We start from the raw sequence: 576716 nt of genomic DNA, 5'->3' as shown, positions 1-576716 counted from the left end.
GAGTAAAAAATTTGCGAATTCGCCGGAATATTGATGAGACCGGATAAGAAAAACCACAGCAGACAATTTTGCTCTCATAAATCTTGGATTATGACGTATCTAAAGTCATTTCTACTGTTCCGGATGTATCTGCGACCTGCATAGAAAGTGCATTGCGAATGCGCATTACCAATGCGGTATTTATGCGGATTAGCGACCAATGCGGTCGTACGCGCATTTAATGCACATATAATGCGCTTGGGCGCTGCTTGGGCTCCAGCTTATAGTCATTGAAAGTTGTGACCTTTCCTCTACTTTCTTGTCTTCCAGTCGCTTTAGATTCCATCTCTGCTCTCCTTTCATCCTTGTCACCTTTTTGTATCTTGCCGAACTTCATCAACCTTTTAACCTTTCTCCTCTCTCATTGCATTTCCCCAGCCTGAACTCTCTCGCTGTGCCCCATCTTTACCATCTCCAACCACTGCATCCCAAATCACAATCTCCCATTACACTCAGATTTTCTTCCTTTTGACTTCTTCCAGTTGCTTCCAGCACATTTCCTTAATTTATTCTTCAGAATGGCTAGACATTGGCATGAACACCTGCACTATCACAGCATCTGTTGGCTCCCCTTTTATCTTGATGAGCATTATCCTTTCATTGTACTGCCAATTTTACCTTCACTCTTCCTCGCCATTCCATCTTTAGGGTTATTCACACTCCTGCAATCCTCTAGTCATGACCTGAGTGCATAGCTCTGCACCCATTCTGTCACTCCAGAAGTCTTATGCTTCTGTCCATGTGATCTTGCTCGCTCTCATAATGTCCAGATCTAGCTGGTTATCCATTATACATCCTGCTATCCATGCTAGATATGTATCCATTTTCAAGTTCTTCAGTTTCTAATACACCAGTGAAACACTTTCGGATACAGCCTAGGCTTGTAACTTTAAGAAATATGTAAATATAATCCTATTTCATTCTTTTATTCTAATTGTCTCTGCAAGTATATAAAAAATGTGGTATTTCACCTTGACAATGGCATAATTTATGGAAACCTAGACTTGTTAATTAATATTTGTGGTCCGCACAAACTTATGTCTATTATTATGAACCAGGAGCTATTTAGCCAGTTCGATCTCTTTTTGCACCTTTAGATATTCACAGCAATACCATATGTCTGGCCATAATTGAGTAGGGCATTTTTCCCTAGAAATTGAGTTATGAGTGTAGTGGAAGGAGATATGGAGGACCTGACCCAGTGCAAAACCTGAGAAAACTTTACTACAATTGTTTGCTGGGAAAAAACCAAATACATATATTATATAACTCAACTCAACAAGGAGGAGGCTCATTGTAGCATCCAGATACTTTAGGAGCTGCGTAAGGAAAAGGCTAGGCTCTTGTCTTACCTTGCATTTCTTCTAAGATGCCAGGATACCGATACCATTCCTACCTTTGCCAAGATAATACCCTGAGGCTTGGAGGAAATGGCATTGGATTCCGGGATCCCTGATGACGATGGGCGAGTTGTTCATCAAAACGGTGGAAGGAGAGATGTGGAGGATGGAGGACCTGACCCAGTGCAAAACCCAAGAAAGCAACTGCATAAAATTGGATTGATTATTGTGAAATAAAACTATTCAGCCATATTTTAAGTTACCATTTAATATTCATATAAAATTGTTGCCTTTAATTTTTCAGTCTTTGCATATTCTGCATGAGGTGAGTTCTGATGACAAAGGAGAGAAAATTGAAGGATTACGTTAGGTGGCAAATTCATCAAATTCACACAATGATTTTAGCAACTTGATGAATTGAAGTTCTTACTTAGGCATTAAAGATGGTCTTGGAGTGAGTGAATACTACTAGTGAATATTACTGAGGCACAGAGCCACACCTCCAGTTTTATCATAGCCAATGGGAAAGTCATGACCCCTCCCTCAGCTCGTTCCCATTTGTTTTAGCTCTCCCCTTTTTGCCTCCAAAGACGTTTCAAAATCCTACACTTGGTCATTGTGTTGACTCCATGCGGTATACTACCATGCATTTCACACATGAGCTGAAGGAAGCACACCCTTAAGGATGATAAACACGAAAGTGTGCCATTATTGACCATAGTAATAAATTTACTCTTAATTTACTTTAAAGACTAAGTTACCATACTCTGCATACACCCAGAAACGAGAAGACAGGGATCTTTCAGGGTTTCCGTGAGGCTGACAATGAGTCCCAAACTTCTCCACCCCGCACCTCAGGAGGGGAAGGAAATGAGAGGGTAAAAAAGGAAAGAGGCTGCAATTGAGAGCCAGACGTCACCCCTTATTAACCCCTTCCTGACAGCGCCTATGAGAGGCAAGAGTTTTCTGTGCACGAGTAGCATAAGAATATTTAAACCTCTCTGTACGGAGCTCTTTTTTGGGGAGGGGTTGCCGGGGTATTCTTGTGGTGCGGCATAGTATTTGTAGGAGGCGACCAACAGCTGAGGTCATTTGCACCATGAGGGAAGGCAGTGGCGTAGCCAGGGGTGGGTCTGGGGGGTCCGGACCTCCCCGAAATATAAAAATACAATCATTTTCCTTAATAAAAGAAAACAAAATATTGAAAAATCATGAATTTCAAAAATATTTCTTTAACAATTGAAATTTTTTCGATTATGAAAAGAGTTAAAATTAGTTTAAAACCCATTACTTAGTATCCTGTTTTTCAAAAATTTCCTACCCTGGTTTTGCCCCCCCCCCCGAACAAAATTCCTAGCTACGCCACTGAGGGAAGGGTAAGGAAGGAGGGCTAAAGAGATATCCGGTATCAGTATTAGCCTGCTATTGATGAAAGACGCCCAGGGGACCACGGCTTAACGTCCCATCCAACGGACAGAGTGTTGCACTTGAAATGTCCTCCACACTACATTCAAGCAGGGCTCCGGCAGTGCCTGAAAATTCTTTGCTACCACCGGGATTTGAGCCCTTGCCAACAACACTCTAGCCACCACACCGACCCGATCCCACATTGGTATTCTCGTCCCTCTGATTTGGGACCCAAGGCAACAGGGCGCCCAGCCATTCGACTACACCCTCTAACCCTATCTTAGCATTAGTCCATGATCAACTGATTGCACTACCAGTGTTTTTTTAAACCAAAAATTGCTGTTGAGAATTAAAAATTTACTGTTCTATAAAATTAAATAAATTTTTAAAAATATTGTGGAATTTTAAATGAATTTCTGGTATTGATAATAAAAAAGTTGGTGAATATGAGATACTAAGACTCTAAATCAAGAAGTCTGCTATAATTGTGCTAAAATTTCGTTTCAAAATTACGTACAGAACTAATGGAAGATTTCATTTCAAAGCATTTAAAATTGGTGTATGCAACAAAATGTTTGAATGGGAGGCTCGGGCTTAATTACAGAGGAGTGGCCCTAAGGGAGGGGGGTAGGGTAAGGTAGGTAAGGGGATAGGCTAAGAAGAGAGGTGTCTTTAGAAATGGAGAGGAGTAAGTAGCGACGCAGGAAAAGAGGCGGGGGTGAGGAGTCCGTTTAGGTTAGCTGAGAAGGAGTAAAAATTAGTCGGGGTGGGGGGAGGGAATTCCCAGCAAAAGAAAATGGTTAACACAATCCGGAGAGAGGGTGGGCGGATGGGGATGTTGGGGTCGGTTAAGGCGTGGGTGAAGAAAGGATTTGACCATTTGTTTTTTATCCTACCCCCCTACCTTTTTCACTCTTCTCAACCCCCTCCTGTTTTTCTGTGGTTCTTCCCAAGTGTTGTTATTTTACAGTTATGACTAGAGTCCTCCTTCCAACATTGGTTCCCCACATCCCGTAGTTGTATCTTTTCCCTCTGTCTCTACGCTGTATGCCTGTTCCCACCCCCTTCCTCAAAGATGTCAAATCCTCCCCAAACCCCATTCTCAAGGGTATATAGGTGATTTTCAATTGTTTTGCATTATCTTGTACCAGATGATGGCTCAGTGAGCCGAAACGAGTTGTACGCAGTGAAGCATTTTGTGGAGAAGGGCTACGATCTTATGTTTATTTAAATATGTCTAACTTCCACCAATTGAAGCCTGAATCTGTTGAACTTATTAAAAACAGAGTTAGAGATGTTCAAGAAACTGTGATATTGAAACTTTTACTCTTCCCCAACTGGGTAGTGAAAATATATTACGAAAAGTTCCCCAGTGAAGCCTTTGGATACCCTGAGACAAAAATCCATGAATTTCGAGGGAGTCCAGGGAAGGGGTCTCACCCCCTTACCCTGAATGTGTGAAATTCACATGCCTGTGGCCTAGTCCATGGTGAGCTCTAGCCTCACTTACCCAAACCAATCTTTGAATCACCGAGTGAGTGACCTATTAAAGTTCAACACACTTTTCTAGAAAACTGGTCGCATGTAATTACAATCTTTGAAATTTTACAAAGCTTTAGGTTCATTGGTTGGAAAATATGTGAAGATTGGTTGGAAGAATATACTGATGACAAAGCACTTAGCATGGACATCAACAGGATTGTAAGATTGGAATCCTGAAGGAGGAAAAGGAAAACAGGACACATAGTGCAGGTCCGGACAGAAATAAGCTTACCTATATATTGCGACGTCTCGGGCAGGGGATGGTCGTGTAGTGGTTGTGCCTGCATGAGGTTATCTTATGTTGAGTGTACGTGAGGTGATCTTATCATGTGTATGGCATCACGATGTAAGACGGCATGTGCAACATCTCTGGGGCCAAAAAGGGACCCACTCTTCCCCGTAGCTGAAGCATGTAGCCCCCCCCTCTCACCAGGAAACCCAACATCCCTCTCGAGTGAATACCCCTCCTGCGGGATATAAAAACGCAGTGCTTGCACATCTCAGGAGGAAGAAGACATTGGGGAATTTCACGTTGAGGAAGAAGGCATTAGGGAATAATGCAGTGAGCGAATGAAAGGAGGAAGTGTACCTGAACGATAACCAGATTCTCCCGGGTTAGGCAGTCATGCCGAAGGAGGAGGACAACGATTGGACATCACTGCGGAGCAGGGAGAGAAACTAACTCTAGATGGCGTGATAGTTCGCCACCAGGGATAGCAGTACACCCTGGTGCTGCGATTGTGAGGGATCCATGATTGTGATGTGTGGATGGCTTAATTTCTTGATAAAAGAGGAAATAATTCCCCTAGGGACCCAAGAATAGTTTGTAATATGTAGCGTGGATTTCGTATCATCTGAACTCATGACATGCAGGGAAATTAACATTGGAAACAATGGGAAAGTTAACCGGACTGGGAACTCACCTCATTATTGGTGGGATTTTGTTACATGAATGATCTTTAATTGTGAGTTTTACTGTCCTATTGAATCATCAAGTACTAAAATATATTAACGAATAAAATTTTATGCTAACTTTTATAAAAATTAACATTAAGTAAATCAAATAGTTACCTAATTACATTTTTAATGACTAATTTTAATCATTAATTTTTTTTGTTATTCCCAACATTGCATTCTTGAGCCTACTATGGAAAAATATATTTTACTCCAAGAGAGCAGAGAAACACAGTTCTTACACTGATTAGGTCGTAAGCAACTTGAGACTCCAAGGCTGCACGATAGGCTTGAGAAATTAAGATAATATGTTTATCTTTCACTGCGACACAGAGAATGTCATCCTAGAGTTGCACTATTTTTTCAGGTCTGATAGACAAAGCAATGACAGAGATTTTTGCTGAAAATATAGGCAAAGGAATTCGTTTTTTCTCTGAATAATAAAGGACTTTTAAAAAATACTACGCAGCAGTCAAATCAACAAAAGTTCTTGAAACTTAATTTTTTTAGTACTCAAACAGGTAAACAACTCATGTCCTTACACCTTCCATCAAATATCAATGGAAGTGAGTTGCACAGTAATTTTTTAATTAAAGATGAATAATTCAACTACCTATCCTACTTGGACAATTTCATAATAGTTAAGAGCTATATTTGAAATGCTGCTTCTTGCATGCAATATAATACATTTTTCGAGATGGGTTCAGGTTACTCATGTTGGTCCAAGAAACTTTGATGACCACACTCAATGTTCTTTCTGAAATTTTGAACAACCCTATGAAAAGTGTTGTCCTTTGACTGTTCTTTCCGAAAGATGAAAATATGCAAGGTGTATGGCATAACTGGTAAATATATGAGATATTGTTCTCACAGGGCTAACGCTGATATACCCAAAATAGATCGGCATGTCTCATAGTCATTTTTCAGCCACTATAGCCGTCAACATAGAAATTTAAGGACTACAGTGTATAGCCACAGTGATTACTTTACAGAGTCACCCACAATGCAAAGATTGTACAAAATTTGCATCTATGTAGTGTAAATTAGATACCCAAGGGGGGGGGCTTGAATACGAAAACAAATAGCCCCTTAGAACCTCCATAGATCCACCACTGGCAGTTGAAGTGTTCCCCAGGAGAGGAGGTCCGAATTAACAACCACGTAGTCCATTTAGATACACGCTTTATTGCTCTCATATCGTACGTAACACTCACAACCAACACAGTACTGTTACAAGCCCACTCCCTCACGCTAGAGAAGTTACATAATATCTCAAATACTCTCGACCAGTGGTGATACCTACAAAACAATAGACTCACACACACATTTAAATACACTTCAGCAGTGTGCATGACTTGGACTGCTAGTCACACTACATGCTCCGCAGTCCAGACTATCTTTTAGATGATCTCTCCATTTTTTGGGTTCTCGCCGCATTGTTGGTCATAAAGTGGCAACAGTTTCACCTGGATTCCACTAGGTGTCTCACTAGGCATCTTCAGGTCACTTTGAATGGAATCCATAGCAGGTGAAAGTGTTGCCACCCTATGACCAACAACGCGGTGAGAACCCAAAAGATGAAGAGATCATCTAAGCCAGAAGGCCACGGAAGACAATGAGACAGCATCATTCAGACTACCTTGTCCGGTATAGTCCACATATTTCCTCAGAGGGAAAAGATGCCTCGGTAGCTTAACAGGCTAAAGCACTGGACCAGAAATCAAGGGATCCAGATTTGAATCCCTGTCAAGGTGAATGAATTTTTCTCTCTGGGATTTTTGCTCAACATAGAAGCCTTGGCTTTGACATAAAGATTCAATCGTTGCCTAACTTTCTGGAGCAATACATTTGAAGGTAGGCTTCTGAAAGTTGCTTTAGCGCATGACAAATTGCATAACATTCAGGCTATGGCTCAGATATCCCTAGGTCAATGATCGCAGAACCCAATCTTAATGTTTCTGCACTTACCTTTCATAAGATTTCCTTTTTTCCCTACCCTGTTTTTTCAATAAAAACATGTAAATTCAAAGAAAAAAACAGTGACACAGGTCTTCATTGCCTGATACATACACTCCAATAGTGTGAATATATATTTTCTTGAATTACTTACTGGCCACATATATTTCTTATTGAAGGAAGAGAAAGGTACATCTTAATAAATATTTTATTACTTTTGGTGGACTTTATAAGCACAGTATTTTCACCATACACAATGGTTATTTTATATACTTGAGAACTTGTAAATCTCAGAACATGTGAAATCTTATAACAATACCAGATTCCTAGATAGCTTCTTTAATAGAAAATACAAGTTTTTTAACCTTTTCCCTGCGCAGGGCGTGATTTCACGGCCTGAATTTTCCGATGCTAAAGGATGAAGGCCGGGTTTTCACCGCTTGAATTTTTCGAAGCAAAAGGCCAAAGGCCGTGTTTTCACGGTTTCGCAGTCAAGCATGCCAAGTGGGTCCCAACCGCCATCAGGGTCCCTCAGCACGAGAGGTCCGACCCTTTCCTATTGTCCACGTGGGGATTATCTCGGCCCATTCCGGCACTTAGTGACCCACTCAAGGAAGGTGCTCATGGTCACTTATTTGTTTATAAGGTGGAATAACAAAAAACGTAAATGTTGCATTTTTTGAAAATCAATGCCAAGAATTACATTCTGGATGTTTTGCTGATCGGTTCCAAATTTTAAACGGAACTCTAGTTAATATGAACATATTAACGGAGTTAATCATCACCTAGAACAAATTTTGGAGATGCTAAGGTTAGATGTTTAGTTGTTATTTTTAAAACTTACTAGCAAATTTATAGGAGAGATATTGTAATAATTTACATCTAAAGATATACGTTACTCTGTTTGCCACATTTTAAGTGTACATTTGCAGTGAAATACGATAAAATATCCGATTTAACTACTATGTAAAAAAGCCCTCGTAATGTAATAAAATATGATTCTCTCAGTTCTTTGTCGTGAGCCGAAATTACAGTGACTATTTTTAATAACCTTTCATCAACCTTTGAATACAAACGTATTATAAATTAATTTCGCTATAAATACTAATTAATGCATATCCTAAAAATTCTTAAATTTAATGTGCAATTAAGGAATGTTTTACGTAGACACATGTTGTGAGAAGCATTCCATACCATTGCAGGAAAGAGCACTGTTCTACCCAGGTAATTACTCTCATACCTTGGTTCTCTGGTCAGGTTACATTTAGGTGGTCTGCCCTGTACACCTCACAGGCTTACTTCGGGACACATTAGCGCATTAATGTTTTCTCGGAAAAACTTATTACCCTCCAACTGGCACATCTATGAGTAGATTGGTGCAAGTAGTCTCCTTCTTAAATTTGTGGAAGAAAATAACCTCACTCTTCTCGGAATAACTCATTTTCTTTTCAAAAATTTCTTGACGTGTATTCCAATATAGCCGTTAACTCTCTGTTCGCATTCCGCTACCTATACAAGGGATGGTTTCTGTAGAACCCTGCTGTGCGATGCAGCCCATACCATGAATGGAAAGAGACTGCTCTACCCAGGTAATTACTTTCATATCTTGGTTCTCTGGTCAGGATCCATGAAGGTGGTCTGCCCTGTGCACCTCACGGGCTTACTTCGGGACACATTAGCGCATTAATGTTTTCTTGGAAAAACTTATTACCCTCCAACTGGCACACCCAAGAGTATATTGGTGCAAGTATCCTCCTACTGAAATATGTATGTGGAAGATGATAACCTCACTCTTCTCGGAATAGCTCATTTTCTTTTCAAAATTTTTTTGGCGTGTATTCAAATTTAACCGTAAATGTTCTGTACGCATTCCCTTTCCTACTCCTGCAAGGATTGTCTTTCAAATGATGTTTCGGTGGAATTACATTTTTTCTTGGAGTTGTACAGCCAGGATTTTTTTCTTGAAGTGCCTTTCGATGGTTCCTTAGAGCTTTCGTTAGTTTTGCATACGTTCTCGACGTGTTCAGAATTACTTGGACGAGTGGAGCACTAGGAAAATTTGCTGGACAGGACTTTCCTTGTAATTGGAAAATGTCCAGGCTAATTACGGATCAATCGATCCTGGAAATACTCACCAGAAGTGTTTTGTATTTTTTTTTATTTCGTCCGTAATATGAATTTATATTTATCTAACAAAGTGAAATTGCTTTATAAATGTAATTTTGCAATTTCAAACAGCAAATTTGTTTGATTCAAGTAGTTTTATGAGAATTTTTCAGGAAAATATTCTTCTACAAAAATTCGAAATGTTTCATTCCCATGTTTTCAGAGAACTCGTGGAGAGCAGACGCGAATGATGAGTGTGGATTTGGGCATCATGGATATAAAATTTGTAAATATCATAAATCGTAAATACCTAGAAGTATGCTAGGAACATTGAAAGATTTCATTCCCTTTAAAGTATTTTTTGGTCTATGATCTAATGCCCTTTTGCTGAAAACCCTAAAAATAACCGTAGAACTTCGTTTGAAAGTTCTATAGGCATTGCAAAATGAAAGGTATACATTGATGAACTGACATTTTATGCAATAGTAACAATTAAAAAAAATTAAAATCGAACTTGTAACAATTATAAACTGACCGCAAAAGTACGCCGTGATGGGCTGCCTTCGGGAAAAGGGTCGACGATTATATTTGCCCAGTTGCCGAGGAAAGGGTCCGGCACCCCGCTAGAAAAGGCCATTAAGTGGAGGGAGCGACTACCTGGATGATTCCTTGCCGAGAAACAACTCCGTACAGGGCGAAAAAGAAATGCTCAAAGCCTTCGTATACTTCGCCAAAAGCAACTTCCCGTGAAGGAGCCCGGCACGAAAGGGTTAAGTGAAAGAAATGCAACAAGCAAAGTACTCTGGGTACATAGAACTGAATCTGAGAGACCTGGAAAAGTAAAAGGGAAAAATAATTTTTAGAAATGATTGGGTAATATTGTAGTGAGAAATATTTGGCTCTTTCCTGTCAATGAAAATCAACGGTTTATAATGATATTTCAAAGGAATATATCATTTATTTTCAACTTTTATTTACTACATTACATGATAACCATGTAATATTGAATCTTTTCGATTCTTTTACAACAATGTCATACAATATTCATAATTTTATATAGTTATATTCATTTATCTTTTACAGAATAACATAACAAATTCCTACATCATTAATGTTACAAAACATATGAGTTTGTCTCCTAGTTTTGTCTGCAATACAAACAACACGTTTTTTTTGTAATGCCATATCACTATTAACAAAATATCAAAGACGTGGAAGAAAAAATTCAACATAATTGAATGCAGATTCAATATTATATTCTTAAAAATTGTGATGCCTTATTAGCATTGTAATCATTTCATTTTACCCTCATAATGTTTAAATTTTAAATTTTTAACATGTATCGTAAGTTTTAATTTTAATCATTATTATCTAATAAACTTTTTGAGGCATTCAAAAATTTAATCACATTCATTTTACTGACAAAAAGATGGATTTAAGTTTTTTCACGATAGAATTAGATTAAGAATAATGTGTTTTACAATCTTGATAAAAAGGGATCTTGTGATAGAATGCAAATCCCCCAATTAATCAAAAGTATCATTTATATTAGCTGCGTTTATGAATACCACTGCAAGAATCACTTTGTACCTTTTTGTTTCAAATCGCTTATAAGAACTTGTGAATGAGGCTTCTTGAGGTTTCATGCATAATAGGTAGGTACATGGTATGTAAAACATGAAGTACAATATAGGGACCTATAAAAACTAAAGACTAGAAGTGTTTGATCTGTTGCTGCTGTCAAATCAAGTAGGTAAATAATCCTTTGAACAGCTCTAAACTGAGATTACAATGATGATATAGGGTCTTAGCCAGATATTGGGAATGTTTCTTCACTCATAATTATTCATGGTATCATGTAAATTGATAACTCATGATAAAATATTTCCACCAAATTTGGAAATTAAAATAAATAACACACACTTGCATGTGCAAGAAGCACAAAGGTACAGAGACATTTTCAACTATTATTTGCAAAGGAAGACATATTTTTACAGGCTTATTCATTGGACAGTAGCCTGTTTGGGCACTGAAATTAAGTCTCCAAGCTTAAATATACAAACCCATGAAAATACCAATGACCTATAGAGAAACTGAAACCTTATGAAACATAAAAAACTTTCTTATTATAATTAAAGCATAAAAAAGAATTAACATACCTCTTTTACTATAAAATATATTTTTAAGCATCAATATTTGCTCAAACAACTAAAACAAAATAATGTGTAATGAAACAGCATTTGGCTTTTTTGTTTACCCTGTTTATCATTTCAGGCCTCCAAAAAGGAGGAAACTGTCGTTAACTATTCATTGGTTTAGTTTTGCTTTAAATCAGTACATTATATCAATGGAGTTTGCTTCAACCATATACATATATCGTTCCGTTTTTTTGAAAATAATTCATCTTAAAAGAATAGGAGGGTTAATTTGTTTCGTGTTGAGATGTGTATTTGGTGATAGAGTTTTTTTTTGGGTTTGTGTGTGTTTGCATAGCGACAATGTGAGGCAAGATCCCTATAATAATTTGCATCTGATTTAACATTTACACATCACAAATACCAAGCCTCACATTACATTCTTATCTAAAAAACTTGGATGTGAGAGGGCAGGGACATACTACTTTTCAGAAAGATTTCTCTCCTTGAACAACTGCCTTGCCAAATACCTAAACACCAGAATTCTTGTAACATTGAAGCATTTCAACCAATGTGCTTATGATTTGAGAAGTTTATTATATAATCATGGATTTTATCAATTTAATTACTAAGTGCTTTGGATGGCACCATCTTTTTTTTAGAAAAGCATGCAAATAACTTTGCAGCAGTAGAAACGCATTATACAAAGTGAAAGGATGACTTTTAAATCTCTCAGAAAACTATTTTAGATATCACATTACAAGTTTTTCATTTGAAAAGAGAGTAAAAAATCTTAAGTGTTACAAAAAATACTTGGTGGTAATAAGTTAGACTGTAATGCAAAAACTAATCAACTAATTAAGATCACACTATTCAGATCAGTAACTTTGCTCATAAGATAAAAGTAGGTAGTAAAATAGATTTAAGTGCCAAAAATAGTATGAATAACTTTAAATTTAATTAATTGGTGATGGTGCTTTGTAACTGCAATGATGAAAAATTCAAACATAACAAGAGGATTTCAAAAATAGTGAATCGAGGCATAGGAAAATTATTTGCTCAGTTTGTCCACGAATATTTGCAAAATATTGGAAAGAGGTCAAAATTAAGAGCAAATTCCTAACACGTTGAAGAATATATTCAGCACAGATAGTTCTAAACTAATGTCCACCTCTGAACATGCTCAAAAACATTTTCTACATGAGGGTACCGAGCACTTTTAAGTCACTTGAGTCAAACATTGGTGAGTTGGGCCACAGCAACATGTTTATCAATGACAGATGCAACAGATAGATTATTTCAAGTGTTTTTCACTTGTATCTTTTGAACTTCTAACAAACAGATTCTTGCGTAAGCTGTTGTATCATTATGTACACACACACATTAACGTATTCATCTACTACATCGTATAGTATATTTTGGAGGTATAACATCTTTCATGCATTCAGTGAACTACTCATCACTTAAAAATGCATATTGCTTGCACTGAAAGACCAACGGAACAACAATGATTCTTTCAGCCAAATTTAAAGGCAGTAAACAAAACAGTTAGTTGCTGTGAGGGCATCATTTGACTCAGCCCATTACATACCTCTCATGCAACATTTTTCTAGGAAGTGGCATTCAAAGAACGACACAAAATCAAAAAATTGATGAAGCCAGATTATTTGGTTATTGTCTAAGAACATAAGTACATCGTAATGGCCGTGTTCACTTTTGGCCTTAAAACTTTAGCCATTTTATCTGCGTGAACTGTCAACAGATTTCTTTATTGATTTCATTTTGTCACCCACCCAGCTAGCAGAAGTGATAACATATATGTAGAATGTACTTTGATTCTATGTATACGCTCTCTCTTGAGGGACATGATATCAAGTACATATACGCTAATGCAAAATCCCATTTTGATTCAGATATCATACCTTTAAGAGGGATCGTATCCATGGAAACAAAGTATATTCAACATACTCATGCAAGCCGGGCATTTATTTTGCTATAGAAAACAGTCTTCCTTTTTTTTATTACTTCAAATCTGATCATGAGTCTTTTTCTAGATGCATCTAATTTTGTGATTGCAGCACAAAATAGGACCTCCCCGAGCAAACTTAAAGGAGGTTTATTGGAGTCTGTTCGCAATTATATTAGTGTTATCACTCCAGTTTCTCCCACAAACAAGGGAGAATGATCGAAACAATATGACTTGAAGTGATGATTCTCAGTTTCCCACTTGCCACCTGCAAATCTGTTACTCAAAAGATTCCATCATTATACATATTTACTCCCAAACTGTTGACTTCCCAGGATCTCCTGTCTTTGTGTGTGCTTTACTGCCCAGATTGTCTTCTAACACAACGATGACTTTCTCTCTCTCCGCTGCATAGTGGGTGCTTCAGGCTATAATGGCTTGCAACTGGCCGTGTTTTGTTTTCCTGAAGACTTTTCCCACGAGGATAACTAATTCTTTGATGTTAGAATCATCACAAACTCTGAAAATAAAAGAAAACCACACAATTCAACCTTGACTTCCAACCAAGGTCGATAAGATTGGATCATGGTGAGACCAACAAGTACAGATCCTAAGTTCAATTTTCTGATCAAGAAAAAGAACCACAGATGGTTTCTAAGGAAAACAAAATCAGCAACACTAAATTCAGCAACTTGAAATTGGCTGAATGGATACCAATATACATAGTTGAACACAAAAGATCAGTCAAAAAATCATATGCCTGACAGTGTACTAAGTTACTAGTTACATGCAGTTTTTTGGAAAACCTCCATAACTGACAAGCAGCTGAGTAGGATTTTTTCTCCAACAGTATGTGCCTCCATCTCCTGCCCCACAAAGTAGATTAGTAATTGTGAGTTATCCTTCACCCATTCAGTGTACCGTCAGGATCGATTATCCAGAGGTGGTGGTGTGCTCCGTGGCATCAATTCACAGTTCCCCTCGAAACACCGCAGGGATCTCGAGACTTGAGTGCAAAATTGTGTGCTGTGAAGTACTAGCAAACGCGCAAAATTAAAGAAAGTATTTGTTGGCTGTTTTTATAGTCCCCCACAAGTGATACCGTATAAGCGCGTGTGAGAGGCACAGAAGCGTTTTTTCCCAGAAATTGCAGCCGAAAATGGGGGTGCGCCTCTTACACAAACTTTTACTCTTCCCCTCCTCCCTTTCCCCAGTCGCTAGACCAAGAGGAACTGAGTGGCCTTGGTTTTCTGCGTGAGTTAGTCATCTATAAACCAAGGTCAAAAACAAGTAGGAGGCAGGGGAGTTTCTCCTTTGGTAACGTATTTTAAAATGCTCCTGTTTGCGTTTCTTACTCTTAAGCATCGCGCCGTCAAGTCGGTAGGTACATCAGTAGTGAACATGGAAAAGATCGTGCGGGGTGTTTCGCTCTGGAGGGTGCGCTAAATTTACTGCTATGAGTGGGCATACTGCGGCATTTATACTGCATATAGTACTCGCTTATCAAACGTAGAGAAATGCGGAGTTTTGAAGGACAATACCTGGTGAATAGTCAACATCTGTCTTGCCGAGTAATTTCCATTACACTATGGGCCTGCTTTTTCAAAAATCATCTTCAGACGCTATTATAAGGGTTATTGCGATTGAAAATTATTTTGGTGTTAAAAATGCTGTTAAAAAAATTCAAATGAGTGCGTACATTGTTTGAATAAATGGCGGATAGAAGAAATTGGAAATGCTTATAAGTGAAGAGTGCTGAAGGAGAGGTAGAGGGGAAGCAGCTCGCTCCCTGTCTATCCTCCGCAACGAGGCTGAGGGCAAAGGAGAAAGGGAAGAACACGTCCGATCTTGCATGTGACGTCGTTGCCTTTAAAGCGAAAGGGCGAAGGCGCAGCAATGTGATATATATTCAGTTTGAGTTGCCTGAAGTTTGCACTCCATCTTGCCTTGTTTGAATGTGCTCATGCTAGCTTGTTTCTTCCGAAATTGTGCTGTTTGGACTATTTTGAATATTAGTGGCCTTGTTGTAACTATAAATCATTGTGTCAATCAATTAGAGCTTAAAAAAGTTAACTTCTCTCAGATATGCATTGCGTTAGATCTCTTTCTTTTTCTGAACCTCGTGCGTCTCATACAATTATTGAAAACTGTCGAGATATCTTCGGGCTCAGTAGGTGACTCACCTAGCATTTGGCCTCCAGAAACTGGGAGATCGATCAAGGTCAGTTGGTGAGAGGGGGTAGGGATGAAACAAGTTTCGATTGTTCCCGCGTAACTTGATATTTTCCTTTGAGGCAAGTGATTTACGGTCCATGGGGTCTCAGAAAGGAAATAAAACGTCATGGGCATGGGCTGATGGCGGGCCGGGGTATTTCGTGAAATCTACGCCGTGGTTATTTTGTAACAGCGCTAAGATTTCCCCGATTGTTGTCCTATCTCTTGCGAAGATTCACGCTATGTGCCTGTCGTGTTTTGCTTTAAAATTTTCCACAGCTGAAATTCTATTGCGATTCTCCGAGCTTTTAAAAAAATTGCACATGACTAGGACAAGCATCGTAGTGCAACGGCCTATGCGAAGAGAGGATCAGAAATCTTTCTACTCACTCTTATTGCATTCACGAAAGCAATGATTGAAAATTTCGGATTGAGATTCAATTCTTCGACGACTTTGGATCCGAAGTACAATAAGGAGAAGGGCATTATTTGTGGATATTTGGATCTGAGGTATCCGATCCTACCGTCCCTAGTAAGTAACATAAAGTTAAGGCTACAAGTGATTACCTACTAATCTCCAAGCGCCATACATATCATGTAAATTTAGCTGAAAAACGCAGCGTGAATTATAAGTATTGAAAGTGGAAAATTTGATAACTGTCGAAAGTCCAGGCTTAAGTCTGCAACGCCGCGCGATAGGATATAGATTGCCGAAAAGTTTTTTTTTCTTTGGCTCCGATACAAAAAATAGGGGTGCGCCTCTTACACACGCTTATACGGTACTAATGTGCTTGAAAGCTGTCTTGACTCTGTATTAAGGGCTATTGATCTCCGCCCAATAATCTTGGTGGGTGATTTTAATTAGTCTTTGATTTTAATTTGGGAGTCTTCAATGTCCAGCCATTCTCTCAACTCAGGTGATAACTTCCTCTTAAAAACATTTCAACCATGCTCTTTGCCTACCACAACATAACCTCCACAACATTCGTGACTAGGCAGTGTTGGACCTACTCCTTTCTACCATTACCCCCGAGGCTATCACCTCTGGACAAAGTATTTTTTACTCGGGCCATGAGTCCCTGGATGCGACTTTCCTTTTCAAATGTTCTTGGAGGCTCCGTAGAGTTCAACCCACAATCCCCGTCCCCCACCCTGTCCGGGCAAAGGCTTGCTGGGAGGACATTAACCACTGTCTCAAGTTAATACCCTGAGGTGTAGTTTCATCTTTGTCCCTTGAAAAAGCAGTGGATTTCCTCAGCGCTGCCCTTGAGAGCACCACTAAAGACTTTGTTGCCATGGCGACCTTGCATGGGTCGTCGATTGCACTAAAAACTATTTTGAATAAGTAAAGTGGGCATTTAGCAAAAATACTTTGAGTTTCTCCATTCAACATCAAAAGAAATAAAAAATTTCATTTAAAATCGAGAAAAATTTCTCTGAGCCGACCACTGCGCGAAGACACCCGAGCATTGCCGAGGCCAGGCGTGACGTCTTAGGTGCCTAAACAACCGTAGGGAGTAGGGAATTACGCTGAGCGCATGGTGTAAAATTTGTTTTGAGGGAGTATTTAGCCGCTCATCGTCGCTTTATTTTGTTCTGTTATTCTTGGGCAAGTTTTCCTACTGCTATTGTGCCGCGATTATTACTTGGGATATTAATAATGCGACATCGGGATGATGAAGTACAAGCGTTTCACTTCGTATGTTTTAGTTATCAGAAAAATGGATGATAACGTTGCCGCTCGTTCGAATAGTACACCTGAAATTCATCTACATCTACATAGTATCCCGCAAGCCGCCTAAATGGCGTGTGGCAGGGGGTGTTAGTACACCAGCCTTTTTTTTAGGACACCAAAAATTGATGCCACGATCCTCATGGAATTTGTTAAGACAAATTATTGCTATACGTCAGCGGCAAATCGAGGTGTAAAAGAAACTTGTAATACTGGAGGATAACGATCGTAAGCTGTGCTGTTGAATTTGGCATCGCCATATTAGCGGAGAAGGTTGTCCTATTCGTCCTACGTTACGAATTCACAGCAAAACAGTCTGTACACAATCCACATGTGAGATCGCGAATCGGTTCCGCTGCCAACGCACACACAAGCTAGAACCTATTTCAATAATATAGGTAAATCCATAAACAATATATGTACTTGCATATACCATAAAAATATAGTGGGAAATAGGCAAATACTCCTATCAAAAACAGGAAGTCACTGTCACATTCTTATATTCATCACGTACAACTTTCAATAACAGAGCCCGTTATGATGAAAACAACTATTTATTCACTGATTTAAAGCCTTAAATTAGCCGACACAGGTGACTTTTCTCACTACTATTCGTTGAAATAATGGAATAACAAACTTCACACACAGTTTTTAATTCAATAGCTTGATCGTGAAATGTCATATCTACGGTGAACAACGGAGGTTAACACGCCACTGACAATTTTTACATTTCTGTTAGACATTTATCGATAGCGTAATAGCACTTTTTACAATTCAATCACGCTGGAACACTGATAACTCTTGGCCGATATTTTTCAACCTTGTCAAACTTTGTGCATTACAACCACTGGCACTATGATTATTAGCAGTAGCTTAACGGAAGATGTTACGTTGAAAATAACACTATTTTGGCACAAAAATCTTCCTAGATGTCTCCAATCAGCGAGCAAAAGGTGCATTGACTCGAATTCACCTCATAATACAAGCACAGGCAGTCCTAAACGACGATTTCTCCAATACCTACGAATAAACGGATGAAGTTATTGCATATAAAAGCTAAGCAGACATTATTAAACATCAAAATCGTTCTAATTACTACATACTTAAATGAATGATATGCCGTCGATAACATCAACTTACAATTAATGTATCCCCTTCCCACGGCCGTGGCTCAGACTCCTACTACGATTTTATCTAGGTATCTATTATAAAATTTTTGGTGTAACTGCTCCAATGCACTTACTCAGATATTAATATTATAAATAATACAAAATATGAGGGGTTCCGAGCCTCTATCGTTGGATATTTATCTTTAAATAGAAAATAATCAACAAGTCTATCAAACGAAGCTCTCACAACTGCAGGCAACTATTAAACATAATCACAACAATAGCTTCGTGTGATGTTTAGGCACCTTTGACGTCATCGAGGCTTCGTCGGCAGTGGCTTGGGGGGTGAGGGAGTTTTTTCCGCGCTTTAAAATTCGTTATATATATCATTGAATATCTCGCGAAGGAAAACTCAGATATACATGCGGTTTTCTTTGTTGAATTCAGAAAATAATTTTCTGTCCGCCAGTGAAATAAAAAAAATTCATGCAAGTTCCTCATTGCCAACCCCAAGATGAAAAAATTCCCATTCTCATTTAAAACTGAAACAATCCACATTTTAAACAACAAGAACTGTGCCTGGAATCTTTTTAAGTCCTTTCCCAATGCCCGTACTCGCCGTTCCTTTTCTGACCAACCCTAAACCTTTTCTTCTAAAACCCTGACCCGTCGAGATAATGAAGAATATGCCCAAACCCACTACTCATCCGTTACATCCAATGCAAAGAAATTCTGGTCCTTTGTCATTCGTCGTCGTAACCGGCCTTGCATTCTAGATACCATTTCATGCAATAAACTCAGCGCAGCAGATTCAGATAGGCCTTATCTATTTCTTAGATTCTTTTCTGAATGCCATAAACTGCCATCTGGTTACCCTCTAACCCATGATCATGCACTTATTCCAAACACCAATCACTGCTTATCTCAAATTCAACCAACCCTCAGGAAGTCTACTCATATCTTTGCAAGATTTCCCCCCATCAATCTCCTAGTCCCGATAGTCTCATTGTCAGCCCTATTCTCATACGAAACTGTGCTTCCTCCCTCGCACTACCCTTATACTAACTACTATAATATTTAACTACTGTTTTTCTCTCAGTGTTTTTCCACCACATTTTAATTTGCTAATGTCAATCCAATTCACTAATCAGGGTCAAAGAGAAATGTCTCCAATTACATTCCCATCTCTTTACTTCCAATTCTCTCATCAGTTTGGGAGAGAATTATTCTAAATAGACTTTTTTATTATACGTCCCCTTTTCTATCCACCTGCCAACACGGCTTTCTCCAAAGGCAATCATACTTCACTAATTTGTCAGTTTTCCAATACCATGCTGATGCCTCAATAACTAGGAAAGCCCAACTTGATGCAATATTTCTTGACTTCTCAAAGGCCTTTGATTCCCTCAACAGTCAGCGTATACCAGGAACCTTTCCAGATATTTTCTCATCACTTGATGGAGCTTCGAAACCACGCATTTCAGTCCACTAGAGTCATTCATGCTGTGTGGTGTTTTTTCAGGCAGTGTGTTGAAATTCTCATCGGGTGTACTTCCTGTGTGTGGTATTTTTATTTATAATTGGGGATCCTATGAAATGGGAATAGTATTGAAAGGCAAAAAGGGACTCGGAAGTCTGTTTGTGTGTTAGGTTATAATAAATTCATTGGTGGGGTGAATTTCAGGGACCTGTTATTGCATTCGTACCTAATGGAAAGAAAACGCCATAACAAGTGGCGTATGAAGTTATATATGAGACTATTGGATGCTGCAGTCCTAAATTCATGTTGTTAACAGGAGGAACATGTATAAAAAATTGACTTATCATTTTGCGTGTAATTGGTAGAGGTAACATTTTTGAAATATCCTTTCAGACTGTTTGGACATGGCCGTCACTCCTTACACAATTTAGAACCAAGACTCACAGAAATACATTTCCTAAGGACAATTCCTACAGCTGGGAAGAAATCAAAGTCTCAAAGGTGGTGTGCAGTTTGCGCCTAATATGGGAAATGAAGAGACTGCGTGTACTGGTGTGAAAAATGTGTGATTATGTTTGGGTTGCTTCAAATCATGTCACACAAAGCAGATTAGCTTGGGTAAAATCATTTAAATATGTATTCACATATTGACATTTGAAACATTAGTACGTGATTACCTGTATGAAATGATACGGTAATAATAGAACAAAGTCAGAGAAATGGGCGAAGTGATAAATTTTCAAGTAGGCGAAACGGGTAATCCTATCGAAAGTATCTAATCTGTTATGAAAATGTCAACCCCAAATAACTAAAATACATCATCTAATTGTATTTAAAAATGCATGGAATGTTAGAGATCTCGCAGCTTATTCGAAACCAAATTAAATCTTTCAAAACTGAAAATTTATTCATTAGTTCATAGAAGGAGATACATAAAACAATAAATAGTCATTCAAATGACTCAAAAAATTATTGAATAGTAGCGCATTATATTATGCAAGTTTACAAAAGTTTTCAACGATACTGATCACATATTATGAAAGATATAAATTACTGAATGATAGTATGTCAAAAAGGCGAAGTCATTTAAATCTCATCCGGCCGCTGGGGTGGGATTTCATTAAATGCAACACAAACCATCCCATGGGTCGCAACTGAAAGATGACAACTAATTTTGATATTATTTTCTTTTGCTTTGTCTATACAGTTCACAACTTTTCTGCGCTATTACAATGTCAAAATTTATAAAAATGAGTTTTTCCAGCCCACCCAAATATGCAACCAGCGTGCCACCCAAAATGTCTGCCTGGTGTGGTGCGCTCTTGGTGTGATATCCCAGGAACCAAAGGGCAGAAATGAAAGATATTTGAGGAGCTATGCTACAAATGCCTAACGAGTCATCGTAAAAAAAAGCAAAGAAGTGATAGAATAATCCGAGAGTGACATCAACTTCAGTTACGTCCAAAAAACACCCAAAAATACCAACATTTCAAAACTTCAAGTGCAATGCGGCACGTTTCCCCAGCATCCATTTGCAAAAATAATTTACAAGATTTATTTTCTCACCAAATGGAACAAAACTGGGTGTCATCCCAAAAGAAATTCGAAAACTTTAAAAATAAGGACCACCCTAATGTACAAAGCAGAGTCATCTCACTTGCAGTAGTCTAGTTTTACCTTCGTAATTAACCATGCCATCTCCATCCAGGTCTGCCTCCTTAATCATGTCATCCACCTCTTCCTCAGAAAGTTTTTCTCCTAAATTGGTCATGACATGGCGGAGTTCTGTTGATGAGATGAGTCCATCATTGTTCTTGTCAAATACCCTGAAAAGAGAAAGAACTAGCGTCACACACAGTGAAAGATATGCTTTATCAAGAGCCATAAATGGTGGGCTTGCGATTTTTAAGAGGATTGCTGACAAATCATCTTCTCAGCACACTGTTTTACACCCCTCTCTTCTTTTCCCTTCCATGTAAATAAAATAAACAGCTGCATAGTAATAATTATTCAAAATTCTAGTCTCCAATTGCTACGTAGTAACATTTAAAAATAGTAATTTATCTTGTAGGCTCTGTCTCAGACAGACATATGAGAGGAATTCCCTCTGAAAATTTTCTCATTTAGGAACAATTTTGTATTCAGTTTGACATAGATGGAGAGATTCCAAATGAAATTTTTGTTAAATTTGATGTAAATCCTAGAAATTAGTCAATAATCCTCTGGTATTTTTCGTGCTTACCCAAGCTACGTAGGCTGGTTCTAAGTGGGCCAATAGAAATAACAAAATGAAGGGTATTTCCTGGTAATTTTGATGGTTTACGTCCAAGCGATACAGTTGAATGGCAAGAAGAGGGAGCGAGTTATCAATGGGAGATTACAAATGGCCAAGCTACAAATGCCAGGGTTCTCTCCCCTCTTTCTTCTGCAATGGGATGGCTTGGCTCTGAAAACAGAGGGTTTAGATTGGTGGAATACTTAGCGGGTAGGGGATGCTATAAAATGGGCTGGAGAGGAGAATGCTTGCTAGGCAAGGGAGGGGAAAGGAGAGAAGACGATTTACAGACGGAATGAAAGATGTTAGGCTACATTGTGCTATGAAGAGGCAAGTCCATGATGCGAGTGTGCACGGTGAGAGGGAATTGCTCCATGCTAACCTACCTTAACTAAAAGAATACTCCACATAAAATAAAATTGAGTACTTCTCACCTGAAGGCCTCCCTGAGTTCATCCTCGCTGTCTGCCCCTTTCATTTTCCTCGACATCATTTGTAGGAACTCGTTGAATTCAATGGTGCCATTACCATCCTGGTCCACTTCATTCACCATATCGCGGAGCTCTGTCTCTGAAAGTTTACAGCACAACATTAGCTAACTGTATGGAGTAATTTATCTCAAATATCTATCATGGCCAAACTAAAGTGAATACCTAGAAGTCACAAAATGAATATTAATTCTTTTATTTTATTGTAAATTTTTTTTCAAATTTAACAAATCAACAAATGTACTGCTGAAAAAATTTGATAAAAAAGATTTGAGGCATGAAAAAGATCACTCTAATATTTTATCCATAAAAACTCACAAAACCCAAATTGTCAGTGATTTTTATTTCAAGCATCTTTAGTGCACTTTGGCAAAAAGGTATTGAACTTTCATATCATATTTGAAAATATCAAGATGAGTCATAAATAATCTTATAATAATAATAATAATAGTAATAATAATATTTTTATTGGTTCCCAGAGACGTGTCTAAGCCACGTATGGAACAAGTCACAAGAATAGTACATACATGAGGTATTAAAAAATAATATTTAAGGCGAGAAGGATAGGTACAGACATAAATATAAAAGTAACATTTTCAAAAGACAGGTTATAAAGACATAAATTCATCCACTGAATAACAGGGATTGTCACATAAATACTGATAAAGTTGACCTTTGAATTTGGAGAATGAATCTAGCTGTTTAATCTTTAGAGGTAAACATTTGAAATATTTTGACCCAGCATATACATATGGGGTTTTTGCTGAACATGGTTGATTTATGTACAGTAACTCTTAAATCACTACAACCCCTTGTGTTATAGTTGTGGATATCAGCATTGGTTTTGAGACTGTAAAACTGCTTATTTTGTTGAACAAAGGTAATTGCAGAAAAAATGTATAGGCAAGGTAGCGTAAGAATCCTTAAGGATTTGAAATAGGGCTTGCAGCTGCTTCGCCTAAGAATGTTTTTTATTATTCTAATGGCCCATTTCTGGAGCCTAAAAAGACGAGTAGAATGGTGGGAATGGCCCCATACTGCAATCCCATACATCAATCGACTATGGATATATGCATAATAGACTGAGAGTGCAGTAGCAGTATCAACCAGAGGGACAATTCTTCTAAGTAGGTAACAGCCACTGGACACCTTTGTAGACAGTTTATCAACATGAAATTCCCAAGATAGTGACTCATGAATATATAAACCTAAAAATTTAGTCACAGAAGAGGAAATAAGGGAGGATCCATTTAACCTTAGGAGAGGAGAAGAAGTGATCTTTCTTTGATAGGTATGAAATTGAATGAAAGTTGATTTATCATTATTTATAAATACCCTATTATCATTGCACCAGTCAATCATAGAATTTATGTTTCTTTGGCAGGCTTGGCCAGGCCAATGTATATGAAAAAGAGCTTGTTAGTCCTCTCCTGGGGTAAAATACAAGATAAACTGAGGACAAAATAGGAGAAGTACACGCTCACTGCAAAATACAAAGAAGAAACGTATAAATGTATTTCATTTGATAATAATGAATTAGGGACTACTTTCCTATTGAAATAATGGAAAATAGATTTTTTAACTGTATAAAGGTATTTACTCAACATCCAAATAAATTTATGATAATATTTTACTAATTAATACAGAAGAGCCCAGAAACTGTTTACCACTATTAAAGAAATTAGAAATATAGGGTGTTTATAAATGAATACCAAGGTTTTAATGCTTTATAATATTTATTACTTTACACTTTAAGTTATAAATTATACATCAAATGAAAGAGCAACAGCGACTAGTGAACAGAAAGCATTTTATGTTTTACAGTTTGCAAAGACTGAATCTGTAATTACTGTGCAATGTGTGTTTCACAGTAACCCCAGATACACACATTATGAGTGTTTATATGTCCACTGAGGGGAAACGTCGACTCATCACTGAACACAACATGATCCAGAGAATCATCATCGCAATTAAACAACATTTCCATGGTGAAGTTGGCAGGTAATCTGTGGTCTTAAGGCTTTAGAGCCTGTAATAGCTTTTACCGGTAAGGACGTAGTTGTAAGCATTTCCTTAAAATTTTCCAAGCAGTCAACACAGGAATTTCTAATTCACGACTAGCCTTCCGGACTGATTTTTTGATTAGGCTACGAGTGAACATCTCTCTCACTCGCTCAACAGTCTCTTTGCTAACTCTTGGTCGTCCTGTGTTCTTCCCTTTAGAAAGGCAGCCTGTATCTTCAAACTGATGATACCATCTATAGATGTTATTGTCACTTGGAGGATCACAACCAAATTTAATGTAGAACACATGTTGCACAGATTCAGTCTTTGCAAACTGTAGAACACAAAACGCTTTCTGTTCACTCGCCACCTTTGCTACTACCGCTCTCTAGCAGATTGTGGCAGAAAAATTTCACGCACATGCGCATTTTTGCCGAAAAACAAAACTGTTTGAGTTGTTCTTTCATTTGACATATAATTTATAACTGTAAGCATTATGTAATGAATATTATAAAGCTTTAAAACCCCGATATTCATTTATAAACACCCTGTATAACAAATTTTTTAAACTGGGGTGCAATTTGAAAGGAAGTCAGAGAATTAAATATTTCGACTCCATGCACAAACATTACTTTCCAATAATGTACTAAAAAAAACATTTAATGGCACGTACAAAAGTTTCTAGCTAACTTCTCTAAAATCTCCGGTCTTACCTGTGGGTCTTTGTCCCAGTGATCGCATCACAACGCCCAGCTCTGCCATTGTAATGGTTCCATCCTCATCCTTGTCAAACAGCATGAAAGCTTCTTTAAATTCTATAATATAATGCAGATTTTCGTGCAAGCTCAAATAAAACTATTACAAAGCTATTTATTTCTAATAATACATAACTAAAGTCAAAATAGATCACAACAATTTTTATTTAACATTAATATCTAGGAAAATATTAGTTAACACTAATAGACTTTTTTCTCATTTTCCTTAATATACCATACATACAAAAATCTAAGACTATTTCTCCTTGATTCTCAAAAGGAAAGGTAAATTCAACTGTGCAACCATTAAGTAATGAATTTTAGTCAAACTTTTCCAGAGAAAGGAATTTTTGGTAAAATATTCTGAACAGAACTTAAATCTCGGTCCTACAACGTGAGATTTTTTAAAAGTGATTTCCATACTTGGTCAAATCTGACTACATAGGAAGAGCGATTTTTTTCTCCAAAAATCTTCATTGATGTTAAATAAATGAAAAGAAGAATTAGAGCATTTCTGCCACTAACGTTTATAGCAACAAATAATAAAAACTAGATTGCATTTCTGTTGACTCAATGACCTAAAACAGTAGGTACACTAATATCTCAGAAAATAACCGTCTTGGGTGAAATAGAAAATGAGTCATTTTCTGAAACCACAGCATAGATTTATCCTTTCCATTAGTGGAATACCCAAAAAGAAAAATTCTTGGAATTCCAACTGTGCAACACAAAACTCAAGAAATCATCACATGGGCTGTGCCCTACCCTGATGAGTTTCCCTACTTTTGAGGCATCGTTGAATTCTTGGAGGAAAAATGAAGTCATTAAGTATGTAGGGTTAAGCCAAACTAGAGCTTAGAAGGAGAGAGGCTCACGCATGCTCATGAGCGACACCCAGAGAGTAATCGTAGTCTGCATGATGACTAGGGGGGATCAGGTCGGCGAGATGGCCAGAGTTTTGGCCTTCCACCTGAGTTGCAGGCCTGGGTTCATGTACTGGCTAAGAGTTTTCATGGACGACCTGTTTCCTGCTTGAGTGCTTGTTGAGGAACTTCAACTTCATCACTCCATCTATTGGATGTGAAGTGAAGCCATGGTCCTGCCCAAGTAGCATGTGATATCTACTGCATATCCACATTTGGTTGAAAATACACCAAGACGGTAACATCAAACTTCTAACATTTTATAGATATAGTACGGATATTGCAATACATATGTATTGATATCCAAATTTGGATATTTTATGGATGTCCAAAAACGATTTATAAGGGACACACAGTAGTATGCTGTACATAAGTTACAATTAAGGGGCAATGATGGGGCATTAAGGCATGGATTTTTCAATGAAATTTATGGTTTTCCGAGGTGAGGGAAAAAATTGACAGTTTAGGCAACCCACACACCACCAAAGCCCTTCCAGAAGAAAATTTCAGGTTACATGCCTGTTCAAGCTATTAACTAGTGAGCTTTGTGGAGCTTTTAATACAAATACACCAAATTCATAATCCTTCAGTGCCAAATGCACTGCCACTCACTAACTCAGCGATTCAATCCAAAACGAAGGTTGGCTTTGTACCAGCAATTTTTACATATTTAGAATTTCACCAAAAGGAGAATATTTTGTTATCAATCGGTAAGTCTTAGATTTAAGTAAATTTGGTATACTGATTGGATATTGTGTTGAATACCACATAGAATATCTAAAGAAGAATCTAACATTACGTCTCGAATAAGTATGTCTAAATATATATTTCAAACACTCACTAAACACATTGGATATACATAGTAAACTAGATATACACCACAAAATAATTACATTTATTCATGCATTTACTCTTTAAATACATAATGGCTGTTAGTCACACCTAAATGTTTTAGTGTGAACCCTAGTTGACTTGGCTTTCAATAACTTTGAAAATAAATTTATACATAACTTCATTCATGTCTTTAAGTGGAGTTTATCCAATTTGAGCAATTGCTTTTCCATGTACACCTATCTAAATTCTTATTGTGCAATGTAACCATTTCCAAGTTTTATGAAGAGAGTGGAAAGATAGGATGTAAAAATTTAATATTGCACTGTAAAATACTACACAGCAAAATATCCTAAAGTTTTGAATGTGATGGCAACAGTAATATTGTGATTTATAATTATTACACTTGGAAATGTTAATAAAATAGATTTTACGTAGATGTAACCCAATGATTTCCTGGTCAATTTCACAGAAGTCAATAGAAAAACTTATGAGCATGGGTTAGGTATTAAGTATGGTAATGCTCAAATTAAAATTTTTATTAGGAAGAGGCTGGATGGATAAAAAAATATTTTAGCAGGTCATGAACTAAAAACTGTTGGTCAATCACGAGGCATTTAGTAAATTGAGGTAGATACTTAAAAAAATATTAGGAGAAGCAGAAAACTTTATGCATTTGTCACAAATGTCACATGTTGTGCTAGCAACAACTAAGTAGGGTAAATCTTCTAACACCAACACCGATATTCTCTTTGCATCTGATACTCATGTACCATGTACTATTGTTGACCCGTTAACAAAGAATTCTATTGCATTTATTCAGTGATTTCCACTTTTCATTAATAGTGATGAAAACAGTCTTTTCCCCAAATGATTTAAAGCATGTAGACTAAGTTTCCTTGTGACAAAATAAGATGTTATGGAATGTCAGTTTCTTTAGCTGGATGATTACAAATGTGCCAGAATGCAGGAAATATTATTTTGTGTAACTGTGCATCTGATATGAATAATATAATTTTGACCTCATCTTTCAGTAAAATGTTAGAGCCTTTCCAAACAAATAGAGCGGATGTACACTAATAATAATACTAAAATAGAAGAGAGGTAAAAAATTACCAATCTTATGCAAAATCACACTTAAGCTTTGCCAATTAATCATTTAGTTCATATTATATTAAGCCTACGAATTTACTAACACAATAAGCAGAGGGAATAAAATACTTTCAAGTTATAGATTATGACACTGCTTCATTATTTAAAAAACTATAGCTAGTGATCATACTATCACACATATTAACAATAATGACACAATACGATCACATTCATGTATGTATAAAGAAATGGCTGATTTGAAGGGCTAGGGTCAAAAGAAAGATTGAGAGACACAAAATATCAAGAATTATTCTCACCTGCAACTTGATCTTCAGTCAGCCCATACTCAGACTGAAAAGAAAGAGAAGAGAGAAATAAGAATATATCTCAATTTTTTAACTTCAAGGCAATTGTTATTTCATGTTTATGTGATACTCTGTATGAAAAATCTATCAGTTCAATTAAAAATTACAATTGAATTCAATAAAATTTTGTAATATTCAACTGCATTTCCCAAATTCAAGAGGGTCTCTAAATTTTTTCAGTTGAATCTCAAAATATTCAACTGAATTTCCAATTTTTCAACTGATTTTTTTTCAGCACTCTTCTGTAAAACTTTCCTCTACAGTTTAAAAACTTTTCAGTGAAACCATCGAACACCATAGAATATTGCTCAATAGTGTGTTCAAAGAATATATTCCTCCCTATTGCAAATGTGTTCATGTGCCTCAAATCACAATGCTAGCAAAGGCATCCTTTGGGAAAATTAACTATTCCTACAAGCATTTCAGACAGGTGATAGAGTTGTGGTTCACTCACATCTTATGCTAATGGGGACATTCACTCCAACACAAAATTACTATGTATTAATTTGAAGTATTCAGAAGGGAAAGATTACTTAACAGATGAATTATTACGAACAAAAAGTTTTCCCACTCAGCCAGTCTCTTGTTTTCCATAGGGAAATGCAAAAGTTGGCACTCACTTTTCACGAGTTGATGACCTCATTTGGGTTTTCTTTCATTTAGATACTTGTTCAGAGAGAACTTTTACCTATGGGAAGGAATAGCTTGCAATAGTGAACACAAAAACAAACAAAATGAGGCCCATATGCAAGTTTGAGGAGTATTAGTTACATAATGACCCACTCTACATCAGCTGGTGACATCAACTTATCTGCAAAATGTTTTAAGACCATCAATTTTTCATCACGAATATCTTGAGAAAAAGGTGATGGATCAAACAACAGAAAAAATACAGGTGTTTCTATCTTTCAAACACTATAAAAATAGGGTGGTTTCCTATTATTTTTTTATTGCCTAAATCGAAAGATTATTACTCCTGGATTATGCATTTCAAGCTTTTAGATTTTTAAATGATATCTATTTTCCGCGATTAAATGAAAAGTGTAAATTTTCAAGCGTGCGAAAATGCGACGGCTAAGTATGAATTCTGGGAAAAGCCCGTGTGACGTCATTCTGGTTCCCGCTGCCGCCGAGTGAGTTGACCTTGGAGCGAGGATATGTGCACCGCTGAGATGCAGGCTTAAAGCGCTTGGCTTAAATAAGGATTATTAATGCCTTATCAAACAAAGGAAACTTTCCGACCATAGGGAGTTTTAATAGGTGATTATTAAGAGATGTTTCCCTGAGCTCTGTGCCTCATTCATGCATTGGTAATCTCAGGCGATGTAAAAATCCTATCTACTCGTGTAGAAACTAGGTCCCTGTGACGTCACATGGAGTGGCATCGCATGGGCGCCAATCTGGCCTTTTTCAAATGCAGTTAAAATTGACCGTCGCCGTTCGTCTAAACCGGTATTTCTAAAATCAAATAATTATTATATAATGAATACACTAATGGTGGGTAACGAATCGCAATCAATGCCTTTTGTTTTCTTTGATGAAGGAAACTAACCTATTGACAGTAAAAAAAAACTGTGAACAGTCCTGTCCAGGTGAATTCTTCCAAAGGCAATGAATGTTAATTTTACTCTCATGGAGCAATATTGAAATGAGTCGTATTTATCGCTATATCCTGAATAGGCATGGGATTCAGCAATGGTTAGTGGCTTCTTTGAAGACCGTTCTTCCAAGCATGCCACCCCTGATAGGCTGCAACACTCAACACCTATGTGAATTACCATAGTGATAAGAGGTTCCTAGATACCGCTCTGGCATGTGCAGTGCCCCAAAAACCTTAAGGTGCTTGAATCGATTCCCTCTCTGGAGAATTTTTCTCCATTGCAATTACACTGAAATTTGTGCACTGAAGGTGTGCAGGAACTTTCTACAGCACTCGAGCCAGATAGCCATTAAAAACATGCAAACATCTCACATATAAATCCGTTGATGAACAGTTACCCACCACAGGGCTTGCATATCATGTACAGAAATAATGCAAGTCCTTTTTTTTCAGAGCAACTACAACAGCAGCTTGGCTTCAAGGCAGAGTCTATGGCTTGTCTTGCCCCTTTTCTCCAGTGGCTTCAGCTACACTGAACAGAGCAGTTCATGTTTGCTAATGTAAGTAAATAGAAAACACTATCTGTGAGGTTGTACGGTAATAGGATCTTAATATCCCCAGATAAACATGAGAGTTCATGAAAAGTTTCCAAAAAAACTTGATAAACATTTTGTGGGTAACCAACATACTCCAGGTATTTTTCAAACACTCAAAGTGTGTAGTAAATGGTCTCCAACAGCATGTCACTCACTTTGTAGTTCAACGCAAAGGTTGTTTATATGTTTATATATATATTATTGAAAATAAATGAATGACTAATAAAATTCAACCCGAAAAAAATAAATTCAGAAAAATGAATTGTGATTACCAAGCATATACAATGAAAGATGAATAGGAGTCAACACCAATTAAGAATACATGCATGCATAATCTCTGGATAACTTATTGTGGCCAGAACCATGCGTCTGTGGTATGAACGAAGAATACAGAAATAAGAAGATTACATAATAATACAAGGAAAACCAATCTTGTAGACGAACCAACAATATTCAAGGCACCTACCTAAAAGTATTTAAAATCGAGTTTAAAATTGTTGCCCTTATACATAGGCAACACTCCTGGCATGTCGATGAATTTGTCAGCTTGTTCAGTCATAATTGAGTAGTAGAAATCGATTTTCATTCTCTGGAGAAAGTGATACAGACAGACTCGTCGGGGTTTGGCCAGTGCATTACCCATAAATACTCTACACGCATTACCACGCATTACCCATGAATGTTACCATACTAAACAGGATCCACAAATGCACCTCCAATTGGTTGTAACCCACCGCGCATTTAAATATGCTTACAAATGTTGCCACTCGCGTCGCTGACGAACAAATTGATCCGAGTTTCACGGGAAATTAAGGTAAATTTAGGGGTGTAAACCAAAATTTATGCACATGATAATGGGTGCTTTCCATTCATGCGACTCACGCGTCGACTTGTGTCGACTCGCGGCATTTGTTTATAACTCTCCTATTCCTGTGCGTTACCGTTTGTTGACTTGTGTCACAACAGTCGGCGACACACATAGAATGGAACACGAAAACCGCGACGCAAGTCGACTTGTGTCGACGTGTGTCAATGAATGGAAAGCACCCAATGTGATCTATCAAATTCATAACATTCCAAAGCTATTACTTATAATAAAAAGCATAATAATGAAAATATTGAAAAAAAGCGGATCGCGTTGCACGTATCACCGAATCACGGACATTTTTGAAACCCGATTAAAATGTGACCTAGGTGGCAGCATTAATCAGCCAACAATGGGATGGCATTGTACTTCCTCTTTGCTGACTTCTTGGTATTAACAGTGGATAAACGAATAAAAGGGAAGAATGACGATCGGTAGTTCCAACTTAAACCGTCACTGCGCCTCGGCGTGGTGTTTGAATCTCACAAAGGGAGGCTACGAAAGTTGACTCGGCGATTTGAATGCCATACTTTCTGTTTGGTGTAGAAGGCAAACAGTTATATAGTAAATCCAATTCCACCTCTTTTTATTGAAATTATTCATTAAAAATATTAAAATTAGGTTAATCATTGTCTTTGCCCCTTTGGCATGAGTAAGTATGTAATTGACGATTTTAATTTTTCCTGGTGAATACTTCTGACGAATATTTCTCGGGTTTATATGCTTTATACAAGCCGACGTTTCGGGAGACAAGTCGTCTCCCGAAACGTCGGCTCGTATAAAAGCATTAACCTGGCTGCAAACCCGAGAAATATTCGTCAGAAGTGTGTAATAGGGAAATTGCATACTTTTTATAAACAGTATGCTGATATACTACAGTAAACACTTAGTACCGCAATATACTTTTTCCGCTTAAAATTCAGTTTATACACTAGAAAATGACTCCCAAAAGTCTCCCGAGTTTCGCGGGCTAAAAAATACCGCCCCCACTAATCTTTGGCCGTGACGTCATAGTTCAGTAGGAGTCCAAGATCCAAGCCCAGTAACTGCAGGTTTGGAAGAGCCACGTTGCGTTTAAAGGAGAACATGGGTGAAATAAGGAAAAATTGCAAGTGGTGCATTGTTCCTCTGTGCAATAACACCCCAGAAAACATTTTCGTCTGCATTCCCACGGAGGAAATTAGAAGAAAAGCCTCGATGCATGCCGTCCGTCGGGATGAGCGTTACGGGAAATTAAGAGTATAATAAACGAAATGATAAACCCGTGTGCTATGTGAGCGAAGATAACTTTAATATAAATAATTTTTCCATATTTCATTGACTGAATAACTTGAAACTGAGATTTTTCGATCATTCGGCCGTCGTAGAATAAAAACTCAACTTCACAACAAAAATCGAGATAGGTGTTTCTCGATGGTTACGATGGACTCAAATTATTTACGGCACTTGTTCAATTTCAGTCACGGAAGGACATAGAAAATTCCATGATGTTTAAAATCAAGGGAGGAAATATGAAAATATAGAGCAACGTTGCTCTATATTTTAATATTTTGTACGTACGTTGATCCTCATGCATTCGAGTGCCAGCCAAGAAGACAGCGTTTTCTTCTACTGTCGGCGTCAAAATGATGTGCCGCTGTACTTTGCAAATTTATATCCTGGCTTCACTGCATGCTATAATAATGAACTATACGTCATTTTAAAGGAAATTTTATCCTAAATTCTGCTTTATTTTATTACAAAAAAATTGAAAACTGTAGACACGGCCAGTGCAATAAATGACTCCGCGCACCGAAAAATTAGCCGTTTTGTCAACTTCATGAACTTTGCAACTCAACCTAAGGAAAACTACTACGTCTACAGCATTCATCTTCCACATTAATTTACACTCATCAGTGCGGATTAATAAAATGGCTTTTGGGTATTTTTAGAACTTATATTTTGTTATAAATTAATGATATTATTTAAACTCTTGTCCCATAGTTTACCCCGAAAGATAAAGGAAGTTGTAGATGGAAAAAGAATGGAATCCAGAGGTGGTCACAAAAAATAATTCGCAGCATTCTTTGATTTTATTTTACGCCGGCTTGCTTTTCAGAAAAAGTTGAGTCACAAGAGGAATGTTCCGCGGCCCTAGATTTGGAAACTGTGGAGATAGAGGAAGACGTGTGGATCAGCAATTTCCATTTAGTTGGTTGTCAGGATAAACCAAGGATCCATTTAAAGGTTGTCAGGCCATCGTAAAAAGATAGGACTGATGCACTACAGGGGAAATGGGGTGTTTGAGGGAAAGTCAAACCCAAAGTTGCCCAAAGAATGCGCAGTTCTATGTTGCTCTTTCCCCAGTTAAAACCAAATAAAAATTGGATTGGGATGATATTTTCACCACGGGTTCCAGTGATAGTGAGAGTGCAGGTGATCATGGTCATCGTCGAAGATCATCCCTCTAGGATTTCCGATTCGGAATTTTTAAGTGACAACCGATCGCAATGACGATAGAGTTTCAGATATATAGTGAGAAAATCTCCCAAAATGTATTAGACTCTGTTTGGAAAACATTCACATTTACATTTTACAAAAGTAACTTATTAACACCTAAAGACGTTGTGTTTATTATATTGATCGAAGAGCGATTGACCGATTCTTTCTGCAGAATAGGAAGTGGCTTCGGGGTTTTGAGTCACAAGATGGTAGATTGTGTTGGAAGTTCGTCTATATTATCGCTACTAAATTGAAACATTAATAGTCTGGCTTCTTCAGAGCGTCCTGTCGCCCTCCAGGCAAGGTATTTTTAAGTTGAAAGTATCATCGACAGCTTCGAGGTTGTTGCTCTTTCCCCAGTTAAAACCAAATAAAAATTGGATTGGGATGATATTTTCACCACGGGTTCCAGTGATAGTGAGAGTGCAGGTGATCATGGTCATCGTCGAAGATCATCCCTCTAGGATTTCCGATTCGGAATTTTTAAGTGACAACCGATCGCAATGACGATAGAGTTTCAGATATATAGTGAGAAAATCTCCCAAAATGTATTAGACTCTGTTTGGAAAACATTCACATTTACATTTTACAAAAGTAACTTATTAACACCTAAAGACGTTGTGTTTATTATATTGATCGAAGAGCGATTGACCGATTCTTTCTGCAGAATAGGAAGTGGCTTCGGGGTTTTGAGTCACAAGATGGTAGATTGTGTTGGAAGTTCGTCTATATTATCGCTACTAAATTGAAACATTAATAGTCTGGCTTCTTCAGAGCGTCCTGTCGCCCTCCAGGCAAGGTATTTTTAAGTTGAAAGTATCATCGACAGCTTCGAGGTGGAAATAAGTTCACCATAACACTACCGGACTGCCAAAAGAATACACATTTCACATGAGTATACGCTTTTGCCAATATTATACGCAAGTCTCACTTTGTTATGAACTATAAAACATTTCAGATGCACATCAGCTACCTTTCCATTTCTCGGAATCGACTTTCCGCGCCGACGAAGTCTACAGTTTCACTAAAATACCCTGTTATCATGATGGAATCAGTAACAAGAAGCTTGCTAGGATCAGCCTAAGAATAACCATATTCCTTCATCTTTACGCAATCTATCGCTTTCAATGAAGAAAAAATAGATGAAATAATATCCCTGAAGTCACAATGAACAACTGCGATACGTCTGCACTTCAATAAATGAATCATAACCACGCCGTCGCATGTATAAGTATGCAACCTCTACTATGACCGTGCCGCCGTCTCTCTTCGTACTGAACTATGACGTCACTTTTCTACCAGCCAATCATCGGGCGTTTTCGCTTCTCACTTGCATTTGAAAATTCTCGTGAACTTTGATGCATTAAATATCGTAAACCACGTCATAAAATAATAAAAAAACTTTCACCGAGGTATGCAATTTTTTATATAATTTAATATATTTTTATATAATTTTGGGGCTATTGATTATATCTGAAATATATGCAAGTTCCCTATTGGTTTCCTGAACCCCGAATTCAAATTTCGCTGGTTCGAAGCTCCATAAGAAAGTTTTTTCTCTTCTCTAACCATGAATATTTCAAAACATTTTTATCTGCAATGTTTTTCATCTATATTTGACTAATTTAAAGTATGTTTCTCCTACGTCTGACGTAGAAACCCTAAAAAACGCACTTCACTATATAATGAAGTCCTTTAAGGTCCAAAACTCTACAAGAATAGTAAGATATTATTGGCCATTCTAGGATTTCTCGGCAGTGAAGGTGATGAAAGGGATCAAAAATACTATTATATCCCTAAATTTAGCCTAACTATATTCCTTTGAGTTTTGTTTCATGATTTCAGCAAAATAGAAAACTAACGCAACTACAAAGGCTATGATCCATTAAATAATGTCCATTTAGTATTTTACCAGGTAAATACGTTATTCCGAATTTACAGTATAATTTATAGCAGAATATTTGCTTGAATAGTGCTATTTTAAACAATTTTTAAAGTTTATAGCCGTGATCGAAGTTAGTTATGAGAAATGCGAGTGCCATCGTCGCACCTGAAGTTGATATTTCGACGAACAAATAAATAGCAAGTGGAACATGTCCTCCAATAATCTGAGGGTTACCGATTGAAATTATTTTTGCTGTAATTATGTTACCTATGCAATTCGTATTAGAGCAAAAGAATTTGTTGAAATCTTCCAATTAACAGAAAAAAGAATGTTATTTATTCAATTTTCATATTTTCCGAGTTCTATTCATTCACGCACGAATCAAGAAGTTTTCTCGAGTCGTCCTCCGGATTAAAGCGTCCATTATGGTCGAGGCTTCGATCCTCGAATCGAGGATCACTATCGAGGCGAGATGAAAGTCAACCCTGGAATTCGTCCGCCTAATGTATGTTCCCTCGAGGATCAAGCGACTCATGATTGAAAATGATCTTTGAATCAATAATCGAAATGTCGCGAAACACAGATCTGGTTGACGACCCGAGAAAAAATTTTGAAGTAGATACACCGGGAAAGTACCAAATCCTATTTCACCTTTTGGTACTGCTTGAAAATTTGAAAGAGTTTAGATTTTACGAACCATCATTTACTTTGAAATTATGAAAAAAGATTTAGACCCCTGAAAGCTATTTAGCGTAGCAATAAGCTTGAAAAAATAAACTTTTATTTACTCTCAAGAAGTCACTCACAAGCGTCCGAAAACCAATGGTGGCGTATCTGCATTTCCAAAACCTAAAGTCACAATATTCACCCTTGAATCCCAAAACGTAAAGGCACGGATGTGGGCTTTTTTTTGCCATCAAATGAGTATTTTTCACTTTTCAAACCCAAAAAATGTGTTGAAATAAAATTCCAAGTCCAAAAGTAGTTTTGAATCTGTAAGATAGGGATCCTACGGCAAAATTCAACTCAGTTTAATTTCAAAGGATTAATCATTGTCAGCATCAGTGGAAAAAAACAGTGCATATATCCTATTTTTATGTGAGCCTCTTAGTGAAAGCTCTATTCTTCTTTGAAAAACAGATTAAAATAAGGTATTTAATTTTTTTATCATAATAAATATTTTTACAATGCGAAAATTCTATCGGGTGGCAACACGAGGTGGTTTTACCCGAGTTATATAGTGAAATTGTGATGGTAAAGCACATATATGTGGCCAAAAAAATAAACTTCACTCTAAAGTTAATAACAATAAAAGACCAATTCTCCTACATATAATTCAATCTTTTTTTAAATCTTTTTTTGAAGGCCTTTAGGTTACGCAGGAAGGGTTCAGAAACAACCTTTGCTGTAGCGTTCCTGTCCCTTATATGGTGATCCCAGGATGCACGAAAGAATATTTCGTGGTGTTTGACAGTTGTTTCGGAGAGTCTATTTTGTGGCAATGGTCCTTCTTTGACATATATTAACCTGTTGTACACACATCTCCCTCTTGTTTATCTTTTTGTAAATTTTACCGAAACAAAAAATACTCAAATAAGAGGAAATATCAGACTGGCACTCAAAAAAAACATTGAAACTCGAATTCAAAGCTGTGTTTAACCAATTTCAGAGAACTAATGCACATAAAGTTTCATCCATCATATTATTCCTAAGCAAATATTTAATTTCGTTGATTACTTCAGTAGACTAGTGGCCTCACCTCGTCCGTGAGGTTCTTGCAAGGTCAAACCACGGTGACAAGGTCAAGTTTTTTTCTGGGACAAGCTAAAATGGTTCATGATACCGCGAGGAAAAATTGTTTATCTTTGGATCATATTAAGGATTTTAGGTTCCTTATCATTTTTTATCCAGAAATTTTAATTTTGAACTGTTAAAAATTGCAGGCGTACAGCACAACATGTATGGAAGTCCCATGGAAAACTCGATATATTATTTATTCATGTGAAGTAAAATTTGGACTGAGAAACATGTCGAAGGATCAGAATTTCCCTTGTCTGAATTTCTCATATAGTTTTCTCGCTTACTTTTTGTATATAATATATATGCAGTAATTTTTATATACCATAATTATAACTTTCGTACTTTTGTGGACGCAATTCTTCGGTAGGAGAATTCATGAGAAAATGCAAATGTTATTCGTGTTATTAGAAGTGTTTTCGTCGACTGCCACCGAAAAGCTGGGTGCAATCCGTTTAAAGTACGAAAAAATGAGTTAGTTATGTCAAAAAGTTATCAAATTGTAAATGAACAAGGGCATGCGAGGATGTTGGTTTGCTTACGTTTATTCACGAGGTGGTTTGCGACATCCTTGAAGTTAGCAATAGCGAGCGGGTGAGGTGGTAAGGGTATGAGGGGGTAATTTTTCTCTCTTTGTTTTAATCATGAGCATTCATTCACGTTTGCTTCATTCCGAAAATGCACGACAGAGAGCATCGATTACTCACGGAATGCTGCCTAATTTCTTCACGTGAAGTTAATCTCCGGTAGCGATTGTACTCGGTACCGTAGATGTCGTCCATGTTGGCCTCCGATGCAGCCTCCGCCATCAATTTCGCACAGGAGAGGGGAGGTCAAGGTCAAAGAAAGGTCACGAGGTACTAAAATAACACTTTAGACTTATAAAATCGTCCCGGAAAGAGGAACTTCACAAATCACAAGGAAGTTTGGCACCCCAGGAAGCTCACGCGAGCGCAACAATGAAGTTTCTCCTGAGTTAGAAACACACGTGGTCAAACGCCACCATCTTGATCCGCTTCAGAAGACGGGAAATGAGATAAAATTTCGTCAGCTCCTTGGAAGAACACTGTTTCCGCGGGATAGAACGTCTTCTCCGTCCGATCTGAGGAGCGGTAAGCTATCCTCCTCGTCCTTAGGCACAGCGAGGCCTGGCACTACCGAAACACGCATGACGATTCCCGCTCAACAGCTCTACGCGACTTGATCGTCCTTTGTTTTCCAAGTTCTGGCTCTCTCTCTGGACCCCGTGCTTTTCTTTTTCTTTGTCGTCCTTCTTATCCAGCAAGCTCCACCTCGTTCAAGGAGCAGCTAAGAAGCCCGGGTGAGCTCAGTGGAATGGTTCCAGGAATATTTCGCGGGCTAAGGAGGGAGGAGATGATGGAGGGGCGGGAGGGTGAGATCTCCCCCTTCCACCCCCGATGCCTCATTACCCCTCGCCCTCACACATCTGTCCGGCCACCACATCTCTCACGACCGGAGACGAATTTTTCCAACTGTTCATTCAATCTCTCGAGACGGGGCATTGAATTCTGCGGCCTCGATATCGTTACAATGAAATAATATCGATACTTAATTCATGTGTGGGCATTTTTTCACGTCTTTTATATGTTGATTTGTATCTATGGAAGCGAAACTAATATACCATACCAAATTTTAATAATTTACCTCCGTATTTTCCAAGCTGTAATTTTTTAATACTTGAGGAACAAAAAAATGTTGAGAAATGCACCCTGGACATTTAAAGTTGATAACGTACGTTAAAAATGAGTAATGAGTCACAAAGAAAGACTAATTACGACCGCTTGGGAAGAGAGAATGCATTCGTACTCGTGCATTGGTGGACATCGAGTACGAACGCTTTGACACCAACGCCCTGAAATTCTTACCGATAAACCTAAATACCGATATCGATGATCTCGAATAGTGGCAGACATGTCCTACCGGAAATGTACACTCATTTAGATAACATAAAGAATGCAATAAAGATAAATTATTACACAGATTATTTGCCCATTAATAGTAGGATTATAGATTAAGTAAAGATTGAGTAAAAAATCTACTGATATCTTCCAGTTAGTTGAAGAAAGGGTGTGTATTCAATTTTCATATTGTATTATAAATTCAATTTTTATATTTTTATTCACAATGAACTATCAAATATGTATATTGAAAACATGAGACGAAAATATCTGAAGGGGAAGAATGCATTACCTCCTCTCAACTGGACGTAATTAGCCTTTCTTTGTGAATTATTAATAATTTAAAACTAACGCTATCAGCTTGAAATTTCCAGGGTACGTAATAATTTATCAACATTTCTCTGTACCTCACATAATTAGAGATATCGTTTGGGAGCGAAACAACTCCATAACATCAACAAGAAGTCTATAATTAGTCTTTACATTTGATTGGTCCATTGCTCCCTCCATCTGCATAGTGCATGCACGAAATATTTACGTACGAATCACTCTGAGGGTATGTGACCCTTATGTCAGTACAGAAATGGGGTTGCATACGCCGAAGGACAACACCGGCAAACACCGTCAACGCAAATGTGAATATTCTAGAATTTTGATTACAACTGCAACATACGTATTTTAAGGCAAAAAGAAGTTTTTGACGATTTCGAGGGATAAAAGTCAGGGAACGAACAAGTTCCTAGAATATTTAGTGACACAGTTAGTAGCCGTACTTAAGAATAGCACATTTTATAGCGAGTATTTTCAAAGTTACATGGAAAATTTTTAGGGGAAATTCTTTAATGAATTCTATTGGTAAAGCAGCATCATTTTTTGTCGTTATTCAAAAGGAATCACGGCAATTAGGATTTTCATTGCTAAAAATTTTATTTAAGGATATGATTGTACCTAAATTAATGAAATTAGTAACAGTATCAAAGGTCTCATATTATTCTTTCAATAAAAGCAAACTATGAATTAAAATATCCTTCGATAATTTCAAAGCCTTGCTATATGGCATGCGCATCAGAATATACATTAGCCAATATTAACGATGAGAAAAAGCATCTACGCATAAAGTAAGTATTGAAAAAATGTTGGGTCAAAGTCGCAAAAAGGATCTGAATTAATCTGCAGGAGAGATGGAAAAATAAGGTCTCTTTCTGACATAATTAATTGAAGATAATGTTTAATTTTAATGGTAAATTTATATTAAAAATTAATGGACAACCGCTGCAAATTTTATCGCCATCCATGCGATAGATTCAAGATTAATAAATTGATATTCCGCAGTTTTTCTCAGAATCAAGCAGAAAAAGATTGATTTTTATACTATTTTCACATAAGTTATTTGTAAAAATTTTGATTGCACCAAGAATTGTGTAATGTATTTGATTTTTAACCATAACTTTTGACACGATTTTTATTAGTAAAATGACTAATTTCGTAACTGAGGTTGTCCAAAAAAATTAATGGACAATCGCTTCACATTTTATCGCCATTCATATGATATATTTAAAATTAATAAACTGAATATTTATTTTTCAGTTTATTTTAAATACATAAGAGGCGGTTGATAAAAATATTTTGTCAATTATGGGATGCAAGAAGTAAGTTAGTCGCTACATTTTTCTTTTAAAATACATATCTCTCTGCTAATTATTCATTTGATGCAAATCAAACTCGAACATTTACCCTGGAAGGAAGAAAGATAAAAAAGGGATGAAAAATTTCTTTAATATTCATCTTGGATTTGTGATGGCTTTATGCGAGTTGTTGTCCGCTCAAAAATCGTGAATCATAGTTCCCGAGGCAGAAAGCGGCGGCGAAGGCAGACAAATATTTAGACGAGTGCTTGGCACAAACCTCCGATGCATTCATTGGCAGCGTTATTCGTCCCGAAGGATCTAGCTTGGTATCCAACCATAAACAAGGACACGCTTAGCAACCACTGCCAACGGACGCATAAATAAAATAATGAGACTATTCTCATCCGCTTTCCCTCTTGCCCTTCCCTTAAGCCGATATCACGAGATCATATTTACCGTCCTACTGAGCATTAGCTCCAGCGAAAGGTTTTCAGTGACTGAAAGAGTAATCGCTCGACCAAGAATTTTCTGATGATGCGGTCATTCCCACAGTCCCATTACCCATCGCTTATTCTACCAATTTCCGTATTTACAACTGTAATTCCATTCGAAGCCAAAAGTGGCGTTTCAATCGCTATTAGCAACCATGCGTTCTGATTGGCCGAAAGAAGGAACCAGCCACGGTTTCAGCGACGGGAAAGTAATGTCCTCGGAGATGAAGAAAGGGATGGCATTTTTCCATCCCTGGAGCCATCGCTGAAAATGATTGCGTACAACAATAATTTTTTCCGCCATCATTGAAAGGGTCGGAGGAGCTATCGGTCGGAAGGGACGGAAAGAATGATTATGTGATTCAGGATTTAGAGTAAGGGGGCGGGTGACGTCACTACTGTGGTCCCAACATACCTCGAGGATCTCTATAGTTACGTGGTATTGGGTCACGTGACTTTCCTGCAAATAGCTAAAGGAAAACTATTGCTGTGCGTTTGGGTACAAAGAATCATTCATGGGAAGCTTAAGTGATCTCTCATATGTAAGTAAAGATAAAAATATTTAAATGCGCACTGTATTTCATTTTGATGTAAGCCTAATTTTTCCTCCCAGGCTCATTGGTGCGTAAATTTCCCAAGTCACATGATGCACATGATGGGCATACGTGTTTACCGTAGAGTATGCAATCAACCCACCATCTACTATTCGTTTTTCTAAGGCTTTCACTAGCAAAAAATTATCTCGATATTTTTTTTCCACCAATGAACCAAGCTGTCAATCAGTAACTCATTGCTCTCTTCTTCACCGTTCACTTTCAACCATCTTAAGTACTGCCACTCTTTAGATTTTGGGGATTATAAAAGAAATTAAGGCCAGATTTAGTTAGTGTTGAACGAAACATGATACAGCCTTAACGTAAACTTAACGTAATGGTTCAAAGTCATATTTAAGAGAGTAGCTCATAGTGTTGGTCAAATTAGCGTTTTTGCCTTAAATGGAAGAATGGTCAAATTTATCGTTTTCGCACTAGAAAAATAATTAACTAAACATTAAAAATCGGCCCCTGAATAAATAATTTATGATTGATTTTTTGTTTTACTTATTGGCTTCATTGAGGCCGAATGCAAATCAAAACCTAAAAATAACTAATTCATCGCCAACCCGGACTGAAAATGATGATAAGGATTTTAAAACCACGGAAAGACTAAACATAAAAATCTCATGAATAAAAGGTTATCATCTCCCTTTCCCATTTTTGTTTCATAAAAGAGTTTCAAATCCATACGAGGTCTATACGTAAAAAGGACTATCGATGGATTCTTGAAAGAAAAAGTAGCTTTCCAAACAAAGGAATAGTAAAGATTTGGCGGCTGACAGCGGGCAAAGAATTTAACATATCTTGAGGCCACGGCGACTTTAATTTGTTTCCGTGTTTATCAAAATAGCAACGATTGTTTATTTTCCAAGTCGCTGTCCGAAGTATTGAGGTCAACAGTAAAGGGAAACATTAAGGCTGAGATTTAAATAACAATTGTAGCCGCAAGAGATAAAAATTTCGGTGAATTTTGTCGTGACGAAAACGTCAAAGGGAAGGTATTCACTCTTATAGGCGGTTGAATTCAAGAGGACGAACAAGATGAAAAAAATGATTTCAAAAACTTTTCCTAGCTAGGGAAAACAAGCATTAGAGAGCCAGCAAATAAACAAAACAAGAGCGGAAATGAAATTAGCACGACGGTAACCTAAACATGAAGTTATATAATGGGCAGAAACTCATGTTAACGGAATGGATGAAATATGGTTGTTAAAAAACGAAAATAAGAATGATGGTTATAACCGATAGAGGGAAGATGAGGAACAAAAGGGAAGCGAAAAAAGCGAAAGCGTGACGTCTCAAGAGACAAGGAAAAGCATTCTAGATGAAAAAAAAGACAAAAGAAGGGCGAAAGCGAGAAGGTGGCTCTGATGCGGGAGATAACTGAAACGGATTCACAACAATCGTGAGTGAGCGCGACGATAAAAATAAATGAAGGGAGTCGTGGCGAAGCTGACGCCTTGACAGGTGAGCCCTGTGACGTGACGCCTGGAGGCGAAGGGCAGTGGGATGAGGTGTAAAACGACGCAGCGAATACAAACGAGGAATGCTTGGGTTTAGTTTTGGCAGTATTTATAAATGAGATGAAATAAATACAGATTCTCAAAAGACTTATTTAGAAACATTCTTAAGCCTGTAACAATTTCTACGCTATTATTACTGGAAATGTTTATATAACTAGCAGTTTTAAATAGTTTCGGTCGCAGTATTTGGATAATTAACACAAAATTAATCCGCAGTTTTGCCTCTTGAATTCAGAATTCTTCTAGGGTATGACGGTACACAATTAAGTTTTAAAAATCGAAGTATAAAGCGTGTACGGTGTACTGCCATAGGTCCCAAGGGAGCATATTTTTTTTTATTCTCAAACCACCGGATACAGCTCGTATTGGCCATTTTATTCCAGGGTGTTCAACAAACGTAACAATTAAACGTACACAAACGACCATGCCCTGGATCGGGGAAACCTACCCAGGCGGGACTCGAACCCGCGACCTCTTGTTTGGCAGGCGAGAACGTTACCCCGCCACCACCGAGGCCGGCAAGAGAGTTCTTTAAGAGAGATTAAAAGATATTTAAGAGAGTTAAAGATTAAGTGTTAATTAATATGATAAGTATTATTTAAGAGTTATTGCGTTAATACTACAACAAAAAAGTGTCTCCATTAAAGCATTATAATTCAATTGAGAGAAAAAATGGGGAAAATATTATATTATTAGAAAATAGTTCGCAAATGAGAATCTAGGAAAAATTCATTTGTAAAAATTAAGCATAAAAATAACCTGACTAAAATAGCTAGATTTTCACTATAAAATGAATTTTGATCAAGTATTGGTACGTACATAAAAACGATATAATTCACGAATTTTTTACGTTGACTCCCCTAAAAGCCACATTGGTTTCCTTGGAAATAGAAGCATTGGACCTAAAAAGTTTCCTTATGGATAAGGCAAATTTGACAGTTTTATTTTTGTGTAAGGTCATTTTGAAGGAAGGATATGAGAAGGCAAAGAGTTGTCACAAAAGAACTTGATAAATAGGCTTCTTACTTAAAATGATAAGGAATTATTTACATAAGGTATATTTTAAGCATAAAAACTTAAAATGAGGTCATAGTTATCCGGACACCCTGCATTTTAAGGTTGGAATAAAAACGACTAAATAGAAATTAAAAATTCGATGTGGAACCCATAATTGTAGACACATTCTATCCCAATTATCAAGAAAAAGTTATTAAATACCGATTAAAATGTACTTATTAAATAAATAAATCAACTCATAACCCACGATAGCACCCAGGCCATCCTTGAATACACCATGGAGCGAGAGAATACTTCAAGCCAAATACGCGCTGGTCAGTTTGAAAGCCGCCAAAGTGTTTCTGGCAAATGTAATAGGGAAATATGAAGGCCACAGTCCAGCAATGCCATAACCTCTTCATTCCCGGGAAATATGTACATTTTTCTGGTTAATTATATGTTAACAAACAAAATTAATGATTTCTATGAATCATTTTCCATTCTGATGTTGTCATCTATTAATACGCACTGAACTGATTGCAATTACATTTCACTTAGCCAGGCGGTGAAAAAATTCAAACGTATATGTAAATACGTCAGGACCTAGGAGGATAAGGTTATAAAACTACGCCGGAACGAACGTTACGTTTATGCAGTAGTGTAGGCGGAGCGAAAAGAAGAAAAGGGTAAGGCGCAAGGAGCGATTTTGGAGGGGACAGAGAGAACGGGGGTTTGTAATTTAGGGTGGTGGAGTCTTTGTCGAGGGTGAAATATGAGCTGTAAGGGATTGATGTCTTTGTGTGTGTGTTTGTGTTGCCGCTGTGCGCACTTTGTTTCGCAGCGAGCCGTGAAGAGACGAAGGTTCGCTTCGGGGCCTTGACAGATGATAGCATCTCTCTTTTCATTCGTTCGACCATCCTTTCTCACGGCTTCGCTTTTGGTTCTGGGGCGTTCGGAGAAGGAAGGAGTTTCGGCAGGAGACGCGGCTTTTGTGGAAAAGAGTTTAGAATGAAGAAAGAAACAGCGTGCAGGGCGAAAAAAATGGTGAAAAAGAAGGAACAAGGCTAGCAAGGCGCGAACTGGTGATATGCGTACTTAAGTTGCATAATAACCTTCGAATGATATTAAAAATGACTGTAAAAGTTTTAACTTTTGGCCTCAACTTAGTGAAAATTCGTGATTTACATGAGAATTAAACTTTGTACCCGATTTTCGTTTGATTTTTCCTTCAAACCTGGACGTGATCCTACGACTTATGTTTAGTAAATTCGCAAAGGGCACCATTTTACAAATTTATCTTCCATCTATCAAAGATAAATGCCTGATTTTAATTATTTAAAGAGTGCAAAAATTCAAGTAGTGCACAACAGTTAGGATTAGACTCTCAATCTTGGTCGAGGACTCCATGCTACTCATGTGATGGTGCTGAAGAGATTGTGGTGTAGGAAGATACGCTGTTCGTGAGAAAAAAGATGAAAATAATAAACGATACGTGTCCGCGCTTTGGAGTGGCACTTCCATCTCTAAAATTATCAGGGTAAGTTGAGTTACTTCCGCTACGTTGAGTCAGAACTATTTCCTTTTTCAATTGTATTTATTTGGGAATTAAACTTGTCAGAAGATTTTCACTTAAAATTATCCTATAATATGCGACCGATTCCAACCAACAGCGGATATCATCAGGCATATGAGCCAGATCCTTTATTCCTTGCATACAGATGAAAATGTGTCAGCGAGTAAATACGGACATAATTAACGTCCATATCTCGTTATTATATGAATATTCAATTTAAAAAATAGGAAATAAACAAACTCCACACGTCTCGACGTCTATTCTTCAACACAGACCGCTATTAGCGATATGCCATACTACAGTAGGCTGCGACGACACTAATTCGCAGTTATCGTAAGGCAGCCTTGAGGATTAATTTAAAATTTCTCCACGCCTAAAATTTCACCACATAGCTCTCTGGATATCATTCTCAACATCACTTCCTTCGTTTTTACACTCGGCGGAGAAAAGTTGCGGAACGAAATTTTGAAATGAGGCCCTGGATTGGTGATGCCATCAATGAGAACCGAAGGGGGGTTCTTAGAAGGATAGCACACCAGAGCCAGGACTCAGTAATGCAACTGATACGTCCGTGCTACCGGGGAGGGGAGTGGAATGGGAAGGAAGAAAAGGATGGAGGCGCCGCCGCGATTAAGGAGCCCGTCGACGCCTCTGGGGTAGGGATAGGGATGGAAGGGGGGGTTAGGGAAAAACCCTCGCCGCTATAAAAGTGACCAGGATCCACTAATAGTGAAACCATAATTTATTGTGCCAACGATTTTGGAATATTTTACTGTAAATAAGTAAAATCCAAAGATCAAATCGTGATCGAAAGTTTGAAATGAGGCCCTGGATTGGAGATGCCTGTTGCAACCAAAATTACGAATGATATTTAGGTCTAAAAGAACCATTTTTAATCATAGGAACTTTTAGCCAAGCACTCGGATTGACCGCGAGTTTGCCCTGTTGCCGGATGGCTTGGTTACATCGCAATCTCCAGCGGCAAAGCATTCGAAATTATGATTTGTCCGGAGCATCTTTCGGGACACAATTTTTCTTCACCCTGCATAGCAATCCAGATGACTCTTGGACGACATGACGCGGCGTCTTGAGAAAATGGAAGTAATTGTTGGTGGGCCAACGCTGGTCGACAAATCAGAGAAGTCAGAGCCTTCCAGCACATGTCCCTCCCACTATTTTGGGTCAAAGACGAACCGATCTCCGTGTCTGAATACATGAGGTCCTTTGAAGCGGAGACTTGTTTCATTTCGTCTCCTCCCTCCCGGCATGCATATATAACTGGGTCGACTACAAAGGCTGACGTCATCCCCCTGCACGAGCAGCGACGAAAAGAAAATGGAAGACAGCTTTCTTCAGCCGGGCAGAAAAAGGCCTTGCAATGACCCTTTCTTATTTGAAGGAGAAAGCAATATACGAAAGCCAGGAGAAAAAGGAAAATAAAGGGTGAAGTCAATCTTGCTAAAAAAAAAGGGGGGGCGACATTCGGAAAAAAAACCCTCCAAAATGTCTGCAAAAAGTTCTCCCTTACGTTATTTATGTTACAAAAATTTAGCCTGTTCCGCATCAGTTCATGATGGAGTTAAATTCCATTAATTTATATCGATAGATTAGCAGGAATTCTATGCACAAAAAACGTCGTAAAAAATAGAACATTTCCATGAAAATTGGCATTACCCTTGATACATCTGGTGAAAACCTCTACGCATTTATACATAAGTGTTTCACCATGAAATACAATCTGAATAATGTTTTATAGAATCATGGTTTTAGTGTCTACAAATTCAATATAGGGTAATTTAAGCACCCCAAACAACTGGAAATGCCTTTTGGCAACACTATTCAAATTGAAGGGTAACTTTTTGTTTCTCATGCAAATTGTGTTCCCGGTCGGCGAAACCAAGTCGACTCGGAGAGTAATACAGTAATAAGGAGTTTTGGGTGTCATTTGTAGTCAATAACCAAGCAGTGGCGTAGCCAGGAGGGGGTCCGGACCCCCCCCCCCCCGAAATATAAAACACAGTCCTTCATTAATTAAAAAAAAAATTAGAAAAATCATGAATTAAATTTTTTTAACAAATCAAGTTTTTTCGATTATGAAAAGTGTTAAAATTAGTTTAAAACCCATTACTTAGCACCATGTTTAAAAAATTTCCCCCCTGATTTTGGACCCCCCCCCCCCGAACGAAATTCTGGCTACGCCACTGTAACCATAGATTAATAACAAATATAGACCATGAATTTAAAGGGCTCCAAGGTGTCTAATAATATGTATTAATGGCTATAAAAGACTAATTCTAAAATCATTTAGTTGTTGATCCTCCTCATGGTTGGTTGGCGACAACTCTCTGCCCCTCCGTATCTTCTACGATTCTCTTTATATCCGTAAACAATTCAAATCACTCATACTTCATTATTTGCTTCAAATATTCCATTACAGGCCTCTCCTCTATGCCTTATGCTTTCCACCATTTCTTCAAGAAATGTTCACCAATCTTTTACGGCTGCAGCATATTGTCAATAAATCCATTCCGTTTTCTTTTTAAATTTCTTTTCACAGGTTCAGCTCTTATTTCACTCTTCTCAAAATTTCATAAATTAGTCCCTCTATCAGTCCAACTTATTTCACACATCCTCATATTACACCACATCTCAAAAGCCCCCAGTCTTCCTCTCTCTGCTTGCCCGAAGTTCCATGTTTCACCTCCATGGAGAGTGAAGAATGTTTTTCTTTTACTGTCAAAATTTATCTTTTCTCTGCGATTCCTATTCCTTTTTCTTTTGTACTCTTTCCATCAGATGAAATTTTGCTACCCAAGGAATTAAATTCTATACTTTTTTGGTCTTTTTTAACCATCCGTCCATATAATTCTCACCTCCTTATCTCCGCCTCAGCTAGAAATAAGTACTCTCCGTTTAAAATATGTTACAAGATTTCAAGAGTATACGTCAGCTCAAAGATAAATCTCAATTATTTGCGTAAATAAGACGTATTTCCAAACCTTTTTACACGTTTTAGTCTCAAAAATACCTTTAATAAATAACTCATATCTGTTTTTTTAGCGATTAATTTAATGATGATTATACGCAATACTTGCATTTTGCAATAAAATGTCAGTTCAAGCCAACCGTGTTCAGAAGTTAACGCAGAATATATTTTTGAGTAAATATAATGCCAATTCGAGGGAAAATGGCTGCACATGCAAGCAATAGCACTATCACGCATTGGCGCATTTAATTAATTTTGATATCGTATATAAACTCAGGCATCTTGACAAAAACAGTCCTTCAAGCTTTTTTTTACAACCGGAATGCTTCCCGTTTGCCTATATAAAGGGTGTGTATTTTAAGAAATGAGAATAAATGCATTTAAAGAAATTCATCGGATATATCGCTGCAAAATTCTATAAGTTTTTAGAGTATTCTCCTTCAGTATCAACACACACTGCAGGTGATTTTTCCACGCTTCGTATGCTCCTTGGGAGTGAAAAACCGAAATATCCTTTAGAGAGCGTGTACAAGCCGCTTTGACAGCATACAGGGTCCTATATCGGCGGCATGTCAGGGTTAATTTCACTTAGGAGAAGAGAAATAAGCCTGCTAGGACAACGTCGGGGTCACAACGAGGCCGGTAATCTATACAATGCAATTTTTTCTTTGTTCTCGGTAATCACGATCTTTAAATGCTGTCAGAGCGGCTTGCACGCGTGTTCAGAATGCTACTTCGATTTTTCACTTCCAGGAAGAGTATCTAGCGTGGATGATTCGCCTGCAGAAGTGTGCTGATGCTGAAGGAGCTTAATTTGGATACTACTTAAGTTTTGTAGTGCCATTTCTGGTAAATTGCTCTAAATGAATTTATTCTCATAGCTTAGAATACACAGTCTTATATGAAATGAAAAAAATAATACGAAGAGAAAATAGCTACGCGCTAAAGATCGGTATAATTTACGACGATTATTCTTTACTTCTTCATACTGAGCAACGTTACGCAAGTCCTAAACGAGGAACATACTCGCCGTGATGACATTTCGATCATCAATCTTCTAATAAGAGTCTCCACGCGCCGTAACATTGTCCACACGATCCTTTCTCTTTTATGTCACTAAAAATATCTGATGCGTGTGCGATATTACCTTTGTGGAACATTCATTGCAGGGATATTCCGATTTCGTAATGGCATCCTTATTGTTGTAAAAGAAATACATAATTATATAATGAGCCAATGAACACAAAAGGCTACCATTTTAATTCTTAAAACGATAATAAATAATGCTGACAAATATGAGTAACTTGCTGTTTGAAGTGATTCGTTGACTTAGGTTGGCGAATGCGATTATTTGTATTTCATTATTTATTAATCTAAGTAGTGTGAAGCCTTTATAGGATGGTGTATAGAGTTTTACTAGTAAGCGAGAATCATAACAGATACATTCGGTACACTTTGACCTCTTTGAAGTTCTTGCGTAAGCTTTGAGGGGGGAATATACTCTCAGCCATGATGACACTCTGCTCCTCAATGTTCCCATAAGCGTCTCCACACGATTCATCTTCCCTCCTCCCCCTCAGCCTGTCACTCATCGTCGCGATGGCAACCTCAAATGGAGCACCCTTCCATTGAGGCAGAGCGCTGAGGCGGACAAGTAACCAGGGGCGGCCATTATTGGGGGCGTGACAACCGTGAGCATAGAAACACGCACGCACACATTCACTCATGCTCGGGGCACAGGTCCAGGGAGAGTATCATCTCCGTTTCTTCGTCATCTTCCCGTCACAGGGGGTAGATAAAGGGGCTGCTTTGAAACGGGCTCTAGAAGGAAATGGAAGTGGAGGCAACGTGTGATGTGTACAAGTGTTCAACGCACAGGTGTTCTAGATATCTCTCCTTCCTTAATACACCGCGGGGAAGTAAAAAAAAGAAGGCCTTAAAATGCATTTTGGTGCACACTAGGACGGATCGGAAAATCGATTTTTTTCAAATCCATTTGGCCCAATGAAGAAAAGTTATGGGACCGATCAAAAATAAGGCCTGAAAAATTTGAGGCCTCTACGTGAACCCCTGACCCTCGCTCAAATGCAATTTAGGGGGGGGGAGGGTCAATTTTCGAAAAATATAATATTTTATGGTCATTCCCTATAGATTTTGCCGAGATACCGCCCTCTAGACCAAGCATTTCGTGCATTTTGACGTATCTGCCACCGTTTAGCCACAAAATACCTAATTTGAGTCGGCGCCCGCGAAGAAAATATTTCAACGCCCACGCAGTGTCGCGGATACAAGAGCAGCAGGCCGATCCCGTCCCCTCCCCACTCGCTTCTCCACCTCCCACGCCTCGAATACAGCACAATTCATCCCGCGTGTGCTGCTAGGAGGGCGTTCATCTTTGATAATATAAATCGGAAGATGGTGGAAGGTAAAAAAGGATGCGTAGTGAGACGACTTGTCTCTTATCTGGTGCCTCGTCGGCGTTAAACAAATCGATGTTTCCAACTTTTAGGGAGGTGATGAAATATTTTTAGATCCGAGAACGCAGGAAAGGAATCTACGGTCTATGAAAAGGCCTCTCGAGTGGCTATAAAGGTGTGCGAACTATGGGGACGAGCTTCTCTTCCATTATGTGTGTGACTAAATAGATTTAGTGGTACCACAGGAAGTACTAACACTTACGGAAAATGAGAATAGGACTTGGATAGGAATGAGGACAAGACTTTTAAAGGAACATTTGAAATTATGCGATATTTTTGCGTGTAAGTGCAAGAAGGAGCATAAGTTTCCCCCTAATAAAGAAGTATTTTGAGATACAAGCTGACGAAACGAAAGATGATGGCTGATGTATTGAATCCTAGAGAAACTCGACAGCTGAGAAAAAAAGGGAATCGTCGGAAAGCGTTGAGTCAACATCGTCAATTCTTGTATGGGAAAATTATCATCAACATTTTTCTCCATCAATTCATCGGAAGAAAATTAAACTGGCGAGAAATTAGCCAATTTGTATCATTACTTTCCTCATGAAATAAACATTAAGGACTATAAAATCAAATTGGAACTTCTGCGGGAAAAATGCGTCACCCAAATGTGATAGAGTTATATGCAAGAACCAAGCATCAGTAATGATCGTCCCCGCAACTTTAACTGAGGCAAAAGCCATCACTGCGTAAGATAGATCCAAGGTAGTGCACCAGAATTACTTACGTAGACAGAAAAAGATGCTAATTGCTGTGAATACAAAAAAGAGGTTTCACAGGGTGTCGTCAAATTGCTCCATTTTAATGGTATGAAAGACTCTTGTACTCTTGTCTGATGAAAAAAGGCAAGAGGACTTATCAATCCAAGTTTAGAGGGGTATGTGTTATGTTAGTTGAAGAAACAGGGTCCCACTTTTGGAGGCTTGCCTCCCCCGTCGGAGGATTCGCAAAAGTTATACAATCTGCGATTATCGATTCCTTTCCGAGTGAAAACTAGATACACAAAATTAAAAAGGATTTGAATATGATGGTACCAAGTGAATACCGCCCAAAAAGGAGGCATCATCTCTCTGCCACAAGCATAATTCCAACATCCCTTGAAGTGTGAGTAAACTCTTCTCGGAATTGCCACCGGGTTAATTTTTCCACAATGGCCAAGGTTTCAAGCTCCGACTCAGGGCTCATAAACATTGGGATTTTCAACATAAACATTGGGAGGGCAATCTAGGGACCCAATTTGCGTCGTTGGAAGGATGCGTTTGGCGACCGATCTGAAATTTTTTTAATTGCTGGATTATAATATCGACATAAAGGACTACCCGCTGATGATATATTGGAGACAGACCACGGCACCTGTGGTTATAGCTGACCTTAGGGCTGTGGAAATTCAAAAAACTATTGATGAACGTTCAAATTTGAAGCTAAATTTTCCTTTTATTTTACATGTGGACGAGAGATTCGCGAAAGAATTTACCTAAACTGTGTTGACCGCAGCGAAAGACGAGGAATGACACTGACATAAGAAATACAGACTGTAAAGCAGATAATTGAGTAATTATTTCGTAATTGTTCCTCGCCGGACGATGCTGAAACATCAAATATTAGTTAGACTAACGAGGAAAGACGTACTTGGTGTGAATTTCGGTGCATCTGGGGCGTGGGAGAGGGGCGCGGGGAGGGGACAAGAGCGGCCTTCACCCAAAATCCATTTAATCACAGGTGTCGGACAATACCGAAATAGAAGCGCATATCCAAAGTTCGCACACCTTTTTAGCCACTCAAGAGGCTTCTTCATAGACCGTAGGCTCCTTTCCTGCGTTATCGGATCTAAAAATATTTCATGAGTAAACCACATGGGGGGAAATCAGTAGGTATAGACGTATCACGTGAGAAGAAAAAGTACATACATTATTGCTGAATTGGGTGAAGAAATAACATTTTTTATATCACCTGTAATGAGTGGGCTCTTTCACCAGTGTTCGTTAATTGCTGCTTGAGATAATTATTATAGTATTCTACCGATTAAGGTGGTTGATGCGTTTGGCTCTTCATAGACCGTAGGTTCTTTTCCTGCGTTCTCGGATCTAAAAATATTTCATCACTTCTCTAAAAGCTGATAACATCGATTTGTTTAACGCAGACGAGGCGCCAAATAAGGGATAAATCGTCTCACTACGCATCCTTTTTTACCTTCCACCATCTTCCGATTTATATCCGAGCCTACGGCTCTTGTATCCGCGACGCTGCGTGGGCGTTGGGATATTTTCTTCGCGGGTGCCGACTCAAATTAGGTATTTTGTGGCTAAACGGTGGCAGATACGTCAAAATGCACGAACTTTTTGTCCTAGAAGGACAGTAACTCGGCAAAATCTACAGGGAATGACCATAAAATATTATATTTTTCGAATTTCGACCTTCCCCCCTAAATTGCATTTGAGCGAGGGTCAGGGGTTCACGTAGAGGTCTCAAATTTTTCAGGCCTCATTTTTGATCGGTCCCACAACTTTTTTTCATTGGGCCAGATGGATTTGAATAAAAATCGATTTTTCGATCCGCCCAAGTGCGCACGTAATCTTAGACGGTCCTCTAAAGTTCTAGCATATTTATTGAGATTAAAAAATGCAGATAGATCCATTGTTCTTGGATATCCATCACGAATGCTGGCGTAGATAATTTTCCTCTGATTTGCACCGGGTTGTGCTTCACATGGGCTTAACTTGTAAAAGAGTAACTCACTAAAAGGAATGAAAACAACTCGGTATGAGTCGAATACTATTTTATGGCTCTGATCTAGATGTTAACAAAAAAAAAGTTGGTTTATTTTATAGTCATAAAGAATAAATATCCGGGTGTGAAAAAATAAGCCGATAGGAGAACTGAGTGGATAGCTGAGACAAATCAATACTTGAATTGATGAGCAGCGATGGATTTGGCGCCAGATTTACAGGTACACAAGCTAATTCGTTACTCTTAGAAACTGTCATCCACTATATCACAGAATTGGCAAGTGTATAACCTGGTGGAATTAATGTTCAAGTAATTATAGCCAATTACTACAATTTTAAATAAGTTCAAGTGTTACTTTTTTGCACTTCATCAATTTATAGTGATTCATAATTTCAATGATAATCTTTTCTCTTTTTTTGGAATCCATAATTTGAATCATTTCTTACGAGGAAAATAGCCACAAAACCGTTCTTGGCCAAAGTGCTGACGTCTTCATAAGTCCTGTCTTCGGAACGGAATGATACATAAAACCTGAGAACGACACGACACGATTTCCCACTTAAACAGACGGATGTTCCGCGAGAGAGCTAGGCATGAATGAAGGTGCGTATTTAGATTTGGCAAGGAGGTTTAGAAACTGCAGATGGCGCAATGATATGGCTTTGGCTCGCCCGTGGGATACTCGTGGGGCTCCTCAAGCAAACATGTCTGGATATTCCCTCAACGCTCTCAAAAACTCGTGTTAGTTGCCACTCGGGACAGACAGACGAGTCGTGTACCTGAAGAGGAGGCGCAGAAAACGGTTAAAGCACTCTAATATGAAACTCCCTGGCTGGAATTCAAGGCGGACGAGAGAGCGCTCTAAGCGACTCCGAACAGCCATGTTTCATCAGGAAAATATTTAATACAGTACCTTTGTGATTTAAAATAGAAGACTGTCAGGAGATGATTAAGAGAGTAGGCTTAATCAGGTGGGATTTAAAAATATTTTAAATGAAAACTTGCAAGCAGTTTTCCACAAATAAATAAGTGAAAAATTAATGGTAATGCTTGCTTATAAGTGGGAATTTTATGCGAAAAAGTTTTAATTAGCAGTAGTCAACAAAGGAAATGAATAATTCTATGCCAAATAAAGATAACTATATGACGTATGTAAGGTGATGGATAACATTTAGCGCTCCGGAATTTGAGAGGCAGAATGAGGAGAGAGGGCCATAATTAAACTATAAATAAATAAATAAAATAAACAAGAGGGCCTGAGAAGAATTTGATAAAATTGCCTGAACTTATAGGCATGCGGACTGCGGAAGCGGAGGAAACTGAAACAGGATTCATTGCACGTCCAGAATTCTACGAATAACTGAATATCTACTCACACACATAGTACAGCAATCCTAATATTGGTATTTTGCATCCCTCCACTTCTCCATACCTCTCCCATACCAGTTCCTTTACCTCCCTCTCTTCCCCGTATCCTTCTTAATCTGTCCTATTCGTACTTATCCCTTTTTTCTTCCTTTGGGGACTTCTCCATCAATTTATCCTTCCGTTATGTTTCTCCACGTAACTGCTTTGTCGCATTACATAGCCAATCCACCGTGTTCTTCTCTTGCGTACAGCGATCTATACGGTTCTTTCTTCTCTCATTATTCTATATGCATCCTCATTTTTTCCACATCCTTTTCACCCTATCCGTCCATTCCATCTTCATCTTCCTCCTCCTGGACGAATTCTCCAAGACCTCTATTCTTTTCTGTTCACCTTTTCCGATTTTCCAAGCTTCTGAATCATTCTGAAGCCACTGCCCACACGAATTTTTTCGGCACTGTTTCCAAGAAACTGAACATGAATACCATAATTATTGGAGTATAAGTCAATTTTTAAGTTTACAAAGAAGATCGAATTTGAGAATGTTTTCTGAGTGAACTAATGGTGAAATTAAAGTGTCGTTTTTCATATTTCACAAACACATATCTCTCGGATGCCAATTCAAATAATCAACGCGAAGAATGCTTAACTTTGCTACAAATTGCGTCAGATTTTGAAATTTTTAAAATTTCTTCCTGAAGCTTCGGAACATTAGCGTTCGTACGCGAAGCACGTTGCAATTGGAGCTAATCCTTTAACCACTCTCCCCCATCGAATTTTCGCGTCAACTGTCGAGTTTTCCCAAAAACCTTCGACTCCAATTCGACCAGTAACCAACCATGTATCAACAAACTTTCGATTCAAATATAATTTCAAAATAATTGCGTGGTTTTTGTTAAACAGAGATGGATTGAAACAATTCAAATAAAACTAAAGAGCTATTGATAACCATCTCCATCATAACCTCTGATTCCGTAGTGTAGAATCCAACAATTAACTTATTACTTCATCATGCGCACAGGTTTATTACACCAAGGATAAAATTTACCAGAAAAATATGAATTGCCCCAGCGGGAATTTGAATCCAAATCTCCCAATTGCCAATCACGTATACTGGCATGAAAATGTCCTCCCCGTAGATATTCTTGTTTTTAAATTTATGCAGCGATTAGATTCACCAGTGTAACAAATCAACAGTTACCTACTGCGTGGAATGACATTTTAATGTCAAACGTTATATTTCTCCACCAGGGAACATGTTTAGGAAACTGAATATTTTATTCGCATTAATTAATTAATTTAATGGATTTTACCCGTATAGGAATGAAATCTAAGAGTAGTCGGAGAGAAGAAAAGTCTTTAGTAAGCCTTGGGTGGAATACCGGACAATTTAATGAGACCCATCAGGAGAAACGATGGAATGATGAAAATAATCATAGCAGGACAGGTGAAAGGAAGGGAAGAACGGCAAGGGTAGGCCTCGGATGAAATACTTAGATCGGGTGAAGAAGAATGTAAAAACAGAAGAAATATGCCAGGGTTGAGTGAAATGAATTTCGAAGGCAGTAATATTTAAAAGGCAAGGAAAGGGAATGGTAATAAAGAAGTATTGGTTAAAATTAATTGTTTGAGGCGTAACTTGGTGAAAGCGATTCATAATTAAATTAAGAAAGAAGAACTTTGTACTTTCACATTAATATTTATTCACGACCATGGTTTCAACGTTAGACGTCATCCTCAGGTGAAAATAAAACTAAAGAGCTATTACTATTACTATTACTATTATCACTATAGAGCTACAGAACCTGAGGATGACGTCTAACGTTGAAACCATGGTCGTGAATAAATATTAATGTGAAAGTACAAAGTTCTTCTTTCTTAATTTAAGTATTGGTTAATAAAAAGGCAAAAAATCGATGAAATTCCAGCATTTAAAGTTTCGAAAAAGCGGTGCGGATGAAAAATAAAATTGACAAAAGAAGGCACAAAAGCGCACTCGCTCCCTCACCTTGCAGATTTTCTCCGGCGGAGAACAAATTTCCGCGGAAGCCTCAGGCACACACGCAATCAGGTTTTCCAAGATTTTTCTCACGCCAGTGACCACAATATAACACTAGAAATGAACCTAGAAAAATCACAAAAATGCTCAAACATACTCCTCGAGGATTTGATCCGTGGAAGAATTTCTGCGGAGGTCCGAGGACTCGATACTATCAGATTTTTGAAGATTTTCCTCACGCCAGTGACCATAATCGTACAATAAATATGATAAACAAAGATAGAAAATTCACACAAACGCTCAAAAATACGTATCGCGGATTTCCTCTGAATAAAAACTTCTGCGGAGGTCTCCAAATTTAACAATACCTACATTTTCGAAGGTTTTTTTTTTACGCCGTTGATTACGCATTCTTTGGTGAAATTGCTGTTTCAAATCGTACCATAAAATACAAGAAATGAAAGAAGAAATTATAAAATTGCATAAAATTTGGCGAAAATGAAATTTGGTGGAGAGATGCATTCAGCCAATCTTCGATTTGCTGCATCCTAATGGTATTTAGTGCTAAATCAGCGGGAAGGAAAGGAACGTAGTATCAATGTGCTCCACTAACAGAGACGCGTTTAATATTTTGGGATTCAGTCCGGGCTACCGCGAATTATCCTTGGCGAATAATGCGGACGGAATCTGCGGCTCCGAGACCGCCTCGGCAAAGGGGGTATTATAATTAGTAGCACCCCCTTCACCCCCTATCTCCCTTCCCCTTTCCCATAATACCATGGACCCTAACCCCTCTTCATCCGTGAAGCACTCCCTTAGTAATGACCGCAAAATAACTTCGCATAACCATTTATTATCTCCCCGAATATTTTAAGAGCCAACGGAAGTAAGCCCAAGAGAGAATTTGCCAACAACACAGCGCTAATGGAGTCAAATTCCTGCTTTGACCGTATATTCACAAAAAACGGGTTATTTTCTTAATTTAGATGCATTAGCTACGAACGTATAATGCCTAGAAACATAGATGTCATATACTTATTGGCATTCTTTGCTGAAATTGCTTAGTTTCAAATAAAAAACTGAATGAACTTCACATGCATAAATTTTCGTACGATCGGTTTCGTCGCGATGTGATATCATCTGGTATAGTTACAGGAAATACCAATTCATTAATACGCTAGAGTTAGTATTTTACAAATCTATAGCACATGGTGTCTCACCTTGGTGAAAGCGGTAATCCAAAATTATACATGAATTTGATTTTTAGGTAAAAAAATTATACCAACATTTACTTGAATCGAACTTTTCATCTCATGGAGAAATAAAAATCGAACTTCACGTTACAATATCTCAGTGGATTTGCAACTTTTAAGTCATTTATGCGTTTTCCCAACGTTATCGATGTCATTATTATACAGTGGTAGATTGTATTTCCAATATCATCTACTCAACATCCGTCAATTTTGCCCATTTTCCTATATCCGGTCATTTTTGGAGGACCTGTACGGGATTTAGCCTGGCCACAACCAAAGATTCTCCTAACAATACTCCGAAACCGTACTATGATAAGGCAAACTAGTGGATCCAGGCCTCAACTGTTTACGACCGCGTGTTTAGCGAACACAATTATCGATTTCATTGTTTTGAGTCGAATGAATAAAATTTGAACTGATTCATTCGCACAAAAATGATCGAACCAAGATCGACTACTTTCTCAAACGATTCGAACTCTCTTCCGCGTCACTGTCCTCACGTTCGAGTGTAGCGTAATACTTACTAGAAAAATGAACTGCTCTAGGAGTGAACTTCGACGTGCAAGATCCCACCATAATCGTAATTCCTCAACCGATATTCCCACTCAATGGATTCACGAAAATTCGTCGAGAAACCTTGATACAGCAGGTCCTCATAACACGGCCCACAGAGGGAGATCTGAAACGATGGCCTGAAGCCAAGTAAAGCGATGATTGTGCCAGGTAACCTCCTCCGCAATTTGGCACGATATCCGCCATGAAAATTCCTTCGACGCCGACCAACGGCCGTCACCAAACGCCTTCGTCCAATGCTTCCATGGCGACGTGCAAACAAGCGAAAGCCTCATGTAAACAAGCAGCCGACGCACACGAATGACGAAGGCGAAATGAATTGCCACCGTAGGTATTGAATTTGAAAGAATGTTGGCCACTTGCATACCCGCCGTGGATACAAGAATGCATTCCATCGTAGGTGCTTGGATAGAACAGTCTTTAAAAATACCTACAAGGGAATATTTTTCAACAAGTCCTGTCACGATAAAAAGTGCTGCGTTTTCAGGAAGTCAGGTGATATAGGATGGGAATCTGCACCGGAGCACAGAGAAAAAATGTAGGCTTAATTTAATTAGTAAATTGGAAAAGGCTTTTTTTCTCAGATGACGTGAAAAATACCCTTCGTTTACCGTCGTAAAATGGTAGACGGGATCACGAGAAGAAAATAAAGGATATAGACTGCAAAACAGAGAGATTTCAAAAGCTAATATTTCCTCGTACTAATAAATATAGCAACAAGCTCTTGATTAATTATATTATCATCGTCATTTGCAAGAGCGACTCATTGCATGTTTAACTTTTGCCATTACTGTAACCTTACATGGATTAACTATATAAATTACGAACCGCTGACAAGTTTTGCGTTTACATGAATGAGTGCGTTTTTTTACTTCTTACATGTTATAAATTATGACCGCGTGATGTGACAACACTGATGTGTGAGTCCTCTTGCATGCTACATACTGATGTTTGATCAAACGCCCGAGACAAGGCTCGCAGGGCACTATGTAGATGTAGATGAAAATGAAATATTTTCCGATTTCAGAGGTCCGACCATATCCCCAGAATTTTATTGAATATTCAAATGTAATCTTGTGTAACTATCTTGTTTCTAAAAAATTTTTCATTTTAGCTAAATTTATGTAAAACATTTAGGGATGGAGAGCGGAATAGTTCACTGATTTAGAGCATAATATTTCATCTCACCTTCGATTTTAATTTTTTTTTAATGCAGTAGAAATAAACACTTAATGTATTACAGCATCATAACTCCCTTGAAGAATTCACTGAAACTGATGAAGAATAGCACCCATTAAAAAAACAGGTATCAATTCTTAGTGCTTTGATGAAATCAATTAAAAAATAAAAAGCAATGAAGTACCTGCCTTTCACCGCTATTTTCCTCAACCCTTGTACTGATAAAGGGATAAAAAAGGAGGAGTCAGAAATAGTACTTATTACTGAAACAAAGAAAATTAATAAGGAAAGAAAATAAATGTATAGAAACATTTCAATTTTAAAAGCTAGTAATATACCCGAAAACACTTTTTACATATTTTCCCCGGCGAGCAAAAACTATGAAAAATGGGATTAAAAAAAACTTGATTTTTGAGTATTCCGATAAATATAATATATTCCGATATTTTATTCCGCCCTTCTTATTTCCTACCAGACTCCGGAATTTTAAAGTGCTAGATTGATAAAGCAATTAGTTATTGCAAACTCACTTACAAATGCATTTCAAAGATTTCTTTGGTAAAGGTGAGGACAGAGCTCACCTCACACTAAGCCACAACCATGCCAATATTCACACTCTCAGGATAAAAAGACAAGATCCTTTCTCAACGATTACTTCATTATGGTGTCCAAAATTCTCCGAGATTTGAACATCGGACTCTTTGATCCACCAAAACACTGGACTTCTACGCCCCCTGGCGAGGGCGACTGACTTAATAATTTTCTTTAATATTGATTATACATTTATACACCAATTTGTAACAATGGCATATTGTGTACTTTTTGATTTTTTATCGTTTTTTATTTTCAAATGAATATTACAAACAATTTATTGTGAAAACAATTTATTTTACTCGAATTTTTGGAGATTTCGCTATTTTTTCGGTGTTTTTACCCATCACTAGTGTAGACCAAAGGAGGCCGCTACGTTCAAGAATGAGGCAGGCATGAAGCGAGAGGTTTCCCTCAGCTCAAGGAAAAAAGAGACGTCGGAGAAGAATTCGTTCGGTCCATTGTGTTCGGAGAGCGAAAGACTTCTCCTTCGCCCTGGCAAGAGAAAAAATAAATAAGATTAAACTGACCCATGCAGACAAAAAAAAGTCCCTCCTTACTATATATATGTGACGGAAGGGACTAAAATCTCTCAGAAGTTTTTATTTTACGAGGGAAACTATTCCGAGGAGGGCTTTCTTGAATGAAAGAGGCCATGCAAACCTCGTGAAATTCCAAAATCAAACTCTCTTCTTAGTTTGCCCTCCTTTTATTTACAATGGGAAAAAATAACAATTCCTCCCCAAGACCGTGCAAATTTCAAAGCAACAAAAAAAGAAAAAGGAACGAACTTCCTTGAGGAAAAAGATTTCGTCTCGAAGAATCGAAGAAAAATCGAAGAAATCACTCAGGAGGAAAAGAAGGAGGGAAAATGGGTTGTGTTGGCTGGCATGGTGCCATCTATTCCTCCGCGGCGCCAAGTGACGGGAGATGTTTATCATAGCGGTGACGTCGAACGCCGAAGGCACCGAAGATCAAAACCATCTTCTCTCTTTGAAAATGCTTGGACCCAGAAACTGGGAATGACAAACAGAACGAAAACGACAACAGGAATGGCACATACTTGGCTTTCGTGCATTTATTATTAATATATTATTTTAGTACGCGTAATGATGTTTAATTCTATTCCATTATATTGTTCTAAATACATGATTAGAGATACGTGAAAATCGCACTTTAATTTTTATTTATCGCACTTTCAATAACAGTTTATCCCATTTTGTAGCGTCTATTTTCATAATGAGTTAGATGACAATAAAATGTAGTCAAACACAGTTATATGACAAAATACAGAATATTTTAAGTAATTATGTTGTAGAACAATAATAAATTAAGGAATAAGACATATAGTGGCGGAGGTGTAGCTTGCCCGCGCCCACTTGTAGTTCGCGGCCACGTAGAGTCCCAGCCAACTAGCAGCTGGCCAGTCGCTTACATGCTTTAAGCGGCGAGTGTCAGCTGAGCATTTAAACTGCGCTCGGCACAAAATGCAGGAAATTTTTCCATCGAAAAGGCAAATTTTCGTAAAAATATCATAGAAGTCCAGTCCTCGCATCTATTTCGCATTTATTTGCGCACATCGCATCTACATCGCATTTGCGATTTTCAAGCATCTCTATACATGATGTTTAATACGATCTACTCGACCACTTCCCTTTTCTTTGCTTAAAATTGACAGATTCCTGATTTATCATAAAGTTTCCCTCAATGTTGAATGTCGCGCGGATCTTATGGAATTCCAAAATCAAGCTCTTTACCAGTTCGTTCAATTACATTTTTTACAGAGGGAGAATCGAATGTAAATTTGAACGCTGCTACAATAACTGAACGTTGCAGTTTCTTTAGTCTACTCATTAAATTTGCAGAAAACAATCACGGGTTAGATGCTGTTACGTTATAAAAAAATAACTAAAATCAAGCATCGAAATTTCGCAAAAAACATGCAAAATATTGTTATGATCGTAAAAGAAATTCTCTAAACAAAATCAGTGTTTGTAGAATGAAAAAAATGACCGCATTCTAAATAAAAGATCTCCATGTAATTGCGAGGTTATGACGTCAGAATTTATATACGGCTGAAAACGGCTATGATTTCATGATTTCTGCGTCAGTACCAATTTGTGTTAATTTCGTGGGTTTGGCGGTGACACAATCATTCTCTCTTAAGTTCAACAAAGGTGACTAAGATGGTGATCGAACAAAAAGAAAATGAAGGATATGCATCGTGATAACGGAATTCAATAAGCAATAGGGTAGTTAACGATTCAACAGTAGTGCTAAATGCCGAAATTAAATACATAAAACTAGAAACTATGGCTGCTTTAATTAATTTTCCAATGAAAAGAATCTTTAAAAAAAGTATTGATGGGAAGACTCACAGAAATAACTCAAATTAAAAAAAATACGTAAAGTACAAATTGAAATATTTTATAAAGTTTAGTTCAATAGTTATAAAATAAAATTAAGCCTCATCAACTTTTCCGTTTAATTTTAATCCTTCATCAGAGCTTTAAATCGGTAAAAAAACAGTGATTTAAAACAACAGAGAGTTCACGCACGATTCTAACAATCAAGATAAAATATGTAAAAATTACCTATGTGAACTTTCGATTGCTCCTATTTACTCTTTTTAGAGCCATTTTGTAGCCATGATGAAGGTTTAAAAATAAACCGATTTCGAGGCAAGGCTTTATTTCATATTTGATTACTTCCCTAAATTTTATAAAATATTTTCATTTACAAATAATAGAAAAAATTAATTATTCTCAATTTTAAAGAAATATTTGGGACTTTCATTTCGACACGCTATTGCTCAGGAAAATCCAAATCGTAAAGGAAAATGTATCGAAAGCATTACTAAATTTATATAAACCCATTCGTTCAAAAGTTTATCGCCGTCTAATTTAATTGCAATCACTTTCTTGAAGGAAAAAAATTAATGAAACCGCTGCACTGAAACCTATGCGCTTTTTATGACCTACCACAACAGTGGCCCTCAACGGGCCCTGAGAGTCATTTAGAATAAATAAGATGACGCGACGATCTTCCCATTCCAGGAATAAATACATTTAATAACTAAAATGACGACCAAATGAATGGTATAGCAATGCATAGAAAGAATAGGTTTACGTAAGTTTAAATTTCCGTTTTCAACCATCGCAGTTCTTAGCCATATCGTCATTATTCCATCGATGGCATAAGCATCACAAATTACAGTAGTTTAAAAAAAATACAGCATTTTCGGCTTTCCGAAAATTCACGAAATCACTGCATTCTCGAAAAAATTAGCTTTTAATAAATTCTGGCGGGATGCCCAAATTAGCGCACAGTTTTCTTTATTCGTCCTTTTCTGCTTGTGGTCACCATGGCTCCCAGCGAGTCGATATCTGCGTTAAGGAAAACATAGTAAGTATGCCACCCGGAGAAGATAACGCCTATTGCACCCCATTTGGAAAATGTCCACAAGTTATCTCAACCGATCCTGAAAATGGGCTTTGTCGTTTATTTTTTTATAGCTTGCACTCTAATGTCCCGCCCATTCACAGCGAGTTTTATCGCCTTTTCACAACGGAGAGAATTCTATACCGAAAATGTCGCATTAAAACTGTGACCATTCGATACCTATCTTATTTTCTCATCTTTCCAAAAGTAACGCCTTTGAGCCATGCATTAAGCATCTAGATACTAGCATGCACTTCGAGAGGTCTATTCGCGCAAAGAATATGGTCAAAATTCTGAAAACATTCACTCTCTGCTTTAAAGGAAAGAAGTTGAGCATTGATATTCATTTAATATTCGATATTATTTTACTCAATCGAAAAGGAGAATCAATGTGTGCAGAAACGGTCATTTACAGAGAAATTGAAAAAGTTTAAACACCCGGCATAATCTATTTTGACATTAGCAACTCTTCGAATATTTATATTTTTAACCTAAGTATCATCATCAGGGTCAATTATAGTCCCCGAGAAGCTGTTATCACTCGAATCGTTTTGATATATTTGGAATTCCGCTTGAAAACGTCTCGTATTATTAACCAAGTCAAAATACGCTTTAAAATGACTGCATTGAATTCTGACAGAGATTTTAGGGCGAGAAAGCCTCAACTATTAATTTTATTTTTATTTAATTTATTGTTTATAAACTCCACTAAAATATTTCTCATCATTATTGAGTTTTCGCTAAATGCCGAGAAATTACCTTCATTTCTTCATTCACACTACCAGAATTATGAAGAGAAAATTTCCTTATTATTTCCAATCCATTTATCTGAAGAATGTTTTTCAAAGGTTTAACGCTGGATATTCCGAGTCCATTCCGAATTTTTGAATGGTTTGCAGAAGAGAGGAGAAGCACACTTGCAAATTCACTCAATCTGGAAAACAGCATTTTATCGAAGTAAGATAATAATAAATTATAAGAATTACAGGGATGCCGACTTATAAAAAAATATTGGGGGGCCCAAACCGGGGATCTTGCCCCGGGAAAATTTGTAAGTAGCGAGTTTTTAGTTTTTTTTTAAGCATTTAGAAGAGTCATATGATCAACATTTAAACCTTGATAACTCGAATCTCGATATCCGGACACTCCGGGGAAAATCGACAAGCCAGACATATTTTTTCCTCAAACCCATAACGAATTTTTGAGGGGGCTCGGGCCCCGTCAGGCTCCATGGAGTCGACGCCACTGACAAGAAATCAGTGCAGGCAGCACGCATATCATCCTCAGTGACTACTTCCCATGCGGACCACTTGATGGCGCCTTTGGAAACAAACTGAGAGGTCTGCACGTAGCGAGCTAGACAAATTTCGAGGTTCCATATCGAGGTGGGATGAATGGCAGGATATGAAAAAAAGGAATCCAGGAAAATTTTACAGCGGTCATAAATGAGCTTTCATTAGATACAAATTAAATGAAGGCATGAAATGAAAGATCATTTTATTTTTACAGAGTTGCACTCCCTATCATTATCTAAGAAATAAATAATGCACTTCTTGAGGGAACGCAATACCAGAGATTTAACAAAAGAGTTCCGCCTTCAGAAATTGGAATGGATAGTCTTAAATTTCGTTTAATTCTTCAACCAGGTTGATTTCAAACAGAATCAAATTCGAAAAAATGAATTAAAAATTATATCGCTGCCAAAAGTATAGTAAATATGGGAATTTTCAAAGGAATTTCCATTTGAAGAACATCAATGGAATACGAGGTCGAGTTCTTCATGAGTAAAAATGATGCTCATCAGTACTGCGATGGAGTCGCCAAAGCACTCATAATGAGAACGATGAAGAATATCAAGTCTACATCTACGTAATACCCTGCAAGCCGCCTAAAAGGCGTGCGGCAGGGGGTGTTAGGACACCAGCCGTTTATAGCTAAAAAAATGAAGTGCTCTAACGAGGTTGGGACGAGCGTTTATCAAAGTCCTTTATGATTCGGGGGAAAAACGAATCTATCGGAATATCTATCCGTTCGGCAAAACATCTCTCTCAATTTATCGCTTCTATCGGACCTGGAAATATAGTGCGGCTCTAATATTATGTTGCTCTTAAAGATATCCATTCTCAATTGTTGAAGCAATCTAAGCCTAGCGCGCAAATGTGTCGGAAAAACATCGAAGAAGAATAACTCAAGAAACATGGAAGTAAAAACGAAAAATTTTCTAAAACACCACGGAAATAAATCTTATCCCAGCGAAATAATATGAAAAGATTTAATGAGCATTGCATTCCCAGCAGAAATATCTAGAGTTTTAGCAAAACGTGTCTAGAAATAGATAAAATGAGATACGAGGGAGACGAATTCTTTCCTACTAGGAAAGCGAAGAGGTAATTCATGTAATGGTTTCATTCTCTCTCCCATTCATTACATTTCTGTGCATATCAATAGTTATTTATGATATTACTTGGGAACAATTTAGTGAAGAAAATATTGAAAAGACTGAAATAAGAAAAGAAATAAGAAAAATTTGAACTGCAACAATTTATTTTCACCTATAAACTGCAAGAGTCAAATCCACATTTCCCATTAAATGGAAGAGACGATAGCATTTTTATACCTTCGTGTACAGAAAATTAAAGGCAATAAAAAAACTATGAAACCGGGGCTGTGTTCTGCTAGTTACTTTATTAAGCAATATGAAAAGGTTTAAATACCTTGAGGACCTCCGTGTGACTGGTAGCTATTTTAGAAATAGGCGAAATTTTAAACCTAGTAAATCCGTTGACTATGATATCACAGCCCGATGAATTTTAAAAAGCATATTTAAAAAGCATCATTAAGATTTGTCTGACATTACTTGTTATGACCAGGAGGCTTCAATTCTTACATTATATCCTAAATAAAAAAATTGAAATGGCCTGCCATCAAAGCCAAATATTTAGCGCCACCGTTTGTACATGATAGTGATGAAAAAATGGGTGGCCATAGATTTGGAACTGCTATGTAGCCTGCTGCTAGTTGCCACTATGATTTTGTATAAAGTGGTTTAAGCTGATTGGAGTGCACCATAATGAACTACATTTGACATTCTAAAGTGTTAACTTATCACGTATCGTCGCATGCTATATCGCATTTTTGGCTATAGAAAGATTACGCGGCAAGTATACGGTGTCCTGCGCTGAAAGTTTTAATCCGTGAGTTAAATAAAACTCTGAGGACAGCGGCACGATTCGCAAAAGACTCTAAAGACAAACAGGTAGCGTTAGGCAGTTTTGAATTTAGTTTGGAGCCACATGAGACCCGAAGGATAGGCGCTAGGGAAATTCGCGCTCGGATTGGCTGAGCTATTAAGGGCCCATATTTTTCAGAATGACACGAAGAAAATTACCTAAGAACCCAAATACGTCTCCAGGCAAAACAGACAAAAGAAATTAAAATACATAATTTCTCGAACTGTTTGGTAAATCAATTCCCTTTTTCTCTCGATGAATGATGGACTTAAACAAACACTAGATCTACAGTAAACATTTACTATTAGATCTACAGGAAAATAATTTTATATTTAATAGATTCCAAGATATTACCCAGCAATTGGCGTGGTATCATACAGATATTTTGATAGTTATGCCGTACAAAGTTCTGGCATCCAAAGGAAAAACGAAAAAGGCAAATTGGCGACCCCGCCATTATGTATATCGTACCAAGTTTATGGGGTAGATGTTATGAATATGACGATGAAAAACATTTAAATACTGTGTAAAAAATCTGGTAACGTTTGCTATCAAAATATGAACTCAATATTTGTACGTTTCACAGGTGAACTTAATGGAAAACTGAGATATTTCCCCCACTATCCCTTTCATCGCGAGCAAAGAATTAACGAAGTATAAAAAAAGTCCAGTGCACAAGTACGCCGCAATGAAGGTAAGGCCTGAGGTCGACCCATCTCAAATCCTTTTCTCTCTCCATCTAAGAGCTCAAACATTTTATACCGAGAAAACACGAGTTTTGACGGCCTTCAAGGCACGACGAGATATTCAAACTCCAAGCTGAAAATTTTCGCCGACACGAAAGCCAAGATCGGAAAGGTTTCCGACCCGATAAACCTCCTCTCGGCGGATTTCGAGCGAAAAATCCGACTCCTTTTTTTTGTAAAGAAAGAAAGGAAAAAAACGTCTCTTGAGGTGCAGTGCTCCCTCTACCGAGGCTTAAATATGCGTGATCTCATTATGTGGGGGTAAACGCAAGTGCCATGAGCTCCAGGATGAGGGCAAATCCCTTCTTATCTTTCTCTCCATCCTCTGCCTTGGATAATTATTTTAATCGGCACTTTCGTCAGAAAAAAACACGACGCGCGTAGCTGTCAGCTGGGAATTTTCTCATGGAGTTATTCTCTTCGTGCACAGTAATCTTTTGTTACCCATATTACCAATTGGAGAATTCTCAGGCGCCAGGACTAGAAACATTCGTTATTCTTTTAAAGCTGTTCGTGGACGTAGATATACATGCTCTGCCATTTTCAACCTTTCTTTTCACTATTATTATTAGAGCCAAATTGACGTCTTGCTTTGTTTGAATAGCGCTCTGTAACTTACTTTTCACCCGTTAATAAATGCCAATTACCGAAGTGAAAAAAATCATTTCGAAAATTTATAACAAAATGAGGTTGTAAATACCCTCGGATTTGGGAATTATCCTCAAATATATCTACGGACGTTTATAATACCGAACTCAAACCACCTTTTACGATTAAGTCCACCAAAACATCTCGTTTTTTGAAACGCTGCAATCCATTCCGTTAAGATTTTTTTTCAAAATCACCACAAAAATCACAGGTTACTTCAATTTAAAATGTCGTAATTCTAATAATATATGTACATCTCACTGATGGGTAAAATGAACTATTATCCATGAATATGACACAAATCCTCTAAGAGTCAATTGGTCATACTTAGATAGTTTTAAAACTCAATAGAGCCAAAATATTTTCCTCCCCACATTATCACTTATGACTGACTGGCTAAACAATTCATTGGGACTGCCTGGATTTATGTAATGAGACATAAATTCGTTCATGATTATGAGCTATGTCGGTTGTTCTTTCCATTCTGTTTTCCTAAACATATAGAGGAAAACCCCTATTTTTTATGCTATCTCTATCCACCCCCATTGAATTCAAAATAAAACCCTCCCCTCCCCCACCCCCTCTTTCCACCCTCGCTTCCGGTGCGCTGTGCAAACGACTTCTCATTGAGGCCGCTGCTATCGCTGGCCTTAGCCCCGGACTTAATTGGACGCCTTTGCAAGGGAACCTGCTCTGAGCAAGCTAAGGAAAAGTGCCTTTTTGGCTGGGAGGCATTTTTTAATTGCGGGAAAATAGGGGGTGGATTTCTTTTCGTAATAGCCAGCGCAAAAAACAGGAAGTAAGAAAAAACGAGCTCTTAACTATTCCAACTCCTTTTTCTCAATTAGTAAAAAAATACTCCGTACATGCAGTCGGGGAAATTCGTGATATAAAAAATATATTTATTTATAATTTTATCGGAAAAACAAGAAGATACCAGAAAAACAAAGCTTAATCTTGCAACAAAAAGGTAAAAGATTTTAGTACTTCTCATAAATATTGAGCATTGATCTGCTTTGGCATCAAAAATAGCAAAAAAAAACATTAAGCAGTAAATAACCCTCTCTCGGCATGGATTACACAAACATCAGCGGGGACGGGACCGAACGTGGAGAAATTAAAAATTTCAATGTTAAAAAAGCGCTTTAAGATTTACTTACTGCGACCGATGCATCCAACGGTTAATGTGTTACAAATATAAATGATGGGAATCAATTGAGTGTGAAGTGATACCACTAACATACTATTTTACATCGATTCAATCAATAATGACAAGTTTTTCAAAAGAAGGCTTCCACGGTAATGGTTGGGCGTTTTGCGGAATTTCTCAGCGTTTTGTTGTTGTCTTAGGACGGTATCTACTGTAACAAAAATTTCATTATATTTAATCCTAGTGTTTTTTGGTTATTTTTTATGTTTTAGGCCTAAACAGATGTAAAAAACTTTACCAGAATATTCCTCTTGGTGTATAGGTAAGCCACGTTTTACCGGTATCATCCTCGTTTTCCGGTAAAATTATAAATAAATAAATTTTTATATTTCAAAATATTATGAAATTTTTAAGTTATGGAATATCTAACGATGCAGGAGTAAGATAAAAACTAAGTAACATAAATAGTTGGATATGAAAATGTGACTGTTCCATAACATTATAATAACGAACAAAATTGGTCGATGGTGAGGTAAGGCCCTTATGGGAAAAATAATAAAAACTAGAAAAGCACAATAAATATGAACAAGAGGAGTTACAAAGTGCCAATAACCAAAAGCCGAGGCCAATATATGAATACCGACATCCGTATTGCAACCCCGAACCCTGATTGGAAAGTCTGCATTTGAGTAGGGCCAAGGTCGTGGATCAGTATTCATTCAACCTTAAGCGCTAGCAGAAGTGCCAGCGAAACTATTTTTTAACTGCACAGCAAAGGATGCAGTAAAAGTAAAAAAGTCTAATTAAAAAAATGAAGAATTTGGAATCACTTTTCATCTCATCATTGCCATGGAAATCTTCGTTGCTACATTAAAGCTAGGATGTTTGGGATTTCGGAGCATCGCTATGTATCTAAGTATTCATACTACCCCGAAATCCACCTCAATAAGCGTGCGGTGGGGATGTTAGGACATCAGCTGCCCACAAAAAAAGAGAATGCTCTTACGCATTTCTGCCCAGCATTTATTAGAGAGAGAATGAGGGCTCGAGGGGAGCCCTTCGAGGATACAACACACCGGGGCCTGGAACCAAGACCGTGGCTTATACGCCCGATCACCCGGGGAGGAGAAGGACAGGAAGGAAAAAGGAAAGAGTCGCCGCCGCGATAGGAGCCCGTCGACGCATCTGGGTTAGGATAGGTTCGGAAGGGATGGGACGGGGAAAAACACCTTAACGCTAAAGAAGCGAAAAGGGCCCAACTGCACCGATAGGGGGATAAAAGAATTCCTTCACCTATACGTTCGGCAAAATATATCTCTTAGTTTATCATTTCTATCGAGCAAGGATATAGATATTGGGGTTATAACTTTTGTATGAAGATTTTCACAGCTTCTTTTATCAATGTTGGTGGTTGCTTTCGGGAAATGCTGCGTAGGTAACGTTTCCTCACTCGACGTTTCACTCCTCCTACTGGGAGCGTTTTCAAGAGAATGGGAGGGAAACCGTTCCTGGGATGGAGGGAAAAACATTCCAATGACCAACGGCATTCGCCTTCCGTGGGAAATTCAAAATCGGGTCAACAATGGGTTAACGAAACATGTCTCGAGACGAGAGCGGTTTCCCTCCCGTTCTTAGCCCGGTCAAAATAGACATTGCATGACCCTTGCATAAATTCCCAACAAGCTGAAAATTTACAGGAACGTTAGGAATAATACTCTTTCGGAATCCTGAAAAGTCCCCATCGATCCCGTGTGTGCAAAAAATTTTATTCAAGATCAAAGGTCACAAAAATTGATTTTTTGCATTTTATAGCCAAACGGTTAGTTTTATGATAAAATTTACCTAGACCAAAATTGTATATCAGGAAATTATCTACAAAATAGTTACTGTAATTTTTTTCTAAGATTTACCATTTCTTCCATTCGAACGTTAGCTGCAACTGTATTCTCCGTAGTGTGCAAGACCATATTGTTGCGCTCTCCAAGAATTATTGGACAATTCCAGCTAACTTTCAAATGACTTTTACTCAGAAATGGTAAATCTTAGAGAAAAAAGGCGATGACAGTTTGGTAGATAATTTTCTGATCTACAATTTTGGTCTGCTTAATTTTTATAATATAACTAACCGTTTAGCCAAAAAATGCAAAAAAATGCAAAAAACCCATTTTTGTGACCTTTGATCTTGAATAAAAAATTTTACACACACGGGATCGATGGGAACTTTTCAGGATTTCATTAGAGTGGTTCTCCTAGCGTTCCCGTAAATTTTCAGCTTCTTGGGAATCTATGCAAGGGTAACCCTATTTTTTGGGCTTATTTGACCGGGCTATCTCTTGATAACGCTCCCAGCAGGAGGAGTGAAACATCGAGTTAAAAAATTTAACCTACGCAGCAATTCACGAAAACAACCACCAACATTGGGCCTTTAATATTATGTTATCAGTGTCGCTTTGAATTATACCTATTCTAAATTCCTCAGGCCTATCGCGCAGACTCTTACTCTCCAGCGGCTCCCAGTCTAATGCGTTAAACGTCTTTGTAACGCTATCTGTACTCTTTTGGAAATGTTTTTACGATTCGCACATCTTTCCTTTGTATTTTATTAAGTTTAAATTTACGCCGGATCCCATATTATCGCAGCGTATTCAAGGTATGGCCGGACGAATGTGAAACAGCTTCTCTCTTTTAATTTTTCATCTTCACCTCCCAAAACACGGCGGACAAATCCTAGCTTACTCTGGGCTCTGCCACAAATATTTCATACATGTTCTCCACAGGAAAAATTCAGTCTTTCAAAAATGGGATCCTGGGGCCATTTTCCCATTCCCCAGGCAAAAATGGGATCACCAGGATCCCATTTTTGAAAGAGTGAATGAATTTAAATACCTTGGTGCCATAATCGGCTCAAACAATAGTGAATCATGTGAGATACAAAACAGAACGAATTCAGCCAAAAAGAAGTATGTATGCCCTGACAAAACTGCTATCATCAAAAGTGTTATCCATCAGAACTAAACTCAGAATTTATAAGACCATAACAAGACCTATCCTTCGTTATGGAACAGAATCATGGGTTATCGACAAAAGAACGGAAAAGAAGTTAATTGTCTTCGAAAATAAAATGTTGAGGAAAGTTTTTGGTCCAACGAGAGGGAACTGTACCTGTAGAATAAAACACAATAGGGAAATGAGGAACCTTTTCAACTCGCCAGACGTAGTAGCCAAAGCCAGGTGCCGCAGATTGCGATGGGCAAGGTACATAACACGAAGAGAGCAAGAGTCCCTAGTAAAACAAGTCAGGGTAGAAAACCCTGATGGAAGACGACCTGCAGTAAGACCGAGAAAAAGATGGAAGGATGAGGTGGTGATTTGAAAATGGGGAAAATGGGAGTCAACGAGGCGGATGCAGATGTTAGAAAGAGTTGGAGGCAGACAGTTGGCGAGGCTAAATATCATTTGGGGCATAAAAGGCCATGGGAGGGAGTGAGTGATCCCCAGGATTAGTCCGAATGTGAAGGATGATGCAAGATATTCCAGCTCTGTATCACGCGCCACTTTCATTAACTCGCGAGTATCCTTTTCTATTATACTCTCTCTATGTACTCTCTCATTTCTATTATACCAAATTCGCTTCAGCCCATCTCAAAAGCATTAGCATCTCGTGACCTCCCTATGGTGATTTCCGCATCGCCTAGGCATCGAGGGAACGCGGGCGCGCAGAGGCAGTCATATTTTTCTTTCTCTCCATTTTCTTTATCAATAATTTTTCCACGAAAAGTAACTTTTGGAAAAGTTTTCGTCGGTGGAAGAAGCGATAAGGGTGGAGGTAATTGGATTGGCGTTATATTTGAGAATCCCAGTTTCTTTTTTATTGCCCTTTCGTAGGAATTTACTGGCTCTGAGGAAATTCTATGCGGAAAACTGCGGAGTTACAAATGGCCAAAAATATTAAAAGCTCGAAGGGTCTTTGATAGCATTCATTATTTTGATAAAGAAGCTGAATGGATGCAGTAGACTGCATATTTCAAGGTACTATCGATTTTCTGAGGAAATGACTGGAGTCAATTCAATGGAATGATGATTTCCCTATCCCTGAGCGAAAATATGCAATTGCGCATCTGGCCATCTTGGGAAATATCTCAAGAAATACGCTCCATTTGAATGCATTAGCAATCATGAATGTTGGTGCATGGTTCAATGCGTCACCGGCGAATTGCAGAGATGAACTCTTATCGGGATATATACCGGTTGAATGAATTTAAAGCGTTCGATGTTTCGGCTAGCAGCTCATTACCTATCCTCAAAGCAAATGCAACGAATCTAGAATGCTACCTGGTTTCAAACATACGCTATTGGCCGAGCTTCAATGTTGACCTGGAAGACCGTTGATTGTTGAACTTATGCAGTTGACCGTTGGCTTCGCCATGTCCATCAGTGTTAACCATCGGATCAATTTGGACGATTCGAGCGTTCTCTGGCGCACAGGAAACATTTGCAATCGCTCAACGAAGGAAGTGATAGGAATAAGAATGGAGAGGAGGAGCTTGAACCGAGATTCAGACTATACCACCGGTGACTCTCAGAATAAATCCTGAAAAGAATACATTTGGATAGAGCGAAGCCAAAAATCAGTGGTTCTGTCTAAAATTGTCGTGACCGACGATCAACCAATCGCAGTTGACTCACTAAAGCCTGAATCACACGATCATTTTTTTTTGTCGCGAAAGTGACCACTATCGCGATCATTTTTCCCGTCGCGAAAAGCGATCGCTCTAGTGATCATTTTTCTGAATCGCACGGTCACTCCCGCCGTCGCCTTTCGCATCACTTTCGATATCACAGCTCGTTGTCATAGGACCCGCATCACGAAAATATATAGCGTGTTTGTTTGTCTATGTCGTTCCCACAATTGTCAAACGCTGCGCTGCAATCGCTCCATACGGGCATCCGCTCTGATTGGCTGATATGCGGTTTTAGTGACGGTTTTAGCTGGGGCGGACGGAAAAAGCGACCGGACGAGTGATGAAAAATAGCGATGGGAATCCTCATCGCGATCCCGAAAAACAATTGCCGGCGACGATCATTTTGCGAGTGATCGCTCGAGTGATCGCGATTATGATCACTTTCGCGACGAAAAAAAATTATCGTGTGATTCAGGCTTAGCGGTGACCGACATCACTGAAACCATCAACTTCACCCATCACTTCTTTAAACGCTCTTTATTGGGGACCTAATGTGTTTTGTACGACGTTTTCCCAATTGAAAATCCTCGAAGTTGAATGAATAGGAACTGCCAACGTAGGTTCAATCCTTCGGCGTTTGCGAGCGCTTTGTGGAAGGAGAAAGAATAGTGTAAACTTATACTCCAGTGAAACACATCAGGGAATAAAGAATCGAACTGTCTCATGGGGTAAATTTGTGAAATTTTTCCATGGAGGAAATGACGCTTGTAAAATTCATTTATATATTTTAATTATCATACGACCCGTGTTTCGACACTTTGCATCATATTCAGGTGATAAACCACGTTTTCACTCCAATACATATACTCAAAGGGTGTAGGCAAAGGAGTTGGAAGTGGAGAGAGTAGAAAAGGGGCATTTAATTGGTTTACTCGTGTCGAGAGGCGTGGTTCGATTAGTTAAATGGGAAATCCCGCCTCCGCCCAACATTGAACCAATCAAATGCCCCCGCCTCCACATCCACCGCCTTCATCTACACCCTTTGAATATTCATTAGATTATAATTATGCGATATCACCCAAAGATGGTACCAACAAGGGGAGTGTCTGAAAAACGGGTCTCAGAATTCAATCAAACTTTACAGTGTAATAGTCCGTCGGGAGCTGTCCACGAATCACTCACTCCCCACATGGGGTTATATGACCAATATTTTGAAAAAAAACGCAGTTAAACATTTACTAGTCAAGTGTATTCTCGCATAAAAACCATTTAACGATCAGTGAGATGTAGTCCAATGCCCTGCCGTTGCACCAGAATCGAATCTTGCTTGCGAATTTTTTTATAATGTCGACTGCCCTGCCGTTGCACCAGAATCGAATCTTGCTTGCGAATTTTTTTATATAATTTCTTTCAACTCTTTATTTTAGAAACCTGCTATTCATCGTAATATCCATGGTTTTTAACTGAAAAATTTATTTTTACGTGTCCCACCACGAAGCTTTCATTTTGTAGGCATTGAAATCCAATTTCATGAATTAAATAAAACCAGAAACCAAGTATTCGTAAATTAAAATTTCAATTTTTGCTTAATTTCTAATAAAAGGATTTTTCACTGATTTACTATATCCCTTAATTTCCTCGTAGTAAAGAACCAAGAAATTTCTTTCGTGATTCAAGGTAGTAACCACGGTGAAACTAAACACAGTAGTGTAAAGGTGCATACAATGTGCACAAAGAAAATGGCATAAAATATCCTGGAGAAGAGTACATGTCTGTTATAAACTCCGCAGCGGAGTAAATACCACGTAGGATAGACAAATGACTTTTCTCTTGTTGACCTATCGCTCATTTCTTCCTGAGTATTAAGAAATAAAAGGCAGCAAGACGCATAGCAACGGCTCTGTTTAACAAAATGGAGAATTTTAAAAGACTTATAAAATATTTAGGAGACACGTGTCCTTTTGGTATAATGAGAAACCTCGTGAGGACACAATTCCAAAGCGTCGCTCGGGTGGCTCACATAGAAATATGCCTCCACAATGACGACCGCGCAAATTAGGCATTCCAAACAGCTTGCTCCATTCTAAATGCAAAACTCTCTCTAAAAACGACAAACTTCCTGCGCTGAGCCTTATGGGTCTTATTAAAATTAACCTTTTGGAATGGATCCCTCTGTCTGCGGGGAAAGCAACTTCAAAGCGGAAGAGGGGCTTAAGGTAACGAACAGGCAGGCGCTACTTTTTCAGTCGACCACCAGAGGGCTCGTCGAGAGATTTTAGTGACAAGAAGTTTTAAACGCGGGGAGGCCATTTCATTAATGCGCATATTTATATTTTATAGACGTAGACGAATCCCGCGGAAGCCATGAATTAATGTGCTTCATAAATTTAAATTGCTCTGCGCATAACACTCGACGGCACGAGACTAAGCTCTTTAGCAACTGTCTCCACGGGCAAGGAAATAAATAAATAAAGAGCAAGAGATATTGTTTATATTTCAGCAAAACTCTGAAAAATTCTTTCTTTCCAACTGTTTCCTTCAAAAAAGGTACGACGTAATAATTACCGTACGAAAGCGGTTGGGAAGATAAAATTTAATCTCAGAGACCTACGGAATACTTAGACGAAATTATTTCAGCAGAGCATTTGTTTCCAGGAAATTGCTTTGATGCGCTTTGGAAGTCTTTGTATTTAATAACAATACCGTACGGTATTATGATATTTTTCGAAGTGACACCATATTTATAAGGATTTACCATTGTGTTACGTACCAGAATAAAACATTTTACCTCAGTTTCATCGTTCAACTCAGTTAAGAGAATTTTTAATTCTTTCTTCATCTTTTACTTTCACAATAAATAATTTATAAATGAATGAAAGAAAATTGCAAAAATTGCGATGGAACTAAGTAACTCAATTAAAAGAGCTATTCATCGGTATTTGAGAATAAAACGGGGTAAAGTTCGCAGGCAGCCATGTTGCTGGAATCCAAAAACTTTGGATTTAACTCTGATGGTGTTTGATACCATAGTCTGAGAGTATATTCAAAGAAAAAAGCTCAAGATGAGAGAGCAGGAATCAAACGCCGAAACCCACATTGAACACTAAACAACTAAAATATGGAATTAAAGTTTGGAAATTAACTGGCCATAAAAGTAAATGTATAGCTTTTAAAAGTTGAGGTAAATAATACATAAATTTGCTATATTGCGGTCCTGTAACTTCTTCGTCCTGATGAGAAATAAATAAAACGAAATCAAATTTACGGTCCAAGTAAACTGATAGTATAAAAAGCAACGCCATCAGCCAATCAGAACCATCCATGACTCAAGGAGGTACCTACCCTTGTATTATTTTTACATTTCAAACTTGGCCTTGTGAGCAGGATCCAAAGTTTTATATTTATATTCCAGTTTATTTTATAACTCATATGGAAAACATGTAAGCCTAAATATCGGTTTATCCGTCTATTTTTATTAACCTAACCATTTCATTTCCTCAGAAAATTAATGCGTGTGCGAATAAATGAATTTGAGCACCAAAATGCGAGTAATGACAGCACTAATGAAACAAAAAACTCGTCAATTAGGAGTGAGATTATTTCTGGAACTCCTGCTCATAATAGCTGTCACCTCGAGTAACTGCAATGCCTCATGAATGCATTAGCCATCGGCGTACCGCTCGCAATCAAAATTCAGCCGCCATTTTGATATGCTACGAGGGAGCGCGGTGGAACATGACCAACGTGGATTACCACGGCGACGACGCCTCACACGCATATATGCAAAGCAGATGGAAAACAAGTGACGCGAGCGATGCCTCCCATTCTGAATTGCAAAATGGAGCGGACCACGGAACCGCGGGTAAGGGCAAGAAATAGAGGAGGACAGAGTCCGCCTAGAACAAGCTTGACAATGTTGCCACTTATACCCAGTTTACATTACCCTCGTACCCACCACGATATCAACGAACGACGCGTTTACACATTACCGAGTTACCAACGTAACTCAGTGCTACCCTCAATGGAGAATATAGTTTGTGAACAAGTGAAGGAAGATTTTTAAGTAATAATATTATTAATGAATTTCAATTTATTTAATAAGTTTCCGTGACAATTGACAACGAATAAAAACGCTTAAGGATTTGATGCTTTTCCAGCTGCTGCCTTCTTCTCGCCTTTAAAAATTAACCTCGAGTGGAGTGTCAAAATGCCGGCCCAAACAAATTTATCTTCTCCTGTTAGATCTTTATTTATCATTGAGATTTTTGGTAGTACACTTAACGATCAAGAATAGCTTCGGAACGCATTGAACACATTAATAATCATAGGATTTATTGAAAGTCCATTTACTCCAACAGAAATATATGCACCAAATACTAAAAGGAAGACACCTGAGATTTGACTAATAGAACTGAATTGAGTCCAAATATGGTTTGCAATAAATTAATGAATTTACATGGCAATGACATGTCAAAAAGTCATTTTACGAAAATACTTCATTACCGTGAGAAAATTGCGATGAAGAGAAATAATGTCATATAATATTAATAAAAACTCGACTAATGGAGAATACTTATGTCCAAATTCAATTTAACGTCCATTTTATTGTATTAATATTCTAGTATAGTCTCTTGTAAGAGGGAAAGACTTATGTGTGTAGCAATTTCCTATTATCGCGAGTATATAAATGCCTTCTGCAATTAGTGGACATCAATGCTAACTAATACAAGATCATGGACTTAGAAGATAACCTCTCAACACAATATATTCCTAATACATTTTTGCAAGCTTATAAATCTCATTGAATCAAAGAAATCGTTAGAAAAACGATGGTTTTTATCATCCACGAAAAAATCGCAATGCATTTCACAACCACACGCAGCTTCGTAAATTAATCACATTTAATTCGACTCATGTATCCCGTATAACCTAAATAATATGGTCTTACGTGATTACATTAAAGGAAAAACTCCGCTTATTTACCCTTTCTTGTGAATTAAAGAAATTCAAGCATTGATTGGACTTCACTGATAGGCTTTGAATAAGTATGGGCGACCGTTCGTCACTTGGAGGCCTTCTTCTGTTTGTAGGTGCAGCAACGCCAACCACTGTGAGTTCGACATCGTCAGGAACTACGGGCACCATGGTTGGAATGCGCGTTTACACGTCACAATGGAACTACGTTGGTAACGACCAAGGTAACGACAGTCGTTGTGTAAAAGGGGTATTAGCATGTATTTTAGTAGGTTTTCAATAATGTCCTCAATGTGCGCCGTTGGGTGGAGAACGATCTATATATTCTCAAAACTTGCAACAGAGTATTTGCTTTCAAGAATTTGCTTTCTCAAAAATAGATTTGGAAAGTTGTAAATTTGATAAATATACAATCAGGAACACGAATTTTTTTTGACAACCGTAACTTTAGCTAATTTCCCCATGCAGTGGTGCAGCGAGGGGGGATTTTGGGTGATAACAGCCCCCCCCCCCAGAACTCACAGAAATTTTTATGTTAAATCTATTTTACCTAATTCTATAATACCTAGAATAGAGTAAGGATTAATAAAATATCCCTCAGAAGGCCGTAAAAATCACTATTGTGAACCATATATCTTAATTTTTTCCGGCGGAAGGCCTCCGGACCTCCCGCTAACCCTGGCGGGTATGCAATACCCTAAGCCCCCCAGTATTAGTTGCGCCTGAAACCCCCACTAGTCTTAATTCCTAGCTGCGCCCCTGTCCCCATGGAATTTAGATCGATTCAAAGATGGCTTATTTAAACACAGCTATACGCATGCTGGGTCATAATACATAAAATAGCCGATTGGAGAATTTTATATTTTGTTAAATTCCTGGTCGTGTATTGGGATGGGCGCTACTTGGTCATCTATCACTAACGTTAAACAATGGACTGCTGATACAACGCCTCCCAGAGAAGCCAAGAAATGGCACATCTGGCCATTTTGAGAAGGACCTTTAGAGTTACGCTCCACGCAGGGAAAAGCACGCAACTTTAATTTATGAAATTTTGTCTCAGCTGATACATAAATCAAATTTAGACGTTGAATATAAATTACTTAAATACCATAAAAAATGTTTCAACCTCAAATTTCCACATTATTTCAAGCAAACTACACAAATGTGCTCAATAAAGATACTACGAGGAGTGGAAATAACGGAAATATTAAAATTATGTGTGTTCGGAGAGTCTGATGGTGAAATTTGTTTTATTGGGTTAGGATACATGCCTCTGAAGTATGACAACAGTTTCATCAGTGTTTATTGTTTACTTTGTTTATGGTAGCCGCTGAAGTCGAACAAGGTTTTATGAGCTTTGTAATTTTCGTTCATTACAAGAAATGCATCAAAGAATGATTGCAAAGCAAAGAATGATGAGCAAAAAAGGGGCAAAAAAGGGTGTGAAATGTTAAAAAAAAGGCCTGTTGCGAGTCTTCTATGAATAAAAGAAGAATTTGCGATCGGTGCAAGCGTTTAAAAGATGTTTGTTAAGACGCTGAAGATGTCCCCAGCACATCAACAGACGATGAAAACGTGGGAAATGGTTATGAACATCTAATGAGTATTGATCATGAACATGTGACTGAATATACATTATATTTTTTCTTGTTATTGGGCCACTATAAATTGGCAATATTGCTGTATGCGGGCTTTTGAAATGAATTATAAATTAATCTTTGAAAAAGTAATCAGTTGGATTAAAATTATGATAACAATAATAGTTATAAATTTTTCTCCTGAAGTTTCAGTCGAAATTTTATGTAAACAGGAGTAATAACACGAAAACCAGCATTTTAATTAATATTTATTGCCATTGCTTAAAGTAAGAATTAAAATGTTTGATTTAGGCTCTTAAGGTATCAATAAAGATGTTCTACCACAGACTTACTCTTGATGATAAGGTTAATGTACCTCAAACTGCCTTTAGACCAGCGCATTACCCATGATAGAAGTTTCCTTAAATAAATTTCATCTCGGATAACCAGACCAGTTTTACAACCTGTATTGATAAAAGTACCATCAAATCCATTGGCAATTAGATTTTCAAGAGAAATACCATGAGATGCAATCATTTCCATCACCACTGTGTCGTCCATTGTTCCATCTAAATAGAAACCTGAATATGAACATGTAATGAGTATTCAATGGGCTATATTTTGATGGCGACAACATTTATGTAGCCGAATTAATGAATTATTTTTTCAAGAAATTAAAAGTCTAGTTATTTCTGTACAGCTTGCACATGGGATTCCATGTTTGGTAGGCCAAGACGGTTTTCAATTGCTCTCGTGCGCGTTGCATGGCGACCAGCATTCCATTGTTTTGAGTTCACGGCCTGCATATCTCCCGATTCCCATTCGACCAACGGAATCGATTCATCCATCGCCATTGTCGCGCCATCCGCTCATCTGCGACGGTGGCGCCGCGAGGAGATGCAAAACACTCGCGCGCTGCGCTCCACGAGGCATGGAAGGTAGGTCAGGCGGCCCTTTGTCGCGCACTCGAAGCGTCTAAAGCCGACGTGACATCGCTTCATCCGCTCTGTTTCAGAAATTCCGGGAACTATTCACGGAAACGCAGTATCATCCATCCATCCAGCCCCAAAAACTGCCAATTCCAAGTGAAGTATGCAGGTTTCTTAAAATAAATGCCAACCCGTTAGAACTATTTGACAAAATGGCAGAAAGAAGAAAAAGAAAATTTTAATGAAGAAAAGGAAAATTAGTGAAATTGCCAATGCAAAGAAAAGAAAATGAAGGGATATTAAAATATCGGTATTACACGATAAGAAAAGTAAAGGCTGGAGGAAAACTGCAAACAATGGATACCGATTTCTTCAGCAAGCGAATGACGAACCTTGATGATGCAACGTAAGTTCCCACGACAATGATCATTTATGCTCCGTACTTATTACTATCTTGTACAGACCGCTTTTGAAGTAATTTTAAGATATTATGGTTCTACTTTTGTCTCGATATGAGAGTATTTGTAGCGACAATTAAGGTACCGACACGACCTGGTGGACGACACCGATTGTTTATTTACCTTGAGCCGTTGCCCTAACAATTCTTTCTTTTCTTAGTTTCATAGTTAGTTCTCATTATGCCACCAGAGCGAAAAATTAGCGCTGCGCCATCATCTATGTCATTTCAGAGTACTTGACGACGAATTCACCCTCCACCACCTATTTAGAGTCGACTGAGAAACGCATGTAGGGGACAATTTTTTTTATGTAGGGACGGATATGTAGGGTCGACTATGAATACGGACCTAAGTGCCCTGGGAGCTGATCCCCCACCGTATAATCAATCAATCAAGCCCTTTTAGTACTCTGATCAGCGGATTTGATTCTGTAGGCGGTTGTTGAGCATTAAAGCAGTGGAGATATCGAAAAAATGGTGATCCATTTCTCTAAAAACGCACTGCTATAGAGTGAGGTTTGAAGAAGAGAAGGCGGGAGCAGGTGGGAGACAGGGGTGGGTTTGGAGGGGGGGAGTCGTCTAAATTGGGGAGGTGCGAATGTGTGACTCAACTCAGGAGTTGGCGCCCTCGAAGCTCCCCCATCTGGCCGCCATCCAAATCGGACGGGAACAAAAGACGACTGACTCCCTAGAACATTTTCTTCTTTCTCGGAAAAGTAACAATGCGGGTGGGTTCCTGAGCACTGAACACGGGGGAAGATGAAGAAAAGCTCGCATAGTTCTTTATTTCGCGTGGGATATGCCAACATAAATGTTGCTGCCATCACACAAAAAGAAGCCAAAGGCTGGTTTTAAAGAATAAAATAATCATAACCAGCAAAGGTTATATTTTTCGAAAATCCCAACAGTATTTTCAGTCATTTGAATTTGGTGACCTGAGTACATATTCAACAACAGCATAATGTTTCAATTCATGAAAGTTTATACTATTCATGAATATATATTCGTACTTTGCGATAAAATTTTAATTTCTTGTAAGACACTCTTCTCCGCTATACGGTACCAATAGGTAAAGTTTAGTTCGCTGCTCTCGTTTGTTTTATTGCATTATTGCATGAAAATAGTTCGGTATGATTGATTTAAATAAATAAAAGTGAAAATATATCCCTTAAAAATTCTACCAAAGACCTTTAAAATGGATAATTTAAACAGAATGGCATAAATAGGAATCAGCAAATCAATTACAAAATAATTTAAAAGTAATTAGAAAAGGACATGCTTGGGTGTGACGGAAAGTGTTACCTATAGAACGACTAGACATTTAATTTTGGTTTTATGCAGAACCTCAGAGAGAGAGAGGAGGGAAGATTGTTGGAATAGATATTCTGATTGTAGCTTGGTTAAAAGCTAACGACACTTATAATAAGCAAACGACACTTAATCCTATTGAAATTGTAGCCGTTAATTGTAATTGTGTTTCTGCTGATTTTTTCTCGTGTATTATGAGGGATTAGGTGTGAAAACGTGATTCCATTGGCGTCTATCGTAAGGAGCAGGCTAATGCCAGCACCAGGTTTCTCTCCACCTTCCCTTCCTGCTCTTCCCTTTGCCTGCTATTATCATATCTATATTATTTTCTCTAGGTCAAGAGATCCTTAATGCCTATGGTAGGTAGTCATAAAGTGAATTGGAAGCTACGGTTTTACGACAAAACCCAGAGAGCTGATGAGAGCGTTTTTAACATTATTTCACTACTTACGGCCGCTAAAGTATTCCTACTCGGGTAGAAGCAGGTGCATGGAATTCTCATTTTTCCGTCGTCGACTCTGAGACGAAGAGCGGTTTCTAAACGTGTTCTCGGATTTTACGGCAATTTTTTTTGTGGAAGAACACATATTTTTTCTTCAAGTCTATCGGATAAGCTTACATACAAGGGCATACATTTTGTTCGTTATTAAAAAAAAGAAGGTTCACATCCGCGGGATGTTTCTCTTAAAGTGAGCCCTGAGGACAAACTGCGATGGATGTTGCCTGAAAACTAAAGCCCTATCGTTCCTTGCGAGAGTCGTAAACCTTTTTCCTCCTCCGCACATAAAACATTTAGCTTTCTGCGACGAAATGAGCCACGTAGATAATAAATGATAAACGGGAGAAAAGATCTTTTCCCTGAATATATAAAATAATGTAACAGATGCTACCAGCACATTAAATACTAAACTCTGCATTCTTAACCGCATGTCTAGTTAAAGTGGGAAGATGGCGTAAAAAAATATTTCTCTTTAACTTCAGAGACTAGATAAACTGTTGACCATCTCGTTCAATCCTTATCATTCGTCAAAACTTTCACTACTCGCTTATTCTCTTATTCTTCCTTCCTTAAAGTCCAAATGCGTATTTTTCTACTGCTGCTACTACTAACAATAAGTTATTTCACTGCTCATTAGAGGAATATGCTTAAATGAAATTATTCAAATAATATGATATTTCTTTTGCTTACTAATTCAGACTTTCTTCGATATTTCATAGAATGCGAGGACTTGATGAACATCTGCAACGGGTTGACCAGCACGATTTTAACTCGTAAAGTCATCAACTTACTAGCGGAAATGTTAGGAAAGAATATTTTTGCCAGAAATAACTCGAGAAGAAGAAGAAGAAGACGTCGATTGATCTAAACACGAAAAAATGCGGGCCTCTTCATTTTTCATCATCCACCACAAGCGACATTAAATAAAATTTCGCGAGCGAATTGCAGTATTAGTTAATGAATGCTCATCACTAGACATTAACTATTGCACACGCAAGAACACCAATAAAATGGCAACTCTCTGATATTCATAGAGTGTCATAACTGTGTTCTATGCATATCTCATTCGCCATGGAAACAAAAAATGATGACCATGATGCTCACTGTGCGCAAATGTATTGTTCCTCAATTACTAGCAAGGTAAATAAACTTTAAAAATTTAAATTAAATTTAGGTAAATTTACTTGCGTAAATAAAAGTAAACTGAGAAATTAGACTACTGACGTCACGCCACTGATGGTCGCTTTCAGTTAAAAAACTCTTTCTTGACACCTGTAGTGGAAATGATAATGCTTTACTGTTTTTATGATCAATTAATATACTTATTTAAATTTTTAATAATTTAAAAAATATACATTTCTTCGCTAAAAAAATATGGCACAGTCCAAACTTTGTCTCCGTACTGACGTTCATAAAGTAGCAAAAAAGAGACAACTTAGATAACTTGCACTAAATCAATTTTCGTGTTAACTCGTAGTCTTTGATAGAGTATGACTCTAAGTGATTATGATTAATTACAAAGTTATTAGAACTTACATTTGGAGTATGCTTCTTTACGGAAGTGGGCATAAATGACTACAGCAGCGGAGTGATCAAGGGTGAAATCTTTCAAAATTTGGTGCCAAGAGGAATTATTAATATTAAAAGTCGTGTAAGTAATAAGATGGTCCTAGAGATGAGTACGAGATAGGAGAAGCCTCGTGAAGACCTTGGTAAGAAGACGAAACTACCCAATCGGAAATATCTTAAGAGATGTTTTCCTGATGAAGAAAAGCGTCAAGGGACAAGCAGACGGCGAGAATGGAAAAGTAAGACTGCAAATAAAAAATAAGGTGCAGATAAAGAAGGATGCGTTAGAGAAGAAATATGCATGTCTGAAAACAGTAGCTGACTGGAGCATTAAGTTGAGAAATGCGTCAAACATATCTTAGGATATTTTCGCCAGTGATAAGATGCCTAAGAATGTAAGGGATGTATTTGCTCAAAAGGACAATGATGGAGAGGGAAAAATGGAAACACTGGCAAATTTGTGTGCACCTTTCAACGCTTCCAAAACCGAAGGCCCAATTGTGTCCTATCATTCGTCGTCGCAACGATGACATAAACATACGAGGAGAAGCTATTTTCACAAATTTATCTCGTAGAGTTCCACTTTTTTACATTTACACACCAAATGAGCATTACAGTTTTCCAATTCTGATATCATATGCAGAGGAATGTTTTTCACGAATAATGAAAGAGAAGAGCTGCGTGAGTGTGAAAAGATTAGGTGATGGAGGAATAGATTGGAGAGCTGTATCAAACCAATCTTATAAGGATCTTTGACCAGTGTTAACAAAATTAACTTTATTTTGAACCAATTTCTAAGAAAATAAGTCACACTACTGACTGGTGGCATTAAGAGCTCACTTACTGCACAATTGGAAGCGACTGCAGTCTCGCTGCAAAAGTGCACTCAAAGTTAAGGCGTCATTTCGCTCCCGGAGTGAAAGTGAGTCACGGAAAGACTTTCACCTTCTCCACTTTTGCACTCTTGAGCCCACTCCTCTCTACTCCGTATCGCTCAAATTACCCTGCCACTTCCTTTGCATGGAGAGGGTGCTAATTACCCCTCTCATTGCTGTCGGCAGCGTTCGCGAGTCCAAATAATCGACCCCCACTTGCCCAAGAGAAAGAATTCGACAGTCACGCTCGTCGCCACCGACGCCTGTTGAGATAAATAAAAAAAATTGACTGTTATCGGCATATAAATATAGTTTACACACGCTGAAGTGGAGGCCGTGTTGAAGGGATGATATTTGAGGAGAAATAGTACGACGGCTAGGCGAAGAACACTTTGTAAGTGCCATTAACAGAATTCATAGTCAAGGTTTATCCCTGCTCGTTGGCGTAATTTAGTCACACAGGGTATCCATTGTAACAATTTAAGAAATCCGTGGGTTGTCCAAGTTTTTCCGGGGTTTCTCTCTGTTTTCCAGGGCTCTATTTATTCCACAAATATGCTCTTTTAGCTAAATATTGATCATTGGGTAGAAATAACTAACTTAGGAAAGGGCTGTGAAGCTATTATCGTACTGCTGCGCGTAACATTTCAAGATTATATTATCTATTCTAAACTTGCAAACTAATACAATTACTTAAAAGTTAATTAACACTTAGCATGTTATATAATACTTCAGCTTATGGGAAACATATAGGAATAAGCAGAACAGGCATTATCAGATTATCTTGATCACTGTGCCATGGCGGAAATTCTTTATCACCGCCTTCTCCAAAAGACCTCAAATGTTCTCAACGTGGTATTAAATTCCCCGGAGAGTATTCCTCTCGCACTGTCGTGGATTTGTTGAGCGGTCGAGGCATCGCATCTATACCCCATCCACTGCATACTCCAGATTTTGCTCCTTACGATTTATGACTGTTCCATGAACTCTGAAGTTTTTACGAAGAGGACTTTGCAAGGGGCTCGGGAATGATGGTCTGGCGCTCGTGTTTAAAAAGAGTCAGAAATTATGGCAAAAGGGAAATAGATCTAAAGGAGGGCAACTTCGAAAAAGAGCATACGAATTTGGAAGGTTGAATATGTATAATTCGGATCGTTTTTATTGTTACCTTTTAAGCAGTCTTTGTATTAAGTTTTCTTAGATCAATATTATTAATTGAGGAATCCAATGAAATACCACATAGTTATATATGAATAAGTGATTTTTTATCACTCGTATTACCTCGTGAGGAGAAAGCACCACAAGGCATTTTCCATTATCCTGACCTACAAAAATAACCATGGCGAAAACTCTTTACTGCAACCTCCTAAAGATGTCTAACAGCCTTAATTGTTCTCAATGTGAAAGTGAGTTTGACACCATGATAAAAACTGCAGTAACATAGATACGAATTCCAGTGCACAAACAGATCTGCTTACCAGTTTCCAAATGTGAGCCTTAACAATGTGTAAATATAAATAATAAAATGAGAGTGACTACTCTAACGGATTTTGATTACTAAAGGTAATGGACTAAAATATTATTTTATTAATTTTATAATTGATTTGGTTAGAATTATATCTGTCAGTAAGTTTCGAGAATTCAACGCCATTGTGTTCGCGGGGCACTCTTCGGATTATTAATTCCGGAACATTCGCCAAAATCCCAGAGTTTTCTCGGAGTATTTCCTGAAGACGAAAATTACCCAAGTAGATCAGTTTTCCCTGGTTTTCCATGCCAACAGACACCATGGTCACATTATAGACACATTGTCCTAATACATTCATATGGAATTGTCTGCAATATAACATTGTGGGGTCTAGAATTCATGGCTAACGGAATAAAGTGAATCTTAGTAAATTCCACATACCTTTTATTTTGTAAACTTGTGTACACTCAACTCACAGAATAAAAGGGCCTACCGGTGAATTGAAGAAGGAAGTCTTAATTTTCAGGGGAGTCAGGCCGTAGTAAACTGCAAAATGATCGACTTGAACCTAACTTACCCCTTAGAATATTTCATTATAGCTATAAATAGGGTCTCAACATCAAATTAACCTAGAGCAATCCCAGACAAAATGTCAGATTGAGGCTAGCAACATATACCTCTCATTCATAGACGAAATCGCAACCACACAAAAGAATCAGAGGTAGAATCTAGTAAACTGCATTTAAAGGCAATGCCATACATATTAAAATCCTGGAAAACGACACAGTTACAATTACACATTGAAGGAATGAGAATTGTAAAAATTATACAACTACTTCATGGAATGGAGCGATTCCAATTTCATTTAATAGGACTTTAACGACAAACACACCCATGCTTAATGATTACCTTTACCACAAAAAATAGTTTTCCACTTTGAATTCCGTTTAATGAGGGACAAAATTGACCCAGACGCTTGATTTCAGTCTGCTATTGCAACAAGCGCGCGCATAATTACGGCAATTATAAATCCAACCGCAGAGGGCTGCTTCATACAAATTCATTCCCACGATAATGGGTTTTTTGCCATTATGATTTACCGATGCAAGTAGAAATCATGGATGCGATAAAGTTGCGAATAAACAGTGAAGGTGGTGTTTTAAAATATTCATTGGATTAATGGCTGCACTCGATACACCTGTTTGATACACACGGGGTTCCACAGATAGCAGTTTTAAGCTCCAACGATCAACATAGACATATAAAATCACTCACTCAATCATTCCTCATGGAACAAAATCATGCCTCGAGTTGGTTAGGATAGGTGAGAGTAGAGCTCTGCTCAGACTAAGCCACAGCCTTGTGAATATCACACTTTCCACCGTTTCTCCCGACTTACTAATAACGATGTAAGGCATAACCCGCAGGATTGGAACCACATGCAATTTTGCGTTCTTAAAACTTCTTTTTAGAAATATTTTCATCACTTCTTTTCATTCATTCCTGCCTAATTTATAATTAGGTCACTTCATTTATCGCCGAATTTTAAAGCAAAATATTCTTAACTTTCATAATTACTTTCAAAATTCACGTAATATCGTCAGACAATCAACTTTTCCCATTCCAGCGGGTAAAGAATCAAAAACTTGAATGTGCATTTGCTCGAGACGGAGTCGACGTCGACTTGACGAAGGCGATATTATTCGTGGTCTTATTTGATAAACAAGACTACTTTGGACGACTATGAATACAGCCGTACTTGATCATTTGCTTGTTAAGGCGCGACTATGAAAGCGGACAAGCTCGCCTTATTACAAGACGAGCTTGATCAAGCTCGCCTCATTGAACAATGACTTGATACCGTCTTGTTTGGCGACTACGAAACTGAAATTACGAATAAGCTCATGATTGAGACCATCTTTGTCTAGGAAATGCTTAAGACGTGACAATGAATACGGCCCTTAGAGATTTAATCTCTAGAAATAGACTAATATACAGTCATCTTCACTAATTTCTCTCTATCGATAGAAAATCTCCGTAAAATTCTAAAAGCTGACGCTCATTGAAAAAAAACACTCATTTAGTTTTTCAAATGATAATTTAAATGATATGAGAACTTTCGAAGCCAGGATTCTCATTTAAAATTACATCGATATCACTTCTCACGGTAAAAATGTGTTTGTTGCGTAATAAAATCACTTGTTAAGAAATTAAAAAAAAGCTACAAGTTGTTCATTTGATACCTAATACAGCATTCATTCCACAACATCTCCTAGATGTATTAAATTCAGCTCTTTTGTACCTGAGTAGCTGTAAAAAAAACAAATTTCTTATGATTTCAATAAGTACGAACTTATTTCAAGGAAATTATATCAATCACTCAGTGATTCAGCCCTAACGTTAGTTTGGATCGGTGAGGGTTAGAGATCATCCCAAACTTAGTGACTGGCGTAAGAACAACAGAAATGCACGGTGGGTGGGCCACCTCTTTCCATTGCGCTCCTCATACTTTGAGGATTTATTTGTTGAGAGGGCGGTCGAAGGCTTCACCCTGGATTCGTGCCAATAATGTATACACTTAGTTAAGATGGGAAAGTTACACGATTAAAGAATACATGCTCACACTCTCTCTATTAGAGACTTACGGCCGGTTTGAGTTATATTTATAGCTATAAATTATCCTTACGAAACACTTAGCGTAAGATTACAGTTTTCGAAAAAAATTAGCGTGGAAAGTGGTGTAATAAGCGTTACAATTAGTTTGGATTTGGTCGATTTTGAGTTAATAGGAAAATTAGGGAGAAAATTTGGAACGCACAGTACGCCGTATTCATTGTTTTTTTGCGCTATGCGACCGTATTTTGTTAGTTCTAACAGTGAATCGCCGATGAAGACTGCTCGGAATGTAAAATAACGTTGGTACAACGTAGAATATCACCTTGAATATGCAGCGAGCGTATGAGATCTGGTGCAGAAAGACCTGATCCGTGAACTGAATAAAATACAAAGGAAGGCTGCGCCAGACAGACAGCGTTACCCAGATGTTAAGCGAATTAGGCTGGGAGCCGCTGGAGACTCGGAGGCTGCGCGCTTGGCTTAGATTGCTTGAACAGTTGGATATCTTTAAGAGCGACACGGAAAACATAATATTAGAGCCACACTATATTTCAAGGTCCGACAGAAGCGAAAGGTGAAGAGAGATGTTTTGCCGAAAGGAGAGACATGCGAATTCATTTTTCCCCCGAGCCATAAAGGACTTTAATATTTTATCGTAATTTCATTAGAGCAATTCCTTTTACGTGCAAATGGCTGGTGTCCTAAACTGCCCTACCTTTTAGGCGGCATGCGGGGTAGGTAGATGCAGATGTTGAGGTAGAATGGAGAAGTTACTCCCAGAAAATAGATTGATGCCGCTGAGAAATTCTCATCTCAATAGGTACCTAATAAATAGCAGTTAGCTCTTATAGTTCTACGTAAGAGCAATAGATGGCGTCCAGTTCACGCTATCTTTTGATCTACGAACTCCTCGAAAGTGCGAAGCTAATTTTTTCGTTAATCCTAAGTTATATTTATTGCTAACAGTTTCCATAAAGCGGCGATAAGAGCAAAACAAGGCTTGCTTGCGTGAAAGGGCTTCTTTTGATACTGACCCCAGTAACAGGAGGAGAAAGTTTTCGATCCCTGAGATTTTAGGGAGAGGGACGAAGGGAGGTTGCCCAGGGTTACGGTCGGCGGGCCGCAAATGCTGATTTAGTGGACGAGGCAGAACAGGAGCAGATTAAAGATACGCTCCCTTTCACCCAGATGCGATCTGGACCTTCCTCCGCGTAAAAGCTCTCTCGACCAATTAATAAAGCTCAAACGCCGAAAGGCCTGAGAAAGTCTTAATAATTCACGGCACCCTGATAAGCCACTATCGGCACAAGAGTGTCTAAAATGGGCTTCATGAGTGATCCAGAATGCTAAAACGTGCGGCACGGATACCTATTGAAACTTAACTAGTATTTATAGCTTTTTGAGAACGCTAATTACGAATTTGATTTCGAAAATCAAAAAAAATATATATAAACTTTTTCGAGAACTACAAATCTTAAATTTGCTCTAGTATTGTCGATATTTAGTCACCTGTAATATCTATTCAGGTCAGAAGATTAGTACAATAAGTTCTAATTGTGCCAAAAAATTAAGCTTGATGAATGTCAAGCATAAAATTAATGAATTTCTGAAATGGATATATAAACTATACACTACAAAACTCATTGTTAGTGTATGTTACTCGCACTGGCTATACGCAGTTTTTATAATTTAAGCAGGGATAGGGTTGGAGGTTGCCTTCATTTTTATAGCATAACTTTCGTATCGGCAAACACCTGTATTATATGATACATTTATTTTATAGTTTAATCTCTGGAAAATAGAATAAATTAAATTTTTTTCAAAGGAAAATGTAGGTCAAATTTTATGGTACCTTTTCCCCGCTGATTGAACATCACTGAGGGACCGGTCGATACAACTATAGTCATAGCAACTGGATGACTTAAACGCCGAAGTGTGTACGAAAACAAAACTTTTTTCCTTGCTATCAATAAGATCTTGAGGACTAAAAAACCGTTTTCTGAAAGTTACCGGATAATTATGACAAAAAATTTAGATTTTCTCCAATGAGGAATTTACTAATCATTTGGGACAAGTGGTCTAAGAGTACGGTAACTTCACCCAAATTCAACAAATTTTCACGAAAACTTCCTTAATTTTCTTTCTCTTATTATTAATAATAAGATAATTTTCAAACAACCTAACTTGTCGATCAGTAGTTAGACCGGAGCCGGAACTAGGAGTTTGTTCAGGGATCCGTTTGCCGCCCCCCTCTCCTCATCCCCCTAGTTCAACCTCCCGCATCAATAATATACATTATTTTCGTAAGCTATTTTTTTGATGCGGAGGTTGATGTTAGATACCGTATGTTTGGTTTTAAGAAGTTATATTAATACATTTTTTAATAATTTGACCGTAAAAAATTATTGTTAAACAATTAAATTGGAAATATTAAATAGCTTTTATTAATAAACTTTTCAAATTTTGCTGCCCCCTGAAATATTCCGCCCGGGGCACGCGCCCCCTCTCCCCCGCCCTAGTTCCGGGCCTGAGTTAGACCCAGTTTAGTTCCGGAACATGCCCAATGGGGGAGCTCGCTTCTCCGATAGCCTCCGAAACGATCCCATTGGGGAAGCCGACCCCAAAAATGACCGTCGCGCCTCGGTCAGAAATGCCCGCCGCCACACGAGATCAATTCCCTCAGACGCACACAAGCGATTCCGCATTCTTTTATGCTTTTCCCTTTCTCTGGCAAACCGCGGGACACGATCCCGCACAAAAGCATAAGCGATGTTCGCTGGGGTTTATCGTGGCAGTTCTGAGTTCCTGGAAACATTGACTTGCGCGTTGAAATTGCTGGGAACGGCTCTAAAACTGCTGCGGCGAGGACGAGGATGGCTCTGGCTGTTTCGCAGTGAGAGAGAAAGAGACTTCAGTAGGCTCTGATTGCCTTTCTACACATTCAATGGCCCATGCAAGCGCGAAGCACAGAGTATAAAGTCACGTTTTCACCACGTTTTTATTAAGTCATTTTCCTGTTTGTCTGTCCTTCCGGAAAAAAAAACTTTGAAAAAATCATTGCAAAAAACCATGGCAATGGTATAAAAATATACCGAAGCAAAGGCCAAAATTTTAGCATTTAATCGTTGAAGACCTCACTCCAAGGCACTCATCAGAGTCAAAAAGCGTCAAGAGAAAGCAAATAACTTCAATTTATGTAATAATCCTACTTAAATTTAACTCACTTTCTGATTAGATATCGATTTAAAATTTTCAGCATAACCCTAAATCAGAAGAAAATGCTTTTTAACGCTATTTATAGTTACTCAGGGGCAGTATTTGCCGCCATTTTGGACAGTTAACATTTGTATCAGTCTTTCAGCTGGTGCGTAAATTTTAACGATTTAATTCTTTGTAGCTGTAAACAGTTATGACATCTCAAATCAAATTCGATCCATGTAAATATTCGCTGAAATAAATCAACCAAAGTCTCATATTTTTCAAATGTAAAGCGAATGCGCACTACGAGTTTTGTTTTGAACACAGAATCTTTTATCTGTATTGTTAAACGCGAGATCTAAAAGAGGGTGGTGAGTTTTCTTCTTTTTAACCCCAATAAAACGTATAAAAATTTGAGATTAATAGTTTAATACATTGCAATTTATCTCACGGTACATTAAGGCCGTTTTAAAATGAAGAGATCAGCAATGAAGTGAACAGAAAATTACATTTCTTACAAATAACTGCCATTCCACAATAATTTTGTACGCTCTGTTAAAATGGCCTAAAATATTCAAAATTCTATTCTCCATAGCCAAGAGCGGTGACTTTGTAAATAAAGCTTAACCGACAGTGGTCTTTTTTTCCAATATTTTATACACTATCTATGCTTCTCTGTCCTTTAAAAATGAAAATTACTCAGATAATTTTCTCGGATTTAATATTATCAAATATATTTGGTCACTGTAATTGAGTTCTTTATAATCTGTTCCAGTTAGACTTTTCACGGTTATAATATTAGCAAATCACGGTTAATCCCTTTGCAGCACTTATTATAATGTCTCATCTAGCCCACTTACATTCAAAATGTCGTTCCATCACACCACCTTAATCACCAATTACTCGAATATAACGTTGGCAGCACTGTCTTTAAAAGTTTCTTTTTAATGCCATATCTAAGATTTCAATTAACAATTTTCGATTCTTTAAAGAAAAAGAGTTGAATCACATATATTAAATGTTGTAACTTCCATTAAATGGGATATAATTTGGATCAATTTTCATTTAAATTTTGTGAATATTCAAGAATAAAATGCTTAAAATGTCAAAACAACGAATAACGCAACGGTGCAATGCGATCACTATGGACTATACAGTATTAAACTAGAAGCATGAAAGAATTTCCTAATGGACAGAAAATCATTTGCTATTACCATAGAGCTATTACTCACATGCCTTTACTCACTGATTTCTTTGCTAAGTAAATTAAAAGTAAAATATCTGAGTTTCAATCATTGCCCGATCTCTATATTTCATCATGCTATCATTAACTTCGTTCAGCACTAGAGTTGTGATCGTCCTGTATTTTGAATTAACTCCACGGAGAGACGAGTGGCTTTGTTTGCGGGACTTGCCGCATTAAATGTCACTTCAACTGGTGGCGCCATGCCGCGCCGCCGTATTGATTTGGTGCCCAAGAAGCTCGCCAGAGGCGCCACTTCTCGGCATCACTTGGAGTTGGGAATTCATACATGAATGTTATTCCTTAGCTGCCCGCTGGCACACTCCGTCTCCAATCTTCACCTCATTCCCCTCCTTCCCTCTAATACCGATATGCAGATGAGGACAGCACCATAGTCATTTCGAATCAACCCAAGAACTTAAATACTCTGCCTGCCATCAGTCAACCCATCTACACACCCCGCATGCCGCCTCAGCAAGCGTATGGCAGAGGGTGTGAGGACACCTGCTGTTGTCAAAAAAGGAAATGTTCGCAGGAATATCACTTATTAAAGCCGTTTATCGCTTAAACGAATTCCCACACCTTTACGTTCAGCAAAATCTCTCTCTTAATTTATCGCTTCTGTCGGACCTGGAAATATATTAGGGTTCTAATATGATTTTATCCGTGTCGCTACAAAAAGGTGCCTATCATTGATTGCTCAAGCAGTCTAAGCCTAGCCTATGTTTTTATTGATGGTAAATATGAGATGATTGACAGTGAACATCAATCAACGTTGCAAAAATCCCTGGATGAGGTTTAAAATGTTGAAGTTTCATCGTTTAAACCGAAACTTCGCGACATTTCAGTTTGAACCGAACGGTTTCGGTACGTGTCGCCAAAAATTTCATTTCAATTTAAGAATTGCACTCCAATATTCAAATTAAATGTATAATAATAATTAATTATTGTTGCCATCAAGAAATCGCTTCTGATTGCTCATGAAGCGTTCCATAAGATTTTATAAAATATTTTAATCGCGTCGCTCAAAGGAAAATGTCTATCGGAATAATTTTCATTTAGCATTTGTCCATTTATTTTTCCCCGAAGATTTAATAATACATTAACGTTTTAAAAGAAAGGGTGAAAGAACTAGCGACCCATAAAATAAGACCCCTTGTCCATGTTACTCAAACTCTGCCATAAGAATACTGTAGGAAGTGTCGAATCTTTAAAAATTGTTTTGTGTTATTATTTGCCTAAAATTCCATGCTAAACACTACAAATTCTATCTCCAGAGAATATATATTTGAAATGCTTTTATTGGCTCATAAAATGAGACGTGCGACAGGAAGTACACTGTCTGCCATGGTAATATCATTGGAAGCACATTCCCCGTGGTTCACTCAGGAGGTATAAATAAGCGCTGGTGAGGTAACGTTCCTGCTTGTGTACATCGGAGGATGCGCCTTGCCTATTTAATACCGTGTAAGCAAAAGCCATTAGGATGTGGCTTGAGATACACGCAGTAGCAGGTTATATTGGAGCGAGTACAACGTATATCCTCATGTACTATGTTGCGGCTACTTGGTACAGCGCTTGATACGACGCGGAGACGTGATCCTTGAGGTAATAAAATCACTTGCAACGTGGAATTCGGGCAGACTACCTAACCGCGATCTAGGCCACGAGGGCCGTATCACTAACAAGCCATAAAGTGCGCCTATATGAGTCGACTTACTTGCGTGCAATAGCGAACGCTGGATTAATAGGTGATTGGCCAAAAGCTCTGTCGTCTGCCTTAATCCGATATCATAACGACCACCAGTGTTCGAGGGCTCATATCGCTTACGACTCAACGCTAGGGTAGCCACGTGTAGAACGACTAGAGTGTCTTCAGTCAAGCGCTGCATGTAGTCGAAGAAGGAACGATTTCAACGAAATTAAGAGCCGTGTCGCTTGTTTCCAACAGAATGTGAGATACCTCCTATAGGGTTAATTTGAAATTTTTCTTGGAATTTCAATGCTTTAAAGGCCAAAATGACGCATTTAGAGATTGAATGCTGTCATCTTTATGCGTCTCCATTGCTTCCAGATTTTCGTCATCTTTACTTGCCTCCCTTCTCCGTTTCTGTTAGCATCTACCAAATTAATAATATTAATTGGTAAGAATGCAAGGCTTTTCGGTTAAGAATAAGAATGTTCCTTTATTTGGGAAGCAAGGTAGCTAGTACTGGGAGAAGCAAGGAAGAAATTGTCAACAGAACGGGCCAGGCGAAGAGAGCATTCCGCAAAAAGAAAGATCTATTTACTGCGGAAAAGTTACACTATTTATTTGTAATGAAAACAATTATAGGAACTTACATTTGGGGTGTGCTTCTCTGCGGAAATGAGGCATGGGCCAATATCAACAGCGGATAAATAAAGGGGAGAGGCATTCGAAAGAAGGTGCTGCAGAAGAATGATAAAGATCAAATCCTTCGGCCGAGTAAGGATGTCCAAAGAGGAGTAGGGGAGAATATAAGTCTCGTATAAACCTTGACAAGAAGACGAAATAACCCAATTGGAAATATCTTGAGAGATGATGGCCTGATGAAGACAATTGTTAAGGGACAAGTGGATGGCAAGAATGAAAAAGAAGACCCCAATTGAAATAATCGGAGCGGGGAAAGAAGGATTTAAAAGAGAAGAAACACGTAGGTGTGAAAAGATTAGCTGATAGGAGAATTGATCGGAGAGGTGCATTAAAAAATTTAGAATTTTTTCGCCAGTGATGATGATGATGATGAAGAATAAGAGAGATGTTTGTGCCTAGGGGGTTAAAAAGGACGAAGACGGCAAAGGAAAAATGGAATACATGCACCTTTCAACGCTGCCAAAACCGAAGGACCGCCACGGCTGACATAAATAACAAGACGACGAAGAGAAGCTATTCTTCACGATCAGGGCCAGAATCATCTTTTTGTTGAAAGATTGATTATTATTGATTGATTATTGTTTTTTTAATATTTTAATGTTAACTGTGCGAGAGAAAAATTATATCAATAATATAACACCAGCACCCTATAGCGATGAAAAATTATTTTAGATATAAATTAGGCTTTTGCGAATTGCTTCCTGGCCCTGTTTTATTTTAATACGGAAGCGTTATCCGCTATTTTTATGCGGTGAAAGAACTGTTTGCAGAAATGCCCAGGAAACAGGACGGTGCTGAAAAATATAAAAAGCACTTGCTTTTAGGATATTCAGAAAATTCTCCCTTACAGCAGCAACCTATATATCTCCGTGGATTCACCGACATGCAGCACAAATGTATCTGAAAGACGTCATCGTTCACACCGATTCCCACCAGGCAAGGAAGACGAATGCTCGAGAAGAAAGAAAGAAAGAAACAAAGAAAGAAAGAAGTATGCGTATGTAAATATAAGTCAAATACACACACAGCAACAAAGATGTAGGAACACAAACACATAAAATGCCCGTGAGAAAGATACTAGAGGAAAGGGTGATAAAAGATATTCTGTATGTATTGCGCAACTCATATCACACGTTGAACAGCGAACGGCCTTTGTTCGAGCAAGGGGTTGGGAGTAAAAGTGGGTCGAATCTTTTCTCCGCGGCCGACTGAAAGAAAGTATATTTAAATACTACATCGCCAGTTGCATTTGGCACTTGATTTGTAGCGTCCCAAAGAAAGACTCGAAAGGATTGAGGGTTGCTTGGTAATAATTCCATAAAGTAAGCATGTTAAAAATAATAAAAATTGTTGATAGTACAGAGGAAAGAGCAGTGCAATCAGTGTACAATTTCTAAAAAGCAATAATTTAACTTGTGATGAAAGCAAAGTGAATTGCTTCCTTTGATAATTACTAATGGTAGGAAAATAAGTGAACTTTAATCTTGTTTTTCTATTGGATTTTTTAAATTTCTTTAAAAGAATCAATATAGCTTTATTTCCATCCCATCATGTTTTGAGATATGAAGTTGGCTTTATTTTTGCCCTCCGACCATTTTGCGCTCATTCTATTTCATGAAATTTTCTGTTCCCGATATTTTGGCCAATGAAAGCGCAGCATTAATTTTATTTATATAATAATTAGTTTAAACATACAAGCACCGTTAGGGATCTTTCCCTATGGTGTGATCTAATCGACAGGATATCAAAACTCTTCTCTATGAAATTTTGGCCTTTACTTTTTTGGGACGCTCTAGTGTTATAATAACAGCCGATCTCAAAAATGAAAAGAAATTGAAGTCACTAGCATTTTGACTACAGAGTCCAACCTAGCATTCATAAAAGCCCATGTTAAAAAAATATAACCTAAACTTATCCGTTTGGTAAAATATGTCTCTCATTTTATCGCTTTTGTCGGATCTAGAATCGTATGGAGAATGATCTAAGATGATTTTCTCGGTGCCACTGTGAAAGTTATCAATACTTAATTACTAAAGCAATCAAATCCTACCACGTAGCCTCCGAGTCCCAAGCGGATCCAAGCCTAATTCGCGTAAACCTTGATTGAGCTGGCTAATGTGTTTAACGCCTTTCTTTACTCCAATAATTATTATTGCTCCTACGCTAATGCTCTCTAGTTATCTGGTTGCTCTGTTACCATGAACCTGAGATCCATAGAAAGATGCTCTTATCAATTATACTTTCTCATTTAAATACGGTTTTAGTTTTTGCCAATGACTAATACAAAGGGATTATTTTCAGGATAGGAACTTTCTCTGAACAATGTACCAAATAGGCTCTACGTAACTGTAATCATAAGGTGATTGAAAACAGCATTGTAAATGTAGTACAAGTATGTCTACGTCTACGTGGTACTAGTCTGCAAGCCATCATGTGAATTTGACAAGTGGTAAACGACTCTTCCACACTCTTTTGTTTCCGAGAGTACGAAGAAAAAATACCGATTCTGGACGTGAGAGGAGAGGTAAAAAAGCGATACAAAAAACAGTTCGTTCCAACACTTCATCTCGTCGGCCGCCACGGATGTTGGATGCGACGCGTCATGGCGTCTTTGCGTGGCAGAGGAGGTGGGGTCATTTCTCTTTGTCACGGAAAATATATATAAAGGAAAAGCGAGAGCATTTCTCTTCGAGATGAATAATGACGGAAATAAGGCAGAAAACATCGTATACTTTTCAACGTTCCCAAATCCCGAAGGAACCTTTACGAGATCTGGTTTCACTCCGTTGCATATCGCAGCTTTCTCGGCCACTTTCGAACACAATATCTATCCACCAATGGGATGGCTCACCGATTTCACTGTGTCGAAAATCGTGATAGAATTTTATAAATAGTTTATTTCCGTTTTTCGATTCTTCGTGTTCTTCTCTAACTGTTCGCGGCGAAAAATTGAGGGCCCTTTCATATACAAGTGGATGAGGTCTCAAATTCACAAAGACTAACTAATCTCTTGCTTTGAGCTGGAGTCTTGCGAGATTTGGTGTTGTGTAGACTCTTAAGAACGATTCCTTCTTCGAATGAGCGGTTTTTTTTTGAACGGAAGAATAAATCGATACTCGATTGACGTCACTAACTAATGGAAAAATTGCGGAAACTTTAGAGTTTTCCTGTTTTGAACTTCAGCTTGTCTTTTATCTCGTAGCTTATCCTTCCCACTGTTTCACCGGTTTCCCCGAATGCTTTGCGATTTCGAATCTTAGTGAAAGACCTGACTTGACTCGACTTGTGGCACCAGCAATAAATGTAATGAAATGAAATAATTATTTGGGCTTTTCATTGAGAAAAGCATTTAAAATATTATTTCAATGAGTTACTGATTCATCATCATAAGGGACGATGGATGGGTGCGGGGCTTTCCGCTTCTACCTTTGCCGGAGAGTACTGGTAGCTAAAGCCTGAATCACACGATCATTTTATCCGTCATCACTATCGCGATCACTGGAGTGATCAATCGCAAATGATCGTCGCCGGCAATTGTTTCTCGCGATCGCGATGAGGAATCCCTACACTTTTTTTGTCACTTGTCCGGTCGCTTTTTCCGTCGCTAAACCGTCACTATAACCCCATATCAGCCAATCAGAACGCATGCCCGTATGGAGCGATTGCAGCGCAACGTTTGACAATCGTGGGGACGACATCTAGATAAACAAACACGCTACACATATTTTCGTGATGCGGGTCCTATGACAACGAGCTGTGATATCGAAAGTGATGCGAAAGGCGACGGCGGGAGAGAGCGTGTGATTCAGAAAAATGATCACTCGAGCGATCACTTTTCCGGTCTCGAAAAGCGATCGCTCTAGTGATCATTTTCGCGACGAAAGAAAATTATCGTGTGATTCAGGCTTAAGATGAGCTAAACGCACGTCCTTTTTGAAAATTTAGCTTGCTTCTTATCTCAGCGAATCTCTGAATAATTAGGTTTTAAAATATTTCACCTTGGCTAGGATTTTTGCATTCGTTACTTCAATATTGTCGCCCAACGTGACGCGACGGCTGTCTTGTGAAAAACGTAGGTCTTTTAAAACTTGACGCGAGGATTAACCCAATAAGAAGCATGGCTGGACACAAATTTTGAAATTCCTGCGATGACATTTTCCAGCAAGAGGGAAAACTAACTTGAAGTGTATTCCCTTCCAATTTCCCAATCAATCAATCTTTCCAGCCATCCTCTTTCAACTGGGAAAGACGTCAAATATCTCTTCTCTTCCACTCGTCGCCTTTACTCCTTGGGATACGAGACGCTCAAAATTTCCTTATGCTCGCATTCTATTCTCGCATTATTCTATTCTCTCTTTTTAAAGAAAAGGTATGGAGGGTTGAGAAAGGAGGAGTGTGTGATAAGAGTTTTGCTATGGCCCCATCGAGCGTGCACCGATTCCAAAAGGGACGGTGGACCGCCCGCCCGTCTCCATTGGTTACTCCTGGTTCGATCGTCCCTCGGAAACGGCAGTTATGCGCTCGCTAGAGATAACTATTGAATCCTGAGAACAAGATGGATCTCTTTAAGCACGAAACCCATTACGAACGGTCGGCAAGGGTCGGATCGGCACGACTCAGAACGGCAACGGAACGGCAGAAATTCGCGAAGATATATAAAGTGCCTCAGCTCCCGGTTTAACGAAGAAATGGAATTTTAATTTGGGAAGGGATTCATGTATCAGCCGCTGCATCTACTGAAAGGAGATAAAAAGTGTAGTATAGATAATCGGGGCAAAATGAAGTACTGAAATACCTCTCTCCAGATCTGCTCCAGGTCCAACTTCGATCAGAAATGTCATTGGGAGAGGATATTCTTTGATTGATCGGAGGAAGAGCTTCTCTTTAATATTTCCTTGTAATTTTCTCGTAAAAAGGGATATAAAAAGGGAGACGACAGATGAAACTTTATATTCGAGCATAATCTACCGAATAGCCTTTCAGCGTGAACAGATTTAATTTCCGAGCCGTACAGAGTAAAACCATTCCGTGCAAGACATTTGTAATGGGTGTTCTACTTTAGTCTGCAAGAAAGCGGTAGACTTCAACTGAGGAGAATGTAAAAAATTGGAAGACTTGATGTTCCGTCACAGACGGACTGATAATGTTTGTGGAAGGGAAGGCTTATTGTCACCTTAGTGCTAATGGTTCACGATGAGGAAGAAAATCCTTATTTCACACGCTAAACATCACTTTAGCTGATGAAAAATCGTCAAAAGTTCTAAACGAAACACAATACGAATGTGTAGTACTCTGGGTCAATAGTTATGAGATTTTTGGAAAATTAAAAAAATGACCGAGATCAAAATAGCAACATTAACTTCATTATACATATAAACTTTGTGTCTTCGTGAAAACATTCATTAAAGCCTACGGTAAATTTCCTTGCATTAGCTGCAATTTCAGGTAAAATGGTGGTAATCAATGAAAATAAATAGATATCATGCTATTATTGATAATCCGCATTTGGCTGGCGATACCGCCTAGTGGGAAAAATGGTCGCACTACTAATTATTATATTTTATACAAATTCGTGGACGAGTGCGAAGTCCAAATAAATTGCCTGAGATCCTTCAATGAAATGAAACAGAACATGGCTGAGTGTAAACCAAGACCAAGGCCAAATTTTACGAAGAGAATAATAAAATAGCGGAAGTCCCCCACGAAAACTCGAAATCGTGCAAAACGACGCAGTATTGTTGGAAAGGAAAACAAAATCCTCTGAAATCCACGCTTTTTCAACCGAAAAGTCCTCATATTTAAAGGAAAGTGAATTGACAACAATGCATAGGAGCAAAAAAAGGCAAAAGAGAAGAGAGAGAATTGGCAACAATGTACAGAAGAAGGGAAAGCAAAAAGGGGAAAGAACGTAGAGGACTAATGGCAAGGTCGATGTTTGGAGATGGGTCGTTGCCTGGCAACGAGGATAGATGTCTCTTTCGTTTGAATCCAATGACTATTTGCCTTCCCGCGTAAACCGAACCAGTTCTCCCCCCCCCCCACCAATCAGGGCTCTTTCTCGTCACCCCATCACCCTGCATCCTCCCCCTTTTGGCACTACCCCTTCTCCCATCGCATTCACGTTCAAACCCTTGTCCCTAGGGAACTCGCCGGGCGCATTGGCACGTTGGCCCAAATCTCTCTCCATGCCGATGGAACACAGTTTTTTTCCACACACTGCTTCCCACCCATCCCCCACCACTATCCCATTAGCTGGGTGTTATTTCAAAATGGAGGTCACCCACCGTGGGACGGGACGTTAAATATATAAATAATGGATGAGTAAACCGAACAGGACTCGCCTTCTGTTTGAAAACTCCCCCGAGAGTGACCCCCGGATCATTTGCAGAGCATCGAGAGTTGTAGGGATTAATCAAGCTAACAATTTTTGTTTCGAGTACACCGAACGAGAAAATATTTTGAGCCCAATGTACGAACTCATCATCAAAATTAATTTTCTCCACGGCGCCGAAGGTATAGCATTTGAATGAATAATTTGGGGGAATGATATTGAATTTTAAATATATTTCCACCAAATACCTTCGTGTTTAAGGCAATGAATGAATTATAATTATTTTATAGTCATTTTCACATTAATTGTACCTATTTTCTTTTTTTCTAAATCACTATTTTTGCAATATTTGCACATTTTGCATTTTCCTCCCAAAATTACGCGTCAAAGTTAAGATCTCGATCATAAAAAGTCCTGAATAAATGAATTCTCAATATCTGAAGGTAGATAATCTCTAGAAGGGAGATCTGCAAAAATATTTAAACAGCAAAATACAATTTTCTTGCCAATAATTGTATATTCCATGTGGTATTTGAATTATCACCTCTGCCAAAAAATATATATTTTCTAATGCATTTGAACTTACTACCTAACTTTTCGATGGCAATGTATTTTTGATAGTTATAACATTTTAAGTCCGTATCAGAGCTGCACTACTCACTGATGATCACCCACACGACACCTTGCCAAAAACTTTTCAAAATAGCGAAATAAAAGTAAAAATATCCATAAAAACTACTCAAATTGCCTTAGCTGCTAATCACAATCACTTCAAATGTCTAATTTAAAAAAAAATGAAAATCTGTTAGAGAGGGAAAGATAGAGAAATCTGAGGAAAATTACAGTTCAATGAAAATGTACCATTCGGGTGAATATTTCATCAATAAGCAATTGAGCTCAAAAATTTAATCCCAATAGTAATAAATAGCCTATAAAAGGTTTCCAGTAGATGGAGTACAGCCCATTACTCCAAGAACAAAGGTGAAAATGGAATATACTTCTTGAAATTGGCCGCCCGCCAAACATATGAAGCCGTGAAGTCACATAACGTTAAGGATAACAAATGTTTATTGGCTGACCCCGGAATTGAACTCTATTCTTCATATACGTATGCAAATAGATCTTTCATTACGCATACGTTTAATTTATTACAAAGATCATACATCAAATGAAATGCGATAAAATTTAATTGAAACCTTGAATTTACTATAACTTATCAGTCAAGCTCTGCCAGGTCGTAATTAGGTCCGTCAAAAAAATAATAAGACGTATTAAGTGTGCGAAAAATCTTAATGAAATGTTACGTATCTTTGTCTAAGATCAGGGTTGGTTAGGGCCTTGCTCAATAAGTACTAATACAGTAATTAGATAAACGTGTAGAACATCTGATGTATTCATCTCCATACATGTAAATAGACTTTTTATAATAAAGAGAAACGATAAAACCAAATTAATATGGCAAAATGATATTAGAATCTCTTCACGTGAATTATAGTTTTCATAAAATTAGGCGCCGTGAGTTGTGGACAAAGAGGCTTTATCGGAAAAAGGAAAGGCACGAAGAGCTCCCCCTAGCAGCTTTTCCGGGAAGCTGAGAAAATAAAGAGTGAGGGAGATAGCGAGACAAGGGTCCTCCGAATGATAGGAAAGGAGCATTGAGCGTAACTAATGGTTTCCTCCGGAACGTCGAGAGATTAATGAAGAGTGATTACGCGCAGCAGGAAATCGAAGGAAGGGAGAGACCGCACCGACATCCGAACAAACTCAAGATGTGTATTGCGAAATGATCCGATCAGTACAAAGGGAAGGAATTTAAGCTGAAATTGACGAAGCAAAGCAAAATGGGCATAACGAGGCAGGGCTTTCGCATCGCTTTAAAATGATCAATTATAAATTAGCATTATCTACACAGATCATGGATATGCGGATAAGACGTTATGAAAATAGACCATTATTATCATGTAGAGGGAATTTCGCCTGGCGGCCATGTTGAAAATAAGCCAAATGGGTGTCAAAATAGAAATCAATCAATACAATTGCCACGGAGCAAGTAAATTCACTGTGTGTCACTGCTTGTTATGGAACAAGATGGTTCTCAGAGGATACGCCGGGGTAATTTTTAACAGGCGACAGCTCAGCAACGAGTAAATGAAGATTATGTTCATTTTGACAAACATACTTAGCTATATTTGCCGATATAGATCACGATCAGTTAAGCATTACTCAAGTAAGCTAACGCCTTCAATTACCGGCAACGATTCCATTTACTTGTACGCATCTATGCTTTGTATGTGTACGGCAACGAATAACCCATAATTTGCAAATGAATAAGATGCACAAGTGAATAGTAACCCATCCATAATCTATAAATTGCTTTCACCATCAAAAACATACAACGAAGTACATAATATGAAATTTTCCGGCTAGCTTATCAAGTGCTAGATTAGTTTTACTAGTTGATTTATTTTTGAAAAGCTGAAAATAAAAGCAAATTTCTTTCAGCCCTGAGTTATTTTAACACTTAATAGCAGAGATTTTCACTTCTTTCCTATCACTTCTTTCCTCTCATCGTACTTTTACCCAGTGCATCACTGACTGTTAAAAATTCCTGCAATTCGACGCTAAACAACGCTAGCTCGAAAACCATTAAGCTTTTTAGAACATGCTTAGCTTAGCATAAGCTTATGGCTAGGTGGTAAACGAACATCAAGTAAATTTCAACGGCATACAAAACAAACTATGGCAAAGAAACAGAAATGTTATCATAGACTCAGATAGAAAAATTGCCAAGGAAATTCTGTGGCAAAACGCCAGTCACATATGAAGGAACTACTAGAAAAGTCTTTGCATCTATTTAAAAACCAAAATTACTTTGCACGTTTATTACAAACCAAAATTACTGACGATGTTTAGGTCGAAAACCCACCATTTTTGAACTGCAAATTTGAGCCAAGCGCTCCGATTGGCCACGAGTTTGCGCTATTGCCGGATGCTCTGGACAACTCATAACTGCGAATGCTTTTTCTCCTGGAGGTAGTGATGCATACAAGACATCCGGAAACAGGGCAAACTCGCGGCCAATCGAAGAGATTTTCTCAAAGTTTCTGTAGTTTGTAAAAAAGTGCGTTTCCGACCAAAAGATTATTAGTTTGGTTCCTACTGACAATAGCTAACCAGGATGAAAATTTCGAGGCTCAATTTTTCTCTACCCTGTATGAATCGGAGCGTGGTAGCGAATTGGGTGGAGAGGTTAGCTGCCGATCGAGGAGTCCTGGATGAAGCCTTTGAACACCTGCAGATAAAATCCTCGTAGTGCGATGTAGAATATCGGAGAAAAGAACTAACACCCCCTACCCTGAATGTGTGAAGTCACAGTCCAATGGCCTAGTCTGCGGTGAGCTCTACCCTTACAGTTACAGCGTACGCGTTGAACCACTGAGCGGGTGATTATATCTCAGTCGGGAAATAAAACGAATGCAATTTAAAGACGATCACGGAGGAATCTGGATGTAATAGTTCTATTCACCCCTGAAAAAGATTGAACTCGCTTTTCAGGCAGCACAACAACTACACGAAAAACTTATTACTGTCGAAAAAATACTTATTTTACTATTCTTCCTCTCCTCAGATAAATAAAAGGTACAATTGGCTCATAAGGTTTACGGTTCGAATAAACCCGAGAAAAAAAATGCACGAATATTACAGTAGAGAATCCTCAAGTTGGCCTCATAATGTGTTGTCCCCCTCCGCGCATTTGAATGGGTTTACAAAAGTCGCCACTCGCGTCGCTGACGGACAAATTGATCCGAGTTTCACGGGAAAATATGTTATAATTGTAGGGTGTCAACCAAAATTTACACTCATGATGATGTGATCCCTCAAACACATAACTTTTCATTGTTATTCCTCGCAATTACCAACTTTATAATGCACTCATCACCGCGCCGCGGACATTTTTGAAAGCCGATATAAATTTGGCTGCAGTGGTAACAGATATCAGCCTTCTATGGGAGGGAATTGAGCCTCCTCTATGCAATACCCTTGAAAAAATGTGAAAAAGCATTTGAGTAGAGGGAGAGGAGATGAAAAATCGTGTGTGGGAAGCGACGGACGAATGGGCGTCGAGGGAGCATGCAGGCATTTTTACGGCGAAGCATGAATAATTGATCACTGACACCGCATGGCGTCGCGGCGGAAGGCGTATGGCGGCCGTTGTTTGCGATTTACGCATCCATCATCGCATTGTCTCAACGCTAAAATCCTCCCTTCCTTTCCTTATTACCGTCATTACTAACTCCTACGGCGCTGTAAACTCAAGATGGTTTTTGGCCTCGCCACTGACCCACCTAAACTTATCTAGCTCCCGTCGCGTCGTTTCCATTTCTGCTACAAGTCTTTTCACATCATTCAGCACTTCTTCTCTCCAATGCGGTCTTGGTATCGGCTCCGCTATTGGATCTACCATTAACGTCCTCAGTTCCGGGACATACATATCTTCGTATTTCTTGTTTATGTCTATGATAAGCGTCAACACTCGCAATTTCTGTGAATCTGTGAATTTCAGGGTGGCGACCGCCAGCTGAGGTCATTTGCGCCAAGAGAGAAGGGTACGGAAGGAAGGGTGGAGAGAAACCCGGCGTTGGCATTATCCTGCTCTTAACGAAAGATGCCAAGGGGACCACGGCTTAACGTCCCATCCGACGGACGGAGTTTTGCGCTCGAAATGTCCTCCTCACAACATCCAAGCAGGGATCGGGCATTCTCTGAAAATTCTCTGCCATCTCCGGGATTTGAAGTTGAGCCCACTGATTGGGAAACCATTACTCTGGATACCACAACAACCCGATCCCCATCTGTGAACCACGCGTCAGTGTAATGCTATCATCTGTCAGGACGCACTAAACTGGTTGCAATAACGACATTTCACTCGTCCCAGCGGTGAAAAAATTCAAACGTCGAATGTATTGTATACGATACATCAGGACTGAGGAGGTTAAATACCTGTTTTATCATGCTGGTGTTGCCCCGTCTCCCAGCCATATTAAACGTTTCGTTTTTATTGCTGCAATTATAACTAGCTCACTTCTCTCTTCTTTCTCTATTTTTTTCCGAATCTCCAAACTCCTGACTCACAAATACGTTTAAATATTTTCCTCTCTACTTAATTTCCACGTTTATGATCTTCTTACTGAAGGCTTTGCTAGGGAACAAAATTTCCAGGCGTAGAGTTTATAGGTCGCATTATAGTCTAATTTTTCCTGATTTTAGTTTTCTTGTCACTTGATTTACTTCCCAGAAGTTTTTCAGGCCCCAGTAGCATCTATCCGCCGTTTTCATTCTATTTATAATTTTACTTTTTTTCTCTGTAACAATGCTTACCTCCTCTTTCCATCAAGTACCACTTATTTTTTTCTCAATATTGTTCCGCGTAAATGTTATTTATCTCATTAGTGTCTCCCATCTTATCCTTCGTTTATGGCAAATATTTCTGCATTTCGATCAGATTATCACGCTGAGCGGTAATCCTCTCTGAGAAATAAGAATATCTGTGATGAATTACGATACGGATAACAAAGTGTACATTTTACAGAATGCTGGTTTGGATAGGTCTATTAATGGTAGCGAATACGAAGTCACTGCTCGTTAATAAACACAACAGTATGAATGCTATTCTATGAAGGATATTGATAGTTTACACCTCCAAGGTAAGAAAGTAGAGCTCTAGCTACATAACGTAAGAGGCCCTTATTACTGGAAAGAAGGCGACTTTTGGGAAATGATTATCTAATAAACTGATAAAATGTTACTGGCACGATATCTTATTCAGAGGAGGCGGATAAGATCCGTCAATGCAGTGAAGTGATGATCAGCTATAGGACCTAAATGTATCGACCAAACGATTGCTCTTTTTCCGGAGATTATAGATTTTTACATATCATAATTTTACGTGTTCCCACTGAAATTCGGTGTTGACACTTGAGAATTATATCATCTCTTTATTTAAAACACTTAAACGAACGATATATTATCAGAAGTCATTAAATTCAATTCATCGAATTAATTTCAACAACAGCCCGTCACCTAGCGACGCCAACACACAGGCGCCGCTAAAATATTTTTCGAATGTGGAATATAAATGAAATTCAAATATGTAGCCAATGCTAGATGTTCAATACATGGAAAAGCGTGATTTCGTGATTAAGTCGCAAAAAAGTGCACATGATCGCTGCCAACTAAATTTCCGTTGAAGAATGAATGAAAAGATGCGCTACTGACATCTAGTGGCAAGTTTTCGACCCAAAGAGAGTTAGGGTTAGGAGAACGAGGGAAAAAAGACACACGTCCTAATTGGGCAATTTGAAACAAAGGCTCAACTGAACTCACTTAGAACTGTTCCGACCATTCCAATCAAAACAGAGGAAAGCCATGGTGACGTTCAAAGCAAGGATGGCAAGTGAAACGAAACGAAAATGTTTCGTTCCGACCCGAGGGAGGGACACGAAAATATTAGCTCTAGGTTTAGTTACGTTCCCGCACGAAATTAATATCACCAATGAGTTAAGTTTCGACTCAGGACGAGACGTCACTCCCGGGAACGAGACTAAATTAATCGCAACTCCGCTGCTCATAGTTTAATTTTCGATCCCAGAAGTTGAGTGGAGGGGGATGAGAGGGAATAGTTTCGAACAATTACGTTTGACATGCGTGTGGAGAGGTCAAAAAAATGAGCTTAAAAATCAAATGGCCGGGTTGCGTTCACCGCTCTCCTATTAGAGGTAAAAATACGAGTGTCCCATGCATCAAATGGGGGTAGGCAGAACCTCTACTTCATTCAACCACACTTCGTACTTGGTGTGTGGGTCGAAACTAAACTGTTTGAAGGTGAAGCACGTGGTCCCTCCGGTGAGAAACTGTATCTGCGTTTCATTTGGTCCCAGAGTTTTAGTTTAGTTCCGAACCGAAGTAGTTTTGACTCCGATTTCGTTTCGACCCTTGGTTTAGGTCCCCCGGTTTAATTCTTTTTCGTTTCGTTCCTACATTTCGCTCCCGGGAACGAAACTATCGACCTTTTTACTGGTTTTGACTTTCGTTTAGTATCTGTTGCAATCTCTGCTTCCAAGGTGAGACGGCAAATTAAGAAGAAGCATCATTCATTGAGTTTCGAGGAATTTCCTCTCGAATTTATTCACCTAAACCAGTGAAACTATAAATTAAATAGAAGAAGAAGGAATTAGTGGAATTTTGACAATATGAATATGTAAAATATACCTTTAATACTAATATTCCACTCAATTTCATGCGTTGGTCAAGACGGTATATAAAAACCCTCTTCCTAAAATCAGTTGAACAATGAATGAAGGACGGTTCTATAGAGAAAAAAGAAGCAACAAATTACCCGAGCGAAGCATGAAGTGTGAGATTCTAAGTACCCGTAAGTCAATGTTTCATTGAGAAATCAGCGCGGATATTTTATGGTAACTTTTTCGCAAATGTTTTAGCGAAGGGGCTTGGTCGATTTCGAATCAGCGGGAATTTTTACCTCAAACTTTGGTGTCGAATTAATTTTTTTCGTACGCTTTCCGAACGTGTTTTGTTCTAACCGTGATTTTGTCACGTCGGAATGAAAGATAACGTGGATATAGCGTGGAATTTATGTAAGACACGGTCTCAGGCGTTACTTTGTGGAATTGCTTCATTATAGAATAAAATAATATAACTTTGTTTTATTCCACACTTTAAAGTGTGGAATTTATATGCTACCTCGAGCAAACAATTTTATGCGGCTGAAAAACAGCTCAACCCGATTGCAATATCTTGTTTGTGGTCTTTTGGTGCTATAGTTCGGCTGAAACATTATAGATGGCGTCCATTTGGATCTAATTTTTTCTTTGCGTCCCAAAACTGGGTATCTAATTTTTCGTTAATCCTAACATATTTTTATTGCTATTTTTTCTTAAAGATACCGGCCGAAATACTAAAAAATATTCATAATGCCATATACAGTTCTGTAGCTTTATAATCCCTGAGAAAATAGCCTGAAGTTTCCACTGATCTTGACTATTACTCCTCAAAGAGTACACATATATGGATAGAAAACAGAGAATTACTAAGTGATTATAATTTGTCTTCCCGCTGACATGCCAACAGTAACCGTATTATATTCGGTTTATATAGGTCCAAAACTTGACAGAATAACAGGTGAATAATATTTTAGGACATTGAAGACCAGAACTTATTGCAGGGGCAGCATAATAATTGTTCTTGAACCGAAATTTTATTTGAAATATTTGAAAATATAGATTGAAAATATTTCACCAGACATAAGGAGACGTAATTGCACTTGGGATTCAAAAATCGATTTCGATTTTAATTTTGCCACATGGCTTTGCATAGTTCGATCTCACTTTATCTCGTCTTACCTTTCTTCGATAAGGAGTCGAAACAATTGAAAATATCTCAGGAATGAAATATGTATTTCGCTAAAATATCTTCTTGAACATCTTGGCAATACATGAAATATTACTGATATTTCGGGATCTTGGGTAAACTGTCTTCCCGGTGATGTATTGTTAGATGTGATGGAAATTACGAGCTGTGCACGCAAGTTATCTGGGTGGTTGAGATTGAGGGAAAATATACCTCAATGAGCAGAAGAATTTTTGGGGCTATCAAATAAAGTTGAGTGCAATCATTGAACCATAAAAATGTTCTTCATATTTAAAAAACAGGTAAGGGGGGTATGAATGTTTGATAATTTTTAGCAGGTGGAAGTAATTTTAAATATTTGCAACGAATCCTAAGATTTCGAAAACATTCACGAATGAAACGAGCCCAAGAAAAAAGTGACTTTTCCCGGTGAAGAATGTGTATATTTTCCATTTATTTCATATATATTTTGAGTACCAAGATGCTGGGACTCTAACAGTATTAGCGAAGTATCTACACTGAGAGATGCTGCTGAAATTCCGTGGTAGATGTAGATCCCGAGTTTACACGCCTAACAACCTTGGTACGGTATAATTAGAATAGCTTGATGCTGATCAGAGACATTATGCAATATGAAATTAGGTAATGCGTATGCTGAAAAATAAAATCTCATATTCTAGAATTGACAGGGCGCCTCCCTCTCTCTCGACCGCGCTTCTTTGCTGACGTATTATGCTCATTAAAACTCGTTATATCATCTAAGAATTGCCAGCGTTTATAGAATAGACCTTGATCAACACTTGTGAATCTCAAATTCGAAAACTTTGCTCAAATATTCATTTTTATAAGTTTTATGAGTTCTTCCTCGCCGGTGCACCAGATAATTGACTTCATTGGCATTGATGTTTTGCAAAACGGCTTGCTTCCCATTTTATACCTATGCGTCAAATTTCCCATTGAATTGGATTGGTCGTTGGTCGGACGGAAGAATATATATAAGGTATCATCTGATTGGTTGTTGTCATCAGTTTGCTTTTGAATTATTTTCTGTTTTTTTCCCCCCCTAGAGAGTTAACTGGAATTTACAAGGAGTTTCCAAGTATTGCTCATATGAAAGCCAATGTCACCAGCCAAGAAGGAATCCTAAATATGATTAACCGTAAAATTGTGTATTATTCTATGAAATGTTCCTTTTTTTGAGATTCAGACAAATGTAGACAAGGTTTGCACTTTATATGCCATGATAATTTCAAGACTTAGTTTTATACGTGTGCGTTGCCAAGAAGGACAGCAAAAGACGTGCGATCGAGAGGGAAGGAGGTTCGCCCCCTTTGTTCGTGTTTGTGTACTCACGAGGTCGATGGTGACGATGAGGTCGTGCTGCTGGTGTCTCTGTCCCTTCTTGTTCTTCTTGCCGGCGGGTCCCTTGGCCGCCGCGGCCGCTGCCGCCGCCTTGCTGGGCGCCGCCTTCACCTGCCCCTTCTGCGCGGTGGGTGGCTTCTGCCCCCCGGCCCCCGCCTTGGCGCCCCCTCCGCCCCCGACGCCCGCCGCCTTCGCCCCCGCCGCGCCGCCCTTGGCCCCCGCGCCCCCCGCCGCCGCAGCCTTCGCACCCGCCGCGCCCCCCTTTTGGTTCACGTGCCCACCCCCGTCAGCCGGCTTGTTGCGCGCCTGCAGTTGTTATTGGTCGATCGTTGACAGTTGATTGTTGTTGGTTGATTGTTGCCGATTGATTGATTGTGGCCAGTTGATTGTGGCCAGTTGATTGTTGCCAGGCGACAGTTGATTGTTGTTCCGTTCCACGGGGTTGTAGTGCGGATGGCAGACACAGGAACAATGGTCAGTGGTGTGAATGGAGGTCCACGGTGGCGGATCGGTGGACGGCGAGGAAGAGAGAAAGAGAGAAGAAAACACTGAGTTAGTAAGGATTTACGAATGATTTTCTTTTTACCTCGGGATCGTTCAAGTATTACTCAAAACGCTAAAAGTAGCATTTTTTACTACCTTTCCATTGTAAAGGCGAAATTTCACTCATCCCCCATTCTCCCAGTCATAAACCAGTTTAGCGCGGTAGCTAAGTCATCGCTGATTACACCGCTAAATCCGGCGCAAAAGTTTAACTCAATCTGAAGTAGCATGCTTTTACAATACGTTAATTCAAGCCAGCGTTATGAATTTTAGGGTCGCTTTCTTTGAATTTCGCACGGTGAGCACAATTCTCCAGACTTAGGAATAGTCAACGATATCCCTAACTATGAGGAATATTTGCAAGAAAATGAAACTCATCCTCGTATGATCAAGAAAAGGGAGGCAAGTAAAACTTGTACGTTTTCAAGTAACGAATGCTATACCTCAGATACTCAAACATGAAAATAAATATTTCAGGGAATATACTGGTCATTATTGACTGTAGGTAATTTGAGTGATCCTAGATATTGTCTGCTCTCGCGTCGATTGCCACACTTTTATATAATGGCTTGCTAGCGGTTAGGTTATTTATACAGTCGCGAAACGTACTAACGAAGGAGCCACAGGATAAAAGCACATACATCAAACACCGAAGTAAAGCTAGCACTAGCCAATGCAAGAAGATTCCAATTTCAGACTACGCCAATACGTAATACTTGAATGGTCCCTGTGTTCTGTTTTACACTGCGATTTAATCGCAAATTGCTAAGGGATGGTTCCAAGATTGCGTTTTGGCTAAATTATTTTCCCTTTAGGTGATTGGAGAAGGTGACTGACAAAGATATCATCACTTACAATCCAAAAATCAAAGAGACAATGTGAGGAGAAAGGTTAGACTGAAAACATTCTGCATACAAAAGGTTAGACTGAAAACATTCTGCATACAAGGTCAAGGAGTTGCGGGTTTCCATTCAAGAAGATGCATGCTGAGGAACGCATAAACGGGAATAAATAATTGTCAGTGCTAATGCAGTAACAAGGTTTGATAAATAGGACAGGATAAGATCAATAAACAGTAATCCACTCGTACTGGTTAAATTTTGCTATCGGTAACAACGGAATAAAATTATAAAATGTTTCTTTCGATTGTTTTTCATGCAAAATTTGTTCTAATTTACATGGGATTGAACTATTTATAGCTAGGTATTCCTTAATTATTCTTTCTTCTGCAGAATTGGAATACATACATGACAGCGGTAGGAAATAGTAATTTCAAATTTAAGTCATTCGTATCCATTATACAGGGTATAATAACTACGTATGACGTTACGTTATACAGCGTATACATACGTATTTCTTCTATAAGTAGTTGTATGAAACATTTCCTCGTTTATTGACATCAGCGGTGTTATTGGCACCTAGTCACGTTGATTCAATTATGTTATCGATAACAAAGGTTTCATAAACGCGGAATATTTCTTTTGGTTACTTTTCCAACTTCCTTACTTACCAACTTACTTACCAACGATATTTGCAGGTAAAATATGCATAATATTACCTACTTACACATTGCCTACTTTAGCTATTGAAGGAGTACCTACTGTTCTATTTGTAACACATCAACTCATTAGGTGTATGGGCAAATGAAATATTTTTTCGACCAAATAGCAAAGTACTGTATGAATTATTTCTTTTCTGGTCTTATTTCGTCAATACTACGCTTCCAATACGCTTACCTCAGAGTTTGTGTAGGAAAAAAATAATTCAACGTAATAATTTAGTAATAATTGTGATTTAATTCTATATATTATATTCATTTCATATCTTTTGAACTTTAGCTTCACGAGATATGTTAAAGAGAACACAAAGGAAACCAAAGAAATGGCCTACATATCTATTGTTCACCCTATTTTAGAATTTTCTACTTCAGTGTAGGATCGTAAAAAGAAAATAGACATTCCTAAGTTTGATAAAGTTCAAAGAAAAGCCACCAGGTACACTCTAGGGAGGTATTAAAGGGTGGACAGTATTAGATAGGGTGTTTGGGATCCTTTGAAATTGAGAAGAACCATAAATAGGTAATGTGGGGTCCACAAAGCGTTTACAAAAGAGCCAGCTTGGGAGGAAATAGGTCAAAAGTTGAACTCACCCTGCTACACGAGAAGGAACGATCACAAATTCAAAAGAGCATACATATTGAACGAATCCTTCATATATAACGGAGTGGAATATATTGTTTAGATCTTCCCGAAAATACTAAAATATTTAAGATTAGATATCATTGTGGTTCAGGAGGGAGCATTGGAAATTGGGTTAAAATTTCATTTGTCAATTCTTCGGTACTCGTATTAGTGTATGTTTTGAATTCTATAGGAGCAATTTCTCTTCCTTTACTTTGCTCTTTGGTGTTGCTTTTCATTAATTTATTTTGATTCCCCTGTTAACACCAGGCCCGAAAGTGTTCATAAGTCATAAATGCTAACGATAATTTTAAACAGGGTATACATTTGGAGAGTTAGGAATTTTTTTTATTAACACATGATAGAAAACAACAGTAAACGCTCTGCATTAAATCCAATGTTCATAATTGCCAATCAGTGAGCAACGATATGTACAATATCCTGGGTACCTTATATACTCTCTTGCCGAGGTTCTGCCGCCATCGCTTACATTTTCCCCGAGAAAAATAAAATGCATAGAAAAGGTAAAAATGCCGGATTGTAATACTGTTCATTTACACTAATTGTCTGTCAAAGTAAAATTCTCCGTGCATGTACGATAATTTAATTTATCCATCACATGAAAAGCACTAATTTCGTGCTGTTAATATCAGTTTTACTTCAATAGCCAATTGCAGGAGCAAAGTAGTGGTAAGGTAAAAGGATCAGCTCTGATCAGTAACTGACTGATATGTTCTAGTCATGAGAGCCCCATCGACCCGTGAAGCGTGACATGGCTGATTAAATGTAGCCGCTTTTAGACAACCGAGAAATAACTTAAAATTCAATTGGCTGAAGCGACCAACACGCTTGTCAATTAAATGATGACATTCATTTAAAACGATAAATGTCGCCGCACTACCAGTTGGAGAATTTAAACAGGGGGAAAAAATACCGATTATAGTGTAGCATGGTAAATAGGTCATCGTTCAGTTTCGTGTCTCAAAATTCAGGCCGCGGAATTCAAGTTACGATGCAAATTCTAGGAAAATGATCATAAAATGGTGTTTCCAATTTTTCGGCAAAATTTTCCTCTCCCAAAAAACCGTTCAAAAATTATATAAATTATATACTATATATTCAATTGAAAATGAGATGAGAGAAACGAAAAAGAGCGAAGGGCAGTATTCTAGAACCTTACTCAATAATGAGTCCTCAATATGCCTCTTATACTGCCTTTGCGTTTGAGTAACAGTATATATTTTAGAAACTAACTTCAACCCAACTAACTTGAGCTAGGATGACTGTGGTAAAATGAAAAAAATAATGCATGTATCCAAATTATTTTCGTTCATAGTCTTCTGCTCATCAAGAAGTAGCGTAAATACACTATCACACGTAGAAGTATTTTTACGAGAGTTTTTTTCAGTTTAAAAACGTGTGACGATGACGGCGGACATCTTGGAACATGGCGACCCAATTGTTACAGTTCGGACTTGAGTGAGATCTCGTAATGCCAACGTAGAAACCGCTTCCAAGTTTGAGCCAAGATGAAGACTTCAAGAGAACAAGAAGAGAAAGTCAAGAAGCAGCGTTTTGTAATACGGCCCTAAGAGCAACTTCACCTGAATTAATGCAGTATATAGGTACTTCACCTGAACCTTAGAGTGTGACTTTATTTTAAAATTTTTCGGATTCTAGTTTTGAACCTATGAAAATGCCAATGGGGAGTAGGTATGTAGGTAGTATACAGTATATCTATCATATCCTATATGAATGCGATGGTGGTTGGCGTAACATGGTGAAACTCCTTCATGATGCTATTTGCATATTTGATATGATAAATAAGTATGATGAAACAATCAGGTCGATTGTGTAACATTTAGTGGCATTTAAAGAGCACTGCGTGTAATAAGCATTCATTTTCTCGAGTAGAACGAGGGGCACACATGATTTTAAGCGTTCAACACGGCTTCGCGTTCTCGCCTCTACGCCGCGCCGGGTGCTTGCGAGCCGCACCCGTGGTCAGCATACGCTCCCCTGGTGGTCCTCCTGGCAACGGCCAAGCTAGCAATTTCTCAATGGCAACAGAATGGCAAAAATGAGAATTATTCGCAAAGTATTTGACACCCCAACTCCCCATTTATTTCTGCGGATATGCAAATAGTGAGCTTTTATAAATTTGGCATTACAACAAATGCCCAAAATTATGTACTTTTTCTTCCAAGCATGCGTTCGCCAAAACGAAGCGAATCTTGGCTCGAAATGGGCGTAACTTCTCATTGCAGATTTAGTTTTGATGCCACTGTTCCAATGTTCAAAGTCCTAAAACCCACGATAAAACTCTTTTCAACTAACAGAATCTAAACTTTGGAATTCCCTGCCGTTAAGATTCAAATCATCATAACCACTACCAATCTTTGAAGAAATATTGCATTCTGTAATATGAAGATCCGTATTTAAATTTATTGAACGTAATTTATTCCTGGTGTTGTCAAAACTTTCTATTCTCGTGTCACGAAGTGTTCGTTAAGATTTATTTAAACCGTCAAACTTATATTCTTTTTCTCTTTGAAATAGAATATTAAAAATAATACTTAATTACCCCTGAGGAGATTACCCAAGGGAATTCATAAAAATTCATCAATGCATTCATTCACCTGATGCCTATTTAAGAAAATTAATTGTAATCGAATTTAGTGCCTTTGGGCTATCTCTTTATCTTGAACAGTTGACCTGTTTTTTAGCATATCGATTCTAGTCCCTATAGCTCATTAAGGTCATTTAAGAGGTCGAAATCAAGAAGCCGAAAAAATGAAAATAGGCCACATCCTAATGTACAGATAGATTACCAAAAATTTATATCTTTGGATTAGATTAATGCATATGGATTGGCCTTGCGATCAGCGTGCGGGAAATTCAAACTTTGACATTTAATTACTAAAATGTGGCGATTTCTGGTTCCATTACTATTAAATTAAAAAAGATGCTAACGTTGATTGTAATGTGATTATTTTCACTTCGTTGATACAAATCTCCGGATTTGATAAACAGCATTAAAAGTTCATCGATTTAAGTATTCACGCTAGATGTCACTGAAGTTTGACAACCTTCCAGGAAACTTCATAAGAATGTAAATAAATTGCGTTAGTGGAGAAGTAAATACTCAGAAAACCAGATCAATTCTTAAATACAGCTCATTTAGAAAAGGTCTTAAAGTATTAAAATTTTTCTAATAATGATTAACGTTTAAACATTTAAACATTCAAATACGCACGGAAAAAATTACAAGTTTGCAACATATGATACCAATTTCCGCTGATAATCGTCGACAAGGAGTGAGAAAAAGAAAATAATGGATGCCGATGAAGATGGTCAACATTCAAAAAGGAATTTTTGGCATGGTGGCAACACGTCACCACAACAGAACGGTATACAAATTTGTGTCACTAACTAATTTCGGCTGTAGGTATGGCTTTATATGTGAAGTCGAGGATACCAAAATCCGCAATTTTAAATGACTTCTCTGTTTAATAGTGATGGGCAGAGTGGATCCTTTTAGTGATTCAATCATTTTGACTAGCGTCACATAAATGATTCAATCATTATGATTGAAAAGACTCAAATGAATCAAGATCGAAAAGACTCAAAGGAATCAAGATTGAAAGAATCAAAGAATGTAACTTAATGTAAGAATGTAACTGTGAACTTTGAGTAATCGAATAAATACTGCCGCATCTTCGAAGAGCGTTGGTAACGCTGATTGCTATCCATATTGTCATTTCATATACTATTTTGATTGTGAAATCCAAATAACAGATAGTCATATTCTGATATATATAATTTTACACCAAGGAAAATAATGCAGAGGTAAATTTATAAAGTATAGTCAGCGCATGCTGACGTTATTATCTCAGTCCTCAATGCTTCATTGCTTCTCCGGAGAAATTGTGGCAGAAAGTTTACGATGAATCACAGTTGATTTTTTGAGGATTTATTTGACAGGCATTTATTTATAGTAATCAAAAGAACCTAGGACATACTAGAGTGAAAATAAATTACCCTCCTGGAAACAAGAGTCATCTTAATATTTTCCTTTTACGTGTAGTGGTGTTATTAATACTAATAGCGGCTGGAAAACATATAGGCAAAAGATTACACAAGTATTCAGTTTTCATGTTCTCATACTATTTCTGCCCTGACGAAAAGGGATCAAGCATCGATCGCTCCAAATTTTGAAATAAAACGGAAACCGGGATGATTGATATGAAACCGGAAGTCGGAGTGATTGATGATTGATGATTTTTTTTCCATGCTTCTGTTGGTATGTATTAACCCTCTGGACTCTGTTTTAATGGTGTAAAATCATAGTTAAATGATTATCTTGGTATTCCCAAGAATCTTATCCTGGTAATTTCAATATTCATGTTTGCATGTAATTGTTTGTAAATTTTATATTTGACTTTAGCCTTGCAGATGTGCGTACTGCCAATGGTGAAATAAATTATTTCGACTTGTTTAACGAAATGAATCATGAGTCATTTGATTCATCTAGTGATTCAATCTATTTGATCGAATCGTTCACGATCGACCCATCACTATTGTTTAGTACAGAAGGCAATAATTATAGTAATGGTCATTCAATAATTATTCGGCTCAATTCGACCTACTTTTTTCGCAATTGATTACATAAAATCGTAAAATTAGCCCACCGAATATATATATAAAGCTCTCTAAGCAATCAGCCTATTGATTAGCCTACTAACTCCATATTCAAAAGTCCCTGGTTCGAGACCCAAAGGAGGTATTTTTTTTGTCTCCACTAGTCATGAATAATTCAGAACAGTGGCTTAACTAGGAATATGCTTTGGAGGAGGGATGAGAGAGCTTTGGGTGGAGATATATGGGGGCTTTGAATGGGGAGGGGGGAAGAGTGGGGTTAGTGGTGCTACCCCCCGCCACCCAGGAAAAGGGGAGTTGAGGAAAATTTTTGAAAAATAACATGCCTGAAAATGCATTTTACATCATTTTGGCATTTAAAATTTAACTTTAAGCAGAGACAGTTATTATACATCAAATCCAGACAAGATTTTAAAATAATTTTTTGATTTCCCTGAAACTTTGGAGTGGGAGATACATCCCCTCACCATCCCCTCACTTCCCATAGTTCCGCCACTGATTCAGAATATATTTGTTTTTTAATTTTGTTTATTTGACTCATTTAAAATATTTTCCAGGTATGGCTGATCAGAAACCCTTGCTCTCCATGTGCGGGCCTCATCACAGAGAACTTAATTTAAACTCGCTATGAGAAAAATATAAGTTCATAAAATAGTTTAATATAAGATAAGAGGCTGGTAGATTACTCTTCGGCATTACAGTTAGTGCTCTGATGACGTCACCGACTCATGAAAGGCGGGTGACAAATTTCTCGTTTTCCTATTCAAAACAGAGCGGAGTTTGGGAATTTGTAATCGTAACTTATCTGCCACTTCCATCGTCCAAATTATTACGAACGAGTTGCAATTCCAGGCCTTACTATGGAAGGTATTCAATTGTAAACACCAGATCGCGTCCATACTTTGCTTTGTGATGGGAAATGAAAGTTTAAGGAATAATATTTTTTGTTCAAGCCTCCAATGAGACTTCGTTTTGGAGATTTTATCGATGAAATTACGCAATTGTTAAACGCCTGTATCCATGCAACATGTGATCCAACAATGCCACAATTTATTAACAATAATAGCCTCTTAGCCCCCACTCGAGCTTAGCAACTGAGGAGAAACCATGGAGCTGCAATGGAATGGGATGAGAGAGTTCTTTGGTCACTCGACGTGTCGATAAGTCTTTTACCACTTTCCACGATTCCCGAGTGTGGCCAATTTAACCGTCCCATCTTCAAGCCATGGTTTTCAAAAGACTTCCCTCTTCTTCTACTGTAAAAAAACTTCCGCTTTACTCAAACGATCTAACTATTCATTATTTTTCCATAAAATTACATTTCGATAGCTTCAAACCTTGATAACATATCGAATACATAATAATATGTGCCTGAAATGCTTTTTGAAAGACAGATGTGCATCGCATAATGTGATTTGAATGTAAAAATAATAAAAGAAAGCCTTACGGAAGGAGAAAGTTAAATTGCAGTGCAGGCTCAGAATACTGAAGCTAAGGGAAACCTACATTACCCTCAAGGTTTCAGATTGGATCTACCCTGAATGCAATTCTATAATTGATCCACTAATTCAGATATCATTAACCATTAGTGCACATAGTACCCCGTAGAGAATTACAACCGGGGTGTATTACACCTCTTCATAAATTGGATAGGACGAATTATTCACTTAATTAGACCTATTGTGCTATAGAAGTCCTAAAGATTTAATATAAGTAGTGAAACTATTTCCCGAGAGTTCTTGCAGATTAAAAGAGATTATTAGTTATAAAATATATAGAAACTAGTCACAATTCCATGATAGTTTCCAATGCACAATATTTAAAATATTATTAATACCTTAAGGGTGATCTCCTGATTTTTTATCTTGCCATTCAAGTTTCAAAATATTTTACAAATAGCTGATCTGTCATCACGACATCTAGGGACTGAATATTACGAGTGGTTTCATTAAATTTTCACGGTCAAAATAAATTTTTATAGCTTCAGGCCTTATCCTAATTTATGGTTTGAATAATGATACTACAAGTATTTTTCTGCAGGACTTAGAGGAACAAAACTTGAATTTACCATAGGAAAGTAAATTTTTTTATGAGATACCTTAAAGGTATCTAAAAAGATGATAAATTATGAGAAAGTTCACGAAAAAATCTAACTTGTGGTAATCTAAACCATAAAATTTAATTGTGTACGCCGAAGTATATGCACACAGTAATAATTGATTACACCTCAATAAAAAAAGATTTTATATAATTATTAATATTATTTATTTTTAATTATTTGCTAACACGAGATTACCTGGAAAATATTTTGAATGAAATATTGAAAACAACGAGGTAATGGAAATACGTAAATAAGTATTTTGAATTCCCGGAATGGAATCGGATCGAAAAAATTATGATAATGGAAAACCTGCATTGAAATGGAAAAAGCAATTATAAGGGCAAACAGTTGAACTCGATGACAATGAAGCACGCCTGGTTAGAATTCAGCGCGGACGAGGCGCTTATCTTTATTAACGAATGGCTAGGAGAGGAAGTGGAGGGTGGAAGTGGAAGAAGGAAAATGGAATATCGGATGGCATTGTTGGGCGCAGCAGTGGAGAGGGCTTTCGTCGTCATGGGAACAATGCTTGTCACGCGCTCATTGCTTCCCGGCGCCATTTTGCAGTGGGAAGTGAAACACTCCATTGTTATGGGAGCTCAGCCATTGGCGGAGGAGGAAAACATTAATCCTAATAGGGTCTAAAGCGTCACGGGTGAATGGTGAGGAATTGAGGATAATGGCAGGACGCTAAATGACGAAAAATGAGCAAAATATCGGGAAGGTTTTGAAGGCCTCCCTCAGCTGAAATGCATTGTGGGACGAACACACATTAAGCCAAGCATAAAGAAATGCGACCATTTGCTAGCGATTGTAATACGAGATTGCTGGAAAAATAAAATCAAGGAGTAATTTGTGCCGGAAAATATTCCCCAAGCATGAAAGTATCTTAGTTGGCTCCAATTTATAACGCCCTGTAAGCTGATAACTGGTGCATGTGTGATTGTGACAAATATATTGTTTCAAAAATGTTTTTCTAATAATAATTAGCAGCATGACGCAGCAATTACGTGACAATGAGGTTCAGGCGTAGAAAAGAAAGTGATATAAATAGAACTTAAAAGGATACTGAAACAATCACGAGGAATATTGCTGTTACCATTAGCAACAAATCTACGGAGGGTGAGCTGGAAATGGTAAAAAAAATGGAGAACTCATCGGATCCCAATTATCGAATCCTGAGAAAAGAACGCAGGCATTGGTTTTCAATTCTGCATTCATTCCTTTTGCACACTCCACTCCACACCCTTGGGGATATCCGTGCTATACTGTGCGAGGGATTCTATTCATTTTCGAGATTTGAGCACAAATGCTCGTAAATTTCCGATGCCACATATATCTGATAACAAAAAATATCTAGGAGTTTTTTTATTCTATCAATTTGATATTCGTCGAAGTACGACAGTCATTTTTACCGATATACAGTCACTTGAGAATTTTTTTGGTTGAATTTAACGTACACATAAATATTCTCAAGGTAGGGTAGCCAGGTTAGGCAGCATGTTCCGGTTAACGCCGACCTGTAAGCTGGTAGCTCACGGACTTATTTCGGAGCCATTTTCAAATATAGGTCAAAGTGACGGCTAAATTTTCCTACCTGTATTTTCACATGGACTTCAGTGTCGTAATTTCACAGCATTTTTCCCGCCCATTGCGTAGATAATATGGTAGTATTGACGAGAGGGAGAGGGTGGTCAGTGCAGAATGGGCATCGGAGAGTATATGGGAGTGATTGTGGCGACTGGCTAGAAAAGTGGCTTAACGAGCAATGGATATTCAAATCTCTTCTGTCGGCACAATGGAGTGGATAGGTAGGTACTCTAAGAAGCCTACTTCACCTACGGCTAAAGTTTGCGTCACCGGAGGAATGACTTGTAAAGTGACTTGGGCAGTTGGGTACCACAACGGGTCAGGTACTGGGCAACTTAAAAATGTCTTCGTCACCATCGGACTTCAAATCAGGGTTCGTGAATTAGGAAGCCAACATCATGGCAACCGCCTGTATCCGATCCTTTCGAGAGGGATTTACAAACAGTTCAGCCTAGAATAAAAATGGATGAATATCATCACGTGAACAAAAACTGATATTGCACTTACAGAAGATAACACGATTGTCCACATTTGTCACCAGTAATTTAAAAATTGAAGAATTATTCATGGTAACTTCCGACAATGCTTAAATTGTATGGAGCATCTAATCACGTTACATCAAACCGTTAATCTGCCTACTACTCTATTGCTCTATTACTCCGTAATTGTTTCCAAATCATTATTCCGACAAGCCCCATATCACATATCTGGAGATATTTTTTTGACTCATAGTACTTATCTTGAGTGTTCATAGAAGGCTGCTTAAATCTGCGAAAAAGATTTTGGGCGTATGTTTCTAGAACGAGTTATCGTATTATCAGAGTCTATTTAGTCACGACATGCAGAAAATGGTTAGCAGCGCTCAAAGCGGCTAGCGAGTGTAACTACTCAAGTATGCTTTGATTTAATGAGGAGGAGGAACGACGAAGTGCTGGAAATGGTGGGTGTAACATAACATAAACAAGCCACCATATTGTTTTTATATAATTTAAAACTGACAATGGTAGTGAGGGATTGTTGTGAGGGAAAAGGGGAGTTGTGTATAGAGAGTTGAAGGAGGCAGACGTGTTTAAAGGAAGGATCGGGATAAGGACTAAGAAAGGTGGCGGTGTAGCAGAGAAAGGAAGAGAAAGCAGAGAAGGGGAGGCGCCTACGAGAGGAGAAGAGATCGGGAGGAGAGGACTATAGCGGAACTCAGGATCCACGCTGATGCAGTTCATGGCGGTGGTTCAAAAGAGTGGTGGTGGTAGATATAAATGGAATTGTGATATAATGGTGGCTTTTGATGCTGGTTTTATGCTCTAAGTTTGAAAATATAGAGTTTGTTTAGAATTGTATTGTAATTATTTGTTTATAAAGCATCGAAGATTTTTAAAAAGTTACATGGGTGAGGAGAGGCAGCTTCTAAATGAGATGCGGATGAGACCGATGGTATGGATGGAGTGAGTACTTAGTGGGGAGGGGATGTTGAAAACAGTGTTAGGGGGTAAAATGCTGGGTTAACGAGGTAGAGGAAGGAGAAGAACAGGGTGTCTTTTAGATATAATTGAAAGGGAGTCGGCCTTATTGTGAATTGATGGGGAAATTACATGAAAGAAGGAGAGGCTCACAGAATTTTTCTCAAGTACTCCGTACCTTAATCGGTTGAATACTTTAATAATAATAAAATGACCACTTGAGGCACTGTGATCGACGCACTTCGAGTCGGCGGATGGACATTTTATCTTTGAATGACGCGAATATACGCCGTGGAATTACGGAGCATGAGCTGTACCTGTCTCGATCTATAATGTCCCTCTCCGGAGACTCCTTCGCAGGAGTAGCTGGTCGCCTTGGAGCCGTGTCCCTCGATGTGCCCTGCGCTGCGGGACCTCGGCACGGACGATGACGGCGCGGACGCGACGGAATGGCTGCGGTCCCGCCGAGGGCGGCGGACCGCGAACGAAGCGGAATGCGTCTTCGCGGTATTGCGGTCGTCGCCTGGCGCCGCTCCCAAGAAGCGGACGAACCGGGCGACTCCGAAGACGCGGCGACGGCCGGAAGAAACCTCTTTAGGGCGAACGCTCGCGGGGAAGGAGTTCTTGCGGGCCCGCGCGCGGCCCGGGGCGTAATACGAAGAAAGGAGGAAGTACAGTTTGGAAATATTCCCTCCACAATAACATTATGTTATCTTCCTTTGAAAGGGACTGGAAAAAGTCCCCTTTTTTTAGTGAAGGATCACCTGCTAAGTGGTTGCCGCGCGTCAGGATACGAGACAAAGGGTATACCGACTGAAGTAAAGAAGAGAGAGATTCCTCAGTCGACGTGTGATAATGGTAGGGGGTGTTGGGGAAACCCCCCCCTCATTGTGCCTCCCCCTGTCCAACAGAACTAGGCCAATCCCACCCTACAATACCCCCCCGCTCCTAAGCAGGTTGTATAGCCTATATAAGGTCTGTATAAGAGGTGGAGATAACTGTGTCGATGGAAGCACTTTAATAGCGAGAAACAACAGAAGCCAGGACAAGAACATGTAAATGGGTGTATTATAGAGGGACTAAAAGGTCACAAATAACCAGAGTCCTCTAGATTGCCTGACAATAACTACAAAGTAGAGTCGTTGCCAACCACCGTTGTTTGGTACATCACTAATGGTGGACTCTGTTGAAGCATACACATCGAAATGTGTTGGACTAAGTCCCGCGTTCAAAAGAAGTGGGCCAATCCCACACTACACCCTTGCTTCGAAGCATACTCTTTTCCGCTCACCCGCTCCTTAGGAATAAAAAATATCAGTAAAAAACCGATTCATATTATTCACATGGATTATCAAAATATTTTTCGAGTACACGCTAAAATTCATATCTAGAATTTTTGCGTCGATATCTTATTATGAGATCGCCATCAGCACACATTTGCTGGTGTAATTGAAATCATCCAATCTTGGGCGATTGTTTTGGTAAAGCGTATATTATTGGTCACCTACTCTTTGGAAACATGTATAAATTTGGGATGTGGTGCATATTTTTCAGGGTCTGCACGATTCCTTCACGAGCCGTGAGGAGGGTACTTCAGGTGCAGTATTCCGTCCGTCGGAATTCCTTTCGTTAAGTGGAAGCGAATGGCGTCGCCGGGTTTCTCTCTCCTCCAGCACACTGTCCCTCCCTCGATGTGGAAATAACTTTGCCTCTCAGCTCTCTCCGCATAAATTCTAATTCCAATCTCCTCTTAACAAAATCCTCCGTTTCACTTCAGCGTTGAGTACTGATGATTAAAATATCAAAAAGGGCTAAAACATATGTAAAAAGCGATTTTTAATCGCTATATCGTGAGGATTACCAAATAAGGTTTTTTGAATCTAAAAATTAGTACATAGAATACGCTCGTCTGGGTTGAAATTTTGTGATGAGATATACAGCCAGCCAGTCTATGCTTTAAGAAACAAAATCATACGAAGGAGAACATCTTAACATCCCGCACAAAAAATATTGGTAGGATGGTAAGGGGCAAGAGTTCGCATAATGCAAGATTTCTTTTCCAAAATATTTCTATAAACATGGAATAGTGCCACTTGTAATCAATCACTTTCATTTACGTGACCAAATGTAAAAGAGGGGTGCTTTCTGTGAAAGACAACGAACAACATAACGAGAGTTTTTCCTAGTTTTCATTTTTACGCGACTTTTATCTAAATTGTAAGAACCGCGTCATTTTTATCTGTGCTTTAGGCGTTTATTTAACTACTATGTTTGTCTAGCGGTCCTTTATATGCCTTCTTTCCCTCGAAAATGTATGCAGTTATCAAGTTTACAGCTCACCATGTGGCTATATTATTGCGTATTAGATGTAGAAAGTGTCATTTGGGCAAGAGTCCTGGGGCAAGTGTCCGCGTGAGGAATCTTGCCCCACGGGCGCTGACTCCTGCCCCACTTTATGACATTGCCTTGTATATAGGCCTTGCCTCTAACATAATAGTTTCTGTAATAAATATCACATTTACTTTGTTGATAAATGTATTGAAAAAAATTGCGAAACTTTAGGAAAGAAACCGATCGGAAAGAATTTGGACAACAAATTTTGGAGATAGCTACACTGAGGAGGAACAATGGAGAATCCGTACTTTCTGTTGCAGGTGGTATAGAAATTGATGAACTGTATCTACGTAAATATTGCTTAATTTCACAATTTTAGCTCCGTTTCATTCATAGATATCAGGGGCGGATCCAGGATTTCTTTTTTGGGGGGGGGGGCACAAGCAAGGCCGTATCCAGGATTTTGTTCTGGTGCGGGGACAAGGATACCTCGGAATACAAAACGAACGCAATGATAATGGGACCGTATTAAAAATCTTGCATATTCTTATGGAACTGGGGGGGGGGGGGCACGTGCCCCCGTACCCCCCCCCCTTGATCCACCTATGATAGATATGCATAATACAGCCACATGTCTCTCCACAGAGCATTAGACCAAATCCAAATTCATTGCATGCGCATAAGTGGCGTATAAACTCAAAGCAATACTCTGGAATTCTTACGAGTTCCCCTACACTCAGAAACTATACATGAAGATATCTAAAAGTAAGGTCAAGGGTTGCGATGCTAAGATGGTGGACGGCAAACTGGATATTAACTTCATCGGAAAAACTGATTACCACTGTGGAGTTTGTGGAAAATTGTGCTCAGATCTTCCAATTGTTCATTGGATAGTGTGTAATATTATAAAAAATGGAGGAAAGAACCTTGCACCACATATTCTGGAAAGGGAAAGTGCACATAGGAAAACTGTGATTAGGACTCTTGCCCCACATGAGGGGCAAATTTCACATTTGCTTTTCTCTTACATTTTGATGAATAACGGCAGTTCCTTATTTTTTCTACAATAATGGAAGATAAGTATTGTAGTATATGTGACTACGAACAAATTGCGTTAGGATAAAAATTATTATTGGAACCTAAATGCATAATTTTTATAATTGTTTGTTAGATGCGTACTCTTGCCCCTCATTCCCCAATTACTTTTCAAGGAAGTTTAGTAAGGCTCAAAATAAAAACAAGGATATCTAAGTAAAAAGTAAGTAAGACCCGTAGCGCAGACGTGATTTCCACCATGTCAGATTCTGGCTTCCAAATTTAATTCAATTTTTACTTCGTAGGAAAATGATTAGTATTTAGTGTTGAGCGCCGTCAGAAGCGCCACGCTGCCGCGATAAGGAGCCCGCCGACGCCTCCTGGGTAAAGATAGGGATGGAATGAAAGGAACCGTTCAGAACGTAGGCTTCCACAAGCGAAACCATGATTTGATTTTCCTACAGAAATATATTAAGTATATTCTAAAATTAAAAAATATTTCACAGATTTTTCTGCGGTATTTTTTTTAAGCACAGAAGATTGGAGGCGTTTGAGATGTAGGTGTGGAGAAGAATGGAGAAGGCAAAGTGGACGGAGAGGAGGAGGAACGACGAAGTGCTGTACATGGTGGTTGCGGAGAGGCAGGTTCTACATGAGGTATGGAGGAGACAGAAGGTATGGATGGAGTTAGTATTTAGCGGCGAGGGGATGTTGAAAATGGTTAGAGGGTAGAATATAATCGAGGGAGAGGAAGGAAGAGAATAGGATTTTCAGATAGAATGAAAAGAAGTTGATCTTATACATCCATGAAAGAAGGGAAGAATACCTGAATACTTCGTATATACTACCACCTTAATCGTTTAAATACTATAATGATAATGATCTCCTCACGAACAGAAAGCGAGATGTTTTGGAGAAGGTAATGATGTTGGTGGTGGATAGCCCTTATATCTCTGAGGATTGCTTCAACTATCCAGGCTCTATGAAATCAGCTAAGCAGTTACGTGGAAAACGAATACTCACTTAGTGACAAATCAAAGGCTACGATTTGACGTAAGAGAAACGAGAAACACTCATTATACCAGTCCCCTAGTTAGCACGAAAAATATTTGAAAATGTAAAATTATTTTTTATAGCGGAAAAATGTAATGCATAGCTCACTTGATGAAGAAATTAGCACTTTATACTTGAAAATTGCGGTATAGGTAGAAAATGTCATTACGCGTCAGGACGCGTCGCGACGCTTGGATTGGATTGGTATTTGCAGTGCTCGTATTAGAGTAGTTCCTGCCTTCAACACTTTTTCTGTTATTGACAACTATTAAATTACATTTATTCAGTTATTTAAACCATTCAAAACTAATGCCACATTCTGAGCTACAATCATATAGCAGCCTCTTGTAATACGTTTCACAACTTAATGGTTTAAGGCTACGCCATGATAAAAATATGCGTCATGTTGTGTTAGAACAGCAGCCAAGAAAGTGAAACAAAGAGAGGAAAAAAACGATTTTCATTCGGAGAGTACTTTAAGCGAAGTAGAATATTTCATCATATGGCCGACTTTTCCTAGAATAAAGCATGCCCTCACATATTGTGCTTTCAAGTAAATATGTACCTCGGTTCACAATTAAAAGAGTTCAAATTCATACAATGGAATTCAATCAACCAAGTTCTCATTCATTAGGTATCAATTACAAACTTCCTCTGAACGCTGAATAATTATTAAAAATCCATACTTATAAGACTACTTCAAAGTTGACTAGAGTTTTCCATGAATTTTCTATCTTATATTTAGCACATATAAGACTTAATGGAATTTATACAAACTACCTACAATATACCTATCAATTAATGCGTTTAAATGTTTGTATTTTCATCCGGTATGACGCCTCTTTGAATCTCAGAAACATTAGTTGAAAGAGAATGTATTTGAAAGTGAGCACAATTGCCTCAAAAAGACTCAGGTAATACCCAAGAAACCTAAAAAAAAGCATACAAAAAATGGAAAAAGATATTGAATTGAGTCCCACAGGGAAAAATTGATAGCGAAAATGAATGAACCATGGGTAGCAGTTAATCAAGAGAAAAAAGCAAGATCATTCGAGGAAGATGAAAGGCAGGATACTTTCCTCCGCTATGATAAACGCGGGCCGTCACTGGAAACGCAGGAAGGGATAAAAAAATGAAACGCAGGGCGCGGCGTTGATTGATGCTCAATGCGGATGAATAAAAGAGATAAATGAATAAACAAGCCGAAGTATTCAGGAAACGTGAGTGATACTGGAGCATATACCCCGTCGCTTGCGAGGAGGACGTCATATTCAAATTCAGGGCTCGCTAAACAGCCCCACGCACGCAGACAGACAAAAGGCTTATTACCTTGGGTGCGAGTCAAAATCTCCACTTCTCCTACCTTCTTCTCATAGCACGTGCACACATATATTTTTCGCTCAATGCTGCTCAACTGTCCCGCTCATTTGTTTGCGACCATGCCGACGCTTTTGTTTGTTTGTTTGTTTACCCCCACGCAAGGAACCGACCCCCCCCCACCTACCTACAACTCTGGGCAACTAACGCAGTCCCACCCTAAACCTTTAGGCTTCCGTTGTAGTCACAGACTACTGCGGTGGAACGTGCATTCGTGTGGGTATCCCACCTGAGAAATCCTTTTATTCGCGCAGAGAACTCGCCAAAAAGGAAATAAAACAAAAAGAGGCGAACAACAAGAAGCATGACAAAGGAATACCTAGTAAGTCAGCTACGTAGGCAGGGATATACGCCTATGACGGAGAGGTTCCGTGACAGAAATCGCTGAGGGTTGCATATCCGCCAGGAGAGAACGAACGATAAAAAAAAGACGAAGAAGCTCTATATCAAAGTCGTCGAAAGGCGGGATAAAGCGTATGAAGATCTTTTTATGCAAGGAAACCCTAAAGGGAATCGCTGCACGGGTGTTTTTGCGCAGCATTCGAAATCCCAAACTCCCACGCACGCAACGGACATTAATAGTTCGTTTCCAGTGTATATCAAGTCTATGTGAACCAGGAATAGGGATTCCGGTTAGCTGCTGTAGCACATCACGTGTGCATCCTGTCTATGAAGGATTACCAGGAGCTCAGAAGGAATCTGATGGATAAAAATAAGGTCAGTGCAGCAACGCGAGGACCTGACTCTGGCTAAAATTAAACGACAATTAAGCGCAAAATAAAATCAGTTATCTGCTAGGTTATGTAAATATGTACTGAGGCTTTATAATATAAATAATTGGTCATGCAATAATAAAAATACGGTTTTGATATCGAATAAATAAGTTATTCATTTTATTATGGCGAGACAGTAGCAGTACAAAATTGACGACGTTTCAATGCAATCGTTATGCATACTTTATTGGCGCCACACATGTCGATAAATCTCATTATTTGCACAAGATTAAAAGTAGGGAGAAACTAAGACATGCTTGACTAATAGTTCAGCAAAAATCTCATAAGATTGAATAAACGGATATAGAAATGATAGGATTATACAAACAGTGGATAGATCAATAAAAAGCAGTTAGAATATCTAGGAAGAGAATTGCAGTTATTCTACGAAAAGGAAATGTATTTGGACCAAATTAATCTCGGTGTGTTGTTACTATTATACTTATGTTCAAACTTTCATCAAAAATGTAATTGCGTTGGATATAGGTTCCAGTAGAGAGGCAACTTCGTCCCCTAGTCGCGGAAATCTTATTTATTTATTGAGATGAAAGAAATTAAACGCTAGACTACCTCTCACTGAATACACTTTGAGGGTAAAAATCTGAAGGGAGAAGTAAAATAATGTAGGTGATAATGGAAGTAACTAGGGTATAATATATTTACGTGAAAAATGTAGTATATAATATATGGAGATCTAAGTGAGGAAGGTTCATTGTTTTACAATCTTAAAAAATATTATCTTTTCACGTAACAGTTCAGGACTTTGCTTTACAAACGAATGAATTTTGAATAAGAACCAAATGAAGTCGCTATGAGAGCGGTGCGCAAAGAAAAGTAAAAAAAGAATAATCTATGGAAGAGACCATTAAATGAGGAAAATATCGGAGATTTTTCACGGCTTTAACATTGCAAATGATTCCAATCTTGATATATTTTCAAGACCGAAAAATATACGGAGTAGGGATTTACAACAATGGTGAAATTTTTTCATAGAAAACTTCACCCTTGGTGCATACTTTGTGATTGTGAATCAAGTTAATTGTAAGAGAGGACAATGCTGTCCTAAATTCGCTTGAAAAATGAAGACGAAATTATAATTATTACACTTGCACATGTGCTACGCAAAAAGTCACTTTCAACATGCTCACGCCTTTAAAACGTTCCCGAACTTGATCAAATGCGAAAAAAAACAATTAGTTCACACTCTTAGCATTCCGAATAAATTCAACCGATTCAGTCGTGATGGATAGTGGATGCTGGACGTATTAAAGTAAAATATCATTCCACTTTTCCGCAATTAATTCCATGCATACGCAGCGCGTGTGGGGCAGTAAATCATAGTGTGTGCATGAGAACATCACATTCATACATTTCGAGAAAGAGGGGGGAGGATTTGATAGTTTTGAAGAAGGGGTGGGTAACAGTGGCACCATGTGGAGACGGTGAGAAAACGGAAAACTAAGGAGTTACATATAAGTAGATAATAATAAGGAGGAATATATTAACAGTTACTGTGCTGACCTCAGTACTGTAAATCTCTAACCCAGTGCTGGCCATTTTCAATACTTCAGCGTCATTTCTTAGCAACCCTACTTTTATTCGAGGAATATGCGTATGGAATCACTTTAAAGAATGAATTTTGCTTTTGTTTGTTTTATAGCATATTGTCACTTTGTTAAAAATGAAAAACTACGATTTTTCAAAAGACGGATGGCGCAATATTACGCCCGTTACAAAAATCGAAGGATTTCACGTAAATTTTTTCACCTAATAATTTCACCCCTATAGCACGAAAAGTGTTACACTGGAAATTAAGTAAATCCTACCCCTGGTGTTACTGTCTCTCTTTAGTTTCCCGTTTTCTCACATTCTCCCCACCATTACCACCCATCCTATTCGTCTCTCTTCCAATGGCCCTCCCTTTTCCCTGCTTTTTCCTCGTTCAATTCTTCCACAGCTATTACTAGATTTCTCCTCCTACTCCTAGTTGTTCCGAATGCGCTTCGTCTTCTCCCACTCCCCCCTAAATACTTCTGTTTTCCCACCCCTTCCTCAAAATTATCATATCCTCCACACCTCTTCCTCCGATTGTATAAATGTGATTGATGCTCTCACGTAAATACTATTATTATCTCTTTTGTACCAAATGCTGGTTATGTGAGCCGAAACACGTCGCACGAATTATAATAATCGAGAAAAAGTGTAATTCTATTTAAAAAATAACACTCTTAGCCAAGCCATTGGCGAGTAGACACCTGCTCTACTCCCCGTTTAAGATCGCTTAAGACAATCGAAAAGCCGGTCTCGAAAATATATCTCCCATCAAATGAAAACCGAAGATGCAAGGGTGATGGCGTGGAATTTTTCCATATGGTAATCATTACTTGCAATTTTCAACGATACTTCCAAGGTTTCAATGCAACTTCATCATCTTCAAGGTACTCATTGTGTTTAGCGCATTCAGTTTTTACAATTTTTCACTGGAGTGTGGGAAATAAGGGGAGCGAGGAGGGGGAAGAGATGGGAAAACGTGAAGAAGAAAGTGAACGGAATAGAATAGAGGAGAGTAAAAGCGGGCATGATGGTGCTTGGGAAAATCGGGGAAAGAGGTGGGGGTGGTTCAAGGGGTAAGGGAGGAAGCATGCCAAAAGCATGAGTTTTTTTGGGGTTAACAAAAATTTTCACAGAAATATTTAAACACACACGCGGTGGTCGTACTTTCATGCTGAATTGGGGCGTGTTGTTTCGGGAAGCAGTCTATGAATGGTGGTGGCGGTAGAATCACCTCCCTCTCCCTTCTTTTCCGTTCACTCTTTTCTTCAGGTTTTCCCATCTTCTCCTCCTCCCCTTACTTCCCCCCACTCCTGTCACGAATTGTATAAATTGCACTTACAAATTGTATCAATTCAATTCACTTTACACCATTTGCTCCTTGAAGATGATTTAATGAAACTTAATATGTAATAAAAAATAATAATCGTAAAAAAATTCAAGTATTTATTTCAGTATTTCCCATCGATTTTCATTGGCTTTCGAATATGCTGTCTTTAGGTTTATTCGCGAGAAGGTGGCGAAAAAAATACCGACCCTTAGAAGATACACACGCAGTGGGAACCCGCGATGATATTCCCTTGTGTTCCTTCCTCGTGCACGGAACGAAATGCTGGAATTGAAATTTGGGAAAATTAGGAACTCGGGAAGAGAACAATGGGACACATTAATGGAGATTTCACACGACCCGAGCGATGAATCGGACATTTGCGCACTCATCAAAGCTGTCGTAAAAACTCGTAAATTATGCCGTTTCGGCACTCGAACGACGAAAGAGTATGAAAAAAAGAGGCAAAAAGAACTTCACTCGAAATTTTTCTTTCAATGCCTTCGATCCATCGGATTGTTTTTTTTATGACGGAGTGTAGAGTTGAAATCAGTTCGGAAAAAAAACCCCAGTGAGCAGTGAGGGGTGATTATCTCGGGTATGAAAGCCGAAAATAATTGCCATTCCTGTTGCATCTTTTTTTTCATAAATGCATGACGCCGCGTCGAAGTATCAGAGAGATTTACGATGACGCTCAAAAAACAGGAAATTTTCCATCTCCCATTTGATTGGAGGTATGAACATGGACTCCTTTTTGCGGAGGAAAATGCCACGAAAAAAAAGGAAACTCCGGTGCGTCATTAAAAAGAGAGATGCATAAAAAAGCATTCCTGGATCCAAACGTAATGCGAGTTAAAAAAAAACTACGGCATAAAAGTCGTAACTTCCATAATATTTCTCCGAGATGATCGAAAATAGATATCACTGCCTGCTCCATAAAACTGCTTTTGTCGCATTACTAGATGAGCACCCATACTAACATCAGCATCTATAACTCTTGCATAGACATAATAAATAACTGAAAGTCCACGTATTGGACAACGTGACGGAGATTAACCCCTAGCACTGTAATGACGAGTCTAGCTCGTCATAAACTTTCGACGCCAAAGCGCTCAATGACGAGTGTACCTCGTCATCGGATTTTCATAAGTTTAGAACTATTTTAGGAACAATATAATAATTTTGAAAGCTTAACAATGTTAAAACATACATAGTATACATAAATTAATTCATATTTCATAAAACATGATGCCTTGAACATTCATTGAAAGTATTAAAATGATTTTATTCGAGTAGCGATAGCTGTGTTCTCCATTTTTAATAATCACATTTTATTTCACGGTTCTGCATTGATTAAAAATTACAAAATATGATTTCATTACCTATTATTTGAAAGAGAATGACAGAAAAAACAAATGGAGGATAGGAGAACGATATTCAGGAAAATAATCGAAGTGGAAGTGGTGGAAAGAACCTTGATTTGGAATTAGCTAACCCTCCGTAGCCGTAACTAAACATTTCTCTGCCAACCTTTGGTAAATTAGATATTTATCAAACCCGTCCTCCACTAAGAACTTTTAAGGGTAACCCAGACACGCCCTTTATATTATGGACCTTCACCAACAAAAGAAGGTGGCCTTCCGGAGCAAATCACAATGCCTTTTCTCTGCTGTCACGCTGAATTTCGGATCCAAAAGCATTTAGAGGCGGAGAGACCTTATCAACCTATGACGTCCTCAATGATGACGGAGTGCCCTCGAAGAAGAAATTGCGTTACCCCTGCGAAAGGGATCAGCCTAACCTTTTAAGAACGTCGCCTCGAAAGGAGAAAGCATTGAAAGATGGCGGCGAAAGGTTCCTCAAGTAGCGAAAGGCATCAAAACCAAATTTCATTTTTCCTCCGCCTCTCTCAACTGCGGAGACTTTTGAGGTGATGGGAGTGACCCAGCGATTCCTCAAAAGGCAGATAGGGCATTTGACTCCAGAGAGGAGGAAAAAAAAAGATTTGTTTCGAAGGGACAATACTGAGAGTCATTCTGAAAAGGTTTTTTCTTCGAAAAGGTTTCTCTAATGGGCTTAAATACAGAAGACATCCATTGCCCTCGCCGCAGCCCGGCCGGAAGAAATGTGGTGGAGATGGATGGCAAAGGAAAAGAGGCAAAGCCAAAAAGAAGCACGGCTATATGAGAAGAAATTTGGAGGTCTGAGAGAGAAATATACTTTTCTCATCTTCGACGAAATAATGACTGACTGAAATTAATAGCATAGACTTCCAATTCTAAAGCTTTCATCTCACTGATAGTTCACTCATTTTAACCTATTTATGCAAAATTATCCCAAAGCTATATATAATGTAAGACTTGATGAACATGTTTCAAAGAAAATGCCGTTTGTTCAAGTTTGGGTAGCAACACAACGCGTTCATAAAATCGTATTTGGCTTCATTTTGTGGAAGTTTGCTATATCCATGATAAAAACACAATTGTTAATTTCCACACTATTTAATTTAATGCTTAACGACCGACCATGGTTTCGACACTTTGCGTCATTTTCAGGGACTTTGGATTTTAAATTGATTAGTGTGGGAATTACCAATTGTGTTTTTATCATGCACAAGGCGTTTAGCTAAAAGAGTAATTATTCATTGGGAAATATTCAGTATTACCTTTCACGATGCTCCTTTATTTCCTTCGCAATACTTTTTTACATCCTTTGCATAGAACTAAATGACAATTGAAAATAATCGGGGTTATTCATTAAAAAAAAACGATTTTGAACATGCGATGTTCCTTGGACTGGCTGCGCCGTTTTTTCGCACATGGGAAATGCAAGAGGTCACGGAGGAAACCAGCGGAGAGTTGCCTGGGGGTGGGGTCAAAGTTCGAAATTCGCTGGGCATTTTCGCGTGACCGGTTTCGCGGGGCAGGTAATCCCCAAGGGTGCCGTCGTAAATCAAGGCAGGTTGGATTTTATTTGTTGATCCTGCCTCGAAATAAAGAAACCACAGGAAGTTAACCCTCTCCAAAGCCATATCCATCTAAATTACGGGTTTAAATTTAACCAAAGGTCTCAGGAAACTTTCGGGTTCGAAAATTCTTGGAAAGAAAATTACTCATAAGGTGCACAGGTTGGTTAACAAAGAAATACCAGGATTATTTCTCTGATAGGCTTCTTTAAAGTTCATTTCTTAGGTCAATGTGCTATTGAAAAAAGCTAATGGCTGCAAGGCTACACTATGCGCACAGTGCAATACACAGTCTTGGTGAAATGATAAAAATTTTGCACGAGTATTTTAAAAATTCTCTAATTTGTAATTTTAATTTATTAATTAATAATAAACAGCCAAAATACAAGTCGGTAGAGTCGCTAGGATGTTTCAGTTTTCTACGCTTATATAGCTGGTTAAAGTAAAAAGAAATAAGCAGAGTTTTTTTAAGCAGAAAAATATAAATTTCATCCCAATGTGGCGCAGGACCCTTTCAAGGCTAGTATCATTTTACCAGCCCCTTAATACGGAATATGGGCGTTTATAACATAAAAGTGTTTTAGGGAAAATACAGTAAGAATTATTTTTATTATAATTGCCAATTACTTTTCTCGTGTTGATTCATTAATTATATTTATAAAAGTCTAGTTTTTGTCAATTTATGGATTTATCAACACGACAAAAATGCTGAAAATTATAGTGTCTATGATTCTTATAGCATTTTTCCAGTTATTTGTCACAGAACACCGTGGAAGAAGATAATTAAATAATTCTTTTGCGTGACTGAAAACCTGCAGCCGATTTCAACGAAGAACATAGCTTCACACTTATGCATACTTATTTTAGGAAGTATTCAAGAGTCACGGAAAGATATTTTAGCCTTTTCACGTAAAATTTTTTTTTAAATTTCACATATATATACCTACTATACGAAATTATAAAGTTATTTTATATTTTAAATACTGCAATTCCAGCAAGTGACGCCTAAAAAAATATATTCTGTGGACGTCCGCTGTTCCAGTTGCTCTCGTATAAAAATGTAATAAATTACAAAATAACGCTCCTTAATATAAGGCACGGTCTCAGGCGTTACTTTGTGGAACTGCTTCATAATAGACTAAAATAAAATTACTTTGTTCTATTCCATACCTTATTTTAAATAGCACGATCCGGGTTTTAGCATCTAATGCTATCATCACCTGAATGAATGTACATGCTATCATCACTTGATGATATCATGATATGCAGTAACCCAGGTCGTGCTATTTAAAATAAAGTGTGGATTAGAACAAAGTAATTTTATTTTATTCTATGATCACACTTCTTTTTAAGTACATTAATATTTAAGAAAAAGACATTGATTAATTAAGCTTCCAAAAGAGCTGATCCTTAAGTGAATGCCGACCTGTGGTGGAGTTAGGATATTCGAATGTATCTCACAGTTGAGTATTGTTACCGCTGCATTAGAGGAACGAATATTTTCCATTTGAGTGTTAGAAGGAAATGGAGAGAGATTCAAGCGAATGAGTCATCAAGAGTGAGCGCCTGGCTCTTAAAGCCCCGAAGAGAACTCGCATCGTTTTTTGCTCCGTTCGAAGGCACGCCTGCTAATGTTCCCCTCCCCCTCTTACTACCATAACCTCGCTCCCTTCCCTCACCCAACCTCCCCCTGAGAAATGACCTTTCACGCAATGAGTGGATTAGGCACTGAGGACATGCACAGCGGTGGGGGCTGGAGGATTCCGTCACGTCTCGAATTTCATTTCAAATCGTGGCCACTGGCGCTGCCGATGCGATCCCCGCATGACATGGCCACTGACGTGATGGAACAGGGACATGAAGAAGGAGTGACATGCATGCCAAACGTCTTTCTTTGACGAAAACTAACGGAATATTCTCAAAGTTTTCACGGTATTCACACAGGGTCTTCAACCCCCGGTCCCCCGGCCGCATGCGGCCCGCCGGCTAATTTTTTGCGACCCCTAGAGACCAAAGAAAATATTGTATCGCGCCACACAATGTTAAATACATATCGAAAAAATCGTCAAAAATAAAAAAATGTCAAGAATCGCACTAATTGATTGCTTTTTAGCCAATATAGATTATTCCACTTTTAAATTATATTTTTTTATTTTATCGATGCGGTGGTAAAGTGACGTGGAACATTGTGGCCCTCCGGAGGATGTGAAATAGATTCTTAGCTCTTGCATTAAAAAGGTCGAAGAACCCTGGTCAACACAGTAGACATTATCGCATAAAAAGGTATTAAGCATCACACTAAGTTTTGAAGGGAGGCATTTTAAGCGGGAAAAAATAAATTTCACTCAATTGCGACTTACGACCCTTTCAGATCAGGTGTGACTTTACCAACACTTTCGTGCGAAAAATGTTATAAGTGTTGTTAATTCAAATATGTACCTTTAAATTTTTAATAGATAATGGTAAGTAAATAATGACATAGGTAAAAGGAAAGGACAATTTAGACTTTCATAATTAAAAAAGGTGTACGTAAAAAATGCTTCCAGTTACTTTATGCAATAAAAAATGCAAAATTTTAAAATTATTTTATGACAGACTGCGCAGCAATGAGAATGAGAAAGATGCCGAGACCTTCATGAGCCTACGAAGTAAATACTTCTCCACGTCTCTTCCGACATCTCCACGAATTACCATAGAAAATAAAATTTTACCATGCTTAGTATCTATGCTTTAGATGCAGGTGAAGCCATCGGACACCCCAAAAAAATACTGCTCCTAGTGCGTGGTGGACCAGGGAAAGGAAGTGACCACCCCCTACCATGACTGCGTGAAATTCACGCTCCTTCGGCTTAATTCGGGAAAAGCTCAGCCTTCTCTTATTAAACCCGTACCAAACATCGAGCTGAAACACCCAGTGAGTTAGTAGGCGTGAAAAGTTCGAAGAGAATCTTTCTGAAGGATATTAAAGACTCATTTGCTGTGTTATTGCTCACTTCATTAACCTATTTCCAAAAAAATAACATGTAAATCCGAAATACGCGTAACGTTATTCCACAGTGTGGCCATTTATTATCGAAACACAGTATTTTCAGCGGACGAAAACATTTAAAAAACGCCTCAGGCAACGCGAAATAGTTCCAACTCCGCCATGCAGATGGAGCGCTCGACTGGAGCCTGAATATGCAGCACGCCACCCTTTGCCTGGTGATCAAGTGAGGGGCTTCGCAAACGATGAGATGGAGGGAGAGAGCTGGCTGTTGAAAACAAGTTAAGATGGATGACCAAAACGCTCCCAAAGAAATTGCTTTGCTCCGAAAGGAGTTCCATCTCATGAGGTCGACGACCCAACATCATCGCATCGATCATTGCAGGAGAAAATGAAATAGCAAACCTCTCTCATACTTAACGGCATAGCATCAATCAATAGAACGAAAAAAAAACATTCGTGTGCTGTGTTACATGATAAGGTTCAGTGGAATGGACCTAAAAGAGGTGAAAAGGATAATGAAAGGGGCACTGGAAGCGATTGCTCGTGATCAAATGAGACGGATATAATGAGAAACGAAGAGAGAAAAGTAAGAAGAATGGAAGAGATAGAAAATTTGGAGTGCCACTAACTGCAAATAAATGAAAATTTGTATCCCATATGTTAGGCTACTCCTTTAGCATTCCGGATTTGCGGAAACATAACTTAAGGATAATGGCATGGTGTTATTCGGTTGCCATGGACAACTGAAGTCATATCGGGCAATAGTGTCAGGGTACCTTAATTTAGAAAAATTTGTCAATGGATTATTGGTTAACTTTCCATGAGACGAATTCACTTCCTGCACAATTAAAGAATTGGACCTCATATCGCTGGTGAGTATCGTAAATCTTAAACTGAATTGGAAAAATTGTAGACAGATGGAAGTACACATAGTCTAGCCATTGAAACTTTTCACCTTGGATTCTTTGAAACCAAATCAATTCACTTGAAATTTCGTTTCGTAATCGGAGAATATGTCCTAAAGAATGAGTGGCAAAGAGCCGATTGATGCTTACCCCAGGGGGTGGTTTCCACCCCTTCTCGAGGGTGGAAAGTTTAAATCTCAAAGTGACCCCGAAAGTCAATAAAAGTGCTCATTATTAAGTTCTTTTGAAGCACTACAACAAAAATTTTACACTGATCATTGCACTCGTAAATTTAATCCTTTTTTTTCATTATTTCACTTCAAATACAACGATTTGTGCATTCGCGCAAACAGAAGTTCCCTTCCTCCATTCACATCTCGCTTTTTATTTAACTTTGGTCGTTCCTAAAAAATAGTTCTTTTTGCTTTCGTCTAAGCTACATTTTTGTCATAACGCTTTTTGATAAGACCATAAGACTTATAGTCTTTGAGTTATTCGTGAAAAACTTTTTGAAAACCTGTTTTTTTTCATAAAAAGCCAAGTTTTCAATTTTGTGGAAAATGAAATTTTGTTAGGTGCCTCGGTAAAAAATAATAAAACCTTGTAGTATGTTCAAGTAGACAAGGCCAGGATTTCACAATATAGTTCATAATGCAATATATATTTTCAATTTTTAATATGTGAAAAGGCATTGATCCATTGAAAATTGTAAGGTAGATGCTCTGATTACTTTTTGGTCCTCTATCAATTCCTGGGAGTTATTTTGAAACTTTGCAGTGTATCAGAGAAAACCCATGGGTGGACGTGTTAGTCAAGTGTCAACAAAAATTTTAGAAATAACGTGTGATGCTATTCCAACTATGCGCAAAACTTCAAGTCAATTGATTTAGTTTTAAAAAATTCGGAGGGATAGAGCTGATTTCAAGCTACAACGAAAAGACTAATATTGATTTTCTGAAAGAAACAATAAATACCACAACAATAATACCTTTTGTATAAATTATCTATGAAGTCAATGATAAACAACTTCATGTCAGAAAAATCCTGATAAAAAGGGAAAGACTGCCCGATCCATGCATTGATGATCTTATTCGAACTGCTCAAGTTCAGCTCAACGTCCGCGAGATGGGACGTTTATCAAAATCCCTAATAGCCGAGAGCAGACTAATGCCGAATACCAAACTTTCCTCAATTCCTAATGGCATAAATGGCCTAATATATATCGATCCAAATACCCACATAGCCATAAAAAGAGCGACTTGGCTATTTTTTGAGCTTAAAAACATGTTGAAATAAATTCTTCCAATTTTTCACGATGATAAAATGTGTTATGACCTTGGTTTCAATGCTACTATATCATTATCACCTTGAAGATGATGTAGCAACATCGAAATCTAGGTCGTATTACATTTTATTATCGTGGAAAATTGCAAGTATTTTTTTTCAATGTAGAAAAATTCCACTTCATGACGCTTGAATTTGCAGATTTTATTAAAAGCATGTTTTTTCAGAGGAATGAAGGAGAGTTGAGAATAATACACCGATTCGATAACCAAGGTAGTCAGGAAAATACACAAAATATGTGTTTATCTACGGACGATGGATAAACGAATAGATTCGTCAGTAGGTAAGGGAGGAGTGGTAAACGGGTCTGCATTGCATCATGAGGACAGCAGCGGCGTTTCTACATTTCGCGACCGACTTTAAAAGAGGATTACGCAGCCAGATGTTACCCTTTCGCGGTTTATCTCCTTGGTGATAAAACCCTGGGACGACATTGATGAACGACGCAGAGATAAGAACGAAATATGACCAGAAGGATAAAAGACGAAACAAAATGTTTGAAGAGAAAAAATATATCGTTCTGGTTTCAAATGTCGCAGTTTCACAGCGTCAAACAGCCGACAAAATTCCTATGGATACGTTTATTCTCCTCAAATTTTTTCCACCTTGACCTTTGCCCTTTAATCTCTAGAAAATATATCAAATAATTTTTGGAGCTGAGGATACAGTTAACGGTTAACGGTGAATATTTGACATTTACACGAAACAAAAAATAATACGCCACACTCTCTTGCATATACTTTACCAAGTTTTAATTAGGACTACTGGGTCTCATATACTTACTTAGAACAAGGTTTGTTCGAATGTGATACAAAAAACAACAAACAGAGAGAATAGTGAAAACATTTATTCCTAGAACTTCAATGAAGTTTTATGCACCTTGTGTCACGGATGCCAATTTTGATATGATTCATATAAAATGATGTTTCCTGGAGTTTAGGTCAATAAATTAAAAGTTAGCAGCCAACGTTTCGTTTTATTTTAAAAACATCTTCAGGGCTATGTTAGAAAAAAAAATTATGAAACAATATAAAATGCAGAGAATTAGGCAATATACAATATATATACATAAAAAAGGAGCAATCGTGCCTTTTTTTATATAAACAATATAATTAATAGAAATATATATAAACATATATATATGAACAGAATGGATTATACAAAAAATTTTGACATACCTCTAAACTTTGAATACATTTATTGATATTTGGTTTCTACGGTATTGAAACAACCTAGGTTACCATTAATTTTGATGTATTTCAAATTTTTTCCACCTTGACCTTTGCCCTTTAATCTCTAGAAAATATATCAAATAATTTTTGGAGCTGAGGATACAGTTAACGGTTACATCAAAATTAATGGTAACCTAGGTTGTTTCAATACCGTAGAAACCAAATATCAATAAATGTATTCAAAGTTTAGAGGTATGTCAAAATTTTTTGTATAATCCATTCTGTTCATATATATATGTTTATATATATTTCTATTAATTATATTGTTTATATAAAAAAAGGCACGATTGCTCCTTTTTTATGTATATATATTGTATATTGCCTAATTCTCTGCATTTTATATTGTTTCATAATTTTTTTTTTCTAACATAGCCCTGAAGATGTTTTTAAAATAAAACGAAACGTTGGCTGCTAACTTTTAATTTATTGACCTAAACTCCAGGAAACATCATTTTATATATTAAAATAAGGTCAAGAAAAAGGAGAAAATATGATATGATTCATGGTATGATACGGACTGACTGATATCTGTCTCTTCGTAATTAAATACAGGTCGTTCACTCACTTATAATTATGATGAATAGCTTCAAAATTGACTTACCATAATAAATATATTTTAGTCGTTATTCTGCAAATCCTTGAAGAAAATTTAAAATTTTTGAGAAACTTACAGATGAAGATGAGGAAAAATAGACTTAAAACTGACGTTTTATTCAGGATTTACAAAGTGAATATTGCTAAAATTTCGACGAGAGAAATGAAGAAATCACGTATTAACAGAAAATATTGGCCCTTAATTGCGGTATGCAAAAATTATGCAATTGGTTCAGCATAAATTTGGAGGAAATTTTCAATCATGGTGTTTGGAGGACTCAAAAACTTTTGTAACATCGCACACTTCAATCAAACCTAGGCTGCAACGGATATGAGGCCTTGAGAATTAGGCTTATCCGTCGAAACCAAGGTGGATGTAAGTTTCATCAAAGTGTGGGAAGTTACAAAAGTTAATGTGTTCTTCTATCAGTGAGCGTTAATTCATTTGAAAGGGCCTGGAAAACGAACGGTAGGCATATAGGCAAGGGGAATGTTCGCGAGATTGTTCCGGATGTATGCATTGGGACTAAGAGGAGGAAATGGGAGGAAAACCGCGAGAAACATGGGGTCGTCAGCAAACGCAACTACAAGGCTTTAATCCTCCATCTGGAAATTCTAATGATACGGTAATTTCAATACATTCCATATTTCAACCCAAAGGGATTGGTTAGGATAGGTGAAGGTAAACCTCGCAGACACTATCGTCTATCCACATTTTCAGGGTAGGTGGGTCAGTCGCTCTTTATGTACCACCTCGGCTTCGGGGGGGGGGGGGTGTCCGTATACTTATTTCGGGATTTGAACCCGTGACCTCTCGATCAACAAACAATGGCTCTATCCACGAGACAAACGAGCACCCCACCTAAGTAAAAATCTTTTCAAGTCTGTAAAGAATTTCGTAGCGATATTTAGTGTATAAATTGAATTTTCTGAAATAAGAGCAGAAAATAGTAAGAGAATAAGTACGAATTTGAAAAATATCTTGAAAAAAAACATGAATTATTTTGCCTGCAGAACTTTGAGAACGGAACGGAATAAAAAAAAATCGAGTAGGTATCTCCTATTTAGCTGAATAACCGATCTGTAGGAAGAGATAGCGAATATAATGGAAACATTAATGAGATTATTTTGCAAAGGTTGTTTTGATAATAAAATAACCATGTTAAAATAGTTCTTGGAGTGTAAGTCAATTTAAACATTGACCTACACTCCAAGAACTATTTTAACATGAATTAAACGAGGTCAACATAAGGAAAAAAATAATAAAATAACCTTAAGAATAGCTGCATGATTATGTGGATAAAACATTAAAATATTAAATTGATAGAAATCTACCCGTCGTAGAGATCACGCTGTCCTGTGCGAGTTAAAAAAAGATGCGACGAGGCTAACAGTAAACAATTTCATAACTGAAAGTCATTTTTGGCACGGTAAAACGGAACTTAGATGAAACATAATGGCGATAGTAGTTTTATTTGCCTAACAGTTAAACTTACCAACATATCATAGAAATTTCACCACATCAAAGGAACACATCACCAAAAAGCTAATCGCTGTGGTTCCGCAAGGCCTTTGAGTCCACATCAAACATTTAACCGACGTGTTTATGCAGGGCACTGGGTTCTGTGCTGAAGATGCCATAATTTCAAGGTTCCACATTTTTTACCAAGTAAATATTTGTAGGCTGGGAGGATGGGCTGCCAAGCCGAACATTTTGGGATCACATTCACCACCCACTTCCGTTTACAAGATACACGCAAACGGACAAACACGCGGACACGGAAGGAGGGATTTCGGATGAATTCTTTGAGCTGAAAAAGATGGATACAGCAAAACGAAAAAAATATACCTCTTCATCCGGGTATTATGCTATGCACCCTGAAGGGACGCAGAGGGATTTTTCCAACAATCAATACTTTACTCCTTATGTAAATACTAAAATACAATTACTTCAGATGAACCGTGATGGCCACCGATTCAAATACGAGAACTATCAAACCAATGGGAGATTACGTTAAGTGCAAACTAAATTGATTCATTGACTATAAAATATTTTTCCAAGTAGATCTTCATGACGTTGCATGACTGTCTAGAATAGCGGCGCGCGCTTTTAAAAAGTAGACCGTACATTTTTGATTTAACAATGACTCAAAAAATGCGAGAAATCGATATTTTTTGTAAGTTTTTCATTTTTGAAAATCATCATAAACCACCCAAGCTATAATGGAGCATCGCGGAACCAGGATGAATGGAGTTGATAGATATGGCGAGGTGAGTTAAAAGAGAAGTTGGATGGTGTCCAGTCTATATATCAGCGAACGTGGCTTTTGAAACTATTGTTTTGAAATGTTTACTCTACCGCCTTCAGAAAACCGTTACACAATGCCAAAAAAAACATGATGAAAGCGTTTTCTATTTCGGATTCCACACAGAGAAGAGGGAGTGAATGATTTACGCGGAATCAAACGTATTGATGATCCATGTGCTGAGAGATTCATGGAAATGGACAGCAAAGATTATAGCAGTCTGTGTGGGAAGCAATGTATTCAAGGGAAAATATATAGGTGCAATTGAAAATTGCAAATTAAGGTTCATAAGTACTTCTCCAGTTATATAAACTACATTGGAATTTCGATTTCCGTTTACGAAGTAAGCATCTTATAGTTGGCTACTCACGGTTTATTGTCGGGAAAAAGGCATCATTCAAAGGAATAAAAGGAATTTCTAAAGTGTTTTTACAAAAGGCTAGTTAAGCATGGGTGTTTTGAGTCGCGTGCCCTTAAACCCCTATAAAAGGTTCTTATACTCAGGTTAACACTTCTTATCCAATTTATCCAATATTCAACAAATTAAAAAGAATTATTATGCTCTTCAACTTCACCATAAATGGTTTAATGAAATAGCCACGCCATTAATGGCGACTTATCACAGAATAACGGTTAATCCTTTGATAGAGTCTCAATAAGAAAATTGATTTTTGAATTGAACTTGCAGTTGTTCGATTAAAAGTAAACAATTTTGGGTATTGAATCCATAATGTCGACCTGAATGCCACTTGGAAAATGGAGATTATATCATGCAGGTGGTCAAAGAATAAAAGAAACAGAGCACTATTCAAATATAGAATAAGGTAGCAAGAGTTCAAATTTTCATTTACATTTTTCATAGAAGATAATATTTCCATGATAACCTAATGATAATCCCATCGATAGTATGACTCAACTTATCCAAGTAACCTATGTTTACGGGCATAAAAAATAGCAATGAATTGCTGACTTTTACTCGTAATTGAGATGCATTGTCACTAAAATCCAGTTCATTAAGTTTGAGGGACCGTAATTTTAGCAATTAGTATGATACGGTATTTGGAGACCGATAGCTGAGGTCATTTGCACCATGTAGGGAAAAGGTGGAAAAAACCAGGCGTCGGCATTGGCATGCTCTTTGACGAAAGGCGCCAAGGGACCTCGGCGTAACGTCCCATCCGACGGACGGAGTGTGTCCTCTGCATAATAACCGAGGCCGGGATCGGGCAGTCACTGACAATTCTCTGCCAACGCCGGGATTTGAACCGGAGCCCACATGGTGGGAAGCCAACACTCTAGCCACCATACCGACATAATCTCCTTTTTAGCAGTTCTTCCACGGGGGGACTAGCAATAAAAGTGCACCGAACAGGAAATGCTTGATGAACAATTATCTAACAAGATTTCATTTAAAATTTGGTGAAATTCTATGGCGACATACACGTGTCAAAGTGCTTCCGGTGTTTCCACTGGTTTAAATCAATGCATATCACCAGGCAGCATTATAATGGACCATTGTCTTTAGTATGAGTTTGAGTTTGTTTGGCGGAATGATTTTTTGAATGCTTTTTTTAACTATATAACATGTAACTATGTACCATGATGTAACTATAAACAGTCACAACAATCACGCTACTCCTGATCAGCCGGAAAGATCTAGGGAATTCTGATTAAAAGAGGAGTTCTATCATTATTTTCATGTTCTTTGAAATGGCATTGATAATTCTATAACCCGTGTCTCGATAGAAATTATTTTGAAAATTAAACCATTTTAGGTTAATTCCGTGTTAACTAGAAATAAGTATTTATTATCTTCATCACGCATAGAGTCCTCAGGGTGGACCCATGAACGATGACGTTTTCAATTACAATCGCATGTGGGTGGATAGGACTAGTAGAATGGTGAAAAATTCTTAAACATCGGAATTCTTTTATTAAGCTGGATCTCAATGGTTTCCTAGCTCGTTCCAGAAATTGTTGGAACGTTAGCTATATTTGCCCCTCTCCCATTTTATCTCGTAGTCCCTATTGATGCTATATTCAGTCACAACGGGTTTTTCGGGCTGTCCAAGACTAGAATGTCTCCGATGTTCCTATATCCTGGTGGCTATCATTTCACCGGTATCCCCCACTTAGATTTGGCCAATTGGCCGCAGTAAATCTGGTAGACACCAGGGGTCACTAGGCCTACGGGGTCTTTCACCTTTACTAGTCGGTCTCATAGTTTACTAATTTGTATATGGATCGTATCTTCGAAGTATCTCTAGCTAATATTTATGATCTTGTTGAGACTGTTAACAAATGCGGCAGAACGGTCATGGCTACAGGTTTCGACATTTAATTTTCTTCAGACAGACTAGCGTTGAAAGTTCTTTCCACGGCCGAAGATATTCCACTTACGATTATTACTTTCAGCAACACTCCAATATCTTTCCGGCCGATAGAGAGTAACATGATTGTTGCGACTATTTGTAATTACAACTCAATGTATTCACTCAAAGTTGTCCATTCACCCTGATGACGTCTGTAGAAGCGTTGGTAATATAAATCGATCTTAACCGTTGGAGATCCCGACAAGACTCCACGCAAAAGACTTTGTGTGTAAAAAATCGTGTTTCCCACCACGTAGTAATATCACTAGAAACGGACGTTTTCAACGAGATAAAAAATGAGGTTCTACTCGTCTACCAACTGTCATTATTTTGCGAGGGACACAATTTTATCCGCGAGGCAGTAGGAACTTGGGGTGCACTATAAATAATAAACACATTCAAAATGTGAACATAAAACTTACGAGAGTAAAAACGCACTTCGAAGTGATGCCTCTGCAGCTTGAAATACTATGTATCACTTTCGTGTACGACGATGGAATGCGAGAGATGAAAAAAAATGCATTGAAAAAAAAACGGCGAGGGAAAATACGTATAAGATAATATCAGATGGGAGTGGTAATATTAGCTGACCGCGGATAAAATGTTTTGGACTCGTTCCCAGGAGATAGGGAGTGGACGAGTAATGGCCTTAGCGCAGCGAGAGAAATTGCGAGGAGGACGAAGCAGCGGAGCGGAGCGGGAGGATTGAGAGCGTAAGAGGTTTATGTGCGCCGCGGCGGAGAATCATCCAGTCGAAAGATGGTGTCGTTAATATCGAGAGCAATAAAGTTAAATGGGGGCGAAAAAGAGGATTTGGAGAAGAAAAAGAAAGAAAGTCTCCCGTTATAGAGCCAAAATTAGCGAACTTTATGCTATACATGAAACGACATCAACAATGATAATAAGAGAGACAACATATGAGTGGGTTAGAAGACAAGTGATTTTTTTCTCAACAGAATTAGTTAAAGTTAATTGTTAGCAGAAATACACAAAAATTGGTTCCTAAGGGATACGAGTGAGTCTCAGTTCTGAGCTGACATCGAGTGAAAGACCAAATGCACTATATCAAATATATAATTCATCTCGTTTGTTTCCTATGCCTAATTTCTGTCCCGAACTGTGAATAGAAAGAAGAAATCACTTATACCCCTTTACTTCCAAACCACACATGTATATATTTTTCCACTACATGCAAATTGAAAATCTACCGATTTCGAACTGTCTCACATCATACTCAAGAGTAGTCTGATTCGATATGGGCAATTGCCAAATTAATAGGCAGTTCACGCGAGTTAATAAATTATAGTGGACTTTGCAAAGTTTCATTCTTCCCTTATAGTCATGAAGGAGTTCCATCAAGTAATGCCTCAAACCGTTGAATTGATTTTTCAAATTTTGAGAATGACGCACAAAAATTCTAAAACGGCAGAGTTGCAAAGACAATAGAGTGGAAAATTACTCCGTTGTCCCTCTCATTATTAAAGTTGAATTTACCTCAATTAAACTGGTCAACCTAAATCGACCTAAAATCTGCTGGAGCAATTTAAGATACGCAAAGGGGATTCGCAAGATTATTCTCAGGTGGTACTCCGGATCTCAAATCGTCACCTAACATACGCATCAGAACCACAGTGGAGGCACAGGCCGGACGAACTGCTGACAGCGTGCGACACCAGCGGCTTGGTGAGTGTGAGCCTGAACTAACGCTATAGTTTCGTAAGATAGTTTTGATTAATAAACGTTATTGCGTAAAAAATTATTTCACAACTTTTATAATGCCACTCAGTTGGTATCTTTAATAATAAATAGGAAATATGAAATATGTGTGCTTCCTCTCTCTCACCCATTGACCAATCATGGATCGGCCAATGAAATTTCGTCTTCTCATTTCGAAAGTTTTGATCGTTATGAAAACATCTTCTAACTGTGGACTGGTTGTGCCCTCGCGATGTACGTTTTTAGGCGTTGTTTGTATATAGTTGTTGATTCTATTTTAGTTAAATTCTCTCTACATCAAGTTTTTAAGCCTGCGTGTGGTGTGTGAAGTGGTTGACAACGTTATATTTTTGAAAAAGTGATCATCTAAAGTGGTCACGTAAGAGGAGCCCATTAACGCTTGTATGGTGATCTTGATTTTGCTTACGAATTTGTGTTTCAACAATCAATAATCTAATATTCAGTGCAGTGAAGTGGCCACTGGTAAAGGAATTTTCTTTGTGGTGTTCCTATCCCGTACTTTGTGATGACACTGAGGAATTATAGTTCGCTGTGTGTGTGGGTGCGAGGACTTAGCGTACACAAGTGAGTCATGGAGAGATGCTAGCCAGGCTTTCGCCATCCTGTGTTTAGTGTTTATTTATTTACTAATTCAAATCATTGTACTTGGCAGCTGAGTGACTTTTTTATGTTAACTTTTATAAAATACATTGGCATTTGCTTAGCACATTTGTGATTTTGTTTCAATGATATCCCTACAGCATGCAACACGCAAAGCAAGAATAAAAGTGGATTGGGGATATGGAAAAGTGGAATGGGTGCTAGTTTACGGCAAACTTCCGCCGACTGCGCTACAGTCGCCCCAGCCGCGTCGTCCACTACGATATCTACACTTTTTAACATTGAATGTCATATCTATGATCAGAACTGCCAACAGGTTTTTATCCTCAGCGCATGGCTGTAATTTCTCAATGACCTCCGCCCTGAGTCAGCATTGGAATGAAGTACCACAATGTCATGTCAGCGAGTATACAAACTGCATCGCGGGCATCACTTGAAAAATTCCTGATACATACCATAATATCATAATATTGGTTTGAAAAAGAAGAGAAGACGCGAGGACCAACGTGAAAGTAGGAAACTACAACGGAAGAAATGTTTTGCTACCAAGGCGACCTAAAGACCAGTGGTGAGCGAAGTAAGGGGGACATAGTCAGCAGAATAGCCCAAGTGATGAAGTCATTCTTCAGAAAGAGGAGTCTCTTAACATCTGGGTATACTAGCGTTGAAGTAAGGAAGAAATTGATTAGCAACTGCTTTTAAACATGCTTATTTATGATAGAGAGACATTGATTATGACAGAAGGGCAGAAATTACTGCTGAAAGACTGCGAAATATGGTCAGACGGACGAATGGTGAAGAAAAAAGAAATCTAACGAATAAGCAATGAGGAGTTAATTAGAAAAGTGGAGAACAGTCTTTTGAAAATCATGGGTTGAAGACGAGACAACTTAATCGACCGCATAATGATAGAATTAGAATATACATGTATAACCGCGATATAATTGGAAATTAGAAATGATATCATGCGGCATAGCTGGGCAAAGAAATTGAAAAATTCGGATAAATAATGGTTACAGAAATTTCAATTGAATTGTTTTTTGAAAAAAAACTTTTTATGCTTTTACATCCAGTGATGTGGTCACAAATAGCAGATTTTTATCAGTAGACAGAGGCTGCAAATATTCTTCACTGCTGCTCCGCAACCACAAACAAAAGATATAAAATACAGGGATAAAATATCACAAAACAAAGGGCTGGACATAAAAATAGAAATAACTACTAATTTACGACGGAATACCTTGCATGAATCAAGCTTTATTTTACGACATGTCAATTGTATTGATAATGGAAATAACGTTCACTGGAAAGAACGAGCTGGCCACCCTACCTCCATCCGCCATTACGCATGCTCCCAAAGAAATAGGGTCCGAGGGTTGTAGCAATCAATCTGTATTTTATCCGTACCCGTTCCCCAACGCTGAACCCCTCAGGGATGGAGCCATTTGATAACGAAACGCAACAGTGACCATGCGAAAAAAAATCATTTCTTTTCGATTTCTTTTGGAAATAAAGATGAATCGTTCTTGGTAGAAAGATATCTGGCTCACATTTCTTATTTCGCCATTTAAAATCAACGCTCACCATTCAACAAAATATAGAAATAACAAGACCAGTCAATTGTTTAGCATATTAGTCATCGTCTCTTACTGCTAAAACCTTAATGGTTAAAACCTTAGTTTCCGAGGGTTGGTAGATTAATTTTGAAATAGTTGCGTTTTTCAAAACATTTTATCTTTACTCTTATTTTTGCGGGACGAGAATATTTGAGATCGTTTAATAGGCACTTATTGAATTAATTGCATATAATACATAAGATTTTGCAATCAGAAAATGTTACAGTAAAATTATTGTCTCACAAGAATGAGAAGATGGTACTTCTTTAGAAGAATGAATACGTGAGAGGCAATTAATATAAAATCTTTGATAACATTTTTATTTATATGTGGAAACAGGTGAGGAATTTTTAAATAGTGTAATGAAGTATGTACTCCGATACTTAGTCAATGACTATCCTTCAGCTACAAAGAGAACCTATTCTCCACTAAGATGCAGTGAAAAAATCAACCTGAGATCTGAGACAATGGGGTGTTACCATTCAGAACTACAAAAGGAGAACTTCACCAATATAGAGATTTCCGCCTTCCTTTATATTGCCAATGATTCGATAATGGAAAACTTTCGAGGAAATATCATTACCTTCCTTGATATTGACCAAGAATACAGTGTAACATTTTATAATTAATAAACACTCACCAAGTTGATTTACAGCAATGTAAACAATTGTTAACTTTCTGACTTTCTGAAGTAAAATTCTGCTAACCGGGCATTACACGTTACGACTCACAGAGGGAAGGAGCGAAATAGGAATCATATTATTCGAGATTTTAGGAGAGAGAGCTAAATAGCTTATCTACTCACAGTTAAACGTTTATTTGGAGTCGCTGTAATCCCGTGCTAAAGTCCTCCAAAAAACAACTCAGAAACAGACAGAAGTAGACAATCTTTTATGGGAGATAATTTGGCTGTTTAAAACTACACAAAATATCTATAAACACAAACGGATTCGTATCATACTGATCCATTTTTTCTTCTTTGCGTGTGTTTACCGAATGTTTATTGCAAAGGTATCGAAATCGGCTGTGTTGGCAAAATAAGTTTTGCTTAAAATTACGAAGTGACGAATTCCGAATTTTGATCCAGGAAATGTCAGAAAGACAAAATAAGCCCTCCGATTCCTAAGACAAAACTGAAAAGAAATGGAAAATGATGACCTACTTTTAAAATAATGCTATTTTGAAATTTACAATTAAAATCCATAATGTTTTCTTTGAGTGTTTATCCTTAACGTGAGGTTATTATTCCTGAAGTGCTAAGACTATTGGTCACGGGAAGGAGCAGAGGATCCGCCAAGGATAGCACCAAAGAAAACAGCATGGGAGACACTTTCACTGTTGACGCAAGGCAAAAACTCAGGTTCGGCGTTACGTGACAAGAATCCCAAATGACTTTTTTCAGGCGTGCTCAACGGAGAGAGATGAAGGAGCTATAATTAGACGAACTGGGTCTTTCTCGCAAATAAAAGCATACAATAGAAACCTATAATAACCCAGTCCTGTAAGTGGGTTATTTTTAAGCATGTCAGTTACTGGCTATGTAAAAAATGGAGCATAAAAAACGCATTCCTTGGGGAAAGAGAAAATAATGGCATAAGAAAAAGTTTCGAGAGAAACGAGGAGAGACGCGTTAATAAATATTCCACTTATATAGAGATTCACACCAACGCATGCCGCATGGTACAATCTATGAAAATTATGCTGATCTGTCATATTATAAATATCAATTTACCGCATAGCTTTCTGGAGTGAATGTCTCATTCTGAATCCATTTCTAATGCCAATTTTTACCTGTTCCGTCTCAATATAAATTGTGGCTTTGTTATACACGCATTTTCAAAAAAATAACTCATATGAATAATTTTTGTTATCGAAGGTTGTAGCATAGGTTAAATACTGCGCTAACCGTTTTAATTGCACTGCCATGGAAGTCACATCCCTCAGAGTCGATAAGGACAGCTCATATTTATTTTCTATTCATTTGTGCATATCATTGTGCCGATAACAAAATACAGAATGACAGAGATTGGCTTGAAGCAACACTCTATCCAGGTGGCTACCTCGCTCCCCTCAATACTGGAAAGGCATAAAAAACTCCTTTCTGTACTCAAGACATATTCCTACAATCACAGCACAAACTAAGCAACAGTCATGAGGTAGATTTTAGAGGAATTTTGATTGTTCTTACGTCTCTCGATTAACAGAATATATTCCTTGCTTGCTTATTAAATTTTGAGTTTTTATCTCTCTTCTTCTACAAGTAATAGTTGAACTAAATCGCACACAGGCTCTGGAGCGAGGTCTTTCACTAAACTAGCGAGGGACGCCGTTTATCTGGATAAATCTCTGGCACATTCCTCTCTTCGGACACATGTACCCTTCAAAATTATACACCTCCCAGTTTCGCGACTTTGGCGCGAGGAAATACGAGACAGGGCCGATAAATGGAGTCTAACGACTAGAACGGGGGAAGATCGTTTCTCCCTCTCTCCGCCAGGTGGCATCATGGACGCGCGCAACGGCTATAACAGATGAATGACTGGAGTTTGGCATCGCCGCCGCTTTCCTAATGAGTTATGGAGTCGAAAGAAGATGCTTACGAAATGGAGGGATTTCCTCAATCACAGGGTTGTTGAAAAGGGCGCAAGAAAAGGTAATGGTCATAAGTAAAGCGATTGAAATATCAGTTGGTAACGTTTACGTTTTGGACAGCTTTGACTTTCAAAAAATTTTAAGTTGTCGTGCAGTTTTTTAATCAATGACTAATATCCACAACTGCTATGTAATATTATATACTTATATACTTGGACGCAAACAAGTTGTACGGAAAATTTTATCTGATAAATGTGCAAATCTGTAATGAAGCAGCTGGATTATAGAGAAGGTAATTGGAAAACTAAAATACTTATCGAAGTCTAGGAAATGTATGAACGGGAAACTTAAGGAGCATAAGACAACTTAGTTATTTGTTTGCTAATGACTGCTTCCATGGTATTTAAGCACTAATTATTGATTATTTCCCAATCTTTCGGGTGTCCACCGCTTACGCAATTCCCAAGAATATATTCACCGCGTAGGCGTTTTTATCTGATAACAGCTTCCCCTGTTGTCCTTCAGGCGTTTTATAGTTGGTGGTGCTGAGTTGCAATTTCCCTCGTCATCCATACAACCCATCTCTCTGGCACTTCCGCCATAAGTTAAGCTGATTGGTTACTTCTCCAAGAACCCTTCTCCATTATTATTTTTAAGGATAGCCAACCTCTTGCTTTGACTGATTTGTGAATGAAAAACTTTGCTGTTTCTACAATTTGGAACTTTATTTTCCTGACTAGTTTCGATGCACTGTATTATGTTCATAGGACTAGCAGTACAAGTAGCGTCGTTGTGGGTTATATACCAAAGAGGGGAAGAGTGGAAGGGGGGGGGGGGAGGGGAAAGGGGTGGAGTAGAGGAGATGTCTGTAGAGCGCTACATTGTTGCGCTTCGCGTAATATGGAAAGCCCTGGAAAGGGCTTGTAGCTAACTAATTGTAAGTGGTCCCGTCTCCTCCTTAAGGTGTTAGAAAGAATTCTCTTTTCTCCCACTCTTATTAGAACTTCCTCATTATGTACTCGGTCTATCCATTTTATCTTCATCATTCTTTAGTGGCACCACTTCTGGAATGCGTTCATTCTTCATTTATATCCTGCTGTCAAGAGAGGTTGATGCTCAAATTAGCGCAAGGAAAAAAGGTTAGAAAGATTTTCTATCTGTGGAACATGGAGTAAATAGCATCTCGACACTTTGCAGCTAGAAAAACCAGTGGGATACCTGGCGAAAACGCCTCAGTAAAAAACTCCTGTGCACTCTGAGTCTCTGAATGATAGAAAATATTCATTAATTACTCCGAGAAAAGAATAAAAAACCGCAGTTAACAAGCATACAAAGGAGAAGTTAATGTTCGCTATGAGGGAAAAATTCCCGTGAATAAGCTTCCTATACTACGATAGGCATTTCAATCTTCCAGTTAGTTACCTGTCCAATACTTACGTCATTTCAGATTCGATGCGACTTTCAAATTAGGTTTTCGTTGCAAGTTGTACGCGTCCGAATACATATATTGTCCATGAAGGCAAGACTGCTCGTTTTATGTTACAGCTGGAGCACGCTTTGTGGCTGTTGGCATTTTTGGCTCTGTTATAAATATGCCGACTAATTTTTCCATCTAATATTCGTAATCCCAGAAAGATTATATCATTTTTCGAATAGTATATACTTCATTTTACAGAATTCACTGTTTTAGTAACGTAGGTACAAATGTTTTGGTCTCAATTTAGTGCAATTTGTATCCATGGAAAATAGTGATGTTACTATTGTTGAGAACAAAACATGAACTGTAGGCAGGACCTCCTTACTTGCGGAACCCTCATTTGCAGCTTCTAATCTAATGTAGCCGTAATCATCCACTAATTTGCTACTAATATGGAAAGGTATTGATATTTTTATTCAACAGGTTCATTATACATTTCGTAAAATAGTTTGAAATGTTAAAATAATATTTATTTCTAAATAAGATAACATTTTCCCATAATTAAGTGCGTGAAATTAATAAATAAAAGACTATTTGGAAGAACAAACAGTAAATCCGACAAAAACGCAGGAGTATGAATTTCACACAAATGACACGTTTTATAATCTGCGAGAAGTGAATAAAATTACTAAAAATCGAATTCGAATCTTGTTCCCAGAATTTCTAGATAATTTTAATCCATTAACATTTTTCTCGAAGTGACAGTAGCTGATCACAATTACTTTCCTCCATTAATTTGGGCAATCAGGACTACGAGAGATACGACCAGAAAAGGATGAAGGTTGAGGAGCGAAGGGAAAGATAAGAAGGGAACTCGGAAAGATGCCGAGGAGTGATAGGGGAAAAATTGGTGTGCGCCTTCCTTGCGAAAAACAAACATGGAGATTCCTCCGCAATTGGAGGAGAAGGCTAAAAAATTCGGAAGATTGATGAACGGGCGAGCAAAAGAAAGGCTGTTCTGCACACACATAAAAGAAAGAAAGAAGATCAGGGAAAACGCATGACATAAAATTCAAGTCTGACAGATACAGGTGATCAACAGCGTTTGCATAAAGTGTTTGTGGAGCGGGACAACACATACATTACAAGAGATTTGAGAAAAAAAAGGAGCAAAGGAATGATAAATCTATTCGGTGAAAAAATTCGCGCGGTTAGCGGCATAGTACGAACCATAAGCATATATGTACCATTGTAGTCTAGTTATTTAAACTGAAAGTCAGTTAACCTGCTAACTACAAATTATTTGATAATATACAAATTGACTTGAAATTTTGTACTTAGAGAATATTTCTACAGAAATTATTGACACAAACATATTTCGATTTATATTCCACTCAGATAATAAAAAATGATTCCTCCTGTCGTTTTAAGACTTCATTTTTGTTAATTTAACGTTTTCGAAACGAGGCGTAGTTTTTGAGCTTTCCGTTTGAAAACGTGTTTTTCATATAACTCTAATGGTGTAAACCCAGATTTTGAAACCTTTAACATTATTTAAAAAAATGGGCAAAACATATTGTTTTCTTTGACATACTCATTGAATACGATTAAATTAATGATCAATATGAATTATTTAAGATAAAAAATGCATTGTTTGTGACAGAGTAAATGCTTTTATTTTTTAAAATCTTATTTTGGCTCAAGTTAACCTTAAAAATGGATTACTTGACCCCAGTATATAATTTCTATAGGAACTACCATTCGATGGCAGATTGTGTTCAAGTTGGGTGACGGTTATTAAAATAAATGATTTCAAATCATTACGTGACCTTAAAAACATAAATTTTAAAGAAAAACTATTATTGAAAACATAATTTTAATAATAGTAATGTTTAGAGCCCAGTATAAGAAAACAAGCTTGTTGTCAATGGTTATGTGTGTTTATATTTTTACTACCTTAACAACAACTTTGTTCGACCAGAAATTGTTGCTTTTAGGGCACCTCCAAGCTTGGATCGTGCGCTCCATGCAGTCGACTCTAACTCCTTCAGCTTCAACAGCAAAAATATTCTTTTGAACTATAAAAAATATCTTGTAAAAATTTAGAAAGACCCGGGCTGGAATTCAAATTGTACGGATCAACTTCTATGTAGCAGGTACGGATTCATGTCTTAATACATGGGGAGGATGTGCTTCCATCTGGTGTCAAAATCTATCCCCATCCTGGTGAGTAGCCTGCCAAGGGGCCTACTGTTAACCTACGACCCGTCATTCATTTGGTCACGCACTACGTATTCCTCCAGTTAGGGCATTTCCGGTTACGAATAGGGACTCGGAGCACTCTTCCAGAAGCAGAGGAGTCGGGGAATGGGAGAATTGCGAAAAAAATCAAGCCGCGAAAAAAACTTACGAACGATCCGCTCCCCGCCAACTTGCTTGCCGCAACCTTTTATTTAAGTTATTTCTGATATTTTCTCTTTTTTAAAAACTTCTCAGCACTTATCTTTCTAATAGCTCAGATCAATTTTAACACAATATGTGCATCACAATTGCACATGTGTTAAAATCATAAAAAGTGTCACATTGTTGAATGTGCATCACACATGCAACATTTAAGCATGAGTGATTAATAGTGGTGCTCCTTGTGGAATTTTTAGAAAGCTGTGGGTTTTTTGGTCAAGTTTAGTAATCTAATTCGCTTTTTTTTCACTGTACAGTAAATCACCCAATCGAAAGGCTTTGCGTGCCTAATTTTGGACATTATCATTATAAATTCTCTCGATAAATATGCTGCTATCTTTAAACCAGCAGTACTTCTGATACAGCCAGGTATAAAAAAGAGGGCTTTGTATTCACTATATGCTTGGTTATCTTGAAATATTTGGAATGATGTGAATTCTAAAGCAGAATTTCATTCATTCATCAAAGACTCCCTTCATAATGTTTTATCAATGTAAGCTGTCTCGTGCCTTGTTCGGACAAAAAATGCATGAACGTCCCTGTAAATGACGCCGATATTTGCATTACAATTGTATGAGGTTAACCTACATTGGTTCTTATTAAATACATTTACAATAGTGGTCCAATTACACTACCCTGTAGGACACAGGAAACAATAAATTCTTCTTGGCTCTTGGTAACGGATTTAATATACAAATTACTCTCGATATAATTATTATTTCACTTGATTATTCTTTATCTTACTAATATGCTTTGCCCGAGTATGCATGAATCATTTCACTCCTTGCGTTTATTTACACTAATGATTCCATTTTCTCTTTCAACCGCGCATACTCGTCCAGATCTCTTTTCCTCCACCCCCAAAAAATCATCCCCGAATAGGAATCTAGGGAATTCATCAAACTTGCTTGATTCCGAATCCACGCCGTCTCGTACCATTGTCTGTTTATTTATTTAATGAATAAAAATAAGAGTGGGTGCCTGAATGCCAGACGAAATGCATCTAATCTCGTACTTGAGGCCCTTTTCCAGAATTTAGCATATATTATGACATACATGATGGAGAAAAATTTTGTCACGATATTTTTAACCCTGGATAGCTGATGGTAGTAGGAACCAAAATTACGCATGATGTTTAGGTCGAAAACATACGATTTTTAAGTCAGAGAAACTTTGAGCCAAGCGCACCGATTGGCTACGAGATTGCTTTGTTGCCGGATGCTCCGGAGAGCTCATGCCGTTGAATTTTTTTTCCTGCAATTGCCTTTGCGTTTATCCAGATCATCTAGCAACAGGGAAATCTCTCGTCCAATAGCAGAGCTTGGCTGAAAGTTTCTGTTCAATTGTTCTGAAAGTTCAATAATGGTGCGTATTCGACCAAAATATAATTGTTCATTTTGGTTTCTACCGGCGTAAGCTGTAAGGGGTTAAAATTTGGTGACACAATTTTTTTCCACCATGCATGGGAGAAGACTGGAGGCATTTGAGATGTGGGTGTGAAGAAGAATGGAGGAGGTGAAGTGGACGGAGAGGAGGAGAAACGACGAAGTGCTGGATATGGTGGGTGAGTAGAGGCAGCTTTTAGGTGAGATACGGAGGAGGCAAAAGGTATGGATGGAGCGAATACTTATTAGGGTGGGGATGTTGAAAAGGGTGTTAGAGGGTAGAATGCTGGATAAACAAGGGAGAGGAAGGAAGAGAATAGGAGTTTTATAGATAGAATGCAAAAAGGGAGTTGACCTTATAGTGGATTGAAGAGGGAGGTGCTTGAAGGAAAGGGGGGTTCCCAGAATGCTTCGTAAGTAATCCATGGAAACCTACCTATAAATGGTAGAATAATTTAATATACTGAACTATTTCACCAATCTGTTGTGTGACCTTGTTGGGTAATGGGTATCATTTCATTCGTGATCTTTTCCACTTATGATTTCATTCCTTTTTCTCTCGTTCGCTCAGTGAGAGATCTCTTCCCCGCCCCCAACAACCACCCCCGCAATCCTGCATCCCCCGCCCTCCCCCTCCATACCTCCATGATGACACTTCCATCCTCCCCAAAATTGCCCTCACACCCTCCACCCCACCCCCTCCCACTTTTAGACGTGCAACTTGAAAAATCTCCTCCGGTGTCTAATATTAGCGGACACGGATTCCTCCACTCCGCCATACCTTCTTAACTGCTTCACGCGTTCCACCCTCTCCCCCTCCCTCCTCCCCCTCTCTCCTCCTCCGCCGCTCCGTGTGTGACACATAATTTACATCCATCCACGCCCTTCGACGGAAGAAAAAAAGTTTGTTTTTGGCTTTTTATAAATTTTTTTAAAAACCCCAAATTTCCGAATTTTTTTATCCCCTCTCTTCCCCAGCTCCCTTTCATCCTCTCGTTCGAGTCAACATTTAGGCAGGAGTCAACACTAGTTCCTGTGAGTGACCCATGACATTTTGGAAAATTAACTACGCTTTTTCCTCGTTTCGATTCCCAAATTAAGGCCGGTTCACGGACAAAATCAGCGATAAATAATATGAGTTCGAAGCAGCGTAGGATCCCAGAAACATCCGCATGTGTGTGGCAGCGTTCACATTGAACAAATTAGCGCGGATATTACCCGATGAAATTAGCGCCGAGTTTGATGGAGTTTGATATGACGGAGAAATTCCCGGGGGTGCAACAATGACGGCTGTACATGGTGCTGAGGGGGAGGCCCCTTCATTTTCCTTCTGCTCATTTCTGATCTTTTGCCTCTTCGGCCGCTTTTTAATTGCCTTTCAAAAATGTTCGCATCACTTTGATGAGGTTTGTGATCCAATTTTTTCCAATATTTTGCAGCTGTGATTGCAATAGGGTGGTTTCCTTCATCAAAGAAAACGAAAGGCATTGATTGCGATTCGTTACCCACCATTAGTGTATTCATAATATACAAATTATTTTGTTTTAGAAATACCGGGTTAGACGAATGGCAATGGTCCATTTTTATCCTCATTTGAAAAGGGCCAGATTGGCGCCCATGCGATGCCACTCCACGTGACGTCACAGGGACCTAGTTTCTATACGAGAAGATAGGAGTTATACGTCGTCTGAGGTTACCATTGCATGCATGAGGCGCAGAGCTCAGGGAAACATGTCTTAACAATCACTTATTAAAACTGGCTAAGGTCGGAAAGTTTTCCTCGTTTGATAAGTTATTAATAATCCTTATTTAAGCCAAGCGCTACCAGCCAGCAGGGTACTAGGCTAGCCGCTAGCAGCCTGCGTCGTATCAGAGCTAAGCCTCGCCTCAAGGTCACCTCGCAGGGCGGGAGGGGGAACCAGAAATACGTCACGCGGAGAGACTTCCCGACATTCATACTTAAGCGTCGCGTTTTCGCGCGCTTGAAAATTTTCACTTTTCATTTAATCGCGAAAAATAGATATCGTCATTTAAAAATCTAAAAGCGTGAAATACGTACTCCAGGAGTAATAATCTTTCGATTTAGGCAATAAAAAAATAATAGGAAACCACCCTATTGCAAGGGATAGAATTAAATACTAATGAATTTGATAGATCACGCATTTAAGAAAGTAAATTAACTATCACACTATGAAGGATTAAAATATAATAAATGACAAGAGACTCTTCATAGATATTACTAACGGAAAATACAGATAATCTGACCTCTTTCAATTCTCCCGCTTCGTGTTCCTTCGCGGACGACGAGGTCGAGTGACCTATTTCATAGTGTCACCCCCTACCCTTCTGTCTCTAAACGTTATTTTCTATTCAGACTACCTTCTTCTACTAACTCCTATTCAAAATGCGTTCCAATTTTTAATACTTTCTTTCATCCTATATCTCATGGGCGTACCCAGCGAGGGGCAGGGGGGGGGGGGGCAGCTGCCCACTTCTAGAATCAAAAATCGGAAAGTCTTTAAGCAAAATCAGAACTGAGTTGAAGCGAAAGCATTCAACAAATTTTCTTTAAACCCACGAAAAATGATATGTATTAGTGTAAGATGTGCAACTGAAGTAAAAATATTTTTTCAAGGAAATAATCTCATAAACTGTCACACCTTGGTTTTCCCCCACACCCTAGACCATGGCTTGCCCCCCCCCTTGGTTATGATCCTGGGTACGCCTTTGATCCATCTTGCACCATCTCCATCTTAATCTTCCCCCAACTGCTCGCACCACCCTGTGAATACTACTATTCTCTGTTCCTTATTTGATAATACTGTTGAATATAGTTATTGCTCATTGTTGTTTACCTCTTTCTCATTAATTGTGTATCGTTTTCTTTGTTATTATGATTCATTTGTGTCATTGGTTTTGCACTCTTTTTGGACCAAATTTGTTAAATAATTTATAAGCACCCATCATTATATCTTATTTCTCTGTGGAAATCGGATCACTTTGCCCGAGAGCGACGCAAGTGTTGACTTTTCAAAACCTACTCAAACTTACTGTGGTTGACAGCACATCTTGAGGCCAAGTTGTGGATATTTTTTTTGTAATATTAGTGCGAAAAAATTTGGAACACGCAGAGTCGCATTCATTTTTCTTCTTGCGCCCTGGAACCGTATTTTTTTTTTTTTTTTTTTAGCTCTAACAGCGAAGCGTGGAAGAAAATTCCTCATGTGAAACAAAGTGCATCTGAGAATATATGTAAGTACTCTGATTAAATATTCAAATTTGAGATTAAGACAAATCGCGCTAAAGCTGAGTATTTTGGATGTCCTAAAAATTTACAGATGACAGAGTAAATTTTAAAGGAGTCGCCCGTCACCGAAAAGAGTTACCTGCGTCGGGAAGTTTGCGTGCTCTTAACAGATTCATTTGAGGATATCGCTTAAATCCAATACTCCACTACAATCCAAATCTTGCTGGAGCAAGCGTAATCGTCAGGAAACTAGCTGCTTGAAGTTGTAATTAATGGAGTCTATTTGACGTCACTCATGACGTCCTGGAGCCGATATTAGCCGCCGAATGGCGCTCATTAACTCATCGCGTTATGTATACACGCTCCGTGTGCGTTTTTGAGAGTATTCCAAGTTTTCTTTTCATTACTCGATTCGTGAGTTCTCTTTTGAAAGTTGACTCCAAGCCAACGTGTTGAGGAGCCATCCACCCGAAGTGTCACCGTAGAATTCCGCTGAAACATAGACGTTTTTGCGGGAAGGCTTTGGTAATCATATATTTAAAGCACTAGGAACGTTCCTATTCCCTATGTTAGTACATTATACTTCCCATCTCAGTAACTTAAGGGCTCATTAAATAAGAGTTGGAATGTGATGGTGCTTTATCTTGGTAGAGTGACTTTAGTTTCTACATACTAACGACTCTCCACATAGAAAACAGATTATCGTATCATACTATTAGGTACCCTTGTAATCTTTCTACAGTTTCTTATCAACTCCTCAACAAGCTATTAAAGTCTAATTTGGAATATTAACATAAGTACGTAATATGAGCGGGAAAAGCAATATAACTATATAGAGAAATATTTCATACATGATGACTGCAATGTTCATATATGATATTCTTGACCCACTAATGTGTAAGTGATTCAGGGCTGGTTAGTTATTTCAGAGCCAGCTAGTCACACTTAAGTGTCCTGAATAAACCTACAGCAACGCCAACAAAACTGTCGCCAGGAATAAATATGAACCAACGTGGAGTAAAGCCCGGAAAGCAACATCTTCATTCCATTTAGGAACTTTTCCTTAACTTTTTCCCTCCATAATTCTTCCCTCGCAGAATAATTGAAACCATTGACCATTTCTCTGAACATAATATTGATCAACCAATTAAAAATAACAAGATGCGCTGAACAGCAGTCAATTGTTCTATGAGAGTGCATCACTACGTCTATTGTGCTCGTGGAGGAAATCTCACGTCACATATTCGCTCACGTTGATTGTGTCTCAGCCGAAAGGGAGAATGAGAACGGAGAAAATGATTGTCGAGGATGATTTAGAAAATTCCAATGAGAGAAGACGATGTCTGAAGATGGCATTTTTCCTCATGGAAGAATAAGTATGCCGTGTCTGGCTAATAGTGATTAAACCATTGCATAATCTATTGGTGCCAATTATTTTTCAAAATGCCAACGTCCCTATGCTGTGTTTTTTTTCCAAATTTCAATTTCATCAATTACCTTTTCTTTCACCCACTGGCTTGGCCTACTCAACTTGGCGTGACACTTTTTTCTTAATAGTGCTGCTCCTATCTCTGGGCACGCCAATACCATCTTCTAGAAAATGCCAACGCCCAGGAGCGGGAGAAAAAAGAAGTGGAAGAAGTGGTGGAACACGCAAAAGGCAGCGGACGTTAACGTGATGGCTTCCGTTTTCGTTCGACCCATACGCTCATTGAAAACGCGGGACATTAAGGGCCGAAGTGAACGGAAAACACGCCGGATGAAGTATGATTGAATCGGAGCGTTGTAGCAATTGGCAATAGCAACTTTGAATTCTCGCATTGATTAAATTGGTTTGACTCCTCGTGTAACTCATTTACTCGAGTACTTGTCTTTAAAAATTTCAAGGAACTAAATGTATTTTAGAAAAAGTGAACATACAACTTTAAAAATCCATTACCAATATGTAAGTTACTAGTCGACTCTTGGCTGCTAAGGAAATCATTATATCAATGTGCTTACATCAGATTTATTCCACAAATCATTGAGAATAATTCAGATGTGCACATTATGATGGGTTTAGGTAGATAAAAATAAATAATACAATAATTCTATTACGAATGATAGGTATGTACTACGACATTTACAAGGATAAAATTATATAATTCAATGAGTTTTGGAATACTTGCTGAGCTAGACCGAGACCTCACATTCTATTTCAAGCAATTCCATTGCCTTATTGATATTCGAAGGTTAAATTCCTATCTGAAGCATAAAACACTTAGTTATATCCAAGCCCTTGAGAGTAAGTGTGACATCGGGGCACATAGAGCAACGTAGCAATTTTGCGACACTCCTGAGGATGATTACCACTCCACCAGACTTCTGCAAAGAGTTGAACAGCTCACCAGGATCGCAAGGAATGAAATTAGGAGCCAGGGGGTCGACGCCAGGCGATTATCCCCGACGTCAGCGTTTTATTGAAGTCATAATGCAGCCAACCGTGACAACCACACGCGTATATACGGGGTGCTATGAGCATAAAGGCACTCAAAGGCGACGGAAGTGTCACCCCGGGGTTCAAGGGACACGGGGGGTAGGAAGGAAGACGCGAGGCGAGGAAATAACCGTTCCATGCGATGGTGAAGAGAAGGGGAGTCGAGGCATTTGCAGGGAAAGCAAAGATGCGGCACCGCATGGATGGGAGCGAGTGGTTTGCTGAAGGAGGAAAGGACACGGAACGGAGGGAGGTCGCTGGGACGATTCGGAGAGAGGGGAAAATGTCCCTTTGACGAATGTAAAATATTTGGAGCACTTCAAGCACTAACCTAGCATTGCATTCTCTCTGAGCAATTAATTGAGCCCATCAAAGGATCCCAGAGCAAGTGACGGTCCCTATTGTGAGGACAACCTTCGAATACCGGCGTGTGTATATGCGTGTGTGCTTCAGACACACGGAGAAATTTGTTCCCTGAAAAAAATCTACGAGATGCGGCAGTGACCCCAGGGGAAACTTGTTTATATTATTAAATCCTTCTTGTTTCTATTATTAAGTTTTTGTTTTAATTAATTGCGATTGCGATAGCTAATAGAAGACCCTGTTAGGAATAAATAAGAGTTCATCGCGTGAATGACGAGTTTGGATGCCGTTGACTGGTGCCTTAATAAGAGGACGGAGGTTAACGGTAGTTTGTGCCCTTAGAGAGATACCCAATTTCCCTGTTGGCGCCACAGTCTCCGTGCCAATTTTTTTATAATTTAAAAGTGTGAGCGGAGCGAATGAGTTGCTTTGCGGCGAATCGGTTGAAATGGCAGGAGAGAGGAGGCTCTTATTTTGACGGGGCGACAAAAAGAAAGTACGGCGTGGGAAAGAGATAAAACCCCACCACAACACAACACAAATGCTTTCAGGGGAACGAGCACCACGGGACTCCGTATTCATAGCATGAACACAAAGTTAGTGGTGCTCATCGGAAAATTGATGTCTGATGATATATGAAATGTGTATTTCCAACCCTTTAAAGTAAAACATTCCGACCCTCTCCAGTGTAAAACATCACATACAAATATGCCAAGAGACAAATATCCTAATTAATATTTTAGCAACTAAATGACAATCCAAAGTAGGTATTCAATGCTTGCTGCTGAACAGATTTAATGATGGCAAATATTTCCTTGTTTTTGGCATTTTGACACATCATTCAAATTGGTTTTGGTAAATTAAGACAAAATAGAATACTTACATCACTAGTATTTCACAAGCTACAGAAGAAAATCACCGTCTCTGACTAAGAGAAAAACTGAAAATATGTTTTCAATCTTTACCCTCTGGCATTCAAAACACGATCCGATGCGTTGAGAATCATATTTGAGCCTCAAAGTTTAGTGTATGCTACACCATAAGTTAAACAATTATATCGAATTGCCAAAGCCAAAAACTGCGAGACAAAAATGTAATGTCTCAACAAGTATGGAATCTAAATAACTACTTCAAATTGTGGTTTGTGTTCTGAAAACTTCTCTAGCCTCTTTTATTTCATTTTTAAAATGAAATTTTTAATGAATTTTTTATAGTCCTCAAAATCAGAAAAACTTATTATAATTCATAATATATATCTTGAAGATGCAAGTAATGACGTCATGGCAAAATTAGCAGTGCCAGAACGTACTTTCCCTATCTTTCTTTGGAAATGAAATATTCCTAAGTGAGTTTGTTTTTTACAAGCCATTAATTACATTTTCTTACTAAATTTTTTGTTTTGGTTTCGAATGCATATTTATTATAAATGTTTAGGAACCAAAATTGATAAAATTGTTATTTGACTATAATGTCTTTTGCTAACGGAACGGCACGGCGTCCCAGCGCGTTGCCGGCACAGTGACAACACTGTATGCTAGTCGTATCACACCAGAGGAGGCTTGGTAGATTAGCCGCCACATGTGTTTATAAGGAAGAGGGCTTGGGACTGATTATACTCTGGGTTTTAGACATATATGCATTTTTCTGATGATTCCTAATAGCAGGAGATTAGCGTAAGCCAAAGTATTTCATTTAGAAAAATTGGCTTTTTTTAAACGCCAGGATATCAACATTTTTTTCAGTATTATATCGCTACTGGCCACTACCACGAGACAATTTAATCTGCGTAGACACATTTTTAGGCAATCGAAAAATTTACAAAAATTTCCTTGAATCCCACCTTGGCCTCTTTCTGTGCCTCGAGATTAGCTAAGCATGCAAAAATTCTTATTTCGTGGTCGGAAATTAGAAAACGACTTCTGTTTAAAAAATATATTTTTATTCTTTATCACTTGGGAGACGAGTAAATATTAGGGCTTGAAAAACATATTTAACAGTAAATGCGAATGCCTGATAGAAAATATTGTAACCCATGATGTAGAGAATTAGAGAAATGTTGATTTTTAATTAATGGGTTTTTTGCCGATATTAAATCATGGCTGACTTAGGATCTCATTTGCACGAACGGCAACGGACTAGTCAATTTGATTCGGTTGCAAGTTTTCAGGGAAACCAGCTTTTGCAATATTGACATAAATACAGGCATAAAGAATAAAATATATATTCCCTCAAATCCAACTTCAGGCATAGAAACTTTTCGTAGCATGGGTCAACGAATCACATCTTTTGCTTTACAATATAAAAAGTACCTCTCCTTACATTATCGCCCCTCAGCTTTGCCTAATGATTACGGAATAACACCGCCAAACCGTTTCCAATAAAATGAACTATGAATAAATTTAGTGCAAAAGAAAATGGAGAATTCAAAAAGACCAAAATGACAAAAGATAAGCGTGGATTTTCTCGAAAATGCAATATAAATACATGTATTGCGAATAGAAAAATGGGAAAGAAAGGCTTCTAAAATGGCGTCGATCGATTCCGCAGGCAGCACTACGAAGCTTTATTTTTTCATCACAAAGTATCCAAGCTCGCTGCGAGGGGCTATCAAATGAAATTCGATGATGATGTGTTCGAAGACCTGATCGATCCTTAATACCCTAGTTTTTTTTTCTTTCCCGTTACAGCTTTGGAAGGAAGTTTCTGAAAACGCTCCGAGACGCGTTAACCACAAAGTAGGCAGGTAGGGAGGCGGTTTCGTGGGCCCAAGTTTCTCCCGCTATTGTGCGATGGCGCGCAGCGGCTCACGGAAAAAAGCAGAAAAAAATATATATGAAGCCGTCGTGGGATAATGCGTCCGATCCTCCATCATGCGAGCGAGCGTCGCTTGGAAAAGATCGCCGTGGGAACCGAGGCAGACTGTCCTCTATTGGCGGAGGATAAAGCGCCAACGGCCAATCCCCATTCATTCGCGTAGTTTCTACGTTACACCGAACGAGCTGAAGCGTTGAAAGACTTGTGGCAGGGGGTGTTGGCTTACGAAATAATCCTCATACCCAAACGCTAAAAGCTCAGCGTAATCGCTTCATATTGAAAATTTATCTTTAAACTAAGGTGATTACAAAATTTTCCCTGAAACATGCTACCACACTATGTATGCTCTCTCTGTTGAAGCACCATACAGCATGCATTAATATGAGAAATGCATGTCAATTTTTTATGGATTTTAAATGGCTCTTCTGATGTTAACGCAAGACAGACATGCTATGATAGACTTGAATAAAGCTAGGCAGAACTTTGGTGGAGCATATACGTTAACAGCTGGTGTGTATTGCATGAATGCATTGTATATTGTTTTTATCTGACAACGGCAATAATAGGATGTCAAAGAACCCCAAATTTCCTGAAATCGAGGATTCTCTAATGAAGTGAAACGCTTTGGGCATTTATAATCCAATACAAGTGTAGAAAAACAATCTTCATGTTAAATGATAAAATTAATATTTCACAATTATGGCTGGGGTGTATTGTTTAAGTTCCAATTAACGTAACTCTCCACAAATCAATTCAAGAGAATATGACAAGGGGCCTTAGTACACAAAAAAATAGATTAGACTTGATGTGTGAAATTAATAAAACAAATGATAGCTGTGCTATTCGAAAGAATGCTACGGGCGAAAATAAAGCGCTATACATGCATCAAATGTATTAGACTGGGAACCGCTGGAGGCAGCGCCCTTGGCTTCGATTACTAGAGCAATCGAGATTAGACATCTTTCAGAGAGACACGGAGAACATCATATTCAAACCCCACTATACACATTTCCCGGTCCTAAAGAAACGATCAATTAAGAGAGATATCTCTCCGAATGGATAGGTATGGCAATTCGCGTTTCCTCGAACAATAAAGGACTTGAATAAAGCTAGGCAGATCTTCGGTGGAGCATACCCATTAGCAGCTAGTGTGCTTGCATGATTACATTGTACATTGTATTTATATGACAACAGCAATAACAGGATGTCAAAGAGCTCCAAATTTCCTGAAACCGAAGATTCTCTAATGAAGTTAAACCCATAGTGCATTTATAAGCGAAACCGTGTAAAAAAAATAATTTTTAAAATATTCAAAAACATACACCTTAAATACTGGACTACAACAGCGGAAACTCGAAAAATTAAAATCTACGAACTCAAAAGCGATTTCATCATTTTCATTTTATAATATTTATTCATATTTACAATGCTGGTTTTAACTTAGTATTTGGTCATTAACTTATTTGATGTTTATTATTAAGCTAATATAGTATGGAGATAAAATAAAAATAAAGATTTATCGTTGGACTGAAGTAAAGAAGGAAATTGTATTGCAAACTTTAGGAGACGGTGAATAGACTTTGATAGCTGAGAATTGAGAAAAAGAAAGTGCAGAGGGATATCGACTGGATCCTTTTTGGCAGGGCAACCTCTCCGGAATGTCTAACTCCTGCCTCAAAGGTGGAGGAGTTTTTTTTGGATTAATCACCAGACATCGCATTTCTTCCGTCGAGTGCGTCTGATCTTATACCGCAGGCATTTGTCAACTCAAATTTCATCTTCTCGCGCGCTTCCCCGGCTCCTCTCTACCTGTTTCCCAACATTCAATGCGATTATTTCCGCAAGGCGACGAGGAGGGTGTTTAATGGAAGTTGTTGTCAGGGATGAAACGAAGATGCAGAGGGCGTTGACAGAAACCCTCCCTCGCTCCTCCTGGTCTTTTGCAACCCCAACACTCACTGCTCAAAGCTGAACTCCGTTATGTCGCACCACTGCAATCCCACATTAAGGCACCAACAACACAACAACTAAACTCGGAAGAAAACACACATAGACTTCTATGAGTTAAAATTTCCGCCAATCATAGCTCTGACTTTACCATAACCACTAAATCGATTAAAGAAAACTCTCGATTTTTCAATAATCGTAGATAGTCATTGGAATATTCATTACTATTGGCTTCTTGTGATTGAAATTTGCTTTTTTAGTTATCTTATAACTATTTCAAGTCGAGTTTCGCAGGTTTAAGTCGTTTTGAACCAGTTGATGCTTTTCTCCAATTTTCAACTCCACACGATAACTCAAGACATTTTTGTAAACGAGGGCCAACACTTAATCGTCAAGTCATATAATTCGCACAGATTATCTCCTAAAGCATGTTTTCAAGCCGCTATAGTGATAATTTGAAGGCACTTAATTTATTTCGTGTGCCTTTTATGGGTCCAAACATCTGATTACATGTGACTCATTTTTACATATTGTTACCCTGAATTGGGCCTATTCATAGGATTAATGCCATGTTGATCAACATACTTCCATTAAAATAAATGATAAATGTATTAGTGCTTGCATGGAAGAATACATAATATTCATTTTACTTATCATCACCCCCGCCTTGAAATGCCTGCAGATATTCAGGAAGAAAAAAGTATTCAAATTTTATGATTATCTAAGTAAAATTTCAGCTAGAGTAATGGATAATCGAATGATTCATGACGCAATGAAATTATGTAGTAATATTTTTCATGGTGATAAATTGTAAAAATTGATATAAATAATTAATATACTTTTAATACTGCACAAATCATATCCGTTAGTGCAAACCTTTTTCAGGGGCCAAAAACTGTCATTTCAGTCGTATTTTCTTCAATGGAGTATCTAAAGACTTCTAGTACATATGAGTGTGAAAATTTTCACATTCATGGCTTTTTGTTAAAGTCTGACACAATTACTGCAAAATATAAGTGGCGAAAAATTGGAGGAAAGCTTTATTTATTTCTTAAGATTGACGTGCAACGGAAAGGAGCTAAGGTGTAACACAATTCCGCTGCCACTGTTAAAACAGAAGTCATAAAACGAAAATTGCCCAGTATAAATAATGTCAATATGGTAAGAATTTAAATGTTGCATGATTTTTAAAACTTTATGGCATGCTCTATGCTTGACATACATTCAGAAAACGCAAAAGTAAACAAAAAAATATGAAAAGATACCTTAGGGTAGTGAGGGCAAGGCTCTTTTCCCGAAATATTTCTCTTAATTCTGGGATGATGCCTTTTGTAGTAAATCAGTTTCAATTAGGTGACCTAATGTACCAGAGGAGTGCTTTCAGTGGAAGACAAGGAACGACAGAACATGAGTTTTTCTTTTTCTTCATTTTTACGCGACTTTTATCTAAATTGTAGGACCGCATAATTCTGATCTGTGCTTTGGGTGTTTCTTTATCTACTATTTTTGTTTAGTGATCCTTTGAATGCATTCTTTTCCTCGAAAATTCATACAGTTATCTGGCTTGCAAATCACCATCTAGTTGTGTTTTGGCTTACTTATTAGGTGTAGCAAGTGCCGTTGGGGTAAGAGTCGTGGGGCAAGAGTCCGCATGAGGACTACTGCTCCACTGCTTTCTCCTGCCCCACTTAATACCATTGCTTCATATATAACCTGATAATTTCTGTTATGAATATCACATGTAATTTGTTGATAATTGTATTGAAAGAAAATTCGGAACTGTTGGAGAAAAACCGATCGGAAATAATTTGGACAAAAGTTTGGAGGTAGCTACATTGAGGAGGAACAATGGAGAATGTTCTATAGCAGCTGGTGTAGATATTACTGAATTATTCCGCGTAATTATAGCTTGATTCCAGAATTTTAGGTTCGTTGTTTCATTCATGGACATGCATAATACAGTCACATGTCTCTTCTGAGAGCATTAGACCACATCCAAAAGCATTGCATGCGCATAAGCGGCGTATAAATTCAAAGCGTAATTAATAATTTATGATTTCTCCCTGCACCCAGAAACTATCCCATCAGAAACCCATGAAGATATCTAAAAGTAAGGTTAAGGGTTGTATTGCTAAGCAGCGGTTAGTGCCCCTCATGTGGGGCAAGTTCCTATTTGTTTTTCTCTAACATTTTGATGAATTAATGGCAGCTCTTTATTTTTTCTGCAGTAATGGGAGATAAATATTGTAGTGCATGTAACTGCAAACAAATTGTGTAAAAATAAAAATAAATTTGAACCCGAATGCATAATTTTAATAATCGCTTGTTAGATGCGTCCTCTTGCCCCTCATTCCCCTATTATTTTTTGTCGTTTATAATATTGCCATGTGATGAACAGCCAATAATAATTAATGTTATTCAACCTCAGTTTGTATGGCCAAAAGTTTGGAAAATTTGAAGCAAAAATATGCTATGGTCGAATGTCCAGCCTCCTGAAGTTATATTAATTTCTAGCGACGCATAAATATATTTAAAAAACAAGGGCTAAACAAATTTACCCAACAGAGCATTAATGAAAATGCCTACTACTCACGTAGGAATTGATTTCAATGCGGATGTGTCAGAGCCATAGTACTGCGAACCCCTTATTTCGGAGAAGGGATGTTCTGAACTGAGGGAAATGGAGTTTTGATGGCGGTAAGACGGAGAATTAGAAGGTGCCATTTAGGTGGAGAGACAGGGACTTAGCTCGAATGACTTGGGTGCGACAGGGTGGAATTAGATGAAGGGTTGCGGGGAGTCAGCAAGGGGTGGGTGGGGACATCATCGGATTTCGGGATTTTACTGACGCCCTACATTTATCGATCGACCGAAACTCAAGGGCGATATTACTCTCTTTCGACCTTCGAGGGCTTCTACTGATCACATGGTACGCGTCGTCATGCGATATTAATTTTTTTTTATTTTGGTGCATGCGGTATTATCTACACACTGTAGTAAATGGAGTTATTATTTGCCTTGAAATATTTTTTAATTCATCTACTGCATTTTGCGATGCTTATGCCTCGATAGAAAATCCGCGATTATCGAACGAGTTCGTATTGTACAATAATGAGGCGTTTTATTATCTTAATGTGAAAACAAGTGCCAATGAACTTTCAGAAATTATTTTTTCTTCACTATACATGCACAACCTTAGTTGGAAAAGATTACCGCATCAATCATTTACGGAGATGAGATCCTCTCCGTATATGTTTCATGCCTTTCAAATGTTGATTTCAATAACGCTCTGATGAGTCATTGATGAAAGACCCATCGACTTTCCCACGAGGATGAAGTTCATGTGTAGAAATATGCCCCAAGACAGGAAATCTCAAGAGTAAAATGTCCTTGAAAGCATTTATTTCTCTCAAAATGTTTTTACATTTGATATGACAAACAGATAAGGAGAGGATGTCTTCTTCATCTGGTTCTGTAGTTTCTGAGTGGTAATTTTTTTGTTTTTGAGTGAAATGCGTCCAACAGTTTAGTGCGCAGCACATTGCAAGATACAAACAATTTTTTGACACGATAAATGTGTACCTAAAAATGCTAAATACGACCGGTAGATTGTATGTGACGAGTTATCTTTAAATACATTGCTCGTCGAAAACATTTTAAATGCTGAGTACAGTCCTATCATAACTTGGTAGTCCGTGAATACGCAGAACTCCAGCTATTGGAGGGGGAAGTGGGCGAGGGGGGGGGACCTTTGGAGGGGAGGCGAAGCACTTCGGACTAAGCCATAGAGGGAAGACCTTTATTGGAGGCAATACACGCATGGAAAATGGCGAATTGAACCTACACCACCGTGAGATGGTACTTCTCCATAATACAATCACCTATGCCCAAAACCGACGTCAGCGCAGAGGCCACCAAGTTATAAACGAGCTGTAATAACGTTTTTCTTACATCCAGCCATTCTTTTTGGGGCATCATACATTGCATTTTTTCTTGAAAGAAAAAAAATGAAATTATTTTTGTTCAAGGAATTCAAGATGAATTCCTCCAACAATGAATAGATGATTTCAAATGAATGAGGATTATCCAAGACTTTTGAGCTATAATCACCACGAGGGTAGAATATAATTTCTATCTTGCAAATGCATGAATGCCTCAAGGGTACTATATGCAAATATACAGAAAGAAGGGGATCATCGACCTACGTCAGCTATAGTATACGAGCGATTGATTTTAGAACTGTATCTACACGCTTAATTGACCTTTTAAATGCACTATCCCAGCTTTATATACGATAAAATACCGTAGAATATACAAAAGTATGATAAATCTATATTTAAAGCAAAAAAAATGAAATTATTTTTGTTCAAGGGATTCAAGATGAATACCTTCAACGATGAACAGATGTTTTCGACTCCCCGCTGAATTTTTATGGGTACCTTTCGAACTCAACACCACCTGAGTAGGAGTTTAAATCTCAGGTTGAACCGACGCGTTGCAAACTTCAAAGAGGCAAAAACTGTATTGAGCAAGGAACGATTGAAAACTTCGTAAGGGAGAGCAGGAGGAAGAGAGCAGTATCGGTTGGAAAGAGACGCGAGTATACATCAACCTCCCACCACTCCGCGAGAAAGACCCGCCCCTTTTGGTGGAAAGCGTGAAAGGGTGGATAAGGGAGGTGGGGGTGAGTGGGGGGATGGGGCGCTCTCTATCAACCCCCGGCCCTCTCACGGACAACAATGGCAACCCCTTTGCGTGATGAAGGGTCGGTTGAGGAGGAAGGAAGGGCGCGAGAACTCTTCCACCCCGTTGAAGTCAACAGCGCAAACCTTACGCGCGCTTCTCGCAGCGTGCACTTTCCTCAGAAAGATAAACATCTTGTGCTTGCAGAGTGGTAAGAAAGAGAAATAAATATATAATGACACGGGAAAATGATTTTGCAAAGCAATAAAGCTCCAGCTAGACACGAGGAGCAAACGTCGAGAATAAGAAACCCTCGCAAGTGGAAGAAAAGGTTTAGAAATCATATCATTCCAGCTGGGTCGGTCTTTTTCTCAGATATATCTTACAATTTACAACATCTCCTAAAACATTTCAGGATATATTGAGTGAGCTGTTGTACTGCGGAATTTCTGTAATACTTCCTTGTAAAAATAAGTAATACGATACGTCTAGTACTACAGCGCCCAGAGCAGACGACCTCCCGTTACCTTAAATAATTTCCCCGCCTTGACAGAAAAATATTTTCAATACTTTGTGTAAATGACTGCCTTAACTCGGTTTGTAGGATTGCGCCTGATGAATTCTTATTTAATCTGTATGAGGTTTCGGTTAAATGGCCTAATATATCAGGAAAAGAAAACGATGTAATGAAAAACATAGATCGGATATAACTCATACCCAAGGCAAGAGAGAGTGGGCACAACAGCATTTGAGTACTAACTTGAAAAGTATTTTAGGAATATGTATTAGGGCTGCACAAAATGTAATGATAATGGGAAAGTGAGGAAAACTATTTTTAGAAGGTTGGCAGCACTGAATAGCATCGTGTATCCTTTTCGCTTAGCCAATATTACCGTTATTTTCAATTTGAGACAGGTGAAATGAGTAAACATGCGTGGCGCTTCTTGGGGCTCGTGTTAAACATTCCACTACCATTCGCATAACCCGAGGCCACACGTCGCTCGCAGTGGATTTCTTGAGCGCCCGAGGCATCGCAACCGTATCCCATCCACCGTATACTCCAGGTTTGGCTCCTTACGACTTCTGCCTCTTCCCTGAACTCTGAAGTTTCCGCTCATATCAGGCGACGAAAATTCAAGAACAATCGCGAGGTAATCGAGGTCGTGGAGGTGCGCGGTATGGAGTTCGTTTTCAAAAAAACTCATGAACGACTGAAAAAGTATTTTAAACTGAGGGAGGTTACTTTGAAATAGAACATTCAATTTTTGGAAGACTAAACAAATACTATTTACTGTTCAACGTTTTCATCATTATTTTCTGAACAGCCAATGTATTTCTTTCCCTTATTCCCATTTCCTGTAATCCGGCGTTTTCGGCAATCCAGCCATGTCACGATTGTATTTCACGACCAGGTATTTATTCTCTTTCGCATCCGTCTTTACCTACTCCATGTGTTTTATTCGAAGTATTCCATTTTCGTTCTTGCTATCTACTTTTCCCTCGACTGTATTGTCTTCATCTTTGATTCCAATTCTCATTTTTTGCATTTCCAGATTCAGGTTATGTTGCCTACCGCAAAGTACGAAGTGATCTAACGGTGCATATCCCTATCCTTAACACTATCTTATTTGTCCTCTCGAGTAGTCCTAAGCCGGAGATCAGTTTGGAGTCTAGCATCGGAATATTTTACTTTAGAGACTTTCATCACATAATGATATGAATATGAGCGGAGTGATTGGTTGGATTAGTAGAGAAAAATAACTTTATATTGAAAACTTGTTAATTCCACTCAACTTTTTTCTGTAAAGCCTCGACCCGAATCAACTCTCCCGTGTTATTTCCAATAGGATATATCAGGAGGTGTTTCCTCTTGATAATGACACAAGAGCGTTGAAATCGATCTTATTTGTACCAAAATAGGCTTTTTTTCTTGATGCTCATGACAAAAAAATTTTGTCTTGTTTATTGTTCTTGGGACTTATCCATTTAGAGCATGTTGGGGTTATACCATACAATAGAGCTCACAATACACCTATTAAATAAGAGGTGAATATAAAAAAACAACTGTAGAACAAAATCAATCACATATACATATAATCAATACAGTGATAAAATATTTTGTGGAAAGATTTTTTTTGTAACGAAGTGCCTGTTATTGATGATATGGAGCCCATCCACCACGTACATGCTTCAAGTTTCCATTTAATTGTATTTCACGATACATAGCAACTGTGTTAGGGATGTAGACACATATTTTTAAGTCTTTTTTAATATATGCGAGAAAACTTAAATGAAAAGAACGTGGAATTCGATCAAGTGCATTTCAAAATAGAGATTTGCTAGCATAAGTTTGTCCGTACGATCAGAAGTATCATAACGAAAATAATGAAGCCAAACTAATCCTCTTTATGCAAATTTTCGCGTGGATTATGGTGACTTACATGGATTCGACGAATTGCCATAATTTAATGAAGTTAAATAGAGACAACGAAAACGGTTGAGACCGTGCAAAAGATTAGATTTTAACCTTTGGTGTTAAATAATATTAATATTTCATCACTCACTTGCGAGCAACAATCTCAACAGTGAGTCGCTACATTTCTGAGATATGGGTATGACAATATTTTTTCGCGTGAAAAGTTCAACCGTGTGGCCTTTTGTGCTTAACTCTTGACGCTGCGATACACTCCGAAGAAAGGCCTCAAATGATAAAGACAGAAATAATTCAAAAGGTCAAAAAATGAACGTGAAATGTTCACTTTTGACACGGATAGTGTTGACGGTGCTAGGAAAAGGTCAGGGGTGCTCGAACGAAAACCTTGACGTGATAATCATTCGTCGAGAGCCGAAGACGAGTATAAAATGAATGAATGAAATGAAAATGCAGTTAGAAATGATGCAGAAATGATGCAGTTCACGCCCTCACGAAACTAATGAGCTCAGCTCAGTATAATACGAATGGAGGACGCGATCTCATGGTGAAATGGTCCTCCTAACATTTGACCGCGAGTCACCATAATTGTTGCAAATGCATGAATTTCATGCTTAGAGTTTTGTGGAGAGAGCACTATATATGCCTCCCTTACGTTGGTAGGTGTAGCTGATGCCCGCCATGTTGTTATACCTTGGGTGAAGCTGATATACCACGCTTTGCATGCTAAATATGGCCACAATGAACTCAACATTTTCGCAAATGGCTGTAATCCATTCTCATCACTAAGGTAAAGGAAGTTAGGGGCGCGAGCCAAATATAATATCATCTAAAGTCGTCAATAATTATTATATTGTAAAACCCTTGAGTATTAATTAAGTAAAAAGAATTTATTTCATGGAATCATAAGTATGACAACAGTATTCAACTTTGAACTAGAAACATGCTGGCATTATCTCTTATTGAGCAGGAATTTTCTTCAACCTCTGTGAGTTATATCTAAATTCATTGAATATGTTCTCATACTCAGTGAAATAACAATGCTCACGCACTTCTTTGGAAAATTTTTATTTCTCAAAATCGTCTTGACCAACTCTATGCCTATTAGAAGTTCAATCAACAAATCGTTTTTTCTAATTTAAACATGTTTGAAATTTAATCACATCAAGGATTTCAGAACCTTTGATCACTTGTAGGTATCCGCTCTTTTAAGTCATTGAGACTGACTGTCAAAGATTAATGGGCAACCCTATCTGAAAATGTCGTATTAAAGTCGAAATCACACAAAGTTTGCGTTACACAGCAATAGAGTGCAGGATATTAAGAAATAAATCACCGAAAAAAAAGCATATTTTATTCATGCGATACACTCCGGAGAAGGTTTTCACCGCAGTACAAAATCATCAGGTTCGATATTTGGGCGAAGCGACGAGCCGAACATTTAAATGTATTTAATGTGAAATTGAATTGATTTAATTTCCGTATTCAGATTGCATGACCTCCATTAAATAACCCGGGAAAACTTTCAAATTCTCTATGACGAATAGGAAAATTGTTTTTGTATTTCAATGCAATGCGATTAAAAAAATAAGACTTAAAGATATAAACTGCTACATTTAGCTGAAAAACCTCAACCTACAGAAAACCTAACTTGAAAACCTTGGAAAACGAAATAGGGCAAAACGAAAGACTTGCAGTAGAACAGAATACGGAAAGAGTCGAACTCAAAATAAAACCCACAGGAACTTGGCTGATAAGCGGATCAGAAAGTAATCGGATAAGGAGGATAAACATTGAGAAATAGCTGATTGAGCGTCGTCTGATTTATTCAGTGAACTAAACAAGATTGCAAGAACTAATAATAGATTGAAAGCATGAGACAGAGGATTGAAAGATACATTCAAGCGCTGGATGCTTTTAGGAAGGAATAAAATTAATTAAGCACTTTTAAAGGAAGCTGTACAGAATTTCAGAAGAGCAACTGGAAAGTAGATTTAAATCAGCGAAAATTTGAGTCGTGCAATCAAAATAACAAACACAATATGGGAATAGATTCGTAGCTCATTGAAATTCGGAATACCAAGAGTGTGACGTGAAAGGAATTCGATACGCTTGATTCAAAAATCTTATTTCACTCGGCATAATGCGGAATGGGGGCTGAAATGAAACCGGATTATATTTTATTTGATAGTGAAACACCGAAAACCAAACTCCGAACTACAAATGCAAATTAAAAATGTTTTAACTGGGTAGCACAGGCAGAAAAAAATTTAAACTGAAGAAAATTCAATCTTAAATATAATATTTACCAAAACCTTAAGAATGTATCTTATTATACGTTATTTACAAAGATATATCTTTTTTGGCTCTAATTACAATTCCATCGCCAATACTTGTTCGTAATGAGCTCTCGGCTGCTCTATCTGTCTTTTGCCTAGAAAGTTTCCTTCCAAAATATTTTTGTGAAGTTATCTGTCTAAGTATATGCAGGGTGAGTTATCATTTCTTCTTATTTTGCTGGTTTACACTGGTTCTCTTGCTGCTTATACTTTAAAATATATAAGTATATGTAACATTTATTCATTAGTTTTCTTTTTCTGGCCGGTCCATGTAGTTCTCATAACCCTGCTCCAAAACCACATTTCTGCAGATTCAAGTTTGGCTATTTCAATATATCCTACCGTACATTCCGTGCATAATGAAATAAAATTCTTCCTATATGTAAGTCTTAACAAAAACAGAATTACGAAGAAGTTTTGGATATTTTTGTTTGTCCCGTGAGGCTTTTGACTGTTGGAGGAATGACCTTCAGAAAATAATCGAAATAATACCGCATAAGTTATTAAATTCCAAAATGTCCTCTCGATAAAATCTTGTTACATCAGCAATAAACAGAAATGTAAAGTTAAAAAGATAAAATAATAGAATTAAAATTTACAACATTAAAAAAGGAATATAGCTTTCAGAAAACTTCTACGAATTATCCGCCATAATATTTCGTTGGTAAAATGGTCAGTGAGGTTTTCTCTAGAATATTCTATTCTATTGGATTTTTTTGCAAACAGTTGTAAAAGCTTTACCAAAAATAAAGTATATTAACAAAAAAATCATTTGGTTTGGGCAATGTACTATATGGCGTGTTTGAGAATACATTGCATGAATGAGGTTTATCCAAGACTTTTGAGCTATAATCACAACGAAGGTAGAATATAATTACCATCTTGCAGATGCATCAATGCCCCAATGGTACTATATGCATATATAGAGAAATAAGAGGAGCATCGAACTACTCTAGCTATAGAATATGAGCGATTGCTTTCATAACTGTATTTACACGAATAATTGACCTTTTAAATGCACTATTCCAGCTTTATATACGATAAAATATCGTAGAATATACAACATTTACAATTAGATAAATCTATCTTGTACATAAAACTTAAGGAAAGCCTAATTCGAATTGAATTAGTTTCTAAAATTTTCAAACTATTTTTCAAACATTTTTAACATCCACACATTAGAACATTCCTTACGAAGATTTTCAGTAAATCCTTCCCAGTCCCAATTTTGCTATATACTCGGAGAGGTTTTTGTACGTGGAAGTGGTATTAAAAATGCTCGGATATCTCATTCTCAGAATGTAAAAATAATATCTGGGGCTTAGCAAGCATGGGATAAGGAGCCACTGCAGGTTTTAATTAAAATGTAAGGAGCTGAAAAAATAAACTTTAGAATTCCTTGTAAATTTAATACTCCACGACCTAGTTTTCGATGTGTCACGACTTCATTCGGTACATTTGCATCGAATACACAAATTAAAAAATTGAATAGAATTTTTACAGAATAAATAATGGATTTTTTAAATTCTGTGCCTTCAATGCAAAAGTACCAGGTCATTACGTGTCATGTCGAAATGCAGATCGCACAGTAGTGTTAAATTTATGTGGAATTATAAAGTTTTTTACTTGTCACTAAGTTAATTGGATTCCATGAAGTCACGCCCAAGACAAAGAGTTTTAATTCAACCTTCAAATACACCTAATAAATAGTGACGAGACTAGCAAAACATAATTGGAATGGAATGCATCTTAAGAAGTGAAAAATATCACCGAAGATGGGCAATTATAGCCCGCCCGTTGCATTTCATAGAGGTCTCTCCCGCTGGAACAGATGCACATCGCCCAGTCATACCATCTCCATAAATCCAACCTCGGCCAATATTTCCCCATCCCGTTGGATTATGGGAAAAGATGAAATCGGCTCTCATCCCCGTTCCTTGAATCGCCCATTTTCGCGTCGACCTAATGGATATGCCTCCAAAAAAATGTAAAAAGAAATCAAAATCGTTAACGTTTCTTAGCACGGCTGTGGAAAAAAAAAGACTGTAACGGCCGGCGCTGCTGGTGGCAAATGGTTTGGGAAACTATTGACGAGATAGGGAGGGAAGAAGGGGGTAGGTTTTTCAGCGGCGAATGGCTCCCATGGTGATGAGGAGGGGGGGTAGAGAGAGAGAGAGAGAGAGGGATATAGAAGGGCGTGGCCGATTTGAAAAAAAAACTCGACCGAAAATGGGGAAGAGATTGGAAGAGGCACTTATATTTTTTTATTTAGCAGAGAAAGGATTTTGAAAGTGACGAAGGTGATTGGAAATGTGAATTGCAGACGAAAATTGAAGATGGGTATATGTCACTTGGATTTTTAGGGAATACCAGATTAGAAATTATGGATTGGCATATTAACTTAACGTGATCGTCAAGTGAATTTTCGAAGCATTACCTCATTATTTTATGTCGATCAATGCCTCGGAGAGATCTAAAAATAATTTGACATAGTTTCGATAGATTTTGTATGTCTTCTTCAGGGACGTAAGGGATAAGTGAACATGATGATATTAAATTGATAAATAAAGGCATGAAATATTATTACAATGTTATTTTTTTACGATAGTAAACTAAAAACAGATGGACTTCAATTGTACATAAATTAAAAAGAAGAGAAAAGAATTTTGACGTAAGTACCTTTTTTTGAAAGATTTGTTTACTAATTGTAGCTAAGCAAGTATAATATCTTACTTACCATCAACTTGGATTTATTAATTAAAAATGAATTTTACTAATACTGTCAATTTATGATCTTTTATTGCAGTGGTTTTTGTTTTTGAGATACGTTAGAGTTACCTTTCATTAATTTTCTTATATCACTTTCACAATCTAAAATTTCAGTATTATTGAACGCTTTTGTGTGCTAAATGCTATTGTTTACAATATGGTTTGCAAGGGAACAGTGTAATTCTATTGTTTATGAATGAATTGTATTGGGATTTGGTTATTATTTTTGCTTCACGAAAGGCTTAAAAATAACAGTGCCAATGGTTTTGGTTGTTTTACCTTTTGCTATGCATGGTGACGAAGTTTGTTATCATGTGTGTGTCTCTTCGTTGCCCGCCACGCTATTGAAGGAATTTAAAGTTATCTAGATTTTTGTTTATATTATCAAATTTTAGATTTATCACAGTTCGCAATGCAAGCAGAGGGTCGCAAGCCCATCCACTCCTCAAATGTGGAGGTCGGCCTAAAGTGTGATAGTCTGTCTCGAGTCTATGGAAGCCGAGGTTTAGAAAATCTCTTTTTCCCAAGGCGAGAGTGCGGGCGAAAGAAAATTTCCTCTATCATTCTCAAACAGACGCGACAGGAAATGCGTAATAAACGTTTATTTATGATGCTAGCAGCTGAGAGCCTCTCCGACTCCCTACCACTCGATGCGGAAGGGGAAAAGGCGAGATTTAAAGAAATGGCGCTTTCAAGAAATTACGGATAATTTTTGAGGGGTACTCCGTGTTACTGCCATTAAAAGACATCCACCCTGATGCTCTCAGATTTCTCGAGCGGAATTATGCCGCATTAAAAATGGAGAGACTCGGATCGAAATGTAGATATAGCACTGCCAAAAACAGCGTTCTTTATTTCGAAGAATTGATATGATAATCACAAATTTAAGTAAATATAATAACTATATCTATACGTAAAAAAAATAAAAATAAGGTTGTGCCTTCATTTATCAATTTAATGCCACCATAGGAAATTAGCCTATGGTGGCATTAAATTGATAAATGAAGGCATGAAATATTATTACAATATTTTTTTACGATAATGAAATAAAAATTAGACTTCATTTGCCCATTAATTCAAAAGAAGAAAAAAAAAGAATTTTGACTTACCTTCATAAGTAAGTAAGGTACGATAAATTTCGAGGACCGAGGTCGTAAGTAATCCAGGAAGAAATTATGACTAAAGAAATATAATCCATATTTCATCAAATAGGAGTAAACCAGACCTACAATTTTATTTATAAGTGTATGACCTCCGAAGTCTAGGAGAGAGGAAAATCAAATGGAAAATTTTCGTATGCCTACCAGGGAAAATAATGTTTCCTCTCTGGTGTTTTCAGCTTGCGGGTGCCTTCAACAACTTAAACACATTATTTCCATTCAGGCTAAATACAGTCATAGCTAGGAAACATATGATATTTTAGTCCACTCACAAAGGGGAGCCGAAAATTGTGCAAACTGCTGGATTTTAAATGTCAATATTAACAGCCGATTTATTTGGTTTAAGATACACCCGAAAGAAAAATAATTCAAGGCTACGATAATTGACAAATTTCGAGGACCTATGTCGTTCGTAATGCAGGATGAACAAGAAAGAAATGTCACTGAAGTAATATCCACCATATTTCATAAAATAGGGGTAAAACTGACCAAAAAGTTTATTTATAAGTGTATGACCTCCGAAGTCTACACATTTTTGTATTTTTAAATAATGAATGGTTTGAATAATGGCATATTTCCTGCTTTTTGCTCGGCTTGGCTTATTTGTAATATTTAGCTAAGGGGTAAAGGGATAATTAAATGCTTATGAAAACTAGCACCAAAGCGATTGAAAAAGAGGAATTATTTTTTAGAAATAAAAACATGGCTAGCTACACCACCTAATAGCTAGCTACACAGCTAGCAAATGTTGGTCTACTATAAATATTTTAATTAAACTAAGTATCATAAAAAATTACAACACGGCAGACTGAAATGAAGAATTTGTTGGCTTCAATGGCTAATAAAAAAATCTGAGCATCTAGCTGCGAAGAGTGCGATGATCACGTGACAGCGGAAAATGTCAAGTGCTGTGCGAGTTTGTCGCGAGGGTCTTCGGCGAGAGCAGCGCCGAGTGTCTCGAGCGGCGAAGAGGGGAACTTCACCTCGGGAAGGAGTGCATTCAGCCGAAAGCGTTAAAGAAACGGGCACGTGTCTACGACGAACTTTTTCTGTCGTCGATGACCTTCCGGCGCTGCGAGAAAGATGGGAAAATACGTCTTGAGAGGGCAGATAGCCAAGTGGGAGAGGAGAAAAGAGCGAACAACCATTGTGACACGGCTTTCCACTCCCATCGACATTTTCTGGCTAAAGTTTAAAGTTTACAAATATAATCCTTTTTTTGAGGACATAAAACGTAATTAATAGTGGAGACGAGCTGTTATGACGCCTGCGACGTATGTCACACATGCATGTTTCTCCTGAAAATTGAACGTCACGCACTGAGAGAAAAAAGTGCAAAAATGACGTTCCTTTACTTCAGTATTACAATGAAAATTATACTCATGAGAAAATTGAGACAAGTAAAGTCTGCAAAGACAGATATTTATTTTCTCCGACAATTAAAACAAAAAAAAATTTTTTCGAAAATGGTAAAACTTGAAATTGAAAATGGAGGAAATTGCGCTGCGCAAGGAAATTAGAAAAAAAATTACTCCAGTTTTCATCGTACATTAAATGCAATAGCTTTACAAATCTTCCAAATAAATTTAAATTTGAGGCTTATTTATTTTAATGTGAAATAATTTCTGTCAAAATTTATTCGAACAAGTCTCATTAGAGGTGAATCATGATGCTTAAAAAATAACACTTTCGATAAATTCAATGTCAAATTCTGCCATTGCAATTGCTTTTCCAGAAAAAATCTGATCCACGCGACACCGTTAGTCGCTTAAGCAAAGTAAACAATTTGACACGCGATTCCGTCAGGATATGTGATATAAAGAATATGCTCGTCACACGTCAGAAAAACATTCAGAATGAATAACCGCTAAAAATTAGGTTATCGTGCATGTATACCACAAGTAATCACAGACTAAAGATTAAAAAAGAGGCAGAAAAAGTTCAATCCTTTGAAAAATAATGTTTGCTTTGAAAATTGGCTTCGTTCACAAAAATGGTGGTAGAAAATAAAAACTAGAACTACACAACCTACGGCTTTTTAAAATGAAATATCGTATGAAACTTAATTTTATGTCCAAATTTTCTTTAGGACCAACTGTTATCCTCACAAAAAATATGCTGCAGTAAATTTCCGTTAACATATATTTTGAAGAGTCAATTCAACATATTGTATGTGAAGTGTTAAGAAAGAATTTATACTAGAAAATGCGAACGGGCATTACACTACGCGAGGGCAAACACAAGAGATTCAAAGAGGAAACTTCAATCTCTTGAAAAAAGAAAATCGATACGTTTTCTTTGAAACCCAGGTTCATTAGCATTAACGGAAGTAGAGAAACCACAGAGACTGGAGAAAGGGTCGAGCAAAGCCACCGGGGGCCTTTGATTGTGGATCCCAAAGCGAAAATGCCACGCCAGAGAGAGAGAGAGAGTGAGTCAAAGATAAGCAGAGGGTGTGCTAGCAAACAGTCGGAGAGTCGATGGCTGGCAAATAAGGACGACCGAGCATTAACATTCCCCTGGAGGGCGGCGGCACGCATCACAAAAGTCCTCTCGCTCGCTCCATCTGTTTAGCCTGTTCGTACATAGAGAAGGTCAAACCTTTTTAAAACCTTCACGACGTGCCTCGCCAGCAATTAGGGGGCAAGCCGGCAGAAAAGGGGACCCGTTGAAGAACCCTGGCGAACGCCGCTCTTTCAAAAGGGTATGGCGGTTTGGGAAGGTAGTGGAATCCCCTTTCAGACGAGAGAAAGCATGCGCGCGAACCAATCTGGGGTGACCCTCTGAACGTTAAAAGCGAGCTTCGTCCAATACTGGACGCTGATGAGGATCATCCTACGTAGCTAAATGTTCATGCCTCATTATTGCACGTGAGGAAGGATGAAAGGTGGAGTAAAAATAGTTGGATTTTGATTAAGCGTGCAATTTTTACAGTCCTCATCGATAATGTATACAAATATAAGTTCTACCTTTTTTCCTGGGTAATCACGAGTTAATCCACCACAATGATCATAAAATCATCCAACCCTTTACAAGCATTGTTTTATAGCCAAGCGTGTTCACAATGGTAGGAAGAGAATAAGATACAAGAATGATCTCTGCATTTCTTCAGGGTTTTCTCCCGCGTCAGCTTGTTTGTAGACAATAGTTTTGCTGGCTATCCTGCCAGGTATCTTCAGGCCGTCCTTTGACCTGAAGACGCTGGCAGGATAGCCGGCGAAACTGTTGTCTACAAACAAGCTGACGCGGGAGAAAACCCTGAAGAAATGCAAAGAGCAAACCATCGCCGCGGAAACCTACGTTCTAACGAGATTCAAGAATGCATGTAAATCTGAGGAAGAGCGCCCCTAGTATCAAGTATGATTGCCGCTTCCAAGATGAACAAGTTACAGTATGGAAGCGAGGATAGGACAGCTGCAGAGAAGTCAAGAGTGGAAGCATTGGAAATGTGCTGCTAAGATGGAGTTAAGTAAGATGGAGTTAAAATATGAGGAAAACATTGAAACTGATTAAGTGATCAGAAAAGGCTACGAAATGTGAGAGAAAAAATAAGTCTTTTAAAAACACCATGGAGAAGGCAGGACAACTGGAGTGACCACTTAATGAAGCATGATGACCTGATATGAACAATCGTAGAAGGACAGGTGAAATGCAATAAGGGCAAAGGACAGCCTCGAATGAGCTTTATAGGACATGTTATGAAGGATCTAATTGAGAAGAAATATGTCGCCATAAATAGCTTATAGGAGAGCGAGAATGGAGAGCTGCGTCAAACAAATCCTAGGATTTTAAACTCATGGTGATGATGAGGCATACTTTCACAATTAAGGCTCTTAGTGGCATTTGAAAACCAGGAATTTAAATTTCTCAAATCCAATAACTTACTAATACTCGATGTAAATGGCTAGAGTATTATGCGGTATTTATCAGAAGTCCGTATTTCTTGTATTTCAAGAGTATTCCTTTTGAGACTCAAGAATACTTCCCAGCCGAATTCCTTCCGTATTCCATTGACTACATTTATCAGCATTTCTAAATTATTCGTTGCCATTCTACCCACAGTATTTATCGGTACTTCCACTGCAATACTGCATTAATTCAGCATTTATTGTGCAAAGAAAAAATATTATCTAGAGCCTAAATCCCAGGTGAGCCGCTCGAAAGTCGACAACCTTTTCAACTAGACTACTGCTGTTCCCAAAACATAAGCGTTCTTAACAGAATTGATTTTATCCTATCTTCTATCTATCTATCCTACTTCTAACCTGTATTTTAGTAATAGATAATTATTTTTCCAATAAATATAAAACACTGAAAGACAATTTTCATAAAATGGAAAAGAGGAATCTATACCAATATAAAATCCCCAAATCCTTCAATCAATACGGTGAAAAAAAATGGTGGTTACCGTTCCTAAATTGTTTAACAAATTACCTAAAGAAATGCATGGTTTAACCACATATTCGGAGGTCAAAAGTAAACTTTTAAATTATCTACTTGAGGACTTTAATTTTTAATTGAAGGCAATATAAGTTTTTTTATCGTTTCTTTTATTGTTTTTAGATGTTTTTAACTTCTTGCAAATGAATTATGGAGAACCTGCTGATGAGCCTGTTTTGGCTCAGAAGGTCTCCTAATTGTAAAAATATTTTTTATTCTAAAATATTGTAATATCAGGGTTTTTCTCTTTTATCTTTTCTTGCCCAATAAGTCAAAATATGTGTTGGTTATATAGTGAAAAGCGTGTAAAGAATTTGTAAAGGGAATGTTTTTAATGTATTATATGTATTTTAATATTTGAGATATGTATTTTTAATGTATTGTAATGTGTTTATAAACAATAATAATAAATTATTAATATCCGCCAAAAAAACCGTGTTAAAGAGAATTTACTCAGGTTAACGTGTACTAAAAATGCAACAATGATAGAAATATTCTTTTTTTTTACTGAGGCATTAACCAGAAATTTTCTCCGATACCAAGAATAGATTTTTAATTCCATTGCAAATCCGATTGACTGCTATGAATGAACTGAAAGAATTTTATTAGGGCAGAAACCAATGTATATTCATAGATGAACCTTTGTTTGAACAAGAAGGGTAAATATTTTATGTAAATACTTTATTTCATTGCTCATTGAAACCTCAAGACTTCGACAGCGTCGATCTTGAACGAAGTGGAAGAGCGAAAAACAATGGAATATTCCACAGATATGGTTACTATGATTCTATTTCCATGAAATATTGCTTGGCAGTGTTGTTTTTATTCCTTGTATTCCGTAAAAATATGGTAGGAATGCCAATAAATTTAAGCTAGGCTGAAGACTGAATCCGTAAACTTAATAGAATACTAAAGAAAGCTGCGCAATTCGTCAAAACGGGCATACTGAGAGAGTTACACAGATATTGAACGAATTTGAGGCGCTGGAGACTCGGAGGATGTCTTGGAGAATGCGCAAGTAATCTCGCTCTAAGCTGAGATCTCACTCTAATCTGAGATTACTTGCGCTATTAAGAATAGTCATATTTCATACCGGAACGGATAACATCATTTAGAACTCTTTGCTATTCCCAGGTCTGACAGAAACGATAAATTAAGGGAGATATTCCACCGGATAGGGAAGTTTTTCCCCCGATCAGTAGAAGACTGTATTAGAAGATAAGTAGATAGGTGGAACTTCTTCCGAACAATTCCTTTTTGTTTGTTAAGTGCTGGTGGTCTGACATCCCCTGCCTCACGCCTACTAAGGCGACTAGCGGGTTAGTGCCTGGATGTAGATTACTATTGCTATCGTTTTTACTCATATTTGTAGTCTACTTTGGAATGAAACGTAGTTCGACTCACGCTTCAGCCATTTTTTTATGCACACGTGTACCTATTTGCGCATGGATCGGGGGTTGATTTTCTCAGGAATCAGAAAAGAAGAGGGGGATGGCAAAAAAACAATACTTTGAGCGGGAGGGATGCTTTCGGAGGGTTGGAAATGCGGCGAATAAAAAAGTAAATCTGAAAATCTAAACTGTGGCGGATTTTTTTTGGGCATCTACAGGTTTAGAGCGGTAGGACTGCGCTCTGGTAAACGAGATATGGAAGGGTTGGTTGCTTCTGCGCCTGCGTAGGACACGGTTCAAAAAGGAAGAGCCCCCCTCCCCCTCCTTATCCCTCGACCTATTTTCCCCATGCGCACTCGTGACCTCTTTTCGTTTATTTTTTTTCCTTTCCTCCCCAAAAATCGCCCCAAATATGTTTCCATCCGAGCGGGTCTCGAAAACAGCCTTCCGCTTCTTCCAATAGCCTAGCCGAGAATCACACGTAATGCAAAATGACCGAAAGATTATTAACAAGTGAATTGTTCGGCGGATGGGGCCGCAGTTTCAGACTAGCAGTCACCCCGAAGAAATCTCCATTTCTATATTTGTAAAATTGTAGGTGCAGGGAATGGGGGATGACGGTACATTCTATCTCTCCCAAAAATGCCAATATGATGGCGTAAGGTTTTGTAACCTCTTGATAATGACCTGAGAAGGTCGAAACCGATTGTTTATTTTTAATAAATACTGTGTGGGATATACCAAATTTTAATATAACTTATCACTAATTAGCGAAGTTAACTCGCAAACCATTGAATAGGCCTCAATAAAATATGTACTCATTACAATGACAGAATAGTGAACGAAAAAAGTACACGGCAGTTGAAGTGATCCGTTCAACGAATGGGAAATGAAAAACTCCCGAAGCAAATGTTGCAGTGGATCCCAGAGGGAAAGCGATGTAGAGTCAGTTTGAGGAAAAATGGATACATGGGATGCTGAAATAAATGACCGAGAGAAAAAAAAACTGTGGAACAATCAGAAGGCATGAAGATTGAGGATCCGTGCCCGAAAAGGCTCTAGTCATTTGAATTTTAGTTCTATCTTCGTGAGTAAAAATATGTTTATACTCGTCTGAAGTGTAAATGACACTTGATTGTACGATTTTACATCATTAGTTACTAGTTACGGTGTTACTCATGTCTAAAATGCTAGAAAAAAATTAATTTCGTTGTATAGATCGCAGTTCCGTTTAGTTTAGAGAAAAAAATATATTTGTACGGTTCGATAACATTGATTTTTTTTGCCTTCTTTACCAAAATATTCCTTTTATATCAATAATGGTAACACTTGTCTCCAACTCATAGTTTTATAAAAGTAAAGTAAACTGATAAAAAAATAACAAAGAGACTTAATAAGACTACCATTTATCTCATTTTCATGTGCAAAATTTTGTGTGCGCTATTGTATTTCCCGAGCGTATCACGACGTATCCTAATAGAGAATATTGAACAATTATTACTTTTATCAAAGCTTTACGTAGAGGAATTTTGCTTGATTGCTTATAGTAATTTCAGTACTTCAGTATTAATCCTTATATATCCTTATCAATCTCACTCCGTCACACATATTTCCGTTTATTTGTCATAATTTTTTGTATCTTTTGGTGCATTATTTACATGCATTGCCATTTTCCTGTTATTTTTTGTTTTAATGAAATTCTATATCTATCAAAGGATTTTGCAGTTTTTTTCACACTCCCTTTCATGCGTGAGCGTTTTCCTGCAGTGGGTTTTTTCGCAAAGGGTATCACTACCTCGAGGCGTATTAATTTCCTATCGTTTTCCCCACACTTGTATTATATGAGTATCTGGTACTGGACTTAAAATTGAGGAAGAGATTGGTGAAATGCTGGTGAAAAATGTGTGGAGTGTGTTTATGTATGGATCTCAGACTTGGACGATGGGGAAGAGATTGGGGCGTTTGAGATGTGGGTTTGGAGGAAGATAGAGGGAATACGGTGGACGGATGGATTATGGAATGAGCAATTGTTGAACAGGGTGGATGAGGAAATAGCAATGATGGCTAATATTAATGAAAGGAGGAGTAACTGGCTGGGACATGCGATGAGAGGCAATGGAGTTTTGAAAGTAGCTTTGGAGGGAACGGTGGAAGGGATCAGAGGAAGGAGAAGGCTGAAGTTTATTGAAAACTTAAAAATAGGAAAATATAGAGACTTCAAAGAAATGGCCAGAGACAGGAAAGCATGGAGACAGCATTGGCACGGGGGACCTGCCGACGGGCAGAACACCAGATGATAGTGTATACATTTTTATTTACACTTAATTTATGCATTTTTCAGACGACGGGTTAGCTGGAAGTAATGACTTCCCCAATTTCAATCTCGCCCTAATAAAGACGAGTTATTATTATTAACCTATAAAATTTACCATTTGTTTAAATCAGCAACCCGTTAATTTTTATCTAAATTATTTCCAAAACATTCATATATAGGTACCTTAAATTTCCAGTGAACTACTCCCCTTTTTTATGCTTGAGAAAATGCAGAATCACAACAGCAACAACTTCCACTCATACGTGGGACATGGGTTCATGATCACAATTTTATTATGGAAAGTAACAAGGAATGATGAAATTGATTTAAAAGCATGTGAGAAAATTGAGCTCTCTCAAGATTTTTGACACATAACCTGAGATACCTTTTCATCATAGATACCCTATAATGTCGGTTATAAAAATTTGAAGTTATTACGAACATTGCTCGTAAAAGTGATTGCAATACCATTACATTCATCACCAACCACATGAAAGAGCAATCAAAAACAGCCAACTGAAGCCGCGATTGATGATCATCAATCGCGACATCTTCAAAAGATGATCTCGATTGAACTCTGTTTGAGAACAGTGGCGAATCCAGGTTAGAGACAAGGGGTATATCCTCCCAGCAGAAGTGGGGGTCAGATCAAAATTACCATTCTATCTAGTGTAAATTGGATACCAAAGAACCTATGGCCACTCTAAAGTCTGGAAATGACCCTCGCGGTAAACGAAACAACCACGAACGACCGACCATCGCGATTGATGGAGAACGGCCACGGTCATGAACGACCTGCGTCTGCAAATGACCCTTTCGGTCATCTGAATGAGCCCGTTCACCGATCAATCTCTGAGATGACCCGGGTCACATGATTCGATCGTTCATGACCGACCAATCACTACTTGAAGCCTTCGAGACCTGGTTCTGGAAGCAGGTGCAGAAGATCAAATGGACGGATAGGGTGAGAGAAGGGAGTGCAGAACTACCGAAGAATAGGAAAAGAACGAGAATTGAGGAACAGAGGACGCCAGAGAGGGGCTCATAGGTGGAATAATCCACAAAGCAATTACATGAGGAATATAATGACGTGAAAAATTGAAGGAAAAGTGACCCGAGGAAGGGTAAGAGGGCAACACTAGGGCCGGGGCAGATATAGAAGCGCACAAACAATAAGCAAGCATAATAATAAACAGAGATACGAAGGATATAGTAGTTACGGAAAGCGAGAAACCGAGGGTTGCTGCTGTAGCTTTACCAATAGTAAATGTTTAGCATTTCAATCGAACGGCTGTATTAATCCCATTATATTCACCTTTCAGTTTGGGTTCCAAAAATAGTTCCGAGACCGAGTAACTAAGGTTTATTAAATTGTGCAGTCACCTCACAATTGAAAGTGCATGTTTAAAAATATAGGTTTCTCAGAATGATTAAAATACCTCAGGTTAGACCATCACTCTGAAAGAAGACGATACCTACTGAATGACTAGACTGAGAGAGAGGATAGAGAGTTAGGATAAGTTGAAGAAGACGCACATCACGAGGGTGAGGGAATACACTGCGATAGAGACGAATGTAGGGCTGCAGTTTAACTACCTCTGGGGAGTACAAACATGGTAATCTCCATGGGAGAGGGTAAGTATTTATTGCGAGGAAGCGAGGGGGATGGGGATGATACGAGAACGCACGCAGGCTAGGAATGTTGGCGGTGGAGTGCTCTGAAGATACGAGATTTCCGGGGTCGTCGCTGGGTGGCGCGGGAGCATAGATTAGGACGAGGTCAGGGGGTGGTGGAGGGAGGTCATTGCCCTGCCTCATTGAGGAGAATATCATCCTCAACGTGATACTCACGGTAACCAAGAGAAATTCTTGACAATATATCCGAAGCACTACCTACTCGTAACTTGTGACTCCGTACGCAGTCACGCGCACGGGTGCCAAGTTATCAGCAGTCATTTTGAAATTTGCCATGAAATAACGATTTGGCTTTGAATCGGCGAAGACACAACGATTTAATTCATGGCGAAATTCAACCTAAGAGTAAGTGAAAGAGCATAATTGTTTAGGGGGGCAAGTTATGAAATGCATGGGCTGATTTAAACGTCATTTACGCCCAATTTCTTAGATAAAGAATGATTGGCTCACATACGAACTGCTTTTTTCCCGCATAATAAAATTAGGAATTTTCTCTTGCTCTTACCCAGCTTATTACCTCTATTTCCGCTGACGTTTCGGGAAACGGTTTGTCTCCCATTATTGCTAAGTTGGAGGCCAATCCAAAAACATTTGATACTGGCTTTCATATAACTAGTGCTTGGAAACCAATAGTAAATTGCATGAAACACATTGGGAAAAAAGGGAGAGGTCTCTGAAAGGAAAAGCATTAATATCAGCCAATCAGATGATACCTAAAATTAATTGTCGAGTCAGACTAACGTTCTATTCAGAGCATTGTGAAATCTGACATAGTGAGATAAACACTCCTTGAAAATGGGAAGCAATTCCGCTGACGTTTCCCGAAACGTCAGCGGGAATGAGGCCGATAACTTAGTACAGATACCACGAGGAACTCCAATATGACTCAATCGACTCACCATGATTGGCTTGACGTACATGTAAAATCCATTATCTTAATCGTAACAACCTTGCATGCCACCTCTTTGCACATGAGGAAGCAAACCATTAGTGAATGCAGGCATTGAGAAATTCCTCCTCAGTAAAAAACGTTAATCATGATAGAACCCATGGGTCTGAAATGAAAATAGTCCATTTGGGTGTACTCTTACACCACGGGGAGAGGAGATCACTAATCTCAAAAAAATGAAGACCTAATAAATGAGGAACAACGGAATCCATCCGAAAAACCGGGTCTAACAGCCACATTAGTTGTTCACGGCTGGGGATTGTCAGCATGACACAAAATGCTGTCCGTTTGTCAAGCGAGCGAAAGTGTGGACTGGGAAATGGATATTCGACGGAGAAGGAATGGGAAAATAACACAGACGGCCGTCTTAATATACTATTATATTTTTTCTCTGGTTCCTTCCATTGGATGAGAGCCAGAGGGGCAGAATAATGTCTCAATGAAATAGAGATGACGCGTGGTCTCTCTGAGGAAAATAAAATAGAAAAATAAATGATAAAATGAAAGGAGAGGAGAAGGAACCGCAAGAGGACGATCAAGCCGAGGCAAGCATATCTCTCTCCACCAACAAACCGGCTGAATAATCCTAAACATTTAGGATTACCTAACCTAAATACATCAATTTCCACTTGCTTTTGTCCGTGCTATACACCCTTTCATCTCGCTGCGAGGAAAAATTGTTTAACTTGTGAATATTGCTGTTCTCGTATTGGGTTAGATGGAGTGGTTACTATAAGTTTTTTTTGTAATCTTATTGCATCAAAATTTTATTTAATATTACTTTAAGTGGGGTTACTTAGTGTTACAATACCTATATTTAAAAAAAAACTGGAGTTAATTAAAGCTCCTCACTAACATACGAAATCTTTGAAATTATACTATAACACAACTTTGTTAAAACCTGGATCAGGACGAAATTATATATGAACTTGGATCAAGTGATTTCAATTTTGCTTGTGATTAACTTCTATATGGTTGAAAATACCAAGTTAACATAAACTCTATTCCTATTTTTCGTCTACTAGGAGGATGTATTAGTCGAAAGTAATGAATGGATTGTTACCGAATCGCGTGAACACGAAAGAAGTCAAAGGCCCGGATACGCCACTGAGCTCGAGCGAAAGAGAGCAAACAGAAGCGTCAACTGGCTTCAATGGAGGGTTGACAGCTACAAGCTTGGAAAGTCTCACTTTCGCCAGTTTACGATCGGATGGGGAGTTGGAGATAGGGAGAGGGTCGTATTGCCCAGGGACAACCCCAAAGACATCGGGGGGTCAACCATCGAGCACGCAGCATTTTCAGCGTGGGAACTCGTCCTAGCTCGAATATGATTGCTTAAATATTGATGATTAATAAATGATTGAGCCCTCTTGATATGATTAGTTGAAGCGTGGTTAACATCAATACAAGGCCAAGATCATTTGATGAATTTTCACTTCACACATGCTCGTTGAGTACCTGCCGAGTCTTAAGGACTGTTTACACTATAAATTAATACGTACATACTAATAATTCATGAACGACTTTGGTGGACCGGAATGGAACATGTACGAATGCATGAACCAAATTAGAACAGGCTCTATTTTATGTTCACGCGTTCGCACAAGTTCGGTGGTTAGTTACCTACACGGTGCATTTTCGTGTTTATTCACGCGTTCATACATTTAGACATTAATTGGTACGGGTTAATATACCTCGTACACAGACCTTTACATTTTGTAAATTTAGAGCGTGGGAATAAAATCGAAAGGCCATAATAATGTTTTTCCAGAGGTCCATAATTCAATATGCTATTCGCAATCATAGACCTGCTAAATTAGCATAAATTCATTCAATGGTTTCATTAGTTACAGAAATTAATTCAAAGCGTAATACGAAAAACAAATACAAACATTTTGTAAACGGCTTGAAGTTACAAGATAGCATGCTTTTGGGCCGATTTCTGTAGTCTACGCGTCTCTCCTTTCATTTGTTTTCACATAAAAGAGCTGTGACGCGTAAAAAACGTAGATGATGGCGCGTGAGCTCTCGTCACGTCTCGTCGACTCAACGCCGAGTTGGAAAGGCAGTCTTATAGTCTTTCGGCAAGGAGTCTTATATCCTTTCCTCTCCGTCAAGCTCTCCTTCTTCGCCTTGGCAACGAGTCGTGTGAATGGAATACCTCCGGGACAGCAGGACGATTATTTCTTCCACGCATTGGTTACGCGGGTAACCGAGAAGGAAAAAAAATAGAGAGTGGGAGGAGGGAAGAGGCGTCGTCTTGGCAACAATCCGTCCTTTCCAGTTGCTTAACGACGGAGTGATAAAGCGGTTCGAAAGGAAAACTGTTTTCTCCTTTCTCCGAGGGAACGGTTTCGCTTTAATTAAGGGTGGCAAAGGTAACTAAAGAGCCATTAAAACGATTCTTCTTGCTTCAGAGGCATTTGATCAAACTACCTCGTTGAGAAGTACGGCGTCGAGCGCTTAAATCGGGGAGATGTTTAAGACGGGAGACAAATGATGATCGTAATTCCACTGGCAAAATACAACTACCTCCTTCATAATACGACCTCATATTTATCTTGTTTTTTGTAATGACTTTTATAGATTCATTACCAGGATGAAAAACACTGTATAATGGCAGATATTTCAACGGGACACTTGTTTTTTTTATATCTTAATCAAAAAGTCTCAAAACTAATTTTGCTATAAATAGCACAGCTACAATAGCAAATAATGCTAGCTTAGTCATTATAAGGCTTAGTTTGTATCTCATTTCCAATATGTTTTTCATAGTTACACTACGGAAGACGAAGAAGGGATGTTAATTTAAAAATGCATTCGAATATATATTTTTGGAATTAATATGCCATAAAGTGACGTATTTAGTGAGAGATTATAATAATATTGTTTTTGCAAAGGAGACTTTGAGAACAGTGCATTATGTAATAATGCTAAAAAAATGAATATCTACATTTATCAAAGAGACGACATTATTCGGTGAAAGTTAATGCCTCTCAAGTCAGCAATCAGGTTTCTAGCTTGACTAGCACAAAAAATTCACATTTAATGGATTTGAAGATCGCATACAAAAATTTCAAATTTCCATATACGTTATTGGACATTTGCCCATTTCTTTTTTCTTATCGAACTCATAATTTATAAAAGCATCAAAAATAGCGAGTATGCGTTAGTTTAGGCAGTATAAATTACCCATCATCCTTTACCTAAGATATTTTTTGGTCATGATGGCCATCAAATGCAACAGAATGATTTTAAAAAATTCCACTTCTTTATGCATATTTAATGAAAACTATTTTCGATACACTGTGTCATTTTTTATATAGTAGAAAATGATATAGTGTATTGAAACTAGCCGCCATTCACCATCATCACTGGTCAACAGTCCTAAGATTAGTTCGGCGCAGCTTTCCACTCCATTCTCCTATCAGCTAATCTTTTCTCACCTACGTATTTATTCTCTTTCACATCTTTCTTTACCTGTTCCTTATATTTCATTCGAGGTCTTCCTTTCCATCTTCTTCTTACCATCTACTTGTTCCTCGACGATTGTCTTCGTCATGCAAATAGGTTCCTCCGTCTTCCTAACATGGTTTTTACGAGGCTTCTCTTATCACCTACGCTAATTAAGACTTACTCATTACTTACTCGATCGATCCACTTGATCATCATCACTATTCTGCAACACCGCATTTTTAAAGCCTTCATTTTCGATTTTTCCGCTGCCGTCGAAGTCCGTGCCGCAGTTAAGCAGAGAAGAATACTCCAAATGTAAGTTTCAATCAATTGTTACTTAATGTCTATCTTTGAATTTCCCGTTGCATGTATATCTTTCACATTGTGGAATGCTCTTTTCGCCTTTGCTGTTCTGGCTGTCATAATTAATTCATCCCAGGCAACGAAAAGTGAAAGAAGGACATCGCAAATGAACATGTTAGAGGCGATGAGAACACTATATGACAGTCAATATTAAAATGGAATACTAATTATTTAATGATACTCGTTTATGCATTAAAGGATACGACTCTCCATTTCAACATGCTAATTTTCACGTTCACTAGTAATTTTTGTATTGACCAATATGTTATCAGACGGCTCATAACCACAGTGCTTGGAATATTGAAGAGACATGAATAATAGATGAGCAGAACGTGACAGTACCCAATGAATTCGTTTCACGATGATTGTTCGTGGATTAAAAAAATTCGAAATCATTAATTCATTGATGAGATCCTCTGGGAGTGTATTTTTATGTGAATAATGTTGAAGCTGTAACATACCTAAGCGATGGTAGAGGGAAAATACAAAATAGATATCAATTAAGAATGAAGTAATGAAAATACATTTGCTATAAGTACTTGGTGTATTTTGTGGTCACATTTGTACTGATGTTAGAACTGAAATTAGGAGCTGGAAGCTTATAAGAAAAAAAATTGCAGTAAATAATAAAAAAATACTCTTTTCGAGAGGAGACATTGCGATGGGAGATAACCATCGGTGCATTGTTGATATCGCTCATCATCTATGAGTAATAATTGAATAAAACTCAATTGCAGAGACCTAAATTTTGTATAAGGGGAGGGATAATAACATAGAAATAATCGGAATTCTGCTACCTACTGTATCTCAACGTATTTGCGCACCTTATTTATTTGAAACGTGATAGAGGATTTAGTTATTTCGCGGGGAACAAATGAGATGAATTCTTCTCGGGTTTCCAACCGGGTCAGGTATTTCGATGCCGACGTTTCAATGGCTAACTCCACCATCTTCCTCCGAGTTACAAATCAAATCGTCGGAAGCACAAGACCTGACCCAGTTGAAAACCCGAGAAGAATTCATATTGATTTATATTCTTCAAGTCTTTCATTACTTCATAATTTAGAAAGGATTGGGAAGTGTTAAAAGGGATTTGGACTATTAATATCATTTGGTCTCATAGATATACATTGGACGTTTTATTTTAAGATCAATATGGAAGCACTATAGATTGAAAAATCGTGTACATTTCAGGTCAGCTTTTTCGCAATCCAACCAGCGCTGTAGCGGTGCGCCGCCAATGAGGAGGTGGAGGAAGCAGGAATTTCTATGGCAACCACAAAAACGTCACTTTCACAAGAATGGATGAAAATTGAAATGACGCCAAAGGCACTAATCCTACAGTATTAGTGTTTCTCCAGTTGGCCTCTGAAAGTTTCGCCGCACACCGCGTTCTTAAACGGATCAAAGTCGCCATTCGTGTCGCTGTCGGCGAAGTAATCCAAATTTCTCGGAGAGAGATAAGCTATATGGTAATGTATTGATGAAGCCTTCTCGGGAAATCAACCGGGTCAGGATGGACATTGCTGCCAACGTTTCAATGGCCTTCTCTGCCATCGTCTTCAGGGCGAATGATGGACCTGGTTAGTGCCGGGCTTATATGCACAATAGGGTAAGTACCTAGTTTCCTTCATCAAAGAAAACGAAAGGCATTGATTGCGATTCGTTACCCACCATTAGTGTATTCATAATATATAAATTATTTGGTTTTACAAATCCCAGTTTAGATGAATGTTAATTGTCAATTTTAACCGCATTTGAAAAAGGCCAGATTGGCGCCCATGCGATGCCAATCCACGTGACGTCAAAGGGACCTAGTTTCTATACGAGTAGATAGGAGTTCTACATCGTCTGATGCTACCAATGCATGCGTGAGGCACAGAGCTCAGGGAAACATGTCTTAATAATCATATATAAAAACTGCCTAAGGTCGGAGAGTTTCCTTCGTTTGATAAGGTATTAATTATCCTTATTTCAGCCAAGCGCTTCCTGCTAGCAGGCTACTCTGCTACCTGCTAGCAGCCTGCATTGTATAAGCTCCAAGGTCACCTCACACGGCGACATAGGGAACCAGAATGACGTCACACGGGGTTTTCCCAGCATTCATACTGAGCCGTCACGTTCTCGCGCGCTTGAAATTTTTCACTTTTCATTTAATCACGAAAAATATATATCATCATTAAATTTCTAAAAGCGTAAAATATGTACTCCAGGAGTAATAATCTTTCGATTTAGGCCGTAAAAAAATAACAGGAAACCACCCTATTGGGGCGGTCAAGTCGTCTGTGATTGGTCAGTTTTAGATGTCCTTCCTCCTTTTACCTTACTCATTGTTTTGATCATGGGATTCCATGATTTTTCTGTGGTTGAAACCCGCGTCTCCATTCATTTTATTATTTGCGATTCTTATTTGAATGGCCTCTTTTGTAAGACGGTCCCAATACCCCTTTGCCTTGCAGAGGTCTTTTGTTCCATTGAACTTGATGGTGTGATTGTATTTAATGCAGTGGTCGGCTACGGCAGATTTCTCAGGGTACCCAAGCCTAATGCACCCTTTGTGCTATATGCTCGTATATAAAAGCCCGTTTCAATCCTATATAAGCCCGGCACTAACCAGGTCCATCATTCATGGCAGAGAAGGCCATTGAAACTTTGACAGCAATGTCCTTCATGACTCGGTTGATTTCCCGAGAAGACTTCATCAACAAGATTAGCCGGGAAAGCACCAAATCATGGTAATATTATTATGGTAATATTATAATGGTGGTATTTGGAAGAGGCGACCGACAGCTGAGGTCATTTGCGTCATCGGGAAAGGTAGGCAAGGAAAGGTAGAGAGGAACCCGGCGTCGAAATTAGCCCGTTTTATCGAAAGATGCCAAGGGGACCATAGATTAACGTCCGAGTCGACGGACGGAGTGCTATATTTGCAGCGTCTTACTATAAGCGCTCAAGTGAGAATCGGAAAGTGTCTGAAAAATCCTCGCCATCGCCAGGATTTGAATCCGGGCCTACGGAGGAAATAAGCTATAAATATGACCTGAGCCACAAATAGAAGTTTCTTCAAGGGAAGCAAAAATCATTTTGCTACCCCCCTCCCATCATCCCCATTACCCCCTTGCCCCCAACGCTAAAATATATTGCATCCGCAAGCTATTTTTTTTAGATGCGATAGTTGAAATTATGCAAAGCATGTTTGCTATTAAGAAGTTTTATTCATATTAAACTTAATTATTTCTGGTTAGTAATTATAGTTAAATGATTTTATTATAAAAATTAAGTAACTTTTTAATAAACATTTCCAATTTTGTCGCCCCCTGAAATCTGCCGCCCGGGGCACGTTCCTCATCTGCCCCGCTCTAATTCCGGCCTGAATAGGACTATAAACCGAAGTATATTTATAATTATTTAATCCATCGAGTCCACATGCGCTACTCCTCGCATTTGAAAAGACTCTCATGCAAATATTTTGGAAGAAATGGATCACTGCGGACATTCATTACTTATATAAATTAATAATCTCTGCTCCCGCATTGGCAGTAAAATACGTTTATTTGCTGACGACGCTGTCATCTATCGCGAAATTAGTGATCACTCTGACTATGAAATTTTATCATTTGACTTAAACAACGTTCATTTGTGGAGCCAAGAGTGGGGACTCGAACTTAATCTGAGTAAATGCATGACGTTACATTTCTTGCGGAATTCGTCCAACTATAACCATGTTTATACCGTGGATGGCATTAACATAAAGGCGACAGAAAAAGTGAATTACCTGGGAGTTACGATAACCTCGAACCTCTCGTGGGGAACACATATAAGGAATATTTGCGGAATAGCCCTGAAGAAATTAGGATTCGTAAAGCGTATTGTGGGAAAATTTTCGGATGAGAAAGTAAAAGAAAGGTGTTATTTCACACTCGTCCGACAGCACCTTGAATATGCAGCGAGTGTATGGGATCCGATATAGAAAGACTTAATCCGTGATCTGAACAAAATACAAAGGAAGGCTGCTTGTTTCGTCAAAAACCGCTACAGGCGTACAGACAGCGTTACTCAGGTGTTGAGCGAATTTAGCTGGGAGCCGCTTGAGACTCGGAGGCTGCGCGCTAGGCTTAGATTGCTTGAACAATTGGGAATGGATATCTTCAAGAGCGACATGGAGAACATAGTATTAGAGTCACACTATATTTCCAGGTCCGATGGAAGCGATAAATTAAGAGAGATGTTTTGCCGGACGGATAGACATGGGAATTCGTTTTTTCCCCGAACCATAAAGGAATTCAATAAACGCTAGTCCCAACTTCGTTAGAGCACTTCATTTTTTATGTGTATATGGCTGGTGTCCTAACACCTCCTGCCACACGCCTTTTAGGCAGCTTGCAGGTATGTAGATGTAGATGTAGAATTGAAAACGAATACACGCGCCCTAAGTGACCGCATGATTCCAAGGGACGGGCTGAGCCCTCAACTCCGTAGTTGCGTGTAATGGGAGAGTGTCTCCCGTGTGCAATTATGCGGGTGGCTCTCAGGAGGAGAGCGTGGACGCCGCGACAAGGAAAAGCAGTTCTTCTCGAGGGGAAACGGAGCTTCTTCTCCGTTTCGGACGGATATCTTCGTGAATTTTTCATCGCGCATCTCAGCGCCTAGGGCGGCTCCTCCCTTTTGATGAGAAAAATCGCAGCGGATAGTCGTTTAAGGACGAACTCAGCATCACTTCGCAAAGGCGCCATAATTCGTGTCAAACATTCCATTTAAAAAATGAAGTACGTGCTTCACAGATGAGCCTGTCTTATTTTTTAAAAATGATTATAGTTTTTTATTTTGAGACAATTATTTTATTTATTTATTATTTTATTCTCAAACCACCGGATACAACTCTTACAGGCCTATTTATACCGGAGTATTTAACAAATGTAACAAGTAAACGTACACGAAGAACCATGCCCTGGACCGAGGATACCAACCCGCGGGACGGGACTCGAACTCGCGACCTCTTGTTTGGCAGGCGTGGACGTTACCCCGCCGCCACCGAATTAAATCATTTAACAATTATCATTAATTATAAATAATTAACTATTAATATGCATAAAAATTCCTAATACTTAACATGCTGTGCATAATTTCAACTACTTACCACATCTCAAAAAAATAACGTTATATTTCTTAATAAAATCTGTGTCACATCTTTACTTGTTGCTACTCATTATAATTGGTACATTCAATGACATACAAGTAACAGGCAATGAAAAATGTGAAAGAGAATAAATTACTTACTTAGTTTAGAAAATATAATATTGTTGGAGGAGTGAGAGTTTAGCCGCGTGAGACCTATCTAAGGATTTTTAGCCCATGGCGATGATGTAACTGCGGAGTAGGCAGATGAGGCCTGGCCAGGTCGGCTGGTCGGCGATCGCCGAGGGCCCCGAGCTCAGGGGGCCCCCAGAGTCCTCTAAATTGTCAATAATACACTGCACAGTTCATAACCCTCATAACACTATGAGAGAATCGTGTAGAGAACTGCCGTTCAGAGGAACTGGGGACCCCCCACAACGCTCGCGTATATCATGAAGCGGCCGGCATGCGCTGGGGAGCTGGTCGCGTCTCTTCTCCCTCTCCTGTCCTACGCTTAGGCAAAATAAGACGACGAGTTCGCGTGAATCTCCCTCGTGACATGAGACCGTGGTGGCAACCGCAGGTGCGACCGTGTATATTTCAGTATAATTGGGGATCAGTACGGATCAGGTAGCATTCCATTTTTTCCCCCTTCACTCTTCCCGAAGTCTCCAGTTTCGTAGCGAAACCCGATATCCCCGCAGGTGTCTCTGGGTAGTCCATACCCCAATGCATTTATCTAGAAAAAATATCAGATTACAACTTTTGGGTTTAGTTACAAATATCACTTGACTGATGCGTCAATTAAGGGGTACCAATTACCGTGAAACTCAGTGCCAACGGACGGGAAGTTGAGACGGAGGCGTTATTGGAAACCTCTGCTGTCTATCTTAAATCTACCTGTAAAATAAAACGATCCAAAAAAAGTAGGAAATTGATCTCCTGAAATATCCTTCTGGATTTTCTGCGGGCGCGTTGCTTCTGTTTATTTGACGCATGCATGCTTTGTGTTGATATTTCAAACCTCAGCTCACCGGCCACTTGGAGGGAGTTTTCGGAAAGACCTCAGACGGCCCCTGGTTGTAGGTGGAATATTAATGCAAGGAAAGCGATGTGACGGCTACTGATCGCGCTGTAAATATATAAAGCCATTATTTGGCGTAACTTAAATGAGTATATTCCGGCCTCTCAAACCCTTGCAAAAAAATTTCGTGTTACTTACTAAAATATTTCAGTGTGTATGACTATTTCCAATTTCAGCATTATTGGGACGCTAATTTGCGAATATTGCAACCTATTATCTTTCAGGGTATATGCTAGCAATATTTGCTAATAAGATATGACTCATCTAATTTTTTGTGACAGAAATTATTTCTACAAACAACTTGAACAGATTGTTAGAATGGGATAACCATGGATTCCTTCCACCGCAGTATAAATTCAAATTCTCACTTAAATTCGGTAGCTTAATTTACATCACGAATTTCACACCCATGGAGAATTGACAATTTTCCCAGCCTGTCCCTAATTTTAACCTAAGCGTGTAGGTATACCAACAGTAGCCACAAATCGGATGCAATTGCGACACTACTATTGATCAAAGAAATATTTCATCTTAAGCTCCAATATCTATATGATTGCGCATTTTAGCCTTCTACATGGAAAACAACAATTTTGCAGCTTGTAAAAACTCCTCTCGGGATACCGCGCGGGTTAGATTATATGAGAGCGCGGCTACTGAGAATGGGTAGCGAGTCGGTACCCGAAACGTCGGCGCTCTCATATAATCTAACCCGCGCGGTAAGTTTTGATGTCTTTTATTTAATAATAACATTTTTTCTCTTGTTATCAATGCTAACGGCTCTTATGAAATGAAAGTTATAGTTTTTTCTGCGACTTTTTTTTACTAACAATAAGTATTTGAATATCTGGGAATGACCCTTCATGTTATTGTTTAACTTGGAACATCAAAATATTCAAATATATATTATTAACCAATATCCATTTCTTAAAAATGAAAATGATGATATTTTCAAATTCGTAATAAATGATGTAATTTGTGTGGCCTGGATTTGAAATAGTACGCATATAAAATAATTGACATTTATAATCATATCTCATAAATGCAAAAAATAATATAATTTGACGAAATTAACTTGCCTAAGCCCAAAATCGAATTAATCTGTGATAAAACCATATATAAGTGCGACATATATTTTAGTTTTTATCTGCGTGGGTTCCTGTTTGTACTAAAGCATAAGGAAGTCCTCGTATCCACGCAATGGTTACAACACCCATCGCAGGCGACCCGGCGTTTCCTTTCCTTCCGTAATAACTCGCGCGATTGAACGCCCGCTGATGAGTTAATCCTTTTCTTTCTTTTTTTTCCTTCGCAGCCAACACTGATTACGCGGTCAAAATGAGCTACCTCCCTAACCGGTCGACAAAGTCCTTTTTTTCTTCTCCTCACGCTCAAAGGAGAAAATAATTTCAATTTTTTTCAATCTAAAAATAACGGGGAAAAGGTAGGAAGGAAAAAAGTGCAAATAGTTATAAATACTCAGGCTTTTGGACCGAGTCCCGAATAGCCTTTGGGGTCGGGAGGGAAGGGCGGGGGAGTTGAGGCTGACTAGGGCATTCACAAGATCTCGAATGTGGGAAAGAGGAAGGGGGAGGGGAGTTATGGGGGTGGAAGGGGGTGTTGGAGGGGAGGAAGAACGGGCGAGGCGTGAAGTGTGCTGATTGGATCATGTCTAGCTGCTAAAGGGGGTTGGAGGGTGTCACGGATACCCAGTTAAAACCCGAGAATGTCCCTCTTTTATGGTCTGCGATGTGCATAATCCCTACCTGCCTATGCTACGAGGACAAGTCAATTATTATCGGCATATTAGTTATGTCTTTGTTTATTTTGGTAGTACTGTTGTTACACGTTGATGACGCAAGCTTTGTTTATTTTTTGCTATGTCTTTTTTATGTAAGTTTCAAGCTCCTTGGTTGGTTACGTTATCGCTGTCGTGCTGTTAACCATGGCTGCTCCGATTTCTATTTGCACCAAATAAGCGCAACGTTAAGTTACTATCCATTCTTTGAGTTGGAAAGGAGTATCAGGTGCCGAAATTCATTGGATACATTCGGTAAAGCACTGGAAAAGTGTTTTGCCACAACGAAGCGTCTACGAATGGATTGCAAAATTACAAAATGGTCACACAAGTGTCACACACGATGAATGAAGCGGACGACCGTTTACCGCCACAAATGAAGAAAAAATTGAGCGTTCACGTGAAATGATTGACTCGTATGATCTGTCAACCGCGCTTGATAGAAAACTAGAAAGAGCAACAAACATTTCATCCACATCTACACACTATCCCGAAATCAGCCCCAATAGGCTGGGTAATAGCGGGGGTGTTGGAATTTCAGTTGTTAACAAAAAAAAAAACGTTGTTTCGCCTATCGTTTATCAGAGTCCTTAATTGTTCGGGATAAAAACGAATTCCTATACATATCCGTTCGCCAATATAGCTTATCTTATCACTATACCCTAATTTTTTTACATCGAATCGCAAGATATGATAAGGTTTCGATTTTATGTTCTCTGTGTCTCTCGAAAAGTTATCTAATCTCAATTGCTAAAGCAATCCAAGCCCAGCGTTTAGCCTTTTAGTCTTAAGTAACTCCCAACAATTTCTTTTTAAAAACCTTTGTAACGTTCTCTGCACCACCGTAGCCGTTTTTGACGGAGCGCGCAGCTTTCATTTCCATCTTTTTAAGTTGCAATATACAATTTAACCACACATTAACTGATTATAGTAGGATGTGAGCTATGCGTGTACAAATTTATTGATCAAGAATCACATCTCATGCGTTGTATAAAAAAGTGACTGTATTCCATTTTTTGTATTTTTAAAATTTATTTCTTGGTTTTAGAGATCGCAATTACATTCGGACCGGAATTACAAAACCGGAGCGTAGCAAAATATTTATCTTACAACTTCTTCCAAATAGCATAAGTAAAAGCATTAAAGCACATAAATTCCCTTCCGGTTCACATCATTCGCTCCTTCTCATCGGATTCGGGCCGCGATCAAACGGTATACAATTTCAGACAGGGGGAGTAATCGCCACAAATTTCAACTCTCTAATCCCACCCCTTATTTTGCTTTGTTTCTCCACAATGACTGCTTAGAAATGGTAAAACGTATCCTAATTTCCATCAAACACATGCGCCTTAAGGGTGTCCGAAACCATTTCCTTAGATGATTCTGGTTTTACCAGAACGAAATGAAGCTCAAAATGACCAACACATGCATTTTAATCACACTGCATGTACCACCTGATGCTTGGGACAGGTAATTTTAGACGCATTCGATTTTGGGTCTTTTGAGGGATGATAGGAAAGTGAAAAGTCACCACTCAACGCTCCGGTGAGTGGTTTGACTCAGTTGTCCAATTCGCTCTACTTACAGATGGCATACTCATATCATCGCAACTCATTCGGGGTCGTCCCTTGTCTTTCATCCCTTCCACCTGCCCGTCGGCGACTGTCTTCATCATGCCTCACGTTGTGGGTGATCAAGTTCTCCCGTCTCATTATTAAGGTTGTTTGGAGGCTTCTCTTTTCACCCAATCTTCATAGGCTGGAGAGAAATTGCTGCACACACACCCCTAACTGCTCGGAATAAGTGCAGTCTCGTTTGGTCCGTATGAAATAATGTCGTCTTATTAATCTTAATACTGTTGAAATCTTTAACTTCTCCATCAAAATCATTATTCAATACGGCAGTCTTCATTCCAATTTCTTTGCACCGACATGCTCGATCTCTGTTCGGACGGACAGATAAATGCCTCCGTTCAATGAAAGCGAATTTGAAGATATGGTCTATGGGGCTGGATTACGTGACGGAGTATGTTTAATTAATAGGAGAATATGATCCATTTTACGAGACCGGAAATATCATCCAGCTGCTCCGGATTATTCTCATTTAAAAGAGAGTAATATATTGTGAAACGTATGTCATTTCACGGCGATAAAAATCGATATTGAGCTTGAAAATACCAGAGAGATATTGTTCAAATAACTAAAAAGACAAATGAAAACTCTACCACACAACACTATAACATATACAGGAGCATTGGTAGTTTGATTCGTCTTCATTAATGCAGAAAGCACTCAAAGCTAGGGTAAGCCAAAAATCTCGGGGTCATGAACAATATCTCACTTTACGAAACATCCGAAATATGTTTCCAATATTCACGGAGATTACATTTGCGGTGAAGCATGAGGCATTCCCATTGGCTGCCGCAAACCAATAGAATAATTAACATAGACGAAGCGAATCGTGTGTTTCTTTTTTCAAGCTTCGCAATGTAAGGCTACCATTTGGGGCACAAGGGATGCGATCTCGCGGCCGTCGGCTGGAGACCGTTCCGGCGATAGAATCCCAAGGGCGGTTGGCTTCACGGAGCGAACGCAGCTGCAGCTCATCAAGGGGAGAGAGCAGTTAGTTAAGGGCAAAGTGGACCAACCAAATGCCTCGTAAACTCCGCCAAACTCTCGCTCAACTCTGTGGCGGAAAGTAGAGTTAGATGTCGACTATTTTTAGAGCGCGCTTCCGAAACACTCACGATGGTTTTCTGGGGCGGATGCCTCACATTTTCATTCACGGAAAAGACAACGTTGGTCGAAAGCGACGAGCTGTGGACTTGGCAGGCATATCTGACAGATAGCACTATCGAAAATATCACGACTATTAGAATACAGAATTCGCCCTTTGGATGAATTATTAAGGGTTTTTGGCTTTAAATAAATAGAAAATAAGTACCTTACTTTCGTGATGACTGAAAATGGATTGTTTAGATTATTAAACTCTCAAGAGGCCATTGCTTATTGGACAATACAGAAAATATTGTTTTCATGGGTAAATAAAATGCACTCTCCATGATAGTTTAGGACATCGTAGGCACCACTTATGTCTCGCAGTCCTTAACGTCAATACTTTAGCCTTAAATGCCAGATGTGCCAGGAGTTTGCGGCAAAACGAATGCTAAAATTTATTGCCAGGAGCCGTCAGATATGCATTACGTGGATATGAGTGCAGTGAGCACGAACCTTGAATAGTATCTCAAGTGCAAATGCAGAGTTCTCCCTTGGACGAAGCGGGAGATCAATTCGAGTGTCGCTTTTCCACCCGGCGACGACGTCAGCACTTTGTAGATGATATAGTAGGTGGGCTTCCAAACCGTTCTGACATATTCCAGAGTATTTCCGCGTCCTGTTCTCATCGAACTCTATTTGCGTCTCCTGCGATGAGTAGTGTGTGAGCGCACTTGCTGGATCTGCGAACTTCCGGAGCGCAAAACACTTAAGGAGGAAATTGCGGGAGTATAATCAATGTTAACTAGAGGTGGGGGTCCGGGCGACATTGAAGACGAGTCATAGCCGCGGCGCCACCGTAAACTCCGCTGATAATAAGATATGTTTATCCCAGAATATACTCGGGCTAAAATAGATACTCAGTTTATTAATCCAGGGAACTAAAATTTTAGTCGTTTGTAAGTAATTTTCGCCATTAGGATTTAGAGTAAAGCTGCGTCAAACCAATCTTAGGATCGTTGACAAGTGATGCTGAGAGGAGAATGACGCCACCTACGATAATCTGTATTGAGGCTTTCAAAACCCTTTTCCAGAGTTTACAAAACTGTGCTGAGAAAAGGATGTCTTTCTAAGCATTTGTAGGTTATTACCTCACAAAAGTAAAAAACTCGCTATTTACATAGCCTTCTCGGTCTCACAAAACCGTACGTTAAGAATGCGCAATACAATTACTCGACTAGTAAACGTTTTATGATTTTAATCATTATGTATTATATGCTTGAAACTTATTAAATAACTTAAACTTTTAATATTAGATACCTATATTATTAGTCAACATCCAAATTCCAAGCATAAAAATTTTACCTTTAACATTGATATGAAATTTTCACGACTCAGGTGCAGGGAGCATGCTGATAAGTATTTACTCTCTACGTCCTCAGAACATTTCAATATGAGAGCATACGTTTTAAATAATTCATTCATCTCGCTTAATTACCACTCTAGCAGGAGTGATGCTAGTTTTAGTCTTTGGCATCACTTAAAGGCGATGGAAGGACACTATAAGAATACGTGTGCGACAGTGCGACATAGAAAAACGCAATACTGTCGGGAAAAACAAGCACAGCAAGCGAAAGAGACTCCAGACTTAATCTGAGGAGATAAAAAAGCTTTGAATGACACCGCAGATATAATAGTGATGCGTCTTATTGGACAAGATTGGGACTGCAACGTACCCCTCGTCATAGATTAAATATTAGCAGAGAACGGCGCTGTCAAATTGCTCTTAACGGTAAAAGAAGGAATATTTACACAAATAAAACACACAAGAAAACACGCAAAAATTAAAAAAGAATTCGCAGGGTTAAAAGATATAAGCAAAAACCGTTGGAAAAAACTAAGGGTGTTCACTCACATCCAAGGTGGAATAAAACCCAATGCAGGAAAACGCCCGCACAAGAAGGGGGACGCGTGTAAAAACTTCGAAAACCTATGCATGCATTATAATTTCACAGTAACAGGACTGGAGAGGGCCGCTTCGTCCGAGATGATATATTTTTTTCCAAATCTTTTCTCCTTTTCATTTATTTATTTATGTATTTATATTTTAGTTTTTTTCTGGAGTTTTTGCGGTTGGGCGGAAAGGTGGGTTTGAGACGAGGATGAGGGCGTGAAAACCCGCTATAAGATAGCTGTTCTCACGTCCAGTGGGTGGATGGGAGGGTGGGTAGATGAGTTGCTCTGGAGCGTGGGTGGGGGAGGAAGTGTGGGAGGGGGGTTCGGAGGAAAGGGTGTTTTTTTTTTAAATTTCGGTTCGGAACGCGCGCGGGTGGAGGAAGAAGTGCAGTGGGGTGGGGACAGAAGGAGGAAATGGGAGGCTAGAGAAACACGGAATGCAGACTCGCCACTTATAGATACCTACATAATACAGGATCGAAAACCATATACATGGAAAATGGATTCTTAAGCAACAAAGAGTATAAAAAATGAATTCTTTTAATTATACATTTTTAATAAAATAAAATTTCCATCAAATTACTTTAATTTTTTATAATTGTAAAAAAATTATAATAACACCTCATGCCTTCATGTAACAAATTAAGGTAATCATATTCATAGTCCTGATGAAGGTATAAAAATATGAAACCGAAACGCTGGCCAACAATTTTGAATTCAATTCTTAAAGACCTACACTTCAAGACTCTAATCAACGTTAAAAATGGAGATCAAGAGAAAGAAAACAAACTCAATTAAAAAAATGAATAAAATTAGCACTGATCACTTCTGAGGTATTTCCTGAAAAATATAAGGAAAATCGAGGATATTGCTCATATTTGAACGTGAAATTTTCTGATGTGAAATGGAATGCGTTTCCCGTGGCGCCACTTGGTCCTTTATTTCGCTGCGAAGAATCAAATCGTTGTAAATTTTGCCGTCACTGAACGATTAATACTAATGTTAACTGTAGAAAAGGGTGGCTCGTACTGACTCTAAATCTACGTACTTATAACTTAATGATGCATTGTAATCTGTTTCTGATCAGCACATAAAATTTCAAGTCGAGAAGCTAATCGGGGAGTATTTGAGTCGCAAGATGATGCCTGGGAGAAAACAGACTAAGAAGTGACTTTTTAAAAACGTGGTAGAAAAGATAATCTGTGTCAAAAGAAGGGAAAATCCGATGAAAAAGCACCTCCAAATTAAAACCACTACGTAAGTAATCCTTTCATTCTGTGCCGGAATATGTAACACAGTATCGCATGGACAGCTTGGAGGAGAGAAGGTTTCTTAGGAGGGTCTGGTCGGATAGGGAGTCTTAATGAGAGGGAGGAAATTATGTTCGGGTAGAACCTGTAAAAATTGAATGTATACTCACCCACTCACCAATTTCACTTAATGACAGGTGCAAATACGGGGCCCTACTATTTTCAGAGCAGTACGGAAAATTATAATTAAAATTATAATTTCACTTGGAATAATTGGATAAGTACTTTCGTCAACAAATTTGTGGAAACTCATGGCTTATTTAATCATCAAAATTTGCCCACGATTTTGACGTAAAGTGTTCCTCCAATCCTGGATGTCGTGTACCTATGACTAATGCTCGTTTAGCCCTCACTCCCCTCCAGGCCCCTGCCCCCGTTTTCCGATCTCTCTCTCCTTTTACGGCCAAGGCTTGAGCGTTAATGTCTGTTTTACATGCCCAATCTCTTCCAATCTAGTTCAATTACCTCCCTGAAGCTCTTCTTTTCCGTACCCTTCCTCTTCTGTCCTATTGATATTTTTCCTTTGGTCTTCCTTTGAAGACTTTTCCATCGATTATTCCTTCCATAATGATTTCCACGTAACTGCTGTGTCTTATTACGTGGACAAAACACCGTGCTGTTCTATGGTGTAGTTGATGTTACTGAACGATTAATACTAATGTCAACTGCAGAAAACGGTGGCTCATACTGCCTCTAAAACTAAGTATGGGGTAATGCGTCTTCTGTTTCTAATCTGTAAGTACATAAAATTTCAAGTCGACAGCTAATCGGGGAGTAGGTTGTATTTGAGTTGCAAGATTATGCCTGAAAGGACAAAGAAAAACGGACAGAGAAATGACTTTTTAAAACGCGGTAAAAAAAGGTAATCCGCGTCGAAGGAAGGGGTAATCCGATCTCAATATGCCTGGTGGAATTCCGACGAAACTGTCGCCAACAAATGACAATGCGTCTTCTCTTATTATTCTATAAAACTCATAATTTCACACAAAATCCATCCACTTTTTATTTCAGTACCCTTCTCCTGAATTGTTTTATAGATTCGACAATTGAAATTCATTGAAATTCATTGAAATGTGCATGGTGGAACGGTTCCACTACATCGCCTTGATACCTTAACTTTGATAAATTTATTCAACTACGAACGTTCGTTTAAATCAGAATGACACGCCGAATCTTACGGCCAGCTAAGCTATCTTCCATGGTCGAGGCAACTTCCAGCTCCAGGGGAGGGGAAGTGTTTCTAGCCCGTGCATACTCTCCAAGGATGGAATGCAAATAAAAAAAAAAGAAGTTGTAGGTGCGTAACTCCTTCCAGCCACGCGTGGGAGTGGAGTGGGGGGTTGAGAATCACGTCGTTTTCGAAGGAACGGGAGGAAGGGGTGGGGGAAAGCGTGGGAGGGTGGGGGGGGGGAGGTGGGATGATCCCCTTGGGTCGGTTGCCGTGGTTTCTGTCGCAGTCTTCACACCGGTTGAGGAGCACCCAGTCAGTGGTGGTGGCGATTTCAAGACAGGTTACCTCCACGCCATAAGGAATATCAACTACAACCAAGACTGCCTCACCAAGAGGAGAACTAACATCCACTTACACCGAGCGGCGAAACTAAGAACTATCCAAAATGGTAAGCCTATTGTTGTCATCATACCGTTCCGTACGCGCGTTGGCTTTTCAGGAGAATGTGGCTAAGAGAAGCTTCTCGTGTGATATATCGGGTCATAGTGTTGATTGTGTCAAACCTTACATTTATTTAAGTGGAAGCTATATTTCCTGTCGAACGGTCTTATATCGTTTTTTTTGGTAAACAAATTTATTACTAATGACTTTAATATCATGTTGAAACTTTCAGAATATAAATGAGTAGATCTTTGCCAATATTTGCTAGAAGGTGAACTCAATTGTACCAAAATAAACAAACGAGGAAATGCAAGGATAAAATTTCCAAATTTGACATACAAAAATGGCAAGTTTTGACTAATCGCTACCTATGCGCCCTGAATATATCGATGTGATAACATGAGTATTCGACCGATTACTAAATACGACACCAAATGCAACGGTCGAGCGAGGCAGAGGCGTCCCATTAAACATGCCTTTAGGAAGACGCTGCATTTGACTTGGGATTAGATTTGCATCGCGCCTACAGCACTAAATTCTCAGCACACTGCGTTCTACCTTCAAATCCCGTCGGTGGCAGAGTTATTTCTGAGATGTAGTCCGAGCCCTCATGGTTTGATGCTACGAGGTGGGAGTTTTAATACATTACTCCGTCCGTCGTATGGGACGCTAAGCTTTGGTTCTTAGGCGCTATACGCGTATCATCATCAGTAGTTTTAAACCTTTAGATCGATCCCTACTCAGTTCTCCTATCAGCCAATCTTTTAACATCTGCTTAATTCTTTTTCTTCACATCCTTCACCATATGTCCTATAATTAATATTTCACCCGTGGCCTGTCTCTGCCTTTCCTCCCGTCCACCTGTCCTTCAACGATAATTTCGATTAGGCCATCGCGTCTCATGATTTGGCCGATTACAATGTCCCATCATATGTCTAACGATTTGATCGTTGGATTATTCTTCCTCATAGAATGATCCTCCAAGATCGTTAGAACATCAATGGCTTTGACTGGTTTCGCTTATAGTAGGGCCCTTTTCGCTTCTATAGCGTTGAGGTGTTTTTCCCCGTCCCATCCCTTCCGGACCTATCCTACCCCAGAGGCGTCGTCGGGCCCCCATCGCGGCGGCGCCTCTTTCCTTTTTCCTTCCTCTCCGCCCCCCCCCCCGGGTGATCGGGCGTACAAGCCACGGGCTTGGCTCCCGGCCACGGTGTGTTGTATCCCTTAAGGATTCACCTTGAACCCTCATACTCTCTCTTCCATCGCATTTCCAACGATTTGATCTTTGGGTTCTGCTTATTTATAGTAAAACCTTCCAAAATCGTTGGCACATTAAAAGTATGGTTTCGCTATTAGTGGATCCTGGTCGCTTTTACAACGGCGAGGGTTTTTCCCTAACCCGCCCTTCCACTTCTATCCCTATTACAGAGGCGTCGTTGGACTCCTATCGCGGCGGCGCCTCCATCCTTTTTTTCTTTACCATTCCACTCCCCTCCCCGGAAGCGCGGGCGTATCAGTTGCAGTACTGGGTGCCGGCTCTGGTGTGCTTTCCTTCTAAGAACCCCACTTAGGTTCTCAATCTGGTCCCGTCATCTACCCAAGGTTCTCAAAACACTTCTATTCTATCCCACCCCTTTTTGTACTTCCGCATTACTCACGCGACCTATCCATTTCATCTTCATCATTCTCCAGTAACTCCACATTTCGAAAGCTTCCAACCTTTAATTCTCCGCTGCTGTCATCGTACACGTCTCTCTGCCATTAATTTGGCCTCGGTGGCGGCGGGGTAACGTTCTCGCCTGCCAAGCAAGAGGTCGCGGGTTCGAGTCCCGCCTGGGTAGATTTCCCCGATCCAGGGCATGGTCGTTTGTGTACGATTAATTGTTACATTTGTTGAACACCCCGGTGTAAAATGGCAAATACGAGCTGTATCCGGTGGTTTGAGAATAAAATAAAAAAATAAAATAATGTAATCCCTTATAAATCGTTTCCTTACTTCATCACTTGTTTGAGGCATAACTTTGTGTAGGCGATTCATTATTAATTCGATTCAAAAGTCGATTACACGACTGTGTATAAATGTGTGAATAAACATTTATGCGAAAGCACCAACTTCTTTTTAATTTTAATAATTCATCGCTCCTATTTGCAACTGTTAGAAGATCCCTACTTATGAGGAGTGGCCTCTTTGCTTGAGCTATTATACCTACTTATTTCCTCCTTACTTCGTACGTCATTGGTCAATCGGCTTCCCAATTAGTAGAAGTCATTCACGTGTGATGAACACAAGTATTTTCTCCAGCTCTCATTTTCTTGCTTCTTTCATGGCGTCGATCAGCTCAACTTCGAGTCTTTTTCAAGCCATTTGAGAGTTTTATTTACGTTCAGTACACAGAATACTGCGACCCGGTGTATCATCCAAGAAGCTCCTGAAAATGCCAGAATACGGAGAGTTTGCACCAGCTCAGTCTTGAGGAATTATAAAAAAATGTATGTTCAAAGTTACCTACCTGTAATTTTTTGCACGGATATCGTGCTAAAAATGAAAAAAAAGACGTAGAACACATCATATTTTCAAGAATCGTTTGGTGCTGCTGAATAGGCGCCGGGGAAATGTATTTCAGTGAGTTTTCACGTAGTTTACTCATCTTCCAGTGAATGCGTAATTGATTCCCAAATAGGACGCGAAAGAGGCGAGATGTTGTTGGCTTCTAATATACAAATTTAGTCAAATCCCCACTCCAATGAGTCTGTATTAAGCATTAAAATGAAACGTAAAATAAAATATGTCTTAGAGCCGTTAAAACTTTGAAGGCAACGCGCCGAGGGAAGTGAAAAGAAGTCGATCACACTTCTCGTATGGATTTCACCACATTTTTTTGTCTTCTGATACTACAGTTACGCCGGGCAATCTCGCCTTTATCTTCAGGTTCAAATCACTCAAGTTTCAGCTTTATCAAGTCCAACTCTCTCACCTGGAGGTACAGATGCGATTGCTGGTGTTACTGTCGTCTCAGAAAACAAAAGAAAAACACGGCGAAACTCGGAAAACACCAGACCAAGAACCAATTACCTCAGTAGCATCCGTAAGAACAAAGTCACTCTGAATTCCCCAGCCTCATAAAAGTGTTGATGGCACATGTTCGCAACCTAATTCACTCCACATTAACACAATCACCATGGAGATATCTTGCAGGGGATTTTTCGGGCACAACGAAGCAGTAACGTATCATCATAAAAATATTTGATAATAAAAAATATTCTCAAACGAGACGACAAATATTAAATTGACACACGAATGGAGCTAACACGCAAACACACCTATCAGTGGTTCTATTTCTTTGAGTTTTCACCTCAAGGCTTTGGGAAACGCTTATTTCTCTCGCGTGTCAATCACAAGAGCTCAGTTGAAATATAAAGGGATTCCAACGAAAGAAAAATTCTTGGACTTTACTCTGAATTTGAAATATTGCAAAAATCGAAAGTATCATAAAATTAAATATAAGGTGAAAAAGTGACAAAAATATCATCTCATTGAGCAGTACTTAATTTAAGAGGGATGAATACTGAAAACCAATGTAAAATATCTTCGAAAAATACTATTTACATCTGCAGACTGTATTGAAAACGCTTTCATTTAGCGGATGGAGGCCAACGATTGAAATAAATCTGGATTGCGCAAATAATTTAATGAAAAATATATTTTTTCATCCATTTTCCCCCAAAGTATTCATTATTCTGGTAAACTTCTCGCATGTCCGACTCACTGCACCAGAAACACATTTAAATACCTCGCGCGTAAAATGATTGGCAAAAAAATCTAATTTTGCTCAATAATATACCTGTAGATGGTTAGACATTCATTCAGCTGAAACTTTACTTCCACAAACACACATGAAATATAGCGAATAGCAACCCATTATAAATATTGAAATACAGCAAAATTTCGCTTGGGGGAAAATAAAGTCCTTAAAAAATCCGCAGAACACAAAACTAAACAATCAAAATAAAAAAGACGTTAAAATCCCATTAAAAGCAGAATATTCTAAACCTATTTAAAATTAAAACCAAAGAAAATTAATAAAACACATTGTAAAAAACTGTATGAGATACTTCGATGGATTCCAAAGAAATAAATGCTCTCACAGGAAAAAACAATTTTTGCATGGCGTTTTAGGGAATTTATCAAAATATATTTTTTGGCATCCAAAACTGTGCCATCTATTTTAGAGTCATATTTTTATGAGAGCAACGTGGTACACAACGTCAATGAAATACAAATATTTTTTCAAGCATGGCCAATGAAAAAATTGCAGTTTGATTTTTTTCAGAACTTTATTGATGGACATCCCTACTCATTTGGGTTGTTTTTCTATAAATCATTATGATGAAACTTTTCACTAAGTTCTGTTAAGCATGCATCTGAATCGACTTTTTTTGCTTAGCGAAGTGCATAAAATTTATGCCTTTATTTTTTTATTGTTACTTAGACAGAAGTGTGAATTAATTTTAAAGGAAGTAAAATATATATGCGCATTCATAACAGTTTTGCAACTTTTTGGCTGCATTTTTGAATTCAAAATTATTTTTCTTTCTTGTCTAACATTTCCTGACGATTTAACTTAATTTTAAATAATATAAAATTAAATATGTGCTTAAATATTATTAATTTACTCTTAATTAATTTCAGTTTAACATAGTTTAAAGCATTAATTGGAGATGAGTTTGGTGCTCAAGTTTTACTCGTTTGGTTATGCCTATTAGTGTTTTTGATAGACATTGTTCCTGCTCAGTACGCAGATACTTGTCGATCCCATATTACAGTGCTACCAATAAACGACCTAAAAATGAAAGGGTAGACACAGAGTTGGGGTTCCACGAAATCAATGAAAGAGAAAATACTGTTTAAATCATTCAACAAAGTAACATGAACTAATATTTACCAGTATGCTTCAACATTTTTATCGATGATAAAATTTTAGCATCAATCTGGTATGCCTACAATACGAGAAGAATTGAGTTATGCATTACATCTACCATCCGGTTGTATGAGAATTTATATGTATACATTTTTTTAATGGTAAAATATATAACCCTCAATCAAAGAAGCCTTATGAATTCAGTTAACCTTTACTAAATGAGCTAACTTCCTCGTATATCTTCAAGAAAATGCTGGGTACCGAGGATAACATTTTTAGCGCCTAAATCAACCTCCACGGCATTTCTCCGTCCATCGTACTGGTTTATATTCGTCCAAATGTATGCTTTAAACATGTGGAAAATGAAAGAATAAACTGCATTAGGTTCACTGATGTTTTTGAAAAAGCACGAATAGGGTTTTATAACATACTTATGTTATTAAATTACGTTATAACTATATTATAAAACCAGGGTCGTCAGGTGTTTTGCTATGTCTCATAGCTATTTTATGAAACCAGGACCGAGACTTTTAAAATGTATTAGTGACCCTAATAAATTTATTCATTAACTTTCCATGATAGAAAGGTTACACATGGTTGAGCCTATAACTGTCCGCTATAAGATTTTAATGTAGTATCGGTCATTTAGATGTAGGTTGAATCGAGTGTGTCCGAACACCGTTTCGTAAAAAGGAGAGAGACTGTCACATTTCCCGAGCAATGGCATCCCACCCCATTTGGATTGGATGGCGGTGGAGAGGGAGGGATGGGGGTGCAGAGGGAGGGATGGAGGTGAGGTGAGGGTAGCAATAAGGGGGGGTGCGGAAACGAGGGGTGGACTAAGCGGGGGTGGACAAACGCCGAAAATAGATAAGGGTTTTTGATACTGGGAAGAGTAGTACCCGGGGGATAGGGTTAGTAGTTTGACTATAGTGTTGGATTTTTACGTCGTGAGCGCAGGTTCAAATCCCGACGGTGGTTGAGATTTTATAGAGACTGGCCGATCCCCACTTGAGCACTCTGTCGCGGGCAGTTCAAGCGCAACACTCCGTCCGTCGGATGGGACGTTAAGCCGCGTTCCCCTTGGCGCCTTCCGTTAAGAGTAGGCTTATGCCGACGCCAGTTTTCTCTTCTCTCTTTCTTCTATAATGCGCCATAGGGTGAGAATAATCTTAGCTTTCGGTGACCTCCTCCAAATACCATGCAAATAGTACCTCGTGGTATAATCCCAGTGGTTTAACTCATTTAATAAGGAAATAATGTAAAATGGTGGAAAAATCGTCATCCTGGGACTATCACTATACTTTTCACGCTCAAAGTCGTATTTAGTATCCACCTAAAGAATGAGTTAAACCATCAACCGCTCCGTTGGTTCTGAATGACCAGGACTATTTCCTTGCAGCATAAATGATATTGTTGGCTCATTGATTACTTTCAAAAAATTACTTGAACATATAATCACCATTACGATTGATTTGAAAAAAATAATTTACCATCTCAGGCTTATTTAAATGGGTATTTTTTTCGAGACAGATGAGGAGATTTTGAAAACTGGGTCCATATTAATTCTCATAATAACTTTTATTGTAATAATTAATAAGTTCACAGAAATAAAGTGAACCAATTCAAAAATTTTAAGATTCTGGCAAAAATGGTGTGGTTCCCAGAAATCGCATTTCGTCATTAGATTAGAATTGAGCAGATGAAAGTTACGACGAAATGTGTCCTCCGCCTTCGTCGATTCTCTCATAAGTCTAAAATGAAAATAAACATGGGGGTCGACGACCATTTTTCATGAGTCTGTGACGTCATTAGACCTTTGGGTCATTCACTCTTTCGGGGAGGACCTTTCAGAAGAGCATTTTATAACAGCAATGAAAAGAAAAATTTGGAAACATCTGTGGAAAAGCTGAGAAGCAATGACCCCCGCTCGGTATGATTTTATTGACATTATCAACAACTGCCAAAGCGTAAACAATGTCAATTTTTTTGTCTCGAGAGATATGCTAAGGATTAAATACGGAAAATACGAGCCTCTTTGTTCTCCAAACGATAGCAAAATCTACATTAAAAATACATTGTTGAAATAGGATGGCCTCCCTCATCTGCCCATTGGGTAGTCTTCAATGCTTTATGAATTCTCCATTTAAAAAAATGAAGATCTTGGGTCTCTAGTACGTGTCAAATTGGTAATTTCAGAGATGCAGTGATCACCGTTCACTTCAGTGAGCCGATCGCGAATTGCCGATCGTCGTTCATCACCTATGTCAGTCATGACCGGCGTCAATCAATATTTATGTCGGTCGCTACCGATGTCTGCATATATTTTCCTATTTATGTTTTGAATAAACGTCATACTTAATTTATTTATTGCTAAAGACCAACTGACTAAGGTGTCGCATTTATAACGGAGAAATCCAATCGCGAGCAAGCGTTTTCGGTCTCGAATGACAGGAAACCTCTTCTCGATCAAGAAATACCGCCATTTACTCCGATGGTGAACGACCGACCACATAATTTAACCGCGAATCACGACGACGGACATCGGTCGCAATTTCACTCCTGGAGGTCAGGTGGGGGTGATATCTAAGGGGGATAAATAGGGTAAACGAGGAAAATGTTAGATTTCTAAGAGTTTTGTCAATATTTGAACAAAGTCATGTTCTTTAAAATAACAATATCAGGTGCAAGAGGGTATTTAGTGATTTCAAGAATTCCTTTTAACACTTTTGTCGGATACATGTGAAAATCGGATGTTAACATCGCACTTACGGCCAGTTTCAATGTGATTTTAGGGAAATGTGACTTGAGGTCTTCCAATCTTGCTCAACTTTTTCAAAAGTTATTGACAGATGACAACGGATTGAATTTTCTGTCTTCCAGAGTCAGAAATAAAACAGTCAGAGTAAAAAGAATAAATAACAATTTAGAGGCTTTCACGTAATATGATTGTACGGATCTACGTTCATGAGCTAACATAATTACTATGCAAAAATCCCACAGAGAAAAAAATCATTCGCCTGTACGAGATCCGGGTTCGAATCCGGGTCAAGGTTATTGATTGTTTTCCGTGTGGATGTTTCGCATAATTTGTGCATTGGGGGTGACTCCGTAAAGTTATCATTAAGGCCAGTCCTGGTATACTTAAATTAATTATGTAAATGGATAATATGGTGGTCTGGAACATGTCTATTCGCACAGCTATGGGATTAACTGCGACCTATCTCTTATTTTCACAACGATCTACTCAATAGAATACAAATATCCCTATCGAGTATAACTCTATCTGAAGTATTGAAAGCAAGTTATGTTTCTCAAGTATCCCTTTACTCCCATATTTAGGTTCAACTACATCTTAGCATGCATTTTTGGCCATTTATCTTGTGAAATTTGGTAGTGAAGTGCTTTGTACTTTTAAAATAGTGTAGAAAGCTCTCTCAAGGCTATAGTGTCAATGAAGATGTACTAACACGCCGCGCAATGAAAGCGATTTTATACTTTGATATTTATTATTATTTTTTATTAATTAACAATCCATTTTGCGCACGTGATGCTCTACAAGTAGGAGCTCAACGCTCTTTATTTTTGCTCGCAAGGCACGCTCCGCAACGCGATTTTCTATCTTCCGGTTTTCTTTGACTCACAAAACCTCTAGAATATTTGAAATTGTAATTATAACTCGTTACCAATTTTATTACTTTCCACAGAGTACGGTAGCAAGAGGAGCTGACGATCAAAAGATTAAGGCAAGTCATAGCAACGGGTAGTGTGTGATAAGTTTAATGCCGAGCAGTGTCTAATCCATATTCATATATATCCTCGTCGCTTATGATTAAGCTTTTCTCTGTAAGAATCGATCAATGTGAAGGGGAAAACAGGTTGGACAACCGGTAAGTAAATCGAGTTTTGTTGGTATGACATTAGACTTATTGGTTCTATTCTAAAAATCCCTTTGTGTTAATTTTTCAATCAAAATTTGAAGGAGATTATCGTCAATAAATTTTAAACCTTGCGGAGATGGTGGAGTTTTGTTTGACAAGGGATATGAATTCCAGCAGAGATACTAATTTGCTCTAAATGTTCATTATCAACGTTGTAAACTATTGTGGAAATAAATTAGTTTCTTTAACAATTTCTGAGGGATATCGATAATGATAATGTGAAGGCAATATATTGTTCTTGAATCGCTCAGGTATATATTACATTTTAGATTTCTCGATGCCCACACAGCGACGAGCAAATATCCTTGTGGAAAATGTTTTTATCTGACAATTTAGGATAAGAAAAGGCCAGTTAAAATATAAGCCATTTGACTGAAGAAAGCAGAAGTAGCTTCACAAGAATTTGAAATTTATTAGAAAAACAGGTAGCAAATTCTTTTTTTCTTAAATATATATGCGATCATGATCTCTCATTGTACGCTATCAAATGTTATGCTATCAGATAAAATAGCCCAGTAGTAAGGGGAATGATCAGTGCGGCCTACATGAACAAGCATATTTACGTAGTCTCAACGATGGTTGGTTAGGGATGCTTTCCATTAGTCGAGGTTTTGAGAAAAGTAGTTAGCACCAGATTTGATTTACAAACGGTATATTTCTATAAATACATGCGTCCTAAAAATTTGAGCCAATGGCGGTGAACGTACCATGGAAACCGAATTTTAAAAACCTGCCAATGAGTGCTCAGTTTTTTTCACTTTTATAAGGGCCAGTAAAGTGTAAGTATACAAGTATATAGCATGGGTGAGAGAAATAGAGGTGTGGATTATTTGACATTTTTATACTGGGAGTGAGAATGAATAAATACATGCTTCTGAGTAGGTTGTTTATTTTATTTAAACGTCAAAGCCATTCCTCCGTTTCTAGCTTCCATAAAAGAGGTATTACGTCTAAAATGAATAAAACCTGAAGTTCAGAGGTGTTTTCAGCAAGAATTTGTCCCCCGAAGAAATGAAACATACAGAATACTGCTGTTTTAGAGATCAATAATAGTGCTGTTAGAATTCACGCGGATTTAAGGGAAATAAAGAGCTTTGACGGAGTGGTGGGGAAACATAAGTCTCATTCATTAACCATAGGAATACTGAAGGAGAAGGAGAAATTTGATTGCTACAAACCCTTAAATATTTCTGGCAGGTAATCAAGAAACATAAGAAAATTCCTAAAAAATACCGGGAAATTATGGTGGTGCTCAATTGGGTCACAAATAATGAAAAATCGTGATGGCATTAGGAAAAGGAGTTCAACGCCCACACATTTTTGACCACGTATTAGGCAAATGGAAACCTCTAAAGTTGGCTCAATATTTTCGGGCATTCCAACAGCGCCAGTAGTATCCTGTGGGTTAAAATAATCCTTCAGCAGGCAGAGTAACATTATGGAACCATTATGGCACTCTTTAAGTATCTCATTATTGTAGTACATAGCTACAGATAAAAAATGCCATGTTCCACATTAAGAGGAAATAATTTTTCTTGTGACTGAAGTGTAGATGAATCTGATATTTTTCTGTACTTAGTAATCTGGTTTAAAGATGCATGCATGAAGGTGTAGAGCGAGCATGGTACATTTTTTCACTTAAAATGCTGATTTACACACTCAAATGTAAACACATGAAAATATGTTTACATATATTCACTTTTGCAAATGTGGTCGAACAATAAGTTCGTGGTTTCAAGCTTAAAACTGGTCTCAAGCAATTTACATCCCAACGTAGTCCTACCTACTCTCTAATTTAATCTTTTTCATCTTTCTCTTCCATCAAATGCAAAAATTCCTGCGCCGGATGGCTTTCATCGCTATTGCGTGAGCAGTGTGAGGTACTCGACGAAGAGCAGGTGGCAAGTGAGTAACATCTTCACAATGAATCGCGCTGCTTTGACAATGCGCTGGTCGCGCGGCGTCTACCAGTTTTCTTTCTTTGCCCACATCGAATTTTCATCGTTAAGAAACTCATATTCTTTGTATCTTATTATTTTATGAGGCTGAAATAGTAACTAATATGATTATATGTTTTGTCACATTTATGGAATTCGTTTTCATATATTTTTTTTCTTTTGGAGTCTGGTAGATGCCACGCGACAACTTGAGTCAAAATACGTTACATGCTAATAGCTTCGTGATATTGATCGCAGAATTTTTAAATACGTTTATAATTTAAACTAACAACTATTTAGAGCATTAAAATATTAGATATGTATCTTATTGCTACCATTTTTTTATTTTAATCAATTTAACACCATTATTTCGCAGAATATACTATTGCTCAATCACATTATTTGAGTGAACTTTGGCGCATAACACATCATTTTCCCCTCTGCTACATACGTTTATGGTGGCTTATGACTAGACTATAAGAAAATTAGATTAAAAAAGGTAACGGTGGCATGTGAAACGATTAAAATATGTCAGCTGATCAATTTTTGGTTCCTAAACCGTATCCACTGTCAATTTTTATCCTCCAAAGTGCTCCGAAGAGCGTTCCAGATGTTCGACTCCGGCAAATCCGGCAAAATTGAGAACGAGAAGGTGAGGACGATCCTCAACACTTTGGGACACACGTTCGACGACCTGGAGCTGGAAGCACTGCTGGAGGAGGAAGACAAGGAAGGTGAGCAGACGACTGCGATGCTTAACAGTGTACAAATATCGCAATTTATGACGCTCAACGTCATCGGATTCCCAATCAACATGCGCCCCGACACTCCCACAGCTCATGTAGGCTGCATATTCCGGGTTTCACCGCGCCGTGGTTGCGTTGGGGACAACAGTTCCTCCTGCATTACAGCAGGCGTCTTCAGGTCGAAGTGATTATGCCGTGTTTTGGACGCCGTTATATAGGCGGCCCTGTGGTGTATGTTCTCCCTGATTGGTCGCCTTGCGGCCAATAGCATAGTGGTATGGGGCGAAGAGTCTCTTCCACGTACTGTGGAGTTGGTAGCTATCCTCTCGATTGAAATTATGAGGATGTTTAGATATTTCAGTCGCCTCTCGGATGATCCTCGGAAAATAAATGCAGCCTGCAATACCAGCGCACCGCGGAAACCTTCGCACCAACTCCCACAGTTCTTCATCCAATCCTGTTTTAGCCATTTTTCTCAGCACTTCATGTGCGAATAGCATCATATTAGAACACCACCATGTTCCCGGGTTCGATAGAAACGATATAGCAAGAGAGATATTTTGACGAAGGGATAGATAAATCGTTTTTCACCCACGCAATAAAGGTATTTCATAAATAATGATCGCAGGCTTTCCGGCGTGTAGTATGGTGGAAGTTTTCTCGGGATTTCCACCGGGTCAGGTTCTCCATTACGGTTGACGTTTCGATGCACGACTCGTCCATCGTCATCATGACATGACCCGGTGGAAATCCTGAGTAGTCCTCCACGAATTTTATTAATGCTCAGCGGGACCTCGCAAGAGCATTTCCTTTATACAATGTGTCCCATTTATCTTGACCACCCGAAATAACTTTTTGTCCAGATGCAAATTCAAAAATGTGTCAAGCAAATGTTCATTAGCCGTTGGGGAACATTGATCAGCATGATTGCCTTCCTTGTAGCTTTGTTATTTACAAAGATATGAACAGCGGTATGTCTTTTTTAAATGGTACCCTATATTTTTTATTCGGCAATTCATTTCCTGTCCTATAACTCCTCCTGTTCATATCTTTGTAAATATATGTATGTGTTTAGGGCTGGTGCTCTAACATCCCCCGCCACACGCCCATTGAGGCGGCTTGCAATGTAGTATGTAGATGTAGACGTTCATTCGTAAATCCTTGGATCAACCCCGATTCCGAAGTCGTCTCTCATCGTCCTTCGCCATTATTTTTTTTCGATCCCCGAGGGTTGGTATTCCAAAGAGCAGAGGTTTTTTCGCAAATATTCACTCAAAGAACGAAATGGAAAGGAAGACGTGTTTTCTTTCCTCGAAAGCCAAATATCGGGAAGACGAGACGTATCCCACTCAACTGAGCTCCACTGCTCCATTTAAACCCACCATTTGGTTTCCTCTTTTAGCAAACGAACGAGGGCCTCTCTCATTAAGACCAAAGGCGGGAGAATAGATTGTCAGGAGGAAATGGAAGGGATTGAGAAATGAGCCCAGAAACGAAAGGGCTCTTCTAGTTTCCATGCTTTCTCTTATAAATGGCGCACCAATCCGTTCATGCACTCAGAAAGACTTACTAACCGCCGAACAATGAAGTTACCTATTTGCAAGGCTGGGATTGAGATCGCATCCTTTGAAAGTATGAATGTAGAGTTAATTTAGGCTAAATCTGGTGGAGTACCCACATATTTTGAATGAAAATGTACGAGTAATTTTTCTAAAATCTAAAATTGTTTGTAGAAAGTTGAATTTATAATTCAATTTAAATATGAAAGTGATGAAATGACGTAAATCGGGACTTAACGCAGGATTTTATGTATTTTTGGACAAACTTGCGTATAAAAACGTTTCCACTCTGTTATTCTAAAAGAAAGGCATCCAATGGATAACTTACGAAAAAACCTAAACGGATCTTGTGCCAGTCTCAAAGAATCGCGCGGCAACGACGGTTCATTGTTTCGATCCTGAAAATAGACATTCTTCCGGCTAGCATCATCTTATAGGACTCGTTTGAGACTCAGTGTCGTGCGGTTAAGGCTTTTAGTCCCTCGATAATATCTCCTCCAAGCATTCCACCCTGGATATATCTTCCCTCTCTCAACCACCACCACCTTACGTCTCTTCCTCACAGACCATTTTACTAGACTTCACGGAACGGCCACTGGGCGGCACCACCGGTCGATCACGTTCGGGTACTTCATAGAGGAGGATTAAGATCTTCCCGCAGAAGCTTGAATTAAGTTGCCATTAAGGGCGCATGCTGATTGGTCTCCTGAAATGTACACAGTGCGACAAGGAATGATATCGATTTATTCTCAATATTTAAAGTAGATTATTGGCATTGAAAAGTTTGAATTGAAAATCCGGTATCTTAGATGACGAAGAGTGCATATTTCGGTGAAAAGCCGTCGCGGATACAGAAGAAACTCTAGGGGGTGCGCAAAATATATCTTGGGCCACCTTTACTTTTGTCGAAATGACAAATAATTAACTCAAATGCAGAGCTTGAGAAATTTTTATTTAAACTTATGATACGCATATGCAAGGCAATGTCATCCTATGTTATAGAATAGTAAAAATTGTTGTTCTGCAATGTTACGCGATGCGGACGACCCCGCAAGGGGGGGGGGCGCCCCCTTAGGCCCCCATATGTACCCGCTACTGGTGATAGGCCCAAACTAAACTGAAGGGTGCGTATTTTCAGCAATGCAAGTTGACTTGTTAACATAAATTTGTAATTAATATTGCTAAAAAAAATAACACTGATAGTTTGTAGAGTAAGCTCATTCCGTATCAACCCACATCTGCAGATGAGTTTTCCTCGCCTCCACTCTCCCTGGAATTAAACAATTGAAATATTCTTCAGCGTACGCGAATAAGCATTCAGGTCCCGTGTAGACGACACTTTGAGGAAGATGAATAAGTCTGCTAGAACTAGATTGGTGCAGTAGGGAGCTTCCAGAATCGTTAATGTTCGTCGCAATGGCATGTTTTTGCCAGGTGCAGAGTAACTACGAACCCTGGATGATGTCTAAGCGGTCAACACGCACGCTCTGAAGAATGTTCCGGTTGCTCAATTTCAGGGCACGCTCGAAGCGAGAAAAAATCGTCTGCTGAAGTGTGGTGATGCTGAGGGAGCATACATTGAAGGCAGTCGGATTTTTTAAAAGTACCTAATACCTCACGTAAGTTCCTCGGAATTAATAATTCTCTTTACTTAAAATACACACCTTGTATAATGCCCCTTGAGATTCGGATCGTTTTGCCATCAGCGCTGTGAGTGATTACAACTTAAACGCACATTAATTCGTGGTGAATGACAGTACGTTTGATTCATGATTTACACCTTACGTATATATCTCGAAACGCATCCTTACTTTTCGGAGCGGCTAACAGGGCGGCGCCACCAGTCACGCTCGGTCGGCGGAATGACGAGTGCGCGGGGGTTTGCTTTATTTTTCCACCGTGGGTAATTGGGGCGCCACTTGCCCACGGGTCCGCCAAAGACGTACGTGGGCGTAGCGAAATGCATGCACAACAATACGCCCGGCCGGAGAGAGTGGAGGCATTGTCTAAAAATGACCGCTGTCCTCACACCCTCTTATCCAGAGACACAAAACACAACAGTCGACTCAGCTGAGGTCTCAAAGGCAATGGAGGGAAGTTTGGAGATGGACACGAAAAAGATATGTCTCCCAAATCGTCCCCAAAATATAAAACGGCTTTGCATATTTCCAAAAGGTTTGGACTAGGGACTCAGGCGGCTCGCGGCGCTTATGTATTAGAAAGCTTGATAGGTTATAATTAGAGATGCTTGAAAATCGCAAATGCGATATACATCTTCATCTACATCTACATAATACCCCGCAAGCCGCCTAAAAGGCGTGTGGCAGGGGGTGTTAGGACACCAGCCGTTTACAGCTATTAAAAAAAAAAAAAAAAAGTGCTCTAACGAGGTTGGGACAAGCGTTTATTAAAGTCCTTTATTGTTCGGGGGAAAAACGAATTCTTATATCTATCCGTTCGGCTAAAAATCTCTCTTAATTTATCGCTTCTGTCGGACCTGGAAATATAGTGTGGCTCTAAGATTATGTTCTCTGTGTCGCTCTTAAATATATCCATTCTTAATTGTTCAAGCAATCTAAGCCTAGCGCGCAGCCTCCGAGTCTCCAACGGCTCCCAGCCTAATTCGCTTAACATCTGGGTAACACTGTCTGTACGCCCGTAGCGGTTTTTGACGAAACGCGCAGCCTTCCTTTGTATCTTATTCAGCTCGCGGATTAAGTCTTTCTGCACTGGATCCCATACACTCGCTGCATATTCAAGGTGCGGTCGGACGAGAGCGAAATAGCACCTTTCTTTTACTTTCTCATCCGAAAATCTTCCCACAATACGCTTGACGAATCCTAATTTCTTCAGGGCTATACCGCAAATATTCTTTATATGAGTTCCCCACGTGAGGTTCGAGGTTATCGTAACTCCCAGGTACTTCACTTCGTCTGTTGCCTTTATGTTAATGCCATCCACTGCATAAACATTGTTAGTGTTGGACGAATTCCGCAAAAAATGTACCGCCATGCATTTGCTCAGATTAAGTTCGAGTCCCCACTCTTGACTCCACAAATGAACGTTGTTTAAATCCGATGATAGATTTCCATAGTCAGAATGATCACTAATTTCGCGATAGATGACAGCGTCGTCAGCAAATAAACGTATTTTACTGCTAATGCGGGAGCACAGATCGTTAATGTATATAATAAACAACAGGGGGCCGATTACGCTACCTTGTGGAACACCTGATGTAACTTTTACAACATCAGAGCTAATTCCGTCAAGAACTACTTTTTGTTTACGATCTCTGAGGAAGTCGCGTATCCAGTTTACAACTGTTTCGTTTAATCCGCATGACTGTAATTTGTATAAAAGTTTGTTGTGAGGTACAGTGTCGAAAGCTTTCTTAAAATCTAGAAATAGTGCGTCAACTTGTCTTTTCGATTCACCAGATTTTATAACGTCGTGAAGAAAGAGCGCGAGCTGTGTTTCGCAGGATCTATTTTTTCGGAATCCGTGCTGACAGTCATGGAGGAAGTTACGTCTGTCCAAGAAAGTCATGATATTACTAACAACGATATGTTCAAGTATCTTGCCTATAATTGATGTTAGGGAAATTGGACGGTAGTTGCCTGGGTCATTTCTGTTTCCCTTTTTGAAAATGGGTGTAACACTTGCAATTTTCCAGTCGGGCGGTAACTTCCCTTCGGAGAGTGACTTCTTGAATATGATCTCTAAGTAAGGCGCGATCTGTGGAGCTAACTCTTTGAGGACACGCGCGGGTATTCCCTCCGGACCCGGAGATTTACTATTCTTAATCGAGATATAGATGCGATGTGCACAAATAAATGCGGCATAGATGCGATGACTCGACTTTTATGATATTTTTACGCAAATTTGCCTTTTCGACGGCAAAATTCGTACATTTTGTGCCGAGCGCAGTTTAAATGCTCCGCCGACACTCACCGCTTAAAGCATGTGAGCGACTGGCCAGCTGCTAGTTGGCTGGGACTCTCCGTGGTCGCGAACTACAAGTGGGCGCGGGCAAGCTACACCTCCGCCACTTAATGTCTTATTACTTAATTTATTATTGTTCTACATGATAATTATTCAAAATATTCCGTTTTTTGTCGTATAACTGTGTTTGACTACATTTTACCGCAATTTACCTCATTGTGGAAATAAAAAATAGACGCTACAAAATGTTATTGAAAGTGTGATAAAATAAAAATGAAAGTGCTATTTTCACGTATATCTCGTTATAATCAAAGGTTTCAAGCGATACAAAATAAAACGGCGTCATTTTAAATTAAATAACCTGTTAATTTGATGTGGCCGGTATCGTCCACATGATGACGCACCGTCACGAAACCAATCATGTGAAATAATAAACGTTTAATCGTTAAATACGCTTACATATTTATCGGAACGGCTTACAATCACTTTGTGCTAATACGGACGAAAAAGCCTAAACAATTGTTCCATTTGGTAAGTGATGTGACTACAAATTACTCAAGTTTAATGCCACTGTTTAGAAAAACCAATGATGGAAAAGTAAAATATCAGCACTATACTTACAGCGACGGAATTCTTCTCGGGCTTTCCACCAGGTCGTTGGCTTCGTTTCCGCCGACGTTTCGGAAAACTACTCGCTTCCCATTTGCACGGCCTATTTATATCTTCCTGTCAGATCGATTGTAATTCTTGACGCGGTGAAATCAAAACGCTTTGGAAATGGGAGGCAAGTCGTTTTCCGAAATCAAGGGCCGAAATGAAGCCAACAATTCAGTGAAGAGCCCGAGAGTATTCCAAAAAAATATTACTTCCACGGAAGAAAAAAACACTATCCAAAACGCTAAAAACTAAACAAACGTTAAAATTTAATAAATAAATGCGAATTTAAATTGCAAAGCTATTAGAGAGAAAATCATCACCACCAATTGTCCAAGAAAGTAGTAAAATTGAGAGAAAGATGGCGTTAGTAGTGGAGTGACGTGCGGCTGACAACGATAAGCAAGAAATAGGGTAGTTTCCTTCATTATAGAAAACAAAAGGCATTGATTGCAATTCGTAATACAAAATTATTGTATTCATAATATACAAATTATTTGGTTTTAGAAATCCTAGTTTAGACGAATGGCAATGGTCAATTTTAACCTCATTTGAAAAAGGCCAGATTGGCGCCGATGTGATGCCACTCCACGTGACGTCACAGGGGCCTAGATTCTCTACAAGTAGTCCGGAGTTCTACATCGTCTGAGATTACCAATGCATGCATGAGGCACAGAGCTCGGGTAAACATCTCTTAATAATTACCTATTAAAACTGCATACGGTCGGAAAGTTTCCTTCGTTTGATAAGGCATTAATAATCCTTATTTAAGCCTGGCGCTACCTGCTAGCAGGGTACTCTGCTACCTGCTAGCAGCCTGCATCGTAGCGACGCTCATAGCCTCGCACCAAGGTGGCCTCACACGGTGATAGCGGGAACCAGAATGACGTCGCACGGGCTTTTCTCAGCATTCACACTTAGCCGTCGCGTTCTCGCGCACTTGAAAATTTTCACTTTTCAATTAATCGCGAAAAATAGATATCGTTCTTTAAAAATCTAAGAGCGTGAAATGCGTACTCCAGGAATAATAATCTTTCGATTTAGGCAATTAAAAAATAACAGGAAACCACCCTATTGAATTAAAGTGTCGAATGCGAATAGATTGACGTGGACTCATTTGAGTGAGGTCGTCGTAATCATCAGCCGATTGGATATCCATTTCCACTTCGATGACGCAAGCGCGTGCAAACAAACAGACAAACGAAAAGTTCTTTCCTTCGTTCTTCCCACTCCGCCTTACATACCAAACAACTCAGAAAAGGTGCCGGTGGAACATAATGGACGAGGAAATGGAAGAACAGTTTGAACTTCGGGGGATGAAAGAGAGAAACTGAGGATGATGATGGAATGACTCGAGGGATCCGCTGACGTCAGACGTCTTGGAGAGAGAGAGAGAGAGAGAGAGAAGATGTGAGGAAAGGCGCCAGATGTCACGAGGCTCTGAAAATCCCTCCAATTTCAGTCCTAGTGCAAAGGTGAACTAATTCTCTTAGAATGATGCAATCTATGGCGCTAACTTATTGAGGACACGCGCGGGTATTACCTCCAGACCCGGAGAATTACTATTTTTTAAATCGATTGTAGCCGTTTGGTTATGGCATCGTGTAGATTAGTGATTTCTTTCATCGGTGCCTCAGTGAATGCAATGTCTCAATTATACGCAGTGTTGTGAATAGACTTTCGGAGTGGAAATTTAATTTGATACCTTTGTCAATATTTTCGGTGGCAAGTTTACCATCTTTATCAAATGACGGACCAACGATAGATAAACTTCCCTTGAAATCTTTCGCATATGGCCAAAAAAGTGTCGAATATTTTTTGAGCATTTCGCCGAACATTTTTTCTTGAAATTTTGAAATTCTTTTGAAAATTTTTCCTTAGGTCTCTCCTAACATAGTTGTTCTACCGGCGAGAAAATGCGCCTGCACAAATATGTCGATGTTGAAGCAGCATACTTTGAAGACTACTAGAGTTTTGTAGCGATATAACTTATAATTTCTTTGAACAGATAAATTCTCATTGCTTAAAAGACACCCTGCATTATTTAAAGGTATCAAGATTCTTGAGCAGTAAACGTAAAATTTTAAAAGTATGTTATTATAAATATAATATAGGGCTTACAACTATTGCTAAATAAAAATAAATTCGTGACATTGTAGAAGGTAGAACAAAAATTTACCTGTGACACTCTTTGTTATTGCTGCTGTTATGCTGTCAATAACAAGATTAGTCATAATCAATAAAAAAAGGACCTCAGGACGTCAGAGATTGTTTTTGCTGCTTCAATATCGATACGGAAATATTGCAACAGGAACTTCTGCAATAATGTTTATTTATTACTATTGTGCCCTTTGTGGGAGCATCTGGAAAGGAAGATCTCAAACAAAATATATGGAACTGGTAAAGAAAGATGTGAAAGAGAAGAAATGCGTGGATGTGAAAAGATTAGCTGATAGGAGAACTGAGTGGAGAGCTGCGTCAAACCAATCTTAGGATTGTTGACCAGTGATGATGACGATGATGAATGGAAATATCGCCAAGAAACTAAAGAATATTTCCTAGATTAACTCGTGAAATATAAACTAATTTAATTCATGGTTAAAATTTCCCAGATAAATTAGTCATGTATTCTATCATGACGAGCGAAATGTTGATCATACGAAGTCAAATGCAAGCAGTTGTAAACCTGAAAATAGTTACACAAGCGCAATCGCTGCGATATTCTAAATATATGAATATAATATTTCGCAATATTTCCACCAAACCTGGTGGTCCCAGAATGAGCAGAACTCCAGCGAGACCGATTTTTACCTGACTGTACTTAATTTTTTTTTCTTGCTGTGATCATATCTTGGCTAAATGAGCCGTCATATTCCAACGTTTACTAAGCTATCACGTACTTATTTTAATGCTTACATTATTTCTCAATGCGAGGCAACAAATAGTTCTACGCCAGATTGACTCACTGGGGAGACAAAAGTTATCCCGATAATACCCTCTCCGTCCAACTGTGACGCTCACAAATGTAAGGGTATTGAAAGAAAACTTGTTACCACACCAGAGATGGCTATTTATGCAACAGCAGACGACTAACTGTTCAGGAAGTGTAAGTTCGTGGTGACAAACGACCTAAAAAATCGCGCGCAAGCGAACGACCGCCAGAGCCATTAATTCAGGGGCTCTCGCGGATTTTAAACGGAGCCGGCACGAGTCTATTTCCATGCAGCTTTCGACTTCCGCCGCCAGTTAGCGTGCCTGTCGTATACGTCGCAGATACGCCGCACTGAGGCCCGAGTTGATGGCCAAGAAATCCGAGGGACTATTACTCCAAGACGTCCAAATTGCGAGTCGTAAATTTGGAGGAACTGACGTTGATCATGCCGCCATGAGCAAGTGTGAAGGAAGTGCCTATCCTTTAGGGACACGAGGCGGAATCACGGAGAAAATTGCCGGATAGAGAGCTAGAACACATTAAAATTTACGGTAATCAGAGTATGAACACGAACAGTTCGCGAGAAGTCAATGATTACGTTTTAACAACAAGGATTATTTCGTACTTTCCTTACTTACCTTCTGAACACACAAAAAGAAATAAGTGTTAGAAGATATACGGTGCAATCTCGGAAGTCGGATTCAAATGATCAAATCCGTCAAATAACCGGATTATCAAAAACGCCGCACAATTAGTAACGTGCAGGAAACAATCATAATGCCCAAAAATGTTTCAATGTAAAATTTCGCAATTAAATACATAAAGTGACGCCAATTCTCCCTACTGCTCTGGATGTGAGTCAAGGTAGATAACCAAATTTATTGTAATGATTATGGTAGACAAAGGCAGAATAAGCCTGAGAACCTGAAAATAAGAATATAAGAAAATAAGAATACCTGAAAACCACTCTAACTCTACAAAATTAACATATCTGTCCCGATTCAGAGAGTCTCGTAACCAAAACTTAATGGAAATTATGAACTGACGAACAGATATACTCATAATAATAAAGGCAAATTTTTACTATGCGTTGAAAAATATTTTATTTAAAACTGACGAAATCATGTAAGCCGAAGGGAGGTCGCCAGCCCTTATTTCACATTACAATTACTGTTTGATGTCAACATTTAAGCATCATAACGCGTAAAACACTCAGGTGACATTGACAGATGACATTACCTTATGTATTCTTTACATTCATTTATTAATTTAAATAACATAAAATTACCACATTTTAACGAATGATACCAATATAAATAATTTCGTAGTAGATTCATAATTTCATTAATTCAAAACCCACCATAAATTTTAGTTGTGAAACTTATAACTTGAATTAGTCAATTAAAAATTTCAAGCTAAACAAATAGGAAACATTCATGAATAAAATACCACAAATTTGTCAGGAAAAATCCGTTTATCATTGGCAATAATTATAAAAGGTAAAAAAATAAAATTTTAAACAATTTTAAATTCTATAAAATGCTATTTGATGGCCAATTTATGCAAACCGGAAAAAGCATTATCAATACGCTTAATAAACATTAGAATACAGCAGCACGTTTAGCCAAGTTATGATCACAGCATGAAAAAACATGAAGTTAAGTCAGGTTGAAACTAGGCGGTCCCTGAATGTAAATAACTCGAGCGGGTGGAGGGGAAAGTGGCAGTGGTGGGGGAACTTCGGAGGGGAGGTAATGTGCATCAGATGGTATCAAACAAGACACTAAGTAGAATAGAATTCCAAGCAAAAATGGCTATTTCACCCTACACCTCCATGCAGCGGTACTTCTCCAAAACTTATTTGCCCATGTCCAAAGCCGACGTCCGCGCGGGGGCCATCATGTTTCGAACGGACTTAAATTAATCAAGAGCAGAAATTCGGGAGTTTATGTGCAATTTGTGACCCTCGAGTAGCAATTACCGAGATGGGAGGAGCGGAAAATTTCTCGAGTGGAAATATATAGTCCTTCATGAAGATGGTAACTAGCAAGAGGGCGTGATACAATGGATCGCGTGATCAGAAGAGTTTAAAAGACTGCGGGAAGGAACGAATGCAAGAAAGATTAAGAGATAAGAAAGCAGGAGGATCTAAAGAAGGGTGTGGGGCTTCCTTTTTCGTGGGGAGGCCAAGATAGACACTCTCCAACGCTCTGAAAGCAAGTGTGAAACATGACCCCCGCAAGCTTCGCTACGTTACGTCTCTAATGGCCAATGCTTGCAGAACACTGGATTTGTGGACACCTCATGCTAAATTAACGTGAATAAACGTTTTACTTAAAACTTAAATCATTTAAAAGATTCAGATTAAAAAAAAATAGTATGATACGCAAAGATACGAACGAAATTGAGATGTGCTTGACAACATAAAGGAAAGGAAATACTTCGATGGATGGCTGCCGTGGAAAGAGAAACAAAACCGTTTTGAATTAAACTATTTATGATTGCTAGTCATATTTATGATGCCGAATAATTTTAGTAAGCGATTTTTCTCAATATATACTCAAGAAAATCATACTTTATATAGGTATGTATTAGTTAAATTTATAGGTAAAATTATTAGTTTTAGAGGATAATAATATGATGCATTTATTTGTCCTTTAGCGCCAAAAATATCGAATACTACCGTTAAAGGAACTCCAAACTTTAGGTAGTTACCCACGGCGAGGAATCACTTCGCTTCGGGCTGAACTTCGTGACTCAGGAAAAACACGAATGTCCAGTTTCTGGAATATATAGTTGGGGCAGACCTTGAGTGATAGGAACAAAGCACTTCTGGATCTTACACAAACTTCTACACCTGAACCAGTACACTTGTAGTCTTCCAGCCTTTCTACGTCACTCAAACGTTTCGCATCGTCCTGAAAAAAATGACTCAAGCATTGCGTCCTTTTCACAGTGGCGTCATATTCTACGAGTTCTCATTGTTTTGTGGGCTGAAGATCTTGAAAAAGGCTCCAATTTTGAAATTTAAGACATGCAGATCACGCATTTGAATATAAGAAAGAAAAGATGTACTCGTAAATGGAGCTGGCATGGAATGAGAATCAAAATCTATTTGAGCAGTCTTAAATTTCTTAAAATATGATTTTGAATGGGTAAAAATGAAACTTTTTTTTCTATTTCTACTCATGAAAAGCTGATAAAATGTGGATAAGTTTCGAAAATAATTATATTAATAATTAAAAATTGTTGACACTGAGAGTTGTATATAATTTAGCACATGGTAATAAAAAAATGAACATAAACTATTTTAATTGAAACTATATATTAAAAAAAGTCATTATTTATTCTCCAGTACCCTAAACCAAAGTTAATTTCGTCACAAATGTCATGGAATACATTGCCTTCCACCTTAAAGCGATAGATAATCAATTCGTTGGGACTGCACTTCGCGCGACCTGGGAAAAAGAACTGAATATATTCAGCCGGAGCGTATAGTCGGGATTTCGAGCGCAGGGGAACATTTTACTTCTGGAATTCTGCCTTACATTCACGTACACTTGAACCAGCGCAGGTGGTCTACTCGCCTTTCAGCGTCACTCAAGAAACTCCGTACCCTTCCCGAAATAAATTAAAATTTTCCTTCAAGGATTGCGTCCTTTTCCGGGCGACGTATCTCACACACGCCAAGCGACGAAAACGCCTTTGTCAGTGCGTCCAAGCAGTCGTCAAGGCAACGTAGTGTTTGGGGGTGAGAGGAGAGGGGGGGGGAAGGGGGTGGTGAGGAGAAAGAGGTTTTTAGCAGGTGGGAGCTCTAAGGATGAGGTCCGCATCTTGACCTAAATTTCCACGCCCCCCTTGTGTTTGCCAACCTGGGTTGGCCCTTTCTGAGCGACAGATATTCTTCAGCCCGCAAGATGAGGATGCTCCAGACGTGTTTTTTATTATTTTTTTGAGCCTTTCCCGCCGTCCTCTCTTCCTCTCCATCTCCTGCCCCTCCTTACTCCGCTTCCAAACTCTTTATAGCCAGGTTCTCTTGTATACACCAAATTCGTGTTTATCTCAACTATGCATATGGAGAGATCAAGACAGCTCATTCATTTGTTTAATTCCCTCTCTACTGCGAAAGTAATGCTTGGAATAATTGTGCCACTGTAGCAGGGTTTCCTGCAGACACCAAATTCGCGCTTGGTTGCATACCCGGATTTTCTGCTCATAAGATCACACGGCTACCCGCTCAAAATAAGAACTGGATTATACTGTATATTATGCGCTATTAACGAGGTATTTTATTTATTTCTTACATTAGTTTTATTCAGTCACCATACGATTTCTGGTCACCATAATTTTTCTGGTTACACGGCATCCAGCTTTGTCGTTAACTTCAGTTTTGCCGGCAATCATACTGGCGTCCTGGGTGAACATTCTGGAAACAATGTTTATTTTATGGAAACCAAAGAGAACAAATAAATAAAAAAATGCCTCAAGAAGTTTATTTCATGAACGAGGCACACGCGGTGAGCGATAGAAATATCATACGTTAATATTTACGTAAATATACCAAGGTAATATTTCAATCACAATCATTTGATTCTCGCTTAAGTCAGTACGATATTTCATAAATGAAAGGAATCAGTTATTAATCCATGAATAAAAGTAGTTTAAACGACGAAGCTGGAAGCTATATATAACCTTAGAAATGGTAAATCATTTTCACTCCGCCTAAAACATGAGAAGCAAAAACTTAAAACGGAGGTCCACGTTTTGGATATTTCAATATAGTAATGTAATTCTGAAATGAATACCTAATAGTCAAGAAAATGACAAATATGGCTGATTGATCGGCAGTGATACCATCTTAAGAGGTTCACTGATTTAAGTGGCAAGATGGCGGAATATACGAAGGCAGAGACACGGGGAAAAAAATGCACGAGGAAGAGAACAAATGAAGGGAAGGGTTGCCAGGCGACCCTTTGACCCCCTTATGTCCCGGAGCGGAACACCGCGTGACAGAACCTCTTCTCTCATTTCAAAGTTTCCTTCTCCAAGTCTTGAATGTTCAAGAATTGCTAAAAGGCAACCGTTCATCTGTTTTTAATCAGCATCTGCTGGAGGAGACATTTTCGTCTGAGTTGAAAAAAGGAGAATTTAAACTGTATTCATCGACGTTCTACTCGGGACTTTGTGCTAATTAGAGTTTTAAACTGCGCATGCTACAGTTAAATTATCTCTATAACAAATAAGTACTACCAAACACCAGGGAACGATGAGAAAATTTTATAGCAGTTTAAAAGAATCAGCAAGGAGTGCCAGAGAAAGGGTTCGAGAATTGATATATCGCTGGAATAACTTGCATTTAAATCTTCTATGCATATATTTTTTATAAATAACTTTTAAGTTGCATTAAACACATATGGGTGTGTTTGAAGAATAATTTTTAAGCTTCTAAGTACAGCAATTAAAAACCTGAAGAACTTCAGATGAGTACAATTACTGCGATCAATGTTTAAATCCTGCGTAATGTAGGAAGGACTCTGCGAAAGAAGCGTTGCACCAATAAAAATTTAAGGGATTTTAAGTAATGAAATTTTTAATAAAATCGTATAATGTCGATAAATGTAATTTTTACTCGACGAAACCAAATCTTTCGCGTGAAATTATTGAATAGATTCTCTTTACGAATAAGAGAAGGGTGGAGAGATAAGTACATTGAAAATTGTAAAAAATTAACGCTAATTACTATTCACGTATCTCGTCTGACATATAATCAGACAGCATCTACAAAAGACGGGTCATTCAAATACAACATATGAGAGTATGTAAAAGTAATTTTGCAATACTTACAAAATGATTCCACAACTAGCTAACTCACTTGGGCAGTCACAAGCGACACTCACCTGAAAATAAGCAATGTAAATGCAAATGAAAATCAGAGAAACATAGGAAAGTTCAAAAGTAATGCCAAACTGCAAAATATATAATATTAGCAAGAAAGCTAGCCGTGAATAAAATATGATTAGCAACTCAAGCTACAGCTGTTAACCACTGATGTACTAAAGAAAACATACGATATATTACAGAACAATTCTATTTAAGCAAGACATTTGATGCTCTGAAATAAATATGCTCATAAAAAGGAAGAAATACCCTCTAATAATAAATAGTAACTGATGGAACTCAAGGACTGAAGAAATAGAAATTTGCTGGAAAAAAATAGAATATGCGGAAGGATTTACCCTTAAACAAGCGCCAATGAATACTGCCAAAACAATATTTTATAGAAACCAAAGAGAACGAAGATAATTGTTGACACACGTTGGTAAATTTCAAGCTAGTATATCAATCACAAAGACCAGTTTAGCACAGATTTCTAGCCACTAAAATGACGTAGTTTGATGGCTACAAAAACTACGCAGACGAGGTACGATATTTCTAGCATAAAAATAATTAGTTATCAATGCACCAAAAATAATTCCTAATACATATTTAATGCACAAATTCGTATTTGTGATTTTGCAAAATTCGATTGCGCAAAGAGAGAATGAATTCGATTTCCTGTTTTCAAAGAGCAATTCTTTACTTGTAAGTAAGAGTTAACATAGGTCCATTGCCTCCATGCGCTACAGGCAGTGGCGGATACAGATGGGGGACGAGGGAGGCGCGCGCCCCTCCCTTGAGGGGTCCGGCCGTATTGCCAAGCATTGCAGAACCAGAATTATGACTATTTTATATCATAAGATGGCATTGTATTATATATGTGTATAATTGCCTTCATTTAAATTTTATTTTACTCTGCCTGTGACTTGATTACTTTTTATCACGATAAAAGTAAAGGCAACTCAATATATCTTTTGCGCCCCCCCCCTTGAGTGTTTTCTGTGTCCGCCTCTGGCTACAGGCAATATGAATGTGACAACAGCCGAATCCTACGGATAATGCTAGTGATAGATTTCCTTATTACAAATTCAGTACTGAGATAATAAGCTTTTTACTTGTAATTAATAGTCACAGGCTAATTTTATGAGAGCATTATTTTGATCAAATCGTGGAGTTTCGCTTTCAATAGCGGAGTAAGAATTTTAAATATTTCGCTTATGCCAGAAGTATCAAAACCTATCATAAGTTTTGATCATGTAGAATAAGGGAAGTGAGAACATAATATGAAGAGAAAAATACGAAGTGCTGAAAATACAAAGAGCTAAACACAAAATGATGAAAACTATGCTGCGAAGAAGACTGATTTTTTATATTGTTACCAATGCATTCGTAAGTCATGCAAACTAAAATTGCTGAAGAATTTCGTTCTCATATCTTTTTATTAATTTCGACTATATTCTCTCCCGATGATTTCTTTAAATTGGGTATGTCGGTTCTTTAATTTTTAATTATGATCTGTTTCACTTTACCTAACAGCTGGTTATAATCGTGTTTTCCGACGTCTCAAATAGCAGTGAGCCCTCACGCATCAAAACTAATATATACCACGCGTTCTATCTATATCAATATCACTAATGTTTCATAAGCTTAATATGATGTTTATTTTATTATCTGTAGGTTACTGCCACGTCCTCTAAATAGGAGTATATTCGTTATGAATAGGGAAAGGTTGCCTAAATCGCACCAATTTTGGAAAAAAACGAATTAACTTAAAACTAAATGACGCAGTATAAGTTTTAATGCTGCTTAACATAAGGAGGAATTTCTACTTCTCTCACAATTTTTGGGGACAGTCAATTCCGAGTTGAACGCATGCATAAAAATTCAATGTCGAACTTCTGCAAACGGTGCGATTTCGTCAACCGGTTTCCGAAATAGCACTCCTGGAGGCCAAGATTGGGAAATGATATTTCAACGACAATGAGAGGCAAGTTATTTAAGGTCATTTTTTAGATGCCTTAACAGAGCAAACATGTGCATCAAAATACCCGTAACATAAGGAACGAAAAAAGTTAAATAAATCATATCTTTGACATTAATAATAGGTGTAGTATTTTTACCTGATAAAAAATCTGCAATAAGTGAAATAAAATGTATAAGCGCATTGAAGAAGTGTTTATGATTTGGATTAGTCTTTTCACGGCAGCTTATTTTAAGACTTCTTACATCGCACAGGATGGTGATGCAGGAAGTTCCAAATGCAGCCATTAGAATGCATATATATTTATTATACTGGTTTCTAAGATGGTGGTGCGATTTGGGAAGCGGTGCTATTTAGGCAACTCTCCCCTATATTCCTATTCGATGGCGATATTTTAAAACTCTATGTTATTACACTAGTCGGAATAAAGCACCAGCATATCGCGTGACAGCCTAACACTGGCACAGCGTTGGGCTATTGTCAGATTGGTAATGAGTCTATTTCTCGGATAAAGCGGGATATTGAGGTTTCTCGTCTCTGATTGGTCTGAGAGTTTGTAACTCGTCAATCAATGATGCGGTGGAACCAAAAAATTCCACAAAATTATTTGTGAATCGATTAAAAAAGTTCCATCTTCACCCTGATTGTGCGGTATTGACGCCCCTGTGACTTAATCAGAGGTTAGCTCTTCCCTTTCTTATCCACGTCAGTCATCAGTTTGAAATTTGCTGTTTGCTAAAAAACTCATATAAACCATAAATCTACAAACATGGACCGCGAAACCTTTAGTAATTTCATATTAAGGGTGTGTATTTTAAGCAATGAGAAAAAATTTGTTTGAAGATATTTATGTGAGATATCGTTACAAGGTTCTATTTATCTCCCAAGTAAGGCCCTTCAGCATCAACACACTTCTGCAGGCGAGTATCGCACGCTTCGTTCCTGGAATCGAGCAAGCCCATCATCCTTCAGAGAGTGCGTGCAAGGCGATTTGGCAGCATCCAGGGTCCCGTATTTGCGTTCCGTGGGGGCAATTTTCATTTTGCGGAAGAAAAAGAGCTTGCTGGGACCGTAGATTGGGGCTATATGGGGAGGAATGCTGGGAGATCGTTACCATGCCACTTTTTGCTCGGTGGCCACGAACCCTGGATGGCGTCAAACGGGTTTGGCGCGCACTCTTTGAAGGCTGTTTCGAATGCTCACTTCACAGGGAGCGTGCGAAACGTAAAAAAAACTCGCCAGTAGAAGTTCACTAATGCTGAAGGAGCAAAATTCGGAGATAACTAGAGTTTTGCAGCTATATCCTTAGTAAATTGCTTTAAATTAATCTATTTTCATTGCTTAAAATAGGCACCCTATATAGTGGATCACTCTGAAAGATTTTCTCACGAATCAATGCGTATTTCTTGATTAAAGGTTTCGCGGCTCATGGCGATGAAAGAGAGACATACGAACGTAAAAATCGTTTCAGGCTTAAATTTGTGGAATATTGCTATGTCCGCGCTAAAAACACAAATGGTAATTTCCACACTATTTAATTTAGTACTTAACGACCGATCATGGCTTCGACACTTTGTGTCATTTTCAAAGCGTCATGGCAATTTCCGATATGGATGTATGTCTCTCTTTAAATCAATACGTTTCTATCAAGCTGACGATTGGTCAGTGACCAATGGTCACCCACCTTGTTTTTTACCCTTTTAGCTATATTCATATGTTCGGTGAACGTAAACTTCAATGTGCAAATAGTGCATCCTACATATTATTCCATGTTTTAATTCCGATAATAATCGAAAACATAGTCGGTCATTAAGTGTTAAATTATTTAGTGTGGATTTATGTTATTAAATAGTGTATGGATACCATTCGTGTTTTAATCTTGGAGAGACATACGGGTGCAGTGGCGCAGCGAGGGGGGTTTTTGGGGGATAAAACCCCTCGCAGAGCTCAGAGAAATTTTTAAGTTTAATCCGTTTTACGTTGGAGTGGAATCGGATTGGTATTACTTATAGAATAGCATTAGAATTAATCAAATATCCCTTCGAAAGCCGTAAAACTTGCCATTTTGAACAATTTATCTTAAACTTTTTTCTGGATGAGGGCCCCCGCACCTCCTCCACTTTGAATCGGATACTACCCCGACGTTTCGTGATCGACTGCTGGCCACTTCTTCAAGGGAATGGTTTAAGAAGTGACCAGCAGTCGGTCACGAAACGTCGGGGAAATTTCCGATACATGACACGGTATGCATACCTATGTCTCTCATTAAATCAATAGGTACGTTTCCATCAAGCTGACTATTGGTAATGCACCTTATTTTTACCCTTTAGCTATACTCATATGTTTGGTGAACGTAAACTTCAATGTGCAAAGAATGCATCCAACAAATTATTCCATATTTTAATTCCGCAGGCGCTGGAAAACTCAACTTCGACGGGTTCTGCAGGGTGGCGATTCATTTTCTGGAAGAAGACAACGAAGTGATGCAGAAGGAGCTTAAGGAAGCCTTCCGACTGTACGACAAAGAAGGCAAGAACCACACTAGCCCCCGCTTTAATCGAGGCAATATGCGCAACCTAGTACATTTGCCGTAAATTGCTAGATGCACAGCTATACCGTGTAATTATATGTATACTCCAATCTATCGCATTAAGCCATCATTACCACCGAAGATTTAAGCTTGCCAAAAACATTAACTCTCTGGAAGTCGAATAATCGGCATATTCATAATTCATTCCTGGTTCAATTTCTCAAACTGATGAATGCGGGTTGGGTAACAAATGTGCAAGGGCCGGATTCAATTCATAGAGCCACTTGGAATTCAAAATCATTCCTTGATGAACTAACTTTAAATAGATAAACATAAATATGGAAAGAAGGCCATCACGTGTATGCCTTACTAAAAACATATCTATCTACTATTATTGCACGCTGGAATAATATGTATTCTGAAATGCTTCCCCATTTAAAGTTAATTACGCGGCATTGAGCATTCTACTTCCCGAGTTCCTACCTACGAAAAAGGAGTTATGTCAAAACTATTCCACATTGATGAATATAATTTATTTATACTCGAAAAATTGCGAACCCAGTAAATGACAAAATCTTCAATTTGTATGCTTGCATATTACTATTGAGACCTCTCTTTTTTATAAACATCCTTCTGGTTTCACGGGCAACCTCAATTGACTTAATAATGAACTCATTTTCAGTACCTATAACTATATTCTACATTTTAAAAATCCACTCACCAGAAGCCCGAGCAATGATGGAAAATCCTTAAAACTTTAATAATTGCTGCAATTTTGGCTATTTTGTGCCTTTTAGAACAACATTAATCCCTCAACATTTCTATTGTTTTAATTCATAGTAATAACGCGTTATAATTATTCATTATAAAAGTATAAAAACAAAGAAGAGTTCCCCTTCGAGGGCTTAAATACAGGCTACTTAAATGATATAAAAGTTATTTTGATTAATTAAAAATATTTACGTCTTTCAATAAATGTCTTGATGGCGAAATTAATAATAAGTTAGCTAATCCACCAAATACAATTATACATAGATATTTATCGAAGTGTAACTAAATACAAGCGTATAAATCAATACTTAGCCACTAATGAGGAGGATAGAAGTGAGGGTAGAATTACGGAAGACTAAAGTGTAACATTAACATGGATTTTGCAATTAATTTATTATTCATTTTTGCTTGCACGCTGTAGGAAACGGCTATATCCCAACGTCGAGTCTTAGAGAGATCCTGGCAGCCCTTGATGATCAGCTGACCCCCGACCAGTTGGACGAAATGATCGCAGAAATCGACACCGATGGGTCCGGAACAGTCGACTTTGACGGTGAGAGAATCATGTCAGATTGTCAGCAAATTTAAATTAAGTTGATGCAAAGGTTTCCTTGGAAAATCGACAATTAAGACGGAATTTATCGTTTTTCACCGCGTTTAAGCTGTTTCGAAGACAATAGTGACTCTACTGCATTTTAGGTGGCATTTTCTGGTCGAATTATTATACTTTGCATCATATTTATGTGATATTACATGGTTTCAATACATTACATACTCAAAGGTTGGAGGTAAAGGAGAAGTACACATTTGATTGAATTATGTAGATTCTCGAAGTATGGAAACACGGGTCGTGTGATAATAAAAACTCATAAGTGAATTGGAAAGTATCAGCGGAGGATAGGGACAAGGGGGGGGGGGCTAAGTGAGGGGTAACATTCCAGCAGTACTGCGGGTCCGAACGAAATAACCATTCTATCTAGTGGAAATTGGATAACCAAAGGGAGGGATGGGCTTAAGCAACTCTTTTATTTTCCATAATGGAAAATTCTTACAAAATTACCCCTGAGACAGTTCTACTTGTGCCTTGTTCTGCCCTATATTATATAGGAACCCTGGGGAGGCGCACCTACCGCCTCTAATTAGTCTGACAGATATGCAATTTGTCAACCAATGATACAGGAGAAATTGTTGTCTTTTACACATCTACAGCGCAGCGAAACCTGAAAAACGAAGCGACCATAAATTTGTTACTCTGCACACACATGGAACTACTTTTTTCGTTGGCAATAAGATGAGTAACACTCATTTACACAGATAGACAGTAGACCATAACTTATAACCTTAAGGTTCACAGCAAATGAGGGCTACAAAAGAAATTCTCTATAATAGTTGTTATTGACCAACACAATGTTATGTGATAGAATTACCGCAGAAAAACACAACTAATAGAAAATATCTATTATTTATTTACACATTTAAAAACAATATTCTGATTATGTTATTCTCCTCACTTACTTTCCATTTTATTTTTCAGAATTCATGGAGATGATGACTGGAGACTAAACGTTGATGAATACTGAACTCTATTTTTTAAACTATATTTTTTGGATTATATTTATACATAAAAAAATGTTCAAATTGTGTCCTTTGATCTTCGAAGATTTTTCAACTGACAATCGGTAAAGAATCTAAAATTAGATTCAAATAAATGCAGGAGGTACATATTATTGGTGGAAATAAATGGCTTGGTGAACCTTATGTACATTATTTATCTGCCTCTAAATGTTTGCATGCTCATATCCCAAGCACGGTACTTCAATTATTTAAATCTAATATTAAATGGTAAAATATTATAACCAGAGTGAAAGGAAAACGAGTGGAAAGCAGGAAATGAAGCTATGTACACGAGAAATGGAAAAAATGGCAAGAAAAATATTTTTTTCTAAATATTTGCAGGGTATTTTGCAAAAAAACGTAGTTTGGGATATTATTTGGTGAATCTCCAAAGAAGGTAAAATCAAGCAGAGACGTTTCACCAAAGGTAATTGATATTGGAATGTCAATATGTCGTAAGCGAATATAAAAAAGAGTTAGGTGACAAATTTCGATCATAATGATAGAAGAATACCCAAAATTTTGTAATTTTTCACAATTTAATCAAACATACACCAACTCGAAGAAAATGACGAATAAATTATATGTTAATGGTAATTTAATGACTAGTTGAGAATAAAAGGTGATACTTATTAATATTATCTAAGCTAAATAATGAAGAAACGATATTGGTGTAAGCTTGGTTGAAAGTGTGGACAATTACACAGTTTTATTTTTCTTCTTTCGTCATATCGTAAGCAAACTAAAATATTGAAACGAAAAATGGAACCTGGGAAAATAAGATGCAACGAATGGGTTTAATGCATTTAGTCTCAGTCTGAAAGCAATTTCATGCTGATTAAAGTTTATAGTCCTCTGTTCGATAATAAACTGCAATCTCCACTCCGAGCATACATTAAAGATGCAGAGGAGAAAGTGAATTCAGGAATTCCAATGGATTGAAAAATTACGTCAAGACAGCAACATTTTCCCAGCCCATTCTTAAACAGGTAACTTTCGAAATAAGGTATGCAAAAAATTATACATTCCCAACATTCCAAATTCATCTCTTCAGAAAACATTCACTTCTAAAAAAATCTAGTTTTTCCATACACTGTCTAAGCTCAATCAACCAGGCTCACGCCGTATTTGGTGAGTTCTTATTTTGAGTGAATTTTCTCAGAAATCTATCTAAGTCTCTCTAGCTCTATCATTCTTCTATCCTATGGAATCGTAATAAATGCACTGCATTCTAAGAAAAATGTAATGAATAATGAAAGAGAAAAGGAGAGTGAAAAATGGAATATCACCCAACAATCGTCACCACGGCCACATAAAAAATGTCTAGTTTGAGTAGTGCCAAATTTAGAATCAAATGGCAATATGAACAAAAAAGAATGTTCCAGCCATTAGGAAATCACAATTCACTATCGAGTCTTAGAAAGACCGCCAAGTGAAAAAACACTGACCTAATATGCTGGATTTAGATTCTTTTTGTGCAAAAATCATTCCATCTCATTTCAAATGAACCCAAGCCTATTCAATTCCCTTCAAATTTTGTAGATTTAGCTTGTCCAGTAGTCTATAACTCTATCTATGATATACATCAAGTATTTTAACATAGGTGTTTGAAAAGGGAATGAATGAAAAGTTTAACTGCTGTCCAATGCAGCATGTTTATTCGCTTCCTCAAACCAAATGCCGTATAAATTCCGATTTAGAATATCTCTAAAGTTCCACTTCTTCGAAAAATGTATGTTTTATACCTGGAATGCTTCGATTTATCTTCAGGAAATATCACAGGGTTAAATCAGTACCATCACCTACCCCTAGAGTACTTCACAACCAATTCATTGCACCATCAAAATTCCATGAGCGTAGTGCAGTTTACATACGTGGGGGGCGGGATATGCAATTTCCTTAACTTAGTTTAGTATATTTTGCTTGCATGTCTCAAGTGATATAGTTATAAAATATTCAAGGCTGCAAATATTGATAACAGCTTGAAAAACTAACCGTCAGGCAAAAAAAATGGCACAGACACACGATCAGAAACCTCGGTGAAGTAAAAAATGCCCGTGGTTAAAATATGTCCACGCGAGTTATTTACTTGTTGTCAACATTATAGAACCTGTAATTTGTTCTTAAAATTTACGGAGGTTATGTGAAAGTGAAAATTGAAGGGATTTGCTTTGATAAACTAAAGTTATAAAGCTATGACCATCGGTGTGAGCATTCATACTCACAGGACGTATTGCATAACAAACTAAGGTCGTGTTAATCCCCTTTTCAAATGCGTTTACCTTAACTCTGTATGACCGTTGCGAATTCAGTTCTGGATTAATAGATTAATACGCTCAGGTTCAACAAAATGCCCTAGCTTTGGAGCGTTACACATTAACTGTTCTTTGCTGTAAGAAGTCTAAAAATGAAGCTTTTTAAATAGCTGAAAGGTTTACTTTATAAATGTACCAAATTTGAGAGGAATAGAATAGAATGGGGGATTGATAATGGTTCCTTTTGTGACTTTAACAGCAGGCGTGGAATGACTCAAAGAAATCTCGTAAATTCGTGGCGATGGAGACAATTGTTGGGTGGTAGAGAAAGTTTTGGAAAATTTACGCTGTAGAAAATGCAGACGAAGAGGAAAAAAACAAAGGAATGGAGAAAATCAATCAGAGTATAAGGAGGTAGAGAAGTGTTGAGAGACTATATATTGCGAGTTTTTCGTTCACTGTACCTGACTTTGGCTTCTAATGCTACTTGTGCTTGCACTATTCCTCGTCTGCAATAGAAGAAGAAAGAGAGAGAGAGAGAGAGGGAGGGAGGGGGACGGGGGGAAAGAGAGAAGAGAAGAAGAGTAGAGAGACAAACAGCAAGAGAAAGGGAAGAACAGTGGACAGACAGACAATGACTTCAAGGATAAAGAGAAAAACGTACCACTAATGTAATATTAAGGAAACCATCACACACCGCACTGACACAAAAATATGCATCAACAGAGTACGTAAACGGTAAGTTAAAAGTATTGGCAACATCATTGAGGCCAACAGTCCAGCACTATACCGATTTGAAGCGTTTGAGACCAAAATTATTAAAATGATATGCAATTTCAATGCCCGGGAAATTAAGGATAATCTCTGAGTTATTAAATCTACATACTACCCCGCAAGTCGCCTCAATGGGCGTGTTGCTAAGGGTGTTAGGACACCAGCTGTTAACAGATAAAAATGAAATGCTCTGGCAAAGTTCAGCCAAGCATTTATTGAAGTCCTATATTGTTCGGGGGAAAAACGAATTCCCATGCATATCCGTTAGACAAAATATATCTCTTAATTTATCGTATCTGTCAGACCTGGAAATATAGTGAGTTTCTCATATTAAGTTCTCCATGTCGCTCTGAAAGATATGTATTCACAACTGCTCACGCAACCTAAGTCTAGCTAGCAGTATCCGAGTCTCTAGCGGCTCCTGGGATGAATCACTATCATCTTCCTTATTTATAATCTTCAGTTGAATTCAAATATTCGTTTCAAGCTGCAAGTTTACCACAATCAACACTAAGAGAATCAATACATGGAAAACAGTAAGTGAGGAATTTGCTGGTGTTTTCGATATGGTAATTTTATTTGCTTAAATTAATAATATAAGCCTTATCAAAGAGAATTACAGATAAATTCATTCATAAGTGCACTAGATTTAGGTATTTCAGATTTGAACAACAATTGTAGCGTTTGGGACTTTGCACATTTAACATTGATGGAAGACGATTTTCGGAATAGCTGAGAAAAATATGTATGAAAGCCGATCCTCGGATGTCATAAGCCTGTTTGATATTATTGACTGGCATTCTACATTAATTAAATATCTTGCATTCTAAAAATTTCAATAGACTTCACAGATTGTAGCCTAAACTACACTAATATAGAAATCGCGTGGAAGTTAACAGTGCTAGTGGTTAAAATACTCCAAACTAAGTAATTACAAACAAAGAAGCAAAATATATACGGTGAATAATTGCATTTAGCCTAATTTATCGTTTGCTTCTCACTTATTACAAACTATTTCACATTAACTTGTAAATAATTTATTTCAATTGCGTCATTAAACTTTCCACAGACAAAGAACTCTATTTCAATCTAGATAACTCAGTTTTAGCCCATATTTTCTTATATATATCAAATATTGAGCTTATTTACCAAGTATAAGTATTTTTAGAGGTACAAAAAAACCTCGTGACGAGAAAAAAGTAAGCTTTCTGAGAAAATTTCGATCAGGTAAACTTTATTATCCGTTTGGCTATCAGTGGCTCTCTGTCGCCGAAATCTCAACCTCCCTTTTTCCCCGATCGTACGAAATTAGCTGGGGAGGCTATCATGCTCATCTTCTATAATTTTCCTGGTTCTATTAGTTTTTTATATATTTTTTCAAAATCCTGCAATCCTCTCAACCGCTCTGTAGAGACCCCTCTTCATCACCATGGGAACAATGGCCTCTTTATCATTTGGATAGATTCCCGCTGGATGGCGCCAGGTGAGCGCGGTCCCGGAAATTAAATTCTGCCCGTTTCGTCACATCCTTTTCGGTCCTCTTCCATTTCCGGTTGCGCGCATTGTGCCGGCGAAATTTTCTCGTCAGGACCGAGATCACCTCTTAAGATTCGCGTAATGTAAGGCGAGATTCTTATTAATCCCACTCTCGCGCGCGACAGAGGGGGCAAAATTTTCCATCCGCGAGGCTTTTCCGCGCTGCCAGGAAATTGGCGAAGCAGAGGGTATATTCGTCCGTTGTCATGCCAACGGTTTCCTAGCTATAATCACAACAATATTCTGTACAACCAGGTATAAAAAGGAATATTCTGCACACATCCTTATGTAGAGTCTAGAAGTAGATATCATCGAAGCATTTTCATTAGATATGGCCAGGTCATAGAAAAAACTAATCAATCACCCTAACGGAGCAAATACCGTGAGATTACGGTTCACATACTTCAATGGCGACCTTCATAGAAAAAAATGGCGCGGAATGGGGTGAAACTGGAGATAATATTTGCGCATGCTTTAAAGAAGACCTTGTTCTTTCTGGGCGTATGATGCTGGTGAAGACTTCCCGGGTTTTCAACCGGGTGAGTTGATTGTAAGCCACTAGGTAGGCCGCCATTTTTGGCCTACTAAGAGCTCTCCCTGTGGAAAACCCGAAAAGACTTCACCAGCGTAGGGTTTGGTCGATTTTGTGATACGACTTAATAGGGATTGAGCTCTTTCCTCACTTGTCCAAGCCAATCATCAGATTGGAACTCCTGAAAACTATTTTAGAGGGTAAGAATTTTAAGCAATGACAAAAAAAATTGTATGTAGACTTTAATAGGAGATATCGCCACAAAACTCAGGTATTCTCGAAAATATTCTCCTTCGACATTAACATACTTCTTCAGGCAAGTTCGGAATGTGCAATATTCATCCTTAAGTTGAGTCTTGGGGACGGTATTATCGAAGCATTTTCATAAGGTAGAATGACCGGTGAAATAAGCGTGAAAATTCGGAACGCTAATGGTCGTGTTCAAATTTTTCATGCACTTTGGAACCGTATTCTGCTACTTCCGACCGTGAATGATGGTAGAAGACACCTCGGAGTAAAAAATGGCGTGGACATAATATTGAATCGAGAAGTCTATCCCGGGTAAGAAATCGATGGAGCTAAGAATAAGCTCAATGCAATTTCAATACCTTATATGCGGAGTTAGTTCTCTCAGCTCTACTGAAGAATCATAGATAGCATCCGGCCCATTCCATTTTTTCTATGAACGCCCTGAAGCCGTGAAGCTAGTTTTTTTCCGATAATCCTAACTTATTTTTTTTTTCCTTTTTTCTATAACTTGGTAATGTGTTTTCCACTGGTGTTCGCTTGAATGTGACAAAGAACACGCGTGGCCGTTTTCGTTAGAGTTTATGGAATTCTCCTAATAACTCAAAGCATTTGCGAGGGAATGGAATTATTCATTTCCACTGAACTGCTGAAGTTAATTAGACGCATATTTCAAAAACATAAGACGGTGTTCCCGTGCTGGGTCATTACCGTTCCCGAGAGAGTTTTATTATAATCCACATAATATCCCTTATCCTTACCATCATAATCCTCATTTAACTACAAGATAAAACGGAGGAAAAGGGGTAGTTTATTTTAGGCTATCTCAAGGAGTATTAAAATCACGTTTTTTGCTAAAGACTTAGCATTCATTTGATTTCCGAGACCTGGATTACACGTGTCATGTTCTTAATATTTAAAGAAAAACGAGGCAAGAAGAAACGTGTGAAGTCGCGCTTTGAACTGCCCTCTAAGCGAAAGGAGTTGGATCTCCTCGAAATTCGGGCCGGGTAAAGGGGAAGAGGAAACACATCTTCAACTCCGTGGACATCCAGAGGGCGACGAAGATGGTAAGACGTCGTTTGAGCAGTCCCTTCACAAATATATATACGGAGAGGAGAACCTTGAAAACATTCCGTCAAAAAGACTCAAATTGAGAGACTCTCCCTAAATTAACTCCCAACGAATTCTTAGATAGTTGGAGAAAACGATGGCAGTGGTCAAAATTACTTTGCATTTTTGACTATTATCCCAGTTAAAAAAAGCATTTATGTTTCGGTGACACACTGGCAAAGAGCGTTGCTGCGAGCCATCACTATTTCCCATACCGCTACTTAACCTTGGTCATTTGCCACTAAATATAATCAACATCTCTTACTGCAAAAAATAATTTTTGCTGGTATTACGAGGTATGTTTCATTTTAGCGGGGAAATGGGAGAGCGATTGACTTCAAAATTAAGTTTTTCGCCAGTTTTATAACATTATTTCTGCAGTTTTAACCCAAAAAATGAGCGGCAAAATCTGGTTCTTAATCCCCGGATGTAAACAACATCCATGAAATAATTCTGAGTTCGTGAGTACTCAAGAAACATTATTTAGAATGCTGACGGATATTATGCGTTTTTCTTCCGATGTCTGCACGGCGTTACCGAAAAAAATCAAAATATGCGCCAGTACTCTCTTTACTATACCATAGATCATGCCTAGATATATTAGACAGGATTTACAGATTTGCATGTATAGACATACATCAAAATCTGTAAAATTACTCGCTTTCATTATCCCTCACGCTCACACGAAAAAATGAGAATCAGCATCTATTGTAAATATTAAGAACATATATTTTCGGAGAATATTTGGTTTGCAGCTGTTAAAATTGACCGAACAATCATTTACGAAATAATCATCAAGTCTTGAGTCATATCTTATGCATCTAGAGACTGAAATTATACTATAAAACGAACTGAAGACTGTAGGAAAGGAGAGAAAACACGTGGATGATTAATTAGATCCATATCGACACAGAATTCGAGCAAAAAATCGTTACAGCATAGTGGTGGTCGTATAATGGATGATTAACAGCTATAAATTTTAGATTTCCCTCAGATTATATTCATTTCTGTATGACATAAATTCAAGTATTGGAGAAGCTGTAGTCTACTGATGTTGTGAATTTCACGATGTAAGAGTAATATTTAAAAGAGCAAAAAGTCACCAAAGAAGGCAAAATTCGGCTGTTCAAGGCATGCGCCCGCGTAATGACATTTTGATTCGGGCTCGTGTATCCGCTTCCCCAATCACCGTGGCAACTGCAGGGTGCGCCACGCGTTTGATGCGCAATCAGAGATACTTCGATTAAAAACACATCCATTGCCAACGAGCGAGCTTGGAGCGAAAGAAGAAAAAGACGACTCCCCATACTTTTCACACGCGACACGTGGACAGACGAGGGAACGAAAGAGTGGACGCCATGGGTGACTTACTAACGTCTTTGGAGCTGGCATATGGTTTTAGATCTTTGCTGCGTGCTCTAGCTTTGAGGAAGTGATATACATGCGAAATATTTAAAGTAGTATTGAATGCGCAAGATTTAACCGTTAGTATGAACTTGGCCCTCCTCAGTCAGAAAATAAAAGCAGAAGGAGATGGCAACTATTCGGTTGAGGATTAAGCACTCCACCCAAATGCACCCCTACCTTTTTTAACTGAAGAAAAAATCTCCCCTCATCGTGAAGATTATCTACTCAGCGTGCAGAATATTCCGACCGAATGTGAGAATTATCAGACGGCACGTAGTAACTTTAAAAGAACTGATCCTGTGCAAAAAATCCACACAGGAGAAATCATTCGCCTTGACCGGGAATCGAGCCGGGATCCCTCGATTTCCGATTTCCACAGGGGAGAATGACTCCTGAGAATGAATCCTCGGTAGCTTAACTGGCTAAAACACTCGGCCGGAAATCGAGGGATCAGAGTTCGAATCCCTGTCAAGGCGAATGATTGTTCCTCTGTGGAATTTTCGCACAATTTGTGCATTGCGGGTGACTCCGTAGAAGTTATCACCGCGGCTAGTCCCAGTATACTTAAATAAATAACTGATCCTATAAACGTGAACTTGGTGATAGCACTGAGTGTATTGATCCACGCATAAAACTCCTGCATTTGATAGAAATATTTAGAAAAATATAATTTTACATCTTAACCTGATTAATTTATCGTAGAAACACTCATTAAGAAAGACTTATTTATTTTTTTTTAAGAGTGAGGAAAAAATTACCTTCGCTGTCCACGCACCCCAAAACACAATTTTAGGAATAAAAGTTATAATCGCCAAACTCAGTCATTTTTACGTCAATTAAACTTGGTGATTACTCTTCGTAAAAACGCTTTCCTCGACTATTATCTGTCTTCCTTTCCCTTTCCGTTATCTATCCGTGCTCACCCTAATTAGGGAAGGAGGTGGAAGCCATTCCCTCCAGACGAAAGCTAAGCGTCTTTACTAAAATCACCACGCAGATAAATACGATCAGATCAACGAGGCAATCTTTAACTAATCGGCTTTTCCATTTTTTCGGATCATTATACCGCATCCCATTCGCCCATTCGGAAACACCCTTTTCTTTCATCATCAAATCAGCATCCGCTAATTTTAAATCGCAAAACGGCATGGATATTGAACATATTATTACTCATTAGACGTATTAAACAACTACTTGTCTCAAATGTATTGTTATGTTCCTAGTGATGCTTAATTATGTACGTAAACATGCAAATATGAAACAGGAGAATTACATCAGTAAGCACAAAATTTCTCCACTAAAACTTTTCGGCATGAACGAAATTTCTTGCCTAACTAGATTTGGAACTTGTATCGCTCAAGTCCAGAAGTAATAATGCATATCCGAGCATGCCTGGACCTCGGGACACGAATACAGTATGAAATTTGACGAAGCCACGATTATAGAGAAAGTAGGCAGATATTATACTAGGCTCATTAGAGAATGGATTGAGGTAAATAGTTTCAACAAAGCCGATGGTCACCATCTAAACCCTAGTTGAAGGAAGATTCTAATATGGGAGAGAGGTAACAAGACTAGACGCAAAAGTGTCCGCATTTAAGTATGCTAATCGTGGAATCTCAGGCCAGAAGACGCTGTAAGTAATGCCAGTGAAATTGCTACCTTTTACTATGTAGCAACCGACGCGGTAGTGACCAGAAAGTGGAAAATTTGGAATCAAGTCATCGCAGAAATCTTACTTCTTACATATAAGTAACAAGAAAACAACGCAACTTAATTTGACTTAAAAATTCAATGCAACTTAATTTGACTTAATACCTCCCATAGCAAAATGTTAATCATTCCACAAATCACCGCAGGAAGTGTTTTAATAGTGAAATAGATTTAAGAAAACTTTATGTAGTTTATTCGAATCTCGATAGGTATTATTTCCCTCATCCTTTCTGACTATTTGAAGGTAACTATGTATTTTTCTAAACTAATGAGCATTCTAAGAAGAATTTTTAGCATTTTAAGCTTTCGTGAACCAAAAACCTCTCCTCTCAAATGTATATAAAAAGGACAAGTTATGCCAATTTAAGTTGTTGTGGACGGGGCTTAAGTCTGCCACAGCCTTATGAATTTCCCCGCGACCTCTGCCCCCTGCCAATACCATTTTCGTCGTTCCGCCGTTCATTTTCTCGAATGTTTCCTCCATCACAAGCAGACTGACCCGCACTCGTGGTACTTGGGTTTGGCCAGTTCCCTTGCACGTCCAACATTTCGGAATACAATTGTGAATTCCCTCGCGATCATGGTTATGTGAGATGCCTTAGTTCTATGCTTTGCGTTTCACAGAGGAGACAATGATGGAGAAACAAAGACCGAGGAATAATCCTTTCGTTTCGTGACGCTGATTTATGCTGGCGCTGAGATTTTCGTAGGTAGAATATTCTTTACCTACAATTATATTCATAGAATAATCGAAAGTAATCAATTTTTTTTAAAATCTCCTACAAGGTCCGTTTCCATTAAAGTTCAATCCGCCATTAAACCCTCCAAAGAGCCTCTGGTATCTTGCTTCCTTAGCTTTCCCAGTTTCCTGTCGCTATTTTTCTATATGTCCGTATTTATTTGCTCTAAGTATAGCCCCTTGGAGGCATTTTCCCTCAATTTTTCCCTGCATTATTTAATAGAGATATTGCGTGTCAAATCACCTTTCCATGATACCATAAATTTATTACATTCATAACAGACTTGTACCATGCATATTACAATCCATGAAATATCCTTGAGAAATAATGTACCTAAGTCATACTCTTTCATGGACCTTCATGGGCGATTTTGTGCAAATTGGCTCGTTGCATCGCTAACATGGAAGTACGACGAATAGTTTTGAGCCCCAAAGAGGATGCTTAAATGGTCTGCTTCCTGATTAAATGGCCTCGTTTGCCGAAGCATTGATCGTTGAAAACTCATGTTATCACTTTGGATTTTATCAGGGTTGAATATTAGGCCATTTTCAACAAGTTGCTACTATTTTAATGTGAAATGTTCTTGTAAATATTTCCTTTTAGCATATTTATTGCATAGATAATTGTATTCAATGTACTGCTGTATATGATCAAAATTTTTCAAGGCCATGACGTCAGACGTGAACGAATGATACGTTAGGAAAACAAGACAAATTTTGATCGGTTGGGAGGAATGGAAGCGAATATTTCGGAGCAAAACGGATGAAAAGGCCGAGCCATAGTGAAGTTGCGATGATTGAAATCCTTAGGTGAGTCTTTGGTTTGCATTTTCGAGATAAAAAATCATTCAAATGAGTGAAGTAACTCGCAAAGCGTCTGAAATGAAGCGATTCAGAGTTAGCGTAGGTTAGACGAACGTCATTGTCATAAAATTGCATCAGGTTTATCTGGAAAGCTAATTCAATTTACAAATCAGTATTTTAGATTTTTTCGTTTAGTGTTATTAAAGGCTTATCTTACTAAAAGTGAACATTAGCTCTCAACGAATTATTCTACCACAAATTTCCACCTATTTCTTCATCGCATTTCAATTCCTTTACTTTCTTGTTGTGTTTTTCAACTTGCAAATTCCTTAAAGAGGCTCATGGAATAATGCATGTTGGAGGACGTTTCCTCCGATAACCCTCTCCATAACCGCAAATATATTCAGCCACAATATCTCCGTGCCCATCACTGTGTACATCATGGAACTTCATGAGATACTGTTACTATTCTCAAGGAACGGTTAAGACATATTTTGATTTGATATTCATTATAAGAATATATGTTTATAATTGCGGAGAGTTTTTGAGCCCTAGTTGGGAATTTAATTTTCGTTATGGATTTTACCTTTTTAATTCACTCTCCGTTGTCATGTCATCTGACGCTTCAACTAATAAACTAGTCAAATATCTCGGGAGAGTCTTTTCATAACGAAGTTGGCCTTCGTCAGCGCTTGTCGTTAGAGGGAGTCTGTCGGGTGATAAGAAACATCTTCACTGGGAACAATTCACTTCGTTTGATACCAGACGATTTCCTCCTGACCTGCTTTAACTCAGTAAACCATTATTCACCCGTTCTACTACTCCGGTGGGATGAATCTGACACTCTCTGAAGAAGCAAGTTTTGTGTACACCGACACGGGAAAAGTTTTCGTCACCGAGCTCCTTCCGTTTGACCCATTCATCACCGAGGAAAACTTCTTTCATTGCGTCACTGTAACAACCACCTGATTCTTATTTTTCTTTCTTGGTCATTTCAAACTTTAAAGTTGAAATTTATTCACCTGCGTGATGTGATAATCGCGTGATGTGGTGACTCATCCTACATTGGTGAAAATGTACGCGTTTTTTGAGTTTGTTTTGCCTGAATAAACTCAAAACTCATTGCTTACATTATTTATATTTATTTCTTAGTGTAGTTAAAGTCTATATCATGGGAATCCTTGACAAGTTGCGCTTTTCTTACCGCTGAATACCAACTGCGCATTGTTTTTGGACCTCGTTAACTATCCAGAAGAAATAGTGGATGGAATAAGCGGTTGATGAAGAGAAACGCGATCATTTCGTGTAGATAAAATGCTTACGGTGGAATTCCTCGGAACACTCATCAATTGGAAATAAACTAATATCGCTTCCAGGTTAATATGCTGTGGTATAGTATTTTTATGACGAAAATTCAAATACGTTTAATTCCACTGATTTTGACGTATTTTTCTCGGTGAGAAGTGAAAATAGAGAGAGATGTTAAGATTAAAATCATATTCTTATAGCCTTCTCATTTAATTTTCTCCCCAAAAGGCAAATTTAGCCAACATAAAATTACACATTATCAAAATTCAACGACTTTTCAATTTGAATTTTTGTCAAATATACCATGATTATGTACACTATAGAGTGATTACTTTTTCTAGCACCCCAAGTGAAACGGGTGCCTTGGAAAGGTTCACTAAATAATCGCCAAAATCGATCAAGTGAGTGAGAATGTCTGTCTGCGAGAGAATAATTTCAAACAATCAGCGCGCGGTGGTCAAATTCATATTTAAAGGAATATTACAAGAATTTTATTATTATGGAATTAAATGAAGAATAATACGTGACTAAAAGAGGAAAGTAGCAATTCCATTAATATCCTGCTAAGCTCCTTGCGACTTGTCATCAGATTCCCTTTTTAAATATGTCTTAGTTTTGCTGTGTAGTGTAAGCAGAGTACTTTATGCATAAACTTATAAGGGGCTAGTGAACAGTATTTTAACTGAACTGGTTCACAATTTTAGTTAACAGACATACACTTTTTAACTCTCTTTGACAAAGGAAAATCATTTAGAATATTATGGATGACATGTGACTTTTTACCTTTTGCTTTGGAGGTTATAATACTTGGAGGTACCATCTTCCTTCATATTCATCGCCGTTTAGCAGGTATGTCAGTGTTACTCAATCTGTCTTCTATTTGATGCCATGGGGATGACTCCTCCTGACCGAGAATGACAAAATGCAGAGTCCTCTAGGTTACGCTGTCAACACTACTTAGCCGTCGCTTGCGCTTCCAAAATTGGGATAGGTGGTGTCCGCCATTGTTAGACTAAGCGCCCCTTTGAGTCTTATGAGGAATTAGGAAGATAACATGTTATTTTCCTGTTTATCGAAAGCATGAAGATTTTCGATCATTAGAGAAAATTTGAAATGTTAATTTAAGTCTACCCGAACTAGCCGTAGCTAACAAATAATTCTATAAAGTGAAGCCTTAAACTGCAGATTTTTATCTCAATATTTGCTTTCTATCATGCATAACAATATGCCGAATATAAATTTTGGTCAAGACACCAAATCATAGCTCACTGCTGCGTTGAATACGGATCACCTTGCCGTCAGGTGACATGAGTGGCCACATTGAAAAAAAACATTCAAATGCGTGGTGGGTGAGAACATTCTGTGTGGAGGGTGACTCGTGAATCCTCAGCGGTAAAGTTGGCGGGGAAAAAAGGGGATGGTGATAGAGAAGAAGGTGGCGCCTCTGGTTTGGACGAGAGGAACTAAAAAAATGAAGGCGCCCTGCGTATTAAACGGGATTGCGAAGCGAGAAAAGTAATTAAGGGAATCGTTTTTTTATGCTGCAATCCCAATGCACGCGATTTCAAAGGCATCTTTCCCGGTGGACTTCGCTTGACTTCGGATCTCATTTCGCATTCTTTTTATTGACTAAACTGGCTAGAAATAAAAAAAGAATGACTTCAGCAGGGAAGTCACAAAAGACTAACTCCCAGATTAAAGGTGAAACTGCTTTTGCTTGAACCTAAACGTCCATTTCTCCGGTAAATTTGAGCCAAGGCAATCTATAACTATGGGTTTGGATAGACGAATGCTTAATCTGAGTGATATCAAAATTTTTTTTTTTCGTGTTAATCACCATTTTCTTAAGCCAGAGATATAACACATACCAAGGTCAGCATAAATAGCCTAAATAAATAGCTCCCCCACCACATAGGGAGCACAATTTCATATGTAAAATCAGGGTAGCATGTTTACTTAGGAGAAGCGTAGAAGAATGCATTATTACCAATAGAGAATGCATAACGTAGTGGCCAAAAATAACTTTATTTTTGCGCGAAAACTTCGGTGGTGAGTGCGTTAGCAGCAGAATAATCATCGAATCTTTGATGAAATTGTATTTTCTTCAAGTATAAACGCATCTTTGAAATTTTGACAAAATGAGGTGGAAAGAGGTAACTCCAATTGAAGGGTCAAAGAATTGATTAAAACTCATGGCAAAAAAATAGAATTGCTAATATATGTTGATAATTTTAGCTTGCAGGGCTACATCATGATGAAGTTACATGAACAAAAATCAGAATTAATGAATTTATACGAATTTTAAGATGCTTAAAAATCGTCATAAGAACAGCTGGATGTCATGGTTTGCTAGCCAGGCCTATTGAAATAATTTATTTCCTTAAGGATAGATTTCACTCGTCGATTGCATGCACGAGGTCTGTTTTTATCTATCCCCGTAACATGCGCTCACCCACTTACAAGCTTAAGTTTAAGGCGAGTAGCAAGGTAATTAACAATTGATTTTCCGCCGATCATAATCTGCGGAGAGACAACCACTAAACTCGCCAATTGGCTCTATCATTAACATGCTTTGAACTTTTTGCGATAAAAGGAAAAATTTAAATAAATGTGGCGCAGGATGAGAAGTATTTAATGAGACCTGCTCATTTCAAACGAAGCTATTATGAAAAAAGTATGCACAAAAGATCACCAAGTGAATTCAGAAAATTCAGCAGAACTTTCAGCTATAGAAAGGTTAGGCTACCTATTAAATGACCAAAAAGTGGTTTGAGGATTTCATGCAGCCGGGGACAACGGCAAGTGCAGCTTCTCAGTGTGAGACATTTAAAACACAATAAAAGACATGCTGCGTTCTGGAAGTGCTCTGTGCCGTGACAACGTCCCTACTCTAAGAGATAGTGCAGCTCAACTGCTCCTTAAGCAATATCAATGGGACATTTTTGATCAGCCGCTGTGTACTCCCGACCTAGAGCCGTGTGACTTTCACCTTTTTGCTTTGAGGAGACTGTGGCTAGGAGTGAAGCGTTTTCAAATGATCTAAGAGCTTCAGAACAACGGTAAAATTCATTAAAAGTAACTGGCAGTAACATTACATGAAGAAGGTATTGCAAACCTTGTCCATAGGCACAAAAAATGCCGAGATGACTATGTCTCATGTATGTACATCTCAATAGCTTCTCGCATAATTCTCAGAAAGTACTGTAATTCCGTAGCTATCACTTCCACCCCCTCGCAGTTGATTTTGTGCACACGTTCTGTATGTGTATATTAGGGTGGTCCTTATTTTTCGATTTTTCGAATTTCTTTCAGGACGCCACCTCATTTTATGCCAATTGGTGTAAAAACATATCCTGTAAAATATTATTGCAATTGGATGACGAGAAACCGTGCCGCATCGCATTCAAAGTTGAGAAATTTTGGTATTTTCGGCTGTTTTTCGGATATGAATGGCTATGAGAAGGCGCTGGTATTTTTCAACTGATTTTATATGGTAACTAACGATACACTGGACATTTGGCATGCTGCATCTAAAATATTTTCCAATTGTGACCAGTGGTTCTCGAGATACGGCCCCAGGAGAGAGCGCGTCCCACCCTAGGCAGAAATGTTTTGTGGCACGCGGGTTGCATACGCTCAACATTAGTTGATCATTCTCACTCATCGTCAAACCATAAAATTCTTTAGATAAACTTTAAACTTCGTCAATATAACCTTTAATGCTATATTTATCACTGTTTATTTCCAAAACGGGCTATTATTTGGACTTAGTGATTTATTCTCCATAGGGTTTGAAATATTTTAACCAGAGGAACATTATTGTCCGCGACTTCCCGATCTTCGTGCGAAGACACATTTTAAAACCTGTACCTTTACACTGTATATGTACTGATATATTTCTGCTGGATATGCACTGATAAATTTCACGCGGGTATCCTAGCACCCTACGCCGTCGCAGTATTATTGAGACGGCTTTCGTGGTGGTGTGCAGAAGAATATGGCCGCCGTGGAGTATGAAAAATAAAGCATTCTCGGAATGCGAGGTCAGATGAGAGTAAAGTGGGGGTTGGATAAGTGCCGAGATGTGTGGAACACTATCTTGAGTAACTGCAGAAACTCACGAGTTCCATATCCATTCTCCGATAAGAAAGCGGGATAAAAGCCGCCTCCGCGAAGCAGACGCATTCAGAAACGATGGCGCATAAAAAACCGTTTCCACATTAGGATGATGAAACCTTTCTTAAACAAAGGAAATTGGGAAGAAGTGGGCTGGAAAGATAATGTTAGCCGTCTCAAGAGAATAAAAAGGAATTCTTAAAACCCTACGCTCCGAAATAATGAAATACCTTCTGTGAAAGGTTTCAAATTTAATTTTTTTCTGTTATTGGCATTATGAAATGCGTGAATAACATTTTGAAATATTTTTTACCATTGTATCAACTGTTGTGAATAATTTTCAGGCATTGACGTCTCACGGGGACAGTTCAAATCAGAATTAAAAGTAAAGAAAATTGAAGACGTGTAGGTAAGGAAAGAATATACAAAAAATTATATCTATGCATACTTAATTTTGAATATGGACAAAAGAAAACATTTCAGTATGGAGGTGATAGTTTAATAGATGATTGAAAGCTACAAATTGCACTCAATATTACCAGATAAATTACGATTATGGAAATTAAATAATTATATCAATCTAATAAACTAAAGATAAGTAACTATTACATACAGACAAAACCTGAACCGATATCACCATAGAATATAAGAGTCTGATGATTCTAGAGAACAACTATATTGGAATCAAAGTGGCAACAGCATTTCTTTACCACTCCAGATTATGATACGATTATGGTAGATTTTTGACGAATTGTTTTTTGCATAATGTTGTTATCACATAGAAAACCAAATCCTTAAAACAGGATAGATCCCAATAACATCAACTCACTCGATGATATCGATTTATGAACGAAAACTTCTCTCCCGTCTACTTTCCAACCAACCAGAATTAATGCATGCATTTCTATACCAATGAAAAAATGTCTCTCAAAGGAAAATATTCCCCACCGAGCGCTGATCAATGAAATATCTTTTATTTTAAATTAAAAATTAAAAATGAAAAGTCGGGGAGCTATCAGTCACTCTGGCACAATTCATTAAAGTTTCGATTTGATGCATTAATTTCGTGAAGGTATCGGAGCGGAAAACAATTTATTTATAATTACGAAGAAGTGCTATCAATTAATTCCAAAAGAATAGAATTAAAATGCATTGCTGGAGAGCGAATTAATTATGAAAAAACACTATTTTTCTTCCTCGCCTTATAACCGGCTACGTAGCAACTTCGCCCGAAAAATATTATTTGTTTTGCGAAAAATATAATAGAAGATTAAACATATTAATTCCCAGGGTGAATCTCAAGAGTAGGGGGAAGATTTTGAAGTGGGGAAAGAAGGAGGGTAGAAGAAAATAAGTAAAAACTCTCGTTGCGACACAGAAAAGAGAGTGATGGAGGATTTCAGGATGATGGGATGACAAAAGAAGCGCGAAAGTCGTACAAAAAATTTATTCCAACAAACTGCGCATTCTTCAGCGGAAATGGAACCCGTCAACGAGCGGATTTTAAACAAAACAAAATGTATCCAGTCACTTCGCTGAAACAAAAATTCTGAGAATTTCACGTTGAATATCAAAAAATTAAGAAATGAAGCAGGAATTATATTCTTAAAGCCAAGGATTCGTAAATTAACACTTTCGTTACGGTTATAATAACCGTGGAAAGTATCAGCTATGGGAATGAAAAAGAACATTACTTGGTGTTCAATATTTCTTTAAAATATGGGAAAATAAAAATACCGGTACATGAGGGATATATATCTCTAAGCGTGTGCATTTTTACGCGCAGAATAATTATCCCAGTTAATAAATAGTAAAAAATTCTGTCCCTCCATAGCATTTTGCTAACGCTAAGTATCGCTCTTTTAAAATACGAAATTGACAATTTTTACACACATGTTCAAGTTCTTGCAAGTAATATGATAGCAAGCAATTCGGTAGAATTGGACAAAAAGCCTCCATGGTCCAGTAGTACGGTTAGAAACAAGTACGTTATAATCAGTCAAAGGATTATTATTAAGATAATAACCTGAATAAAAAATAATAAAAATTGTGTTTGATCTTCTAGTTGTACCAGCTTCTGATATATCATTGTTTTGTCGTTCTGATTGCCAGAAGTTACGGCACGTTGGATGATTATTCTTACAGCCATATATCCGGTCTCAAGCATAAACTAGACTTTAAGACTAACACAGATATAAAAATATATAGCCAAAAATACCTATCCAGGTAACCTTATGACTTATTTTCAGCCTTAACCTCGTGGAATTCTCACATATTAGTTAATTATAAGTAGAACGAAACTGAGAAAATATTAGAAAAATCAGCAACTTGATGGCAAAAAAAAGTAAGGACGCTGCGTCACAGAATAAAATTAGATTGAGGATTTCAGAATGGGATAACAAAGAAGGCGCGAAGTTCGTACATGGAGCTTATAACCAAGAAATAACGCATTGCTCAATAGAATTGAGCTTCATTTCTGATTTCACATGCTATTACCACGATGTTATAACACAATTCAGTCGGCAGAATTGGACAAAAACCAATTAGGTTTTTATTTAAAATGAAGTAAAGCTTTAAGAAATAAAGATATTCGTAAGATGTATTTTCTGATTGTTATTTTTATCGTGAAAAATATAAGTCTAAAGATCAATTGGGAGCGGGAAAAATCAATTTATTTGTGATTATGACGAAAATAATTAATTAAATTAATGCATTAAACAAATCCAATTAAGCTTGGAACAAATATAGATTCCGTAGAAAATATTAGCCACGGGAACGAGAAATATAATTTGGTGTTCAATGTTTCAATAATTTATGGAATGATAAAAATTTTCAGCAACCATTGTCTCCGTTATAGTATTAATATCTCTGTTCTGTCAAAAATAAATAAAACTAGGACAAATAAAGCTATACTGCGTCAAATATTGATAGCTATTTTGATATTGATTAATAGATGATAGATTTAAACGTAATTTGTTGCTTAGAGTAGTGAAAAACTTAATATTAATATACTTCTTCGGTTTCTCGTCCAAAGCAGTCGACTGACAAAGCAATATAGAAAGACGAAAAGGTCACGAATTCATTAGTAAATGCAAACCTGACTTTGCAATAAAATATATCGAATTCGATCGCGAGATTAAAGTAGGTATATTTGGGTCACGTTTATTTTTTCATGACTATCATGAACGATGGCTGTGCTTGAGTGACCACGATAGCTATTTTCAGACGAAAATGATGGAACATGCTTCTTGATTAACTCCAAATTTTGTGGTTAATATCTTGTAACGAAAATTCCGATGGCGTAAATAACAATTAATTTTGTGCAATATTGTGCAAAAGCTGCATAAGTTTTTCTATAACTAAGGCACTGAATCACCAGTGATTTTAAATTTATGTTTTCGGTCCTTCACATAATTTACAGCATTGCTGCTCCTAATGTTGCTATTCTTTAATGATAAGTATTTAGATGGTTGCGCGGTATTTCGCTGATGACATTTTGAATCTCGTTTCAACTTCACCAGGATAAATAGTATTTGCTTAGTGAGTGGCGAGTATCTCAATCGTCCCAAAATTTCTATCCTGGAAATGATAGCTCGAAGCATAGAATCAATTCATGCGCAAACTTCTGAATCAATCAATCTGCTGTTCATATAATTTTGTGTTGCATGCAAAAATAAAATTCTCTTTGTTTCTTGGTCTTATCCCTTACGTTTATCGCTCATCTTGGTATCACGATTCCCGATGACTTATCGTGTTGGGTACTTAATTTAGCGATTTGCAATACTATTTGCTAATTTAAATTGGGATGCATCAGCCCTGCGAGTGATGCCTGGTTTTTTCTCATTATCAATAATTTCATTCACATCATTGAATATAAAAAAATAAAAAAATAAAATAATTATTGTTTATATACACTGGATGTATTTATATCAATGATTTGACGAAATAATATTAATGGTTACACTTTTGATTGATACTTCCACAAAATAAAGTGAATCTATCACACTCTTCAGGTACATGTAAACAGACTATTGAGATTCAGAAAGTATTTTTTTGGGGCTGTACCCCGGATCAATGCGTCCTTTTCGGCCGACGCACAGTGGTCGGAAATCGAAAAACGCCGGACAAAGGTCCGAAATAGCTTTTTTTTTGAGGTAGACAATTAAAATTTGGCACAAATATGGGGAAATAGTTGCTGATTTTTAAATAGCAAGTCATTTTTATTAAGTCTCAGCCGTTACGGAGTTACGGAGGCTTAAACATGACAAAATTTCGAAAAACACGCCATTTATCATTTTTCTTTGAAAATGTAAAATGTTACGCAGATGGTAGAGCAGTGGATGGATTTTCATGAAATTTTTAACATGTTCATCTGACATTATAGTTTCTTGCCTGTACTTTGCATAAGTTTCAGACATTTTTGTTGATATTTGTGTGCTGTAATGTATCAAAATAGCGGAAGCTTTTTTCAAGCAAAATTTCACTTAAAGCAGTCATTATCTTTTTTATAAGAAATATGTATCTCGAGATATTTCGTAATAATACTAAGAAAACATATTTAAACGTTTGCTGCAAAAGGTTTGGGAAAAAGTTCGCGGTCCGGCTCCACGCGGCGGACCCCGGTAATATCGATTGCGTGTGATGGTTGAAGTTGTTTGCACCTAAATTCCTCAAATTTGCCTTTTTCAAGCAAAAAACACTTTTGTGGATTTCCTAAGGTTCTATATCGAAGACATTTTGAAAGCAGTATTGGTCATTAGGTCATAAAATGGCATGTTAGGCAAAACTTAACATAAAGTAGTCATTATCTCTGGCTTTAGAAAAATGTATACCATGATTTTTTGTCAGGGTACTAAGTAAACATAATTTTAAAGTATTCTGCAAAAATCTGCGGAAAAAGTTTGCGACCCTGAGAAAAAATTCCAATTTTCGATCGCGTTTTGCGGCCCGGCTCGGCTCAGCGCGGCCTCGAAACTCCGACTCCCCGCACTGACGAATTTCTGAGGACCTTAATGTCCTGTATTCGCCTTACTCAAGACATCCATGCTGTCAATGATAACCAAATGTCATATATTTATTATCATGGAGGGATACTATATCCAGCGCATGTGTTTGTAGACTGTGATGCCTAACTGTGATGAATATGCTTTTCTTCGGTTACTCTACGGCATGTTTCCTCAAATCATAAGCGTATGTGACTTCATATAAGATGAATAGCGGGGCGTTTAGATGCTAAGGTACGAAATATTACAAAATAAACATGGTAAACCTCCGGGATAAGATTTGGTATTTTGCTGTGCGACTCCAAAGCAGCTGGGTTCGGACTTTTGTCCGGCGTTTTTCGATTTCCGACCACTGTGCGACGTTTCGATTCTCGACTAGAGGTTCATTTTCAATGTGATATGAAGCATTTCGATGATGACATATTTCAGGAATACACTCTCCTCCCTCGCCTTGAAAATGACTCGAAAATCGAAACATCAGCCCAAATGGACGCCCTGACCCGATGTACGACCCGAAATAAAACATCATGTGGAAGGTACGCTGGGAAAGCACCAGACCCTATTACACTCTTCGGCTGTTATTACACCAGCGGTTCCTTTTTGATGATTCCTGAGCTCAGATGAGAAACGAGCCAAGGTAATTTACATGTGCGCACAGCGCGTTTCATTTGACGAGTCTCGTAAATACGTGATCCCGCTTTGCATGATGGGTATGTTTGCAGAGAGGCACACACGGCGCGGTCCCGCTCGCAGCGATGCAAATCTGTCTCCCACTATCATGGTGCGGTTGAGAGATAAAGTCCTTATTCCCTTTGCGGTTTCGCATCAAAGAGTTGACGATCGTGTGTGCGCGGTGGCGCTGCGGTCGAATGCGAGATGCGACACGACTCGGGAGGAGGGGTGGACAACCCCGAAAGCTACTACCATGGCCCGCTACTACCTTCGGCAACGCTGCCTGGTGCCGAAAATATTGACTATTACTACACACAGGCAATCTCAATTGCTACCGTAGCTACATTTCAGTGGGAATCTCTTCCTCCGTAGTCTGTAACGCTTTTTTAATAATATAAATATAAATCAGGAATAGTTAAAATAATCCAAGGACAGAAAGATTCACGCCGAGATTCATCCTACATAGGCGAACATAGGCAGTCTTAAAAATACAATACATTGCCTAGCCCTGTTCAGTAGCACTGCAAAAGTAAAATAAATACTAACGCGAGTTTTTAAAAAAGTAATTGGAGATAGGTATAGTAATGATGAAGTAACAAGGTATATTCTATTACGAAATACAGTTTAAGGTTACCACAGCAACAGAATTATGATTGTTAGCTTCAAGGTTGTCGATCCCTGCAATCGCTAAATTCCAATCCGCTGCTGCGCTCACGACACACGTCCACTTTCATCTAGCCCCCTGGTGTCTTCATCTGAAACCATACCATGCGAAGTCCCAATCACTAGCGAACCTACTGGTCTCCCGTGTATCTCGTATCTCCATACACGTCATAGGCCGTTTCCGTTGACAACCGCAACCAAGTCTTTAGATAACCTACGTACTATTATGGAATAATATTCGTCATCTCTCTCCAAAATTGCTCGCCTTGATTCGTTGTTCCTCAAACGATACTTCTTGAGAAATCTATCTAGGAATTCCTTACGGGCTCCGAACCGTTGGCTACATTTCCTTGAACGTTTCGGAAAACGACTTGCTTCCCATTTTCAAGGAGATTTTATCTCACTGTGTCAGAGTTTACACAAAATTGGTCATGTTTCACCATATAAACTTAATTGTTGAGCCCGACGAGAAGCAATAGATTCATGTAGATTTCCTGTTGATATACCTTGATGCCATTACGTTGCAATTTACATAATTAGATATTTAGACCACGATTATGGCATATAAAGACTTGAAACCTATATGTATTGGTAACTAAAACTTCCTGTGAAACTACACGCTTAGAGTTTATAGAGAAAACCTTTGTCAACGTTTAACTGGATATTTAAATATAAAAAAAAACTTTCAGAGCACCAGAGGCATACATTTTTTAACTAGAGATAAATGCAATTGACTATAAAGGTCTAATAAATATACATGATGTACGAATTTAAAAATAGTTTCTATTTACAGACAATCACACAGTTCCGGAAATTATGTAGTCAAGATGGCCGGTCGAATGTAATGATGGAATACATTAACTGCTAGCAGGGCGATGGAGACTGGGGTCGTGTCAAGATAAGGCGGAGGGGATGGAGAGAACAGAAAGGGAAATAACGAAAGGGACCGAATGGAAAAAAGAAAGAGAGACGCTCAAATATGATCGATGATGAGGTTAGAAGAGGTATTTCAGGAAAACATTTCTGTGCATAAACCCACCAAATGGGTGCTTTCGGGAGTGCCTTATTAAAGCTGAAGCTCATTTTATGTAATGAATTATGCAAAAGAATGCAATAAGTCATATATTATTCCCTCTCTATAATTGTTTCTATTTAATTTTTAAGTAACTTATAGCAGACAAAATACTTGTCAGTGGATAAATCCATGCATTTAATTTTCACAAATCAATAAAAATTGCACTACTTTTGCAATGTAGCTATGAGTCCAAAAATGTATAATAATAAGGTGCTATTTTGGGATGGTTCCTCTGGGCATTTTTATTCGATATGATACGTCCGTGGCAGTACTTTGCAAAACAGCTCGGTTTGCTGTTTTTAGAATGCGCTCAGGAGTACGGCACTCTCGTCATCATTTACATATGATCATATTAGATTCATTGAAGAAAACGATTGCATTTTCGCCAACTGAACCAAGGACGCGGAAACTTCAATGGGAACTTCTTTGACCTCGACTGATCTCCTGGGAAATGACGGAACTGTGCGTACAATGAAACCCTTCCCAAGTGAAAGAGTGACCGTAACTGGATAAATTACGTTTATTCAGTGCATAATCCAGTCATTGAAGCTGAAAATCAGCTTTAACGTTCAAATTCTTTGAAAAATGAACCGATTGACTTGAAACTTTGTACGCAGCTAGAGAAAGTGCCAGCAAACATCAGTGGCATTGTATCGCTCGACGCTTTCTCCTTGCAGATGATTTCTCTTCTCGGAAGTGGAATTATTTTCTCAATCCGTCTTTCTTTATCCGTCATTTTTTTCTCAAAATAAACCTGGATATTGATACTATAAAAACACTTCAAGTTCTTTATTCCCTTGAAATAACTCCTTTATCCGTCATTTGACGCCAAATAAATTGAATCGAAGTAAAGCTCTACTACAGAAACTAAATCACTTGTTACATACCGCTTACATCATGTATTAAAAAAACGGTTATCTTTATTTCCATATATAATAGCCTTAATATATAATAATAAATATAATATCACTATAGCCTTATCGATATTAAGCGTAGTTTTTGAGTTATTTGAGAAATATATATATCGTTTGAATACTAGGTCTCTACAATAACAATGCTTAATGCTAATTTTAATCGTGAATAACTCGAAAGTATCGCTTACAATAAAAAATTCACACCACCATTTTTGCATGAAATTTGGACCTCTATCGATTACTGGGGTATATTATGAGAAAATAATATCCACCCCCGAAAAGGGGTGGACTCCACCCCAAGGTTTGAAGTGTCAATCGGACGTAAGTGACTAATATATGTGGACACATTCTCTAACTATTGACAAAATTTCAAGTAATTGATTATACTTAAAATAATTCGGAAGCCAAGGCTAATTTACAGCTTCAATGACTAGACCATAACAACGTACACCCCCGTACCGCCGTGCAAATAAATGCCATAAAACATTTCCTCGTACGCAAATTTTTAAATATTTGAATTTGTTTGATTCAGCAGAGACCCAATGAACTCGTTCTCGACAAGTCCACCATTGTTTACATAGGCCGTTGCTTGGTTTTCGCTTAGCGTCATTCAATTATTTCAGGTGGCGCTCCGAAACATGGGCTGTGTTCGTGGAGGGAATATCGCATGACACGTCACTCAGGGCAAATTACTCCCGTCACTCGTTTTCGTTGATTGCGTCTCTGCCTTCATCCCAAATTAATCTTCATTGCTATATTTCAAGGTCCTTACAAGGATATTTAGGGAATGTTTTGGATAAATGTGATAGCCGCTTAATTGGGGTCTAGTATGCCAGCACGATGTGTCCCAATTAACTGAATAACCTACTAGCATCTTACTAACAACGTGAGATTGATGTTATATGACTGCGTATTTGTGACGCATACGAAACATCCTGGTAAGATCCCCGTGCACACGGCTAAAACTCAAAAATAGTCAGTTGCATATAAATTACATAATTTTATAATGTTCACACACTTAAGCCGCGTTTACACCGGAGTTTCGAACAAAATGTTTCAAACTTTTGCTTGAAACAATCGTTTGAAACGGTTGTTTCCTACAAAAGTTTGAAATTTTTGTTTCATGGTTTTTATTTCCATGTTTCATGAAAATGTTCGCAACACTTTCGACCTTGATCACTCCCCTTACGTAAGAATGGCGCGAGCAGTGATCACGTGATTGGTAGCGGGGGAAATGCTTCTGTTTCATGTTTCATCGGCATATAGTTACCGAAACAAGCGCTTCAAACAAAAGTTTGCAACACCCTTTGATCTTCACCGACTTCAGATGGAAACAAAAATTTCTGTTTCAAACACTGAAAAACTGTTTGCAACGGCGAAATGTTTCGTCTACCAATGCGCGCTTTCCGAAAATTTTTTTTTGAAACGCGTATTTCAAACGCCGGTGTAAATACGGCTTAAGAATCAATAGATCCTACGAAATGCAGGTTGCAGTTAATGCTTTCGTAGGTACTGCTGCCGGGTCATGCTATTGTTAAGTGTACACACATTTTATGCAGTTAAATATATTTTCACTGAAATGAAAAAAAAAACATTTTACGAAGCTATCAAAGTCCTGTATGAAATCCTTGAAGGGTCATGTTGCAATCAGCACAAGTAAATCCTTGATAATCCTACTTTAAGGGTTTGCGTAGAAATTTGGTGGTTAAAAAGAAATCATTGGAAATCTATCCTTTTTTTACTTATCAGACACATAGGCTAACAATATAAATAAAATAAAGGGATATCATTAAATTATACACGGGAATTTAAAAGCAAAATATGATATCAAAGTACACAGCATTGCTTACTTTGAAATGCCATACGTAAACTGAAGCATCACAATACTTCATTCCTGAATTATTCATTTTTAATGAATTATAGTTCATTTCAATCAGCCCATAAGCATCTAATCGCTTAGCCTTGAAGTTAATTGGGGTAAAATGCTTGGTGAGCACGGTGTACACCTATTTTCAATCAAGGAATAAGAACATTTTTTCTGCCAACTCAAGAGTTCCAAAACAATTATTTGACCTAAAATTCCTTTAAAAATAAAATTGAAATTCTCTGTGCTGATTACGATCCTGAGACGACATCCGAGGCATTTTTGCGCGCTATTATTTCGTTTGCGGCATATAATATTCGCGGAAGTAAAATTCGCATAATAATAAATGTAGCTCACACACGCGGACATAATGCTTTCTCATTCCAACAACATCGGTAGGGATTTCAATTTCCTTGAGTGGGCATCCGGCAGATTCACTTTATATCCATGGAAAAGAGAGTCCGGGAAACCAAGTTTGCAAAAACAGCGGAATTGGCACCACCATCGCGAGTCCCACTAAAAACATAGCTGCCTATTAGCCAATTTCGCCGCTTCGCCGTGATGGGGCGCTTTGATGAGATCCGTGAATTCACCGCACAATCGCACTTGGGCACGGCACCTGAGTCCATTAACATTTCGCGAACATTGCTTCCCCACATCTGACGCAAAACAGAGAAATATTTCGATCAATGTGACGTGGCGTCGGAGCCAATTGCAGCCAGGCGACCATCGCAAGTCCATTTGCCCACATTCAACGCGAAGGATCAGGGAAGTGTATACCCGGATGAAAGAGAAAAAGAGAGGTTCTGTTTCGCACTCGTCCAGCCACACTTTGATTACGCCGTGAGCATATGGGATCCGGCGCACAAAGATTAAATCCGTTAACTTCATAAACTACAAAGGAAAGCTGAGTGAGTCATAATAAACTCCTACGGGCATACAGAATGCGTTAACCAGATGTTACTAGAATTAGGCGGGGAGCGGCTAGAGATTTGGTCGCGCTCGGCTTAGATTGCTTGAGCAATTAAGAATAGATATCCTTCATAGGGACATAGAGATTATCATATTAGAACCGCAGTATATTTCCACGTCCCACATAAACGATAAATTGGGTGAGATATTTTGCCGAAAGAATATATTCAGGAATTCGTTTTTCCCTCGAACAAAAGAGGAATTTAATAAATCCAAGGCGGAACTATGAACGCCCATTTCCTTTTATATTATTGGCTGGTGTTCTAATGCCCCCGCCAAAGCCCATTAAGGAGACTTGCGGGCTAGTATTCAGATGTTAGGTGTAGATAGGTAGAGGATAAGAAAAAATGCTCGGGTAATCAGTGCATGAAAATTCAGCTTTAAACAAAAGCAATATTCCTATGAGATGAGTGCATATCACACAAGGGTGAAGAAAATAATGGCAAGATACAGCAATGCTGTATTACAGCATGGCCACTGCACAAAATTTTGTTGGGAATGTTGACAAAAGTACCTATATGCACTTTGGGGTAGTTATTGTTAAAAAGGGGGAGTCATGAGTCTCCCATGAATTTAATATATCTTGCTTCTTCCTTCCTGCAATTTACAAGTGAATAAAGTGAAGTCTCCGGTGTCTTCCCTATTATCGCCAAAGAAGATTAACGAGGTAAAATGAGCTATCAGACTGATAGTGGTGCAATCAATTCTTCACCAGTCAAAACGAAAGGCAATTTCAACGCTCAATGGGAAAACTTTCCAATCAAGATAAAAGAAGGGAAAGCTTTCGGTCTGGGATAAAAACTCAACCTCACATAAACTACAAGTCCAGTGAGGTATGAGTCTTACAAATGGCTCATTGACCTTATGCTTCATGTTCGAATTGAGTTCATCAACATAATATGCCCTAAATGGCAGAAAAGACTCAATTTGAAAGTTTATTCGAGTGATAATTTATTATATAAGCTACCGTTGATGATGTAGTAGAAATAATTTTTGGAATTGCTGAAAAAAATCTTTATCCATCAAAAATACATAAGAAGAAATCATCGCACGTTAAAAATTCAGTTCTCCTTCATTTACGAAAGGATAATTATACTCTGGCATGTGTGTGATGGTTCCCTTCTGCAATAAAAGTAGTTTTACCATTGATAGTGTAAACTATAACTTAAAAACAAACTTGGACAACAATTAATCAAATAAATTTTGGTGCTTAGAAACACAAGATATAAAGGGTGCTTTCCAATCACCTTGCGCAGGTTACCTCACATCGCAACAGATTGAAACACACTAGCTCAGACGAACAATGGTGCAGGATCTGTTTAGCGCAGATGACGTCACACCTGCGATTGGAACACGCTCTGAGCTAAACAGTTTAAAACAGATCAGCGCAGAACGCGATTGGAAAGCACCCAAAATTATGGTCATATATTTTACGTTGTGAGAAGATAATTAGAGAAAAGAGTTAGAGGCATTGAGAAATAAAATTTAATTAGTTTTTCAGTTATAAAGTGTATGATCAAAAAGTGATCAAATCGAGAGGCCAAAGAATTATTTAAATATCGCGAAATTGAATTTAGTCAAGCACTCTCTTTTGAGTTAAAATCACGATTTTTTATATTAATTCCATTAAACATGGCGGGAGCGTTCTGAAAATAAAAATATATATTTCTATAGATACACAATTAAAAGTAATTTCCAACATTTCCTATTAGATTAGAAAGAAATAGCAGTATATCCTCAGCCAATACAGGCCGTGATGATGGCACTGGTCATATTACTTTTATGAATAAGACGCATAAATCATAGATAGTAATGAATTCTCAATTGGTACGTCACCTTGCTTCTGTTTCTCGGCTGAAAATCTTCTTTGGACGTCTTCCGTCTCTTATCCTTGAGGATCATTCTGGCAGCAGCGAACGCCATCTTGTGGATTTTGCCGCAACTACTCGAACAAGAAGAGACCGAAAATCGGCGTCCGTGTGTTTTGGGTCCGGTGTCCTTCGGATGTCGGCTCCCTCTTCAACGGGCGGTGTATTTGGTCACGCTCCGGACGAAAAAACAGCTGCCTCCCGCCAGGCGCACCCGAAAGACGAATCTCCCGGGGGACTCCTCTTGAGGACTTTCTTAAACACTACTCCACGGCCCCTTTTCTTCTCAGCTTTCCTCACGCAGGTGGGCGGCAGACGAAGGAGTCGTCACGTGAGGGTGGTGGTGTGCAGCAAGGCTCTGTACTAGCACCGCTACTCTGCCGGATTTGCTTTAAAGAGGAGATGCCTCGCGGACGCTTTTATCGATGATCTCACTGCAAGGGTTTCTCTCAATTTCAGGTCGCAAATTTGCGCTGACGAGACTCTTTTACCCCTCGAGAGATTGGACACCCCGCTTGAAGAGATTTGTGCACAAGATTGTGAGCAATGCTCTTCACCCAAGATTGGAGACAAGCAGATGTGAATTTCTTGCTCAAATTTCGATCACTGACACACTTATGCCGACGCTCTAAAAGCCTGGGAAACCTTATAAACGAGACTTTCACTCCAACTTAATTGTTACTCTCCGATCACAAGTTTATTTTTTAACCAATTGAGCGAGAGGGAGGGCGGAGGTTTTTTTTTACGAACGACGAGAGTATTGTAATCCACTGAATATCGCTTTACACGCTTATTTTTTATCGTTATTTATATGATTGGTGTCACGTATACTTTTTTAATTGTTCTTTTCGGACGGATTTATTTCCTATTTGAGCCTTTTTATAAACTTTCTCTTCCGTTAACACAATACGGATGGATGGCCGCGGAACTACTGTACGACCTGGATAATCTTTATATTACTTTTTTTGAACCTTTATTTCTCAAACTTATTTTCCCCTTAACTCCAGACGAATGTTCATGTAGCTCTTGAGATCTGGATAAGCTTCCCTTCTCTTGCTGCTTTCCGATTACAGCATTTTCTCAAGATCTGTACAGTATAGGTGGTCTTCCAGGAGGAGCTTTGTACTGCGATCTAACGACCTGTGTGTGTTTCTCGAATGATTGATTTTTGAGCAATTGCTACTTGTTGAGAGGCGGGGGCACGGAGGGGTGGGGAGGGAGGGTGTGTGGTAGGGAGAAGGGAAAAGATACAGGTTCGGTGTGGATCGGGGGGCCTGTTCCCATGGACACCCGTCCAAGCGATCTCAGGGTGCCGTCAACGACTGTCCGTGCAGAGAGGCCTTCTCCAGTCAATCACCGCCCTTCGGAAGGACCGCTATCCACTTAAGACCACTAGGGTCGGAACACACAAACAAACACGCGACCCGATCGGGAAAATTATCTTTTCTCTATATCACTGCGACCAGCGCAGCTTCAAAAAAACTCGGGTCGAAACTCCACTTAATGACAAAAGACTTCTGTGGAGCGCTTCGCAATGGTTCGGTATCAAACAACAACTTCCTCACAAACAAGAAACAATGACCTTGGGTTTGATTTTGTACACTTCCTTCCACCACCTTTCACAAAAATAATGATCAAAATGTATTCAAAATACAACTACAATTATCTTTCCTGGGACAGGTTGATGAAATATTGCTTTTATTATCGCTCAGACCAATATTATGACAACACCCAACACGCACAGTCAAAATAAAACACTATTTTTCCTGAGATTTCAGATTAAGACAACTTCCTTACCCAAAAATTTTAATATCGTCACCCGGATGATTTAAGGACAGTTTTTCACTGTAGCTTTGCATAGAACCTAAGTGATTCAATTTCTTTCCGTTTCAAAATGTTAACAGATTTATAAAATCTGCAAGATTTTATTTATTTACCAATTACGATGACGGGATGGATAACGTTTGTGCCTCTTAACGTTTTATCACTGACGATAAAGATACAAACAAAGTGTCAACGTCGATCAGCCCTTCCGAAAACAAAATTCAACAAGAAATGAGAGCAATATACAACAGTTAAGATAAATCTCTTAAGTATTAATTACCCAACGGCTCTATGAAATTCACGCCCAACCAGGCCAAATTCGGCCTAAAATTATCAAAATCCGTCAATACTTCAACGCAATGAGGACAATGTTTCTAAGGCAATACAACAATCCTTAGATCGGAGAGTAATTCTTATTGCTGTTGGAGTGAGTCACTTGTTTTTTATTAATGCTTTACAACCGACCAAAAGAGCGTCAGGATTTCATTTAAACTTCTATATTGGCACTTGGGCTTAAGGTCACTCAAGAATAAGAAACAATTGCGTCTTGGCCGAAAGAAAAACTCTTCGGATGTGCCGAATCGATAGAAATACTTGGATTACCAAAATAAACTATTCCCACCACTTGAGACGGATCACAGGAGATAACACCACCTTGGAAGATTTTCCGATTGTCTCTTATCGTCTGGATCCAGTTTACCAGGCTCCCAAATATTTTCCCGGGACGTCTTCGGATGGATTTTCAGGGAAGGAAAAATCCGCGAGATGGTTAAACGGCTCACCGCTGCACTCCTGGGGGCACTGCTGCCGTCTCACCTTTCTCCTCCCAATGCAGGACGAGGATATATTTGTTTTATTGCTATGAGCACCACCTTCTTTGGAACCCTCCGGTTGCTGACAGGTTGGGGGCAGCTGGCTGGTACAACTGCAGAAAAACAGACCGCATCCGATGACTAATTGCATGAAAATGGTACTCTGGAGATTTCATTTTTCTCGTCTAAGAATCAATCCATAACTAAGGGCCCAAGGTTCTTCAGCGTTCAACTAGCAGCCGCATAGCAAAGGCTTTTTGTTTTAGGGATCATGCTCACTAGTGGGTGCCAAAAAGTTGAGGTAGGGTATTCTTCAAGCCGGTATTTACATATTTTCAATATTAGTAGCGATAAAAACATGAGCAGATAACTTTACATGCTTAGAAAATAATGATTTGGATGCAATACAAGATTTGATGCTTTAACGATGTATGATTGCAACGATATTTTCTGGGATATCCACTCCGTTATACCCTGAAGGACCAAAATATCGACATACAACTCGTTCACCATCGCTGAAATAATAGATATTGTAACCACGATAATTATTTTATATCGAGAATGGACGAACTATTTACCGAAATGTGTGTCCTGAAAAGTACTATCCGATGGGAAAACAGTTCAACATCACTCAATCCATATAAAGGCAATGAAACGTATATTAACAAACTAAAGCCCCTGATTTTATTCGTACGTTTGTGATAAATAAATAGTAAAATAAATAACTAAATGAATGTGTACACTTCCACGATAAATTTGGGTCTTGCAATTTTTTCAGTCCATCACATTCTGTTCTACTGGGTATGATATAGTCTAAGGAAATAGCACATCACTGGGTGGATGCTACGAGGTCAAGAAACTGAATGAATTAAAAAAAATACATCTCCACGAACAGAAGCCAGTTTGAAGCTTTCAGGGAGTTTGAGGTGAAATCACACACGCTAGAGTGGATAGTAAATCCATGGTGAAGATTGAAGGTTATTTCACGTATTTTCCGTCACGAGAGTCCCAGATGATGTACGGCTTCACGAGGGGAAAGTTTGCCAATCAAATCCACTCATATAGCTCTCGAAGGTGTATTCTAGAAATGAATCTACTCCCAAATCGTGAATAGGGTAGTTTCCTTCATCGAAGAATACGAAAGGCATTGATTGCGATTCGTTACCCACCATTAGTGTATTCATAATATATAAAGTATTTGGTTTTACAAATCCCAGTTTAGACGAATGTTAATTGTCAATTTTAACCGCATTTGAAAAAGGCCAGATTGGCGCCCATGCGATGCCACTCCACGTGACGTCACAGGGACCTAGTTTCTATACGAGTAGATAGGAGTTCTACATCGTCTGAGATTACCAATGCATGCATGAGGCACAGAGCTCAGGGAAACATGTCTTAATAATCACCTATTAAAACTGGCTAAGGTCGGAAAGTTTTCTTCGTTTGATAAGGTATTAATAATCCTTATTGAAGCCAAGCGCTACCTGCTAGCATCCGGCGTCGTATTAGCGCTCAAAGCCTCGCCCCAAGGTCACCTCACTTGCGGCAGCGGGAACCAGAACGACGTCACACCGAGTTTTCTCAGCATTCATACTTAGCCGTCGCGTTTTCGAGCACTTGAAATTTTTCACTTTTCATTTAATCGCGAAAAATAGATATCGTCATTTAAAAATCTAAGAGCGTGAAATACGTACTCCAGGAGTAATAATCTTTCGATTTAGGCAATAAAAGAACAATAGGAAACCACCCTATTGCAATGAAACATTCTAAAGCTTCATAGGTGCTGGTATGATTAAATCAACACGGGGTTTAACCAAAGGAAAAATTATATTCTTGTGGTGTCCCAGATTACAGCGTTCTCAGATGGGTTGTCCACCGGATCGGTGACGACTTGTCCGCTAACGCCTTAGCAATTAGAACACATTCAGTTTTCCTAATGTTGGGAGCAGTTGCCATGACAGTCATGTGTCATTGTCGAATACACGAATATATTTTCACAGACGTATCATGTAAGGCATGCGCTATGATGTGGTGAAATTCTCCATCTTTAAAATGAGGCAGGGCCAATTTTTTTCCTGAGGAATTTATGCCACGCCCGATAAATTTCGTTTACTCTCGATTAAGCATAATCATAAAAAGTGGAAAATTCGCAGTTCCTCAATCAAGTAGTAGTCAAAATAATGAAATGGATTTTAAAGAGTATGCACTCATTTCAAATGAACTCAAGGATGAATTAGTCACACTGCTCTTTATTTGCGATTTGTAATCTGCGAAATAATAATAAAGAGCATAAAAATAATAGAAACATTATCAAGGAGCTTTGTAATTTCTCTAATGACAGTGTTGCAACCTACACACTAAACCTTATGTTTTATCTCGGCTGCATTCAACAGGATAATTCAGCAAGGCAATAAAGGTCATGGTGAAAACTTTCTTGGAAAATTAAACATTTTACATTTCTATACTGTTTTGGAACCAGAGTTCCCGGTGCAAGGTAAATTTCGATGCCGAAAAGGGATTTAAAAAAATAGTTGCTCTTTAGAGGATTCGATAAAACAAAGATCAAATAAAATTTTGTATTGGAAAGATTTCTTATTCCTTAATCACGCTGCAATCAGATTGATTTGCGACATTTAATCTGAGAAATATCAATAGAAAGTTTACGATCCACAGAAACACTGCAATATTTTTCTCAATCTCATTCCAATGGAGTGTTCCCAATTTTTGAGAACAACAGCAAAAAATAATTGAGGCAATAAAAATTATATATTTTACCACTAATTTTTGAACTTTATCGGAGCTCCCAGCTAGCTAATTTAAGCTTTGTTTACATCGACTTTTCGCACCTGTGATGGTTGCTTTAGTCTTAAGCAGTGATCGTTAAGTTTACATTACTAATAAATTAATTCATTAGGTTCGTGGCAACCAACTACACCAATTTGAGAAGTGTTGCAAGAGCTTAGAAGAAATATTGATTCGTGCCGTTGTGCATAACGATTCAAGCATTCGCTGTTGATGTCGTCGCTGCCATTCTGTCCATAACAAACATATAAATAACCCATTATACACACAGGACCTTTGACGTCGGAGCTCCCTGTGACGTTTTAGCTCCTTCAATATCAATTCGAAACAAATGGTCTTAAATGGTTAGTTTTTTTCACAATATGTATTGACAAAACTTTCCTTCGAGATTGATGGTTTATGATATAATATTTTACTGATTAATCACCCATGACCAAAACCTTGGTCTTTGCAAGTAGCTGTAGCCATGGAAGCATAGATGGAAAAGTACTTAATAATTACATCTAAATATAAATATCACGTAATATAATTTACACTTGGAAATTGAAGAAAAGTATTTTCCCTCCATACATAGGATTCAAAAAGAGTATCGGCCTTCCATATTTATTCCTAAGGGAGACGTCAAATTTGTGACATGCCAAGTCAATTATTTCAGTTATATCGATCACTATGCACCCTTCACATGTGTGACTGTATTGCGAATGGTCGATTGTCGGTCATAATCTATGTCTGTCACGACCGAAGTCAATCACGTTGTTCTCAACCTTTGTATTTTTCTATCCATTTTCGGCATAAACTCCGTAATTAGTCACAAAATATATTATTTGTATAACCACGATTGTCCAAAGCGCAGTATTTGATGGTGAAATCTACTCGCGAACGACCGCATTCGGTTCTGAATGACTGGAAGCCTTTTCTCGATCTCGAATTATCGAAGCTGACTTCGATGGCAATGGCGAATGATGACGACAGAGGTCGTTAGTGACCAACAAACGACTATGCTCGTGAAAGATCGGGGAACGATTTCGGTCATGAACGGCCAAAATGAATGTGCCGTTCGTGAGAATGATCCAGTTTATTATTCGATCACACGATCTAAAGATCTCGATCGCTCATTTCGATCGTTCACGACTGACGCATCGCTATCTTCAATTTAAACACAGTGGAGATTTATTTTCATCTTTTCACGAGGGCATTCTCGCACACCTTAGAGACAATGACTGGATTTTGAGAGGCCCGATGATAATGGAATTTTCTGAGGCCCAAATTGGATCGCGTGCGAGATTGCATTACAAAGAGGCGGGGGCGATAGCGTCGGAGTTACGGTGCCCGATACTAATCTTTGGGGACTACAGGTTCATTAAATAATCAGGTCCTCGCTGCGTTGAGCTGCTCGCTTCCATACCCGAGAAAATGATATTATGTACAGCGGAGGAAGTGAAGAGGAGGCAGAAAACCTTGGGGTTAGGATCAATTTAAGTATCGTGTAATATGATTCCTTTCGTGAAAACTCGTAAAAACATTGAATAAACTTTTCTCGGGTTTGTGTGCGGGTAAGAAAATCTAAGTTAGCGACATTCCGGGTTCCTCCTCGTTACCCATTCTCTAGGCTACTGATTTAAATTTTTAAGTGACCGTTGAAGCTCGGCGTTAGGAGGGCCGTTATTGGTCGAGTCCCGATTGTTGTGGCGAACAATCAGCAACACAACACCGTGTAGCTCGGCATCAGGAGGGGCGAGATTGGTTGAGTCCCGATTGTTGTGCTGTAGATTGTTCGCCACAACAATCGGGACTCGACCAATACCAGCCCTCCTAACGCCGAGCTTCAACGGTCACTTCAAAATTTTACTCCGTATCCTTGAGATTAGGTGACGAGGTGGAACCAGAAAGGTGCCTTAGATTTTCGGACGTGTGCGGTAACCCGAGAAAAATGTATTCATTCTATTCGCCGGGAAAGTGTTAAATCATACGAAAAAATGGTTTTAAGGGATTTCTCTAGCATTTATTTGGATGCACCTCCTTAGGCGAAGTGAAAATTGGGATGTGTATAACGACAGATTTCGGCAAAGAATGTCTGTATGCAGTGAAGTAGAAAATTACCCTCATTTGCAGCCCTCTCGATTGTATCATAATAACTACGAAGTGGAGTCGTCCCACCAATTTTTTGTCTCATATTTGATGGCTAACTGTGCTGAAGCATAGAAGCCGAGACGTTGGAGTCCAGTTGAATAATTTTCCAATTGAGAATGAAGAGAAATGTAAACATCTTCATCGAAAAATATTTTCAATAACTTCATGATTGAGTTTCCGGGTTTTCACTTAATTTCACACGTTCCCATGGTTGACAGGCTTCTAAATTTCGTAGTTTGGTTTTTACAGGCTTTGAAAAATTCTTCTTGAATTCCTATCGATTATCTTATGTCCAATGAGTCTTAAAGAAAACATTATACCTGCCAATTTCCCCATAAGGTTCTGGAGTACGTTTAGGTTTAGCCTCAAAATGGCGGTCTCCGTCTTTCCCATGGTTGAAGCAGAGACTTGACTGACAATTAGTGATGGAGTAGTGTTAAGGGCGCAATAAAGAGGACTATGTCACGACGAAAATTGTACCACCATAATCAGCCTGTCAGGATATATGTTCCCTTTTTGATTATCACGAGATATTCGTACATTACGATATTTTCGATGTATTCGTATATAATTATTAGGCCAAATTCTGATGGAGGAAATTAAAACGCATTGCACTGTTTTCATATTTTAACTCTACCAGTTGGAGGTTCTGAGAGAATCGTTCGAAGTTACCCGGGTGCAAAGGTCGAATAACTGATGAAACAGTAGGCGCTATATCTTATCTCAATCTTACGTGAGATTAGCTGAATGGGGTAAATTGTTTTTTCGCCGTAAGTAAGTAAGTAATATTTCCATTTCCATCCTCCGAGTTCTTTTATTACATTGCGATAGTGAATCTGAGTAAAAGACTAAATAACAATGCGCTAAAATATTATGATAAGCATCTAAAATATCTGTAATAGACTTTAAATTTAGATGATATAACCGAAAAGCCGAGATGGAAGTATTTCGGAGAAGGAAGTCAATTATCCATTTCCATTCTCATTCGATCTCAAATCAGCGTCAGGGGAAGGTAGGGATCAAAGTGTCACCAACAGATCGCGCTCTAACTCCAAAATTTCATGGAGATTAATTATTTTTTAGAATACGTGTTTAGCTCAAGCGTCAAACGGGCATTAATTTAAGAGATATTATCGATAGTAAGCATTAATTAGAACGCTTAGTAAATGCTTTCTACCGATAATATCTCTTTCTACATCTATGCAACCCACGGCACGAAAATACGACAAAATATTGGCAATTTAATCCCATTCTCATCTTTGTAAACTCTTCAGCTCCACTGCTAGTCTCTTGTAAATGCCTATGGGACTATAATGCCCTTATGCGGCGTTATCATCGCATAGACATAGGCGTTATTCTAATACTCTCTATCGATAACATCTCGATAACTGAGGTCCATTAGACGATGAAGCAAAAACACGTACTTATATAATTTTCATTTAATTCCACTGTACAAAGTTCGAAGGCGGTGGTTATTCGCTACCTCCTCTTCTTAGAGGAAATAACTAAATAGCCGTCAGGGTAGTTGATCGGAAAAGGAAGATAACTAACCATCTAGCTTCTCAGGAGTCGCTCTCAAATCACGGTTAAGCACGCTCAGCGTGGCCCTTTTCCTCGTACCTCGTATTCCTCCTGCAGCCTCTCCGGAAACACAAGGAGAGTTGAAAGCACCCCCCCCCTTCCTTTCTCGAGTACATTGTCCCTGCGAAACCGCACAGCGCCCGTAGTAGACGGGGGAGGGTGGGAATTGGGGGGAAGGGGTGGAAGGGGTAGGGGGTTGTGGGGGTGCGAAGTGGAGGGGAGGAAAAGACACGAGGGAGGGAGGGAGGGTGGGAATAGGCACGGCTGCAGTGCGATACTTCGAGGCTACCCATTCGATTCATCGCAATCGCATCTTTCACTACTACACAATATTTTTATTTCTTATTTATATTTTTTTCCCATAACAATGAATACTGCACATGTAGGCATAGGCGGATCTGGGGGGGGAGGGGGAACGGGGGCACGTGACCCCCCCCGACCATTAAAAAATAGGCAGAATTTTTAATACGGTCCCGTTATCATTGCGTTCGTTTTGTATTACGGGGTATCCTTGTGCCCGCCCCCAAGAACAAAATCCTGGATACTGCCTTGCTTGTGCCCCCCCCCCAGAAGGAAATCCTGAATCCGCCCCTGCATTTAGGCCATTTAACACCGGGGTGTTGAAAAAATATAACAATACAGTGTACAAACAATCATTCCCTTGAAAGTGCCAATCTTCCCACGCACGACTCGAACCCTCAACCTCTTGCTGGGCAGGCGAGGACCTAACCCCGTCGCCACTGATGCCGGCAATCGCAATGCATTGGAGTATTTTTACAGTAGGGATGTAGGGTATGCAACGCTCTAAGATAAATACTTCTCAAAATACTCTCATGTTTGGGAAACAAAGTCATGAATTTGCATTCACACTCCCTCTTTCTCATTTACAAGGATACAAAAACTATTAAACTAATGAAATTAAAAACTTTTTGCTGAAATTTGGGGGTCATGGCCCTTGTTAGCCCCCTAAATTCGCCCCTGAATCTAAGATGCCTGGCTTTAATAAATAACTTTATTGGCTGACGACGCCCCCATCTATTGCGAAGTTATTGATCACTCTAACTTTGAAATTCTATCTTTGGAGGTAAACAACGTTCGTTCGTGGAGACAATAGTGGGGATTAGAACTCTATTTGAGCAAAGGCACAATGGTGCGTTTCTGGTGTCCAATTACCCCCATGTATATGATATGGACAGTGTTAATATTTAAGTCATACATGAATTGAAATTGGTACCTGGGAATTATGTAACATCAAATCTATCAAGGGGAGCACAAATAAGGAACAACAAAATCTGGCGCAGAAAGACTTAATCCATGAACTTAATGAAATAGCTAAAAAGAAAAGCTGCAATATGATTAAAAAAATTTTGCAGGTGTACTGATAAGGTTATGTAGATTTTAAATGAATTATACTGGGAGCCGCTGGAGACTCGCGAGGTTGCACATTAGGCTTAGATTGCTACAGTAATTAAGAAGAGATATATTTCACAGAGACAAGGAGACCCTCACATTGGAACATGGAATATTTTGAAATATTGGAATATTTTGAGCACAGATTACTGTAATAAAACGTTCCCCAAAGCAACTGCTTAGGACCTGCTTTCCGTAGGGAATCAAATTAATTTATTAATACTGAGATGAAGAGTAACAATCATTAATGACTTAAATGACAGAGGTTAGTGAAGGAATATATAAGGTAATATCAGTGTGGCATAACGTATGCGATGTGGTTGTTTGTACCTGTAATGAAGGCAAAATTGAACGATCAAACTTGTTCTACTCAACATTTCTAACGCTTCCAATGCCATCAAAATCTTAATTCTTCGGGGCCTGGCTATTTTTTTCCAAATTTGTGAAATTGGGATGTAGTTTACATGTAGTCGCTTTTCTTAGGTGAGCCCTATTAGGCTAATATTTAGATGAAAGATTCTCATGTCCGAAAGGCCTATTTATAAAAATTTCAGTCGTACCAAGTAATACAGAGTAGAATTACGTAGTTCATGTGCAACTAGCAAGAATAAAACTTTATAAAGAGTTCATATTCTTCTTTAAACGTTCAAAATGAATTGTATATTGCACTGAGTTAGGTCATATGTCATTCAAGGTGCTGTTCTCGATCGCTCAAGCAATACAAGCCTACCGCGCAGCCTCCGAGTCTCCAGCGTTTCCCAGCCTAATTCGTGTAAAAGCATTCAAATTATCCCTGGTCACTCAGCAGTTTTTGACGAGTCATTTCATTTAGTTCTGAGATTAAATCATTCTGCGCCTAACTTCTTATGCTTGCCGCGTATACAAGGTGTGACACGACAAGTGTAAAAAAGCACCTATCTTCCATGGTAAAATATAAACAAAAAATGGTAATTTCGGCAATTTAATGTATAGCCCCACTACCGACCATGGTTTCGACGCACAAATTCATTTTCAGTCAATTTTAAGGAGAGTGTGTCGAGGCCATGATCGGCAGAGCAATTATATATTAAATTGTCGAAATATGCCATCTTTCTTTATTATTTCATCATTTTATACATCGCATTCCCACCACGTCAAGCCTGAAACGATGTCATACCTATCTTTCACTTATTCGTCCGACGAAAATCCAACAACGCGCTGGATAAATCTAAGCTTCGTTATAGCTCTCCCGCCACTATTTTGTCGCAAGTGTTCTCTTCAATAGGGTAGAAATGATTTTAACTCTCACGTGCTTGTCCTAGAGTTGGTTTTATAATTTTTCTGGTTGGTGCTAACCGTAAGATGATACAGAGCTCATGTTTACTTGGCGGTGGTTGAAACCTCTGGTTATCTTGAAGTTTTATCTTACACATGAACTAACCATAACTTTCAACCAAATATAGGTTAGGTTAAAGGATATATCATCTTATGCTTAGAGTCAACCAGAAATTATAAAACCGGCCCTTAATGTGATACCTCCACCTTAAGATGTCGCATGATTACCGCTTGAGTGGTCATGTTTTCGTACCCACTCAGAAATAAACTGATAATCTTTATACATTAAGTCCATATCCAAAGAAATTAGGCTGCGAGACGACAAAAAATATTTTCTCCATCCCAGAATTCTCTCATAGTTTTAAACAAAAATCAACGCTAAAAGTTGCGACCTTTTTTTTGACGAATCGATGACGCCATCAGAGTTCTAGTTCATGTTTCAAGCGAAAAGACCTTTTAATTGAGTGAAGGAAACGCTTGATGGAAAAGAAACATTTTATTGAGTTGTGGAAAATTTTTTCTTTTAATCCCAAAAAAATAAAACAATAATTCTCGGTCTATTTTTGATGAAAGAACAATTGAGGTATGCTCATTTAATGGTTAATCAAATTCATACGTAAACAGAAGGTATATAATGAGTCAAGAAAGAAATAAATAGCACAATTATGCATCGGATCGAAAAAATAACATAAAGTACAAGCTTTTTTATCACTTTGACTTCAAGTGAAGAAAAAATAACGAGAAATAACTTCATTATCACCATGCACAACTTATTAACTTATACAAAGATATTTTGAATAAAGTCTCTGACCAGAAATTCTTATGCATGACGTGCCCTCGTAAACCCAATCTATAAAGCTCATAAATTAACGTCGCTATTCTAAGCATTCAAATCTCGTAATATTTAATTACTCGTGTGGAGTAGGAATACCCATTACGATCTTCAAATGCCAGTGAATGAATAATGAAATCTCCAGGTCAGATTAGAATTGGAATCGAATCAAATATCTTTGATTTTCCGAGCATAACAAACTCATTATATTTGTGTACTTATATCTATTACGATCTTTGAATGGCATCGAATGAATGGTGAAATCTCTAGATTGGAAGAGTGAGCCCTAAAGATTGGGAAAGGGGGCGCTGGGTGCGGAGGGTGGTTCGGCTGCAGGGTGCGGCAAAAAAGGGGAGGCGTGGGTGCGGGAAACGCCCCCTCGCGCCGCGGAGACGGGTCGATGCCTGCGCAGGGGGGTGGGGGAGCAGAGCGTGGGTGGGGAGGGGGTCTCCTTGCCGCTGCTTTTCTTCTTTTTAGGGTGCAGAGCGTAAAGGGGGGTGGGCGAGTTGAGGGGGTGGTTAGACAGGGGTGGTGCATCTGAGGAGACCCGCCACATACGGCACTTTTACAAAAAGCGGTCGAAATCACCGGCCTTAATTAAAACAATCGTAATTATCAGCACACTTAATGAATATGGACACAGCACTAAGAACACAATGGAAATCGGGTTTGTGTGGACACGGGTTCAAATCGCGGCGGTGACAGAGAATTTGCAGATACTGCCGAATCCCTGCTCGAAGGCTGTGTGGTGGACAATTCTATCGCAACACTCCGTCCGTCGGATGGGACGTTAAGCCGTGGTCCCCATCAGGGGCGCAGCTAGGAATTGAGGCTGGGGGGGTTTAGGTGCAACTAATATCGGGGTGTGTGGGGGTATGGAATACCCACCAGGATAAGCGGTATGTCCGACATTAATAAATTGCGGAATTTTAAGATGAACGGTTCAAAATGGTGAGTTGTACGGCTTTCTGAGGGATATTTTTATTAATCCTTACACTATTATATTAGTAATATCAATCCAAATAAGTAAAGTGGATTACACCTAAAAATTTCTGTGAGCTCTGGGGGGGGGGGTTTATCCCCCCAAACCCCCCCTCGCTGCGCCACTGGTCCCCTCGGTGCCTTTCCTTACGAACAGACGTGGGTTTCTTTCCATTATCCTTTCCATAACCTTCCCTCACTCACGGCACAATTGACCTCAGCTGTCGGTCGCCTCCTCTTAATACCAGACCATACTTAAGGCATCAGGAAGAGATATGTTACGATTGCGAGAGCTTAGCGCGTAGTAGAGATTGTCTATAAAGTGGCATCCCCACCGTCTTTCTTGGAAACTGCGATAAAAGATCACGCAATGACTGGCGGAGCACAATTCACCCTCAACCTGAATCACAAGTTCATTTCTTTTTTCACTTTCGAGTGATATTAGCGGACATCGCTCCGACGAAGGTGGCAAAATGGCCTTTCACGCAATCATTTTTCACGATAGCTCCAGGGATGAGAGTTCTATCCCTTTTATCCATCAACTTGCAAGTCCCTTTTTGCATCGTTTAAACAATCGCTGGCAATGTTGCTCAGCCAATCAGAACGTACGGCCGCCAAAAAAAATTCTAACACAGCGTTTGACTTTTAATGGAATGAAAGTTGTAAATTCGGCAAGCGATAGAAGAAGCGATGGAAAAAGGGACGGTGGGAATCAGAAAATGATGGGCCGGGTATTCATCCTTTCGGTTCCAGAAAAAAATTAACGATGGAGCCATCGATCTAAGAGGGACGGATTAAATGACCGTTTAATTCTAGCTTAAATAATGTACGTATTTTACACTGGACGAGGGTGCAAAACATCTCCCTCTAATTGGAAAACAATGCTAATCATATGATAGAAGTTATTTATATTCAACGATTAAAATAGCCGGAATTACCACAATTGTTTTTGCGATGTATAACCTCTGTTTCATAAAAAATTAACTAAAATCAGATGGTAATTACCATCCGTGAAGATGACATACGGAGGAGGAGAGAATGTAGCTTAACACCCAAAATTAGGTAGATGTCTAAAATGTACGCAAAAGCATATTTGGGAAAATTTTCATGACTCCTAGTATCTTCTACTTATTTCCTCCACCTTCTGGTGTGTCTTTGAAATATATTTATAAATTTTCACTCCAAATTTTGAGAAATTACATTATTATGTGTGAAAATATACCTCGCTCTTGATAACTTCACCTTAGTAATCAAAGGAAAACAGTAAGCAGTATTTCAGTCACAAAAGTACGTTCTTCGAAAGCAAGGTTTCCCTCGTCTTTACTGTTTTAGGGATTGATTTACTCCTCGGCTAAAGGAACCAACTACGGCATTGGTGGAGGAGGGTGCGGAGGAAGGACACCCCTTCCCTCTCCAGATGGGAGAACAGGGGGGATGTTTGGGTTAAGAATGGTTTCGGCAGAAAAAGAAAAGTCAGCATTTTTCGCGGAGAAGGCGGGTCAGGCTTTGAAAGAGACGGCAAGACCCAGTAGATGAAAAAATGTAGAAAGCATTTTGAATTGGTAGGGACAAACTTCTGAGAAGGGAAGGATAAAAATAAATTATAATAATTGATATGATAAATACGCAAATATCACTAAGTAGGTGCACAAAACTATGAACAAATGTAAATATGCCTTTACTTTGGCGAAGTCTAATGGCGAGTCCTCAGTACCCAAGGTGGATATTAGATAAGAGAGGATTGTAAAGGAAGAAAATGAATACGACAAGGCAGTCAGAGGTGAGGCAACGGGCTGAGGGTGGACGCGACCGAATATTTTCTGGGAGCGGGGACATGGAGGAGAATGATGCATTGGTTTCATGTCATTTGACAGGCGTTTATCGGACTGCTACGCAGATGCCACGATTTCAAAATCCAGAATAAAATCAGTTTAGCCCCTATATCAGCAGCATGTAAAATATCCTCTTTGAAATTGGAAATATTATTACAATTTAATAAAAGATTTGCAAAAACAGAGTTTTGGTAACCATTGATAAAATATTTAAAATGTTTGATTGTACTTGCAACAAAACTCATTCCTGTTTGACCAACATAAAAAATTTCAACATTCAATGTTTTATTTGAATATCAAATTGTTTAATCAACCATGAGTAAATTCCACCAATTCAGCTCATTAACAATTAAAGATATCGGATCGTTTTGACATAGAGGGAGAAGAGTGGCGACTTTTGTGAAACTATTTCAACGCACCGTAGGTGACAACACATCTACTGTGTCCGAATGGAGAATCTTCTGCTATTGCAATATTTGTGCCCACGACGGAGGCAAGGGAATACGCGTTTCCTCGAATGCGGCGTTTATGAGTTCTTCCGTCGGCAACCAAAGTGTCGCTTGTCCTTGCGAGAGTGAAAATAAAAGGGAGAAAAAAATTTCCGAGTCCTCCCTCGTTTTCCCGGAGTGCGATGTTGGAGCGCCGTCTTTCCCCCTTAGCCAGGCGACAGTCCGAAGGTGCACGAGAAAGGGAAAGCAAAGACAAAGGCGAAACGGAAAGCGAGGGAATACAAGGAAGAGGAAATGTAACGCGTGCGTCGAGGAGATGTATCCCTTGGGCGACCCTCTTTTGTTTTTGCTCAAGTCAATTATGGAGCAAAGGAAGTTGAACTAATTTTGACTCCCAATTTGACAGTATAATTCTTCCTCTAAGTTTGTTTCCCTGCACAATGCATAATTTAGTAGAATTCAAAATCGTCATTAATTCAAACATTATACCAAATACAACGTACTTGTTTGCAAATTTATTGATCACTTCTTTACTCAACATAGTTTCATTAATTCATTGACGTTTTGATCAAAACTATAAAAAAATTACTTGGTCAACTTCACGCTATATCAAGACAAAGGCACAACATATTCATAACTAAATATTTAGCGGAGAGAGTAGGTATACCCTGATAAAACTTAAAAAAAAAAGGAAAAAGAACCTGGGCCATTTAGATTTTTTAGTTATACCCAAAAACTCAAGAACTTGTGAACGTGAGCAAAAAGAATATGAAAGTATTATTCAATAAAAATTAAAATGGAATTATCATTCAACCTATGTCTAGAAAATTACAATAAAGTGATGAGTTTCAATGCTTACAAAGTCACAAGAGGGAACTATGCAGCACCAGTTACGTGTGCAATGATTACTTAAAATAAACGTACACTTGTTAATTCACATGATAAGCGTGAGCAACACTCACTTTCAACCCTTATTACAAAACTTCACCCATTAAAAGTTTTCAATTGATTCAAAATATACATTGGGTATAAACAGGCCTGCTTTATATTAAGATTTCTGAATAGGTGGTGAAGGGCAATGACCCGGTATAAGTATATCTAGCTAACTTTGAAAATATAAGCCAATAGCCAGTTCCAGGATAAATCAGAACGAAAGATAATGTTCATTTCACTTATTTATTATTATAAACCTGATATATTGTCGAGTTTTTTCTTCAAAGAGTTGTCGCAGCATTATTATTCAGTAATGCGTTAAAATGGGTACCATAATCCACAAACAAGCATGAATGGAGAGCACTTTCACAAGATAATTGCTGAAGTCTATCAATATTAAAATTTATTTAGCGAAGCAGACGAACTTTGATACGGAATTTTGACATCAATCAATATTGCAGGTTCCACTAAATCATACAAAGGGCTCATTTGGCTCTACTGCGGAGGTAAATGAAACAAAACCAGCGTCGAGGCATTCATTAGTTTTTAATTATCATGTCAGATTATGATCACCCTTTCTTCTTATATTACACCCGATTTTGCAGCAATGGTTAACGAGTTTGGGCCTCAGAACATTAATTCTGATGATTAATGCCTTTAGCTGAGTGAAACAGCGCAAAAACATCCATTAAAAATTAAAAAAATTAAAATTGTTTTGTTCAGCACAAAATAATCGAGGAGAAATAAAAACTTTTTAATTAATAAATCATTTTCTGCTTCAATTGTTGCCACCAAAACTGCACAATCCTCTCATTACAAGTGCGATAAAAGCAAAACGATAATTGCAGACATAAAATCAAGGTGAATGAGTTCCTCCACGACACTTCATATTATTTTAAATGATTAGCAAACAATATAAGCGTCTTTCTCTCTATTAGGACATTCTCCATTGAATAGTTTATCAGAAACATCGCAATTCTCTCTATTACAAAGGTACCTAGTAGTGAATTATAAAATTGAACATGGTATGCACCACAGGCGTAGAAATTCAGTCCAATTGGATTTTGTTAAAACAGTTGATTTCATTTGAAAATTGTGAAAAAACCGGTAATAATATACTTTGTTGGAGCATAGGACAGATGTTGAAAAAATACGTGTAACTTGGTGAAAATTCAGGACTGGAACCTTTTTTCTATGGAAACTGTAAGTAAACAACATTTCCCCAGAGCGAGTTCTACGGAACCCTAACATGTTAGGGATGCGAAGAAAATGCATTTTATGGCCGAGCTGATGGCTGATTTAAACCCAAAAAATTACTGTTGACTTTCGTTCATGCATTCAAAAAGATGTCTTTTTTTCAATTTCAAATAGATAAAAATCGCTCTACAAAATGTATAATTTATAGCTTTTAAATACATGAATGAACTATCGTTACCGTTTTCAAGAAGAAAAAGATGGAATTAAAATAATTTCATTAATACTGGAATGAAGGATTCGTAGCTACCATGAATTACTCGAATTACAGAGCTTGGTGAAATGAAATAATAATCAGTGTTATCTGCGAATAGGATGTGGGAATTCGTATGATTATTAAGATAAATTCGAGCGATTGAACTAGTTTCACTCATAATTTCCATCGCCTCAAAATTCGCCAAAATCTAGGCTCTTCAGCGTCTACTGAGATTTCTTTTTTCATTAGAGACGAGAGTATCGGGTTTTGGATTTGGTGTGATATAGTCGCTTTATGAAGGCGCATTCAATGAAGCTCTTTTTGCGGTGAAAAGGGCAACCAACTCGAACAGAGGGGGGGGGGGGTGGCTGGGGAGGTAGACTTTGGACCGCAGTCCGGTCGTTTAAATCCGTGGCTCCCTCTCTCGGCACCGTTCGTTCATTTCACCCATATGCGACGACGGGGGATAATTAAAAGGCAGAGCGGGAAGCCGAAATGGCGGTTGGCGGATTAAAAGGGAAACGGGAGGAAACGAGAGAGGGGGATGATGAAGGAAGACGCAAAGAGATAACGTCCATTCAAGAGGAAATTCCTGCTCTCCTCGTCGATAGAGAGAATACGCATGATATATACTAGTGGGGTTTCAGGCAAGGGCGATCTACTTCTCTTCCATCCAATGCACTTTATTTTCAACTCTTTGGATGAGCAAAAATGTACTCTGGGAATGTTTCTGGATTACTCCAAAGCCTTTGACATGGTTGACCATCAACTGCTGCTTAAAAAATGCAATGCATTTAGTATAAGGGGTGTGGCTTTAAACTGGATTCTATCCTACCGAAGCAACAGATACCAAATTGTTTGTGTAACCCATGATAAAAAGAAACACATGTCTGATCCTTTACCTATCGAAAATGGTGTACCACAGGGATCTGTAGTTGGCCCAATATTATTTATAATTTTTATAAATGACGTATTAGGGATTGGGAACGACAGCAATGTTGGTAATGTAACTTATGATGATGATACCAGCTTTTTAATTTAAAGCTGCGGGACGTATAAATATGGCTTTCATAATTACCAAAGGAAATAGTGTGTCCTGATTCCAGTCGAAAATGTTCATGAATAAGAGGACAGCTTACAAGGAAATCTATGGCATCATCTGAAAAAGATCTGATGCTTACCCTGCGTATGCTGGTACTGAAGGCTGGTGGGGTGCTCCACCGGTCAATCTCCTCCATTTCGTTTCGGGGTACGAGTTGCACTCTATACTTAAGACCATTTTACACGAGGCACGTCATTGTGCAATCTAACGTATGTACGAAGGCGCAATCAAAATTGCATCGTGCAAAGCGGTGAATTCTTGGTATAATTTTTTTTGACAAATGGAAAACTCGGCAGTGGCTGAGGACAGCATCCTCGAGAATCATATGATTCACTGGAAAGAAGCGAAGCTTCTGTGTCGATTTCATGGATACTTGGACCGCTTAGTAAAAGAATCAATTCAGATTCGAAAAATCATCAATAATATCGACAGAGACTGTGACTATAATTTAAGCCATATATGGGACCACCTCTTAAAAATACGAGATGGACTGGTAGCCCATCAGGAGATGCTTAACCACCCCCACCCACAGAATTCTGTATATATACCCCGAGGGTATTAGGATTTGGTATTGGATTCCTGAATCCCTGATGACGATGGGCGAGTTGTCCGTCGAAACGTTGGAAGGAGAAATGGAGGACCGAACCCGGTGCGAAACCCGACTTCACTGCAAAGCGGTGAATTGCTGGATTACCTACGAGAACGCATGTATGCGACATTGCGACACGGTAAAATAGCCCCTGCTCTAATTCCAAGGTCGCATTCCCGTAATTTCAACATGTTTTCAAATATAACGTGTGCAATGACGTGCCCGTGTAAAGCGACCATTAGGTTTGAAGTTTCAATGAAAATTCAACCCTGAGGATGGAGGAAGACTCGTACCCCAAAACACCGGTGGCTATGGAGGAGATCAAACGGTAGAGCGCCCGAGCAGCCCTCAATACCATGGCAACAGCCATCTACGGGGATATTTTCAATCACATCATAACGTGAGCGTTGAATCAGCTACTTTGCCACAAGAAGGCAAATTTTCATGATTCGTATGCGTCACTATCACATGACCACTCGTTTTTCATGGAGTGCGCACGCCTCCCGAAGTCATTCTAAAATTGCCGGGTTTGATGGAGTCGGTATAATCTTATCTTGTACCTACCTCATTTTAAATGTGTTAGGAGAACTTTAAATTGTTCATATCGAAGGCTAAGTCCTAGCAACACGTATCTCAAATTCGGCCGGTTTGAGACAGGTATCTTAAACGAAGTGTAATTACATTAAAAATAAAGTACAAGCAAAAAACAACTCTTTGTTTGTAAATGAATGCTTTTTTCAGTTTTATGAACTTTTGGCATTTAATTTCAGTGTACAAGTTAAAAAAATTATTCATTTTCTTGCTCTCCTAAAAAGTTACTTTTTTTGAGATACGTGTTGTTAAAACTTAGCCATCGATATGGCTGTTTATAGTTACGATTTTTTCCTAACTTCTGTCTCCTTTCAATAGATCTAAAACTCTTTTGAACGATTGACCATTCCAAGTCGAGTTACGCTGATTTAAGTCGTTAAGAACCAGTAGCCATTCAGCTCATTTATTCAACTTCACGGTAACGTCAAGTTGGGTCAAGTGTAGTTGTTATGGCAATGGGATTTATTTTCCACTGTCTCCTATCCTTCTCTATCCCTGAGAATTGTAATTTCTGGTTTGAGTGAACGACTTATTTGCGTTGTTGCGTCATCGCTCGCAATTACAAATTTACCTACGGTCGATGAGAAGTAAGGGTGGGTGGCATGGGTTGATGGATCTGCTGACGTGGAAGGGAAAGGGAAACATCTGGAGATTAGTCCGCTAGGGATTCTGGGAATGTTAGCGTGGGTGGACGTGGTACGAGTGGATAGGTCCGGCCGCAAAGCTCAAGAATGTGTCAGGAGGGGATGCGGCAGCGGCAGGCGGAGGAGATGGAGGTAATTTAGCAGCTCTTTTAGCACCGACGGGATGTGTTTAGAAATGGGTAGGAACATAGAGAGGATTATTTTTAGAGTGTCCCATCGTTTACGGTTGGTTTACATGGATCACTTCGTAGATTATTCTCGCCTGCGTCCCCTACCAAGTTGGAATTCCCACTTCAAATCATGTTAAGGCCTTTCATCCTATCTTTAAACCCTATTCTCTTCATTCCTCTCCCTCGCTTACATTTTTTTCCTACACTGTTTTCATCATCCCCTTCCTGCTCAGTACTCGCTCCATCCTAACCTTCTGTCTCCTCCTTATCTCATCCAGAAGCAGCCTCTCTTCACACACCATGTTCAGCATATCTTCATTCCTCTTCCTCTCCGTCCACTTCACCTTCTCCATTCTCCTCCACACCCACATCTAGAACGCCTCCAGTCTATTCGAGTCCTTGATACTTAGTGACCATGTATCAGCTTCCAAAGGCGATACACTCCAGATCCGACTTTTCACTCACGTTTTCTTTCAACTCTTACGTAACGATCCTCTCATCAGCTCAAACCCATAACGCCGTAAATACCAACGCAATTATCTACCTGTTGTCCTTAATGCCGAATCCATATTCTTTCAAAATTATTAGACTGCATCACTTGCTTAAGTTTGCGACCACCGACGTGTGTTTTTAGCCCCTCATTCCTCGCTCGCGACGCTTAACAAAACCGGAGAGAGGATGTTGCGGTGAAATTCGACGGCTCTGTTGCGGAATATGGAGATATATTCAGTAGGTAGTTGCTAGGGTAACCGGGAAAGGGTTGGAAGGGAGGCGGGCGAGGAGATCAAAAGACTGAGAGGGGGAGGCGTGAAGATTCGGCGGGAGCTCTCTCCTCAGCAAGCGGAGCGATACTCTAGCGGCGTCGAGTCTAATCCGACGGCACAAAAGATCCGTTGTGACTTCTCCAGTTTCCCTCGATATAATGACGACGAAGGAGCCTGGATTATGGTCCTGTTGGTCACTGAAAATATACATAGCTCCGAGACAAAAGATGCTTTTGTGATTGATAATATACATTTTCGATATGTTGATTTTTGAATTGGAGAATAAGTTCGCTGAATATACGAATTACGCGATGCGTTCGAAATTGAAATAAAAATTTTGAAAGTTACTGTTTGATCCACAAATAAGGAAATAAATATCATTTCCAATATCTCCTTAACAACGTTTGGGATGGAAAAGTAAAATTTGCGTGCAAAAACAGCTCAAAAAATATCGAACATGTCTGACGTATTACCAATAACATTCTATAAAATAGATTTATTCTATTTATTCACATCTAATTACTTTTTTATTTCCACATATCCTTAAAAGAACTCGAAATCTTCTGTACAACGAGTATTCCGATAATTAACGACTGCAAAAAGCACGAAAACCCATTCCCTAGATTGAGGTAAGTTGTCCTGGCGGAACTCGGACCCGCGACGTTCGAATGTGTAGGCGCGGATTTTCCTCCGCCCGCGGCGCCACTGATGCCGGCCACACAGCAAGACCATTTCTCGCACAAGCCTATATACCATCTGGATTAAATTTGTAAGAAACGGAAAAAACAATTTTGCCCATATTTGCGCTGCGCATACAACACTTGGAATACAGAAAAATGAGATGCTAATTATCCAACTCAGCAGATGGGATGAGGAAATCACTTAATCATCGAGGAGGCGAAAGAGTTTTTCCAGATAATGCGGACTTTTGTTTATATTACCCCTCATTATTACTTGCATTATACTAGAGATGAAATTGAGGCAAACATTAGGAACAATAATAGCAAGTAAATGAAAAAATTCTGCCAGTTGAATTTACTAAGTTGAAAGAATTTTTCCCTATCATGTTTTTTATAGTATAATATCCAGAAACACCATGTCTATCAAAAAAATATTTTGATAAAAAGGCACCTACAACAGAGCACATTATGGAAACTCGCATATCAATTCCACGAGCTAATTTCCAGGAAAATCGTATTCAGCTGCTCACTCTGTCCCTTGGAATTGCATTTCCAAAGAACAAGGCGAGACTGGCAGTGAATAGCAAATGCGCGTCACGCTCCAAGCCACAAGCAATCGTATCTTCACCACCAATCGTCAATAAGATATGGTTGATGGCAATATGGTATAAATGCAGTAGTAAATATAAAGTCAACGCCAATATGCAGCGAAAATATCCTGATTATCCAGCCGTGCGGTCATAACTTTGAATTTAGCACCACTTCATATACGTAGAAATATTGGTATAATGTTTCCGCAAAGTCTTCTTATAAATTCCATCGATGCACCCGAATTACTACAGGCCATCACTTTCAAGGATACAACTAACAATAAGAGTACTAGAAATCGTACTACATTTAGTATTCAGCTTAACCATACTTATTCATAACATACTTCATTTCTTCGCCGTTATTTATTAATATGCTTGAATGAAATTCTATTTGCTGTGACTTTGATACATTCAGAAATGCCATTACTCTGGTCAGGATTTTTCTAAATAATGTGGTATATTATTTGTGAAGGAAGTGTTATAAGACACATAAACAATTTAAGATGCATAAAGGAGAAATTAAAATTGTTTCTACACTTAAGATTTAGAATTGTATTTTTCTGAATGTATAATATTTACAATAAATCATATTTTAATGTAGAAATATAAATGTGTTTTCACATTATTATATTCTATCGCTTGTATAATCTTCAGAAAAACTATGTATTGCATTAAGGAATGTAATATTCTAAAATGGAATTTTCCTTTTTCTGCCTTGAGACCCGTCCATTATGAGTAAATATGATTACGAGATTATGATTTTTCTATTATAATTTCAGCACAAAACAAGGGCGATAATCGTGACTAAGCGCTATGTCTTTCCCACCAACTTCAATGAAAGACCAAAAAATCATAAAAAAGGCATTGCCGTTCTAAATAAAGAGATTATAAACTGAAGGCCTTATTTTTTTAGCATTGATAAGTCAATTTCAATATCCTCCATCAATTTCATTCCCTCCGTTGAGGTTCAACGATCTATTCTGCTGATAACATTATAATACGAGGTTTTCTGTGTACGATTCCCCCTGACGGGACCAAGTTTACAATTAAGAGTACTTCTAATTATTTAATCAGCCATAACTCCATTCCCCACCTTTTTGTCTGTAAACGTTTCTATCTTTTCAGGCCAAATTCTTCCATCAATATTGATTAAAGATGTGTTGCAAAGTTTGATACTATTTTCACCACTCATCTATCTTGCACAATCTCCATCGTAATATTCTCCCTACTCCTCGCACCACCAGATAGATACTACCATTCTTTGTTTTTAATTTGACAATATTAATTAATCTGTTGAATATTATTTTGTCCATCGTTGTTCAAGTATTTCACGCTAGAAGAAATATCTGAGGTTTTCCCAGTGTATGATGATGTTGAAGCTGTTTCGGGTTTCCCACCGGATGAGGTTCTCCATCTCTGCCGACGTTTCGATTTCCGTGTCGTCCATCGTCGTCGTCCTGCCGAAACGTCGGCAGAGATGGAGAACCTCATCCGGTGGGAACCCCGAAACAACTTCATATTTCATACTATTTATAATTGTTTTCTTTGCTATTGTGGGTTTTTTAGCAATTGGTATCGCGCTTTTTATGAACTGCTCGAATAAATAAATAGTCGGCCACGCCAACCGCCTTGATACCGCAGACTACCTACATCCGGGCACCTCCTTCTTACGGTTTCGGATGCTGATTCTGTGGAGGACGTGCGGTGAACGAGGGCCAACAATGAGCGGCCATCCCTCACGGGCGGAGAGCACACTGCCTTGAGGCGGATTCGCGCGCTGAAATATTGCGGATTAGCTCGCTCACGAGGCGCCATAGGATGCATTTGTGCGCGCCGCCCGCCGCCGCTGTTAAAGCCGGGAGATGAAGCGCTTTGGTTTCAAGAATGAGGGGAGTGAGGTTGCAGAATGAGGTGCTCATTACGGTTTGCTTTGTACCAAGACGCTTGTACTTCAGTGGGAAGATTCACCATCCCAACTCTAGAGGAGAATGCAAGGTACTAGGAAACGAGATTGCCGTTTCTACGGACAATTGCACCTTTGTTATATACGAAGCGTGAGAAAATAATTAACCAAAGTGCATTCCTAGAAATAAATTCAAATCGCAGATGTGGACGAAATTATGTAAGGTAATTAAGAACACTCCTCAATTTTGACTATCGGAAAAAAAATTGTTTCACCGATCACCTATCACCAAAACATAATTTCATCACTTGAAAAATGATATATCTGATGAATCAGCCAAATATAGGGCTCTAAATATAAGATTGCGTATTTATCACGGGGAAATATAATACCTAATTTTTGCAGTATATAATATGAACACCTGAGAATACATCTTAGATCAAAATAATTGATAAAAGACCAAAATTGACAAAAAATGTTTTGCAATAAAATTCATATTTCAGCACATATAAAAATAACAAGAATGGCTTCGACCGATGATGCCATAAAACATTCTCAAGCTTAAAAACGGATGGAGTTTAAAGAAGAATAATTGCTATCTCATTCTTTCCACTATAAATTCTTTTAGTCTTTATTATTCTTTTGGACCAAATTGCTGAATAATGATATCAAAAAGGAGGATCCTCAATATACGTTTTGTTGCCATAAGGACAGGAAACGGAAAGGTGAAAGAGCGTGTTACCCGGCGTTTTGGCAGAAGGCCACCAGGGCTGATTAAGGCGCTCCTGCAAATAGGGGGAATTCCAATTAGAGTTGTCGAGAGATTGATAGCTGGGCTTTAGGAGAGCCTTAACGATTCAAGAAAAGAGCGATGCTATTCGCCATGAAATGCGAAAATTGTGCCGTTGCCCTTAGATTACCCCAGGAAGCCAGAACACGCAGTTTTTGTCCTCAGAGAGGAAGATGCCCTAGAGGTTCAAGTGATGTGTCTGATGCAGATTCGGGAGAACCGCGATCAAAAAACTTTCTTTGCTGAATTTTTGAACATAAATCGGGATTGCAGGTGATTTTTTAAGCCTCGTTTCACACAAATATGTATCAATTCGGTATGTTTTGGATTCGTTTTTAGTGGACGTCGAAAACGAATTAACCTCTTCATCCGCAGACGGCTCATTTCAGGTCATTGACCTTGGAGTTACCCATTCACTCATTTTGCAATATAATTTTGCCATTTTCCAGTAACGAGACAACTGTGTACTCGTAAATTATTGTATTTCATGGGACTGAATTTATTGTAAACCGGTGATTTTAGAGATGTTATCCTGAGATGGGAATCATGCGATTAGGTTAAAAAAATTGAACTCTTGAGGCTTTTCTTCACGTTTATTTTTTGAATTTGGTGTTTCATATATTTTTTTGCTTTGGTCTTCATATATTTTTGTGTAAAAATGGATTAAAGGGCTATGTAAATCTAGACATGTATTGTTTTTTTGCTGATTTGGTGGTATGTAAATGGGGACATGTGTTGTGTAAAAAATTGTTTTTGAGGGCTTTCTCAAATTTTTTTTGTACTTAGTATTTTATGTTTTGTATTTTAGTTTTTGTATATTTTTTTGTGTGATGAAACCTATCGACCAAGCTGGTACATTGTAGTTTTTATATTGCTGTCTTTATATGCTTCTCGATTTTATGTTACAACACGACTTTATGGACGACTTGTAACAATTTATGTCATAACAATAAAAAATGTCCCAGGGAAATGTTTAATGACGCTTATATTGCTCATATCTTATTTTATACGGACAGTTCTGAGGTAATAGTAAAACAGATTTGATTTTTTCAGCCTACGTGCAGAATTGGGTATAGGTACCTCAGACAACAAACTAAACTGAGCATTGCATTTGTGAACTACACACTTCCATTGTGTGCTCTGGTCACAAACTCGCGCCTTTTACAAATCGTATGAATCCGATTCATGTCGTGGATATATTCGGTGTGTATTAGGTACCAAACATATGCCGTATACAATGGTCCACAAGTATCGGACGCCACCGAAAACAAAAATTGAATACGTGTCGTACCGAATGAAGCTGTATACGAGTGAAACGTGACTAAAGAGTAGCCACAGGGTAGTCATCGATTATTCCCAGCATTTTCTCCCAAGATATTCTTTGTAAACACCATGGAACGCTTCGCAAATATGTGGACATGCGTTCATAATACTTTTCTTCCCAGTAATATGGCACTTAGGCTGCCGATAATAATAATCAGTCAATAATAAATACGTTAATTAGAAAAGGTGGCTTTATTTCTCTTCCTGTTTAGCGCTCAAATCAGCGTTATAAGTCAAAGAGTAAACAATAGTTGGCGAATGTATTTTGAAATATCGATGCTTGAAATTTTCTTAGCAAAATTTTGCTTATACCTTTTTGACTTACCTAAAATGATGTAAAATTTTCTATCAAAATCAAGATGTAGAGTTAGGTAATGTGACGTGTGAATTTTTCATTCAAAATACGGTCACGTATTGGGACAGAATGCTTCTTCCCGCATTTTTCATTAAAAGATTACAAAATATTAGAATTTATCCTCCTGTGGAGAGGTATTTTCATATCTTGGCTGGAAGATATATCATAGCTATCTTTCGCGTTAATAATTATGAAATACTCTAAACTGGTAAACTTTTGAACGAGTATAATAAGCAATCAATGTGTGGTACATTTCAATAGTGAATATAAAATTATAGTATTATTCAGTCGGCCACTTCAGGTATTGCCAATCATGACGTGTTTAAATAGATGTGCAAAATTCACTTGTCTCAACGTCATTTGTTGATCTATCTGAAAATCTTATGAAAATTAACCATGATCAAGGCTGTTACCCGTATTTTTACATTTAAGTTGATCCAAGATATTCATAACTTCTCAATGTTCTTTCTAGTGAGTGAAAATACAATGCGAAAGTATTCAGAGTAAATGGATTGCTCAGCACTCATCGCCGCGCGGCGGAGATTTTTAAAAATATAATTCAAGCGTTCATCTCACTGCGTTGCCAAGACAACGAGAGACGCGCTTTCGAGTCTCTGAAAAACCCTCTTTAAAGGAGCGAAAACCCCTTCCGTATTTCATGACTCCAAGCACAAAATTTTCCGGGGTGAATTTCTTCAAAGCAAGGAAAACAGCAAAACAATTCAAGCTTCTATGAGATGGAGCAAGGCCTTCTAAATATCGTATCCTTCATTTCACCTCTTATATGAGAACGGTGGTGAAAATTATGGTATTCAGCAAGGGGAAAACATTCCTGTGTAAACCACAGACTTTTGCATTTTATTCATACACTTTCAACAAACTTTCCTGGGATCTTTGATTCTCATGGCAATTTTGTTGAGGTTCATGGCGTTTGGTGTCACCCCGCCTACGCAAAGCCAAAGGTCTGAGATGCGATTCTCGTTACAGAGGTGTATATTCAAACGCTTGACTTATTTTATTTTATTGCCGATTGCGATAGAGACTAAAAATGAAGTGATCCGTTTTTTACGTTTTTTTTGGTAGATTCCATGTCTTCTGATCGAACTATTTGCCGCGAAAAATCGTAGGCCTAAACCCTTTCACATGTAGGTGAGTTAATGACGTCACTGACTAAAACATATTGTTTCACCGCGTTTCAGGTAATTTTCGGTCTAGCGCATGGGCTTTGCTTTTTAAAATTTTTCTAGCGATTACTTCCCTGGTAGAGTAAATGACTACTTTGTTCTGACGCCAGAAACAAACGGAAATCGGCGGTAAATTTTTCTCATTTTTTAAAATTAAATCTTGCGAGCAGTCATTATCACTTCCACTTTATTACCTCTTATACCGAATTGAAATTTTAAGGTCCGACCACTTTGAGGCGTTCCTCAAGTTGAAAACGTGTTCCTCCCGAGTCATATTTTGCAATCACCGTTAGCGGCATGCACTACTTCCACCCTGACCGAAAGCGCTTCTTGCCACGCGAGTATGCTTCGACCCACTTAGGCCCAGGGGCCCTGCTTTGCACGCAGGAGAGTGCACGTGTACACGAAGGCGCGCAAAACCGATCAACAGGACCGAACCGGGGTTAAGAGCAGAGAGGCAAAGAGGAACGGATGAGGGGAGATTGTGGAGGCAGGCTTAAAGGGGAAGAAAAGCACAAATCCACTTCACTTCATTCATTCATCGGTCGGTGTGCAATCGAGGCAGAAGAGGACGATAAGGGGAGATGGGTCTTTGGCTTGTCGGGCGGGGAGAATACGGTGGATTTCCGCCTATTCGAACTAATTGGGACCAAACCCTTTACAGAATACGCGATTGGTCGGATTAGCCGAAGTGATAGTTTGGAAAACCAGTTTGAAACGGAAGAACGAATTTCAAGTATACGCAGTGCATAGGACCGCGTAACTGGACCAGGCTGTTCTCGCCCAACCCTTTCTTCAAAGCACCGACTCACACTCACGTTGACTCATAGTCGCGCCTGACACATTCGGCAATTCTCACTCCCCATTGTTGTATTCTACTTTAAATACAGTATTAAATATAGTGCGTAGTTTAAATTTTGTTCTATATTTTAAACCTCCTACATAAAGTAATTATTGTTGTGTTTAAAACCTAAGTGCTAAAGAAAAGATCTGTACTGCAAATTACAAAAGGTTGATGTTCATTAGAAATAAAATCGTTTCGGAGCTGTTCAGAACGGTGCGGTGGGATGTAAGTATATATAGTTCTTAAGAGTATGTATTTCTAATTATTTTCATTCACGGCTTCAATTTTATTAATTTAATCACTTCATGAGGGTAAAAATTGTTGACGTGCTTTTTAATGATCAAAGGAGGTTTTTTTTAAGCAAACACTGGGTTATATTTCCACTATTTTTTTGATTTCCTGTACATAATTGTGCGTAGTTTATAGTTTATATTGTGTACTATGTTCTTACCCTTTTACATAAGGTAATTATTTTCTATGTATAAGGCCTAATTATTTAAGAAAAGACTTGTCCTGTAAATAACAAAATGTTAATTTTATTTGAAAATCTTCGTTTCTGAGCTGTTATCACTAAGAAGATGGTAGGATTAGCGGGGCTCAACTGTGTGACCAATCTATTCCAACGTGTGAACATAATGTGAACGCCGATGTAATAACTGCTATAGAAACCGGTTGCATATTGCATAAGCACGGCAACACGGAGTGCTTCAACCGGTGGTTAATCAAGATGAAACTTAAAGCTGAAAAATATGTTGAAAATCTCATACAGTAAATCTATGACAAATGTGAGTCATGAAAAGTACAGCAGAAGAAAAAGCAAGGGTGGAGGCAATCCAAATGTGGTGCTATAGAAGAATGATGGGGATTAAATGGATCGACCAAGTAAGAAACGAGGTTGTTCTAAGAAGAGTGGAAGAGAAGTGAAGCCTAATGAAAACCTTGATAGAAAGGCAGAGAAACTTAATCGGCCATATGTCGAGGCATGGTGGGCTAATGAAGACAGTCGTCAAAGCATAAATAGATAGCAAGAACGGAAAGGTACCGCTAATAAAATATATGGAACAGTAATAAAGGATGTGAAGAGAAGAAATACGAAAGGGTGTGAAAAGATTAGCAGACAGGAGAATCGAGTGGAGAGCGACGTCAAATAATAAATCCTAGGATTTTTAACCGGTGATGATGATGATCTCATAGTGAAAGTAGTCGATTCTATTTTAAAATGATACTATAACATAATTGCTGGCTAAAATATTGTGCAAAGACATAAAAGAGTGGTAAGGATGGAAATACTGTTTACGGCAAGCAAAAATTATAAATACTTTTATTTAAAATGATGAAAGAAAATAGAAACACGTATTCTTCATTAACGGCGAAGTTGTAGGCGTTGAACTACATGATTCTACTGCCTATATTTTGAAATATAGTCAGTAGAATCATGTAGCTGAACGCCTACTCGCACGCAGAAATGAACAGCAGAAACTTCAATTGCTTGGATTGAAATCAGATGAATCCACGGTCGGACAAAAACACGATTTCAATCTTTGTTGTACAACTGGATGGCATGTTTTTGCTCGCACACTACATGAGCTAATTAAGCACGATTCGTGGAGGACGTGGATTCATTGGTTTTAAACTAGCTTGTAGAACATTTAATTGGATTGCTGCTTCCGGGGAACAAAAGTCTTAACGAATGCTAAACGCGTAATTTTCCGAGTAAAACGACTACATCATGCGGACGAAGTTATGCTCACAGGTACGTTGAATAGGCCTTGCTGTAATATCAATTACTCATTATGCCATTTGTGCCATTTATTTCTAGAAATTTAATCTTGTTGCTACATAGTTTCATTCAATGACTATGAATTTTAAATTTATTACTATTAAAATTTTTTTAAATATTAATACATCGTAATAATGTAAAAATAATTGAATTTATTGATAATACTGCTGGTTGATTTTAATTTGATTAAGAATTTATGATCGGCAACAAAAAGAGGTATAATTTTGTAAATAAAAGATACTTTAAGTGATTATTTTGAATTACGGTTTCTACGCCGTATTTTCATCCGGTTTAAGTCTTCCGTGGCCAAAGTTTCTCAAATCATCAATGTTCAGACTGAAAGACGAGCTGAAATTTAAAAAAAATGTATAGGAGAGACCTGACATGATAGAAAAATCAAAACAACCTTCATTTTTAGAATTCATTAAGAAAAAAATATTTCCTTAACGTAGACGGCTAAACGATTAATAATAAACACAGAGTATTATTACGATATAGAATGCTAGACAGCATTGTTTCCACATCATTCATACAGAAATATGAATCAATTAATTCTGAAAGCATAACCAATGATTTCAGGTTTTTCCTCTAAAATTGCCAGCAAAATGTACCTTCGTTTATTGAGTAACGTCATTTGTTTCCAAACTGTTCTGCAGCATCTCTAACATGAAACTGCGTGCATAAGCCATCGAGTCAAAACGATTACATCAAGATGCGATATGCACGCACCGCAGTGGGGATTTATTGTGTACGTACGCAATTATCTCCGCACAACAGAGGGGCCCAAAAGTTTTTGGAGAAGTACCCATGTGTGCGCGCTTGGAATCGCGAAGTGGCAAGCGGAGTGGTAGTTAGGGATGGGCTTTGTGGAGACTGGGAGGGTGAGGGAGGGGGAGGACTTATGGGTAGGGCTTGGGGGAGGATTAATAGGGCGGTGGACGGGGTCGAAGGGGCTTAATGAGGGTTCCCAGGAGAGTGGAGGCTGCAAGGGGCTTACCACTCGGGGGAAGGCCCCTCGCCCGGGGCACACGGTCAGTGGGGCTAGGGAAGAAGGCCATGCCAAAGCAAAGAGCGGAGGTCTATCTTATTATTCTGCTCGCATATGTCTCACAGGCTGAAGCATCAACATTCGTGGAAGCTAATTATATCCATAATTATATATATATACTAGCTGACCCGGCGAACTTCGTACCGCCTATCAATTACTGAACTTACAGTTTAGTTTAGTAATTAAAATGTTATATTGCTACAAAGTTCAGTTATGAAATTGGTAAAAACAAAACAAATTATTTAATTTGTAGTTTTGACCGACTTATCAATTGTTGTTGCCTTACTAACTCCTAAAAACATATCACTAAGAAATAGATGAATTTTGTTTGTGAAATTATCCTTTTTTTAATGTCCTATATGCTATCCGGGGCTGAGACGAATCCAAAGAACCTAATATCATTAAAATCGGTGCAGCCGTTCTCGAGTTATGTGTTCTAACTAACACGATTTTCGACTTTCTTTTACATATATAGATTTGTTCTTTTCCACCAAATTCTAATATATGTGTGCAGCATAAAATATACAGTTTACAGTGGAAATATTTGATATTTAACATAATGAAAAGTACTTGTTGATTACCCCACTTATTTTTTCAAACAGACCAAGGTTTCGGTACATAATGCCATATTCAAAGCATTCTGAAATTTTCATGGCAAAATGTCGTTTCAAGGCCTTCTCCTGTTCCCAAGACGTTCCCCAGTTGGCCTTGAAAATGGCATTATGCCCCGAAACCTGGGTCGTTTGGAATAAATAATTGTGGAAATCGACAAGTACTTCTCATTATGTAAAATATGTACGACGATGTGTGTATGTTTCATCGATAAGCGGCATCATCAAGTAAATTTAGCATGTTCAAGTAATTTAAAGAGTTCTTTTTAGCAGAGTTCTATTTATAGTTTTTTTTATCATCTAATTACATGATGATGCCGCTTACCGAGGAATGTGACGTGCAATAGACAGTAGCTACAACAGTCATCGAAAAAGCAAATGACGCAAGAAACTAATTATTCATAGAATTATTACACTAAATTCAGTAGAAAAACTAATTTATGTTGAGAAGTCGGTGAAGTAAGTTTCTTTTGAGTCAGATCGTCACATTATGATGACATATAATGTAGAAATATATCATAAAACTGACATTGGAGCTATCGTTTACCTACGTCTACGGATAAATATAAATATGACAGCGTGTTGTGTAGACAAATAGAAAAAAGTATGTCTCACAGCAAAATCAAACACCAGCTCGAAATAAACACTTTGAAAAATTCATAGTTATCTTAATTTTTCAGAGACATGAATAAGAAAATCTTTGTATGCTATCGTGGGTTACTGCGCGCCTGAAATGATGTAACCCACAATACGTCATATACTAGCGTTATGCAACCGGCGACACGAAACGCTTCTATGAAGAAACAAAGGACGGGAGAAGTTGCGCATATTATCATGCAATTTCCGTCAACGATGAACTTACTACACTATCAACTACATGAAGAAAACAAAATCATGTATGTCAACACGAATAAACTTTGAGAACTCGATGCTGGCATACGGAATGCTTAGGATTACAAGCCTGGTCTATTCAATGGACTGGTGAACATAATTTAGTCCGTATCCAATGGGGTAGCTATTTTACTCGAGAAACTACGTTTCTAGCCTTCGTTATGACTTTAGTATCCCATTTTTCACAATCCACAACAGTTTTAATACAATATTGACAATGAAAATCTTTTGCAAAAAAGAGTCGCATATGTCTCGCCCCAATTCAATTACCCAGCAATACAATTCTAATTAAATAGCAATATAGTAATAAACATTTGAATAAAGGAATGCATTAGTAAGCTTTATTTTATAGGAAAATGCATGTGAATGCAAATGGATTTGAAAATGATACACAGAAGAATATAATGTAAAGGCTAAATTGGCAACTATCGATGTAAAGGAGCTGATATATCAATATTTACCAATATCAATATCAAAAATTTGACATAATGAATCAATTGCACGTGAGAGAGGTGGGCACATATAATTTTAATATTTTCTACCTCTCTATATTAAAAAAATTAACCAAATCCATGGCGGAAAATCACGATTGCCAAACCTTTGCAACATTTTTGCCTTTTATGTGACGCACGACTAGTTCAAACCTTCAAACCTATACTACTGACATAAAATTCAGCATTTTAGAAAACTTATATTTTTTGAAAAGGATATTTATTGACTCAATGAATGCTCTTTAAATATACAATGGGAGAGTGTAAGAAGAATTTATTGTTCTTATGGTTCTAATTGTTTTTTCCTAAAATATTTTACAATATTATACAATGAAAACGTTCAAAATCATTAATTGAGGGTAAAGGCTGACCCAGACTATGCAAAAGGCTTGAAAATATCACAAATAAAGGTTAAGGAGGCAAGATGTTTTCCCTGGGCCACCTCGCTCTTGGAGGATTTTTCAGTGTTGTCCGAAGACTTCACCAGAGATTTTTTCAACGTAATATCCTTCTATCAGCAGCCATGAGCTCATACGACCATTCCACCACGCCCCACGGCCATTTACAATACCACCCAAAGATGTCATAGTGATAGCGTTATATTTTTAACCAAGCGATATGTAATGAGATGTCCGAAAAAGCTAGAAAAATAAATTGAGATTTTTCATTCTCTTGACCGCAATTTTTCAATGTTGATTAAAATATTGGAGTGTGAGTTTTTAAGAATCAAGTGGAAAATTTTGACCAACGTGTTGGTAAAGTTTTTGATACCATAATCAGGGCTTTCTTTTAACTTATATGAGTTAAAAAATACATTTATTGCAAAAAAGCCTGATGAGGGAATAAAAATAAACACAAACGTTGGTAAAAAATATTGCATTTAATTCTTAAAGAGCGACTCTCCAAGACAATAAACAGCAGAAATAATAATGTGTGCAGTTAAGAATCAAAAATAAAAACGGTCGGGAGAAGACAGAGTGTGGCGAGTAGGTATGAGGTAAAGGACGTGAGAATTCAAAGTCCCTCTGACTTTGAAGCAATCATTAATTTTCCCATCTCTCGAGCGGTTACGTTTCCTGATTAGATGAGATCTCTTGATGAAAACGCAAGACCATTTCCCTGAGATCTGCCTGGAGCGTTCGCTGAACCTGTGAGGGTTCTCGACCTCTTCCTCCACAAGAAATATAAGCGGCGAGCGAATTGATTAATGTACCTCCATTCATTTCGAAGCGGAGCCATTAGTCTTGCAGAGCGCGATATCGTCCGCGTATTCGGTTAATCTCACACTATCGCACCCGGGGGGTGGTTGGTTACCTTCAACTTCGATTCCTCGATTTCGATAGCCCAGTTTACACCCTCGGTGAAATTACATTACTCTTCGGCAATCTTAGGGGTCAATCATTCACGCCCACGGAACTTGAATTATTCGCCGTTCCCCCGACGTGAAACGTGTCAGAAACACGGAAAAATAAAGTGACGCCGTCATATATTTGCGCCAAAGGCTTGTTCAAAGGCCTTATTGGAATAAATGGGTTTTTGGTTATGTGCTTGCGTAGTTCGTGTAGTGTTTGTACGAGCAGAAAACCTATAGATATCCATACATTTTTCACCTTTAAAAATAATGAATAAATGGATAACATTTATTGCATTGGCATTATTACATTTGAAGCGGAATGATTGGTAATTTTCCACTACTATAAAATAATATATCGTTTCATATAGTGGAAAACTGCAAAAGATTCTGTTGCTCATAATTGAATAGTTTCACGGCATCATTTTTTGGCAGTACCTTAAGTTATGCCAACCAAACAATAGCTTCTAACATAATCGAAATCCTGTAAATACAACTTTTTTCAATTATTATATAAGCATCTACTTTTTTCATTTGTTATAATTATATATGTTATAATTATATAATGTTATAAACACTATTTAAAAATATGCATTAGCATAATTATGCTTTAGCATATTTTTAAATAGTGTTTATTTCCCATGATTTAATAATTTTTATATGAAAAAGCTTTTATCTTTGTTTCGTATTTTCATGCCATTTTAACGAATAATTTAAGTTATCGAAACTAAAGAAGTCATGATATCGATACACAGGCATCTACAGATATGAGATAGACTCGAGGAAGTGTAACGTCACGAGGCGGTTTATGTGCTGTTTTGGAGCAAGGAAAATCATAACAGATATTTATAATTATATAAATTCGTACTCTTTCATGAAAATTTAATATTTGCACTACATTTTTCAAGGATAAGCGGCATCAGCAGGTACATCTACACCCATGAAAAACAATCACAATTTAATTCACAAAGAAAAGATACGTTCAAGCGACTTTCTCAAACGAATATTGCCTATTACAGAGGCTATTCTCGTATATTAAACATTTGGTTAAAATATGAAAACTAAATCCCCAAATTTTAGAATGTACATCCATTTTGTGCAAAGGAAAAAACAGGAAAATGTCCAACATTTCCTTGACTTCAGTTCCAAATAATGTTGAATATAAGAGAGCAGAATAATTCATATTAAAACCTTGTTAATCACAAGAATAATACGTTGAATTTAATAAAATCTCATGGTCAAAACCTTCGCATACTTCTATGATGGATGAGATAGGACCGCGCTCAAGGCACAATCATCCAGATCACCCGAGAAATTTTAAGACAGGGAGAAAGTAAAAAGATTCCACAAAATTGAAAGGAAAGAATCATTAATTTAATCTAAAGCTGCGGCATTTAAAGGGTGGAATTTAATTGTATATTCCGACGCTCGTATTAATTTTCAGGCCCATTTGAATGGGAGAGGCTTAAGAGTCTTCACTGGGAGATCGTTTCTTCCGCTTTAGGAAACGCATTTTTACTTTTGAATTTGCTTCCGCCATTTCTTTTGTCTCTTTTAATATTATTTCCCGTTCTTTATCTAGACGAACTGGTGCAGCCTCATTGAAAAAATATAAACAAACTTATTTTTATGATCAATGGCGGTTAAATAGAGCAAAATGTATAGAAAAAAATGTATTGATATATTTTGCTGCATAATTTCATACGAGATGAGGATTCCCACAATAATATCAAAAATTGAGCATTTAGGTTTCCGTGATTATTTGATACTGTCCGCGACTTTGACGACGACCTCTTTTGACTGTGATCAATCGTATCCTTGATTAGTTTCATTGAGTGTTAGTCATTAAGAATTAAATCAATTTTTATTTTAATCTCACAATCAGAATTAAAATGCCGATGTAAATATGCATTTAAATTTAATGCTGGAACATTCATGATTCCAACCTGTGTGATTTTTGTGTGAATTATTCGTTTGTATTTTAGTCCATGCATGCATTTATTGTACTCACAGGTAAGATTGGTCTCACAATCAATAAAAAATCATAATCATTGCAAAACGATTCCTGTAAAAATATAGCGAAACGTTGATCATTAACGTTTGATTTTAATTGTTAAAGAGTTGCACATAATGACACTAATCAACGTTAAAAATAAAGGTCAAGGAAAATAAAAATAAGGTAATGGAAGTAAGGAAATAAAACTTTGTAAGGCTCACTGTTATTTAATTATGGGCACGACCCGGGTTTCGTAACTTGGTTACATCGTCAGGTTCAACGTCAAGTTACGAAACCCGGGTCGAGCCCATAATTAAATAACAGTGAACCTTACAAAGTTTTATTTCCTTACTTTCAATATGGAGAGGTTTCACAAAGTAAAGCCTGAAGTTATTAGAAAAGTAAGGTAATGAATTTTATCAAATTTTATGGCATTTATTCCAAGAAATATGTTTTTATTAAATAATTTTGAATGGAATAAACTTTTATTGACAAAGGCTCAGTCTGTCTCGATCTCGGTCTGTCATTACGCGTCATATTTGGAAACTGTCCGAGGACATCAGCAAAATGTTTGAACCTTGCCGAAATCTGAATTGCACGTAATGCTGAATTATATCAGAGCATTTAAGCTGTTATCCCTCGCTGACAAGCTCGAAATTTCTCATCATGAGGTTACCTATTGAATTAACCTATTTGGAGCACTTACCCGCCGACAGATACCCCTGCAGACGAGCTATCACATATACTACATGTAATTCAATACTCCATCGGAAATACACCAAAGGATGAAGTTCGCCATGAAAAAATATTTGACTTAGCCGGGATTCGAACCCGGATTTCCCGATTGCCGGTCAGGCGTGCTGCCAGTTACACCACCAAGCCATCTTCTCAGAGCGAACTTCGGGATGGGTTTTACCGAACAAGATGTTGACGTCACAAGTCCACACTGTGGCACATGTGGCGAGGGTCGTGCTTACTAAGCCACTGTCGGGGAGAAAAACCCTTATTTTCCGCTGGTCTGCGGCGACGATTTTCAAAGCACTGAAGGAACGAGTGACTTTGTACGCAGTCACGCGCACGGGTGCAAAGTTAAATACACCAAAGGATGAAGTTCGCCATGAAAAAATATTTGACTTAGCCGGGATTCGAACCCGGATTTCCCGATTGCCGGTCAGGCGTGCTGCCAGTTACACCACCAAGCCATCTTCTCAGAGCGAACTTCGGGATGGGTTTTACCGAACAAGATGTTGACGTCACAAGTCCACACTGTGGCACATGTGGCGAGGGTCGTGCTTACTAAGCCACTGTCGGGGAGAAAAACCCTTATTTTCCGCTGGTCTGCGGCGACGATTTTCAAAGCACTGAAGGAACGAGTGACTTTGTACGCAGTCACGCGCACGGGTGCAAAGTTAAATACACCAAAGGATGAAGTTCGCCATGAAAAAATATTTGACTTAGCCGGGATTCGAACCCGGATTTCCCGATTGCCGGTCAGGCGTGCTGCCAGTTACACCACCAAGCCATCTTCTCAGAGCGAACTTCGGGATGGGTTTTACCGAACAAGATGTTGACGTCACAAGTCCACACTGTGGCACATGTGGCGAGGGTCGTGCTTACTAAGCCACTGTCGGGGAGAAAAACCCTTATTTTCCGCTGGTCTGCGGCGACGATTTTCAAAGCACTGAAGGAACGAGTGACTTTGTACGCAGTCACGCGCACGGGTGCAAAGTTAAATACACCAAAGGATGAAGTTCGCCATGAAAAAATATTTGACTTAAACTCCATCGGAATTAAAATCTTTCATTCCTTCAGTGGAAATATTGGCAACGTCGATGTACTTTACTAGCTGAAAGACTTCAATTATTGAGGCCATCGCTATATTTTAATCTAACAAACTCCTTCCATCAACACGTAACACCCACGGCTATTTCCAACCCATTTAACTCTCCGACGACGAAAGTATCGAAAGTATCACGCTTTTACCGTCAGAGCAAAGGTGAGAAGCTTAACGAGTTCGCCGTATCATTCCTTTAGCGCTAGCCGTCATTGCTCAGAAAGCTGATTGGCCATCAACCTATTCCACATGTTTATGATTAAGTAGCTATTTTCCCTGCTGAAGTTGTCTACTTTGATGCTTTTCAAGTCTTTTCTGGTCTAGTTTGGACAGTGGTGGCTCCACTATACCAATACAAAAGCCCCTTAAAAATCGATTTTGTGCCCCACCTCACAAATATTTATTAAATTAGGGGGTTCTCCAGTCAGTCAGTCTGTAATCACTCACCGTTCATGATTTTAAATGGGTTTACAAAATTCCCCACTGTCGTAGCTGATAGGCAAGCCGATCCGAATTTTAGGGACAAATGTACTATCTTCATCATTAGTCAACAATCTTGAGATTGGTTTGACGCAGCTCTCCATTCCTCTCTCCTATTCACTAGCCTTTTTATAGCAACGTGTCTTTTCTCTTTTACATCCTTTATAATCAGTCTTACGTAGCTCATTCGGGGCTGTCCCTTGCCCTTCTTCCCTTCCACCTGTCTCTCTAAGGTTGTGCTCATCAGGCCATCATGCCTCATAATGTAGCCGGCTAAGTTGTCCCGTCTTCCCTTTAGAAGACTTCTCTTTAGAAGACTTCTCTTTTCTCCCACTCTTCTCATTACTTAATCGGTCGATTCATTTTATCTTCATCATTCCTCAATAGCATCTTATTTCGATTTGCTTCCACTCTTGCCTTCTCTGCTGCTGTCAACGTCCAATCCTCGCTTCCATAGAGAAACACAATATTTCAATGATTAGGGTTTGAAACCGAAATTTATGCTGGTAATGATTGAGTCAACGAAGTTCATAACTTTTCAAAGCTAATTATCACAATTTTAAACATTGTGTGATAAATGATGGGGATAAATGGATCGTAATGCACTAATTGACACACTGCTGATATCGTTGAAAACCGATTAAATACGCCTCAAGTAGTGACAGAACTCAAGTTTCCACGGACAGGTTGCTGCCTCTTGCATGCAGTCCCCTTTCTCGCCTCACCCTACGCATGCTCTGCAATGGCGGACAAGCTATCCTGCCTCTGATTAGAGTCCCATATGCGCTCATTATTCACGCATGCGGCCATTATTCGGCATTTTTTCCGTCATGACACCATGAAAGGCGGCAAACTAACCGACTCTCACCTTCGACCCGAACAAGAAAGCAGGCTGCCTGTCGAAGCGCTTGCCTCTTTGAATCAGCAAACGTGACTACACAACGCAAAATCTTCCAATCGTCACTAAAATCAACATTAATACTTTTAAAAATATTTTTATTCCCCGCTAACAACAACGGTGACAACTTCTAAAATGTTTCGCGAAAGACTTGTCGTGGTGGCCACTCTGATTTCGCACATAATTTCGGTCAAAAATTCACCGAGGACGCAAATTCCGCAGCGTGGAAATGCCGTCGAGGACTCGGTTGCCAATTTTTTCGACAGCAAAAGAGGGCTTCACGGTAAAGGGCGAGGGGAGTTTTCCTTTTCCCTCCTCATTTTAATATTTCTAATGGAAACCGCGCAGGCATCGATTCAATTCGGATGAAAAAAAAACTGAAAGGAGGGGTGAGTGAGAGAAAGAAGAAAGGTCGTATCGAGGTCAGCGGGACCAAAGACGGGATCGCAGCCACACTCAACGCTTTATATTGCACCCATATTTTCAATCTTGAATGAATATTTATTTTGAGAGAAAATATGGAAATATATTACGTAAAAACATAATCAATATGGCCATATTTTTACATTGCAGAGGAAACTGTGGGTAAAATATTGCAATAGCCAAAATAAGAAAGCTTTGAGCCATTATATCATAGTTTATTAATAATTCTAATTGTTTATAACACCATTATTATGTACGATTCTCTTTCAGTTCAAATTTTTAACAGATGTTCACAAAAATTGATTGACTACCAATCTCCTGGAACCATGCAAAATATTATGATCATGGAAGCGGTCCTATAGAGAAATGAGTTTTGAAGTACTGGCTAGTCATTTTCTTCCGTTCCAAAGCATAGTATGGAATTTCCACACATGAAATCAACAAATATAAGAAAATACGTTTAATTTTAAATAGCGAGAATGGAATAATATAATACCTTTCCTGAGTGATTCAATTATGTAATAGTGATCAGAAAATTTTAACCAATGCATATGGAATTAAAAATAGACATAGTATAAATGACCAAAATATAATTATACGAAATGCAGGCCCTCGCGGGTTGAATAGATCCTTGTGAAGGTCATAACTTTCATGGTGAAGAACGCGGGAAGTTGCAAAAGTTCTTTAAGAAAATGACAAAACCGTTCTCATGACCACAGAATAGGAATTCCTTATCGCTAATGCTGCATTTATACGCGTGATGCAATTCACTGTTTATTTAAATTAAAACAAACATACTATCGAGTTAGACCTTCATTGATTTTCTTTGATGTCTTAATTGAAATTTCAATTTTTTGTCATAAAATAGGGTTTACCAATACCAACAAAAAAAATTATATATCAATTTTCGTAATTGTTAAAGGGGATACACCAACAGAATATGAAAAATGAGAAAATCCAAAAGCTACGACATGAGAAATTGATTTGAAAATTAAAATTTTCGCTTAAATTTGCTCGATATTATGTATTTATTGTTCTCCTATTTGTGGCATGAGTGCAGCACAGCGCGTTCAGCCATTACTGACATCATCAGGTGCAATAAATATCGTTTACACTAGTAAGTTACAATTTCCGCTGTCATAGAAATGCAATGCATAAATTATTGATTTTAAATAAATATTTAATTTGCTGCATTTATGTAACAACGGCAACAAAAACTACTAATGTCAACATACTTTAGAGCACCTGATAATGCGAGTAATGGTGAAACGCGTCGTGCTGATTTGAACCCCCAATTGCAGGATAGAAATAGCATATTAAAAATGAAAATATATAAAATTATTGCTTTTGACAATTCACATTCGTTTCCAAACGGGAAGAGTAGGTTAATGTTAAAATAAAAGGTCAGACACAAAAAGGAGAGACAATTATCTTTTCTCTCCTCCTTGCCGAAGAACTGCGAAATTTCAACTTCTCTTGGAAGAAAGCTTCCAGTAAAAAACATGGCGCGGTGGCATTCATTGTGCTGCGCGGAAGAGCGACGCAACAATGGAGGAAGATTCGGAAGGGGGTGCAAGGGAACAGGAAGTGAAAGTGAAAGGGTTGAAGGAAGTGTTGCCATGGGTCACCAAAAGGGTAAAAAATGGAAAACTATGGCAGAAAGCCCGCAAGGAGAAACCAAGATAAGACCAACATTGCCATCGAAAACTGCCGACGGACTGATCAAAAACAAATGATGGGATAATTAACAGTGATAAGAAATAAGTAATCCATACGATTTTGAGTTTTGCTGGGGGAACAATATTTAAGGAATTCTTCTTGCACGAGTTTATTGGCTTAATTTTCGCCGACCGCGACGTTTCGAAAAAGAACCTGCTTCCCATTTTCAGGGCGTGTGTTACCTCAACGTGTGAGATTTTGCCCGTGTTTTGAAACATGAAATAGTGAAATAAACACGCCTTAATAATATGAATCAAATCGTTTTGCCGAATGAGGGAGGAATTGAAAGCAATTACGTGGAGCAGAAACCGAGAATATTTCGTAAATCAGTATTCTGATTTAAAAGCACTGACTTGGTGATTCCTTATAATATTTATACGACCATGTATTCGATGCAAACCGCTATAAAAAGTCCTACTTTGTCATTCGAAACACTACTTATACCGCATATTACACTATTAAGGTGACAAACACATAGGTATGTACACAATAAATCCTAAATAACAAACTCCACGAAGTCACATCGGATTCAGTTACATTCAAGTGCAAAAATGGACAGCTGTACAAGAACCTCAATATTGAATTGAATTACTGACGAATCAGTCTTCATTCGATTCGTTTTTACAAAGGATTATGAGTGAACAAACGATTGACTTTGACAGATTGAATGTATCCGTTTATTCTGGATTATTTTTTGCATATCGCGCTCCAGCAGTAGCTCAATGATACTAACTTCGCCGCTCCTCAACATACACCGAGTTTAAGGAATACACACGCGAACGCTAGCTTCTCTTGACCCCTTATTTCATCAAGGAGTTTTGAAAGTTTTATTGGAAATACGTCCAGTTAAAATCTATATGGGCCAATCAAATACAGCCGTTGATATCATTATGGTTGCGCAAAATTTTAGGAATTCAGCCACTCTTAAATAACGAAAAATTCGATACTTTTAGCCATTAAATAGCAGCATCCAAAATGCTATTAAGTCCTTCACTAATTCTTCCATTCCGTTCAGTCAGCGAAACCAAAGCTGATACTCACAGGGAATACAAAAGTTGGTCACCTAATGAAGCTGGCAGAAGAACGAGGAAAAAAATATTTTTATTAAAGAATTATTTAAAAGTCTCATCAGACAACACGAGCGGCACATCGAAGAGAGTTAAAATTCTTTTAAAAAAAAATTAGGTAAAAATATCTATTCATGGATGTCACCTACTTCTTGGACAAACTGTCAAAACATTACAATGACTTATGGTCAAAGAATTTTGCTCCCTCACCAGGGTGAGCCCTTTGGAATTATAGCTCTAACAGAATATTCAAGGTAGATAATACATATTTATATAGGAGACTGAAAAACTTCGATGCCTTCGGTATTAGAAGATTTGGTTGAAATTCAGTGTGAATCACTTGGAAACTCGAATTTCGCACGTCTGAGACTTAGTTTGGGATGAGCTCTACCCTCCCCTAACCAAACTAACCTTCAGGTGAGTCATGGAGTGAATCGCCTACGGGATTACGGCAATAATTAGATATTAAATTACCCTGTCGTAAGTTAAGGAGAAAGTAATGCAACCCTCTAACTACAAAGAATAAAAAGACGGTTAAGTAAGTACATCAAAACATCATTTAACGTGCCACAAAAAAGTACCTCTTTCTTGCCCTCCTAAATTAAAATACGAAAAATTTCAGGAAGGCAAGAAGTCGCGCGGGGGGAATAGGAAAACTTCTTTCTTTCTTTCTCGCGGCGTGCGGATTTTCAGAGGGAAGGAAGGTAAGCTTCTTCTTAGGGAGCAGGAAGGAAGAATGGAGATTAGGCAACGGGAGATAAGTTGCCCTGGTGAATTCGTAATAAGATTCTAACCCTTTTGGGAAATCAAGGGGGTGTATATTATAAGCCGGGTCTAGCCTTTACAAGGAGAGTCGGAAGGGCTCACGGCATATTTATGTGGGGATGAAAAAATCATTCATGACGTAATGAAACGATCTAGATACACTTAGGGCCACCATGACCTACTCTACAGTAATTTTGAGCGAGGTGAATTTTATCCGTTACAACGTTAAAATAGAAGAGTGCCAACATAATTCTGACACATAAGGATTACATCATGTTGTGTAGCGGAACATACACGGACGGTATAAAATTAATTTGGGCCAAGTTAACCTATGATCGTGAGCCGAAGTTGCACAAAATAAAACTAGGATTAAATTGCGGAAATGGTTTTCATCAAACACTGCGCCATTAACGTGACAATTGCATCAGTCGTACTCATGCGGATCGTATGATGCTGAAGACACAAAACAAATAAAATTATCAAGGAATAGTATTTCTATACCTTTTACCGTAGGGAATCAAAATATGATAAGGAGGAATTAATTATAAAACAAAATAAAAAAAACTTTTTTTCGAGCCATAAAGTCGTGATGAAGCTTCAAATTGGCTCTTTTGAAATATTAAAAACAAGAATGAAAGAGTCGTCAATAAATATGCTTGAAATATGGAGAACAGGTCTAAATAAAAAAAGAACCGAAAAACGCTGTAACTTGAGCCATTTAATATTGCTTTTCTTATGAAAAGTGAAAATAAGTGTGCATTCTATAATAAAAATAAAAAATGGATTTTATGGTGTGCAAAGAAAAATACAAATTATCTTAAACATTTGATCGTAATGGCACTGGATTTTAGGAGTTTACAACGGGCGAAGGATGACAAAAGCACAGTACTATTGCCATTAGCCAAGGAATGAAAATGATTTATTACAAAATGAAGGAAACGTTTCTTTTTAAATGACCATGTAGTGGGAATATGCTTCTGGAAAGTTTATGAACGCATTAAGTCACGCCAAATATGCATGAGGTGGCTGTAGGCTGCGCTGCTGAATTTAAACGAATTGGAGACGAAAAATATCAGCCACGAGAAATTTTTATATGTAATCTGAAAAAAGTTACACAATATATTTTAAAAATTCTTACATTACTATACTGTAAAGAAAAACGGACGCCAAAGTGCTATCACACCAAAACTAAGAGCACGTTAGACGAAATAGGACTTAGCAGCTTGGAGAATATTTATGACGCAGTAAGAGAATTCCGCTAGCATAGGAGACGAATATGAAATAGAAAGAGTCAATGATTACATTGTTCTGTAAAATTGCTACGAAAAGGCGCTAGTTAGTCTAAGGGGTTTCCGCTGTATTGTGCGGAAACGTGGATGTGTAGGAATGAGGACAAGAATAGGCTGGAGTTCTCGGATATAAGGGTAGGGAGAGGAATAAAAAGTTGAAGTAGATAGAAAGGGAATGGAAGGAAGAAGTGCTGGTTACGGTGAGTGAGGAGAATTACAGAGGAGAAACGGAGGAGACGGAGGTTTTGGTTTGAACGAGTACTAGGCTAAGAGACAAATTCAAAACCTTACGGGGAGGTTGAGTTAGGAAGGAAGGAAACAAATAAAATATGTTTCATATATAGAATGAAAGAGAATCGGCATTACTCTGAATTAAATAGGGAAGTTCAATGTGGAAGGAAGGACAGGTAGGAATTATCCACTTAATGCTTCGTGGAACTTCGTGGATCTACTTTACCTACTATAATACCCTAAAGTACGCATTGGAATGGCATGCCAGTGGCCAGCGGCATGGAAAAAATAAGATATGGTCCTTGAATGTGTGTCTCGTAGTACGTTCTTTGGCACAAAAAACGTGTTCCACGTAAAAAAGAAGCTCTATAAATAAAAAGACAAAGCAACAGAGAGTGAAATTGCTCACCAAAAAGTAAATCCATTGCCTTTTTTTCTCGCGCTTAGGAGTGAGGAAAGTAACATGACGAAGGAGGTTCAACTACTCCCACATATTTTCAAGGAAACGCGAAGTCTCTTCTCGCAGCCAATCAATCGATGGCCTACACTTCCCGCGCGTTCCTGCCAGCCCGAGAAAATTGTAAACAAGAGGAAGAAGGGATGGACGGATGGAAAAAAAGTGTTTCGTCAGTAAAAAAAATGGGAACGGCAGGAAGCAAAGAGAGGAGAGAGAGAGGTGGGTGGGGTGAGAGGGAAGTGATCGGAAATGGAGAGGAAAGGGGAAGCTATAAGGAAAGGGAGAGGGTAAACAAAGGGGTGGGAATGGAAAAAGAACGAGATGCTTAGGAAAGCGAAAAAACATGAGAAATCTTTGAGGAAAATTGTTACCACGGGTCTACAAGATAGAGGGAGAGTATGCTTACACATAAATAAGAATTATTTAGTCGTTCCATCAAAATTTCCTGGGATTACAATCGTAAAAATAATACGATACATCATTCAAGTATCGAAAAAAGCAATGTATTTACTGCTAAAAAAATGTCGTAAGAGCAACTGATGTCAGTACCACGGAAAAAACAATGCAGCTTAAAACTGAAGTAAAGATTCTCTGAGAAAAGTCATAAAATAGACAACTGAGTCAATGGTGTATGTGAGGAGCGAAGTAGAAGAAACAACTATCCTGGGAGAGGACATAAAACATGCCGTAAGTTCTAATGCTAATCCTAGTATTAAAAATATGTGGGAATAAATTTACAAATGTCTTGGGCCTCAATTTCTGAGAATAATTCATACACTGACGATTACTATACCAAATTGTGGAATACAAATTTGGCAAGCACTTAGTGAAAATATGACCAGCATGTATACCTAAGCGGTTTTCAAAACATTCGCAGGGAACCGTAACTATGCTGTTTTAGACAGATTTGCATTCCAGGATATTCCCCTTTGTCCTCTTTCCCTTCGGGTTGATTACAAACGATGACGCAATATCTGTATTTATTTATGTTTTCCACCGCCTTTAATGGGCCGGCCAGAAGAGACAGTTAACCCCTTTGCGCTGTAATGACGACTCTAGCTCGTCATGAACTTTCGGTGCCAAACCGCGCAATGGCGAGTGTATCTCGTCATCGGATTTTCATAAGTTTAGAACTATTTAGAGGAACAATATAATTATTTTGAAAGCTTAAAAATGTTGAAACGTACATAGTAAATATGAATACTTCATATTTCATGAAACATGATGCATTGGAAGGATAGAAATGATTTTATTCGAGGAGCGATATCTTTGTTCTCCATGTTTAATACTCACATTTTAATTCACGGTTTTACGTAGATTACAAAATATCATTTCATTGCCTATTATTTGAAAGAGAACCACAGAAAAAATAAATAGAGAATAGGAACACGGTATTCGGAAAATGAATCGAAGTGGAAGTGGTTGGAGAAATTGGGTCTTTATAAAGCATTGCGGTCGTTACGAGCAAGGTGACAATGTAGTCATTGCTTGATTTAATATTTACTTCTATGAAAGAGAAATTAATACATTTTGCGACTGCATTACGGTAATTTTGTAAACCTGCACAGGCCAAATAGTAAATCATCTCATTTGTAAAAATATCAAATCCATTGCTCGCGTTTTCACCTCATGGAATGATAGATTAAAAAATATACCGTGTTATATGCCGAAAAGTATTATTATAAACTGTACTGTTTTTTGAGGTCATTATCAAGATGCAACAGGGTAAAATAGAGGTAAAAAATTGATAATTTAAATGAAAAATGGATAAAAAACTACAGAAAATTCATTTTTTACCCATATCCACTCTCTCATCTAATACCGGTAGCTTTATCAGAGGAGTCGGGATAGTACTTATATTTAAAATTAGACAATCATCAAAGCATTTCCTGGATCATAAATTCAGAATTCTACTGCGCACATATGGATGTGGGACTAGAAAACTTTTGGGTGACTCCGTTCAAACCTATCTTGGCGATAGTGAAATTCCGCGAGCAGGCACAGTGCGGTGGGCACATTGATTGCTGCCTCCGTCATTATAGCTGCACAGGGATTGAAAGGACGCATAGTAGTCTCCCTTCGCATGCGCCGCCGCCGTCTAGGAAGACTTCCGCAACTAGAATTCGGAGGCGCAATCAATATAACGACGGCCGCTCTACAAGTCTCCCGAGGAGGAATTTTGGCAGACGTCTTTCAAGAGTACGAACGCCGCTTAAGTGGGACGGAAATAGATCTGATTTTCATCCCTATTCAACGCATTTAGGAAAATCGAAAACAGAGTAGTTCTTAAGCACGGTACCAAACATCGATTATTAAAAACAAATTGAGAGATTATTACAAATAATTTTTGATGCAAAAAATACGCATATGCCGCCAGTTACACCACCAAGTCATCCACATTCCTCCACGACAAATTTAATTTTAGATTTTCCAAGCTGGCTCATGGCAAGAAAAAAAAGTATTTTTAACATCCAGATGCATAGGTACTTTTCTCATAACTCTTGAATTGCCACCGTGTACTTCTGTGAGGGATAAATAATGCATATAATTTTTTTATTAAATAGCATCGCAAACCAAAAAAGTAACATGGTGAATTTCGCGAAGTTCGTTTCACTTATCCATCACGGAGAATATCAGTTACTCAACATGAAGGAGGTTTCAATATCTGGGGGTGCTGTTTTCGTCCTTTATACGCCATCTTAGTTTGACAATTTTCGGACAATTCTCTGACTGATATGTTGAGTTGGCTAAGTTTTGTTCTGCAATTGCACTAAGTTAAATAAGAACTGCAGCCTTGCTACTTATCCACTTGCATTTAACCGGTGTTTGCCATTGGAGATTTCCGATAAAAAAGGGTAACTATGTGCATAATATAGTTTATTTCAATGTGTAAACTTGTTTTGACCAAATTCACTGAGAAGAACGCATTGAGATTGATCCCAATGTTCTGGTCAAAGGAAGCGTGCCTTATCTTTCCCATACACCCCAATTTCTACTCTTCACTCCACGCTTGGAACCAGTGGTGGCCCCCCCTCCAGTAAATCGCAACGTTTTTGCTCTTCATACTCTTTGGAATAAATGCTATTGGTGTAGGGAGATAAAGCGAGAGTAGGCATGATGGGACGGTAGGGAGGCAAGGAGCCAAGAAACGGAGGCGAACAATAAATGAATACGGTCCCATGTCCGTAAGTTGGAAACGATGACGTGGGCAAAGTTTGCGAGGAAAATGAGAAAGAGAGAGAAGAGGGCCAAAATTGTGACGCGGGGATGTTTGGATGAAATAGGAAGGGGTTTAGGGGGAGGAAATGCACTGTATTGGAGGCAGAGGGGCAGCCACTGGTGCTCACAAATGAGACCAAAGTCTCATGAGGCGCGGAATAAGAAGAAGGGAGGGTTGGAAAGGAAATCTAAAGGCAGAATCACAACCCTCCATCTACACTCCTTCTGATTCTCTAATACTCCTCCTGATACTTCTAATTATCAGCCACATCTTCAACTCCCTTCTGTTCTCTCTTACACTCACTTATGAAACGATCCCAGCGTATTTTCTCATCCTTCTCCCTCAGCATTGGTGATTTTTCTCCGTACAGTGTTATCCTCTATAACTATGCCCTGTTTATGTTAGCCTCTCCTCAACAATCATTAAAATACTGCTCTCATCACCACCTTTGTCAGTAATATTTTTATCCCTTATAATATTCATACGATACAGGATTTCTCATCTATTGAGGGCAATGATTCTCCGATCGGTTACTGGTTTAACCTGAATCACGCGGCCATTATTTCCGTCCCTCAGAGTCATAGCTCCAGCTATAGCTTGCACCAATTAAGTGATCTCTCGACCCATCATATTCCGAGCCACCGTGCCTTTTTCCATCGTGTCTTTCGCCGCTAACAGAATTTAACCCATTACCGGCCGAGTAAAGAAATACTTGAAAATATATAATTTTTTCTCTTCAATTTACCTAATAACATGCTAAATAAGGTAAATTGAAAATATGGGCCTTCAAAAAAATTTCCTTATGGTAAAAAAAAAATGTTGCGTTTTCGCAATGTTGCGTTGGCCGAATCCGGTATCTATAGGCAGTTATGCAACCCGCAATACATTACATTGCCGTCTCATAGGAATATGCTGTTTTTACTGTCGGATATAATCCTATACCTTTTTATGCCACGTGCATGACAAATATTGTCATATTGGATAAATAAAATCCTTAGATATTATCTTTCCAGGGAGATGTTTTTGTCATTTGACCTAAATCCACTATAAAATAGACATGCTTTACGGTTTGAAAGAAATAGTCAAAGCGAAAATTTTCTCTGAAGAGCATGCATTTCACATTTTTTCATTGACTTTAATTTTATCATTGCAGATTAAATTACAACAATTAATGGCTAATTATGAAACACTCAAGCATTTTGGGTGCAATGGAACATAAAATTTCGAACATTCATACATGGTTTGGCTTTTACACTGTTTCAGCAACTACTGGATTTTTTGGCCAAATTCGTCCTTTCATGCTTCACGAGTCCGCGATGAATTACATGGCCTAACTTTTTCGATGTTTATGGACGCGAATTTTATAGGAGTACGTCATCTACTGACTGATTCACTTCACTTTTTAGATGCGTCCCTGCTAGATACGATTTGAAGTCTACCAGCGAAATTTACTTCCGTTGCATAACCTGTACAACCTCCTGGCGTTAGTGCAAACACTGTTGATAAGCTAGGACCTTTTTTCCCCTAAATTCTAATGCGGTAATTTGCATTTGCATTATCAAGTAGGCCCACACCTCCCATGTATTTATCATACTCCCCAATAACACGAATAGTATTTTATTTTATTAAAATAGAATAGTATGTGAAATAGTATTTTCTTTTTCCTGCTGAAACTTATGCCCAATGGAAGCGAAAAACTTGTATTTCTGTCTACAGGGACAATCTAGTTATCATTCCATCGAACAATACTAAGACCTTCGGCTTTATTAAATGTTTGTTTTCATGTTCCTCTCGGTTTCATGTCGATGGTTTTATTATATTCTATTAGGCACTCCTCCGTTATATTTACACGGATGGCTCCAGTGACAAATAATCCTCTTTCTTTCAAAACAATAAATAGTCTTCAAGATGAAAAGAAGTTATCGAAAAACATACGATGATTCGAGGATCAGGGATAACCTTGAGAAATTCCAGAATAGCACTTGATTCCAAGCCTAAATTTCGATGGAAGTAATTTTCTATCACCTGGTTGAACCCTAAAACCGTCCGAATAACATAAGCATCAAAGTTAAAAGAATAATCTGAAAAGCTTGTTTTAAAAGAACATTTATGCACTGCAGTGACCAAAGTAAGGTACCACTTGCTCATTATTTCAAAATTTATGCGCAAATATTCCGTGTTGTAATAATTTTTATTTCAAGTCGTCAAATTGAGGTCATAATTTCCAAATCTGTCATTTTTGTCCAGACAGGAATTATCTGAGAAGTGGAGATTATTTTTTATTTATCTATATGTTTTATATGTTCTATTTATCTATATATATATTTATATGTTTTGGTTCAATCATTTCCGAACCAAATCTACGCCTTATCGTCTGCATTCACCCAATATCCTGTTGTGGAAGTCGGTGATACTGCTGAATCGTGAAGTAAGGAAGGACTGATTGAATGGATCGGATTGAATGTACAAAGTTTTGTGTTCCATTGCACCCAAATGCTTTCATGTAATTCATAAATAGTCATTATTAGTTGTAATTCAATATGCTGTGATAAAAATGTCAATTAAAAACTGGAAAATACGTTATCTTCTGTAAAAATATTCACTTTGACTAATTTCTTTCAAGCCGTAATGCATCTCTATTTTATATTGGATTTAGGTTAAATAATGCAGCATCTCATTGGAAATATAATATCTAAGAATTTTAATTATCAAATATGACGATATCTGTCAAATACGAGTCATAAAAAGGCGTAGGATTATATCCGACAGTAAAAATGGCATATTCCTATGAGACGGAAATATGTGGTAATGCGGGTTGCATAACTGCCTATAGATACCGGATTCGGCCAACGTTGCGAAAACGCAACATTATTTTCCGGATCTGATTTTCGCTTAATGTTGACTACCTGACGAAATATAAGCTTTGATATCTATTAATTGAAATTTCTACGTCCACATGGACGAATAAAAAACTTAATAAAGGGAATAGTTACTCTTAGGAAAAATTATTTATCTTGCTTAACCAGAGACTAGAAAATTGACGCATTTTGAGTATTTTTATAAATATCGAAATATTTTTTAAATGTCATTATAATCTCACTAAAATCAGTTTAAATACATTTTAATCGAAAAAAGCGAATTCTAAATGAATAAAATTCGATTGAAACATTTTTTTTGCATTTCTCAATAATGTTGCGTTTTCGCAACGTTGGCCGTAAATGGGTTAAAAATGGACATTCCTTTGACATCCATACTATGTTAAAATAGCTGTAAGCGATCGCATTCTAATGGACTGAAAGAGCGTATCAGCGATGGTTTCAGCGGCGGATGGTTTCCATGGTAATTTTCTTGACTAATGTATTTCCCTTCACCATTCGAATCTGGGTAACACCACAATTTTTATCAGAATAGCACCAGCATTCCATGAATGGAGTTAATATTCACAAATTCTGATGCTGTTAATCGAAAAAAAATGAATAGTAACAATGCTTGAGAAATTTATAGGAATGAATACCTAATTAAAACAGTTATTTAGAGGACGGAAAATATATTACTCATTAGATAATATCTTTTTATTGATATATTCCTTTTGAATATTCCCATGCGAAAGGTTAATTCCTGATGTGGTTTAAAAATAAAAGTCATTCATGAAAGTCATACTCGTCAGTACAGAATTATAAGCGCGCACCCAGAAAGAAACCTTCGATTTAAGGTGAATTTAATATACAGGGAAAAGCAATTCAAGTAAACGAACTGAAATCTCTTCGAATATATTCCAATAACAGATACAGTGTGCTTAGCAGATTCAGAATGAAATATAACTGGATAGAAACTTATCGTCCCCAATGGGTACGAAAGGATGTGAGAATTAATCCTTGTAGTGCCTTAAAGTTGTCCTAGGGAAAGGAACTGGCCTCCGTTCCCTGAATGTAGGAAAATCACTTGCCTATGGCTGAGCTCGAGTTAAAGCTTCACCCAAACTAATCCTTACCAACACTCTTTTTTTAATCAATTAGTGATGTATATATATTAAAGTGAAATTTTGGGTTACCGACATAAGGCCCGGCGATTTGTCACCGCGGAGATTCTATCTCGGGCTTTTGGTCACCCGGGGATTTTGTCCCGGGCGACCCTGAAATTTTCAGACTCAAGAAAATATTTAACATCTGACATGAAAATATCATGCTCCACGTACACTACAAATAAGCGACAGCTTAAGTTAAAGGCGAGTAATCTCGCCAAATTCACGACCGATCGAGTGGCAGATATGATGCTTATCAAAGAAAAAATACTGCCTCTTCCCAAAACATTAAGCCGAGTTTCAACGGCTACGGACGACTAGGATTTCTCACTCGCCGTTTCTTTTAATTTAGCGTCCGTCGCACCGCCCGATATTTGAATTTTTCATGCCGCGAAGGGGAGGGCGTGAAGGAGGAGCCTTTGATCCTTCGACCCCTCTCGCGAATCCCCCAACGCACCGTTTGCAAGTGGCGCGATATTTTTCCGCGGATGAAGACATGAATGATTCATCCGAATTCTCTCGTCCGCCGGCGGAGTGAGCGAGACCACTGAAGAGGAACCCGCGCCACGCATTCCGGCCCGCCATACAGTCAAATGGCGCCCTTAAAAGATAAAAGGGGCGAGAGTGGCCCATCCAATCCACGGCAGAGGCGCGGGAATTGTGCAGAATGAAAAGAGGCAGTCGTGATTACTCAAAAGGCGATGAAAATAACAGTGATAGGGGTCACCAGCTAAGAACACAAGACGAGTGATTTATTAAATGCATTCCTTGAGTGGAAGGGAAGAGGAAAAAATGTCAAAGACAGAGTCATCCTTGCAAACTGCCAACCATAAACGATTCGATATCCTTTATGTTTAATGGAATGTCCTGAAGGGCACTAATAACACACTCTTTGATGAAATTTGGGTCTACGACGCAAGTATCTCAATAACATACACTTTACCTCAAGAAATCACCCTTCCAATGTATAAACCTCCTTTTAATCGTAGGTCTGTTAATATTTTATTAATCTTGGAAAAAGAACAAGAATACGGAAGTGTATTGAAATACTCATTTGCTAAAACTAATTAAAACAAAAATAATTGAAATAAAAACACTATGGTTTTAAATATCTATAAAAGATATCGAAAAGAAAAAAATAAATATAAATAACTAAAAGTGATTTTACACATGAATTACTTAATGCAAGTTATTGATGTCTTTACAATCTATTTATTATTTTTCAATTGACAAGTTGTTACATTTAAGTTTCCTTTCTCAAACAAACCACACTTGGTTAACACAAAAAAATCGCAAAATGTGATTGTTTTTGTTTACTGGCTGGTTGGGATGAGTCACTACACTGACTGGTACCACAATTTCAAAAGTACTTTTGGCCCAGTCTGAGAATCGTGAGTGCTTCAGTGATTTTCTCATAAGCATGAAAAAATTAATGCGGGAGTCTCCAGCCCCTTTTTGCGACTTGGTCACGCAATAAAATTTAAGGTTCGCTAACTCGTTGTCAAGGAGAACCAATCCTTGAAGGAAGATATCTCTACAATTAAAATAACAAAGACGGACCGCATGGAGATGATTTGCCACGCCATTGGTGATTTCTCGCTAGGCGTTCGTGACATTATCAGCATATCTGAGAAAGGGTCAAGGCCGTCAATTTTCACCGCGCATAACTCGATAAGTGGGCGACAAATCGATAGACGGAAAGAGGGTCTCTTTAGCATTCAAACTCCACGATAATCGACAGGAAAAGAGTATTCGCTAACCAGCCCATTAGGCATCAAGGTTTCTCGTGTGTCCCACAGGGGCATGGTCGACATTTCGAAAGTGAACTCATATTTTCATCTCAGTGTGCTGATTGCAGCTTCACCAATACGCTCAGTATTCACACGATCTATTTCCTAACGGACATCAGCTTCAACAACGGACAACGGACAGCAGTCCATGTAGGTCGTTGGCTTTATGAAGGTAGAGTTGATCTCCGAAAAGTTGGTCATGGAACTCTTGAGTCGGATCCCGAGAAGTTTTCAGTCATATTATATGCCGGAAAATCACTAAATCTTGGTGATTGTTATCCTGCCCCGTTCTCTCCCTTTCTTTTATGGCTTGCCCCGAGCCCGCTAAACCAAGCAGCGTTCAAATGGCAACGTGAAAGAGGTCAAGGCATAAGACCGCTGAAGCAGCAGCTCATTTCCAACACAAAAGCGTGGAAATATCAGTATTTCGATAGTTGACTTGATTATAAAAAGCACGTCTAAGAAAACTTTCCAGCACTCGAAATGAACCGCTAACTGCAGTCTCGCTCAATTTGGCGAACTTTACAGGAGAAAAAAACTTAGTAAACCCATACACACCACACATATAGTTTTTAAAACTATTGCTCACACATGAATATGGCGGCGGTGGGATTAAGTAGGATTTTTGTGATTACATATAGTTTAGGATAAGATAAAGAAAGACCGTTTACACCAATTTTCAGCTAGTTAAGCTAGTTTTCCGAAGTTAATAACATTTGACCAAATATTCCTACTCCGCAGGGACAACGTATAGGGCTAGCACAGATTTATCAAAAGGAAGGAAAAAACTTATCTACCCGAGTTTTTGTCAATTTAAAAAAGAATTTTTAACATAGGCCAACGTCACATCACTTTTTGTTTGTATTTTAAAGCGTTTTAGAATGAAATTCGTATCATAAGATCTATTTTTATTTCCCAATACGTATATCTCATCATCAAAATCATCGATGAATAATCGGACATTTAGCTTCATGGAGTTCACTGTTCATTCAGCCAACATTTTCATACTTGAGAATTAACTGATTTATACTTGGTAATTTTACTTACAAGATAGGATATAACACTTCTTCATGACACTCTCGTGGAATAACCTAAATTTAAAACTATACTGCGAAGTATTTACTTTGGATTTGCAGCCAAATATTCATGCGAAGTAAAAGGTAGGCTAGAAACTATTTAGTCAAGCCAATACTTCATTTGCATTACCACGCAAAGCCCCAATTCAGGAGAGATGAAATAACTATTATCTTATTAATAAGGAAGAGAATATTGATACTGACCGACTTTTAGCTACACTACATATTTTTAATACCTTTTGATTGCATATACCCCACTCTACGGTGTTAAGCTACATTAAACAACAATCAATTTTATAACGGCATCAACGCAAAGGATGATGTAAAATCAATGTAGTATTTGAAAAAAAATACTCAATTACCCTCATTTATGGTGACATCCGAAAAAAGAAACGGAGGAGAAAGCAGAAAGTGCGGCGTCAAATAGTTTCCAAGAGCTAGAGGCGTGAACGCCCTCCTTAAACGCCCTTGCATGCTATCTCGCCTCGGGGAGAAAACAAATGAAGGCCATCTCGCGACAAGAGAGAGGTGCGATGCGGAAGGAGGCTGAGTGGGGGGAGGCGACATTGGGAGTGGGTGGCGGGGGTTGTCAAGGCGACGACGGCGATTGGCACTTTCTGCGAGGCACGCGGCCGACTTAACCCTACATTCCCTTAGCCGCACTTTCCTTTCTATCAATAGAGTAAACATTTCTGCAAGCTGTCTTTTTTCGAGTACAAGAGATTACGGGTATTTATGAATCGGTGTAAATACCTGCTATAGCCTCGAGTAGCTTATTTGTGGAACTGCCGCGGCGGTAAAAAAGACACAATAAAATTACGCGAGAAACGCAATGGATGAGAAATAGAGGAAAGAATTCCCCAAGGAAGGCGAATAGATGAGTATTCGAAGCCGAATTCGGACAATTTGGACCTTTTTTGGATCTCACAGAGCTCGTTTTGCTGTCGCTACGTGTTTTTCCAGCAGAAATACTAGTCAATTGAGTGATGATAAGCGTTATTGATAAATCTATGACTCTCCCCTGCCTTAAGTTTAAAAATATTCAATAATATAGCTGCTAACCTTACATGCATCCTTGACGTTGACCATCTAATTTAAATACCCATTGAAAATTCCTATTACACTATCATAAGTGGAAGATAAATTATGCGGTCTTTTTTATGAACAAATATTTCCAGGCTCAGCCCATAGAATCTGCCACGAGGGGATGCTGGGACTAATTTTCACCCAGCAACGCAGAGAACAAAAGGAGAGGCAGGAAACACTCAAGGGGGACACGCTGGAGTAGAGTAAGAAAGCCACAGCGCATGCGCTTCAGGGAATGCAGAGCTCCAGGAGTTTGAGAAGGTTGGGAGAAAAAGGTTATTTTTTTTACGATCCAACTTTCTGCGGGACGGCATTCCGAATCGTCGAGATGGAACGAGGGAAGAAAATGGAGGAACTGTGGTTGGAAAGCGTATTTTGAGGATGTTGCGAGGAGCGGAAGAAAGAATGTGGTGAGAGGGGGATGGCGACATCTGGCAGCGGCATTACTGGGAAGCAGCGCATTGGATGCGTGAGGATATAATATAACAGCGGAAGAGAAAGAGAATGAGGGCTCAAGGGGAGCCCTTCGAGGATACAACACACCGGGTCTACAACAACCAAGTCAGTGACTTACACGCCCGATCACCCGGGAAGGGGCTGGAGAGGAAGGAAAAAGGAAAGAGGCGCCGCCGCGATAGGAGCCCGACGACGCCTCTGCGTTAGGGGAAGGGTAGGAAGGGACGGGACTGGGAAAAACACCTCAACGCTATAGAAGCGAAAAGAGCCCACACACAAGCGAAACCAGGCATCAGCCAATAATGTGCCAACGATTTTAGAGGATGAATACAACTATGTGAGCCGAAACGATTCGCACGAATTACAATAGCTATGGAAAAATGCAATTACATGAAAATGTGAGAGACAACCTTAAATTTCAATGTGTGGATGTCCACTACATCGCGACTGAATCGGTATAATATATTGTGTAATATTATCTGTTGTTTTGCTTTCAGAATTGAAGACTTTTAATTCGTAAGGGTTGAAGTGCCATTTTATTTTGATGATAGATGTCTCCATTTGTTTGTTACAGACCTTTACACTAGCAGAGTCGTCTATATTGAACCTATACATTTTTTATTTTAATATATTAAAAAAACATAGAACCTCTATAATGCTTAGAGCAAGCTGAAATTTGTATAATGAAAAGGTTGAAATTCAAGGTCTTGTTCTGTTTTCTTTTCGAAATTAACTCAGGATGACCCTGAACTTCCTTAGGCTTACAATACAGGGCCATCCTCCACCACAGGCTCGTTGAGGCGGCTTGGAGTTCGATGCGATTCCATTGACGGTGGCTGAGGCAAGGACAAACCCCTTGCAGCGCGCCCTACGGGGAGCACTTAACTCTAGTAAACTCCCCTTCCCCGATAGGATGATAAACTGCAGACCACTTAGTGGACCTCCTCCTCACTGGACACAATCGGTCGATTGAACGTTACTGCCCCTCAAATAGATTGCTTCCACTGCCGGTCAGACATATATAACTATCGACATTCCTCATCCACCTCTGCAACGCAATGGACTTAGATTAATAACAGAGGAAAGCTCATGCCTTAGGTCTAAAAAAAATGCCTTTTCTATCCTAAAAACAGAGCATAGTGCAAAGAAACTAGTCGAAGATTAAAGGTTAAGTTATAGTAAGCTATTTTTATTATTTTTCCTAGCCTTAAAATGGAATTCCACAGCTTAAGGCCTCAACAGTTCAGTGCATTAGCATAGAAATGTGTCAGAGGTGCCATTGCGCTTCGAGAGAAACAAAATAAATGATGAAAGGAGGAAAAAAATATTTTCATTTCCCCTTCCTGGTGAGAAAATTAAGAAGAGAAAATCCCACGAAACAGAGCAAGGAAGGATCATTTTGAGCACTTTGTTTCCTTCATTTCATCTATTTATATCTGAATGGATCGCTTAGGAAAAGACATTGCTCCCAGCAAAACACCCATTTCATGGCAACCTATTCGAACTCCTGTGACGTAACAACATGGCCAACCAGTTCTGAAATCTCACTGAAAAGCATTTATTGACAAAGAACTATCAAAAGGTTAATATGCACGTACTTATAATGTCAGGGATGTTGTTATACTTCTCATCTTTTCTACTTTATGCAAATTTATGCCAACTTTACGTCCTATTTTTCGATCTACTTTAGAAACTCTATGATGGAATGAAAATATATTTCCGTCAATGATATACTTTGAAAAATGCAATGCTTACTCGATATCAAATTAAAGTGAACCTTATTATGGTTTATGAAACCTACAAATCAGAATTTCCTCCAACAAACAAAAACATTCTAACGAAATAAAAAATTAGTCTAATATTGATGCAAATGTATAATATCTTGTATAATGTTAGGCACGATGCGGTGGAAGTTCGTAATATTGTTGAAATGACACATTGCAATATTTCCACTATATCTATAAGTGGAAATATTGCAATGTGTCATTTCAACAACAAATGAATAATGATGAATTATTCCAGTAAAATTATCTCGGCTCTTAATGAGGAGATAATCAAGACAATACTCGAATTAAATGGTGAGAGGGGTTATGAATCACTTTGACCCACAACCGTACTTTTAGGAACAACACACGTATATAAACTTCCTGTATTTCTATTGTATATATCAGTAAAATATTATTTATATAACATATTTGCAAAAATGCAAGAAATCACGTAGGAGTAAGACATTAATTCAGCGGATAAATTCCATTTTTAAAATAACGCTCGGAAAAAAATAACTCAATCTTTTCTTCTCTTGGTCTTAAATGTATCTTCAGCAATAAAATATGAGAAAAAGTAAAATAAGCGTGATATTAAACTGCGTCAATGATTGTGGTATCAAAAATAAACGGGGCAAAAACTGCGACTTTGGTGTATCTGCGGCGAAAACTGAAGGCATGGAAAAATTGATTTCAAGGCATTTGATGATAAAACGTAATAATCCGTTACGACCTCTGAGAATGGCAGTTCGAAACTTCTTCAAGGGGTATGCAGGGAAGTTCCCATAATGTGCAGAGCAAAGAACGAGGCTAATCCCCGAAGGCCAGGCGGAAAAGGATTCCAATAGCGAAGGGCCAACGCCTTGGATGTAATGGTTCACCTAGGGAGGAAACGGGGTCAGGCACATGGCAGGCCCCGAGGAATGATTCCCTCGCCGCCCCCATCAAGGAGTAAGAGTCCTGGATGGAGAATAGTGAAGAGGGGAGGTTTTGAAAGGAAAATAGACGTAGATAGAGACTCAGGACAGAGAGAAACATAATCTATACCATTAGATGAAACCTCTATTCAAAAATATCTGAACTGCAGAACATAAGACTTAGAATGGATAAGAAATTTCTTCATAATCTTCAACTCGACTTCTGATTGCCCTGAATTCCTTTCTGTGTTGAATTTCAAAATAGCAACTCGCTTTCCACGCTCCATCTGTCTAAAATTTCCAGGATCTCCCTAACAATGCACCCACATTTATACTGCCTCATCTCCCTTCTACATTTCTTTCATCCTTTATGCAAATAATTTAAACGCACAAACTTTGTCCCATACATCAGCTAATTCTATGCTTCCCTGTCTCCACTCTTTTATTCTTTATTATTTTTTCATGTTTTGTTAAAGTTTTAACCATAGATTGGCGTCACGGCTGTATGTTAAAAATGGTTTGAATAAAATAAAAGCTGATTGCTGTCTCCCTTTATACCTGTCTGTCATTCAATTACTCAAGATATACTGAATTGAAACGGAATTTCACAAGAAGGTCCTTGGTGTTCCCATCTCATATATAGGCTATATAACAATGCTCTTGGTTCCCGCGAAGGTCCTGAAATAGACTGCAAAAACATTGTGCCCCGGGAAGAGAATATAGGGTTCGTTCCCTTCTAAGATTATTTTTATCTGAGGAATTGCGTTTATAAGGTCGACATCACAAAATTTTTCTCTTTTCAACAATACCCTCATCGAATTCTGAACATGAAAATTGATAAAAAAAGAAATGAATTTAAATCTGAGGCCATATTGTACAGTAATTCTGATGTATTTAAGTGCGAAAATATTTGTTAAACAACACGGTTTCTATGTGCACTCTCCAACTTTCCCTATGGCCATCTAAACCCTGGTGGTCCATCGGTCAAGTATTGAATTAAGAAGGAGGTGTTTATGTTTTAAATGATAACGGTGATTTGATTCAAATCATATGCTAGTTAGTCATTTTATTCGGACTGAGAAGTCAATTAAAATTCTAAACGTATCAATATATGCTGCTTTGCCTATTCGTATTTTTTTCGAAAATCATATCTTTAACGAGAAAACCCGGGATTCTTCCACGAAATCAGCATCACTAGCACATTATCATAGCAATAGTAAAATAATAAAATCATCAATTTTTTAACAAATAATTTTATTGTTTTCAAGATGCGAGGGATTGAGAAAATGTAAGATGTGTTTGAAGAAGCAGAAAAGGGACCCTTTCTCACGTGGGGTATGCAGCCCTTTCTGGGAAATCGACGAAAATCGGTCGGGCGCTTTCACGTTCTGTTGTCTGGGTGCTCCCGCGAGGGTAAGACATTGGAACGGACGAGGGTAAGTAGGTTACCCAGTGGGAGAGAAGGGTTGGCGAACGGTATTGATGAGGAATCAGGGGATTTGGTGCACGTGCTGATTTTGCAAAGTATATCCCCAAGGGGCTTTATTCGAACCCCCAAGAGTCAAATGCTAAAAAAGATGCAGGAAGGTAAAAAAAAACTTCATCCGTGTACCCTTCCCTTCGGTTTCGTTTATAGAAAGATATAATAAGAGCCGCGGCACCAAATTGGTCCAATATTTTCTGCCAAATGTATCTTGCTCACTTAAGTATACATTGAATAGGAAATTTTACAATGCAACTAAATCAAGGATGCATATTTTTACCAAAATACAAAAAAACCCTTAATAAACCTTAAAACATGAAAAATAACGAGGAGATGTAATAATAATGCTAATAAAAATAATAATAATAATTAAAATAATAATAATAATAATGCACTTGTTAGGATATGCACCAAGAGGCATCCTAATTACGTTTGATGTCGGATAAGTTTAAATAATTTTCTAAAATAAGTTATTACGTTTTAAAATGCTAACACGCTCATTTCATTCCTTCGATTAATTCTCCGATTTCAACTTGGGTAACAAACGTGCTCCATTGCAGGAGAAAAAATACGTATGTATTAGGAACACAATAGACAACTATTCCTGTGGGAGCGCTCTATCGCTGTTAAAAGCATAAATCGAAGAGACCTACTGCTGAAATTACATAAAAAACATTTTATCCCTACATCCGGCAAAAAATATATTTATTTTTATTCGAGAAATATTGTTTATTTGAATATGAACTGTAATATGCAGCTCAGCTGGACCAAAAAAGGATCTCGCAATCAATTTTATGGGTGTTTTAAAACTTTTTGACATATTTTATGCATTTAATGTTATTTGTAAAGGGTTTTTGATCAGTGGGTTAAAAAATGCCTGATTTGCCTAAATTTTCGTATCCCTATTTTTAATGTACTTGTAATGTGTAACGATTGACAATTTCTCAATAAATACAAAAAATGATGCGAACCACAGAGCAAAAAAATTATTCGATTTAAAGTTCTCACGTTTCTCCCTTGTCACTCATCTTTTGAAATAGCTCAATAGACAATATTAATGTAAAATACTCCATGAAAATTTTTAAAAGTGTGAGAAATATCTATAAAAGTCCTAAACGTCCCACACAATGGCATTGGTCATGGGTGTCCGTGGTTAGAGTTATTCTCCGAGTAGATTTATCGCCTGTCCGCACACGTCAGAGTCGGGAAAATATGACAGGGTAAAACCGCAGCGCGTGTGTATGTGTATGGGGACGTATTCTGAATAATTAATAGAGAAAAGAGCGAGAGAGAGAGAGAGAGAGAGAGAGAGAGAGAGACGAAACGGACGAGTGTAATGGTAGAAGTGGACGAGGTGGCAGTCCGGGCGATTGTCTCGGAAACGACAACAACCACACATGCAAACTCACATACACGCGGGTCTCAGGTGCAATTTGGGAGATTGCTGACTACTCCAGGCCTTCCATTACGAAACATCCCACCCACACAGACACACTAATAATTCAGTCGAGTTGAAAACCTTTCAGGAAATTTGATGGCCGCGAGCTCCATATTCCCCTCGGAGCCGACACAAAGTTATGATTAAAGGACGTAAAATAAAGTGGCGCTCATAACTTTAGCCTTGTTGCGTCGGCGCCGAAAGTGTAACGCGTTTTAAAATAAAGGCGATTCCTCCCATCCCTCCCTAATTCCAATTTAACGCGTAATATATAACGCCGAAATAGGCTCAAAGGATGTGCTTAGCTATGAGCCGCTCCTTTTAACACTCAAATAAGGTCTCTTAAAATATAATACATTGAATTCGAAAATGTTCTCATTGCCATACATTAGAAAACTAGAAATAATTTGGCATTCTATCAAGCAGTAAATTATCATGATGGCAGAAGTTAAAATATTGTCCGAGTAATAATTTAATGTTAGCAAATGAAATCAAAGGCCCATCTCCTTCAAAACCTATCTAGTATAGCTTTGACATTACCGAACAAAAAACGAGATAAAACGTGAATTTAAATATTAAATGCCACCAATCTTATGGGCACTAAGCTGATTCTTAAGGGAGTACAAAAGTCGTTGATGAATATTTTTATTAAAATATATAGCTCAGGAGAAATGCAATCTTCTAACAGAGTCACCTGGAATTAGTTTAACTATTCGTCCGAGTAGAATGTTAAAGCTCCGATCAAGAAATAACTATGAATTTTAATCGCCAAATGTATATAATCACTTTAGTAAAATATGTGATTCCTTGGATGAGAGAATACACCGTTATATCTCCAGGTCGGACAGGCATTATAAATTAAGAGAGATAATTTCCCGAAAGGATAGGTTTAGGAATTCGATTTTTGTAACTTTACGAACTTTAAAGACTGCTTGGCAGAACTTCGCACGGGAATTTCCTTTTTCTTTCTGGTTTGTGTACAAGAACACGCCTCTTAAGACTGATTGCGGGGTAAAATGCTGCTATAGAATATTCTAAAAAAGTGCGAAGGATCACTAGCGATCATAAAATTACGTGAAGTGGAGGACGGAATGACTTAAAGTACATGATAAAGAGTGAGATCTATAATTAAGCATTTTGCATCTGCACCTAAAATGTTATACACTTTCAACTGAATAGTATCCTATATTAATTGCAATTATACTGCTGAAAGAGGTCCAGATGATTTAATATATTATTTATGGAAATAACACTTTCTTTTGATCAAATTATTATAATTTGAAATTTCAGACTTCTTAATTACAAAGAGCGACCGCAGTTTCAACAACTAGACGTCATGGTACACAATTACCTCACTTGGAATATTTTGAAATTGAAATACCACGACAATGACTCATTACAATTTGGAAGTGTGAAATGTGCGGAATATTATCATTTCATTTTGATAATGTTGCACTAAGGCACGCCTTCGATGGTCTCATTGCTTCGCAAAAGGTTCCGTTAGTTTTATTTAGATTAATTAATAATCTTTCTTTATCGTTTCGATAACTTAGATATTTATAAGAGCACGAATACAAGGATCAAGAACTTTGCTATTTCCACATAATATTTTATTAGCACCCGTATTAGGGGTGCTAATAAAATATTATGTGGAAATAGCAAAGTTCTTGATCCTTGTATTCGTGATATTATGGATTTCCACCAAGTTACGCCCTCTACGATTAATTAATTATAATTATATTTATAAGAGAGTTTCTTTCTTTCTTGGGGCTGTTAAATTTCTTGAGACATCATAATCATCAGTGAAATGACTTGATATACATTCAAATAGAGAATTTACGAGGGTTTATTGTATCTACTCAGTCACTAAGCATGGACAAAAAACCTATACAGACTTGTTCCATCTTCTTCCCCAAAAAACTACGTAATCATTCTAATTCTACTTTGGGAAAGAACAAGATAGTTGATGGGAATGATAGAAAAAATATAAATAAAAAAACACGTTTCGGCTACCTCATGAAAATGTTAAGATTGTCCCTTAATTATGGAGAGGATTAATTCAGCAGTCAAAATAAATTACATGAATTATTCCTCAGTGTCGTATTGCTTACATCCAGGAGTGGAATAAAAATGAATGTTTAAATCAAAAAAGGTGTCTTAACACCTTTTGGATGTATGTGACATAATACTCCATCAAATTTGAAAAAGAATTACGCATCGAATTTCTTAGATATCGATTAAAAAACGCACAGTTGTGAAGGGGAATGCTGTATTCGGAGATAGTAATGCAAGCAACGGGAACAATTCCATGGATTACGAGAAATCATCATTGAGCACGAACATTCCGGATTTGAACGTGATCTCTGAGAACACTGCCGACACTGGCGCTGATTATCGGCGAGCAATATAATGGGACGAGAAATAGCAGGGCTAAGTGTCGCATGCGAGATTGAAGCGCAATTTGACTGCAAGGGGATCACTGTGCGTGTTCATCTGAGCGCCTGGTTTTTTTTTGATACGGCGAGGAAATGAAAAAAAACCGCAAATGTTTTTCCCCTTCACATTAAGTAACAGGTACGAATGCATAAAAAACGATATCTGGCCCCGAATGCTCAATACCCAACGGATATTTTTTTAAAAATACAACTCATCAAATTCTGTATCATTTTCACCTTTGCAAACGTGACAGGTGCATAAGAAATGATTTTTTTTCCGTGCGTGTACCGTGATTTTTTTTAATTTCTCACCTAATTATGAATAAAGCTGACCTGATACAGAATTTTCAAATGTTCTCTTTGACAAATGACTTTGAGGGAATTTACATCTAAATTGTTACCTAATATTACAAAAATTTCAAAATTGAAATTTAGCTGAAAAATATTCTTTTTCTCGCGCACTGTTTGAATAACTTTCGATTTACCGAGTTTGCACGTAACGGTACCTCAATTTCTGATGGAGGAGTGAAAAGCATGATTACATACAAGGTATAATAACTTTGTAATTTTATAATAACGTCGTTTGGTGAATTTGACTTTTGCTACTCTTCAAAATTAATTTTGAATCATAAATTCCAAAGAAATTATGACATAACACACCTTCGTCACACTACTTTCCTTATTCTGATACCAGATAATCAGATCTTCTCCTATTTTGTTCTCCACTACGCCTTGAAATGCACGTCACGCCCGTCAGTTTCTCTACTTCACATATGACTATAACAGATTTCTGCAATTTATGGAATTCCGGACGGCATCATTATAACAAGTTAATGAGCAACGTCGGCATCCTCGGATAGCATTTGCAGCCCTTTATCTGGTTTAAATTCCTTTGCTTCACAAACACGTAGTCTAGTTGATACCCTCTTTTGTCTTCTGAAATTTTCTACATATATCTTTTTACCCAGGGATGCTGATTTACCAAAAATATTGGGGGGCCCAAATCGGGGATCTTTCCCCGGTAAATTTTATAAGTAGTAAGTTTTAAGTTTTTTAAGCATTTTAGAAGAGTCATATGATCAACATTAGAACCCTGATAACTCGAATCTCAATATCGGGACACTCCGGGGAAAATCAAAAGGCTGATACATTTTTTCTCTCACACCCATAACGAATTGTTCAGGGTACTAGGGCACCTTCAGGCCCCATGGGGTCGGCGCCACAGTTTTTGCCGTATGATTATTCAACCGTGCGATGACAATTTTTTTTGATAACCAGAGATAAATAAAAATAGTTATAAGAGTTTTGACCAGGGTTAAGAAATTACTCTCTTGCAAGAACAATGACAACCAGGGTTTGCGTTTTGTCTCGATAAATTCTGTTCTGACGTTAACAATTGTGCATTAGTACCTTAATTCAATATGGATAAAGAATAGCAAGGGCATACTGGCGAGGCGTCGCATCGCTTTCTCTGCGTATTGAGAGACTGCATCATTACTTGCCGACTCGAGCAGACGGCTTGAATCTGAACGCAGCAATTGAGCAATTAAGGTCCGAGGGCGTACATCACAGGCGGACAGAAGGATGATTCATTTCGTTGTTTGGGATGAAATATTTTCTCCCCGTAAAAGACCCTCCAGCGTCCTGTCACGGATATTAATTCGGAGCTGCCATTCCCAAAACGGCCTTTTTTCTTCTGTCGAGGCCGTATGCAAAATCAAACAAGCACAGAGGGCAATTAAAAAAAAGAAATATATGTACCCATTCATAAAAGAGTAGGAGGCAAAAAGAAAGACATTTCATTCTCACGTAAATGGCATAGATTAACGTCAAAGTGACCCACCTTCCTCCAGATGGAATAGGAAAACAAATAAAGGGACATGTTCCCTTGATACATCAATGGTCAGACGTCAGCAAAAACAGCGAAACGATAAGCGTTGCCAGGTAATTTCTTGACAAAGCTCGTGGGGGAAAACGAAAAATTCTGCAATTTTGAAATATTTTTGACGGAAAAAAAACTGAACAATATTTACACAAAAATGTTGAAAAGAGCTTGTTCAGAGGAATAAGTAATACTTGCGTAGGCGCAAAATATCTTTGCATTGCTGATTAACTTAGCCAAATAATTTTTCTCGAAGCTTGCAACAACCTTCCAATTCCTGAAAATGTGGATAATGCACCTGTATCTTATCTTTGCAACGATTATTCAAGCATTGTTCATTTCTATTCCCAATCAAGCTCCTTAATTCATCAAATTTCGATTTATTCATCTTATTACTTTACCGCCCTTCAATCTTATTTGGGTGGCAACACTACTTATTTTCTTCATTTTTTTATTTCATTTTGATCTCTCATGGCACTTCCACACGATTTAAAGAAATAGAACGCCACGTTATGGAACTGGGATTCGGCTAAAATATAATAATAAATTCATTTTACTCAATGTTCTCGATACGCCCCCAGTTACTTATTCCTATTTTCAACAATAGTTGAAGGGTTGTATTATACCATCCACCTACTAAGTGAATCAATAATTTAATAAAATGCTACAATACTTACAAATACATGAATGCGATCCTAAGATTGATATACTGCATTCTATCATTTCTCTGCATGACAAGCTAGTTCTTATACCTCCATGAAGCTCTTCTTTCTTCTTGATCTGATCTACGTACATGGTATCCCTTCGTTTCCTCTAGGGACTTTTCCATCAATGTACTTCCATTATATTTCCCACTTAACTGTTGTGTCTCATTACGCAGTCAATCCACTAAGTTCTTCTTTGGCGTAAAGTAATCCACAATGTCCTTTTCTCTCCTATTTTTCTTTGTATCTCCTCATTTCCCACCCTATTCTCTCTCCTGGCCATGTTTTCTGACTGTCCGAGCTGCTGAACCATAATATGCCACTGCAATGCTCTGCAGAGATAGAATTTCAGGCTGCGAACTCGGTCTTACTATTCATATCATTAAGGAATCTTCACATCGACACAACCAGGTTCCGTTTTAATTCTGCTCTCGTAATATTACTCGCAGGACCCTTTCCCTACCACTCACGGCCATTAATCGTGCTTATCCACGTACAAACTAGCGGGATATTAATCAAATATTAATGGCCAAAAGTAAAAATCAACATCGGAATCCTAATTTCCAGCGAAAGTTGGTTCTATCCCGTTAACAACCGAGGAAGGCAGTCGAAAGTGTTTGTCACCGAGAGCGAAGGACTCATTTGCGATGATTTAAAGCGTATTCCGCGGCACGCTCGACAAACATCCGACAGTCGCATTACTTTCGCAGCTGACAATTTTCTCGCGCATAAGGCCGTCACGGGTCGCGAAGGGTGGGCGGGGGGGAGGAAAGAAAGTGCCAATTAACGCCGGCGCGAGTCGCTGCTGCTGTTGCTCATTAGGGCGGGTAATTGGAGACGCGGAAAAAGTGCAAAATTTCCCACGGCCAACTTTCCAGCGGGGATGATGCACGCGGGGTGGGCACGAGTACGCGCGTGACCTTCGTCCTTTGGCAAGCGAGGTGGGATGTTATTATAGTAATTCCAGCGACCCCCGGACTTCCGTAAACGCCTTGAAACATTTATGAAACGACAAAACGGAGCCCATCCCCCCTCTCTCTCTTGTTCCCCTGGGGAGGTCCGCAAGAGCGGAATAAAGTGGGATGGGTACATATTTATGGAGACGGAGAAGCGATGGGGTGAGGGATATAAGTGGTGGGTCGAGTAGAAAGCCTTGCGTCATCCCCTCCTTCCTATCAGTGCGTAAACATGATACTAGAGTTGAAATAAGAATTCATATCGGCGAGGCAACTAAATGAATGTGGTTAATTATTTTACATACATTGCAGGGCAATATAAATTATAAAGAAATTTTTCCTTAATGCGCTACAAATATTTAGCAAATTCTTCGTTGAAGCTTTCGCAGTTTGATAGTGGCCATCCTAGTTTCTTAAGAAGCGACTAGCAGGCCTTGCGAAACGTCAGGCCAACCTGATCAAGCGAGAAAAACCGAGAAAGGTTTTCTTTTATTTAATTTATATTTTTTTATTTTTGACCATCCCTCCCTAAATTGCATTTGAGCGAGGGTCAGGGGTTCACGTAGAGGTCTCAAATTTTTCAGGCCTCATTTTTGATCGGTCCCACAACTTTTTTTCACTGGGCCGGATGGATTTGAAAAAGAAAACTATTTTTCCGATCCGCCCTATTGTACAGCCACGAGACGTGCACGCGTGCCCTCTAGCGACGAGCTGTGCACTCTCACTCTCTGGTAGGACCCAAATCACGCTGTATACAACATTATTGTTACGATATTACCATCATGTTTGCGGTTTGCGCACTACAGGCTCCGGCTCGTTCCTTTTTGGACGCCCCTAATACGATAAAATCAAATATAAACTTTGCTATATTCCACGCAGTGTCCATTAAAAACCTACCGGTTAGATAATAGGACTCTTAGTATATCAACAGAATTCCGTTACCTCGTGATAATGGCCTGAAAAAAATTAAATCCGGCAGATTTTTTTATGCATACTGTTGTGGAATATAGCAAAGTTTTTTTGAGCGTATAATGTCACCATTCCACGTAATAAACCCGCGAATCATGGATATGAATGGTCTTAAGCACAAAGAAGAGTCGACTTTTCTCCTTTCCGTTGGCCCTGGAGAGAATACCGAAAATTAATAAAATCACGTTCTTTCGATAGCATCATTTTCTAAATGTAACGTTAAAAGTTAATAAGTATCACCATCCTGTCAATTATCAAAGATTGTATCATTTACTTATCCTAGAATGTAGAAAGCTAGAGATTCAACTTGCCAATGATTGCTGATTTTTATTCTATGTACCAATGCATTTTTTCGTAAAAAGAACCCAAGTGATAAGTTTTTTCATGCATTCACTTATGCCTCTATGCTGGTTTTGGCCAAATGGACTCAGTTTTCACACTAAAAGTAAAAAAATAAAAAGGGTTGGTCCTTCCATTCCCTTCGTGGAGCGGCGGACATCCCCGGATAAGCTCTCGTAGCCCTCCGAGCCACTTTTTCCTCTCGCCACACGCAGGCCTTCCGGCAGCCCGTCCCATCCCGATAAGAACCCCCTGCCCCGGGCGACGCCGCTACTCCCGCACAGAACCAGCCCCCTCCCCATCCATTTTTTGCCCCGGGAGGGAGGAGCAAGAAATAGCCGAGGAGATTAATAGACGTAGACCCGAGGATCAGAAATCCGACATTCACCGATCGCATTCATACCCCGAGGCAAATGTTTGTAATGGTATAGGTACTTAATGAAATCAATGGCTTGCGAGTTCACTTCGTGGAATGGTGACATAATAGATTCAAAAATTAACTTTGCTATATTCCACGCCGTATTTATTTAAAAAAAAACTCTACCTAAGAAAATTTTTTATCTCTAACCTTTGAGAAGTTCTTTTGCCTCTAGAAAATGACCTGAATAGGTTACAATCGATGGAGTTTCTTTTAAATAAATACTGTGTGGAATTTTAAAAGTCTATTTTTTAATATCTCATGGAATAGTTAAGCCTTAATCCAGGAAATTTCAATCGTGATGCTGACATTCATATAAGCAATACTTACATGGCGCACTTATAGGTGCTTACACCAAAAGCTTAACATATATTACAAAAAATACTTAGGGATATAACGTAACATAATTAAAAGGCAAATCACGAACATCAGCAAATCAGACGACAAATCAAATTAACTGTTGAGCCTGACCAACGGTGAATTCAATTGTGTACTAAATTTGACACGGTGAGGTTGGGTTAAATCGGAATTAAAAATGGACAAAATTAAAAAATGAGGTTTTTTGAGGCAGGAAGCCTGAAACTTCGCAAAAATATTCAGGAATAGTATCCAATCAATAAATGGTATGCCAATTGCCTTGTTAATTCGCCGTTGGCGAGATACAGATGGGGAAGCATGACAAAACTTTAACGGTCTTTTTAAGTTTCCCTAGAAAACCTTAACAATCAAGACCCCGCTGGCGCTTCTAAAATTTTCAATGGGATAAAAAAATCTTATTATCTCTTATCATGTTACGTGATATTTTGTTTAACTTAGCTTCCGAGATTTTCGACTGAGTTTGGTTGCTGGGTGGTTCACATGGAGCATAACTAGCGTTTAAAGTGTATGTGGGTAGAGAAATTGATTTTGGTGATTTATGGAAGTATTTTAAAGAAATATCTGAAGAAAAATTAAATATCAACTGGCTAAGCCGAAAGTTACGCTGTTTTAACGCTTGAAAGAGGTTCGGATACGCGCGCAGGGTGTTTGATACCCGCCACTCACTTAACTTTTTCGAGTAAAGACAACGTGTTTTATCCTAAATATATATCGAATGATTTGAACTGTTGTAGTAATTATCGATATTTTAAATGGCTTTAGGGAGTGATAGACCTAGGCAAGATGTAGGCAATTCAGTTCTCGCTGATTGGATGCAACCTGTGAGGGTAATATCTACATCATCTCTAGGGACAGTATTTATCCCAGCAAACAACCGCAGTTTGTCACATGCATTTCAGTTTACCAATGTATCTCTCTCATTATATCGCTTTATCACGACTAGGAAATACATATTGAGATGATGCCTTTATGTCGCTCTTAAATATGTTCATGGAGCTTGTACAATTAATTACAGTAATCAAGAGTTAAACACGCCCATGAACGAAGGCAGGTACACATGCGAATATTACGCTATATTATATGGAACGAAAAAAATATTGTTGGGGGCCGAAGTAAAATTTTTAATTAGAAATTGCGGCGCTTAAATCAAGATAATCGTATGAGAATGTGCATTTAAAGAATTAGGTGATTACTGTCCCAATATTTGGTCCATTTAATAAGAAATCATAAAATATTCAATTTTTTGGAAAACGTGCTCATGGAATGAATGCATCCTAGCAAGAAAACAACTCGTATATTTGTTCGGCCTTGAAGTTTCAAAAATAATGACGACGAGGTCAGCAGGTCTAAACTAGAATTGAAAAACTAAAACATCTCCACACCCTGTTACTTTTACACTCTAGACCAATAGGAAAAACTTAATGAATGATATATGCTTCCATCACATCCATCCACAACCTCCGTCATCTCCAAAATCGGGGATTTTTCATTCCGGGTCGAGAGCTGTGAATAAACCGCAAGCATCCGGGCGCCACGTCCGTGGTTAATGCAAGTTCTGTGTGACAAGCGAAGCGCATTGAATCCGTAGCTTCATCTGTACATTTTTGCCCTAAACTAGTCAACGTGTCGCAGGCGGTTGTTCTGCGCCGTTCTACTCGACGTGATCTGTGGCTGACGAAGCTTGTTCCACTAATAGGGTTCGGTACTCGAGTTCATCAGTATAATCGCTCAGTTCATTCACATTTATAGTTATTCCATAAAATTTAGAATCTAATTGGATTATCATCCAGAGGATTAATACGTTAATGCATGCTGTTGCTTTTCGAAGTATTCAAAATCCGGTAAATTCATCACTTTTTAAAAATCTTTTTATTTATCATTACTTTCAAAGAATTACTCTAATTAATGGTTTAAATAGTAATATCAAAATAAAATCTGTACGGTAGGAAAATAATGAACAAGCAAAAGTTATAATTATCCTAACAGAAAACCAATTAATCACACAAATAGAAATATTTCGGTTTTCAAAGTTGCACAATGGAAGAATTCGTCAAGATAATCAAACCCTGGAGTCAAAGACACCTACAAGATGTTAACCACATGTATGCAAATTACTAGTCAATGGGATTTTACATCTGTAAGCGAAAGACATTGAAGATGATAGGCAGACGCCCTTTCAAAATTTTCTCGACTCGCGAATGGGAATGACATCGAGTCTCCTCTTCCCTTACACGCCGTCTCCCGGCAAGCAAGCCCTCCGTGTCTCTGCCTTTCACAGACGAACAGCACACGACGCGAGACACAGATGAGCGGTGTGAGATGGGGCGAGGAAAACGGAAATTTGCTTCTCCGTGAAAAACTCCCATTTTATATTAATGACGACGACACCGCTCCCTTTCCGCACCCACCGCCGCGCCGCGAGGACTTGTAATTGGGGAAGGATTTAATCGGCGCGGTGCTGGTGCTGCCGCGACGGCAGACGAATGACTCACGAAACTCACAATTACGAAAAAAATGAAAGAAGGGAGGATTAAAGGAAATGAGCGAAATAATGAGATTCCTTTTTGCGTTTTTTTTTCATTTTCCACTTTCCTCTGTTGAATTGGGGACCATTTCCATTATTCCAATTTTTATAGAAAAAAACTAAAATATTTCTTTCCACGCATGTTCCATACATATATTTTTTAAATTCCATTTTTTTTCATGTCGACATTTAGTCTCCCGAGTCCTCTCCTCTTGAACATTGGAGGTTCTCTCATTCGAGCGTCGTCATGGAGACGAGGGGCTGGGGTTGGGGTGGGGGAAGAGAGGAGGACATGTAGGACACGACAGGAGGGAGGAAAACAACGGTTGTCAGGGAAGGAGGAGGGAAAAAATTAACAGTGGGTGCTTTTGAAAAGGGCAAAAACAAGAATGAATCGAGAAGCGAAAGGGGCGTGGCGCGGAAGGAGGAGGAAAAAAAAAACACGATTGTTGTCGTCGTCATGCTTGAGCTCTTCAATTTCACAAATTGAAAGCTTGTCTTCGGAACGAGCGAATAGTGAGGCCTTTCAACACCTCTCCCCCTCACACCCACCCTCTTTAGCGTTTTCACTCGGCTGAGACACTTCCTGCAAAGCTATACCGCGAGACACGATTGCGCTCGCGTAGCTATCTCATCACTCGTAGCTGCTGTACAATTTGAATTTATGTTTACTCAATTTTTTGCGTAATTTAATTTATTATTCATTAACATAGTTTCCAGTTTGTTCAATGACAAAACTTGCATATTACAATCGTTGATACAGCTTGAAAACTTAAGACATATTTTTGTAAATTTCTTTATAAATTAGTGTGTGTATAGAATAATTTATATTTTGCTAGCACAGAGCTTTTTTAAAATTTAGATGGCTTCTGAAACCACCATAATGATATAAACTAATTTTTATACCACTGCTATACTTTTTCCGAATACAATCCCCTTTGCGCTTATATGACTTGCCAACGAGCATGAAATATGTCTATTGTTATCATGTACTATAACTGTCGTCTTCGCCTTCGCAGCATAAATGCATTTCGTACAATTTACGATCTTGGCGGACTCATTTAGGCAAAAGTTCTTTTTCAAGAAATGAACAAAGCTATACAGAAATATTCGCAATATTCTTCAGTTCCTTCTTGCATTTTTTAAAGCGTAGTCCAATGCATGTCATTATATTTCTGTCCCACTTTTTGCATTTGCAAGAGTACCACACCCATTGCCATACGTAGGAATTTCCATATACACTAAAAAAAAAACTCCACCTTTTACTGAAACTGTACCCAAGCATACTGCCTCCCAAAACCAAATCTTCGGCAAATGCTTCCCATTGTCCATTCTTGATAAATGGCATGGCTGTCGAAGATAGCGTACCGCTTTGGGAGATTTCCACATCTTTTTCAAATTTCAAAAGGAAATAAGGAAATTGTTTTCACTTAAGTTTGGTATATAAAATGAGAACATCTATAATATCAATGAGTTTATGAATTAATTAATTATCTATGTAGCAGTGGACAGCATAAAAAATAACTCTAGCATGTTTATCAATGGTTTAGGCAGGCACACCTCCAACTGCACGATCGCAGAAAGACTGTGTTATACACAAAGGCAATTAAGTCATTACGTCCCCGGAGACATCACTAGTTTCACCATCCCATCCATTCTTTTACATTTAAAGTACCTACAATTTTTTACCAATACAGAGAAAAACCAATGCTCCAGAGTAAAAGTATCTAGAAAAAAATTAATGGGTAGAATCGAAATTGTCAGCGACTATGGCTGGCTAAACGCGTAATGCTTGTAATTTCATATAATTTACTTATTTCATGTACGATGCAATCATAGTTCCCCGAATGATGACATAAGAAATCTTTTTAATGCATGCGATTCCTAAAAACCTTAACTTATAAATTAATATTTTATATTTCCTCTCCTGCGCTGGTCGCTTTTTTGAACAAAAATATTGCCATTGAGGAGGAAGGACACTCTTCCACTACGTTTTCATCTGGCACGCACAAAACGTGCATTGTATCAATTTCTTCTGCCGTTTCCACGGATAGTGGACGTGAGGAGCCGAGTGAATTTGAATGAGGGCTGAGGGACGAGTCTTTTTCAGCTCTGCAGAACACTTTTTCAGAACAGAACAAAAAAATCTGAGGACAGAAAATTCCATGGAAAACGGTCGCTCATTAAATATGAAAAACATTTGAGCGGAGCATCACCAAATTCCACAAAACATGTTTTGCTCGTTTAAAAAAGGCATTTGCTCGATTTAGGTATGCCATATTATCCAACGTTTAATCATAAATTTATCATGCCTTAAGAAGTTTATAGACTAATAAACGCGAATAATTTTCCTATGCAGTGGTAAAAATGAAGAATAGAGTCCACTGCTTCTACACTTTGGTACTTGTTGCAGTAGGAAAATCGCTTCTATTGACTGAAATATCTATGATTATGTATGAAGAATGTAAAACGTAGCGTAGTGATCGTGATAATTTAGTTCAGTAAGAGGTACTGACAAAAAATTATAGGAATGTCAAAAAAGTGAAACCAAGGGAATCGGTAAGAAAAAAAATATCAGTCTCCGTCTGCACAGCTTTGCTGAATAGAGCTGTCCCAAAATAAATTTCCCAAGTGGCTCTATTGTCCAAATGTAAACGCGCAGCGATGCGTTTCTTTCATAATCAATGAAAATTGTTGTAATTGCGCAGTAAGGAAAACAGAGTTAGCTATTATTCGGTAATGGCAGAGGGAAGAGAGGAATAAGGGATTCAATCAGTTATGGAAACGAGCTCTCAAATCAAAGCACTATTTGCGGTGTAAAAAAGGAAATTTCCTAAAATGCACTCACAAATTACCTATCCAATTGCGAAGATTTCTTTGTTAATGCAGAAGAGGTTGCACGATTGATTCGAGAATAAATGCTGGAAAATAAAACCGCCAGGATAAATGGAGAAAATTATAAATTTAAAATTAAATTACCAGGTATTTTAAGCAAAAGTACGCTGAAATACTTGTCTATTCAATTTCCAATGAGAAATTATTTCTCGTAGCAGCCGCTACATTACTTAAACCAAGTACTCATAGGTTGAAATATAGTATAAGAAATAGGTTGAAATATAACATAAAAATTATAGTATAGTTGTAAAAGTATATATAGTATAGTATAAAAGTCTTTTCACTAACTTTCTCGAGGATAGACAGGGTTGATTGAATAGATTGTTTCCTTACATCACTTCAATTATTCTCAGTTACATCCCTACCAGATAAAGTTCGTAGGCCGTCCTACACTCTTCTCAATTTCCCGGAAATTTCACAAAAACCCTCACCTGATTGCCATTTTTCACCCAAATTCTTTTCAAGTTTTAGTTTCAGGTAAAGAAATTATTTCACTTGAAATGCTCCCTGGATATGAAATATTATGAAATATCTTTTTTTCCCAACTTCCAGAAATGAAATTAAGTTATCATAGACGAATTAAAATATCAAGAACTCGTCAAGAATGTAAAAAAAATGGAAGAGATGGAAAACGTCCGGGTTAAGAGAGGAGTCGCCTGGAAACATCTGGAAGAGAGAGGGATGAGGTTTGGTGCGCACGCTCAGAAAGTTTTGAAAGCGTATTAATGGAGAGGGAGAAGAGATTGAAGCGTGGAGATTAAGAGGAAAAGAACAGGGGAGAAAGCATCTGCATCCAGCACATTCAGCTCAACGAAATGACGAAAGGGATCAAGATGGAATCCACGAGAAACCCCCAAGAAAAGGAATTCCATCATTTTGGCGACGGATTAATCTCTCCGAGCCTTTTGGTCATTTCACTCACTTTCACGAGATTCAATTTTGCCTCCTGCCACCGTTTAAACTCACAATAAAGCGATTATTGGCATTAAACAAGTCATAGGACCATATAAAGCAATACTATGATCTATAAGATCCCCTTTGGAGCGCTCAAAACCACAAATAATCTCATTTAAAAAAAGAAAGAGGTTCCACTTGACGAGGATCTACTGCGTAATGCCGCTCAAAAGGTTGAGCCAATTTTAATGGTGATTCTAAAGAGATAAATTATGTCTCAAATACATGTGAGGCATATGTGAAATGATAATCAGGCGGCTAGATTTTGTGCCAACAAACCAAGAGCTAATGCTCGAATCAAACGATATTCGACGATGCCTGATTTTTTTTGCCCTTATATTAGAAAATATGCGGGAAAAATATATTTTTCACGTAATAGAATTAAAAAAATTTGTGAACCATAGGTACCTAGTAAATTCAATTTAAACAATAGTAAAACGCAGTTTTTCCGGAAAAGATTATACACTCCTCGGGCATTAACAAATAACTCGTAATTCAAACGTCACAACAATCTCGAGATTTTTTTCGTCTACGGATACCATCTAGGTCCTTCTGGTGGCAAGAATGAGAATTATTATAGCTCCAATGATGAGAACGATCATACCAGCCACGATGATCGCGATCACGCAGAATTTCAAGCACGTTAGAACCGAACCGCATGATAGGTGACCTTTTACAAGCCCACTGGGTACTCGCCAATTAAATCCGTACCTATTGCACAAAGTTTAATATTGTGCGATTCAGGTGTAAGGGGATGAACAACTTCCGCTTGACCCGACTATTTTTCTTATGAATCACATGTATTTTAACACAATTTTTTATATTACACAAATATTTATGCACAATAATTTTAACCACGAATATTGCAATGGAGTTTTCTCAAGTTGGCCAATCAATGCGCTGTCCATTTGGTTGAAATGGGTTTTCAAATGCCGCCACTTGCATCCCTAACAGGCAGGGCGATCTAAATGTCACGGGGGACTAAGTTATAATCACGGCTGTTATTCGTAATTAATAATCATGATTATGCAATCCGCCAAACTCATAGCTGCTGAATGTAATTACTCACGACAGTAAACATTTTTTTGCAAATTTTTGAGAATTAGTCCTCTTCGTCACGCGTAGGAGAATTTTATATTTTCTATATTTTATACACACGCATTACTATATTATAGATATGTATGCGACACTATTGTAATTAATATTCATGATTATTTAATCTGCCAAATTCATAGCTACTGAATGCAATTTGTCACGATTGTAAACATTCCTTTGCAATTTTTGAGAATAAGTGGATCACCCTAGCGGCAGGGATTTTTATATTTACTTTGTTATATGTGCACACCATTGCACACATTACTATATCATGCATGCATATTATGTACCACTATGTTTTTTCAGAAAATATAATGACATTTTGTGCTTTTAGCAAGTATTAAGTCAGGAAAATAAAACAAAATACATTTTTCCCGAGTTAAAAAATACATGGCCTAGAAAATACGGAAACAAAGAAGAAAGCATTAACTGCATTAAATGGCCATATAGAATCAATCCTCCACGATCATTTCATAGGTAGTAAAAAGAAATATACCTAAATGTATTTGCTTCAAAAAAATAGACGTACCTGTATGAGTAGAGTACAGATAAGAATGTAAGAACTACGGATATCGTCTCAAAAAGGCCAAAATATTATTTCATATCCATAATTAAAAATGTCTTATTCGCTTACGTCACAAGCGGACATGCCATACAATGTGGTGAATTTTAAAATGGTCATGTAATCGATATCTTATATATTTCAAGGAAGAAAATCTTTTAACATAAGCAAAGACTGAAGTGAGTATCTCTTTACCTTTTTCTTTAGAATCCAATCAGGTGCAGACTTAATGCCTGCGTCCCTTTTGTCGGACAAGATTAAGAAAGTTTTTCTATTATGCTCATGTATTGAGATAATAAGATAGAGGGAAAGGCCAGCAGGAAGAAAACATTTTCCGGGCTTTGTGAAAAGAAAGTTTGGAGTCTAAATGTGGACAAGAATGTCCAAAATCTGATTGCAAATAATATGGGAATTATTTCACACGCAACCCCTCAAAAAAGGCAACGAACAGCAATAATAACTACGAGTTTAGTACTACGGTTGTCACTGTGTGTAGATTGTTCCGTTTTCACTGATCCCTCACTCTACTAAGGTATATCAAATAACTACCTCATATTTCCTTAAAATAAGATTTAAACAAGGAAACCAACTACCATTTCGGAGATATACTTTGGAGTTTAATTTGCTGACCTGCCACGTATTCTTCAACACTGGGGTACTTCATGCCCAGGATATCTCAATAAAATGATCCCATCGGCCACCACAAACGTATTAACCACTCATAATAGTAATTAATAATACATATATCCAAAAACACTGATAGTATGAGCAGATCATACAATCAAAAAATGAACTCGGGGGCCTCTGAATATTTATTCACCATTATGAACAGTAGGACCATTAATAATTGCTTCTCAAAAATTATGCACAGTTTCACCGAGAAATCATGGTGATAATCGTGTGGAAGAAGGAGCGCATTTGATGTCTCCAAATACATATCACATTTCATCATCTGGCATTTCTAACTGCATTCCTGAGTTGGTGTTTACTTATTTACAATATACAATAACTGTTCAGGAGCTGTTAGGTGAGAGGTAAACGATAAATTGGCACTCATGAATATTAATTGGCAATCAACATACAGAAGAGGCCATAGTATTTTAAAAAATTCAACAATTACAAGGTTGTTTGATCAACGAATGAACTAACACCACATTCACCAAATATAAATTACCCAAGACAAAAAATATCCGACACAGGGAAGGAATGATGAAAGGTGAATTTTTCAACAGAATTATAAAGTGCATTGAATCACCTGAATATATTTTAAAGCAATTTCCACATTGATGATATTTTACATAATCCTCTAAATCGATCAAAAAACAAAATACACAAAATTTCTGTTTAAGGACTGCACCTGGAATAAACTTAATTTAAGTAAAGAAAGGTATGGGTGGAGATAATCATACGAAATAGAAGGCACCAGAATTGTGCAGGGAGAAATAACGGACTTCGATGAATCTATCAAGTTAAGTGTGCAAAGAGAATTTCAACATAATCACCATCATAAAGAAGTATGGTGAAAACAGGGAGATTGTTGGTGATTGTGACTTACATTAATACCACAGTCTTCTGCGTTTCTTTTTCAGTTAAGTTAAAGTTACGTAGTCACCAATGTGGTAATTTTTTAAAATTAAAATACTTAGAACTGACATTTTTTCTCTCCACTGCATGAAATATTTTACAGGGAAAAAAACCTGATCAAAATATCAATTTTCAGGCTATACTTGGTTGAACCACATAACTAGTACGAAATAATAACTGTATATATTATGCGTAATATTTCAAGTCCTGCCGCGCTAACGGCGGTAAATACGCATGAATTGTAATGGGGAAAAATATGTAAAAAAATAAGTCATGGCGATTCATGCACAATATATCATTTTTGAAACCCAAGGTAGGAACAATAAAGTTTTGTGGAACATTATCGAGTGATTAATTTCGCACCTGATCAAAATGTCTCAGATCTGCAGATTTACACGATCTCCTTCATGGAATACTTTCACAATATGAGCTTTTATTTAATATGCATTAAGTTAAAATGAAGCACTCATTTGATAAGAAAAACTTCTCATTTTAAAAGTAACAAAGTTCCACTCGATCAGGAACTACTTCGTAACTGCCTGAATGGCGTTTTAAAGGTAGAGGTATGGTGATTCTATTGAGTAAAATTATATTTTTAATGCAATTGAAGTACATGTGAAATGAAAATCAGGCGGCTCAATCAAGTGTCATCAAGCCAAGAAATGTCAATCAATACAATATGGTCAATCAATCGACCAGAAGCAAACGATATTTTGAGCCTTAAAATTTTTGAGTTTTTGGTCGTTATGCTAGAAAATGTTTTTGAAAGATATTTTTTTCACGGAATATAATGAAAAAACAGATTTGAGGCAAAATGCAAAAGAATTTAATAATAAAACGCGGTAGTTTTGGAAAAAAATACACTCCTTAGGCGTAGGAAACTGGCTCCTCAGGGAATAGACCTCAGGCGGCTGGATTAAACGTCGACAAGCGTACAAAAAATCGGTTCCAACGCGGACACATTAAACGTCGTTTTAGAGCTCGAAGGTTCAAGGTGGAGAGCTATAACACGTTGCATTGACGTATTCGCGAAACGTCACGGACATATTTATTCCCAACTCCGTCGCTGAGTTATAACGAACCGCTTGTCGCTTGTACTCTGCACCCGGCAGCGGCATTTGAAAGACCGCACCTCTGAAACGCAGCCGACTCCCTCCCGCCCCTACCTCTCAAATCTCCGCACCATCGTCACGGATTCTACTCCGACTCGTTTCGTGTACCGCTTAAACAATTGAATTCCGATCGCTAAGCACGGGAGCAGTTGGAGCCAGTCCGGGACCTAAAAAGATGGCTTACTACCGTGCTTTATAAATGGTAGTTTGCGAAGTTCAAATGTAAAGTTAATGCATACTCTAATCTAGGTGCAAGATGTGTACCCGTTGCCAAGTGACGTGTGGAGATAAGAGTCATCGGAGGAATAATGAACACTTGTTATCAAAATTGTTTCATGGTAGGTATATATTCAATTTTATGTTGATGATATAATTGGATGTTGTATCTTATGATAAATATTTTTAATTAAAAAAGATTTAAAATATAATTATATAGATAAAAGACATAGATAGATAATACATTATGCTCTAAACATCTGTTTTACATTTAAGTTAAATCCTGATAATTGAATACATTCATATAATTCATATACATAAATATGATATGCGTGATAATGTCTTAACCCTGGCGTATATTTTCTCGCATTGTTGCGTCATAACGAGGCAAGTTGTATCGTGGTGCATCCGAATATATGCACCATAAATACTTAATTTAAATTCTATGATGTATACGCTGAGTTACTTCGAGCAGTGGATATGCCTCTTGAGTAGACATTGTTGCGCCGTTGCCGAGGGCGATGGATGAGAATGGGCGATGGCGTATAGGAATCTAGTCGGTCTAGGTCTAAGGTGACACATGGGGACGGAACATCTGTGTCTGCAGCGAGTAGACAAACCTAGATGTCCGCACATGCTAGCTATTGGGGGGGAGGTCGGGGTTCCGCGCGATTCATGCATGTAACACTTGTCGAAGAAAGCGCTCTGTGGACGGCGGTGTTTATCGCTTGTTGCCATGGCGGACAACAAGACATGGCGATAGGGCGCTTCATAGTTGCATGCAGGCCTTGTCATGGGAACGGAGTCGGTGTACACGAGGTCGACATTCGAGTCCGTTATTCATAGTCCAACTGCAGTGGAGCAACTCATTTTGTACGTTCAAGTCCTCCTCTATCCGCTAACGCTTGTTCCTCAGTATAATTATACCACGATTAAAATGGTTGAACAGGGTGTAAATTTATTATCTATTGCTAAAAAAATGTTGTTTACATCGACGATCCACCAAACATAAAAACAAACTCCTATGGCGCCGTGCCAAGGTAGACTTTTTAAATAGATGTAGATGACAAAGTAGATGTAAACGACATATTTGTTACAGGAGTTAGAAAAGTTATATCCTGTTCAACCACCCTCATTATGTTAACGTTATACTTCGTTCCGCAATTAGAGCAATAATTGAAATATTTTACTTGCGTTTAAATGCCTTGATGGCTCGACTCTATTTTGACGGCGATAATATAAAATGAAAACTTGATATTACAGTTACAGAAGGACTGATAAACAATGAGAAATTTCGGAAGTCCAGGTTGCATAAAAAATTACCAGCAAACAAATGAATGAATCTAAGCACCAGTTCTCTACCCGCAGGCATACGAAAAATTCCTCCTCGGGACAGTAAATATCTTATACATTCCTACTTTAGGATCACCTCCATTGAGATTTAGAAGGTTTTAAGTGAATAATTTAAGTTGAAACTAAACGGAAGGCTGAAAACAATGCGAGTTTTCTGAAGCAAGCAGGAAAAATTTCCGATGGGAATAAATGAATCAATGCATGTTGCTTGAAACATATTTCCAAGAACCAATTTAATTGTTTACTTCAAACTTATGAAGATAATTTCTATCCATACGCTTTGGTTTCCCACAAATATAACTCTTAGCTATAGAGCTACAGTTGAAGGTATTCTTCTCAGCTTCTCCACCGGTTGAGGTTCCCCAAGGCGATTTCACGATTCAATGCCCAAGTCAAGCATTGAAACGTCGGCCATGGTGAATCTCAACCGGTGGAGAACCCGATAATTATTCATTGCACTTGTTCGCCAGGAAAGCTTATTATCTTATTTTTTTAAATCTAAATAATATAGCACTAAAAGTGCGACAGAAATTTTCAATGAGCATTAAATTAGTGTCTTTTATATTCCAATCCCTCTTACCTATTAGTATAGACACCACTGTCCACTACTAACTAATTTCTAAATACGATTGGCTATGGTATATTCAACTGTAACCGCTCCATTTTATATGAGCTGCATACTTTTGGAATTTGGAACGTACCTTTTCATTTAGAGAAACTTTTTCCTGCGAACGTTTAGGAATTATTTAACGCATGTGAACAAAAGTAGTTTCAGTCATATGTGCATGGCTAGGTTTTCTATTTCCTCTCAACAGTCAGCTTTCCCTAAAATAAATACGTGGGTGCTTCAACTTTGGCACTTCACTGCATCCAAAATTGTTGCATTTGACGTGAAAATTTTAATACAATGACTGAATTAAAATACGACTGAATTGCAAAAATTTCACATCTTCTGAAACAAGCGCTTGCCATTCATCGCCGTGAGATGGAGCCAGCCTCGGAGTCATTAGCGAAAAAGTTCTGCGGTAAACCCGCAAGCGTTGGGAGGATAAAAAAAATATAAGTCATCTAAAACCACAGGATAACCGCGCGCATAAAATATGGAACGGATTTGAAAGAGTGTGAGGGGTGAAAAAAAAACAGGTGGGTATTTTTTTAATTTTTAATATTTTTATTTCCTCGCCGAGGTTGAATACACGTGGCGTGTGGAAAGGTGAGCGATGCTCCGTCAAACATTTGGGCGAGACAAAAAAAAACACTCTTATCTTCCAGCTGGATATATATAGAAAGACATACATGTGTGCATAGGGGATGTGTTTGGAGGTGGCAGAGGGTGGAAGCGAAAGACTATAATTTTGGGGAGAGGGACAGCCATTGGTTAACGCGAAAGATTCCGTCGCGAGTGCATCGTCGTTTTAAGACGCAAAAAATGCATCGCATCGATGTTGCAAGGGTACCATAAGGAGTTCCATATTTCTCCATGAACTCTTTCGGAAAGAAAAACATTTGCAGATCGGAAAAACTATCATGTCCAGCAAATATAACAGTTAATTCTAGAGTTACAGGTGAAGGTATTCCTCTGGGATTCTTAACCGGTTGAGATTCTCCATGGCCGACCGTGACGTTTCAATGGTCGAGTCGAGTTCAACAATGATCACTCACCTGCCCTGAAGGTGATGGCCGATTCAAGCATCGAAACATCGGCCATGGAGAATCCTAACCGGTGGAGAACCCGAAACTAGTTCGCAAGCAAACCTATAAAATGAAGATAACTTGTTCAGGCTTAATCCGTCGGTGATTAAAATAAAGATCAAAGTAGATGTTCCAGTTCCCTCTAAACCATTACGTTTCTCGACAGCGGTCACTAACATAAGAGTTACGGCATCGTAAAAGCAATATCAATTCATTATTTGAAGTGTATTTTTCTCGCTGTTCTGTTAGAAGCTAAGGTAAAGCGTATGGGCGATACACGAGCATCTTGAACGTACGATGTGAAAAAAATCTGTAGACATTCTGTTTAGTACAAGTCTTTCGCTACGTAGCACCTAGAGGAAAGAAAGACGAAGAACCGGGGAATGATATGGAGAAAAGACAAGTGGAGCTAGATTTTTGATAAGGATATGTATGAAAATACGCGAAACATATGTGCTTTCTTGCCAATTGTCGATGCGAAGAATTTAATTGGGTAGTCGGAATGAAATGTACAACAGCCAACTATATACACATCTGAAAATTCAAATAAACCAATTTATATTCAGCCCTGAAGATGAGTGCCGAGACGGTACTTGAAACGTTGGCCGATATTAAAACATTAACCCGGTGGGAATCCCGAGAAAAGTTTACCCACAACCAATTTATTGTTTCTCAATACAGATTACAACGATATACCTACTTGACCGCGTAATCTGAATACAATTCGACATCGATTAAAAATCTATCATTAATTGAAATAAAATGCTACAAAGCATTGATATCGCCTTCAATTACATTCAAACCGGTTAATTAAAACAATATTTAAAAACGCAGCACAGCTATAATTTTGGTAAAATGTCGCATGAAAGAAATGGTAAAATGTCGTATTTCTTAAAATGACCAAGTAAGTATGTAAAACCGTTAAGGAAAAAGTTACAAAACATGTATTAATTACGGTATTATCGAAGCCAAGCATATTTTTATCAGATTTATTTCATCATCATTAGTCAACAATCCTAAGATTGGTTTGACGCAGGTCTCCATTTCTCTCTCCTTTCCGCTAATCTCTTCATAGCTACATATTTATTCTCTTTTACATCCTTTATAACCTGTCCTATATAACTCATTCGAGGCCGTCCCTTGCCCTTTTTCCCTTCCACTTGTCCTTCAACGATTGTCTTCATCAGACCATCGTGCCTCAAAATGTGGCTAACTAATTTGTCCCTTCTTCTGCTTAATGTTTTTAGGAGGCTTCTCTTTTCTCCTACTCTCCTTAGCACTTCATGGTTACTCACACGGTCAATCCATTTTATCTTCATCATTCTTCGGTAGCACCACATTTCGAATGCTTCCACTCTTGACTTCTCTACTGCTGTCAACGTCCAAGCCTCGCTTCCATAGAGAAACATACTCCATATGTAGCATCTGATGAATTGTTTCCTTACTTCTATGCTGGTATTTTCAGCTGTAAGAAGATTCTTCTTTTTGTAGAATGGCCTCTTCGCCTGCGCTATACTACTGTGTATTTCTTTCTTGCTCCGTCCATCGCTGGTAATTCGGCTTCCCAGGTAAGAGAACTCGTTCACCTCTTCAAGCTTATGCTTTCCTAGGTTGATGATTGTTATCTGACTACAAAACTAGAATCTTTCTGTAAGTAGCAGGATTCAGAATGGCATCGGTGTTGGCATCTTTAGCAGTAGGAATAATTGACAAAAGAATACTATCTTCAAAGAAATAAATTTTGATGTTTTTTCCGTGATCCTATTTTATTATGCCAGTAAATGACTACCTCATGACTTGTTAATCTTTCCCATATCCGTTACCAATCAATGGACTCTGTAGCTATCATATGCATGCAGTAGGAAATTCCGTCACTAAATGTCAACAACCTCACTTCACGAGTTGAACAGACCTCGAAAATGGCCTAAAATTGGGGAAAATTTTAGGCCTAAAATAGAAAACATACTAATATAGCTCGTTAATCGATTTCCAATAAAAAAATACATGGCAGATACGATTTCTACGCACGAAAATAAGGGAAAATATGAGATTCGGCCCCATTATGAAGTGAAAGATACAATTCTTGACCGGGAAGTTATTTCTGGCTGAATACTATAACATTTTCCGATCATAATCGGGAACCAAAGACCACAGTGTGAAACACAACCTTAATAATAGTATCAGCGATGGAAATGCTTTACATTGCACGATTTTTACGAAGGATTTCAAACCCAAATGTTTTATAAAAGGCAAGTAGTCACTCAGGGAAAGACTTTTTATACAATAAAACGATAAAAATGATTGTTCACTTCCAAGACCATTGGTTTATTTACGTATTCCTATGTAAAGTATTCCTCTTATGCGACAAGTTATCTCGTCGGCTCAATTGCCTTATTTCACTGCATAAATAATTAGATCATACCATTTCGTATCACCTCTATAAAGTCCTTCCCGTTGTTTTTACGTGAATTGAAAATATGGTTGTTCTCCATAGACAATATTGAAGAGTACTTATAATTACTATCTTTGCACATTATTTTAACATTTTATGTTATTATTCTGATTACTGTATAGCGTATGAAATATTTCTAAGTATCATGGTAATTAATATATTTGTTTTCATTTATTTTTATGTTTCAATCTTTCATAATATTCTCAAAGGAACACACGTTAAAGAAAAGCGTACTTTGATTCATTACTTACGGTATATTCTTTTGTTTTTGGCCGCACCAGCCAGATGTATGCTTAATTTAAGAGATGGCAACCCCAACACTGGTTCTTACCACAGGGGTGCCTATATTCCACCTTTGTAAAAACTCATGCTTGAGTAAGCTATTAAAATTTCATGTACCATAATGTGGAATACATATATATATATTATATTATTTTTGAAGTGCCAGGTGCAGTCGGAGTGCAATTGTCTCCTGGCAATGGATGAAATGAAAATATTTTAAATCCCATACGCACTACGAAAGCTTATCAACATCCAATTAACTAATACCGATCGCGAGTGATTATTTTAAAAATATAGACAAAATAATTGTGCTCCTTCCAGAGTCATTCTTTTCCCAAAGATATAAATATAGAGTATTACTCTACCGAATTTTTTTGATGCACGAAGTATTTTTAACGAAGAATTATAGATAATGTGATAACTTGAGAGTGCCGAGCGAGCCAAGCCGTCGACGCACCGTTACTACGCAAATACTAGACAAATAGAGTCAACAATATTACCTATAATATGAGGCAAACATTTTTGGTTTTGCAGCAATAAAGTTGCACTCCTCATCATGTAGAATCCGACCCGTATTATGATTCGCATTGCAAAACTGTATAATGCGAATACGGAGCATGAGAAGTGCATTCGTGTCCCAGTATCTGTCTGAAGTTGTCTTTGCCTTCGAAAAACAATAAATAATTATTTAGTCTATATTAAGAACATCACTCTGGATTTGTTTATGTTATTTTGATATTGATAACCTTCCGTAAAGCGTATGGTATTGCAAACAATTATTAGATATTATATGCTTGATTGTCAGGAGATAACTGCATTCTGTGTATGATGGTGGTTTTTTCTCTGTTATAAAGTGTGTTTATGTTGTAGGCTCAATTCTCAACGTAGAGATTACCACATCTTCTCGAATGTACACTCTTGTTGGAGGCGACCTGTCTTTCGTATCCGTTACAATTTCCCGAAATTTATTTTCTCTTATTCCCAGGGCGAAGTTGTATCAGGATTGAAAGGATTGAATTTCTTACATACGATTTAAAGCCAATGTGTGGGATTGTGTCCCTCTAATAATAGCTAGATACCATTAGGAAAATATATGGTCCCAAAGACTCCAATATACAGTATTTTGAATGCTTAAACAGCCCCTTTCTAATCGCTTGAACACAAGTCCTCGTCTTTAGAAAAGTTCCACCTAATCTCCGTCTTATTTGCAGCCTCCGAGTGCGTCTCTTTGTCCCAACAGCTCTCTCCGAGAAACACACTTTCCACGACGGCTTCATTACATCTCTCTTTGTCTTTCTTCCTTTCGTAACACCACCTGGATCAATACAAATGGAGTGAACCAGATATTTGTGAAAGACGAAAAATATAATACCAGAATTAATTTATATGAATGCAGACGCATGCACTTCTGCCTATGTCATCGTCCGACTGAAAACTCCAAAAATATCGGAACGTTTACAGCAGAAAAATTGTAATCAGAAGCTCATCAATGCATTTAGCACTGTTACACTAGCCCCACCATCCTTTAAAAGTTACCTTTGCCTTCTAAGAACATGTTTGTCTCATGCTATGTGGTTTTCGTTTGTTCCATCCGTCTAATATCTCTGCACTAATGATTAGATACTTCATGTAAAATAGATGAAAAGATAACTCATTATTTAGCATTTTATAAGCATTAAATCCCCCTTTCGAATCGTTCACATACTGCGCCTCGTCCTCCGCCTCGTATCCCACCGCCACCTTCCACCTTATTTCCTTGTCTTTTTCATCTGCAGCCCCCTCTGAGCGAGAAAGACACGTACTACAGAGACACATGCACACGGCTCCATTCTGTCCCCTTTTGTCTCTGTTCCTTGAGACACCGGGAGCGCACCTAGTGACGGCTGACAACCTTTCCCCCCCCTCCACCACCCTCAACCTCCCCCCTTTGCACTACTTGACCCATTTAATCCCATTAAATCCCTCGCAGCATCAAAACCCCCCCTCCCTCCCCATGTGGAGGATTCATGCACGAGTCACGGGGCTGTCTTGTAGGTCATGCGAGGAGAAAGCTCTTCGAAATAATAATAATAACAAATGAATAACGCCTTCCGCTTGTCTCCCCGACACACTCATGCATACATTTTCCAACATATTTTTTCATTTTCTATTAAATGAAATAAAGAAGATTGCAGAAGGAATCATGGAAACTGTGGAAGATTGTGGAGCGAAATAGAAGACGTGACGAGAAAAAAGATGGGTGGTAATCGTAATACCAGAGACACGTCTTCACCAGAGATTCACGGCATCATTTCCGCATTTCTAAACTACAATTATTCCTTATACATTAAATCTTTTACTACAAAGAACCTTAGAGAAAGGCTGGTGGCTCAAATCATAAACTTTATTAATGAATAATATTCCATAAAATTTTAGAACTGTACCACTTGCTCGGATATAAAGTTAGATAAAAAATGTAACTTAAAAAAGGAATAACAATAAGACATAATTTAATTAGCAATATAATTATATAAACATGTGGCGTTAATAAATTAAAATAACGGAATATAGAATGCGAGCTGATCAACCGTAGGTGATTTTTATGACAGAACGTTAATAATTAGGTCCTCTTATATATTCATAATCGGGGGCACATAAATATTTTCTAGAATCTATTAATGAATATCTGGTCACAGGTAGTTAATCAAAGTTCGGTAACTCCAAAAGCTTATTACAGCTTAAAGTGTAACAATGATTATCAAGGCTAAATTTGTTATTTATAAAACATTTATTTCCAGTTATATGTTCTCATACTTATGGGTTCTTATACTTGCATAATATTTTAGCACGTATTTGGTCCAAGTATATTGGGCTGATCTAGCACAAGACCACTATAATTTGCGAGGTTTACGATGAAAAAGGAGATGTTTTTTTATTGGTAATAACATAATCAAATAAAGTCAGCGAAAATCAGGCTGAGAGAGTGATGAGTCCGCAATTATGTCACGGAGAGCCCTTGGCACTTTGCAAAATAAATCCCTAGTGCTGGGAAACTGATTGAATAATTGATTTTTGCTTTGCGATAAGACGGCGTGTCGTTATCACTTTAAAGCACTAGTGCTGACACCTGATACGAGAGAAGCTAAAAAAGAAACACAACAAAAAACCCAAAATACTTGACTCGACAGCTGTGCACGAATTCGCCTTAAGCAGTCTCAGGGTAAACCTACCTTTGGGCAAAGAAAAAATGGTATTTTCGTTAAATGCTGAATAGACGCTAAAAAAGCAGCTTACTGTACGTGGCATCTTATCAGAAGTTTTCGTACGGAAAGTAACGCGCATCAAGCTTAGACGGTGTGTGTTGCAAAGATAAATTGAGTATGAAATCCGACACGTCGAGATAAACACGCCTTGAAAAAGAAAATCCAGTTAGTTGCTTTACGGAAATAGCATCAATGACCGGAAATGAAGCCAATAACCAGTTACAGAGCCAGAGAAGATTCCATCAATGTTTTTCACGGGAAAAACTTAAGTCTTATAAAACGAGCATGATAGTAACCGTTGTTGGGTCTAGCGTGGGGAAGCTTCCACTTAATTTTCGAACCGAAAACTTCACTAAAAGTAAAATAGTACGCAAAGCATGAAAATAAAATTACATAAGAACTGAACACTATGGTATAACTTTGCCGTGCGTACAAATCAGACCGAAATTATTCTACCTTGTATAAAGGGTGTCCCATTTATCTTGACCACCCGAAATAACTTTTTGTCCAGATGCAAATTCAAAAATGTGTCAAGCAAATGTTCATTAGCCGTCAGGGGACCTTAATCAGCATGATTGCTTTCCTTGTAGCTTTGTTATTTACAAAGATATGAACATCGTTATGTATTTTTTAAAGGGCACCCTATATTTCTTATTCGGCAATTCATTTCCTCTTTTGAAGACCTATTCAAATATGTAGCACAGTGGACCATTAACATAAACACAACGTTATGAAAACATAATAAACTCGTCCACTTACTGTGGGCGAGTTTCTTATGACTGGTGTGCATTTTACTATGTTTTCATTTGTTCACCATCAACGTCAGCAAGTGGAGTAGTTCCAATACCCGCGTACCTGCACTAAGCGCTAGAGAGTCAGTCATTTCTCCTAACACCGTGTCCCCCTGTCCCTCTGACATTAATGTCCCCCTGACGGCTAATGAACATTTGCTTGACACATTTTTGAATTTGCACCTGGACAAAAAGTTATTTCGGGTGGTCAAGATAAATGGGACACCCTGTATAACATAAAGAAGTATGGAAAGTCCCCTTTGCGAACAGTTAATGCGGTGTTCTTACACATGCATACGGCATTAACTTTACTAACTACGATATTCTAGCTTTCAAATTGTATAACCTTTACTAATTGGCCGAAAATAGCTTCTTTTTCCCCACCAGTAGCTGTAAATCTGCTCTCTTTTACTTAAAAAACAGATACACAATTTAAGGTTATAGAAACGCTAAATATTTTGTGAAAATATTTTTTCATATCTTTTCTAATAAAATGAAATTTGTTCCCCAATTGTTGATTCCTACCTGATTTTTAGAGAATTCTGTTCCATTACATGAAGCGGAACTGTACAGAGAGAATAATTGTATTCTACTAGAAAAATATACTTGTTAAAATTCATCAATTGGTGAATAATTGAACATGACTACACACATATAAATGAAGTATTTCACTGTTCACAGAAGATTTAGTGTAGTTACGCTTTTACAATTGCTTTAAGTTCATTTTAACGGACGCTTTTAACGGTTAGTTTACACTGCTGAAATGGGATAAAAATTAATATATTTGGATAATAAACAAAATTTCAAGAAAAATTGAGTTAATAAAATTTGAATTAAATAATGGAATTAATTATTCGTTATCCTACGTTGACATTTAAATCCACACCATATTCATCCAGCATAAGGAACACGAAAAAAGGAAAAGAAAAATTGCTGGGAATTTAGTTTTTCTTATGGAGAGTCAAAAAATTAACATTAGTGACGTTAAAAAGCCCAAACTTGTATCTCGCAGAAACCATTACTTATTTATCACTAGCGAAAATGAAATACTGAATGTATACTGAAAATTTCGTGGCTGTATCTTGCTATCGGCGGTGCTGTATGTTGATGAGAGAGCGAGTTAATGAGTCAGCCAGCCATGATACGTTTCTTTATGCAAGAAATTACAAAAAATCGGAAAAGTTAGGTGGGTATTATTGTCGTTGACACCTAGCAAGATCGTATCACCTTGGTATCAATCTTTGGATAATAGATGCAAACAGAAAACTATACCTAAAAATAAGAATTATTGCTTTTCTGGTGAACTAAGGCGAATAATTTTTCACGGGCTTCCATTCGGATTATGCCTGTCCATTTCTGCAAACAATTCGATGGAATACTTTTTAATAGCCCTCATGGCTTGTTTATGACTTCAGTTCTATCAAAATGCCGTCAGAAATGGAGAGCCTAGCTCGTTAGAAAGCCCGAGAAAATTCATTGCTGCAATACTTACAGAGATCATCCGTATTTAATATGCTATCTCGTGAAAAAGGTGAATAAAATGCGAGAAATTTATCGATTAACATTCTAATATTATTTTAAGACAGAGCTCTCAAAGAAAGTGAAATAAAAAAGTTCCCACGTTTTTTCCCGAGCGATCACTTGTAAGAAATTAGTAAAAAAAAAACTTAAGCGGAGCAGCTTCAAAGTCGAGATAAAAAGAAGCGCCAAACGGCTTCGATCGTCAGTCACTCCACAGGCGTCAAAGGATAGCAGAGGAACAAAAGAGAAACACGAAGCGCTATGGCGGGGAGCAAATAGGGCCGACGCCGCCACCGTCATATTACGTAACTTCGCTCGCGGGGGGCGACGGAGGCACTGCAGCCGACTCGTGTGATTGGGTGCGTCTTCGATGGAACTCCGGCTTCGAAACGCCCAGGACGGCAGAAAAGATGCTTAAACACTGTAAGGCCAGATTTTTATAATCCCCAGTTAAGTTCTATCGAAGCACGAATATCAGAGTTAACGACACCTCCCAGTTGAGGTCACATTTCTAACTAAACTTTATCCAAAACTTCTTCTCTTTTCTTTAACTCTCAAAAGTGTTCAATTTAAAGCTAAGACAGTATGAAATTCCGATTAACGCTAATAAAAACTTATAAAACCGGCTCCGAGTTAAAACGCAGTGTGCCCGTCGTGAAAATTTAACGTGAAAGTGATTGAGAGTTCGAATCTTTGGATTATAACCCTCTTATAATCATTCAATTCCGTTTCTGACGAGTGGAATAATTGATGCATTTTCAATACTTTCACGCAATCACACGGAGCTCTGAATTTAATGGTTTGCAAGGTTCAACCTTAACTTCGAGTCATCGCCAAAAAGACGGCTCGCTCCTCTCTATCATGATACATGGTGATTATATTCTTTACTTTAAACTGGTGCAGTGATGCGCTGTGTGTGATGTGGGCGTCGCTGGGTGACCGGCTGTTTGTTTACATCGATTCGTGGCATGGAAGTAAAAGAGTTCTTTTAAGATAAGGTTTCGTTTACGTGTTTTAAATAAAATGCTGTAATAATTCTCAAGTGTCGACAGTTTATTTCCGTGTGAACCCGTTTCACTAAGCTTAGCAGGCGTCAAATAACTCATCCAATGTATGGTATGTTATCCGGAGGAATCGACCGACAGGTTATGCCTTTTGCGACGTGAGTGAAAGGTATGAAAGATAGGATGGAGAGAAACCCGGCGTCGACATTAGCCTGCTCTTAACGAAAGGAGAAATAAGCACCATGGTTAAACGTCCCATCTGATGGACGGAGTATTGCGCTTGAAGTATCCTACAAACCACAGCCAAGCCGCGATCGCGTATTCCCTGTAATATCTTTCCCTTCGCAGATACTCTAACCCGGGTCCAAGTGGTGTAAACTCTAATAACTAGACCAACCGGATCCACAAGCGTATGGATGAGTAAGGATTCAAATGAATTATCATCTTGTGGTATTCCGCCCGTCGGCAGGTCCCCCGCGCCAATGCTGTCTCCATTCCCACCTGTCTCCGGCCATCTCCTTCAAGTCTCCTTATCTTCCAATTTTTACGTTGTCAATGAACTTCAGCCTTCTCCTTCCCCTTCCTCTGATCCATTCCACCGATCCCTCCAAAGCTACTTTCAAAATTCCATTCCCTCTCATCAAATGTCCCAGCCAGTTACCCTTCCTTTGATTTACTTTGGCCATCAACGTTCTAAACAAATTTCAAAAGTAGAAGGGTTTTAAAAGAAAAAAATACCTTTTAAATGTGTCTTTAGGCTTTTTCCAAATTCAAGAAAAGGTTTCAATTAAACTATGTGGAGAGGCAAGACCTGCAGCGAATATTCGGCAAGACAGTTTGATTGTATGTACTATTCCAAGCGTAGAATGCGGATTTTTACCAAATTCCTAACCGGGCGGTCCTCATACTCGTTGCTCCAATAATTTCGTTCTTCTCCGCGTTTGCATCAATCCGCAATTCCACTCCATCTTCTCACGTTGAACCTTTTTCCCCAAAAAGGGATGGCTATTCTTGCGCCGCCAATGGGAATGGACGAAATTAAGGGTGGCGGGGTGGGTGGGGAGGGGGTGAAAAAAAGGCGAGGCGGTTCGAGAGGGAGGGGGAGAGTATCCGAAGGATTCCCACCGGCCACCCCACACATAAATCCACGACTCGGATGACCGAGCAGGGGTCCCGAGAGAAAGGGGTAGAGAGAGGGCGGATGAAAAGATTCCGACCTTCTTTCGTTTCTCCTCTCTGCACCACCCCCCCATCCCCCGCGGCCATGCGCAATCCCCCACCCCCATCTCGTCCCCCCCTTCCACTTTCCTCAACCCATTTCGTGGCGTATACCACTCATGGAGAATTTTCAATAAAATTTGAAGGTTTTACCTGCAAGTATAGCTACACTTAAAGCAATCACGCTTATAACGAAGTTCCGCCTGTGTCTACTGCCGGCAGAAAAAAGCAAGACACCCAAGTTTGATGAGCTCTATCCTCTAAACGAAGCAATCAATTTCAATACAACAAAAAGAAAACGATAGAGAATTTATTTCTACCTTGGATCATTTGCTTCAAAACATTTTTGGCTCCATAGTATTTCCTGTACTTAATTTTTTCTAAAAAAAGTACCCGTTTTTTGCGCATAAAATCAAGTTTCCCGACTTTGAGCGCGTGATATTCCCATAGTTTTCGTTCCAATATCTTGGAATTTTGAATCCACATCTATCATTAACAGTGCAATTTAATTTTCAATTGATCCATAGGTTTCCATCCAAGTTAACTGAGATTTGCGTTCTTTACAACAAATCCAACAATTTTGTGGTATAAACAATTAGTTTTCTGCAAAATATTAATAATAGATCTGGACAGGTGTAGTATAAATTAAGAAGGTTATTAAGGATGCGAAGCAAAAGCATTATAAAGGTATAAAAAGATCAGCCGATAAGAGAATTCAGTGGAGGGCTGTGTCGAACCAATATTAGGAGTAATGACTGTTGATGAAGCCGAGTTGCTTTCCACCCTCCGTAGAACCTTGATCACATTGTGCCCAAACGGAGCTCAATTTCCACCTGAGCTTTTCTCCCCTCCCCTCTCCACCTGTACACTAGGGCGGATCGGAAAAATCGATTTTTTTCAAATCCATCTGGCCCAATGAAAAAAATTTGTGGGACCGATCAAAAATAAGGCCTGAAAAATTTGAGGCCTCTAGGTGAACCCCTGACCCTCGCTCAAATGCAATTTAGGGGGGGAAGGTCGAAATTCGAAAAATAAAGTATTTTATGGTCATTTCCTATAGATTTTGCCGAGTTACTGCCCTTCTAGGGCAAACATTTTGTGCATTTTGACGTATCGGCCACCGTTTAGCCACAAAATGCCTAATTTGAGTCCGCGCCCGCGAAGAAAATATTCCAACGCCCACGCAGCGTCGCGGATACAAGAGCCGCAGGCCGATCCCCTCCCCTCCTCGCTCGCTTCTACCCCTCCCACGCCTCCAATACAGCAAAATTCATCCCGCGTATGCTGCTAGGAGGTCATTCATCTTTGTTAATATAAATCGGAAGATGGTAGAAGGTAATAAAGGAAGCTTAGTGAGACGACTTGTCCCTTATTAGGCGCCTCGTCGGGGTTAAACAAATCGATGTTACCAACTTTTAGAGAAGTGATGAAATATTTTTAGATCCGAGAACGCAGGAAAGGAGCCTACGGTCCATGAAAAGGCCTCTCGAGTGGCTTTGCGAGTGTGCTAACTTCGGATATGCGCTCCAATTTCGGCTTTGTCCGACAGATGTGATTAAATGAATTTTGGGCGAAAGCCGCTCGCGTCCCCTCCCTGCAAGCTTCTCCCACGCGCCAAATGCACCAAAATTCACACCAAGTGCGACTTACTTCGTTAGTCTAAATATTTAATGTTTCAGTATCGTCTGTGGAGGAACAATCACGAAAGAATTTTTCAATTACCTGCTTTCCAATCTGTATTTCTTATGTCAGTGTCATTCCTCGTCTTTCGCTGTTGTTAACAAAGTTTTGGTGAATTTCTTCACAAATCTCTCGTCCGTATGTATAATAAAAAGAAATATTTAACTTCAAATTTGAAAGTTCATCAATAGATTTTTGAAAATCCACAGCACTAAGGTCAGATGTAGCCGGAGGTACTGTGGTCTCTCTCCAATATGTCATCAGCGAGTAGTCCTTAAAGTTGATATTAAAATCCAGCACTTTAAAAAATCTCGGATCGGCCGCCAAACGCATACTTGCAACGACGCAAATTCGGTCCTTAGATTGCCCTCCCAATGTTTATGCCGCAAATCTAAGTCAACTTAGAGCAATTAGCAAATAGACCTCTGTGAGGGATGAAATATGATTTGATGCTTTCCCGGCGAATAATGTGGGTAAACTCTTCTAGGGATTCAACGAAATTTATCCCTGATGATAAGCCCCGAGTTGGAGCTTGAAATGTTTGCCATTATAGAAAAATTAACCCGGTGGGAATCCCGAGAAGAGTTTACTCACATAGCAAGGGATGTTGGAATTATGCTTGTAGCATAGGGATGATGCCTCCTTTTTGGGCGGTATTCACCATCGCATTCAAATCCTTTTTATTTTTGTGTATCTAATTTTCACTCGGAAAGGAATCGAGAATCGCAGATTTTATAACTTTGGCTAATCCTCCGACGGGGGAGGCAAACCCAAAAGTGGGACCCTGCTTCTTCAACTAACATCACACATTCCCCTCTAAACTTGGATTGATTAGTGCTCTTGCCTTTTTTCATCAGACAAAAGAATAGTGTTTCACTCCATAAAAATGTAGCCCTTTGATGACACCCTTTGATACCTCTCTTTTCGTATTCACAATAATTAGCATCTTTTTCTGTCTACGTAAGTAATCTTGCAAACTACCTTGGATGTTTCTTACGAAGTTATGATTTTTGCGTCAACTAAAGTTGCGGGGACGATCATTGCTGTTTCTTGGTTCTTGCATATACCTCTATCACATTTGGCAGACACATTTTCGACGCAGAAGATCCAGTTTGAGTTTAGTTCTGAATTTTTATTTGATGTGGAACGTAGAGATAAAACTCGGATGATTTCTCTTCTGTTTAATTTTCTTCGGATAGATTGATGAAGAAAATTTTTGATACTATTTTCCCAAACAAGAATTGACGATGTCGACTTAACACTCTCCGACGATTCTCTTTTTTTTCCTCAGTAGTCGAGTTTCTTTAGGACTGAATCCAGCAGCCATCATCTTTAGTTTCGTCCGCTGGTCTCTCAACATACTTCTTGATTGGGGGGAACATTATGCTCCTTCTTGCACTTTCACGCAAAAATATCGCATAATTTCAAATGTTCTTTCAAAAGTGCTTCAGGTTTGTACTTAAGCAAAAACCCTACTTTTGGCCAATTCGCATTTTCCGTAAGTTTTAGTACTTCCTGTTGTACCGCTAAATCCATTTAGTCACACACATAATGGAAGGGAAGCGTCACCATAGTTCGCACACCTTTATAGCCACTCGAGAGGCCTTTTCATGGACCGTAGGCTCCTTTCCTGCGTTCTCGGATCTAAAAATATTTCATCACTTCTCTAAATGTTGGTAACATCGATTTGTTTAACCCCGACGAGGCGCCTAATAAGGGACAAGTCGTCTCACTAAGCTTCCTTTATTACCTTCTACCATCTTCCGATTTATATTAACAAAGATGAATGACCTCCTAGCAGCATACGCGGGATGAATTTTGCTGTATTGGAGGCGTGGGAGGGGTAGAAGCGAGCGAGGAGGGGAGGGGATCGGCCTGCGGCTCTTGTATCCGCGACGCTGCGTGGGCGTTGGAATATTTTCTTCGCGGGCGCGGACTCAAATTAGGCATTTTGTGGCTAAACGGTGGCCGATACGTCAAAATGCACAAAATGTTTGCCCTAGAAGGGCAGTAACTCGGCAAAATCTATAGGAAATGACCATTAAAATACTTTATTTTTCGAATTTCGACCTTCCCCCCCTAAATTGCATTTGAGCGAGGGTCAGGAGTTCACCTAGAGGCCTCAAATTTTTCAGGCCTTATTTTTGATCGGTCCCACAAATTTTTTTCATTGGGCCAGATGGATTTGAAAAAAATCGATTTTTCCGATCCGCCCTACTGTACACCCCTCAGCCCCAACCGTGGCCAACCCTAATTTAACAACCCTTGCGCCTCAGGTCTTTCCCCCTTTCTCGAGAACGTAAGGGGTGCGTACGTTCATTCATCCGTTTACAGTGTAATCAACTTCTCCCATTGATGCTCAATTCACAGATAATATTCTGCCATACGGGGATAGGAATGGTGTAGTGGTTAGTTTGTTGGCGTCCTACCCCGTGGGATTGAGTTTGAATCCCAAAGATGGCAGAGAATTTTCAAAGCCACCCGATCCCCATTTGAGTGCTTCCTGGAGGCAGCTTCAAGCAAAGCACTTCGTTCGTCGAGTAAGTCATGAAACTGTGGTCCCCTTGGCGCCTTAAGTTATGAGTAGTCTAGTGCCGACGCCGGGTTTCTATCCACTCTTGTTTCTCTAACCTTCTCTTGCGGCGTAAAAGACCTTAGCAGTCGCTCACCTCAACTAAATGCAGTGTCATACCTGCGGGTATGGCTATCTTTCCTCACTAATATGGCGTTATAATTTTGCAACTTCCGTTAGGGAAACTACACGGAAGAACTATGAAATGGTTGCTAATATCATTCTAAAATCTGCCTGAAGAAATCTGCCTGAAGAAATCTGCTAGAGTTATCGGACAGATCTGCAATAGCGCTGTCGAATGATAAAATTACCATTTATTATGTGACTGAAGTATCAACATATTTTTTTCAAGAACTGTGTGCGCGGAATACTTAATCTGCCAAGTTGATATTTTAGCGCTGTATTAAAAATATTTATCGACGGCATTATAATAGCTTCATCAGAGTAGATTTTAAAATGCTGCAAAATCTCCTTTAATGACGGGATTTCTACCAAGCTATGAGCAACTCTATAATTTATGCATATTTGCGTGAAAATACTAATCCTGCCCCATTGATCACATTTTATTATGATATTTCCCAGAAATGAACACTAGTGTAGGGAATTAAGTCAAAATTATTTCATATATCTGAAACCATTCAAAGAAAAGAACGCTTCAAGTTACCTGGTTTTCCATAGTAGTGCAGGGACTCAAGGCTTCTACCTACTCTAAATTGTTTGATTACTCAATTGCTAAATGTGGTAATTCCTAAGTGGCTTTACCACTAAGAAATCAGAGCATTGTAATTGCTAAATTAGTCAGTTGTTTTCTCGTTAAAATTCATAAGTGCCAATATTTTTAAATACAGGTTTGTCATGAGAAATATGATGCGTTTCCTCGTTTTTCCGCAAACATAATATATAGTTTTTCAATTCTTTGCCAGCCATATATCGCCATGTACGAACATTTCATAAAGTCAGATATTCGTATAAAACCAGCACCCATGAGACCGTAAATTATGCCTGTTGTGGAAGGAAGACAAATTTATTTTAATTTGAAATCATTTTATTTCCTGCCCTCTCTTAGAGAAACAAAATTTCGAATATGGCACAGAACGGTGATGATGAAATAAATTTTATAATATTTTGGATGAAAGTGGTATCCTACAGCTTAGAAGCGTTGATTATGGTAAAAGGCTAAGGAAAAATAATAGAGGCTTTTGAGATGAGGTACTGGAGGATAATGAAGATCAAAATAACCGATATGGTGAACAATAGGAGGAGTATGCTAGATAAAAGGATACAATGGAGTACTTCAAACTAAAAGGGAACACAGGCTTAAGCACGCTATGAGACGCGGCAATCACGTCGAAGGAGGGATAATTTTAATTAGAAGTCCTCCAAGGTGGACCAAGAGGTGCTGGGGACAAGAATAAGAATAAAGGAAGAATATGAGAAAGATTAACTACAGCAAAATTAATGAATCAGTAAAAGAGATTGATTTAATTCATCATGCACTTTGGAAATGAATATAAGTCGCTAAGAACATGGCGATGATTAATATCGACTTGGTGTGCAACTTACATAGTTTCATCGATTAGCAGAAGACGCAGCATGGGAGGTGGAGTGACCAGTATAATTAGTCATTGGGCCGCTACAGCCTTGTTGGCTAAGCGCTTGACTTGAGCAATTGATAATCAATTTATTTAATAGTGACACGGAAAAAGTAATTTTAAGGACCTTATCATAATTCCGAGCGACGAATTTGAGACTTAATATAAAAGAAGGCGGGGATAAACTTGAGCAGGTAGAGCAGTTTAACTATTTGGGCAGCACATTAGAGGAAAACGGACACTGTAGCAAGGACACCAGGAAGCGAATTGCACTAGCAAAGGAGGCGTTCATGAACAGGAAGGAGCTTCTGAGAGGATCGTTATGTAAGAGTTTAAAGAAAAGGTTAGTGAAGAGTCTGATTTGGAGAGTAGCTCTCCACGGTGCGGAAATGTGGACACTGAGGAAAGAAGACGAGATAAGATTGGAGGCATTCGAGATGTGGGTATGGAGAAGAATGGAGAGGGTGAATTGGACAGAGAGGAAAAGGAACGACGCAGTGCTGGATATGGTTAGCGAGGAGAGGCAGCTTTTAGATGAGATACGGAGGAGACAGAAGGTATGGATGGAGAAAGTACTTAGCGGGAAGGGGATGTTGAAAATGGTGTTGGAGGGTAGAATGTTAGGGAAACCAGGGAAGGAAAGGAAAAGAATAGGATTTTTAGATAGATTGAAAGGGAGTAGGCCCACAGTGAATTGAAGAAGGCAGTGCTGGAAGGAAGGGGAGGCTCCCAGATCACTTCTTTAGTACTCGATGAAAACCTACCTTAATCGGTAGAATACTATGATAATAATCATAATTCACAGGTCCGATGAAAACGATAAGTGAAAAGGATAAGAGATGTATAGATGCTGCTGAACAGAGAGGGATGGAAATTTGTTTTTCCCACGAACACAAACGGATTTGAATGAGTGATAGGCGGAAATTCGTGTGTGCTTACCCTTTTTACTATTTAACGGTTTCCTAGTATCCTAGCACCCTCCATCACGCGTCTATTTTGGCGGCCTGCAGGGTTGCATGAAGATGTAAAAAAAAACGAAATTCATTTACTGAAATACAATTTTGGGAGTGAGTAAACGACGCGACAACAGAAGGCACGTGCAGAAAGAGAAAAGGTGATTATTAGCACGAATAAAAATCATAATTCCTATGCACACACCCCTTTAGGATTTTCTTTCCCGCCCAAACCAAATGAAAGGAGGAGATTGGAATAGCAATGGAAGAATTAGCCGAGGGAGAGGCAAAGAAACGAAAAGAGAAGTCGCCGGCCGTGGATTTGGCCGGTGACACTCATTTTGTGTGGCGGAGAGTCCCACAAGGACCCTCTCACGGACCTCTCCCCTTCCCTCTCGGACCTGCCCGAATTCTCGTCACGTGGGACACTCCCCCTCTCCACCCGCTCTCCTAATCGATAGGTCGACTGTGACTAGTCTCGAGTGGCGGTGTTGGGGTTGGGGGGGGGGGGGGGAGGGGTCCCCCGTTCATCGCTCTATGAGAAGAGAGATAGAGAGAGAGGGATGGTTCCATTCACGTCCCAGCGCCCCCCTCCCCACCCCTCCACCCATCGTAGCGCAGCTGAGAGACGACCCGCAAAGCCATCCCTCCTCCCAGCTGATGGGAGGATAGCCCTTCTTGATGACCAAAAGAACACAAAACAGAATAAATCCTCTTCAAATGATCATTCCTCAACATGAAAACCTAGGTATATAACTTGTAAGCAAGACATTTAAATGTCAATAATTATATTAAAAATAAATTCCTCCAATTGACAGCTATTTGTTTCAAACTCGATTAAGAATAGACCATTTATTTAACATTATTCAAGGGGATCGGGTTGGTGTGGTATCTAGGGTGTTGGCTTCCCGCTAAGTGGGATCGGCTTCAAATCCCGGTGATGGCAGAGAATTTTCAAAGAATGCCCGATCCTTGCTTGGATGTTGTGTGGAGGATATTTCAAGCGCAACACTCCGTCCGTCGGAAGGGACGTTAAGCCGTGATCCCCTTGGCGCCATTCTTTAAGAGTAGGCTAATGCTGACGCCGGGTTTCTCTCCACCCTTCCCTCCACACCCTTCCCTCATGGCGCAAACAACCTCAGTTGTCGGTCGCCTCCCCAAAATATCATACTATACCATTTATATTATTCAAACATTTTTTCATTTATCGTATTCCTATTTGATTTATGGTAAAAATATATTGTAAAAGTATCATTTTTTATAACTAGCGGATTTCTTTTTCCAAAAAATAAGCAGCTACAATTTTTTGGAAGTTGGAAGAGATTGCCACAGGTATTTTTTAGAGAATACTTAAAGATTCCCACATATTCTGAACAAAACTCGGTATTTCTCTTTTTTGTGAGCATTGCCATAGTTATACACAACTAAAATACTCTAATAAAATCACTTGAGAAGACTCAGACACCAACGAAAAACCCGTAAAAATACCCTTTCTACCGGTTTCATTTGCGGATGGATTACTCGCGTAAAACTTGTGTAATTGTTAAGGAATCTTTCTTGGGCTCTGCAGAAGGTTATCGCTATCATTGCGATCAAAGCTTCGGAAAACGAATCTTAAAGGCGAGACCACATCTTCATCCAATACTCCCAGAATTTTCAGCAAGTGTATCAACTAATTTACAAGGATCTTGTTCTCTTCAGGCAAACTCAAAAATCTGAGAGATGCATGTTACCAAGTATTCACTGGCTCAAGATGGCATATTTGTGTGCATAACGCCACGGTTACATAACATGAAAAGTGAAATAAAACTTTCGCAAATTTTCTTACTTACATACTTAAAATATAAGTTTATCGAGGATAAGATCTATTCTTGACCACTGCAGCATTAAGGTTATTGCATTTATATTCGCCGAATTTCCAGAAAACGACTTTCTCCCCAATTTAAAGGTGTGCTTATCTTACCGAGTCAGATTTCACGCTGAATTTAATTGAAAGTTTAAAGAATTAAACATTAATTTTAGATCAAGTCTGGTTGACTTATGTTCGTAATTTTTCTTTGAAATATTTTATGTTCTTTCCGTACGTGTCAATGTATTGCTTATGTGAAGACCAATATCACGACTAATTTTAATTGGATTAAGGCGTATTCCGAAGGCTCCGTTGACTATGGTGTTCCAGAACGACTGTGACCGGCAAAGAATTTGGCGTCTCCCCTTCTAACGGCATGATCTCCATCTATGTTGTGATCCACCACTGCAGACTTGTGCGGTTGCGCTCATATGAAAATGGAGAAACTAGCCCGAGGCAGAGCCCGGAAAAAGCTCCAAAATATTATTCAAACACTAAAATCGCATATTGTGTGATCATCTTGCTATTCCCAGAATAAGCTGAGCAGACCATGTAGAACATTTATTTGTTTCACAAAAAAAATAAATTTGAAAAAATTATAGAAAGTTAAAATTTAAAATTCTAGATACAAGCAAATTTACATTAATTTTCATGAGAAAAACCTTTTTTTTTCATGACAATTTACGAACCTTTCACCGCCGTTCACGCGAAATGTCCCAATAACAAGCACATAGGCAGTTGTTGACAATGGTGTACTATGAATGATCTGTCAATTTCAAGATGTTAGTATAATTTTTACGCAAGTGATTAATCAGCAAAAAGATAGATAAATCAGGAGTCCGACCACTAAAAGCCTTTTCGAGAGGCGGCCGTTGCAATCGGATGGTGCAGGCTGAAATAAATGAATCCATAGATTCCGATGCCAGCAGCAAAGAGCCCAGGTTCGGCACATATATTTCTTGAAGCGACTTCTTGCGCCTGATAGCCATCTATATACAATACAATTGCAATACATTAAGAAAAGACAATAAGACAATACAATTGCAATATATTTCTATCGAGGCGCGTAAACGACGTTGATATTGGATGAGATGAGAAAAAAGAACCCTCTGGAGCACAGCGCAACGACCCGCAAAGTCTGTGGTTCGATCCATGGTCCAGGATATTTTTTCCACAGGTACAAAATAGTCGATATTAGTCAAAACAGCCAAGAGTACGGGAGTAGAAGCATCAATTTTTAAGCCTCATTCGTTATCAATACTACCAGCCAGGGTCAATACTGACAATGGAAATGCCATAGAAGGTTAGAAAAATCATATTACATACAGATTTTTCGGTGGCAAAGGGACTGATTGTCTACTCTAATCCCAGCCCTCAAAAACCTTCCCACATCTTTTTTTCGCTTTCAAACAAACGTTTCCCCTCAAAAATTCGAGTAATTTCAAGAAACAAGAGGTGATATGCAAAATTAAAAATGGGTTCCCGGGGATGATTTTTGTGAAAAGACTTAGTAAGGTACTGCACTCCACAAACGAGCTATAGACAGGAGGGAAACCCGTACAAAAAACACCAGCTTACGTCCACACCTGATTCTAGGGAATAATATTATAAATATATATCCATTTCGATAGGCTTACAAGTTTGAGAAACCGAAAGACAGTGAGAATCGGAGAAAGTGGGGGAGGCGAGATTTGGAGGGAGTAAAGTCGTGGAATGTGAGAATAATGGCCTGGAATGAGAGGTTGAAGGTGAAAAGGGTGTCCTTAATAAAAAGAAAAGGACCAGATGGGGTGGGTGGGTGGGTGGTTGGAGGCTATAGGTACACACAGGGGGAGTGGGAGGGGGTTAAGGGTATGTGAGAGGGGGGGGGAGGAGATTGGTGCCCGCCGCGCTCACGAGATGGCAGCAGGGGTTTCGATCGATCATGCGAAATTGGGGCGGGGCCCGCCGAAAACACAGTCTGCCGCCCCTGGTCTCCACCCCTGTGTCTCGAGCGCCCCTTTTGGCTCGGGGTGTCCCGGTCCAAGAGGGTGGGTTTGTCCCCATTTCGCTGGAATGTACGCAAGCGTCCGAGTGTTCGAACATTCAAAAACATACATTCAATACGCATCTTTAAACTCACCTCAGCAACGAATTTAAACTGGAATGATTAGGATAAATCATGAAATTTCGAGGAAAAATATTTAAGCTGAACTTGATTTCTCAGGGTATTGAAACCTGGTTTTCCACCATAAAATTATAATGAAAAAAAATCTGACGAGAACCGACGTATAAGAATGAATGTGAACATTTACCGACCTTTACTTATTTTTAAAATCGTGAATAAGATTCGTTTTTTTTACTTTTTAAGCAAAAATGTTAAAAATGTAAATATAAGTAAAAAAAAAAGTGAAAATTACTTCTCATTCACAACAGAATGACGTATCAGTTCCACCATATCGTTCTAATTATCTTTACTCAATTATATTAATTATTTGATTCTTTATTCAAATTTGGAATGCAATCCGTCGTGAAGTCATTTCTTTCCATGGCATATATTATTTGAATCAATTATATAATAACATTCTGTAAGTTATCGGTTTTCTTCCGCATTGTTTTCATCCTCACTCCGCATAAATTTCTAGACTAACAATGCAAAAGATTCTTGTCATTCGACCCCATAAGACCATCATTTGGAATCGATTTGATTCATACTTGACGAGAGCAGAGAGGCAAATTAATATTTTTCCTGGAAAGTTCAGCTCATTGAACGCCTAATTAGTATTTCTTTAAAGTCATTTACTTCCTAGCGATGACAGCAGACTTACAATGCTAAGATATTAGTTTAGCACCGATTACGTTACTTTACTGAATACAAATGAACATGAATTTGAATTGTAGCGATCCGGGAGTGCATTAGTTGAACGCTGAGAGATGCATATATTTTTTTAAACGATTTGGGCAAGCGCTTAAAATAGAAAGGACGCAAACGAATATGGAGATTAAATAATAATTCAAGGGAAAGCACTCAGACTGAGAGAGAAAAACTTATAAGGGCTGTCATTTGAGACTGCAGTGTATTTTAAGGTTTCAATTCATTAAGATACGTTTCATCCCCAACATTTCCTCCACCGCTACCTCTGAGGGATTGACTAAACGATAACCTCTTTGCAGAAGATTTTCAGGACGTAGATAACACGTTTTAAGATAAATATTGAAAGAAAATAGCAACCAGTCAATGCAAGTTATGTCTCTCTATTTTCACTGAACACATATAAGTAAAAATATCTTATGGTAAATGAATTGTTGCAACAACTGCTGAACAATCAACGATACGATATATTGCTAAAAAATTATGTGCTCCGTAGCTTAGGTTCAAAAAACATACTAAATTATTATCTGACCGTAAAGCAAAGGTCAATATTACGAATTTTAATCCAGCTTTAATCTGATTACTGCCAAATTCCAGTGCGAATAACAAATATTTTAATTATATGACCCAGGATCTTATTTCTCAGTTGTATAGTCGTAGGTCCTTTTTATAGAGGTAGGAAATAATATGAGGAGTAATTTCTCAATGCGAGGAGTAACTTTGGTATGGCAAGATATTTGGAGGAGAGGATTTTATTTGCATCATGAGGGAATGGAGAGAAGGGTGGAGAGAAACCCGGCATCGTCACCACCTTCTTTTGCCGAAAGGCGCCAAGGGGACCACAGGTTAACGTCCCATCCGACGGACGGAGTGCTGTACTTGAAGTGCCCTCCACACAACACTCAAGAAGGATTTGGACATTCTCTGAAAATTCTCCTCCACCGCCGGGATTTGAACACGAACCCTCAGATTGGGAAGTGAATACATCACCGCATCTACCCGATCCCAGGAGTAAATTAAATGCAATATAGAATACAAGTATACAGTGTACGGGATATGTTCATAAAATAGTGAGATCTAAAATTTTAAATTATGGAAAGTTCGGAGTCCGATTGTCAAATACTTTCTGCATCCCATTTTACACGCATGTTCTCAACGAGAGAAAGCTTTCTAAACAAAACAAATAGCACAGACCTTGATTAATAATTCAAATATTAGCGAGATAGAACAATGTAGGAAGGAAAATCAATAACTCCTTCAATGGAAAAAAAAATATTATGAAGAGTTGGATCATATTAATGAAAACTATATAGGTAATTTATGCATAAAATTTACGAAAAGTTTACTCTCCCCAATGAATGAATCACCATGTTTAATTGTTACTAATTTACTCCTCATTAAATATCCTATATAGTTTCTATGTGTATAGTTTTTTTTTTGCTGTCATATCATAACTACGTACATAACGAAGAAAAAAAATTTGGAGGAGATCAAGCGTCTAACTGATTCTAAGTTTGGATATATACCCACGTGTTGAAAATGGAACAAGCGATCTGAAGAGTTAATTAGACGACGTCTTTTCCCTAAACTCAACTTAACCCACAGACTGGCCGAAATAATACTAATGAATGCAAATTTGGTGAACCATAAGTGTATTCATTTTCTTCAGCGGAAAAAAACCTCCTCGTGCTTCAACGGCCGCAGATTTGCAGAATCGCCACCGAAGATCGTAAAAAAATCTGCCTTTCCGAAAGGTATCCCTTAACAATGAGAATGCGTCGCCAAGGGAACGCTGTCGCGGACGAGTGCCCCTGGAGAGAGGGGGAGGAGGATTTGGGGGAGAAGGGTCGAGGAAGGAGTGGGGGGAAGGCTCGTATGCATACATATATGCACACGATGGTTTTTACGACTCGTGTCCAGCCGCAATCGACAACCGAGGGATGGTCAGTCCCCAGAGTCCGAAAGAGGACTGACCCCATAACCAGAGAGCATTGCACAAGTGCACAGAGCGGGAAAGCATAGACGGACATCCATATTCGTTAGAGTACCTACACTTTGCCAGCTTCCGCTTAACTCACAAAAACATGTACCTACTGCAGATTCCGTTTTATTGGGCCACCAGATATCTGGGGGGGGGGTGTATTTGTCACATAATTATTTTTATGTTATTATGCATAATTTATTTATCGTGTTGCATTAATTTATTATATTATAATAATTATTTACAAATATCCCGTAAAAAACATCTCGATTGCGTCCAAAGCCGGTAATTCCTTCGATTAATTGGCACAAAGAGCTTTTCCTACTGTCTACGAATCGGTGAATTTCGACAAATATATTTATGAGAAAGTAAGTACGGATTTTAATAAATAAGGAGGATTTCATTCCTTCGTTTTCCTATTCCACGGCAGAAATCCTGGGTAAGTATTGTCTTTCACTGCCACACTTACCGCTGGTTATGCTATAAGCATAGGCTACTAAACTAGGCGGTAGAGAGAAATGTGTGCACATTTTAAGCTACTCTAGTAAATTTCATTATGATAAAAAAAATTTGTTTTGTTAATATGGTAACTAAAAAACAAACGATTCACTACTCGATGATTCAACCCAAACATTGCTATGGATAAGAGATGGTAGAGCTCACGCCAGGCGCATGGATTCCACGCTTTGAGGGTGTGTTCCTTTCCCTTGGCCACCTCGCAACATTCAATAAGGGTTTGAGTTGAGAGTGTCCAAATGGTTCACTCGGGATTTGAACTCAGGAAACTATGGCCGTCATCCATGCCCTCAACCCACTCGAATATCGTGCTTCCCAGCAGGCCAATTGTGCAGTTAATTTTACAGTTGTCCACTTTTATAAATTTCAATTCGTGCATATTTAAGGAATACAATGGGAAAAGGGGGAAGCTGCTCAAATTGGGTCAACGTAAACCGCCCCATATCTATCACAATTCATCATGAATTCATTCAGGTCACGATATTGTTGAATCCAAAATATGATATCGAGATCGTTGTGTAGAGCAGACCACACAGCATCGAATCCTAAGAATTACGAATCAACGATATGAGTATTTATTTGGAGAATGACGAAACTGAATCGAGCATAAATTAGCAACATTCAGGACTCGGTGCGGAAAGTAAGCGAGGATGATGGAGAAGGAAATACTCGGCGAGGTGCTGAGGAAACTCGTAAAAGGGGAAAAGGAACAAAAAATGTGCGTAGATACTTTCCCACGAATTTGCAGCTATATTTCATGTTACACTGTAACATATGTTACACTATTTAACATGATTTTGTAAGTAAGCCGCCGTTTGAAAAGAGGCACACAGGTACCAGCACATGATATAGGTGATGTAAAATCATCTTTTACATTACATCATATCCAAAAGAGTACACCTTTAATCAGGATAACCACCCGATAATCATCAATATCAGTCAAACTTAATAACAATGATCCTTACATTCCTTGTTAGGACACGATGAATATGACACAAAAGAAAGTGCGTATTGACGAACAAAAGTTTTACAAGATAAGGAAGATTATTTTTAGAGAAGTGTAATTATTCATATTGCTTTAGGCAGAACAAATAAGAATAACTGCACATCCTCCAATACCGTGCATTGAAGGGCTAAGGAATTTCAACCAAAGGATGAATTCATGAGATAGCTACCAATAGCGATTGTTTGCTTGCATATGGGTCGTATGTCGGACACCGCTCCCCAAAAACAGAACAGATTCCCTCGGAAAGACCAGTTTGTTTGCGCGCGCTGCGATTCGGCGGAGCAATGCAGCATCAAAAAAAAAGATGAATAACGCTGCAATGCCGGAAGCGGGAGTGAGAGGGACAGCTACGATTCGTCCAATCAAAATAGAGAAAGGATATTCGTAGTGTAGCGAGCAGAGAATCGGAGAAACTGCGGAGACAGATAGACCAGTGGCGGCGACAGCGATCGGATGTTCGCCGAACCATATATGCACTGTCAAACGAACAATATTCAGACTTCCCGCGCATTACGGAAATGAGGTTGAAGCTCATATCGCTATCTACTTAGTGGAGGCACGTAATTTAAGACGTGTTCAGAAAATAACCTCAATTTTAGAAAATGAAAAAAAAACATTCATTCGTCTTCACTAAAGCTGCCACCTTCGAAATAATCCTCATACAATTGCGCCAGAGCTTCATCCAAACGCTCCTCGGAACTCTTCTCGAGCTCGATTTTTTAGATCTTTCAGCAATTTCTTTTAAAGCTATCCATGCTTTTAACAATTTTAAGATTCTCTTTATTTCTGGAAACAGGAAAGAGACTCATATGGAGCCATGCCTGCCGAATATGGAGGCTCGGGCATTATAGAATGGCTGTTTTTGGCCACAATTTCACGAACAAGAATCTGCCAAATAGACGACTGCCTCAGTAACGAGACCGTCATTAAAACTTCGTCAAAGGGTTATTCTAAAAATAAAGCCTTTACGCTTATGCCATCAGATACGCCAGAATCAAGCCATGGTTTTGGATAGGATGTAGATAAAAAAATACAATTCTACCGATAAAGGTAGTTTTTCATTGAGTATTTACGAAGTAATGCGGCAGTCTCCCCTCAGATGGATTTCCTTCTTTATATTCATTATTAGACCTACTCCCTTTCATTCTATATAAAAATCCTATTCTTTACCTAATTGACCTAACATTCTACCCCATAACGCTGTTTTCAACATCTCCTCCCCACTAAGTATTCGTTCAATCCATACCCTCTGTCTCCCCTGCGTAAATTTGGAAGCTGCCTCTCCTCACCCACTATGTCTAGCAATTCACCGTTAAAGATAGGGTTCCGTAAAACTACACAGTATAGTTACACCATTTAAATAAATGGTTAAAAACCGTTATTTGGTCAAGATTAGTGTTAATGGCTAAGCACTGCTTATATTCCCAAGAATAACTCAATAGTCAATCTAATTTTATCACTTAATCGCCTAGAATTTTTAAGGGTATGAACAAATATAGGATTAGACACTGGTTTTTTAACAATGAATTTTCTTGCAGTGGACACGCTTCGATGTGTAGGAGTATGTAAGCTCGGAATATATGCTGGAATGGATCGACCCTTGGTACCCGGGCACTCTGCATATTTATTTACGCCCGCAAGCGATGTTGCCGGGTGTGGAGGAGAGGGGGAGGGGAAGAGGGGTAAGGGGGTTGGATACAAAGGAACGGAATGGGACGCGTCGAATGATGACGAGGAACGCCGATTTGAACGGCGGAATGAAACCTCGGGGACGTGATATTCCCTCCTAAATTGGCTATGAATTCCAGTCGCGTCCTTTTGATGAAGAATCCAGATAAAATATTTCTGGCCTGCAAAGCTCTTTTCTCCGACTGATGGACAGCTGTTCCCATCGGGAGCGTTCTCGTTGGCGATGTTCTTTTTTTTATCTGCGAGCGGAGATGAGACGATAAAAAGGAAAGTACGAAAAAAGTGGTGAGCAAGAAAAACATTTCCTCGCGTAAGTTCGAAAATGAATGTGCAAGCCGATCAGTAGCATATATAGACTAAATATAAAAAAATACAGTCGTAAAAGTAATATTTTGAACAAAATATCTCTAGATTAACAATACGTAATGAATTAGAAATAAGAGAAGCTGTCACAAATGATATTTTACAAAAACAATGATATAAATTTATCCTTAAATTCGAGAAAAATAGACTTAATGAGTACAAAGTTAGCCTGAAACAATTTTTTAAATGTTCAACATCTCAATTGAAAGTACATTAAAATGGGGAAACAAAGAAGCCATTTACAACAAGCCCAGTGATTTTCTGCGGTGGTAGCCGGTTCGTGAATTTCTGAAATATATATGTTAGGCATTGTTGCTTGGTTCGAGTCATAAAGGCAACAAATTAGAATGTAATATGATGGAACTTCACCCCGCCCAGTAATCTTTGTAAATTTTGAACATCCAAACACTTTTGCCTGGACGATCTCCTTTACATAAATGTCTATCTTTTGAAGATGAATGCACAAAGTTAGTCTTTTTAATAATTTTTTCATTACAATATCACACACTGCATGATGTAACCGCAGAAATTGAATCTAAACCTTGCCTTCCCACCTTAATTTAGTTATTACCATTTGGTGTTACCAATGATCTTACCACACCTCTGGGGTGTCTTTGTTCCGTTAATTTGGATGAACAGAAGAAGAAGATGTTACAGTGAGATTGTGCGGATTAAAATACATTATTGCTGTATTAAAACATACTCGAACGGTTATCGCAGTGTGACTGGGAAATCCAAGGAGCCAAACGTGAGTATGTAGTTTGAGTGCCAGAACAACAAAGGGCGGGTATCGCGGTCTCACCGGTCGTAGTCACCAAGGGTTCCACCTCGGAAGGTAATTAGTCATGAAATCAGAACAGACGCATGGAATTGGTTTTCACCGAGATATTGGGAGCAACCCTTCTAAGTTTGCAAACTCATCCAGTAAGCCGCTGGCAGAAAATTAAATGCATTCAAAATCATGAAATCCGATTTCATTCTAGCATATGAAGACGCAGGATTTGAAGAAAATGTTCAGGTATTGTTGTTTAAGGTAAGATCTCCATAAAATTCTTGGGGAAGATTTTCGGATGAGAAAGTAAAAGAAAGGTGCTATTTTACACTCGTCCGAAGGCACCTTGAATATGAAGCGAGCGTATGGGATCCGGTGTAGAAAGACTTGATCCGCGAACTGAATAAAATACAAAGGAAGGCTGCGCGTTTCGTCAAAAACTGCTACGGGCGTACAGACAGCGTAAACCAGATGCTAAGCGAATTAGGCTGGGAGCCTCGGAAGCTGCGCGCTAGGCTTAGATTGCTTGACCAATTTAGGATGGATGTCTTTAAGAGCGACACGGAGAACATAATATTAGAGTCACACTATATTTCCAGGTCCGATAGAAGTGATAAATTAAGAGAGATGCTTTGCCGAACGGATAGATATGCGAATTCGTTTTTCCCACGAACCATATAGGACTTTAATAAATGCTAGTCCTAACTTCGTCAGAGCTCTTCTTTTTTTATGTGTAAATGGCTTGTGTACTTGTACACTCCTTGCCACACACCTTTTAGGCGGCTTGCGGGGCATTATGTGGGTGTAGATAAAGCTAACTTCACCAACTTCAAAGTTTTGACACTCAAGAGGTCCAAAAGGAGAAAATAATGGTATATTTCTTGGCGATTAGGCATTATCATCTCCATACGTTAAGGAAATATTTTGACCCGATAAGAAAATATTCCTGGAGGAAAAGCCATTATTTGCCTTATCCTGCATTCGAACCGGGATCACTCTAATTTGAGAAAATAGCTTACGCTGAGTATTTTCATGTTTTTTAAGTGGCATACACATACTGCCATAATTTTGATTTGCATTTGATGTCTTCACAAAATGATAAATCCTAATCGAGTATTCCATTTATTTTGATGAAATTAACTGGCCCTTGATAGAAATGATATCGTTATACTCCTCACTTACCAGAAATTCCAATAATCAACCTCACATAAGCATATTTTGGAAATGTACCAGCGTAAATAAGCCATAAATCTTTTATATCATAAGTCATAACCATTTTAACTTCTCAACCAAGGCTAATGATTTTTCCCCTAAAGAATTTTTAACAAGGGTGGAAGTTTTCTAAATGTGATGCTACAAAAGGGTTATGATATTTGAATGGATCAACCGAGTTAGTAATGACGAGGTCCTAAGAAGAGCAGGAGAGAAGTTAAGACGCGTGAAAACCTTGATATGACGAGAAAATAACCTTCGCGTTATCTTCCATCATTACATCTCAGCATCACCACCACGTCATCGCAATAAGTTGTCCCTTTGTTGCTCGTTTGTATTCGAACGTATACCCGCTTATGGCGAACTGTGAGATCTTTAATCTGATATGTATACAACTAGATGCCTGGAACGGCAAAAGGAAGATCTCAAATGAAACGGGATCAGAAGGATGTGAATATAGATTCATATAAAGGAGCTTCAACTCTGAGAGATACGAATCTAACTGCAAATCTAACTACAAATCCTGGTATCTCACTATCTGAGCCTAGTATCGGGTTGAGCAACAAATGACAAGTTAACGCTCGATGCATTTCTCTGGAGCCGGAGGCGCATATATAACGCCGTTGCGATTGCAGACATGAATCTTTCGGGCCTGCTCCCATCTGTCAGGCGAGCGAGGACTGGCAAATTTGAATTTTCGCCCGCCCAATGCTACGGCACTTACTGCAGAGGCGTCGGAGTCCGCTTCTGAAGGATGAATGCGAGGAATTCCTTCTCTGGGTTACTGCCACTTGATGCGGTAAATGGCACGTAAATGACTTCGAAGCAGTTTGAGCCAAGTTCCGCGAAGCCATTTTATCATAAACGAAAGTATTGACCTAATTTGAAAAAAAACTAGGCATAAAACAATCGATATAATAGAATTAGAGAATATAATTATATGAGCCATAAAATATTACGAAAATCACTCTATTTGATCTCCATAAAAATATCACCATTAATAAATAGCAATAAAAATTATGGTTACTCAAATTAAAAATTGATCGTAGGCTAAAAAATAACAGTAAATGTTCCTCCAATATATATTTTTCGAGAAACATTCAAAACGAGAGACATTTCACATTCAAAATTTAGCAATAAAATAATCATAATTTTTCTAAATTCTATCTCGATATCTGACAGCAAAGAAAATTTAAAATGTTAATAAGGAAAAACTATAAGGAAACTGATATATTTTTCTTCTATATACTCTCACACAGTTACTTAAAGGGACAAGTATTTCAGAGAAAGAGACATTAGTATCCATTCATAAAGGCATACAAGAGGAAAAATGACAAGATGGTTATCAATGTCGTTTTCAATTAAAGAACTCAAGAAAAAATACTCCAGGACAAAAATATATTTATGAAGTTTTCTAATTTGGTCTCAGGGAGAAGAAGGAAGAAAAATGAAATTCATGTTATGTTTTAGTTTAAGGTCAAATAAAGAATTCTTTTTACTTAGTGTTCGCAACGATTAACAACCCCAAACATGCTTTAAAAGACTATCCTCTCCTTTCCTCAGGTTATCACCGGTAAAACTTTTTTGATGCCTTAACGTCGAATAGGGCATTTCATCTTTTTAAATTACTACCTCAAATATGTGACCTACCTAAGTTAGCTGAAATTGATATCTCTCAAGCAAAATTTTCGTGACGTCACCCAGCGAAAAGCGTAGCACTCTTGAGGATAGCCCTATGAGTGATATCAAAGTATTCAAGAAATAGACCCTTGGGCCCATATCGTCAGTCGCTCCTTCAGATCTCGTCTTCACTTAGGATTCCTTCGGCGGCCTCCTTCGCGAAGGACGCGATTACGTTCGAGAGACGATCCTCAGTGAAGCTCTTCTTTATCTTCCGACTTAAGCTGGTCTTTTGGATCATTTTCGTTGCTCATGGAATGTCTGGTTCTGAGATCCGTTCATCCAGTCAAACAAAGACAAAACATAACTCACCTAGCGTCACATGGGCCACAAAATATGCCGAAATGGAGCGAATGGGTAACGCGGCAAGAGTTTTTCTGTTTAATTTGGTAATCAAACATAGGGATATTCAAGAAAATAAGAAAACGGACGCAGTGACAGTTTGCATTGGAATCAGAAATTAAATTCATAGATAATTCATACTTCAAATATACAACAGACCGAACCGTGGGAAAAAAGCAATAAGTTTCCTCAGTTAGATGATTAGTAAATATCAACTATAGTCTTTAGTAGTCGAAACGTACACCTAAACAATCCAGCATTAACGTAAGCCAACATGATGATTAAATAATTCCTGGGGTGTAGGTAATATAATGCAAAAAGTTGTTTGCCAACGTGTTGTTTTATTTTAAAGCCATCATTCCCTTTCCGAATAAAATTCCACTGGATTTTGGCAATTCCTCAAGTATTGCCGAGATAAGTAATCGTACGCGGAAAAAAGGTTTAGTTAAAACTATCGAATTCTGATGAAATTTATCAAACTTTTCGGTCGTCATATGGCTCATTGAAAAATTTAGTAACAATTACCAAACCAGTTTGATAAATTATATCAAACTGGTTTGGTAATTGATACCGAAATGGCCACAGCAGTTCGATAAAAACTATCGAAATCAAAAGATAATAAAACCGACGTAGCGTGCACAGTGCGCGTGAAAGATTTTCAATCCAGAAAACACTATTCTGATTTAAAATCATAAAATTAATAGTTTAACGTAAGTTTATGCTAAAGAAATATAAAAAAGCTAAAAAAAATTCATCTGCAAGCAGCATCGAACGTAGGCCCTCCCCGTGGTAGCGACGGGCGCTAACGACTGGGCTAAATCGGTTACAGTAATTATGCCATGCACAAAGGTAATAATATTTTATTAATGTAAATAATCAACCTTTGCGTTGAAAGGTGAATAAGATGTGACTAAACTTTCCCTTTCTAAGCTTAAGAGGAATACTTGATGCACACAATTGCATTACGTAGTTACTCCATATCCATTTCTAGTGCAGATGCGCAAGAAAACTTTATTTGTAGGCTTTTTACATCGATGTAGAGATGATTTTAACGTGCTGGGTGATGGATTGAGTCTTGTATGACGACTTTTATCACATGTCATTCAACATGATCGCGAATGATTATGCCTCAGGAATACCTCTAATTAAGGTTTTTATGTGTCGAAATACACAAACATCTCCTTACAGCTTTAATATCCATGATAATACGCTGTCCAATCATTGCCTTTGATGCACCGGCTTACGGATAACATTGTAATGTAAAGCAGAAATAAACAGAAAAATGAACGTAAACAAAATTAAAAAGTTATCGCCATCACAAATAATAAAAACAAAATCATTTCTACCTACCTATCTTTTATGTAAGGCCTGTTTAAAAATCTTTAAAGTGATGAAATGGTTGTGAAGTGGATGTGAAGGCTGGGTCAGACCAACCTACGCTGGCGAGGAGTCCTTCACCAGCAAAGTGCGCTGAAGAAGACCTTCGGACGTCTCTCGAACTGAAATCTATCCTTTAGGAGCCAAGGAAGATGAAGGATGGCTAAAGAAGTGACTGACGATACGGGCCTTAATCTCGAGATAATTTCTCTTCGACCTTCTCGATCATTCAAAGGATGGCGAAAAAATATCCTTTTCTCGCGGTCATTTTTCGCTCCAATTTTTCATTCTTCTCTCATTCGGCAGCCTTCCCTTTTTTCCGCCGCTGACACTGTCTTTCAGCGTCTACGACTGGTCACAAAATTTTTAACAACTCGTTTGACTTTTAATGGAAATCGAAGAGAAAGAAAATACGGAAAGCTACAGAAGAAGTGGTGGACGTTGTGGTAGAAAAAGTGACGGAAGAATGACCTTGAGATCCCGGGTCAGGCAAATAACTCATCTAAATCGGGGCCGAAAGAGAATGACTAATGAACACCAAGCATTCTCTCTATCGCCAGGTGGTAATAACTTGAAGTAAAAATACTACTTCTGCTAGCTGAAAACTGAAACTTCAAGAAGGCGTAGATGTGGAGTTGAATATACTTAACCACTATTTCATTTTATCTCAGGAATGACTGCTTAAAGCATCCCATGATATTAGCTTCTGTCTAACCTAAACGGAACTTCAATACGTTTCCAATGTTCATTCAAATTGCTCAAACCCCTCTTTTTTCGTAATTTCCACAGAGAAGAGAGAAGAAAAGAAAGAAAAAAATACAAAATATCTTTTGAATGGCCACCGAGGTCGCGGCCATAACGTTTTCTCGAGGAAAAGGAAATTGCAGACGATGGTGGACTTCCATGCTGCGATCGTAAAAATCCCACGTGAAATATTCGTTATCTTTGTCTTGAGACATAGGGAGACGGGGAAATTTTGAAATCCCATGTTTTGGCATTAAGCTTCTCCACCTTTATGGTGTGAATACTCTGGAATCTATCAATCACTCTCTATAAATACACTTATAGTAATTTTAGGATTGGGAAAAATTGATCGATCTCGAACAACACCGATATTTTCAGGGTTAATATAGGGATTTTTTTATACACTCAATACTCTATATTCAGAGAGTCGATATTTTGAACCCAATAATGATATGAAAAAATGTTAAGACACCTTCTCATATTTTCCCGTAATCCCTTCTCCTTAATTATATCCACCTCCCCGTGGAGGTGTATAAAATTGGCAAGAAGACTTTTGTGGCTATTTAATGACCGTATAATTTACAATGTTCTCCTATTGCGAATTGTGATTGGATTTTAAGAATTAAGAGACCCATATTATTTCAAATACTTATGGAGCAACTGCCAATAAAACTCGATGGCTCTTTCGTAGAGAAATCGACGGCATCAAGGAATTCATTTGGATTGGATCTCCGCTTATTCTATACTTATTTCTCGCTCTAGTGTATGCGATTCGTCACTATGTACTTTTAACAAAAGGTTCCCTTTGAGCGAGAAAATGAACTAGAACTCTGATGACACCACAGCCTCATGAAAAGTGGGGTTAGCGTTATTTCATTATTTTCAACCTTACGAGAGAATAGCCGAATGGGGTAAATTATCGTTACCTATCGAAAAATATCGATAATGTCAGTGCTTACATCATGGAGCTTTTTTTATTTTCATGGTCTATATACCTTTATTCAACATTTTGAACCCAAATTCACAAGAAGTTTTTTTTTTAAACTAAACACAATCGGCAATGGAAGAAAAGTATAGACAATGCGGTCATTAAATAGCCGCGAAAGTCACCATACTAATTTTATCAACCTCTTCGGGGAGGAAATATCCAGAATTATTGGAAGATATGAGGTTTATGAAGGTATCGTCTCATTTTTATATCGATATTGGGATCAAAGTATCGAATTTATTCAATTTTACATAATTATTATATCATACTAATTTTAACACATTTTTTAAATATAGAAAAAATCAATCGACACTAAAGGGGCCTTTCATCATTTGACTTAGCCGGGATGCGAGCCCGATCTCCCAATTCACAGATGTGCTATCAGTTACTTCAGAACACCTTCGCCGAGTTTGATAACTAGCTCTGACAAATTAATTTTTATAATGTATTTCATAATTGGTGAAAATAAATTTAAATCTATGTTTTCGGCGAAGCACACATTTATTTCCTCTCCGTAGATACCGTAATCTTGTAATGAATAGCGATTTTGGGCCTCTGGGAACGAAATCCTATATGAGAGTTCTGGCTTGATGAGGGGTTGGGGGAGGGGTGGGGGAAAGAGAAATAAGGAAGGGTGTAGATAAAGACGACACGAGCGCCTCCTGGCGGCGAACAAAATCCTTGGAGTCGAATTTTGTAACCGTGAAATGCGGCCTATTGTGTATACGTAGTCATGAGACGTGAAGACGATTTGGGGAAGACGCTCTCCCTAGCAGACGTGGTTCTGAAGAGAAAGAGGGAGAGATAGAGAGAGAGAGAGAGGGAATGTCGCTTTGGAATATTTGGGCTCGTGACAACGGCGGATTCTGGGGATCATGTGATTCCCAGAACAAGCCATAGGTGCAATTGCAGTATTCCGAGAAACATCATTTCGTGCATCTGATTCTGAGATATTGGTAAATATCTCACGCCAATGGCGAATGAGAAATCAGGAGAAAACAGTCACATGACCTAATTTTACAAAGCTTGTATTAATCTGCGGATGTCTTTATTAACCTCTACGAATACACATATAAGCTAGAGCAAGTGAGAATATTTGAATCCGTGATGCTATCTCAAAAGATTATTACAAAATCAATAGTTATTTATTTCCTGTATCGCGACTGTTATTTGCTCAATTACTAAGTTTCAACAATTTTATAACTAAAAAGGTCGATTCACAAAAAGGCTAAAGTTCGTCATCAGATAATTATTTGGCTTAGCTGGGATGTGAACCCAATATCCCCATTGATAGGTGTGCGATCAATTACTCTCCAAAACTCCTTCACTGAGTTCGACCACAAACTCTATCAAATTAATCTCTTAAACGTATTCCGTCCGTCCATCCACAGCGATTTTTAGCCCAGGCTTTATACCTGTTAAGGGGCTGGTTAGGGTAAAAAGAGAATAGAAACCAGTGTAATCTTTCCAGTACTAATGAAGGATGTTTAACGTATTCCATCGCGGTGAAAAATACTTTGCATCCGTACGGTACCTTTTTGCTTGTAGCACTTTTAACAGCTGAAGTTTTCTTTGCCTACTTCACCTTGCTGGCCTTAAGCTTCAATCCCAATACTTTCACCAGCAAAAATTGAGATATTTTCCTACATCGAACCTTTTCCTGAGGCATCAGCTCATGAAAACAGAGGTCTTAGAAAAAGGATAAATGTAAAGGGCGGCTGGCTAGCACCCTCTTCAATGAGCAAGCGTACTCGTCATAGGTATCACGTGACGTGGGGAATTTACACATGAATAAGGCCGGGAGGGAATAATGGGAACTTATCAAAATGGAATACAATCTATTCACAATTTTTAAAAGTTTACTCATAGATAAAAGGTCACCAAGCTTCCCTAGAATGATCTCTCTTGGCACCAAAACGCACGGTAATATTGCAACTTTTGCTAATCGTACTCAAATCACGTGACACATTGCCACGTTACTATTGCATACGCTCGAGGCATATTGGGATGGCTAAGTAGTGACGTCACCCGCCCTATAAATATATCCTAACTCCTGCGAAAGAGGTCTAATACGAAGTGACTCGTGAGACACATTGAATGCCTGAACGCGGGAGGCATTAGTAAGGGAGCAGGTAAGCAAGCGTGCCTCTTGTTTGTGGGCTTAAGGGAGCCGCGGTCGCAAGGTAACCGAAATACCTCGAGGCGCAGTCTGCTGCGATAAGGGAGGACGACGTAAGACATGGCAGGCACACGTGAACGTGCGTCGGAAGTTGAAGCATTTGGAGGTGGAAGATACGCAGAAGGGATCACACCAAGGGAGGTATGGGGGCGGGTGGGGTGGGATGCGGAATTTGTGTCGCCTGGATACGAGGCGAAGGGTCTCGCATCCGAGAACGGTTTGCGCCAATGTGAAGAAGGGATATCGGCAAAGTAAATGTGACGTCACTCATAACGACACCCAAATCAAAGCCAATTTTGTCACGTGACCATGGAGAAAACTTAGTGGAAGGATTAACATCTTTTGACCCCTCGCTTACACACATATTCCACCTCAAAATAACAAACTTTCGACCTATATTGTCTCATTTTCTGATTAAAATTATTGTATGTGTATTTTTACCTCAAGCATAATACCTTATCATTTTTTTAAACAGTATTCTGTTCGATCTATGGAATTATTGTCTTTTTTTCTTGAAGTAAAGGAGAGGTAGTTTTCTTCAGCAACGATATGTGTGGCGTAAAAAACGAACATTGGTTGAATAAGGGACCCTCACATTCACAACCACAACTACTTTTGCATCTGTCTGCAAAATTTTAACCTCCGCAGTCCCGGGACATATCTACACATTTCTGATTTATTAGATTTTAGCAAAAAACATTAGCCATTTCTGTGGATCATGCTTCTGTATGATGCTGTCATCTGTCAGGACGCTCTGAACTAGTTGCTATAACGACATTTACTTCTGCCGAGACGTGAAAAATTCAAACGTCGATTTATTGTATACAGTACGCTAGGGCCGAGGAGCTAAAGTGGGTGGTATTAGGAGACGCTAACTAGATAGGTGGAAGAGTTTCTCGAATGGCCTAGGCGTTGACTGGTGTAGGAGACAGACTTCTGAGGACGAGATAAGAACCCCATCCTCTCCAAACTCGACCACCATCTCTGCATTTCACTTTTTATCAAAAACGCCAAAGGAGATAGGTAAGGAATAAGTGGGAGATATGGGCTGAGGTGTTGGGATGCGTGGGCGATAGCAGTTGGCACATGCTTGCACGATCCTTCAACTTTTCAATCTGACAGAGAGCTCCCTCCTCGAAGCGATACCACTTTGCTGATGAGCCAAAGGAAGATATTCCTCACAGATTAAACCGCAGACGTCGCCCGCCATGGAGACCCGACCTTTAGAATATTTCTGCGGTCTATTTCTGTGCTCACGATGGGTGTCCCAGCCTAGCGGAGTGGACTTCTTATCATGAATAGGTTGCTTTTACGGTATAGGGCGACTTCTGCCTCTTCTATCTTGCCAGTGCTAGACTCAAGCAGATAGGTAGGGTAGTTAAAAGTTGAGCGAAAATACTTTTTAAACCAAAAATGCAAAATTAACTTTAAATAATGTAATATCCCGCAAGAGAAAATGTTGAAATATATAATAACACATGCATGAATTTTTCAAATTACCTTTAGGTGTAAAGGAATGGCTACGGCCTGCATGTATAAATTCATTAGGATATCAATTTAACTAGCACTACTTTTATCATCACCTCCCAAAATCACGAATTTTATTACACTAGTAATTAAAAATATAATATTTCAAATATATTAGAAGAATTTGATAAAAATTATCCCTAAATACATTTCCAAAATAACTTGGGGCAATAGTGACCCACGTAGCATTGAAATACTATCTGTGAATTCATAAATGTGTCCATTTTTATACAAGAGCATGCCTGCATAACCGAAAATAATTAAATACAGAGGGCAATTATTAATCTATTTATAATCTTAAGCACACAATGCTGAATAAGCCCATATCTAGTTTCTGAAAACGTTAAATAAAGCTGATTTCATATCATAAAAACGTCATTTCCGCTCAAAATATACTCAATCTGGCTGCATTAACACACGCATTTTTAAGTAAAGATTCCTCGTTTAAGATTTGGATGCCTATGCCACATTTTTTATGAAAACGTATTATGCAGGCCTAGTCTTCAGAGAGTTATTTTAAAAAAATGTCGGTTTTTTGCAAACATAATTCATATTTCCTACAAATTTCGTTAATTTTCGTAATACCAATTGATTGTCGAACATCAAATACTCGTATATTTAAACCATTACTTCCCTTTTTTGATATTTTTGTGCAATGAGGAGTCTTTTGAATTGAACTGCACCTAATGATGATGCGAACAGTTACAAAGCTGATCGAAAAATCAACCCTTTCAGCTAAAAATAGCCAGTTTCTTTGTATAAAAATACACGTCTTTAGTTTTCACCGAATGAGCATAAATTAGTATTAAACTGTTCTCAATCACTTTCTCTTTCCTTCGAGTGTTTAACAGCATATCGTTTCAGCAAGTAGAACATATTTTAAACATGTGTGCGATGGCAGGTTATTCATCAATATTTTTACAACCTTACCGGGCGTAACATAATATTTCCCCATAAATTCTCCGGCATGATTTCAAGTAAATAGACAGTCATATCAATACTAGGGGCCAAAATTATATTGTATGTTGCAAAAAATGTGGCAAAGAAGGAGAAGAGATGGAGTTTTATATCCGCAGTTAAAAAACGGCTTATGCAATATGAGGAAGTAGAGTTTCTGTTAAGAAAGGTGTTATAAACGTTTTCAAATAAAGACATATTGTATGTAAATCTGATGCGTTATGAGAGAGAGTGTGTTATGAAAGTGTGTGTGCTAAGAAAAGTTATCCATGAGTAAATTACTGTAAATTCACAATCGAATGCAATTGTCAAGAAAAAAATCACTCAATTAAACGAAATAAATGTATTTATTATGTATGTTGGCGCCAGTCATGTTCTAAATAGTGTATGATGGTAGCCCCAAAACCTTTTCACACAGGGGTACCTACTGTATATACTCTACAATTATTACAGGTTTTTTTTCTCGATGTAATGTATTGAATATGAGTGGAATAAAATTATATTATATTAAATATCCCCACCTAAATTATATCATGAGCAAAATCTTGCCGGAGTCTGACCTGATTTTAGTTGTGAAGAATGCGTATAAATTCTTTTTAAAAATTTGCCCAGCATAGTTCCCTATCGTAAGAAAATAAGCATAATGTAATGGACACGAAACGAAATGGAGGTTTACGTCGCAAGGCAACGGAAACACGCGAGGAATGACGAACGAGCAGTCAGGCACCGTCCTTCACAATTCCTCATCGCGTTTGCCACGTATCGCCAATGGAATCTCAGTCGTCAGTATCATGAAGATTTCACGATTTGGACCCAGGGTGGGTTCCTCTTGCACGCTGCGTTCAAACCCTGACAGAAAGATTGATGATTCGCAGCTGAAGCATCCTCCACGGGGTTGCTTTCTTTGCTCCGGAACGAGGAAGATATCTCACCTCCGTGGAGATAAATAGTAACGCCGACTCAAAGAGCGTGGGACGTGCAAAAGATTGGGGCTTTTCTTCCCAACACCACCCTGATGCTTCCAACTTTTTTCCTTTATCTCGCCCCTAGTCCAAAAAATTTAAACTGCAACAAAAGACTAAAAAAAGGCTACAAAAATAACTAGGAAAGATGATTCCATTGTCTGTAGTCTCTATTTATTCCCGTTTGACGTAATATTCACTCACGCGTAAAATTTTCCTTTAGTATGAAAATTGGAGTATGCTCCTTTACAGAAGTGAGGCATGGACAATGACAGCAGCGGAAAACCTAGGGTGAAATGCGATACTGCATAAGAATGATAAAAATATAATGGATCGACCAAGTGAGCATTGAGGAAGTCCTAGGAAGAGTAGGAAAGAGGAAAGGCCTTATGGAAATCTTAATAAGAATGCAGGGAACTGAATAGGCCGCACCTTAAGGCACGATGAAGACAATCGTCAAAGGAAAAAGTGGATGGCAAGAAGGGAAAATAAAAAATTTGAATTAAAATATGTGGCGCACGTGTTGAAGGATAGGAAAGTGAAGAAATGAGCGGTAGTGAAAAGATAAGCTGGTAGGAAATCTTCGCGGAGAGCAGCGCAAAACCAATCTTAGCTCTGTTGACCAGGGACAACGATTTAAATTTACTATCTGCCACAGGATAATACTTTTTAGATGATCCTTTTCGAAATCTTTCATAATATCTGTCTCATGCAGATTTCTAATTCAAGCCGAACAACCATTTTTAATAATCATCGAAGTTAACTGACCTCTGTATATAGGCTTTCTCGAGGGATTAAACTTCTATCATATTCTTCTGGCGTTGTTTTTTATCTCTAACTATGGTAATTTATAGTGATATAATATCAATAGTTTATTGCTGCGATGGTATGAAACAATTTTTAACCGCTGATATTGAATTTATAAGACCTCCAATGTAATAAAGTCTACAATAAGTTACAAACCGATGGAAGGGTATGAATACCTGAATTTACTTCTCTGTCTCCCGGCTTTCACATTTTATAAAACTTTCCTACCACAGGGGCAAGCATCAAATAGTATACGCTGATTCAGAGCCTTATATCCTAAAAGTTTAGGTATTTAATTAATCACTGAATTAATGTGCAAACCTCAACGCTTACTGATTGAGTGATGTTTCCATAATTTTAAAGCATTTTAATTTTTAGCTCTTTAGTTCCCTCATAAATCACATAAATAAAAACAAGTGGTCGAAGCGCCGGTGAAAACTCACAATGGTGCAAGAAGATGAGGTCAACTTCCTACCACTGACCATAGCAGAAAATCAATACTTAAAATGAGTGCTAAACTACGTCATATAATTGTAAATTTTAACAAAGGGATCCACTGATATTAAAATCGGGGCTATAAGCCCGGCAGTATGAAATATTTCTACGGTTTTTCTATATTTTCACTAAATTTCTCATAAGATAGGATACGTTAATAATGACCTACAAAAGGGTCTCTTTAGTAGAATATAAATCACAACTTTAAATGCTTCCAGAGTTTAACCCTTCTAATTAAAAAATTCCATCCATTTTTAAGGAATTAGCTGACCCATTATAAATAAGGAACCTTTCAACTTCTCATCTACAAGAACTTTTAATAGCCCCTCTCATTTTCAAACAGTTTTAAACTGCCCCAGCGTAAATCAACCGAGTCGCACCCCTGTAAACTTTTTATGACTTAAAAACTTCTCTCTCAGGGTATGAACAGTGCCTTAGGCATGAAGATATTTTTCGTATTATTCACGACGACCCCCTCTTTCCTCACCCCGTGATATTCATCGAATAAATCAGTGCAGTGTCGGAAATAAAATCTTAGTGCAGAGAAGAAGGCGACAATATTAAATGATGCGAATTAATCACCATTACGGATAAAATAAAACCAATTACAGGTGTTCTCTACAAAACTGTTCTTTCTGCGTAAATAAATTGGTAGATTCCTGGAAACAATATACTGCTGAACAGAGTTTTCGTATTGAATAATACAAAATTTGTCAGAAAAGAAAAATAAATTCCAGCACTGACAGCATAATAATTTAGAATAAATTTAACTGTGGTTGGGTAGTGCCGGAACTACAATGAAAACTTCACAATGGAAGAGCAAAACATCGCATTATCTGGATAAAAAAAATAAAAAATCAACACCAAAAAATATACCAGATTATAAAATCAAAGATTCGACAAGGATGTTCCTCATAGAGGCTTTCTCATCAGCCGTTTTGACATGGATAAAATACGGCAATCTTCGTGCCCAATGTATTTTTCAACGCATAAAACCAAATTCCTATGGAAAACCAGATGGTTAATTATATTAATCTCATAAGAACTCCATTTACAGAATCAGGTTCACAGTACACCATCTTTCATATAATAATTAAACATGAAGGTTGGTTTTTGATAGACTAGGTTAGAGCTCACCACGATCTAAGCCACGGGTGTGTTAATTTTACGCATTGAGTATGGTGCACTTTCTTTCCATGACCCACCTCGCACTTTGAGTTTTTTTTTTGTTTAGGGTTATCCTAAGTCTTCACGCGAGACTGGAACCCGGGACCCCTAGAGCAGCTGCCCACTAGGCTACCCGCTCCCCCGTCCACCATCAATCATATTCCCCTTTCTCGCTCCATTCTCCCACTGGCCAGTAAATTAAAACTATGTTTAAAAACTCCTTCTTTGCACAATAAATGCCAGAATAGGTTGAGCCATCTCAGGGACTCGGTTTTGATTCACTATTTCGTCACTGAAGGTCTCAGCGCTTATTCGGAATCTTCTATTCAAAAGTCATTTGTAACAGTAAGACGACTTGATTAGCTAAAATGCATACCATTTTTATGATGGGCTCTTCGTCTTTGGCACAGCGGTAGAGTAGGATTTGAGGATAGCAGATGCAATAAAATGAAGACACCACAAAAGGCCTTGGTTAATAATTTTAGCTAGTATATATGTTAAATAAAAGCTTCACGGATATAAAGAGGTGCAACTTAGTCAAAACAAAATGCCAGGTGAAGGCTTTATGAACTCTCGGAGCGTACGATATAAAATAACGATTTGCGTATCATGAACAAATGTGACTATTACCAACAGATGGGTATGTCAAAATATCAGATATTTTAACCTAATTCAAAAGTGAGTGAACCCACTTGCACGCACAGTTACTAATAATCCTCATATTTCATTTGATAATTGACAGAGTCAGTAGAATTAAGGTGATTAAAACAGTAAATAGGTGTCATGAAGGAGAACTAGCAAACTACTGCGTAATGAACGGTGAATTAAGATGATTTAAAAAGGTCAGAAGTACATCAATAATTTATTTTATTCCAGAGAAAAAAAATATTTTCCTATACTTAGTTCAGTACGTCCATTCATATAATTCTTCCCCATCGAATTTAGGTCAATTAATTTATGCAAGGCCGTACGTACAAATGTTGTTTACTGGACGTGCTTACCAACGCAATGCTTTCGATGGAGGAGATACATTAGGAGAAAGAACACCCGCTAACATGGTGGCAAAAGCTTCACTTTAATCATCGCAATGGATTTCATCGTTTGATAGCACTAATGAAAACCTATGAGTTTTACTGTGCAGTCCAGATTTTAATTTTTAGCCATGATTAAATTCGATTCACCAATGGAGAACAAACGTATATAACGAATTGCTCGGAAGGTCATAGCATTCTGATATTGGATGCCATTCTCGGATTCTTGGGTAGTTGCCCGCAGCATGCTGGAGGAAGAATTTCATTCATTTCTCGGACAAGAATGGCTCGGACATGGCAATTTTAACCGATCAACAGCCGAGAATTTCATGGGAAAAAAGAGCGTTCATATAAGGACTAAATATATTAATAAACGGCGTTTCTTTATGCGGCCGAGTATATTTGTCTATTGGGAAGTGAGTAAGAATCGAGTGAATGGATGATAAATAAATACTCCGGGACACAAAGATGTTCTGCAGATCGTTGCGCCACTAGTGAATAATCCGCGAACTGAATAAAATACTAAAACTGCTACGGGCGTACAGACAGCGTTACCCAGATGCTAAGCGAATTAGGCTTGGAGCCGCTGGAGACACGGAGGCTGCGCTCTAGCCTTAAATTGTTTGAACAATTAAGAATGGATATCGTTAAGAGCGACACGGAGAACATAATATTAGAGCAACATTACATTTCCAGGTTCGACAGAGGCGATAAATTAAGAGAGATGTTTTGCCAAACGGATAGATATGCGAATTCATTTTTCCCCCTAACCATAAAGGGCTTAAATAAAAGCCAGTCGGAATTCCGTCAGAGCATTTCCATTTTTTGTGTAAATGGCTGGTGTCCTAACACCCCCTGCCACACGCCTTTTAGGTGGCTTGCGGGGTAGTATGTAGGTAGATGAATAGGTATGTAAGCCATGGAAAAAAATGCCCAAAAAGGCACTTCGATAACTGACTTCGAGAGCAGGGTAAATTATGCATTCCTATATAGTAACTATACGATTCCCTTAAGTAATAGAGACAGCATTATAGCCGATTGGATCTAATGCGTTAAAATTGTTCTATTAAAGACTAATGACACACGTGCGATGCATTTATGGGCATTTGCACGCATTTCTAAATGGACGTGATTAGTACGAAAAATGAATTTTTTTTACACATTATCGTGCATTTTTCTTGCGGGCAGACATTATTATTTTCTCATGCTAATAATAAGTAACAGAAATGGCCGATCTATAAATCGAATCACTGTTGGCGTTTGGGAAAAATGTTTGCATTGCACATTAACGAAAAATATAGCTCGTTAATCTAACGTTAATGTCACTAAAGGTATTATAATGCAAGGGATAATTTCTTAATTAAATAACTTAAAACATTATCATAAAAGACGGTAGAATTGTGGAAATGCAGCAATGGCGATGACTGGATTGAGGGATATTGAATAACACTTTCACTTTGGATATAGAGTATATAGGTAGCAACGAAGCGTTAACTGAGGCATTGGAAACCAGAAGTTAATGGTTTGACTGAATTAAAATATAAATGCGTTAAAAATTGAATTACTATTATTCATAGAATAAAGTTTCTTCTCCTGACCTTCCTTATTATAACAACAATGTAATGTTTATTCTTGGAGTATAGGTCATGATAAATTAAACTCACATTTGGCCAACGTTTCGGAGATTTATTCTCCTTCCTCAGGGCTCTTAATTATAATGAATGTTTACAAAGAAAATAAATAAATTAATTAAGTGGTTACAAAAATTTGAATACAATTGTGCAGTACAAATTCATTGGTAAATTAAAAATTGTGTACAGAATTAAACAACATACCTGTGATAGAAAAGTTTCGTTACTAGGCTAAACATGGTTACTTATAAATTTTGATTCATTTGTTAACAAATGGTATCTAAATTATACTAAACAATTTTAATTTCGTTGAATTAAATAATAATAAATTTTGCTTAGGTGTTCGATGTCCGATCTTTTATTGCAACTGTTATTTGATTTTGATATGTAAAACATTTCTTTAAATAATCTTTTCTTAAAATTGGTTTCTATGTCTAAAATTTTGGTGTTCTCGAAATCAAAATGATGGCTATAGTCTAGACTGTGATTTGCAAGAGCAGAAAGAGTGATTTTATTTTTTATTGATGATTTGTGCTGGGATATTCGGTTTTTTAAATATTGAGGAGTTTGACCAATGTAACAACTATTACAATCGAGGCATGGTATGTGGTATATTATGTTACTTTTTAGTTTTTTTGGGGTTTCTGATTTTATTTTTGTGTACAGAAGTCTGCTTTGCGTGTTAGAAATTTTGTGTGCAATTTTATAATATAATTTTTTGAAAACTCTAGTAAGTTGTTCAGATAATTTATTTATATAAATGATTCCACGGAATGGGGACGTTATTGTGTTTGTTAATTAAGAGCCCTGAGGAAGGAGAATAAATCTCCGAATCGTTGGCCAAATGTGAGTTTAATTTATCATGACCTATACTCCAAGAATAAATATTACATTGTTATTATTCATAGAACAATTAAAACATGCAGTTATTTTCGTGAAAAAAGCGCACACAAGTTCAATACAAATTCAATTGAAGAAAAAGTTGAAACTGGGAATTCCAGAACAGCCGGAATACATTCATCGAAGTTTTGAGGCAAGCCCAAAATTTCCCTCAATGCCAAAACCAAAGCCATCACTTTAAATTTTCACTATAAATAGACTTGTTAGAAAAATATGTGGTCATAGCGATCGGGGTGAACAAGGAGTCTAGCGGTCTAATGCTTCCTAGAAATGATAATGGCAGAATTAAAAAGAATTAATAGGTACAATCTTAAGCCTGCACAATTCACAGAAATTGTCTTGCCCCAAAATATTCTCATCCACCAAGTTAATCTCCCTCAAAAATATTCCTTGCAACAACCTTGGAAATTCAACATCGGTTGAAAGAGTAATAATTGTAGTAAAAGCTCAAATGGCCCCAAAGGAATACATAAAAGCTATTCATCTCAAAATCCTAACGAGTCAACTTTGTCATTGATGCATTCCATCGTGGTCCTTACACGGAAGACAACGTGGAAGGCAAAGGGGTCAGTCGAAGTAGGACACGACGAAGGAAATAAAAAGAACTTTTAGTGCCCTTTCAAGATTGAATTGGTGGAAGTTAAAAAGTTTATACATTTTACTCGCATTTTATTAATTGGTTAGTACTTTCACAAAATAAGTTTAATAAATCAACCGGTTTCAATTCCCTGACGTTAACACGAAATCTATTCCTGCCGATTAAGCTATTAAACTCCTTTTTGTGGAAGTATGCATCAGTTTGATTAATGTGAAAGGAACTGGTATTAATGGCATGAAATGCAAGGTTGCACTATAACAATCCTATAATACTCTAACTAAATGCATGAAATCAGTTATTAATTCCAATTGCAATAGCTCTAACACTAAATCTCCACAGGGATTCGCGTTTCACTTTATTGTGCGTTCAATGTTCTTTTCCCTTTTTCCTTGAAACAAGAACGCTTTTCACACGACTGAGCTGCACTGACGGCTTCCCTAAAATACTTTAACTTCGTTCCCCGGGATATATTACAGGTTCTTTTCCGTCTGTAATAAAGAGTAGTATCGATCTAATGTAACACGTCCGTGGATATAACTCAGCGGCAGAATTTCCAATTCTTCCGAAGTCGAAGCTTGAGAGGAACGTTTATGAATCCGCTCAGTATGGAATTCTTTCCAGAAGAACATTTCTATTCAAATTTAACCTAAAGGATGGAAGTTTAGTATGAGGGAAAGAATCCACACGTTTGGATAAGGCTATTTCTCCGATATTTTGATACAAGCAATTTCCGGAGTAGCAATATTCGAACACTGGGAATTCCTGGAACCGAAATGGTAAATTGTAACTGAGAAACAAAAAAAGGTCGTGTTGAACTGAGCTGAACCGTCAAAATGTTTTATCTTTCTCTCTCGGAGTAATTAAGGCATAAGAAAATAAATTATATACGTTAAATCCTTCAATTTTTATTCAAACAGTACGTCGTTTAAATCGACGAAAAAAGAGTCGGATATTGATAAGATAAAAATATCCATTGAAATTATTTTTGCAATTTTAATGGACAAAAATGTCCCAGTACACTAGGCTAAAAATTTCAGATAAAATACTCAAACATTTACTGCATCCTCAGAAGCAATCGCGGTAGAACACAGGATAAAAAGACGAAAAATGGTTAATTTTTGGAATATTTCACGTAATTCTTGGATAACTATAAGCAGATAGATGTTCAGAAGCATAACACTCCTTAAACGGTGGATTTATTTGGTTTCGTGGATTTTGCACCAGGAATAACAAGGAACGGACGAAAAATTACGGATCTGGTTAGGTAACCGGCAGGGAAGGTATTACTCTCAAAATGCAACAGAAATTTATATAATAGCAATATTTTTTTCATGGAAATATATTTTTGCCAGTTTGTGTATGACGCGTATTTCCAGTGTCAACCTCAACTCATGGATTAGTTTTTATGATAAAATATTCTAGCATTTTTCCTGCTGAACAAGCAGAAAATCGCAAAAACCAAACGTGACCTAAAGAAACTACGAAGATCAGTCTAACCACTGGTGAAATAAGACAGCCTTTCTATTCAGCCCAACCACATGAGATAAGAAACAATAATTCCATATGTTTAAATGTGGATTCTTCTAAATTTCACTCGTTCTCACATGAAAGTTGAATGCTACTAAAATAAAGTTATAGTGAGCTGAAAATAAGAGGAAAAAAATCAATTGGATCTCTTTGTTTCAAGTATTTCTGACTGAGTTGATATTTAAGTTAGGTCCCTTCTCAGCGCTCTCATTCTGTGTACGTCATGAAAATTCCCAGAAAAATCCCGAACTTTTGCCCTGATAACGTCTCCCAGCTATGAAAAACATCCCGATTTAACAAAAAGAGATTTTTCGAGTCCCTACCCCAGTTTCCTTTGGCACCCTGCCCCGGATTTGAACGCACCATGTTGCAAGTAGAACAATTGCCAGCGTTTGAGCAGTATTTTTTTTATACATTCCCTCGCCCTCACGTAGAGCGAAAGATAAGGGAACATGGTCCACGGTCGGAGATTTAATGGCATATGCGAGGGAATGTGGGTGGCCAGCCGGCGGGGAGGATGAGAGGTCCCGGCCGGGAAGTTTCCTGCGTGGGACGGGGGTGCGCCAAGGAGGTGTACTGGGGCCACTCCGCTTCAAAAGTTACCTCCCGGGGCCACGAATGAATTAAAACCCAACAGTTTCCAACAGAGAGAGAGGCGGACGTTTCCGAACCGCCCTAATTACAACATATCAAACTCGCAACGCGAACGGGGCAAAGCTTAATCTACAGAATTTAATAACTTCATGATTAGCAGGGTCCCATGTCAGAAAAAAATTAATAATTTGCATTCAGTTGTCTCCCTTTTTCTCGTAGAGGGAGATCTAGATATCAGATTTTCATCGTTTGGGTGAGCAATAACATGGCCAGCAGAAGCGGAAAAAAGCTTAATCTGGAGTTCATTACGTCGGGACCAATTTCCAAGGTTTGCTGAAAGGATGTGAGAAATATCTTCCAACTTGGATTACCTTTGCTGTAGTATCTGAGAAATGGAAATAGATTCTATGACGCATCGATTTTACGCTCCGTTAAGTGAGCCAGAATATTGCCAAGTCCAACATAATCTTGTTAGTCCCCTGCGACATGTATCTAGTTTAAAGGTTTGGGAAATGTATGGATAATTCGAGAATTCCTCGACGAAAATAGCGATTCTCCTTTCTTGTTACTTAATTCATTCATAACAAAATCGGGAAGTATTTGGCTGCGCAAAGATGATAAAATACACAGTATGACCGGGTGAACAAAAAGATATTATTCTAATATTAGAAAGATATCATGGGTTTATACAGCAGCAGTAGCTATTTAAGCATAGCACTCGACCTCTTGAATGGCATTTAGATGTAAATGTAACTGTTATCAACTCATTCCTTAAAATAATCTTTAAAATTGCATTCATAGTGATATAATGACGCAGAAAAACCAATTACAACGCGAACATTAGCTACTATTTGGAAGAAAATCTTAGCTCCATCTTTGAATGAGGATTTACGTAATTGTCACCACTTAGGAATAAGAATAAACACAGAGTAATGAACCTGAAATTAAGGTCATCATCATTGGTCAGCAATCGTAGGAGTGGCTTGACGCAGCTCAACTCTCCTATCATGTAATCTTTTTACACCTACGGTTATCTTCTCCTTCACATCCTTTTTTAGCTGTTCCATAGATTTCATTCAGGGTTTTCTCTTTCCGTTCTGGCCGTCTAATTGTCCATCGAAGTTGTCTTCATGAAAGTAAGATGGACAACTGAAAAACTAAATGAGCACCGAGAAATGTCTACATTATTTTTTTAGCATAATTATCAATAAGTATTGAAAGAAAATAGAGATGGCACTTAATAATACTTATAGGATGTCATTCTACTACATTTCGCCTGCTTCTGTTACTTTTATTATTATCAAATGCGGTTAATACATTTTAAATTGAAGTTGTTAATTTTTAAAATATTTAAAAAGTTTTTTTATCATATCAATTAGCTATGGCATTACTGAATCAAGTAGAAAATAGCTTATTTTATACTTCGCAGGGAACTGCTTCGGCAATCCTTAAGTAGGCACAAATATGCCAGTACTGATATGGAATGAACTACATGTTATATGAACTAATTCGGAACGTTATTCCTTTCCAATAACAATAAAAATTTCAAATCACTATTGCTGGAATATCTTTAAAGCATGCCAGAATTTTTGCATGGGAATATAGTTAATTAACTTTCACGTACCTATACCTCATATATTTCTAATGGCATTCGTTTATTATACCATAATTGCATCAAAGAAATAGAAGCAGACGAGTTGACTGAGACTGGTCCAACAAAAAAATAATATGTACTAATAATATGTAATATGTATGGAATTTTATAACAAAAAAATTTCGGGTAATTTGGATTGAGCATTACGTCTCGGTTTATTATAGGTGCGATTAATTTCATAATTTATGATCTAATAATTTTTTTACGGTGAAAGAGTTCAGAACAATCAAATACCTCCTTTAGAGCATACGATCGAGCTGGTGGTATATACTGCGCCAAAGCACGCAGTATTGAGTCCACCAGACCTTTCTCCTCCTATATTTTCACACTGATGTCTTCGTTATTACGTTCCTGCGCTATCGAGAGATCTGCCTTCGGTATCTGAATAAGCGGCGCGAATGAATCCAAATTCTCGTTCGTTCGAGAAGGGATCCCGTGGATTACGTGTCGCCCGCAGACATGCTCCTCGAAAGCGTCGCGAGTTTGTCGTGCACGAGTGATGCGAGGATACATATGCAAACATGATCCGGTAGATGTCATCCAGTCCGTCCACATTACTTTACCCCTTTACGTATGCAAAGAACAATATTCGAAAAAGAAAGCTTAGCACAGACTTTCTCTCAAACTCCCAAAGTAATTACGCTGAAATGGATTTTTTTATAGCAGAAGTCTCCAATTTACTAGGCCACATTCCAAGTTCCGAATCGCCCCGCGGCACAGTGGTCCGGAATCGGAAAAAGCCGGACTAAAGTCCAAAATGGCTTTTTTTGAGGTAGGGAATTGAAACTTGGCACAAATACTCACAAATGATGGTTGATTATGGATTTGTATGCCATTTTTCATGATTTTGATCCGTTGTTGAGATACAGCAGCTCAAACATGACCAATTTTCAAAAACTCGCGCGAACTCGCTTTTCTCCGAAAATCTTTGAACTTAAGCAGGTGGTGTTGCAGTTGTATGATTTTTGTGGACTAAAAAACACAATATTCCTTTGAGAAGATGCTTTGGCCATATTGTTCATGATTTTTGAAGATTTTGGTTCACATTTACATAGTTTTACAACACAAAATGGCGTACCCATTTTTCGCGTGAAATTTCAAATAAAGTAGACATTATCTTTCGTTTACGAAATATGGTAATCGGGAAATTTACATCACAGTGTGAAGTAGACATTTATATGCAAACTTTTTTCCAAGATTTCTTCGCAGTATTCTTAATAAATGTCTACTTCACACTGTGATGTAAATTTCCCGATTACCATATTTCGTAAACGAAAGATAATGTCTACTTTATTTGAAATTTCACGCGAAAAATGGGTACGCCATTTTGTGTTGTAAAACTATGTAAATGTGAACCAAAATCTTCAAAAATCATGAACAATATGGCCAAAGCATCTTCTCAAAGGAATATTGTGTTTTTTAGTCCACAAAAATCATACAACTGCAACACCACCTGCTTAAGTTCAAAGATTTTCGGAGAAAAGCGAGTTCGCGCGAGTTTTTGAAAATTGGTCATGTTTGAGCTGCTGTATCTCAACAACGGATCAAAATCATGAAAAATGGCATACAAATCCATAATCAACCATCATTTTTGAGTATTTGTGCCAAGTTTCAATTCCCTACCTCAAAAAAAGCCATTTTGGACTTTAGTCCGGCTTTTTCCGATTCCGGACCACTGTGCGCGGGCCGGATAGAAAATTTGCCGATTACTGAAGTATACGATATTCGATATTTGAAACGAGTGCGCGGGCCGGATGAAAGCCCTCCGGGGGCCGTATTTTGGAGACCTCTGTTTTATAGTCTTCAAAACCCAATGTATGGAAATAGTCAAAATCGCTATTTTAAACTGTCAAAACTGGTCATCAAGGAAAAATTTTATTGCCGCCAGTATTTACCGGATATAACACAATTACAGCTAAAAACGTGATTTTTAGGAAAATAGGAATCGCAAATGAATAATGATGGAAAGAATTATTAGCTTCTCATTGTCAGTCATCCGCTGAAACGTTCATAGCCGTTTATCATAATGAACGTTGGTACTTTAAAAAAAGAAAAAAATCGATGTACGAAGAGAAATGCTGGGAAAAAAGGAGCGCCCGGTGAGGGGTCCTTTGGGTCTCTGAGGGCCACTTACAGCAAATCACGCAGATGGCACAAAAATACTTCCCTCGAAACAACGCATACATAAGCAGGCTTCCATGCTGATCGTTTGAAACAGTGTCGGATTCTATTGATATCGGATAACCCAGTAATCTCTCCTACATATGCATGTGGATGGAACTGATATATTGGTGTTTACGCCTCCTCCGTGTGTGTGGTGAAGGTCGTGATTGAAGGGCACTGAGTAGGCAGGCGAGACTCGGGTCCACTGAAGTGAGCATATCCCCGCGCTATAACTGTTTGCTTTCCCCGCGAATATCTGCCGGTGCTCGGTCATGCGAATGCGTCCTCGTATCCTATGCAATCACAAATATAGTTCGCAATTTAAACTCTGACGGAGAGCGTCTTTCAACACCCAAGGCCATGAGGACAGACCCGGCTTCTCATATCCGTCTCACATCGCCCCCTGCAACGCGCCTACTCAATAGGAATTCGACGGTGGTATTTGGTCGTCTGCAAGAGAAGAAGGTTCGCGCTGGAGTGATCTGACCCTATGAAAAAATTGTAAAAACCTGTATAAAATTTGTATACGTTCTTATACAATTGTATAAAAATGTATACAAATTCTATCTAGGTTTATACAATTTTTTCATAGGGGGAGTTTCACGTAGCATATATTTATTGCAAGACCTCTAAAAATCCTAAGGAGGAGACGGGTCAACTTAGCCGGCCACTTCATGTTGCCTGGTGGACTGTAGGAAACAATCGTGTAAGTACAGGTGGAAGGGAAGAAGAGCAAGGGACAACCCCAAACAGATGACATAGGACAGGTTGTTAAGGATGGAAAAGAAAAGAAAATACGTTACTATGAAAAGGCTAGCGGATAGGAGAGAGGAAAAGAGAGCTGTGTTAAACTAATACACGGGTTTTGGAAAGAAGGCAATTACCAAGTGCATTGCGGAACAATAATTAGTAATGGCCTAATAGCTGAAACGCGCTGTGCGGATCAATAAATGAGCGGAAAAATGCCATTTGCATCATTAAGTATATCTTTTCGAAAAATTACTCCAGCCTTAGTCACCTCTATAAAAATATCTTTTTGCTAAATAAATGCATAAAACATTGCTTCATGAATCATCAAACCAGAAAAAGTTTCATTCGCTTCAGTGGAAATGAAAGAAAAATGCCACAACTCCGAGCAAAGTAACGAGATATTCACCGTACGTGAGAGAGAAGGCTAGCGAAAGGATGTATAAGGGTTCCTTTTTGGCCTTTGGGGTCACGTGGGATGAGGGAATCCCTGTCTGAAGGTTTCCCCCGCTAATTAACACCGCGAGTCGGAGAGAGGTTGGGGGTGGAATAGAAACAGAAATAAACGCTCGCAAAGGGATGAAAATGAAACCCAGAAGACGACAGGTCGAAAAAAATAAAGTCTCGAGCGAACGTCCTTCGGCCCATCCTATATGTGTTCCAGTGAGAGAGAGAGCTCTCCTTCCCTCTGGTGGCAAAATTCAGAAACTCCGAGATTGGGAGGGGTAGAGGGAGTGATCAGTGCTTTTTGGCAAGGCGGGATGGAAATTACTTCGTCTGCTAATGGAACTCCGAAGTTTTAATCGCGTTTAATTTACCGCGGAGCGAATACAGCCGAAGAGTCAACAAAGACCTTATTCTGGGAAATGGCGAATGCGGGTCATGGATGTACGAATTACACAAAATTTTTGCGGCCAAAGACTTCATTACCCCAACTGATACCGCAACGGCAGACAACGCAATCTCTTCACTGCATAAAAGAGAACTTATGGTTGAAAGTACTGCTTTGAGTTACGGTTTTCTTGACCATGTTAGTTAGGATGGACCGATGACAAATTGATACTTGCAGTCCTAAGGAAACAATTTCAAAATTGAAAACTGAATATTGTACAACGTTTATTGTTAAATACTTTTAGCCGGAATTATTTCCAATAATTTTATTTTTGCTAATTCCTATGGAGAAAATTCAATTTCACATGTATTTCATTTGAAATAATGGAGATGTCCGACCATTCCTTTGCTCTTTCCATACAAATAGGGTAAGCGTACCTCTTTTTATGGAAACTACAAATATGATATTGAGGAACACGAAGTTTTAGAAGTTTAAAATAAGCAAAAGCAAGGCGTTTTACGAGGTAATAACGCAGCTGACATTGAGAAACGCGGGAAACTCGACGAATAAAAGCCGGAGATGAGAACAGTTCTACCCTAAATGGCTAGCTGTATAGTTTAGAGTAAGTTAGTAAGGATTCTGAGAAATTAACTTGGGAATAGACAACAGGGAACCAATATAAGGATTATTAAGAGGATATGGAAGGCGTTGTGGATGAGATAAATGGAATAATGAGGTACTTGAAATGGGTTGCAAGGAAAAATATTAGTGAAAGGGTGGACTCATTAACATCCCGCCGCATTTGCATGACAGGGAAACATGCCTTTACATAACCACCAGCTCCTGAGACATGTGAATGAACGCAAAGTATACTATCCAATAAATAGTAAAATCCCAGTATATTACTTTCATTCCACTTCATTCCTACGCGACCTCTCTACGATAAGAAAGCAACTGTTGAAGCAGCATAAAACCCCTAGAGAATCCGAAAATTTGTGCTATACATGAGGTGAAGAGGTCACGCGGGGTATGAGGAAGAGAGGCAATCTATGAATAGAAGAACGATATTTAGGATTACTTTTAAGATAAAGAATAGGTACGCGTAAGAATCTGCTATGAGAATGCAATGTACACGCTGCATTGTTGGTTTGATAATATTGATTTACACAAGTGTAGCGTAGCAGTAAACTACTCTTCCTACTTTTGTGAGGGCATACGTTATTCCAGGGCCGGAAATAGGAGTTTTGTCAGGGGGGGCTCCCATTCATGATCCACCCTCGCTACCTCCCTCCCCCACCAATAAAATATCATATATCCATAAGCTATTAATTTGAGATGCTGTGCAAGGGCGTACCCACGATCAAAACTGGGGGGGAGGGGGGGCAAGCCATGGTTGTTCAAGTGGTATGTAAGATTTAAGCATGGAAAAGGTGAATGAAATCAACATATTCAGGAAACTGTGTATTATAATCTCTATATTAGTTTTTAAAATTACTTGCTTGAATTTATATTATTTTCCTTAAAGACATTTGCGATTTTTGCTTCTAGGGGGAGGATAGTTGCCCCCTCCTGCCCCTCGCTAGGTACGCCCGCCCGTGATGCTCCAGTTGAAATTACACACCGCATGTTTTCTATTGAGACGTTTTATTAATATTATTGTTTAATAATTTATACATTAATAAATATTGTTTAATAATTTAATTAGAAAAATCAAATTACTTTTTTTGATGAACTTTCCAAAATTTGCCGCCCCTGAAATCTGCCACCCGGGGCACGTGCCCCCTCTGCCCCGCCCTCTTTCTGGGCCTGTTGTATTATTTTTCACTACTCGATTAATTTCAACCAGTACTTTCCGCTTTCTTGTTACAGCAGCTAGATGCGCTGGAGTAAAAAGGATAGCAGTAAGGATACAGCAGTGAAGCATTGCTGAGAGAGATTGGTGTAGAGTTCTGAAGGATGTAGGGACTTTAAGATAGGGAGCGCTTTCATTTCCCTCTTATCTGTCTCTCATGGCGCTCCTTCCTTCGCCCAGACCTCGATCTTCTTTTGTTGTTTTTAGCCAGACCCGCCGCAGTTGCCCCGCTAACCTTTTGTTCCCAAGCGAACACGGACCGCAAAGACCCCAACGGTCATCCCACGGAATTCCTTCTCTCTCTGTCTCCCTCCAACTTCCAGTTCCTGTTTTTCATTCCAAAGGGAAAGGAACAGGCCTCAGCGTCCCTTTTTTTTCTTTATCATTCGGATGTTATTCCTCTCTCTCCATTCTTGGAAGCCCGCTCCGAACGAGCGATAACTACCTCTCTCCTCCCCCACGTTCTCCGCTAAAAAAATCGGAATGTGGAGCTGGCGTGTGATATCTTTGGTCGAGGGAGCGTAAACGCATTTTCTAATGAAGCCACGAGGATGGGGAGAAAACGTCACTCGGGTGTTTTGATTCAGAGATCACCGTAATTACTTAAGGAGAGATTTTTTTACTAAAAGCATAGAAAGAGCTGATGCTGAGCTAATGCTGAGGTGCAATAGTGATAAAAAAAAACTATGCGTAATGCTCACCGATACCCTCCTGCTGTTTTCCATTTCATGAATTCTCCAGCGAAAGATTTAGTTATATTTAAATCTAGCTATATTTAATGGAAAATCATGATACATATCTTAAAAGCGAAAACAGATTGCTCAGAGTGGAAATTAAAATTGGCTTTAAGAATTCATTAAAGTGAAGGAAAAATAAACTTATGACAAAAAGAAACCTTTACCATTCTGCCATGCTCTTAAAACTTAAAAAATATGTAAAAAATAAAGTTTCCGTCCACTTTTCTTACATTGGTGAAGTCGCTTGAGTGTCGGATCATAAATTCAGCCATTTCCGGTATTCCCCACGAGAATTATAAAAACAATAAACCACGCGAGACCGATGCTCGAGATCTATGAATAACGAAACGATGATTCCCCCCTACGCCGTGAGCCCGTGACGTCACAAAATTGTCTCAGAAAGGGTTAACGCCGCAAATAGCTCGAGAAATATGCCACGGATCAAAAGAACAGAGAAACATGGAGTCTCTCAATTTTAATGAAAACTACCACAGTAAAAAAGTGCAATAAAAATGGTTAAAGAGCCCATTCCGAATATGGAGAGAAAGTTTTAGTTTTTCTTACTGCAGTATGTGTGGAGATAAATGTAACATAGTGAACGTAGGGAGGAAGAAGGATGTAGTTGTGGCACTTGGAAGTACTCGGTTACAAAGGTTCTAAACTCAGGGAAACACACTGCTTAGGGTGGTATGACTGCTTTGTTGAATGAACATCTGGGTAGATATGAGGCTAGCTAACGCCACAGGAACCGCGAGTAAAATGTTAAATTCAAAAGTAAAATTCATTTCCCTTGCACTTAAATAAAACATTAATTTAGAGTGATTTCTGTAAGAATGAATATTGCCTCAGTTTTTTTAAAAGGAATTTTTTCGTGATTCGATTTCCACCACATTTGATTTCTAGCTACTGATAATGGTTTCAGAACTGATGAATCATATGAATCTAATAATTGAACATCCGTTGTCAGCAAAACGAAACGAAGGGTGGTGCATTGAACTTCATAACTCTTTATTCTTCCTTTGAAAGTGGATGAGTGCTTCCATATCTTGCACGACTTGGATCTTCCAAGACAATCACATTTCTTGAGTTACGATATGCAGTTGGCGAGTTAAGTCGGGAACATGGCGATCAAGGCGTAATTTTTACTTTAAGTCGGAAAAAGATATGGAATTCGAGGAAAACAAACTCTGGACGCATAAAAAGCTTTGCGGACCAACTTCGAGGTGTACAACTGCGAGATATCTCCATGTATGAGGTCTTATCTCAAGGTGAGGCGTTAGTGCGACTAGATAAAAAAAAGATATATCGAATCTTAATAATATAAAAAAACCTAGTCTAGATATAAATCTATATAAAAAATCGAGAGATTAGATCGAGATTTAAATAAAAGAAAGAAAAAAAACTCATAAACTTTTTATCGGCTGTTGCGTGCATTGAAAATGTAATCACGAAATAAATAATGGCAGAGAAATAAATGGGGAAAGTGGTGAAGGGAACGAAAAGGAACTCTTGGTAAGTATTTACACTGGTCAATTTGATTTGATTAATACACGATTAGTTCATGTAACTGACGACAGTTATGACTTTTTTTCCCTATAACAGGCTACTTCCAAGAAAAGTTGATCCTTTCTCAACTTATGACCATTTCAAGTCAAGTTATGCCGATTTGAGTCGTTGCGAACCAGCAGCCGCTCTTCTAAAGTATTCAACTCCAATGTTGCGCCAGGCTAAGTCAACTTACGAGTACCTACGTTGTCGGGAACGGAGTTTAAATCTTGAGTTTAATTATCTTTTGGGGCAGTTTCTAAGATCCCCGCAATGCGGCTGTTGCTCCGTGGCAACCCGTTCATTAGTTACCAAGAAGGCGCTACGCCTCCTTATTTATCGGTGCATTTTCCGGCGTACGCCCACCCGTTCCCAGTTCCATAATTGGCCGCACGAAATGAACGCAGACCGCGCTGGCGGCCGAAACGGCAACACACTTGACTCCGACCGATAAGGACCTTCTCACACATCGAATTGGTGTGGTAGGGGCACGGTATATAGAGGATGTGGCCTGCGGATAAGGTCATTTTCGCAGTGAAGTAAGGAAGGTAGGAGAGAAACCCGGCGTCGTAGTAAGCCTGCCCTTACTTAAAGTTGCCAAGGGACGCACGTTGTGGAAGTGAAATTTGTTCCTTCGCTCAATTCACCAATTTCTTTCAATGAATTCAGCTTTTCCTGATTTTTGATACACTTAAACCCTTCCGTGACTGCGCGGGGTAACTCAGTTACCCCAAATTGTGTTAATTTTTCATAACTTATTTATGTTTTCCCTTCCGTTATTTGGACGATTTTTTTTACATTTGAAGTGTTTTTGAGAACTTCAAATTCTACTGGTGGGGTAACTGAGTTGCCCCGCACAACTGCTGGCGGGAAGAAATTGAATGAAAAGGTAAAATTGTGCAGTTAAAATACTGATCAATTGTCCTGCATTCTGAACTGCCTAAGCAACAATACAAAACAAAAAAAAAATCTGAAGAAGGCTGCTGCTTGCAGAAACCGCTAGACCTACACACTTCATAATGTTTTCCTCCCTTTGTCACTAATTTGTCTGCATTACTTTCTTAACGACTTTATAGAATTGCATTCATTTCGTATGCAATCTTCTCTAACTATCGACTGGTAATTGTCTACAGAAAGTATCAAATTACACTCTACGTACATCCTTTTATGTAAAGTAACTTGTGTCTTTAATTTATTTCTATTTTTGTGAAATAATAGTTTTCAAATTGTAATAATATATTTGAACTCTATGTATAGTAAAGGGACCTTAAATATAAGTAAAGATTTTACCATTGCCTCCCGTGCCTTAGCATACAAACTTAGAACTGAATTATTAGATTCATAATCAACAAATTTGAAAAAATGTCTCATAAAAACCATAAATAATCAGTAAATAACTGAATGTCCAAGCCTAATGATATGTTGTTTGCCAAAGGTATGACGTGTAGAGACAAGATAATAGTTTTGACCTGAACCAGATATTACAAGATAGTTGCACGCGTGGCATAACGCAAGCAATTATAACGCTAAACCGAATATTTAGAGAGCGATCAAAATCTCAGTGGGAGAAAGTCCGCTGAATTCACACGGTGATGGCGGCAACGCAAAACTCAATGGTGAATTTAGTTTCCTGGAAGGCGAATTTGCAACCGGGGAAATTCTATATCCCCTTCTCTTATCTGCCTTTTCCTCCCAAAACCACCATTTATATGCGGAGTCATGGGAAGTTATTGAAGCGTCATCCTGGAGGGTATTTTTAAAAGCTCCCCCGAGAGGGAAACGGCATTCGACATTTTAAAGAGGAAAAGAAATTCAGACCTCAAGAAGAAGAGGAATAATACTGCTGCATCCGCCTTCCTTACACTCTCTCAGCACACCTTATACATGTAGCAGAATACACTTTCCCTTAAATACTTGATTGTTGGTTGCGAAACGACGAGAGGAATAGAAGTGAATACAGTCACGTCCAATCATGTAATTTGGGGGACGATTTCAATTTTTGGTTGTATATTACAGTGCAGTGGTGAGCGACTCTTCAAAAACCATGTACTCTGTTGCATTTATGTTAAAATAAATTTTAGAGCAAGGAGAATTTAGCCTATTATAAACTCATATTTTATCGCGAAGATATTTCAATCTTTGTGAGGCTATATAAGCGCAACTTCTATGCAACTAACTTGATGTACTTAAACTTTCATTTAAATATGACATTTTTTTGAAGCCCATTATGAAAAAAAACATTCTTAGATGAAAGGACGACTTCGCTGATTTCAACTGATTTATTTTCTTGGTACATGTTTCGATTCATAGAGGTCATTCTCTTCAAGTACATTCAAAGGTACTTAAAAATGACCTCTATGGATGGAAACATGTACCAAGAAAATAAATCAGTTGAAATCAGCGAAATCGTCTTTTCATTTGCGAATATCAACTTCCACATTGTTGAGCCTGATACTACTGAACATTCTCAGATACTTCGGAAATGTATTTCCCATTCTCGCAGCTTTTATTAAGTACTTTAGTATAAAGTAAGTCTAATCTAAGAACCACATCGTATTCAAAGGGAATGTATCTCCGCAATCATAGGAATTCCATTTTATTATCAATGACCGTATCCTCAAGATTTCGTTATCACACTAATTACTCAATAATCATGCCACAATTATAATAACATATCGTTCGTGATTTACTAACGTAGGCGTTTTCCAGCATTACCGTAAAAGCAAAGGTATCATTTTTTTATTTTTAGAAATCGTTTCCGTAGAATATATATTTGAAAGTACTAATCATTTTATCGCTAATCGGTTAAATACATTTGCAATATAGTAAATTTTAGTGATATTATTTTACGCGTTAATTTGTAATAAAACCAGTCTTTTGCTCTATTCAATTAATTTCTTATAACCTATGTTTGCTAACTGCAATTCATAAAAAACATAGTGCAAACCCTTGATAAAATTTGTTTTTATCTCAAATATATTTATATATCACTTCAGTATTTAATATGGGCCTAAACTATGCCGTTTCACATAGGCTTATGCGCTGACAAGATTTTGATAATTTTAAAGAAGGTAGCAAATGGTGTACGGCCTGGTTACACGATGCATTAAAATGTACGAGTTAATTACTGTTTCCATGAATGATATTTGTGGACCAGAACGGGACATGTACGAATGCGCGAACAAGATTAGTACAGGTTCTATTCTATGTGGATGCGTTTGCACAAGTTGGGCGGTTACACGGTGCATGTTCGTTTTCATTCACGCGTTCAAACATTCAGACATTAACTCGTAGCGATTAATGTACCCTGTAACCAGGCTTTTAGACAAGTGATAGAAGTGGTAGAGTATATATCGAAATTAAAATGTCTTAATTGTAATATTATGACCATAATGCTACGAGTATATATAAAACGAGTATACAATAATACAGTACTCGTAGTAATAATAACGATAATAATATTCTTTGGCAGGTTTAGGTATTCGATAACGGCGAATGACGTCCAGCATGGGTGGCTGCTAGGCGATGTATAAAGAAGAGGGGATGCCGACAATGTAATACCGAGACGCAAACTCTCTCCAATGGTTCCCTTTCCGAAACCCCAACTCAATCTTCCCCGCCTCCCTCGTGCCGTTCACCCAATCGTCACTCTGATACACCGAAGTATTTCCTCTCCAAACTGCTTCAGCTAAAGAAATCTCTTTTCCTCTCAATATATATTCCACCTTCTCGACTCACGAGGAGGGGTCTACAATCAGGGTGGGTCTTTTAAGCAGTGAAAATAAATTCATTAAAAAATATTGTGAGGGGTATTTCTACAAAACTCCAGCAGCCTCCAAAGCATGCTACTTCAGTATCAACGCTCTTCTGTAGGCGAGTTTTCCACGCATCGTACGATAAACCGGAGGTAGAGAATCTATAGTAAGCATAAAGACTCACGTAAAGGATAGAAATGTACGGAGCAAAAGCGCCATTGCTGACGAAGGAGGATGAGGTAATGCACGAGCGTCGTTTCAAACGTAAGTGGAGGAGGGTGAAGAAGATAGTTTTAGCTTTGGCTGGCGACGAGGAAATTCTGTGAATCAGGTAGTGGAAATAGAGAAAAAGTTACGAAGTGTATATGGAGGGAGGGATGCACGATGAGGGAATTTAGCAAAGCGTACTATAGGGAATAATGTAAGGTAAGAGGATAGGACGAGGAAGAGAATAGAATTATTGATGCATTTTTTAGATGTCCCGAAGCGTCGAATAGTCCAAGCTAAGGACTCGTCCATGGCAAAGAGGGCGCTAATATCCTCGAAGAGCATAAGACCGGACACCAGGAGACAATACGTGAAAAAATTCTTCTGGGTAGTGGCATTCTATGGATAAGAGGTATGGACCATCGGAAAAGGTGATCACAAAAGAAAAGAAGCCTTTGAGACCAGGTGCTGGGGGAAGATGCTGAAGATGAAATGGACGAATAGAGTGAGAAATTAGGAGGTAATACATTGAAGATTAGGAGTCGAAAGGAAATTATGGATCACTATATGCCAAAGAGGAGTACAGTGGATTTGCTAAATATTGAGACAGCCGTCACTTGGGAAGCATTATGGAATTTAAAAAAACTGATCGAAAATCTGAAGAAGACTAATGGACGGATACCTAGGACAGATAAAGAAGGATACGGGGAAGAAGAAGCTTAGGGAGATTAAAGAAGTTTCTTGGAATAGGGAGAGATGGAGGGATGCAGTACACCAATCTCAGAAACGCAAATCTATGTCTGTTTCAAAATAAAGAGGGAACTTAAATGTAGGATAGGGCACGAGGGAGACTTATGAGCAAAACTGATGATTCGCGCTACAAGACCACCTGCCTCAAAAGTTATTCATTATTTGATAAATTTATTAGACGGTTCATTAGCGGTGAGACCCATTATTTTTTACTCACTAGAGATATCCTCTTAAGAGAAAAAATTGGATTCATTTTTCAAACGGGAAGTACGAGATAAGAACTATTCTAGTTGAACAGAACAGTTGTATAAAATTTGGCCATTTAAGTTTAAATCAATATTTTCTAATTTAGGTATTATATAGATGCGGATATACCTTGATAAATAATATGTGAAAATGCCCTAGGCCTCCAATATGGTACTTTCATGTTATAAAAAAATATAATAGCCGGTACGCATTGAGATTATTACATTCGTGGTTGCAGAAAAATGACACGCCTCCCCCTCTGATTCTGAGGATCCTCGGAAACATCCCCCGTTTCCTGCATTTCCTTTTTCATTCCTCCCCCTGGCCCGACCACCCCTTTCCTCACCCTCCTTCCACCCCCGCACTCCCCCGCCCCCCGACCGTATTGATTCCCCGCTCTCTCGCCCCTCCCACCCCCATCTCCACCCCTTTACACCCAAATCCCACCCCCACCCTACCAGCATTCCAATTCTAGACCCAGTTTTAGTTACCCTCCACAGCAGAGTTACTTCTCCACGATATCCCTCATGCTTTTTATCAAACTCCAAAATAATTACACATTTCCTGGACAAATTAAATGCTATGTACAAAATCCTAGTTGAGTACGAGGAGGCACAGAGAAAGGAACGAGCCCTCTTTTCTTACCCTAAATTTGTGTTCTTTACGCGTCCGTAGCTTAGTGCAGGTTGAGATTTACTCTCTCCCAACCAAACCAATGCTCGGGTTGATAAATGAGGGACATATTTTATAAGGTTTCCCTGCCGGCCTGCCGCAGGTTCTTGGTGTTATCTTGCATTTTGCCTCTTTAACGTGATTGGTTACTTATATTAAACTTAAACTAGTTTCTTAATGCCATCTGCGTATTGGCTCTTGTCTGAGTCTCCTCTGAAATATCCCCTGTTATCTCCATTTCCATTTTTCGGGAGACCCTGGCCTTCCGATTTTTAGATTCACACCTATTCTAGTAATATGATATATCGGTACTTCTCCTTTTCAAAATCTTCCAGCAAAAGGCGTCCTCTCTCTCTCTATTTATTTCAATTATAAAACTGAAAACATGGGATCTAAATGCAGTAAATATGTATGTTCAGTAAAGAGAAAAAATTCATTTTAACTAACTTATTAGTGATATAGCTTCAACACCCTGGTATTCTCCGAAGTAACTTCCTGCAGTATCAACACACTACTGCAGGCGAGTTGTATGCTCCCTGCAAGTGAACAACCGAAGTATAAACAACTTTCTCATTCCCTGCAAAAATAAATATATATTATGTATTACATTTGTAAAAGATCTCCTTGCCGTAGGTTTTGCCGTATCCCAAGTTGGTATGGTTTTTATTAGAGGAGGCGGCAGGAATCTAAAAATCGCATGAACCTTGAGGAAATGGTAGAAAAGGAGGGATGGAGAGAAACCCGGCGTCAGAATTCATCTTTTCTTAACGATCTGCGCCTAGGGAACCTCGACTTGACGTCCCATCCGACGGACGGATTGCTACACTTGAAGTTCCCTCCACACAGCAAACAAGAAAAAATCAATTAGTCTCTAATCAAAAAATCTCCGCCATCACAGGCATTAGAATCCAGATCAGTGAGGTGGGAAGCCAATGCTTCAGCTCCCATACCAACCCTAAGTAGTCTCATAGTAAATCAAAAACGAAGTCCTTTTCATTTTCTCATGCAAATTTTCAAACCTTTATACCTTCAGTACACTGCAGTATCTTATATCAAGCAGTTTCACCTGTATCTATGCCGGTGATGCCATGGGCACATATGGCCTGAATTGGCTGAATCTCTATCCTATGATCGCAGGTGGCAGTAAGGAGCTCAACCCTGGAAAAACGGAACCGTTCTATTTGACTACTATTGGAAATTATTTCGCGTAAATTTGTAACTACATTTAATGGTATGCCCAAAAATTTGTTACTCAAAAATAATAGTATTTCTAAATGCTCTTAAAATTAGCCATGAATTCTACATCAAATGCGAGATTTTATAACTTTACAAAGCCCCAAAACTGGTCCTACTTGTCTGGTTAGTGCTCTGCAGCGTTTTTAAATCTGTCAGGGCCTTTAACTTTAGCACTCAAATAACTGATAAGGGGAGGGTACAAAATTTTAATCCGCGATTCGAATGTCGTATTATTCTATTGGCGCAAAAGGAAAATAGAAATGCAGTTAAGTAGATGTCCGATCCAACTCCTCCTTTTTCCATAGCAATAAATTATTTAAAATAGTATTTCAGCCAACACTTGTAAGTTGATAGTCACTCACCCGCTGCCAATGTTACATATATTAGCCAAGTACTTTGGGTACTGCTCTAAAAACCAAAAGGTGATTAGCTCGAGTTTCAAATAAGTAAATTATTTTTCCTTTACCAATCCTGAATATTTCAAAACTTTTGTTTTTACATGTATTTCACTCATATAAAATATTTTTCTTCATTACTAGGCTTATCGCCGAGGAATTACAGTCGGTAGGCTGATTTTATAGATTAAACTAGGAGGAGTTGGACCGAGTCACTACCCAATAACCATATCTATTCGCTTTCCGCACCGCACAAAACATTCGCCATTCAATTCGCGTCCTCAATTATCGTACTTTCCCTTGGAATGCGGCCCGGAGTATGACAGATTATGGCGGTTGGGTATCGAGAAGATGGAGGGGAGGGGAGAGGTGAGGTCAGAAACGGAAACGTCTTCGTCAAGTGTGCCAATCAAGGATACCTACTGCGTAGTCCGTCCCATTGAAGCATGAATATTGTTGTCATGTTGGGCGCATTCAAGCAGTTTTCACAATGGACCGAAGTGAAGCGGTCCCACATGAATCGCTAACTGCAGAAAGGCATCATGTCCAAGTTGAACGATTTTTCTTTTTTTTCTTTAAGTTGTTGATAGGTCTGATACATTAAACCTGTGAAGATGCCGTAACTTGGCGATGGGAGGCCGCCAACAATTATGCCTCACATCACCCGGGGGAGAGGGCAGCAACTCTTCTTCATATGAGTGAAGGTGGAGACCATAATGGTCATTACCGCGACACTCATTTCACTTCAGGCGTGGTAGCATTTGCTTTAACGGCTGCAGTACTGCGATAAGGAAGGCAAGGAGAAACCATCACATTATTATCCCGAGGAGTCGCAGCTACTCCAACTCCAAATAATCTGACATGATGGAAGCATTCGAAATGTGGTGCTACCGAATAATGATGAAGACAGAATGGATTGACCGTGGGAGAAAAGAGAAGCCTCATAAAAATCTTAAAAAGAAGACAGAACAACTTAGTTGGCCACATTATCAGACATGGTGGCCTAATGAAGACAATCGCTGAAGGACAGGTTGAAGGGAAGAAGGGCAAGGGACGACCCCGAATGAGTTACATAGCACAGGTAATGAAGGGTGTAAAAGAGACTAAATAAAATACGTCGCTATGAAAACCAATCTTAGGATTGTTGATTAATGATGACGATAATTATACTGACGTTGCTAGGTGCAAGATTTATTAGTGCATATGCAATTTCTAAATGTCCCTTCATATAAAACAAAAATACTTAAAAATCTATATGAGAGTTGAATAAGGGTTTCCTAAGTTTTTTTTCCCCTATTGTAAAGTTAGCCAAATATGATAGGACGTTTCCTTTCCTCAGTTAGTGGTTCAAATGGAGAATCGCACGATAAAATTCCAACATATCTCTTTTGATTGAAAACGTAGGACAAATACGCATAAATGAGGAAGGGTGTTTTTTTTTTGAAATTTGATCGTAAATGAGCCTTAATATCTACCAATCGTGAAATAAGGGGCATGTGGTGGTTTTGGCAAGCGATTTATACCATACAGTAATAACCGTGCCATAGAATATTAAGACTTAGACATTTGACCACGATTTACATAAAACACAGTGTAATGCTTCGCGATTCGTCAAAAAGGAACGACTTTCGGAAAGATTACAAAGATTGGGCTGGGAGCCACAAGAGACTTGGAGGACACGCGCTTCGCATAGATTGCTTGAGATATTGAGAAAGGATAGCTTTCTAAGCGACACAGAGAACCATCTAGCTATATCAGTACCTTACTCCATTTCCAGGCCCAGAAAAAACGATAGATTAAGAAACATATTTCTCCCAGTGTACAGGTATAGTAATTCATTTACCCCGAGCAATGAAAGGCTTTAATAAATTCTGGGTGGAACTTCATTAGAACATTTCCCTTTTATTTATTTTATGTGTGGTGCCCGATCACCACACGCCAATACGTGGATTTATGTGAAGATATAAACCAGAATTATCTAATGCTCGATATTTACGGCAGTCAACACTAACCACGGTGTTGCTTCCTATCTTTTAATTAGGAATTACATGATGGAATGTAAACCGTAATATAAATTTGAATGAGATGCGACGTAATTAATCAGAAAAAAGAATTACATATCTAACAATTTTATTGAAATAATTCTAAATTCTTAAAATATGAAATTTATGTAATAAGATATAGGTATGATATTTGGAGGAGGCGACCGACAGCTGAGGTCATTTGCGCCACGAGAGAAAGGTAGGTAAGGAAGGGTGGAGAGAAACCCAGCGTCGGCGTTAGCCTACTCTGAACGAATGGCGCCAAGGGGACCACGGCTTAACGTCCCATCCTTCAGACGGACTGTTGCGCTTGAAATGTCCTCCACACAACATTCAAGCTGGGATCGGGCAGTCTCTGAAAATTCTCTGTCACTGCCGGGATTTGAACCCAGGCCCACCGGATGGGAAGCCAACACTCTAGAAACCACGCCAACCCGATCCCCCTGTATCAAGATATTCAATAAAATATGAACGCTATTGGGCAGGAAAAGAAACACTGCTGTATAACCAAGTACAGGACTCAAAAAAGTCATCTATGTCATAGCCGAAGAGAATTTCTGTCTAAAACATTTCGTTATAACACTTACACGCCAGAGGAATAATATTCAAATGGGATTATTGCTCAAAGAGTCAAAATGGTTAAGTGAAAAAGACATGCTCTCCTAGGTCGAATTAACCAAACCACTTAACGCAAAGGAGAAATGTATAACATTTGCACGAATCCCAACTACATACCATCGAAACTTTACAAAACGATCACCAAGACAGGATAAGCTTAAGTAATTAAACGGTACCACAAGAAAAAAATCGTCCCATGCAATAGGTTAAACAAGAGATGAATCACATGAATGATACTTGTTTACTGGGAATTGTATATGCCACTGAAGTTTTCAACACATTCGAAGACAATATCCCACATCATGTAAATCCAGAAGAGCTCTCTGCCAAATAACACTTGAAAAACTGCCACATTCAACAAATATTTTTTACGCAGTCACGCGTGCAAATATACACTATGGGCGATATTTGCCACGATGAAGATATTTTGGCTCAGCTGGGATCCGAACTCAAATCTCCCGATTTCAGGCCGAGTATGCTGATCAGTTACACCACCTTCTTCGCAGGCGAATTTCTAACGGAATCTAGCCAAACCAGATGTTGAAGTCTTAAGTCTGCGCTGAGGCAAAGGAGACCCATACACATGACCACCGTATAGGACTACGAGGTAGCTTTGAGACGCCATCACTAGCATCACGAAGCATATCTAACCGGCCGTGAAAATGTCTTAATATCTGTTTCATGGCTGATTTTGACTTCAGTGTATAGTTATTATTTGATAATTTACGCCAAAATTAGGAAATGAGAACAAAAAGTGTTTCGTGAATGTTCCCAGAGCTGCCTTTAATACCATATTTGATTAACACGTTCAATATAATAGCTATTCACAAGTAATACGCTAACGCTCAATATTTGGTATTGATAGAATAACTGGACCCTAGGGAATTTTGCTCTTTGCAATAGTGAAATGATATAAATGATTTTTATGAAATCATGATTTATTGATACTTATATGTACATTACAAGAGAGCACTTATAATAATAATCATAATTATAATCTAATTCCAACTTTTCCAAGATAAAATAACCATTTTGCCCGCTACGATATTAAAACATGGAGCGTCAAAATCTACATCTATTAGATACTATTTGTATTGAAAATAAACAGGGAAATACATTATGCAACGTAAAGAGATGAAAACAGATGTATGCAAGACTAAAAGAAATACATATTTGGAACTACTCCGAAAATACTCCGTCAAAAAATTAAGATGCATTATACCTTACACGATCATGCTATACCCTCTAAATGGAGATGGTATTACTGATGAAAATAACTTCTACAAATTTCTGATCTAAGATGAACAACAAAGTCTTCACTACTTCAATACTAGTTAAGAATTACCTAATATGTCCCTAATAATTCGGCATGTGTTTATTGAAACATAGTATTAATTGGTTTTGGAATATTATAAGTGCATGATATGATATGATTTGATTCACCTCTTAAATATAAGAGTAAAATTTGCATTTGATTTAGCCTTCTCATAGCTTTCTTAGAGAATGGAGGCGATCGAATTGAAAAAGAATCAACCGATTGCATTTTCAAACGAGTTTCTTACTAACATTTGCAAGCATTACATTCCCGTTTTTACCCTTAGTAGTAAATAATAATCTTAACTATTTACTGGTTTTTATTTACTGTCACAGTGCAGTAAAGACGGGTTGATGGCCACTCAGTTTAAACTAACTTATTAATGTTTTGAAAAAAAACGAAACATTTATGGCAGCTAATTTATATCAGTCAGATCGACAGTAAAAAATAAAAATCTCAATAACTCTACCACTTCACAGAATGAAGATAATTAGCTTATTTAATTTAAAACTTGACATATGAAAATACATGATTTAAAGAAATACCTGAAATTAAATTAAAATAAACTGAGGGAACCACCAAATGAGGGAGTTTTCCAGTTCGTGAATTTAAATATCTATTATATCAACCCTTGGGAATAAATTTACTTTATTGAAAAATAACCACAAAATATGATAAACTGATTAAAGGGAAAAAACTCCACTTTCGATAAGAAATTAAAATGTTCCAAGAAATATAAAAATAAAGTATCTACCAATTTCAATAATGATATTCAAAACAGAACGAAGTCTCGTTTTAGTCAGGTGACACATAAAAAATACAAATACTACAATTTAACGCAACCCAAGAAAATAAGGATTAGAATGCGGAAGAATTATCATGACAACTATCTAATAAACGGATACCTATCATGAAAATATTTGGAAAATGAAGGCTTTTAAATGCTAGGAATTTGTAGTTACGAAGATTTATTGAAACAACTACTGCCAAAATTGAAAATTGGTTTATCTCAAGATATCACAATAAAACTGAGTTTATCTTTATTTAGTGTGTATAAAGATATGAATCCGGCAGGAAACGTGGCTAAGTTAATTTGAGAAATGATTAATGCGAACTAACTCTTGTTAAATCGGGCATCAGGATTTTTATATGGCAATAACGTACAATTTAAGATCCAATAACGGTTTATTGGACGAAATGCGATTAAATTAACGCAAATATTTGGGTTACATGTGATAAATTACCATCACCACAAAAGAATACAATCAAGAACTAAATCCACCGCTTTGGCATAAAGTAATAAAAAATAAGCTTTCCGACTGGTCTTCGCACAGAATAACCTTGAGAAATACTCATAGAGGGTGGTTCCTGAAATTTCGCTGGCGCGGCAGTGAAGACCAGCTGAGGGTTATTTGCGTCTCTGTGTACAAGCGCCCCTTGGGGCCCTGGCGCTAGAGGTGTGTTTGGGGCACGATCGGTCCCTCGCCTCTGCAGCACGTGATCACGATTGCAATCAAATCACGCAAACGTGACCAGGGAGACGAGGCGGGGAGGGGGACGTGGACTGAGGTCTCACCCGTAGGCTCAGGCCAAAGCGGCCAACAATTAGATGCGCCCTGATTCCGGGGTCAGTCCCTGGCTGTGGTAAAGGGAATAGACCCCCTGCATCTCCCTGCTTCAAATTGCGGTTTCAAACATTCAATCCTCTTTCACATGGCGATGACGGGCATAAAATTCCCAAATATTTCACTAGATATTATGTAAAACAGTGGCGCAGGGAGGGGGGGGGGGTTTGGGGGATAAAACCCCCCCTTAACTCAGAGAAATTGTAAAGTTTAATCCATTTTACTTAATTGGATTGATATTACAAATATAATAGAGTAAGGATTAATAAAATATACCTCAGAAAGCAGTAAAACGCACCATTTTGAACCATTTATCTTAAAATTCCGCCATTTATTAATCTCGCACCTACCGCTTATCCTGGTGGGTATTCCATACCCCCACACGCCCCGGTATTAGTTGCACCTAACTCCCCCCCCAGAATTAATTCCTAGCTGTTCCCCTGATGTAAAGAGCTATAAAAAAATAATTAATCTACTTATTCCTTATTTATTGGTTTGAAAATCGTTTTAGTGAAGTGAAGACTTGATGTTTACTCCGTCTAAAATAAACTGTTAAAATTTATAAAAATTTGATGGCAAAAAATTAAGCCGATCTTTAAAATAGAATTAATACGAAATTTAATCATTAGAAATTTATCTAAAATAATAGCGATGCGAAGACAGTCAGGATGAAGCGATAATATGTACAGCGAAGCATAATAAGTCAATATGATCCTCGTTCTATAGCATTAGTTTTATCAAGGTTCAAAATTTGTCAAGGGATTTTGGGTGAACTAAATTCGCCCAAATAATTTTTGCTCTGGGTCCTCTTAAATTTAATTTGCAATTTGATATTCGTCACCTGCTCGATCAAAGCAAAGTGCATCACCCTCTGATCTGTACCAATCGGCACCAAATTTTCATGTAAATTACAGGTACTTTAGAAAAAACCCTGATATCTTTTTTAAGAATTAAATCTAGCCCTTTTTAACAATGAAATAAAATGGCATTCAAAATTCACCTCTTTTTTCCTGGGAAATGCATGGGTATTCTTATTTCGAATTTTAAGAGCGAAATCGAACGAAAGAACGCAGATGGAGCAAATTCTCGATTCCAACGAAAAAATCTCATGAATTTTAAATAAGGATTCAACCGAAAACAAGGATTGTCACGGACACAATTGCTAGTTAGGTTTATTCAACATGCCTTCCCATATCTTTATGAGAAAATTGATCAAATTGCATTGATTTATATTTTGCGGCATTACTACTTGGGATTGCTTCATTTTGACAGCTTTCACTAAATAAATTTGACACGTAATGGGTCGTTCCACTTCAATGCAATGAACCTATGACTCTTAGGGACTTAGATTTTCGTGAATATGACTGTACGAGTCTATATTCACCTCAACCGTAATAGATTGAGGCCATTTTGCGAAAAAAGTTGTGCGTTTAAAGAGAATTTTAATTTTTTAACATTTTTATTTACAAAAATCGTTCCTTAAATAATATAATTCCTTCTATTCCTGCACCAAATCACCTCATAGTCATGACTAATGGCTTATTTTCTAGCAAAGCATTTTTGTAAAACGTTTTTGCATTTAAAAATTGACATTTTTCTACCTCGCAGCGTTTCGCTCCCCCCCACCCCCTATTTGAAATACAAATTAAATTCATGTGCGAAAGAAAATATGAATAGGAGCCAATTCGGCTACAACTTAAGAGGTACCTGGATACTGACGCTGAGAAAAAAGAAGAGGGGGAGAACGGATAACAGGTGGAACAATGTCAGCCAATCATGGCGCTCCCTTGACATACTATCCCCCGTCAACGTCGGCTAATATGGAAGTCCTGACCCAGTGGATAACCCGAGAAAACTCCTTGAAACAAATAAGTAAGGAAAGCAACAAATTTTATGCATATTTCGACCTCGTTTTATCTTTAAATAGGCAGCTTCCACGATTAACACGTTGAGCTGAAAAGGCGCTGATATTTTTCTCACGCAGAATACAAAAAAGTCTTGACCTTTATGCGAGCACTACCCTTTCTCCGTGGTCAGGGCTGGGTAGGCGGAAGGCAGATTATTTGAGTTTCATGGAATGGCTGGGGTGCGGGGGAATCGTTGGGGCGTTCTGGCGGGAGAGGAGCACATCCTGCGCTATGAGCCACAGATGCCGTGTACCTTTGAGATAAGATTGCCTGGCGGTGAGATTGAACGGCACCCAAAGGTCACATTCCATTCCTCTCACGCCGACTGCGCGAGTCGAGGCGTAAACAAGAAAGCAGCGGAAAGCGCAGTTTGCAGCGAGGAGTATGAGAACGGTGCGAGTCAAAAGAGTTATCGCGGTGAATAAAACTAACGTGCATGAGACATATGCAGTCGGCTCGCTCACCAATTTCATTTTATCGCCGGTTTTTTTTTTCGTAGAGTTGAAGTAAAGTATTACCATAGACAAAGGAATAATTTTAAAATCCCCGTTTTTTATTCGAGATCAAAAGGAGAACGTAAAACACCCCGCATTGGCGCAAGGTACCACGCTAAAATTTCACTGATAAAAGACTACTTGTTCAAAACCACTATGTGATGCGAATTTTCACAGCATTTTGGTCTTGCTGAACAACTCTTTCATTCGTAAAATGTGTTACGCATAGCAAAATTTTGGATATTAAAGGAGCGTCATTCTCGAAGTTCTAAGATCTTGCCAGTTATTTGTTGACACCCAGGTCGGTGTAAGTTTAATCGAGGTGCGGACGATCAAAAACAATTGCGTGCTTTTCTATCACCATGGTAAAAAAATTCCACCGAAATATCCATAGTCTATTTTTCATATTGGATTCATAAATGAGGACCTATTCTATAACAATTATGCCATAAATTGAAACTTTTTTGTATCTGAATGTCTTGTGGTTTTTACAGGAAGCGATTAAAATTAAGAATGTAATGCCGTCAAATAGTATTATTGTGTGAAAGGGGGAACCTTTATTCATCTTCATTTACATACTAAATCGCAGGTAACCACAATAGGCGTGTGGCGGGGGATGTTAGGACACCAGCTAGTATAAAGAAAGAACTACCATGGCATACCTTACATTTCCCCATCCAGTTGAAAATGAACTTGTCACCCATCAAGTCACATTGAGGAAACCAAGGCGGGAGGCAAGGTGGTCGGGCCTGCATTAACTAAGCATGGAATGTACGCGTTTCATAAACTGGCCTAGATACCTTAGAATGGGTTGCGTCAGGTTGAGTAGGGCTTAAAACGTTTAGGCATGGTCAATTTCGTTTGCAATTCGCCACAGAAATTTGTAGTGACAACGATATGCTAGTCACATCACGATATAATTAGATCTGATGAAAATCATCGCTGAAACCAGGTTGAAGAGAAGAATGTCAGAGGAAGGCCACGGATTAGATGCAAGAAATAGATGATGAAGGATATAAAGCAGAAGAGTCATGTAGGTGTTAAACGATTAGCTTACTGGGCATTGGAGTAGGGAGTTGGGTTAAACCAATGTTTGGATTGATGACTGTTGATAATGATGAACGAAATGCCTAATAAATTCAATATATGTGTTACGGAAAGTTAATGTTAATGTAGGAGTTTAAGTAATAAAAACTTTGCTTTTTCCAAATGGCGATTTATTTTTCCCGACCATTCCACGTTGAAAATTTTACGCGGTAACGAAACCACGGTCGCACAAAATTAATCACCATTTGGGAAACTGAAGACTTTATTCCTTCAATTCCAACGATAAAGTATTTCCACCGAGTCACACCCTCTAGTATTACTTATATTAAAGCATTAAATCGATCTGATAAAGTTTTCACGCTTTATTCTGTTACTGGAAAGGTGAAGTTGTCACACCCTCTGCTCAACATGCTGATAGGTTTATAATTCTCATAATTAGGTTTTCTCTCCCGACGACATACGCAGATTCCAAGGGAGGTAATCAGTTTCGTATGTTTACTTTATGGCATCATTCTAGCGAGGATACGGACTGCGGTTAGGTAGCTCTAAATAGGTAAAACTAAGATGACTTTAGCAACGCGAAACGACCACCAGGGGTCGGCACCCTCGACTGCCGAAACGATTTCATGGGGCAAGAGCGAAACAATGAATGATGCACGAGGTAAATACTCCCGATTACGGGAGGGCTTGGGAGATAGGTATGTTCGAAACATCAATTATTCAATACCAACACCACATCCCATTAATATTTTAGTTTCGCTTTAGAGCCAATTTGAACGTGCGTTCCGATGGAATGAATAGTTTCCAGAAATCTGTTTAACATAAAATAAAAACACTTCAGAGAAATATTCAGGAAAATATTGCGACAAGTTATGAAAATTTTAATTGAAAAAACATATACATATTGTGCATATTGTATCCTGTACATATTGTGAGTGATATGATAATAATCGCGTGAACAATAACGAATAAATATATTTTTAAAAACAAATTATTTATGAATATCGGCACAGTTAAATGACCTAAAAAGGATTAGTTCAAATTAACGAATAAGTACGAGATAACGATTACACACATCCACCCTAACGTATGACAAAGGGTTCCGCTAGCTGAAATAAAACGAAATTGACGCAAGTATTTAAGAAATTAGAATTAATTCAGCGAAATTGATGTGAAAATTTCAATTGAGATATTGCCTTTGACCAGTGTAAAGAATAAAATTGGACTATTATCGATAAAATTAAATCCCAGCCTAAAGTGGCGACATAAAACACAGATTTTCAGCAAATAAATCATGGAAATAATTTGTCACAACTTTTGAAAATGATGTACCAGCCGCGTTGGCATGGAAATGCATTCCAGATAGGTTTACCGGTCAAAATAATTATCTTACCATTTTGAACTCTGTCACGACGCTGCGAATACTAGTATCAATGAAGGAGATTCCCATAAATATCAGTGTCTTTGCTGACTCTAATAACATTTCCTTCGTTTTATCTAAATTATGGAACTGGTAACTGTGTACGACTGGTATACGTGTGAGACATCAACGATTGGATATCTCTCAGAGTTCAAAATTGAAAATGAGTTACATCATGGAGATGAACGGGGGAAAAACACATCAACGTCATTAGATAAGCCCACAGAGACTCCAAATTATCCCGTGAGATATTGAATCGAGATATTAGCGATAGCTTCACAGAGCAAAAATATAGCGAGGAGATAAGGCACAATATGAATAAATCCTACATAGATGCTTAAAGGCAATACTAGCGTAAGTGACATGGTTGCAGTGATTTAATTATTTTGAAATAAAAGCCACATTATTTTCATTTAAATTACCATTCCTATAATACTTGATTGTCTCATTACTCAATTCTCCACATGTTGAATTTTTTTCTGCGACACATTATTCGCTTAAAAAAACTTTATTATCTGATCTGCAGCATGAAATGTATGCTCAGTCTGTGTTGAGCCGATCTTTGTTAACATTTTTCTCTTCTTTTTTGTATAAAAAATCTAAATAATGGAAATACATGCAGTAAAACTATCGAATTTGAGATATTATTTAATTTGAGGAAAATTATTTACAAGGATCTTCTTCAGCATAATCGGAAAATATAAAGTGGATACCACAGGTGTGGAAAAAAGTTGTAAAGAGCGCGTCTCCATGGACCAGACGAATGGATTTAAGTGATCTTCTTTTACAACTAAGATTGCTCCCGTTACATCACCTAGTGTGGAGAAAGGGTTAGATTCAGGAAATGAAGATAATAGATGAGAAAAATTGACGGGTATTTGCAAGGAAATTATTTCCCATGTTCAATTTCATGCAGATGAATAGGAAGATAATTAGAAGTTACGATGCCAAATTCAAGAAAGATCAGTCCTTATGACGTTTTTGAAAACAAAAACCTTGGAAAAGAAGGAATCTTTCAATTAAATACGTAAAGGTTCTTTTAAAAATGAGTAAAGCTGAAAATAATAAAATAGAGAAAGGATTATACACTAAAAACTAGTTTTTTGCGTCACTTGTGACGGATTATTAAACAATATTCTCATGCGTGATTACCACGATGAAATATGAATTACAACGTCTATTTCTAATCATACGGAAAATACATAATTTTCGGTGGGAATTACGACTCAATCTATGATTAATAGCATACGTTCAATTTCGACATAAAACAGTTCCTTCAGTCCACTCCATATTTTTCCGACACAAAATGCGTCACATCAAATTCCTGAACTTGAACGCGACCATTCGAAAATAACTGATTTAAACTAATTAGTATTTATATGCATCCTTAACTTCAAGTGGAATCTTATGATAGATTTGTAACCTAATATGGCATTCAAAGAATAACTGAAAGTTCAATATTCTCTATTGGCACTCGCTAAGCTAACAATACTTCAACAGTATACAGGAGTTGGGAATTCTACCGATAGGAGAAGGATCTACAGCTAGAACTCTACCGGGTATCTTTGCCCATTCATCTAACTTCATTGCATTTTGTACCAATGGATTGATTTTTACTAAAGTTGCATTCATTTACCCAAAATCATTACCGTACTTAAACTTATTCACTCAAACTAAACGTGCATGAATTTTGATAAGGTTGCTATTTGTATGCATCAAAAACTATCAAGGCATTATGCATTACATTAAAAACTCTACAGTAGCTAGCGTAATTAAAACTACAAAAGCATCTCATGTGTCAATATGCAGGGTTTTGCTAGGCTTGTGTCCACTATTTGTAAAAGCAATCATTTTCTATGTGCGTCAAAAACGAAATTTTTATTTTATCTAAACGAAAAACGTTCAAATACCCACCGGTTAAGATATTTTTGATATTAAAGTCTCGGGAAAATATTAGTTTGAACTTCAAATTACACACAATCACAGTGTTAGTTAAAGAGTTTTAAGAGTCAGTCCTTGTGCAAGTATCCAAGACGAAAGGTAAACGTTTATTTTCTATTTATCTATTTTTTTTCTCGAGACAATGTATTGGAACGAATGTTGGCTGGTTGGTGTCTTTGCTTGTTTTTTGTAGAGTTGCTGTTGAGCGTAGAAGAAAGAGAGAGAGAGAGAGAGATACAGAGAGCAGGAGATATTTCAATCAGGCTGATTGCATCGAGGGATGGAAAAAATCACACTAGCCACGTTTCACTCGGGAGGAGAGAAAAAAAAACACAGGAGACGGCTAAACTCCGCAGACTCACTGACGAGGATTGAGGGTTGAGAAAAAAATGAGCATCGACGGTCTCCTTGACGATCAAACTGAGAGTACAGTCAGAGCCAGCAGTGAGAGGTGATTGACACGCAGAAAGAAACAGACCAAAGGCAAGTAGTGCGGACAAAATGAGATACTTGTCACTATTCTCACCCGTCACAGAATGATTTTTCTTTATTCACAAACACCAGCTCTCTTATCACTCGTTGCGGCTGACACACGGGTAAAATTTTCTTGGGTGAGGATGGTGCGAAGAATAGACAAAACAGTCAGAGAGGATCAAGTTTCAAGAAAGCCAAAAGCAGGTGAAAAGAGTGTTGAAGTGCTTTGGAGTGAAGATATTGAAGGAAAAATCACGTGTGCATGGGATGCGAAGAGCTGAGAATAGAAACACACGCTGGTCTAGTGGATCTTGCCGCCTTTTTCCCCAAGCAATTTTCTATCTTCTCCTATCAACGACTGCTTCTTCTATGCGCGCATGTTCTACGATAGCTGATTGTCGAGTCACTCTTACAACACGCAAAATTTGTGCGATATATATATATATTGACTATGATCTCTGATGGCAAGATAAAAGTGCCAAATTTGACCAAAATTATTGCTCTATACAAAAAAGGTTAAGCAGAATGGAAGTAGATGCTTAATTCTTCCAAAATTGTTCCACTCTCCGGATTCCTTAGAGTGGCAAAAGTATAGCGCACGCTGCTGCTGGCGTGATTTTACATGTGGGCTTCTTTTTCGAGCACGTCCCACGCCTGCGTGACTTGCGTGCTCTCACGCCTAACAGCTTCGAGTCATTCAAGACGCGGATGGCCACGGAAATATCCGATCAGGTCGTGAGTTTTTGGTCAAACCTTTGCGGTTATTTTGTTTATTTTAATATCCTCTTCTCACTAAAGGCCAGACTTGTCTGGTATTAGTTGAACAATCTTCCTTCTCCGCCTCCGTTGAGACTGTGGTCGTTTTCTTTATCAGTGAAAAGTGAGAAGAGACTTTTGTGAGTTGAGACTAGTGGTATTTGGATCGTATTGGAGGAGCAGGCAGGCAGATCGGACCAGAGACGCGGGCTCCACGAAGATGGTGCAGCAAAGACGTGCAGACAGACGGGAGTGGATGGACAGTGGAGGGTCAAGAAGAGAGCAAAGAGAGGAAGAAGGAGGAAGGAGGAGAAGAAGAAGAAGAGAGAAGAGGAAAGAAGGGTCGGGGTGCTCCCTTTCCAGGAGACCCCAGGCGAGGTCGGTGTGTTCAGCTCCCTTCGTGAGGAAACGGCAGAGACTGCGCTGGGGAGAGGGCCGAGCGGTTTGGATTCTTCGCGCCTTCCCCTTTTCCCGCAAGCAACGCTCGTCTATCAATCAACCCCTCCTCTCCGCACCCCAAATAACTCCCGTCTCTGGGCAAGACAGCGCCGTGGGCCGTTGGGGCTCCCTTGACAAACACGCTCTCCTCTTCGCACTCTGCGGGCCTCGGACCCTCCACCTTCGCGGCAGACGGCTGCGAGAGCGCTCCGAATCTTCCCGTATCTCCCGGCGAAGAGACAGCACTCCCTCACGCGCACACGGTACCAATGATATATCCTCTCCCTATCCTTCTCTCTCTCTCTCTTTGAGCGTGGATACGTGACGCGCGCGCGTGTGTATGATATATCACTCTCGGCTGTACGCACGGCACACGCAGGAGCCCACACAGACAAGACGACTTCTCTCCGGCCCGTCCTCGTTCCAACTGAGGAGTGTTTGGCGGTGCGGTGCGTGGCGGGCGGAGCGGGAGAGAGAGACACAGATAAGGAGAGAAAGGCAGGAAGCCGCTTCTCCGGCCACCGCTGCAACCCGCACTACGCCGCCCGCGCGCGCGCCACCCGGGGGCAGGAGGGAGGGAGGGGGGGCGCATGGGTGGAAGGGGCAGGGGGCCTACTACCCCCCTCCACAACGAGAGGGGGCGTGGCGGACGAGGCGTGGCGCCTCCACTCGGCCCGCGGAAAACACACCGTTCATCCCTCAAGGAACCCGCAGGGTAAACAAACGCACATCAGTGGTCCAGGATGCTGTCAAGGCCTGGTTAAACGATACACTATGACCATATTAGTCCCAACAATATTTCCAGGTTCAACATAAGTAATTAACGAGGAGAGATATTTTGCCGAAAGCAGAGGTATGGGAACTCGTTTTTTCACCGATGAATAATGGACTCTTAATAAATTCTAGACGAACTTCGTCAGGGCATTTCCTTTTTAAGAGTGAATGGCTGGAGTCGCACCAATCGCAGATTCATGAAACGACTTGCAGATTTAGTTCTGCCCACGACTTAGATCATTTGGGCATTTAAATCTGAGACGCTGGGCCCCTTAGATTGGGCCAGAGTGGGATGCGGAACTCCAGTGATATTTTCACTCTTATTATAATCAAATAGTTTTCACGTGCGATTTAATGTCTGATAACATGAAATATTTTGGTGGATCGGAACATGTACGAATGCATGAACGAAACTAGAACAGGTTCTGTTTTCCGTACATGCGTTCGCACGAGTAGAGTGGTTACACGGTGTCTTTTGGCGGTTATTATCGCGCTCATCCATTTAGACATAAACTCGTGCGTGCTAATGTATCGTGTAACATTCCTTTAAGTACGGCACGACAACCTATTGGAACCAAAGTAGGCCATGAATGGGTATTTGAGGTCGCTGATTACGAACTTGACCACGGAAGAAATCAAACATTTTCCGTGCAATAGAAATTTGAAATCGTGTTAGCGTATTTTATAAATCTTGTCACCAAGAAAGTCTACAATTTAGAAGATTTTTTCAATGAATATTTGTTGCGTCGACAAATGATACTATATATAATATGTATCAAGCACGATGTTTTATGTTTTCCTGAAATCGAGCTATCAGCTATATACTCCAAAAATAACCCCGAGTATCAAATTATATTATCACCGCCATCGATGAAAAAGTGATATCAGCTAGATATTACCAGCTAAATGAATACGTACTGGCCACACTGGTCGCACATATTTTTCACAAAGCGATTTTCAGCAACCATGGACAAAGTAATTTCTTATTGATAGCATTTAAACGGTAACAAAATTTTTAGTTGGGAAATGCGATCCATACCTTCTTTTCTATTTTGTTACTTATTACTAACTTACAAATTTAAAACGGTCTCTATAACGACGAAAATTACAGCTTTTATCGAATAGCCGTCTTTTGACAATTTTATTGACAATCGTTTCCAAAAGACTGTCTGAAAAAATGCTCTACTCGCGGTATAAATGATGAGGGCGAATTTCTGGCAAAAAAAAGCAAATCAAGGTTTGCACCCAATGCGTCGGAACTTAAGCTCTCGCTGGAAGAGCCTTACGTCGCCGGGACCCGATGCGAACGTTTTTTTGTGTATTATTGCTCCATCCATTCAAACGGTCCCAGGAACGCAAAATGTGCACAGGCTTTTCGAAACGATATCACCTCGTCTGAGGAAATACTGCAACATAATTCTTATATGTGAGATAACAGCAATTAAAAAAAATATATCTACTAAGCATAGCCTGGAAATTTCAGTATGACGGCTTATCAATGAGATAGGTGACGAAAAACGCAAGTAATGGCCGCAGCATCCTTTTAACCGGTTCATATTTTTAAGCCCGCTACATTGATCAACCGCGATTATTGTATTTCCAGAAGCATGCCTGTTAAGTCCTTGCAATTCGATTAATTTTCCGAATATCGTGCTCCTACTCCCTATTTATTTTTTTCTGTGGCTCTCTTTTAAATGATAGGTAATGAAATGATACTTTGTAATTTGCAATAAACGTAGAACCGTGAAATGAAATGTGATTATTAAAAAATGGAGGACACAGCTATCGCTACTCGAATAATATCATTTTAATCCTTCCAAGGCATCATGTTTCATTAAATATGAATTATTTATGTATATATATATATGTATATATTTATAAAATCTTGATGAAAGCGCACTAAGCGAAAATATGAGTATGTGGCCGATCAAGGCGAACGAACAAAAATTGTACTAATAAAAACATAGACACACGTAAAAAAGGAACACTCACAAAAAAACGTTCAGACGTTTCAGCGGATTGATCCGCTATCCTCAGTGCTGAAGGTGAACTCTTCAGCACTGAGGATAGCGGATCAATCCGCTGAAACGTCTGAACGTTTTTTTGTGAGTGTTCCTTTTTTACGTGTGTCTATGTTTTTATTAGTACAATTTTTGTTCGTTCGCCTTGATCGGCCACATACTCATATGTATATATTTATGTATACTATGTATGTTTTAACATATTTAAGCTTTCGAAATAATAATATTGTTCCTCTAAATAGTGCTAAATTTATGGAAATCCGATGACGAGATACAGTCGTCATTGAGCGGTTTAGCGTCGAAAGTTCGTGACGAGCTAGACTCGTCATTACAGCGCAAGGGGTTAAAGGAATCGTAAATTTTACTGTAATATGAGGGTGTCGAAGTATTCTGAAGACACGCTTGAGTTTTTGTACGTATATTTATCATATGAGCCTATGTATTAACCCGAGGTAGAATAGCATGGCGGACAGACTGAAGTCACACGCCCCCTGGCTTCACCTGCCAATGAGTAGTAGGTGGAATAGCAAAGGCCCACTCCAGCGAGAGACCTCCACGGAGGTAACCATTCCTCCTCAGGATTCTCTCTCGACATGAGTGCTGGCATCCATGCCAGTTACTTCTCGTAATGGTGTCATGGTAATTATTCACTCCCACAGTCCCACACAGATTCTTATCGCACATGCATGCACGCCCAGTGACTTCGAATAGACATGCATTCCCCATCACGTTCCCTCACGCTTTGCACGCCTTGCTTTCATGCGATGCTTCGCTCGCTTCGCTCCCTCTTTCCATTCCGTAGCGAAAGCAAAAAAGAAAAAACTGATGCGAAACGGTGACAGAGTAGGTACCAAAGACGAGCAAAAAATTAAAACGGCAAAAATCGATTTTTCATACGTACCTACCCAGCCGTAGAACTAACCTAGATGCGCACCCACTGATTCATTTTTTTCCCATTGAGAACTCATCTCCACAGAAAATAAAACGATCACCGGTAAGTTTACCGCACTTTATCTCGCGACTCCTACAATCAAGGTTTTTAGCAAATTACGCCATCCTCAGAGTACCATTGATTGAAGTAGTAAGTACCATTGATTGCGGAAACGAATGATATCGGTGAAGCAAAGTCAATGTAAATACGTTTTCATACATTAGGTGCGCGACTAAGTTCCCGCTGTTTGTTAGCAGATGGCTCTAGCAGTAATTGCTCTTCGATTTTGACGGATCGGAAACGTCACGAATCAAGCTTAGACATTCGGTTAACAAACCGCTTGACAACAATGGCGAGTTTTTTTTTGTGTCGTATCCTTATTGTTGCGTGAAAATGGACGAGTTTGTGCCAGGTAACCGTCATTTGCGGGGAGTTTTTATTTTCTTCTTTCATTCGAAGAAAACAGAGGCTGAAGTGCAGCGAAAGCTCCAAAAAGTTTACGGAGATACTGCTCTAAGTGAAACAACAAGTCGAGATTGCTTCCGTTGCTTCAAAACCAGTCATTCCAATGCTGACGTGAAAGAAGACCAAAAACCTTCGAAGACGCTGAATTGGAGGCATTGCTCAATGAAGATCAGTACCAAACTCAAGAGCTTGCTTATGCATTAGAAGTTACCCACCAAACAATTTCCAAGTGATTGAATGCGTTGGGATTTATGCTAAAGCAATGAACTAGGATTCCTTATGATTGAATATGATTCTATAGCATGAAAACGCTCGACCCCATGTTCCAAAACCTATCTGTAAACGGTCAAATGGGAAGTCCTGATCCCCCCGCTGTATTTCCCAGATGTTACGCCGTCCGATTGTTACTTGTTCTGTTATATGACGTATGGTCTGGATGATCTGCAGTTTTGCCCATACGAAGACACCTCAAAATGGCATGATTCGTCGGTTGCTTCAAAAAATGAAAACACTTTTACCGTTACGGTATTGGCTGCTGCCACATTGATGGGGAAAAGTTGTAGCTAGCGATGGACAATACTTTGAATGATTCATTTGTAACAATTTTTTCAGTATAAAGTTGTATTTTCGTTCAAAAAACAGCGGGAACTTTGTTACGCACCTAATACAAGGATTTATTTTTGAAGGTGAGTAACCTAGATGCAGCCCATAATAGAGGAATGGAGAATAGATATCCTTCAGAGCGATACGTAGATATTCATATTAGTCCCCACAATATTTCCAAGTTCAGCATAAGTAATTAACGAGGAAAGATATTTTGCCGAAAGCAGAGGTATGGGAACTCGTTTTTTTACCGATGAATAATGGACTCTTAATAAATTCTAGACGAACTTCGTCAGGGCATTCCCTTTTTATAAGTAAATTGCTGTGGTCGCACCACTCGTAGATTCATGCCTACTGAGGCGACTTGCAGATTTAGTTGTGCCAACCAATTGGGCATTTAAAACTACGACCAATGGGAGGCGCTGGTTCATGAGCCCCTTCGGTTGGGCCGGAGTGGGATGTGGAACTCCAATGATATTTTCACCTTTAATTTTATCAAATAGTTTTGACATTTTTCATCAAAAACAGTGATCAATTGAAGCAATAAAACTTTTTACCGTTTTTAATGCGTAGGTGAGTAAACAAAAAGAAATTCTAATCAGTATTAGATTGAAAAAAAATTGCGCATATTAGACGATTGTGGACGAATATCATGGGGATTTTTATGTTTATCCACAAGTAAATGAATAGGGAAACTCAGTTATCTAGCAAATAACATGATTCATGGAATACTAATCATATTCTCAATGAAATAGCGCACATCACCCGAAATATTTCTCAAACTTACCAGCCACCAAATTTTACCATTCTTGGCTGTCATCGTTGCCCGGATTGGTAAACTAAAATTTTCGTTAAATATTGTTTTGCAGAACTTACGTATAAGTATTGTGTAACAATTTCTTTATGGTCTTTGGATACATATTATATTTTGGATAATTATTGATACCATCGCATCTAAAATAGCTCACGTTTGGTGATGAAAGGCCCACATCACCAAATGACCTTTGGTGATGTTTTTAGTGACAAAATAAACAGCAGTAATTATAATTCTCTCCACTTGCTGAAAACTGCCAATAAATGCTTTCCTTTATTTTAGAGAGAAACTTTCAGGAGTTTAGGTCACGTTTATCAATTGATATCAGGTTAAAGACATATATATATATCATATTATATCATCATCATCAAATCTTAAAAACCTAACCATAACGTGACGAAACTAAATCACCAAATCAACCATCTTAAAGCCAAAATAAATATATTTGAAATTATTTGTTCAAACAAAATTTAAATACTACTCCTGTGAAACGTTGAATTTTAGTTACATGTCGGACTACGCAAAAAAATAGAGTAATGAGTCAGCTTAAATGATTAAATAGCTATTTTATGAACAGTTTTCATTTAGACATGTCGTCCTGAACAGGGATGCTGATTAATAAAAAAAAATTGGGGGGCCCAAACCGGGGATCTTGCCCCGGGAAATTTTATAAGTAGTGAGTTTTAAGTTTTTTAAGCATTTTAGAAGAGTCATATGATCAACATTAGAAACCTGATAACTCGAATCTCAATATCGGGACACTCTGGGGAAAGTCGACAAGCCTGACACATTTTTTTCCTCCCATTCGTAACGAATTTTTGAGGGGGCTCAGGCCCCATGGAGTCGGCGCCAAGGGTCCTGAAATAGAAATTTCACTCAAATAGCAGCTTAGTTTGCAGCATCATAAAACGTTATGTTTGAGTAAAAAAGTATTATGCACACGTTCTTTATTCGATGAATTTGTTTTTGTTCTATGCATTCTTCCAGAGAAAGCTAATATTGAATGTTTGACCGATGGAGGCCTTTAGGAAACCTGGTTTGCCATTAAGTTGGAGGTGTATGGTAGTTAAACCATAAATGAGTTTACGAACTCAATATCGTGAAATCTCGAATATTAAATTAAAAAGAAATAAATCGGAAATGACATTCTTTTGATGTAAATAGCGAGTAAGAGGTTTGAGTTGGAAAAGTAAAATTCAAATCAGAAATTTAACTACTTTTAGTTACAAAGTTAAACAGCTGAACTGATCAGCAAATCAAATGCTAATTAAATATTCAACAGTAATGAAACTCCACCTCAGACCTCGAAGGGTAAAAGTAAATTTGATTGAAGAAAAATAGACAAAAAACGGAGATAATGGGAAATAATAATAGGAATGATGATTTAGATTCAAGAAGGCATGTAAAATGCATGGGTTTCAAAGATTAACGGGATGGAAAGTCAAACAAAGCACCAGGTCGTGGTTGATGAGCTTGCATTTACATCCTAGGCCCTGTTTTACAATGATGAATGGGCAGTTACTTTCCATTTCCTGAACATTAAAAAAAATGGCTTATTTTCCTTTTCAAACCTCTCTGAATCAAATTGAATCATTTATTCAGAGTAGAGGCTAATGGCAATGCATATGGATGGCAAAAAATAATGTTGCAGTGGGTGCCACAATACCTCACTAGAAAGCGATTTCTAATCGGATCACATATTACCTTATGTACAGAATTATGAGTAATATCGGTTCCTCGAATCATGCAGGTATGTCACTAAATGCTGAAACAAGTATATTAAACAAGAGATTAATAATGCGCAAAAATATAGGCTGGCACAAATCTAGCAACATGCGCGTTTATCGAATATATGAGAAAGCAGGAGAATTGAGCGAAAATGACGAGTCATTGATGCATCTGTAAATATTATCCGAAAAGGATGATGAAACATGAGTGAATAATAATGAATTTTTTACTCTTTGCAATAGTCATTACCAAAAAGCATATCTGATTGACTTCCATTAATTGACATGCTGCTTGAAATCCGCTGCCATAAAATATCGTCTCCAACCACCCCACTGATTGCAAAATTATGCTGAGTTACAGAACAATTGCACCCTTTAAGTACAATGGGAGTTTCTTTTATTGAAATGCCTATATGTGGCTATAACAGCTAAAACAATTAATTTTCTTTCCCTGCAGGCTTAGATACTTAATTCAATATTATTTTCAAATATAAACAGGATGGAAAGGCAGACAAAGCACCAGGACGTGACAGATGAGCTTCCATGCATACGTTGAGGAATGCATAGGGCAAAATATGTTAGCTCATCGAGTAAAAAACGTGTGAAAATACGTTTTATTCAAACGTTCTATAATAGTAGTTACATACTAAAACCAAGATGATATTTTAGTGAGGTTGCTGTTTCAGAACAATATGTTTAACCATTGAGTTGACACATTACTATGTTTTATGCCTAGTCCCACATGTAACTTAAATTTCCAAACAGTTTATCACTAAACAAAACAATATTTTAATACTAACACTTAGCGCTCGGCGACCAGTGATGCTTCTCAGGGGGTTCCTCAAATGAGACTCCCTTACATTCTACATTCTTAATCCTTTCTGGTAATTCTCACCAACAGAATTCTCTCAATTTATTGTAACAATTTTTTTGCATCTATATTGCGTATCATGATAATAATTGTTGAATCAACGTAAACTCTTAGGGTTTTCTCCGCCTTGATCCAATATTAGGCCCCTTGAACACACACCGATTTTAGACAGCCAATATTTTACCGGTGGAGCGCTGCTTGCACACACGCCGGATTTCAACCTGTCAAACGATCATTTGCTTGCTTGTTGTTCCGGCGCCGGTGATCCACAGTGACAATTGCCGGCTCTTTATCGGTGCCGGTCCGTGGTCGGTCATTGTGCAAGCACTCATTGATACCCTTTCATTGCTCATTATTGGAATGTGGACGGCCGATACTTTACCGGCGTGTGTGCAAGACGCCTTAGGGGATCGACTTTTCCGTTTTGCCTGCCTTCCATCAAGATCCATGAAATGTAGGTTGGAAGAATAGCGAATAAACTCAAAGAAAACTTTTCGTCTTTTGGCAGTTTCAGAGCATGCATTTCTAGAACTCAAGGTTATGCGCAATTTTTTACGTTAAAACGGCTCTTCCAGCAAACGAGTTTGAATTCCTACTCGGCCAATGATTGCGCGCCTAATTAATATCGCATGAGGAAATGATCTGCATTTCATTCAGGACCTGACGACGACAGCTGCAAGGAAAACAAAACTGCTGTCCACCCAAAAATGAGACAACGCGACATAAAACCTGAGAGAACGCGGTCGTTAAATAACCGCTGAAGTCTCCATACACCAATTGACATTATGGTCACAATTTTAAAAGTGTAATCGAGAAATATTTAGATAACAACGAGATGGGACTCAGCGCTCGCTCGAACGAATCAACTGTTTCCCATGCCATTAAAACCCCCGAATTAATTCATACTTCAATCACCTCCGTCATGACGACATTGCGATGACGTCGTCCCGGACCTGCAACTCATCGCCTCCCAGAAAGATGGTTCTGATTGCTGCACGCAAATTTTTTCGGTGATATCCACTGCTAATTGGATGCGAGTGCACACAAGACCACTCTGCTAAATGGCCACACTCAGGAATGCGTTACTAATTAGACTAAACCGCACATTCTCAACGGTTAGAGTTGTGCTAAATTGCTTTCACCAACTAAATTGCTATAAATAGGTGGCCTTCCATTGATCATAACCAGACAACGTTGAAGTGTGCCAGCAAGAATAGGTTGCGACAAGGTGACGTTCAAAATTATGGAATAATTTAAATATTCCAGGATCGTATAGCAGTGGCGGATCTATGGGGGGGGCTAAGAGGGCTACAGCCCCCCACCCTTGGGTATCCAATTTACACTAGATAAAATGGAGATTTTTTCCCCCCTATCGACCCTCACTACTGCTGGAATTTTAACCCCCACTTTTCAAAACTCCCCCCCCCTCCTTGTCCCTATCCTGGATCCGCCACTGTCGTATAGCAAACCAGAATTCCTAAAAATGGTGAAAAGTAGAAGGGAATGGTCAAAACCAGCAAATCACGATAGATATGTGAATAAGTAGGATCCACGGGAGCGTTTTTTGGAGTGAATGAAGAATTTTTCATTCCCATAAAACACTCCGAATCCATCCACTACCATCTCCGTCATAATAACATTCCGATTTAATCCGTCCCAGCCTTGCATTTGAGCATCGGCCGGAAAGACTTTTCGGGTCGCCGAGCGCAAAGTGTTAGTGTTACCCAACTGCTAATTGGATGTGAGTGCACATTTCCGAATCACGTGGGACAAAAGCCCGACCACGCCTCCATATCCTCCACATGGCACCATTTTTCATCTCCTCATTTATCGCATCTTTCATCTCGAGCCACACATTCCTGCCTCTCTCAGCGACCGGGTGATATAATTTTTTAAACTCCATCACGCCACTGTCATCGGTGTACCGAATCCGATTGGTTGCGAGCGAAGAGTTGCAGGCCGAAATGTTTCGCTAATTGGAACGGTGGAATTGGTGGCATTAATGCTAAGCACCCTGGAAATGTAACGCGCGCGATGCGCATCATTAAGAAATAAAACACAGCACAGGGTGCATTCCATACGTCGAATTTTCACGGACGCCGCATTTAACACTAGAATGCCCGGCTGGGTCAATTTGACCCAAAAGAGAATATTTATATTGATTATTTTTGAAAGGAAGACAAATTTTAGACGCATATTTCATGACTTTGAATTATTTTGTTTGGTTTACCGCTGTGCAAAAGTTAGACCTGATATTTTTATTTTTTTTCTATATTTTCTCATCACTTATACCCGGATGGCTCACCCAGGCTATCAAATCCATTTGAAGCCTTTCTACTTTTCCTTTGCATTCAATGTAACGGTGTGTTTTATACTGACTTGTTGTCAAAATGCTACTGTATTTATTTTTTTTTAACCTGATACCATTGATATTCATTGTACCTCCCTAATCCACCAGAGGAAAAGTGATAGGTATTCACAAATTTGCCGAAGATAGTTTCCCATAACACCATAGAAATTGTTGAACAACTACAATTTTAATATTTTTCGTATAACAATATTTTCTACTACCCTCTCAAATGCTTCATAAGCAATATTAATAAATAAACTGCGAAGGAATTAAGTATTTTGAGTAAAATATGCAAACATGGTCATATTGGGTCAAATTGACCCATTCGGGTGTAATAGGACGTAAGGATTGGTCGGGCATGCTAGCGTTAAGAATATCCATTTTCGGTTGAGCTGGAGAGGAGGAGGAATACGAACCCACGCGGACCATTTTGGTGACCAAGCGACGAAAGCGTGGGTTCAACGATGGCCACAAATTCATATGTGCGTTTAAAAAATTATATTTCCACCAAGGGGACTGCATAGAGGCAATTTCCCAATTCCATCCCATAGGAGAATGATTCCTGTTGTCTCATTGATCGCATTTTAATCGGTTTTCGAAGACATCCGCAGCTCGGTGTCGAGTGCAATGCGATCCATTTTTTCCAATATTTTGCATTATAATGTTTGTAATTAGGAGGAATACCATTGGAAAGTTACGAACTTGATGGTTAACATCATCATGTATATAAATTTAGGTAAAAACCGCCAATTATACCTTATTTTCCTTTGAAACTTGGACCAATTTGTCTGTCGGCGACACGAGTGGTGACTTTACCAAACCCAATTAAATGCGCGATTGTTGACAACACATTGAGATGCCGATTTGAGGATCTTCTTTCGCAATATTCGTGATTTGCACACACAAAAACAAGTGACGCGATTAGAGAAACGATCTTCCATCGAACGAAGGAGGGTAATGCAACATTCATTCAATAGTTGTTCGAGATGTGAACGAGGATATGTCAGCAGTACCTATACGTAAAGAAGTGATGAGTGATCGTGAGGGAAGGAAAGCAGAAATATATTCAGTGTGTGATATGACCAGGTTTGATAAGTAATCGAGTAAAAGTAACCGGCTTACTTGTAACGATTACTCTTGCATTACTTTTACATTTGTATTTGTAACGATAAATTTTTATGAAATGTAATTTTTACCTGTGATTTACTCCTTAGAGGTGACAGAGGAATCACCACTTTTACAGTAATTGTTACAATGAAAGTTTCTTCTCCTGACCTTCCTTATTATAACAACAATGTAATGTTTATGCTCTTGAAGTAATTGTTACTTCCTCGTTATTGACGATTATGCCTCGTTCACATTACGATTGTCCGAGCGATCGTCCTAACGATAGTTGGCCGAACTAACCGTGTGAATGCATGTCCTGACAATAGTTGACGTAGTTCCGAGCGTTGACACTTTACGATGGTCAGGCGCTGGGAGACCGGAAAAGGAAGCGACAAGAGAAAGACGAAAAGCTCGTGAAGCTCTATTTTTTTCATGGATTTGTCCAAGGGAGGAAGAATATGGGCGGAAGAAAACTTATTCGCTAAATACACGTTGAACACAGTAATACCTCGACCCTGCATACCTAACAGTCAACAGCATTGCTAATCGTCAATTTCTCGTTCACTTTAGATGTCAGCACTAGAGGGCAGCACAGATTTTAACCATCGTTGTGTGAATGCACGATAGTTATAACGATCACTGGAACAATCGTAATCTGAACGAGGCATTAATTTAATTATTTCACTGATTTACCTAGGCCTACGGATAACTTCAAGTCCCCGAGTACCATAATTTGCTTAAGTTATGCTGTGGCGCACTTATGATAGGTACAAAATATGATACTATTGTGTTGTTACAGAGGTATAATTGTATTTTAGTCCAGGAAATGAAGCATTTTGGCTCGCAATTTTTTCAAACTGAATCGATTTTCTTGAAATTTTCACAATAAGTAGGGAATATACCAAGAATCAAAATCTATATCATGCCGACGGGCGCTTTTACCCTGGGGGTGGTTTCCACCCCATCTCGGGGGTGGAAAATATTAATTATATTTTGACTACAGGAATCGATAGAAAAATAAATTTTAAGAATAAAATGTTCCTTCCATTTTTTGCGTAAAATTAATATTTTTCGAGTTATTTGCGATTGAAAGTAACAGTTTTTTCACTAAAAAATCAACGATTTCAATCGATTATAGGCAAATAACTTGAAAAGTATTAATTTTATTAGAAAATTGTGAATTACAAAACTGTAGCTTGTAAAAATTTTTAAACAAATCTTATTTTATATTTCCTTTATGACCAATTCGGACCGAGCTACAACTTGTTGATGGTTATCTATTGTTTGTCATATGCTAAATTTGAAAGATTCAATGCCAAATAGCGGGAAATGTAATTTTCGAGGAAAAGTATGTGATCTGTTTAAAAGTGTTTTTAAAAAACTTTCTTAAAAGGAGAAAAAAATATTTTTTATCATGAAATTTGAGCGAGTTATGATTAAAAATAAGATCAGTCCCTTCTTTTTTGTACGAAAAAATCAGTGAAAACAACTCCTTATTACCACAATAGACAAAATTGATCAATGCCCTTCAGTATTTCTCTTTATTTAAGTATTGTTAATTGATCCTTGAAGTTGTGTTAATTTATAGCTCTAAATTTTGAAAAAAATGGAGGAAAAATGAAAAGTCATTTTCTACAATTTCGTTAAAAATGCTCTTTTTTTCAAAATAACTCCAAAAAAACTGGAGATATGAAAAAAATGCTAGAGTAACAAATTGTAGCTTCTTTATTTTCAAATATTTTGGTATGTTTCAATTTTCTATACAATAAATATTTGGTGAGATTTGATAATTAAAACCTCTATTTCCAAGGGAGCTCCACCTTATTTAAACCCTTAAATCCCTCCCCTTTAAAAATAAATGTCTCGAAAAAAATTTAATTCACATGACCTTATAGTCAGTAAAAACCCTACAAAATACAATTTAAATGAACTTTCTATCATAAAAAATAAAGGAGCTATGTTTGAAATACCAATCAAATTTATTTTCGAAAAATTCGAAATCCACAATTCAGAGCATAATATTCCTCATAATCAGCATATACTTTGTGTACTTTACGTTAGAAGCTAACGATACACTCAAATTTGCTACAAAATAAACACGTATACCCATTATATACGTACACATATGTGAGTATGTGTGCTCTCGCTTACAGTGACCTGTGAGCATGCATGTGGTGGGAAGACTGTCCGAAGCCATACAGTCTCCGTTTGATTGTGTTTCATGTAATGTCTACATAAATGTACATTTATTTGTTTATGTTACCATGACGAAGTTTGTTCTGTTTATCCTATTGTTATATCTTTTCTGTGCTGTGATTAAAATCATGAGAGAAAAAAGTGAATACATAATAAAAGGAGTTAGAAAGTGAATAAGAAGATACAATTTGATAAATAATTTTTATTTTTAGGGTAAATATTTTTTTTTACATTAACCCCCAATAAGGGTTGATTATTATGGGTTGAAACGCCTTAAAATTATTTTCCAAACAAAAAAAATAATTATACAAATAATTTAAACTAAATTTTACCCGTATTTAGCTTTAAAATATAATATTTTAAGTTTCAGCTTTTAGGGGTAGTTTTTACCCCTAAAAAATAAAAGGCTCCCTTCGGCATAATATAGATTTTGAAGAAGGGGGTATGATTAGTCTAATCCCAACTATGTATGCAAATCGATTCGGTTTGAAAAACATTTTTATAGGAGGTATGATCAGTATAAACACAAGTTGTTATGCAAATCGATTCAGTTTGAAAATTCTTTTTTACATTAACCCCCAATAAGGGTTGATTATTATGGGTTGAAACACCTTAAAATTATTTTCCAAACATAAAAAAATAATTATACATATAATTTAAACTAAATTTGACACGTATTTAGCTTTAAAAAATAAGTTTTTAAGTTCCAGCTTTTAGGGGTAGTTTTCACCCCTAAAAAATAAAAAGCGCCCTTCGGCATAATATAGATTTTGAAGTAGGGGGTATAATTAGTCTAATCCCAAATTTTGGTGCAAATCGATTCAGTTTGAAAAAATTGCAAGGTTTTTCACTTTTATGAGCTTCATTTCCTGGACTATTTATGGCAAGTGAAATTGCAACTTTAACTTCTATGAATCAAAATTTTACTGCACTATTCGAGAGTTACCAGGTGGTCTCTAGAGTGGACAATCATGCAAGAAGTAATTGTTATTGTAGCTGTAATTTAACTGATTATATTTAAAATCAGTAATTTTTTATTCGTAATTAAATAGTTTTTTTTTATGAAGTTGCTGTGATTGAGCCCGATTACTTTTATCTCAGTGTTTTTACCAACCCTGGAAATGACCATCTAAATAATTGGTCGTGCACCAAAAAAAGGTAAGTAGGTTTTTTATTTACACCCAATGGAATAAAAACGCGGAACGTGTAATGCAAGTGGACAGAGCGCCTGTCTCCTGATAGAGGGACCCCTTCGGACGCCCCGAAACCAAAAATCGTCGAAGTGCGAGATGGTTCATGAGAAAAAAAACTGGCCCCTGTGCCCTGAATGTATGAAATTTACATGCCTGTGGCCGAGTCCGGGGTGAGCTCTACCTTAACCTAATCAAACCATCCTTCGAGTTGATTCACTGAGTGTGAGAGTTGGAGAACAGAAGAAATTCTTGAATGGCTTCGTCATGAAGAAATCAGCAACAGCACATCGATGATGAAAGACAATTATTGGTGAGGCCATTGAAAATATATGGAGGGGTGTTGAAATTATTGGATAAATGAGCGTTTGTGAATAAGCAGGTATGTTGATTTTACGCAGCCCAGCCTTCGCCATTTTAAAATTTCACCATTCATTTTTTACTCGGTGGCATTCCACCAAGAATTAGGTGGACAAAGAATTGAATACTACCGCTTTTATTTTAAAGTAGGTGACCTGGGTTTCATCGAATAGTCACCATCGTTGAGTGCAATTTTTTACCTTATTATCTCATTATTTATTCTGTACTTGTGTATCGGAAGGGAAGATGAAGTTTATAATGGATACCTGTAGTGAGGGAAAAGGAAGGCTTAAGCTATTCGTTAATGAGTTCGTGGTCCTAGGTTTTACATTGTTTATGTTAAATAACCAAGACAACACCCTCATTGAATATGACCCTCAGCTTTATATTTTGAACCTTTACGTTTCTTTTTCCCCTATGCTGGCATCGGATTCAAACTTTATCTCTCCTTCCGTTACGGAGTATGAAAACAACAGTAAGGTAAATTATCGGAAACTGTCCCCGATTCTTCCCTAAAATCCGGGTCGCTTACATAAAAAAGTGTCATAATAATGATTTTGTAAACCTTACAACTTCATTATCTCGTTGCCAAAAACAATATTTCAGTCAAGGTATTTTCGCCGGGGCATGGGCGTCGAATTCTTCAACTAATTGCTTCTATTCTGAGGCAGTGACAGTATCGGAGTTCAAAGTTGCTATGCATCAATGCCAACCGCTTTTATAGCAATGTCACTTCCTCATCTGCCGTGATTTCAGACGTACAATATTCAGCGTTATACCCTAGAAATTTTTTTTATGATTTGCTATTTCCATTCTATGCTAAATACAAATGTCATTACATTTGGTTTCCGCCGAAAATCATTTGCCTCTCTGTTACCATGCATTATGTTCACGTATGCCAAAAACCATTCTCACAGGAAATACGCTTACTAAATCTCTGATTTTTTATGGATATAAATAATTAAAAAATATCAATGATACTAAATTTAAAAGCTCAAATGAATTTTGAGGAAAATAACCGACAGAGAATTTTAAAATATGCAATTGTTAGGAAAAATACTAATTCCGAAATATTGTAGTGTTTAATATTTAAAATAATATGAAATCCTCTTACAAAAGTATTACATTTGTACGCTCTCTTACGATTCAACAGAAGATACTAATGCATTCAGAGAAAAAACTTCGTGTTCCGCTAAGAAAGAAAAAACTTAAAGAGCCAGCTTTCTATCCAGCCCTTTCTATTTAGCCTAATTAGAACCAAAAATGAGTACTGCTCCTACTTGTCAAAAATTAGTTTCATTCATTCATTTCACTCGGTTGAAATTTTATTTTTATCACCACTGAAGAACCTCTGTGTAGCACTATACACATCGAGTTTTATCCTAATGTTCAAGATGAATATCGGCCTCAAATCCTTTTTCACGACATCATTAAATACCTAGCCTATTTTCATCTCTCCAAATGCACCATTAGGAAACAGAGGGAGCAATAGGGCTAGCATGTAAATTAAGCTGCCATTTATAAAAGGAAGAATAACGATAAGAAAAGATGAGTGATGTTGCTTTTTGAGAAATACGCCTTTTACTTCCCGAATGAATCCCTAGAGACCTTTCACTTTCCCGCTATGGGCTAAATAAGGCTCAAGATTCTCTGTCAATTAATCTTCCATAAATATTCCAAGAATGCAAAATTCCAGGTAATGAATCCACGATTTATAGCATCTCTTTTTTTCATAAGAGCGAGTGGCTATTTTAATGCAATATTAATTACTTGTTATTCACTTATTTGGAACGGCGAGGACGCAAATTTCATTCCTCGCAAGTGATCATAATTTTACAATCATTTCTTACATTCATCACATTAACAAAACCTCGGATACGCTCAAATTTTATAGAAAGTACCAAAGTTTGATTCTAAATCATCATATGGAGAAAATAAGATAATTTTTAGCGATTAATGATAATAATAATAATAATACGAAGATGTCTTTGTTTGGGTGAGGTTGAGACTAAGAAGTCCCCTCTTCCACCTAACCCCTCGATAGCGTCAATGCAAACATATTTAAAAACGGTAGATAAACGTTTACAATAAAAAATATATACAATATACACTATTTGTGAAATTTCAAAAAAGATAAACAAGTATGTGCGAAAACTTTGTGTCAGAAAAAAGATTTCTGTTTGTGGAAAAACATAAGGATAAGGGTGTAGTAAAAAAAACCACTTCAGGAAAAAAACCCACCGCAGGAGAACGCCGACACAAGAAGGGGGGCGTGAAAAACCTGCGAAAAACTACTGAGTGAAAGCTAATGTCATATTAAGTGCAATATACAACATAGTCAATGAGGTACATAGAATACACAAATATTACACATGCAGCATGGACACTGGCTACAACAACTGGCTGTTAGCGATTGAGGCGTATAAAAAGTGCAAAAGCCATTGTAGGATCCTATCATCACTTATCATGCAATTATCTAATGTACCAACTTGAATACTCCTGTGGATTCAGTAAAACGCAGAGCAGGCAAACATTAAGGCACTGTTCAAAGATGCGTACGCGATGATTTCTCGAAATTCACTGAGGGTATGATTCTGCATAAATCCTTCCAACTCTTCGATGAGTTCCTAACTCGCGCATCGTCTTAAGGGATTCAGAAATCGAATGCCATTTCGTTCGCAGACCGGGTTAATATAGGTCTGATATATATTCTGGTATTTATAGAGCTTAAGAGCGGTTGTTCTCATTGCCTGATTTGTTATCAGTCCCCTCCAACTTGCAAGAGGTGCTCCCATATTCTGGTGTTGTTGTAGCCAGTGTCTTTGCCGATCGTGTTGCCATGCTGTCAGCTCTCAATGGATTCTTTTACTAAGCGATCCCGATAGCAATCTTTGACCCCATCGAAGGTGTCTGCGATGTCCTTTCAACTTGGTTTCTACAATGCGGTTCGTCTCTCCAATGCCCGCATTCAATTACCATCGCAAATACTGCTAGGGTTTTCAGCCATTAGATCCTGACCCGGGCCATTATTAAGGCCATGGTAATTTTTCGGTTTTCCTCCAAGGTTTCATCTAATTATTATTATCATGATGCCAATTTTAAATTGGAATGGTTTTTTTAAGATGATGCAAAAACAACATCTCGCATAGTTAACCTCCTCTAATACCAGCATCTTCAAAACATTTCTCCAATTCAGGAGAGCCTAAAGATTTTAGACCCCTGTAACGCATTAGGTAAGACCTTTATTCTCAAAATAAAAACCGACGTAGATACTGAGAAAGGAGAAGCTACGCCGTATGGAAGACGCAAGGAGAAAGAAACAACAAATCATAGTACACATTCAACTCCGAGAAAACGAGTAAATAAACAGCAGTACAAAAAGAAGGTAACGGCTGGAGTCTTGACACCACCCACAATAAGGCTATCAAGACGGCTTGCAAGGTAGTAATTAGATTTTTTTTAAATGCGCAACCCAACATGTGTGAAACATTTAGAAGGAAATATTTTATATCAAAAAATGATGAAATTGGAAATATAACAACACCATTGAGAGGAGAAAAAACACAAAAAACCTATTTTTAAGTGTCGATCTTTGTATCACTGAGGTAAGACCTCATTTTCATAATTGAAGTTGTGAATTTCAGAACAGCAGAGGCCTATTCTAGTACCATGAGACCCTTTATAATTGCCATGGGAATTCAGGAACCTGGATGGCATATAGTAGTCTGCGCAGTGCCCCGAAAACCAAAGGTTTGATTCCCGGTCCAGGGGAATTTTTCACATAGCAATTCATGTATACTACTCCTATAGTACTTTTAGGCAAAGCACTATTTCAGTACAACTTCAGAGCTACCAAATTCAAAACTAGTATTTTTCTCCATAGATAGATTTGCTTGCATATTCAATATCCACATATAGAAAAACAAAGAAAACCCTTTCTGCATCAGCCCTAAACATTTCCACAGTAATTGATCCTCCAAAAACTATGCAATGGACCTGGGATATTCATAGAAACAATTTTTCATAACAAGTCCCTAAAATTATGCTTTACATATTTACACCTTTGAAATACACTTGTCGCACTATATTTCCTGAAAATTGTGTTTAAATATCTGAAGAGAAATATCTATAGGTTTTTCATCACAACGTATGTTCGTGTACCCATAGGTTTTTAATACAAATTTAAATTGTTTTCGAACAAGAGATGGCATTAAGTTCGTCTAAGAATTAGTTTTCTACTTGAATATATTTAATTTGCAGTATTATTTGGTGAGTTTTAGACTTTTACTGCTGGTAAATATTCTGCTAAATGGATTTATGCATTTTGGAACTCACAGCTTCAATTATAATATTTAATTATTACTTTATATCAAGGATGAAAGCTTTCTAAATTCAAAAATGCCATCCGGAGAAGAGAAAATGCCAGACGCTGGAGTGATACTCACTGGGAAGTTTAAGAGTGTACCGAGCTCCGAGGTGAAAACACACCGAGCAAAGGCACTCAAGAAAAGGAAATACCTTGGGCACGTATTCACGAACGTTACGGATTCATTTCATTTTCCTATTCTAAAGGAATTTCGTGAAGCAATCCCGCGAATCCCCATTCTTCCGCATTACATAGCAGGTTACATTACCTTGCATGTTCCACTAACGTGAAAATGGTTGATTAAGCGCTCATTCTTCAACGGAGAATCCTCCAGAATTCGAAATTTCCATGCATTCGGCCATAATTACGAATGTTTCGTGACAAATGTCAAGTATCAAGAAAGAAATATCTCCAAGAAAATGTGATGAATGAATCGAGGTCAAAAAGGATTGCGAGGTCGCGTGCATCAAGAGTAATGGAAACGTATCCAGCGTGCCTGAATAGAAAAATGAGGAATTTCGGAACACATTTTGACACAATATTTTTCAGGAGATAATTAAATTTTTGTGTTTATATCGTATTTCAACGGAAATAGGAAACACTGAACTCCAGTAAAATCCGTATGTTAATCAGGTTGACAAATTGTTCAATTAGTTTCCGAGACATTTTTGTTGTTTGACTTTTAATTAAAATAAATAATTGATCGATATCATTTTATGATGACAGCAGGAAGTGACACGGGAACCCTAAATTGTGGTAAAAAGATGGATTAAGTAATACAAAAGAAACCATTGGAGTTTCACTCAGTTAAAATACTGTTCAAATTTAATCTAATCCTTAGTAATCAAAGGCTATAAAATGATAAATACTGAACACCTTTAGATTAATTTTTTCAAGTTTGAAAATCATAGTAACGCTAAAAAAATATTCGAACACATACTGATGGTTCCCATCGTAGGAAATGAGAAAGAAAAGAAAAAAATATTGCATATCAATTCAGGCAGAAAAATAAGTTTAAAGGAAAAACAAATAAATAATTTGGATAAAAATGTCACATTACAAAAATATCAAATACTGCTCACAAAAATCACAGGAAAATCCAGATATGTATATTTTGAAAATGACCAGGGCCCATGCATGAAATATCATATACCTTAGAAGGAAATAGAAGTGAGAAACCAATTCCAAATTCAAGAACAGTAAGGAATAGAATAAAGTTAAATAATTCAAGCTAGTTTTTAAAATTACCAAATGTCAAATAAATTCAATAAAACAAAATGCTAAGGTTAGAAAATAATTGAGAGAAAAAGGAATCGGTCTTAAGCGTATTTTTCGGGAGGGTTAACGAAATTGAAAAATGCGCGCTAAAATGGATGTGCATGCGGTAGATAAGTAATGAAGAGAAGACAAGTTTGAGGAGAGAGATTTTGAGTTGATGGAAGGGATGAAAAAGGAAAGTAAAGCAAACATATATCGCGCTGAGCTTGAGGCATGACAGCTTTGCTGGAGGCCGTAGCCGGGGGTGAATTTTTATTTTTTACTTTTTAAAAAGATGAAAGACGTTCGTTGGGAAAATGAGAGACATCCGTGAGAAATTAAGACACGGAAAGATAGGAGGGGTCGGCCGCGAGAAAGAGAAATGAATTTTAAGAGGAAACTGCTCCAGTGAAAAACAGATCTCAAAAAGATTGCGGTATTCTCACGAGGGAACCGACAATTTTCCTTAAGAACACGCTGTTATCTATTATATTTAACCTTTTTATGCATTACGCACCAAATTTTTTCCATTATCTTATCGATGAAACATGAAATTCAATAAATAATTAAAGGAAAGCGCGTTACAAAATATTTTAAAATTCCTGAAGATTTGAAAATTGGAAAAAAATTCAGATTTCGAAGAATTCTAATTCTGCTTTACGATGCCCTCACTGCATAAGCTTGAGGTGAAACTGTATTTTCCGATGTTATTTTTTAACTTCATTAATTATTTTTAACCATACGTAGAATGCACTCTCGCCATTCTCCCTCATTGAGAATAGTGGATCACCCCAGTGAAAAGCTTAGAAATAAAATTTGGGTGTCTTTTTTGTATTTTTTTGTTTTAAAATATCCCATTTTAACTACGAAACGATTTAAATGAAAGGAATACGATAACCACGAAAACACTGGCACTCAAATGCCTATGATATATGCCGCGTAAAAAACTTTAGTGCCCGGCTTTTCACGAGTCATTCAAGAATTCTTAAAAAATACTCGCTACTACTTCATAACTACGTCACGCGTAAATGCTCGCCCAAATCATGCTTGACAATTCGGATACGGCATTAGTGTATGTTTCAAATTATGTTAAATTTTCCTAAAACAATCTCATGAGCAAATAATTGAGCCGCATTGCAACCAACTGCCATGAAAAGACTACTCCGAGAGAAATTCACATTCAACATTCCTTAGTACCTCGGAGGGTATCCCAACAAAGGTTGTGCCGCTACGAGAAAATGGGTTTTCTTTCCAGTAGGTTGCTATTCTTTGGTCGATGAGGGAAATTCAATCAAGGTCAACCATTTCCTTTCTTCGTCGTCCAAATACGCGACTGATCAATGAGTCCAACTCAACTAAGAGCATGACTCGCGATGAACTCCGCGAAATACAGGCGCATTCGACGGCATCATTTGCGCTGGGAAGCGTTCCTCTGAATTTTCCTTCGCATATCTCAACGAAACGACATAAATCACTAAGGGCCATAGCTAGCTTTTTCTTGAGGTAAACAAGACAGTCAACGAGCAGATTTTATGGGCCACGTATTTCAAAGCATTTGAGTTTGAAGAAGTTTTAGCTTTGCTAGAACTACTGACGAGCAAATTGCCAGATCGCGTTTTTCATTGTATCGAGAAAGATATTTTCTTATCTTGATTTGAGATGCTGTTGTCACAAGGCGAGAGGGGAGAAGTGGTCGGCTAGATTTCGGCAGGAATAACAGCAGCGGAAATACAGCGAGAGATGAATATAAATAGAAGTAGCGTGTACTACTAGATGAAACGCAAGAGGAGAAGCGATGAAGCATCACAAAATCAGATAAGAAAAGGGAGACCTTGGTGTACCACTGGAGATGTTGATGCTGATATGCATTGAGGTGCCGCACTGTGCTCTCATACAATTTACAATACTTAATTTTACAAAATTGTTTTAAAATCAATTGATAAGAAATTGATGTATCACATTGCAGAAAATAAGTTTTTTTGGGTTTGGCTAATGGGTAGAAAAATATAAAATTTTTAATGCTTTGATATAATTGAATTTACTTCTACTTGAAACTACTTAATTTGTGTGACGTCATTTAAATTTGTAGCAATCATGTGGATGCGCATTGAGCAAATATTTTCAGCCGTAACTGGCATATTAAAATCTTTTATAGTGATGATTGCTTAGGTAATTCGTCAAAAACCGCAACGGGCGTACAGACAGCGTCACCCAGATGTTAAGCGAATTAGGCTGGGAGCCACTGGAGACTCGGAGGCTGAGCGCTTGAACATTTGAGAAAATAAATCTTTAGGAGCGAAACGGAGAATATCATCTTAGACTATATTTCCAGGTCCTACCGATGTGATAAATTAAGAGAGATATTGTGCCAAAAGGAAAGATATGGGAATTTGTTTTTCCCACGAACCATAAAGGACTTTGATATGTGCTAGCAGTAATTTTGTTTGAACATTAGCTTTCCATATATATCGACGTCTGGTGTCCTAACACCCACTGCAACACCCCTTTTTAGGCGGCTTGCGGGGCATTATGTAGATGTAGATGTAATTAGAGAAATTCCTGATCCTTACTGATGCTTAAAATCGTTCCTCACCATTGCTGCCTTGCAGATAACGTCCAGCGAATATTTTTGCCTTAAAATTTTCACAGACGTGAGAGTGGAAAATGTCTTCAGGCTAATTTTAGAGTGAGTGCCCGAGTAAGTGCGTGGAATGGATGAAAAGGAGGGTTAGAGGGAGATTAAGGACGAAACCAGGGTTAAATTAACCATTCAATTCTAAGGATAACGAATGCGCCAGGATTCTGGTGAGCAGTCAGAATTACGTTCGAGGCGTGCAACTTCACCGTCACAATATTGGTTGCTGAAAAAACAGTTTTTTAATTTCCCTCGTCTCTTCCAGGATTCTACAACGGATTCCTTCTTCAAGGATTATACAACGTCAGAAAGGGATTCCATTCTCCAGAGAATTGATTGTGGCGGCGCAAAGCCTGTCGGGATACTCACTTCCCCCCCCCCCAACCATCGGGGAAAAAATATCCCAATATGCTATGTGGCCTACGACTCTGAAGTATTTAAATTGAGACTTTGCCCGCGTAAGAGATAGTTTGCATAATGCAGAAAATTAGAGCTAGGTAAATATTCACTGTGCTAAGATCTTATACATACAATATTGCCTTTTACCCACGTTTATTAAGTCTCTTTCTTGTCTTTTTGTCCTTATGGGCCAATCTTACAATAAGACTTAAGCAGCTGTAATAATTGGCCATACGGTTATATTCACTCGTCCGAATTCATCGTTTACAGTTCTGGATAATATCACGTTAACGTTGAATCCAGTTGAGCGAATAAAATGGAGAGAAAAATTACCACAGCTGCTTGTATCTTATTACAATGAATTTCCACGAAGTGAACTCATCAACAATCGATCAGAAAATCTTGTAACTCTAATAAAACACACTTTCCGATCAGATATTGGGTAGAAATTTTCAGAACAGTTCAGAAACAGATGGCAGTGCATTCTTAGGCTATCCTTGGTTCTTCAGAGGCACCATGAGTCATCATTTTTGGCAATTAATATTTATATAAATCGCTCAACGGTAGAAATAATTAAAACAATTTAATTTGTCGCTTATACTCAAAGCGTCTTCTGTCGCAACAAAGAATGGACCTTATTTTTATTTATTTATTTTATTTTGTTCTCAAACCATCGTTTACAGCTCTTATTGGCCATTTTATACCGGGGTATTCAACAAATGTAACAAGTAAACGTACACGAACAACCATGCTCTGTGCCTGGGAAACCTACCCAGGCGGGACTCGAACCCGCAACATCTTGTTTCACAGGCAAAGACGTTACCACGCCGCCACCGAGGCCGGCTGAGGATCAAATAATTCAACGTTCCAATCCTGGCGGGTTCCTTCTCTTTTCCCAATACTTTACCAATATCTCATGAGCCAATCATTGAGGATTTACGATGATTACACTCCAACGAAGAGGAGAAATTTCAACTGCAGGCGACATTCAGTATCTATTTTGTCTCATTTGGAGTGGGCACCCATTTAAAACGATTCTGTAGTATTTGTCGTGGTGGTGCATGGGAGGCGGTTAATACGTCGGAAAACGGGACCGTCCGCGGAGGATTGCGTCCTAATGCAGCGGCGGCGAGCGTTTGTCAGTGGACGCGAAGTCATTAAGGAGACGACCGCCCACTCACAAATGCCACCGGGAGAGAAAGACCTCCCCTGCGTCACCGAGAAATCTCATTTCCGAAGGAATCCCGACCCCCCCTGGGGCCACCTCCTCTCCATCCCACCCTCCCGCTCCACTGCGGTGGTGTCCGAGGAGGAAAAAAAATGTAACCGAGGAGGATGGGGTGTTTCGGGAAGCGATGAGGGGGTGGTGGGGGGGGGCGAGGCATGACCCATGTGACAGAGACTCTCGGAGCCAGCCACAGAGCTCAAGTTTGGAACGAAGGTGTACACAGAGATCTAACATTTTGACAGAGAAATCCTCACGTTTGCCTGACGAGCATAAAAACATTATTCATCCATTAATTTAGTCATAACTTTACCTCACTTGGATACTATACTTCGATGACTAACATCATCCCTCAGTTTCATGGCACATTCGTCATTTACTACCACGTCAGGCTACTACCACGATCATAGAAGGACGTACTGACTTATGCAATTTCCCACACCTTAATGCAATATATACTGACCTATGTTTCAACGAATACCTCCATTATAATTTAGGGAATAACGGTTATCCGTCGAAACCCAAGTTGGTATAAGTTTGACTAAAGTGTGGCAAATTAGAAAGATTTTGTATTCTTCTATTATCACACAATTGAAAGTTTTCAACAAAATAAACCTTAGACTTGAGTAAACTGTAAAAAAAATACCACACATATTACGAGCCTTATCTGTCTGTGATAAAAAAGGGGGCGGTCAGACTGTGCCGAAAAGAAGAAGAAAGAAATCAGAGCTTTTATATTCGTTTCATTTGGCTCATAACTTAGACGTGTAACTCGAGAGGTATCTAGGGTTGTTCGATCACGACACGGATATTAGGAATGGAAGTATAAAGAAATAGAGTATTAAATATAAAAGCTAGTGCATGAGAGCATGAGCTACCTGAACAACTCATAAAGCAATAAAATGCAAAAGAGCTTCGCAATTCTACTTCTAGGGCGCCAAAAGGCTCTGATAGCTGCGGGCTAGGCTGACATAGCTTGAGTAATTGAGATCGAGGTCAAACAGTAAGGATAAAATAATAGAGATATGTGGATTAGAAATCATTATTTCCCCTAGCAATGAAGAACCTACTAGAAAAGAGGTCGAACTCTGGAAGCTATATCACTCACTAGGCATGCTGCAACTCAATTTTTTTTTTAAATAACTTAGTGGTCTTTTTTAGATTCAATGTTTTTTTTACATTTGATAAACAGGCAAATGGTGCCATAAATACAGAAAGTGTAACACAAATTTTAAACGAAATAGGCTGGAGGCTGCTAGAGATTCGGAGGCTGCGCAATAGAAAGTAGATATCTTATCCAAAGTGCGTAGAGCGACACAAAGAGCATCATATTAGAACCAATCCTGGTCCAACAGAAACGATGAGTGAAGAGAGATATTTTTCTTTACGGATTTTTAAGAGAATGTGTTTTTTCCCCGTTTGATGGAGGAATTTATTGGATGCTAGGCGCAACTTTTCAGAGAATTTCCCTTGTATTTGTGAACGGTTGGTGTTTTAACACTCCCTGCCACACAGCAACTCTGACGGCTTGCGGGACACATGTGGATTTAGATGATAAGTCTTCTGTATGTACCCTGAAAATTTAAAGATGATAGCACAAGTTTTGATAGGAGCAATACCACTCGAAAAAAGACAAAGTACCTACTACTGGTCGATAGGGAGCATTGCATCGTATCAAGCACACCAATCAGGATTATTACAATAGCGGAGGGTCCTCCAAGCAGCCGCTAGATATATTTCCATCGTACAGAATTGGAATTCACTTCGATCCAAGAAATGTGTTTCACCAATGCCAAATCGTCTGAAGAAAGATGTAGCGGCAGCGGTTGAAGTTTAAATATCTAATTTTCTTATTACGAACTCATTCTGCACATTAAAAAAATACATCACAGCAAAATCATGGGTACTGAAAAAATAGTTTGCGGAGATGATTGTCATCCGTTTCAGCTAGAAGTGTAATTAATTATTTATGACAGTAATTATGAATATTATGTCTTTGGATTATTTGGGGTGAAAGAGTTTATACACCAATTTACATCCACTTGGTCCTCAGAAATAATTATGTTTCGCACTCCACTGCACTAGAAGGAAAGCGTTGGAGCCTTTCTTCATTTAACTTCCCACATTTTCTCTTGACCACTCAATAGAACCATGATAAAAAGAAGAACACAATGGTAATTTCCACGCTTTTAATGTCACAACTCAGCAACCGACCATGGTTTCAACACGTAAGTCTCATTTTCAAGGTGAAAAAACCCAGTACTCTCTCGGTATATATACCCAGGCCAAGATAGGAGGTGGGGGCGTATGGAATTAGGTGATTTTCTCTTGAGTCAATTGTGTCTATCAAGTTGATGTTAAGAATGATTTTTTTTACAAAATGAAAAAATTACAATAACTTCGGACTTGATTCCTCCCGAAACTTCAGTGCTAGTCATGCGCGTTAAACAAACCTATTCAGCTTCGGAGCCAAACTCACGAAACACGTAAGCGGTGAGACCAAATATGAATCTAATGAGAGGAAAACCCTCGCCACAGAGCCCGAAAGAAAACACTCCGAGGGCCCAACGTGTAGGTAAACGTAAATTTCCAATTATATCCGATTTGACCTTACCGCCGTGAGTTTGACACCTGTCTCGCTAGACCGATCGCTCCTGCGAACGTCCTTGTCGGCTCACGGTGGCTTACGGATGAGGGATCCAGGTTACCTCATGTGCCAGCACTCCAAGTGTTCACCGACCAGACTACATCAACAAAGTGGGGTCGTGGGTGACCACATACTACTTGACAAAATTAAGCATTTTCCCCCAAATAGCCGCGTCAAAAACTTTTGGTTGAGTTGAAAAGGTTGAGAAAGTACTGTCCCGTCCAATATTGGCAGTCCTTAAATACGCAGAGCTCGAGCGAGTAAAGGGGAAGCTGGCAGGGGCGGGATGGGAACTTGGGAGGGGAGGGGGATCGCTTCGGACTGATTCAAACATACCTAGATATTGAATCAAGCCAAAAAAATAGAAATTGAAACCACACCCCTATGTGACGGCACTTTTAAGAAATAGGATCGCCCGCATCCAAAACCGAAGTTCGCAGAGGCAGGGGTGCAGCTAAGATTTAAGGCTACGGGGGATTTTAGGCGCAACTAATACTATGGTGTGTGGGGGTATTGCATACCCGCCAGGGTAAGAGGGATTTGCGGGTGCCCTCCTCCAGAAAATTTTTTAGAATAATGGTTCAAAATTACGAGTTTTTTTTTGGCTTTCTGAGGGATATTTGATTAACCCTAACACTACTCTATAAGAAATCCTAATCCAATTAAGTAAAATGTTTCAAACTTAAATATTTCTCTGAGCTCTAGGGGGGGTTTTATCCCCCAAAACCCCCCCTCGTTGCGCCACTGCGCAGAGGAACCACCTGGTTTTAAACGGGCAGTTACAATACATCTATTTCGTTGAACGCACGAGTAAAAGATGAGTAGCCTCCAAACCAAAGCCTGCTTGTGACCAATTTTTATTAGCTATAGTTACATTCACTGATCCTAATTTCAAATCATCCCAAAATTAGGAGCCGGTAAGAGTCACTAAACTACAGAATGTTACGGAATAAATTAATGCTGGACCTAAAATAAATCCATTGAATCTTTCACTTCTTTTCTAGCAGGCAAAAATAATGACCCCGAGAGCTCGAACGATATTATGAGAAATATTCCTATTTTTCATAGAATACTGCTCCCTGATTACATCGCTAGAGGATATGGAAGAGCACCTGAAAAGCGAACCTGTTCGTAGTGCATAAAATAAAGATGGGTAGCTAATTGCCAAAAAATAAACCATTTGTCTTAAATGAAGCAACTTTACGGAGCGAAGAATTGCGTTTATCGCACCTTTCCTCTCCCTTTTAGCTAGACATTCCCCCAAGGCCTCCATGGTAGTTCCAGATTTCTCATCCTCCCGAAACTGGAGGCATTTCTTTTCCCCTGCAGCAGCGAGGCAGACGCCTCTTTCCTCAACTGCGAATAATTTACGAGACACACTTCTGCGCGGAGCGATGGAAAGAAAGACGAGAGAACCCACGCGCTTTCGCGGCAGTGTCTGCTCCGCGCCCTCAGTTTCACTTTTGTTTCGACTTCGGAGGGATTGGACTCGCTGCCGCGACTGCAGGATGGGGAACGTAGAGAAACAGGCAATCACTGGGGAATGGAAAGCTTTCGCTTTGGGAGGATTACCTCATGCCCAACCCAACTCAAGGAGAAGATACGACGATACTCTTTGTCAGTGGCGAATCCAGAAAGGGGCTATCCCCTTGGGTAACCAATTTACACTATATAAAATGTTGTTTTCGTTAAGTTGTCGAATATAAAAACTCAATGCATTATAGAAACTAACCATCAGGTAAAATTAATAAAATGTTACATATTTAAAAAAAATTAGTTCTCGGATAAATTAGTGATGAGACATCCCTTAAGTATATAAACTCGATGCTTAAATTATTGTCACTAGCCTCGAAATTCTCAATATCTTCTCAACCTCCCGGACTCCCACTACTGCTGGGAGGTTACTCCCTAGGCCTCACCTAACCCCCTCCCTTGTCCCAATCCTGGATCCGACAATGGACTAATTAATGCTCATTGATGAAGCCAATGGAATTAATGTATGGAGGAAGCCACACACCGTCCCGGAGGGCCTTAATTCATATGACCACTTCGCTCGCTTTTTAATCGATTTCCATTAATTTGATAAGGGCGGAGATGAGCGAAATGCGATTCATTTAGCCCCAGTACTAGTATGCCACCCGGCGTTGCAAGGGAAGGATAGTACGCAGAGAAGTGGGAAGCTTGGAACTTAGAATTTATGGTCATATTGCAGGATTTTTAGGAGAAGACCAAAGCCGGTATGATGCTGGTATGCATACGTAAGAGCAAGAACTGAAAAAAAAACGATTTCCGTATACTGCACACGCATTGCTTTGATAATTTTGTGTGTCCGCACGAGCGTAGACCAAACACGTCGTGTGAACGCACACCTACCGCATCAAAAAGGTTTGCACCGAGAGCATTTAAAATTAAGCGTAGAATCCCATGAGTTATATTTTCCCTTTGAGCGTATCAAGAGGTCTGCTCACCCGCATCGACGTCTAACAACAGAAGTTGTATGACGCGATGTAACAATCGATAATGAGAAAACGACACGTTGGACACAAACAGAAGAAGCACTACAGACTTTGGGAGCATGAGATCTTACATACTTACAAACTTTAGTAGCATATCATTGCAGTCTTATGGAAATGTATTGCTGACAGACAAACAGGCATCCTCTTTTATACGCTATCTAGATTTACGAGAAAGTGAAACGTGTACACAGGCCCGAGGAGTGGGGTGGTGTTTGAAAAGGCAGAAAAGAGAAACGATTGAAAAACAAATGTAATTTAAGAGCAAAATAGAACTGTCGTTAATGAATCCACCCCGAATTGTGATAGGTTCAAGGATAGTAACCGTACTCGAGGTATAAGGGAAGCAAGGGAGTTAGGTTACCTTGGCTGCGGAGGTAGCGGTGGTCTTCAAGAAGGTGGCGTGGGTCCGTCGCTCGAGAGAAGGTCTTTCAGCATCGTACACTCGACGAGAACCTCACCGAAACAGAAATGCTCGCGGGACAACGCCGCTTTTCATATCTTGGACTCCAGGGCACATCATATGCCCCTATTGACCGATGTCTTTCCTTGGCGGAGGATTACACAAGCCACCAATCTGCTCTGCTGACACACACTGAGTGAGGGACGGCTCTAAGGTCGCAAAGAGCAGCATTGAAATTGCAAATAACAGCATTGAGAATGTACGCGATATGGATAGATTTGAACATAAATTTCGGCCTGCTGCCCTATGTTTTACTTGATTTCCGTTTGAAATTCGGATCGCTCCACCGTCAGCACTCCAAGTGGCTGCTTGTGTAAGAACATTGTTATTGAGGAATCGGGTTGGTGTGGTGGCTATACTGCTGGCTCCCTACGCCATGGGTTCGGGTTCCATTCCCGGCGGTGGCGAAGAGTTTTTGGTGACTACTCGATCCCTGCTTGAATACCTACTCAGTTGAGGACACTTAAGGTATAACGCTCAGTACGTCAGACGGGATGTTTAGCCGTGGTCTTCTTGGCGCTTTCCTTTAAGAGCAGGCTATTGTTAAGATCTAAAACGATTCAAGAATTAAAATATTCTTTTCAAATACTGTGACATTACAGTTTATATTTAAAATCGATCAAACGTGCCAAGATAGAGCTTTTTTCTTTAAGGAGAATGAAATATATTATTGAGAAAATAATATGAATTCTTATGATAACCTTTTTAAACTCATATTTTATAAACAAAATTCTCAAATAAACAACTATCAATTCTGAAAGTAATAGGTATGTATATGTGCCCTGTGGTGTATCTTTCTCGAACCTCGTTCAATCATTCTCTAGGAATATAAAACAAAAAATAAATGCAAAACGAACTCCATTTATTTGTTGACCGTTAGCAATATATAATATATGTTATATTTACGTGTTAAGCGCCTTTATTGGAAAATGGTTACTTCATGTCTCTATTGGAAAATGAAATTTTATCACCAGGTGGTTGTAACGTTGGAGTTAGCGTACACGAGAGTGGACAACATTGGGAATGAACTTTCCAACACTCGATTTCATCCGTGCATAATACCTACCGCCTCCTCGAGCTAATGAAAGACCTTCGAGCGTTAAGCTGGCTATCAGTCGTGTAATTGTTTTAGATCCTGTAATTCAATTTAATGTCGATTGGGTGCATTGCAGGTGCATTAAATCACCAGAGACAGCAAAGCAACGCTTTCTGTGAATTCATTTTGAATGCATTTTAGGACTGCACATTTTAGCGCTCCTACCTACCAGACAAAGTGACGAAGCGATATAATAAAAAAATTCAAAAATATATCTCAAATACAATGATTTGGCTTGTTCGTCAATTTATTTTTTACAGCCAGTGGTTATATAATTTGGAAAATAAAGAGACACGTACTTTTTCTGTTGTAGATGAAAACTCACTGACAATTTATCACAAACACTTTCATTCACACGATCAATTGGAATGCATTTTGCAAAATCATGTACATTTTGTACTATCTCGATGATGCAAGATGAGAAGGCCGTAAGAATAGTATTGTTTGCGGAAAATTCCCAGTAACTAAGTTTTATATTACATTATATCGTAATTCTACCACATGATGCCTAAATCACCTCTCGATGCATATATTTTATTCCGTTTTTCGACCCTTTGCCAAATAATCGAGTTGTTGTAGAAACAATTCGAGGCCTCAACCCCTTTCGCAGATTGGTGGGTGAATTATAGAATTCCAGCGGAGCGGGATACCGCAACTCCTCAACCTCCAGCATCTATCTATCCCTCGTGGTCCATTTCGTTTGCACTGTTATGAGCGATCCCTTCTCTACAGTGTCGGTTGGGATTTGAAGCCGGGCCCACGCGGTGTGAATCCAACACTTCAGCTGACATACCAACCCCATCTCCTCGCAATGGTAGTAATTGAATTTTAACCTTATGCTTTAATCAAACACTGATGCATCATATATTTAGGAGGCTTTTAACATCGCTAAAAGTTCAACGTACCAGAACAGGGAAGTCTTTTCAAATTTGAAGCAGCTGATTTTAACATTCCGGAGGTGAAATGCGAGGAACCATTACGAGGCGAAAATAGATTCCAAGGATTCGCATATTTCCAGTGTAACGGAATGAAAAAAAATCCTATTTGATGGTAAAAAAAGCGAATACCAAGTCCTCGATTCCATTCTGATCCAAAGTATCTCAGTACTTCAATACCGTCCTAATAAGAAAATTAATTTATCTAGAAAGTTCGGCCCTTTACCGAAGGAATTCTGGAACTATGTACACACAGATAAGAAATTATTTCGATGAAAACAAAAGATTGCCAATTTTTCGACAGAAAAAATGAAATTGATTGAGTCTCTCTCATTTAAACCATGAAGGGGCACCTTCAGCAAACAGCCTAGCTTGTAGCAAACGCGTGGATTATTCAAATTCCGTATTCTAGTAAATTGAGTATGTTGACGTTTCAAACACCACGCACCACCCAGACAACGCTTCATTGACGGGCATAAGGGTTTTAATCCTGTAAGCTAACTCAAAACTCCACATGTAGTCAGGTGAAATTAGAGTTGGGGAATGGGCAAAATGTAAAATTCAGTAGCTATTGAAATCGATCGTTCAAAATTGGCCTTCATTAAATATTTCCAGATAGCGAAGCGAAACGGTCAATTGAGTCCCAAATTCCAATGAATTCAAATTAGCCATGCGACGTTAAAATTCTTTTTTTTAAGAGAGACAATACATGCACGCGATATTTTCGAAGCTTTGGTGCGTGGCAGTGGACAATTTTTACGAAGCACGCGCGCCGCTCAACAAGTAGCGCTAATTATATTCATAAGGTATGAGTTTTATGGCCTCCGATTCCCATTAGATACACGCGCAAATTTCACTTTCATGAAAGCAATTTACCACGTTCCCTCATGCAAGGGGAAATTCCGAACGATTATTTGAATGAACTAAACCTACCATGATAACATGATTGCATCGTATGGATGCTTTATCGGGGGATACATCACCGGGTGCAATATTGACTCGAGAACAGCTGAATATGATTCAATTTTTATACATTATCTGATATTCCGTTATTACTTATTCGCATTAAAAAGAACTCCATTGAATACACTTTGCAAAATGTATTTTAGCAACCAATTATTTAATAATCTGATATTTTGGATAAGATACAACCAAAGATACGTCTAGAGCAGTAAAAAGAATTTAAAGCACCAGGTACGACATTTTCTGACATTAAGATATCTGATTGAATATGCCTGAGGGTACAAATTTCCTTCGGAAGTCTCGAGATTATGTTATCTTTATCATTTAAAATAGCCAAGTCTCAGGAAGAGAAAGGCTTCTGATTGTCGAAAGTGAAGCACTTAGGAGGGATTTATGAAACATGCCTATTTCTCACAGCACCATGCAATGTGACAAGATTAAGGTAAACCATGAACCGTAATGATCAAAGAAAATATCCTTAAGGTTTATGCACTCTACAACATTAAATAATCAACTTGTGGTTTAATTGGTGGCTTACCCGACCCGGATTCGGAAGAGATGAATTACAATCACGATTGAGTCAAACTTTGTTCGTAAAGATCTTTCTTCTTTAGTGATTAAAGTGATAAATTCTTTTCCCTAAATCTTAGGTTGAATTACATCCAGGCAATTTTAAAGACTTACTAATAAATACATGAAAATTTGCTTTGAGTTAAATTACTTAGTAAAGGAGACAGGTTTCGGCCAAAACCTTTTCCAGATCGCACCTTAAAAATGGCAAAGCAACTAGAAACCTAGGCTCAGCAGTAAAATAAGCTAGGTGATTCTATGTGAATACGACAATATTAACTGGAAATTATTGTGAAAAAGATCATTAAACTGGATTTTCTCAAAGCTCTTTTACTCTGAATGGAGGTTAATTGACAAATATAAATGAAATATTTACGCATGGTATTTTACGATTCATCAATTAGCAACTAAAATAAAAAAATGGAATAGATGATTCCATTATTGTAAATATATCCAGATATTATTTACATCGATTTATCATAAATGAAATCAAACAGGCCCTTGCGTTCACTTTAATAAAATGTTAAAAGATGGAATATTTACAAATGGAAAATTTACGTAATTATGGTATTTTACGATTCAGCACTTAGCAACTAAAATCAGAAAACGGAATAGATGATTCCATTATTGTAAATATATCTAGATATTATTTACATCAATTTATCATAGATAAAATCAATCAGGTCCTTTCGTGAACTTTACCAAAATTTTAAAAGATGGTTTCCCACATAACATGAAAAAATAAATTTCGTAAAAAAAACATAAAAAAAATTGTTGTTACGTTACACTCGGCTTTCTCGATCTCTCCAATGCGGTAGTATGCGGATAAAAAAACGGAAACAAAAAAGTTTAAATAAAAAACAGCCTCGCCATAGAATCTGATCGACGTATTCGCCAGCCTTTCCGCCGCGCAAGTCAGAGGTAAATTTTCGTTCGTCCCGAGGTGAAAGTCTAAAAGCGCACGCAGGGCGTTATTCACTTGAGCTTCTGACGCGACGAGGTTTGGCAGGATCGACTTTTCGCCCCACTCAGGCACTCTGAGGGTGGTGGTATAGGCAATGCGGGTGTTGCTGCTGCTCGCCAGACCTTGGCGGTTACGAGGAGGTCGATCACCCCACTTCGAAACAGGAAAACACGCCCGGAAATCCTCGTAGCATTGGTAAACAAATTTTCAACGTTAAAAAATAAAATGTCTAATGTATTAAACCTTTGAGCTGAGACTTTTCAATACAAAAAGGTAATCAAATGGAAATAGCAGAGAATTATTTTTTTCATCACATTTTTGCTGGCTTTAGAAGAGGCGCGATTTACTCCAAACAGTCTCGTCTTTTAATTCAGAGTTTTTTGACTACTGAAAATTGTATGACTATTCGGCATATATCGCTACTGTATAATTGCTGCTTTTTGTATGATAAGGCACAAGTTGTTCGGTATTCCGATATTTTTGAGACGTTGATGCATTGAGTGTGGCACTACAACTGTGATAGAAATTACAATTGGAGTGATTTCTCTTATTTTCATTACCTCTTAATTTCCTCTCTAAGTTTTTCATATTTTTCCATTTTGGTGGTATAAGTGTTTGTGATGCTGTGTGCATTAGGTACAGCAATATCCATTAAGTATTTTGTATTGTGGTTTTTGTCGTGCAGGACCATATCATGTCTATTGTAAGGAGTTTTTATCGCTGATATTTGATCGGTCGATATTATTGTTATTATTACATTACCTAAAATTATTTAAACATTATCCAACATGATGGGCAGGGCCAAGGCTTACGCAATTTTGTAATTTATATTACAAAGTTTCTCATAATACTGCATGTCATTTATATTTTTTAGGATTATTGGATGGAATCTGTTATTGATATGAAGACAGATAAGGCTTTCCTTGAAACTGGGTGGTGTGATACCAGTAACCTGCAAAATTAAAGGCAGCATGAATCGATGCACTTGCTTCCAAATTCTGTCTTTCTCAATGAGGAGAGGCATATATTTGCGTATTATTTCATCGTATTTGAGACAAATATTTTGATCGGAAATAGACAAATTGACGGCGTAAAAAAAGAAAATATACCTAACGGATTACACCTTTTAGTTTCAACTTTTCAACAAAAGGAAAAAAATTGAAGTTTAATGGAATTATGTAATTATTGTTTCCCTCTACGCTATTTTTTCTCGGAATTTACACCAGCCAATCATATATCGGATGCATGTTAAGCATGTATCGTAGTTAAACTGCTATCTCTACGGCCTCAGCAGAAATGAATATTCGAAAAGGTGAGAAGTATTCAATATAAATGCTTGTATTTTATTATAATTAACATAAAGTTTGAGAGCAGTTGCGCTTTCGAATTGTGATCTGGGCAATATACGTGTTCTTGATTTAAATAAAAGGTAAAATTTGTGTCCGATTCATTATCAAGCTCAAAGGCCCTTTTTCCTTATGACAGGTAGATTTAATATTGTGATTATTTGGAATTGGAGTATTTAATGGACTTGGACGTTGACAGCAGCAGAGAAGTCAAGAGTGGAAGCATTCGAAATGTGGTGCTACCGAAGAATGATGAAGATAAAATGGATTGACCGTGTGAGTAACGAGAAAGTGCTAAGAAGAGTGGGAGAAAAGAGAAGCCTCCTAAAAACATTAAGCAGAAGAAGGGACAACTTAGTTGGCCACATTTTGAGGCACGATGGTCTGATGAAGACAATCGTTGAAGGACAAGTGGAAGGGAAAAAGGGCAAGGGACGGCCCCGAATGAGTTATATAGGACAGATTATAAAGGATGTAAAAGAGAATAAATATGTAGCTATGAAGAGATTAGCGGATAGGAGAGAGAAATGGAGAGCTGCGTCAAACCAATCTTAGGATTGTTGACTAATGATGATGATGATGTATTTAATATGAATATAGCTTTCAATACTCCGCTAATTTGGGCAGTATCCGGTCTTTTGTGATAAATTCCTCAGTAACTAAGTAAAGCACTATCAAATTAGGGTACACAAACATTTTTAGCTACGATGTATATGTATAGAAAGGGATATAACTTCTCCCTCTTTATGATTAATTTTATTTAGTCATATAGAGGGAGATTAGTTATTTTTATTCATTAAAGGGAATTGCTATAACTTCAATTTTACAGCTTTAGACGTAAGTAGCAGTTAATAATACGTTTGGTCCTGCACAACAGCAAAAAACATTAAATTGACGACGGTAGGACAACAGAACGACAATAAGCGTGAGATGATTGCTGAATTACTGGATTAACGAGAATCACTTCGCCAAAGCAATTTGTTTTTGCTCTTAGGCATAAAAATATAAATGCGTTTGAAAATTCCGACAAATATTTTTTCTACACAGAAAGGATGCTTACATTCCAAAGGTATTTTTTCATAAGACAAGGTATCAATTTTTCATCATAATTAAGGCAAAAATACTAAATCTTTATCGGCCTTTAAAAAATTAATATATTAAGACTAGGGATTACATATTTCCTAACGTTACGAAGAGCTGATTAAAAATGTTAAAAATATAAAATAGGAGAAAAAATAATGAAAAATTCAACGCAATACATTATTTCTCACCACGATATTACGAAAAAACATTTTTTAAAATGAAACCATCCGAAAATGTTAGTCTTATATGTTCATATATTGCCGGAGTCTCCCATCACTACTGTTTCTCCCTGGTTTATTTACAAACTGCGATATTTTTTCCTTTCGAGGCTGTAGGATTGGTACAAAAACATTTTATAGTATTTTTTATGAATGTTAATGCGTTTTGGCTGAATTTATGACCCTCAATTTTGATGGGTTGTAAAATGAATGTAGAAAATATATGCCATCATCGTCGCCTTAGTGACCCGACCACTCCCCGATGATGACGAAGGCCGCGAATCCTCCGAAGGTCTGAGGGCGAGGCGCGACGCCCGATAAGGGATTGGGGGAAGACACGCTAATCTTAGATCGATTCATAACACACACACACACCCCGCGTCTGGACTACCCCTCGTCGTCCAACACCACCCTCACGAGGGGTGGAACACGAGTGGGCATAATACGGTAGTGGTTTAGGCTGGGAAACCATTTCTGAGACAAAATTTAATTCAATCATAAGCTCTAACCAAATGGTACACAACAGCAAGAAGACGCAATTAAAAAACAATATATCGGCCCTTTAAGTAATTAATAAGCAAAAAGGTAATTTACTTATGGATGCTGGTTAAAAGAGTCAAATTTAAAAAAAACACTGTAATTTTGCAGAAGTTATGTAGAGAAATATAATAACGTAGAAAAAAGCTCGAAGAAAAATATTATTAAAACTGCTGATGTCAAACGGCCGTTTCGATATTTCCATCGTAAGATTTTCGAGGCTTTCTAGTAAAACCCGAAAACAAACTCAACAGGAATTAATATGATTTCAGTATACTTTACTTAGCTTATCCTTTACCTCATTAAAAATGGGAATGAAATTTAGTGAACACTTAACCTTTATAGACCTCGATTACCTCACGGGTGGACGCAAAAAGATACCGAATGAAAGAATTTTCACATGAATAATATCTGTTTCTTCAAATACAGAAGTAATAGTTGATTTCTCAATATGTGACTACTAATCGCTGCTATCATTTATTAATTGGTTATTAAGCTTAAAATGTTCCTAAGTAACTCTCAGCAAATTTCAATGCAAGAAAAAGTGAATGATTTCTTAATGCCTCCATTTTAATGGCTGGACTGCGAAATTAGTTCCTCATAGTGCCATCCAATTGCAATGGCAATCATATTGCAGAATTCAAGTCAATGCATTATAAACTCACCATATCGATGCTTATTTTTTTCTTTCATTCATGATGATGAAATAAGCCTAATAAAATGTTGCAGAAAGTGTAATTATCAAGGAAAGGAATAAAATAAAATAAAATTACCCCGAATGAACAAAAGTTTTTAGTTGATCTATACCAATGCCAGCGCCAAACAACATTGTAATGAGAGCTTATTTATCGTTTCAAATAAAATATTCGGGAACAATCGGAAATTATGGATGATAGTAGGTACTATTGCCAGATGTACAAAAAAGATAAAGGTTTGTATGCCATAACCTGAGGTCAGCAAGATGCTATAACTTTCCTAAAGCATCAAATTCCGTTTCATTTGAACATCATATCAAGCCAAGAGACATACGCAGAAATTGGAACTAGACTGCACATTTTTAAAGCGTTTTATTGGTCGTGTGGGTTTGATTTTTCTATTACATTTCTAATTGTTTTATCTGTAACGAGTTTTACCACTTACGAAAGAGACGTCCTAGCAAAATTGATTGTTGTGAGTGTAGGAGAACTATCCTGAATTTTTTCCTCGAGGGAAAATAAGTTGAGTGAGTCAGTGAACCAGTGCGCGTTAGGGTTTCTGTTTTGTTTTTATTTTGATATTGATGTTCTTTGCATGCCACTTAGCTTCTTTGCCTTCCTGCTTCCTAATTGTTACGCATGCCCTACCTATCAAATTGCCGAATACATTGCAGTTCTGACTTGTGGAATTCACTTTTTAAAATCAGTTAGTCAGGCAAAGCCGAGTCGCATATTCATGGCAGCGTACATCCCAACTGTCTTGGAGCACGCCCAGCAACTTCCAGGTGTGTTTCGGTAGGATTAAGACCAGAAGCTATGGAAAAAATAATTTATTTGATAATTCTCCACTAAAAGTTCATACTAATCGTAAAATAAGCACAGTAGGTATAAGCTTGAAGATTGTTTCATAGCGCAATATTTTCCCACGAACATGGAATATATTACGTTCACCTCATACAAAAACCGATAAGCCAAGCTCAAAAAAGATATTTTGAAGTAAAACATATAATTTTTCCAGAAAAAAACTCAAAGAATCACGATTACAGTTCTATTTCCGAATGGCATAAACTTTATTTCGTAGAATTTAGTGCCACTCACCGAGCTGGAGAATGCCACTTTTCTTCGAGGCAAAAGTTAATCATTTCTTATCCAATACTCCCATATCTGACTTACCTGAAAAGAAAAGAAATATCATTCCATTAGTGGTAATACTAACATGTAAAATAAATACTTATTTAAAAACACACGAAAAATATTTTCATACACATATTCAATTGTAGACTCATATAGAAAGCAGCAGTGGATGGTTTTCAAAAACATGAACATTTTACAGTATCTGGTACGTTTAACTCAATTTTTGTGGATGAAATAATTCATCACTTTATTATAATTATTAAATAATAAATTACGAAATAATTCATTCATAAATAATCAATAATTATCCATGAAATATCTCATAAAAATCATATTATTTCTCCGTTCAAAGACACTGAACACATTCTCAAGACAATCAAACGTATATTATGGGTAAAATTGGGCAAATCCCTTGTTCAATACAATCTAACACATACATTATCATCTTCATCCGTTTTTTAACCTGTAAGATTCTGGATTAGAATTTCATCATATATTTTAAGTTCATTACCATGCATATGCTCTTTTTGATACACAGTTTATCAAAGTTCGGCCGCTTGTTCCAATATTACGCCTTACTGAGGATATTTAATGACGGAATGTTGACCATGCACAATAGCAACCAACCTTGCATTGTTACATGAAAGTAGAGTGAGGAAATGCGTAAATTATCCTGCAGAATGCTGGCGAGTTAATGAATCGGTCGCGAAGAAATACTCGAGGTGAAGAGAAAATTCTGCTTTCCAGATAATGCCAGCAGGTCACGCCAAGGGGCTGAAAACCCGTTCCGCCTAGGCCTCAACAAATGGGCGAGAATGACAAATTTTCTGGAAATATGACTGAAATTCATCTCCATATATTCAGTAGCATTCATCACTTCAAGGGTTACTCCCACAGCGCAGGAAATAATGGAGGCAGTAAAGGTCAAGACCCCGAGGCGAGGTTTGAATAGGTAAGCAATAACCAAAGGAGTGAAAAAATATATAGGCGAGAGGAGCTTGGCGCAAGAGTTTTTATGATTACTTGAAAATAAAAAATGCTACCAAAAGGAGCAAAGAGAGAAAGGCAGCATAATCGATTCTACTTCTGCTTATCTCCATAGGTCGTATTTTTGACGTAGATATCACTAACGGGATAAAGTACCCTTTCGGTCAGGCTGGGATGTCATTATCAACCCTAAACAGCACTAAATTTTGTTATCTAAGTTTATTGAAGTCCTAAAAACGATCACATACGGCCGCCCTCATTTTTAAAGAGCAGTTATACCACAGCCATATACTAGAAGTTAAATTATACATTTAATGACATAAGCTAAAGTTTATATTACAGTAGAATCGATATTTAAGAGAGCTAAACTATAATTCTATTGATGCAAAATGTGTGTTACTCCTAATTCAGAGGTGTATACAAAGCAATGGGGTCAGTTCAGAGCTCAAAATAATAATAGATCCCTAAAGAATAACTTGTTTTCATCAGCGGTACCTTGGGAATAGAGTTGTTAATTCCTGGCAGAGAACAATATTTTGAATCTTCAAATTTCGTGTTCTGACGCAACACACATAAATTACCAGTTACTTAATCTTATATTTGGAGAGATTTTTTCTCACTTGCTTTAATTTTTTACATTTTGGCTCTGCTTAACAATGACATTCACCCACGATTTACCATGTATTTTAACTTCCAACAATGCATACGTCCCTGCTAACTTCTACAAAACCGGCACATTTTATCAGTCTAGCTTCATGCTCCGAGTCTCTTGAAATAAATGCACACTGGTGTTGAACCAGCTTCATTGATAGAACCAGCTTTTCAATTACAATAGACATCCACAAAGTGACGGACAAATTTCCCTACATAAATTTCTGAATTCAATCCTATAATCCAAGTGAGGAAATATTAATGTGTTCTAGTAGCATCTTGACAATTTTTCACTACCGAAATCTATGCACACAACTGAGGAGCATTGTAAAAATAATATGCGATTTAAGTTTTTTTCTAGAGGAGAGTACTAAGCAATTCTTCTTTTCCACAGACCCGGGTTATTGCCTTGATATCCACCCATGTTTCGGAAACGACTTAGGTACCTCCCATTTTCAATGCCTTGAATAAGGGAAGGAAGCAAGTTGTTTTCCGATTTTTCTATGGAAATTAAGACGAGTACCTAGAGCTTAAGGCAATAAAATTTCCTGAATCGTAAATATTAGATTTACATCAAATATGAACCTTAGCGTTCGAGGAAATGACCTCATTTTTACCGAAAAAAAGTATTCTGCGAGCAAAAACCTTCGTACGCAGGAAATGAGGGGGTGGTTTTGGCCCTGTAACTCGCGGGCTTTCGCTAGGAAAATAAAATATGGAGAGAGATATATATATGAGGGCATCGGCTAGGGGTCACGGAGAACGCCTTCCTTTTTCATGTCCTCAAGGTCATGGCGAGAGAGAGAGAGAGAAAGAGAGCGAGATAAGGAATCTAAATGGTGGGCAATGCTGAGGGGTGGGAAGTGTGTTTCTCTCAAGGGTACGAAAGGGATAAGGAGGAGGGGCGGGAATGGAGGTGTTGAGTTCGGAGGAGAAGGGATGGAGTGGGGGGGTGAGGGGGGAAGGGAGAGGGGGACGCGGAAGGTCAAGCACTGCAAACACACGGTAGGAATACTGTCGCAAATTTAAAATACCTTAAAAGCCGTTTTACTTACGAATTAATAAAATAGGTAGAGATACGTGAAAATCGCACTTTCATGTTTATTTTATCGCACTTTCAATAACAGTTTATCGCATTTTGTAGCGTCTATTTTTTTATTCTAATAATGAGGTAGATGACATTAAATGTAGTGAAACATAATTATATGACAAAATACAGAATATTTTAAGCATAAAATAATGTTGTAACAATAATAAATTAAGGAATAAGACATATAGTGGCGGAGGTGTAGCTTGCCCGCGCCCACATGTAGTTCACGGCCACGTAGAGTCCCAGCCAACTAGCAGCTGGCCAGTCGCTCACATGCTTTAAGCGGTGAGTGCCTAAAAGTGCGCTCGGCAAAAAATGTACGAATTTTGCCATGGAAAAGGAAAATTTGCGTAAAAATATCATAAAAGTCCATCGCATCTATGCCGCATTTATTTGCGCGCATCGCATCTATATCACATTTGTGATTTTCACGCATCTCTAATAATAGGCAAGCATGAGTGAATTTCTGCCAGTCCCGCTTTTTAAATCTTCCATTAAATGCAACGATAAGTCAATTAATTTCATAATTATTAAAAAAAAGTATAGGCACAACTCGAAAACTATCTAGATGCTATAAATCAATCATATCTATCCTTAATACTATTTATTAAATTTAAGAATATTCTTGTGCGGTAAATTAATAATTGAAATAAAAATTAAAAAGAAAGATTGTTGACATTAAGAAAACAAATTTTTCGATACTAAATGTTCCCCTAAGTCTAAAGGTACATATGGGGACATGTATTTCTAGCCCCTCTAGAATTATACGGACACCTTGAAGTGTCTCCCCTTCACCCACCCAAATTATGTTATGGATCTAAAATACTTGAGGTACACCAATATTTTAGTGTATAAATAGACATTCGTTAGGAAACAGTTCCAAAAAGTAAAATTCCACGCTTTTCTGGCGAATCGCAGGAATGAACTCTTTTCGGGCTCTACACCGGGGGAGTTTATTTAATGCCGCTGACGTTTCGCTTAGCGACCCAGAAGTCACGAATCTATGCTGCCCGCTGGTTATTTAGAGGACGCTGGTGTGCAGTGGGGAATTGGTCGAGCTCCGATTGTTGGACTGGAGGACCGTTGACCTTAAGCAGTTGGCTTCGCTCTGTTCATCTGTATGGTCCATCAAATTAATTGGGACGATTCGAGTGCTCTCTGGCGCACAGGTTTTTTTTTGGATCGCTTAACGGAGGAAGCGATAAAAACAAGAATGGAAAAGAAGGAACTTAAAATGAGAGTCAGGTGCATTCCATTGATAGCTCTTGGAATTGAATCCCGCAAAGAATACAAATGGGCATCGGGATGCCAAAACCCAGACAAGACAAAATACAGAAAAGCGCTTGGTCGCTTCACGGTTGGTGGGCGGTGTTGAGGAGAGAGCTCATTAAAGTTCACTGCCAAGCTCACCAAAGAGGTTGTTTAGAGATAGGTGCATTTACATTAATTTTAGCCATACATTTACCGAGGATTTTTTAACGCGCATTAACTATTTTTGACTTCACTGCTGAAGGACGTATGGACTTGTTACTGCTCATCTTATCTTACTACTCTCTCCCTTCATTTGAAATTTATAATCTTTCTTCTATTAACCTTTAATTAGTCGCATGAGATAAGTAAACGTAACTAGCCGCGTCGGGTCATATTGACGCAAAATGTAAACCTTTGAAGTAATAATGGAAATTATTACTTCAAACCCACATTATTGGAAACAAATCTGGATTTTAGTTGTAAGAAAATAATTGAAACTCTCAAAGCGTTTTATATTGTTTTTTTTTTTGAGATTCAGTTGTCCAATACATTGTGTTACATAAACTGAGTGACGAGTTGTAGAGCAGCGTTTTTCAAAACTCAAGTTCTCGCATCGGATGAAAACCCTAAATTATGCTACACAATGCAAATATCCGGACACAGAAATGGAAGAGAACGTTATCCGATTACATTGGGCGCAGATTGCCGAAATATTTATCTGAATGTATATTTTATTCGTTAAAAAACCCTCTCGGATCACAGACACTCAAAGCGACCACATAACGGTCATAATAAGTGCCTAAATATAATAATCGCCGTAGTGATCGCGAGCTGGGTTCCACAGTACATTATGATTTTCTCTGCTTTCTTTGCTTTTCTTAGCCCTTTAATTTTTTCCCAGGGGTAAAATGATCCTCACAGCTCGTGTTCGGCCACCCGACAGGTAATATTTCCTCGTGAACGTGAATCGTAGGAAGCGGATGAAACTTCACACGGTTGAGAATTTCAACTCTGGGATTAAGGATGATATGGTCCCCGCATTGGGAGGCCGTAAAGATATTTATAAGGTGGATGGATTTCGTGGGGCTCGACGGGGGAGCGGGGCCAAGCCGTTGCCTTGCAACCCAGCCCATTTCAACGCGTCCCCATAAATCCTCGAATTGATTGGGAGGAGGTGTAATAACAAGGGCTGCATCGGGAAATGCTAACTGTTCGCCTCGACGCTTTCATGGTCGCTCCCTAAAGGCATTTATGCCCCTCAAACCGGATGCCCACATCTCAATCATGGAAAATAATATTGCCGAAATGACCTCCAATCCTTCTAAAGTTTCAGAAATTATATGAATATCATTTTCTGGGAGAATATCACAAAAGTTATGCCCGAAACGAACTTCGTTTCCGGCTAGAAACTTAGTTATCCTTACCGTAGGCGTACCCAGCGAGGGGCAGGGAGAGGGGGACATCTGCCCCCTTAGAGGCAAAAATCGCAAAAGCCTTTAAGCAAAATCAGTACTGCATTGAAGCGAAAGTATTCAACATATTTTCTTTAAACCTACGAAAAATTATATGTAGTAATATGAGATATGTAACCAAAATAAAACTATTTTTTCAAGAAAATAATCTCATAAACTAATAAAGCGCTGTTATAATTTTCTTAAAATGTTGGTTTCATTCATCTTTTTCATGCTAAAATGTCACAACTTCGCTTGTCCCCCACCCCCTAGACCATGGCTTGCCCCCCCCCAGTTATGATCCTAGGTACGCCCTTGATCTTTACCCCTATTACCTTTTAGAGAAAATTACTCAATTAGTGTGCACTTAGCCTGTTTCTGTAAGACTTACTCTCCTTTGCCTCTTTTCTGTTGGAAAATGCACTTAAATTTCCAGAGTTTAACGATATAACGCAAAGTTCGTTAGCGTAATGTAGCTACTATTTAGGTTTTAATTGTCGTTTTCAAAGACATTAACAATTAATTTCAAAGACCGTTAATGAATGGAAATGAGACATAGGAATAGTAAATCATGGCCTCTGTCACACTCATCTCGAGTGAATTCAAAAAAAGGTAGTAGCACTTTCCACAATATTTTTAATCCGTACGACGAGTTTAAGCACACATAGCAATACTCTGGTACAAGACACTGTATTACACGTGAACATCACCTTTATTAATAAGTAATACAGTGTCTCGTACTAGAGGATGGCTCTATGAGCTGAAACGCGTCGTAGGTACGTATTAAAAATAATGTGGAAAAGTGTTACCAGATTCGATTAAAATATGTCGAACTTCCACCAAATAACGTCTGAATCTGTTAAATTTATCAAGAATAGGTATAAATGAAGTCAAGAAACGTAAATTAAGTTAAAATGGTGCCACACTTGTTACAAACAGTTGTATAAGTGTGAGATCGCACCCTTGTTAGCTTTTGGATTGACAAATCCCAACAATGAATTCCATAAATATATTTGCTTGCGTAAAAGCATTTCTAAGATGAAGGATGTTTTGCTTGAATCGAAAATGGAAATCAAAGATTAAGGTCATGCAAGTGATTGCATAAGACTTTGGCGATTTAATATCGATACGCACAAAGAAATGCGAAATTTGCGTCCGTACCATTAATATCCATACATTATTCGCATTTTTACGTCATAAACGGGGGCAGTTTTTCGCGCGAAAAGAAAGTAGTTGACGCATCCGCCGCGCGCGCAAGTGGTGGCGCTGTCCGCGTCGGGACAACGCGGCGGAGGAACGTATCCCATCCCCCTCCCTCACCCCCCTCATCTTCACCATGGTAACGATCGTCGAAGCGTTTTGTGGGTTTTGTGCAGCGCGGGCACTCGTGAATGGGAAGTTCCGGGCTGTAAGGGGGTGGGGGAAGTTAACGCAAGTGGCGAACGGACGAGTCGCAGTTATATTCCCATCACAAATAAGCCACGTTTCCTCCGCATTGGTTGAATAAAAGACAGAAGAAAATTGCGAAAAAATTTCGAATATTGGTTTTGCTACACCGTCTTACCCATCAAACTAAATAAAACGGTGGCGAAAAGTTATAAATAGGCACATTGCAGTGAGCATGGCATAACCATATTTTGATTCGACTTAAATAATTAATATGAAAAACCTATGCAAAATATCCATGACGAAATGCTAAGTGATTGGAGATAAAGCTATTGGTGAATAACAAACAATGTATAGTATTACATATGATGCATTAAAATATGGAAAAGCACATAAAATAAACTAAATTACATAACCTTACTCTGTCACTAGCAAAAATGTCAACAACATCTATAGGAAGATTATTTTCAACGATATTCCATGTTTTAATGCGTCATATTATTTTAGTATAGATTTCCTCAATCATGATTGATTGGTTGGCCACTGGCAGCTCCGTGCATGTTGTTACCGTGGTTAATAATAATAAATAGTTAATTATGGACAGTGAACTAGAAAAAGTTAAGATATCAATCTGCATTGCATTCCAGAAGTATTACGTGATAATAAAAAATTATCGTGTGATATTTATACACAATTAGATCAAAATATATGAAACAAATTATTTTTCTAAATATACTATGAGACAGGTTTGTTCCTTCCACAGATTCACCATGTTCTCCCAACAGTGTTCAAGTAAAGGGAAAAACTGAACGAATTGAATTGACTTGATCCATAATCGCGTAATTGAATCTAAAAATATCAAGCATGTCACATTAAGAATTAGCTAAGTGTGATGACTTCAAATGATGTCCATCAAGAGTCACTTGTCAGAGCCGCGACCATACAATTGTGCCACAAATCCGTCCAAGTTATTTATTTATAGCTTTTTTGGGAAGTTATCATACACCTCTAGATATGCCAATTTTCATGATGCACACAAGTTGAACAAAAGTTTTAAAGAAGAAAAGAAAATTGTGAATATTGGTTTTCCATATACTCACAAAAATAAATTATCAAGGAAAATTACTGTAAGTGTCGTAATCATACATTAAACGAGTGCATACCGGATGACAGAATATCACGATCCCTCCCATTTGACAAGATCATTTTTAATTATCCTGCCAGCTTAAAAATTTCAGGTTAAAAAGGATAAAAAGATGTTAGTATTTGCTCTCATCACAAATTTGAAAATCTTGGCTGATCTTTTGACAGCGAGAAAATCCTTCTAAATTACATCCTTCATCACCTGCTTGCTATAAATGTCTCATCCGGGCCCAACGTAACCCATTCTTCCCTTCCGCCTGTCCAACACTAGCGTAACTAGGAATATGTTTTGGGGGGGTGGTGGGGCCTGGAGGGGCGATTCCCACTCCCTCCCCAGGCAACGGTGGATTGGGGAAAAGTTTTGAAAAAATTAGCATACTTGAAAATACTTTTTACGTCGATTTGATCAATCATCTTTAACTTTAAGCTAATGCAGTTATTATGCGTCAAAACTAGGCAATAGTTTTAAATATTTTTTAACATTCTTTGATTCTTTGGGGGGTGGGGGGATAAACTCCCTTCATCCACCAATGGTTACGCCACTGGCTTCAATGATAGTTTTCATCATTCCATCATATCTCATTATGTTGCTGAGTAAAATTGTGAATGTTATGGTCAATGGTGAATAGAGCAAGTGCCTATTTAGCATGCTGACTGATGACCTGAGGAGTGAGATAGAGATCAAGTCAAGAATGGCTGTGGGAAAAGAAGCTTTTGATAAGAATAGAAAGGTGTTGTGTAACAGCAGTGCGGTAACTATGGGGGGGGGGAATGAGGGGGATAGATTCCCCCCTCCCCCAAAGCCTCAGAGAAATAAAAAAATATTAAAAACCATTGTCTAGTTTTGACTATAATAACCGCATCTGCTTAAAGTTAATTTCTTTTAGTTCCAAAATGATGTAAAATGTATTTTCTGGCATGTCATTTTAAAAAAAATTTCCCGAACCCCTCAAGGGGAGAGAGGGAAGTCGCCACCCCAGGCCATCTAATCCCCCCCCGAAAGCATATTCCTAGGGCCGTATCCAGAAACCGCTAGATACATCATCAGATGATGACGTAACTGCTATAGAGGCCGAGCACCGCTATGATCACCCGCTGCAAAGTCTAGTGAGGTCCATGGTATTCTACTCGCTACAAGTAATGTGGCCGCCGGGTTTCGTCTGCTTATCGTCTCTCATTTATAATTAAAAATTATTGATGTTCATGATAACCATTTATAATTACATAAAAATGTAGTAAGAATGCTTCAATAACCGGCTTTTATGCTAATGAGTAAATAGTTTACCTAATTTAACTACCAATGACTATACTGTCAACAATACCGTGATGACTGTTAGAACTCAACTGATAAAAAAGTATTACTCCTCAGAATTCGACCAGATAAGTATTTAAGTGTTTGCCTAATAAAAACACACAATGCTGTTGACTGTCTTTGAAATATTTGTACAACTTTCATAAATATCACAAACAATAAGACTCATGAAACGCTTAAAATTTGCATTCATTCATTAATGCTCCAGTCATAAAAATGTTATAAGTGATCCGATTTGACCAGATAAGTTTTAAAATAATTGATTGATGTAATAAAACACTGCAGACAAGTAACGGTCAGTTATTCGCACGACTTTTATAAATATAGCAAAATTAGAGTCATGGAAAAACTAAAAATTCACTTTCAATTTTCAATTTTTCAACTCCGTCAGTTATAAAAATTGTATCGGAACCGATTTTAACCAAGTTAGTTAGATAGATAGTTATTGTTATATAAAGTGTGATTGAGGAAAAAGTACAATTTGACATGTCTTTCTTCGTTTTTAGTTCAACTTTCAATAATATCACTTTATATGTCCTCTGTTTTTCTTTAACATAACTTGTGAATACTCAACCTCCTCTTATAAAAACTGTATTTTTAACTGATGCGACCGCATTAGTTTTGAAAATATTGTTTCATGCTATGGAGTTAGTATGCATTTTTCGCAAAATTTTCCTTTTTTATAAACAAATGCCCCATCAAACTGCAAATCTTTTCCTGCAAATATAGAAAAACCATTGATTGAAACTCTATTTGCAGCTCGTCCTTTTTCTATCGTTGTGATGCCTTTTAGGAAGGTTAATTTTTAAAATCAATATTAGTAATGAGGGCCACGGTTTAACGTCCCATCCGACGGAAGGAGTGTTGCGCTTGAAATGTACTCCACGCAATAATCAAGCAGGGATATCTGAAAATTCTCTGCCTCCGTCGGGACTCAAACCCGAGTCGTTGGGGTGGGAAGCCATCACTCTTACCACCACACCAACCCCATCTCCAAAAGGAAATCAGTGGCGTAGCCAGGAATTTCGTCCGGGGGGGAGATCCAAAACCAGGGGGAAAAATTTTTGAAAACAGGGTACTAAGTAATGGGTTTTAAACTAATTTTAACACTTTTCATAATCGAAAAAACTTCATTTGTTAAAGAAATATTCTATAAATTCATGATTTTGCAATATGTTTCATTTTTTGAAGGAAAATAATTGTGTTTTTATATTTCGGGGGGGGGGGGTCCGGACCCCCTGGACCCCCCCTCGTAACGCCACTGTCAAGGAGTAGGCAAGGGACAGGAGGAGATGTTGTGTACTTTGGTGCTTGGGACTGCCACTGAAAAGCACAAAACCAACTGATAATGACAAGCCACTACGAACAGGCGCACAAAAGAACCATTGGCGCTATGTCTGTTTCTGACGCTATTAACCCGTTAGAGTTTAAAAATTTTGTTCCATTCTATTCGAGATAGTTTACACATTTTCTATTGCACATATTCATGCATCTCCAAATCCTCATTAATAATTCTGGAGTAATAATAATCAATATTTCAATGTCCTTTTGCCTACCACGGTGACCAAGACTTTGAACGCAGCCTGGAAGCTCTATCATTTTGTGTTGCAGCCTATATTCGCATCGTATGAAACAGAGACTCGAGTTTCTTTTGGTCGTTGTAAGTATCCAGATAAATAAAATACAGTAAAAAATTGACCACTTGCACTTGGAAATAGTTGTAAAACTGATGCATAATTCTTCCATTCTCCACGCGCGTCATTAAGACTTACACTCTGTTGAAGCACAAGATTTGTTGTAACTGCGATTAAAAGTATGCATTTTTAAAGTGAATGCAGTTTTCAAGTCTAAATATTTTATCCTTCCAAAATATTTCTTCTCAACATGAAGCAAAGTCTCTTCATCCAAACTAGGCGTCTTCATCTTTATAATATTCAGTCTTAAAATATTAGCCTCTACGTAGAACGTTGAGATTTTATTTAGGGCGGCGAGAAAGGTTTTCGATTCGCAGCCATGACTATCAAGTAAAATGCAGAGCATCCAAACATTTTAAAACCTTTCAATCCAACTTGAAAACGGAATGGGATCCGTAAACTACTAACAACCAGAGCAATTCCATTTGATCCCGTTGGATAAAGACAGTGGGCCGGGACGTCAGTTCTAAGCCCCGGAATAAAGAACACTGTTCGAGGGAAAACTGTTCGCATTAAAACCGAATCCCCATGAGAGAATCCACACCCGAACACAATGAACTTCGGAGCGGGGTCGTCGACCTCCTTCGAAAGTGGAGTCTAATCCGATCTTAAGCGATCGCTCGACTGACACTAAAATGGAGAAGGAAGAAGAGGTGTAGGGGAGTCCCTCATCCCTTTAGATGTCTCTCACAATGATTTATTTATTTCTATTGAATGTAAAAGCAGTACGGAAGACCTTTTACATTGGTTTCATAAATAATCAACATTAATAGATAAATCTAAGATTGGTTTCACGCAGCTCTTCATTCCTCTCTCCTATCCGCTAACCTTTTCATAGCGACGTATACCTTATCTTTTGTGTGTGTCTGCAACGGTTAATTAACTCCTTTGTTAGATTTATATTTGATTTACGTAGAGATGAACATTTGTCCAAATTCTACCCTGATCTGGATTGGTTATCTCTTCACAGCCGAAGGAATTATATCCTGGGATCTTTTCTGTTCTCCTTATTCCAAAAACTGACTTCTGCATACCTGTACGAATTATTCATCCCCCGCAAAAAAGTTACTGGAATTTCCACCCGCCGTGTTTCTGACCTTCAAATTCCTCAAGCCCGCACCAATATATATTTCAAATCTTTTCATCCGACTGCGTCTAGATTCTGGAGCTCTCTGCCGCCAAATATAAAGACATCACAATCACATCAGTCGTTTAAAAGAAGGCTGTACTCCTATTTGAAGTCTGGGGCTTAATTCAGTCTCCTCAACTCATTGAAGTTATCATCTTAAATTTTTGATGTTCTCAAAACTCTCTACATAAATGTGTACATGTATGTGTGTGTTAATTGCTGTCTGTGTTAAAACTTATATTTTTGTGTAATTAGTATTGAATATTTTACATTTTTTGTCTAAATATCTACTACTTGTTAGCCTAGCAATACCTCCATAATGCCCTATTTTTGTCAAAATGCCTTTTATTAAGAGTGCATGAGATGACTTTCCTGTATTTTCTATTTTTTTCTGTCATAGGTTTTAGTAGAGCATAGTAAAAATATTAAAATTCAAATCTTTTGGACCATTAATAACCTGTTCTAAGTAACTCTTTCGGGGCCGTCCCTTTCCCCTTCTTTCCTTCCACTTGTGCTTCTATGATTGTTTTCATCAGTCCATCATGTCTTATAATGTGGTCAACTAAGTTGTTGCGTCTTCTCCATTAAGATTTTATAAGACTTCTATTTTCTCCCACTCATCTTAATATGCCTTCATTATTTACTCGGTTGATCAATTTAACTTCATCAATCTTCGCTAGTATCATCAAAAAGGGATATTTATAACGGACAACAAAAGAAACAAACTAAACTCATTACTTAAACTCAGATATCGCGAGTTATATGGCCGCCTCATCTGTTCTTATTGCAATTTGGGGAGGGAGGGGAAAAGGATGAGGGATTTAGAGAGGAAGTCCTCCAATGATGTATGATGAAATTGACGATATTACATCAAAAGATGGAGCTTTGATGGGAATGTAGATAAGATGTCACCACCAACAGCATGCTCACTACTCTGGCAAACCGTGAAATCTCAGACAAAATTATTAAAACTTTAATATTAAGTATTAAGGAAGCAACAAATTTACTGCGGAATTTTATGTGCGGTGGTCAGCATTAAACAACAACGATGTGAAACGTGTCATCTCTCCATTCTATTCGGGTTTTCATCGCGTCCGTTGTGTTTTAGTGACAACAGTTTCGCTGACATTGCCACCTACAACGGAAACGTGTGTTTTCATATTAGGTATATCGAGAGTAATCGACAGAAGGTACCTAGTATTTTTCTACTTGCAGGTAGCTGGAGCGCTTCGGTTAAAGTGACAAACAGAGTGCCAAAAGAAATATTAATTCGCTAATACCGAATTCTTCATATGTCTTTGCTTTTATTATTATTATTAATGTCAAAAGTATTTGTTGTGGTTTGAAAAGAAAAAAGAAAATACTTAAATAAAAATATATGCAAAATTGTTCAAAACAAACCAAAAAATGATAAAAAATGGAAATAATAAAAGCAAAATAATATCAAATGAACAAAATGCATACTAATGGAACAAAAAATTAAATAATTGTGAAAAATCATGAATAAAATTGTATTTTTCGTATTGTCCTGTTTTGGGCCAATCAGAGCCGTTCCCGGCTTCCGATGCCGGCTAGGTTTAGCCTGCTAAATTTTTAGAGTGCTTTGGCAAGTGCTCACTAGAAGCCTGACTTTCTCATTCTCCTTCACTTACACTGGAAAGGTTACACTGGTCCCTTACACACTTGTTTCGCCATTATTGTCCTGCGTACGCACTTTGCGTACAATCATCGCCGCTGAAGAGGTGGTATGTATACTCACCGGCAGCTGGACCATCCACGGGCATATAACCCGGTCACATTTGAGGAACGTCGTCGGTTATAGTGACAAGAATGTGATGAAACTTCGGTCGTGTATTCTTTGACAGACGTTCTTCCAGCGACGCAAAGATAAAGGTATTCCCATGTGCCATTTTTGAGATATTTGACGGTAAAATAGTATAATTTAGCATGGGATCTCATGAAGAAAAACTGTTTTTTCGAGATAGAAAAGCTGTTTGTAGCAAGACGCTGTTGAGTTTCATATCGCTGTAAATGTGATCCGTCTCCTTTTTATTTGAGCTTCTCTAGACGAATCTTCCTACGGCTCAACCATCTCCCATATTGCTTGATGGTGTCGAGCACGTCGCCACCACTCCTCGGACTCGCGTGCTTTGCTGCCGTTTAAAGCATTCTAAGCGATTCTTCCTCACAATGATCGTTTCTTCTCAGGCTTAAATTATTATTTTGATGGCCTATCTTACCCAGGGATACACCAATGTCCCCGCTGAACTCCGCCGCTTTTGTCTACTACTGCTTATTTGATGGAAAATCTCGCTTACATCGTGGCTAACCTCTATATCTTGAGGTCGACCCACCATCAACAACCCTATGGACGCACTGGGTGGCTTTAACCTCATCCGCTATGCATGTCGGCTTTAAAACATTACGCGATGGGAGAATTGAGTGGAGAGCTGCGACAAACCAATCTCAGGATTCATAACTATAGATGCTGGTAGTCTTTTATGCCTCGAATAGTTTTCTTGTCGACGTTCGCAAAAATTGTGCAAATAATTTCAATCTCAAACTAAGGGCTTCACGTCAAACTCATGCAGACGCAGAGAGGGGAAGGGTGGGCAAAGACTGCTGTGCGCAAAATCGAGGTTGCTGAAACTCCAAGCTGAAAGGCGCCATCCGCAAGAGGAGGAACGGAGTGGGAAATGCCGGAGGAAGGTGCCGATGGGGTCGCTGGAATAAGTGGGGCGATAAACAAGTGAAGGAGAGAATGCGGATAGGGAGAAAGGAAACCGATGCGAACGCGAAAACAGCTCCGATGATAACACTTGGGGCCGAGGCCAGATATCGAAATTCCTGGAGCCTTTCTTGCAGAAGAGGTGCCGTTGTGGGCGAGTGTCGCGAGTGAAAAGATTAAGGCTGGATGCGAACCACCCGAGGCGGCGGCGCTGAGGAGGGCGGAGTCGGGCTCAAGCGAAGGCAATAAATGCCCTTCGCCAAGCACAAGAAATTCGCTCACATCAATACTCTCTTCTCCAAGCATGGCAAAACTTGTATTTAAGTGTGGGTAATTTTCTTGAGAAGAAAGCACATGGAATAAAGATGCATAATATTTAAAGAGAAAATTTTCCACTCGACTAAACCACACATGGCAACGTTCAATTACATATACGTATACATAACACCCCGCAAGCCGCCTAAAAGGCGTGTGGCAGAGGGTGTTAGGACACCAGCCATATACACATAAAAAATGAAGTTCTCTAACGAAGTTGGGACTAGCGTTTATTTAAGTCCTTTATGGTTCGGGGGAAAAACGAATTCCCATATCTATCCGTTCGGCAAAACATCTCTCTTAATTTATCGCTTCTATCGGACCTGGAAATATAGTGCGACTCTAATTTTATGTTCTCCGATCCGATCTGAATTGTTCAAGCAATCTAAGCCTAGCGCGCAGCCTCCGAGTCTCAAGCCAAATTCGCTTAACATCTGAGTAACGCTGTCCGTAAGCCAGTAGCGGTTTTTGAGGAACGTTGTGGAATGCTGAGTTTGTTTCAAGTACAAAATTAGCTATTTTTACAGAGCTTTTATCAAATAAAATGAAACTGCACACATCAACAATTTCTTCTCCCGGTACAGCTAGGTTTCAGTTCGACTCTGTACAATTTTCTGGAGCACTAAGCACGTCGCATTCGGACGCATAATATTTTCGCAAAAGATTATTTCCCAAACTTACCGAAATTAAGGTTTGACTGAGTTGTTTTATATGAGAGATACAATATTTTAAAGACAGCGAAAAAATAGTGATTCAGCTATTGCAAATGGGAAAAACGATCCTGTAAGAACTGTTAGCTTAACTACTTTGAGAATACAACTCATACTGCTCCAATGTACGTACAATGAATCAGAAACGCAAGTGGTAATCGAAACTCACGAGAAAAATAAAGTGCAATTCGGATTATTCTTCTTATACAAAAAACCGTCGTATACCGTCAAAATCATGATTTTCTGTGAACAAATTTTCGCAAACCCGGATTAAATATTCTGGTTATTATTTTTTCAGAGGGTCGTGAAGTTAACGAAACAATACAATCATAGACTCAGGAAACTCAGCATGGAGACGATGAGATTATTAACATGGGGGATGTTTTTGAGAATAATGAAAAAGATGCAGAAGACCTGTCACGTTAGGATGCCCAAAAAATAGGGTGGAGAATTGAAATAGAAATTATTTAAGTGTGAGCCTGAAAAAATGTGATCTCTACTTTATGGAAGGTTACCTTCTCTGATTTATGAATACAGATAGCCGGGGGTCCCTACAATTTCCTCTTGTTACCCAAATTTTACTCAAGCGCTCAGATAAGAAGAGCTTTGTGAAAATTTTGAATCAAAATATGTGCAAAAGAAAAGGAGTCGTTCCCTTACGCCCGAAGCCATTAAAAAATTTCGCTGGATGGACGGGGAAGATAGGACGTAAAGAAAATCTTCCCTAGTCAGCGATTTCATTGTTGATTAAAAATCAGAATAAATTGCCGCCCAATTTTGAACGAGTTGGTGACGTCATAACATTTCTAGCTCATGTATTCGTAGTCTGGTTGAACCCTTTAAAAGGGAAATCATCGCTCACATGTGATTAAACAGCAATGAAATACAAGCAACGCATTCTCAAGACCAAGGAGTAGCAGAGAAGTGTGGCGACCCGCGATATTTAAAGAAAACCAAACTTCTTAACAATAAAATTAGAAGAAGATATTTCGTCGCTCATTTAACTCGTAAGATATAACAAAGTGAATAACGAAAACACTCAAATACCTTATAAAATTATCTAATACACATGAGTAAACAAAGAGAGACTTAAACGCGCTCCAATGCATGCACTATGCCTGCCTAAACGTAAGAACTACTGCTTTTCTGGTTCATGTATTCCGTATAATATTCGAATAGAGGACCACCCAACATTAATTTCTTACAGAACAATACTTTTAAAGGTAAATAATAATCATGCCTGATAAGTCAAACATATAATATGCCAGTATGCCAACAAACATTCATCAATATACATTTGTATTCCGGAAAGTAGCTGCAGAGCATACATAATAATATGGTTAAAGTTATGATGGCCGCCTGGTGACGAGGTTTGTAGAATTTGACACCCTGGCCAAGCAACCACCTCAACAGAGATAACTTACATTTGAATATTCTAAACATGTATTAAGTATATTTTATGTTACCTTTAAACTATATGTTTGCAATTTAAGCTCTATTCCTTGACATTTTATTGCTTGATTATTTGCCTGTTCTATTTCTCTTGTATGCTCTGATTTAAAATTATGGACGGAGGATATGTTGTCAGAAAAGAGTTGTGGGATAGCTTTTTTAATTCTTAAGTCTGTAATAAAGTTTGGAATCTACATTACAAAGCACTAGGTTCCTTTAATTAAATATTTAAACTATGTTTTTGCAAATTAGCTAGACTACGATAAAATATTCTACACATTAGCAGCGAAAGTTACCTTTTTAGTTGTATTATCAGTAACAATCCGAGGGAATGGTATATGGCATTGGATACAGCACATTTGTATTACATATTCACAGAAATGTATGAGGTTCAACCCACCATCCGGAACATAGCGGTGTGTCGTTTATGCTGGCTGATGTTTGGTAAGGAGTAGGTCAGAATACTAAGTTAATGCAGGCGAGGGATTTAGTATCATTAAATTTAAGGACCCAGAACTCAAATAATATAGCAATCATTCAAAGCTCGGAGGCTTATAAATTTGAAGAGCAGAATCGTTAAAGGCCTTCGATGGGCTAATGGAACTTAGAGATAACTAAATGCAGTTACGAAATACCATTTCGCAGACGTTACCGGTGAAAATTCTCTTCTACGTGCCATGCACTCAAAAACACATTAGGGAAACGCAAGTGGAGAAAAATAGCGCTCTAGCTTGAAGAAGCATCGTTCCACTCGCTTTAAGCTTAGCGCTTGATCACCACATTAAATTTATATTTCCACTACTGCCATTAGGAGGAGTAAAAAATGTCACGTTTTTACCATCCTTTTGTATCAAATTATAAGTGAAAACCGCGATGCATTAGACTTTCACGGCAAATCACGTACAGTCTCAATATTAAGTAAGGCAGTTAACAAAGTCCGAACCCTTGTATAATTTGTCATCATGGCAACACTCATGCCTTCTAGGCCCCGTGATCAAATCGCATAAGCAAACTTTTCGAGCAAATATATTTATTATTAAAAAAATTCATTCTCTCGCAACTTGAACCAAGCAAGAATGGATATGAACGCAATTCGACAAGTGTTCTGTGGAAGACTTTCGAATGAAAAAGTAAAGGAGAAGTGCTATTTCGTCCGGCCAAGCCTTGAAAGCAGTCAGCATATGGGATTCGACGAAGAAAGTCTTAAAACTTAATAAAATAGAAAGGAAAGCTGCGTGTTTCGTCAAATGTTGCTCCGGGCGTACAGATGACGTCAAGCAGATGCTAAATGAATTAGGCCGTGAAACGCTAGAGGCACGGAGGCTGCGCGCTAGGCTTATTTATATTTGTTGAGCAATTGAGAATAGATATCATTAATATCGACACGGAGAACATCTTGCTAAAACCCAACTGTTTTTCCTAGTCCAACATAGATGGTAAACAAAGAGAAATATTTTGTAGAACGTGTATAGGTATGTGACTAGGGTGGTTTCCTATTATTTTTTTATTGCCTAAATCGAAAGATTATTACTCCTGGAGTATGCATTTCTCGCTTTTAGATTTTTAAATGACGATATCTATTTTTCGCGATTAATTGAAAAGTGAAAATTTTCAAGCGCGCGAAAACGCGACGGCTAAGTATGAATGCTGGGTAAAGCCCGTGTGACGTCATTCTGGCTCCCGCTGCCGCCGTGTGAGGTGACCTTGGGGCGAGGATGTGTTCGTCGCGGCATTGCAGGCTCCTAGCAGGTAGCACAGTACCCTGCTAAGAGCCTGCGCTTGGCTTAGATTAGGATTATTAATACCCTATCAAACGAAGGAAACTTTCGGACAATAGGCAATTTTAATAGGTGATTATTAAGAGATGTTTCCTTGAGCTCTGTGCCTCATGCATGCATTGGTAATCTCAGACGATGTAAAAATCCTTTCTACTCGTATAGAATCTAGGTCCCTGTGACGTCACGTGGAGTGGCATCGCATGGGCACTAATCTGGCCTTTTTCAAATGAGGATAAAATTGACCATTGCCATTCGTCTAAACTGAGATTTCTATAACCAAATAATTTGTATATTATGAATACACTGGTGGGTAAGGAATCGCTATCAATGCCTTTCGTTTTATTTCATGAAGGAAACTACCCGATTCCTTTTTCCCCCAGGCACTTTAGTAAATGTAGGCATAATTTCGTTTTAGTATTTTTTTTTGCTAGCGGCTGCTGTTCAAACACCCACCGCCATACATGCTAATTGAGGCAGCTTTTTGAGGGTCAGTATTTATAATAATATAATGTTAAATTTCTTCGATAGCATTTTCATGTTGTATCCTCTTTCTGTTCTCACATTGATTGAAGGTTTTTTTCTTTTCTGCTTTGACTGCAATATCGTCTGAAAATCTGAGGAAGTCCATTTTTTCCCATAAATCCTAACACACGTTTGAATTCTTTTCCCGGGTTCGTCCACGATCAATTCCACATATTGACATGTAATGACATAATGATATTAGTCATACGAGATGTGCTCAGAAATTAGCGGTAAATGTAGTTTTTGGAAAATTTATTCGTCTCCGTCAATTTTGTTGCCTTCAAAATGACCTCCATTAGACTCTCATAAGATTAGGTGTTAGTAACGATTTCTTACTCATTTTCCACGTTTTCATCGGTGGTTGATGTGCTGCTTGTCATCATCAATGTCTTCATGGCCATCATAGCAACTCGTATCATCATCATCATCATCACTGGTCAACAATCCTAGGATTGGTTTGACGCAGCTCTCCCCTCAGTTCTCCTATCAGCTAATCTTTTCACACCTACGTATTTCTTCTCTTTCACACCCATCTTTACTTGTTCCATATATTTTGCTCGAGGTCTTCCTTTTCCGTTCTTGCCATCCATTTGTCCCTCGACGATTGTCTTCATCAGGCCATCATGTCTCCAAATGTGGCGTGTAAGGTAGTTGCGTCTTCTTATTAAGGCTATCATGAGGCTTCTTTTCTCTCCTACTCTTCTTAGGACTTCCTCGTTAATAACTCGGTCGATCCATTTGATCTTCATCATTCTTCTGTAGCACCGCATTTCGAAGGCCTCTATCCTTGCTTTCTCCGCTACTGTCATTGCCCATGCCTCACTTCCACATAGGAGCATACTCCAAATGTGGGTTCTTATAAATTGTTTCCTTAATTCCATATTTAAGTTTCCCGCTGTAAGCAGCTCGTAAATTCTTGTTTTACTCATAGAAGGCTCACTCTGTTGACATTTCGTACAATTTGTTACATTTTATATGCTGATAATTCTTTGCTCAGCAATCATCCTTAGATCCATTTCTTTTTGCAAACAAAAGTCTCGGAGCTCATACAAACACGTTTAACCTTAGTGAATGCCAATGCTTACAATTAGTGAAAATTTGAACAATGAATACAGCTGAATATTGTATGATACTGCAAAATAATTTGTATCAGTACAACAAAAAATTGGCAATCTGAATCTCCAATCCAGGAAATTTAAAAATTCTCGTTTTTTCTAAACACACCTCGTAAAATGATGGTAACATGCTGGAGTAAATTTTCCTTTGTTGCAAAAAAGTATTCTTGAATATCAACGTTACGGAATAGGCACTTTGAGAGGAGATAGAGGTAATGTACGTCGGAATTAACCAAGCGGAAGTAAGATGCAAAAGGAAATCACGTCGAAGTTACACTTCGCTTCGGCCTGTGGTTTCAAAAGAGTATAACCGTTATCTTGACAGAACCACAAAGAAGGAAAATACATCTTCTTGACGTTATAGGGCTTCAGCTGGATCGCGAAATTCATTCGTCCGGGAAAGCATGGTTTATCACCCAATTGCGACAAGTTTCGAGTAAATACGTCATATAAAGATAACGGATAGAGACGTGAATCCTAGTAGGAATAATAAAGGCGGCGAAGTCGTATGAAATACACAAATATTAATATCAATTTTATGGAACGCAGACTGCCAATTGGTTTGGTGCCAAACAGTTCTTGGCGATCCTCGATGTTCGATCGCTTGCCGAAATATTGGCAACACTCCCAGATCAGACTCTTTAATAAGCAATGGATGTTTTGTTCTTGGTTCATTTTTATCGTCTACTGGGAAAGCGTTTCCATGAGACCAGCAATCATCAATTAAGATAAGTTTTCCGCCACAAAAACACTTAGCGAGTGATATCAATTTCTTGGAATGTGTACCAACATGCCACCCCAAAAGTCACCCCAATCGGAGTGAGGATGTTAAGGCACCAGCCATCAAAAAAAGAACCCATGAATATATTGAGATAAACGCTTTCCACGATAATAAAGTTTATTCGGATCTAATTTTTATCGTAACTATATTATCTTCAAGGCGAAAGAAGCATTGAAGATGATGTAGTAACAACTAAACCTACTTACAATTAGGTCAGAATACAGGTTTTTCAATATTTTTAGCTTGGAATATTGCAAACGTTTATTTCAATATGGAAAAGTTACACTCCGTTACGCTTGGATCTTCGGATTTTAACAGATGAGTAGATTGAACAGGCGCGTTTCGGAGATATTTGACTGTTGAGTCCCGCCTACCATTTATTAAAGTTAGTAATCTCTCGGAGGAAAAAAGCAAACTCCAGCTGTTTTCCATTCCGTAAAACGTCTCCATCTTAGTACCTCATGTCTTATTTCTGTCAGGCTTGAAACATGGTGAGGTTGAGGAGGGATGTTCTAAAAACTTATGTACTTAATATACTTTTATAGAATAGTTTTACATTTAAATTTAAAGATCATTTAAATTCCTCTGAAAATTCTCAAAGTCCAAAAGTCCATGTAAATTCCCTGTGATGACGTCAGTTTCCGGTCCCCACCCTACTGTCTGCCTCGGCTCTCGCTCGCTACATCAGGTATAGATAAGAGTGGCCTCTCTCGCTGAGAGAGGTGAGTGTCACTTGTGACGTCAGTGGTGGTACAACATGCCTAAGTATCGTTCTATAAGAAGAGGGTCTCCTCGGAAACCCGTGGAGAAAATCATAAAGAATTGTATGTTGAAGGCAAATCATGCTGGTGCTGTTAACGTGTGGGTTGCTGATACCATTGGTACTCTATTTGTATTCAAGTTTACTTTTGCTGTTGGCAATGACCACAATGTACAAGGGTCTTATTGGCTCACTATTTGCTTTGCTAGGATACCTAATAATGTTTCTATGGGTATTGGTGGCTTGGAGAGTTTTCCTACATCTGATGTTTTGTGTTTTAAAACTATTCTAACGTGTCCTTCATAATGATATCTGTTCTCAATAGCTCAAGCAATTCAAGATCGGTATTTAGCCTCCGAGTCGTTAGCGGCTTCCAGCCTCATCGGGTTTGTAGCGCCGTTCGCTCGCAGTAACTTGATGAATCGCGCTGCTCTCTCTCTCATATTTTATTAATCAAACGGTTTAATCTTTTTGCGCCCGATCCAATATTCCCGACGAGTATTCGAGGCGAGGCCTGACGAGTGCAAAGTGTCCCTATCGCACTTTACATACTAAAACCTGTCTACGACACTATAATGTAAGGAACGCGCCTCGGATATCGATTAAATACCTAAATGTGAACCTTTAACAAGAAAAAAAGGTAAAATAATTTTTACTTTCTATATGAACTTAATGACAAAAAACAAGATAGTAAACATTGACACTAACGTAAATTATCATTTGTGAATACTTGATTTCCTGCTCCATGAGCCTGTACCATGAATGTCTATTAAATACTAGAGAGATGATAGAAGTGTTTATAACTCTTCAAATAAAGCACAAAAATAAAAAATTGATATAACAAATTGAGGTATGGAGATCGAATGGAACGATTCTCCCAGCTTCATGACCTGCGATGGAAGAATCACAGCAGATACAAGGGGTCGTGTAGCCGAATCAAAGACGGCAAACATCCACAATGCCAATATTCTGCTTCCTGTAAAATGGAATGGCGAGACACGAAAACTGGTTGTGGTACATTTTTGAGTGGGCATTGCTACCCTACGGTGCAGAGACATGGACGATCGGAAAAGCCCTCCACTGAAACTTGAATCCTTGGAGATCTACTGCTGGCTGCGAGTGTAAAAGATCCAATGGATGGAAGGGGTAAGAAACGAGGACGTTAACAGAAGAATATATGAGCGACAATATATTTATAAAAGGAAAAGAAGATAAATTTGCCACAAGAGAACAATATTTTCACCTTTTTAACTCGTGTTGCATAAAATCGATGAAATAAAAAAGTATTACTTATTCTTTCGTGTACTCAATCATTGTATAGGTTAAGGCTTGTGAGTTTTCATGCGTTTTGGTCGTATTATTTATAAACAAATAAACAACCATTATTTCTTCTGCAAACGTGACCTTTTAAGAGGGTGGGAAATCCTGGCCGAGACGGGAAGGGGAATCGACACGTTTAAACATAGGACAGCGAAGCGAGAACATAGCACCTGGGCTCGGCATGGGACACACTTCAAACTAACAATAAGACTGAATGAGATACCTAACAGTAAATTATATTGTAATAAATCTTCTAAAATTGAGTACTAATGCATATCAATGTGCATTTACCAATCTTCACTTCATTTATTCTTCGCGTATTCAGAACTTACGCGAGATCAGAGCCAACCAACACACCCAGACGGGCATTGCAACTTACGAGATGAATGTAAGAGATGCAAGTAAAAAAGCAAGCAGTGGGTAACGATGATGAATTTTCATCTGTTAGCAATAGATACATAAAAGAGAAAAATTGTTGATCATTGAAATTATAAGATTCCAAAGAAGAAACGAGGAATATTTTAATTGCTCACTGAAATTGGGCTTCCCATAAGAATGGAACGCAAACGAAAAAACTGATTAACTAAGAAATAAACATGGGGTGGTTTTTTCCTAAACCAAAAAATAAGAGTCCGGAAACAGCTTTTTTCACATTACTACAATGAATTTACTCCTGAGCTTCTGAGAGGTACAAGACAACAGCTATGCATTGAGCGAAAGTAAAGTATAGTTTCCATTGACTAATTTAATGTTTTTATGTGATTTTCGTCAAATTTTTAACTTATTTCTTGTATAAAATTGTATTCCAAGCACCATCAATGAAATATATTCCCACTCATGAATGATTGGGCTAATGTATTAAAGGGGGCGGTCAACCGGCCTTTTTCTGGGCATTTTAATTTTCAAAAATGTAAGCTATCATATTCATATTTTTCAAGGCAACGAATACAATTAAAATAAAATTATTTTAAGAGCGAGCAGTTTTTTGACACATCATCATTACTTTTACACAATCCTAAGATTGGTTCGACGCAGCTCTCCCCTTAATTCTCCTATAAGCTCATTATTTACCAATTGCGTATTTCTTCTCATTCACATCCTTCTTTACCTGTTCCATATATTTCATTCGAGGTCTTCTTTTTACCATTCTTACTATCTTTTTCCCCCCCGATGATTGTCTTTATCGGATCATTATGTCGTAAGATTTGGCTGATCAGGTTGTTTTTTCTTCTTATTAAGGTTTTCACGAGGCTTTTCTTCCCCTACTCTTCTTAGGACTTCCTCATTAATTACGGACTTACTCATAAGATTGAGAGAGAAAAAAAGTATGAAGTGATAATAATGATGTGTATAATAATTATTTTTTTTCCTTCTTTTGACCTAGTTTAATTTATGTTAAAATAGTTCTTGGAGTGTAGGTCAATGTATGTTATGCAAAAAGTTTTAGCCAACGTTTCTGTTTATCTTAAACCATCCTCAGGGCTTAACTTTGAACACATTTATCGATATTACGTTACTAAGCGATAAGCTATTAGCTTAGTAATATAATATTGATAAATGGGTTCAAAGTGAAGCCCTGATGATGGTTTAAGATAAACAGAAACGTTGGCTAAAACTTTTTGCATAGCATACATTGACCTACACTCCAAGAACTATTTTAACATGATGTGTATAATGAGAAGGTGGCTTTATAAAAACTTGGTAATATGTTGACTAGTCTCTACCGTATCACTCACTTAGTTCTTCAACCTGTAGGCCGCTCGAGGTTGGTGAGGATAGATCATATCCGGGTCTAAATAAGTTATCACTCTAGAACATACCAGTATGTGTTTTAATTCCCTTTGATTTTACAATCATACCTTACCGTTGACCTTCTCTCCTCACATTCTCCCAGCATGCATGTTTTTTTTCCAGGGATAGGCGTCAATGAAAATCGCTGTATGAAGTGATGTTGGAACGCGATAAAAATTCCCTTGTGGCAACAAACGCTCCCTGGTTGAGATGTGTGGGATCTAAGAGAGTAGTTGGTGGGATGGCCGCGGTGTGGCGCGCGTATCGTTCCCAAATGGCTCAACTCCTGGTCTCTCTTCTTGCGATGGATGAAACCCCTTGCCCTTCCACGGAGTGATTGATGGAACACTTTTCGCCGAGGCTTCAACACATTTTTTCCCGGAAAACCAAGGTTCTCTTGGCCGTTAGAGATGATAAACCGAGGCTTGCTTGAGCGCACATATAGCAAAGCCACAGGGTACGGTGAAATATCAAATCATTCTGTGTCGCTTGACGGAGCGCTTTAAAATGGGATCCATAGACGCAATGAAATGAATGTTATTTTACAATATATTTCGCAATCCTTTCCTATTTCACTGGAGGCATTCGGCATGTTGCTGGCAATTAATCTGGTTGGGTTACGGCTATTCAGGGCCATTTTGGAGCCGCAGAAAAGAGTAATATTTGCGCAAAACTTTTTAAATACTGTTACAAAAAATCCTGTCCAGCACGTTTTAAATCCTAAAAATGCTCTCGGAAAGAGTGTCCTCATAAATCGCCTGCTTCCCGAGTTAAAGATTCATGTGCTGCGAAAAGCTTTTACAGTGGCATCGAGATGTATGCTGCTGCATACAGCAGTTGGCATATCATTTCCTTGACACCGCCAAAATGATGCTGCATTTTATGCACATATGGATGAAGCCCATGAAACGCGTGGATTTTAGCCGATTCGTACTGGCCAGGCTTTTGAAGCAAAAATTAGTCAATGGAAACATATTTATGGCTGAGGAAGAAAACTTTAAACTCTATTAAAAAAACAATAATTTTGAAATTGATGAACAAGCATTCTCTCAAAATTTACCACTACAAATTTCATAAACCGAATTTCCCTGTAATTTCTAGCAAACGAGTAATCAGAATGGCATTGTAATTTTAAAATATTTTTTAAAATATTAGAAAAAATAAAAATAAAATTCTGAGAACTTAAATATTATATGCAATTGCACACACTTACCCTTACGAGAGGATATTTTACTAATAGGATCCATTAAAAATATAATGCAGTAGAGAAATAAGTGTACTGGCTGGAGTCTTCGTATGTGTTGGCCTGTAATTCGAATGCCAATGGACCGATTCCGGACCTGGTGGCTTTTTTACGCCGGCGCCTTACATCAATTCAAGCACCATTCACGCGGCAGGATATAGATTAACAGTATCTAGAAATTCTACTAGTTTAAAAGGATAGGATCATGGAAAGCATTTCGTACATATTGGAGGTTTTAGAGAAGTTTGAAGTGTCGTTGAAAAATACCCTTGGCATTTCACCAAACTCAAATCTCACTTCCCCACTGAATATTTATTCATACTCTTACACGGACTGGATAGTGACGCTACGAAACCTTTGCTTGGATTGGGGACAGGCGATAAGTCTCTTCAATTTATTTTATTGTTTTTCTTCGCTCCAAGACTTGTATATATATATTTTTGCGCCATCCTCGACCGGAGCGAAGTGCATTAAGTCCGCTTTCTGAGGATTACGTCCGCCGGAATACGCGTGCACGGTCGCGATGGAAACCGGCAAAAGAGTTCATTTATCTTTGGTGTGTGTGTGTGTGTGCTATTTTTTTATATTTTTTTTGTCCTCCGCTCGACTCATTCATTGTTTCCAAAAAGCTTTTGGCTTCTGCCGTCGTTCGTCGCGAGCGTCCTCGATTCTTCCGTGTCGGTCCGGCGAAGTTTTATTTCTCTCGCAAAAGCATTTAAAGAGGACACATACCACCCTCTGGACCAGTAGCATTTTGTTCTTTTTGTTGCTGAGTTTCTCAGGCGAAAATTGCGCAATGGTTTTAAAATTTTCCGAGCAAATGCAGTAGATTTGTATCATCATATACCGTTTATAGCGCAAAAGAATGCAATATTTTTATAAGGGTACAACAATTGCATATAATAAAATACTGAATTAACCTAGTGAAAATTGGTTTAAGTTGACCAAAGACTACTTAGTAAACTCTCAAAATTTCAAGATGATAGAATTTGTGACTAGAGAATTATCCGTCACTACAAAAGACTGGTCGAGAGAAAGTATATTATAATGGTATCTGAATGTAAATACTGACCCACGAGCTGCATCAATAGGCGTTTGGCAGGGGGTGCTAGGACGCCATCCGTTTACACATAAAAAGAAAATTCGTAAACGAAGCAACGTCTAGCATTTATTATGGTCCGTTATCGTTCAGAGGAAATACGAATTATCATATCTATTCGTTTGGCAAAATATCTGTCTCATATTATCGTTTATTTCGGGCTTGGAAATACAGTTGAATTCAAGCATTCTCGTTCTGAAAGATACCTTTTCCCCAATTGCTCAAGCAAAGTAAGTACAGCACGCAGCATCCATCTCTATCTGCTCTGACTGAGCCTACCTCGTTTAACATCCGTGTAACACTTTTTGTACGCCCATTGCAGTTTTTTTTTAGGAATCGCGCAGCTTTCTTCTGTATTTTAGTTCACGGATTAAGTCTTTTTACCATGGATCCCATTTACGCGTCGCTGCATATTCAAGGTGCGGCCGGACGAGTGCGAAATAGCACCTCTCTTTTAGTTTTTCTTTCGGAAATCTCCCCACGACGGGAGAGTACTTTTTTTCGGATGTGCGGTACACGCAGCAGTTCCGTAAATAGGTCCCATAATAAATAATATGTCCCATTTTTAAAAAATATTTCTATTGATCGATATATATATCCAGCTAAAAATAAACAAGTATATTAGGATAAATTTAGTACCCTTCTACCAGTACTTGCTATCTACTTTTTGCCTACTTTCGTATTTCGCTAATCTAACTTATGTCTCCATGGGCGTATCTGAAAGTGAAGTAGAAGTGTGTTAACCATTAAATAAAAAGCGTACTGAGCGCGCTGAATGAATTCAAAATAAGGTAAAAATATGTTCATAATACGACCCTTCGGCGCGACGTTCTGCCGTGAAAGTTATACTCCTTGGTCATGGCGAATTTTCAACATATCCAACACCGAAAATCATTGTCATAAACTAATTGAAGTCTCTCGTTTCATCAATTTTTAATTTAAGCTATCCAATATATTTGCAGGTTATTCGGTATTTGGAAAATATCACCGCCTATTCCGGTGTATTGACTTAAAAATGCATCGGAATATGCCGATGTATCGGGATAAAATGGCGGGACCGATGTTTACACAGTTATGCCAATTATAGCGGGACGTTGTCACAAAAGTTTTGTGTGGTTGATAATGTGTGGGGATCATTCCATAGCATCGCCTGAGACAGAGAGAGAGAGAAAAGCATAGCGAAAGAGGTCCATCCTTCCTCCCCCTTGTATTCCCCTGGATCTATGCCGCATCTGACGGTTCATTTTTTTTCTGTGCGCGGGCCCTGCGTGATAATTCACGCTGTCCTCTCCCAACCCTGACCCAGAACTCCAAGCTCATTGTTCGCTCTTAAGTGCATACGATATCCGGACTGCGGACAGTCCCTCCCGTTTTGAAATCGACGGATTTTTTAATACCCGTCGTGACCGCATACGAATCTCGAATCCCCTTGAATCCCAGGAGAGTACATATATTTTTAAAGGCTATTGTATCTTTTATACCCGTTTTTTGTTCCTGGATTACCATCCGGGTTCGGTATTGATGTGATAATAAGGAATAATTTGCGATGGGAAGAAAACGTTTTTTTTTTCACATATGGACGTTTGAAAATGTTGAATTATAAAAAAATTGTCTCCTTAGAAAACGTTTATTCACTTATTTTTCCATACTTAAATTTTATTTTAACTAGAAAATTTGTCCTATTTAATCCTTTCAAATCCAGAGATACTTCTGGGAGAAATCAAATTTAAAATTTTTTCTTTTCAAAAACCTTGAAAACTTTGACTCAAGAATCACTATTGTGGCAGCTAAATATTTTGTCACTATACTTTGCACCACAAAACAATGCGTTGTTTAGCTATTTTCAAAAAAGAACTGAAAATGTATATATTTTTGAAGTTGCTTAGAAGCAACATTGGGTTCAAATGGGTTAACTATTTATGTTTGTATTGCTCCTGAACCCTGAAAACTCATGTATTACCGTTTGGTGGGATATTTTTCAAAATAAAACATTAAATGAAGTGGGGACATTATTAAAGTCAATGAGGGATACGATGTCTGCAAAATTACTGCTCAACTAATTGTGTGTCCGCTGTTCCCATAATGTGAGCTCGGGTTTTAACCCGGGTACGTTGGTGTAGATTTTCCAGAGACTACCTGATTCCTGCGTGAGTTTTTTTATGGAGAGCACTTCGGGTGTAGCCAGCTGCGCAGTCCGTCAGATGGGACGCTAGCCCATTGTCCCCTCGTCACCTTTTATTAAGAGCAGGCTAATTCTCTCGCCGCGTTTCTTTATACCCTCTTCTCTCTATCATTCCCTCATGGTGAAAATGATATCAGCTTACGTTCGCCTCCTCCACATAACGTACTATGCCAAATTTACTCCTCGCATTGAGAAATTACTCGTCAAATTATTTCCTGCTTTTCTAAAACCAACAAACTACTATTCAACTGAGATATAAATTCTTCGGTCGTGTTAATGAGCTATTTCCATTATTCATTTCGGCTTTTCCTTCCCAGCTTCCCTACCAATCCCTCTGGTGAGGAGGGACTCATCTGTGGCTCATAAGATGAGAAAACTATTTAGTTTTAATGTGAGGTCCTCCAAAAAAATGGAACCAGGTGGAAGAATACAGGTTTTTGATCTCTTCTTGTCACTGCCAATCTTGATATTATGACTAAATCTTAACCGTTTGAAGACTTGGGTTGATTGCTGGAGTGCTAGCTTCTCACCCTGTGGACCCTGATACAAACCCCAGCATCTTTAGCAGACTGCCCTATCTATGCTATTTGTACGGCAATTTAAGCATAGCAATCGGATGGGATTTTAAGACGTGGTACTCTAGGCTTGCTATGTTAACAATGTGCTTAACAAAGTACCTATGTGACTACCTTATTTTAAACTCCATACACCGATTCTGTGTATTTTCTCTCTCAACTGAACGAAACTTGGGAGCCTATTCTCACATATGGCCTCGCATGCCGATGCTGAAGCCATTAATTATATCACTAATTTATCTACTCACAGTATTTTCGGAGGATTTGTATGAAATTGAATATTTTTCTAATTTTACCCATGACAAAACTTCGTGACTTCAACAATTTATTTAAAATTGTGGAAGTCAATAAGTATTATCCCTGATAACATGGAGTCCTTTCACCACGTTCAAGCTTCTAGGTTCGGTTTTACTTTCTAATGCATAGTTTTACTGAAGAATTATTATGCAATTAAATCGTAATTAGTTTTTTTTACGTTTGATCGCCCATACAAGCTTATTTACGGAATACTTCGGATTAATGGGCAAGCCAAGGACTTGTGGTAGAAGCTTAGAAAAATATCAAGTTTTCGAGGCTTTACAAATATGGAATATATTTCCTCTTATTTTTTAGGTGAATATATTTTAAAGCAGCAAAGTGGGCTATCTTCCTCAGACTCTTGGCTATAAATCAAAGGTTCCCAAACAAAATATGGGTTAAGCCTATAAAAATAACAACAAAAAGATCATAGGTGCCATATAGCCCATGGAATAGGCCTGGAAAAGGCCTAATATTGATTGTGTGAAATTTGTTCGTCTGCGGTTCAATCCAAGTGAAATATTTTTCCCTCGCCGAACTAAATCAACCACTGTGTTGGAGTAGCAATAATGTTACCGTTGACTCTTTTAAGCTGACGTTTTTCAGCTAGTTCACTGCCTATATCGTAGCTTGATGTATCATCCAACGGCATCGGGGACAATACGGTTCGCCTGAGATTTCAGAGACTAAAATTACAGAATTATGCGTAGCGGAAAAACCGTGGTTCAGAAAAATAACAATAAAATAAATCCCCAATTCGAATATTCCTTCGTTAACAATCAATTTTGAGAATATAATATGACATAGAACTGTAATCATTAATTAAATTAATTCACTCATTTTAATTAATACTTTATTAAAAGTTGGCTAAAGTTTTAAAATCAAGTATTTAGACTTAAGGCATCCCTCTTGATATTATCTGTATCATTTTGTGAATAGTTCTCCCATACTTGGTGAATTTCAAGTAATGCTGACATAGGGTTGGTTGAATAATCTTAGCTTATCGGTAATAACAAGTTAAAAACGTGATTTTGATGTAATCATAGTGATTTTGTAAAAATACGTTTAAAGAGCACCTAAAGCCTTTCGCGATGGGTAATTAGCCGGCATATATCCTTTCTATGTAAAGGATAGGAAATGTGGATATTTGCTCGCAAATTAACAATAATGTTAAAGTATTGCGGACTGCCTTTATTCTCTCAAATATTTAATTAAATATTATTATACGTAAATTGATTTTGTGATTGCATTTTCAGACCGCGTATAACGAGTTAGCTTTAGGAGGATGCATGACCGCCGGACTGCTAAGGTATTCGTTCAAAACTAATGCTATTCTTTTTATTTTTCAGTTTCCAGGGATTACCCTCATTTTTAATTTTTCTGAATCCAAAATATAATCATTTTTACTTCGTAAATTAATTTGTAAAAATAATCCTTTTTATGGTAAAAAATAAGGTAAGGTTATCCTTGTAGATGGTAAATGTTGCTATTTGGTGCGGTAATGTAACCTTGGGGTGGGAGTTGGTACGGTTTTGGCAATTGATGAGTGACGTGTGTATTTGTCGACTCGGTCAATCAACCAGCCGCCGAATTAATATTATTTGAGGTTCATTCATCTTTATTTTATTGTTTCTTCCGTCGTATATAAGTATTTTTAAAAGTTTTTGATCCTCAAAGGATAAACATCCATTAAAATTGCTCGTGAGAAATGTTTTCTGGTAAGGAAATACCCGAGGCAGTGGTGGGTACGACAGGGGGAATGTGAAGAGGGATGTAGGTTATCGTTGCCGCCACCGACCGAAGGATAAACCTGAACAACTGACACTATGAGAGACAGTGATTTTTACCTTTCATTGTATAATTTATTTAACCAATAGTGTACTGTATGTGAGAGTGTGATTACCAATTTTATGAGTCGTTGAACCAAGAGTCCTTTGGACTAGGTTATGATAAAATCATTAATTAATTATTCATTCCCACTTAAGATTGAAAAGATAATGCGGACAAGGGTCCGACGTAATCTTTTTACGCAAGAGATATCGCTTGAATGTTGAAAGGAGCTTATCACCAAAAAAGGACATTATTAAATAAAAGCTGATATATTCTTAACGTTTCCACCTGAAGCCCATGGTTTTCAAGAATCTTATTTACTGATTAAGTTTAAACTAATTTTATCTAGCATTCGCGGAGTGAGGCAAGCTAAGTTTCAATAAAAAAATGTTTTAATATTAGAAAAATACATGCTTTTCTCCAAAGAATGTTTACTCAATATAAGAATGTGGGGCAAACCATTATTCCACTATTAAATTCTTGATTAAAGTTTATTTACTTCCGACTAATGGGATCTCCTTCCAAATGAAGACAATATTCAGATAGCCTGTTGAAGGAAATCTTGGCCCCAGACTTGATATGTTTCATCTTTCTCTGCATGCCATGAAAATGTGAAGATAATAGCGTTAATTTTTAACATATGAAACACCACCGAAAACCCCTTTAGAGGGGAGTGATCACCGTGAGATGAGTCGTAACAATCCAAGTGATGCAACGGATAAATGCGTCTCAACTAACTCTCTTTGATGAAGTGAGTGTGGTACATATAATGGCAATCCTAAGATTGACACACATCAGGCCTTCATCTCTCCTTATCCTAAGCTAATTCTTATACCTCCCTGAAGCTCTTCTTCTCCGTGTTCTTCTTCATCTGTCCAGGGAACTTGTTCCTTGGTCTTCCTATGGGGACTTTTCCATCGATTTTCCCTTTCATGAGTTATGTTTCCCACATAACTGCTGCTGTGCCCCATTACGTGCACAATCTACGGTATTCTTCTTTGGTGTACAGTGATATATGATGTCCTTTCTTCTCCTATTCATCAGCATACCTCCTCATTTCTTCCTGTATCCGTCTATTTTACCACATCTTTTGCTTTCTACTCCATCACCAGGCCTCATAGGTCTCTAATCCTTTCTGATTGCTGTCTCCGATGGTCTAAGCTTCTGAACCATAGAGTGGCATTGCCCACATTAATTTTTTTCACGCACTGTTTCCCGGTCTCCGGCTCTTTAGAATTGCAGCGGCCTCTTTGCCGTGAACGCCTCCTTAGCTTGGGCTATTCGACTCTCGATATCTGTCGTGCCTCTTATCCCATGATGGGTAAGGTGGTACCGGAACTTAATCCGGCAATGGAAGGTCAATGTTAATGAACTCAAGCACTATTATCTTACCCCTATTATCTTATTTCGTGATCTTACCTCTATTTTTTTATCATACGTTGTATATGAACTGTAGTATTTCGTTTTTCTTCCGAATTTTGTACTTGCTTGAGAAGTTACGTAAAAACGTTTACGAAATCTTGAAGGAGATTTGCCCGAGGTACACATTAATGCCTTTTGGGGATCTGCGTGTTTTTAAACCAACTATGCAATCCGCAGTCCGGTGTAAGGGAACATGAAGCGATAAATTGTGTATGCTTACTTGTGGCCTTCATTAATTGAAAAGCAATTGAAAATTTTGAGGCGCTGGAAATGAAATATTTTAAGTACTTTTGGCTAAAATCTAGAGTGACAAGCATTACTTGGTGGAATTCTTTGGTATACATTTCAAATATATGTTTACCATTCTACAGTTTTGCCAGCAATGGTGGTTCGCTTGCCAGCAATAGCGAACGCGTTGTGCCGAATTCAAACCACAAATTGTAGAATAGTAAATTTATAAAACCATTGCTTCGCGAGTTCACTTGGTAGAATGGTGACATGATAGATTCAGAAATAAACTATTGTTGTTCCACACAATATTTATAAAAAACTCAACCAGCTTCAACCTTTTCAGATCATTATGAAAAGGTAACAGAATGGATGATGACCTGAAAAGGTCGAAACCCGTTGAGCGTTCAATAAATGCTGCATGGATTGCAACATAGTTTATTTTTTAATCTATCATAGAAAATTTATATTTCTTGTTGGTGCATGATTTTTTATTTGGTATATCACTCATTCGTTCATAGAGGAGCGATGATACCCCGAAGAATAAAGCGGCCATGTTCGTGCTGTTATATTCGTTCCATTGTGCGTGAGCTTGTCCCGATTTTCTTGACGCATTGTGCATCGGAAAAGGAGGGAGGAAAGTGGATGGCTCCCCTGGCAACAACGGGTGGTGAAAGGCACCCCCGGAAAGACGGAGAGGGCGCAGAATCTGAAAGGAGAGGAGGGTTTGAGAGGCAGCCAGCGGTCTGTCGTGACGGGGAAGTAGGGTCTTGCCTCAAGATTAATAGTCTTCGGGAGAGTTGCGAGTGTGTTTTTTTATTACTGTTCGGACGGGCAATGGAGTGAAGGTTCGCAGATGGATTGAAGGAGTGGGTAGGGTGGGAAGTTCTCTCTCTAGGAGGATAAATGCGAGGGTAAGGAGGTCAGCATTTTAAGAAGAAACTTCGAAGCCTTGAGAAGTTATAGCCTCGGCGACGAGCGCTACCCAGTTTTCGAAACTTCTCTCAAGTGTAGCGTTCCATCTTCTCTCCCCACCCCACCCCTTTCCTTTAAGATTTCCATTAAAAATCATCCCTCCCCTTTTCAAAATCTGTGGAGGGATTTAGCCGGGGATAAATATTAATGCCGCGCGAGGATTCGCGTGATTTTTTTTCAACCGACTGCGCGATCCACGGTGTGCTGTACTTGGGTTGATAAATTGGATGGGAATAATCTCTTCAATCAATTTGACCTGTTTGCTATCACTCCTTCAGAATATTATGGGAATTTTCATTTTTAATCGCTTAAAGTATTTGGAAAAAGTTTTTTAAAATAATGTGTTTACATATATATCACAAAGTTTCAAGGATTGTTCTTAGTTTACTTTGAGTTCCGGTAAATAAGAGAGTGTACCTCACCAACGTTTCAACAATTTGTTTTCATCCTCTGGGATTGCAAATTATTGATGAAGCTCAAATCAAAAATGGAATTGCAGGCAATGCTATTGAAATCAATCATTATATTTTGCATAACAATAATCATGGACATATTGCTTTATTATTATAAATAAAAACTTTTGGGCTGTGTCGCCGCGTCAATTCTTGGGTGGCCCCAACGTTTCCCGACCGATGCTGGTCGCTTTTTCAATGGATTCTGACGGCGACATAGCCCAAAAGTTTTCATTCATAATGACGAGCACCCGCGAAAGTTTTAACGAAGAACTGTTGCTTCATTATTTGTTAAATACTAAATGGATAAAATTCTGTCTCCGAGTTTCTTAATCAAGTATGGTATGGTATTAGTAGGAGATGACCGGCTGTTGAGATAATTTGCAACATGATGGAAGTGTAGGGTAGGAAGGGTGGAGAGAAACTCGGCGTCGGCATTAGCCTGCTCTCAACAGAAGGCACCAATGGAGACCGTGGCATAACGTCCTATTCGACGGACGGAGTGCTGTGCATTAAGTACCCCCACACAAAACTCAAGCAGAGAACGTGTGTCTGAAAAATACCCGCCACCTTCGGGAATCAAACCCCAAGCCACAGAGTGGCACTCTAGCCACCACACCGACCCTATCCCATTCTTAATCAAGCCCTGAGTAATATAGGAAACAAATAATTAAACACTCTCCAGTTTGCCAACCCTCAAGGTTTATTGAAAACAGTCTTGGATTTTTTTCTGGAACTCAGCTTAGTTATTTTGTTGATACATACTTAAAATGTCCAAAGGAGCGTTGTAGCCTGACGGTAAAGTGGACAGATAGGGTGGGAAATAAGGTGATCTGCAGAAGAAATGGAGGATATGAGAAACTATGAATCACTGTACGCCAAAGAGGAACACAGTTGATTGGCTCAAGCAAACCAGCTTTCAAGTTGGGATTTACAGAGAGTGATTAATACGTAGAGGTTATCTACTGTTCTGGAAAACCAAGAGAGCTATGGAGTATTTCAAGTTATCTGTGTTAAGTATGATCAGCAAATGTGGAATATCGTATTTGATGTGAAGGGAGATGGCAACTCCTTTTTCTCTTATCCTATTTGTTTTCGGTACTTATAAAACGCATACCAATCCAAGCATGTGCAGAAAATCCATAAAATGGCTGTTAAAATTCATGATAAGTTGAAATTATAACATAATTTGTTCAAAGGGTATAATTTAATTGTAAAAAGCACACAATTGCCACCTACGTTATTTAAGTGGCTACCTGGTGTGAATAAGTTTTCCTGCGCGAAAATTCCGAAATATAGCGAACTTGAAGTAAAGCCATGGCGCGGGCGCGCCGGTGGCTATTCCGCGGTTATTCCTAGAATACTGCGTGAACAATTTAAACACACATGACTAGCATAATTTCTTCATCATAAACAGACAGCAATATATATGCTTCGACACAGCTTTCTACTCAGTTCTCTTATTAGATGCTCTTTTTAGACTTAAATCTTATATTTTTGGGTGAAATGCATGTGGATCCTGGAAAAAAACATAGTCATCATATGCATATCGTGTCAATGCCAATACCTTTCACCTCATCTTCACCAGACTTTAAATCCTCTGAATTCAATGTACGTATACCTGATGGCAGAAGAATATGTTTGCCGTACTTTTTTCTCTTCTACCCAAAATATTCTACATGTTAGTTAAGACTGTTCCTTGTTGTTGGAGGCTTCCGCGGAGTGGTGCAGTAGAGCATATTCATATTGGTGAAGACGAAGATAAATCGACGCGAAGGACTACCCGGAAGCGCAGCAGCACCTAGTTAAGACTTGTCATTTCACTGTCCTTACGAATTAGAAGATTTTAATCTTCAGCCATCTCCAAACAAAATCAAAATGTCATAGTTTCATAGTTTTTCTTACGGAAACGGAATAATTTTTTACAAAATTATTTTCACCAAATCCCACAGTATTTGTTTTATTTTTTCCAGTCCATGTACTGATACACGGATTTTTCTCTTCCTTTCCGAAGCACTTTCCAAATCCAACATGGCTTCGCTGCGTCGAGCACGCCGGGGTTGGTGAAGAAAAGAGTTACGGCAGGATCGCATCTCGGCTCAGCGTTTAACTGTTTATTTTTTCGCGATTCTCCATTGGCTGATGGGCGCGAGGCTCTCGGACGTAAGTGATCTCCGGATGCGGGAACGCACTCGAGAGAGATGGCGAGCGAATGCAGAGAATTTACCGCATATTTCATCCTGTGCGAAAGTATTAAAACAAATGAGTGATGATCGCGAGCAGATCCCAGCATCCCACTTTAGGTGTCGCTGGGAGCGTCGAGAGTGTCACGCCTCGACGATTTCATTTATTCATCCAAATAACAAACGCTATGTTTTTTCGCAGTAAGTGGGGATCTATTAAATTCTAATCGGGCGTGGGAGCAAGAGGAAGCTAGGTAACATAGAGAAAACATTTATGACACGAAATGGCATATTATTCCTCCTTGCAAGAATGCATGGTAACCAGGGTTACGGATTTTTCAAGAAAATAATAGCATACTAGCCAGTGGCTTACCATTCACCCTCAATGACATGTGCAGTTCTAAAATCCCTTCGAAAAGTTCGAAAAAAAGACAAGAAATTGTTTGCTTCGCGTCACGTTTTGTGGATTTTTATTTTTTTTGTGGATTTTTTCCCAAGGGCGTGAACTCTCCTCAGATAATCATTGAGTAAATAAATTCTTCGCTGTTTTGTATCTGGGTCAGGAGTTCAAATGCCATTTGAATCAAAGGATGTTATCACTGGACCTAAAAGTTTTATGGTATACGTAGATAAGGACATAGCCTTTGCTAGAGGCAAAGGAGAGAGCGTTTCCATCCACGAACGCAAATAATCACATATTTAAATATTTTAATACGATATGAAAACTTTCAGCCTCTGCAATAATTTAAGAGTATCATCATTTGAATTTTAAAAAACTGACCTGCAGATTGAATTGCTTCCAAAATAATTAGCGCATCCGCAGCGCTAATATAATTAGTGAAAAACTAATTATCTCATCCGCAGTTGAAGGTATTATTCTGCGGAAAGAAAGTTAAGAAAAATACTTGAAAGACACTAGTAAAAGTTTGTTTTGACGCTGTAATCAAGGATTGGAAAGCATGAACACAGGCCGATTAAGGCGGCTTGCGAGTTAATACGTAGATGTTAAAAACTTTGAGTTTTACCAACTTTTCACTTCCCTTTAGGAAGTACTACTCATTGAATTTTTGCAGAAGTGGCTACAATGTGTCACTAAAGGTCGACACACTCAGTTTTACGCGAAAAAATACCCGAAAAATCCTTATCAAGTGTAAAGTACGCAGAGAATATATGGGTTCTGGTGAAGAGAGACTTAATCCGTTATAATATATATATACTTAACAATGTAATCCGCTAACTAAATGAAATACAACGGAAAGCTATGCGATTACTTAAAAACTGCTCCGGGTGTACATAAAGCGTTACATCGATGCTGAACAAATTAAGCTGGAACCGTTGGAGACTAGGAGGCTGCGAGCTAGGCATAGATAGGCGTAATTGAGAATAGACATCTTTCCGAGCGACAAGAAAAACATCATATTCCAGTTTCGACGTATACGATAAATTGAGAGAGATGTTTCACCGAACGAATTAGTATTGGGATACGCATTCCCCCGAGCAATGAAGGACACCGGTAAATTCTAAGCGTAGGTCCGTTAAAGCATTTCATCTCTCTGTTTATGGCTACTGTTAAAAACACCTCCGCCTCCTGTCTGCAGGGGTGAATTGCGGGATAGTTTTATATATATCACGGTGAACCACGAAAGCTTCAGCGATGAACTTCAAATGCAGTTTGCAGGGTAGTCATCACTTAAATCTCATTTAGCGATCACCTCGAAATCAGAGATAGTATATATACCTAACAATCCACAATGAAGGTATGCATTCATGTCAGGATAAAATTGTGCTACACTCGGACGCTCAATTCACCAACGGGATAGTTTCTAGAGGCTTTTCTTCTCTTGAGGAAGTTGGTACGAGAAAAATCATCGAAGTGAAGATCATTGTCGTAACAATTTAAAAACATAATTTCCTAACTTTTATTCATTGACTGAAAGAGGCATAAAATAAAGGAGGATAAAATCCGCGTTTTCACATCGGCTTTCCTTGTTTACCTGAATAACCATGAAAAATGTTAATTACAACCAAAATGTATGTGCCATTTTGACAAAAAAGTGATAAAGCGTTCTCTTCTCCATAGAAATCACTAGTAGTTAATATTAAGGCTAATCACTGTACTTCTTGCTGAGAAAATAGCAAATCAATGATGTAATTGATGTAAAAAGCCGTTAGTTACATGAAAATGTCACCACGGTCGGCTTACATAACTGGAAAAATATGAACTTTAAAAATATGCCTTACATTACCAAAATAGGAGGCGTGATATCGCTTCTTAACCGCTATGGATATCATCATTGCATAACATTTTTAAACATCACGGGTATGCGAATAGTATATTTTTAGCTTCACACTGTCCCGAATTTATCTCCTTTTACGGAAAATATTTTAAGTGCGCAAATTATGTTTATGCGGCTTTTGTCTGCTTATTTCCCCATTACCCACCCTACATCCCCATCGGACCTATTGCATCAAGTGAGTCTAGCCATCAAAAGGAACTCTATCTCTAGTCTAAAATCTTTTATCCAGCTGTAAACTCACCGTATACTTCCTCCGCCATTGATTCGAGGTGAGCGTTATGAATGCCTAATTACGTTTTAAATATAAATATAAGTCCGATTCCTGTTCATTTGAGGCATATAAAATTCATATAATATCATTTCTATAAGAGCAACACTTATAAAATCATCGTCGAACCTTATTACGATTCCAGTTCTGACAGAAACGATAAAATAATAGAGATATATTTTTCGAACGGATTAGAAGAGGAATTAGTTTTCCTCGAAGAATTGAGGACTTTGACAACAAATGCTAGATTGGACTCAGTAATCAAATATCACCAACGCGCATATTGTACTTTCTGTAAACGGGTGATATCCTACCACACAACCCCAACAAGCTCAATGACGCAGCTTGCGAGAAAAGTAGCGCGTAGACGTAGAAGAAAAAAAGGAAAGAAAGGGAAGAGAAAATTTGAAAGCCGAGAAAACGAAGATTCGATTCTTTTTAATGGCTTTCTCGTGGACTACTGGAAGGTGGCATCTCGAGGACTCTTCACGCTTACTTTTATAGATTTTTTTCAGAGCAAAACGGAGAACATCATACTAGAACCTCACTATATTAACATGTCCGACGAATGTGATTACTTAAGACATATTTTGCCGAACGGATAGGTGTAGGAAATAGTCTTTCCTTGAATCATTAAGGACTCAATAAAGAATACATGGGACTCAATTGTAAAATATCTCCTACGTGTATCTTATATTTGCTTTAAAGGGGTGTGTTATAAAACCCAACCCCTACATGCTCAATGGTTTGCGTGGCTTGCGGTGTAGCACTTAGGCGTAGATGAAGCCTTGAAGAAAAGGGAAGCGAAATTTTGAAAGCAGAGAAAACGAAGGATTCGATTCTATGAATGGCTTTCTCGAGGAATATTGGAGTTGGGTCAACTGTGAGGGTACCTATATGGGGAGTGGAAGGAGGGGGTAGGGGTGTTGATTTTTGGGGTTGGGAGGAAGAGGTGAGGGAGGGTTGCCAAGGTAAGGAGATCGCAGCAGATGAAGTTCGCAGTAGATCTCGGGCGGCAAGATTAGCTCGCCCATCTCCGGGAGACTTTTACGAAGAGCGAAAATGGGACAGTAATTGTGCGAACTTGAATATGAATTCGTTCTTTTTCTCTTCGAGAGAGAGTGTTAAAATGAGCAGAGAGAGATTATATGGACGGAGGCGTCCGATAAGTTCTTTTTCGCATGAGGATGGCGCAGCAAGGCGAATGAGTTTCAATGAGCCCTTGCGATTCCCGAGGGATGATTAAGAAAAGTAATTCTAAAGCCTGCTCATAATACCGTCCGCCAACGGACGATAAGCATCGTAGGCTAAAGTTCTCCTCAGTTTCCAACTGGGTTTTAGACTAAAGCCCGTCCGTGGAGCGAAATAAGTTTTCAGAGAGGGATTTTCAGCGGGATGATGATTTGATCGTGATGAGAAATTACAAGTTGTACGAAAGTAAAAAAAAAGGCGCAAAATTGGAAATGGAGATTAACCCGCTCTCATTTACGCTGAAGGCATGAAGTATGAGAGAAAAAATACCTCTCTAATTGCGAATGCGAAATCCCACCCTGAGAGGTGAAGAGATAAGGAAAAATGCCATTCTAAGTCAGTTCAATTGAAGCAATATAACTATCCTCTCTGCTGATCAACAACCACATAAGGGTGTATGTATTAAAAAATAAAACAGTAATGAGAACTCAGCCGTCGCGTAATCTGAATTACATGGTGCACCTTATAAGTTAAGCAACACCAATCTGGACTAATAATAGTTATTGCACCTTTTTTTCGCACTTAAAAATCGCTTACTTAACCCGTTCCGCCCCGGGATCCCCTGTATTACATTGATATGAAGGACTAACTTGTGCAAGTGTCATTTACCGAAGTAGTTACTTCGCTTAATGAAAGAGTTTGATATCCCAAACTGGAAAAAAATTCCATATTTCCGTTTCCTGCCTCATTCCTCACAAACGGACTTGAAGTTTGATGCTCTAGGGGACATGGTACAAGGAAGAATTATATCCGTCTAAAATTGATAACAACAGTAACTCCAATATAGTCATTAGGCCTCTGGGGAACCATTTATTTGATAAAATTGGCGAATATTATATTTCAGGATTTCCCGGAGGATATCCTGGATGTGCGAAAAATCCACAGAGAAAAAATCATTCGCCTTGACCGGGATTCGAACCCGAATCCCTCGATTTCCGGCCGAGTGCTTTAGCCAGTTAAGCTACCGAGGCGTCATTCATCCCTGTGGAAATTTAACTGGCTAAAGCACTCGGCCGGAAATCGAGGGATCCGGGTTCGAATCCCGGTCAGGGCGAATGATTTTTTCTCTGTGGATTTTTCGCACAATTGTGCATTGCGGGTGACTCCCGTAAAAGTTATCACCGTGGCTAGTCCCGGTATACTTAAAATTTATCCTGGATGTATTTCTCTCGGGTATTACTCCGGGTCAAATGGTCCATGTTAGCCTAGGCTTACCATTTTTCTCATAATATTTCATATGTTAAATAGAAGTTGTTTTAGCATCTTTGGATGGAATTTAATTGTGAAGACGGATGGTGAAGGTGGATAAGGGTTTCCTTAAAAGCTTCGAATTGTGGTTTCAGTAATCCTAAATACAAAAGGAATTATGAATACATGGTTTCGTTGCCAAATTGTTTCTATCTTCACGGCAAGGAGTGCGTATTTTTCTATGTTACCATATTATTCGTGATGGATATGTTGATCGGAGGGAACTGATACGTCAACATGGTAAGTAACTTTCTATTTTTTATGATTGACAGTTTCATACAATTGCTTCCTATGTGTAAATTGACTGGCACCAATATAATTTATATTGCCCTTTTCTAATACTTCCTGTGAGGAATATTCGTATAGTGGTTGGGTACCTTCAATTAGGTTAAAATCTTTGCCTATTATTTGGGGCATTATTTTGGCTACCTCATTGTGGCGTTCGTTATCATCTTTTCCAGCCAGTGATGTATACCACCCAGTCATGTGATCAATAGTTTAGATTTACTATTTGAGATTTAAAATTTCTACATTTTTCGTTTTCTATGTTATTGTAAAGGATTTCTGGCAGTTCCCTGTGGTTATCACTTGATTTTGTATGGCGACGTGAAAGCCTTCTATTACGAGAAGTTGTCCTTCTTAGAACCATATATATTTCACTTTTTAGGCTCTCATTCCCAACGCAGCCAAAATGGTTTCCACATCATTTCTTGGACATACAGTCGTCTTTTTTTCTTCTATGATTTGATCGATGCTGAAGGTATCAGACTCATGCTCTTTCGCAGATACTTAGGATCGGGTTGTATTTATAATATGCTCTTATCATTGAACTATGAACAGGCGTGTCTGCGCGCTGATAGCATTTCTTCCAAAGACTGAAATAAATTTGGTACAGAGCGAGAGCACGTTTCAAAGCCATTAATTGAATTCTAATCGTGTAATCCACTTATTTTTTATTATTATTTTCATTACTTCTCCTGTTTCCTCGCCTTCTCCGATGCATTTGGGCCGAAAGTGTCGCGGCTGTACCCCTCTCCCTTCGTGGTGCCCGGGGGAATCGATACGGTGGAGAGGGTGTGTGTGGAGCGGAGACTCCAGCTCCCCGAGGCGCGGCAGACGGCGGCTCCCCCGCGACCTCTCATGGGTCCAGTCAGCTGCCGTGCGCCCGGACGCCTCCCCAGGCGCCACTCCAGCGCAGGAGGGAGGATTTGGCGCCACTCCACGCGGCGCTATACCAAGAAGTACTTGACGCACGCCGAGGCGGAAGAAAAGGAGTGCGAGTTGAATGGTAGTACTTCATTCAAATCATCCAAATTCTCTAATAAATAATATCTAATGTTGGATATGACGTTTTCGCGGCGTTTATCCACCTTAGTAACGGCTTCCACCGTGTATTTTTGTCCAAAGGCAACGACAGCTTCTCCAGCCATCCTGCTGTCGTCTTCATGTTTTGAAATTCGATTCTACTCAGGAAGAGAAATTAAAAAGAGAGGGGCAAAATGGATAGGATGTGTTTTAAGGAGTGGATGCCTACATAAGTTAATAAAAGAGGGGAAAATAGAGAGGAGGAGGGAGGAGGAGGTGCGGAATGCTAACGGACATTAACGAAGGAAGAAATTACCCATTGGAGACGAAGAGAGAGGCCTAGGACAGAGTACCCGGCCGATACATGATACTTCTGACCTGAAGATGCTAAAGTGTCATCGCCTTTAGACAAAACTATGCGGAGGAACATTCGAAAGCCGTTGCTAACGTAATATCTAATACTATCTATATAAATAATGAATATAATATTATCAACATTATTTTATATTTTATTGAGGTTAAGATAATCGTCACCGGGCAAGAATTCTAAGATTGGTTTGACGCAGCTCTCCACTCTACAGTAACCTAGCATGCGGAATTTATTCTCTGCACGATGAATTCTTTATATTTTTGCATGCAATTTAACTCAATTTTATTTCGTAGCTGGCTGACAATCTTCACTAAAATCAGTAACAATAGGATGACGATATTGTTGGAGACTTCCGCAAAGTGGTGTAGTACGTGCAGCTAGGCTACCGGGTGGTCCTCCGCGTTGATTCATCTCCGTGACGATAGTTTCGCCGGCATTGCAGCAGCGGCGAAACTGTCGTCACGAATATGAATCAACGCGGAGGACAACCAGGGAGCATAGTTGCGTCGGCGATATTCCATGCTTGAAAAGCCAGTTTTATGAATATGTCATTTGCGAAGTGCTTGGCACTAGGGTCACTCCACCTCAATTCATGAAAAGTTGGTCCCTTATGACCCCAGATATCCATGAAAATATTTGAGCATTTTATGCGCATGCTCAACTCTGTATTTTTAATTGGGAAGTAAGATCGCCGCGCGGGAGAAAATTATAATGTATTAGTGATAATTTTCTAGATTAAAAAGTAGAAATTTGGGTCAATTTTTTAGTTTGGGGTGAACATCGTCTCTGAAATCATAGATAGTCAAATGTTCTAAAAAATCTGAGACCTTAAAGGACAAAATTATATTGAATTGAGGTGTAATTACCATTAATAACCATCATGTGATTAATAATAAAAATGAAATATGATTCCTTATGAGAGAGAAAAAAACCTATGACTACAAACAAACGCGATCCACTCTTGTCTTTATTGAAGAGATCGAGGTAGATGTAAAAGTAGACCTTTTAATCGACAAAACGATTTAAGGCCCATCGCACCGAAGACGAAGGCACAAAACAAGTTGGGAGTACTAGCCGAAGAGAAACTTATATGTAGCTGTCTCGTTCTATTCTATCACAAAAATATAAATGAAACCGTTAAACTGCAGAAGAATGGGGAGCACTGATGTTTTTCAGCAGTTTAAGTGCTCTCTCAATCCAATACATACGTTCACGGCATGCGCCCATGAAAGAGACAGCGTTGGGACAGTCTCCGCAGAGAGATTAATGGCGGAAAATTAAATTCTTTCGAAGCAATCGCTCCCAAACGAACAAGTCTCGTCAAACGCGCGTACATCACGGGCCGACGTGCTTGCAGGGGGCAGCACTGTGTCCCAGATTCTTTTTTGTTCGCGTCTGTGTTTTTTTATTATATTTTTGCGCACGCAAGCACGAGCATACTACTGCTCTTCTCCTTCAGAGCTGGAATGCTGCCAACGCTGACGGAGAAGGTTACCCAGGAATCACTCGGAAACGCCCCCCCCCCACCTCCACTCGACTCCAACCAATTGCATTCCTCTGCTCCTCCATTGCTTCCACATCACGACGAATTCATCACTTAACGGCGATTCACTCCACTGAAACGATTTCTTTTTTTTTAACTTTACAAATAACTTTAAAGAGAGCGCATCAATACCACTATATCGATCTTATTTTTCAAACCAATTAAAATACTTGCCTCTCGAATACTTCATCCTTCTACGTATTAACCCTTTCTAACCCAGAGTTACTTATGGGGGAAATCAAATTTCACGATTTTTCATTATGAAAACTTGAAAATCTTGCACTCGATTATAATTATCTTGGCGGCTAAACATTTCGTCATTAAAATTTACACCACAAAATAATGCGTTGTTCCGATATTTCCTAAATAGAGATGAAAATGTATACATTTTTGATGTTGCTTATAAGCAACATTGGGTTATAATGGGTTAAATAGCGTTTGTTTCAGCCCACAGTAATGACGTGAACGACTTCTTCGTTATTGGTGACTTCTCTCTCCTTTACCATTTTGAGGCGTGCGTTGTTTTTGCATTTCAAAAACAATTTCCTTGATTGGACTTAAATACAATGTTCTCAAAAAATATTAATTAAAATATTTTTATTTAACCTTTTACTGCCACCGGGCCGATATGTCGGCCCTCGCTTGTTGAGTGAAAACTGCCAGAGGCCGATTAATCGGCCCGAATTATTTCACTTTTTTTTCGTGATTGTGGCCTTTTCAACGGCTGTAATTTATGTAAACACCCATAATCTATCTATAGTTATAATATATAAATATATCTTGAGAATTGGGAAAGAATATAGACGTATCTAATAAAATTAAGTAGCTGAAAAATTTTTAAATCTGAAATGTATATAAAAACCTAATTTTCAAGATTTTTTTTACTTTGAGGTGCTCCAAGGACAATACCTTATGACATCCAGGTAAAACGTATTCACAAATCATTTTTTTAGAACCGTAAAGCATCACGAATATCCATTTCTTCTCATCCAAAACAATTTCCTATTTTCATTCAATTTTAGATATCGTTCATCTACGTTTTCAACATGTCATCAGCAATGGGGTAAATTAAATATGAGAGTGATGAGTGAGTACTGGGAGATTAAAATCAAAGCTAAACAATATGAGTAGTAGTTCGAATAGGAAACTGCAAAATGATAAGGACCGCGCCACGCTGGATGCTAATTTTCGTCTGCATTACCGGAAAGTTCAACTTTTCGGTCTAGTAGACCGGACGGCACCAATATAGGAATAAAACTCAGGCTGAAATCTTGAAAACTTACAGTACATATATGGAGCAAACTCAATTCAACGCTTATTTGTATTGCAAAGATAGCATAAACACGTGAGAACATATTGTGGCATGTATTCCATTTTTAGGTACAGACAACAACGTCAGAATATAAAAAATGAATATCAACTAATCTTCGAGTTCCCGGTGGATGTCGTCTATACGTTGAGCAATCCTCTACGATTCACACCAGCGGTTTTGTCATGCTGGATTTTTTGGTGCTATCAGATAATTATATGGTGTTTAAACTGCTCTACATTTTCACATAATTTCGGTGATATATTTACTAGTGAGACATGGATTCAATGTTGAACATAAATTTCATAACTCAGAGAAAGTTATCATTACACATACAATACAATTTACGTCATGTAGGTGTTGCTTTGGGATAGTTAGGGAAAATTATAAAAAGCTACACTAAATATACGGTTAACATAACTAAAGTCGTAGGACCTCATTATCGAAATCACCACAAGAAAACACTCCTTTAGAATGGCCTTTATTGCTTCAATCCTAAAAAATTACTTAATTATGCGTTTATTCGCCCAATTCCTCCATACATACTTATCATGATAAGTCACACTTCACTGTAATACTTTCTGTCAAGTTCACTCATGTCATTGATAACTTCAAATGCTTCAACGCTTCAATTAATACTTCCACTGAGGCTAAGTTTGCGGCAACTTTATTACTAATTCAACCCAATTTCAACGCTATTAATACCTCGTATAAAGACCTTTTCCTCCGCGTTCATTCTTCGGAGAAGATAACGTTTCACTCACATTGCAGCCTACTTCTTCAGGTCACAAACTGACCCCATTACACTGCGGACGCCTTATTTGCAACTCATTCAATGTTGAACATTGACTCCAAGTATGATTTAGAAAGACTCCAAGACGGTATGTAATCATAACATCATTTAAATTGGACTTTAAACGATATTAACTATATATTTTTACGCCAACCTTTCCACGAACGAGACTTTTAAGCCTCTTTCCAGGGAACCCGCTACCGTCTTACTCAAAAATTATTATTTCCCAGAAAAAAGCTCACCTAGGTGAGCAACCGTCGTGAAAGAAGAAAAAATAACAAGGAAAAAAATACGAGATTCGTAAGAAGGGAGTTGCAAAACATGACCAATCCACACTTCCGTTCGACAAGTGTCAGAGAGCAGCTTCCCTTCTCCGTATCGCGCTCAGATTCGCAGAATTTTCATCCCACAGTCCTCTTAGTTAAAAAAAAAACGAAAACTCAAAATTCCGGAGAAGAGAAACTCCTCTCCAGGAAGGTGACATCTACGTGCTGCCTCGCAAGCAAATGCCTAAACAAGCTCATGGCAAGGTTGTTAAGAAAAGAGGAAAGAAGAAAAAATAACGAGGAAAAAATCATTGCATTGCATTGGGGTTGTTTGAAACAGCTCCACGAAACATGTATTAAAGTTCTCGACGTTGGAATGAGATTCATGCCGTTTTTTGCTGACAACGGATCGCGACTGGACATAAAAATATGATTTACCTTTTTTCTGAGTTGTGGCATTTTCCCCACTCTGCACTTTCAACAATACTCTGTTGAAAGTGCGCAGAGAGAAAACTTTTGTGCAATGTATTAAAAAATATTTTATTTCAATGATATGCAATATTTCCACGACAGGCACTTCATAAACATTCGTTACTTATGCAGATACTCCTGCATTCTGGAATTTTTGATCCTTCACTCCCGAAACTTAAACTTTTATAAATGCATCCATATGCTATTGTACTCTTTTACACAATCAACAAATACTTTCAGCCATGGTGGACTTAACAGCAGTTTCCTTTTTCGTTAAAGGCAAAATAGATGGAGTTCATTTGAAAAGAGGGAGATATAGATGGCCATAATAATTTACTGAGGTTTTACGCCAGCCGATTTGCAAATAATGAAAACAAAACTGTGAGAAATACTTCTATTCCAAAAAGAAAACAAAAAAAAATTCACTAGTTTGAAAATTAGGGCAAATAAGACCTTTTTTAAATGATGCCTAGGGAAAACAGGAAATTCGGCCCCAAGTACGTGCGGACCTCAAGACATTTTTTTTAGCGCCAGCGAACCGACTAGAAGAACGTGGCCAAACTTTAACCGAGTTTGAAAACTCGTCGGAAACTTCAAACGACTTCCGAGTGTCCCAAATGCAGGGCCATCCTCCTTACGGTCTAGCCACGGCGTCATTCCCGAAGGAACCCGCCACAGCTGTCGACCTCGCTTTCCGAAGGGACGTTACGTTCATAGCAAGACGCAAGTAGCGTGGGGCTTTGAGCAACATTGCAATGAGATAATATTTGGGACCTCGTAGAGAGGGCTCTGCCTGCATAACTTCTATTCAACCAGCGGCTAAGCTAAGAGTACTGGCGAAAGGATGCGCCCATACACAAGTCCGGTGAATGTTTGACCTCCTCTGCCACTTTGCTCGCCTTTGAATGAGTTTTCAAAAGCGTCTGCAGCGAGGCGATTTGAGCACAGCGAACCATTTACCATCAATTTTTGCAATCTATATCCAACGAAAACAAGAGAATCATAATGGAGAAACTATTAAATATATGGTTCATTTTATCGCGCATGTCTTATATCTTTTATCATTTATTCTTATATCTTTATTCATTTTATCGCGCATAATATCTTTTAACAGCCTTAATTGTAGCTTATTTTGAAATCAACTTAAAAGGCTGGGCGGCGATATTTGGTGGAACTTGGTGACAGGAAACATCATAAATATACACTGTTGTATGTTTATTAAGTTTTCTTATTTTCAAATGAAATCCAGATCCAGTGGCGCCGACTCCATGGGGCTTCAGGGGCCCGAACCCCCTCAAAAATTCTGTATAGGTGTGCGGAAAAAAATGTTTCAGGCTTGTCGATTTTCCCCGGAGTGCCCAGATATCGAGATTCGAGTTATCATGGTTATAATATTGATCATTTGACTCTTCTAAAATGCTTAAAAGACTTAAAACTCACTACTTATAAAATTTCCCGGGGAAAGATCCCCGGTTTGGCCCCCCCCCCCAATTTTTTTTGTGGCATTTGTAATGTGGCATCCCTGTCCGGATCGCTCTACCACAAACGCCACTGTGGTGACCTTTTTAAACCAATTTTTATGCACGGAGTTGGAAAGCACATCTAAATACTCGACGTCACATTTGTGGACTGACGATAAGCCAATAATGACATTAATCAATAAAAAATTTGGCCACAATTACAAACCGTGTACACAACGGTACCTGAAAGGAAGGATATGCCATAAACTCAACTGTTAACAAAGGTGCTCAACTTACAATAGCCCGAACAGGGCGATAAGAGATTCATAGGTGATATTATCACACAAAATATGTCAATCCTGGCGTGAAACTTTATTATATTAGTTGCATATAATATGAGCCATCATAGGAGCACTCTATTTGGAATTGATATGGAGGGGAAAAAATAGTTCTATGACGCCGTCGGCCCTGCTTGTATGAGCAATGATGGTGACATAATGATAACGCAAAAAAATCCGTAACAATAAAACACTACATGTACTTAGTAACTCGTATCATAACCTTAGGCCAGGTAAACCGTGTATATCCGGTATATGGTATAAGATTGCACCGTTGCAGAATGGCATGGAATAACCTTTTTCTTTGAGCCTTTCCAATTTGGTATCATAGAAAGATTTCATAAATATGCATAAAGCCTAAATCACACGATCATTTTCTCCCTCTCTTTCGAGCAATTCGAGCAATTTCAACATTGGCAGTTTCACTTTCGGATCATTTTTTCGCGATGGAACCAGGGGTGGATATTCCCATCCCTTTTTCCATCACTCGGCATTTCCCTTTTCTGTCGTTGAAACCATCGCCGGCACCATTTTTCAGTAAGGCCGTTATCAGCGAATGTGGCGTCATGTTCGGCTTTTCGGATGGCATTTGTAAATACGCGAGAAGCGATGATAAAAGAGAGGGCTGAAGGGTGGAGAGATATTTTTTGACCCCAGTAAAGCAGAATCATATCCAGCCGTCACTTTGAGGGACAGAAAAAATGAACGTGTGATTAAGGGTAAATGAAAGGATCGCAAAACATTATTCTTACTGCACAAGGCAATAATTACCGTAATACCTGATAAACTATGGTGGTCCTTATTTTTAAAGTTTTTGAATTTCTTTTGGGACGCCCTCCAGTTTTGTTCCATTTGATGGGAAAATAAATTGTGAAAAATATTTTTGCAATCGGATTCCGGGAAATCGTGCCGCATCGAACTTAAAATTTTGAAATTTTGGTGTTTTTGGGTGCTTTGAGGACATAACTGAAGATGATGTCACTCTCGGATTATTCAATCGCTTTTCTGTTCTCTAAAACGACTCATTAGACATTTGCGGTGTATTACCTCAAATCTCTTTCATTTCTGCCGATTGGTTCTCGCGATATCGCACCGAGAGTGAGCGCGCGCAACCCCAGTCAGGCAATTTGGGTGGCACGCGGATTGCATACCCTCAACATTAGTTGATCAGATTCTCACCCATCGCAAAACCATAAAATTCTTTAGATATTCTTTAAACTTCGTCAATATAACCTCGAATGATATATTTATGTCTGTACATTGCCAAAGTGAGCTTAGTAGCAGTGGTTTGTTCTCCATATTTAAATCTTATATCTATAAGTGCTTCTATCTAAATTCAGCCTGTATGTTCGCAAAATATTTAACTTTGGGCCCGAATGGTCGTGATTAATGATGTCCGATTTTGAGAAATTTCTGATCTGAGACCCTGATGTAATTTTGTAGCCATCCTACATAGGGCATTTCTAATATCTTTCATTTCTACCCTTTGATTCCCTGGATATCAATTGATGTTTTGTATAACATAGATAACTAGATTTTTTTAATAAGATATTAGTATTTAGCTTCCGTATTTAATGAAATAAAAAGGATAAAAGAAAGTACGCTTATTTTAATTTGTAAAATGAACAGATATTATTTATTATAGCAACCTATATAGTACATTTAAAATTTTTATCAACAAATCAATGTATCGGTGATACACAAATCGAAGCCTTGAGCATCAGGAGTATTTTCTTCGTCTCCAAGTCGTTCGTTTTATTGCAATATGCTTTCAAAATTCGATTTTTTGAGTGCGAAACACTAATGGATAATCATTTCAAGGCGTAAGTCTCAAATAAATGTTTCCATTTGAAGGAATATTTCTCGGGTTTCCCCACCGGGTGTGGTTTTGGGTAATTACCTCCTCTCAATGTTTCAACGGCTGAGTCTGCCATCGTCTTCAGGGGTAAATCCATCGTGGAGACAAATTCTTTACGGTATTCCGTAAAGAATTAGGGAGCAATTATCCAAATGCCGTTGAACCGTTAGGAGCAATTGCCCACAACCACATCTGGTGGGAAATCCGAGAAATATTTCTTCAAACTACACGCCGGGAAAAACTAAAATTCTACAACTTTGGCCATTGCTTCTAAATAATGGGTAAAAATCGATGAAAATAGCTTAATCTTAATTATGGATAATAATTTGTATTTTATTTCTTGCGCAATCTTTTATGCTCACTAAACAGCATAGCTTTTTTCATGTCTCTTAATTTAAGCGAAAATATTGAAATTATAAGTCACTTTGGAAATAACAGAACAAATATTAAATATTTAGTTTACCATTGCATAAAATTTGGTTGCACCCCCAAAACGCCGAGAAAGATTCCATTACGACATCACCATACTACTACATTACTTCTAAATTAAACTCGAATCTAAATATAACAAAATGAAAGAGACATTTACCCAATGCTGCACGTTACGGAAAAATTATTGGAACCAATACCAAATCCGACTATGGAATTTCTCGTTTACTGCTAAAAATAATTGCGGAAATGACTTATTTATAGAAAATTAACTAACTGATACACTAATATTCGAGGTTTATATTTTTTCTATCTTGGAGTGCTCCTATAACTAATAGGAATGTGAGCAAAAACGGGCAAGTATATTTGCCGAATTCAATTTATTCATTTGATGAAAAAGGTTGAATAATTAAAGTTAAACTAAAAGCGCTTCGTTAAAAAAACTCGTGTTTTTTACATGGCGTCTTCTTATGAGTAAAAAAAATTACTCAGAGAATTCAGACTCCATTGTACTCTGTGTCGATGATAATTTCAATGATAGTATATTTAGCCAATGGCGCACCGATCTTAAAAATGTTTGTTAAAACGATCTTTCGTTAAAAATTATGCGAGCCTTCAAAGAAATAAAATAAAGCATGAAACGATGGAAATGCGATTTTAGATACGATAAGGGTGTTTTTAGGCTAAGTCACGTTTTCGGTCCATCATTGGCAATTCCGCTATGGTTGCAGGGCCATCGCTATTTCACTCCTTGCCTATCTTGCCTTCTTAGTCGAAATCTCCCAGAAGACTGACTCAACGACATCGATACAAGGTAAGCGTTCCCTTTTGATGCAAAGATCCCTTCAAGGCGACTTAGTTTCAGATGGGTGAGTCAAGGATTTTGAGAGGCCGCAGTACTTCACTCGGCACCTGAAAATTCTCATAAATATTGAAATCTACGTCATAGAGTCGTTAAATTTAATATTGATGAGAATTTGGCCTCAAGGTCTGCAAGGTACAACTCATTTTCCTCTTCTATCTTTCACTTCCGCTAGCAAAAATTTGAATGATCAAAAGAATAAGAAAAATGTTAAATATATACAGCACACTTCCTTTTTCAGTAGTTATTTCCAGCTAAACGTTCACGAGAAGAAAAAACTCCTGCTCTGAAAATAAGCGATGAAATAAATGTGAAGACTTGAAATGCATTTCTCTACTTAGGTGAATCTGAAAATGTAAGACAAAAGTTTAACTTCAGAGATGAAAGTTCTCCTCAGAATTATCGCAAATAGCAATTATAAGTACAATTTATTTAAACAATATTCGTATTTTATTAGCTATAAAATGTTAAAAAATGTACACCTATTAATTATGAAATTTCCATTTAGTCTATATCACATTGATTCCAGAAAAACAGTTAAAATGATATTAGAGATTACACTATTGGCGAAGGTTTGAAGCATCTGCTTCGTTAGAAATGATATTTTATCCATATAAAAGAACACATACATCTCTCGCCCAACCGGTCTTAATAAATGACGGATAATTCACGTCATGCATGAATCTTAAAATATTCATAGTGTATCAACTACATCCTTGTCAATATATGATTGAGCTTACAATTTAATAATGCAACCTCAGTATTTTCTCAACTCCAGCGTCCTATGCTTAAGCAACAGTCAATCTGACTAAAGACTGCTTCATATACTTCGATAATTTCAAGATGGTAACTGCTAATCCGATTTAAGTATTTACTAGTGAGTAATATCAACGAATACTACTCGGACCACATTATCATGGAAGTCATCGAAAGCGGCCTTGATCAACAATATTCAATCAGAATGCTGGCTTTCATCTGAGCAAAAGGATATATAGTAAATTCCATAAAACACGTGAGGAAAGAAGATAAAGTTTATGAAAGGAGAATTTCGAACATCAGCCAATCAGATGGCAACTAAACTTGATTGTTGAGCCAAACCATTGGTTAACCAAAATGCAGTGCAAAATCTGGCAACGTGATTGGCAACAAGCATTGACAATGGGAAGCGAGTCGTTTCAAGAAACGTCGACGGAAAAGAGGCCAACAATCCGGTGCAGAATCCGCGAAGAAAAATTTTAAATGATCTAACAGATTTTGCGCTAGTAATCCATCACGAAATAAGACAAAGTAACTTCGACTTGTGGGAGGTGCGTCTGAAGGGCACTGAAAATATCTGATACAATTTTTTAAATTCAAATGGAAAAGATTTCCAGTAATAAAAAGCATTCTTACACGTCTGAACTATAACTTGACCTAGACCCACAGATGCAAGATCCCATATAATAACAATTAGACGTGGGCGAAGATAGCGAAGTTCTTTCCTTTGATGCAAAGATTCCTCCATGGCAGTATGGTGCGAAGCGCTAACGGCATTCAAGAAATTGAAACAGACACACATAATTTATTCATCTTCAATGAATATAAGCGGGGCGAAAAATCCACAGAGGAAAAATCATTCGCCTTGACCGGGATTCGAACCCGGATCCCTCGATTTCCGGCCGAGTGCTTTAGCCAGTTAAGCTACCGAGGCGTCATTCTCCCCTGTGGAAATTTGTGGACTATACCGGACAAGGTGGCATGGACTGCTGAGCATATGATGCGACTAGCAGTCCAGGTCGTGCGCATGGCGCCACAGCCGGAGAGCAAAGCCCGAACTTTGAACACTAGAGGTGTTCGCTCTGGACTTATGAAAGTATACCGGGACTAGCCACGGTTTTCGCACTATTTGTGCATTGTGGTTGACTCCGTAAAAAGTTCCTCCGTAAATGACGCCTCGGTAGCTTAACTGGCTAAAGCACTCGGCCGGAAATCGAGGGATCCGGGTTCGAATCCCGGTCAAGGCGAATGATTTTTCCTCTGTGGATTTTTCGCACTATTTGTGCATTGCGGGTGACTCCGTAAAAAGTTTTCACCGTGGTTAGTCCCGGTATACTTTCATATGAATATAAGCGGTATAGCAAATAGCCGAAACACAGGATTGACAGAACTTTCATTGGTACATTTATGTTGGAACGTGCTTTCTGAATGAAAATGAGCATAAAATAATTGCTTGTATTGGAATGGAAATAATTACTTGGGTACGTTTCAACCAACGTTTCAGTTTCATATCAATATACTCGAACAATCAGTCGAAGTCTTTTTAACATTTTCAGCCAGAAGGTAAAAATTTTAACTTTGCCCCGAATTTTTTCAGTAGCGTAGTTGGCCGTCATCTATAGATGACGCTCGGTCTCAAAGTGATAAATGAGACAGTTTCATTTGCTTGAAGAAGCCTAAAAATGTTCTTAACCGAAACGATATAGCCATGCTGTGGCCGGATTCGGTTCCGTGTTTATCGTTACTACGCCGCGGGACTTGAAGTAAAGAAAGGGTTAGAAAATGGTACCTAATCCATGCATCATGCTCAAAATTGCTTTCGATTAGATATAAGATACAAAAGTCCTTAACATGGCGAAGGTTATTTGCATTTGGTGAAATTAACAAATGAATTTTTAAGACATTAAAAAATATTAGTAGGAAAATAAAGTGAAAGTACCGGTCCAATATGGATAAAAGGAATGTGGAGAAAGTAGAGGAATAGCGGAGGCTGAGGTAGAATATTAAAAAAAAGAACAGTGGCGATGAAAAGATGTCAGGTGAGGGTGACTGGGAGAGGTCAGCTGAGGTTGAAGGGAGACGGTAGAACAGGGAGCCATGGGATATTGATAGACAAAATTGAGGCAGGGTAAATGGGAAATTACCCTGCGAAAGACATTATGAGACAGGGATTGTTGCGTGTGTAACGAGGGGTAACGTGCAGAGAAAGAGGGAGAGAATGAATATCGGGCCGATGTGTGAGACAACTCCAAATTCAGGCGAGGAACTTCAAATCGCTTGGCGTAAATTAAATGAAAATGAATGCCATTACAATCCCTATAAAATTTTATATATAATGCATTATGTGTATCTGCGTACGAATAATGAGTGAGCCATATGCTTCAACATAATTCCTTCCCAGAAAGTCTACAAATAAATTGAATTGAAAGAAAAAGAATTCCAGTTTGATCGTATGAAAGTTTGGATATTATATTAGTTGCTTCCAAAAGGAATTTTTAAGTAATACAAGCAGCATTATTTAATGCTATTCTAACGTAGACAAAAAAGCAACATTATGTTTTGGCGAAAATTACCTCCATTTTTAATTTTGTACGTTAAGAATTAGATATTATTGTACCCATTCCGCAGGTTGTGCCACTAAGTTAGAAACAAATAAGATTAAGTTAGATCACAATTCTTGATTTAACTTTTCAATTTTAGCATATGCTTCCTAATGCCTAATTATGTTAAAATACAATACTAAATATTTCGTAAAAAGTTTTTAAAAATACCAGGTTCATGCAGAAAAAAAACTTATCATAATACTCACAAAACAAAGAGACATCGGATCTGTTGTACTATTCAAACTATGGCGGAGAGCATAACTTACCTAAAAAAAGAAAAAAAATATTTAGTTAAACAGGTATCATCATTGTAAATAAAATATGGCATGGTCAAACGCAAGCAGCCACATTCCTAACAATTTTAAGCATGAATTTAAATCCCAAGACACATAAATGCTTTTAATGCTATAAGAAAGTGTATACTATAGAAACGTAATATAAAACATGTACACTAAAATTTGAAATGGTAAAAATAAAAAAAATTTTAAGTCCAAATCGGTCCAATGCTGCCTAAAAATCATGGCATCGAGGCGAAAGGTTTCCATAACTATTAATTTGGAAACAACTCTTTATATAATATAAATAATGAAATAGAAAATTTCATTAGAATCATTTTCCCAACAGAAAACTCTATCTTTGAAACTTAATATGAGAGCATTTAGAACTACACCTATTGTATCGATGGATGATAAAACTAACTAAAGGAAAGCATTTCTAGCCCTCGTCCTCTCGAAAACAACTTGAAAATTACCGCCAGTGGCGTTGGTGCAGTTCGTGTGGCTGAAGAAGTTTGCTTGCCTTCCGCTTGGAGCCACATACCGAGCTCTTCGCCTTGTCTTCGCTGATCGAGACACGTGGCGCCACTTCAGCATAACCAATACGAATTGCATCCAATTGAATACTTTTCTTCGATTTGATTCTAAACTAAGCGCTCTTTGATCAACTTAGCCCCAAATGTTTCAAAGGAGATTTTTCAATCAAATGATGCAACAAGTATCAAACACCCAAGCATAAGAACAATGTAATAGATCAACGATCAACCATTAATTTATACATTCATGCTTTTTGTAAATAACCAAATTAGAAATGTAATCAAGTTCCAATGATTGATTCCCACTGAACCATATGAAATGGTTATTAAAATTCTGTCACGGTGAAATTTTAATTTCTAGGAACATGTCTTTATCTGACGAAATACTTTTGACGTCGGAGGACAAGTGTCCCAATAAATTTGGAGAAGGTGGGTCACCTAAACAATTTATTTTGATTAACAGTTCATTTTCATCCTGTTCAGTAAAAAGAGCAATTTCTAAATATTTGTTCTTAACATATCTACAGGTTGGACATAATACACATATAACATACTTTCCATATGTTTCCTCTCCTCGTTATCCCTTGTTTAAAGGAACAAAGAATGTTGATGCTATTCCCATATTTTACCATGACGCTCGGTCAATTAATCTTCCTCCCAGAAGTGTTTCAATGTTCTTTTCTCTAAGAATATCAATATATCATTATCTTTTTCAAGAAGTTATCGAGCATCAACTAGTCTTTCTTCAACTTTAAGTATCAACCATACAAAAAACAAAAGATCGAACCACTAAAATAACCAACCCCATCAGCTACAATTCAGTCGTAAAACGCAATAAAATAAAATATCTATCAATTAAAATTAAATTCTGAACTTGGGAGATGGCGTAAAACTTACATAAAGTTACGTACAGTAAGGTTAGGATCGAAAGCTTTCCAAAAATTAATAAATAATAATAATAAGTACAACAATTTATCGCATAAAAATGCCGTAGTTAATAGAAAAATGCTATGGATGATGCCAATGTATTCAGTGATGAGAGTTATTATCTTCCCACTCAATCACAAGCTACCAGGAAGTTAACAAGTGAATATAAAATAAATACGCTAACAAGTAAAATTCAATGGTTGTCATTTAAAGTGAATTCACACTCCTGCATTTTGATGGGTACTAAACTTACTCGATATTCTATATATAAAAATATTGAGGAGCCAAAACTGTTTCATATGATTTATAAATAAATACAAACTAAGAATATCCTTACTGAGAAATATTCCGACATCATTCCTCGTGCACAAACATCATGTATTCTTCTAAAAGAACTAGGTGTTAGTACGAAAACCGGTTCACTATTATTATCTAGTATCTTTAGTCCCAATAGCAGGCTGATATGAGTAATTGTTCTCGACCATTATTTTAATGCAGTGTCAATGAGAATTACATTGTAAATGGGAAATTACCCTGCATGTATGCAATTAATATTACATGTATGTCATGTGTGTGAACGTCATTCACGGCGTAAAAAGAAAGCTCAGATCGATATAGTCGATCAAAATGCCATTCATTATGAGAGTGAAAAGCCGTAAGTTTTATATCCCAAAATAAGGAATTCATTGCATAGCAGAATATCATTTCAAATGGCTAAGAGTCAGTAGAAGTCATGCTGAAACGGGTAAGAGTTGCGGTACTGAAAATGAATCCTCACAAAACAATTCACACCCCAAAATATGAAAAGAAGAAGTTATGAAATAGTTTCAATCTCAATTGCTCCAGACAACCTTCTATTTACTGACCCAAAAACTTAACAGAATGACCAAATTATTCATCAAAATTCAAATTGTAAACAACCAAAAGATTCCGATAAAGCCAATTATAGCCAGTATAGTTGCCATATTAGTCCTCCGAACTGACAAAATGAATCACTGAAATTTAATTGAATCATGAAATGAAAAATAAATCATTTTGCCACAAATGAAAATAATTTAGTACCTTTGTATCATTATTAGTTGGAAGAAAGACGTTGATAAATGATTAGAGAAAATTTATATTGAATTGTGCATGCTAATATTAAAATCAAATAATTCCTACATTTAATTATCCAAGGAGCTAAAAGAAGCAAAATGATAAAAAATAAAGTTAACGATGCATTGAATCACAATCGGAGAATATGCTACACGAAAAAAAAAACATTTCAGTTTGCATAATTTGTTGGTACCCTTTTCCGAGGGCATGCAAAGCAGGAAAATACTCAAACTCTTGAGAATTCTACGAAGCATCCTTTAGTTTCTCTTTTGTTTTGGGAATAATTTTTGAATTCATTATTATAGCTCTTCTCCAATTCTATGAACACATTACAGGTCGTGCAAACTATTCTTTTATTTATAACGTATTTTCGCCTTTAAGTATAATAAAAACAGGCAAAAAATGAATTAAATTTAATTTCTAAAGGTTCTTTTTCAAATAATTCATAGGAGCATCTTACCCGCTTTATACCATTCGAACACATAATTTATTTGGTAATGCGCATAGAGCCAAATTCAAATGTATCCTACAAAAATGTCCATCGCAATGACTCCTTCCACATCCTTTAGGGACAACATTGTTGAAGCACCCATTCCTTCAAGACAAAGACGGAATGAACCAAGTTTTATTACCTTTTCATTTGCACGGATGACGACTTAAACATGGTGATAAAAAAGGTGACAAACAGACACAATGCAATTGGGTCACAAATTAAATTTTATTGTACGTTACTTCACCAATCTCCGAAACACCTGACAAAGAATAGGTCTATTTTATTAATACGAATCAAATCCACTGAAAAAATAGAATATCCTTTGTATGAGAGAATTTTGGATCTACAAAAAATGGTAACCTTATTATCGTCTATTTTTAAATGAACTGTAAAAATTTTAAACTTTTAATAAAAATATTGAATAGTAAACTGCCCGAAATAATCATAAAAATTATTGTAAAACCCGAATGATCAACATTCAATGCAAAAACATCGGTTTCTTATCCTCTTTAACAATTTATGTCAACAATGATGGATGTTTACAATTCTCCCTTTCTTGTTTCGATAAATGGTTTGCATAAGACGTATTCATGAAGAAGCTCATGGCCATATTATTATATTAGATCTATTCCATATTAGACCATATTCTCATATTGTTATATTAGATCTGAATGATAACTAATCGCATGGCAGATGAATTTTTTAATCATTATGTGGAATAAAAATGAACTCTTTAGCGCAGACAATATTTGCAGTTTTTCATGCCTAATTCCTTATTGTTCATAACAGATATGTTACTTTATTTACGAGTTCCTTCTTTGGGGGTGGTAAATTTTAGAGGAATGATGGTAATGTGTTAATAAGAGCTCATATAGGATACTCCGTTTTTGTATTGAAAGCACGGAAATTTTCCGTACAAGTCTTAAGTTTAAGAGGTAGTTAAATAGAAAATCGAGATTTTGAATGTGCGTGATGGAGACTTAGCGTCTATAGCGAACGTCCAGCCATCTTGCGGAAGTAATCTGAACTAGCTTCAGCGAGGTTTGAAAAGGCTGTGTAAACCCCTAAGGGCCCCGGGTTATTCAAAGCGTTTAAAGGTAAACAAAACCTGCTGAATGACTCAGGTTTACAAAAATCACCCTGTTAGGAAAGAACCTTTCTAAGCGAGATTCATACACATCGTGGATCCAGGATTCTTATTAAATCGAATGGAGAAAACTGAGACTTTCTCACAAAAAAAGAGACAGGGCTCGCCTTAAAATCTAACCCCAATAAAATTTAAATATTTAGAGTAGGTAGCATATAGTAGATTTACACTTATTATTCCATACCATATACGGACAAAAAAATTCGTCAATTTTATGAAATAATATATTTAATGAGCTATATTTTCTAACGATAATAGTAAACTATCAGTTCAATACACATTCATAACACGAATTTATTTATTTAGAAACATGGCTTATTTTAGGGATCCAAATGAACAACAAGGCATAGAATAAAACTTTTAAATGTCAACTTTTAGTCATGGACAGTCTAATGGAATATAACACGAGTATTTCACACCAATTGAAGGAAGTTGGTAAAAATGAGTGAACATTCATTATATGCTCCTTTAATTGTTCTTATTCGCCTTAAGTGAACATTCTAGTGCATTCCTAGGGAAAATCGCTAAACGAAGAGAGAGAAATCAACCCCTAAAGTTTAAAAGCACATTAGAATCCGATTAAGCAGGCACAAGCCAGGCATAGCGTAGCCATAAATAACCAAGATGGTATTGTCCACAGTCTTAAAATATAAGATTCGAGTACTTCAACACTGAAAAATTAACTCAAACTCTTCAAAAACAAAAAGTCGACGGTCAGCAATATCCTAAATAGAGGAAAATCACAGTTATCTGGTTTTTCCCACACATTGTCATACTTTGAGAGCTTTCACTAAGCTATAACACACCGCACCAACTCAGACGGTAAAGAGCAATAAATATTGCAACTACGGAGTAAACTTCAGATGTTGAAGGAAGTGTCCATTTTCATGCCGAAACGGCTGAGTTCGTTGGAGAAACTGCATGAACGGGAGTAGAACACGTGCGGCACTTCGAAAGGCATTGGCTTGTGACGACCGTAGTCCATGGAGGTCGTCCTGTACATTGGATTCCCGTGTTCCTTAGCGTAACGTGACACGGGCGAAGCTTCCAGCCATGCTGGGAATGGAAGCATTTATTAGTATCATAATGACCCCCGACATGGGCTCATGTGTTAGAACGTTTTAAAGTCAATAATCATGCATTTAAGTTTTAAACATAGCGCAGCATTTCTCATGTCAATTTATGCCCTTTATTTATAATTTTTATTATAATGTATAAAATTATATTTATATTCAATATAAAAGAACGGTCAAAAGCAAATATCATGTGCTAGTATCACCTTAACCCGTAACTTTACAACAACTATTGATGCATTTTGTATTAAGCGTTCGTAATCAATTAATCCATAATGAAATTATAATCGTACGGCGAGCTTAACATTTAATAAATATCATGTACGTACCCAGTAGGAGCACTTTATGAAGCTCTTTTAGCAACTATGCTAATAAATTCATCAAAAGTAAAGCACAACTTACGAGGAAAGTTGCTGATGGCTTCAAACGTATCTGCAGCTCTGGGAATATTTTTTAATCCCAGTTTTAAATTATGGTTATCCGTATTGCAATTTCGACCATCCATACTATAATTACCTTTCTCTCAAGATACACTTCTTTTATCTGTAGTGGGTAATACCACGTAAATGAGGAAGAAATGAGTAGGACTGTAATCCGAGGCACCAGCCTCAACGGCGAACCGTGCGAGCCATGCTTCAGAACGTAAACACGTTGCCACAGTGACTAAGAAATCAATAAACACCAACGAAATGTCGACTCGTTCGTAAATAAGTGCCTGTGTAAAATTCCGATCGATTTGAAAGTGGATATTTAGATGGAATGGTTAGTAATATCATGGCCTTGATTTATCAAAAGCAGAAATCACAGTTTCACTCAGTTTCTCGCAAATATGGCAACGTGTAATGCTTGGTTAGCTTAAAACTACTTTGCTTGCTTTTAAAATCATGAGGTCCATAGCTTAAAAGAAATTCTTATAAATCGAGAATAATAAGAGTTTAAAAAAACCTAGGGTGATTGCTTTAAACACGCCCAAAGTAAAAAGTCCTCAAATTGCAAGGAGGCCACATTAAAGGAATAATCTGCCTACCACGTACCTAAGTCTAGTCAGCTCTATCCTAAACCAAGTGAACAAACTAAACCAACTTTTGCGTTGAATAAATCAAAGAGTCCACAAATATTTTTTTTTATTAAATAACCACAAATACCAAGTTTAATTTGAAGCAAATATAGCAACGTGTAATGCTTGGTTAGCTTAAAACCACTTTGCTTGCTTAAAACCATGGCTTCATATAGGAAACCAATACCTCCAACTACGTATATCTAACTTTTGTTTTTATGCGGTGCGTTAGAATGTAGCGGTGAAAAATAACTGAAAACTGAAGTGCAGTGCCTTAAAAACTTACCAACTACACTGCTATAATTCTTTCCATAAGCAAAAGAATAGCTGCCTATAACTTATAATAGTCGATAATAAATTGGATTTAGAAATTTTCTTGAAATCGAATAAAAATAATGTCTTTCTTGGTTTGAATTCCTGCAGTTACTTAATGAATACTAGCCAATTGAGAATAATTGAAAACAAATTCACTTCATAAATAGATGCATGCTTCCAATCATCATAATTTAAATTCATGTTTAAACTGCAATGCCGACGGGATAATAAATACCATTTAAAACCTTCTATAATTAGCAATATTTTGCATAGTTTCAGAGATTTAATATGAAACACATAGCATAGTGTGGATGAACTTGCCCAAATATTGTAAGTATTTTAACGATAGCATTTTTATATAATTAATTAATATTTATAATACCTATGAAAGTAATATAATTTTAATTTTATCATCAGCAAAACCCTTCCTTTATAAACCTGTAATTCCACCATTATTTAAAAAAATATTCCACCTCATACTGTGTGATAACTTAATTACAAAGCGCGATAGTTTACATAACTTGCCTCAAGGAAAACATATATTTTAACTCATCAAAACGAGGAAAAGTTACAAATGTGTAACCTTCCATGCCAATAAATAAATAAATTTATTTTCAGCGCTACTGCTAAGAATTTTCTTGGCAATTACGGATAAAACCATTATCGTATTTTTATCGTCTTTTTCGTAGAATATTGCAACCTCACGATTTTAAGTTTCTACTTCAAAGGCATTAGCCTTCCTGACATTGGCCTGGAATTGATCCCGCAAACGCCAAGTTCTTTGACATTTCCGTTGCTAGGGAAGGATAAATATTTACTACTCATATTTTTGCGTTTCCATCCTATTTCATCTAAAATTCTTCTAAATCTTCGATCCATGACAGGCGGTTAAGCTGTAAGGTTACAAGATGAAATCTAGTAAAAACTTTAATGGCCCTGATAAGTAGATAAAAATATAATTCCACCATATATTCGAAATCAGGAACAGTAATACTTTGTCAAGGCATTAATTCACTGGAAAAAAAGGAGCAAGTGTAGGTAGAAATGGTGATTTTTATATTTTTTGCCCTCATTTTCACATATTTTTTGTCCATGGCCTACGCACTTAAAAGACTTCGAAGGATAACGACATCCCCAGATATCGAATCAGCTTCACTTAATGATGAATCTGTGATCAGAATCTTTCCCCGTCTTATTCGTGAAACAAAACTTTCTGAACGGATTGCGGATACCAATGACGAGAATAATTGAAGTTCTAGTTACTCATTCCTATTTTGTGTCTTAGAACAAGATATTTCCTGGTTATCTAGATTCATAAATCGGTGTAGGTTGAGAATTGGATAACCTACAACAAAATCCGATCTTACGAGGTTCGAGGACGAATATTCCACCTTTTCAAGAATCAAATACTTACTGATTTATCAGAATCAGTGTATTCCTGGATTTCAAGAGTCTTAGATGTTTTTAAAAATAATCATCCAAAACCGTCAAAGCTATAGTAGTTTCTTTGACTACCTATCGTTAAAATGCCATTTTCCGCTTGAAATGTGCTCTTTCTCTTTCATCAAATGTGAGTCCATTAGATGAAGCTTTTTATATTGTTTCAAATTTTACAAGGTTTTGGTTAAGATTGTTTGATTATAATGTATTTGGGATTTTTTACAGCAAATTTTCTATTCCTCCAAAAAAGTGTCTTCGGAAACCAGGCACAGTCCAGACAACATTTGCGCCATATTTACTGAGGAAAACCCCGAAATTTGCAAGCAGCACCTCGACGGCAGTTACCTACGGGAGAAATTGATGATGGCCATACAATTGTGACAATGAATAATGCTTAAGGTGAGTCATTCTTAAACATAGGAAAAATATTTATAAGTACGCCACAACCTAGTCTAGGTGAGATAATTTTAAGCCACAAATAGTCATTTACACAATCCATGCAATAAAATAGTTCCGTACAATTTCAGCGTTTGCAGAACTCTGTGCAAGCCATGTAATGTCAGCATAAGGTGTATTTATTTTAAATCTGTGAGCAAGTACCTAAATTTTATTGTTTAAGAATGTAACGGGCAGCCTCAATGAGCGTTAAAAATAAACGATAACACATGAATAAATATCCACTTTAGAAAATGGAAGTTTAAATTCTGTTATTTTGTCACCATTTATAATATAGGGGTGGTAAATAAATACTAATTGAACTACAAATGGACTTTTCAACCTCGAATCACAATTGAAAATAAACGGATACACATTTTTTTAAGGCAGCTAAATTTTGTTAACTTCATTTCCCATTGGCCATTGGCATGACCCTGCGAACGCCGAGTTACCATTCAAGAAAGCCAAAACGAACTTGCATATTTGTATGCAGAGAGCATATGATTGCGAGCATACGAACAGACGACAATGTTCAGGTCATTTAAAAGCAATCACACACAAGAATGCGGTTCAAGTGCATCGAGGACAGGTAAATTGGATCAGATATTTTCACCAAACGCTTTCAGAGTATTTCACCATGTTTTTTCTTGTTTTATCAAGGACCACTTGGGTGGAAAAACTGTAAAACTTAGTGAAATTTGTAGGTTTCAATCGCTCCTAAATTTGTAACACCTTTAGTAATTAGTGTTAGTTGCTGCCCAAATCAAAGATAAAAGCAGGCTCATCTCACTAAATATTCACTCAAGGGCGAATGTTGTTACCGTGTATTTGTGTCCATGTAAAGCCTACTAGCCTATCCTATTTCTCATCCAAAAAATTATGATAGATGCCAATTTCTGAAAAAATAATTCGATTTCTTCAGAAAAAATTAATATAATATTTTTTTACAACTAAATAAATGCTATTCATGGTGAAATAAAAACACAGTACTATTCCACAAACTTATATTTTTGCAGTCTACTTGTTTCGACGTTTACACCGTCATTATCAAGACTAATTGTCTTGATAATGATAATTTAGAAGTCTTGATAATGACGGTGTAAACGTCGAAACTAGTAGACTGCAAAAATATAAGTTTGTGGAATAGTACTGTGTTTTTATTTCACCATGAATATTTCATCGTTCCACCAAGTAACGCCCAAATCTGTTGATTTTAAAGAAATGCTAATTTCGTGAGACATCATTATTTCAAGTGCTGGATTTGTAGCTTAAATTTTCAAGAGTAATGGATGAAATAAAGTTCTTTTAATACTTCTCTCTCTTAATAGTTCTCCAACTTTGTCATGTTTTGAATTCGTTTAAGTAAACGCGTTTCGAAGTACGTACATATAATCTAATAGCAGCTCATAATTGATTGGGCAGATGGTATGAAGTCAACTTTTGCGCTAACCGTAGAAAATATATCTAATTTCGCAATTAATCTCACTCTTTCATTTGCGATGAAATGAAGGCAAGAGAAAATTATAGGTTGAGGTGACTTTCTCGAACGAAAGATACCTCAATAAATAGACCCCGGCACTAATTTAAGAAAAAACCATTTACAGGAATGGACAGGTGTAGTTTGACGATCATACTTATCAGCGTCACAGTTAGTTTGAATCATCAGGCTTAATTTCCTCCTGAATTAAAACATCATCTTCAACTCAGGTTTCAAAGCTATGAATTTTAAGTATTCCAGTAGATTATCACGTCGAATGAGATTCGATGCAAACTTCTCGATTCTGAGATTTCTAAGGATTTCAGAGAATCCGTCGGCTTGAAAGAATTTGTTTGAAAAGAAAAAAGTTTGAACTTTCGTTACAATGGAGTTGAAAACTCATGAAGAGCGTCTGTTAGTTGTCAACTCAAATGGCCAACTCGACTAAGAGTGCCATTAATGCGACAAGCAATTAGTTGTTCATGAGTCCATTGGTTTGTACTGTGATTAAATCAATATGAGTTTTCTTCGGTATTTCATTCTTACTTGTACCTTGTAATTTTCACATAACGCGACCCAGGTTTCGATGAGTTATTTTTTCAGGCAAATATTATGATGTATTTATCTTATTATTGTTATCTAGTTAACTAACGGAGGAAGAGATGAATTTTAAAACGGACGCCAGAAGAGGGGAAAAGGATGGGTAAATATATTCGGTTATCAGAGTGCTGTCCTGACTTTCAATAGTTTTTCAAATTTCCAACTACTCTCTAGTGTCCAATTCACGGCGGTCGTTCAATTATTTAAATTGTTCATTTTAAAATTGCTCCTACTACCGTTACATATTAAGTGTTTATATTATATTATATTGAATGTATTATATTATGCTATGTAAATATTATATTAAGTGTTTAGCAAAATTACTTTTATCATCACTGTTATTTTGGTAAGCACTCAACCGAAGCTTCTTCCTGTCTGCCCAACGTAGACACCATTGCAATCACTGCATTTCAACGGATACACTCCACATCTGTCTACCTAAAAGTCTTGTCAGTCTATCTGATCCTAGCATTTCACAAGCAGTCTCCTTAGAGTGGCATTAGGTTTAAATGTCATGCGGAATTTGTCTGTAGGTGAACGATGAGCCATTTTCACACAATGTGCATCTTGGTACGTCAGTGTGCACCACTGTTTCTTTGTATTTTCGTCCGCCGAAAACATTTGGTCGATAGCCAATCTTCTCTGTTTTTTAAATATCAATTTGTCTATTAAATTTTGGGAATGACCGTTGGCTGAAGCTATTTGATTAACAGTGAATTGTTCTTTCTTAAAGTCTTCTTTTGACAGTGGTACGCTTAACAGGCGATAAATCATGGAATAAAAAGCTATAAGTTTGTGTGAGTACTGGTGAAATATCCCAGAAAACTTATAATGGAATACCAGAAAGTTAATAAAAGTTAGTGAATTTTAAATCAATATGGTTGGGGTCATCATTAGCCAATTTACCGTAAGTTAAGCTGCCAAGTAAGGGACGCTTTAGGTCTTACTTAATAAAAAAAATAACCGTAAATCCTTCCGATTGACCTATTTAAAACACACAGAAGCAGTCTCTTAAGCGAGTGAAGTGGAACTCGGCGAAATATGTGCATTTTTCCACTCGGTTCTACGCGAAGTGGGCACATGGTGGACTTCCGGCGCCCCCATAGACAGGCATAGCGGCGCCAAGAAGGCTGGGAACTTGGACGCCAAGCGCGTAGACGATTTCAGGAAGCATTTAATACGATCCACGGTCGCAAGAGACAATCTAGCTCTACTGAGAAAAGAAGCGTAGAGAAGAGACACAATTCCACAAATAATGGAAGACCACATCTACATCAGACCACTAGATGCGTTGTGGGTAAACTCTTATCGGAATTCCCAGCGACCAATTTGGATCTTCTAACTCGGTGGGATTCCCGAGATGAATTTACCCACGATTATTCGCCGGGTAAGCATCAAATAATATTTCTTTAGATACGTAGTTGCTAATCGCGCATTTGATTGTCCACAAAATTCGCTATTTGAGTCGCATTAATTGTTCGAAATGATATCTATTGTTTTCAATAACTTTCCAATGCTAATCCCCGAGAGTGCAAACACAATTGCTCACTTTCAGGAATTCTTCTGCACCAAGGCATCTTATCCGCTGGCGTTTCGGAGTCCGATTTGCTATCCTTTTTCAAAGATACTAGGTTTCATACAAGCAATGAATGAAAACGTATAGTAAATTCCATAAAAAACTTTAAAAAAGTAAAGATAGAAAATAATGAAAAAGCAAGTGGCGAGCATCAGGTAATCAGACGACAAATAAACTTAATTTTTTTTAAGTCCGACCAACGACCAATTTAATTCAATGTGAAATCTGAATCAATGAGATAAAAACGCCTTGAAAATGGGAATTAAGTCGTTTTCCAAAACATGGGTGGAAATGGCGTCAATAACCTAGTAAGTATAAAGCACGAGAAAAAATCCTAAATGCTTATTAATCATTAGGGAAAAATTTAATCGCATGATATTTGGATATGAATGGATATAAATCGTGGCATCAGAAATCAGTGGCAGTGGCATCAAAAATCAAGCTTTAACGAGACGTATTGGTGCTTCTGCTATTTAGTCCTTTTTTAAAATTCAGTCAGGTGCAGACGAAAATTCTAGGGTTTCAGTCAGCTTTGAGTCAAAATATTGGTACAGAAAATATAGCCTAGAAAAAATAAGGGCTCAGAAGAAATCTCTGCTGGCTCAACAAGACGCCAAACTATCATCGAATTTAAATGAAAACCAATGGACACTTTGGAATTAGAAACAATTTAGATAGATGTTCGAATTAAATGTTTTTATGCCACAAATTAACTGCCGTAAAAACTTTCTTAGAACATTTACGAAACATTAGCGTGAAAATCGTACTTAGGTAACACCACTCGAACAACGTCAACGTTTTCTTGCGCAGGAGTGCATCATTTGAAGCTCATTGTACGCATGGTATTGAAAAGAGAGAAAAATTTGTGCAATATAATTACATTATTATTTGTAGAATATTATTTAAAATAATTTACATAGTTTAGCTATTGTATTATAAGAGATTTCCGCCCCTCAACACTTTGCGTGCCATGGGCGTAATATTACGTCCTGTTAATCTTTCGGAAGATTAATTGCCATGGACGTAATGTTACGTCTTTCTGTTTTATTGACTTTGTTTGCGTGAAGCGGTAATATTTCTTAAACAGTTTACTGCTTTGTGGTTCTGTTATTTGAAAAATCAACTTCTCAATGGAAAAAGAGTTCTTTCAATGTATTGAGGAAGAAAAGTCATCTGTAGCTATCGGCACACTTTTTTCAGCCTACTTTGTGTGAAAATTCTTTGGAGGATAGAACACTTCGTTGAGGGTGCATTGCCCCTTTTTGTCATCCAGGATTTTGAATAATTTTCTTGGAGCAATGCTTTTGTATGATTTCCATGGTTTAAATATTTCAAATTGAGCGTAATAAGAAATATTATACATTTTACGGCAGTACATAATTTGTTGCAATTTTTTTATTTTTCAAAACCATTAGGTTTTCATTATTAAAATGTATATTTAAAAGCAAGCAATAAATGTTATTCAACTCATTCATGAAGAAGAGCAAAGTCCATTTTTATTGAAATATTTAACTGATATAAATATATTTTTGATGCTAATGTTTAAAAAAAATTGCGAATTTAGTACAAATGGCTGGATTTTTCAGTAACACTTTGAAATAAGCGGCCGGCACTAAAAGTGTTAAGAAATATTTAATTTCATTAAGTAGAAGGCAATTAATTATACGTATGAATACTAAGCAATCTAACTTTTAAGACTCTGCATTGAAAATGTAGCCTTCGTCAGACTACGTCGTTAAAACCATGTTCCTAATCTAGGTGGTGTCATCGTTGTGAGAACGCATTAAAGCAGCCCATCAGTAATTTGGGACGACGGAGGAGAATTTATTGCTCGATGAGGAAGTCGAGGATGAAGAAGACTACGGGATACTAGCCTTGTCACGGAGCCATTAATAAAGGACTGCACTTCACTCAGAAAAGAGGGTGAAATTAACCTATTTCTTCCCCTAAGTCATATAGAACATACCGTACAATGCAACGTCTATTTCTCTTCTCTTGACGCATGTTTTAGTCACAAAATATCATCTAAAAATAAGCTTCAAGGAATAATAACCTATCGATTATTTTATATAATTTATCATGCAATAAAATTATTTTCATCTAGATGAATTCACTATGAATTTATGAAAAACGGCATAACAGAAAATAAAACAACAGCAGATATTTGGCACAAGTTCTCTTAGAATGATATCTTAGCATGAGAGACCAAAAGAAAGTTAAGCTTAAATATACAATTGTATATTCCACCGACTTCAAGTATTCATAAGAGCTCTACTTTTTCGCAAGGAGAATTTTCCGGTTAACACTAAAGCTTGAGATAGTTAGAAATCCATAATAGTTTGGGAAAATATTAAGTTACAGATTCATTAGACATGATCGGTTTTGGCGTTTAAGCCTTCCTCTCTGGCCTACTAGCCAAAACGGGTCGTGTCTAGTAAATTTGTGTAAATATTTATAAGGGTTTTCATTGCCTGCATTAGTCATATTAGCAGCACAAAAATATTACTAAGTGATCCAAGATTCCACTAATATCTCAGTTCAATTAAGAAAGTAAACGATTCGCCAGAACCAAAATAGGCTGGAATTTACACGGAATGATTGAGCAAACATCCCGGAGTAATAAGAAATAACGGACAACAGCGATTACATTCCAGGAACTCATATTTCAATATTCTTTGACGATAAAAACATATCAGCATCAATAAAAATGCACATGTTCATTAATCTACTAGTAGATGGAGCAGCAGACAAAAATGCAAAAACTGCACCAATGAAAAAGATTCTCGAGGTTTCAAATTAGGTTTCCGATCGGCAGAATCCCAGCATCTTCATCAAAATGCCACAAAAGGGTGTATGTATACATAGCATACATATATACACATATTTATCCTGCGCCCGATTCCATCTTCCTCCCTCCATCGCGCTAACCACCTGATCCCTTCCCATAATTCAAGGGGACGGGCGAACCACACGCCCACCGCCTCCACCCAACGCATTTGTAGACGTCTTCATATTTCCAACGGACTACACCTCATCTCTTCACGCTCTTATCTCCTCCAACACGTGGGCTAAAAAAGATATCATCAGAGCACATCTATCATTTCCTAATCCATTAAATTATCCATTAAAGTACTTCAAATTACCATTTAATGTACGATTTTTCCTGGTTGTAACTAAACCTTTTGAGTGGGAAAAAATCCATGCCAAGTATCTACCTCATGAATAAATTTAGATGCAAAGGAATCACTCCATGATTGAAATGTAAAGCCGCCACTTCAAATCCAATTTTTGCATACAACATTCATCTCATATCTTAATTGATATTTAAATAGCTACGTAATTTTATCGTAATTTTAACCCGCTATAAAAATTATATTTTGCACGAATTTGAATATAAATTACTTCTTTTAACGGATGGAAAATTACGATGGGTATTTATTAACGGCTCAATATCCTCCAATGGAAAAACGAAGGACAATACGACAATAACCACTTTTCATGCTCACAAAATTTTCCTATTCTTTACCAGTATTTTAAGTTAACGTGAATCAGACAGCAGTAATGGTCATTAACTACTAATTTACTATAAGTAGGCATTGAGATGACGTGATAATTAATATCAAGCAAACATTCTTCAAGATATCAATGAAAAGAAATCCTCTGAAAATAGATACTCTGTTTATATCCGCCCCTGTCTAAAATGAAGATTACATCTCCTCTTTAATCCTAAGTTGATTTATTAAAGTATTTAGACATTCACATAGAATGAATCACTTACACAAACTTTTAAAGTTGTAGCTGGACAATATGTTTAGCCATTCCTCTTTTCTTATCAATTCTCTATTCATATGAATAGTTAAATTGGAGGACAAAAACCTGATTGTAGATGGTTCAACTGACGATTTGTGCATTAAATAAAAATGTACATACTATAGGAGAAAGAGTTGGCGTTCCTGTGTTTTTTTAGTAATAGCCACACCATCAGATATTTTCCTGGGGAAGGACTCGATAATTAGGTCAAAATACTCTTCCACTTAGCATAACCCATCCCCAGAACTGGAAATCCCGAGCGATTTTTACGGTGGGCAATTCCCTGATCCCCACCACATGCCATAAACCATCCCCCACAAATCCATAGGGTGCCATAAAAAAACCCTCCCAACCCTCTCCCCAACATTTCCAGTTTCTGCGACGGAAAAGCAAACGGATCCTCCTCTCTTCCCTCGACTTGTTTATTTTTTCCCCCTCGTTGTCATGGATAAGCATCCGGAACGTGGATCCGAAGGAGGTTGGGGGCTGAGGGGGAGTACAGAAGCCGCCAGCCTGACCAACAAAACGCGTTCTGCATGGAGCAGGGAGGGAGTGGTTGGAAATTGGGTCGACAGTGGGGGCGAGGGAAAAAGAGGAGGTCCAGGGGGATGAATGCGTGAGGAGGGTGGATGGGTGGGAGGGTGATGAAAAATGAAGGCGGGTGGAAATTGGACCCAAAGAGGCCGATCGCATGGCAAAAGACCACGTCCCAATCGCCCATAATGAGGATGGATCGCCAAATGAGAGCTGCTTTATCTTCCCCCGACGATGCATATCGACGATACAAAGTCACTGCACAATTTTTAGATGCTTACACCAGGGACATTGACTCAGACAGAGTAGCGAAGGGGGTTGGGGGAAGAATGTAGCAGTAGAAGTGGAACTTGCAGGCCGTGCTTTGATAGCGGCGCCGCGATGCGGGATGGCGCTCTGTGGGGATGGAACGAATTCCTCATAAGCACCTAAATTACGTCAAAATTTCAGCCCACATAGTAATCATTTTCACGTTTGCCATCGGGATAAAATTTTTATTCAGATCCTAAAAATGCAATTTAAGGCCTGACGGTTTTGTTTGGGAAACGCGTTCCTGTTGTTTAGTAACCGAATTTCAGCACATGGATTGTCAATAATAATAATAATAATATTGTTTATTACTCCACAAAATAAAAGTACAGAATAGAATTAATTACCGAAAACGGAGTAACTTTAGGTAGCCATTAAGGACAACCTGTTTTTTGGCTACCATCATTTGCATAGGGTCATGCTGACATATAAACATTTAAATTGAAGTAAGCACAACATTTGAATTGAAGCAAGCACAACATTTGAATTGAAGCAGAACAACATTTGAATTGAAGCAAGCACAACATTTGAATTGAAACAAGTACGTACATATATATTACATGGTATTACATCATAGAAAAAAATCCTCCACACTTTGCATTTTAAACAGCCAAGACTGAATATTTTTCATAATTACATTATTATTTTTTGTTTTCAGACATGATACAGGTAATAAGTTGTACACTTTTGGCCCTATAAACAAGAAACAACGTTTAAACAACGTAAGGTTAGTCCTAGGTAAAGCAATACATGATCAATAACTGCTTATTTAATTTAAATAGGCATTGAGATGACCTTATAATTAGTATCAAGCAAATATTCTTCAAGATATCAATGAAATGAAAAGAAATCCTTTGAAAATAGATTCTCTGTTTATATCCGCCACTGTCTACAATGAAGATGACATCTCCTCTTTAATCCTAAGTTGATTTATACAAGTACTAAGAAATTCACATGCAATGAATCACTTACACAAACCCTTAAATTTGGAGCTGGACAATATGTTAAGCCTAACTAAGTTAATATGCTAAGTTAACTATTTTCTTATTATTTCTCTATTCGTATGAATAGTTAATTAGAGGACAAAAATCTGATTGTAGATAGTTCAAGTGAGGATTTGTGCAGTAAAAAAAACGTACATTCCGAGAGTTTAGGTGCATTTCAAAAATCTATAAAATAAGGGCTCGTTTACTGTATCGTAAGTATCGGCTCATGTACCATCGTATTCTTGGTTTTAACCCATAAGTTACGATTCTTAAATTGTAATTAGATCGGCATAGATGCCGATAGTAATATGCCGAAAGTAGTGTGCAATAGAAAATATTTTTGGGGAATTTGCGTAACACTTTTTAGTCATAGTCATTGTCTAAGAGTAAGTTCTTAACTAATCAGGTATTAAACAGTAAGCATTATTGATGATTCCGGGTTAATTCACGTACCATTAATTAATTATTTGACAATTTATTTTCTTTCCTGAAATATATTAAGACTGTGCACGGCATGATTTGCTACGTGCCATCATCAAGTACGAAAACTGTCCAGTCTCATTCTCCAACCGCCATACACCTGGATTTTTTTCTTTCATGATAACCAAGAGATGTTCTGTGAAGAGCTGGACAGAAATATTTTGCAAATCATTTGTGGAAAGTGAACAATTTAATTACCAATATAATTAGACTATGGAAAATTATCGTTGTAGGACAGTGAAGAAGGTTGAGGCTGAGGCTTTAAAAATGGTTTTTGTTAAAAAAACCATTTTTAGGTTAAAAATGGTTTAAATTAAAAAAAAATGATGAAAGACGCAAAGCAGAATAATTATGTAGGAACATTCTGTATATATAGAAAGGTTAGCCAATTGGAGAAGTGAGTGGAAAGCTACGTCAAACCAGGACAAATTGCTGTTGATATCAGCTAATTTCGGAGTATTTCCATTTATTTTATTTTCGCGCCAAATATCGTGTTCGCATTGTCGATTGTGCTAATTACATTGATATTATTGGTTTCCCTAGAGTACGCGTTTTGGAATGCAAGTTTTTTCGGCATTACCGCTCCTAAGTCAATTCCATGGTAAAAGTTTCGTACCTGAGAGGATAGTTTTAGTTTTCTACTTAAAATAACTGCAGTTGTATCAAAAAATCAGTGCTAACTTTTTCTTGAATCGTATTTATGTTGATGTTCTTTTAAAAAGTACGATAATTTCGAATTGGAACCCTCCTAGAACTAGACTGCAACTACCTACTCTGCCACGGAGCCACGTTTGTCCAAATTTGAATCTAACCATGTAACCCGAAAGAAAATTCTCCGACGTGAGTGAGCGTGGAAGTCACTTATTATGGACACTTAAGAGTGAGGAGCGAGACAAAATCCTCACAAACTTTAGATCGGAACTTAAGTCCGAGATTTAGTTCGCAAATTTAGGCCAAAAACTTGGGTTCGGTAATTATGTTCGGAGCTTTAGTCCGAAGGTTAAATTCAAAACTTAAATTCGAAACTTAAGTTCGAAACTTAGCTCCGAGACTGTATTTATGCAATCAACTGAGAATCATGTCCGAAACTTTGGTCCGCAACTTGAGTTCAAAACTTTGGTCGGAAACTTACGTTCGTTGTCGACTATCCAAAAATATGAGACGTTTTAAGACACGAAAATAACGTAAATCAAACTATAGTTTCATTTAGCCTATATGCTCTCGTCTGAAAAAATGGGAAAAATGCTACTCTTCCGCATGGCAGAAAAAAATTTCCACGCAGAAAAAATATTCATTGAAAATCATGGAAATAATGATGAACAGTAGGCTTTTGTAAAATGAAAAGGGGAAACATATTATGAAAAAGTACGGCGTCCCAGAATGCAACTTTGCACCTCAGGGTAGGAGTCATACACCGTTACTACCGCTCCTGGTTACCGCCCCTGGTTAATGATAGCATATTTTTAAGGTAATATATTGAACCTGTAAATGTTTAACTGCATTTTTTGTTTAAACTATTAGTTACATAACCCTTATTCGTATTCGATTCGTGAACAGCTCTCAATGTACTACAACACCACAGAGTTTGATTTAAATCTGAGACCCACTTTTGCGACACTTGTTTGAGATCTTGTAATTCCAGCGCACCCTACATTTTAATGCGGGAAATCACGATGAAACATCATTGTTCAAGTAAAATTTCATGAAAGAAGATACATTTGTCTCTAGCAATCATCTTATTTAGGCAACGGATCGAAGAGAAATAAAGGCACACAAAATAAGGTTTGAGGCAAATTATTTGCATTGCTCCCATCTGGAATATTTTTCAGACCCGCGAATGCAAAGCTGTTTTGCCTAAAATATTGAATCATATGAAAATACCTGATATTGAATGAATATATTCTTTGAAAAGTTTGGGAGTTCTAATATCTCTTTGAGTTCTTTGAATTACACTTTAGCCTTAAGATTAAGTTAAAGACTTAAACTTCTTAGACAAACACTAAATTTTAATTAATATCTAATGCAAAAAATTACAGGGTGAAGATAGCTTCAGTGTAACGGATTATTTTTTTAACTGGACGTCCTATTTATTTGGAATAATGGAATAAAATCCGACTCAGCGCTCGAGTCTTCTTTCCTTAAATCTCAAACTCCAACCCCCGCATGCATACAGCTTTTCATAACCCTATTCCTCCCTTCCATCTTGTTACCTCCTCTCTGCCTCCCACGCCAACTTTCCACAATCTCTGTATCATAATTCCGCGCTCGCCCGCTCCTGGCTTCCGTGTGACAACTCAATTTCCGACACGACGAGTGGGGAGTAAAGAAACACTCCCATTTTTCCCTCCACTTTGGAAACAACCTCTTCCTATTTCGGCCGTGGAGTTGGCGTATCCATTTTAAAATGTAGACATGAGACTTAAACATCTAGCTCAGTTAGTTGCCGTTAGAATTTCACCCTGGAAAAAGATGTCTTGTGATATAATTGGTTAGTATACCTGACGTATAATCGGGAGATCCGGGCTCGAATACCGGCTCAGCCAAAATTATTTTCATGGCGAATTTCAGTTTAAATGTATGTTTGCAATGTTGCACTTGATTGAAAATACCTGTTTCATTCAGTATTTAGTCATGGATCAGAATCTTGTCATGAAACATCGTCAAAAAATTACTGAAATAATAATTGAAGATTTAGAACTAGGATATTTCTGAAAACCAACAGTTCAAAGACTCAACGCCTATAGCGAAACTAACTTAAACTCAAGTCTCGAACGGAAGGCCGAAAAGAAAATACCGTAAACTGTATCAAAGAGCAGCGCATACGTGGCGAAATACATATTTTGATGAATTCATATATTCATAATTTTATAAGGAACTTGGCAGTCAACTATTGCCCACGCATGAAGTAAGAAGGAAATTCGCAGTTTTCCGTGACGGAATGATCTTGATGCAAGAAAATAACCAGACTCTCCTATAAATAATAAAGCATCTCCCATATATTAATGAATACTGCTGCCAGCAATAAGGGTTATAATTTTGCATCTCCTCAGTAGTTATTTAAACCAGTAAGGAAATGTGCATCGCGAGCTGTAATCTCCGGAAAAACACTATGTTTATGTCTTATGATTGTTTGGAACGGGAAAGAACCTTAAATAAAAATATAAAAATTCGACGCGCATTCAAGATGCTAATTGGAACGGAATTGAGCGCAATGAGAAACTTTGAGAATGGGGAATGAAATGAGGCAAGAAATTTACGGGCATATGGCGATACGGGCATTACTAATTACCTCTTCCTCGGTCGACGAGATAGCTATGCGATCCTCGCCAGAATATTATCGTGGAATATAATTTGGCTGCGATGGCTCGGAGACAAATGAGATACTTGAATTCACGAGTTTATGGATTGAAAAGAGAAAAGTTATCAACATAAACTGAAGAAAAACATTATTGGTGGATGTTTTTATCTTGTCCTCTTTAATCAATGAGTAGTGAAATGCAATACACGGTGATGGAATCTTATCCCAATTTCTCAAATCACGCTTAACAATCTTGCTAACAAGAAAATCATGGGGATGTCCCAAAAAAATAAAGTAGTTAGCGAATCCAGCAAATATTTCGCACTAGACTTAAAACGTTTCTTTAAAAATTCAGCAATGTCATCGAGGAAGTTAATGTAAAACTAAGTTTAAAGGATGTTATCATAAACATTAGACTGAGAGGTATTTTCTAACGTAATTCACAGTAAATTATTTTCAACTACAAATCAGTAATTTAAAAATAGACTTAGCCACTCGTATTTAAAAAGATCGAATCTATGCGTTGAGATAGTTTACCAGTTCATTAGATTAGTTAATGCTACATTTCTTTCTGTAATGACCAATTGCGTATGACCTGAAGATTGGGTTCCCATCTTTCTTCATGCTTTCTATGACATTTCCTGTGCGCTTCGTCTCTCTAAGGGTTGATGTGGGCGTGAATCGCTGGCTCGCCATATTTGAGCATTGGTGACTTCCTATTGCATGGACACTTGAAGCAAAATATCACCCTCACACCTTCGAATGACTCAAAGCAAATTCGGGAAATTGCCGCTATACCAGAGGATATGAACCAAAATGCGGCAAAAAACATGAGAAAATTGTCATCGTCCAAGTGTCACCGCAGGCGGCCATCGTAATAATAATTTTAATAATAATAACTTACACTTAATACTGTATGATTTACTGAAGAAAATTAAACAAAGTCATTTCTGTAACCATGGTAAAATACGAATAACAAATGGTAATTTCCACGCTTTCATGCATAACTCCACTAGCGATCACGCTTTCGACATTCTATATCATTTTCAAGGAAGTGTGAGTGCTAAAACACGTTCAGTGTTGGAGTTATACATTAAGTTGTGGAAATTACCATTTGCTGTGCATGAGGGTTACACGGAATAAAAGGATGTACACATGCTCAAAAAGGGCCGAAGAGGTTATTCTTGGCCGAACGATATCTTCCATGCCAAGGGTATAACTCAAAATGTCAAAGTATTTGTGACGTAAGGCTATTGAGGGCGTAGTCCCAAAATAGAGGAGAGCATTGGCACAGATTTGATTTAATTCACAGAGTTATTAAAAGTTTTTATCTAAAATTGAAGAAAATAATAAAGAAATCCCGTCAAAAGATCATCAAATAAAAAATTACAATGGTTATTCGGAACATTGGCGGTACTTAGTGCAACATGGTGAGATCCAAGTTCCCCAGAATGCCTCCTGCTGGGGAAAATGTCCCCGGGAAGCCCTAAATCATCCTGTGTAAAAAAATCTTCCAAATTCAACTTCCTCGGACAAAGAACAGTACCACCGGTATTTTCACATTTTCATTTATCAAGAAAGGAAAGAAGCCTGATTAAAGTGTCCTCCGACTTAGTATGTAAGGAGCTCAAAATAGCCTCAGGATTAATTGCTTCAGCATTAATTGTCATGCGCAACCTTTTTTTGAGAACTTTGCTGACACCGGGCCACTCATTGAAATTAGAGGACATGATTAGATATCTCGATGAAAATTAAAAATATTATTATTATTAAATTTAAGGGACAAGTACCTATAACTGAGAGCGACTTACACATTTCCACTGTAGAGGCTGAATTGAATATAATTTTTAGTCAGTAGAGTTAATTTTAAAATTGTGGGAAGTAAATAAAATTTTTCATGCAAAAATATGTTCTATTACGAGTCAAAGCTACATTTAAACGCAGCGGATTTAAACATTTTTTGGTGGTAGAAAATTTAAAAAATTTCAAAAGCATAATTATAACACGAATTAAAGTATTCCAGTCCTTTGAAAGGAATAAAAACAAGATGGGAAATATTATTGGCCATGTTCAAATTTTGAGCTACAAATCAATCAATGGCAAGATTTTAATAGTTTAGAAAGCATCAACTGCATTGTTCATTAAAATAATTTAGAAATTCCATAAATTTTTCCAATGTAAATGCAGCATATTTTCCAAAATATTTTTAATGCAGAGAAAAAAATTCAATTGGAGCGTTGAAAGTCATTAATATGCAAAAGCGTTTGCTTAAAGGTTAATTTGGACGAATGGCGCACTTTTGATTTTATTGCCCAAACGTCGAAACTTTTTCAGAGTTAGTAAAAAAAAATAATTCCAGGGCATCGTGACAGGTGAACTTTCACCATCGGTTTTGATTCTGCGGTCACGATCCACACAAAGGATATAGATAATTAATTTGCTCATCGATTACTTCCGTGGAAAAAAATACTCCCATGAAAACACGCCACGCAATTATTGAGAGGAGAAAATGCATTAAATTAAACGGAAATATAAATCACAAAATGCAAGAGAATACTTTCCAGCTAGCACTCAAATAATTGTGCGACACAAAGATTAAAATAAAATCATTTCATGAATTGAAAGTATTAAATCACAATAAACGCACACGAAGGGTAGGAAAATTTATTTAAAAAAGTAACCCTTTCAAATGAATAATGTTTCCACCTCAGAAGTCGAAGATTGAATGAATTGGAGTAACACAAGACACAATGGATTTATATTTAAATTCTTAGAAAACAAAATATCAAGCAATACAGGGACCAGTATAAAAATAATATGCTTGTTCAAAAATAAATATTGCTTTAGTTATCAATTCATATGCGATAGAAGCAACCGATAGAAGCCATAAATTAAGAGAGATGTTTTGCCGAACGGATACATATGGGAATTCGTTTTTCCCCCGAACCATAAAGGACTTTAATAAAAGCTAGTCCCAACTTCGTTGGAGCACTTCATTATTTATGCGTAGACGTCTGGTATCCTGCCATACGCCTTTTAGGCGGCTTGCGGGGTATTACGTAGAGGAAAATGTAGATATTATTGAACAATTAATTTCATAAATGCCAAAATCAACCTTGCCAACAATATTGCCTTGAATCTGAGAGAAAAAGTAGCCAACAATTGCTGCCACGCTTTCAATTATTTTACTCCGGCTGAATGTCATATAAAGAGGATCAATAAAAAATACGAAAAAATATATCAATGGAATGTCTCACTCAAAGTTTATGCACGACGGAATGAATAACCTTTCCTTTATACAGGGCCCGCTGAATATCGCAATATAATGTTTGATGTGCTAAATAGGGCATAAAAACAATATTATAGCTATTTCTACCCATTGAAATATTTGAGAATGGAAAAACGCTAGGGGCAATGCATGATTTCAGCGAAATCAGAGTAATAATTCATTATAACCCAATGATGCTTCTAAGTAACATCACAAAATGTACAAATTTTCTGCTCTATTCATAAAATATCTAAACTACGCATTATTTTGTGGTGTAAATAGTAATGATGAAGCATTTAGATGACTCGATAATTATGATTGAGTGCAAAATTTTCAAGTTTTCAAAATGGAAAATCTTGAGATTTGATTTCTCCCAGAAGCAGCTCTGGGTTAGGAAGGGTTAAGAAACGCTGCCAATTAATTTTACTCTTCAAAACAGGGCCAGCAAAAAAGTTCGTAGTATAAGTGTATGGATTTAAAGAATGAGTATCAATCTCGCAACGGATGTTTACTCACCTATATGAAAATGTGTGCACTTTCGAATATGCTTCAATGAGAAAATGATCATGCAAAAAAGGAACTGGTGCAACATTGAAGATTTATGTAATTCTATCATATTAGACTGATGGAAAATTCATTATAAAAAACAAGGTCTGACGATCATAACTTTAATACAGTGAATAGCACCATTCACACTATATTGAACACATGAAAGAACCATACCGTAGATACAACTTTAAATATTGGGCAATAGTTCGAAGTGGCTGCATTATATGTCGTATTAATTCATTGTATATTTTATAATGTAATAATTTGTAATAATTTATAATGTAGTAATTTTATAATATAATGTAATTGTAATATTTCATAATGCCAATAGTGGGCTACAAATACTTTTGACGCGATATGAAAACTATTTATTCAATTCAACAAATTATATATTTTTTGAAGTACAGTTGTATCGAAGACTGAAAGTGGGTTACTAAAATCTAGTAAACTACGTGCCTAATTTCCAAAGATAAAAGAAGAAATAACATTTAAAAAATTAAAAAAAGATGAAGTATTTTTAACAGCAAACAAATGGACACAATAGATGGTTTCCGTTGCAATTTCGGCTGAAATTATTAATTTACAATGCTTAATAGCAAATAGTGGTGTGAGGAAAAACGTATATGGAGATGAAATTAATTAGGCCAGGGTAAACAAACCGAGAGCTTAATTGGCAGGAAAATAATGGCCGCATCTCGCAGTTGACGCTTTCTTATTGCTTGGATGGGAGGGGGCATCATATTAAGAACCGCCGAAAATCAGGAAAGCTAAACAATTGGTAACTGGGTCACTGCATAGTGGAAGTTTTCAGCTGCGCAGAGATGGAAATACGAATTAATTCAGTTTACGGTGAGCTGAGGAAATTACTACGGTTATTTGAAAAACAGATGAAAACGAAATAAAAGCCGCAATAATAGTTATTTTTTTAAATGTCTCTTCTTCAATGCTTCAGCAATAACACGATAAACTTTGAACATAGGGTAATCACAGGGTTATTTAAATATGTATTTATAGGTATATGTTTAAATGAATGCCTAAAGTCAAGTATATTTGAGAGTAGAATATTTAAAGCTTGAGGCACTATTACGCGGGTTTGATCTCAACTTCAAAAAGTAAATATGTTCAAGGTAATGTATCGATTAATTTTATAACATATATGCGGTATTGGATGAATGAGTTTACACAAAACTTCCAGAACATGCCCCAAAAGCAGATGGCACTTGCATTCAGTCACCAGCTATGTGCTAACTTACCCAAATTGGATGCTGCAAGATGACTAGCACTCCTGAAAACTTATATTAACTAGCATCACAATAATTGAATGGTTTTGAATCGGAAGGCATTTTGTTATACAATACGAATCTCATTTGCCTTTTGGACTTAATAAATTCCTTGATCATTATTAGTCAACAATCCTAAGATTGGTTTGAAGCTGCTTTCAATATCTTTCTCCTATCCACTAGTCTTTTCATAGCGACGTATTTCTTCTCTTTTACATCCTTTATAACCCTTTGTCCTATGCAACTCATTCGAGGCCGTCCCTTGCCCTACTCCCCTTCTGCATATCCTTCTACGATTGTCTTCATCCGGCCATCGTGCCTCAAAATATGGCCAACTAAGTTGTCCCGTCTTTTCTTCAACGTTTATGGAAGGCTTATCTTTTCTCTCCCCCACTCTTCTAAGCACTTCCTCGTTACGTTCACGGTCGATCCATTTTATCTTCATCATTCCCCTCTTAGGACCGAATTCCGAATGCTTCCACTCTTGACTTCTCTGCTGCTGTCAAAGTCCAAGCATCGCTTCCATAGAGAAACATGCTTCTTATGTAGCAACTGATAAATTGTTTCCTTACTTCTATGCTTGTATTATCGGCTGTAAGAAGATTCTTCTCTTTTTAGACAGCCTTCTTCGCCTCCTCTATTCTACTGTTTATTTCTGTCTCGCTTCGTCCATCGTTGGTAATTCGGCTTCCCAGTTAAAAATAACTCTTTCACCTCTTCAAGCTTATGCTTTTCTAGGTTAATATTCGTCCTAACCTCCTCTCTTTTGCTGCATAATAATATCTTAGTCTCTTTTTTGTTGATTTTCAGCTGATATCTGGCCATTTTCCCTTCCATATTTGTCAAATTCTTCTTCAAGTCCTTCTCTGTCATGACTAAGAGTGCTATGTTTTCAACGAATCACAGCATGCTGATTTTTCCTCCGTGGATATTGACACCCAAAGACTTCGACTGTCTTTTTCGATGTAAACATTAAAATTATGGGGGAAAGTGCACACCTTTGTCTCATCTCTGAGGGAGGGGAAGGAAGAGAATAGGATTTTTGAACAGAATGAAAGGGAGTAGGCGTTACTATAACGTGTCATCTATCGAAATAATTCCCATCTAGATATATTTATTTCTATGATGATATGCATTTAGAATGGTTTCCTTCTCTTCATGATATATAAATATATTGCATCCACTGTGTTTGTGTGTGTGTGGAGCAGGGCACGTGTCGCCGTCGTCACATGCGAAGAATGAAAGGTGAAAGGCGGAGAGGCAGCGCATTAGGAGAGCACACGTGTCCCGAGGAGAAAGACTCATCTTGGAGAGACGACAGCATTGAACCCTTTTCGCTGGGAGGGAAGGCTTGGAAGGAAAGAGCCCTTCGCACCTACGGCCTCGGAACTTCGTCTCCCTCCTCGAAGGATAGGCGGGCTGATTGGATTGCGTGACTTGCTCTGCGGAACGCGATCAAATCGCCATGCTCTCTCGAACAGTGCCTAACTTTGAGCTCTGGAGTGGAGGCGACATTCTGCATTCAAAATTACAAACCTCAACGACATGATTTCTCGGCCGACATTACCTGCTCGGAGAGGAACCTTTATAACACTGGGTCTTCGCTCACCTAGTTTTTACTGCCGACTGTGATAGATTAAAAAATAATAATATTGCAATAGAGTACAAAGTAATAATCTTAAAATCACATTTAACTTAATATAAGGGAGAGAAAGTAAAAAAAACACTCTGACTTCGCCCAGGATTAAATTTACATGCTAAGGACTACAGGTTCAAAACGAAAGACTTAGTGCGCATCCTCTTTACATTTTACACTAGAGTGATGTAAATTCATTCCCATATAGTTGACAGTTTGGTTGTAACATTGCATTGAATATATGCTGAGAAAGAATTTGATTAAATGTGCTGAAGTCGATGCGCTCATGCTGTATACGATAAAGATCTAAGATGACGGATGCAGAAGTTAATGGTCAAAAATGACGGCTTATATTACCTTAAATATGCGTAGTAATACCATAACATTTGGCTCTGATCAATGCTGAAAATTTTAAGTCGATAACTAAATGGAAAGTAGGTTAATTTCAAGTTGCAATATTTTACCCATAGGGTAAAACAAACAGACAAGAAAGTGACTTCTAAAAACGGGCGATGAAGATAGCCGAGGTTTTTATTTTTTTCCATCCACGCCTGTTATTTGTGTTATTCACGGCGAAAAATCGATTGTACATGCCCCTTCTTTTTGGAAAAGTTGATGACGTCAAGGGCTCATACCGAGCAGGTCATTCCGCTTCCTTGCTATCCATGCCATTGTTGCATTAGCCTCGCGTGGATTTTTTTATCCTCGTAATACAGCCTTGTGAGCGATTTCTTCCCTCAGTGATGTCTTTCTGAAGGAGTAAAGGAACCTAAAACTCTATTGACGTCACTAAATCAAGAGGAGTGGGCGGTAATTCTCTCATTTCCTTTGTTTCCGTGGTCATAGTTAAAAGAGGAGGGTAATTTTAACCCCTCTTGAATCAATCGGATTCTTTTGATGAATTCAGACATCGGGTTGGCGTGAATGACCCGAATCCAATGGATCAGAATCATAAGAATGGAGTAGGAAATATATACTCGTATACATGACTTAAGCACATGTCTATTAATGTTAAAATGTGTTAATGCTCCTGGAGTTTCAAATACATGTAAGTGTTGGCTGTGGCGGATCTATGGGGGGGGCAGGGGGGCTCCCCCCTCTAAGCCTCTAAGGATCTAAGCCCCCCCTTTGGTTATCCAATTTACCCTACATAGAATGATAATTTTTTGCGGACTCCCACTACTGCTGGCAGATTAACCCCACTAGCCCCCCCCCCCTTGTTCTATCCTGGATCCGCCACTGTGTGTGTGGGTAATTTATTTACGAAATTATGTAATTTCCGGTATTTATTTTTAAGTAATCAGAAGTTATCTTTAAAATTGAATGGTTCCTATCAGGTGCCCTAAGTTCTTCCATAACGCTTGGTATATATATGTGTGTCTTCCACTCAAAGTTCTCAAAAGATTTGCCTACTCCACTGCTCTTCCTAGAATTTTCGCATCAGTCACTCGATCTATCTATTTGATCTTCATTCTTCGAAAATAACCAATTTTGAAAGTTTTGAACCTTGATTTCCTCCTGATGTCATCGCCCATGCCTCACCTCCAAATAGAAGCACGCTCCAAATATAAGGCCTTCACGAATTTCATCCTTACCTTAACACTTACATTACCGATCTTTAGAGGGCTCCTATCTTTGATGTCTGCCCTCTTTGATTGCGTTTTTAAAACTGAATATTCGTCTATTGCTTCATTCAAAACGAGAGTTTTTGGACGGTGTCCGAAGTGTTCACTAGGAATTTGAATCCGAGATCCTTACGTAAGCGACCCATCTCCCAGGGCCATCGTGCTCCCCAAAGATGTAGAGTTACATTTCATACGGTTCCATTAAAACAAACCACTCTTTTCATTATTTCATTATAAAACCTCACTATAAATAAGGGCACAGTTAGAACCCGATCACATGCCTCTACGGCAGTGAAAATTCAGATAGTTCACTCTTCTATTTGTACTCCGTGTAATATCGTTTTTTAAAAAGTCTTACAATTCAATAAGTACTGGAACCTTCTCCCTCAAATTATGATCCTCTGGTTTTACAGTTTGTAAATCTCTTTTCTCACCTTCAATCATAGCACTCGACAAGCGAAAACATGCAGGGGTTATTCACAGAACAATAGTGATAAATCAACTTTATCTATCTTATAACAACTGGATTAACAGTTGATGAATTTAAATAAATTTTATCAATTTTCATGCATTCCGTCAACGGCAACACGAGCGTATTACACCGGAGAAAGAATAATTTACTCTCTCTACATGCCCTTTTGAAATCATGAAACGAATCCTGAGAGATCTCATTCCCAAGCAGACGTGTGCCATTCAACTGAGGATGTAAATCTCCTCCAGTGATTCTCATAATCCATGAATAGAAAATCAAAAAGTAAATAAGACTTTTCTCTGAAGAAACTACAAGAAAAAGGAAGCGCCTCAGTCAAGCAGCGCACGAGGTGGGTATTCCATCTCAACGTCAATGGCGTGACGCCTCAGGGTCTCCAGCGCATAAGCTGAGGCGGAGTTTAAAGAGCCGCAAGGGACGAGACGCTTCGCTTTGACTGTGAGCATTTCTTCTCTTCGACGTTATTCTGGTTCATAAGAGCATTTATACTAGTGACGAGTGAGGCAGTGAGTCTTTTGCATGAAATGAGTGCATGGAAAGAGAACGGATGTCACGAATCAAAATTAGAATAACCAGAGAAGTCACTCGACTCTGTTGTAATCAAAACGCGTATTCAAGCAATGGTATTACCTTTCTAATGTGAAAAATAAGTTTTTTATGAGTAGACGAGGAGACAAACTGAATAAAATTACAAACGTGTAAACGCTTGACATTAAGGATTAAAATTCGTTGCATGAAATGAAAATGGGTGTGAAAGGGAAAATATGAAACATTTGAAGGAGAAGGTTTTGAAAACAATGAACGATGGAAGAATGATTAGGAATAAAGAATAGAAAAGGGATTGCATATAATTAATGAGTAAGCTGAAGAAAGAATGGAATGCAAATGCAAATAAGTGCAGATATGGTTCTCATTATATGATTTTCCATTTCATATAAGATAAGGGGCTCATATTTATCTCAAGGGGCTATGAAATGATGTAATATAA

General features: G+C 38.2%; 2 protein-coding genes and 3 long non-coding RNA genes across 6 annotated transcripts; 2 read left to right on the top strand and 3 right to left on the bottom strand.

The window, feature by feature from the left end:
* Positions 1 to 10270: 10270 nt before the first annotated feature.
* Positions 10271 to 39259, bottom strand: LOC124159554 (neo-calmodulin-like). The gene is made up of 6 exons (XM_046535434.1): positions 38645 to 39259; positions 28666 to 28699; positions 25461 to 25562; positions 22690 to 22825; positions 21658 to 21806; positions 10271 to 13965 (listed from the first exon to the last, which is right to left on the bottom strand). Exons 1-6 carry the CDS (start codon positions 38744 to 38746, stop codon positions 13934 to 13936), a joined length of 555 nt encoding a protein of 184 aa, XP_046391390.1. The 5' UTR covers positions 38747 to 39259; the 3' UTR covers positions 10271 to 13933.
* Positions 39260 to 217684: 178425 nt separating this feature from the next.
* Positions 217685 to 251405, top strand: LOC124159552 (troponin C-like). Of its 2 annotated transcripts, XM_046535432.1 has the most exons (7): positions 217685 to 217865; positions 226485 to 226523; positions 228593 to 228623; positions 229246 to 229389; positions 248759 to 248875; positions 250069 to 250200; positions 251182 to 251405. In XM_046535432.1, the coding sequence occupies exons 1-7, from the start codon at positions 217863 to 217865 to the stop codon at positions 251208 to 251210; spliced, it is 495 nt and encodes a 164-aa protein (XP_046391388.1). In that variant the 5' UTR covers positions 217685 to 217862; the 3' UTR covers positions 251211 to 251405. The 2 variants fall into 2 exon arrangements, with proteins under 2 accessions (XP_046391388.1, XP_046391389.1); XM_046535433.1 differs by lacking the exon at positions 226485 to 226523.
* A 2574-nt stretch (positions 251406 to 253979) lies between these two features.
* Positions 253980 to 447793, bottom strand: LOC124159553. Its single transcript, XR_006864973.1, has 3 exons — positions 445589 to 447793; positions 280804 to 283584; positions 253980 to 254025 (listed from the first exon to the last, which is right to left on the bottom strand). It is a non-coding gene; the product is annotated as an uncharacterized LOC124159553 (long non-coding RNA).
* Positions 447794 to 549774: 101981 nt separating this feature from the next.
* On the bottom strand, positions 549775 to 551205 carry LOC124159891. The gene is made up of 2 exons (XR_006865055.1): positions 550966 to 551205; positions 549775 to 550546 (listed from the first exon to the last, which is right to left on the bottom strand). It is a non-coding gene; the product is annotated as an uncharacterized LOC124159891 (long non-coding RNA).
* A 1575-nt stretch (positions 551206 to 552780) lies between these two features.
* On the top strand, positions 552781 to 559541 carry LOC124159890. The gene is made up of 3 exons (XR_006865054.1): positions 552781 to 553505; positions 553601 to 553774; positions 559222 to 559541. It is a non-coding gene; the product is annotated as an uncharacterized LOC124159890 (long non-coding RNA).
* Positions 559542 to 576716: the final 17175 nt, after the last annotated feature.

This window comes from Ischnura elegans, chromosome 5, assembly GCF_921293095.1.
Source record: "Ischnura elegans chromosome 5, ioIscEleg1.1, whole genome shotgun sequence".
In the NCBI taxonomy this organism is placed as follows: Eukaryota; Metazoa; Arthropoda; class Insecta; order Odonata; family Coenagrionidae; genus Ischnura; species Ischnura elegans.
The sequence above is the reverse complement of the archived record's forward strand: the minus strand, read 5'-3'. Positions and strand labels throughout refer to the sequence as shown.

What these genes read in the sequence shown, in the direction of transcription:
- LOC124159552 (XM_046535432.1), top strand. An exon ending in CTGACGATCAAAAGATTAAG is followed by an intron (nt 226,524 to 228,592) that starts GCAAGTCATAGC and finishes TTGCGTGAGCAG; the next exon opens with TGTGAGGTACTCGACGAAGA. An exon ending in CGACGAAGAGCAGGTGGCAA is followed by an intron (nt 228,624 to 229,245) that starts GTGAGTAACATC and finishes TATCCTCCAAAG; the next exon opens with TGCTCCGAAGAGCGTTCCAG.
- LOC124159554 (XM_046535434.1), bottom strand. Translation starts at nt 38,746, where the DNA reads ATGGCGGAGGCTGCATCGGAGGCCAACATGGACGACATCTACGGTACC. An exon ending in ACTGGGACAAAGACCCACAG is followed by an intron (nt 22,826 to 25,460) that starts GTAAGACCGGAG and finishes GTAAACTTTCAG; the next exon opens with AGACAGAGCTCCGCGATATG. An exon ending in GAACTCAGGGAGGCCTTCAG is followed by an intron (nt 21,807 to 22,689) that starts GTGAGAAGTACT and finishes TTCTCTTTTCAG; the next exon opens with GGTATTTGACAAGAACAATG.